General features: G+C 35.1%; 1 non-coding gene across 1 annotated transcript; it reads right to left on the bottom strand.

The window, feature by feature from the left end:
- Window positions 1–326,320: 326,320 nt before the first annotated feature.
- On the bottom strand, window positions 326,321–326,395 carry Trnas-cga (transfer RNA serine (anticodon CGA)). The gene has a single exon. It is a non-coding gene; the product is annotated as a tRNA-Ser (tRNA).
- Between the last annotated feature and the right edge of the window lie 250,321 nt (window positions 326,396–576,716).

Here is a 576,716-nt window from a genome sequence, read left to right on the forward strand (position 1 = left end):
AGATTTCTAATAGTAAAGATATGCAAATTACAAATGCGCGACAAACAATCGCAGATCTAGAATCACGTAATAATTTGTTACATCCGACAATCAATTATTTACAGCAAAGCATAGCTGACACACAAGAAACAACTGCAAGCAATCAATTCCAACAGAACACACACCATTACGACATGCCTCTGATAATACATATAACGTCGGTAGGCATCAGAGAGTAAGATATCTTGTTGTTGTTGTTGTTGTCTTCAGTCCTGAGACTGGTTTGATGCAGCTCTCCATGCTACTCTATCCTGTGCAAGCTGCTTCATCTCCCAGTACCTACTGCAACCTACATCCTTCTGAATCTGCTTAGTGTACTCATCTCTCGGTCTCCCTCTACGATTTTTACCCTCCACGCTGCCCTCCAATGCTAAATTTGTGATCCCTTGATGCCTCAAAACATGTCCTACCAACCGATCCCTTCTTCTAGTCAAGTTGTGCCACAAACTTCTCTTCTCCCCAATCCTATTCAATACCTCCTCATTAGTTACGTGATCTATCCACCTTATCTTCAGTATTCTTCTGTAGCACCACATTTCGAAAGCTTCTATTCTCTTCTTGTCCAAACTAGTTATCGTCCATGTTTCACTTCCATACATGGCTACACTCCAAACAAATACTTTCAGAAACGACTTCCTGATACATAAATCTATATTCGATGTTAACAAATTTCTCTTCTTCAGAAACGCTTTCCTTGCCATTGCCAGTCTACATTTTATATCCTCCCTACTTCGACCATCATCAGTTATTTTACTTCCTAAATAGCAAAACTCCTTTACTACTTTAAGTGTCTCATTTCCTAATCTAATTCCCTCAGCATCACCCGATTTAATTTGACTACATTCCATTATCCTCGTTTTGCTTTTGTTGATGTTCATCTTATATCCACCTTTCAAGACACTGTCCATTCCGTTCAACTGCTCTTCCCAAGTCCTTTGCCGTCTCTGACAGAATTACAATGTCATCGGCGAACCTCAAAGTTTTTACTTCGTCTCCATGAATTTTAATACCTACTCCAAATTTTTCTTTTGTTTCCTTTACTGCTTGCTCAATATACAGATTGAATAACATCGGGGAGAGGCTACAACCCTGTCTCACTCCTTTCCCAACCACTGCTTCCCTTTCATGCCCCTCGACTCTTATGACTGCCATCTGGTTTCTGTACAAATTATAAATAGCCTTTTGCTCCCTGTATTTTACCCCTGCCACCTTTAGAATTTGAAAAAGAGTATTCCAGTCAACATTGTCAAAAGCTTTCTCTAAGTCTACAAATGCTAGAAACGTAGGTTTGCCTTTTCTTAATCTTTCTTCTAAGGTAAGTCGTAAGGTCAGTATTGCCTCACGTGTTCCAACATTTCGACGGAATCCAAACTGATCCTCCCCGAGGTCTGCATCTACCAGTTTTTCCATTCGTCTGTAAAGAATTCGCGTTAGTATTTTGCAGCCGTGGCTTATTAAACTGATAGTTCGGTAATTTTCACATCTGTCAGCACCTGCTTTCTTTGGGATTGGAATTATTATATTCTTCTTGAAGTCTGAGGGTATTTCGCCTGTCTCATACATCTTGCTCACCAGCTGGTAGAGTTTTGTCATGACTGGCTCTCCCAAGGCCGTCAGTAGTTCTAATGGAATGTTGTCTACTCCGGGGGCCTTGTTTCGACTCAGGTCTTTCAGTGCTCTGTCAAACTCTTCACGCAGTATCGTATCTCCCATTTCGTCTTCATCTACATCCTCTTCTATTTCCATAATATTGTCCTCAAGTACATCGCCCTTGTATAAACCTTCTATATACTCCTTCCACCTTTCTGCCTTCCCTTCTTTGCTTAGAACTGGGCTGCCATCTGAGCTCTTGATATTCATACACGTGGTTCTCTTCTCTCCAAAGGTCTCTTTAATTTTCCTGTAGGCCGTATCTATCTTACCCCTAGTGAGATAAGCTTCTACATCCTTACATTTGTCCTCTAGCCATCCCTGTTTAGCCATTTTGCACTTCCTGTCAATCTCATTTTTGAGACGTTTGTATTCCTTTTTGCCTGTTTCATTTACTGCATTTTTATATTTTCTCCTTTCATCAATTAAATTCAATATTTCTTCTGTTACCCAAGGATTTCTAGCAGCCCTCGTCTTTGTACCTACTTTATCCTCTGCTGCCTTCACTACTACATCCCTCAGAGCTACCCATTCTTCTTCTACTGTATTTCTTTCCCCTATTCCTGTCAATTGTTCCCTTATGCTCTCTTTGAAACTCTGTACAACCTCTGGTTCTTTCAGTTTATCCAGGTCCCATCTCCTTAATTTCCCACATTTTTGCAGTTTCTTCAGTTTTAATCTACAGGTCATAACCAATAGATTGTGGTCAGAGTCCACATCTGCCCCTGGAAATGTCTTACAACTTAAAACCTGGTTCCTAAATCTCTGTCTTACCATTATATAATCTATCTGATACCTTTTAGTATCTCCAGGGTTCTTCCACGTATACAACCTTCTTTCATGATTCTTAAACCAAGTGTTAGCTATGATTAAGTTGTGCTCTGTGCAAAATTCTACTAGGCGGCTTCCTCTTTCATTTTTTAGCCCCAATCCATATTCACCTACTATGTTTCCTTCTCTCCCTTTTCCTACACTCGAATTCCAGTCACCCATTACTATTAAATTTTCGTCTCCCTTCACTATCTGAATAATTTCTTTTATTTCATCGTACATTTCTTCAATTTCTTCATCATCTGCAGAGCTAGTTGGCATATAAACTTGTACTACTGTAGTAGGTGTGGGCTTCGTATCTATCTTGGCCACAATAATGCGTTCACTATGCTGTTTGTAGTAGCTTACCCACATTCCTATTTTCCTATTCATTATTAAACCTACTCCTGCATTACCCCTATTTGATTTTGTGTTTATAACCCTGTAGTCACCTGACCAGAAGTCTTGTTCCTCCTGCCACCGAACTTCACTAATTCCCACTATATCTAACTTTAACCTATCCATTTCCCTTTTTAAATTTTCTAACCTACCTGCCCGATTAAGGGATCTGACATTCCACACTCCGATCCGTAGAACGCCAGTTTTCTTTCTCCTGATAACGACATCCTCCTGAGTAGTCCCCGCCCGGAGATCCGAATGGGGGACTATTTTACCTCCGGAATATTTTACCCAAGAGGATGCCATCATCATTTAATCATACAGTAAAGCTGCATGTCCTCGGGAAAAATTACGGCTGTAGTTTCCCCTTGCTTTCAGCCGTTCGCAGTACCAGCACAGCAAGGCCGTTTTGGTTAATGTTGCAAGGCCAGATCAGTCAATCATCCAGACTGTTGCCCCTGCAACTACTGAAAAGGCTGCTGCCCCTCTTCAGGAACCACACGTTTGTCTGGCCTCTCAACAGATACCCCTCCGTTGTGGTTGCACCTACGGTACGGCCATCTGTATCGCTGAGGCACGCAAGCCTCCCCACCAACGGCAAGGTCCATGGTTCATGGGGCATGGGGCATAAACACGCAAATTCATAATCACAATATTACGAAAATAATTACACGCAAAGACGTGACGGTTTCAAGCACAAGCATTTCCTTTCAGTGAGAAAGTTTAAAACATTTAAAACGACAGGATACAAATACATCCACTGGCACTCCCACCATAATGGCCAGTTCAACATAAGCAAGAATTTATGGATCACTCCGTTTAGTTTTAGATTCATGTGAGGTTAATAAAATAATCATTACAGAAACTGATTGACCACAGCCATTAGAAGAGTTACTGCAAAAGTTTCATGGCACCTTTATATATACCACCCTCGATCTCAAATCAGGATTTTGGCAAATCCAGTTGACTCCAAATTGCGGAAAGTATACGGCATTCCTTTGCTTTCTGTAAATTTCCGTTTGGACTAACGATTTTGTCTGCAGCCTTTATACGAGGCATGCATACAATTCGCCCACATGATCTTAAAAACAATATTACTACATATGTAGATGATATTGTAATCGCAGCAGAAAACTGGGAACAGCACAACCACACCCTTCAACAATTACTGAATACATTCGAGCAGAACGGTGTAACTATAAACCTCCGTAAATCTGAATTTCCAAAATCCTCAATAAAATTTCTAGTACATATCATTTCACAAACAGGTATGCACCAGACTCCGACAAATTGCAAGCATTGAAAGATATCAACGTGCCAACAAATAAGAATGAACTTCGGAGCTTTTTAGGCGTTATTAACCATTTAAAAAAAATTCATTCCTTATAAAGCATTAGACACACCTTTGCTATACCAGCTCACAAGAAAAAACACAATTTGGTCATGGAATGAAGACACTAAAGATGAAATCGACAATTTGAAAGAAGCGTTACTAAGGGCACCTTTGTGTACAGTAGATTTGGAACTGTTGTGATAATATAACAGTCGGTTAAGGACATGAAACGGATGGTTTTTATGCATGATGGTGGTCTAGTCAGACAGAGTTTGTTGTGTTTTACGTAAATCAACTACGCTAGCAATTCTATAGTATTGTTCTAGTGTCTGGAGTCATTACCAGGAAGGGTATTTGTAAGAGAGAACATAAACACATGGACTCCTAAGGCTACAATGTTCTGCGCTTAAAACACGCTGTAATGTTAGATTGTTTCGGTTTCCGACCTACTAGTAATATGGGATGCAACACTGTTACTATCCCAATGTAAGAAATATATTTCCAGCACATGACATACAGCGTCGTTGCAGAAAGTATACTATTCCCACATCAGTCCTATATAAAATGAACTTTAGTAAAGGAGAATTCCTCTTAGAAAAGAAAAGGGACACACGCATATCAGAGGTGTTTGAAATTAGAAGTCATGCAGCCACTAACTCCGTAAACACGACATCTGTCAATCAGATGTATACGTGGGGATTGTAATACTTCACAAACACCTATCGCTGACTTAGAACCACCGTAGGTATGAGTCTGAAGACTCGAATTTATGTCCAAGATGCGCCAGGGGGATGGAGTGCTTGGCATAAACCTTCGTTCGTCTAGAGGAATGCGTCGAAATGGGATGGAAGTCCTCTGATGTACCAGAAGTTTGCTGTTAACCATCACAAGTAGACAGTGCTCTACGTCATACACAGAACACGCAGTTGTAAGCGAGTCGAACGCAGGTTATGTCATACAAGTGATGCATCTCGACAAAACAACGGAGAAAATGGTCAAATGACCTACAGCGACATGTCCCTGTCTCTCTGGAATGCATCATCAGTCTATCATTAGATCCTACCTCGTTACTACAATTCAATCCCACCCTATCACTCCATCCCCTCTCTGTCATCCTTTAACGCATCTACAAGTAAGTTTAGAGGCACATGGTTCTCTTTCTTCCAGTAAAGCATCAAAGACCGCAGTCAACTCGGATGTGTCACTATTACCTTAATACACAGGCAGTAGAATGTTGTCTTGACGACAAATAAAAGATTGTATCCCTGGTTCCTGGTGATTCCATCTCGCCGTTTTCCCACATTCCTTTTGCTGTCATATACTCGTTCCCATGTACAAGAATTGTTCTGCACCAACCAGACGAAATGCAAGTACACCCTCAAATTCCCAGCAATTCGTCGTATTTTCCCTCCATTTACACGTATTTTCCTTCTTTTATCGATTTTATGCACTTCTATCCATGCGATCACGATATCACTTATCGTTCTTTGTTTCAAAATTGCTTCTAATTGTAGTACAGTTGCCAACACCTAGCGCCAACACGACCACCCAAGCTTGCAACTCGGTTACCCTTAGTTTCTCCTGCATTTACTGAGAACACTGCTGCGGACCATGTTTTCACTACATAGCCATGGCAACCCACGTAGCAGGGCCTTGACTGCTCATGGTATCTGTGTCAGTGCCACCTTGCGCTGGGACCACATGCTGGCCGGGGAGAGGCATCAGTGCCTCATAGTCGGCCCAGAGTTCCGTCAGGACCTCCAGTACAGCGTCAGTGTTTGGGCGTTTGACGCCGATTCCCTTTCTACGCCGTCTTCTAGCATGCCGAGAAATTCCAACCCTTGGTATCTGATGAAGACTGGTGGTGGTGGACTTTCTCCACCTGTCATCTTCTCTACGATCGCTAGTCCTGCTGTTGCTGGTTCTTCCGTCGTCTGCCTGTCTTCTCCAGAGCTTGCACATGTGTCAATCACCAGTATTTATGTCTGTGCCCTTCTCCCTCCACCGGCTGTTGCAGACATTCCCTCTGCAGTCCCCGTCTGCTCGTTGCGATCTTCTGAAACGTTGACGTTCCGTTTTCCGTCCGTTGCACTTCTGGGTGTCCCCTCAGTGGTCCACGCATACCAAAGCGGCGCCAGGGTGTTTCATCTTCGGCCTGCTATGCCTGGCATTCTGTCTGGTGATTATTTTCCATACCCATGCTTTCCGTTCTTCTATTCGTGGAGTGCTGTAGCCGTCCCAATTGCTCCTTTAAAGGGAACCCCAACATTCCAGAAGATCGCAGCGAGCCGGTGCGGACCGCACAGGGAACGCCTGCAACCGCAGGTGAAGAGCGAAAACCACAGTTATAAAAACTGGACCAGATACACTCAGGGAGCAGTCTCAGGTGGCACATAATGAAGGTTACAAGCTACCTGGCAGCCGCCCCCTTTTCCGCTCTGGACATTGCGACAAACCAATCAAAAGCAGTAATACACCAACAGCATCATATGTAGTCAGTACTTGCGATACCACCCATCCTCCCATTGTCTGAAGTCCACTCCTGCTTGCCAATACCACCGACAACCTCTCTAGCTACACTGCTTACATGAAGAAAGGCAAGCAGTCGACCCACGAGCCAACCGAAATCCTCCCTAAACCCACCGCCGCGACCCAGCCCCCAACCCGATCGAAATACCTAAAATCTCCTCCACCTCTCACACACAAGTCCACTTCTTCCAAACAGCGGCCTCGAAAGAAAAACCGCAAGGACAAGCACCCCAAGAGCAAGAAAAGGTCCGCCACCACTACCCTAACCACTCCTTTACCCTATGAGGAGCCTGCGCCCCTGACAACACTTGTAGTCACCCTGGAAGGGGACCAGGAAACCATCGCCCTGGAAAGGAACCACGTATCCGGGCAGGATTCGGATTGTTTCGTGTTGGCGAAGAAAATCTTTCGCCAGCAGAAGCTTCCGATGGCCTGGGGAGTGGAACCCAGTCTGAAGAGGTTTCAGGCGGTGGCTGATGAGCCATAGACACAACACCACGCAGCAAAAAAAAATATAAAAATTGCTATTAAGGGTGACAACTTTAAAGCCAAGCCATCTTGAGGAGACCAGATAAAAATAACACTAAACGCTATCGAGTACAGGCCTCCCAACATGGCGGTCACCCTAGGCCATAAAAATAGACTTGAATACCAGGGGTACATTGCCAAAGGCGTTCAATAGATGGGCAAACTACGGGCAGAAAGCAAGTGGCCACTGTATCAGGTGGCTCTACCTGATATGCTTCTGAACAAAAGGGGAATAAAGGAGGTTATGGCTGTCCCTGTCACCACAGAGCCCATGCGCCATAGAAATAAGACAGTGCAGTGGTTCAGGTGGCAAGGAATAAACCATATAGCCGCATACTGCAATATGGAGGAGCGATGCAGAAAAGGTGCTGAGCCTCACGACACCAGAGTATGCACAATCACTCATGGACCCTCAAAGAAGGTGCGCTCTATGTGGCAAAAACCATACAGCGGGTTACCAAGGTTTTGAGGTTCACAAAAGAAACTCAAAGGCCACCCCCTACACACGCAAAGAAGACACCAACATCCTATCCAGTCAAACAAAGAAACAAAACAAGTTAACGCATATGGACAGGGCTTGGGGAAAACCAAGACCAGACACACCAAGGGCAACATATGCGGAAGTTGCTTCTTCTTCGAGAAGCAATGAAAACGTCGCCCTATCACCGCAACAGCGAACACAGTCACAAGAACAACAGTGGGAAAGACACAACAACAATCACCAGGCCCACAAAGACAGAGAAAGCTCTAGGGAGCCACATATTCAGTCCAACACCTCAGATCAGTTGCTAGGCACTATGGTCCAGACCATGAACCTCGTCATTGAAATGATGAAGGAATTCAGGGAGGCCCAGAAGCAAAAAACTCAGATCCTCGTTGCCCTTAAGGGAGAAGTCCAGCAGTCGCTCCCCTCTGCGACTTCCTCAATAGCTTCAAAACCCCATCAAGGAGAGAGGACCAAATATCCAAGGCCCGACAATGTTCGTCTTTAATGAAAAGGCATTGTTAATCAAGAGGTCGAGTTATGAGAACACATGAAGGAGTTCTCCATCGACATATGCATGATGGGGGAAACCCACGTCAAACTGGGAATAAAAGCAACAGTTCCCAACTATGTTAGAAATTGCCCTCACCAGGAGGATAACGGGGTTTGTGGCCAAAAGGACAATCAACAGAATGTCCTCCGACCACAACCCTATGATTCCAGAGGTCGATGTGGGAGAATGAGTAGCACTCCCACCGTACCTGATATCTTGCAAACGTACAGGCTGGGAACTACACCGAGAAACTGTCCCCTCTGATATCGCTGGCGCTTCGCCACCTATCGTCGAAACAGTAGGACAAGCGCTACGAGACCTAACAGGTATCATCTTGCTCGCAATGGAAGAGGCCTACCCCCTGCCAAGGGACGGGCCTACCCCGCAAATACAGCTCCTGGAACACTTGGTAGCTCAAAGTCGGCATAAGAATAGAGTGCTAAAACAGTGGAAGATCACCAGAAATTAAGCTACACGGAGGCTGCTTGATCGTGTACAGAGAGAGCTGAAAGTAGCGCTCAATGAGCACTGAAACCAGCAATGGCAAACCCTCCTCACAGCTCTCAAAGTAGATGATCACACACTATGGCAAGCAACCAAGCAGTTACAAAAAGACGCGCTAGGATGCCTCCACTGCATGGCGAGCGGGGTGTAGCCTACAGCCATGCAGATAAGACGAACGCCCTCGCCGCAATTTAGAGAAGCAGTTTCAAGTGACAGAACCCCAGAATGAAGAATGCTGAGGAGGACCCAGAGGACAAACTCACACATTTCGCCCCCGAAGCTGTGGCAAATGTAATTAAGTCCCTTCTCACAAAAAAGGAGCCAGGACATGACAATGTCACCTATCAGTTAGTAAAAAACCTCCCACCCTTGGCGATCACACACACCGCGTACGTTTACTCGTTCCCGGTAGTTCCCAGGTTGCTGGAAACAATCGGAAGTGATCGCGATACACAAACCAGGGAAAGACCTTCTACTCCCGTAGCACAACAGGCCGATTAGCCTCTTGTCAACTCAGCAATATCTACGAGTACCTCCTGCTAATATCCATACAGGATTTCCAATTCGGATGCCGGCAGAACCACTCTGCCCCACAACTGATCATGAGAATGGTTGTAGCAGCCACAGAGAGCTTAAGCCACAGAGGCTACTGCTGGACAGTGCTACTAAAGGTAGCCAAAGCCTTTGACTCAGTATGGCATAGAGGGCAACGCTATATGTTCTACACACAAGGGTTCCCCGGGAGCATAGTTAAGCAGATCAAAAGCTATCTCACGGATAGGACATTCTCTGTCAAAGTAGGAACTGCCACCTCCACCATAAGGCGTATTCGTACTGGGGTGCCATAGGGATCGGTCCTGGGGTCCGATTTGTACGTCTGTACACTGCGGACACACCAACGGCTACCCTGGTGCACACCGCTCAGTACGCAGACGACGCAGCTTTCTACATACGAAATGTGAAAAAGGACATGGTCATCCGTAGGCTAGAAAGGGTTTTAGACGACACAGAAACTTTGGCCCGTCACTGGCGCATTACCATGAACTCTGAAAAGACACAGGCTATGTTGATCACCCAGAGGCTCGGAAGGCGTGGACCACCTCAACCCCCCCCCCCCCCCCCTTCCAACTTCACCTAAACGGTACCCAACTGTCCTGGTACAGAACCGGAAAGAAAGTTCTCGTAATCTTGGACTCAATTCTTACGTAGAAACCCCACATAGGCGAGGTCCACAGGAAGGTCTGTACCAGAATGTCCATCCTACACCCAGTCCTCAACTCAACCAGCTCCCTTTCCTGTAAGTATGAATGTTTATGAGGCCCTGATATGGCCAGCAATGGTATATACATGTCCTGTGTGGGATTACGCGGCGAAACAGCACCTCGACTAACTCCACGTGCTGCAGAACCGCTCCCTCAGGAGGGCACTGCATCTACCCCTGGGATTCCCTAGCGATGATCTGCACGCCGCTGCTGACATCCCACTCCTGAAAGAGCGTTTCAAAGACCAGAAAAGGGCATTCTTTGAAAGCTCTTCTAGATCAGGAAACGTCCTCATCCACTCCCTAGGTCGGTATGGCATGTCCCGTGACAACCACAAACGCCCAATGACGATCTTCGACGACTAAGTCGAAGAGAAAATCCCTATACTCACTCCCTAATTCTCCTCCCTCCCCCATAAAATCAGTCATCTCGCCAACCTCAGGCAAGTACCAGATACACACAGAACATTCATCAAATTACGTGGGCACCCAGAAATTACAGATATAACTACACACACAAGTAAAAACGTGGAGTAAAAGCCGAAAGGCTACAAACTCCCCCACGCACCTCCCCACAGAGGGGAAAGTATTACATGAGAGTAAGGACGCTTCCGAAATATCGTGCAAGTACGACTCTGATATCCGGTAGAATAACCGACAACCCAATTTACGGAATCCTTTAAGATGCTGTCGAGCCATCAAAAGAAGGCAGCTGAGGACACGTTTAACTCGAATGGTAGCCGTTTGATTTGGAAACCTCTACCTACGGCGAGGAATGCTGCGTATTTTCTCCAGTCTCGATGGAGTGTAATTTGACAGAAAATGGACCGCAAGTTAAGGCTTAAGAATAATGTTACGCCATGGAGGTTTTGTAGGAGTTCCTACAACTTTTCGGGACGACATGTTTCTGATTTACGATGAAATTAATTTGGCGTGAATCCAGCACCAAACGGATTGAGCCGTCGGACTTTTCTAGCACTGTGAGGGAGTTGTACATTGAGGTTGCAGGTTCAATGATATAATCGTCTAGCATACTCTTGATCTCTAAGTAAACTTTGTGACGGTAGGCCAGTGGAATCTAGTAAAATATCACGAAGAATTTTGTGTGCTTGTTCACTCTGAACGCGTATTCGAAACTACCGATAGCTCCTGTTTTCTGCAGAGTTATATCCGCGTTTCCAAGTAAGACTGCTTTCAGATCCTTCTTGTCATACCTTGGTATGTTTTCTAAGTTCCCTAACATGTTATCAGTAGCATAGCGCACTTAACCTCAAGTTTGTTCGTATTCTCTGTGTGACTACGCTTCGATGCCACGAATGATTTCTATATTCTTCCCGTTTTGTGGTGTAATTTAGGTTGAGGCATTCGGCAGGAATTTGCGGACGTATTTGTGATCAGCTAATGTAATTTTTCTGACAACATCTTTCTGCAATGTATCATCTCCTCGTCTCATGTCCAATACTGCCTAATGTAGGTTCAGGAAATCAATGCCCAATATTAATTTAGCTGCCAGTGGTGGGCACACCAGGGTGTGCCGTTGGCAGCTGAACTTCAACTATGTTTGTATCCACACCCCCGTGTGCAACTGATTTGCGTATTCTTCAGCGTGAGTGCTGGCCAAGGGTGATTCGCAATATACCTCTTGTACGCAGATTCCGATATCGCCGTAACGTGGCTTGCACTGCCCACAGTTCCTGTGAGCTTGATGAATAACAGGATGTAGAAACTGTCATGCCATGACTTCTTCTTCCTCGCACTGAAGATCTCTTGTGTCTTCATATTCTAACATGCTGATGTTGAACATTCCGATAGTTTCTGTGGCCTTGTTTTGAGCTGTGTCCGCAGTAGTCGTGCTTCAGTTTCTGTTTAGAATTCAACTATCTTTCCTCTGTGACGGGTTTGGGGGACTAATCTGGATATGAAGATCTTGTTAGTTTTCTTGCTGACATTGACTGTTGCTCTGCAAGATGTTTTCTTGCTGCCGTGGTTCGTCAGTATCGAGCTGGAACTGGTTTGGATTTCGTTCTTCTCTCCAGTTTCTGTTTCTCCGCCAGTTTTAATTACTGTTTTAACTGCCTCGTCTAGCTCTGTTCTCCCGCGGTGGCTGGTTACTCCCTCTGCAGTTTGAGCTGTTGTTTCCCTGTGATCAATAATTTCCCCCTTTTCATCTGGCATCTTTTCTTGCTGACGAGCCTGGCCAATTGCTGTCATACCTGTTCCTGTCTCTTGCGTTTGACATATCACTGACATGGTCTCATTGGCGCAGTGCGCTCTTGAGTGATTCAGTGGAATCGCACCGCACGATAAGAAGTTGTTGGTGGCGCTGAGGTAATTTGACTAAAGAGAGCCTCATAATTTCCTTGAGACTATACGGCTGGTTCAAAACCCGATTCTTCTTAACTTAGCAACTCAAAGAACTTCACAAGACTACAGAAACCTGACGCTTCTAGGTCTTGTTCCGCATGATCTTCTGCTTCATTCTTCCTTGCGTGTCCTCCGAACAATATGTGTTAAGGAACGCATCCTTCAACTCTTTTTAGAAGCGACAGTTCTTAGCAAAACTGTGCATATGTTCCGCGATCGACCACTCTACAAGTTCGCAGATAAATTACAGCTTGCATTTCAGTGGCCACGATTCAGGCAACACTTTATCGTACTGAGCTATCCAACTTTTTGGATTTAATGTATAGTTATTCTCTTTGTGCAATAGGAGATTTAGAATGGATGAGAAATGTTTGTGGTCGAATGGTTCGAGATTCCCTGCGAAAGAAATTTTCCCTTGTTTTTGCAGCACGTGTCTCCATAAATCAGTGTTGTCATGCGTCGTCAGATTCACGGACTAATGATTCCGTCCGACGAAGAAGTACACAGCCGTGATCTCGTTCGGCTTCTGCCATACTTTGCGTCACCGACGGTGCGCGCTCTGTCGTGCACCCTATGGGTGCTGTTGTGTTCTCCTGCGGCATTCGTCTTTGTGCTGGTGATGTAGCCTCCTACTGCGTGTCGAAGTATCGTAATATATACTTTTCTGTCCTTCCATAATCATCAGGGAGTTCTGTTGTAGGACACCGTGATTCTCATTGTGCAACCTGAAGATGTGCTTGCTGGACGTCTTTTGCTAGCTCGTTTTGCTATGAAGTAGTCCGAGTCTGCTATTCTTTAATCTCTGATGTTTGTAACTGTTTGTCCCTAATCTGTTCGATTAGCTTTAAGTTCGTGCTAATGTTTTCTTGAGTTTCCTGGAAGATTCTTCTTCCCGATTTGGTAGCGTGTCAAGGACCTTTTTGGCTTTGCACATTTGGTTTTGGCCTGTTTCCTTGTTCTTCAGCTAACAAAGAGCCCTTGCGTGCACCTTGGCCTACTAATCTTGTAGTTCTGGCATCGCGTATTTCCTCGTTCCTCTCGCGTCTTTGTCCATGCTTTCTTGACGATTTCTGCCTCTTCTTTAACACCCGCGACTTCCTTTTCAACCCGAACTATAATCTTCAACGAACTGTGCAGCTACCATCCGTATCTCCTTCGTGACTAATAACTTCATCTCCTTCATCTTCTTTGACATTAATTCCCTCATTTCCTTCGTGGCTATCTTCTCTCTCTCCTGCCTCTTTCTCTCCGCTTCTTGTCTCTTCCGCTCGGCTTTCTGCACGAACGAGGACCACAAGTTGAGACCTTCCACTATTATCTGCAGGAGTAGACGAACGCAATTCCATGAATCTGTGACGATCTTTTCGTGAGTCTGATGTGCCACTCTTGCTACGGAACGTACTGCCATGCCTTCACAATCTACATGACGCTCTGATGCTGTTTCCCCTTAGCGCTGATTGATTGAATAACATTGTCATTGTCAGAAAATTCAGCGTTTGACATGTCCGCAAGGTCAGCTACTTCATTCGACTGAGAATTCTCCGCAACTTTCTATTTATCAGTGCTACCGGTCTGGCAATGGTCCACTTGTGACACCATTGGAAAATTCTCACAGTTTTAGAGCAAACGTGTCTTGGCTCTAGTGAACGTTGATTCCGGTTTCTACTCTCAGGAGATCTCAATTTCTCTTCGTCACAATGCCACACAGTTCTAGTCCGACACTTGCTCTGACGGGCGCTGACAACGCATATCAAATAAAACCAACGCTAATCTACAATAGCATACATGAACCTCAAATAATTTAAAATCCCACATATTACCACAACGCCGTTCTCGGTCAGGAACAATCAACAAGTGACACAGATATGGCAATACATGAATCAAAATAGAAACAAACAACACACACAGATTTAAATGAATTGTTATGGTTACCAACAGCCTTCCCACAGTGGTAACACTGGTTCCTGTCAGACCACCGAAGTTAAGTGCTTTCGGCCTGGGCTAGCACTCATATTAATGGCTATCCGGTCTGCCGAGTGCAGTTGGCAATCGATATGCAGTCAGCATTTGTGAGGTAAACTGAGGAGCTAATTGATTGAAAGCAGCGGCTCAGGTCTCGTAAACTGTCATACAGCGGTGTACTGATCACGTACCCCTCGATCTCCGCTTCCAGTGACGTATGAAGGCTACGAATGACACGGCGATCAATCGGTACCGTTTTGGCTTAATGGCTTGTTCGTGAGGAGTTTAGTTTTAGTTTTAATTGCTATGTTTAGTCAAAACTAATTTACCTCAGTGCACCGACTCAATTTCGAGATGGGAAAACAGAAACGTAGTAGTGAAAATCGCTTGTGATGGTCATAGAAGGTGCCCTCTGTTCAGGATCCTGGCAGCGGTGGCCAAACTGCAAGACCACATAGGTCTTGCGGTATGATTTGAAAGGCTACAGGCGACTATCAGTTTACTCCCAGACGGCAATCACTTTAACTAGTAAGAATTCCTCTTGTCTACCTGGCCAATGCTTCTGCCAAATTCATTTTGTCTCTTGAAAGTGATTGTTGATGTTCACCTGCATTGGAAGTTATTCCTTTTCCCTGAATCTAAATAATCTTCAGTGCTGAAATAATTTAATGAAATGGTAGTACTGTCATTATTGTTGTCAGTTATTAATGGGTGGTTAATGCATCAAAACAGTCTTAATATTTGATAACAATTTACGACAAACGTTTATTGGTTATAAAATAGGGCAAACAAAGTAAGTTAAGCGAGATGACAAATAAATCATGAGCAGTTGGCAACACAAATAGACGCAACAAATAGTTACACTCCAGTGAGTGGCGACTGGTTGCCACCGACTAAGGTTTGTCTGATTAATCTGTTTACTCTGACTCGAAACATGGATAACGCAATCTCAAATTATCTGACAATGAATAGACTTGGGTGGATTTATTCTACAGAGAGGTTATACTACGTTCGCGGCAATGAGAACAGTGGCGAAACTGTCGTTCAGTTTAGTCTAACAAGCCGGAGCAGGTATATTATAGTCCTTTCTCGATGTGTAGCGCTGTCTCAGATGACGGTCGTGATGCAAATCGGCAGAGTAAGAGAGTGCGTCGCCTGTATTTCGATATCGTGGGCACGATATGTGTAAAGTCGCGGGCTCGTAATCTGTAAGACGGATAGCAGTTACTGTCTATTGGGCTCTAAAATCTTGGCAGAGGCCAGCATGTAACACTCCCATTCGCCTGTCATACCATGAACCAATTAGACTTACTTATACAGTAGTGCACAAAAAGTGATCAAACGTCAAGGTGGCATAACTGATACGAATAAGATTTCTCTCGGCACAGTGTCTTATCAGAGATTACTGAGGTCTATATCGTCTGTACAACTAAGACTTCGTCAGGGGCTCCGCAGTGAAAACCAACGCCAGTGTGAAGTCACGCTCTGGACGAATACTCCAAGGGCAACCCACTTTTAACAACAGTCACGACCAGAATCCTCTGTAGACCGGAGTCTGAATCAGAAGATCAAGTTTCTACGCTCCTCCCTTTCCATCAAACCTCAGTAAACTCGCCAAAAGCACTCACGCTACACGCCCACAAGGATTTAGTACCATTCACAGGACTCCTCAAGCTCCATATACAACTTGTAGTTCATTTTGTCTACCCACTGGCCAATTCTAATCAAAGTTCCTCCCTTCCTTTTCTAGGGAAGCTGCGAATCCCTGCTTCATAAATTCTCATGCAGGGAGGAGAAGACATTACACTCACAACTTGCTTCTTCCCATGGCAAATTTAGGCAGCATATTTTAAGTTTATGTTTAGGAACAAATAGAATGACACACTTATCACAGAGACCATTACCTGGACCAGCCGAACATTACGGTGTATCGGAACAGGAACCTCACCTAAGCTAAGAAAAACGCTTTTGTGTCCAAATATACACCATTTGAGAGTCACCATAAATGTTACATTCCATTATAAAATCCTTCTAAAGCCCTGAGGCTTTCCAAAAACGTAGCAAACAGATAGACGGCACCACCTAATAGGTCGCTCAATAGCATCTGGTCTATGGTGAACATGAAAACTTGCCAATTTTTATTGACGCCATCTCCTTACACGATGGGTGTTTACGACAGTATTGAGACGCCTTGGCTAGGCGACCTAAATCTCTCTTGCGTCCCTGCTTCTGGTGCGGCTAGAGGCACCTAACAGGTAGATCCAGGTAGGCGGCATTGTCTGCACACTGGTGTGAGAAATTCTCCAGACAAGCGATCTGTCGTCAGTAAGTGCTCCGAGATGTTCCTTTCCCTAAAAGCTACACGTGACATCCAAGCCCCCAACGTCCACTCAAAGATTTAGTTTTAAATAACGAAACTGCCAATTCGTTCTCAACTCCAGAAAATGCCATCAAAAGGAGGACCACCATAAAGACCTCGCATCCATTTACAACGTAAATTCTCCAGTAAGTACCTGTTCAAGTTGATAACTTTCCTGTCGTCTCACAAAAATGATGTCTTTGGTGTAACAACAACGCTAAAGAGTAGCCTTGTATCTGAAAATATGTGAGAGTGTGACTCGTCCTCCCTCAATCGATTAGGGTCCATGAAAACTGTAGAAAGTGGGTCAGCTGAGCTGATCTTGCAATAATTCTGAGAAAAACTTTGTAGCTCATGATGCTAAAAATGAGGTTTGTTCCTAACCTCTCTCTGTAAGACAGCATATCAGCCATGAGAATATAGTGATCATAATTGTTTACTACTACATGACACTGATTTCCTTCTTTCCTATGACCCTCCAATCTTTCTCACTCATCTCTCTCCTTCACTTACCAACATAAGTTAGTACACTATTAAGTTACCTCATATTCCAATATACATTACCTCTGTCAGTTAAAAGGACTCTGTTGGATTCCTTTCATGTTAATTTTTTTAAACTGTTGTCATTTACGGCAGACATTCCGCTTCTAAATTTATTGTGGTGTTTCTGACTATCTGGGAGGAGACTGATCAGTGGAAACTGTTACTTTTACACATAATCAAGAACGATCTGCCACACTACTACACTTTAAAACACAGTTTATATGTAATTCTTCACACAGTCTCATACGGAACCTACATCTGCTTTCTTTTATATACTGTATATGATAAGATACTGTCATCACCCTTCCCTTCTGTGTGAAAGAATGAATGAGCAAATGTATTTCTAGTTGCATGCTTGATGGTAGCAGACAAGCCTGTCTGCTAGAGAACAGTAGGACCAACATTGGAACAGGTAGCTACTCTTTCTAAAAGCAAAGAGGTTTCTATTCTTAGTATGGTCCTGTCCATCCCTTGTCATGTTGGTATAGTAAGCTGCCTGTCTGGTCACTTCCGTTTTGTACCTGGAAGCACCGTTTGTAGGGGCCCAGGGCAGTCTGTCCGCGGCGAGCGTCAGAAGTGGTAAGATCTCCGGGTAAGCGCGTGTCTGCTAAGACCGTAGGGCAATGGATTTCTTAAGTTCAGCCACTGAGAATTTAATCACCTTTATTTCAGCCTAAGATCTAAAATATCTAATGTTATCTTATTTCCAACGCAGTGTAATTCTAGTGTGAAGTTCAGTATATCTTCCGGTAGTTCCTTTGTCACTACTTTGTGATTTAAGTGGAATCACGAGTGGATGATCCGTAACTCTAACTAAGATCATCAATCTTAAATGCGAATGTGCGTGAGATTATAACGTCTCCTCTTGACAATATTTTTCAGGATAGCAACTTTTCTTTATGTTCAACCAACGTGGGTTGCACTATGTGAGACCAGTACCACGTGCTTATACAATTGTTTGATCCATCAGGTTAATAGTAAGACGATAGTAACCAGTACGAGGATTATCTTTTGTAATTTGTGTTTCGATGTAATTTATTTTAATTATCAAAATTATTCTGGAGTTACACTCATTGTGTAAACCATGTTAACCACGTGAAGCATGTAGTGTAATTATCAAAGTAGCCCTCAGCTATTCTTTTCGGGAAGATTTCACAGTGACTTAGTATGAATTTAGTATACCAGTGTGTGGTAATTTCTTGACGGACAGAATTGCGCTACGAACGTAACTTCTTTGGGTGAAAGTTGCATCGGTTGGCTGTGTTTAATTTCCTCGTGCATATGTTTCAACGTTCTTTGTGTGTTATTATATGAATGCAGTGTTGTATTCAGTCTCCCAATCTTGGCTCCATATTTGATGTGTTCCGTATGATTACAAACTCACATTTTCACAATCCTAAATAAGGCACCAGTTTAGTTATGAATCAAGTTTAATATGCTGAAAATTCAATGATCAATGTTAAAATAAATGTCCAAATATAAACTGATTTGTTTCTTTTTATTTAAACTCTCTTTATATACATATATATATATATATATATATATATATATATATATATATATATATATATATATATCACCGGTTGTCGTAAGATGACTATAGTTAATGTTAGTCTGGTTGAGAATTTGGTAAGCTAGACTGGATGCCTAGTGAAAGAGTTGCTCAGAAATTCGAGGTTAACCTCCCCAGATAGCTCACAGCTTTTACCTTTTAACGTGCTTTTATTGTTGAATATCACCACCGCTTTCTGAACTAATTAATACATCAATATTGCACTGTCTACCGATTTCTTTTGCTTGTGACAGTTTATGTACTGATATTCAGAGAAAACTCTCGTGCACTGAAAAGGCGGTAACAACAATGGGGTGCGAGTTACATCATTGCAGGTTATTATCTGCCAGTTACCAAATTAACGAAACGGGTTTCTTTTCACTTAGCTTGATATGACGTGAAATGTTTCAGCAGTTTCAGTAGTGTTTACCACACGGCTTACACATATGAAAATATCCTGCAAATTAATCCTCATAAAAGCAAAGCCACCCAGTTTTGTTCCAACGTTCAGCGATTCCGCAGTTCCACCTCTCCACTTACATCCAGTCCGTCCCTTTCATCAATCTAGTGAAGTACTTAAGACTAACCAGAAATCTCTTACGTGATACTCTCATTCTTATTATTCAAGATGAGCTCTGAAACTGACTAAATCAACACACATGGGGTCTACTTCCTCGATATATAAATCTACTGTCAACCGCATCCTATTTCTGCCAATCTGCCTCAATCTTCATCATTTTCCAATTTTAGAAATCTGCCTAAATCTTCCCAGGCCATGCACTCCGTTGTCTGCTGCATCCGTTCACTCACCTCTTCTCGCATGGTATGCCAGCACACCAGTTTCCTTATACTGTCCGGTTAACTTTAGGAAATGCAGCCTGTATTTAGAACGGTGGACAAGATGCCAAAGTATCAGCGTTGCATAGGACGTTAGTCAATCCCCATAAGTTACTTGAAAATTCGTTACACCGGGAGATACCAAGTTTCACAATAAAACCGTCCATAAGAATACTCTTCCGACCTCTTAACCTCATACCAACCTTCCCTACTGTTTCTTCGTTCTTGTAAGTCCGAACCCCATCCCCTCTTCTGTGGCACAGTGACTGATCTCTAATGAAATTTCGAGGTTCTTCTACTCGAACCATACCATCTTCTCCACAGCTAAACCTTCACGCGTACCCCTCACCCCACCAGACTGTGCGAGATTTAAGGTACCTTGTGCCACTATTAGTCATTTCCTTTCCTTCCACACTCGCAAATGGAGTGAGACAAAATCGACTCTATGTATCTCTCCATATGAGTCATTTCCCCTATTTTGTCGTTGTGGTCCTTAAGCGAAATGCACGTCGGTGGCAGTACGGAATCGTTCAGAAGTTAGCTGTAAATGCCGACTTCTAAACTTTCTCAAACTAATCTAGAGAAAAGAGCGTCATCTCCCCTCAAGGAATTTCTATTTGAATTCACGAAGCATCTTCGTAATGATCACGTCTTGATCGAACTTTTCAGTAACAAATCTGGCTGCACGTCTCTGAAATTTTTTATTCTCTTGCGTTAATCAGACTTCATGGAGATCCCAAACCACATCAGTAATTAAGAATGGTTCGCACTAGCGTACTACACGCAATACCGTATATAGATGACCAACACATTCCGAAATTATCTCACTACACCGAAGTGTACCACTCGCCTTCCCTACTACTGGCCACAACTCATCGACCCATTTCAGACACCTTCGAAATTTTACGCCCAGATATTTAGTTGTTGTGACATTGTCAAGCATCAGAGCAACAGTACTGTAATCCGACATTACTTGATTTTTTTCTACTCATGCATCAACTACCATTTTTCAACAGTTTGAGCAAGCTACCATTCCTCACAACTAATACGCAGATATTCTGTCCACTTCTTTCTGCATCCTCCTACAGTCACACAGAGGCGAATCTTTCCCGTAAACATGTTATTTATAATTAAACTTCCGCTACTTGAGCTACAGTAGCTGGAGAACCATTTACAGAACGTATACTTATATGGATATGGTGTCTGTCCTTTCTATATTCACACACTACTGGCCATTAAAATTGCTACACCACGAAGATGACGTGCTACGGGCGCAAAATTTAACCGACAGGAAGAAGGTGCTGTGATATGCAAATGATTAGCTTTTCAGAGGATTCACACAGCGTTGGCGCCAGTGGCGACACCTACAATGTGCTGACATGAGGAAAGTTTCCAACCGATTTCTCATACACAAACAGCAGTTGACCGTCGTTGCCTGGTAAAACGTTGTTGTGATGCCTTGTGTAAGGAGGAGAAATGCGTACCATCACGTTTTCGACTTTGATAAAGGTTGGATTGTAGACTATCGAAATTGCGGTTTATCTTATCGCGACATTGCTGCTCGCGTTGGTCGAGATCCAGTGACTGTTGGCAGAATGTGAAATCGGTGGGTTTAGGAGGATAATACGGAACACCATGATGGATCCCAACGGCCTCGTATCACTAGCATTCGAGATGACAGCCATCTTATCCGCAAGGCTGTAACTGATCGTGCAGCCACGTCTCGATCTCTGAGTCAACAGATGGGTACGTTTGGAAGACAATAACCATCTGCACGGACAGTTCGACGACGTTTGCAGCAGCATGGACTATTAGCTCGGAGATCATGGCTGCGGTTACCCTTGACGCGCATCACAGACAGGATCGTCTGTGATAGTGTACTCAACGACGAACCTGGGTGCACGAATAGCAAAACGTCATTTTTTCGGATGAACCCAAATTCTGTTTACAGCATCATGATGGTCGCATCCGTGTTTGGCGACGTCGCGGTGAACGCATATTGGACGCGTGAATTCGTCATCGCCATACTGGTGTATCACCCGGCGTGATTTTATGGGATGCCATTGGTTACACGTCTCGGTCAACTCTTGTTCACACTGTCGACACGTTGTACAGTGGACGTAACATTTCAGATGTGTTACGACCCGTGGTTTTATCCTTCATTTGATCCCTGCGAAACCCTACATTTCAACAGGATAATGCTCGACCACATGTTGCAGGTCCTGTACCGGCCTTTCTGGATACAGAAAATTTTCGTCTGCAGCACCGGGCCAGCACATTCGCCAGATCTCTCACCAATTGAAAACGTCTGGTCAGTGGTTACCGAGCAACTAGCTCGTCACAATACGCCGGTCACTACTCTTGGTTAACTGTGGTATCGTGTTGAAGCTGCATGGGCAGCTGTACCTGTACACGCCATCCAAGCTAGAGGTAGTTGTTCTGGGTACTGATTTCTCAGGACCTATGCACCCAAATTGCATGAAAATGTAATCACATGTCAGTTCTAGTATAATAGATTTGTCCAATGATTGCCCGTTTGTCATCTGCATTTCTTCTTGGTGTAGCAATTTTAATGGCCAGTAGTGTATAAGCATACAGTTCTGGCAATACTGGGAGGCGATTGCGAAATAGTCCCTGCAGTCGCACTGCCCTCTGTGCCCTCGGTGACTCTGATGGATAGAGCGTCTGCCATCTAAGAAAGAGATCTCGGGTTCGAGTCCCGGTCGATGCACACATTTTCACCTGTCCCCTTTGATATGTATCAACGCCCGTCAGCAGCTGAATGTACTAATATATAATTCTAGTTTACAGTACGTGCACACAATTTCACAGGACTGATGTTGATAGTGTGCGCTGCAGGAATTGCGTTGTTAGTAGTATCAGTGTCATAACTTGCCGTTAGGCACCGGTACTGATACGACGACGGTGGGCTGAAACACAAGAATCAGCACACATTACAGTAGCAGACAGTTAACACGGGTTTGCTCAAAGTGAGCAGGGCTTTACTGGTAAAGTTGTTTTATCAAAATAACAGCGGTAGTGATTCTACTCTTTGCGATTTTCGACGCATTAAAGAAGTACTGGTATGTCCTCTTTCCGCACCGGGTTGAGGAACATAATTAGGAATTTCATATTAGATGTCGATTTGGGATTTGCTCCAAGGATACGCCGACAGCCAACTGCTCCAAAATCATTGAAGAACCTACTATTGAAATGGTTGTGAATGCTGGACGCAATGTGCGATCTGCAAGCAATGCACGGGCTGTGTCACGACAGCTGAACATTTCATGGTTCACCATTGGAAAACAACTGCGAACAACTGTGAAACTAAATCTCTAGTGTGGTTTGAGGCTGTGAAAGATGGGTATGGTGCTGACATTGTGTAACGTTTGGAATCTGAGAATTGGACATAATACGCAGTTATTAAATGTTATCCATCCATGTAGAAATTAAAATGTGTTACTGTCAATGGTTTATTCGTTATTTCTCTTTCACATGTCCTTACGAATGTTTCCACAAAGTTTCATTATTCTGCAATCTCTCGTTTCAAATGGGAGCAATCTCAAGTAGCGGAACTTTAATTACAACCACCCTGCAATACAGCGCCCTCAGATTATTTACATATGTAGAGACAAAGAGCTATCGTACTGGCCTGGGCCACTCATGAAAATACCATTGTCGACACTGAAGTAATCGTTCTCATATGCCAATCCTACCATCGTACCGTAACAGTATCGACATCATCTTTAACAGCTGTATAAACTCTCCGGAGATTTTAATTCATTACCAAATTTTCTTTGTTTAGAACCATCAAATTAGCATCCATCGATCATTTTTTAAAGTCACAGTTTCCACAGCAGCTTAAAGTTTCGTTGCGTCCACTGTACAATGTAAATTCTGTTGGCAGACGGTCGTAGCTGCGTACTATCAGACTTATGGTCCAAGTTTTCCCGCAGGATCGATTGCTGGGGCCAAGAGCTCACATCCCTACATTTACCGCTGTCCAACACTTCCTACAGTTTTCTGAACTACAGGTTAACGTCCATCTCTTGAATCACATCCGGCCGCTATAGCTTTTCAATAAGGAATGCTATTACCTGGCAGTTATTGGGTGTACTCCGGCCCACAGCTTCTGTAACCATCTCCATTTAAACAGATAATCGGGGTGTAAGTCGAATCGCGAGATAAAGCCCTCTCTGTCCGAAGGGGACCGCTGGGGCTTTTTCCGTACATTAATGGGTGGTAGGTGGATTATCTGCTTTTTCCGCCATTTGCATTCTCCAATGCCTCACTGGTACGCCCTCGCTTCTGTCTCCAGCTGCAATGCTTTCCGCTTCTGTCTGGCCTGGCATTTATTGGTGCCAAGCGTCACGTAACTTAATTTCCGGTGCCGAGAATATCTTAACTGATGGTGAGAAACTGACGCCGACCGATTTAGGCCCTTAAGCTGTTAATTAAGTTACTTTCTCGCACGTCGATATGACAAAGACTCGATCAGTCTTCCGACCGCTAAAGTCGAAAATAATGAACATACTGACAGCACACGTGCACTGCATGTAGAATGGAGACTGTGGTGTTGCGTTTAACGAACATTTCACAAGAGCTTTTCACAAATCTAATGGTTTATAAGTCCCACTGCAACAACGACGGCCTCTTATCCTTTCATTCCATTTTTCTCAAATATTTTAACAGAGCAGCGAAAATACTGTTTCCCAGATGTTACAAATAGGAGTTTTGTCAGAGTTGTCATAGGTGAAAGAAAAGGGGGAAATGGACAAAAGTGCTACCGAATTGACCAGCAAAAGGTTTAGATTTACAAAACTATACTTAATTTTCTATATAAGCATGATAATTGAGTAAAACTCAGTTAGTGTTTTTGGGAAACGAACATGTGGAGATTCTTTCTTTCATGTTAAAAATCTAAAATAATTATCAAATTACAACACAAATGGATAGAAAGCTCTTTGATTTCACTCGACGTATACACTCTAAAACTCTAAAATAAAAATAAAAATTGGAGACACCTAAATGTTTTGTGAAGTAAAACCTAAAAGAAAGAAATGAAATAACCGTCCCTCATAGACGTGTGTTAAAGTCACCCCGTCCTTTTAACGACAATGGTCAATGTGCCCGCCAGCCTGGACGTGGTAATTAGACGTTTTACTAAATCTCTAAGTGAATACCGTAGTGGTACTCCATCCTCACGTCATTTAGTCGATTCCCAAACATTTAGAAACCTTTACTTAACTTCCACACATATAACAATACACGCAGACAGTAGGGGTACACATATTCCGTTCCCGCGTGTAACATTGTGGCGACAGAAAGGGCATCCAACTACCCATCAAATTAATCAGTAAAATCTGTTCACCATCTTGATTGTTGGGCAAAGGCACAAGAACAAGAAGAACTACGAAATAAAAAAATAGATATATATACATAGACAGATTTGATGCACCTCGGTTGCTGTACATGATTTCCATCATGATTCAACTGGACCTCAGTAGTTTCTTTAATCGTTCTATTTCTTAGTTTCAGACAAATATTTTCACAAGACATGTGACTGTTATTTCATTGATTCACTTTTTTCAAGGGCTGAGTCATCTTTGGCTATGTAATAAAAATATGTTCTTCCTGTTGCAGTTGTTGTTGCCGATTTACTCTCAGTTTTTTGTCTGTTAGCGAATGACGTTTATAGAAATCTGCACACCTGAAGTTAGAGCGTAAGGCAAAAGGTAAAGTACCCTTTTGCACTTAGGAACAAGATTCAAAACCTACTTCGAAACAGTTACCTCGAACATGCGTCCTTCTTTTCTATGCCAAGTGGTGGTTATTAAGGAAAGTAGAAGATATATTCTTATATTGTCAACTTATAACATGATAGGCATAGGATTAGATCGATGAGATATGTCTGGAAACGTTGATCTACAATTAATAGCAAATTACAAAAAGCTCAGGAACTGACCATTCTTTCGTGTTGTGTAGCTTTATTTACTCCACGTTTTCGTCTTGTATTTGCATCGAACGTGTCCGCCTTCTTAGCTGAGTGGTCATCGCATCTAAGTGCCATGCAGTCAACCTGTGTTCGATTTTCAGGCGGGTTTGAGATTTACTTCAGTCGGAAGTTGGTGTTGTGTTGTCCGACCACTAGTTCATCATAAGTTGCCCAATGTGGCGTCACTGAGAAAGATTTGCAGCTCGGCGGCCAAGGTTACCCAGATGGGGACCTTGGCCATCATTCCGACTAGATTTTCTCACGCCCCGGGTTCCCGGGTTCTAGTCCCGGCGGGGTCAGGGATTTTCTCTGCTTCGTGATGGCTGGGTGTTGTGTGACGTTCCTTAGGTTAGTTAGGTTTAAGTAGTTCTAAGTTCTAGGGGACTAATGACCATAGATGTTAAGTCCCATAGTGCTCAGAGCCATTTGAACCATCCGACTAGATTATTTCATTTCACTTCAGCACTGAAGTATGCTCCGTCACATGTGTAATATTACGAATCTAATTAGTGTTCTGCCTTAAGGCCGGTTTTCACATGGCAACTCTCCGTGCCCTCCTGCATCGTCCACCTTCATCAGGTTTGTGTGATTTCCACCTCCCTTTATATCTTGTTTCTCAGTCTCCTCCCAGAAACTTGTCCTTTCAAAGACTCTCCCATCTCAAAGAATGTCCCATCCCTTTCATTTTCATTTCTCTTGTAACTTGCAGCAGTTCTCTCCTCTCATCAAACCTTACCAGCACTCTTTCGTCACTCACTCCTTCGATTCCGTTTTTCCTTTCCATTTACACCCCCATCTCAAATGCTTCTAGTCTTTTTTCAGCGTCCTGTCTCAGTGTCCATGTTTCTGCCCCATAGAGTGCCCCAATCCAAACAAGACACTTATCAAGCCTTTTCCTCAGAAATTTATCTAGTTTCCCACGCAATACTCTCCTCTTTCTATCGAATGCCTCATTCTCTATAGCAATGCGAGATTTCACTTCCTGATAACAACTCAAGTCTTCAGACTCGTACTTCCAATATATTAAAATGTTCTTACTTGGCTGATAATAACTCGTCCCATCTCAATATTTGCCAGTCTCCTTCCTTTCTCCATCACCATACTCTTCTTTTTTGCTGCACTGGTTATCATCCCATGTGCCACATAAGCTTCGTTAATATCTTTTAACATTTTATTTGTAGTTCAATCACTTTCTGTCACTAATACAATGGCAACATCTAATAATATCAGCTCTATTCTCTTCCCACCAATAAATACTCCTCTTTCCCCACCTAAGCCTTTCGCAATAATCTCTTCCAGGTATAAGTTGAACAACAAAGGGGACACGCAACGACCTTGTCTTGATGACCCTTCCAACGTTGCTTACTCCCGACGTTCATTTTGCAATCTTCATTCTTACTTCTTACTGTAAATATAGATTCAGTACAGATCGTCTATGCTTCCAGTCTACTCCTTCTCTCTTCAAAATATCCACCATCTTGTTTCACTGAACTTTGTCAAAAGCTTTTCAAAAATCAATTAAATCAGTATAAAACAATCACCCTTTCTCCCATGATTCTTAGCAGTCAAACAGCATCTCTTGATCCTTTTCCTCTTCTAAATCAGAACTGTTCCTCTCCATACCATCTATCCGACTTGTCATAAAGCCATTCATTCAGTACCCTCAACAATTTCTTAGCTGCATGAGAAACGAGCCTCCTCAAAACGAGTAAATTATTTCCTTGCCTTACTCTGTCCAATAGAATAATTGCCATACACGGCGCAAATGTTTGTGGCTGCCTCGCTGTTGTGGCCCCTCAACTGAAGCAGAGCAATATGTGGGAAATGTTCTGATTTCTCTAACTGCCACTCCATTTTCTAGCGACCAGAGCTCCACTAACTATCTCCAAATGACAAAATGGCAATGTGTGCACTCAAAAAGCAACATTGAGCTTACAATTAAAAATGTGAATCAGTAAATAAACCCATAGCAACCTGAATGGGCTACTAACTTACGCACCCACGTAACACAATTACATATGTGTCAGTTACAGAACTTTAATATTAGATGAGTACCCCGCGTTGCGCAGGTAGATATTTATTCCAATGTTCTTGTAACTGAACTCCTCTTTACCCCTCCCTCTCTGTCCATCCCCTCCTCCCCCTCTCTCTGTACGTGTCCTCACTCCTCACATGTCATTTTCTCTTCCCTGTCCCTTCATCTCCTTCTACCCCACACTTCTCTGTATATCGCCATATTCCAACAGGAGGTAGTTGATTACTAACGCCTCAGTATTCCTTTCGAGACAGTAAGTAAGACGTGTACCAAGACTGGATGAAAACTGTTCATGGAAATAGGAAGAGCTTTTGACGGGCAAATTTACCCATGTACGCACACGTTACCCGTCACAGTAACCTGCTTAATAGCTTGTTTGTCCGTCTTTGGAACAAAATACATCACTGATACAGCGTGTCAGGGATCCGACAGTTTGTTAGTAGTGTTCTTGAGGTATATGTTCTTAGATGTCTATGCACAGGTCATGTAATTCAAGTAAATAGCGGGCCACTGATTCGTGTGGGCGCTGATGACACCGACAGCGACACAGATAGATTTCACAGGATTTAGATCAGGCGAATTCGGTCTTCGAGAGATCAACGTGGGTTCACTATAATGCTCCTCAAGCCACTGTAGCAACAGCTGAAAGCTCACATCGCCATCGGGGAAGACATCAAGCATGAAGGAGTGCAGCATGCTCACAGCTGTCAGTTTGTCTTCGATTACTACCACAGGTTCCACGCCAGCGAAGGAGACTGCCTCCCACCGGCTTGCGTCCGTGGCATGCTGCACATTTCAAGAAGCCGTTCAGTACGATGACGGCGTATGTGGAGACGACCAGCGAACTAGTGCAGCAAAAATGTGATTCGCCCAAAGAACCGACACATTTCCATTGAGCGACGGTCAAATCCTGATGGTCCTGTGCCCACTGCAATCGTAATTCACGATGTCGTTGGGTCAACGTGTGAACACGTAGGGGTGGTGTGCAGCGGAGCTCCATGCTCAACAATGTACGACGAACGGTGTCCTCTGAAACACTTGTGCGTGCACCAGTATTGTGCTCTTTCGGCAGAGATCCCACAGATCACCATGTGTCCTACTTTGCAGAGCAGACAAGCCTCTGAACCCCACTTCATGTGAAGAGTCGTGAACGTCCAACAATTTAGCAATTAGCGGTAGTTTCACTGTCCTTATTGCTCTTTCCGCAGATGCTCACAACAGTAGCACGTTTTCGCTATATCCGTTCACTGGCTCTGTATAATAATAATCTGCCCTTTGACAAAGCCGCTTATCCCAATCGATTTCACCATTTGCAACCCATCTCTTCGCTAGCGTGATACCCCGTACGTGTCTGCCCTGCTTACACAATTTTCTTACCGCGTCACTTGCCTGCAACCCCACCAGGCGGCATCCAACGTCGCTGTGGGCAGTGGTCGTGTTGTTTTGGCTGATCAGTGTACATTTCGCATATTTGTAATCTAATTTCATCTGTATCTCTAGAGAATTTCTCTCTGCAGTTTTCTTTCCATGCAGGTACTTGCTTATTAAATGTTATCTCGTTAACAATGTGTCCTGCAAACATATAATGTTGCAGGCGGGTTCAGTGGCGTACATGGGTAGCGCCAGTGAAATTTGTTGTGAACACAGGTAATAGTAAAGAAATTATAAACTAGAACGTCATGGATGATGTCGCAGTTTTTCATGCGTCTCATTGTTTATGACGTTATGTTTTCTCAACTATGTGTCATGAAATTATATGATTTTGCAGGTATGTTCAGTGCTATATGAGTATATTCTCTGCTAAATTTATCGGGAATAGAGTTAACAGTAAATAAGTGGTAAATTAAAATGGCGTGCCTCATGTGGCAGGTTTACTGCTTCAACAGCGAAATGTAGTTAAGTAATAAACTGTTTTTATCATGTTGTGAGGCGTGTCAGTGGGAACAAATTTTTTAAGGGTTTCGAATTAGGTAGCAATTATAAGTGACTTAATGCTCTTTTTCTCAAATGCTGGATGAATATAGACCTGGTACTTGTGCTTCGAGAGATCTACTGCATTTCACTCCATCGCCCCACCCCCTTCATGAGTAGGCTATTCGTAGCCCACAGTGCTTCTTTCTGGACAGAAAGTGATATGTGTTCCAAGTTTGAATCAAACCCTTCCAGTAGTTTAGGAGGAGATATTGAACACTTATACATACATACACACATACATACTCGTACATCGATTTTCATACATATGGATTTTGCTCGTTACATCAGATACGTAGTTCGGCGAGAAGACTGAGAAAGCATTAAGTGATAGTACGAGTCATTCCTTAATATTACCACTTCTGAAATTTATTATTTTGGCTGGAGCCGCAGTCATTTTTTGAATGATGCTGCACACAATTTATAATTTACAAGGAAGATTCATCTCAGCGCACTCTTCCTTATATGATCTCAAGGTCCTCACATCCGCAATCATTGAGAACAAGCGGACGTTGATAAAACCTCAACTTTTCCCCGCAAGATTCTGCCCTTAGTGAAGGCTGACCTGCATTTGGCAAGATCTGAGTTTTCTCTGAATCTCTTTCGAAAATTACTACCCGTATCTACTGTTACACGTCCGTATCTACTGTTATACGTCCGACCTCTGACGCAGTCAATGCGATGTACTCCAGATTAATAAAAAGATCCTTTTTGAATGTTTCCCGGTTCCTTAACGTATTACCAAGATATTTCAGTGTAAATTATGAAGGAACTATTTTGGCTGACAACAGTTTCCTCCCAGTTTATGTGACCAAAATTTCGTCATTTTTACCGATTTATTGAAAGTTCTTAAGTGTGAATACTTTCATATACATAATGTTTTTAATTACACTCCTGGAAATTGAAATAAGAACACCGTGAATTCATTGTCCCAGGAAGGGGAAACTTTATTGACACATTCCTGGGGTCAGATACATCACACGATCACACTGACAGAACCACAGACACATAGACACAGACAACAGAGCATGCACAATGTCGGCACTAGTACAGTGTATATCCACCTTTCGCAGCAATGCAGGTTGCTATTCTCCCATGGAGATGATCGTAGAGATGCTGGAAGTAGTCCTGCGGAACGGCTTGCCATGCCATTTCCACTTGGCGCCTCAGTTGGACCAGCGTTCATGCTGGACGTGCAGACCACGGGAGACGACGCTTCATCCAGTCCCAAACATGCTCAATGGGGGACAGATCCGGAGATCTTGCTGGCCAGGGTAGTTGACTTACACGTTCTAGAGCACATTGGGTGGCACGGGATACATGCGGACGTGCATTGTCCTGTTGGAATAGCAAGTTCCCTTGCCGGTCTAGGAATGGTAGAACGATGAGTTCGATGGCGGTTTGGATGTACCGTGCACTATTCAGTGTCCCCTCGACGATCACCAGAGGTGTACGGCCAGTGTAGGAGATCGCTCCCCACACCATGATGCCGGGTGTTGGCCCTGTGTGCCTCGGTCGTATGCAGTCCTGATTGTGGCGCTCACCTGCACGGTGCCAAACACGCATACGACCATCATTGGCACCAAGGCAGAAGCGACTCTCATCGCTGAAGACGACACGTCTCCATTCGTCCCTCCATTCACGCCTGTCGCGACACCCCTGGAGGCAGGCTGCACGATGTTGGGGCGTGAACGGAAGACGGCCTAACGGGGTGCGGGACCGTAGCCCAGCTTCATGGAGACGGTTGCGAATGGTCCTCGCCGATACCCCAGGAGCAACAATGTCTCTAATTTGCTGGGAAGTGGCGGTGCGGTCCCCTACGACACTGCGTAGGATCCTACGGTCTTGGCGTGCATCCGTACGTCGCTGCGGTCCGGTCCCAGGTCTACGGGCACGTGCACCTTCCGCCTACCACTGGCGACAACATCGATGTACTGTGGAGAACTCATGCCCCACGTGTTGAGCAATTCGGCGGTACGTCCACCCAGCCTCCCGCATGCCCACTATACGCCCTCGCTCAAAGTCCGTCAGCTGCACATACGGTTCACGTCCACGCTGTCGCGGCATGCTACCAGTGTTAAAGACTGCGATGGAGCTCCGTATGCCACGGCAAACTGGCTGACACTGACGGCGGCGGTGCACAAATGCTGCGCAGCTAGCGCCATTCGACGGCCAACACCGCGGTTCCTGGTGTGTCCGCTGTGCCGTGCGTGTGATCATTGCTTGTACAGCCCTCTCGCAGTGTCCGGAGCAAGTATGGTGGGTCTGACACACCGGTTTCAATGTGTTCTTTTTTCCATTTCCAGGAGTGTATTTGAGGATTGCTTGCTTAAGTCTTGTAATATATTATTTTGATCCTTAGGGTTTACATCATATGATGGATTAAGTATTTCGAAATCGGTCATGTAAACGATAAAATAATGTAACTGAGTCAGCAACTGTTGTGCGGTTTCTTCAATTTACAATATGGAATTGTACAGTTAATGCTGCCCCACAAGATGAATTCCATGTAATAAGCCTTTAGGCGTGTACCTGTAAACAAGCTACTGATTATTTAAGGAACTTAATTTTTTCGAAGTGGTAATTGAAACTCCACGTAATTATGATGCTTCCTACCGAGAATGTCATCATTTACACAATATGTGATTTTAGTTGCTAGTCCCTCTGGTAATATATCATTTAGGGGAATGTAAGACCTTATAGACTCTGAAATATGTGTTGTAAACCGCCAAACTCCTTGCTTGACTATCGAGCATGTCAGACTGCAGGTCGTTTAATTTAGCAGAAAATACTAGAGAATACCAGGCTACCTAGGCGGCTGCTATTTTACGTAAATAGAATCGAATTGTCGAAACACATCAGGGGCATTAGGTGGTTTGATATTTCACCCGTCATTGGCTTACTTAGAGGGCTTGGGGAAAAAAGCAACAGCAGAAACACACACGTTAATTCGTAACGGCATCGGGTAATGAAATAACGGTTCGCTAATGTTAAAATGGGATTAAAGTTAAATCCAGGCTTATGCTACCGACATTTTCTCCCGTCGGCGCCTGTGAATACTTGGGACGTCGCGTCGCAAACACGTGAAGGATTTCATCCGCCTCTGCAAGCGCCATGTTAATTCGTTAACCAGAGTGCTGGTGGAGAGACCTAATATGCCACTCCGCTTTAGCCCCCGGCGCCAATCCATTTATAAACGAAAACTCCATCCAGTGCCATTTTGGGGATGATTTAAAAGAGATTTATTACTTTTTTCTGAAATACAAGCTCTTTTAAGCCGATATTTTCTGACAACATGGTCGACCAGAACCACATAGGAAAATAAGTACATTAGGAAATTTCGCTACGTACAAGCAACACGGGACTCTTTTTTTACTTTACATTATCTTCCTTAATCCAGTAAGCTGATGGCACATATGTAGTAGCTTAGAAAGGAATGCGGGGGGGGGGGGGGGGGGGGAGGAGGGGGTATTGGCTCATCACTGGTGCCGCCTGCGTGGGGGTGACAACAGACTGCCATTAAAATCGACGTTTTTTCTTATATCAAGCAGCGTTATTTCTTTCTTTTTATTAAGGTAAAATACTGATAAAACATACAGTCTGTCTGTCTGTCTATAGCGAGCTCATCTCAATGGAATTAGTGGGGAGAGGGGAAACACATCTTCTTCCCCGCGACGATTGGCGTTGCTGGGGACAGTGTCTCGTGCCATACTGGCAACTTAGTTTACTTGCTGATGATCTGCTGTGGTAGAAGTATCTCACGGAACAAGCCGGCCAGGGTGGCCGAGTGGTTCTAGGCGCTACAGTCTGGAAAAGCGCTGACCGCTACGGTCGACGGTTCGAATCCTACCTGGGACATGGGTGTATGTGATGTCTTTAGGTTAGTTAGGTTTAAGTAGTTCTAAGTTCTAGGGGACTGATGACCTCAGAAGTTAAGTCCTATAGTGCTCAGGGCCATTTGAACCATTTATTTCACGGAACTAAAACAACTGTGGAAGCTCATTTTAAAGACGCTCACGTTGAAAACTGCTGTAATGCGGCAACAACAGCAACAACACACACAGTTCATGTGCAATACTTTGTACCGTGGTTACTGGTATACATTCTCGTAACCGTGCTTCGTGCCAAAAAATAGCTCGCACGCAGTACAGTGACTTTTTCTGGTTCAACTTTAGCGTTTGAGCTTACATTGGATTGGACAGACAGTAACAGACACCGTTATTGTTGAAACTTCCTGGCCGATTATAACTGTGTGCAAGACGGAGACTCCGTCTCGAGTTCGAGTCGCGGTCCGGCACACAGTTTTAATCTGCCAGGAAGTTTCATATCAGCGCACACTCCGCTGCAGAATGAAAATCTCATTATGGAACCGTTAGTGTTGTTTTTTATTTTCGTAGCTGGGTGGCTTAGTCGGGGTTCCCCCAAAATTGTCATTACTTGTCTGCTGTTTCATTTCTCGTTTCTTCCTTGTTATGACTGTGACTGACGTGAAGTGAATCATTTATGTTTTGATAGTGTGTTAGGAATGGCGTGAAAAGACATCTTGAGAAAAAGATTGAAACCTACGTAAGTGGATTAGTATACTAATATGTGACAGAATATATCGTTATTGAATACATGATCGCTTCCGCTTCACGAACTGTGATGAAATTTAGGATGTAAAACATAGCCTTAAAGCCAACACCTCCGCTTGGAATGGAATTTAGCCAGTTTAGGTTAGCATAATATATCTATTTTCAAAAGTTACATGAGGAACGTACATGACAGCGTAGGTCACATAAGTAAATCATAAAAGAAATGGTAATAGCCACTTGTTAGTTAACTATTTTATGCTCAGCTCGGGCTTGCTAAAAGCATCACTTCTGTAAAGGTTTATATTTCTGGCTTATTATTTCATGTAACTTTAAAAAATGGATAGCTGATACTAACCGAAATTTGTTGTAACATTACCGTACTGTTTTTGGTAGGAAATGTTAAGTCCAGTACGCAAGCGTAGCAAGAAATACTTCATGTCATGCGGCAGAAATATGCAGGTTGGTGACTTGGGTTAAGAATGTGAAACGTTCCAAATTGCAGTCACCCATCGTTTCAGAACAGGTAGCTCTGAGTAAACGCATTGTTTAGAAATTATGAAGCGCTAGGCACGCTCCATGATAATACTTTTCAGAAAACTCAAAATAATTAAGTATTATTTACTTGCCATTACCTTCCAGCACGTTTATTTCACTAAGCAACTCACGCCATTTTTACTGTACATACGAACAGATATCTATCACAGGGACGGCGACTGGCTTTATTCGTTTACGGTAATAATGTATTTACCCATTATAAACACTTATGTATTATAAAATGTATACCTATAATCGAGCAGATAAACATATTTTCGATATATGATGTCGATTATACTAATTGAGAATACAGTTTTTTTTTGCCTAGCGTACTAAGGACCCAAAAACATTATTAGTAAGAGTTCACACATTTAAAAGAAAAATTGTATTTCAGCAGAGAAAAACGAAACAGGCTAAAACTGATGCACTTCGTCGTATGGAGCCACCTTCAAATATGTTACAAAAACTGATTATATCGAAGTGTATCTAAAGAAAACGGTTCTCACTTCCATGCAAGATTTAGGTAATATCAGCACATCTTTAAAAGGCAAAAGCTACACTACAGAAATGATAATAATCCATGAATAAGACGACGTAAGAAAAAATACTGAAAATGACTGTGATAATACCTATAATGTTACTTCAACCAGACTCTATAATAACATGAAGCACTTCATTCACAGAAGAATACTAGTTGCTGATAATGTTCGCACTGCGATCATAAAAAGGAAGAGAAGAATTCCAAAAACAGAGAATGGAAGTTTAGCGCTGTATTTAGGCACGGATCAAAAACAAAATTGCGGCATCATTCAAAAGAATAGTTTTTCAACGCAATGGAGAAAAAAATTTGCGTTTTTGAATGGTTTACTTTCCTATGACTATCAACCTGTACTCCTTCTGATGTCGTTTATTTGCTGTCACTAGTAGTACTAGTGGACTTTATGACTTCAGAAGCGGTAGAAATTTAATCCTGAAGCGGGTGATTATGAAACTAAAATCGAGCATATGGGAAAACTTGAAATGTGAAAAACTTTGGAAATGAGCCTAAAGTTGCACAAAACATCAAATTAATCAGCCTTGTAATTAATGGATAGGGAAATAATTAATTGGAAGCATCTTTTATCTAGATAATTGGTTATATGTTTGCTTCTGGCTAAACCAAGACTTGCATATCTGGGGCATGATCAAGGACAAGCCTCTACAAATAGAAGCAGTCTCTTGGAACTCATTTAATTACTGTCAAATATGATGTAGCGTTTATAGGACACGTCTAGAATTTGGAAAATGGTAAATCACAAAATGTACCATATTTGTTGAGAGACATAGAAAATCTATTTTCTTTAAAAATAAAAAGGCCACTAGTATAAGTGACAAAATTCTTAAGATTCCAGATTAGATGGTATGATTTGTCGTTCCCAAGGTTATACCTATGCAGCTTATATGAGCGGCGTATATGGGGGAGAACAAGCTATTGCTAACTACTTTTTGTAGGACAAAGACCTTTTGAAGGATTTACTGATAATTCAGTTAATTTTCGTGGCCAACAATCGTTTGTAGAAAATTTATCTTGTGCAACATTTTTAGGAATAGCAGAGACATTTTTTCATTTATTTTCTGCTACCATTAGCCACATGGAAGTTCTTATTCAACACAACACAACATCTCTTAAATGACTCTCGACAAAGCGTCGGAGTTGTCATTGTACTGCAATTAAGGTACTGGCAGAAATTTGGACTGAGTTGTCGCTGCAGACGACGCATTGTGTGGTCAACGTGAACATTTAGGCACCACAAATTCTGATGCCCGCAGTGTATAATTTCACATTGCTTTGCTATCTTTACTTCTGTAATTGTGTTGGAAAAGAAGTAAATTTAGTGTTAATCAGTTAGCTATTACAAAAGACGATCTGTGTCTTTAACTGAACAAAAATCAGATCATAGACTATTATAGACGAGGCAAAAGGTCGTGCTGCGAAAAAATTGGGGACCATTGCAATAGAAAGACGAATTTGTCTTAAGAAACTAATGTCTGCCTAAATTCTCACAGATGCAAGAACCACACTGAAGGCAGGATTCAGTACCGAACTCTAAACCAGCGCTGGTTAACTGTGCATCACGATGTTTGTATGTACAAATAAAGAATGTAGAAGTCAGATCCCGTTAGTAAGGATAATTTCGTTGCTTATGGAGTAAGAATTGGTTAGTTGCTAATGTAGCTATGCTAGACAGAGAAAGTATGGACCCTACCCAGAAGAAAAGCGACTCCCTCTACACAATAATTTTTGTTGATAAGTGTATGTCTAGTTCAATTCACCTCCTTTGCATACAGTGATTAGGCCTTCAATATGAATAAAAATTTTTCTGTATTCACATTTGATATTTACATTTTTACTATTTTTCCATATTTCGTATTTTTCAAGTTATTCCATATTTTCTTGAATTATCATGTTTTCCACTTTTCGGCATTTTTAACCATATTTTACGATGTCGTACTGAAAAGTGAGTACTGAATTTTTATATAAATATGAAGCTTTTCAAATAAAAGATCCTTATTCCTCATATCCTGATATCTTAACATAGCCACCTATTTCCTTAAGATACACAAGACTATTGATACCGGCCCTGTAGAATGTTTGACTGTGTGTGTGTTTCTGTGTGTGTTTGTGTGTGAGCGAATGTGTGTCTCACGATGTGGAGAATACGTCCTTCGACTTCGCCCAATCTACGTATAATTATGTTTGGCGTGCTTAATTTTTTATGCTTTGCCGCTCTCGCTTTATCTACAATACAAAACGGTATGTTCTGGACGTCTTCGACGGTTACAGCTGAGGCGTTTGCCCTCCGACCATTCTCCTTTCGGGAGGCGTGAGATTGGATGGATACTTTGGTGCTGTGGTTGCTACACTTAACCACTCCAATTGTTTTTCACCAGGGCGGAGGTCCACTCGATTTGCGTGGTAACCCCTCTTACCCATTCGGCCTTTGCGATCGTACTGAAAGCAGTCAGCTGGTTGAGCCGATACTGTCTCGTGGGTAGAGTGTGTGGGGGGTTTGCGCTGCACCCCTCCACTGGCGTCGACCTCCTTCTGCACCATGTTGCTCCGTGCCTTCATTTTATTAATTTAGCTCGGAAGTATAGTAACCGTATACAGTAACTCAAATGGGATAGGAATGCGCTTGTGCCGTGAAGAGTGGACGCGCAGTTAGAGGCGCTATGTCACGGACTACGCGGCTCCTCCCGCCAGAGGTTCGAGCCCTCTCTCGAGCATGGGTTTGTGTGTTTAAGTTAGTTTAAGTAGTATGTAAGTCTAGGGACAGATGATCGCAGCAGCTTGGTCCCTAAGGAATTCACACACATTTGAACATTGTTTTGAAGGCGATTGTTGCTAGAATATATTCCTAGCTTAACGTTGCCTTATGTTTTTGTTTGTACCTCGTAGCCACTGACATGACAAGGCTTGTTATATTGTTTCCCTCAGACTTTATCGTACGACTGTAATTTAATTTTTGTCGACATTTACGAAGCAATGTACACTACATATTCACTCCTTGCTCAGTCTACTGCTTCCTTAAGTGTCTGTGGCAGTTCCTTAGTGTTTCTAATCAAATGGTTCTAATGGCTCTGAGTTCTATGGGACTTAACGTCTAAGGTCATCAGTCCCCTAGAACTTAGAACTACTCAAACCTAACTAACCTAAGGACATCACACGCATCCATGCCCGAGGCAGGAATCGAACCTGCGACTGTAGTGGTCTCGTGGTTCCAGACTGTAGCGCCTAGAACCGCTCGGCCACCTCGGCCGGCTGTTTCTAATCCTAGGGCCCTTAAATATCTAGTTTGCCCCTTACTAGGTCTAACATATTGTGTAGAGATTCGTCTAATCTTACAAGTGTGTCTTTCAGGTATCCTTGTTCCGCTGACTGGTAAAGATAACGGTCGTGTGTCTATGGGGAGACGTCGAGAATCCGCATCAGCAGTCTGTTCTTTACTACTTTCAATTTTTGTAGGTTGAATCTGCACGTTATACCCTACGATGAACACACATGAGTTAGTTATGTTGGGACTGTTCTCTGGTACAATTTGCATTTTGTTTCTATCTTAAACTCCTTGCTGAAGGAAAAGCACAGCAGGGGCTTAGGTGGGCTCGAGTCTCACAAACTTCTTCTCCCCAATGTATATGCTGAACATCATCTTTTTGTCCAATGTCGGCCCTAATAATACTTTTCTATTTAGTGAACCTATTCCAATTACATCTGGGACCAGTTAATGAAGGTCGCGAGGTGGCACTGTCGTCTTGATGAACAGTTCCGCTCAGTTTGTCAGTCTGTTTGGGCTAACAATGACTCTGTGGACCTTTACGCCACGGAAGGCAGCTTAACGTCAGGCAACGTAAATGGATAAAGAGCGATTTGCTTCCCCAGCAGGATGAATTGTCACCGACACCTCCACGAGTAGTGCATACACTCTATAAAGGTAGTGAACCAATCGTGTTCTTCGAGACAATTTTCAACGAAGATGCCACAGCAAATAATTTCAAGCACACGGTAATACACGTCGCTGAGAAACGTAACACTAGTTTCTGTCTTTCAGCGATGAAATGTACTATTTTCTAGGTATATTGATTCAGAGCTGTTAAGCTCCTTTTACCTAGACATCCCATGTACTGTGAGACTGACGAAGATTCCCGCAATATTACAGTAGCTTGATAGATGTGAAGTAGTCTGTTCGGAGACATATTAAGATATTACCATGTAGCAGATAACAAAACCTTAAGCACAAGAGACAAAATGGATTAAATTACGGATATTTGTGTACCATCAAAGAAAAATTTCTCTTGTATGCTCCCATTGAGAGAAAATTCAATACTGATTAATCAGTGATAACCCATACTGGACGTCATAGCGGTAAACAGCATCTGCATGGAAAGCCGATCCGTTTTGGATTCAAAGAATTCCTTGCGGAGCTTGTTCATGGTACTGCCTGCCACTTCACTTCTGTGAGGGATGATGTAAAGCAGTAAATACGGGCCATTGAGAAGATGATGTTACGAAACAAACATAAACAGTAAAGAATAAATATCCATAGCAACTGTTTCCCTTGTATTGTGACAATCTTTACACTCCAAGATTACAAACTACTTTCCAAGAAACCAAATGTGAAAATAACTGATGCTATTCATCAAAACTGGCCAGAAAAATGTCCACTAACGGAGGTGAAGTCTGCACAATGGCGACCCAGTGAATTTCGTAACTGGAGGATGGAAAAAAGTAATATAGGTGTCGTATGATAAGTTGACAACGTGACTACAATGTTGTCGAAAGAATTTTTAGTACATCCTGTTAAAAATGCACGCCAATGTTCAACCGCTACTAAACAAAAAACTAATTATAATCAGCTAAACATTGTACATTACTACAACCGATCCATAGGTGGAGTAAACAGTAGATGCTAATTATGTAGATTGAAGTATTACTAGTGGAGACAAAAAATGGTAAATTTAAAGTCTGCGAAACTTATTCCTGACCACAGTAGCAAATGAGAATCACTGTACCGATATCTGCAAGAAAACATTTAGTTCAATATATCATTATCACTGGCGATGTCAGAAGACAATATCCGCTTTGTAAAGTTATCACTGAGAAATTGTAAAGCAAGTGTAACATATATCTGCATGACAAAGGCTTTGTAGAGATTCATGCAAACGATATTATGTTCTGTATTTACTTAATACGATCACTTTCTGGTTCATAATTTGTAATAATGAAAATCACTCCGCATACCCCTTCCCAATAAACCATGGACCTTAACATTGGTAGGGAGGCTTGCGTGCATCAGCGATACAGATAGTCGTGCCGTAATTGCAACCACAACGGTGGGGTATCTGTTTAGAGGCCAGACACAAGTGTGTTCCCTGAAGGACGGCAGCAGCCTGTTCAGTAGTTTCAGGGGCAACAGTCTGGCTGATTACCTGAACTGGCTTTGTAACATCAATCATAGCGGCTTTCCTGTGTCTGAAAGCAAGGGGAAACTACAACCTTAATTTATTTCGAGGGCATGCAGCTCGACTCTATGGTTAAAGAATGATGGCATCCTCATGGGTAAAATATTCCGGAGGTAACATAATCCCCCGTTGGGATCTATGGGTGGGGTCTGCTCAGGAGGGCGTCATTATGAGGAGAAAGAAAACTGAACTTCTACGGATCGGACCGTGGAATATCAGATCCCTTAATCGGGCAGGTAGATTAGAAAATTTAAGAAGTTAAACCAATGCGTTATAATTAGGTATAGTGGGAATTACTTAAGTTCGGTGGCAAGAGAAACAGGACTACTGGTGTGGTGAAAACGCGGTTGTGAACACAAAATCAAATAGGGGTAAGGGAGCTACTACGAACAGCATACTGAACACATTATTGTAGTCAAGATAGACACGAGGCCCACTCCCACGACTGTAGTACAAGATTGAATGACAACTAGCTCTGCAGCTGATGAAGAGATTGATGAAATGTATGATGAGATTAAATAAATTATTCAGACAGTTAAGAGAGGTCAAAATTTAATAGTCATGGGAGACTGAAATTCGACAGTAGAAAAAAAAGAGAGGGAACACTCGTAGGTGAATGCGGACTCGTGGAAGGGAATGAAAGAGGAAACCGCCAGGTAGAATTTTGCACAAAGTACAGTTTAATCATATGTATCACTTGGCTTAAGAATCATGAAAGAAGGCTGTATACATGGAAGAGACCTAGAGGATCTGGAATGTTTCAGATTCGTTATATAATGATTAGACAGAGATTTAGGCGCCAGTTTTTAAATTGTAAGACTTTTCTGGAACAGATGTGGACTCTGACCACTGTTTATTGGTTATGAACTGTGACTGAAACTGAAGATACTGCAAAAATGTAAGATTTTAAGAAGATGGGACCTGGACAAACCGAAAGAACCACAGGCTGTACGAAATATCAGAGGCAGCATTGGGGAACGAGTGACATGAACAGAGAAAAGGAATTCAGTTGAAAAAGAATGGGTAGCTTTGAGAGAGGAAATACTGAAGGCAACTGAGGATCAAGTACGCAAAGAGACCCTGGCTAGTGGAAATCCTTTGGTAACATAATACATACTGAATTTAAATGGTAAAAGGAGAAATTATAAAAATCTAGCAAAATACACAGGCGAAAGGGAATACAAACGTCTCAAAAATGAAATCGACAGGAAGTGCAAAATGGCTACCCATGAGTGACTAGTGGACAAATTCAAGGACACAGAAGGATATATCATTAGCTATAAGATAGATGCCACCTACAAGAAAATTAAAGAGAGCTTTGGAGGAAAACGGATCACCTGTATAAATATCAAGAGGTAAGATGGAAAACCAGTCCTAAGCAAAGAAGAGAAAGCAGAAAGGTGGAAGGGTTGCATGGAGGATCTATACACGGGAGATGTACGTGAGGGCACAATTATCAAAATGGAGAGGACGTTGATATAGACGAGCTAAGAGGTATGATACTGCGTGAAGAATTTGACATAGCACTCAAAGACGTAAGTCGAAAAAAGGTCACGGAAATAGACAACATTCCGTTGGAACTGCTTATGGGCTAGGGAGAGCCAGCCAATACCAAACTCTTTCATCAGGTCAGGAAGGTTTATGAGACAGGTGAAATAACCTCAAAGCTTAGGAAGCATATAATAATACCAATATCAAAGAAAGCTAGTGCTGACAGATTTGAAAAATACCGAACTGTCAGTTTAATATGTCATGGTTGCAAAATACCAACATGAATTCTTTACAGACGAATGGAAAAACTGGTAGAAGCCAACCTAGAAGAGAATTAGTTTCTTGTTTACTTTAGTGGTGAGTTCTTGAGAAATTTTTAATCGTTGTATTTGTAGAGGAGGTACTAATAAATTGTTAAATATTTTTTCTCTAACTTCACATTCTTTAAATTTTAGTTCTTTCACTCTCCCCATTATTAAAATATATAAGTTATATTCTATGTCATCCAAGTAGATATTGTATAATCGTTTACCATCTTCTTTTCTATATGCTTTAAAAACTGATTTAAACACATTTTCAGTGATACAATAATTTACACATTCTCTTAAATATTCAAATTAATTATCTGGATGTTCACAAGTATTGTATGTAGATAATGTATATTTGATTAATTTGATTATTTTTCTACAAACTCTGCAGAAATAATGCTTCTGTTGTTGTTTAGTAGTCACTACTAGATAATATCATCCTCTTCTATTTCTGATGGTTTTTTATTTTTTTGTTTTAAGTTAATATTTTAAATTTTTCTTCTTCCAGATGTACAATAAGTTGTTTTGGTTCCTCCTCCATTTTAATACATTTGGAAAATTTATAGCAAGCTGTTTAGATTTATCTTTTTCATTAGATGCTCTATATTTTAGATAATTAAATAATTTATTTTCTAAATAAATATAACGTCCCCTAATTTCAACAGCTACTACAGTTCTAAAAACCCATTATTATTTTTTTAAACTTATCCATAGATAATTAAATCCAGGTTTCTTTTACATACAATATTTGTGGTTATATCTTGGATTTCATTTTGAATATATTCATGTTCTAAAGCAAGATCATCATTACATTTAATTTCTGTATATTTGACATTGTAATGATTTATAGATTGTACTAATTTTTTTAATAATGTAATAATGTTCAGCCAATGGCACAACATTGGCTGAAATTCCATAACGAATAAATTTCAAAACGTCACATTTTAATTAATACATGTTCTTCTCCAAATAAAGGGAACCAAACGTCATTAAACTAAATTCCCAAATATATATGATAATCATTGGTTTAAAAAAATTCAAATGAATTCTACAAAGAAGACTCTGAAGTAGAAGCACTCACAACAGCTGTCATTTACATAAATTATTTTATTAGCTTTTTAATTACTTCATCAAAATTGTGGAATTTCTCACTTTCTTTCAGTGAATAAATAATTGATTACTAACTTCTTTATGTGAACTATTTAGGGTCATTTTTTGTGGGTTGTCAAATATTTTACACCCTGAAAATTATATATTATTAGAGGTCTTTAAACCTTTAAATACTAAAAATCTGTGTTAATTTTCTGGAAGCGAATATTTCCCATCTGGTTTTCCACATACAAAAGTTAATGTATCATTTCTAATGAACACATTTTTCTCTTATACAGTTGAAATATTATCAGATTAATATACTGTCCTACACTGCAACGATTATCACCATGAGAATCATCAACCAATAAAACACCATAACCAAATTGGTTTTTAATAGATTTTTCATTACATATCTTAATAAGACTTCTACACAATGGACATTTAACTTGTTTTTTAAACCATTCAGCAATACATTCTTCATGAAAAATATGATAACAGCTTGCTTATATAAATTACCATTTCTTAATATATATCATATTTATGTACTTTAAACTATTCTATCAGTATTTTATAAGGTTTAAATATTACTTTTTACAATTCTTCTCACTAACTGAGAGGTCTTAAAAATTTTTTCAGTTTAATTTTATCTTTAAATCGTATAAAAAATCTTCAGACAATGTTTATTTCCACCTGAAAAAATGTTAAAATATGTGTGAAATCTTATGGGACTTAACTGCTAAGGTTATCAGTCCCTAAACTTACACACTACCTAACATCAATTATCCTAAGGACAAATACACACACACCGATGCCCGAGGGAGGACTCGAACCTCCGCCGGGGCCAGACGCACAGTCCATGAGTGCTGTGCCTAGACCACTTGGCTAATCCCACGTGGCCTATTTTCACCTGATATTGCATTTAAATTTAATTGACATTGCAATTCTCTTATAAAATCTCCATTTTCTTTTATCTTCTGGTAATTCATTACTAAATTATATATTCTCCCAGTTTAATTTATCCTGAAATTCTCTCACAAAATCTTTAGATAGTAACTGATGCTTTGAAATTTTTCCAATGAAATTTATCCTGAGATCAATTTTTTGGTGTATTGGTATATTATTGCAACTCCATTTATCTAGAAACCCTGTAATACATTGTTTGGTATATTTAATCTCAAAATAAATTCTCTCTATTTAATTTCTGTATATGGATTTTCCTTTTTCATATAATAAGAACCTATTTTCGCATTTGTTTCATTTGTTAAATACAATTTGTGTAGTTGTTTAAAATTTAATTTAGTCCACATAAGATAACTCATCTGGGAATTGTCCTGGAACTCATTCCTAGTCATCAGTGAAAATGTGTCGTACACCGATCGTGTTGAAACCACATTTTGCTCCGTGTTCCTTAGGTATTTCTTCCATAACAGACCTAATGTTTCTTACAGATATGTGGTGTCCTTCCTACCATTAAGACTTCCTATGATAAAATAGGGGCCTACATTCCTCTCCTCAAGAATCCCACACCACACTTTCACGATCTAGGTTTTTGGTGTGCAGCTTGCCGTAGCCAAAATGGGTTCTTAGTTGCCCAAAAAATTTTTATGATTCGTGAATGTAGCCTCGACAGTAAATAAAATTAAATTAATAAATGTGTCATTCCTCTGAATCTGAAGATGAGCCCACTGGCAGAATTCAACGTGGCGCATAAAATCCGTATGAGTTAGTTCTTGGCGGAGACTGATATGGTGATGAAGAGAACACGAGCTACACTGTTCTGGCTCATCTCAGATTACCTTGGGATCTGAAGCAAACTGACACAAGGATCTCGAACCACAGTTTCAAGAGCACCAATTTCAGTTCACGTTAGTTGTTTTACTTTGCTGGATATGTTTACGATTCTCTATTTATCATATAAATGTATAAATGTACGACTTTTAGGGTGAGTACGTTGGGGATATGTTTCAGCGTATACACCTCTAGTTGTCACTGGATTTCGTAGGCATTCTCCGAAAATGAGATGCATATCGACTTGTTCTTCGAAGGTATACATAATGCACATTCGGTTCATTCGATGTTACTAGTCTTATCGATCCTATTAGTGTTGTATTGCGAAAGTGTCGAACGATGTTTACATGTCAATGGCACTGTAGTTGGGTACGTCGTATTCGGCGAATATTTACTATTTGCAAGACATAAGAGAAGGAATTTCAGAGCATGTGCTTCGATAAGTGCTGATGTGATAAGGAATACCACTCAATCCATCATAAGAAGATTTGAGCACTGCGTTGGGATCAGTGGTCATCACTTCAAACACCTTCTATAAATGGACGTTCATGCCACATCTGTCACCTTCGTTGACCTTCAAAGACCTTACTGCTACACATCATTGGATTCGTCTCAATAGCCTCTATCAGAAAATAAATACCAAACTATAGCATCCCACTTTAAAACAAGACGCTAAAAGTTGACCATCGTATCTCTGACACGACCCCACCTATCAACAAAAAACAAATCATATTACGGCCCCCGTTGTCCCATTGAACATTTGTCCCATATACTTTTCACCTAGTACCTACTTTCGGAGGTATTGCACGTGACAGTAGTTAGTGACTCACGCTATATGCATCTGAGAACAATTATTTACTTCTGTTTTAGCACCGAGTAGAGAGGAGCACCTGACTTCTTGTTTTGTGATGAGTAAAATTTGCCATCTCCCAATCTTACTCATTCTTGGGTTCAAAAGCAAGTGAACAGTTTATCACTAGTGAACAGTCTAATGACAAATGACGTGATACTGTGTTACCATGTTTGTTTCCTGTATTCACAAGTACTCCTGCATCATATTTAGCCCATTCGCCTTTTTGTGGCTCTCAGCAGGATGTGATTCTCATCACATGATGACGCATTAAACCATGTTCCTAATCGGACTGTTTAGTCTAGATATATCTGCAACCACAGGAATGAGTTCTTATAATCTATACTAAATACATGTACAGTGTGCCAGTTACAGATACGTTGTTAAATTAAAAATAGATGAGATAACTATAATCAATTTATTTATAGATCCACAGACATGTCCATCGAGGTAGAGCTGTTCAAGGATTAGTTTCAGCACCAAAATTGGATAAAGGTAAGGGTGTTCGTTCCACTATCACCGGACCTAAATCCGATCTACAGTTTGTTGCACTTAATACCATATGTTCTGTATTTTAACGAAGGACAAGTTACAGAATTAGTTTATATTCAAATTGTGTCCTTCGTGTTACGTTAATTAAGTTATTGGAGGTTGTGTCACCTCTAAAATAGGTTTAGCATGAGCAGTGTACTTTTTTGGGTCGCAACTTGCGATAGGTGCAGAAACTGATAGCGCCAATATTGTTTATGTCACCCCCCGATACACACAGAAAGATACCAGCTTTGCTTCAAATGCTGTGAGGAGTTATTACTATCCGCACGCTCATAGAATAGCCAATGTGAAACACTGTCCACAGGTAGCACCTGTGTTATTAAAGTCAGTCGAGCTGTTCAACAGTCCCGGGAGAAGCACTACAGTTATAACAGATGTGTAACAAGTATGTGTAGGAGAACAGTTATATGAAATTTACTCATATCTCTATGAACCCTGAGGAATCCAGAAGAGAACCTGCTGGAAGCAACAGTAATTTACATGCAGAAGAAAAAGAAGAGAACAATGTAGATGAAAACAACAAAAATGCTGAAAGTATTACGAGAGAAAACAAGGAAAAAGTAATGTTACATGTAAGTCATTCAGTACACCTTCAGACACATCTCCCTCAAGATCAGTGTATTTAGGTACAACGTATGAGGCTAGAAGTTATGAGGTCTATAGAGGAATGTAATTTCAGGACATGATGACCGGAACAATATGCAACAGCCGTACTGAGGAAAGATGGAGAATACCAAACGACAGATTAGCTTGGCTGCTTCGACAACCTGTAACCTTTAACAACTGAATGAGTGAATATTTGAAGACTATCTAATATATTTTATGCTATTTGCGGTTCATATCTGCAGGAAATAGATGTTTACTTGAGGATACGCATAATGTCAACGCTTAATTGCATAATGTATTCTATAATATAAACATAGGCATCTCTGTTGAGGATGCCCTGAATCTTGCACTGAAGTCCAGCGCACTGATCCGAGATGTAACTTGAAAAGCCAACACGAAAGCGTCCACATGTCTCCCTTTCCACAAGTTACTTCGGAATGAAGCGCTCTCCCCATGGCTAGGGCAATAACGTTTGTCTACTAAGGTCACTGCTCACAAATACGCTTGTGTCCGAAAGAGCAGACACCATCTTCATGTAGATAAGGCTTAGCGGCCAGTGATCGTCTTCAGTGCTGATTCACTCACATAGCTCAAACTCTTACGGGAATCGGTAGACTGACGGCCGAGAGTAATGAGTACAGGGGCACGGGCACTAAAAATGCAGTATGTGGACAGTAAGCTGGAAATGTTGGTCTCACGGGGAGCAAGCCAGAGATAAGACCCAGTAGTCGCCATATCCTCTGTGTCCTCGATGGCTCAGTCGGAAAGACCGTCTGCCATATAAGCAGGAGATCCCAGATTCGAGTTCCGGTCGGGCACACACTTTCAACTGCCCCGTTGAAATTTATTAACGCCTGTAAGCAGCTAATGGCCTGTATTTCATTGTAGTTTCATGGGGTGGAACTATCTTACTTCGTTCACTAGGTATTCACGTGTAGCTCTGATGAAAACTTCTGAAGAATCCGTGTATAACCAGAAAAAGTGAATTGAAGAGTCGCTTTTTCCATTGCAAGATGGTTACTTTGCAAATAAATCACAATGGGTCCTGTCATTTAAACTTTTTGAAGCCTGCTTCTGCCTTCACTTCTTCTACAGTTATGAGAGAATGTTCACAGTCTTGATGCCTCACTAGCTGTGACAGTGTTTATTCTAAACGGCTTCCGGAGTTTACGTTTTCTGCATGGTGTGTGGCACTCTGCACAAGGGCCCTTCTTGTCTGGAATTTATTTATTAGTAGCTCACGAGACCTGCTTTTAGATGTTCACGTTTTGCAATCAATGTTGTGTTGTTGTCTCTTCATACCTCTGTTCTGGGGACAGTGGCAATGAGAGCGACCTCAAGAAAAATACTTTCGAAATCTATTATTATCAAAAGAGATGCGTTATCTAGCCATAGTGTTGACAGTAGAAACACTGGATATTTACCAAAAACATGAATCACGTCTGGTGATGAGCCTTTTAGTTTCCAGGACGCTTACGATTAAAAAAAACACAAATAAGGTTTATAGTTATTGATTAATGACGTTTAGTTTTTTGTTATTGCAACTGAACATTGTTAGTAACTACGCTCTAGTTCATAAACCTAGACACAAGATTGTCAATTATACGCGCAATGAAACGTTCCCAAGCATCTGTGATTGCTTTTTATGCGCTTGGCATGTGCATAGGGGGGTGGGGGCAAAGTTAAGCAATACGAAATTTTTTGTTTGTGACCAGTTGCAATTTTAAGGATAACACATGGCCGATAGTTAATCTGGCGTATAAGGTATAGGGAGAATAACTTTTGAATCCATGAATTATAAAGGGTGTGTTTCATATAAAAGTTGGAATCCATACAATGTTCTTGAAAACATTATAATCAGTTTTAAGTCCACCCCAGGATTAACAGTTTTTGCAAAATGGAGACTATGGTTACAGAATAATTAAAACAAACGTTTTCCCCATGTTACATAATTTGAAACAAAGCGTGTGTGTTTGTGCTTGTGTTTGTGTGTGTATATGTATCTACATAAATACTTTGCAAGTCGCTATAAGGTGCGGAGGGTACCCAACACCATTCCTAATCGTTTACCTTCCTGTTCCATTCGCTAACAGAGCAAGGGAAGAACGACTGGGTATATGGATCCGTATGAGCCGTCACTTCTCTTATCTAATCCTCGTAGTCCTTACGCGCAGTGTTGTTGGCGGCAGTGGAATTGTGCAGCAGTCAGCTTCAAATGTCGGTTCTCTAAAGATTTTCGACAGTGTGTCTCGAAATGAACGTCGCCTCTCTCCAGGGTTTACCGAAGTATCTCCGTAACACCTACGTGTTGTCCAGACCTACCGGGAACAAATGTAGGAGTCCACCTCAGAATTGGTTCGGTGTCTTCCTTTGATCCGACCTGGTACGAATCCCAAACACTTGAGCAGTATTCAAGAATAGGTCGCACCAGGTTCCTATATGCGGTCCCCTTTACAGTTGAACCACTCTTTCCTATAATTGTCCCAATAAACCGGAGTCGACCATTCGCCTATCCTACTACAGTTCTCTCATGCTCATTCCATCTCATATCACTTTACAACGTTACGTCCTGACATTTAAACGTCTCGAGTGTGTCAAGCAGGACACTAGTAATACTGTATCCCAACAGGTTTGTTCTTCCTACTCATCTGCATTAACTTACATTTTTCTCCATACAAGGATAGCTGCCATTCATCACACAAACTGAAAATTTAGTCTAACTCCTCTTGTATATTCCTGGAGTCACTCTACTTCGACACCTTACCGCACCCCACGCCATCATCAGTAAACAATCGCAGATTGCTGCTCACCCCTTCCACCAAATCATCTATGCATAGAGAGAACAACAGCGGTCCGGTCGTACTTCATGGGTGGCACTCCTGACGTTTCCCTTGTCTCCGATGAACATTCGTCGTAGATGACGACATACCCGGTTCTAAAATTTAAGAGCTGTTCGAGCCACTCACATATCTGTGAACTTACTAGATATGCTCCTACCTTCTTTGACAAAATGCAGTGGGTTACAGTGTCAAATGCTTTCCAGAACTCTATAAATATGTAATCTACCTGTAGCCCTACATGCCTAGTTCACAGTATATTATTTGAGAAAAGGGCAAGCTGAGTTTCGCACAGACCATACCTCCTAAAACCGTGCTGAATCGTGAAAATAAGCTTGTCATTCTGAAGAAAGTTTATTGTATTGGAACTGAGAATATGTAGAAGGATTTTGCAGCAAACAGAAGTTAGGGATATTGGTATTTAATTTTGGGGATCATTTTCTTACGCTTTTTATATACTGGTGTCAACTTGCATTTTTGCAGTCGCTTGGGACTTTGTGCCGGGCAAGGGGATTCGCGCTAAATGCTACCTGGTCAAGGGGCCTGTTGCGTAGAGTATTCTTTGTAAAGTTGAACTGGGATTCCTGCGGGACCTGGTGATTTATTTGCTGTCAAATCTTTCAATTGTTTCTCTACACCCTTTATTCTATTTACTATGTCGTTCATATGGGAGTCTGTCCGATGATCAAATGACGGTATGTTAGACGATTCTCCTGTGTGAACGATATCTTCAACGTGAAATTTAAAACTGCAGCTTTCAATTTGCTGTGTTCAAATGCTACGTGACACTAGTCAAGAAGGGACTGAATGGAAGCCTTCGAGCCGCTTAGAGATTTTATATAAGACCAGAATTCCCTCTCGATCTCTGTCAGATCCTTTATTAAGGCATGACGGTGGTAACTGCTGTATGCTTCGCACTTTCGCGTTTTCTCACAGACGCACGAATCTCTACTAACCTTCGCTTGTCGTCATTTGTGAGCTCTCTTTTGAACCGCGAATGCAACAGCCTCTGCTTCCTCAGCATCCTCCTAATTTCCTTATTAAACCTTGTTGGGTCTTTACCACCCTTTATCCGCTTAGTGGGCACACAACTCTCCACACGAAGATCTACAATGTGCTTCACCTTGTCCGATTATTCCTCTACATCCATCATAATGAAAGTAAGTGATGCCAGTTCATTGTCTAAGTAAGATGCTAATAACCGCTTATCTATTGTATTGATGTGGTTGGATGAGGCCTGGCACGAAGTCGGCTTTCCACAACATCACGAAGGTGTACTATAGGATTCACGCCAGGACGAAGTTAGGCCAGTCCATTACAGGGATGTTATTGTCGTGTAGCCTCTCCGCCACGGACAGTGCATTATGAACAAGCACTCGATTGTTTTGAAAGATTATTTCACCATCCTCGGATTGCTGTTTAACAGTGGGAAGCAAGAAGGTGCTTAAAACACCAATGTCGGCCTGCGCTGTCATAGTGCGACGCAAAACAAGAAGAAGTGCAAGCGCCCTCGATGAAAAACACGACCACACCAAAACACCACCGCCCACGAATATTACTGTTGGCATTACAGACGCTGGCAGATAACGTTACCAGGTATCCGCCGTATCCACACCCTGCCATCGGATCGCCGCATTGTGTACCGTGATTCGTCACTCCACACAACGTTTTTCCGCTCTTCAATCGTCCAACGGTTATGCTCCTTACACCAAGCGAGTCATCGTTAGATATTTACCGCCGTGATGTGTGGCTTATGAACAGCCGCTCGACCATGAAATACAAGTTTTCTCGCCTCCCAACTAACTATCGTAGTACTTGTAATGGATCCTGATGCAGTTTGGAATTCCTGTGGGATGGTCTGGTTAGATGACTATCTATTACACATTACGACCCTCTTCAACTGTCGGTGGTCTCTGTCAGTCAACAGACGAGGTCAGCCTGCACGGTTTTGTCCTATACGTGTCCCTTCACGTTTCCCTTTCACTTTCACGACGGAAACAGTGGACGTAGGGATGTTTAGGAATGTGAAAGTCTCCCGTACAGACGTACGACACAAGTGACACCCGATCATCTGACCACGTTCGAAGTACATGAGTTCCGTGGAGCGCCCCATTCTGCTCTCTCACGATATCTAGTTACTACTGAGATCGCTGATGTGGAGTACCTGGCAATAGGTGGCAGCACAATGCACCTAATTTGAAAAACGTAAGTTTTTGATGATGTCCGTATTATTTGGATAACGTTGAGTAACACTGGAGCTCCAACCTACTAATAAATCGCTCCCCCCCCCCCCCCCCCCCCCATCAGCCTGCTCGAACCCTGCTGAAAAAGCGGTCGCCTGTCCACACACAGGGTGAATGGGCGGTACCTGGCGGCTAGTCTTCACACTATTTCTCAACCTCGAGCGACGCTAACGCATTACCACACACCACTTATTCACCTTGCGGTGAGGGCGGATCCACCGTGTCAGGTCCACTGGCAGGTGCCTCGGAAGCAAAACCCGTGGCCAAAAGTGACACCGAATGAAATTACACTTAAAAAAGAGAGAGATCAGACCTCTTAAACAGAAAAAACACGCACAAAATTTAATAAATATGCCCCAAAAAACACAGAAAATGGTAAACACTTAACCTGCCGCTCTGCAGTTGTATATCAGCCGACAACGGGAGTCTTACTGTTTGCTGACATGTGTGCTTCTGTCTTTATCGAAACTACACACACACACACACACACACACACACACACACGCACGCACACAAACAAACAACGGAGAAGAATGTCGTGAACCTTCTGAATTGAGAAACATAGTATGTTTCTCCAGCTAGTATTAATGTGTGTGTGTAAGTGCCTCCGGCCATTACCAACGGTCTCAATAAACCTACTGTTTTCTACTGCATATAGAGTCTCTCGTGATTTTTTGAACGCAGAGAGCGTACTACGAAATGCCCTGTCATCTAGCTGAGCAATGGAAAGGGGTCAGTGGCTTTTCGCGTAATGTAACACACGGCACTCAGTTCTACTTTACTTCAAGAACAGTACTTCTGTTGATACTCCATGCGACAATTAGCTGGGTGCATAACCTAGATTTCCACAATCTTTAGACGCAAATAGAGAAGGAGTATTGGTAGACAGAGCGCAGTTTATAAACTATTATCAGGTTAATTTGTTGAAAGGTACGTACCTCTACACAACCAACTGCGTGTATCCATAGTATTGTAGAATGACAGTAGCGCTGAAGATACATGGTTTTTACACAGAAGGAGATAATCCTCAAACAGTCCCACAGAGTATCAGGAGAGTATTTCTTACGCTTTGCTAATTGTCAAACACAAATACCATAAGATGTAGACCAGGACTCTCTGGCTGCTGAGACAGTAGGTTTTCCAGACGGATGTCGTGATTCAGCAGCAACAGCCCTGTCTTACTGCATAGTGATGTGGTAGGAACGGAATTCTTGTGGATCTATGGCAGTTTCCAAAGGTGCAATCACTCTATTCAAAAATGATTCAAATTCATATCGAAAGCATGCAGTTGTCTATGTGTCGAAGGCAGTGAACTTTGCACCACCGATACTGTTGGAGTGAGCAGCATGATAAAATATTGACATCATGATAAATTGTAGAAATTAGACAAACACTGATATAGTATTAAAAGCTAATATAAGTCATGCAGACAAAGTGTGTGCCACTCATTTTCCTCACAGATCACTACCCTCCTCCATAAGCGAACTTTCTTCATTTGTTCCCAGTAGTATCGGTATGTGAAATATTTGAGACTAATTCTTTTGTGGAATCATTTAATATTACTCTGCAACCAAAGATTTTTCGTTTGAAAGACTACCACTCGAAACTCAAATGTATTGTGGGAGAGGGCCACAACACTCCGAATCCGAATAAAGTGTATTTCACAAACCGCACCCCAATTATCTAATGTTAATAACAAAACGACTCAAGGGAAGAGCACTCACCGTGTGTCGGCAGCTTTTTTCTCCGTATATTCTTATGTCTATAACTTGCAGTTTAACAAACGAATCAATGCCTGCCAGTTCACACCACAATACAGCCTCATAACAGCGACAACACTCTAAATACTGCTAGATACTCTGAATACAATAGACAGCACAGCTTATGAGTAATACCATTATCATCATTTTAAAATTTTATCCTCTTTTATAAATGTAATGAGGACTGAGAACGACATTACCACTTTCGTCTTCTAGACCCGGAAGTGGTGGTTATGTGTTAAGTAGTCACACAACTCCATATAGTTAAAATTTCTCAACAGGGTCCTGAATTATATATGAAAACCTCATGAAGTAGCGAAAGCACTTAATCGACTACAACACAAATTTTAACGCTGTCCACCTCCGTTTTATATAAAGCAGCCACAGGTTCTCAATATGCCATCACAATCACGGCTGCGCGCATGAGCTGCCCGTGAGGCTGCCTGCGACGCTCATTGCTGACACGATGCCTGCTGTTCGCGACCAGGACTGAAGACTGCCTGTAATACATGAACGACAGCAGTCTCGAGTTTGCACTCACATTAGTATTCATTGCATTGTCGAAATTATTACAGTACTATAATGCAATGAATAATTATCACACACCAAGCGAGGTGGCGCAGTGGTTAGCACACTGGACTCGCATTCGGGAGAACGACGGTTCAATCGCGTCTCCAGCCATCCTGATTTAGGTTTTACGTGATTTGCCTAAATCGTTTCAGGCAAATGCCGGGATGGTTCCTTTGAAAGGGCATCGCCGATTTCCTTCCCAATCCTTCCGTAACCCGAGCTTGCGCTCCGTATCTAATGACGTCGTTGTCGACGGAACGTTAAACACTAACCACCACAACCACCTACACCACTTATCACACGGCATGAAACTTGCACAGAATTTGAAAAGTCATAGCAGGATTTCTATCTCCAGCAGTAAACCACAGTTACCTTGAAGAGCACTCTTATGTTACATAGAAAAGCAATCGAATGAAAAAGTAATAACAGTTAGCTTGTAATAACAGTGTCGCACAGAAAAGCAAAAGGATGTACTATAGTGAGGATACTTTTATATCGCATCTCTCCACATATGGCTTTCTATTATTTCAATTATTAGGTTGTAAGACCGCAGAGTAATTTTTCGATGTTTGTCAGTGAGTGAAATTTAGTTATAGGATTTTCCACAGTGAGCCCTATGTCTACTTAATACTCCACTTTCTTCTGAGTGTGAACGTATCGTTCTGAACATTGGAAATTTGTGGTAAGATCATATGGGACCGACCTCATCAGGTCACCAGTTTCTAAGCTTGTTGTTGTTGTGATCTTCAGTCCTGAGACTGGTTTGATTCAGCTCTCCATGCTACTCTATCCTGTGCAAGCTTCTTCATCTCCCAGTACCTACTTCAGCCTACATCCTTCCGAATCTGCTTAGTATAATCATCTCTTGGTCTCCCTCTACGACTTTTACCCTCCACGCTTCCCTCCAGTGCTAAATTGGTAACTCCTCGATGTCTCAGAACATGTCCTACCAACCGATCCCTTGTTGTAGTCAAAATGTGCCACAAGCTCCTCTTCTCCCCAATTCTGTTCAATACCTCCTCATTAGTTATATGATCTACCAATCTAACCTTCAGCATTCTTCTGTAGAACAACATTTCAAAAGCTTCTATTCTCTTCTTGTTTAAACCCTTTATCGTCCACGTTTCACTTCCATACATGGCTACACTCCATACAAATACTTTCAGGAACGACTTCCTGACATTTAAATCCATACTAGATGTTAACAAATTTTTCTTCTTCAGAAACGCAATCCTTGCCATTGCCAGTCTACATTTTATATCCTCTTTACTTCGACCATCATCAGTTATTTTGCTCCCCATATAACAACACTTCTTTACTACTTTAAGTGTCTCATTTCCTAATCTAATTCCCTCAGCATCACCCGATTAATTCGACTACATTCCATTATCCTCGTTTACCTTTTGTTGATGTTCGTCTTATACCCTCCTTTCAAGACACTGTCCATTCCGTTCAACTGCTCTTCCAAGTCCTTTGCTGTCTCTGACAGACTTACAACGTCATCGGCGAACCTCCAAGTTTTTATTTCTTCTCCATGGATTTTAACAATTACTCCGAATTTTTCCTTTGTTTCCTTTATCCCTTGCTTGATGTACAGATTGAATAATATCGGGGATAGGCTACAACCCTGTCTCACTCCCTACCCAACCACTGCTTTCCTTTCATACCCCTCGACTCGTATGACTCCCATGTGCTGTCTCTACAAATTGTAAATTGCCTTTTGCTCACTGTACTTTACCCCTGCCACCTTCAGAATTTGAAAGAGAGTATTCCAATCAACACTGTCAGAAGCTTTCTCTAAGTCTACAAATGCTAGAAACGTAGGTTTGCCTTTCCTTAATCTTTCTTCTAAGATAAGCCGTAAGCTCATTATTGTTTCACGTGTTCCAATATTTCTACGGAATCTCAACTGATCTTCCCAGAGGTCGGCTTCTATCAGGTTTTCCATTCGTTTGTAAGAATTCGCGTTAGAATTTAGCAGCTGTGACTTATTAAAATGATAGTTCTGTCATTTTCACATCTGTCAACACCTGCTTCCTTTGGGATTGGAATCATTATATTCTTCTTGAGGTCTGAGGGTATTTCGCCTCTCATACATCTTGCTCACCAGATGGTAGAGTTTTGACAGGACTGGCTCTCCCAAGGCTGTCAGTATTTCTAATTGAATGTTGTCCACTCCGGGGGCCTTGTTTCGACTCAGGTCTTTCAGTGCTTTGTCAAACTCTTGACGCAGTATCATATCTACCTTTTCATCTTCATCTACGTCCTCTTCCTTTCCCATAATATTGTCCTCAAGTACATCGCCCTTGTATAGACCCTCTATATACTCCTTCCAATTTTCTGCTTTCCATTCATTCATTATAATTGGGTTTCCATCAAAGCTCTTAATATTCATGCAAGTGATTCTCCTTTCTCCAATGGTCTCTTTAATTTTTCTGTGGGCAGTATCTATCTTACCACTAGTGTGATAAGCCTCTACATCCATACATTTGTCCTCTATCCATCCCTGCTTAGCCATTTTGCACTCCCCGTCGATCTCATTTTTGAGACGTTTTTATTCCTTTTTGCCTGCTTCATTTACTGCATTTTTATATTTTCTCCTTTCATCAATTAAGTTCAACATTTCTTCTGTTACCCAAGGGTTTCTACTAGCCCTCGTCTTTTTATCTATTTGATCCTCTGCTGACTTCACTATTTCATCCCTCAAAGCTACACAGTCTTCTTCTACTGTATTTCTTTCCCCTTTTCCTGTCAATTGTTGCCTTATGCTCTCCCTGAAAATCTTTACCACCTCTGGTTCGTTCAGTTTATCCAGGTCCCATCTCCTTAAATTCCCACCTTTTACAGTTTCTTCAGTTTTAATTGACAGTCCATAACCAATAGATTGTGGTCAGAGTCCACATCTGCCCCTGTAAATGTCTTACAATTTAAAACCTGGTCCCTAAATCTCTGTCTTACCATTATATAATCTAACTGATACCTTTTAGTATCTCCAGGCCTCTTCCATGTTTACAAACTTCTTTCATAATTCTTGAATCAAGTGTTAACATTACTTAACCTAACTTCAGTTAACTTACGCTAAGGGCTACACACACACCCATGGCCGAGGGAGGACTCGAACCTTCGACGGGGGGAGCTGCGTGGACCGTGAAAGAGCGCCCCTGACCGCCCGGCTACGCCGCGCGGCGAATCGTTCCAGTTTCTTTCGAAACAGAAAATCCTGGTACACAGTCAGATGATACCAGCAGCCGAGAGAGAAGCTTTTTTCTTTATGTATTTTGATTCACTCAGAATACAGCAACAAAAAAAGATGTAAGGAATAATCTTTTCAGTGCATTAACGTAATGAGTAGTGCAGCGTCATCAAGTAATAAATTCCGTTGTCAGATAGCAATTACAAGCAGTAGTAAACGTTCCAAATTCGGTCGTTCAGTTCAGCAGAGAACAGTCAGAGGTTGGGCCAGTACAGGGATTAAGAAAGAGACAATAGAATACCATGTTTCATAGTGTTACAAATAAACACAGACATGAAATAATAGACAAAGGACACATGATTTTTTATTAAATATTTATTAACTTAATGCCTTTCTCCAAACAAATATCTCTCTGTCAATAATGTTTCTTAAGTAAAAATATATGTCGTCGGCCGTAGTTGCATCCTGTAGCCAGCGTCCACGCGTCTCACAAATACAGTAATCTCAGCAATATGCTTTCATCCAAAACCAAAGAAAAAAAACCAAAAGTTTATTCTGGCTCTTGCAGTTGCATTTCCACGCCACTGTTCTCCGCGAGAATAAAAGTGCTTGCTAAACCGGAATCGTCTCATGACGTAAGCTTGTGGCTGCTGCAAAGAACACACTTTATCAAATTCTCCATCGCTGATTGGAAGCACTGCTTTGGCTGTTTTAAGAGATATGTGACTACGCCATCACTGCGGATGACGTGGTCCTCTTCCTGTTGATCCTTTCCTTTAAAGACGTAAAATAGAGGGCAAAGCCACACAATGCTTTCTAAATAATACTAACATTCTCAAGAAATATAATTTATTTTGTAAGGTGGCATCATTTTGAGCGACATTACAACTACCACTCCGGAAGTATAAACATCGAGACAGGAAACCATTAACGATACTGACATCGGCTAGGGATCTTAATTTGTAGCAGAATATCTGCACGTTGGGCGATAGAGAAGCGGACGGAGACGTGAGGCTGGCAGGAGAAATGGAAAGACACAAGCGAGGCAGGCAGGCCTCAGAGCTGAAGACAACAGCGCCCGTAAGCTACTCTGGAAACCCCAGGCGAGTGGACCGCGGCTTAGCGAGAGCCACGTGGCCCAGGACAAGGAGAAGACACAAGGGCTCACTCAGAAAACGCGTGGCGGCGTGTAGGTGGTTTTCCCTACGGCCGGAGCGGAAGCTTCTGGAACAGTCTGGAAGCTACTGGAAGCTTCGGTCGGCTGCCAAAATGAGATTGGTCGGCGCTCGGAAACGAACGCCTTCAAGCAACATGATTGGCCGCGCACATTAAAAGGGGGAAGAAAAAAGAACAGTAGATACGAGAAAGCATACCGACTGAGAAGCACTTGTTCCTCGATCGTCAAGGAGAGAGATTAGCCCTGGCGAGGTGTGCGACGTCGTTACTGGGACAGAGTACTTGTAGCGAGAGCCTGTGGATCGTCTGGTGTTCCACGGCAGCCGTGGAGGTGCCACGGAAACTTTTGGTGAAGTAGAATTTACGTTATCTCGCTGAGGCGAGAACCTCTGCAGTGAGTAGCGTCAGATCATTGTAGTGGTCGTGCGAGGGAAGTAAAGTAAATTGCTGATCACCTGTCTTCTTCGTAATATGCTGAGGCTTCCCATTGCTAGTCACGAGTGCAGTTCTAAATATAATTGCAATTGCCATAGCTGATGTCAGTATTCCGCGCTTGAATTAACGATCGCGGTTATATATCACAGGACAGTTCCAGACAGAGCGATTACCAAATTTGAATAGGCAGAACTATAATGTTGCTCGTACTGTGTAATCTTGAATAGCGTGAATTGCAGAAGAGTAAAGAATTTAACGCTACTGAGTGTCTCATTTCATAGCTAGTCATTTTATTATGTCCTTATTTGTCTATTTCATGTTTTCAACCACCTGGTGGAGGCAGTGTTTGTAGATCAGCACATCTGAACATTCTAGCGTATACACAGGATATGGTTAGAAACTAATTAGATTTGCATACGACTAGTTAACGTCACATATAGAGCAAAGGATAAGCTTACCCTTCTGGAGAGCGTATAAGTGTCAGGGCGACAAATTAGCGTTATAAAATCCGTTGTACAAAATTTTTCACTTATACTTTTGGCTCTCAGGCTTAAAGATCGGCAGAAAAGAGCAAAACAGAAGCGACAGCTTATAATTTATATAAATTTTCTTCTTTGCCTTTTTCCCAGTTTAGCTCGAAAAGTTTAGCCTCCCTTTCCTCACTATGAAAAATGATTACTTATTTTCTATGAAGGGGTTGAAAATGTAGCTTTGCACTGTACTTATTTCACGCTGATAACGTTGTATTACAAATAAAACACATAGGTTCGATATGAGAATCAATAAAAAAGTAATCATCCTCTCTCAGTGGACTGGAGCTTCGGAATTCGACCGATTTTAGTTTTGAGAACCGCAACTTCTCCTCGACCATTTTTTCTTACCAATTTTGTCAAATAGCGAACACCCAGGAGAGAGTTTCGCGTTAAAGCAGCGTAGGCATTCACGGGCGCCGGTGCCCACGTCCGTCCTCCCCTGTTGTAAGTGGTTCTGGCTCCCCTTTGCTGATTCTTTTTGCTGATATAACCGTTTATGATGGAATACGAAGCAATCGCATGGGGATTTAATGATTTTCTCTTAATATCATGTACCTCTCTTGAGAGCATAATGCTTTTCCGCGACTAGAAAAACATGTTTTTTGTCATTCCTCCCTTATGTCTGTCTAGTGGTTACACTTAAAGTCCTACAAGACATTTTGATTACTACCTCTGAATAATAATATTTATTTCATAGTGTATGTGCAGTGGCATTCATCTCCTAGATATCCTGTGCTTCTGACGCTAATTTCGATTACTCTCTCTGTATAAATGCAGAATACCCTCTGTAACCATTTCATATCGGCAGTCTTACACATTTTTACTATTGTTTCCGTGTTACCAGTATTTTCCATTTTTTCACATATTATCCGTATCTTAAATTTACCCACATATTTCCATGTTTTGTGCGTAAATGTACAAGAATATTTATGCTCCTAGTGCGTAAACCACCAAGTCACTGTCTCTCTACTGAGCCAGAGATATTCTGCAAAGAGTGTGCAAGATCACGTGTCAATCTGAATCACAAAAATCACAGCTCCGAAGGAAAACCTATGATGGCAACAAGCAACGCTTACAGGAAAAGGCATTCCTTATACTCACACCAAAAAACACACACCCATGCACACACACATACACACACAGAGAAAGAGATAGAGAGAGAGATAGATTACTTTAGACATCTCTAAAGTAACTTTGTGCCTACTGCTTCTAAGAAAATATCATTCCACGACCAATTCAGAATTTATACTGTATGCCTATACTAATAGCACAGAATACTGTCCAACAATGGCTGTCAAAGATTAGTTTATATGCTCTAAAGCTCCACGATTTATGCATCAGATGGACGTAACCAAAATGATGTTAGTAGAGTTGTCTTACTGGTGCTGTAAGCAAAAATATTTTGCATTTGTTTGCTGCTGTCTCATGACATACTCTCCCTATGTTTAGCTGGTGGATCAGTCTTCAAACACTATCGCAGGGCTATTGCGGGTTGATCCACCTTCGGACACTACCCCAGGTATAACACAGGTTGATCTGCTCCGAACAATATCCCACACCTGACACCGTTGGGTCAGCTCCTCAACTCTGTTCTCAACTTACCGAGGACAGTGGGGGACCCCGTAAGAAAGCAGCATAGAAAATAGCGTAATTGAGCTACGGCTGTTTGCAATATGACCAAGTCAGTTCTTCGAAATGTCATTCTGTTACAAAAATTACGTACCTTTAGAGTATGTTTAAGAATGTGTGACAGCTGTAATTGCAAAGTGTTATTAACATACAATGAAGGATAAATGGCTGTCATCGTTGTTAGATAATCATGGAAAATTTTTTGAAGGAATATGTAGACTTGTGTGTGTGTGTGTGTGTGTGTGTGTGTGTGTGTGTGTGTGTGTATGTGTGTGTGTGTGTGTGTGTGTGTGTGTGTGTGTGTGTTTGTGTGTGTGTATGATTTGTATTTGGCTGTTTGCATTGCTTCTGTAGACGGAGCTCTTTTTTTCTTGAATGTGATTTGGAGAAGCAAGTGATACTGCGGACACTATGCTGACAACACTTGCTTACTGGAGGGTTCAAAATCTGTGTTAGATGTCAACTTGACAGGGCACACAATAAAAGCATAATGTTACACAGTACCTCGTACAAGGGTGTTCTGAGGGGCGAGCATCCGATTTTTTTTTTTTTTTTTTTTGTTGTGGAGATATTAACGTTTTTAAACGAACAAATCGTTATTGATATTCTACATATTTATGGTTCTTTATATTACATCTTTACCCTATCAGACTCAGAGTGCGTGATAACCCCTCTTACCCGGTGGACCTCTGCGTCCATACTGAAAGCTGTCAGCTGATTGCCTATTTCGTCACGTGGGTGGAGGTTCTGTCGGGGCGCCCCTCCAGCTGCCCTGCCTATTGATTCATGCATTAATTTAATTAATTTAGCTTGTAAAATGCGTAAATGTATACATCCACTCAATTGGAGTATGAAGGGGCTTGCTATACTTGTGGCCTAATATTGTCTCATGTTTTCGTTCGTACGGCGTAATCACTGACTTCACAAGACTTGTTATACTGTTCCCCTAGGGCTTTATCGTATGTATGTAATTTGATTTTTCCAGCCTTTACGAAGTGGCGTAGAGTGTATATCCATTGTTAGCTCACACTACTGGGTCCTCAATCAACGACAGCCGTGATATTCTCTTGAGCTCAAATGGCTCTGAACACTATGCGACTTAACTTCGGAGGTCGTCAGTCGCCTAGAACTCAGAAATAATTAAAAATAACTAACCTAAGGACAACACACACATCCATTCCCGAGGCAAGATTCCAACCTGCGACCGTAGCGGTCGCCTGGTTCCAGACTGCAGCACCTAGAACCGCATGGCCACTCCGGCCGGCTGATTATCTCTGTCTCTACCTGTTTCTTGATGTTACTAGGCCTAGGTCCCTTAAACGTATAGTGTTGCCACTTTGACATATAACATATTGTAGAAAAATTCGTCTAATTTTACAAATTTGTCTTTCAGGTATATCATTTACTGTGGTTCTACTGCTTCGTGAAGCTCAGGGATACTTCGAGAATCCACCTCAGCAGTATATTCTGTACCACTTTCAATTTTAGGAGTTTGGATCTGCACGTTAAACCCCACAATGAACACCAATAACCAAACACTAGTAAAACTGTGGTTTTATAAAGAGTGTTGCTATCTTTAGCTACTTAATATGGGAAAAGAACAACAGGGGTTTAGAAGGTCACGCGCCTTGCAGCCTCTTCTCCTCGATGAGTAAATGGAACATCTTTTTGTCGAGTGTCACGTCCAGATATTTGACATAGTGGTGGTGGTGGTGGTTAGTGTTTAACGTCCCGTCGACAATGAGGTCATTAGAGACGGAGCGCAAGCTCGGGTTAGGGAAGGATTGGGAAGGAAATCGGCCGTGCCCTTTCAAAGGAACCATACCGGCATTTGCCTGAAACGATTTAGGGAAATCATGGAAAATCTAAATCAGGATGGCTGGAGACGGGATTGAACCGTCGTCCTCCAGAATGCGAGTCCAGTGTGCTAATTTTGACATAGTCTCTCCATGGTAATTCCTGAACGTTAAGTAACAATCACTCCCTAAGAACCGTGTGCTTTCTGGAAAAGTAGAATGCTGCAGTGTTGCCATGGTTATGTGAAGGTTTAAAACGTTGCACCACTCTTCTACCACATTTGGAAATTTGTGGTAATGACTATGGGACCAAAATGCTGAGGTTATCGGTCACTAGGCTTATGTAATACTTAGTCTAACTCAAAGTAACTTATGCTAAGGAAAACACACACAACCCTGCCCGAGAGACGACTCGAACCTCCGACGTGGTGGAGACACGCGAACCGTGAAAAGACGCCTCAGACATCACGGCTACACCTCATGGCCCTCCTACCGAATCTAGCTGGATTTGTGGTCGTGCTATGTTAGACTGGCGCTGTCTGCCACTCGTGAAGATGGCATTGCCGAGGGCCATTTTTGTGATTCTAGGAGGCGGTGAAAGGGAGCTGCCGTTTTTGTGTTTGTTGAACAGCGTAATTGTGAATACGGAGCCTCGATGGACTCTGGCAATCAGAGAAATGTTTAAGGAGCGTTTCCCGTTCGCAGCGATTAAAAACGGTCGGTTTGTGTGGAAGCTATCTATGAGTTTTACATACACATCATGGATTACAGTGTGTTGTTTTAGCTTGAAGATGAAGCAGTCTCGCCATCCATTGTCATGAGCTTCTCCCCCCCCCCCCCCCCCAAGTACAAGAATACTGGTGCAGTGGAGTTTCTGTACCTGAAATCATGTGATACGTGCTCACTGACCGGAGTACTTGTCGTTCTGCTCATAATTTCCTTCTGAACCGGAATTGCTTAGACGGAATGGTTTAGTCCTCCGTGAGATTCTCGTTGATCCTCCTGAGCCGAGAAACCTATCGCTGCTGGCCATGACACTGGAGTCGTCATGGCTTGACGCCCCTGTCGATACGTTCCAGAATCTCAGTGACTCTTTCTCCACGTCTCTGGAAAGGTGGTTATTTAGGCGTTCAGAAGGCGATCACAATTTAATAAACAGTGTATATGGCAACCATCCCTGCACACAAATCTGTATCGTATCAAGTCATCCACTTTACGATGTTACCACACGACACCATTTATTAATATTCCTTTAAAAATTTTAACCACGTAGCTCGTATATTCCATTCGAAAATCGTATTTAGAAATTCCTTCCACACTTTGATCGATGGCTCTTGAGACTTCCTGTTCAGTTGAGTTTCTTGGACATGACATTATAATAATTTTCAATAGTTCTTTGGAGATATTTTTTATACACATTTCTACATATAAACAATGTGCTGGTTCCAAAAGTGGGTACAAGTGGGCCACGTAGATTGGTGGTCTCTATGTCGTGGGTCTAGTTATGTAAGGGAAGATTAAGCAATAGTAGTACGTAAGAGCTGGGCATAGTTGCATTGACCTACATCGCAATGATCAGTTTTCAGATATCTTTAATTCCTAAACTCTCTTTCAAAACTGCTTAGACAGCCATTTAAAATGGGTTTAAGAGAAAGAACTGATAACGGGACCATGCATTCCCTGGAAATTGTGAGGTATAAGGATCCACAAATAAAGTATATTTCTTAGAACTAGTCAAATTACTGTTACATGTGCTATAGTGTTGACACAACGCTCTTCAACTTGGAACATGGTAAATTACGAAATGTATCGTACTTGAAACCTGAAGTATAGAACGAAGGATATTTAAAAAGTGTAAAAGACGCTGATCAAAGTGTCAAGATCCTTAAGACTCTGGATGCTTACTATTTAGATGTTATGATGTTTCATTCCCCAGGTTACAGCAGTTGGGTTATTATGAGCGACGTAAACGGAGGGTTAAAATATATTGGGGAAAAATAATAATGAATATATGTGTTTTGTACTGGTCACTGGGTTGACCACATAAATGAGTGGTCAACAATCAGTTGCACAAAATGAATATTGTTTAATGTTGTTCGGAACGGTAGCGACTGACTATCCACTGGGAAGCTCTTACGAAACACAGAGAAGCATCACTTAAAGGACTCTCGACAACGCGTCGGAGTTCACTTAGTACTGCAATAAATGTGTCAGAAAAGTTTGGTTGAGTTATCGTTGCAACTGATGATTAACAAGAAAATTTAGACTCTAGAGGTTCTGGACAAAAGCTTATGCCTGTTGTATGTAGCCGACTGCGGAGACCGAGCGGTTCCAGGCACTTCAGTCCAGAACCGTATGACATCAACGGTCGCCGGTTCGAATCCTGCCTCGGGCATGGATGTGTGTCATAGCCTTAGATTAGTTAGGTTTAAGTATTTCTAAGCTCTAGGGGAGTCATGACCTCAGATGTTAAGTCCTATAGTCCTCAGAGCCATTCGTTGTATGTAATTTCACATTTCCCTGGTATCTTCAGGCCTGAAATGATGTACTAACAGACGTAAATGGTACTGAGGTTTCATTGCAAAGTGAAAGCTCACTTTTATCAGTTAGCTTTCGAAATAGACGTACTGTGTCATCATGGTGAACAAAGATTAAATCATATTGGAGAAGTGTCAATAAGTCTTCCTTTAACAAATGTTTGAGGACATTCCGATACAAAGATGATTCCGTCAAAAAAATGAATGTGTAGGGAATTTGTCACCGAGGCAAGACCAAACTGAGAGGAAAATTTCAAAATAAGTCAATATTGAAATCCGAAGCAGTGCGTAATCATGTCATGATACCAACCGAACCCTTGACAACAATAAAGGTTAATTTTGAAGATGTGCCTTCGAAATCCGCAACCGTTATAGCTAGAAACAAGTTTTAAGTCTGCTCAACAATTTAGTAAATATAGATATGACGAACACAGCAACCCGATACTCGCTGAGTTGCAGTGAAGGGTTGAGCATCGGTCCTCTTATTAGCGCACCTTCAGCCATAGGACCCCACTTACACGTGTGTACAATCAGGAGTGTTTTCCGGCTTTGTTTTTATCAAAACACTGACGGGCACTTGCACCGAGGTCTCGCAGCTTAGCAAAACGGCACTTGGGAGATGCCTTGGGGTCGCGGCGGACGACACGAAGCACGTTTTCTCCTCGCCGCCGGCCATTTCGAGAACTTCAGCTGCTAGTCTCTGCTCCTCCCCCCCCCCCCCCCCAAGATTAGGGAAAAAGTAGGCCACGACCTGGAAGCAGCCCGTGGAACCAATCAAATGATTTCCACCAATTCCGTCCAGAATTCCGCGTCTGCCATCGTTCTGTTAGAGCCAGCAATGCAACCGGAAAACCCAACGGCGACAACAAAAGTTGTAACCCCTCTTTCCGCTCCTGACATGGCAACGTGTACAACGGTGAAAAACACAAGTAAAACACAAACAAACACCTACATTGTCAGTATCTGCGATTCCCTCCCTCCTTCCCCTCTCCTGAACACACTCCTGCTTGCCAAGGCGCAAAATCGTCTCTCTGAACACATTCTCTATCGAAATAGCAAACAGAAGTCCGGGTCAACCGACCAAAATCCTTCCCAAAGCTGCAACTGTTACCCAATCCCCCAGCCAACCTCAGTTCCTCAAATCCCCCCCTCCCCCTCCATCCACTCAAGAGAAACGACCGCGAAGCAGTGGCGTGCTAAGAGGGATAGGAAAGACAAACACAAAGAGCAGGAATCCCACCTCTCCGAACCCAAATCCCCCACTACCCTGAGGAGCCTGCAGTTCCTGAGCCACCGATATCACCTGTCGTCCCCCTGGAAGGGAACCAGGAAACCACTGCCCTGGAAGGGAACCATGAAACCGGGGAGGGTAAGGAGGGCTTTGTGCTGGCGAGAAAATTCTTTCGCCAGCCGAGACTTCCACCTGCGCAGGGAGTGGAACCCAATCAAAACAGGTTTTAGGCTGTGGCTGATGCGTCAGACGAAACACAAGAAACACTAGCACAAAGTCACACAATACATCGCCTCCCACTGATCGTCGCAGTGTTTCTCCGAAACTACGAGGAACTCCACGACCTGATCAAAACACAACTTTACAGCAAAACCAACAGAGGGGGGAGGGGACAAAATAAAGATCACTCTACTCAACATCGAAAACTACTACACCATAAAAAGGGCCTCACAGACAAAAATATACCGCATTACACGTTCCCCACTACCAAGACAAGTAACAATAACATTGTCATTAGGGACCTACCCAGACGGCTCTCGGCCCAGGCAGTCAAGACAGACCTGACAGCCCAGAGATTTAGTGTCAAAATCGTAGAGCAAATGGGCAAACATTGGGCAGAGAGTAAGTGGCCATCATTCCAGGTCAATCTGCCGGACATACAGCAGAACAGGCACTAGATAAAAGCTGTACTGGCAGTCCCTGTCATCCTCCACTGCAAGAACAAGGTGGTGAAGTGCTTCAGGTGTCAGGGACTGGATCATATTGCGGCCCACTGCCAGATGCCTGTGGGCTGTAGAAAATGCGCCGAACCACATGGCACTAGGACTTGCACAGTAAAACACATGGCCCCGCAGATAAAGTGCACACTGTTTGGGAAAAACCACACGGCAGGGTACCAAGGCTGTGAGGTCCACAAAAAACGCAAGCAGAAGGTAAAGGGTGCTCAGGCCACACCATACACACAAAAATAAGACACAGCTGCCTCATGAAGCCACACAGAGAGACAAAACAGGACAACACACACTGACAAACCGTGGGTAAAACCAATGCCTAACTCTCCGAGGGCAACAGATACAGAAGTGGTCTTTCCACCAAAGAGCCACGAAAACGTCAAGAAATGGGCGCGAGCCCTGTAACCTACCGTCAAGTCAGGCCAACCCAAGGCGGAGGAGTGGCCATATACATAAAAAGACGGATCCCCCACCCCAAGTATTCATACCAGCTACAAATAAAATCAAAGCAGTGACCGTGGAAGTAGTCATTGCCCTCGGACCCCTAACAACCACGCACAGGACGAGATAAAGGAGGGAGACATATCTGCTCTAGGTCAAATTGAAGGCAAACTCATAACAGGGAGTGACTTCAGTGCCAAACACCCAGATTGGAACTCTAGAGTAACCTCCAGAACAGGCGCTAAACTGCAACCACTAGCACTCGACCACCATTTCGAAACATGGGGTCCATTCGAGCCCACACATTTTTCAAAAAATGGAAGTAGGCCCGAAGTGGTAGACATAGCCCCCACCATGAGGGTCACGGGGACTGTGGCCGCAAGGTCAATCAACAGAATGTCCTCCGACCACAACCGGAAGATTCTAGGGGTCCATGTGGGAGAATGGGTAGCACTCTCACGGTACCAGACTTCTTGCAAACTCACAGCCTGGGAACGACACCGAGAAACTGTCCTCTCTGATATCGCTCGCGCTCCGCCGCCTATTGCCGAAGCAGTGGAACAAGCGCTACAAAACCTAACAGGAACCATCTTGCAGGCAGCGGAAGATGCCACTCCCCCACAAAGGGATGGCCCGCCCCGCAAATACAAACCCGGAACATCTACTAGCCCAAATCCGTCACAAGAAGAGAGTGGCAAAAGAGTGGAAGATCACCAAAAATCAGGCCACCAGGTGGCTGCTCAATCGTCTACAGAGAGACCTGAAGGTAGCGCTCAATGGGGACAGAAACCAGGAAGCGTAAAACTGCCTCACAGCCCTTAAAGTAGACGATCACACGCTATGACAAGTAACCAAAGAATTTACCAGAAGACGTGCTAGGCTGCCTCCTCTGCACAGCGGGACGGGTCTGGCCTACAGCCATGCTGTAAAGACGAATGCCATCGCCGACACCTTCGAGAAGCAGTTTCAAGTGGCAGAACCCCAGGATGACAAGCATGAAGAGGTAGTCCGTCATCAACTGGCTGTCTTCCTCAACGCTGAGGAGGACCCAGAGGACAAACCCCCTCTTTCGCCCCCGAAGACGTGGCAAAAGTAGTTAAGTTCCTTCCTACAAACGAGGCACCAGGACACGACAGCGTTACCAACCAGCTAGTTAAAAACCTCCTGCCCTCGGTTATCGAACACCTCGCGAATGTCTTCAACGAGATTACTCGTACCTGCGAGCTCCAAGCATACTGGAAACACGCGGAAGTGGTCGCGATACACATACCAGGGAAAGACCCTTTATTCCCACAGCAGTACTGGGCGATTTGCCTGTTGCCAACTCTCAGCAAGATCTATGAGCACCTCCTGCTTATTTCCATACGAGACCAGATCACCAACGAGTGACTTTTGCCGGATTTCCAATTCGGATTCCGACAGAAGCACTCCGCCCCACAACAGATCATGGAACTAGTGGAAGCAGCCACAGAAGGCTTCAACCACAGAGGCTATTGCGGGATAGTGCTACCTGATGTAGCCAAAGCCTTCGATTCAGTATGGCATAAAGGGCTACTATACAAGTTATACACGCCAGGGATCTCCGTGAGCATAGTCAGGTTATTCCAAAGCTATCTCACGAATAGAACCTTCTCTGTCAAGGTAGAAACAGCCACCTCCACCAAAAGGCGTATTAGTGCTGAGGTGCCATAGGAATCGGTCGTGGGCCCGTTTTGTACAGTCTGGACACTGCGGACACCCCAACGGCGCCCCTGGTGCACACTGCACAATACACTGACGATACTGCCTTTTCTACTCGTAATGCGAATAAGGACGTGGTCATTCGTAGGATTCAAAGGGTTTTAGATAACACAGAAACCTGGGCCATTCGCTGGCGCATCACCATCAATCCTGAAAAGACACATGCTGTGTTGATCACCGGAGACTCTGGAGACACGGATCCACTCAACCCCCCCCCCCCCCCACCCACCCTTAACCTGCACCTACATGGATCCCGACTCCCCTGGCGCAGATCCGCCAAGTATTTCGGCGTTACCTTTGACTCGAGACTAACGTGGAAACCCCATATACACGAGATCCACAGGAAGGTCTGCGCCAGAATGTCCATCCTATACCCAGTCCTCAACACAACCAGCTCCCTTCCCTGTTCTGTAGAACTAAACGTCTATCAGGCCCTCATATGGCCAGTAATGGAGTATGCATGCCTTGTCTGGGGGCAAGCGGCAAAGCAGTACCTGGACAAATTCCAGAGGCTGAAATACCGCACCCTCAGGAAGGCACTGCACCCACCCATGGGATTCCCCACTGACTATCTGCACACTGTTGCAGAAATCCCACTTCTCAAAGAAAGATTCCACGATTTGGCCAGGGCTTTCTATGAGAGCTCTTCCAGATGTGTAAATAACCTTATCCAATCCCTAGGTCGGTTTGATATGTCCAGCGACAAGCACTAACGCCCAATGACGACCTTCGATGTCTAAGTCGAATAGAAAAATCCCCAAATCCTAACACCAATTCTTAATCCTTAAATCACCCAACATCTCATCAACCTCACGTAAGTACTAGACACCACCAGAACAGCAACACAAACCCACAGACAGCCGAAGCAGGCAAAGGCAATCACACACTCACAACACACACTGTGGAGTAAATGGCAAGAGGCCACAAACTCCTCAATACACTTCCCCAAGGTGGGAAAAATTTAGAAGGTGAGAGAGAGCATCCCAACACCTCATCAGAAGGTGAAGGGTACAAAACTCATGGAAACGTAGAGACCAAACGACGCCACCACTCGGCTGACAACCCCCGAAGAATTCATCATTCGTATATTATTGACATTTTGGAATTTTCCACGTTTCCTTATCTATATTCCAAGAGGGCTGCTGATAATGTAATTCCACAGCATTTTTTATATGAACACTCTTAAAGATCTTTTTAAACAAAGCAAAGATTATTATCGTTATAGATCTCTGTTCTTCATGTCTATGTATTCATGTCTCAACATAGTCACCACGACAATAAACACATTTCTCAGAACGAGAGACTATTATATTGATACCGACCATGTAGAATATTTGACGTCACCTGTCTTAGTGTGTGGCTGTGTGTGTGTGTGTGTGTGTGTGTGTGTGTGTGTGTAAGTGTGTGTGTTTTCCTGTGTACGTGGGTGTGTCAGTGTGCGTGTGTGTGCCACAGTGTGAAGATCATGTACTTCGGCGTTGCTGAATCTACCTGTAATCTTTTTTGTCATAATTATTTTTTATGCTTGATGGCTGTCGTTTTATTTTAAATTCTGAAACTCTTGGCTTTGGAAATCTACTATGGTTACAATTTGGGCGACTGCCCACAGACTGTCCATCTTTGGTGAGGAGTGGAAAAGGATGGGCGTTTGCGGACTCGGTGTTAGGTGCTGCGGTTGACACACTGTTTTCCTCCTGGGGTGAGGTTGTCTCTGAGTGCGTGATAACCCCTCTCACCCTTTCGGCCTCTCTGGACGTACTGCCAGCAGTCAACAGGTTGCCGGTATCGTCACGTGGGTTGCGGTTGTGGCGGGATTGGGGCGCACCCCTCCCCGCGCGTCTTCCCTACAGCATGCGCACTTGTTGATCCATGCTTAAGTTAATTACTTTACCTTTTAAAATGGGAAAATGTATACATCAAGTCAATTGTAGTATGAAGGCGCTTTCCCTCGTGGCTTATGTTCAAATTTTCAAATGTGTGTGAAATCTTACCGGACTTAACTGCTAAGGTCATCAGTCCCTAAATTTACACACTACTTAACCAGAATTATCCTAAGGAAAAACACACACCCCCATGCCCGAGGGAGGACATGAAACTCCGCCGGGACCAACCACACAGTCCATGACTGCAGCGCCTAAGACCACTCGGCTAATTCCGCGCGGTGCTCGTAGCTCAATATTTCCGCAGGTTTTCGTTCGTTCGTCGTAACCACTGACATCACAAGACTTGTTACACGGTTCCCCTAGGCGTATGAATGTAATCTGATTTTCCCCGACATTTACGAAGCAGTGTATAGTGCATATTCAGTGCTAGTTCGGACTACTGGTTCCTCAATTAACAATCATGATACTGAAAATTCCTGGCAGATTAAAACTGCGTGCCGGACCGAGACTCGAACTCAGGATCTTTGCCTTTCGCCGGCAAGTGCTCTACCAACTGAGCTACTCAAGCACGACTCACGCTCCGTCCTCACAGCTTTACCTCCGCCAGTACCTCGTCTCCTACTTTCCAAACTTCACAAAAGCTTTCCTGCGAACGTCGCGGAGCAAGCACTCCTGGAAGATAGGATATAGCGGAGACATAGCTTAGCCACAGCCTTGGGGATGTTCCCAAAATCAGATTTTCACTCTGCAGCGGAGTGTGCGCTGATATGAACGGGGCGTGAGTTGTGCTTAGGTAGCTCAGTTGGTAGAGCACTTGCCCGTGAAAGGCAAAGGTCCCGAGTTCGAGTCTGGGCCCGGCACACAGTTTTAATCATCCAGGAAGTTTCATATCAGCGCACACTCCGCTGCAGAGTGAAAATCTCATTCTGGATTCATTATACTCTTTGTCTGTGCCAGTTTTTTGATGTTACTAGTCCTAGGTCCCTTAAATGTGTTGTGTCGCCCCTTTTTAAGTCTAACATATTGTAGAAAAATTCATCTAATATTACATATCTGTCTTTCAGGTACTTTGTTTCAGCAGCATCGTGAAGCTGTCTACATGGATACGTCGAGAATGCACCTCAGCCGTCTCTTCTGCACTACTTTCCAATTTTGGAGTTTGGATCTGCAAGTTACACCCGAAGATACACAGCCAGAATTAGTACTGGTGCTACTGTTGTTTTGTAAAGAGTGTGTTCTGTTGCCATATTTAGCTACATGATAAGGAAAAAGAACAACAGGGGGCCAGCTGGGTTATTGCATTGACCCTCTTCTCCCCATTGTGTAAGTGGAACGACTTCTTTTTGTCGACTGTCACATCCAGTTATTTGACGTATTTTCTCTATGATAATTCCTAGACGAGAAATGAAAAACACTCCCCATGAAATGTTCGCGTCCTGGAAAAGTAGAATTCTGCAGTGTTGCCATGGTTATGTGTCATTTTATTATGATGCACCAGTCTCGTATCATATTTGGAAATTTGTGGTAGGAACTATGGAACCAAACAGCTGAGGTCATCGATCCCTAGGCTTATGCAATACTTAATCTTACTTAAATCAACTTATGCTAAGGACAACATACTCACCCATGCCCGAGGGACGACTCGAATTTCCGACGTGGTGGAGCTTCGTGAACATTGATAAGATGCCCCAGACAGCACAACAACCCCACGTAGCCCTCCTAAAGAAACTAGCTGGATTTGTAGGCATGCTACGTTAGACAGGCACAGTCTGCCACTCGTGAAGATCGCTTTCTCGAGCAACATTTTTGCAGTTCTAGGAAGGGGTGACAGGGGGCTGCCATTTATGTGATTGTTGAACAGAATTTTTTCGCGTACGGTGGCTTGTGGGATGCTGGCCTTCAGAGAAATTCTTAAGGAGCGTTTCCCGTCCACAGCGATGAAAAACGATCGGTTTGTATGGAACCTATCAATGAGTTTTAGATACACGTCATGGATTATAGTGTGCTGTGAGGCAACTCACGAACGACATGATTGGTAAGTAGGGGCTCGAGTCACAAAAACTGACAACGGCCAGAAACTGCTGTACTGTCCGCATTACCCCCCAGATCGCCTTCCTTTGACACCTATTGGCTGAGGAATGACACCGCGGTAGATCGGCACCGTTAGACCTTCAGACCCCCTCCTCTGACTGACATGGAGCTTACATTTTAAGCATTATGCTCTTTCCCGGTATGCAGTACAAAATAAAGATGAATGTGAGGAACAATCCATGGTAAGACTAACTGCAGAAGAATGCATTGTGCTAATCTTTGGTTAAGAGTACGCTACAGGGGGAGGGGAAAGCCTACACGCTTTCTCTTAAGCCCCGCCTTTCTTTTATGGTGTGGCACAGGGTAAAATTGATTATACAGTTTTCGAGAACGTAATGTAAATTTGTACTTTTTTTAAACATATTTTTTATACTTCATGTTTTCAAAGTTATCTGCAGTAAACCTAATACTCCAAACCAACTTTCAGGAGTGTATCTGACCCATGAGCCAAAAAAAAAGAAACAACAAATATGTATTGCATTATTTTTCCCCCTCTACACACCCGCCAAGTTTCAACAAGATCGTTAATAGACGACTGGGAATATTACCTTGTGAGTTTAACTGACATGCCTGTAACTAAATTTACGAACTGGAGCGCAGTTGCTGACAATACTCACATCCACCGAGTGAAAACTAAAAATGATACATCAACAACTGATAATCTTATATATGTTTCTCAGTCTTAAGCGTTCTGATAAATTAAAAAGCGCATCAGCAGATGTGATTGATATTTTTCGAGACTCTGCAGTGTTTATACTGCTAACACTATGGCTAGGGACGGCACCTTTTTCTATAATTATAGATTGTGAAAATATTTTTCTAGCGGTCTCCGTCTTTGGCACTGTCACCAAAAGATAGGATTGAAGAGACAACAATACAGCATTTACTGCAAACTTGAACATCTACAGGGAGACTTCGTAAGCAACGAATAATTAAAGTTCAGTGAAGAGAGCATACTGTGGAGGAAACCACACGGTATGACAGAAAATGTGACCACAAAAAGCTGTTCAAAATCAAATCCGTCCCAGTAAATTAGGCGAAAATTTCCTCACATCTGTAGTAGAGCCAAAGGTAGAAAGAAGCAGATTTCACAAAACGTAGGTGAAAAGAGAAATTGTAACTTACATGTTAAATAACCTTCTTGCAGTCGAGAAAGCAGTTCCTCAAATCAATGTCATATATTAGGCACAGATACTTCATAATTATTCATCACAGTTACTTGTAAAAATTTGTCGAATGTAGTAGGAAAAGTTAGTCCAGGCCAGGAAGTCCGTCGTCTATTACTCAGTACAAAACATTCACTGGACGCGTCCGGCCATTCTCATTTAGGTTTTCCGTGATTCCCCTAAAATCGCTCCAGGCAAATGCCGGGATGGTTCCTTTGAAACGGCACGGCCGACTACCTTCGCCGTTCTTCCCTAAGCCGATCCCGGGTTCCCGGGTTCGATTTCCGGCGGGGTCAGGGATTTTCTCTGTCTCGTGATGACTGGATGTTGTGTGATATCCTTACAATAGTTAGGTTTATGTAGTTCTAAGTTCTAGGAGACTGATGACCATAGATGTTTAGTCCCATAGTGCTCAGAGCCATTTGAACCATTTTTGAACCTAAGCCGATGAGACCGATGACCTCTCTGTCTGGTCTTCTCCCCCAAACAACCCAACCCAACCCATTTACTGGAAGGCATTTTATTGTCTTTAGAATTTAATTTATACCAGAGGCCTGAGAATCAGAGTGTAGCTTCTATTCAGTCTGAGTCACGTAAGATGTAACTCCCTTTTAATGTCGTGAACGGTTCCAGGTATCGGATAGTACGCTAAGGAACACATACTCTGGATTTCTGACTCTTGTGTAGACAGATATATTGAAGATATATAATTTTTTACTCTGTCGTTTGGTATTCTCCTGATGTTCCCAGTATATTTATGGCGTTTTGTTCTGGCCATGATATCCAGAAAAATGTTTCCTCTTTTGACCTCATTTCTTATAGCCTCATGCATAGCCTCTAAATACATTGATTAGGAGGGTAATATGTCTGAACGTGTATCGAACGAATTGCGTCTTCCCTTATTTTATTGTCCCCATTTACCTTCTTTGTTCCTTGTAGTTATTTCTGATTTTTTACTGTTTTCACCTAGGCTGTTCTCTTCTTTGTCCAGCCAGTTCTCTGTTTGATTCCTCAGGGTACACACAGATGTATATCGCATGTAGTTGATTTCTAGTCGGAGCTGTGTACTTCTCTGATGAGGTAAATATTACATGTCCCTAAGTACGTTGATGATGAGGTGGTGTGTGCGAAGCATCTTCTTTATTTACTTTTTGTCCATTTGCCTCCTTTGTCCTTTGCAGTGCTTTTAGGGTTTTTACTTTTATAATGTAGATTGTCTTCTTCGTTCTCCTCTGCAAGTAAATTGCGGTTGCTTCAAGCCGCTTTTCTGTTTAATCCACAGGATTGATGGAGATCTAAATTGCATACAGTTGATTTTCCGGTGGAGCTACGTATTTTCTCTGATAAGGTGAACTGTTTGAATTTCTTAACCATAAATACTTCTTTTATTATTACCGTTCTTCTTTTCACATTTGTAAAGCATTTGTTATAACTATAGGACTATACCGGAAACAGTTGAGCGGCTTGGCTTGATTAACTTTAGTACCCAATACTTTTACATTTATCTTGATCTCTTTTAGTCTTTTGCCTCGCTGACATAAATTTCGTGTTCGTAATTTTTAGGAGTTACCAACACTTCCTCTTTAATAATGTTTATACAGCACATGCGTTGTCATGTTTCTTTCCCGTATTCGCAACTACAGTGACACCATATTCTTCTAATTTTCTTGTACAGTTCGGCTTTTTACCCCTTCGAGATGTTTTTGTACACCACTGTTGCAACCAAGAAGTTGAAACTGTCCAATGATTTATACTTCTCAGTTCGATATGGCATCATTCTATCCGGTTCAGCTGAATGCATTTAATGGTGCTCTCAGCAGGCTATGACTCTCGTCATACGATGAGCTCAGTATATCACGTTCCTAATCGGACTGTTGAATCTAGATCGCTCTGCTGCGACGGGCCACGAATTCGTAAATGCTTTAATTAGTACCAATATAGCGTGGCAGTTCTAAATTCATTTCTAATTACAAGTAGTCGAAAAAACTAAACAACAGTTTATTTACAGAGCAACAGGTCTATCCAGTGAATGAAAACCTTCCAAGATTGGTTTCAGGATGAAGACAGGATTACGCTAGTAGTGTTCGTTCGCCGATATCTGTACCTAAAGCTGAAAGAGACCATGTGGGAGGAGATATCGACCTGATTACTACGTGGAGCTACAAACGCAAGTGACATTCCGGCGAATATAGAAAATTCGTGCTGCGAAATAATGCACTTAGCGGAATCCGTGACAGTGTACCTTTAAAAAACTATATGTAATGAGGGTGGATGGATGGGTTATTAGAGATATACTCTTCGGTAAAAGCCATGCAGTAAATATTCAGATAACTAGACAAGCGTTGCTTTAAGCACCTCATCGTAAAAAACGTCCGTTATCTTTCAGTTTCCTTCTCACAGTTCTTGCACCATATAGAAACTCTGAAGTATCAATCATTTAATGGCAACTAAGGAATGGATTGGTGCATTTGTTGTCGAACAGACAATGGTTATCTTCCTCGGAGTACACAACGACTTTGTTTGTGTATGTTTGTGTGTTTGTTCATGTTTGTACAGTGTATGAATAAATACCATTAAGCTACAACAGGGCAGAAAACATAGCAACTGCATTAAATTTCAATGTGAATTATTTAGATGCTGTGACAAGTTACAAAAATAGTTTGTACTCAACTCTGTGTCCTGAATGTTACGTTAACTAAACTATTAAATGATGTTCTACGTCTAAAATAAATTCATCATAAACACTGTGCTCCTGAGGTCCGACTCGGGATAAGTGCAGCAACTTACAGCACCCATTAAGTTTATATTGACTGACCGAACGACAGTGCAGCAGATTCTTCTATATGAACAGAAAGATATCACCTTGGCTCAAAATGCCATGTGGGGATGTCACTATCTGCACGTTTGTTGAATAGCCAGCGTCAAACTCTAATAACAGTTCCGATGGAGCAACTAGTACCAATATCAAATCTTCAGTCGTCAGAGCAGTAATCAGAGATAAACTAAACTGTCCACTCGCTTTTTCTCACAAGAAAGAGTTAGATGGAGTATAGCAAAATCTACACATCATAGAAGAAGAACTAAGGATCTTTTCTGTACCCGGTACTAGTACATAAGAAAATAACTTCTTTCAGAAGCATATAAATAATATTCCTTTCTCATTTCATAGCACTTGTTTTAGTATGAAGGAAGAAAATAAAAATTTTATTATTCTGAAGCGTAATATGACTTGAGAATCTTACCGCAGTCTCAATCAGCAACGCTGCAAAGACGAGGCGGTTTTACATAATTTCGTCCTACAGGCTGTTTACGTCCATACATTACTATTACTCGCATATTCTTATTTAACGACGAGTGTTTTAGAAGAATAACCTTTACATTATGTTACTAATTACGGAATGGGGAACATGCAGCAAAGGAGAGTACCCTTTACAGAAGTGAAGACCTTTTTGGATATCTGCACACCATATGCTACAGTTCTTTCCAGAATTCAAGCGACAAGCAACACAACTGATAGAACAGTTCAAATGCCATTCCGTACGCTGCCAGAATATCGACTTCAAATCAAATTAACATTCCCGTCAGAATCAAATTAAACTTATAATGGAGCATTGCATAACATAATCTAGTGTTAATGCAATCAAACTCCGATAATAACCGTAAATATATTCTTATAGAAGAAAGGTGCCGTTATTGTGCAACTGTCTGCAATTAATTACTACCAAAATACATAAACTCGAGGAAATAAGTACTGCTGTGCCCTTTCCCCGTTTCGTCAGCGGTTGTTTGTTAGTTTGCGTCTCAGTCTTAGGCGTACTGCCAAAGGAAATTCTCATTCATAAGGCACTTTTCGCTGCATTTGGTTAAGCTTCAGCAGCAATTATATACCAATAGCTGCCAGTATGTTATAGTAATATCTGTATGATCAGAATGCTATAGCCGGCCTCGGTGGCCGTGCAGTTCTAGGCGATTCAGTCCGGAACCGCGAGACTGCTGCGGTCGCAGGTTCGAATCCTGCCATGGGCATGGATGTGTGTGATGTCCTTAGGTTAGTAGTTCTAAGTTCTAGGGGACTGATGACCTAAGATGGTAAGTCCCATAGTGCTCACAGCCATTTGAACCATTTGAACCAGAATGCTATAGGTACCCAGTGAATGTCACGGCATTACACTGTCCACCTAGTTTGAATTACAGTAGTGGTAACGCACTTTAGTGCTGAATACGTAAAAAGTGCAGAGGGGTGTGGGAGCTTCTTAGGAGCAACAAATCTAACTGAGGTCAACTTACTTCACCTTACTCCTTGAGCAAGCTTATACACTAACATGCAACTACGAATACCACCCCTGTTACACTGCCTCACTTTTCCTTAGATACAAGCACAGAATGTAAACAAAAACCATAACTAACTTCCAGGCAGATTAAAACAGTGTGCCAGACCGAGACTCGAACTCGGGACCAAGTCGTGCTTGGGTAGCTGAGTTGCTGGAGCACTTGCGCGCGAAAGGCAAAGGTCCCGAATTCGAGTCTCGGTCCGGCACACAGTTTTAATCTGCCAGGAAGTTTTATATCAGCGCACACACCGCTGCAGAGTAACAATTTTAAGGCAAACTCCGGTCAGTCTCCTCAGTTTAATATACGAAGCACCTTTTCCTCATTAGCCCCATGCAGGCGCAGAGTTCAATTTTGTGCTGATTACATTAATTCTACAGATAATTCATCGTCTGCTATGCAACTGAAATGACAGTTACCACAGATGTCTATATGTTACAGTTACTAAAGTAATAAGTTCACTCAGTGTTGCCTCCAGTGTTCTGAAACATACTGACCGTCAATTATTTGAATTGGTACCATAAATGCCCACAGGGTCAAACCCAACCTGTTACGACGTCATAAGGTCGCCTACACTCATGTTGGCCTGCACAAACGTGAGGCACCCGTTTGCACTGAGAATTCGGAAGGTTTTTATTGCCACAGAAGTAGAAAATAAGCATATGGGGCCTAGCTGTATGCAACCTAATTTCCTACGTTGTGCACTTGATGCAAATATGTCCCAACTGAGTATATGAATATTTTCGGGGTAATAGTTGTTAGTGCAGTGTGTACAGATTCATTTTCTGAAAAAGTCTGTAAATTCAAATTAGTCTCGTAAAATTTATTTTCTAATTGTAATCAACTGAAATATTTTTAGAGCCTATAACAACCCAGTTGTAATATATTGTGTTTCACGTTCTTATTATTTTCTTTTTGACGTCCCAGTACATGCTTACTACTAAGGAAATAGCCGAATTAATGGAGTGTTTAGATGAAAATGTCCAGAGGATCGATGTTTACCTGAACCAACTTTGCGGAGGCCTAGCATTATCTAGCGACAACAGAGAAGAGGGAACTGCGCCTGCACATATAGGTTAAACCGAAATCAATTACTAGCTCCAGTCGAGATTAAAGTACTACTAATAAAAAACGATGATAACGACGTAGCCATAAATTACGTCAGTCCTACTAGTACTAATCTATTTTGTGAACCTATTCCCATTACATCTGGGACCAGTTTATGCAGATCACGGGGCGGCAATTACATCCTGATGAACAGTCTCGCTCTGCTGGTCAATCTGTTGGGGCTAAATATGGTTATTGGGGCCCTTTACGACATGGAAGCAGCCCAGCGTCAGTCGATGTAAATGGATGAGGAATGATTTGCTTCCCCAGCAGGATGAAATGACGCTACCACCTCCACGAGTGGAGCTTACACTCAATAAATATAGTGGTCCAATCGATCTCTGTGAGATAAATTGCAACGAAGACGTCATACAACTCATTGTAAGACACATGGTAATGTGCGTCGTTAAAAATGTAACACGAGTTTATATTGTCCGGAGGGTGAAATATACTATTTTCCACGTATACTGATTCTCAGCTGCTACGCTCTTTTACTTAGGCGTCGGGAGTACTACGAGGCTAACGAAGTTACTCACAATGTTATTGTGGCAAAATCGATGCGATTTAACCGATTCGAAGAGACTTTAATGTATTTTCACGTCGCAGATAACAACTTCATCAAAGATGACAGATGGGCTAAAATACGCCTATTGTTCGACTCATTAACGACAAATCTCTCGCAAATGCCCCCATTGAGAGAAACTTCAATACTGATGAAGGGTGATACCCTAATTTCGATATCATTGAAGTTAATTGCATATACAGGGAAAGCCGATCCTGTTTGGATTCAAAATACTGTTCGTAGCACTCGTTCAGGATTCTTTTTGCAATGCGTCTTGTGTTGGGGGCAGATCTGAAGCATGAGACAGAGACCATAGAGAACATCTTAACTGACATATGCAATAAAGAAGGAATATCCATACTGACCGTTTCCTTCGTACTCTGAAAATATATTTACACCCCAATACTACCAACTACTTTTCAAGGAAATAATTAGAAAATTACTGGAATCGTTAATGATAATGGATCAGGCAAATATCCACTAGTGGAAGTCAAGTGCTACAAAAAACAACCCACAGTATTTTATGAATGCAGGGAGAACACTAAATGTAATATATCCGTCGTGTGAAGGAATGATAACAGCGTAGCTATGCTGTTGTCTAAAATAATCTGGAGTACATTGCACTGACAGAATGAGATTTTCACTCTGCAGCGGAGTGTGCAGTGATATGAAACTTCCTAGAAGATTAAAACTGTGTACCGGACCGAGACTCGAACTCGGAATCTTTGCCTTTCGCGGGCAAGTGCTCTACCATCTGAGCCACCCAAGCATGACGCATGCACCCTCCTCACAGCTGTATTTCGGTCAGTACCTCATTTCCTACCTTCCATACTTTACAGAAGGTCTCCTGCGAACGTTGCAGAACTAGTACTCCTGAAAGAAAGGATATTGCAGAGACGTGGCTTAGCCTCAGTATGGGGGATGTATCCAGAATGAGATTTTTACTCTGCAGCGGAGTGTGCGCTAATATGAAACTTCCTGGCAGATTAAAACTGTGTCCTGGACCGAGACTCAGCCTTGGGACCTTTGCCTTTCGCAGGCAAGTGCTCTACCATCAAGGAAGTTTCACATCAGTGCACTCTCCACTGCAGAGGGAAAATCTGATTCTGGAAACATCCCCCAGGCTGTGGCTAAGCCACATCTCCGCAATATCCTTTCTTTCAGGAGTGTTGGTTCTGAAAGGTTCGCAGGAGAGCTTCTGTAAATTTTGGAAGGTAGGAGGCGAGGTACTGGCAGAAGTAAAGCTGTGAGGTGGTGGCATCAGTCGTGCTTGGGTAGCTCAAATGGTAGAGCACTTGCCCGCGAAAGGCAAAGGTCCCGAGTTCGACTCTCAGTCTGGCACACACTTTTAATATGCCAAGAAGTTTCTTTACATCCAGTTAAAAGATCACTCCGCCTCTGAAACACTACTAAAGACAAAAACTGATACTGAGCAGCCTAGTATTGTGTATTCGTATAAGTGATTGTTGGTGAAGTATACAAGCTAGATGCTAACACTGGAGACAATATATGGTAAATTTTCAATCTGCAAATCTCATCCAGGGCCACAACGACTAGCGAGTATGACTGTATCCGTTTCTGTAAACATTTAGATCAATATGTTATTCATACTGTTTAGATGAGCTTTGTAAATATGAAAGAATCAAATCGTGAGGCAAATGTAATGTATATGTGATTGTGAAAGGCAATGCTCACACATGTACAACAATATTATGTTCTGCATATACCTAACATGATTACTTTGTAGTTCACAACTTTTAATAGCAAGGCCTATTCATCAAATCCCTATTACTAGATTTTAATTACGGGAATATCTGTCATATTTTGATTATGCCGGTCCCAGAATTGTGTAAGACCCTGTGTGCCCTTGAGGTCATTGTTGTAGCATTCTAGAAACATCCTTTCACAACTATCAACTAAAAATGACTCTTACAGTTATTATCTCATTTCACCAACGAATGATACATGAGTTACTTAATTGCAAAATGTTCTTTATCCAATCGGCAAAAATCTTGGTTATTAGTAAAAAACGTATTTAACAGTTTCTGTTGTATGTATAAACTTGAAATTTATTCTGCATGTTTCTTAGCTATCTACTTTTGTTATCAAAAACATCATAAAAGTAGCTTATTTCAAAATTTTGTTATAAATAAAAAACTCTTTAATAAGGGAACCAAAATATGAAGAAGAGACATTTTGAAAATAAAATCTTTGGATAATAGACCTTTAGAAAAAGAAAGTAGGGAAAAATTATAAATAGCGTTTGTTTAGTAAATGTATGAAATTCAATTTTTGTGGAAACAATGTGCGTAGGTATTTCTAAAACAACTAAAGTAATTTCGGGTCAACTTAGGGAAACAGATAGGATCATATATTCACCAGAAAATTATTGAAGAATGACATTACATTAAACCTACAAACATTACGGGAAACATTATTTTAAAAGGGTAGTAATTTACTTATTTAAACCTGGATTTGTCCTAGTAAATACTGTGAAGTAATTAAAAGCCATTTTCATCGTCTATTTGTTCATGGGCGTTTTCATCATCATATTGTTCTTCAGTTCTATCCTGCAGTGGATTGAATATAATACTTTTGTAGAAGGCAAGGTTTTCGTTTTGAGACGTGTTTTCCCCAAAGTGAAGAGTCTGAAACTTGATCACATTTTTCACATTCAGCTCTTTTACTGTTACCCAAGGTAATACTAATGGTGGTTCAAGGTTTTGAATTTTATACCCAGGATTGAGAACATTTTTCGCCTTTACGAAATTGGTGTTACATCAAGGTTCACCTGCTACAAGTATTTCACAGATTGGCTGGTTGGCAAATTGCCTAGTGTTATACTAAATCTTTTAGTATTTGAAAATTTAAAGTTCCGATATCCAGGGCTCTTTTTTGTAATTTCCAATTACCTTCTTCCAGTCAAATTATTACAGCACTCAGTCATAATGACCACAGTTCCACATTCCTTAAATATTTCAGTGAATATCTTAGGCTCAATAATAGTCTCATAATTATGAATTTCCTCCTCAGTCCTGCCAAATACACGATGAGGCAGCATATACGAATGACCAGGTACAGGGAATACTAAAAGGATGTCTTTAAAAATTAGCAGCACCTCATATTAAAGTTAAATAAATACAACTGTCGACTATAGTTAGCTGTATGGTCAGGGATTTTGGGTAAAACCAAATTCTCTTGGAAGGCAAAGGATAGTGAATTTCATTTTCATTTTAAGTTTTCAGTAAATTGAAGAATGCTTCTGTCCTATTTTGTGGGGACTGAAGTCAATCTTAACCGATGTTTCCCCGCTGTTTAATTTCAACTTAAAGTGAATGCATTTGGAGCCCTTCTCCACAGTAGGAGTGCCAAGGCTTCAGTTATAATCTTTGACAAATATTTCTTAAAAATATGAATATGGAACTTGAAGATCACTTTCTACTCTTGAACTGTGAGCCTTGTGCAACTTACGTATTGAAAGATGGCTCGATAAATACTGTCTTGTAGTCCTGGTGTTCATGAAATAATGCTTTTCAAGTGGGCAGGGGTTCTCTGTGAATGACTTTACAGAATGTCTTTTAGACTCAAGCAGCTTAGACTTATGGTCTCCTCCTCTATCCTCTACAGCTAGATTTCAGATGTGTAAATGTTCCTTACAATCTCGTTGAGCTCTTTTCTCACTAACCGTAAGTATGCCACAAAAAGGTTTCTTACATACCCAAACTAAAGAAGTGTTCCCAGATTTGGTATGTGGGAGGAGATAGTAATTCAAGTTCTCAGTGATTTGTTTCCATTCATCTTCATTAGTCCTCCTCCATTAACATGTTGCACTCACAGTATAATTAAGTATATAGCTATCTTGATCAATTTTATTCTTAGAAACCTCCATGAATTTTACGAACATCCTGCATTGTAAGGCACTGTGCTAGTCTTGGCAAAGTCATTGACTTCTAGAGCTTCAGCTTCTCTGTTGTCTTTTTGCATTTATCTGGATCCTTTATACCTTTCTTTCGTTTGTTCTTCTGGCATGGCATTATGTTCAGTCCCTCCATTACCTGTTGTTCAGTGGTTTGAGGCTATAGTTCCTCCATTGGTTAACCATACAGTTTATTAACTACCTGTAGAGTACATTTTTATAGCAAGAAGCTCACTTTAAAGGCAAAATAACTCTTAAAAACAGCCTAATTTCAATTATTGGTAAGAATTTTGGCAATAAAAACTAGCAAAAATTCCATGGTGAACACCTAACTAAGCTAAGGACATCATACACATCCATGCAAGAGGCGGGACTCGAACCTGAGACCACAGCGGTAGCGCGGTTCCAGACTGAAGCGCATAGAACCGTTCGACCACACTGGCCAGCAAGACAAGCATCAACTCTCAACAAACAAAAAACATCACCTATTGTCAAAAGGAAACAAAATTTATTTCCAGCTGACAGCCTGTTCCATAACAAAACGTTTCACTGGAAAAATATCCTACATAAAATTTTAAATTACTATATTCCTTAAAACGGTTGGTAGCTGCACTGTTCGTAAGAGTCACTTTTGAAAAGAAATGACACACTGCTTAGAAAAAGGCAAAGGATAAAGGCCGTTTTGTTACAAAAATTAACTGTAGATGAGAAGGCAATGTTAAATTTGATAAGGGATATTGTGACTAAATAGGCATATTTCAGGATTTTATTATTAAATTGTAATAGTGTAAACGATGTTTTATACGAATAGTGCAGTTTAATATGATGTACAAAATTTGATGAATGCTATGGTAATAATAACTCAATTTTCACAGAAACTGGATAAAGGACTTTTTAAAAATGAGCTACTCATATGACAATAATACAACACACGATGACGACGTTATGTAACACACACATGCGGTACACACTGATTCACATTGGTCTGATATGAATTAACGGCATCACACAACAAAGGGATGCCGTTTCATTGTTGTTTCACATATAGCACGAGAAATGTTCGCAAATTAATGGTCTCAAAAAACAGTTATATAACAAACGCCATCCAGAAACTGTTAGTAGGCTAATTTATAGTCGACATACTGCTGCACCAATGGAACTACTTTGTCCTACTACGTTCGCCAGATATTTATGTGCAGCTTTGGGGACATATTTTGGAGTAACCATGAATATTACGTGACAGTTAGTTGAAAAACTGTGTTTTCGATTACAAGAAAATTTTTGTACAAGTAAACTGCAATGTTCCTAGTTATTAAAGTGGAGGGAAACATACTACTTTTTGCCCTAGCCTCTACTGAAGCCATAAGAGGATGCTCATATACCTGATCTTCCATAGCTGTGACTAGTTCAATTTTCCACGTCATATTCAGAGTACATTTTCTGTAATATCGTGTTGTTTCTGGCATTGTAGCCTCTCTTGATTGGAACTTTGTCGTTCATAATTTATAAAGTCTCCCTACTATATGTTCATGTTTTGAAGTCAATGGTGTAGTGTTCACTTCTTACTCCACTAGTTCCAAAATGAAGCCAACGACAGCGATCTCAAGAAAAATATTTTAAAGTCTATAATGGTGAAATGCGTGTGTTGCCTAGTTATAACGTTAACATTATAAGCACTAAAATTCTTATGTTCGAAAAACGTGAATCACGTTAAAGTCTACACCAGAAATGTCGCCTACATATTTCCTGTAGAAACATATGCCATGTCCGCCATATATAATGCTACCTGAAGACTGCACAAGACAATCACAAGAAGACATATAAAGTAAGTGTAATATCGTGGGTTACTAGGTCACATGTTCCATTACAATCTCCTGTAGCAATACGACGGCTCTGCCATCCCCATCCCATCTTCATCTCACTCAATACAGTAAACGCCATATCCATAAAACTCAAGTTGGGTGGTTTTCCATACCTCCGATACTGACACAGTGTCGATGTGTGGTGCATGAAAACATCTTTTAATGGGTTGCTAATACTATTGACTTTACTTATATCAATGAGCCTATTTCATAAGAATTAGCTGGATCTGTTGATGTTCCACACAGAATTGGTTTGCATAACTTCAGAGTTTCCTTTCTGGTTGTCTAAGGCCCTACTGTGTCCAGTTAGCTGTTGCATTCATGGGACCCTTCTTACACTCTGTTGGCAGAGACATGTGACAGCTTTATACAGCTCAATTATATGTTGTATAATCTGTACCAATAGCACAGACGTTCACATACAGTTGAGCATGACTAGGATGAACCCAACCATCTACAATACTTATATTAATCTCCATGTTATCTGTGGGAAGAATTTGATTATTTTTAGTCTTCTCTTTCACTGGGAATCACTAAAACTGGTAAATGTCGATTATGTGCACATTTTATTAAGGACAAAGGTTATTGTGACATTTCTAAGACAATTGCTATATAAGCACCAATAAAGCCAACTAAATTATTATTCTCATCAATTACAGTAATTCCTAAGTCTTGAATGGTTCACAAATTGGAATAAATACAAGACAGAGTGCATCATGAATTATTGGTCCTCCACATTCTTCATTCAGTTTAAATGAAGCAATAACATTTGTTTCTTGATGGAAATGATCATTATAGATAAAGGAAGAATTTTCAAGAAGAATTTTAAAAATGGAAAAAAACCAAGAACAGAATATGAGAAACGTAAAAAAGAAAATCAACCTGTTATCGATGCTATTGAAGCAGATAAACAAGGACTCAAAGGACTGGGTGATAATGTGTTAAAAGCATTTAAAGAAAATAGAAAAGTTGAAACACAAATGGTTCCTTATCACCATGATGGATATTATGATCATGTGTTTTCCATTCCATAAATGCCTTAAGAAACTTCATTTGAGAAAAGTATATTTCATACTGAACGTGCAACACCGTAAAGACGAGAACAACTAGGAGAAATGGTGAAAATATTTGAAGAAAAAGAAACACAAAGAGGGTTTTACTTTGAACTACATATATTGTTGCAAAACTAAAGAATTATATTGTTGATCTCAGTGCAAAAATTTTGGCTTGCATTTTGAAAAGTAAACACTGTACTGATCCCTCTTAATAAATGAAAAACTTTACAAAGCAACTGATGATTGGATGAAACTCTTGCCACTAAGAACATGTATCAATTTCGACAGATGCTATATTTCAAAATAATGGTCCTCAATCTAATAAATCTAAATAAAGTATCAGTGGTAAATATAGTACATTAATCAAAATAATATGCAGAAAATAGAAGAACGAACCAGAACCAAAAAGAAACTGGGTGAAGTTTTAATAAAGAAATATTGAGAAAAACCAGTCGAATATGTTTGGATGAATGTCATCAATCAGTTCATAGAAAAGTAGTAATTCGCTGAGAAGAATTAGCTGTAACTAAAAATTATCAAAATGAAATAGTAGGAATAATGCAGATGTCGACAAATAAATTTTTTGATTTCATCACGAACAATCCAAAAGAAATTTATTATTTCATCAAATTTCTGAATAACCTTCCACACACATTTTGGATAAAGTAAAAAGCATGGTAAGGGTTTAGTCAGCTGGGTTTTAAATAGTTATTTACCAGTGCCAGAGGTGCATCTTACCGGCTACTTATACTGTTGGTCTTTTACTAAACTAGAAGAACGATTAGCATACGATGATCCTGGAATATATAAATTAGATGAAGAATGTAAGAAAAACCATGACATTGCTTTTAGAGAAATTTACAAAATTAGGCATGAAGTACATACAGAACCTCAGTTAGCTGCAAAGGAAATTATGCATGCTTCTGATGCTTCAACTAGTGAAAAATTAGTTGCTGCTACAGGTGGAGTAATAATGTATGGAAAACGAAAATTAGAATTATAAATAGATATCTTTGCAATTGATTATACACTGACCAAATTTTACTGCACAGTTTTGATCAAATTTTAACAGAAGCAGAAAAGATAAAAAGAGATAACGTAACAACTAAAGGTGGCAATTCACCCATTTAACTAGGTATTCTTGTGAAAATAGTTATTGAATATCTAACAAAAGAGAAAGAAGGTTGTGGATTATCCCAATACAAAGGCAGATTTTTACCATTACTATTAGCTGCATTAGCACAATTAACTGCTATTGATCCACTTTCTGGTAATTCTGTAACAGTCGCAAATGCACTAATAAATTAGGAAAAACTAATAAAGAGTCAGAGGAACTAAAAGACAATATATATAAATTTAAAAGATAGGATGTGGATGTAGAAAAAAAATTTCAAATAATAATCAAAAAATGTAATAATCATTTATGTAATTTTGAAAGAGAAAAACTTGTAAGGAGTTAAAAGTTAGACCTTTTAATGGTGTTTGTATGATTTATAAATTACCTAATGAATCAAAAACTTCTGAATGTGAAACAGTAAATTTACGTATATCTGATCATGTTGGAACTTATTGGATTTGTTATTATAATTCCAAAAATTTGAAATTTATTTTGTATTCATTTGGAATAAATATACCTAAACAACTAGTTAACTATTTGGGAAAAAATTATCTGTAGTATTAAATCAAGAGAATACAAAACTTCCATGAAGTAATTTGTGGTCAGTTGTCTGAAAGACGAAGTATATGATTAACAAATTACTGAATTGAGTTTTGAACTAGAGGCAAAGAAAAAAAGGTAAAATTCAGAATACAGGTTCATTTTTTTAAAATTGTTGTTATTAGACGAAATATAAATTAATAACTATTGTTAATTGGTGTTATATTACAGTAAGGGTTGATGATAATCATCATGAAATAACTTTACTAGTAAGTTAATAATAGTACAAAATCAAGTTATCTAACTATAAGAATAAAAGATTCTGTTAAACGTTCCAGTTGATGTAAAGCGCATTATATTTTGTGAAATAATTGAAATACTTTTAAATTTTTCATCCATACAAAGGGAGAATCACATTTACTGGTTCAAATGTAAAAAATCTATTCAAACTCATAATGCTCACAGAATAAGAACTAAAAATGGAAGACAAATAATTGTGAGTCGATGTAAAACTGAAACGGGTACATTTGCTGAAAAAAATTTGTAGGGGAAGGAGTGAGCAATATGTTCACCCCGTTAATGTAAATAGGATATTCGACATGCCTATAAAAATACAGAAGGTGCTAGGTTGAACGAATTGTTCACCTGTGAAGAAATAGTTAATAAATTACTTAAACCAATGGTAAATACACGTAAAATAAGAAATTTAACTTCTCTCAACAATGATGATTTATGGCAAGCTGATTTTGTTGAAATGGATTCAGGTAATGTGGAAGGAATTGCTAAAATAAATGATGGCTCTATATACATTTATAATCAATTATAAATATTTTTTAAGACTAGCCTGGGCTATTCCACTTAAAATTACAATAGGTGTGAATTTATTGATGCTTTACAAAATATATGTAGAGACAGAAATCCAAAAAAATTTGCAAACAGATAATGACACAGAAATCTATAGGATAGATCTTTAAGAACTGATGACAAAATGTAATATTATTCATTCAACTTTTACTGATTCAAAAGCATCTCTTGTCAAGAGTTTTAACATAAACATAAGGAAAGTATGTGGAAAATATTTGCTCTTCGTGAGAATTTCAAATGGGGTGATATAGTGCCAAAATTAGTTAATGAATACCATAACGTAAAACATTCAACTATAAAAATGTAACGAACAGAAGTGTATGAATAAGTTTATAAACCATGAGAAACTGTAGCTAATGATAAAGAGAAATTTAAAATAAGTTATAAAGTTACAATCAGTAACATAAAAGGACTTTGTGAAAAAGGATACACTGCTAATTGGGCCAGAGAAACTTTTCAAAATTCTAGATGCTATTCATTCTAAGACACCCACATAAAACTTAAAATGTACTGATAGAAATTCTTATAAACAACAAGTGCAGAAAAAATATCCTGATACATATCTTTCAAAAAAGGAAGGAGAGAAAGTATATGGTAAAGGGATGGGATTCGATAATTCACATAATAGCTGGGTAGATAAAGAAAGTTAGTATCATATAAACATTTTTACATATAAATTGTTTTAGTGGGTTTTGTTTATTGCAAATTAAAGAGGATTTGACATTTGATATTATGAGGTAACAGGCGAGTTGTGTCTCCCTGAAAATATTCAAATTCAGGAGTTAGCGTGGCCACATGGGCTACTCAGCAAGCCAGGGCTCATCAGTAACTGTGTGCTGTCGAACGTTAGCCGGAGCAAGAGGGATAGCCCCAGCCTGTGTTTCTGGCCGACCGCGTGGTTGGGAATTCGATGTTGATGCTGTGTTAAGGACTGTGCTTTGTGCCGTTGTAGGAGATTTGTATGCTGGGAGTGCCAGAGGTGCCAGACTTTGCGAAACCACAAGGGCAGACACTTCACAGTTCATGTAGAAGTGAATAATAGCTAGGGGAACTGTGACACCTTAAAAAGAAACCTTTACATTACCATTGTTTGTATGACAATTCTGACAGAGTAATCAGATTTTCAGTATTTTTATTAGTTTAAAGATTAGTATATAACAGTTAACTATACAAGTAACACCCAGCAACGAATTTTCTAAAATGTAAATGGTCCATAACGAATTTTCTAAAATGTAAATGGTCCATCCGATTTTGTCGATCGATATGTCTTCACAAAGCTATTAGTGTAAACCTAAATTGGTATGAATGATAAGCATATAACTTGAATAGTAAAGGGAGATATTGGAGATTAAAGTGCCCAAATACTACTGACCCCATCAGTCCATATGTACTCCACAATTACACAAAAAACGGTAGCACCATGCTTATAAGTATATTTATTTATTTATGTCTTTGTTTATATTCGAAATATACTATTCATTAAGAAATTGGTCAAATATTTACTATGTTTTACAAACCACAGAGGCATTAGGCTACTGGCCTACTTTTCTTTGTCTTCCTTAGATATATGTTTATTTATTCCGTTGATGTTTTTAATAATGTGTGTTAGAGCGTGTTTATGGTCCAGCTGCAGGAATATATATTTAATTTCAAGCTATTTATATATAAAACCAGTATTATGTATGTGTTTCATTATGTTTGCGAGTGTGTGTTGGCTTGGAGCCATGGTGGGAGCACTCTAGGCAATCACAGCGCTCGTTACTAAGGTAGGCGACTATCGAAGTCAATGTAGAGACTGGATCGAATTGGGGGAGAAGCATTTGGGACACACAGGACACTGGGCGTGCTGGATGGGAAGACGCGACAAACGGTCGTGGGAGTGTTGCGCAGTTTGCACGTGGTTGCGGGGAATGGAAATATTTTGTAGTGCCAACTTGTGGACTTGTGAGTTTTCCGTTTTTTCTGCAGTGAAGACGTGGTATGCGTTTAGAAGCGAATATATTGCGAGCTATGGTGTTGCTCACAACTAATTACGCAATGTAGGAACCAACTGTTTCCCTTTTATTCAATTTATATTTTATGTAACTGCTGGATCAGCCATACCAATAAGTATTTTACAGTAATAAATGGCATTCTCAAAGGTTCTTCTGCTATCATACTAATCTACAGATACATCTACATCCATACCCCCAAGTCACTTGATGGTGTGTGTCGGAGGGTACCTTGAGTACCTCTATCAGTTCCACCTTCTATTGCAGCCTTGTATTGTTCGTGGAAAGAAAGATTGTCGGCACCCATCTGTGTGGGCTCTAATCTCTCTGATTTTATCCTCATGGTCTCTTGGCGAGATATAAGTAGGAGGGAGCAATATGCTGCTTCACTCCTCAGTGAAGGTACGTTCTCGAAACTTCAACAAAATCCTGTACCGAGCTACTGAGCGTCTCTCTTGCAGAGTCATCCACTGGAGTTTATTTATTACCTCCATAATGCTTTCGCGATCACTAAATGATCCTGTAACGAAGCGCTCTGCTCTCCATTGGATCTTCTCTATCTCTTCTATCAACCCTATCTGGTACTCATCCCAAACCAGTGAGCAGTATTCAAGCAGTGGGCGAACAAGTGAACTGCGACCAACTTCCTCTGTTTTAGGACTGCATGTCCTAGGGATTCTTCCAAATAATCTCAGTCTTGCATCTGCTTTATTGACGTTTAATATTATAAGGTCATTGCATTTTCAATCACTCCTGATGCCTACTCCCAGATAATCTATGGAATTAACTGCTTCTAGTTGCTAACCTGCCATATTGTAGCTAAATGATAAAGGATCTTCCTTTCGATGTATTCGCAGCACGTTACACTTGTGTACATTGAGATTTAATGGCCATTCCCTGCACCATGCGTCAGTTTGTTGCAGATCTTCCGCCGGCCTCAGTGGATGAGCGGTTCTAGACGCTACAGTCCGGAACCAACCGATCGCTACGGTCGCAGATTCGAATCCTCGGGCATGGGTGTGTGTGATGTCCTTAGGTTACTTGGGTTGAAGTAGTTCTAAGTTCTAGGGGACTCATGACTTTAGAAGTTAAGTCCCATAGTGCGCACAGCCATTTGCAGATTTTCCACTGTTACAACCTCTCGATACACTAAAGCCTCAGTGAACTTCCCACGTTATCCACAAGGTCACTCATATATATTCTGAATAGCAACGGTCCTACGACACTCCCCTGCAGCACACATGAAATCACTCTTACTACAGAAGAATTTAGAATTACATGCTGCTTTCTGTTTTCTAGGATATCTTCAATCCAATCACACAATAGGGCTGAGAGTCCATATGCTCCTACTTTGTTCAATCAACAACTGTGGGGAACTGTATCAAACACCTTGCGGAAGTCAAGAAATACGGCATCTACCACAGAACCCATATCTATGGCCCTTTGAGTCTTGTGGACGAATAATGCGAGCCGGGTTTCACGGGATCGTCTTTTTCGAAAACCCATGCTGATTGGTACAGAAGAGATTTCTAGTCTCCAGAAAAGTCATCGAACTTAATACGTGTTCCCAAATTCTGCAACTAATCGACGTTGGAGATACAGGTCTACAGTTCTGCACATCTGTTCGCCGTCCCTCTTTGACATAAGACCAAAATTTCTTAGGATTTTGTGCCAAGTCACTACATAGAACTTTACTTTCGACTTCTTTGAGCGCCTATCGCATAGCCCTCCTCATGCTACATTTGGTTTCGTGTAATTTTTGATTGTCTGCAAGACTTTGGCCACGTTTATGTTTGCTGTGGAGCTCTCTTTGCTTCAGTAGTAGTTTTCTAATTCAGTCGTCGTATTACGGTGGCTCTTTTCCATCTATTACGCTCTTGGTCGGCACATACTCATCTAATGCCTATAGTACGTTGGTTTTCAACTTTGTCCACTGATCCTCCACACTATCTGTACTTGAGGTAAAACGTTTGTGTTGATCCGTCATGTATTCTGAAATCTGCTTTTTGTCGCTTTTGCTACGCAGAAAAATCTTCTTACTTTTTTTTTAATATTTCTGCTTACGGCTGAAATCATCGATGCTGTAACCGTTTTATGATCGCTGATGCCCTTTTCTGCTTTAACTGCTTCAAGCAATACAGGTCTGTTTGTCACTGGGAAGTCTAATATGTTATCGCCACGAGTCGGTTCTCTGTTTAACTGCTCATGGTAGTTTTCAGATAATGCACCTAGAAAAATTTCACTCGATTCTCTGTCCCTGCCAGATGCCTACTCCCAGATAATCTATGGAATTAACTGCTTCTAGTTGCTAACCTGCTATATTGTAGCTAAATGATAAAGGATCTTCCTTTCGATGTATTCGCAGCACGTTACACTTGTGTACGATTGCGTCTCTCAATTTATATCTGGTAATTAAAATCTCTTCTCAAAACCATTACATGGTCAGGAAATATATTCGAAATATTTTTCAAATGTTCCTTCAGGTGTTCTGTCCCAACAGCTTACCATATTTGAGCCTGCTATGACCGTGAAGTTCACCCAAATTATTTCACATATTGGATCTCCGTCAATTTACGTCGATACTATTGTACTTTTTATCGCTATAAACACTCCTACCCCCTCACTCTCCTGCCTGTCTCTGCGGTATATATTTCAATCTGAGTTTAGAATTTCATTACTGTTTACATATGGTTTCAGCCAACTTTCCCTTTCTAGTAATATGGGGGCATTATGACCATTTATTAATGAGAGTAGTTCAGGGGCCTTTTTTATGGATGCTCTTGCAGTTATCTATTACCACATTAATATTGTCATTCCCTGTTGCGTTTTGGCTACTGGTACCTTGTCACGCCTCAGGGGGCGTCTTGTCAGGCCTAGGGAGAGAATTCTGTAACCTAAAAATCCCATATTAGCACTCCACACATATTCCGCTACCCTTGTAGCCGCTTCCTGTGTGTAGTGCACGCGTGACCTAATTCAGGGGGGAACCCTACAGTTCTCCACCAGATGGCGGAATTAGCACCCACGTCTCCGCAGAATCCACTGAGCCTCTGGTTTAGGCCTTCCACTCGGCTCCAAACCAGAGGACAACGATCGGTTCTTGGAACGACAGCTCAGATTCCACCCCACGAGCGTGTCTTTCCGGCTTCACCAACTCCACCAACCGCCTATATGAACTGACGATGACCTCTGGACCCAGACGGCAAGAGTCATTGGTGCTGACAAGAGCAACAATTTGCAGTCGAGTGCACCCAGTGCTATCACCGCCAGCAGGGCCTCCACATCTCGGATGAGACCCCCCAACAAGCAGAGTGAACGCTAGTCTTCTTGCCTGACCGCCCTGCTATTTCCCTAAGGGGCTGCATCACCTGACTAACATTGGAGCTCCCACTGTGTGCCTGCTCGGAACTTGGGGAAGCAGCGGCCTCATATCCACTCACAGGCAGAGTGGGCGATGCCACACGGCCAGCCTCCACATTTACATTCCGCCTCGAGCGACGCGAACTCTGTTGACCCCACCATTCATCTTCGAGAGAGAGTGGCCAAACCGGTACCCGCGAAGATGTCTCGACAGCAGGGACGTGGGTGAAGCATGTAACACCTGTGGTATTACATGCGCACCAGACTCCCCACTGCTGCTACACTCTGAGGCAGCAGTCTGAAGACGGCTGACCGTGGCCATCAACATGCTCAGCTCTTCGCAAACACTGGCCAGCTCCTCCTGCGTCTGTAGACAGCAGTCACACATACTATTTACCCTAAGAAATCAACAGATTGTTGTAGAGAGTTAAGTAATCAACTTTTAACTGGACTGCTAATTCAATAAAGGCGCCTGATAGGTGACTAAACTGTGGTTACTAGACACTACTTGTTGGAAACAATGAAAATAAGGACTAACTGTCTCTGGACTGTATTCAAAACAAACACAAAATCTATGGAACACAATACTAGTACTCGATAATTAAAGCTTCCTAAAACCAAAAATACGAGGAAAAAGAAGTGACAGGTAAGAAAAACACTGTCAATACTTTAATTTATTTAGCTTGCTGCACAGGAGATGTGAAGCAGACGGCACTTATGACGACACTGGCGGTACTGGCACTACAGCAGACTAATGGGACTCTCTCTGACTGTATTCAAAACAAACACGGAATCTATGGAACACTACTACTGGTACTTGAAAATTAAACCTTCCTAAAACATCAAAACACAGAAAAAGAAGTGACAAGTAGGAAAACACAGTTAATGCTTAAATTTATGTAGCTTGCAGCACAGGAGATGTGAAGCAGAAGGCAGTTACGATGGCACTGTCGTACTTGCAGATTTTATTGATTTGCAATTTTTTATATATATGAATGTCTATGTTACATTCAAAATTCACAATTGAAGAATGATAGGAACCTTCGATCATTCGATTCATGTCTGTATTTATATTGTATACTGGAGACTCAGCAGTATTTCGCATATAATGTGGTAACTACATATCCCAACCCCTAGACAACGAAACCAGCCAAAACTTTTAATATTCTAATTCTGAGTCTAAGGGTATGTAGCTGAGGGCCACTTCTTTTATCTGATAGCCCACAACATAGATCTAACATATAGATATAAATTAAGAGTGTTAACATTGATAATAGATGTATATATAAATCTTTGTGAATGTTATATGAAAAAATTAGTTGCAAATTCACTTTGGTCTGAGATAATTAATAAGTAATTGTAATTTCAATTTTGTTTTCTGTTATTGGCTCTTTACTGCTTTTCCTTTGTTTTTGTTCCTTAAAACAACTTCAAACTCTTGATGTTTCCTCATAATCAGTTCTCACTCTGTTAATAATTGCTTTCTCATTAGATGTTAATTAATTTCAATTGTCTAATCATTCAAAACTTAATTATAACCTATTGCAATATGTCATCATCTAAGTCTGTTTCGTAATGCATAATTGTATCCATAATGTATATTTCTCATAATCGATTTGTAGTTAAATTGTTAGTTTTATCAAAAGCCTCATTTATATTATTAATAATTAATTTAATATTCTCAAGTAATGGTGTGTAATGTAAAACAAAAGTCGACTTATTTACTTATCTCTAAACTCATCAAGTAATTCATGGTTTAGTTTTTCTGCAGTATTTGCATCATACACACTATCATGATAATATATATTAAAAAAATCCATCTTTTACGTCAAGAATTAAAATAAGAATTCCTAATGGACTGATTTTGTTACTTTAAAATTATTGATTAAAACATCTTTTTAAGGAACCTACGTAGATAAAACATTTTTTAGTTTTCTGTTTAACTTTGACACTACAGACTTTCATATTCATATTTAGCGTACTAGCTTATGATCTTTATTTTCTAATTCATTTATTTCTTCTTCTCTGATTCTTAATTGATTTTGAAATTCAACACAAAGTTGTTTAGATGTATCTTTTTCAACAGATGTTGAATTGTTTAGACTAATAACTAATATACCATTGATTGTTATGTAATAATCTTTAATTTCATTGGTAACCTTATTTCTTAAACATATTATTAGTTTTTTTTCTAACAGACAATATAATCAAGGTTTTGGGACCAAATTAATCGGAGCTAATTGTTTAGTATAATTTTGAATATATTAATACTGCAAAGCAAGATCATTATCAAGTAGTGTTTTGATAAATTGTAGGTTACAAATTTTTTTAATATCTTCTACATCATATTTATGTTTTTAAATTTTTTGGGGTGCCACTCCCACACCTTGAAAAGCTGTGGTTACTAAAGTATAAAATTCCATTTGTAATCAATACACTCTTCTGTTGAAATAAAGGAACCCAAATATCCTTAAACCATGAACCTAAATATAGTTGGTATTTGTTTTGAACAGCAAATTCAAAAATTTGTATTATGTATTATTATTAATTGAGGCAACTGCATTATATGTTCTTGGAATAGATGCCATTTATTAATGAATTGTTTTTATGGGATTAATACTAATTTTTGCATATAAATGGCAACACTAAGAATGAAATAAATGCTTTCACTTTCATTCTTTCTGTCAATATGTTATCCAAGTGAAAATACATCTATATTCATAAACCAGTTAACTGATCCAAATGTGTATTTTCTACATTATTTGAAAGCTAATGAAATTTTTATTGTAGTTGAATACATTAACGAAAAGATCATCTATAATTAAAATGTTTTGATACAATTTCAGGTGCTACTTATTTAACGTCTGGAAAATATAAAATATCATTATAACACTTCATTGAAAATATCTGTGGGGATATCTGGATCCTTCTGGAATTCCATAACAAGTCAAATTCAGTGATCGATTTTTCGAACCTGTAACTATAAATTTCAAAGTATTAATTCTGTGTTGAATTTTTGTTGGTGGGCCAAATACGAGCCATCCTTATTTTCATTAAAGGGTTGAATTTCTATGGAGCAGATGAATAGATGGGTTTAAAATTGACACTCAACTTGGTGAAGATTCAGAATATCAGTAATCAATTCCTCTTGTGTATAGTCCTCTAAGATATTATAATAATTGCACTGACAAACAGTCCTTAAAGTTTCTTCCATTTTTGCCATATATTTACTGAAGTAGGAATATAATTCGGTGATAACATTTCTTCACAATTTGGGTGTCTATTTTAAATAGTATGCAGGTTTTATTGAAAATTTTTCTTTTGTGTTCTCATGACATAATAAGTGTAATCACATTGATCATGGCATAATTTTAAAAGAACAAAATAAATCTTAAATCACAGTCTTCTGTTTGAGGAACAACATTAGGTGACATTGCATCTATTTCTCTGTTTCTTCTGTTTATTACATTCAAAGCCATATTAACTGTCTCATTCAATTTTTTTATTCATTTAATGCACATTATTTAAATGAAGACCTGATATCTACTAAATTACTTAGTGGAACATAATGATGTTTTCACAGTTAATTCCATGTTGTCATACTGAATTCGGTCTCACTTTCCAACAGATAAAAATTTGATTAGTATGTCTATAAAATCAGTTTGTGTTTTGGGCAATAGACTTCTGCAATGTGGGGTAGCCATGCAGTCTTAAGTGTCTTGCCATGGTCCACTTGGCTCCCCCCATCAGTGGTTCAAGTCCTCCCTCAGCCATGAGTGTGTGTATCCTCCTTACCGCAAGTTTCTTTATGTTACATTAAATAGAGTGTAAGCTTAAGGACTGATGACAAGAGCAGTTTGATCCCATAAGCCCTTACCACAAATTTCCAAATATACTTTTGATTGGTTACCTAGGGCACTACATACCTTAACAGGGTTTCAGTATTAAATCTTCACACAAACCTTAACTCTCACCAAGGGGGGGGGGGGGGGGGTAATTTGTGGACACCATAAAAAAATTTATAATATAAAAAATTAATTAATTGTACCTGAGTTACATTAATAAGATACTTTTGAAACATATACTGATGCATAATCAGGATCCAGAAGTTGAATATTTCTTTTAAAACTTTTTTGAAAAAAATATTTCATGTTTTTCACTTACTTCATCATTTAAGTTTATTAAGTCTAATTGTTTTGAGAAAAATTATTGGTAAAATTCGTTATAGTACTGTTGAAGTACACTTTACTATAATTTTAAAATATTACAACAACTTGAGGCAATGTACAAATAGCTCAAGTGCATAACAAAGTTTTGTGAGAAGAATTATTAACCAGTTTCTTCGGAATCTACTTCACACTTAGAAAATTTTTTTCTGTGTTTACCACACGTGTACTTCTCACAATTGTTGCAGATTACTGTCGGTTTGTTCATTTTGTTGTACTTTGCTGCTTTTGAATAGCTTTCACTAACACACAAATAGAGTCTACCTTTACCTACATGATCTTCCTTTGCACCAAAGTTCTGCTTGAATTTCCATCTGAGTATACCCTCCATACTTGAAACTTTGGCAGTCCCATAATATTAGTAGCCCTTTCTACAATGTATGATTCTGTGACCTGTAGTCCCAGTTCTTGAAGGAAAAATCATCACTTATCAGGTTTCTTCTTATTCCAGTCGGGGAAACTCAACAAAAATGGTGTATAACTATTTGCCACTGCAATGTCGAGAAGAGTATGGAAAACAGACAGTGGTCACCTTCTTGTAGCCCATATTTGTGAATATTTCCTGACAATGTAATCTATCATCTCAACGTCACTTTCTGTCTCATTATAATATATATTTATAACTGTTTTCTTTTTAGTGTCAGCAGGTGAACTAATTGCAGCGTGATAATGTTGAAATGATTGAAACAGCAAATATCTTTTCGTTTTTTCATGTGGGATTTAAGAAACAATTGTGACTGGAATATTTTCAGTACTAAAATCACTTAAAGCCAATTTACTAGAATATAATTCTCATCTAGAGATATCTTTCAGTTACTTAGGTATCTGTTACTTATTAGCTAGTCATTATCCCGCTAGAGTTGGCTTACGATTCCTCCATAGATCTTCGGTCAAATAAACTGAAGTGTAATATCTGTCTGTAGTAACATTTCATCCTGAATTATGTATAGGAACCACCAGACGTTTCACCACAGCTGCAGTTGAATATTATTGTTATGTACCATCACTTTTTTCCAGCATAAGGCTCCATGCTGATAAGATATATGATTTTATAGTCTGTAAGAATGCATATAAATATTCTGTATTTGCAACAATGTTTTCCCTTCATGAAGAACTTGAAGGGACACCTGCCACAAGAACGATTACAACAGTGTGCAGCCCAAAAGGATTATATTTTGTCAGAAATTCATTAATGTTGTCGAAGACTTCTCATATTGCAGAAAACTTATTATGTTACAGGCGACCACTTCGCAACATTCTTAAACAGACAGTGATAGAGTACCTGAAGACACTGAAGTTGCTCTGGGCACCTGAAACTGATGATGACACAGCTTTAGAGGTTACTGACAATTATATTGCAACCACTGGAAAAATTGATACCTCCAAAGCTCTTCACATTAGAAGACGAGTAGCTCAAAAATAGTGACAGAAAAAGAAGACATAAGAGTCAAAGGTAAAGTAGGAACAATAAGAGAATCATTTAAAACGTTCTAGTCTTCACAAATGGTCAACATCATAATAAAGCGTACAAATGAAGAGGCATTGAGTCAGAAGATACACAAGACAGACAGACTTGATTTCATGGCATGCTTATTATGGGGAAGGAAAATGACAGTAAGTCATATGCTACAGATTAATGGTGCTACTCTCCAGGAAGGTATGTTCATACTTCTAGCATGAGCTTAACCATATTCCAGAAGCTTACTAAAACTTTCAATAATTTTCAATTTCTTTTCATTAATTATAAATCTTAGAACAATGTAACATTAATATTTACTTGAAGAGATGCTAACAATCTTAAAATTACATAAATGACCTGTTCAACAGAATAATTGGTTCGTGGCAGAATTGAGTAAATTTTGTCCATTCCTTGTTCTTCTGGTGAAAAGTCACATTCGATATCTTCTGGGGTGCAAGTGCTGCATGAAACCTCTAAAATCCATTAAAAAATTAAGTGGTTCCTCTCCTTTCCACTGTGTGCTGGATCTTAAACTGAGCCATTTCTTCACTTCCCTTTTCTCTTCCTTTACCCTGTTTGACAACGCCAGTGTATGTCTTTCAGTTGCAGAGAACATCTTATATCCATGTTTTGCCAATGCTGTGAATCATTTAGTTGGGTTTTCGAAGTAATAAGGAATTTCTAGGTTTAAAATTTATATCCTGATCTCTGACACTCTACAATTTTGACATTTTCCAAATTATTCTTTTTACTTCACTGATTTCATCTATCTATTTCCATTCTTTTTGAGAGTTCTTTATAGTTCTTAACCTTCCAATCTTTTGCAATTACGAACATTTCCTCACCTTTTTTATAGAGCTGTAAATAACTCTCTGGATTCAAAATTGCTGGAATTAGGAGCAGTATTGCCTCAACTCGTCCAAAGACCCTGTCAGGTTGTAAAAAGGTATGCCCTGGAACTGGAGAATATAGACACACGTCCCTTATATGTAATGGAGAACTTTTCAATAGCCAGAATGCAATAGCATAAATCCGACGTTTGATTTAATTTCAGTCACCACACCCATCGGCAAAGAGTCTGAGAGATGCGGTAGTCCCGTCAAATGATGTTTTAGAAAGGAAATCTGTGACGCCTGAGGCAATTTCTTTTGTCCCTCTTGCAGGTTCACCTTCATTCCATACCTAGAAAACAGGATGTCTGGTTTCTATATTTGTTACACTGTATAACACTAACACAAACCAGTGTTATCCTCTGAGAGGAATTTAGTATTTGGACCGTATGTTTGTCTACTGGATAAGAGATAAGAGAAAGTAATTTGTATTATGATGCAATTTATAGAAAATTAAATAGGCTCTACTTTGGGGATAATGAAAGTATAAAAGTTCATAAATATGAAACAATAAACGGTCGCCAGCCTAAATAGGGACATTAATTGGAAACATTTTGTTTAAGGAAATTGATATTAGTTTTCATAGCGACTTTCATTAAGACTCCCTTTCAATATCACAGTGAATACACACGAATACACGGCGATCTAAGTTGTGTGTAGCAGTAGTAAACAGTAATGCACAAACCAATAATCATAGAAAGCAAGAGTTTACCCCACTCATAACAATAATCGTTCCAATTACTATCATCACTTAAATCTGTACTGAGATTTTACTGGAGGGAACACTGACCTAAAGTTGGGCATGAAGAGATTTCTGATTTAACTGACATACAAATACCAAAAATAAAATTAGATAATACTACAAGTACACTGTTTCTATTCTCATTTATGGAAATGCATCAGATTTCTTTAGTAGCAACACTAATCCATTTATCTTTCTAATAACTGAAGAAAATAGTGGGGACCCTAAACTGACACTGTCTCACCATTGAAACTCTATAATTAATTCAGAAGTCAAGTCAAATGCAATCAAAATTAATGCTTAGTCCCACTTGGAATAGTTAATGTTTCCATCCTTTTAAACAATTTACTATACACGGAGCATTATTAACCTCCAAATTAATCGTTCATGATAGCTATCAAGGCTAAATTACGTTTCAAATAAGTTTATGTGTATTTTTCATCACCTATGGAGCACATATTTTTAGACAGTAACTTTGACACTTTCTGGCAGTGAATTTTTGAACATTTAATACACAGAAACAAATCACTAGTTACTTAGAAACAGGATACTCAGTTTTCTGCACACTTAGTAGGGGATCCAGCTTTGGTTCATAATTAGGATAAAGCTAGGGTTCAAAACACGGGTTTATAGCACTTGGAGTGTTATTGAAAACACTCACACAAATTTTCTGGTCCACGCTATAAGACATATCTGTGTGCCTGAAGTAGGAAGAAGAGTGGCGAAGTAGGTGTGAAAACCGACATGGCGGCTATCTGTACTCACAACTCTTGATATTTGAATGCTCTATACAATTTCTTCTTGACGACGAATTTTTATCGTGTTAGAGCCATTCCGTATTGCCAAGTGTACTATGCAACAACCGAATCCCCATCCGAGGCTATTTTTCATGCAAAACGGCTTCCAAATTCCTCCCTTGGTACCCTCGATGTTCACCAAGCAACGGCTAGTGACTGACTGCGTATCGTTCTCACCAAGAATCCGCCCAATTGTACCACCAAAACCACCTTTCAGATCAGGCCAAGCCACTTCCATTGCCGAGGGACTTCCCTACAGCTTTTACGTTTTACAATACAAGTTCCATAAGCATTAACCAGCATTCTTTATGAACATACATATATTACAAAATTTCATTAGTTTTGAAAATCATTAATCCTTTACAATATATAAATAAAAATTAAACTTTAACTTTCCTGTCACAAATAGATGTCCTTAAGTAACAAAGTACCAACACTTTATAATCACAGATACATAGTTACATAGAATAAATCTGTTTCTCATCGATTTTGGCGTTACAAGTGAAGTTGTGAAATGCCATTTTTCTAGTGTAATATGCCTCTTCAACATTCAGCTTTGGCTGGATTTCCTGCAATTCAAATATAATTGCTTTACATCCATCTGCCTCGAACTTTCAACCTAGGAGCTCGAAGACCAGTCACTGACTTATTTCTTTCATTTGTAAATACAGCACTTTCAGTTTCGGCACATTCTAGGGCAATAGCTGCATCTATCACTGGCAGGGAGGCCAAAACCAAAATTCAATTTGGAATTGAAAATTCTGACCAACAATGTTCATATTTAATTCACAGGAGATATAGCCTGTGGGTTATGTTCCTATTCTAATGACTTTCGGTGTCTTTCAATTTTGATAAGAATTCTGCCAGGTCCTGTCTTTTAGATTCATTTTTTGTAATCTTAGAATCAGGTCGTCTTTTATGTTAGCATGCAATAGTTACTTACATGTGTTTGTGGAATAATAATCTTCTTTGTTAAGATTAGCACATTGGAACATAAATTGCAAGTGCTTCAGAGAGTATTGGATCATTTCCTGTTTAGTAGCAGTACAGAGATACAATTGATTAAGAAGCAAAATAAAAATAAAAATAGTGCGAATCTTTAGTAAACTTGGAACTTATGTGATATTTCACTGTGACAGCTGTTGTTTTACTTTGTCACTCTCTCCACAAGCGCTGATGCTTTGGATTGCTTACATCTAGAACAAATGACATTTTTATCTTTGTATTTTTATTTGGTGTAGAAAACACACTTCCTTTCATTCTACTTAGAACCTTTACTGGGATAGAGAAGCAATTATAATGAGCCTCTCTATGTTGGCAGGAAGGATCAAAATTCATAAAATGAGAATCTTTATCAAGTGATTTGTAACAAAGAGAATATGAAAGTGCTATTTATCATGGCATTATTTACTGATGACTGTTATACCAACCGATTCTACTTTTTTTTAATAAGAAGATATTAATGGAAGATTTACCTGATTACAATTTCCACTTATCTTTCTGATTTATTCATTATTCTTTTTCTTGTTCCACGATCTTTACACTCCTCCCCTACAGTCACACCAACCTCTTCTACAGACACGTAACCTAGTACACAAAAAAAAACTGACGGTTGCTGACATGATGTACAAAAAACAACGATCTAGCTAAAACGATGTCAAACAATACCAGAAGGCAAGAATGCTGACTAAAGCCTTGAACAGCCGCAAGCGTCGACAAAATTAAACTCGGCAGTATTTCCTAAGTAGATGAAACACAAGCAAAACTGAAACACAAATGGTTGACATTATATATATTCTGAATCATTCAATCACCAGGACCAGATACAATTTGTTTGGACGACTCATAATATAGGTATTTTCTCTGTGCTACAGTATACAGACAGTCGCCATCTCATTGGTGGGTCTTGTGGACCACATAAAATACCACTTGAAACTATATCAAAGTCATTTATGTCCAAAAGTGTACAATATACGTTTTAAATTGTTGTTTCTCATATCCTCTAGCCGTTATATACAACAGTTTTTGTATTGTTTTTGATACTGGAGTAATCTATTACTTCTTATCTTATATTCTCCAAGTTTGCGAATTGCTGGTAAACTCTCTTTAGTTGCCCAATCTGCAAAATTTCCTGCTGCAAGCGTTTTAGATCAGAATATAAGTTTGTATACAACTGATTTATTGGTAAAAAACTATATTTGGTGGCATACTGCAAGGTGTCGGTGATTGAGCGACACCTAATTAACTACTTTTTTTGTCACTTTTGTCTATATAATCATAGCATCTATAGGTCTTTCATATTCTAAAATTCTAGTTACATCAGTTCCTTGAAACCACAGATTATTCTGTTAATAAATTATAGCAAGAATTTTTCCATTATTAAATGTATGCTTTGTTCACAAGATCTATGAGTGACTCCATTTGCATACAAGAAAATATATTAGATTAAGAGAAAATAAACTTTACTAAATAATTGTAAAATATAATAAATGACTTGATGGTGTCTTGAGGATTCATGCATTGATGTAATTTTTGTGCTGTTGATGTATGGATATCACTGATATTCATTATAGTTATATTCCATATCGTTAATGAAGTCTGTTATAATGAGGTAAAAACATTTAATGGTAGTAGTACATTGTTACAAAAACTAATGACTTCAAAAGCTAGTCCTACAACTGTGTAACAATAAAAATGAAATACTTTTTCTAAACCTTTTAAATTTTACGCATGAAAACAGCTCTTAACCTTTTAGAAAATAGCCTGCTAAATTATAAACAGTTTTACCATTACAAAGAGATTTATCCTGACCTTTTGCTCAAAATTAAGTATGTTACTTATATTGTTTCGCATTGACTTCATTGGTAATTGTCATAAACCCATGTTTAACTTTGCCATATTATTTCTCAAAGCGATCTCTAATTTTTGTTTCTTCAGTCATACGTAGCTGTTTCTTAATCCATATCTTCTTGGATTTTCTTGTTACAAATGTTAACTACTTTGGAGTTCCCATTGTATTTATAAAATAACAACTTTAATTAAACTGATGAAAAATTGTTCCACAAAATCTCAGTGAACCAGCCAGATGTGTGTAATTCCCTGCCATTATATTTCGGGCATTTTCAGGCGATAATGGCGTAAACGCACTTAGCTCTCGTATTTTACACCCTACCGATACATGTATGGTGGATTCATTTGTCGTTGCACACACGCTACTTGTGCGCATTCGATTCTGCTGCGCCTCGCGTCCTCCATGGTGAAAAATTGCCTCATCGATATCAGTTCAATTGTCTTTCTGCGATTTCATTACAGAACTACGCCGGCTGCGGAGGACACGAAGTTCTTCAACGTTTGGATTCCACGGTGAGTTCATTTAAAAACCACCATCCCTATTAATACGAGACTCACTGTCAGACAATCGTATTTCCACGGATTCTTTCATAATAGTACTCCAAAATTTAGACATATGGGCCACTGTTTTTCTCTCACTGAAATTCATTACATGATCAGTGGAAATACAGTGTTGGGCGAGGGCAGACTTACGAGGCTGCAGCAGGCGAGGATGCCGCTCATATTCTACGATGCGATCTTGCACAGTAAGCATCGTGTGCTCTGTATCAGATTTGCCGCATTCGCACTGACTCATATAAACACTTGCATTGCGCAGCTCTAGGTCGCCTCTGACAGATCCCAACTGCCACGAAATTTTTTCAGGAGGGCAAAAGATTTCTTTCAATTTATATATTATTAGTATGTGTCTATTTGAGCTGAAGTATTACCAATATATGGTAAATCGGCAGTAGTTTTAAAGGTGTATTGCTCTTCTTCGCTCTCTCTTTTATAGGTCTCTCTTCAGTTACTGGGATTAATACATATTCTTCAGAAATACAGTCTTCAGGAGCTCCAGTTCCATTTGAAAACAATCGGTGTAAAAGATGATGTGGGCTCGGTGGATCAAGGCCTTCCAAACACCCATCGTTTGTGCTGGATGGTGGCAACTAGCGGCCTGCCAATAAAGGTCTGTGTGAGTGGGACTTCTATATACTGATTTACCAAGAATCCCGTCGCTCTTACGTCGCACTAAGACGTCTAAAAACGGCATACAACCCTCCTTCTCCAACTCCAAAGTAAATTTTAGGTTTTTGTGTATGGAGTTCAGATTTTTTAGAAACTCTCGCACACAATACAAACCATGAGGCCAAACTATAAAAGCATCGTCAACATAACGTCAACATACTGTTGGTTTAAAAGTGGCTTAGAAGAGTGCTTGGTCCTCAAAATATTCCATAAAATGATTGGCAACCAGGGTAGACACAGTACTCCCCATGGCGACACCATCTGATTGCTCATCAAACTCGTTGTTAAATAAAAAACATGTAGAGGAGAGGGTGTGCTCAAACAGTGGTGTTATGTCAGCTCCATACCTACTGCCAATGAGATGTATTGATCCGCAAGAGGTACATTTGTTAAAAGTGAAATCCCATCAAAACTGACAAACAAGACATAACTTTGTAGTCTGGTGATGAAGTTACTAGAATTGTTTATGTGATGTAGACACGTTCTTACCATTGGATTGAGCAAAGACGCCAAGTTCTTTGCTAAGTCTTATGTGGGTGGTCCAATATCTTCACAATTGGAGGTAATGGCACTTTATAATTGCAGGTCTTCGACAATCCATACAGCCTAGGTGGAACTGAACTATTTGGTTTCAGTTTCTTAATGACCTCCTTTGGTAAGGATCTGTTGGTCAGAAGTACAGCAGTTGTCCACACCGCTCGGGTAGTAGGATCCTTATCTCTTTGGCGATGTGTTGAGTCTCTTACATTGACCTTTTTAATATAGTCCTCCCGTAGCATTAAAACAGTAGCATTACCTTTGTCGAATTTTAGTACCACTGTATCCGGATCTACTCGCAAGTTCCGGAGGGCTGCCCCCTCCATAGTCTGTATGTTGCTCTTCGGAGGTGTAGCTCTTGTCAACACACGACAAGACTCCTTGCTCACATACTCAGCTTCATCTTTAGCAAGACGGCGCTCAGCTTCAGCCAGGGAACTGACAAAGTCCAGTAGTGGTGATAAGCAAGATCTCGCCTATGGAGAGGGCGCCCCTCCCGATCTTGCGAGCAGAGCAGGATACAGTAGTACTTCAATCGGACAAAGGCAATGCTACGACTTTAATGCTATGGGAGGACAGTATTTATGGGCATTCGTCCTAGGAAGTGGAGAGAGTACTGAAACCTTTAAACGAGATATAAAAGAAGAGGTGGCCTTTAAAACTACTGCCTATTTAGCACATATTGGTAATATTTCAGCACAGATAGGCACATACCAAGAAAATTTAAAGTGAAAGAAATCTCTTGGCCTCCTGCAAAAATTTTGTTGCTGTTGGGATCTGTCAAAGACGACCTACAGCAGCTCATGATAGGTGTTTACAGGATTCCGTGTGAATGCGACAAAAGTTATATAGGACAAACGACGCTTACTGTACAGAATCAAATTGTAGAACATCAGCCGCACACTCACCTCCTTCAGCTATGTGAGTCTGCCATCGCTGAACACTGTATTTCCACTTGTCATGTAATGAATTACAATGAGACAAATATTGTGGCCCATACGTCTAACCTATCATCAGTGAATCTGTGGAAATACGAGTGTCTGACAGTGAGACTCTCATTAATAGAGACAGCCGTTTTTAATTGAATTGAACATGGAATCCAATCGTTGAAGAACTTCGTGTCCACCGCAGCCGGTGTAGTTCTGTGATGAAACCACAGGAAAACAATGGAGCTGATAATGATGCTGCCAGTTTTCACTCCCGAGGTAACGAGGGGTGGCAGAATCGCATGCGCAGAAGTAGGGTGTGCGCAACGTCAAGTGAATCCTCCATGGGTGTACTGGCAGGGTCTTAAATACCAAACTAAGTGTGTTTTCATCCGTATCACCTGAACATGTCCAAAAGACTTTGGGTGGAAATATTGTTGCAGGAAGTTACAAATATCCGGCACTTCTCTCGAAATTTTGTTGGACAATATGTACGCTGGGAAAGTTTTAAATGTAATAAAAAATTTCCTCAATGAATGGAAGATTTCCTATACTGTAAAAATTTTTAAGTGGAAATGCCAATTGATAACTTCCACACACATAAATATACAGAAGGTAGGTATTCATATGTGTGTTAAGAATGTTTGAGAAACTATATGGGAAATATATGTAATAAAGTACTTTGTGAATGTGGAAATATAATTCAACCGAATATTAGAAGAAATATTTAAGAGTTTTCAAAGATAAAAAGTAAAAACTATTGTTGGCTATGAAAAATCATAAGTGTGGTAATTCAACTAAGAAATGTATAAACTGTCAAGAAGTTAGATATTTTGATTGTTTTTAATCAAATCCCACATCTAAAAACCAGCTCTGTAGTAGATGTAAGATTTGTCTTAAGGACTATTACAAACAAAGATGGAAGAACTGAACCTTGAAAGTGCAATACATTGTTTCACAAGTCTAATATTTTACCTATTATAAATATAAGACTAAAATGGAAGATTAACTGAGAGGTTTTACAACCTTTCATTAATGATCATAGCAGAAGGAATAAATTACACGTATAAAGTAGATTTAAGAAAGATTATTTAATAAATTTAATTGTTTTACATAATTTACAACCTGCTACAAACACTTGCAGAGGGGCGTGTTATGATTTTTTCGTTCATCGTACTGCTCAACATTTAATGTCAACCTATCTCAGTACGGCGTCCGCTTGCTGTCCCTTTTCTCTGCAAGCATAAATACTTTCTAGACGACGAAAAAGCAGCGTTGAAGAAAGACATCACCTAATATCTATCCTGCACATTCCGTGCAAGCTCTAGCAGTATTTCAGGTCATGCCATCCACTACTATAAAGAAAGTTGATATTCGTCCCTTTTCAGTGGGTTTCTTTAAAACAAACTGCTGGCCAAATACTCCATATATGATTATAGATTACGCCTCAGGGAATGTTCAAAAGACCGCAAGTACACACCCTCGTAACTTTCCAACAATACAATCCCAAAACTCCAATATTTCATCAAACTCTCCGTAATTTCATTATGACTCGATTTAAATGCCCTTTTCTCAATAATTCTCCACCTTACACATAATGATCACTGGGACATTTAAGAAGACCTCAACGCATCCAAAACTGGTGAGCAGCTCTCTGAATACTGTATCACTCAAAACATATCTAAATAACCGTACATGAAACTTCATTATGCCTGCTTGGCTGATCAGTCTCATGGACATATCAGAATGATCCTTCGAGATCGTTCTTGCAGCAAATCTCGCCTAAACCAATCATTGTGCAGAAAGTAATTCACGCTTTTCTAAATGCAGCTAGTAACACAATGTTTAATATAACAAAACGAAATAAAATTAATCTTGAAAATAACTTGTAAAACGGTTGCACTTTAAACTGATATTGTGGCAGCTTCCTTAAAACAGCAATCACATCTAGACATACGTCATCAGCAATATGGCTAAAACACATCTTTCCCACATTCCAGTTATGTAATGTTCTACCTAATATAATATGAAATTCTTAACGTATGTCCCACGTACACACTCACTCATTCCCATATGTTCACACAACAACATAACAAACAGGTATTAAATTTTTACTGAATTTTTATGTACAAAATGAAAAGTAATTAAAGTTAAGAAAATAAAAATCCAAATAAATTGATTTGTTACTTTGACAACTTCACTAATAATTTCAAATGATAACAAAAGACTAACTGTTATGGTTCCTAAATGAATTTTTCACTCTGAGTACCAGATTCAGGTTTTTTTATGTAGTTTCCTGAATCTCTGAAACTGTGATATGTACACCTTGAAATTTGGAGGAGATCTTCTGTATAACAATAAATAGTATACCAAGTTTGAGAATAATCAGTTAATATTTAGTGTATTTTACTTAGATTGCCAGGTAGTATTAACTTACTGTCATTCTAAGAGACTCAGAAGCTCGTCCTTACACTGGCTAGTAGCGACAGATGTGCTATGAGTCATGGCTAAGACACAAGTTTGCTGCCTTCGGTACATTCAACCGGCTTCAACGTCTAGGTATCTTACTGCAATAAATGTAATCCTGTAATAACTTGTAATGTCACCGGCTTCCAATAATTACAAAGTAAGGTAACTCAAAGCGTGAGCTGAAGATGTTGGTGTTAAAGGATCCAGTAGATTAAAGTAATCAGATTTAATTAACGTTATTGGGTTACAATAGTTTATATTTCGTCCTGAATTGTTCCAAAAAAGTAGTTCAGGACCAAAATGTGTGAGAAATATAATTTATTTTCACAGATTTAGTGATGACGTTATTGAAAAGACTTTACCACTGAGACAAGAGACAATAGCGAGAATAGATGAAATTTATGCATTCAATAGCAAACTATATGAGATAGAGAAAGAGCACAAACCACTCAAATATGATTTACCTGAGATTAAAGAAATAAGAACGAAATTTAATGAAAAATGTAAAGCATTGTCTGTTGACTATAAAATTTTCATTAATGTTGCCAAACTCCATACTGTTGGTGAGAAAAAATGTTAAATAACGAAAGCACTAAATTCTGAGGTAGAAGTAACAAAGAAGATAACTAATTCTAGACAAGGAGATATACTGAACATAACAACAAAAAATCGAAATATGTTTTAGCCAATTTCTACACAGAACAAGTCATCCAATAATATTTGAGAAACGGTTTTGTGGACTAAAATCAGAGATATATTAACATCTAATGGGTCTGTTGGTATCGCAGATACTGCATTTGAAATTCAAATGCTAGCAATTCCTAGAGGTAGGATGCACAGAAAAATGACAAATTTAGCTGAAGAAAAGAAGACTAAAAGGTGTATAAGAAGAACTAAAAGTGACGATAGTTTGTGTTGTCCTCCAGCAGTAATCGTTGAACTAACATTTCACACAAATATTATTTTAGGTAGAGAGATAAGTAAGGGTTGAAATTAAAAAAATCATAGAAGCGGATAAGTACAAATTACAGAAACAAGTAACTGAGATATTATGCAACCAATTAGAACAATACAATGAAGCAGAATTTGCTCTAGATTGTACTAAAAATGTTGAAAAACTGTCAGATATTCAAATAAATATTTTATTTGCTGTGAATTGTAATTCTGTTGTTTATGGTGGTCCTGAGAAAGCAATCAAGATATACCTGTATAAAGATCACACACATTTTGATGTGATTACCAATATGGTTCGTTTCTTAGTATCAGTGTACTTTTGTAATAAATGTACCAAACTGAATAAAAGCAAGGCTAAAGAGAAATGGGAAACAGAGAGGAAAATCTGTATACTATGCAATGGTCAAGAACACTGTAGTCAAGAAAATATGATATATTGTGAAACGGTAACAGATGCTGATATAATGAATAATATTTAATTAATCACTTAGAGGTTTGTGGTACAGCTTATAAATTAAAAGGATGGGACATAAATGGAGCTTTAAATTAGGTATAAACAGTAATAAGTAGTTAAAATGAAGATCGCAAATATTACATGCAAAACAAATTGCAAGAAGGTGGTATTTGTGGAAGAAAATTGTGGTGTCACCTCCAGACACCGCACTTGCTTGGTGGTAGCGTTTAAATAGGCCGCGGTCCATTAGTATATGCCGGACCCGCGTGTCGCCACTATCAGTGATTGCAGACCATGCGCCGCTACACGGCAGATCTAGAGAGACTCCCTAGCACTCGCCACAGTTGTACAGCCGACTTTGCTAGCGATGGTTCACTGTCTACATACGGTCTTATTTGCAGAGACGACAGCTTAGCATAGCCTTCAACTACGTCATTTGCCACGACCTAGCAAGGCGCTATATTCAGTTACTGTAATCGGAACAGATGATATTGTAAATCATGTACCGTCAAGAGCGACGTTCCTCATTAATGGATTAAAGTTAAGTATCAAACTATTTACGTCCCCTTTCTGAATTCTCATTACTTGTCATGTTTCAGACCTCATGTCAGTATAGTTCTTCCCTCCTCACGCCAACCGGCGTGAGCTAAAATGCATGCACTTCGGTCTCCTCTCTGTCAACACAACAAAAACTTTGTAAGGATTTTAATGAAAGGTTATCCAAAGTGTAGTAGGGATGGTTGTTATATTAATGGAAGTGAAAGATTTTTACGTTTACCATTGCTCGGAATGTAGAAAAATTGTTGCAAGGGAACAGTTTGAGGGTTGTGAAGATGGTTTCCCTATGAGAGTGAATTCTACCTACAAGAAAGGTACACATGGTTTCATTATGAAGCTTAACAAGAAATTGGTATACAAATTCCAAATTTCATAATAGCTCACAATTTTAATTGTGATACTGTCTGTAAATTGAAGACAAATAACGAATTTTTAAGATGGATAATATCTGGTGAAAACAGGAATTCTACATGGATTGCTCACTATGCAAAAGTTTGATTGCTAGTTTCTTTTGAAGACCTGTGTTGAAAATACAATAAGGCATATTCCATCTACACAGGAACTAAACTGATGTTTCTGCAGATAAAACAGTTAGGATTGTAATCTATAGATAGCATTAATTTTGTATGAGGCCCTCTTAGTAATTTTCCAAAAACATTTGATTTGAAAGAAATGAACAAATGCTACTTTCCACATTTGTTCAGTACATAGGATAATGAAAATTATATTGAACCATTTTCTAAATCTCAGTATTATTGTGTTGACACAATGAAACTGAAAGATAGGCAAGTATTCCTCAAATGACACACCCAGAGTTAAGGCAAATTATGTGTTCAGTACAAAGTGAGAAATGAATGGGTATTGTGATTCTGATTTACATATTAAGAGAAGACGTTGCTTAGAATCAAGAAAACAACATCGAGGAATAGGAAATATTTGTCCATTCTGTCATTTAACGATTGCTACAACTTGTATGGCTACACATACATCTAAAGATATGTCTAAAAATACGATAGCTGTATTGTATTAAGAAAGGAAATTATGCCAAAGAATCCAGAGCTTAGTTAAACAGTTTAAAAAATAATAATATTGTACATGTTTTAATGGTGGTGAAGTAAGAATAGCTTGGGTATAGGCAGATGGTGTTGATAAAGAAACAAATACTGTTTATCAATATCATGGTTGTTTTTGGGATAATTGTACAAATGATTTAAAGGAGAGATAACTAACAATAAAAATAAAGAAGCAATAGATGACCCTTGCTGGAAGAGTTTAACAAGTTCAAAGGTACGAAATGTGGGTTATACTTCACTAGAGAGGTGACAATAGGATTGGATTAACTCAACATTGCATAAAGAAATTAAAACAGTTACCTAAAGTAGTCAAACCACTGAATTTAGTATTTCCTTTTTATGGTGGTCGTACAAATGCAATAAAATTTAGAGCTGTAGCTGACGGTGTTAACATAGAAAGAAAGTTTGATAATGTGTGAAGTCTTTCCCCAACTGTAAAGTATGATAGTTTTTCTCACAAACAACATTAAATATAAAAATATAAACGAAGATATTAGACTAAAAATGGTATGACTTTGTAAAAAGTAAAGTACTGGCACCTAGAGGATTCTAGCATTCACATTTTCCTGTAAGAATGAAGATCAAAAAAATTTAAATAGTTGTTTTCTTTGTGAGTTAAATGTGCAGAAGAAAAATAAATAAATAATATCCCTATGGTGAATTCTGAAGTTTTATTGGAACTTGGGTAACAGATGAAGTGGAAAATGGATAAATAATTTTAGATGTCTATCATGTCTGGTATTTTGAAATTAAATGCAACTGGTTGCCTAAAAATCATGTGGAAGACTTTATGAAGATAAAGTTAGAAACTAGAAATAGGAAAGACGATTTTAAAAGCAAAGATGAATACATAAATGCCGTGAGAGATAAATTAAGTTTTCTATTGAATAAAGAAAAGATAAAAGAAAAGCCAGGAGAACGAGATGTTTCTAACATTTGTCTTTATTCTTTATGGTGATATTTTGGCAAAACTATACGCTCTCTGAAGTCGAGATTTGTCACATCTCATAAGGAACATACAGCTCTGTATGCATATAGTCGTGTATATTGTACTTTATAAATGAGTGGACTAAGCATTTTGAAGCACGCTTGGTGATATTGGACACCATCAGTGACCTACATCGACTTCATCGCCGCAATAGCGCCTGGCAGTTAGGATTAATGTAGGCGACTATGCACACCGGTATGGGAAACAGTTAAATGCTCTTGATACTTTGATTGGAGCCAAATCGCCTGCACATACCATACTGGTTGACAACAATGATCTAAATGAATCGGTGGAGTAACTAGTTTCATTGCTAGTTTCAAAAGTTTCTTTCCTTTCTTGGGGCCTTTGTCCCACTGCAACATGCGGTCGGCGATGTTGCTATTGATTTGGTGGTGTTAGTTGCAGAGGGTGTCCGGATGCCCTTCGTGCCACCACCCCGAACCCACTGGTATGGAATCAGTGTACCCCAGCTGTTTGCGTCTAGTGTAAGCCATGGAAGAGTGGAAATGTGTTCTAATGTCAGAGAGTCGTGTAACTGAGGCAGAACGTGAGGACCAGCACAGTATTCACCTAGTAGGATGTGGAAAACCGCCTAAAAACTACTGGCCAGCATACCAGCCCTCATCGTTAATCAGCAGGGTGGATTAGATCTGGGGCCGGCGTGCCTACCCGATTCCACGAAGCAGCGCATTAGCGCTCTCAGCTACGCTGGCAGGTGCTAGCATCAAAAGTGATGTGTAATAATTGACATGTTAATGATATAATATCTATCGCAGAGGAGCTCCATGATCGATATTTATTGCATGAAATAATGATGGATGTCGAAAATAAAGTGATTGATTTTATTTGGAGGTTAACGTAAAATATGTAACCGCTCAATGACAGTGAGCGACATGGCAGTTTCATATCCAGATTAGTATCTCGCATGTCGCTGTAAATATGCAAAGTTATGGACGAACCATTCATTAACATCATCATGAAATAAGGTGAGGCTAGTCACCAATGCATTTCATTGGACTCAGCAAAATTTTAAATGTGTTGGCAGGCATTGGTAAATATGTATTTACTGACAAATTGATTTGTTCGTCAGAACATGTCACAACTTGGTGTGGGTTGTCTGTGAGGAAAAAGCGTACATGCACATTTGTGAAGTCAGCCAAATACAGTATTAATAATCGCTCCCCACAAAAAGACGCCTGCACTCCTGTGTTTAATACACTACAATATTTAGTTTTCACATACAAAGTCACTGTGTTTGGTTACAGTTTGTGAACGGCTTATGTAAGCTGCCCGACGGCCATTGTTCGTTGGTAACACTCATTTTCGCCTAGTCACCGAAATTAAGCAATGTTGGGCATGGATAAAACTAGCATGGGTGAACATCTAGGAAAATCCAGGTGCCTTTGGTCATAATGAAACCCAAATCTTCAAAGTGGCGTACAATTGAAAGACTAGCTCCAGGGCGTGGTATCACACAGCTTCTTTTATTTTCAGAAGTGACCGTGAAAACCATACAGTCACTCAAGGATGATCACATTACAAATATTTAAAACTTGAGAGGTATGAATGTATTCATTGCTTGAAATGTTTCTTTTTCAGTGTAGCAGTCTATCTGGTTGTTACGTTGAAGATGTAGTATTCATACTGTATACAGTTTAACCACAAAATCCAAATTGACTGCCATTTCAATTTTAATAAGGCAGACATGGCTGTCAAAAATTTGTTAGATAGTTGAGGTATCTCAAATACTTGCTGAAATTATAACTACATATAGTTTGCAGTAGATCCCATTCAAATAAGCGTTGAAGAAAAACTGGAATGTGTATTAAATTCATACGTTTCCACTGCATGAAAGTGTAAAATATTAAACGAATGGTGCTGTGAGTAAAGGCTAGCTATGATTTACTGTATGAGAAAAAAATATACATATAATAAAAGATATAGTGTTGTTTTCTTTTTCACTGTCATTCACTGTCTAATGCAGTGAAATGTTGTTTTGTCATTAAAGTTAACGTTACAGGCAGTGAGAGGGAGAGAGCTAGAGACAGAGAGAGAGAGAGAGAGACAAAAAGACAGAGAGCAGGAGAACTTTCATTGAGGCAGTAAGAGGGTAGGAATTTGGTGAGTGTGTTGACGATGAGGCAGATGTGGAAATGTAGTATATTATGTTTTATTTTGTTTGCCCACATGTGAGATGAAAATTAATGACTAAGCAATACATAATTTACAATGGTGGCACTTTAACCATGTGTGTGTGTGTGTGTGTGTGTGTGTGTGTGTGTGTGTGTGTGTGTCTAATGACAATATGCCAACATACGCTGTTCAGGTGAAGAAGGAGTTGTAGTAACTATGAAATTCTGTAGCACCAACGATAGTAACAATTTACGAAATTCATGAAAAGATACTGAAGTAATTCTTCATAATGGTTTTGAAAATACCTTTATTGTAGAACGGTAACAATTAATTTGATGATTGCGTAATGTAAAGCGTATATAAATTTTTTATGTATAAATGCTGTGGTATAACAGGATACTCATGAATATCGCTCAAAATTATTAGATACTTTTGAACATACTGGGGTATGCATACCGATTGGTGTGTTTCAGTTTAGGTATAAAAAATTAGGTTGAGAGTGGCGGTTTTCATTTAATAGACGCTATTTTTTGTTAAATTTTCCCACCAACGCCATCAAGGTACCTTACATTTCCCGACGACTCCACACTGTATGGTTTTTTAAATTTACAATAAGCGCAGTCTTGTATTTTTAAATTTCATGCAACGTGACGTAATAGAAAATTTTTTTACTGGTTGTGGAATCGCGATGATGATGTCAGAGACGAAGGGTCGTGGCTAGTGACGTCATTGATAGGGCATTGCTCGGAGCACGTGATAGCACAAACTTAAACAAAGTGCGCTGTTAAGCACAAGGCTTTACTATTTCCATCCTACACGTTTCGGTCACTTTAATGTGACCACTGAGTACGTTCAACATCAACATGAAGTAACAACACCACATATGACTTCTGGCAGCACTGGCAGTGAAGTTGTACTAAACAAGTTAGGGGGACGTGGAAAACAGTATATACGTTCTCCTAATGCCGAAACTGAGCGATATCTGACGTCCAGAGGGGTATAATAACTTTCCTCCTGGTCAGGGGTGGAAACGTTTCCTAAACGGCTAATTCTGTAAATTGTTCGCTTGCTACCATGGTTAAAGTATATTGTGGATGGCAAAATGGCGCTGTCCAAAATTGGAGCCTAGGCAACTGTGTGAAACTATGTGACATAGACGACAGGAGTGAATGACGGTTGTGTGTGAGTGAATAGAGGTGCTAACACTGAGTAACTGACCAACCAGATTAGCCAACGATGCTACATGTGGGTCTCCACTACAGGCGCATGGTCCATGCACCCACGCTCTCGGCCTTTCAGTGGCTATGATGTCTCGAATTTGCATTCCAGCTTTGTTCTAGTCCTTGAGTGTTCTCGTAGTTCTGGAAAACACAGTGGATCAACATGTGCATGCGTCTATCCTTATGAACCGTGTTCACCATTACATTCAGTGGTTTTGTTTTCAGCTTAGTGGCAACTATCAGCAGGACCATGCAACGAATCACACAGTGTACTTGTGTGGTTCGACGTGCACCACAGTCAGTTAAACTTATTTTTCAGGGCACCAGACTGTCCAGATTTAAACCAAATCGAGAATCTGTGAGACCTACCCATTTGAGGAGTGGATCACTTAGATCCACAGCCGAAACAAATATCATAGATGGAAACGGCACTATAGTCGACATGGCTCGACATCCATGTCGGTACATTCCAGAACCTCACTGACTCTATTGCTGCATGTTTCTTTGAGAAATTTTCTGGAAAAGGTGATTATTCAGGCTTTTGTCACAATATGAGTGTACAGTATATATGGCTTTCATCCCAGTACACAATTCTATGTTTTCTCGAGTAAACCTTTTGCAATGTTACCACAGGGACCTTTTCTAAGTATTCTTGTGAAAAACGTTAACCTCGGGGCTAATATTTTCCAGTATAAAACTGCAAATTTCGTCCACATGTTGTCCATTGATTCCTGGGCTTTTCGATTGTGTTGATTTCTTTGGACATTGCGATACTATAAATTTCCTATTTATATGCAGATATATTAGTAAATAAAACTACATATTAACAATGTGTTAGTGCCATAACTGTATACATGGGGGCCATGTCGATTGGTGGTACCGATGTCGTGGGGCTTGTTCTACGAGTAAATATTAGGCAATACTTTTGCAGGAGTTTCTTACAATGCGCGTGGTTGTGTTGATCTATAACGCTATGAACAATTTGCTGATAGCCTGCATTTCCAAACTCTCTTTCCACACTTGTTACATTGCCATTTAAATGTTTAAAAGAACTAAATACAAATCTTTACATTTCCTGTAAATATAAAGGACAAGGTTTTAAAAGTATAGATAGTATCTTACGAACAATCAAATTACTGTGAAATATGTTGCAGTGTTGAAACAACATGTCTTGAACTCGTAAAATGGTGAATGATAAAAAGTTTCTATTGGTCCCCAGAATTATAAAATGAATTTCCTTTAAAAAGAAAAAAGCCATTGATCTAAGTGACAAAATTCTTAACAGTAGAAAATCACGGTTTAGATGTTACGATTTGTCATCCCCAAGGTTATGGCAATGCAGCTGTTAGGAGCGATGTATGTTGAAGAGTACACGTTACTGTAAAAGAAAGAAAAGAATAAGGTCCTTTTCGTAGGATGCGCTGATCATTCAGTTAATTAATATGGCCATCACTATTTTGCACAAAATGAATCCTCTGTAACATATTTCGGAAACACATAGTATTTTTCACAATTTTTTTCTGATTCGACTAGCCGCTTACAAGTTCTTAATAAATACCGCTAAACATCTCTTAAAAGACCCTCTAGAACCAGTCAGAGTGCTCATTGCACTACAATAAAAGTTCAAGAAGCAAATTTTGAGTGAGTTCTCACTACACTTGAAGAATTATATGAGCAACAAGAAAATTTAGACATCTGAGACTCTGTACAAAATTTTATGCCAGCTGCATGTAATTTCACAACTGTTTGCTACCTTTACATTTGAAATAAAGTATTAAAAAAAGTAAATTGTACTAAGGTTTCATTGGAAAGTAATGGTTTGATTCTTAATCAGTTAGCTATGAAAATAGACACACTTCTTCTTTATACGGAACAAATATTAGATCATATTATAGAGGAGGCAATAGGCCTTTTTACGAAATATGTTGGACAAATGTAAAACAGAAAGGAGAATCCACCGTAAAATAGGAATGTCTGATGAATTTGCCACGGGTGCAAGACACACACTGAAACCACATCTTCTAAGCAATTCTGTATTTAACTCCAAATCAGATTCAAGTCCATCAAGATGCCTCATTTTTCGAAGCTATGCAACCAAATACATTGTTTTGGTAAAATACAGAGGAATGAAATCAGTTGTTTCAAAATTTCCTCGTTTTCTATGATGAGTTATCAGACACGAACTCGTCTTTCCAATAATGAGGCAGAGGAGACACTGAAAAAAGATAATCGCTACAAATCCTTATTGGGTATGTGTATACTTGCTGAAATTCATCGCGGAATGGGATTTTACAGATTCAAGACTTATGTTCGCTCTAAAAGTATTTACGCCAATTTGTGTATCTGTTGCGTTGTGTGAGAGGAGCTTTAGTACACTCAAATTAACTAAAAACCATCTTTGGTCAACAGTGAGTATCACGAGGCTATATATTCATGCCATGTTCACAACTAAACATTGGGTGACACAGAATGAAAATTTTTCAAGCAGTGATTTTGGAGTCTATAGCTGTCAAACCTGGAAAGAAATTGTAAGTGTATGTATCTCTGTTTAGTAGTGAAGCTCCTGAAGAATTTACGGTAATAGTTAATGAGTAGTACTATACATTAATGTATTATGTATAAAAAAGAATGTAATTATACAGAAGGAAAGCATCTCCCTCCTCATAATGCTTTTTAATTATAAATGTAGATGTAGTTCCTGTCATCCCCTATATATCCAGAGATAACGCTACAAATTTCGATTACTTACTCTACATAAATACAGAGTATCCTGTTTTCACATTTCATCCATGTATGTTTACTATTTTTACATATATGGATTTTCCTAAGTGTTCCATATTTTCCTATATTATTCATGGTTTCCAGTTTACCACATTTGTTATACTGATCATATGAGAGCGTGCTGAAAGTAATACCTCGGAACTGTTCATCTGAAAACTCTTAACGAGCTTTTTAAATGACACGAATGCTATAAACACTCTGCATCTTTATTCTTCATGTCTACATATTCATTTCTCAACATATTCACCCGGACACATTTCTTCCAACAAGGGACCAGTTTTTTGATACCGCCCTGTAGAATATTTTACTTCGTGTGTGTCACGTTGTGAAAAACATGTCCTTCTGCTTTGCTGAATCGACCTGTCATTTCGTTTGCGATGTGTGTGTTATGGTTTGTGGCTGACACTTTATTTAAAATAAAAAGCTAAGAATTTTGTAGGTCTTCGATGGTTCCAGTTTGGGTTCCTGGCCTCCCACCATCCTCCTTAAGGGAGAGTTGCGATTGGATGGGTGATTTGCTGCTGTGGTTGCCGCCACTCACCGCTGGAATTGTTTTCCGCATCGGCAGGGGGTCGTCTCATAGTGCATGATAACCCGTCTTACCCGGGCGAGATCTGCGGCCTAACTGAAAACATTCAGCTGGTTGCACCGATCTCATCGCGTAGCTGGAGAGTGTGGCTGTGGTGCGCGCTGCCCTCCACGGGAGTCACCCCTCCAGTGCACCAGCTGACGCACCTATTGTGCTGTGCCATAATTTAATTAATTTAGCTTAGAAAAAGAGTAACTGTTTACATTATCTCAGTAGGGATATTAAAGAACTTCTTGCTAGATTATACTCGAGGCTGAGCGCTGCTTGCGTTTCCGTTTATTCAGTGTAACCATTGACATGACAAGACTATTATAAGGTTTCCATAGGGCTTTTTAGTATTTTAGGCAAATTTTGCAAATCGGTGTATTCACTAGTTCCTCAGTCTCTTGCTTCCTGACTTACCAGTCGTGGTACTCTCTCTCTCTCTCTCTGTGCCAATTTCTGGCTGTTACTAATCCTAGGCCCCGTAAATGTATTGTGCTGTTCCTTATTACGTCTAACTAATTGTATAAAGATTCATCTAGTGTCATAAATGCGTGTTTCACTAACTCTGTTTCTACTGCATCGTGGAGGACACAACGGGTGTCAATGGGGGCACGTCGAGAATCCACCGAAGCCCCTTGTTCTATATTAGTTTCAGCTTTTGGATGTTGGAGCAGGACGTTACACCCGACATTGAAGATCCATAAATTTGTGGTGGTAGGACTGTAGTCTTGCTAAGAGTGCGTTTTGTTTCCAATGTCAACTGCATGCTAAGGAAAAAGGGAAGCAGGGGCTTAACTGTGCTCGTGGCTTGCTCCCTCTTCTCACTGATGTGCTAATAGAAAAACAGTTTTTGTCGAGTGTTACGCCTAGGTATCTCAAGGAGTGGCTCCATTGTAATTCTTTTGCGTTCAGTGACAAGCGCTATTTAAAATCCGAGAGGTTTAGGGAAAAGCAGAGGCTGCAATTTTACCTGCGTTATGTGTCGTTTTATTATCTGAGCAGCAGTTTTCTACCATAACTAGCTGCGTTTCTAGGTGCATTATGTTAGAAGGGTGCTGACCAGGCACTTGTGAAAAGGGCTGTGCCAAACATAATTGTGCGATTCGTACAATTGGTGACTGGGTAACGTCGTTTGCTTATATGTTGAAAACAGTTGGCGTAACTACCGAGCCTCGTAGGATTCCATGCCTCAGAGACTTTCTTAAGGGGCGTTTCCCGTCCACTTCTATATCAAATGCTCTGTTTCTCAGGAAGCAGTAGATGAGTTTGATATACACGTCATAAATTACAGTTTTCTATTTTAGCTTGAAGATCACGCTGTCGAGCCAAAAGTTGTCATAAGCATTCTCCTAGCCCAGGCTGCACTGTGGAGTTCGTGTATTTCAAATTGTGCGTTACGTGCTCAGTGAGCTGGAGTGCTTGAAGACCTGGAAAGACTTTACCTAAGAACAAGAACGATTTGGACAGAATCAACCATGATTTACAAGATCCGGGAGGTCGCAGAGGGTGGGCTTAATGGTAGTTGGGAGCTCCAATGACAGGCGCGTAATGGGGCCCCTTAGGGATATGGCAGCAAGAGAGGAAAAGAAAACCAATGTACACTCTGTGTGCATACCGGTGTGAGTCATTCCAGATGTGGAAAAGGTCCTTCCGGTTGCCATGGAGGGTACAGGGTGCACGCATCTGAAGGTGGTCGCTCATGTCGGCACCAACGATGTGTGTCGCTATGGATCGAAGGAAATCCTCTCAGGCTTCCGGCGGCTATCTGATTTGGTGCAGACTGCCAGTCTCGCTAGCGGGATGAAAGCAGAGCTCACCATCTGCAGCAGCGTCGACAGGACTGACTGCGGACCTTTGGTACAGAGCCGAGTGGAGGGTCTGAATCAGAAGCTGAGACGGTTCTGCGACCGTGTGGGATGCAGATTCCTCGACTTGCGCCATAGGGTGGAGGGGTTTCGGGTTCGGCTGGATAGGCCAGGAGTCCACTTCACGCAGCAAGCGGCTACAGGGGTAGCAGGGGTTGTGTGGCGTGCACTGGGAGGTTTTTTAGGTTAGATGACCTCGGGCAAGTACAGAAAGGGCGGCAGCCTCAAAAGGTGGGGGGAAAAGTCAGGTCATGCGGGGGCCAAGCAGCAATCGGTATTGAAATTGTAAACTGTCGAAGGTGCATTGATAAAGTACTGGAACTTCAAGCGCTAATAGATAGCACCGAAGCTGAAATCGCTATAGGTACAGAAAGCTGGCTGAAGCCAGAGATAAATTCTACCAAAATTTTTACTAATGCACAGACGGAGTTTAGAAAGGATACATTGCATGCAACCGGTGGTGGCGTGTTTATCGCGGTTAGTAGTAGTTTATCCTGTAGTGAAGTGGAAGTGGATAGTTTCTGTGAATTATTATGGGTGGAGTTTACACTCAACAACCGAGCTAGGTTAATAGTTGGCTCTTTTTACCGACCTCCCGACTCAGCAGCGTTAGTGGCAGAACAACTGAGAGAAAATTTTGAATAGATTGCACATAAATTTTCTTAGCATGTTATAGTCTTAGGTGAAGATATCAATTTACCAGATATAGACCGGAACACTCAGATGTTTAGGACGGATGATACGGACAGAGCATCCGATTGACATTTTACTAAGTGCACTATCAGAAAATTACCTCGAGCAATTATATAGAGAACCGACTCGTGGAGATAACGTCTTGGACCTACAGATAAAAAACAGGCCCGAACCCGAAGTGCAGAACAGGGAATCAGTGATCAGAAGGCCGTTGCAGCATCCCTGAATATGGAAGTTACTAGGAATATAAAAAAAGGGAGGAAGGTTTATCTGTTTAGCAAGAGTAATAGAAGGCAGATTTCAGACTACCTAACGAGTCAAAACGAAAATTTCTGTATCGACACTGACAATGTTGAGTGTTATTGGAAAAAGTTTAAAGCAACTGTAAAATGCGTTTTAGATAGGTATTGCCGAGTACATTTGTGAGGGACGGGAAAAAACCCACTGTGGTTCAACAACAAAGTTCGGAAAATACTGGGAAAGGAAAGAGAGCTTCACTGCAAATTTAAACGCAGCCAAAACCTCTCAGACAAACAGAAGCTAAACGATGTCAAAGTTAGAGTAAGGAGGGCTATGCGTGAAGCGTTCAGTGAATTCGAAAGTAAAATTCTATGTACCGACTTGACAGAAAATCCTAGGAAGTTCTGGTCTTACGTTAAATCGGTAAGTGGCTTGAAACAGCATATCCAGACACTCCGGGATGATGATGGCATTGAAACAGACGATGACACTCGTAAAGCTGAAATACTAAACACCTTTTTCCAAAGCTGTTTCACAGAGGAAGACTGCACTGCAGTTCCTTCTATAAATCCTCGCACAAACGAAAAAATGGCTGACATCGAAATAAGTGTCTAAGGAATAGAAAAGCTACTGGTATCACTCAACAGAAGGAGGTCCACTGGACCTGACGGGATACCAATTCGTTCTACACAGAATACGTGAATGAACTTTTCCCCCTTCTAACAGCCGTATACCGCAAGTCTCTAGAGGAACGGAAGGTTCCAAATGATTGGAAAAGGGCACAGGTTGTCCCAGTCTTCAAGAAGGGTCGTCGAGCAGATGCGCAAAACTATAGACCTATATCTCTGACGTCAATCTATTGTAGAATTTTAGGACATGTATTTTGCTCGCGTATTATGTCGTTTTTGGACACCCAAAATCTACTCTCTAGGAATCAACATGGATTCCGGAAACAGCGAACGTGTGAGACCCAACTAGTTTTTATTTGTTCATGAGACCCAGAAAATATTAGATACAGGCTCCCAGGTGGATGCGATTTTCCTTGACTTCCCGAAGGCGTTCGATACAGTTCCGCACTGTCGCCTGATAAACAAAGTAAGAGCCTACGGAATATCAGACCAGTTGTGTGGCTGAATTGAAGAGTTTTTAGCAAGCAGAACACAGCATGTTGTTATCAATGGAGAGACGTCTACAGACGTTTAAGTAACCTCTGGTGTGCCACAGGGGAGTGTTATGGGACCATTGCATTTCACAATATATATAAATGGCCTAGTAGATAGTGTCGGAATTTCCATTCGGCTTTTCGCGGATGATGCTGTAGTATACAGAGAAGTTGCAGCATTAGAAAATTGTAGCGAAATGCAGGAAGATCTGCCACAGATAGGCACTTGGTGCAGGGAGTGGCAACTTACCTTTAACGTAGACAAATGTAATGTATTGCGAATACATAGAAAGAGTGATCCTTTACTGTATGGTTATATGACAGCTGAAGAAACACTGGTAGCAGTTACTTCTGTAAAATATCTAGGAATTATTTGAAGTGGAATGATCATATAAAATTAATTGTTGGTAAGGTGGGTACCAGGTTAACATTCATTGGAAGACTCTTTAGAAAACGTAGTACATCAACAAAAGAGGTGGCTTACAAAACACTCATTTGACCTATACTTGAGTATTGCTCATGAATGTGGGATCCGTTCCTGATCGGGTTGACGGAGGAGATAAATGTAGATGTAGATGTAGAGGCTCACATTGATCCTGTTCAAAGCCATTCTTTCAATCGTTTTCTCCACAGTGGGGAGTAAGTTGACTGGGCAGGGGTTTGCCTGTAGTTTTGATAATTTTCTTGACTTTGGGATTCTAACAACTTTCAACAACTTCCAGCTGCCAGGGAAATGGTGAATTGGCATACAACCACTTTTTATTAATCTTAACAGGCGTAGTAGACTCAGAGGCAAGTGTTTGTGGTGTAGTTTTGAAATTTTGTCTCCCCCTGGGCGGATCTGTCCTTTCAGCATGCTACAACATCTTTCACTTCGGAACATGTTGTGAGTTTTGGTTCCGTCTGTCCGATGTTCTCACAACATTCCAGTAAGACTTCAGTAATGTGACTGAGGTTACGCTGTTCCACTGTAGTGAAGTCGATCTGTGCTGTTCTGTTCTCCCCCTCGTATGTGTCCACATACCGTTCGGGTTTTGATAAGGCGTCGGGAGCAATTTCCTCGGTTCCTTGCATTTCATTTTTGCCTTGGAACTGCTATGGAATGTTTTTAACAATCTGCCACTCGTCTTGTGAAAAGAGTCAGACTCTCGCGGTGACTTGAAAGTATTGTGGTTTTGCCGTGATTTGACGCATACTGTATTTTCTTCGTGAGGTACTGCACAGCATCATCCATATTTTTCTTCGAAGAACGGCCTGTTTTTTCACTTACTGTGTCGGTGAGGACCCTGCGACATTGGTCTGGGATTGGTGTGGATGATCGGTCTGCGAACCTTGGACTCTCTTGGGATTGTCGAAGCCACGTTCTCTCCTCTACTTGCCCCACTTCATTACTGTCAATGTGAAGTCTTTGAGTGCTTTCTTTACATTTTTTAAACATATGAAAACGGAGTGGAGAGAAACCGGTACCATAGGAGAATGATCGATAACACCGAACCGATGGCTTCAGATTATTGCAGCTGTCGCAGCACGCATGTGTGGTCTAGCTTTGTTAAGCTGAAGGAGAGGGTGTTATATATCTGGAGTCGATGAACTCTTCGAGTCGAAACTGGATTACATCACAGGACATGAATTCTTAATATCTATACTAAATACTAAGACAGAGAACTAGTTACAGACATGTTTTTAAACGAAAATAGATCAGATATCAATTAATTTACAGTACCGCAGACCTATCCATGAAAGTAGAGCTGTTCAGGATTCGTTTCAGGACGAAGACAGGAAAAAGCTAATGGTGACTGTTCCACGATCGCCAAACATCATACCAACAGAGAATATGTAGGCAGAGGTTTCGAGGTTATAGCCACATTGACTTACAAATTGCAAGTGAAAATGTATGTGAATTTCTAAGGGACCAAAGTGCTTAGGTCATCGATCCCTAGACTTACACATTACTTCAACTAACCTGTGCTAAGAACAGCACACACAACCATGCCCGAGGGAGGACTCGAACCACCGGAGAGAGGTACCGCTCCGCCGATGACATGACGCCTCAAACCGCTGGCCACTCCGCGTGGCAAATTGCAAGTGACATTTGGACGAATATAGAAGACGCTTGCTACTAGTAGGTATGCCATTATGTACTTAGCAGAATCAGGGCCAGTGTTCCTTTGAGAACTACTTCGTAATGCGGGTGTACGTGTTGGTTGATATAGGCATACTCTTCAGTAAAAGCGATACAGTCGATAATCTCATAATGAGTCAAGCGTTGCCTTAATCATATCACTGTAACAAGCAACTATTACCTATCAGTCTGCTTCTCACAGTTCTTGCACTGCGTTGTTGTCCAACAGACACTCGTTACCTCACTCACAGGATACAATGGTTGTGTGTGTGTGTGTGTGTGTGTGTGTGTGTGTGTGTGTGTTTGTTTGTTTGTTCACATCACCATGAAGTGTTTTAATGCTGTGTCAAGTTAGGGAATTATTTTACACTGAACCATTGTCCTGCACGTTATTTAACTAAATCATCGGAGCATATATTACCTGTAAGATATATTTAGCATAAACAGTGCACTCTAGAGGCCGTGGCTCACGATAAATGCACCAATTTATACCGCCAATTTTGTTTATGGTGGCAGACACACCGACACTGTTTGTCGAATAGACAATGCGAAACTCTATTCACTGGTTCGATGTAGCAACTGGAAGCACTGTTACGTCTTTACACATTTGAGCACTAACCACTTATAAACTGTCTACTCGCTTTTGATCCGAAGAAAGAGTACAATGAGGTGATGGCAAAATTGACTCATCACAACAAAAGAACTACGGAGCTTTTCTGTTCTCGGTATTAGTATAAAAGTTAATAATTTTTCTCAGAAGCACGTAACTCATTGTTTCCTCTTATCTCATAGTACTTGTTTTATTATGAAGTGAACAACAAAAATTTTTGGGTTCTCAGGCATAATATGACACGACTGTCTTACCGTAGTCCCAATCAGAAACGTTGCAAAAACCGGGGAGTGCTCTCGTGTATTTCGTCCAGCAGGCTTTTTACATCCATACATTGCTATTACTCGAAAGTTCTTATCTAATTACTAGTGGACATCGGGCGTTATACTAGAATGAGCTTTACGTTGCTTTCGTAATTACGGTATGGGGAACATGAGCTAAGGAACGTTCCCTCTACTGCACTGCTCATCTTCGCCGATTTCTGCATTCAGTGCTTCCTGCCAGATGCCGCAATTCCTTCAGAATTCAATCGAGCAAGGAACACAACATTTAGAACAGTTCAGACGTCATTTCGTAAGCCGACAGGAGAAGGACAGTAAGTCAAATTAACGTTGCGTTCAGATTCATATTAAAATTAAAATGGAGCAGTGCTTAAGTTAATAGCTTGTTAAACAAATTAAAATTCAGTAATACCCAGACAAATAGATTTATAATCCTTAGTGTGCAATTATCAGGAATTAATTAAGACGAGACTGCAGAAAATTCGAAGAAGTCAGTTGCGATTCTGCCCTTCTCTCCGTTTTGTTAACGTCTTATTGTTATTCAGGATTCCAGTCTTAGGAGTGCTTCACATAGAAATTCTCATTCATAAAGCACTTTACAGTTCTCTTCATAAAGCTTTATTATTTATTACACTGCAGTCGTTGAGCGTGGCTTGTAGTAACATACGAATGACCCGAATTGTAAGGGTGATCAGTGAGTGTCGTGGTATTACGCTGTCAGTGTGGTAGGAATGACGTTCGCGGTAAAACACTTTAGTGATGACTACCTAAAAATGGGAGGGTGGGGGATTGGTGGTGATTCTTACGTGCAATATCTCCGATTAAGCTCCACTTACTTCATACTACTCCGCGAGGAATCATATTCACTGACATTGAACTAGGAACACGTGCCTGCTACACTACTCCACTTTTCCCTCAAGAACAAGCAGAGAATCGAAACAAAAGTGCCTCACGTTTGTTGGAAAACATCTGTGAGTTAAATTAAAAGCCTACTATACGAAGCACCTATCTCGTTAACACAAGGCAGGCACAGGGTTCATTCTCGTGGTAATTACATTGATGTCGCGAATTATTCCTTAAAAGATATTCCCGTGTACTACGTGAATGAAACGACAGTTACTAAACCTTTTTATATTGTACATTTAGTTAAGTAATAAGTTCGCAGCAATCTAGCGTCAAGTGTTCTGCAACAGACTGACCGTTAGTTATGTCCCACATATGGCCACGGCGTCGAAAGCGATGCCGCTGCAACCTGACAAGGTTGCCTGGCCATAGGCTGACCCGCACAACACACTGAGCATTCGGCAGACCCTTATAGTAACAGAATCAGAAAAAAATACAAATCGAGTGATCTGTATGGAACCGAATTTCTTACGCCACACCCGTGATGCAAATACGCCCGAGCTAGAGATCCTTGTGCCGACTGAGTATATGAAAAATTTCGAGTAATGATTGGTAGTGAAAGTTTCTACAGACTCATTTTTTTTAAATCTATAAATTCAAATTATTCTCGTAAAATATAGTTATGTAATTGAAATAAACTGAAATATTTACAAGGGGTTTGTAACGACCCCATTGGAATGTATTATTCTTGATATTACTTCTTTTTGAGGCCCCTGCAAATGCTTAATGTTAATGATTTTATTTTAATTTGTGGTAAGGTCTTTTGGGACCAAATGACTGAGGTCATCAGTCCCTAAGCCTACACGCTACTTAGTCTAATTTACACTAACTTACGCTATGGACAATACACACACCCATGCCCAAGGAAGGACGCGAACCTCCGACGGGGGAAGTGGCACAGACCATGACAAGACGCCTCTGACCACGCGGCTACCCCGCGCGGCCTACTATTAATGATGTAGCGGGATTACGGAAAGGAGTAGATGAAGATGTCCAGAGGATCGATGTTTACATGAAGCCATCTTGTGGAGGTACATCACCAAGGAGAGGGTATTGTGGCTGCACGAACAGGTTGAACTGAAATCAGTTAGTGGCTCGTGTCGACGAGGTAGCACTAAATCGTGAACAGGAGGCTGATGGCACAGCCATGAATGAAGTCAGCCCCGCTAGTACTTCTATTTTTACTGAACCTATTCTTACTGCATCTGGGACAAGCTACTTCTGGTCAGGGGCAGCACTGTCGTCCTGATCAACAGTCTCGCTCAGCTTCGCAATCTGTTGGGGCCAACAATTATTCTGGTGGCGTTTAACGACACGGAAGACAGCGCTGCGACATACCACATAAATTGATAAAGAGCAATTTTCTTCTCCAGCAGGATGAACTGTCGCAGCCATCTCGACGAATAGTGCATACACTCAATAAATATAGTGAACCTGTCGAGTTCCAAGAGATAATTTTCAACGAAGACGTCATACAACACATCGTAAGGCACACTGTGATGTATGATGTTGAAAAACATAACACGTCTTTCTGCCTTTCAGAGGATGAAATGTAGTATTTTCTAAGTACACTGATTCTCAACTATTACGCGCTTTTATCTAGACGTCGCATGCACTGGGACGCTAACGAAAGTACCGGTTGGGAGAGACACTAAGGTAATTTAGTGTCACAGATAACAACTTACGCACAGGTGCCAATTTGGCTAAAATTCGAATGTAGTTCGATAGATAAACGAATAATTTCTCGTGTATGCTCCCAGTCAGAGCAGCTTCAATAGTGGTGAATTAGAGATAGCCTATATTGGAAGTCAGGGCAGTAAACAGCATATCATGGAAAGCACATCCGTTTTTTATTCAGAGCATTGGTTGCAGCAGCTCATTCAGGGCACTGTTCGTACGTAGACTTGTATGAAGGACAGTGTGGAGCATGAGATACAGCCCACGGAAAACATATTATTACCATACAGATATATACAGTATATGTATTGTGTAAATGTTTTTACATCTCAAGATTACCAACTAGTTTGAAATGAAACAACGTGAAATTTAATGGAAGTATTCGTCAAAGGGAGCAGACAAATTTCCACTAATGAAGGTCAAGTCCTGCCAGATTGCAGTCCAGATGATTCTATGACTGCAGGCTGGACACAATCGATAATATATGCGTCGTAAGATGGAACGACAGCAGCTTTTCTGTACTATTGTCTAATGTATTTGGAGTACATTCCACTAGAATAGCACGCCGATATTCAATAGCTACTAAACAGAAAGCTGATACTTATCAGCCAAACGTTGTACATTAGTACTACTGATTTATTGGTGGAGTAGACCGTCTAGGAGGCGCTCGCTGAGAGTGAATGTATCCCATTATGTGTGCAGAGGTAGTCTGTGCAGTCGCGGTATACACTTTGTCTGGGTGGCGCAGGAATGCCAATAGCTAGTAATCGGGAGATCCAGGGTTCGAAGTCTGGTCCATTTTCACTCGTCACCGCTGATGCCGTAAAACGACCTTTTGCAGCTAATACCAGTAATCCCTTCTCTTTCGTTTTCCTATTCCCCCTCCTTCTTCAGTTTACAAACTTGATGATAATACTGGAGATTAGAGAATCGATATAAGAGACAAGGAGTTGTACATTTCCAATCTGTAAAACTAATTCAGTGCCACAACAACAAATGAGAACCACTGTAAGCGTTTATGTAAGAAAACAATTAATTCGACATATTATTCTCACTCACCAGGTAAGAAGAAGACGTGTGCTTTGTTAATATGAAACTGTCAAATCGTGACGCAAACGTAACGCATATCTGAATGACACGTTTTTCAGTCAATGCTGTATTGTTGTGTGTTCAATTCTCTGTTTTGAGGATGGAGCAATTGACAACGATCTCAAGTAAATTATTTTCTAAGACTATATTTATGTAGAAAATGTGTTGCCTAGTCATAATGTTGACGGTATAAACACTGGAGATTCTCTAAAATTTGAATCACGTATGATTAGGAGCTCTTTTGTTTTCAGTACGTTTAAGACAGAATAGCACAAATAATTGTGACAGTTATTGATGTATGATATTTAGTTGCCGGTCGGTACAAATGAGTATTATAAGTAACTACGGCCCACTCCCAAAACCTTGTTACAGAAATACGGATGAAGCTCAGTGGTGTATACTTTCACATATACTTTTGGGTATTTCGATCCTCAGCAGCCACTTCTTAGAGACAGAATCTATAGTCACTTCACATCCAGCTCTAGGAACCCATCGACAGGTATTCTTTCTGGTGTTAGTACACCTCAATCTTGGCCACAGGTCACAGTATTTTTGGGAACTCTGTGACCTACGAGTTACTTCCTGGATGGCACAGAATTATCCTGCTAAATTTTCTTCACCTATTCGTGTCATATTCATTAAATAACCTAAGTGATTTACATATAAGGTGTGAAGAGAGTTTCTCAATTTACTGTTCATAGTCCAGAAAACTCATTCCCGTTTGAAATTGCAACGAGTCTTATTCTTTGCAATCACCACTAAGGCATTAAGGCAGAGACGAATACAGTAACTCTTCGCCAGCTCTAAAATAGCGTGGTTGCCTGTGCAACTGAGGTTGCTTTCCATAGGATTTGTAGTCTCGTTCAAGCCCAGTTTTTATCTGTTTATTGACAGAGTTAAGGGCTGCTAGATCGAAAATCAGTAGGGAAATCTTATTTATTTCATTCATGAGCTGCCACATTTCTTTACTATTTGAGAGTGACACAAAGGTAGTTCGATGTCCACTGTGATTAATATCTTGATAATTCATGCAGAAACAGTCTCATTCATGTTGCAGAAAAATTATGTTCAACAGTATTACAATATGCTTTTGGTGTGTGGTTTTTATGGTAAGCAGTATTTAATTTGTATTGGTACAGGGCATAAGTTTCCCCACATTATTTTACGTCAGAGAGTAATTAATCATCAGCGGAATACTCTCTCACGATATGTAAGACAACGTGACATTATTCAGTTAGTTTACGGATTCCATATCTGTAGAATTCTTCTGGACGTGCAGGACAGATGTCGTCAAACCAGGTTCAAAGTGCATTTTCGTTCAGAAAGGTGTTATTCTGACAGTACTTCGGTAAGAAGTGAGAATGGTGAATATTTGAGACTCTAAGAACTGAAGAAAACTTGCGTGACGGATGACTTCAAGTGACACTGTTGAATAGTTTAGTTTGTGAAATCTGCAGAGTGCATTGTTTTGTATTATCTACCCATGATACAGTTTTGTAGGTTGTTATTCTTACTTTGCAACCGAAAGGCGTCGTTGGTGTTAACAATAAATATCAGTTGCAGTAGAACGTGCAAATGCCCACTGTGATGTGATCTGTACGCTTTCATCCGTTTCAACTTCGATAATGGGTACTCAGTGACCCTGCCTCCTTTCCCTCAGCACGTAGCGTATCGTGGGTCGTTCGTTTCATAGCAGAACAGGCATTTTCGAACGTTCCCTGACTCCTTCCATCTTGGCTGTCATCAGTCGTTGTAGTTACGCCTTTAGACAGTGAACCGGTGTCTGACGTCCAGCGGATGGAGTTTGCGTAGGGTCGTGAAGTAAAGCTCAGTGGTCGTCGTATGCCATTGCGACTTTTCACTATCATATCCATTCAAAGCCCATGGTGAAGCCTGATTGACACAGCGGAGCCACCACAGAAGCATTGAATCGTATGCTCCTGTTGGTGTAGAGGTTCAGTCTTTTGGGAACAGTCGGCCTCTGATAAGAGCATGGCACATTAAGTTTGCCATGATCTCTGCTCCGCCTTGTCCTTTGTTTTGGCAGAGTGATTGTCCATATATAAGTTACGTGGTCTGCAGAGGGCTTTTCCACACTTCAGCGTGAGACACTGCCAAGGGTAGGCAACACGTCACATTGATTCTTTGTAAGTAACAAGCCGAATGGCTTATGATGTACATGATGTATGTCAACCAATGGTAGTAATCGTGCTTCACTTCCCAGGTGTTCTGCAGAGGACAGTTCTGGGCCATGGCTTGTAGTTCCGCGACGGGAACGACGTGATGACGCTGGTCCTTTGGCTGAAGAACACAGTTAAAATCAACACCGACAATGTATGCTTCGGACACCCCGCAATGAGATGTGTCACGCCCGCCGTATAAATTGCTGTCCTTTTACGTTTCTGCGCTGATCCAGACGGCACATAGATATTCACCAAACGGATTTCTCTTATAGTAAGACCAGTAGCGTGGTCAGTAATAAGTAGGTCACATCTTGCCCCAATTTTCCTGTCGTATACAATGGCTGCGCTAAAGCCACTTTCGTCTCGCCTAAACAATAAACTTCATACCCACAAAACTCCAGTGGGGTACTTTCCCGTACCTCCTGCAGGAACACAATGTCCCTATCTGGTTTCTGTTGAATTCCTTTTTCGAGTTGCTAATACTACTGACATTCATGAAATCGATGTGATAAGCCTGTGGCATTGGAATTAGGTGGATATGTTGATACTCCAATCAAAATTGAGTCTCATGACTTCAAAGCTTCCTATCAGATTGACTAATGCACTGTTCTACCCAGTTAGTTGTTGTAGTCATGTCTGCGTTTCGACTCCCTTTGCCAGGAACCTGTGGCGTAACGTCAGTGTCTTCCATTTCTAGGCACTGCTCCATTACCTAAGCCTAGTCCTCCAATAGTCTCACAGGGGCATGCTTTGGCGGACAGCGTTTATCATGACATATACGAGGATGAACATTCCGCTGCACCACCTCCTCCGTTCTATAGCGTTGAAGCCATTATACCGTCGTCTCGGTGGTATATCTCTATGACTGTGAATCTGTCAATGTCTATTGTAGTATCTAGACCTTGTTCGTTTCCACTCCCTTCGTTTTCATTCTAACCATGTTGCTCTTCATATGCAGTGAGCAATCAAATTCTTCTGATTCCTCAGTGACCACTTTTTTCATAGCTGCATCTCCACGTCCGATGAGGACTGCTCCTGTGAAATGTCTTCCTGCAGAATGGTTTCCAAGTCTAATAACTGAGCTGATCCCTAAGTAGAGATCCATGGACGCCGCTACTGTTTTGTGTTCAAAATGGTTCAAATGGCTCTGAGCACTATGGGACTTAACATCTGAGGTCATCAGTCCCCTAGATCTTAGAACTACTTAAACCTAACTAACCTAAGGACATCACACACATCTATGCTCCAAGCAGGATTCGAACCTGCGACCGTAACAGTCGCGTGGTTCCAGACTGAAGTGCCTAGAACCGCTCAGCCACAGTGGCCGGCAATTGTGGAACACTATGCTCAATAGATGGTATGGGTGAGTGAGCGACGTCTGCGGAGGTATGTATCGGCATATATTCGTGCAACTGACGAGCAACTGTCCACGCAGATAAATCATGGGAATACTAACAATGAATTCTCAACGGCCGTTCATCGACGATACTGCATATTGGTCCCTGTTGCAGCAACATAATTCATACTCTCACAATGACTGCAGTACATCATAGACGAAGGCTGGAATTTGCACTCCAATTGGAAATTCAGTAAGTGGCGACATGTGGACTTTTCAGTTGAATGACGTCATATGTTCCTTCGGCGCCAAACGTCTAAATGCAAACCCTGTGCAATAATCGTAGGAAGAGTCCCAAACGCAGTGGGTGGGTTATGGTCTGGGGAACAGTTTCGTTGCAGGACCTGGATGATCTTGACATTCAGCACAGTGTATCAACATAAGCATGTATCTATCCATTGGGAACTTGTTCACGCTTACATGCAGTCTGTTTGTCGTCAACTTTACGGCATCTTCAAGCAGGACAATGCAACTTGCCACAAGGCTCGCAGGGTACTTGTACGGTTCAAAGAGCACCAGGATGAGTTAACCCTTTTTCCCTGGGCACCAAACTCCCAGCATTAAAACCCAATCGAGAAACTTTAGGACCACCTCCACTAGAGTGTAGACGACATCCATCCTCAGTCGAGAAATCTAACGAAGCTGACCATTATACTGGAGTCACCGTGGCTCGACATCCCTGTGAGTACTTTCCAGAACCTCAGTAAATCTCTTTCTGCACGTCTCTGAGCGGAATACACTGCCAAAGGTCATTATTCATGCTTTTGACAGGCGGTCACAGTGTGAGTAGAGAGAGTGTATTACTTCCACCCCTGCGCACAAATCTATATTGTATCGAGCCAACTACTTTGCTACGTTATCAAATGGCGTCTGTTTTAATATTCTTCTGAAAAATCATTAACCATGTAGCTAGGTAGTATTTCCTATTCGAAAACCATGTTGTGAATTTTCTTCCTCACGTTGTCCATTCGTTCCGGGGCCTTTCTATTCAGTCGAATTTCTGGGACATGGCATTATTAATAATTTTAATATTTATATAGAGTTTTTTGTGAATATTTCTACATATTAACAATGAACTAGTCACATTACTTCATACATGTGGGTTCACGTGTATTGGTTGACATCGTGTTGCTAGTTCTGTAGATTGGACAATACTGATATGTAGAAACTTTAGGTAGTGTGAATGATTGTGTCGATCTACATCGCTATGAACAGCATGCAGACATCCTAAATTTCTTAACTCTCTTTCAAAACTCTTTTGATGGCCGTTTCAAACACTTTCTTAAAAAAGAACTAATAATAAAAACTTACATTTCGTGGAAATGTTGAAGCACAAAACTGTACTAATGAAGGCAATTTCTAGGAGCTAGTGAAATTTCCGGCGCCTGTGGCCGAGCGGTTCTAGGCGCTTCTGTCCGGAATCTCGCTGCTTTTGCGGTCATAGGTACGAATCCTGCCTCGAGCATGGATGTATGTGATGTCTTTAAGTTAGTTAGGTTGTTTAAGTAGTCCTAAGTCTAGGGGACTGATGACCTCATATGTTCTGTCCCATAGTTCTTGGAGCCATTTGAACCATATGAAGAAGTGAAATTACTATCAAATATGACGTAGAGTTGAAAGAATACATCTGGCATTAGCACATCGTAAATCACACAATGTATAATATTTGTAGCCAAAAGTACACTATGAATTTCGTTTAAAAGGAAAAAACCGCTGACCTAAGTGGCGAAATTCTTAATAATTTAAAAAATTACGGTTTAGATTATATGTTGTGCCGTTCTAACGTTTATGGCAAAGTAATTGCTCTGGGAGACGTAAATGGAGACTTAGAACCTACTGTAAAAGAAAAAAAGAATAATGTCGTTTTTGTAGGATGTATTGATCATTCATTTCGTTTATGTGGCCAAGTCTAATTAGCTCAAAATGAATCTTGTGTAACATTTTAGGAAACTATAGACACAACTGACGAACTACGTGGTCAGCAATAACATTTAGACACCAGAAATTTTGCACAAAATCTCATGCATCCCGTATGTAATTTCACAGTTCTTTCCTATCTTACTCTTGAAATGATGCACTAAAGGAAGTAAATTGTACTAAGGTAGAACTGTAAAATAATAGCTTGTATCTTATTAGTTAGCTAGGAAAATAGACGCGCTTCGCTTATATATTGGACAAAAGTAAGGTTGCACGTGTTGCTGCGAAAAACGTTGGTGGAAATTCCCTTATAATCATGAATTTGTCTCAAAAATCGAATGTATGACGAATTTTCCACCGATGCAAGACCCATACTGAGTGCAGAACTTAAAAGGAATCAGTACTGAATTCTGAACAAGATCAGACTACATTCAATACATCGCCTCATACTCCGTTTCTGGAAATTACAGAGGACCGGAAAACAGCAGTTTCAAACTTTTCTGGTTGTTATGACAAAGTATCAGAATTTCCAAGGCTGCGAAAACATTTAAAAGCGACAGTCGCTACAATTTATGAAATTTTTTTTTAAATTCATTGTATGATGGGATTATGCAGTAATTTTAGATTGCAACTCTTCCATTTGGTCAGTGTTTGCACAGAAAAAACAGTAATTTCAGAAACAGAGTCCTCCTTGATGGAAAACAACTTGTTATTCATTAATTATTTATCATCCCCAACTAGTTTCGGCGACAAATATCACCATCATCAGTGGGGTTTTTTAATCTAAAATATGCACAAAATGGCATGGTTATACAAACAGAGTAAAATATTATTACATTTTTACAACTCGTTTTTTGAAATATAGTTTTTTATTGATACTTTCATACTACCTTAATTATTGTATGTTACAGCATGTTTTAAGCACTTATTGGCGCTGTTTGCGACATATTTTCTGTGCTCTTTTTTCTGTTGCCGTCTTTTTACTTAGCGAACATCATGTCATCTGCAAGATTGTGAGAGGCTTTTACTAAACAAATACTAAAAGGTGAATTTCGTATGTCAGCAGTATATACTTGGGTTTGTGGTAGTGTTGTGGAAATCTGTTATTTAATGTGTACTGAGCTGTTGCCTACAAGGGGAGGCCACGACATTTGGAACGAGGATTTACTGTAAATTTCGTACACTCGTAGTACTCCATGAGAACAACAAAATGTGTAAGCAGTAGCGCGTACTTCTCATGCGTTACTGAGAAAATCGCAAGATAACTTCGGTCGTCAAATATATATCTATGTGCGGCTGCAGCCGAGTGGTGCCGGCATGGTAGCTCAGCGTGTTCGGTCAGTGCCTTAGCTTACCTTTATATTAAAAAAGCCGCCCCGAACCAATTCAACGAAATACATAGAGCAAATACTTTTTAGAGTGGTTGGCGCTGAAGCCGCTGGATCGAGTTCCGGTCGTCAGTTTTTTTTCAACACCGTCATTTTCTTTACTATTTATATCACAATTGATATAATGGAAAAAAATACGTGTAATCGATGAACTTTTATTAAATTTACAATGTTATTTGGCAGTCTACTAATTTTTATTATCACAAATAATATAATATTCATAACTATCGACAAGTAAACGACCAAAGGCATAAAGTGATACTGAAAGTACATGCTTGTCCGGATCTTCAAAACTGTTAGTATTTAATCGAAAGAGAACGAGAAATTGCTTCTCGGAAGACGCTATTAAAATACACTCGATACTGCATAACCAATTACCAGCGCAGATTTTTAAGGAAATACTGCGTTATGTATGGTTTGCTTCCAAACTAGCGTCTGAAAGAGAGGTTTTAGAAAATGACAACGAGGTTTCTTTTCCACTGAAAACGTCAAAAGACCTTGCGTATGCGGAAACATGGCATTTATTCAACGCAGCTGGTGCTGTTTAACTTGATGTTTTCCATGTTTTTACGAAAAATACCATCCTGTAACTTGTACTCGTAATGTTGAAAGCGACGATTAGTTGTACCTCTTTCGAAAGACGTCTGTGCGTGTCAAAATTTGGAGGTTACAAGTCGTTTCAGGCTCCTTCCAGGTGTAAGAGATTTCTCAAATCACGGACAAGCATGCATTTTCAGTATTACTTTATGCCTTTGGTCGTTTGCTAGTCGATAGTTATTAATATTAGATTATTTGTGATAGTAAAATTAGTAGACTGCCAAATAACATTGTAAATTTAATAAACTTTCATCCGATTACGCGTATTTTCACCATAGTATCAATTGTAATACAATTAATAAAGAAAAAGACTGTGTTGAAAATTAAAAAAATCTTACGAACGGAACTTGATCCAATGATTCAGCGGCTTGAACGCCAAACACTTTTTTTTTTTTTTTTAAATTGTTGTATATAGTTCGTTGAATTTGTTCAGGGCTGACGTCCGATTACACTCGTTCAGTTTGTTCGATGATCAGTTCCGTCAGTTTTTTTTTATTGTAAAGTGTAGCTAACGCTCTGACCGAACACGCAGAGCTACCGTGTCGTCACCACTCATTTGCAGCCGCTTCATCGTGACCATGCACAGATATATATTGGACGACCGAAATTATCTTGAGATTTTCTCAATAACGCTTGAAAAGTACGCGCTACTGCTTACACATTTTGTTGTCCTCATAGAGTATTACGAGTGTACGAATTTTGCAGTATATCCTCGTTCCAAACGTCGTGGCCTCCCCTTGTTAGCTATTCGTGTACTCACGTTCGTTGGATGGTATGTGGCTGCCTTTACAGACAGAAAAATAAAACTTTTGGACTTTGTTTCTGATCCAGAATATTACGCCATCTTGCTGTTCGCGTGTGTCGCGAGAGGCGTATGGCATGTGGTGAGAAAGACTATGGAAAACTGTAGCGCAAATTACGTCGACTTCTGTTCATTATTTATGTCTCTATGTGTGATGGGGGAGTGGTTCTTTTGCGTGTGCGTGCTTTCCGTTCTGTGTCCTTTATCAGTTCTCTCAGAGCCGTAAAGCGTGTGTTGTTGGAGACTGTTTTGTTTTCATTTATTACATTTTTCCCTTTTGTATGTAGTAATTTTCTTCTATTGTTAGTTATCGGTATAGACTGTTGCTGTTTCTCAGAATGCGTAGATCGTTTACGATATTAGTGGGGCTATGGTTTTTGTTCATTAGATATTCTCCAAAAGTTGGATGTGTGCTGTAACTTTTTAGAGTTTTTATGTGCTCTGTGTATCTCTTTCAGAAATTTATGCTTGTTTGTCCTATGTAGTGGGCCTGACAGGAGTTGCAAGTGAATTGAAATATTCCAGCGTTGCTGAATTTTTCTGAGGTTTTGCTGACTGGTCTTAGTCTTTTCTGAACTGTATGGTTTGTTCAGAATCTTACTGGGATCCCTTGCTTTTTCAAGATATTTCCTATTCTATGTGTGATTTTGTTATTTTATGTTAGTGACTACCATCTCTCTCTCTTTTTTCTGAAGTGGTGTGGCCTGCTGTGTTGTCTGTGTGTATTGCATGTTTCCGTTTTACCTTGTTGTTGAGTTTGTTTATGATGCCTGTTTTGTAGTCGTTTACAAAAGCAATTTATTTCATTATATTTAGTTCCTGTGTGTAGTTTTCTGGATTAAGAGGTGTTCTGTTTGTCCTGTGGAGCATCTGTGTGAAACTGGCACATTTATGCACTGTCGGGTGGTTGAATGAGCTGTGGATAACAGTGCTGTGGATATGGGTTTTCTGTAGATCGAAAATTCATGTTGGTGGCTGTTTCTTGTGATTGTAAGATTGAAGAAATTTAGTTTCTTGTTTTTTCTGTTTCCATTGTGAAGTGGATTTGTTTGTGTACTGTGTTGATGTTACTGTGTAGCTCTACTATCCTATTATGTGTTTCATCTACAAGGCAGATTATGTCATCCACGTATCGGTACCAGTAGATTATTTTGTACCCACCTTGTTTTACAATGTTATTGAATATTGTATTCTCTATATGGTCCAAGAAAAGTTTTTTGATACCTGCCCTGTAGAATGTTTGCTTTTGTGTGTGTGTCTCTAAGTCTCTGTGTCTGCGTGTGTGTTACAGTGTGAAGAACATGGCCGTCCGCTTTGCTGAACCTACGTGTCATTTTGTCGTCGACGTGGCTGTCGCTATTCTTACAATAAAAGGATTATGAGCTTTGGAGGTCTTCGATGGTCACAATTTGAGCCTCTGGTCTCCTACGATCGTTCTTCGGTTAGGTGTGGGGTTAGATGGGTGTCTTGGTGCTGTGGGGTGGGTGCTGTCGGTGCAGCAGTTCACCGCTTGAATTGCTTTCGGTCTGGGCGGAGATCGTCTCGGCGTGCGTGATGACTCCTCTTACCTGGGCGGCCTCTGCGGCCGAACTGAAAGCAGTCAGCTGGTTTTCCGAGCTCTTCGCGTGGATGGAGGGTGTGGCTGGAGCGCGCCGCTATCCTCCACGCCCTTCACCCCTCCATTGCACCGCACCCCTCCACGCGCTTCACCCCTCCAGTGCGCCAACTGGCGCGCCTGCTGCTCCATGACATAATTTAATTAATTTAGCTTCGGAAAAGAGTAACCGTATCACTTAACTCAATTGGGTTTTAAAGGCACTTGTTGCTAGATTGTGCTCGTGGCTTAACATTGTTTTATATTTCCGTTTGTCCAATGTAACCATTGACTGGACAAGGCTTGTTATATGGTTCCGCTAGGGCTTTCTCGTATGACTGTTGAAACGTCCCGTTAGAACAATTATACAAGACTGTGCTTAAACTGACACACAATATTTTCAGCGTAACGCAGTCTGGCTTTCAAAGATCCCTACAAAAGAATGGCCCTGACTAACATTAACCTATACCTTTCACAAATTACTTACCTAACAAAAATCTTCGTTACTCAAGCTACTGCAATACAGCGAGCGCCACTACTGCCTGCTAAATAAAAGATTCGAACTAGTGAAGGCACTAACTAATGACAGGCATCCAACCACCCGACAGTGGATAAATGTGCCAGTTTCACACAGATTCTCCACAGGACAAAACAGGACAAACAGAACACCTCTTAAACCAGAAAACTACACACAGGAACTAAATATAATGAAATAAATTGCTTTTGAAAACGACTACAAAACAGGCATCATAAACAAACTCAACAACAAGGTAAAACGGAAACATGCAATACACACAGACAACACAGCAGGCCACACCACTTCAGAAAAAAGTGAGAGAGATGGTACTCACTAACATACAATAACAAAATATCACATAGAATAGGAAACATCTTGAAAAAGCAAAGGATCCCAGTAACACTCTGAACAAACAATACAGTTCAGAAAAGACTAAGACCAGTCAGCAAAACCTCAGAAAAATTCGGCAACGCTGGAATATATCAACTCACTTGCAACCCCTGTCAGGCCCACTACATAGGACAAACAAGCATAAATTTCCGAAAGAGATACACAGAGCACATGAGAACTCTAAAACGTGGCAGCACACATCCAACTTTTGGAGAATATCTGATGAACAAAAACCATAGCCCCACTAATATCGTAAACGATCTACGCATTCTGAGAAACAGCAACAGTCTATACCGATAACTAACAATAGAACAAAATTACTACATACAAAAGGGAAAAATGTAGTAAATGAAAAAAAACAGTCTGCAACAACACACGTTTTACTGCTCTGAGTGAACTGATCAAGGACACAGAACGGAAAGCACGTACACTCAAAAGAATCACTCCCCCATCACACATAGAGACATAAATAATGAACAGAAGTCGTCGTAATTTGCGCTACAGTTTTTCATAGTCTTTCTCACCACATGCCATACGCCTGTCGCGACACACGCGAACAGCAAAATGGCGTAATATTCTGGATCAGAAACAAAGTGCAAAAGTTTTGTTTTTCTGTCTGTAAAGGAAGCCACATACCATCCAACGAACGTGAGTACACGAATGGCTAACAAGGGGAGGCCACGACGTTTGGAACGAGGATATACTGCAAAATTCGTACACTCGTAATACTCTATCAGGACAACAAAATGTGTAAGCAGTAGCACATACTTCTGAAGCGTTATTGAGAAAATCGCAAGATAATTTCGGTCGTCCAATATATATCTGTACATGGTCACTTTAACGATGAAGCGGCTGCAAATGAGTGTTTTCGACACGGTAGCACTGCGTGTTCGGTCAGAGCGTTAGCTACACTTTACAATAAAAAAAAACTGAGGGAACTGATCATCGAACAAACTGAACGAGTGTAATCGGACGTCAGCCCTGAACAAATTCAACGAACTATATACAACAATTTTTTTTTAAAAAAAAAAGTGTTTGGCGTTCAAGCCGCTGAATCATTGGATCAAGTTCCGTTCGTAAGATTTTTTTAATTTTCAACACAGTCTTTTTCTTTATTAATTGTATTACAATTGATACTATGGTGAAAATACGTGTAATCGGATGAAAGTTTATTAAATTTACAATGTTATTTGGCAGTCTACTAATTTTACTATCACAAATAATCTAATATTAATAATTATCGACTAGCAAATGACCAAACGCATAAATTGGTACTGAAAATGTATGCTTGTCCGTGATTTGAGAAATCTCTTATTCCTGGAAGGAGCCTGAAACGACTTGTAACCTACAAATTTTGACAGGCACAGACGTCTTTCGAAAGAGGTACAACTAATCGTCGCTTTCAACATTACGAGTACAAGTTACAGGATGGTATTTTTCGTAAAAACATGGAAAACATCAAGTTAAACAGCACCAGCTGCGTTGAATAAATGCCATGTTTCCGGATACGCAAGGTCTTTTGACGTTTTCAGTGGAAAAGAAACCTCGTTGACATTTTCTAAAACCTCTCTTTCAGACGATAGTTTGGAAGCAAACCATACATAACGCAGTATTTCCTTAAAAATCTGCGCTGGTAATTGGTTATGCAGTATCGAGTGTATTTTAATAGCGTCTTCCGAGAAGCAATTTCTCGTTCTCTTTCGATTAAATAGTAACAATTTTGAAGATCCGGACAAGCATGCATTTTCAGTATTACTTTATGCCTTTGGTCGTTTACTAGTCGATAGGTATGAATATTATATTGTTTGTGATAATAAAAATTAGTAGACTGCCAAATAACATTGTAAATTTAATAAAAGTTCATCGATTACACGTATTTTTTTCCATTATATCAATTGTGATATAAATAGTAAAGAAAATGACGGTGTTGAAAAAAACTGACTAACGGTACTTGTTCCAGCGGCTTCAACGCCAACCACTTTAAAAAGTATTTGCTCTATATATTTCGTTGAATTGGTTCGGGCCATTTTTTTTAATATAAAGGTAAGCTAAGGCACTGACCGAACACGCTGAGCTACCATGCCGGCACCACTCGGCTGCTGCCGCACACAGTTATATATTTGACGACCGAAGTTATCTTGCGATTTCTCAGTAACGCTTGAGAAGTACGCGCTACTGCTTACACATTTTGTTGTTCTCATGGAGTACTACGAGTGTACGAAATTTACAGTAAATCCTCGTTCCAAACGTCGTGGCCACCCTTTGTTAGCTATTCGTGTACTCACGTTCGTTGGATGGTATGTGGCTGCGTTTACAGACAGAAAAACAAAACTTTTGCACTTTGTTTCTGATCCAGAATATTACGCCATTTTGCTGTTCGCGTGTGTCGCGAGAGGCGTATGGCATGTGGTGAGAAAGACTATGAAAAATTGTAGCGCAAATTACGTCGACTTCTGTTCATTATTTATGTCTCTATGTATGATGGGGGAGTGGTTCTTTTGAGTGTACGCGCTTTCCGTTCTGTGTCCTTGATCAGTTCTCTCAGAGCAGTAAAACGTGTGTTGTTGCAGACTGTTTTTTTTCATTTATTACATTTTTCCCTTTGGTATGTAGTAATTTTCTTCTGTTGTTAGTTATCGGTATAGACTGTTGCTGTTTCTCAGAATGCGTAGATCGTTTACGATATTAGTGGGGCTATGGTTTTTGTTCATTAGATATTCTCCAAAAGTTGGATGTGTGCTGCCACGTTTTAGAGTTCGCATGTGCTCTGTGTATCTCTTTCGGAAATTTATGCTTGTTTGTCCTATGTAGTGGGCCTGACAGGGGTTGCTAGTGAGTTGATATATTCCAGCGTTGCTGAATTTTTCTGAGGTTTTGCTGACTGGTCTTAGTCTTTTCTGAACTGTATTGTTTGTTCAGAGTGTTACTGGGATCCTTTGCTTTTTCAAGATGTTTCCTATTCTATGTGATATTTTGTTATTGTATGTTAGTGAGTACCATCTCTCTCACTTTTTTCTGAAGTGGTGTAGTCTGCTGTGTTGTTTAGTAAAAGCCGCTCACAATCTTGCAGATGACATGATGATCGCTAAGTAAAAAGACGGCAACAGAAAAAAGAGCACAGGAAATATGTCGCAAACAGCGCCTATAAGTGCTTAAAAAATGCTGTAACATACAATAAGTACCGTAGTATGAAAGTATCAATAAAAAAAACTATATTTCAAAAAACGAATTGTAAAAATGTAATAATATTTTACTCTGTTTGTATAACCATGCCATTTTGTGCATATTTTAAATTAAAAAACCCCACTGATGATGGTGATATTTGTCGCCGAAGCTAGTTGGGGATGATAAATAATTAATGAATAAGAAGTTGTTTTCCATCAAGGAGGACTCAGTTTCTGAAATTACTGTTTTTCTGTGCAAACACTGACCAAATGCAAGAGTTTTTAGTACCTTTAGTACAAAGCACTCCGTCTTCAGGCCTCAAGTGGGCCACCGGGCTAATCCGACCTCTGTGTCATCCTCACTGAGGATGCAGATAGGGAGGGCGTGTGGTCAGCACACCGCTCTCCCGGTCGATAGGATGGTCTTCTTGGCCGGAGCCGCTGCTGTTTGGTCTAGTAGCTCCTCAATCGGCATCACGAGGCTGAGTGCACCCGAAAAATGGCAACAGCGCATGGCAACCCGGATATATATAATAGACAGAAATCCCAACAAATTATTACATATCTAATACTTCTAATTACTATATAGAGAAAATATAATAATAATAATAATTTTAGTTATTATTATTGTTAAGAATTAATAAATGAATAAAAACCGGTAATAAAAATAAAATAAATAATTTCCTTATTAAAACATAAAAAGAAATTTGTGTGTTAGTGTGTATGTGTGTATTGGAGAGGGAGAAATTTCTTTTTATTTTTTTAATAAAGAAATTATTTGTTTTATTTTTATTGCTGGCTTATATTCATTTATGAATTCTTAACAATAATAATAACAAAAATAATTATTATTATATTTCCTGTATATAGTAATTAGAGGTGTCAGATCTGTAATCATTTTATGGGATTTTTGTCTATTATATGACTAATCGGTGTAAACAGTGAGTTTCCAGTCATTTTTACTTGGTCATTTAGTAGTTGTTTCCTTTTAGCCTTTGCTTTCTATATGTGATCCTTTTCCTGTAAAGTTAGCAGGTCTCTTTCAATATTTATTCTAATAATTTTCATATCATTTTCTCTTGTTGTAGGTATGTGGTTATTTTCTCTCAAATGTTCTGAAAAAGTTGAGTGGCTCATTCCACATTTCCAGACTCTGATATGTTCTTTGTACCGGGTGTCAAATGTACTGCTGCTTTGTTCTATATACCTCCCATCACTTGTGTTGCAGTGTAGTTGGTATATTCCTGCTTTTTGGTAGATATCTGTGTTCTTTGATATTTATGGAATGTGCCTTTGGATTGAAGTACCTGTTTTGAATGTTATGTTTATCCCTTGTATTTGGAAAATATTTGTTACTTTATGTGTGAGTATGTGCTTGTGTGTCATTGTCTACCGGCCTGAATTTTCTTTCTTATTTTCCTGTATTGGTTGTGTCGTTATTGTTATGTCACTGTTTGTGCCCAATTGTGTAGTATTTTGTTGTCCTGTTGTTTGTGGATGTTTATGTACTGTGTTCACTGACTGTATTAGTTTCTTAATACTTTTGTTTCATTTGGAGTCTAGATCCCTATTATACCCATTGTTTGTTGCTATTTGTGTGATGATGTCTAGTTCTTTCTGGTAATTTTCAGTGCAGAGTGGTACTGTGTAGAGACTACTTCGTATGTATCTGAGTGCTGATTGCTTCTGTGAGTGATTAGAAGTCTGATGTAGGACTGTGTCAGTTGTTGTAGGTTTACAGTAGATATCAAAGCTAGGCTGATTGTTTTCTTTATAATTGGTTATATATAAAAAGTTTATTTGGTAGTTCTGTTCTTTTTCCATTGTGAATGCTATCTTTCTTTGTATTGTGTTTATATCTGTATGCAACTGGTCAATTTTTGCCTGAGGTTCGTATATTAAACAAAGGGTATTATCAGTGTATCTGACCCAATAAAATATGTTGTAATTCTTTTTGAAAACATTTTTGTATCTTACATTTTCTACATGGTTTATGATACCCCAGATCCCACTGGTAACCCATCTTCCTGTAAATAGTATTCATTATTGAAATGAAAGTAGTTATGTTAACTTATCAGTTCCAGCAACCTGTATATTTCTGTGATGTGTTCATCTGACAGCTGGCTGTTGTCCTTCAGGTTCTGTTCAAGATATTTTTATTTCTGTTATTGGAATGTTATAGTACATGTTTTCTAAGTCAAAAGAGAGTACAGTAGCTGTGTCTGTGCTTTTTATATGTTTTAGAGGTTGTATGAACTCTGAGGTATTCTGTATAGTCGGTCATCTTCTATTTTATAAGTATGTGTTAGTAATTTCAACATGTGTCCAACAAGTTTGTAAGTGGGAGCCTTCTTGAAGTTTCAGTGGGTCTTACTGGGATATTTGGCTTATGGATTTTTGGTTGGCCATGCAGGGTTGGTGGTGTACGATTGTTCTGCATTAATTTACCTTTTTGTCTGTAATCCAGTGTGTAGTCTATAATTTTTAACATATTCTTTATCTTGGCCTGAAATCTGTTTGTTGGATCTGATTTCAATTTTTAATGTTATTTCCTGAAATGAACTCTTGTGTTTTGATAATGTATTGCTGTTTGGGCATAAGAACTACTGTATTTCCTTTGTCTCCTTTACTAATAATAATGTTTTCATTTTGGAGTTTCCTTCTGAGTTTTCTGAGTGTTTCAGGTTCTGTGTTCTTGGGCCTTTTTGTCAGTCGGATTCTTTGTATCTCTAATAATTTGATGTTTTTCTTTTTTATCAATTCCCATATTAGCCCAGTGTTTAATTGCTGTTTCACTTTCCTTCTCTCGCTTTAGAATGACTTATGATCGCTTTATGAGGTTTTTCATTTATTATTCGTCTACTTTTGTAATCACGTTATATGTCAGTCCCTTTTCTACATGCTTTTTTCCTTCATTGTTTAAATGTGTGTCTGTGAGATTCATCAAACGTGTATAACGCGTATAACGTGTCATCAAACGTGTATAAAATTGGTGTGTGTTTTAGTTCCGACGTTAGCTTAACACATTTCGATTCCGTCAAATGTACATCAGTGCATTTGTGGTGTGATTATCAAATTCTCGGTCCATTCTCCCCATTGATTTATTTTAGATTATGAAAAGCGAGGTCTTATATATACACAACGTTGAGGTTCATTTCGTATAGTAGGTAACATATGCATTGCCATCTTGCACATGCTTGACCTAGATAAACAGTTTTGATCCCAAGAAACTTTTTCAGACAGCTCGTTTGATGCAAATGGGGATGCTTCTGATGAACACACTTTACGCAAGCATGTGCTAAAACTGAATGTAATCGACTGCGAGGCACTATTGAAATAGCCTCTCGAGAGATAGGTGGATTAATGAAAGTACTCTGGATGATACGCCGTTGCACAATGTGACGATTCGACGGTGTATTTTACCTAAAATAGTCCTTACAACTATTAACCAATTATCCATACAGGTGCAGTATTCTGTAGCATATTAACGCTTTCAGCTCTTTTGAAATGCAATTTGCTTATGGAGAATGCCTAGTGCTCCACCAGAGCACTGCAGCTGAATGTATGAGTTAGAGGTACACATTCATTAGATACTAACAACTAATGACTATTGGCAGACATATCCAAGTTTGTGACATATCCTAGGTTTTGATTGTCTCATATGTACGTACCTCTACACAGCGAGTTTTTGTATATTCATAATACTGTAGAACAGCAATAGCGCTAAACATATATAGTTTTTATTTGAAGGGAGCATATCCTCAGCCAGTCCCTCATTTTAACAAGAGAGTAATGTTACACTGCACTAAATGTCAAAGAATAATACGATCAGAGGTAAAGAGGCACTCGCTGGATGCTATGTAGATAGCATTGCCACACAGGTACCATGATTCAGCTGTAACAGTCCGTTCCTACTGCATAATGAAGGGATGTGAAGGGATTCATGTGGACCATATCAATGACAGTTTCCACAGTGTGAAATCACTATAATCGAAAATTGGTCAGTTTTATACACGTCTAAAGCAATGAATTTCACACCATTGGCTCTGCTGGAGAAGACAAACGAAAAATATTGGTACAATTATGGTAAATGTTTAAAATTAGTCAAACTCTGAGCAAACGTTTTACTCGTTAGTTTTACTTGTTAATGTAAGTCATGTAAATTTAATGTGTGCAATTCGTGTTGTACACAGAGTACATTCCTCCGTCATAAGCGAACTTCCCATGTTCTTTACAGCAACAGTATCAGTATCTGAACTATTTGTACCGCTTTTTGCTTTGTAGACTCATTTCGGTTAATTTTGTTGTTGTTGTGGTCTTCAGTCCTGCGACTGGTTTGATACAGCTCCCCATGCCACTCTGTCTTGTGCAAGCTTCTTCTTCTCCCAGTAACTACTGCAGCCTACATCCTTCTGAATCTGCTTAGTGTATTCATCTCTTGGCCTCCCTCTACGATTTTTCCCTCCACTCTGCCCTGTGCCCAACCGATCGCTTCTTCTAGTCAAGTTGTGGCAGAAAACCCTCTTCTCCCAAATTCTATTCAATACCTCCTCATTAGTTATGTGATTTACCCATCTAATCTTCAGCATTCTTCTCGTCGCGATTTATTCTTGCCCCATGGTTTAATGAAGCTCCTATTGTTGCTTCCTAACTGACTTGGAACAGACTAAATGATGGAGACTTGAGTATCATAATTGCGTTGTATGTCTATTTATACTTTAGTAAATGCTATGTTTGGAGTTCCAGACCTACGTTCTGTGACAATAATATTGATTTTCTCATATATAAGAATAACTAATAAGTTAACCATTTCTTTCCTCTTTCCCCCCTTCCCATCCTTCCAAAATTTATGATTAAATTTCTTTTCTTTTTCTATTATTTTTCTACTATAAATTTCCCTCTATTAGTCTCTTATTTCTATTTTGTAAATTACTACTTGTGGAGAGGCTTGGGACATTTTCCGAATTTATATTTCGAGGGCATGGAGCTAATTTGGGAGCTATTTTGGTTTATTAACACCGAGAGGCGTTGGGGTAGCGGTCAGCTGTTTCTGCGGACTTCTGCAACACCGTGCCAGCACGATGCGAGAGCAGTTCGCAGTCTCCTACTAACGAACAGGACTGCGGACTGCCATAATACACGATCGGCAGCTGACTCTCAAATTTTGCAGTCACTATACAATGCCTTGCCTTATCGCAATTGTGATAGTAGACAATCCAATGAATACTTATGACACAGTATAACTTGTGCATATCATCAGAAAAATCATTGCACAAGCTCCATCTGCTTCATTCGACAAAAGTAGTCTTAAAGAACAGCCAAATGGGAATGTTAGCTTATAACAACTCTGTCGTGAAGAAAAGCATATGAATATACACTAGTGATTGTTGTAAAACAACCTAGTTATTTAATATTGTTGTCTGTGATGATTATGATGTTTGGTTTGTGGGGCGCTCAACTGCGCGATCATCAGCGTCCGTAAAAAATTACAAGAGGTGAAATCGAGGTAAAAGCATCTAATGATTTATAAATAATAGTAACATATATTTGCACGAACTTTCTTCTGTCTTTTTTCCGGTTCTATTTCGAGAACTTAGGCTTTCCTTTACTCAGTACGTAAAATGGTTACGAATCTCTCGTGAAGGAGTTGGAAATGTAACTACACATTGTACTTGGTCCACGCCGATAACATAGCGTTATAAAATAATCATTGAGTGCTGGTTAGTGTTTCAATAAAAAGGTAATCTTAAACCCCCAAGGGATTGGAGCGTAGGAATTCGACCGATTTTCGTTTTGGGGTTCTTAACTCCTTCTCAGTAAGTTTTTGTTTCTCACTAATTTTGTCCTACTGTGAACACCAAAGCGAGAGTTTGAAACAAAAACCTCTAATGGCACGAAGTAAAAGGGCCGTCCATGTCTCGTGCACGTCTGTAACACGCCGGATATGTTAGAGAGATGTGGAACGGGAACTGCTGGCCGACATCGCTCGGAGGCAAGCAGTGTCGACTCTCACGGACGCCCGTACCCGTGCCCACAAAAGCGCGTTCCCCCCACCCCCCACACCCCCTCTTCGCTAAATGGTTTCCGATTACCCTCTGCCATTCCTTTTATCTGATATACCTGTTGCTGGTGGAGTACCAAACACTCGCCAAGGATTTAGTGGTTTTCTCTTGACATTACGTATTTCTCTCTAGAAGGTATTGCCTCTGCGCAGTTTCTCAGTGACATATATCTCGTGGTTACATTAAAAGTCCAACCAAAAATTCCGATTACTTCCTCTGCATAATGCTTTTTAATTCTACATGTGTAAGTTCTGGCATTCTTCCCCTTTATGTCCTATGCTTATGTCACAAATTTCGATTACTCAGCCAGTATAAATACAGAATATCATGTGTTACGATTTCGTATACTTAATGTTACATATTTCAGCCATTTTCACCATGTTCTCAGTATTTTACGCAGTTTCACATAATTTCCATATTTTCTTTTTTCCATGTATTTCCATATTATGTGAGTACTGTACAAGAATATTTATGCTCCTATTGTGTACTGTGGAAAGGCTGTTTAGAATCCAGTAATGATTCTTGGTGCCTCCACAGGGTCAGAGAGGTTCTTCAATGTGTATGCAAGAGCACATTTCCCTCGAAATTATACGTATCACAACCCAAGAAGAAAGCCACACAACACACACACACACACACACACACACACACACACACACACACACACACACACACACACACACACACACGTGAAGAAAAACTAACACATACAAAAATACAGTTTTTGCCTCTCGATTTTTTTAAAAAGTAAGTTCTTGACCACCAAAGGACATAAACTTTATGCTTTATCGTATGTTAGTGACGCAAAAAAGAGTACAACTATCTCAGTCAATGATTCGTTTGTATGCTGTAGGGCTACAAGGTTCACTCAAAACATGGAAGTTACAATAATAAATTTCCTGGAGCTGACTTTCTGCTGTTGTAAACAAACACAGCTCAGTTACGCTATTTTGTTTACAAGTTTCTTATGGAAGCCACCAGACCATCATCTTGGACCAACCGTGGGTTGATCTGCCCCTAAACGCCATCCCAAACTTAACATGGAGGATCCACTTGTGGAACGTACTAAACCCTTGTTGAGCAGGTGGACCCACCTTTTTCGCTATCCTAATGCTATCACAGACTGATCCATATTCGGTCACAGCCCAAGACATAAAATAGATTGATCCACTCCAAACAATATCCTGCGTCAAACACTGGTGACTCATCTCCTGACCCCTGTTCCGAAGCCACCCTGAACACTGTGGGTACCTGTAAGCGAGTGGCATACAAAATAGTGCAGTTGGGCTCCGGCTGTATACAATACGATAAAGTCAGTTCCTCGAACATTCCTATTATTATTTCCCTTTATTACATAAATTCTGTTGCTTTAGAGCATGCATATGGAACTGTGACAGCTGTAATATGCCTAGCACAGACAGAGATTACTATTGAGGTAAATACATTGTTTGTTCTCTATCAGTCTACTGGTTTCTAAATTATCAGTCATAGTAATCTCTGTCTGTGCCTGTTTCTTTATGTTGATAATCCTATGTCTCTTAAATGTGTAGTGCTGTCACTTATTACGACTAACTTACTGTATAAATATTCATCGAATCTTACAAGTGTTGCTTTCAGGTACTCTGACTCTATTGCATCGTGAAGTTTACAAATCATTGTCCACATTATCTATACCACTTTCAAATTTCGAATTTATACTTCAAATGAACACCCGTAAGTTAGTGCTAGCAGGACTGTCGTGTGGGAAAAGGGTGCACTCTGTTTCCATCTTTAGCTCCATTCTGAGGAAAAACGGATGCCGGGGTTTAACTGAGCTCATGTCTCACACCCTCTTAACCCCAATGTGTTAGTGGAACAACATCTTTTTGTCGAGCAACAAGCGCTTGTAATTGGCAGAGTCTCTCTACGTTAAATCTTTTCCGTTCAGTGAAAATCGCTCCCTGAGATTTGGGCGGTTTCCGCAAAAAGGAGACTGCTAGACTTTTACAAGCCTTACGTTACATTTTTATTACCCCCGCACCATCCCTGTACTATATTAATACACGTTTGTAAGCGTGCTGTGTTAAACAGGTACTGCCTGCACCTTATGTAAAGCGATGTGTATTCCACAAATGGGAGGCCTGTAACATGTGCTAACAAGGTGAGGTCGTTTGCTTATATTTTGGAGCACCCGGTTCGTCATGATGCTAACGAGAAGTTTGACATGCACATCAGAGAGTATATTATGCTGTTCTAGCTTGATGGTCAGGTTGTCGTGCCAAGACTTGTCATAAACCTTCTCCCAGTCCAGGAATACAGCCGTTCTGGAGTTGAAATATTTCAAGTATGTGTTACTTACTCCGTGAGCCAGAGTGCCTTAAGCTCTGCAGAGACTTTTCGTTCGGGATTCCGAACTGTTCCGACAGAATGGTTTCCTCCTCCTTGAGGACTGTCGAGAACTTCCCTATCAAGCGTTTCCCACATGGTGGGGAACAACGTGACTCATGAGTGGTTGCTAGTAGTTTTGGATTATTTCCTGCCTTTGAGATGCTAATAACTTTCGTTCCTTTACAGGTCCCAGGGCAAAAGTTAAGTGATATTTACTATTGTCGTTAACACGACTAGTTTTGTCCGAGGTGTTTGAGGTGCAGGTTTGAAATTATGTCTGGCGCTGGGACAGAACTGCCATAACTGCAGGCAAAAACTCTCTTTACCCCAGAAGATGTGTTTCTCTTTGCCTGACGGTGAAGCAAAATTCACCACGGATTGTGAAATATGCTCATCGTCACGCTGTTCGTTTGCAGTGAAGTCGAGTTGTGCCAGTGTGTTTTGCTCCCCTTATATATCAGCAAACTGTTCAGCTTTCGAAAAGGCATCAGACACTACACCATGGGTGGGTTGCATTGCCTTTTTGGCTGGGTGCTGCTGTGGAATATTTTTAACCTGCTACCCCTCGTCCTGGGAAGGGAGGGATACGCTCCAAATTTTTTTGGCCCACGTCTCACTTCGCCATTTTGTTAGGCTTTTTCCCAGAACACGGGAGACACTGCTCATCCTCCTACGTTCACATGCTTCTTCACCTCATTGCCACAGCTTTCTCTGCCGGTTTTCTTAGCTGCGAACTACGCACAGTAACGATGGGAGTTCTTTCTCGCAGCAACTTTCGAGTATTGCTGTTTTGGAATAGGCTGACGCGTATTGTACTCGTATTTTCTAAGTGGGTAATTCGACAGCATCACCCAGCCTTCACTTCGACGAAAGGTCTGTCGTTAGACTTTCTGTGTCGGTGAGAAGCCTGCGATGTTGTATCCAACTAACTTGTACTGCTCTCTTCGGGGTATCGGTTGGGAGGTTTAGTATGTGGAAAATGACTGTCACTGGGATGACTCAGTAACTTTCTCACCTGTGTAAGCACTTCTTCGTTTCTGTTAAAGTGAATTCTTCTAAGGTGTTCTTTAAGTTCTTGACATATATTGCAATTTGTTCAAGCCGGTACTCTATGAAGGTGACCGATGACACTGAAACCAAAGCTTTGCGTTGTTGCTGTTGTTGCAGCACTCGTGTGCGATCAAGCATTGTCATACTGAAGGAGAGGATGCTCCATGTGTGGAATGCTCCATGCCTGGACGAAGTCTTCCAATTCGAAACTCGATTACATCACTCCGTTTTGTATGCGCTGACATAGTTACTTTACAAACCGTGATGTTACACCCTATAATTCAAAGCACTCTGGTTCAAATGGTTAAAATGGCTCAGAGCACTATGCAACTTAACTTCTAAGGTCATCAGTCACCTAGAACATACAACTAATTAAACCTAACTAACCTAAGGACATCACACAGCCATGGCCGAGGCAGGATTGGAATCTACGACCGTAGTGGTCAGAGCACTCTGGCTCCGAGGGCTGCAAATATGTAGCCATGAATAATAAGGATGCAGAACGTTAGTAAAGTTTTTTCATTCAAAAACTATAAGGGAACATAAAAATTTGGAGGAAACATTTTTCAGCAAGTCCTTGTATGAGATACTATACAAGAAAAGTATGCTTTTAAATAGTACTGTGATAAGTTTCTTTAACATCTAACCGAGATTTGGATCCCCGCACTAATCCAGTGACATTCTGCATAGTTTCTGCTTATTTCTCAAGAAAACTGATATGTGTGCACAACAAAACGCACATGCACATATGTTTACCAATCCTAAAAAAATATCCCTCCATGTCCATCTAACAACGTTGGCATCCATTTAATATTAATCCTATGTTATTAACACGGAACACAGGCATATTACAGCTGTCACAGTTCCTTATACATGCTCTAAAGCCACAGAATTTATGTAATAAAGGGAAATAATAATAGGAATGTTCGAGGAACTGACTTTATCGTATTGTATACAGCCGGAGCCCAACTGCACTATTTTGTATGCCACTCGCTTACAGGTACCCACAGTGTTCAGGGTGGCTTCGGAACAGAGGTCAGGAGATGAGTCACCAGTGTTTGACGCAGGATATTGTTTGGAGTGGATCAATCTATTTTATGTCTTGGGCTGTGACCGAATATGGATCAGTCTGTGATAGCATTAGGATAGCGAAAAAGGTGGGTCCACCTGCTCAACAAGGGTTTAGTACGTTCCACAAGTGGAACCTCCATGTTAAGTTTGGGATGGCGTTTAGGGGCAGATCAACCCACGGTTGGTCCAAGATGATGGTCTGGTGGCTTCCATAAGAAACTTGTAAACAAAATAGCGTAACTGAGCTGTGTTTGTTTACAACAGCAGAAAGTCAGCTCCAGGAAATTTATTATTGTAACTTCCATGTTTTGAGTGAACCTTGTAGCCCTACAGCATACAAACGAATCATTGACTGAGATAGTTGTACTCTTTTTTGCGTCACTAACATACGATAAAGCATAAAGTTTATGTCCTTTGGTGGTCAAGACTTACTTTTTTAAAAAAATCGAGAGGCAAAAACTGTATTTTTGTATGAGTTAGTTTTTCTTCACGTGTGTGTGTGTGTGTGTGTGTGTGTGTGTGTGTGTGTGTGTGTGTGTGTTTGTGTGGCTTTCTTCTTGGGTTGTGATACGTATAATTTCGAGGGAAATGTGCTCTTGCATACACATTGAAGAACCTCTCTGACCCTGTGGAGGCACCAAGAATCATTACTGGATTGTAAACAGCCTTTCCACAGTACACAATAGGAGCATAAATATTCTTGTACAGTACTCACATAATATGGAAATACATGGAAAAAGAAAATATGGAAATTATGTGAAACTGCGTAAAACACTGAGAACATGGTGAAAATGGCTGAAATATGTAACATTAGGTATACGAAATCGTAACACATGATATTCTGTATTTATACTGGCTGAGTAATCGAAATTTGTGACATAAGCATAGGACATAATGGGGAAGAATGCCACAACTTATACATGAAGAACTAAAAAGCATTATGCAGAGGAAGTAATTGGAATTTGTGGTTGGACTTTTAATGTAACCACGAGATATATGTCACTGAGAAACTGCGCAAAGGCAATACCTTCTAGAGAGAAATACGTAATGTCAAGAGAAAACCACTAAATCCTTGGCGAGTGTTTGGTACTCCACCAGCAACAGGTATATCAGATAAAAGGAATGGCAGAGGGTAATCGGAAACCATTTAGCGAAGAGGGGGTGTGGGGGGTGGGGGGAACGCGCTTTTGTGGGCACGGGTACGGGCGTCCGTGAGAGTCGACACTGCTTGCCTCCGAGCGATGTCGGCCAGCAGTTCCCGTTCCACATCTCTCTAACATATCCGGCGTGTTACAGACGTGCACGAGACATGGACGGCCTTTTTACTTCGTGCCATTAGAGGTTTCTGTTCCAAACTCTCGCTTTGGTGTTCACAGTAGGAGAAAATTAGTGAGAAACCAAAACTTACTGAGAAGGAGTTAAGATCCCCAAAACGAAAATCGGTCGAATTCCTACGCTCCAATCCCTTGGGGGTTTAAGATTACCTTTTTATTGAAACACTAACCAGCACTCAATGATTATTTTATAACGCTATGTTATCGGCGTGGACCAAGTACAATGTGTAGTTACATTTCCAACTCCTTCACGAGAGATTCGTAACCATTTTACGTACTGAGTAAAGGAAAGCCTAAGTCCTCGAAATAGAACCGGAAAAAAGACAGAAGAAAGTTCGTGCGAATATATATGTCATTTCTGGGAAATGTTACTATTATTTATAAATCATAAGGTGCTTTTGCCTCGATTTCACCTCTTCATTTTAACGGATGTGTAGGAAGAGAACCATTTCATACACACTGATGGTGCAATAAGAGTGAGCAATCACATTGCTTATAAATTCTCCAAAATTGTGAGTCCCTTCAGCAATGAAGAATATGTAAAACAGTGTTTTGTTGCTGTACCAATACTCTTATGTCTAGAGACTATTCCAGTTTGGGAAGCAGGTCTTTCAAGTAGTACAGTTAGCATTCACATCAAAGGAACGGCAAACAACGTATAAACGCAACTGGAAGTGGAGATGAATCATTTGGAAACTATGCTTTGGATTAAATTGCGGATGTAACGATGTGGCTCGGATGGCTGTATTTGTGAGAAGTGGTGACGCTGGGGTGAGCTTGTTGGAGAACCTCCTAGATTAAGTACCGATGCACAATACAACTACGGCGTACAACATATTTTGTTGCTTAGGAATCATTATTGACAGACTGATCTTTGTTGGCAGAAACACATTATGTTAATACATGTTTAATGAAAAAGAATGTGGTCTTTGCTATTATTTGATTTCTGTGTTGTGTTACTGACGCCAAGATATATGGTATTGTGTTCTCTTTTTCACGATATCCATACCACCCTCTTTTTCACCCTGTTCTCTGAGGAAATGAACGACAGAATTTGGAACGTTTCCTACTGCCTGAAAGTGGTATCAAGCAATTACTGATTACCACTTAATGTATTGAATAAATTATTCCTTATGTGTGTTTGTGTCGCTGTATTGTGCCTGTACCGAGCTGCAGACGGCCAACAGCTTTTCTATCGTATGCTGGTGACACCAGAAGGTGCCTATCTGCCTTCAGTGTTTCCGATGAAGAGGGAACGATACGGTCACACTCATAAGAAATTAGAAGATGACGTATGACCCTGTTGCAGGGTGAACGACATGAACACTAATTTTCGCTCACAAACAACTATGTCCGCAGTTCGTCGTCTAGTGGCTAGCGTTGCTGCCTCTGGATAACAGGGTCCCGGGTTCGAGTCCCGGCTCCGTTGTGGATTTTTCTCTGCCCGGGGACTGTGTGCTTGTGTTGTCCTCATCGTTTCATCCTCTTCATTCGTGACAGTGGCTAGATTGGACTGAGGTGAGCTTGGGACTTTGTACAGACGCTGATGATCGCGCAGTTGAGGGCCCCACAAACCAAACATCATAATCATCACAGACAACGATATTAAATAACTCGGTTGTCTTACAACAATCACTAGTGTATATTCATATGCTTTTCTTCACGACAGAGTTGTTATAAGCTAACATTCCCATTTGACAGTTCTTTAAGACTACTTTTGTTGAATGAAGCAGATGGAACTCGGTCAGTGATTGTTCTGATGATATGCACAAGTTATACTGTGTCATAAGTATTCATTGGATTGTCTACTATAACAATTGCGATAAGGCAACGCATTGTATAGTGGTTGCAAAATTTGAGAGTCAGCTGCCGATCGTGTATTATGGCAGTCCGCAGTCCTGTTCGTTAGTAGGAGACTGCGAACTGCACCCCCACCGTGCTCGCACGGTGTTACAGAAGTCCGCATCAACAGCGGACCGCTACAACGCCTTTCGGAGTTAATTAACCAAAATATCCCCCAAATTAGCTCCCATGCCCTCGAAATAAAAATTCGGAAAATGTTCCAAGCCTCTCCACAAGTAGTAATTTACGAAATAGAAATAAGAGACCAATAAAGGGAAATCTATAGTAGAAAAATAATAGAAAAGGAAAAGAATTTTAATCATAAATTTTGAGAGGGTGGGAGTGGCGAAAAGCGATGGAAATGCTTAAACTGTTAGTTATTCTTATATATGAGAAAACCAATATTATAGTCACAGAACGTAGGTTTTGAACACCAAAGATAGCGTTAACTAAAGTATAAATAGACATACAATGCAAGTGTGATAGTCCAGTCGCTATCCTCAGGTCTGTTCGAAGTCAATCAGGACGTACAGCTTTAGGAAGCAAAAATAGGAGCTTTATTAAACCAAGGCGCAAGAATAAACTGCCACGAGATAGCTCTTTTGGGAAGTATTAAATTCAGATCTGAATTAGAACTTTTGTCATATTCGAGGAACGGGGAAATGATCAATAATCTCTCTCACTTTAACGTCACTTCGTGTGAAGATTTATATATTTTACGGAATTAACGATTCGGACTTTATATTTTGATATTGGAAAACCTTTACTTCAAGCAGCTATTAAGCATCGTTCGTGTCACTTTATGGAAATTAAACGGGAACAATCTTTCTATCGAAAGTGACGGAACATTGTTTACTATCTCTGATATTGACGGGATTCCAGATTAGATACTTACTCAAAGAACCCCTTTGAATGCGATCGTGTGAATGAACTGATTTATTAATAATTATTGTTAAATAAAATAACGTGTTAATTTGAAACTGACTATTCGTCTTGTACTTTACTTCGATTTACGTTCATAAATAATTAGGTTATGTGATTTTCACCAAGAATAAACTGCAGACTAGTAACTGAAACAAGTAAACGGGAATCTATTGGAAACACTAGTACTAATTTACTTATGGTTCTTTGCTTCAAAACTGGGAAGACAGTACGTGTAGTGACTCACTGGGGTTAATTTAAGAACTAGCCGGGATAAAACAAAACCTCTCAGTACCAGTCAATGTCTAGATAAATTAACATTCCTACTTTCATACTAGACACGGAAGTCGGGATAGAAAAAAGGGTCGCTACAAACGTATATGAAGCCCTATAACGTGGAGCTCGATCAGAAGACGAATTAATCAAGATTTAAAGCTGTTACAGGATTTGAGACCCGAACAGAATCGTTGGAAGAAGAACGTCGTGCGCTATTTGTTTAACAGGACGCGAGAAACGCAAGTCTTTCCAGTTGCTGGGGGAGACGACCGGCAACGCAGAGGACGTTCAACGTAACCAATAGGCGACGCCGCTGGACTTCGAGTCTACGAGCGCGCCGCCAATCATATCGCCGCTGATCTACGGAACCGCGAGAGTGCAGCTGATCGCTGTACTTCACTGCTCGTCTTTACGAGGCCTCACTAGAGATTACTACGCAAAAGAATCGACCTCAGGTATTTAACTATTTTTTATAAAGAAATCTTGATATGGCTTGTTTCTTTGTATCACCTTGACAATAGTGTCGTAGTGTAGGAAGTGTGTATATTTATTGAAAAAGAGTGTGCCGTTTTATATTAGCTTTATAAATGGCTAGACGTTGGTGAAATAGAATGGATGATATGGAAGATTTACTGTGGGGCGGCGTATGGGAATTTATTGTTAGAAATAAATGAATGTGGAATGTCTTTCCCAACAATGCACCATATGTGGGGCGGCGTATGGAATCTATTGTTATTGAAATGTTCCTATGATTTAATTAATGCTGTTGTTTGCCGCTCTGAACACTAGCTCTCTGACTACAATATTGGCAACCAGAAAGTGATTAGCAAAACGTGAAGCCTGTAATTAGAATTCCTAGTGCCCACTTCAACTGAGAAATACACTTATAGCTACACCTTATAGCTCTGAGGAACTAGGGGATTGTCTGGGAATTATAAACAATCAAAAACGATTCTTTCAAAAATGTTCCCTATATTCTGAAAGTCACAGACCAAGAAAGATCCACACAATCCAACTACCAGAGCAGTTCAGAGTCTAATGCATTGATGCAACCATAACTGTACAAATTAAATGTTTAAGTGAATGCCTGCCATAATTTGATGATAATGTTGATCAAACGCCACGATAAATCATGGTAGAATGTCTGTCCCTAGGCAGCACGTGAAAATACGAAATACTCGAACTGAAGATACATCATCAAAGTCATCCCAGAATTAACACTTCACTCGAAAACGATTTCTTGGCTACTCATATCCCGAGTAACTTATTACGGCATCCGAGGCTGTTTATAGCAATGATGCCGACGCGACGCGACTCCCGGCACAGGTGGTGCGCTGATAAGCGCCTGGAGAGAACTGGGACCTTCCTCTCTCGCGCAGCGTTCTTATATATAAAGCCGCGGTGCGGACGGCTAAGGGAACGGCTGATAAAATCGGCTCTCCCGACTAGCCGCTGGGCTAGTAATGCACCACTTTAAGTTATTAAATAAATCATTGCTTCCTTTGCTGATGGCCAATGAAGCTCTCAATTTAAATGTGCAATCAGCACACAGGTAAGTAATCATAATAAAAGTCTGACGTGGCTAAGTCCAATGTTTTGGGCGAGAGAATTAATTTAATTACACTATACACAGTAGACGAGCTCTGAACTTGCCCTTGGGAGATACGCTATCGCTATAGTTTTATAGTTAATCAGTTGACACTTTTCACATCTTTATGATTGTAGCGTATCTCCCTTCTACTTAAATTTAAACATAGTAGCTTTATTCATTCACCTACTTAATCTATCTTGCTTCCATAATTTTTAGGACAAAAACCATAAAATTATGAATATCAACTAAAATTTTAATTAGTGGGATCCAGAACACTGTTTCTACTAAATTAGTATGTAAACGGAATCTAAATATGAATTTTTAAGTTTCTAGCTCTTTTCTGTTGCGCCAATGATTTTTACAGAAAAACGTCCAAATTTCGAAAGTGGTTAAAGTTATTGGACGGATATTTAACACATACTGATTTAGTATTACTCCTGACATGCTAGAAACGTTTCTGGTTATTCCCTTGATGTTTAAAGTTTGTTGTTGTCTTCAGTCCTGAGACTGGTTTGATGCAGCTCTCCCCTCCCCCCATGAACCATGGACCTTGCCGTTGGTGGGGAGGCTTGCGTGCCTCAGCGATACAGATGGCCGTACCGTAGGTGCAACCACAACGGAGGGGTGTCTGTTGAGAGGCCAGACAAACGTGTGGTTCCTGAAGAGGGGCAGCAGCCTTTTCAGTAGTTGCAGGGGCAACAGTCTGGATGATTGACTGATCTGGCCTTGCAACATTAACCAAAACGGCCTTGCTGTGCTGGTACTGCGAACGGCTGAAAGCAAGGGGAAACTACAGCCGTAATTTTTCCCGAGGACATGCAGCTTTACAGTTTAAAGTATTACTCAACATTTATGACGTCAGTGCTAGTTACAGCGGACTGGCTGGAACACAATGGAAAGACGTGAATTTTATACGGCGTGAGTAGGCTGCTTCCCTACATTACCATTCGGTGAACATAATGTTCAGATAATTGTGGTACTGGGACTAGATCCGGGATTAGATCCTGTTGATTTGCAAGAAAGTATTCGTGTTACCGCTCATAATATAGAAACAACTGCCGATGTGAATGTAAGCTTAGTAGAAGCGCATAATACAGGTACTGAGTTTGGAGATAGTACGTCGCAATCTAGTAATACCAATACGTAGCATGCTAGCTTGTTAATTAATATTCTTACACAGTTTAAAGATGAATTGGTTAAAGGAAGTTGGTTAAATTAAGCGGAGCGTTCAGTGAGAGAAGCTGAGCGAGAAGCGGAACGTTCAGCGAGGGAAGCTGAGCGTTCTGCTAGAGACGCAAAGCGTTTCGCTAAATTGCACGAAAGTATTGCATCCAAAGAAGCGGAACGTTGAACGAGAGAAGCTGAGCGTTCTGCTAGAGATGCAGAGCGTTTCGCCAAATTGGAGGAAAGTATTTCTGCTAGAGAAGCAGAGCGTTTTGCCCAATTGCAAGAGAGAATTTTAAAAGAAAATAAAAAATTTGGAGATAAATTGGATAAGTTAGACTCACATTTTAAGACAAGATTTGAAAAAGTTGTTTGTGGCAAAATTCTGGTTACTTAGTAAACAAGAAAGATAACGTAATGAGGTTTATAATCATGAGATATTCAAACCTAAAAAAGGTACTCTTAGGAATTATTTTGCCAGTACATAAATCAGTCGAAATTCTGGTATAATCCTGTTTCGTTTAGGGAAGCAATAAGAATTTTAAGATCTAGATTGCCAATTTATATTCGAGAACATCTAGTAACGGTGCCTGATGACGATTTTGAGTATTTTTTGTACATGCTAAATAAAGTATACATTCTGTTAGAAGATGCAAGACATCAGAATATTAACAATAATTATTGTCAATTTAACGTAGGTAGTGGTAATGGCAACGACCTTATCTACAACAATAAGAACCTCGCTTCGGGGAAACGGCAATCTAAATGGGAATAATAATAATATTAATCAAAGGCAAAATTTTAATTCTGGGTAAAAGTGTAGGCCTTCTTTTGGGAACAATAATCCGAATTTTGGAAAAACCATTTTTACGGTTCTAATAATGATAATTTTGGAGTCTGGAATGGTAATAATACATCGAATGAAGTCCAGAATATGAAGCGCAGATCTACAGAAAACCAACCACAAAATTTTAACTGAATGCCTATTATTTCTGTACCAAGTACATCTTGGGCACGTAATCGCAATGTACAATGGAAGGAACCAAGTGTGAGAAATGGTAATATTAATTTCAGAACCCGTATGAATTGTTTTGACAATTCAATACCGTTATCCGATAGAAAAGGTTTTAATAATTCCTTTGCTTTAGGTAACGGTCAACATACACTGAGAATAGTAGAAGTACACGACAAACCCAAACTTACGACTGAAACTAGGGAGGTAAACTGAATCCAGTCAACTTAGGCCTTTCCCGGTTGGCTGGCGGGAATCAGGAAGGAAAATCGTGTGATACGTACATACTCCGATATAATAATGAGAAAGATATCCAAGAAGAACTGTTAGAGGAAAGACAATGTGCGAAGACCAATAAAAAGACTTTATTAGCCAAGGTGGAGGTAAAGATTGGAGAAATATCTGTGGAGATATTGATAGATACTGGGTCCTCAGTGAATGTCATTAATTACAGTTTCTATAAGCAGATTTGTCCATGTAAAACGACGCAGACTTTACCGGTATCTGGGTGCACGATCCCTGGGACATTTAGTGCTAAAGCACAACGTGTTATTATGCAGTTTCAGGTTGAGATTGAAATACAAGATGATCGACTAATAAGCGACTTCTTGAATGTTGGGAAACTTTCTGTAATGTGTATTAGTGATTGGAATTTCCTAAGAGATCACTGTGCTATCTTAGATATTAAAGAAGGTACGTGTAAGTTAGAAATAAGCGATAAATTTGTTGAGTTGAAGTTCATGAAAAGATGTGATGTTCATGGAACGTACTGTAATACCTTTAATATAAGATGTCTGAAAAATGACATTTTACTGCAATGTTGTGATGATCATTCGGAGGATCACACAAATCAAATCAATGAAAATATTATTAATGATAAAGTAACGGAATCAGAATATCTCACGAAATTTCAAAGGGAAGAGTTATCTTCAGTGTTAATAACGTTCAAGTCCGTTTTTAATTTAAAAAAAAAAAACACGAGCAATAAAAGGGTTTGAATAGAACATAAGGGTTTATCCACATAAGAATTTTTGTAGAGTAAATTACTTAATACCTTGGTCTAAAAGAGAAGGTGTTCAAAAAGAGATTAAAAAGATGCTAGATTGGGGTATTATTGAACCGTCCAGTTCTGAATATTGCAGTCCGTTGTTGGCAGTGGAAAAGGCAAATGGTGATCTAAGATTGGTTCTAGATGCTCGAGACATCAATAAAAGTTTTATACCCGTGAGAACATGACCTGAAAACCTTGAGGAATTGCTACAGAAATTCTATGGAGTCTCTTTTTTGACTTCTTTGGACCATTGAACTTCTTATTGACAAAAAAAATAACGGAGGAATCACGTAAATCTACGGAGGCCGGTGCTATCAATTTAAAGTCGTGCTGTTCGGATTAAATATTAGTGGTGGAGTTTTAGAGCCGTACTGGATACAGTCTTGGGAACTGAATTGCTCGAAGCAGTGACCGTATATGTAGACGACTTATTGATAGCTACTCAAACTTTGGAAGAGCATTTATATTTGTTAAATAAAGTTTTAGAATGATTTAAGGAGTATGGGATTACTGCAAATTTAACTAAATCTAAATTTGGAAGAAATAAGATCAAGTTTTGGGGCACATTATTTCACCTAGTGGTATTATACCCGATCCCAAGAAATTAGACAGTCTGAAGAATATTCCTTATCGGAAATCTAAAAAGCAATTAAAGTCATGTATGGAATTGGTGTAATTTTTTTCGAAAGTTCTTATCTAACCAAAATCTTAATAATGACCTTTTATTAAATTTATTACGGAAAAATGTGTGATGTATTTGTACTACTGACTGTAAGCAAGCGTTTGATAATATTCACGATTCCTTATAACAAGCAGAGATTTTGATGCATCTGTACTTGGAAAAGGAATTTTGCATTGCAGCTGATGCGTCAAACGTCGGACTGGGTAATGTTCTATTCCAAATGGAGAACGAGAATGATCCTAACACTATTAGAGTTATCAGTTTTGCAAATAGAATTCTATCAGCATGTGAACGGTCGTATAGTACTACCGAGCTGGAAGTTCTGGGCGTTGTCTGGTCGTTGAAGAAATTTAGGTATTTTGTTTATGGTAAAAAGATTACGGTTTACTGGGACCATCTAGCAATGTCATTCTTGTTATCCAGTAAAATGTTACATGCCAGTTTAACTCACTGGGTACTACTGTTGCGAGAGTATAAGATCGATGTAAGAGATGTAAAGTTTCTAGACAACGTAGTAGCAGCTGCGTTGTCCCGATTACCTAAAGGTTTAAAAGAAAATAATTATGACGACAGTGAACACAATTTTCAAACATATTTAATTACATCGACATCTTATAAAAAGCAGTTTGATGACATGTGCCACAAAATCACTACATTGCAATGTGCCGATAAGAAATGAATATAATACGATCTTTGAAACAAGCGAGTAACGTGAATGGCAATAAGCATCAGCTGATCGGAGGGACATTCTACTATCGTAAAAATGCAGCTGAAAGAACTGAGACGATCAAGGTCCCCAGAGTAGACCACATTCCATTGGAACTGCTGACGGCCTTGGGAGAGCCAGTCCTGACAAAACTCTACCATCTGGTGAGCAAGATGTATGAAACAGGCGAAATACCCTCATACTTCAAGAAGAATATAATAATTCCAATCCCAAAGGAAGCAGGTGCTGACAGGTGTGAAAATTACTGAACTATCAGTTTAATAAGTCACAGCTGCAAAATACTAACACGAATTCTATACAGACGAATAGAAAAACTGATAGAACCTGACTTCAGGGAAGATCAGTTTTGATTCCATAGAAATGTTGGAACACGTGTGGCAATACTGACCCTACGACTTATCTCAGAAGAAAGATTAAGGAAAGGCAAACCTTCGTTTCTAGCATTTGTAGACTTGGAGAAAGCTTTTGACAATGTTGATTGGAATACTCTCTTTCAAATTCTGAAGGTGGCAGGGGTAAAATACAGGGAGCGAAAGGCTATTTACAATTAGTACAGAAACCAGATGGCAGTTGTAAAAGTGGAGGGGCATGAAAGGGGAGCAGTTGTTGGGAAGGGAGTAAGACAGGGTTGCAACCTCTCCCCAATGTTATTCAATCTGTATATTGAGCAAGCAGTAAAGGAAACAAGAGAAAAATTCGGAATAGGTATTAAAATCCACGGAGAAGAAATAAAAACTTTGAGGTTCGCCAATAACATTGTAATTCTGTCAGAGACAGCAAAGGACTTGGAAGAGCAGTTGAATGGAATGGACAGTGTCTTGAAAGGAGGATATAAGAAGAACATCAACAAAAGCAAAACGAGGATAATGGAATGTAGCCGAGATAAGTCGGGTGATGCTAAGGGAATTAGATTAGGAAAAGAGACACTTCTAGTAGTATAGGAATTTTGCTATTTGGGGAGCAAAATAACTGATGATGGTCGAAGTAGAGAGGATATGAAATGTAGACTGGCAATGGCAATGAAAGCGTTTCTGAAGAAGAGAAATTTGTTAACATCGAGTATAGATTTAAGTGTCAGGAAGTCATTTCTGAAAGTATTTGTATGGAGTGTAGCCATGTATGCAAGGGAACCATAGAAGATAAATAGTTTAGACAAGAAGAAAATAGAAGCTTTTGGAATGTGGTCCTACAGAAGAATGCTGAAAATTAGATGGGTAGATCACATAACTAATGAGGAAGTATTGAATAGGACTGGGGAGAAGAGGATTTTGTGGCACAACTTGACCAGAAGAAGGGATCGGTTGGTGGGACATATTCGGAGGCGTCAAGGGATCACCAGCTTAGTATTGTAGGGTAGCGTGGAGCGTAAAAATCGTAGAGGGAGTCCAAGAGATGAATACACTAAGCAGATTCAGAAGGATGTAGGTTGCAGTAGGCACTGCAAGATGAAGAAGCTTGCACAGGATAGAGTAGCATGGAGAGTTGTATCATACCAGTCTCAGGACTGAAGACCACCACACACAAACATTAGTTTCGAGGATTCTAATCGTAGGAAGGCTTCACGCCTTTAATAAAATTGTCTTATCAATTGTTTGAAGTATACTAGGTATTGGAAGGCTTCACGCCTTTAACAAACTTAAAGATTTTGTTTAAATTATATTATCTATCGGTATTTTTCACACTTTGAGGGAAGTTTGTTGTGTCAATTTGAAGAACATTAATGGTTGGAAGGCTTTGCGCCTCAAAAACTTAATTAAATGAATTTGTTTAAATTATATTATTGTGAAAATCTTAAGACTCTAATGAGAAATGTTTACCGATTTACTTGATGATAGTTCAATATATATAAGTGTTGCTCTTGTGATGAGCTTTCTTGAGTTTGCTATTAGGTCCGAATATGATGTTATCCATAGATCGATTTTTAATGAAGGAATGGTAGGATTATAAGGATTATGCTGGCTTTACGCCTGAAGATAGTTGAGATTCAAATCTTCAATTATTATTTATTTATTTAAGGGATAAAAAATTTCTAATTTATAGTGTAATGACATCTGTCACATTTGTTCCTGTATTAAGTTCCAATACTTGGATTATGTTAAGTAAAGGTGACATAAGGAAATGTCTGTGAAAGTTTGTTGGTGGTAAGAAAGGATGTTTTTGCTAGGTTATCGAATTCTCTTGCGTAGTCATTTAAGAGAGATGGTTCACTAAAAAGGAAGTGTTGGTTTTAAAAGAAAGTGTCGTGTGAAGTGTCAGTGGTACGATATATTAGTGACGATGGAAGAATGTTTTCATATAAAGTAGGGAAAACCTGCTAACACGATTTCTTCGTGAAATGTATAACTTAAAACGTCGTAAGTATGGAGCAGTAGTGTAGTAATATCGGCGATTATCGTCGAAGATACAGCTACTGCCTCTTTGCGAGTCTCATCACCAGAATTGACGTCAACTGTCTGTATTAAACAATGAGATACAGACGTTCGTAAGTCTCGGTCGCAAGCCAAAAGAAGAGGCGGCCTAGTGATGAACCAGATTGTACAATGCTGCCTGGTCAATCTGGTGTGGTAGCACCTTCTCTTTAGTGCGTATTGTCATAAGCAGAAAATGCAAGAAATTGTCGAAGTTCAAGTTCTGTAAAGATTGTTTTGTATAGAGTCACAATATTTTTAAACAGAGCAGTGCCCTTAGTCTCTATATAATAAGTGATGATTTAAATTGTGTGTCCCTTCAGCAATGGAGAATTTGTAAAAGATTGTTTTGTTGCTGCACCAATACTCTTATGTCTAGAGACTATTCCGGTTGGGGAAGCAGTTCTTTCAAGTAGTACAGTTAGCATTCACATCAAAGGAACGGCAAACAACGTTCAAACGCAACTGGAAGTGGAGATTAAAGATTTGGAAACTATGCTTTGGATTAAATTGCGGGTGTAACGATGTGGCTCGGATGGCTGTATTTGTGAGATGTGGTGACGCTGTGGTGAGCTTGTTGGAGGAACTCCTTGATTACGTACCGATGCACAATACAACTACGGCCTACGACATATTTTGTTGCTTAGGATCATTATTGACAGACTGATCTTTGTTGGCAGAAACGCATTACGTTAATACGTGTTTAATGGAAGAGAATGTGCTCTTTGCTTATTACTTGATGATTGTGTTGTGTTACTGACAGCAAGACATATGGTATTGTGTTCTCTTTTTCACGATATCCATACCACCCACTTCCTCACCCTGTTCTCTGAGGAAATGAACGACAGAATTTGGAACGTTTCCTACTGCCTGAATAAATTATTCATTATGTGTGTTTTTGTCTCTGCATTGGGCCTGTATCGAGGTGCAGACGGCCAACAGCTTTTCTATCGTATGCTGGTAACACCAGAAGGTGCCTACCTGCCTTCAGTGTTTCCGATGAAGAGGGAACGATACCGTCACACTCATAAGAAACAGGAACATGACGTATGACCCTGTCGCAGGGTGAATGACATGAACACTAATTTTCGCTCACAAACAACCATGTCTGCAGTTCGTCGTCTAGTGGATAGCGTTGCTGCCTCTGGATCACGGTGTGCCGGGTTAGAGTCCCGGCTCTGTTGTGGATTTTTCTCTGCCCGGGTCGCTGATGATCGCTCAGTTGAGCGCCCCACAAACCTAACATCATAATCATCGCAGACAACAATATTAACTAACTCGGTTGATTTACAACAATCACTAGTGTATATTCATATGCTTTTCTTCACGACAGAGTTGTTATAAGCTAACATTCCCATTTGACTGTTCTTTAAGACTACTTTTGTTGAATGAAGCATATGGAACTCGTGCAATGATTGTTCTGATGATATGCACAAGTTATACTGTGTCATAAGTATTTATTGGATTGTCTACTATCACAATTGCGATAAGGCAACGCATTGTATAGTGGCTGCAAAATTTGAGAGTCAGGTGCCGATCGAGTATTATGGCAGTCCGCAGTCCTGTTCGTTAGTAGGAGACTGCGAACTGCTCTCGCATCGTGCTGGCATGGTGTTGCAGAAGTCCGCAGAAACAGCGGAGAGCTACAACGCCTCTCGGTGTTAATAAACCAAAATAGCTCCCAAATTAGCTCCCATGCCCACGAAATATAAATTCGGAAAATGTCCCAAGCCTCTCCACAAGTAGTAATTTACGAAATAGAAATAAGAGACTAATAGAGGGAAATTTATAGTAGAAAAATAATAGAAAGAGAAAAGAAATTAAATCATAAATTTTGAAAGGATGGGAAGGGGGCAAAGACGATAGAAATGGTGCATTTATTAGTTATTCTTATATATCAGAAAATCAATATTATAGTCACAGAACGTAGGTCTGGAACACCAAAGATAGCATTTACTAAAGTATAAATAGACATACAACGCAATTATGATACTCAAGTCTCCATCCTTTAATCTGTTCGAAGTCAGTTAGTACTTACAGCTTTAGGAAGCAACAATAGGAGCTTCATTAAACCATGGGGCTAGAATAAATCGCGACGAGATGAATACTGAAGATTAGATGGGTAAATCACATAACTAATGAGGAGGTATTGAATAGAATTTGGGAGAAGAGGATTTTCTGCCACAACTTGACTAGAAGAAGGGATCGGTTGGTAAGACATGTTCTGAGACATCAAGTGATCACCAATTTAGTATTGGAGGGCAGACAGGGGGGAAATATCGTAGAAGGAGGCCAAGAGATGAATACACTAAGCAGATTCAGAAGGATGTAGGCTGCAGTAGTTACTGGGAGAAGAAGAAGCTTGCACAAGACAGAGTAGCATGGAGAGCTGCAGCAAACCAGTCGCAGGACTGAAGACCACAACAACAAAAAAATTAAGGGAAATGAGTCTGCAAAGCAAAAAGCGGTACAAATAGTTCAGATACTGATACTGTTGCTGTAAAGAACATGGGAAGATCGCTTATGACGGAGGAATGTACTCTGTGTACAACACGAATTGCACACATTAAATTTACATGACTTACATTAACAAGTAAAACTAACGAGTAAAACTTTTGCTCAGAGTTTGACTAATTTTAAACATTTATCATAATTGTACCAATATTTTTCGTTTGTCTTCTCCAGCAGAGCCAATTGTGTGAAATTCATTGCTTTAGACGTGTATAAAACTGACCAATTTTTGATTATAGTGATTTCACACTGTGGAAACTGTCATTGATATGGTCCACATGAATCCCTTCATATCACTTCATTATGCAGTAGGAACGAACTGTTACCGGTGAATCACGGTACCTGTGTGGCAATGCTGTCTACATAGCATCCAGCGAGTGCCTCTTTACCTCTGATCGTATTATTCTTTGACATTTAGTGCAGTGTAACAATACTCTCTTGTTAAAATGAGGGACTGGCTGAGGATATGCTCCTTTCGAATAAAAACTATATACGGTTAGCGCTATTGCTGTTCTACAGTATTATGAATATACAAAAACTCGCTGTGTAGAGGTACGTACATATGAGACAATCAAAACCTAGGATATGTCACAAACTTGGATATGTCTGCCAATAGTCATTAGTTGTTAGTATCTAATGAATGTGTACCTCTAACTCATACATTCAGCTGCAGTGCTCTGGTGGAGCACTAGGCATTCTCCATAAGCAAATTGCATTTCAAAAGAGCTGAAAGCGTTAATATGCTACAGAATACTGCACCTGTATGGATAATTGGTTAATGGTTGTAAGGACTATTTTAGGTAAAATACACCGTCGAATCGTCACATTGTGCAACGGCGTATCATCCAGAGTACTTTCATTAATCCACCTATCTCTCGAGAGGCTATTTCAAAAGTGCCTCGCAGTCGATTACATTCAGTTTTAGCACATGCTTGCGTAAAGTGTGTTCATCAGAAGCATCCCCATTTGCATCAAACGAACTGTCTGAAAAAGTTTCTTGGGATCAAAACTGTTTATCTAGGTCAAGCATGTGCAAGATGGCAATGCATATGTTACCTACTATACGAAATGAACCTCAACGTTGTGTATATATAAGACCTCGCTTTTCATAATCTAAAATAAATCAATGGAGAGAATGGACCGAGAATTTGATAATCTCACCACAAATGAACTGATGTACGTTTGACGGAATCAAAAAGTGTTAAGCTAACGTCGGAACTAAAACACACACCAATTTTATACACGTTTGATGAATCTCACAGACACACATTTAAACGATGAATAAAAAAAAGCACGTAGAAAAGGGACTGACATACAACGTGAATACAAAAGTAGACGAATAACACATGAAATACCTCATTAAGCAATCATAAGTCATTCTAAAGCGAGAGGAGGAAAGTGAAACCGCAATTAAACACTGGGCTAATATGGGAATTGATAAAAAGGAAATACATCAAATTATTAGAGATACAAAGAATCCGACTGACAAAAACGCCAAAAACACAGAACCTGAAACACTCAGAAAACTCAGAAGGAAACTCCAAAATGAAAACATTATTATTAGTAAAGGAGATAAAGGAAATACAGTAGTTCTTATGCCCAAACAGCAACACAATATCGAAACACAAGGGTTCATTTCAGGAAGTAACATTAAAAAATTGAAATCAGATCCAACAAACAGATTTCAAGCAAAGATAAAGAATATGTTAAAATTATAGACTACACACTGGATTACAGACAAAAAGGTAAATTAATACTGAACAATCGTACACCACCAACCCTGCATAGCAAACCAAAAACCCAGAAGCCCAATTTACCAGTAAGACCCACTTAAACTTCAAGAAGGCTCCCACTTACAAACTTGTAGGACACATTTTGAAATTACTAACAGATACTTATAACATAGAAGATGACCGACTATACAGAATACCTCAAAGTTCATACAACCTCTAAAACATATAAAAAGCACAGACACAGCTACTCTACTCTCTTTTGACATAGAAAACATGTACTATAACATTCCAATAACAGCAATAAAAATATTTTGAACAGAACCTGAAGGACAACAGCCAGCTACCAGATGAACACATCACAGAAATATACAGGTTGCTGGAACTGATAAGTTAACATAACTACTTTCATTTCAATAATGAATACTATTTACAGGAAGATGGGTTACCAGTGGGATCTGGAGTATCATAAACCATGTAGAAAATGTAAGATACAAAAATGTTTTCAAAAAGAATTACAACATATTTAATTGGGTCCGATACATGGATAATACCCTTTGTTTAATATACGAACCTTAGGCAAAAGAAAGAACTAGACATCATCACACAAATAGCAACAAACAATGGGTATAATAGGGATCTAGTCTCCAAATGAAACAAAAGTATTAAGAAACAAATACAGTCAGTGAACACAGTACATAAACATCCACAAACAACAGCACAACAAAATACTACACAATTGGGCACAAACAGTGACATAACAATAACAACACTAAGAATACAGGAAAGTAAGAAAGAAAATTCAGGCCAGTAGACAATGACGCACAAGCACATACTCACACATAAAATAACAAATATTTTCAAAATACAAGGGATAAACATAGCATTCAAAACAGGTAATTCAATCCAAAGGCACATTCCATAAATAACAAAGAACAGAGATATCTACCAAAAAGCAGGAATATACCAACTACAGTGCAACACAAGTGATGGAAGGTATATAGGACAAAGCAGCAGTACATCTGACACCCGGTACAAAGAACATATCAGAGTCTGGAAATGTGGAATGGGCCACTCAACTTTTGCAGAACATTTGAGAGAAAATAACCACATACCTACTACAAGAGAAAATTATATGAAAATAATTAGAATAAATATTGAAAGAGATCTGCTAACTTAACAGGAAAAGTATCACATATAGAAAGCAAAGGCTGAAAGGAAACAACTACTAAATGACCAAGTAATTATGACTGAAAACTCACTGTTTACACCGATTAGTCATATAATAGACAAAAATCCCAAAAAATTATTACAGATCTGATACCTCTAATTACTATATACAGGAAATATAATAATAATAATTTTTGTTATTATTATTTTTAAGAATTCATAAATGAATATAAGCCAGCAATAAAAATAAAATAAATAATTACTTTATTAAAAAATAAAAAGAAATTTCTCCCTCTCCAATACACACATACACACTAACACACAAATTTCTTTTTATGTTTTAATAAGGAAATTATTTATTTTATTTTTATTACCGGTATTTATTCATTTATTAATTCTTAACAATAATAATAACTAAAATTATTATTATATTTTCTGTATATAGTAATTAGAGGTATCAGATCTATAATCATTTTTTTGGGATTTCTGTCTATTATATATATCCTGGTTGCCATGCGCTGTTGCCATTTTTCGGGTGCACTCAGCCTCGTGATGCCGATTGAGGAGCTACTAGACCGAACAGCAGCGGCTCCGGTGAAGAAGACCATCATAACGACCGGGAGAGCGGTTTGCTGACCACACGCCCTCCCTATCTGCATCCTCAGTGAGGATGCCCGGTGGCCCACTTGAGGCCTGAAGACGGAGTGCTTTGTATTAACGGTACTAAAAACTAAATAGCTTATCACCGAGTGTGATTCTCGTTTCCGGAAGATCTTGCGTGTTTATACTCTCAATACCACTGTTGGGAACGCATTTTTTTTGTAACTATAGGTTTCTAAAATACTTCTATTGATATTGCTGTCATCGGCACTATCCCAAAAAGGGAACAGTGAAGGGACGACAACAAAGTATTGGCCTCGAAACTTGAACATTTGCATTGAGTTTACAGGAGTTAGGATTCTATCATTTCCTGTCAAGGAAGGCTACTGTGCAGGAAACCACACGCTACGACCGAAAATGTGAATTAAAAAAATTCGAACCTGTCACAGTTACTGCGGCATATAGAATATAAACATTCTCGCACAGCTGTTGTAGAGGCAAAGTTCAAAGAAGCAGGTTTCACACAACTTAAATGACAGGAGCCACTCCAATTTACTTGTAAAATAAACCTTTTGCAGCCCATAAAGCAATTCTTCAACTGACTGTCACTTATTACGCACTGATTCTTCAGAATTTTTCATCAGTGTCTGACGTAGATACATAGCTGTCGTAGTACGATAATTCAGTTCTAGTCCTAGATGTCCGTCGACTATCACTAAGCCGGCAAATATTTAATATATGGCATTGTTTATTTTATAATATCAATAATTCGCAAGAGGTAGTCTTGCTATGCATCTAATGACGCTTAAACACCAGGGTTTCCTTATTCATTGTTTTGTGATGTTGCCATCTGAATCAGTGTGTAGTTCCTATACAGAGTGATCCACTTAAAGCTTAACTCCCCTTTTACTTTAAGAACGATTCTCGATACTGGAACGAGATTCCTTGCTAATAATAATACCCTAAGGAGCACTTACTTAGGTTCATGATAATTTTTATTGACTCTTGTATAGACAAAGGAAGTGAAAGCAGCATAATTTTTAAAAATTGAATGATGTACGTTCTTCAGTGGCATCCAGAACAACTTGAAAAGACAAGTTCAGCTTCCTTAATTCGAGAAATATTCTGAAATTGACAGGCGAGTCCACCGTAATCGGCTACTGTGTTATAAACACTCTCACATTAACCTACGTCGTTAGTGGGTAACTCATGCGAACTGGCAGCACATGAAGAAGCTGTCATGGCTTCAGCCCTTATCACTCCGCCCTGTGGCACGAGACGTATTCCCAAAGAACGTGGGATCATCCAGACAAGGGTTTTTCGCATCTTGCATCGACATAAATTACAACCTTATCGTCTGTCACTGCATCAAGCATTCGGAGGACGTAATTTATGACGCCGTATATAATTTTATCGGTTTCCTCTAAAGCACCTGGGAGACCACACTACACTTTACCAGCGTGTGCGGCTTAAACGTAAAGTGTCTCACTATGGGAAATTCCATTATGGGACATTCTCATCGTAAGAGTGTTTCATGGTCATGGAAATACCTATGTTCCAACAAAACGGCTCCCTCACTCGCTCTTCGCATATCGCAAAGAAAATACTGACTAAAGAGTTTCCTGACTGTTGTCTAACAGGAGGAATGCTACAGCAAAGTGGCCTGCCAGTTCCCGTAATTTGTCTCGTCTTGATTTCTTTGCACCGGCAGACGTGAAAGATGCGCTCCTACCCCAACTACTCTAGGTAAAATGCACCGTCGAATTGTCACATCATGAAACAGCGTATCATCCAATATACTTCATTTGTCCATCTGCCTCTTGGGGGAGGGGGGGGGCTATTTCAAAAGTGCCTTGCAGTCGACGATATACCGTTTTAGCACATGCTTGCGTAAAGTCTGAAGCTACAATTCGATTATAAAAGTCTTTGTTTTTTGGCTGACATGTCGTCAATCATGCTGAATAAAGTATCTATTTTTTTGCATTTTTCGTCTAAGTACAATTTCGAGTAGTATATATAAACATATTTGTCCTCCAGCAGGTGTTTTGATTTTAAGAAGCATTCAGGCGTGTAAATTCAAAGACTGTTCGGGTGCCATTATTTTTATGAAATCTGCGAAAGCTAATAAACTAATGCATTTTTTCTGTGGACAGGGCTCTTTTTTGGTATTACGTATGAAAGGACGATGTTTCTTTTTTGGCTTTGAAAAGTAAGCAATGACAGACAGCATTGAAATGGAAGACTGCCTGACGATATTGTAGTTGTTCCGACAAAATACCTGGGGACCTATGTACTTATGATATAGCTCCATCTGACGAGCCAGAAGCTAGCAGGGGCCGTACATCCACATAAAAAGTCATAGCTGAACCTCTGTCTATGTCGTCTAGTAAATCAGATTTTTATATAGAATCATAGGATTGTCTTACTGCATGTAACGACGGAGTCAGTTATTTGATCTATATCTTGCTTTGTTTACACCGTGATAGCCACCTTTCGCCTCATTGTTTTCGAATTTAAGTACAGTTCACAAAGTATTTTGTGAACAGTGTCAACCCCGAAATTAACAAACGTCGTATCATTGTACTCACCTCTTCATTCGCTTTCAAGTGCTATTAAAACATATGCTATTCCATGTAATTGCTTCTGTATTTACAAGAATTAAGACTCTCTATCATACACCAAAGTAAGTGCCCCTTAGTGTACTATCACTCGCTGAAAACCTCGTTTCGTTATCTGGAACCGTTCACAATATAAGAGGGATGTTGCATCTAACGTTACTCAGTTTATCATTATTATCAGATAACTAATCTTCAATACGTTGCATATCAGTGGAAGCACGATTACAGCGAACCTATGTCTTAACTAACTGTAACAGTAACACACGTGCTTTGACTGTCATTTCAGTGGCATAGCAGATGGTATCATCGGTTAAGGAATTCTCTCCAGAATTAATTTAATTGCCTCAAGAACAAACTGTGCTCCTGCTTAGAGACAGTGACACAACTTGTAGGTACATAAGACTGAGTATTTTCACGGGTGTTTCCCTTCAAATGTTAAAAGTTTTTGGTTCGATTCTCTGCTTGTTGTAGAGGGAAACGTGAGGTGGTGTAGCAGGGTAAGTGTTCATAGTTACATGTCAGTGAACAGTATATACTTGCACGTAGAGCGATATGAAGTAAGTAGAGGTTCATCTGAATTGTTGCCCATTAGTAGCACCGACGCCTCCATTCTTGTTTCACAGGTAACCACCAGCAGAGGAAGTACGTCATCACTTACGTCATTCAGGTCAGGTGGACGGTGTATCACTACCACATTCACTTTTCCAAGAAAAGCGTAAAGTTTCTTACGAATGTGATAGGAAAAACGAAGGGTAGAGCATCTGGTTACTTCCTGGAGTCCTTGCAGTCAGATCTTAATTAATTCCTGATAGCTACACACTAACGAGTTCCTTCGGCTATAAGAATATTCATAGGGCTATAACGAAAATGTCATTGTTTTCACACTCGAGTACTTTAAGAAGTACTGCATTTAGGATGGAATATGATTCTGAATGCGATGTTCTTTAGACTTTCAGTCCATCGCCTGACGCCTTAGAGGAATGATGTTAGAACCGTTCCGGTCATTCTGTTTACTGTCGACTGATTTCTGAGTAAAGTTGTGGCATCTGTCAGTCAGTTCTGAGTGCGGATACGTCCAAAAATCTTCACTACTGTAATGGGCTCTCTCCTCTGCTTCATGTTGCCCATACCGAAATTAGTAAAGTAACGAAGACTCAGTTTCTTAAAACACCTGATGACCGCAAGCCCTTAAATACGAAGCTCTGAATAGATGTAATGTATGGAAGGAAACAGCCTTCGCATCATTTCCAGATTGGCAGCAATAAATAGAGAGTGTACTGTCGCAACACTACACTATCTCTATCTGGTACTGCCAGTGCGAAAATGATGCGAAGTGCAGTATATCGCAAAGGGGGGCTGGGCGTTTGCAGAGAGGCTTTGTGGCAACTGGCAGTATCTGGCGGAGCAGTGCCACTATAGAACCATGCGCGCCCACGGTGAGAGACGACTACTGTCTTTTAGACAATGGAATTCCAATCCAAGCCTTAATGGCGTCAAATTAGTCAGACGTATTAGTTTCCAGGATATGCAAGAACAATGACAAGAGGAGTGAACGACATTATCTCTTATGACGAAGCTCTACAAAAAGCAATGGTTGACTGTTTATCAGATGATATGCCACATAGTTTTGGCAGAAGGGCATATTCATTTTGACGGGAGTGGTATCATATTTATGACTAGAAAATATTTTATACTTTTTCCAATGGTCATTTTCAGGTGCGATGTCAACATAGTGGTTGCATATAGTATTGTAAATGCGAAGGTTTTAATTGGAATTTGCTTTACGCTATTGTGGTGCAGAACACTTGTTACAATATCATTTTTCATTGTCTTACAGTTACCTCTAGTTGTCTAATAAATTAAATTGTGAGCCGTTGCCTGAGTAGATAACCGGATTTGATATTACTAGGAACCCCGGCCAAGGGAGAGCCATAGAATCCGTCGTATCTTGTGGAAAGGGGGAGACGTGGACGCTTACTTGCTGGTGTTAGGAGTTATATCTGGGATCGGTGCCGAGGAGTCTAGAGGAAAACTGAGGGCATCCTCAGTAGAGATTGACATATTGATATTCTGGAATTCACATTGAAACTATGCGTTGGGCTTCCATGTCTTTAAAGAGACGACTGTTTGCCTCTGATATGTGCTCCAAATAGCATGAAAGAATTTTGATAGTTTTCAAACATTCAGCCATTCGTTTTATAAAGGCTGCAGCTAGTCGAAGTAACCATCCTACTATGTCGTTTGGTTTTCTCCTTACGGACCCAGTACAGTGTTTACATTTTGTTCTGTCCATGATGTCCTGAAATCAGTTTCCTCTGTCGACATCATAGCTTCCAGCCTGAGACGTTGACCCGAAAAGTACATTTATAGGGAGGCTGACGATGTATCGAATGAATGGCGTGTTTCTTTACTTTTTTGTTCATTTGCCTCCTTTGCTCCTTGCAGTACTTTCGGGTTTTTTACTTATTTCATCTAGACTGTTTTTTTCTTTGCCTTCTGCGTGTAACTTACTGTTGCTTCCATCCGGTTATTTGTTTGATCCCAGATTTCATAGGGATCTAAAACCGTTGGAATGCCTTAGCAAAAAATTCCTTATTTCGTTATTAGTGTTCTTCTATTCACAGATTTCAGCTGTAGAACTGAAATGAAATGATCGTATGGCGTCGATGGCCGGGAAGTCCCATTCCCGTTCGGCCGCCAAGTGCACGTCTTATGTTTGCCGGCTCGACATCTGGCGACTTGCGGCCGATGATGAGGATGAAATGATGATGAGGACAACACAACACCCAGCCCCCCAGCGGAGAAAATCTAAAATCCGGTCGGGATTCAAATCCATGCCCTGTGCGTGGGGCGCAAGCACGTTACCACCCAGCTATGCAGGCGGACAACTGCAGAATTGCTTTCGAGTTAGTTGAGCAGCTTGACCTGATTAACTTTATTACTCCGTGTTTTTACATTTCTGTTGATCCCTTTAGTCTTTTTCGCCACTGACGTTAATTTCATGTTCGGGTTTTTGTGAAGTTACACCGAAATTCCTCCTTCGTAATGCTTAGATATCACCTTCGTTGTCATTTCTCTTTCCTCTATTCGGAACTACTACTAGGTCATATTCCTTAAATTTTCTTGTCTTGTTGCTGCTTCTTGTCCCATCGAGGGGATGTTACTGCACAGCACTGTTGCAGCGCTTCAGCAGTTTATGACTCTCATCATAGGATGGTTTCTGTAAAGCATGCGCCTAATCGGACCGTTTCAAATAGATATTCCTGATATGAGAGAAAATGAATTTTTAAATGCTATGGAAATACTAATACAGTGTGTCCGTTGAAAACAGTTCAAATGTGTGTGAAATCTTGTGGGACTTAACTGCTAAGGTCATCAGTCCCTATTTGTCAGTTACAAATACGTTTTTAAAAACAAATAGAGCAAGTAACTGGACAACAATTTATTTACAGTTTCACAGACCTATCTCTCAAAGTTGAATTGTCCATGAATGGTTTCAGTACGAAGAAAGGATAAAAATAATGGCGTTCGTTCCACGATCGCCGGATGTCAACCCAGTAGGCGATATGTGAGAAGAGCTATCGACGTGATTGCCATGTGGAGCAACAAACTCAAGTAACATTCGGACGAATACAGAAAACGCATTCTGCTGGAAGACAGACTATTATGAGCTAAGTGGAATCAGCGCCACTTCTCCTGTGTAAAGAGGGAGTATTGGTTGGTTAATAGAAGTACACCCTTCAATAAAAGCGATGCAATCGGTAGTCTGATAATTAGTCAAGAGCTGCTTTAAGCATTTGATTGTAATAAATATCCGATCTCTTTCAGTCCCCTTCTCACAGTTCTTTCACTACATACAAATCGAGAAATATCGTCCAGTAGACTGAAACTAAAGTTTTGGTTGGTGCATTTGTTTATAGAACACACAGTGGTGTTTCCCGCATAGGACACAATGACTACGTGTGTGTGTGTATGTTTTCACTCGACTCTTGATATGTGTAAAAATTCATAGTGCTCATTTTCTTTTAGGTTGGCTGACCCACCGACGCTCTAGCAGATGCTACGATATAAACTAAAGATTTCAGCTTGTCTCGGAATGCCATGTGAACAAATCACTATCTGTACCTTCGTCTAAAAGCCGACATTAAACCCTATTCACATGTTCTTTGTGGCAAGTGGAAGCAGTATCACGTCTTTAGACATTTGACTACTAATCACTCATAAACTGTCCTCTCACTTTTGATACTAAAAAAGAGTAATATGGACAATAGCAAAATTTACTCATCACAAAAAATAACTAAGGAGATTTTCTATACTAGGTACTAGTACACAAGTGACATTTTTTTCTCAAAACCATATAATTTATTACCTCATAGCATTTGCTTTAGTATTCGTATCTTATTACTTCTCGCTAAATCTTACTTAAGGACTTGTCGTTATCAGGATTTTAACAGAATGAGCCTTATGTTACTATACTAATTACCACATGGGGAGCATGCTGTAAAGGAATTTACCCTTTAGAGCAGTGACGATCATCCCGGATATCGGTATTCAGTACTGACTGTCGGATCTACATCTACATCTACAACTACATCCATACTCCGCAAGCCACCTGAAGGTGTGTAGCGGAGGGTACTTTGAGTACCTCTATCGTTTCACCCTTCTATTCCAGTCTCGTATTGTTCGTGGAAAGCCTTAACAATTTTGAAAGAAAGATAGTCGGTATACCTCTGTGTGGACTATAATCTCTCTGATTTTATGCTCATGGTCTCTTAGCGAGATATACGTAGGTGGGAGCAATATACTGGTAGACAGATGCCACTATTCGTTCCTGAATTCAAGAGATAAGCAATGCCATTGTCATAACAGTCCAAAAGTCATTCCGTAAGCCGTCAGGAGATAGACTGAAAGTAAAATCAACGTTGCTTCGAGAAAAATTATTACTTAAAATGAAGCAAGGTGTAATTTCATTGAGTGATAATGCAGTTATAAATCTGTAATAGCCATACAGATTTATTTGATAATCGAATGGACCCGTAAGTGGGCAGCTATCAGGAACTAATTAACATCAAGGACTAGAACTCGAGGATTTAAGTAGCGGCACTGCCCTTCGGACCGTTATGTTATGACTGCTCAACACAAAAGTCTTATCTCAAGTACAGATTGTGTTGAGGATCAGTGGACAAAGTTCAAAACCAATGTACAATATGCATTAGATGTGTATGTGCCAAGAAAAATCGTAATAGATGGAAAAGAGCCACCGTGGAACAGGTACCGAGTTACAAAATTGATACTTAAGCAAAGGGAACTTCACAGCAAACACAAACATAGGGAAAGCCTTGCAGACAAAAAAAAATTGCACGAAGCGGAATGTAGTGTGGGCAGGGCTATGCGAAAGGCGTTCAACGAATTCGAAAGTAATGTTGTATGTACTGACTTGGCAGAAAATCCTAAGAAATTTGGTCTTATGTCAAAGAGGGACGTCGAACAGATGTGTAGAGCTATACACCTATATCTCCAACGTCGATTAGTTGTAGAATTTTGGAACACGTATTGAGTTCGAGTACAATGACTTTTCTGGAGACTCGAAATCTACTCTGTACCAATCAGAAAGGGTTTCGAAAAAGACGATCATGTGAAACCCAGCTCGCATTATTCGTCCACGAGACTCAAAGGGCCAGAGACACTGGTTCCCATGTAGATGCCGTATTTCTTGACTTCAGCAAGGCGTTTGAAACAGTTCTCCACAGTCGTTTAATGGGCAAAGCAAGAGCATATGGACTATCAGACGAACTGTGTGATTAGATTGAAGAGTTCCTAGATAACAGAACGCAGCATGTCAATCTCAAGGACGAGAAGCCTTCCGAAGTAAGAGTGATTGCAGGGTGCCGCAGGGGAGTGTCTTAGGACCGTTGCTATTCATAATATATATAAATTACCTCGTGGATAACATCGGAAGTTCACTGAGGCTTTATGCGAATGATGTTGTAGTATAGCGAGAGGTTGTAAGAATGGAAAATTGTTCTCAAATGCAGTAGAATCTGCAAGGAATTGACGCGTGGTGCAGGAAAAGGCAATTGAATCTCAATGTAGACATGTGTAATGTGCTGCGAATACATAGAAAGAAAGTTCCTTTATCATTTAGCTACAATATAGAAGGTCAGTAACTGGAAGCAGTTAATTCCATAAATTATTTGGGAGTACGCATTAGGAGTGATTTCAAATGGTATGTCCATATAAAATTAATCGTCGGTAAAGCAGATGCCAGTCAGTGGTTCAGTGGAAGAATCCTAAGGAAATGCAGTCCGAAAACAAAGGAAGTAGATTACAGAACACTTATTCGCCCATTGGTTGAATACTGCTCATCTGTGTGGGACCCGTACCAGTTAGGATTGATAGAAGGGATAGAGAAGATCCAACGGAGAGCAGTGCCCTTCGTTACAGGATCATTTAGTAATCACGAAAGCGTTACAGAGATGATAGGTAAACTCCAGTGGAAGACTGCAAGAGAGACGCTCGGTAGCTCGGAACTGGCTTTTGCTGAAGTTTCCAGAACATACCTTCACCCAGGAGTCAAGCAGTTTATTGGTCCATCTTACGTATATCTGGCGAAGAGACCATGAGGATAAAATCAGAGAGATTAGAGCCCACACAGAGGCATACCGACAATCTTTCTTTCCACGAAAAATCCGAAACTAGAAGGGAGAACCGATAGAGGTACTCAAGATAGCATTTGCCACAAACCGTCAGGTGGCTTGCGGAGTATGAATGTAGATGTAGATGTAGATATGTTATTTTCATTTTGGATCTCTGTCTTTGGTGTACAGCTAAATGAAATGTTCATTCACAAAGCACTTCCCGCTTTCCGTGGTAAAGCATCAGTAGCAATATATCGCAATCGTTTCGGGTAGCTTATAGTAATATCTGCATGATCAAAATGGAGGTACTCAGTGAATGTGGTGGTATTGCAATATCTTGCTTGAATGACGTTATCGGTGACGCACTTTAGTAGTGACTACCTAAAAGTTGCATGGTGTGCCGGTGCTGCATAAGATCAACAACTCTGATTAACCAGAATGAGATTTTCACTCTGCAGCGGAGTGTGCGCTGATATGTAACTTCCTAGCAGATTAAAACTGTGTGCCGAACCGAGACTCGAATTCGGGACCTTTGCCTCCGCGGGCAAGTGCTCTACCAACTGAGAGGTAGGAGACGAGGTACTGGCAGAAGTAAAGCTGTGAGTCGTGCTTGGGTAGCTCAGTTAGTAGAGCACTTGCCCGTGAAAGGCAAGGGTCCCGACTTCGAGTCTCGGTCCAGCACACAGTTTTTATCTGCCAGGAAGTTTCAACTCTGATTAAGCTCTACTTACTTCGTCCCTCTACCCAAGCAAAGCATATACACAAACATGCAGCTAGGAAGATATGTCCTGATACATCACCTCACATTTCCCTCAAGAACAAGCAGAAAACTGAAACTAAAACTCTTAACATTTGTAGGCAATCACCTGCCCGTCTGCTCACTCAAATATATGAAGCACTTTCTTCCCATTACGACCAGGCAGGGACAGAGTTCATTCTTGTAGAAATTACATTAATTCTACAGATAATTCCTTAACAGGTATCACCATCTGCTATGCAAATGATATAATACTAACTATAAGTGCAGTTAGTTAAGAAATACGTTCGCTGCATTCCGGCTTCCAGTGCTCTGAAATATACTAACAATTAGTCATTAGAATATGTCCTATACAATGGCACGGTCCGGGAGACGTGGGAAATTATGCAGTCGTTCTCGTAATGCCGAAACTGAGCAATATCTGACGCCCAGAGGAGCATGATGAACTGCCTTCAGTCCAAGGGTGGATGCTTTTTCGAAACGGCTAGGTCTGTCAACTGTTCGCGTGACACGTGGTTAAAGTATACTGTGGATGGCGAAATGGTACTGTCCAAAACAGGAGCCAAGGCAACTGTGTGACATTTTGCGCCATAGATGACAAGGCTGAATGACGGCTTCTGGGATGCGTATGGTCGAATGCTCGTGGTACTGTTGTGCCACTGACCACCCAGATTAACCAAGGGGCTACCAACACTGTCTCCTCAATGACCATTCAGCTAATGATGCCGATGCTGCATGTGGGTCTCCGCTGCAGGCTCATGGTTTATGCACTCACACGGACGGCTTTTCATTGGCGACGAGGTCTGGAGTTGGCATGCGAACTGGAAGTTCGTTGATTGGAGACACGTAATCTTTTCAGATGTATCTCTTTTGTTGTTCCTTCAGCGTCCAACGCCTGAAAGCAAACACCCAGAAATAATCATAGGAAGGGTCCGAATCAGAGAAGTGGCGTTATGGTGTGGGGAATAGTTTCGTTGCAATCCCTGGGTGATCTCGTCATTCTGCAAAGTATATCAGTACAAGCACGCATATATCCTTTGGGACCATGTTCACCTAGACATGTAGCGTGTTTCTCCTCAGCTTGATAGCATCTACCAGCAGGACAATGCCACGTGCCACACAGCTTGCAGTGTACTGAATGGATCAAAGAGCACCAGGATGAGTTTATCTTTATTCGATAGCCACCAGCCACCCCGTTTTTAAAGCCAATCGAGAATGTGTAGCCCCCCTCAGTTGGGGTGTAAGTGACATAGATCGACAGCCCAGAAAACATACAGCAGCTTGCCAAGGCACTGGAGTCTACATGGCTCGACATACATGTCGGTACTTTGATAACCTCACGGACTCTTTTTATGCATGTCTCACTGCGGAATGCTCTGCAAAAGGTCATTATTCAGGCTTTTGACTGGCGGTAACAATGTTAAATGGACAGTGTACATGGCTCTCATCCCTCCACAGATATTTATGTTGTATCGAGTTAACTGTTTTGCCATTTTATCATACGAGACCGGTTTTAATATTCTTTTGAAAAACAGTATCCACGTAAGTAGAATTTTATTTCTAATGTAGTTCAAATGGTCCTATTGGCTCTGAGCACTATGGGACTTAACATCTGACGTCATCTGTCCCGTACAATGTAGAATTACTTAAACCTAACTAACCTAAGGACATCACACACATCCCTGCCCGAGGCAGGATTCGAACCTGCGACCGTAGCAGTCGCGCGGTTCCGGACTGTAGCGCCTAGAACCGATCGACCACCGCTGCCCGCTCTAATGTAGTAGTGCGAATTTCCTCCCACATGTTATTCATTGATTCCGGGCTTTTCTATTGAGTAGAATTTCTTGGAGATGGCGTTATATAAATTTTGCTATTTATATCTATACACGTTTCTTACATATTTCTACATGGTAACAGTGTGGTAGTGCTACAACTGTATACATGTGGGCTACGTTGATTTGTGGTATCAATATTGTGGGGCTTGTTCTATGAATTAAAATTAGGCAATAGTGAAAATTTTACTTTTTATATCTATACACCTTTCATACATATTTCTACATGGTAACAGTGTAATAGTGCTATAACTGTATACTTGTGGGATACGTTGATTTGTGGTATCAATATTGTTGGGCTTGTTCTAAGAATTAAAATTAGGCAATTGTGATTATGGGAGCTTCTTATAATGTGTGTTGTAGTGAACTCGAGAAATTATTTTGTGACATCAGATACTGGTCGCCCCACGTTGGGCGCAAACCTGTTGCGATAAACTCGGGAAACTATTTTGCGACATGGCATACCATTAAAATTATTAATCAGGTGCCCCCACGTTGGGCGCCAAAAATGTTGTGAATTCGAGGAATTAAATGAAAAAAAAACACAAATAGTTCTTAATTAAGGGGTTCATGTATGAGTGTAAAAGACTGCATATATGATCAAAACATGAAAGAAATGAATTTAAATTTTGTGCTGTTTATTCCAACCAAAACAGAATCATAAATCCCTTGAGCCGATTTGACTGGGCGTGGAAACGACTCAGTTATTAAGGGGAAGGAGGAGGGGACGAATCGCCTCTCAATTATTCATTATCATTGGTCGTGTAGTGTTGTCGGAGAGGCAGGCGCAGCGCCGGGTCGTGTGTCGCCTCGGAGCTGTGCTGCGAGTGTCGGCTGCCTTCATTAGCAATCGCGGCGTTGCGGTGGGTCTCAGGTACGATCTCCGCGTTGTCTGCCCGTTGTCGGTTGCGTGGCCGAAGCTGTGCTGCCACGACGTTGGAAGGCGTATGTTTGCGCTGGGTTGAAGAGCGCCTGTGTCCTCTCGCTTCGACGGTGTTTCCAGGACTCCCCCTTTTTCGCTTCACTTCCATCTCTCGGCTCAACTCCTCTTCGAAACATTATTCCTCTCGGCGTTGTCATTGGCTGACGAAATTTTCAATGTGACCCAATCGCCGTTTCATTGGCACTCCTCTCCGTGCAGGGCCGAAATTTTCTATCTGGCGTGGGCTGGCGTGTGCACCGTGAATTGGCATCTTTCGCACGATATCCCATTCGTAAGATGTTCTCCTGCTGTCAGAGGCTGGTGGGAGAGCATCTACACAACCGTTCTTTCTAACCGCTCTCTCGGCGTGAGCCCTGGACAGACTCATGTCTGGGATCCGACTCAGAGTCTGCCGGCGTTCGTCATTTACAAGGAATGTCCTCACTGTGAGGGAGGTGGAGTGGGAGGTCGTCTCTAGGTGTGGATGGAGGCGAAAGACATTACGGAGGGCTGAACGGAAGGCCTTTCCAGTTTGTCTGACGAACCGGTTTCAGGCTCTCTCTCCGGCTGATACTGATCTTCGGCCGGACATGGCTGCTTGTCCTGTTCCATAGGTTGCCCCTCAGCTGCAAGATACGGGCAGTCGCAGACGGTGGGCTTACTGGTAGTTGGGAGCTCCAATGCCAGGATCGTAAGGGGGTCCCTTAGTGATATGGCAGCAAGAGAGGGGAAGAAAACCAATGTGCACTCCCTGTGCATACCGGGGGGCGTCATTCCAGATGTGGAAAGGGTCCTTCCGGATGCCATGACGGGTACAGGGTGCACCCATCTGCAGGTGGTCGTTCATGTCGGCACCGAGGCTGCTTGTCGCTATGGATCTGAGGATATCCTCTCTGGCTTCCAGTGGCTATCTGACTTGGTGAAGACTGCCAGACTTACTGGCGAGATGAAAGCAGAGCTCTCCATCTGCAGCATCGTCGACAGGACTGACTGCGCACCTTTGGTACAGAGCCGAGTGGAGGGTCTGAATCAGAGGCTGAGACAGTTCTGCGACCGTGTGGGCTACAGATTCTTCGACTTCCGCCATAGGATGGTGGGGTTACTGGTTCCGCAGGATAGGTCAGGAGTCCACTACACACATCAGGCGGCTACACGGGTAGCAGGGATTGTGTGGCGTGGACTGGGTGTTTTCTTTTTAGGTTAGATGGCCTCAGGCAGGTACAGAAATGGCAACAGCCTCAAAGGCTGTGGGGCAAAGTAACGACATATGGAGACCAAGCACCAATCGGTAATGCAGTTGTAAACTGTCGAAGCTGCGTTGGTAAAGTACCGGAACTTGAAGCGCTGATACAAAGCACCGAAGCTGAAATCGCTGTAGGTACGGAAAGCTGGCTGAAGCCAGAGATAAATTCTGCCGAAATTTTTACAAAGGCAAAGGCGGTGTTTAGAAAAGATTAATTTTATGTGACCAATGGTGGCGTGTTTGTCGCTGTTAGTAGGAGTTTATCCTGTAGTGAAGTAAAAGTTGACAGTTCCTGTGAATTATTATAGGTAGAGGTTAATAATTGGCTCCTTCTACCGACCTCCCGACTAAGCAGCATTTGTGGCAGAACAACTGACAGAAAATCTGGAATACATTTCACATAAATTTTCTCAGAATGTTATAGTCTTAGGTGGAGATTTCAATTTACCAGATATAGACTGGGACACTCAGATGCTTAGGACGGATGGTAGGGACAGAACATCGAGTTACATTATACTGAGTGCACTATCATAAAATTACCTCGATCAATTCAACAGAGAACCGACTCGTTCGATAACATCTTGGACCTACTGATAACAAACAGACCCGAACTTTTCGACTCTGTAAGCGCAGAATAGGGAATCAGTGATCGTAAGGCCGTTGCAGCATCCCTGAATAGGGAAGTTAATAGGAATATAAAAAGGGATGAAGGTTTATCTGTTTAGAAATAGTAATACAAGGCAGATTTCAGACTACCTAACGGATCAAAACGAAAATTTCTGTTCCGACACTGACAATGTTGAGTGTTATTGGAAAAAGTTTAAAGCAATCGTAAAATGCGTTTTAGACAGGTATTGCCAAGTACATTTGTGAGGGACGGGAAAAACCCACCGTGGTTCAACAACAAATTTAGGAAACTACTGGGAAAGGAAAGACAGCTTCACTGCAAATTTAAACGCTGCCAAAACCTCTCAGACAAACAGAAGCTAAACGATGTCAAAGTTAGCGTAAGGAGGGCTATGCGTGAAGCGTTCAGTGAATTCGAAAGTAAAATTCTATGTACCGACTTGACAGAATACCCTAGGAAGTTCTGGTCTTATGCTAAATCATCAAGTGGCTCGAAACAGCATATCCAGACACTCTGGGATGATGATGGCATTGGAACAGAAGATGATACGCGTAAAGCTGAAATACTAAACACCTTTTTCCAAAGCTGTTTCAGAGAGGAAGACCGCACTGCAGTTCCATCTCCAAATCCTCGCACAAACGAAAAAATTACTGACATCGAAATAAGTGTCCAAGGAATAGAAAAGCAACTGAAATCACTCAACAGGGGAAAGTCCACTGGACCGGACGGGATACCAATTCGATTCTACACAGAGTACGCGAAAGAGCTTTCCCCCCTTCTAACAGCCGTGTTCCGTAAGCCTCTGGAGGAACTGAAGGTTGCAAATGATTGGAAAACAGCACCGGTAGTCCCAGTCCTAGAGAAGGGTCGACGAGCAGATGCGCAAAACTGTAGACCTATATCTCTCACATCCATTTGTTGTAGAATTTTAGAACATGTTTTCTGCTCGCGTATCATGTCATTTCTGGAAACCTAGAATCTACTCTGTAGGAATCAACATGGATTCCGGAAACAGCGATCGTGTGATACCCAACTCGCTGTATTAGTTCATGAGACCCAGAAAATATTAAATACAGGCTCCTAGGTAGATGCCATTTTCCTTTACTTCCCGAAGGCGTTCGATACTGTTCAGCACTGTCGCCTGATAAACAATGTAAGAGCCTACGGAATATCAGACCAGCTGTGTGGCTGGATTGAATAGTTTTTAGCAAACAGAACACAGCATGTTGATCTCAATGGCGAGACGTCCAGAAACGTTAAGGTAACCTCTGGCGTGCCACAGGAGAGTGTTATGGGACCATTGCTTTTCACAATATACACTCCTGGAAATGGAAAAAAAGAACACATTGACACCGGTGTGTCAGACCCACCATACTTGCTCCGGACACTGCGAGAGGGCTGTACAAGCAATGATCACACGCACAGCACAGCGGACACACCAGGAACCGCGGTGTTGGCCGTCGAATGGCGCTAGCTGCGCAGCAGTTTGCCGTGGCATACGGAGCTACATCGCACTCTTTAACACTGGTAGCATGCCGCGACATCGTGGACGTGAACCGTATGTGCAGTTGACGGACTTTGAGCGAGGGCGTATAGTGGGCATGCGGGAGGCCGGGTGGACGTACCGACGAATTGCTCAACACGTGGGGCGTGAGGTCTCCACAGTACATCGATGTTGTCGCCAGTGGTCGACGGAAGGTGCACGTGCCCGTCGACCTGGGACCGGACCGCAGCGACGCACGGATGCCCGCCAAGACCGTAGGATCCTACGCAGTGCCGTAGGGGACCGCACCGCCACTTCCCAGCAAATTAGGGACACTGTTGTTCCTGGGGTATCGGCGAGGACCATTCGCAACCGTCTCCATGAAGCTGGGCTACGGTCCCGCCCACCGTTAGGCCGTCTTCCGCTCACTCCCCAACATCGTGCAGCCCGCCTCCAGTGGTGTCGCGACAGGCGTGAATGGAGGGACGAATAGAGACGCGTCGTCTTCAGGGATGAGAGTCGCTTCTGCCTTGGTGCCAATGATGGTCTATGCGTGTTTGGCACCGTGCAGGTGAGCGCCACAATCAGGACTGCATACAACCGAGGCACACAGGGCCAATACCCGGCATCATTGTGTGGGGAGCGATCTCCTACACTGGCCGTACACCTCTGGTGATCGTCGAGGGGACACTGAATAGTGCACGGTACATCCAAACCGTCATCGAACCCATCGTTCTACCATTCCTAGACCGGCAAGGGAACTTGCTGTTCCAACAGGACAATGCACGTCCGCATGTATCCCGTGCCACCCAACGTGCTCTAGAACGTGTAAGTCAACTACCCTGGCCAGCAAGATCTGCGGATCTGTACCCCATTGAGCATGTTTGGGACTGGATGAAGCGTCGTCTCACGCGGTCTGCACGTCCAGCACGAACGCTGGTCCAACTGAGGCGCCAGGTGGGAATGGCATGGCAAGCCGTTTCACAGGACTGCATCCAGCATATCTACGGTCGTCTCCATGGGAGAATAGCAGACTGCATTGCTGCGAAAAGTGGATATACACTGTACTAGTGCCGACATTGTGCATGCTCTGTTGCCGGTGTCTATGTGCTTGTGGTTCTGTCAGTGTGATCATGTGATGTATCTGACCCCAGGAATGTGTCAATAAAGTTTCCCCTTCCTGGGACAATGAATTCACGGTGTTCTTATTTCAGTATCCCGGAGTGTATGTAAATTGACCTAGTAGTGTCGGAAGTTCTATTCGGCTTTTCGCTGATGATGCTGTAGTATACAGAGAAGTTGCAGCATTAGAAAATTGTAGCGAAATGCAGGAAGATCTGCAACGGATAGGCACTTGGTGCAGGGAGTGGCAACTGACCGTTAACATAGACAAATGTAATGTATTGCGAATACATAAAAAGGAGGATCCTTTATTGTCTGATTATATGATAGCGGAATAAACATTGGTAGCAGTTACTTCTGTAAAATATCTGCGAGTATGCGTGTGGAACGATTTGAAGTGGAATTATTATATAAAATTAATTGTTTGTGAGACGGGTTTGTTCAAATGGCTGGGACTTAACTTCTAAGATCATCAGTTCCCTAGAACTTAAAACTACGTAAACGTAACTAACCTAGGGACATCTCACACATCCATGCCCGTGGCAGGATTCGAACCTGCTACCGTAGCGGTCGCGTGGTTCCAGACTGTAGCACCTACAACCGCTCGGCCACCCCAGCCGGCGTAAGGCGGTTGCCAGGTTGAGATTCATTGGGAGAGTCCTTATAACATGTTGTTCATCCAAAAAGTAGAAGGCTTACAAAACGCTCGTTCGACCTATACTTGAGTATTGCTCATCAGTGTGGAATCCGTACCAGGTCGGGTTGACAGAGGAGATAGAGAGGGTCCTAAGAATAGCTGCGCGTTTCGTCACAGGGTTATTTGGTAAGCGTGATAGCGTTACGGAGATGTTTAGCAAACTCAAGTGGAAGACTCTGCAAGAGAGGCGCACTGCATCGCGGTGTAGCTTGCTGTCCAGATTTCGAGAGAGTGCTTTTCTGGATGAGGTATCGAATAAATTGCTTCCCCCTACTTATACCTCCCGAGGAGATCACGAATGTAAAATTAGAGAGATTCGAGCGCGCACGGCGGCTTTCCGGCAGTCGTTCTTCCCGGGAACCATACACGACTGGAACAGGAAAGAGAGGTAATGACAGTGGCACGTAAAGTGCCCTCCACTACACACCGTTGGGTGGCTTTAAGAGTATAAATGTAGATGTAGATGTAGATGTAGAAAACATCTTAAGAATGCTGGTCTCTTTCACACGCCTCCCTCGTCGATTACCCTCGCTTTTGGCACGCTACTCCTGTGCCGGTGGGGCCCCGGAACTGTCGGCAGATCCCTGTTTTCTGTTTGCCTCAAGGCCTGAAGAACTCAGATGCTTTCGCGCATACCTTCTTGGCGTTCCTTCCTACCGGCTGCACGTGTCCATCAGGTCTTGGCACGCTTCTCGTTGTCAGACGGGGCCTTCCCATCGTGTCCCTTCTTGAGCGAGGCGAGGACGTCGGCCCGGCTTGCCGCTGTGTGCCTGCCGAATGATTGCACCCAGGGCCTCGCCCCAGGGACTCCGGCCCCTTCCTCCACCACGGCCGCGAGCGGTGACTTGGTTAAAGTGGCTGTGGTATTACAGTGTGGTTGCGTTGATCTACATCGGTGTGATCAATTTGCAGAGATCCTGGATTCCTAAACTCTTTTTACAAACTGCTTTCATGTTAGTTTTAAATCGCTAAAAAAACTAACAGCATAACATGATGAAGGACAAGACTCTGGAAATAAAGGTAATTTCATAGGACTACTCAAAATACTGTAAAGTATGATAAGGATTTGAATGAATACGTCTTGAAGTTGGACCATGGTAAATCACACAATGTATAATATTTGTAGCCAGAAGTGATGAAATTCTTAAGAATCTATAAAATTGTAGTGTAGACATTATGATGTGTCGTTCCCAACGTTATGGCAACGTAGCTGTTATGAGCGACGTATATGGAGGAGTACAACCTATTATAAAGAAAAAAAGAACAAAGACGTTTTTGGTATAGTGAACCGATCATTCATTTATTTATTTGATGTAAGCAAAACTGATGGGCGGAAAATGAATCTTTTGTAACATTTTATGGAACGACAGAAACATTTTTAATTTTTTTCTACTTTGACTGCTTCCGGCAAGTTCTTATCAAACACACCTAAGGATCTCTTAAAGAACTGTCTAAACCGCGTCAGAGTTCTCACAGCACTGCAATAAATTTTCTGGAAGAAAATTGTGATTGAGTTGTCACGGCAATTGATGAATAATGTGACCAAGGGGAATATTTATTTAGACGTCGGAGACTCTGTATAACACTTTACGCGGGCTGTATATGATTTCACAATTCTCTGTTTTATTTCCTTTTAGAATTATGTACTAAAAGAATTAAATGCACTATGGTTGCATTGTAAAGTAAAGGCTCTCATCGTAACCAGTTAGCTATGAAAATAGACCTATGTCAGACACTGAGAGCAGAGCTTCATGTTTACAAATTGTATAGACAAATAAATGGTTTTTGCGTTTCCAGAGTAATTGAAATCAGCTGTTTCAAAATTTACTGATTTTTATAGTGATGTATCCGATGATAACTCGTTTTTGTGGTTCCAAGGCTGAGAAGACATGTAAAAGTGACAATAGTTACAGTTCCTGATGGGCTATGTCGATATCTTATGAAATACATCGTGGAATGGCATTTAACAGACTGAAGATTTAAGCTCACTCTAAAGCTATTTATGACGATTTGAGTGTAATTTGTTTTGTGTGAGAGAAATTTTAGTGAATTCAAAATAATTAAAAACTATTTGTAGTTAACAATGAGCATTACAAAGCTACACAGTCATGCCTAGTTAATAACTGAACACTGGGCAATACAAAGTATTAATTTAGAAGATATGACATTGGTCTCCACAGGTGTTAAAGTTAAAAAGAAATTGTAATTGTTTGTATCGTGATTTAACGGTTTTACTTCTGAAGAACGTAAAATAATATTTACTGTATAATGCTAGACAGCAATGTATAATTCATAAGGAAAAAATACTATTGTACAGTTGCTTGTGCGAATCAAGCGAGAGCATATGAAAATCTCGAAAGTTGTTTTTGAAATTCAGACATAGCACTGCGGGTTGCATAAAACGACATTGCTAGGGGCAGCTGAATCACCTATATATGGAGTCAATCCATATAAATTTTGGCGAAATAAATATGGCCTGATTCACACAAAGAAGAAACATCGGTGAATAGTTCTCCTTCTTTATGTATCATATGTAGAAGTTAGGAGTGTAGCTGTTACATCCCATTAGCGTAGATAATTTCGGTGCTTCTGGAGTCACGTTTGTTACTTGATAATTTAGCTGTGCTAAACAGCCTAGTTGTGGACCTCTGGCTCAATTCATCTCCAATATATCTAGTGCTTATGCCACAAATTTCGATCACTACCTGTACATAAATACAAAATATTTTTCATTCACAGGTCATATCCCTATTTTGACATTATCTCCATAAACTCCGATTTCCTAACTATGGCATATTTTATTATATTATTCATGCTTTACAGTTTCCCTCGTTTTTGTTGTCATATTACACGAAAGCGTGCCGAAAATAAAGCTTATGAATTTTTTTGTGAAAACTCTTAACGAATTTTTTAAATAAAAGGAACATTATTAACATTTTACATCTTTTTTCTCCATGTCTACATATTCATTTTTTAACATAGCCACCCTGACGATAAACACTACCAGTGAAACAACAGTATTTTGATACCCTACCTATAGAAGGAATGACTATGCATATGGCTGTGCCTGTGTGTCATGGTGTAAAGAACATGTCCTTCGGCTTTGTGCAACGTACGTGTAATGTGGTTTGCTGTATTTATTTTACACGCTTTGTCGGTGTCATTTTGTTTACAATGTAAAACTCTGGAGGTCTTCGGTGGCTATCATTCGGGCCTATAGCCTCCGACCATCCTTTTGGGTGAGACATGCGATTAGATGGGATTATGGTGCTGTGCATTGGGTGCTCCGGTTGCCACACACCACAGTTTGTGAACTGTTTTCTGCCTGGAAGGAGGTCGTCTCTGCTTGCGTGGTAAGCCCTGTTACCCGGGCGGCCTCTGCGGCCGTACTGAAGTCAGTCAGCTGTTTGCGCCGATCTCGTCGCCAGGGTGGAAGGTATGGTAGGCGTGCGCCGCTCCACTCCGCGCGTGTCACCCCTCCAGTGAGCCCGATGACGGGCCTGTTGCTCTGTGTCTTAATTTCATTATATCATCTAGGAAAAGAGTAACTGTTTACCTTCACTCAGTTAGTTTATAAAGGTGCTTGTTGCTATGTTATACTCGTGGCTTAGTGTTGTCTCATATTTGCATTTATTCTTCGTAACTATTCACCTAAGAAGACTTGTTATTCGGTTTTCCTCCGGATTTTTTGTATGGCTGTAATTTCATTTTGGCGGACACGCACGAAGCAGTGTAAACTAGAAATTCACCGCTAGCTGTCTAATGGTACATGAATTATCAGTCGCGGTACTCCCTGTCTGTGCAGTTCCTTGGTGTTACTAATCCTGGTACCCTTAAATGTCACGTGGTATCTCTTATTACGTCTAACCTCTTGTATAAAGATTCATCTAATCTTACAGATGTGTCTTTCAAGTACTCTGGTTCTACTGCAGCGCATGGGTGTACATGGCGGCACGTCGAAAATCAATCTCAGCACCTGGTTCTATACCACTTCCAATTTTTCGGGGTTGGATCTGTATGTCATACCGCACAATGAATACCCATAAGTTAGTGCTGGAAGGACTGTTGTCCAGAAAATTGTGCGTTTTATTTCCGTTTTTATCTCCGTGCTAAGGAAAAAAGGCAGCAGTGGCTTAACTGCGCTCATGGCTAGCACCCTCTTCTGCCTTATGTGTCAAGCCCAGGTAATTCACAGTCTCTTTATGGTAATTCCTTCGCGCTCAGTGACAAGTGATCTCTAGGAATCGGTTGGTGTCTGGATAAGCAGATAATTGCAGTGTTACCCTCATTACGTGTCAGTCTATTATCACGACACCAGCCTTCTGCCATATCCAGCTGCCTTTTTAGGCGTGCTAAGTTAGATTGATGCTGCCCTGCCACTCACGAAGAAGGCTGTGTCGACCCAAATTGTGCGATTGTAACATGCAGCGACTGGGAAATGGCGTTTGCGAACATGTTGAATACACTTGCTGCGAGTATGGAGCGTTGCTGGATTAGCGTTTTCCTCTTCGATTAGAAACATTCGTTTTTTCAGGAAGCTATCTATGAATTTGACATGCACATCAGAGTTTTTTGTGTTCACAGTTAGCCTGAAGGTCACGTTGATGTGCCAAATCCTGTCGTAAGCATTCTCCTTGTCCAGGTATACCGCTGCTGTTGTGTTTGTCTATTTGAAATTATTTGTTACGTGCCCAGTGACCAGGGGTACTTGAAGGTCTGGAGAGACTTTGTTTCGGAACCCGAACTGTTCGGACATTATGGTATCATCCTCTTGATCCTGTTCCAAACTCCTGTTTCAAGTTTGTTCCCCATGGTGTGGAGAAAGATGACTGGTGGTGGTTTGCTGGTGGTTTTGGTTTATTTGCTGTGTTTGGGGTAGTGCTAACTTTCTATGCCTTAAAGCTCCCAGGGAAATGGGGAAGCGGCATACATCTACTTATTATTGTCGTTAACGGGACTAGTGGTTACAGGGGTAGGTGTTTGAGGAGTAGTTTTTAAATTTTGTCTACCCCTGGGGCGAATCTGTTCTTCCTGCAAACAGAAAATCCATTTACTTTGGAATATGTTGCTTGTTTTGGTTCTGTTTGGCTGATGGTGTCGCGATATTCCAGGAAGTATTGAGTAATGAGTTCAATGTAACGCTGTTCTTCTGTAGTGATGTCGAGCAGCGGAAGTCGGGTCTGTTCCTCATATGTGTCCGCAAGCTGTTCGCCTTTTGAAAAGGCATCAACCACTTCTCTTTGTGTTGTTTGCATTGCTTTTAGGCTGCGAGTTGCGATGAAACGTTTATAGCCAGCTGCCACTCAATGTATGAATGCAGGCAGAGCCCTAACTGTTGTTGACCCTTCTCTCACTTTGCAATTCTGTTAGGCATTTTCCAGATACTCGTGAGACCCTGTTAATCTCCCTCTGTTCACGTGTGTCTCTACTTCGCTACCACAGCCTTCTGTGCCTGTTTTCCTAGAAGCGAAACACGGGCAGTAACTATGAGGCTGAGGCTCGCGGCGACATGAGAGTATTGTTATTTTGGAAAATGTTCACGCGTATCGTATGTTCTACTGGAGAATTTGATAACATCGTCCAGCCTCTACTTCGACGACAAGTGTGTCGTTCGATTTACTGTGTCGGTGAAGACCTTTCGATATTGGTACCACCTAACTTGTACAGTTCTCTCTATGTTCCATACATACTGCAAAGAAAGGAGTCACGCACACAGTATATAATGCTTTTCTTTCGCTTTTCTTCGTCGATACAGACGGCACGTAGACATTCACGAAGCTGTTGTGCAAAGATCGCTATGTGAATAATAAGCAGCCATAGTACCAACTCGTCTGTGCGGCTACGCTCCCAAGGGTAAAATGCCCCTAGACCACTAACAGATACAGCTTTGCAATCGCTCGCAAAGAATGACAGCACTTCCTCCACACACTTCCGCGTCATACAGTGAGACAGATCGTGCATACGCCCAGACGTTGAATTTTGAAGGGCTGCCGCCTGTATTGGCTACCTTATGTGTACGACTCCAATTTGATCCCTGTGACAGCTGGCCGGCCGTAGCGTTCTATGTTTCAGACTGCAAGACTGCACAGGACGGTATTGGAAATAATAAAAATAACTTAATTTTTTGATTTGAAGATAGTCTCCAACTCATCACCCTCACACATCGTATCGGTTCACCTGAATGGTCTGAATGAACTTGTGGGGTAATTAGTTTTATTGCTTACTTCAAAAGGGGAGGGCAATAATCCACATGATAATTAAATAATATCTGTTGCAGAGGAGCTACATGAAACTCTGAGTATTGCATGAATTATATGATGGCTCTCAAAAATAAAGTGAATGATTTTATTAGGTATGTAATACAAAACATGTAAATGCTCCACAACAGGGACCACTCATATGTGATTGGGAACCGATATGGCAAGTAGATATCCCAATAAATATGTTGTGTGTCATTGTAAACAAACGAACTTGTGAACCAACCATTCCTTAATTTTACTATGATATAAAGTCAGGCTTCTCGTCAATGCACTTGAATGAACTCATCAAAATACGACATATGTAGGCATGCGTTGGTTTTCTGTGTTTGCTGGCGAAACAATTTGCTTGTTTGAACAAGTCACAGCTTGTTCTGAGCTGCCTGTGAGAAAGAAAGTGCACATGCACATCGGCTTGATGCCATCTACCAACAGGACAATGTAACGTGTCACTAAGCACTTAGTGTACTTGTTTGGTTCAAAGAGCACAAGGATGAGTTTACCCAACGTCCCTGGGCACCAAACTCCCCGCATTTAAATCCAATTGAAGACCTGTAGGACCATCTCGATTAGGGTGTAGGCGACGTAGATTCTCAGGAAAGGAATCTACCGGAGCTGGCCATGGCACTGGAGTCGGCATGGCTCGACGTACCTGTCGGTACTCTCCAGAATCTCAGTGTCTGTCTTTCTGCACTTTTCATAGCAGAACACTCAGCAAAGGGTGATTACATTTCCCACACCTCTAACTTCTGTTTGCTGAAGAATCCTTGCACATATTCTCAGCTCGAATAATATAAACTTTCTAGAGACTGAGAAGTTTAGTGCACGAGTCAGCATGAGTTTTGGAAGCATCGTTCTTGCGAAATTCAGCTTGCCCTGTTCTCACATGATTTTTTCAGAACTGTGAATGAAGAGCAACAGGCAAAATGCTTATTTTTAGATTTCCCGAAGGCATTTGACACCATGTCCAATTGCAAACCGTTAACGAACCTACGAGCGTTTGGAATAAGTTCACAGGTATGTGAGTGGCTCAAAAACTTTTTAAATAATAGAACCCAGTATGTTGTTCTGGACTGTGAGTGTTCATCAGAGTCGAGATTATCGTCAGGAATGCCTCAAGTACGTGTGACAGGACCACTGTTGTTCTGTACATACATAAATTATTTTGCTGACACGATGGTCAGCAGTCTGCGGTTGTTTGCTAGTGATACCGTGGTAAATGGTGAGATGTCGAAGTGCAGTGACTGTAGGAAGACACACGACGACTTAGACAAAATATCCAGTTGGTGTGATGAAAGGCAGCTAGCCCTAAATGTGGGAAAATATAAGTTAATGCGAATGAGCAGGAAGATCTGACCTGTAATGTTCGGATACAGCAATACTACTGTCCTGCCTCACAGTCACATCGTCTAAATATCTGAGCATAACGTTGCAAAGCGGTATGAGATGGAACGATCATGTGAAAACTGTAGTAGGGAAGGCGACTAATCGACTTCGGTTTGTTGGGAGAATTTTTCGAAAGAATAGTGTTCACCAGTACAAAAGACCGCATATAAATCGCTATTGCGATCAATTCTAGAGTGCTGCTCGAGTGTTTGAGATCCGTTCCAGGTCGGATTGAAGGAAGGCATCGAAGAAGTTCAGAGGCGGGCTGCTAGATTTCTTACCAGTAGGTTCGAACAACGCGTAAGTGTCACGGAGATGCTTCGGGAACTGAAACGCGAATACCTGGAGAGAAGACGGCGTTCTTTGTGAGAAACACTGTTGACAAATTTCGAGAACCGACTTTTTAAGCTAACTACCAAACGATTCTACTGCAGCCAAGATACACTGCGTGTAAGGACCACGAAAATAATATATAAGAATTTAGTGCTCATACGGAGGCCCATAGATACTCGTTTTCCGCACCCTCTATTTGCGAGTGAAACCGAAACGCAAATGACTAGCAATGGTACAGGATAGGCTCGGCCACTCACCATACGGAGGCTAGGGGATTATATTTGTAGATGTAGAGTATTCAGGCTTTTCACAGTCGGTCACAATGTGAGTGGACAGAGTATATTGCTTCCATGCCTGCATATAAATCTATGCTATAACGAGTCAACTATTTCGCGATTTTATTATATGGCAACCGTTTTTAATATTTTTTGAAAAACATTAACTATGTAAGTCGTATTTTCTGTTCGAAAATAACCCTGCGAATTTTTTCCACACATTGTCTACTGATTCCTGGGCCTTTCTATCCACTCCACTTTCTGGGACATGGCATTTTTGAAAATTTTATAACTAAATGGAAACCATTTTTGTAGATATTTCTAAATATTAATAATGTGCTAAGTCCATAATTGTATACGTGTGGGCCACATTGATTGGTGGTGTCTATATTGTGGGTCTAGTTCTGTGAATAAAGATTAGGCAATAACGATATGTAAGAACTTTTTACAGTGTGTGAGGTTGTGTAGATCTACATCGCTATGAACAATTTGCAGATATCCTCAGTTCCCTAACTCTTTTTCAAAACTGTTTAGATAGCCATATTACATGGATTTTAAAAAAGGAGGTCATGACTAAACCTTATGTATCGTGGACATGATGAAGGGCTAAGCTCTACAATTAAATGCAGTTTCCTAGAACTAGTCAAATTACTATCAAGTATGCTATAGTGATGAAAGAAGACGCCTTGAATTTGGAACATGATGTCACACAAAGTATTATATTTGTTTGCACATGTACAGAATGAATTTCCTTTAAAAAGAAAAAAAGCCGCTGATCCAAGTGACGAAATTCCTAATAATCTAGAAAATTACAATTTAGATGATAAGATGTTTGCACAAAAGAAGATTGTGTAATATTTTTCAGAGCGATAGAGCCGTTTTTGTATTTGTTTTTGCTTCGACTAGCTGCTGGGAAGTTCTTATTAAACACAAAAAAACTGTGTCTGGAAAGACTTCAACAACGACTCTTAGTTCTCACTGTACTGCAATAAAACCACTGGCACAAAATTTTGATTGAGTTGTCACTGCAGCAGATGAATTATATAATCAACATGAAAATTTTGACACCACAGATTGTGCAAATTCAGATGGCTGTGAGCACTATGGGACTTAAGTACTAAGGTCATCAGTCCCCTAGAACTTAGAACTACTTAAACCTAAGTAACCTAAGGAAAACACACACATCCATGCCCGAGGCAGGATTCGAACCTGCGACCAAATTGGTCAAACGGCTCCAGACTGCAGCGCCTAGAACCGCTCGGCACTCGGGCCAGCCGCTGAATGCAACTTCACATTTCTTCCCTGTGCTTACTCTTGAAATGATGTGCTGAAAGTAGCAAATTGTGCTAAGATTGGACTGTAAAGTAAAAGTCTGAGTCTTAATCAGTTAAATACGCAAACAGTAGCGCTTCACTTTTATCCTGAACAAAAATTAGATTACACTATAGAAGAGACAATAGATCTTCCTCTGTACGAGTTGGAGGACATTCCCATAGAATGACGAATTTGTCGTAAAATACGAATATCTGGTGAATTTGCCGCCAATTCAAGACACACACTGAGAGCAGAACTTTAAAATGATGTACTAATGTTCTCCAAACCAGTCGAAAGTTCATACAATATGTTGCCTCTTATTTCGAGGTTATCGAGCCAAATACTTCGTTTCTAGATATATAAACACTCGTGGAAATGGAAAAAAGAACACATTGACACCGGTGTGTCAGACCCACCGTACTTGCTCCGGACACTGCGAAAGGACTGTACAAGCAATGATCACACTCACGGCACAGCGGACACACCAGGAACAGCGGCGTTGGCCGTCGAATGGCGCTAGCTGCGCAGCATTTGTGCACCGCCGCCGTCAGTGTCAGCCTGTTTGCCGTGGCATACGGAGCTCCATCGCACTCTTTAACACTGGTAGCATGCCGCGACAGCGTGGACGTGAACCGTATGTGCAGTTGACGGACTTTGAGCGAGGGCGTATAGTGGGCATGGGGGTGGCCGGGTGGACGTACCGCCGATTTGCTCAACACGTGGGGCGTGAGGTCTCCACAGTACATCGATGTTGTAGCCAGTGGTCGGCGGAAGGTGCACGTGCCCGTCGACCTGGGACCGGACCGCAGCGACGCACAGATGCACGCCAAGACCGTAGGATCCTACGCAGTGCCGTAGGGGACTGCACCGCCACTTCCCAGCAAATTAGGGTCACTGTTGTTCCTGGGGTATCGGCCAGGACCATTCGCACCATCTCAATGAAGCTGGGCTACGGTCCCACACACCGTTAGGCCGTCTTCCGCTCAAGCCCCAACATCGTGCAGCCCGCCTCCAGTGGTGTCGCGTCAGGCGTGAATGGAGGGACAAATGGAGACATGTTGTCTTCAGCGATGAGAGTCGCTTCTGCCTTGGAGCCAATGATGGTCGTATCCGTGTTTGGCGCCGTGCAGGTGAGCGCCACAATCAGGACTGCATACGACCGAGGCACACAGGGCCAACACCCGGCATCATGGTGTGGGGAGCGATCTCCTACACTGGCCGTACACCTCTGGTGATCGTCGAGGGGACACTGAATAGTGCACGGTACATCCAAACCGTCATCGAACCCATCGTTCTACCATTCCTAGACCGGCAAGGGAACTTGCTGTTCCAACAGGACAATGCACGTCCGCATTTATCACGTGCCACCCAACGAGCTCTAGAAGGTGTAAGTCAACTACCCTGGCCAGCAAGATCTCCGGATCTGTCCCCCATTGAGCGTGTTTGGGACTGGATGAAGCGTCGTCTCACGCGGTCTGCACGTCCAGCACGAACGCTGGTCCAACTGAGGCACCAGGTGGAAATGGCATGGCAAGCCGTTTCACAGGACTACATCCAGCATCTCTAAGATCGTCTCCATGGGAGAATAGCAGACTGCATTGCTGCGAAAGGTGGATATACACTGTACTAGTGCTGACAATGTGCATGCTCTGTTGCCCGTGTCAATGTGCCTGTGGTTCTGTCAGTGTGATCATGTGATGTATCTGCCCCAGGAATGTGTCAATAAAGTTTCCTCTTCCTGGGACAATGAATTCACGGTGTTCTTATTTCAATTTCCAGGAGTGTATTTTGAAGATCTGACTGCAGTCCGTAGCCACTAAGGCAATAAAGTAATCGTTAGAGTTTGTCTTACGATTTAGCAGTTATTCTTCTGAAGAGCGTATAGTCATATTTAGTCTATAATACAATACAATAATATACAATGCATAATCAAAGAACGCTATTATACAGTAGTTTTTACGTTACGATATTGATAGTATGAAAATCTTGTGCTTTGCTTTTGACGGCCAGAAATAACATCGAGGGTTGCATAAAAGGACCTCGATAGAGTCAACTGAATCACCCTGTATATTGAGTAAAATCAACATAAACTGTAGGAAAAATCACTGTAGTGTAATTCACATTCTGAAGTAGAATCCCCGGTGTATAACTATGCTTCATGATGTTTAATATGTAGAAGTAAAGAATGTAGATGTTCCATCTGTTAGTGTGGATAATTTCGGTTCTTGTGGAGTAAATGTTTGTTCGTTGGTAATGTAGCTCTGCTAGACATGCCAAGTATGCCATAGACAAAGCGGAACACTTTTCACAACACTTTTTAATTACAAATGTATGTGTAGTTTCAAATGTCCAGATGTGTGTGAATTCCTAGAGGACTAAACCGCTTAGGTCATCGGTCCATAGACTTACACACTACTTAAACTACCTTAATCTAACTTATGCTAAGAATAAAACACACACCCATACCCCAGGGAGGAGTCGAACTTCAAACGGGAGGGGATATTCAATTAGTGACACGGCGCCTCTAACCGCGAGGCCACTCCACGCGGCTGTGTAGTTTCTTACATCTCCTGTGCATATTCCAGATATTGCGACTAAGCCCTTTACGTAATTGCCTGTATTCATATTTCAAATCTACATTTTTCATTATTTTTCCATATTTCGCATATTGGATGGGTGTCTTTACCCTCTGCGGTGGGTGCTGTGGTTGCCGAATTCACCGCTTGAATTTTGTTCCACCTGGGTGGAGGTCACCTCAGCGTGCGTGACAACCCCTCTTAGAGGCTACCACCTAGCAAGTGTGGTTCTGGCAGGGACACCACATTCCAACAATGGAAAATATAAGAAATAGACTAGAGACAACTTTAGTTTCAAGTACTAAAGTGTGTGATAAAGCAGTAGCTAGACCAAAGATTAAAGCTATATAATATTTAATGAATATCTTGCTGGTATTAATATGTTAAATCTAAAATCACACTTGTTAAACCTATTTATGTTGGAATCTGTTTACTTGATATGAAACCTAATTATGGAGAAAATATTGAACTATATTATCAAGAGTAACAATTCTCTTTAAAATTTCATCTGCATTAATGTGTGTATTGCGTTTTTCAAAAACTATATACTTTTTAAATTTTCAAAGGTATGTTTACCATCAGGAATTTCTATTGTTTCTCCATCATAGTGAAGTTGATTTTTTTGGTCTACTATTGTTGTTAAAATTAAGTTGTAGTTTTAGGTCAAAAGTGTGTGTTTAAATTTGTATATTTCTTTAACTAATTAGTGTGTTTAAATTTTGAAACTAAATGAAGATCTGTAAGTACATTACAAGGGTAAATGTTGTTTAAGATTTCTATAATATATTACATCAGTTAATTTTCTAAATAGAGTAGTTGTTAACTTACTTTCATTTGTACCTGGATCAAGCTTTGACTCAGGAGATAATCATAAATGTATGTGCAAATCATGTAATTTCTTTATATATTATAGATCTACTTCACTGATATAACCGTTTTCAATAATTTTTGTAGAATTAAAATTATTTGGTTCATCCCAACAGAATACACCTCATGGTAATAATTGGTTCATAGCATAATCTTATAAGTTATTTACACCAAGATATGTTATATAATTTGATATTTCCTTATTATTAAAATGTTATCTATATTTATTATTTGCTATTACATTTCTTAAATTCCTCCTCTTATTCGTTTACCAACAATTAAAACCATATCATAATCATATAATAATTCGAAATATTGTTGAGTAGTTTTTAACATTGCATTTTTTACCAACACGATATATTTTAATAGATGGATAACGATTACTATTTGGTTAATAATTAATGAAGGAGAGAATTAATTTCTTATTGGGTTTAACATTTACTTTTTAAACAATTAATTTCTTAAATGATTTTGTTTATTTCTTAGTTTGGCAATCAATCAGTTTACTATATAGTTTAAGAATCAACTAATTATTGATTTATTTCATTCACCATAAAGAATTATTATTTAATATGTAATAAACCATAAATTAAAAACTTTCTTATTGTTAATATAGCCTTAAGTATGCTTCTTAAATTTATTATTATATATATATTTATGTGCAAGATTTGTTACAACACAATTTAAATTCTTAAATTCTATAGAACTATAAAGTTTTTTGTAGATGTAGATACTTCTTCAGTTACAACTTCTACATTATTCATTGTAAACGTAGATATTTCTAATTCATTCATTGTTAACAATACTTTTGAAAATTCTTCATTTGTACTTCATCGTAAATGTTCGTTAAAATATTACTTATCAACACTTTTTCCATATCTGTAAATAATTCAATATTTATTTTAAATTTTTTACATTGTATTTATATATACATGGTCTACATATAGTTCTATGACTATATTTTATGTATGTCCCTAAAGTAATGTTATCATCTCATTTCCCTATATTACATAAATTTACAAAATTTGGTGAGCTCAGAAAAATCTTGGTGAACTTGCTCCATTTGTTTACAAAAGATGTTTGCTAATTTTTTTGAAAACTAAATCAATTATTTCAAATTTTCAGGTACTTTATTTATATTAATAGTTCTACAAAGCGGACGATTTTCTGCCTTCTTTAACTATTTGTCATTAAATAATTTATGAAAAATTTTATTGCAATTTGTATTAACAAACTGATTAATATTTTCATTACCTTATCAAATAGGACAATCAATATCGGTTTCAGATTGCACAATTAGGTTATTAGTTTCTTTCAGTTTCGTTTGCATTTATTTTAGGTTTTCCATTTACAAGAAATGATTTTTAATAGATTTTAATAAATCAAAACGAATAATTTCAATGAATCCTCTAACTATAAGTTCCTAAATACATTTTATTAAATACGCTAAATACAAACTACAAATCAATTTTTATAATACCAATAACAATTTCTTCTATATAAATGGAATGTTCTTTAACCAAGAAGCTCAACAATATAAGTTTTTCTAAACATATTGAAGAGGTAAGTGAGTTAGAGGTAAATGTTTTAATTAATATTACAAACTGCGAATATTTCAGTACTAGATATGGGTAACAATTTTATCTATTACTCAAAATTGATTTTAAAATTATTTTACCAAATAGATATTTTAATTAATTGATGATTTTGATTATAAAATATGAAAAGCATACCTGGTGTTATGTGGCATGATACCCCACTCTATGTGATGTGAAAAAGGGATGACTCTAAATGGAATGAACTCTGACAGACATCTTCTATGCCTCACTTGTTTATTCTATCTCTTTTGAGTGATACGTCATCTCTTCACGATATAAGTAGATTATCAACTTTTCTCCTCCTAATTCTGCACAGTGGACATGGCAATTTCCGTGACTGAATATAATGGATTACTATTTATTAAATAATGAGCTTTTTGAATAATTAAATAAAACATTAAAACTAATTGATAGTTAAAGTAAATAGTAAATAACCAGTTTTTTAAAAACTAATTGTTTTATTCGACAATAAACTAATACTCTTCTTTAATCTTTAATTAAAAATGATTCTTATCGATCTATTTGATAATTATTGTTTTATTAAAAAATATTTTTTAGAAATCATAAAATTTTTTGCAATAAATAAAAGAGCAAATTATAAACATTTCTTTTTAACTACAACAAATCAAAGATAAGAGTCTCCATGAGTTTTGTTAAAAAATAATTTTAGTATATTCAAATCTACGTAAAGTTTATAAAATTACATAACTTAATCATGAGATTTGTTGATTCCATTAATTTATGGTCTTTTCACAAATGTGAACAATAAATTATTGTCTAATCTGCTATTTGGTAAAACAGTGGAAAATATATGAAATAGATTAGATATATAGGCAATGTTGTATTTCCTTTCTGTACCTAACTTCAATTGGCATTCAAGACATATTTATTGTTAAAAATCCAATTCGCCATATGAACAGTTACTACCCATTAATTTCAAACTATCAGAGATTAAATCTCCACCAACATACATAGATTAAATATCGTTTAAACCTGTACCATCTTGTCTAAAAACGTTTTTAAAAAATTAAATTGATTCTAACTAATTACTTTGCTTTTTTTGAATAAGTTGGGCCTAAATATAAGCAATCTATACATGAATGTCTATGATTTTCTACAATAAAATCATCAAATTCAACTACACAGATATTTTTACAATCATTTAATGAAATTATTTTTGTATAACTTTCAATAAAACCAAGTAATACTTCTCAAATTTTGTCTCCCGTTTTTTTCATTGTTTGTAAGTTCTTGATTTTTGGTGTTCCTAATTTTTTGAATAAATTTTTTATAGTTTAATTCTATTGCAATCTGACCCCCCTCTAGCGAAAATATAATAATCAATCAGCAATGTTGTTTTTCCACAACCACCTGGCCCAATTATTGCACATCTTTTAGAATTTGGTAGATGTTTTCCCATGTTCGTTGCTTAATTTATATCCTGGAAATCTTACTTTAGGATCACAATCTATTGTCATTGAAAGTGATGTAAAAATTGCATATTTATATAGCTGTTAGATTTGGAAGTTTACTTAGTTCTAACAATCAAATTGGTCAAGATAATGAAAAAGCTGTAGCAAATAAGGTTCCAAAAATAATTCTTTTGAATTAATCAATTTAAATAAAATGTTGCTGATGGAGTGTTCATCAGACATATCGTTCGTTTTCTTAAAGAAACTATTTTTATTACTTCATTTGAAAATAATGGAGAGTTTAGTGGCCCAATAATTTATGAACCAAATATCCTTTAGGTGTTCCAATTTTTGATACAATTCAATATTTAGAAGTTGAAAAAACTTATGTAAATGGTAATTTTCCTTGTGATGAGAAATTAAAAAAATAATTGTTAGTTATTAAAAGAAATTGTTTTACTTTTGACAATAAAATTGGAAATCATATATTATCTAGAATTGAACATTCCTTTATTTCATAACGGTTATACTACATATAACATCTATTACTGGCTCAATAAGTTTAGGAGAAAATATTCTTAATACAGCAAAAATAGATAGTAAATAAAATGAAGTACTTTATCCATTGTCAATGCTTGATCAATATTTTAAGGATTACAAAGAAATTATGTTTGAAAGAAACTTAACTGTAGTTTTTACACATTGTTTATTTTCTGGAGATGCAATATTTCATTTTTTTGCAAAAATTGATGCTGGCGTTGAAATAAAAGATACACTTCCTAAGGATGATTAAACAGTTATAGAATTTGGAAATTCGTGTACCTTCCGTTAAACTGAACCAAATTACGAACTTGAACAATGTGAAAATATTTTAAAAATCCTCTACCATATGTTGTTTTGTTGTATTTCAGACAATTCGTAAACGTTAATAATTGTGTGATTCTAAATTATTTCATTATCTGAAATAACAGAACATATATTTAAAAAATTTTAAAAAATAAGTTTTTTCTAAAGAATTAAGGAATATTAATTCACCAAAAAATTTTCTAAAAGCATATGACGCATTTCATGATTGAAAAGAGTAACTTTATTAGAATCAGATATTAATATTAATCCATTTAGTCTTATAACTAATTATGCAATTTATTTACTAAATATGACACGTAGAAAGAATTCTGTAACTCCACTAAAAAGATATATGAAACTTGGTGTAGGATTTAATAATAAAATTCTGAATGATACAGTTGGTTGTATTATTATGTATGGTAAAAACAATCTTACATATGAAGCACAACATATATTACTTACTGAAACTTATTTTATTAATATTGGCATCTATATACTCGAGTGAAAGATAAAAAAATTTAAAGTTGTTAACGTCATGATTACTTATACTTCTGAGACGTTTTCAGAAAGATAGAAAAATTTAAACCAAAAATTTTAATATAATTTAGATTTGTTTACTAATACATTTTAATTAATTTACTTATGTTCACAATGTCGTTTTTTAAATAATGTAGTTTGTTTACTAATTCTTTCTAATTAATATTCTTAGTTTCACAGTCTTTTTAATGATTTACTTTCTCTAATTATTATATTTAATTTATTTACTTCTGTAGAGAATGTAAAATTTTTAAAAATAGGTAAATAGTACATTTTCATTTAATTACTTCTGTTTAGAATGATTTTTTTAAAAAAACAACGTACTTTTGTTAACTAGTTCATTTCCCACTTTATCTCTATTAAGACTACGATCTTCTAAACTTATTTTGTTAGTAACAGATGGAATTGGATGTAGTAACATTCTTGAGGAAATTAAATGATGTTCAATTTTAGACAATTTATTAATTCCTTTCTTTATTGTCATAAAATCAAGCAATTTAGTTACATAATTAGCAACAAATTTTTGTTTGGTTTTCTATCATGAGTTGGATAATCTGTACCATCATTACAGATAATAATTAAATTCATTTATAATTCTAGAAGATTTGTATGTAGCCAACCATCATCAATATTTATTTCAATTTATGTATCTTTGATAGGTACATTTAAATTATTTTTCGTTCTATCATTAACAAAACTGATAGCTTTCCATTTTATTTATGATTCTTAACATATTTCTAAAATAACTGTTACCGTTGAACCACTAAAGACAATTAAATTATGATTTTCATCAGGTACAGTAACTTCTAAATCTAGAATTGTATTAAAAATAGGTTTATTCCACCAGACAATGCAGTATGTTTAAATGAAATAATAACTTTTTCTTTATGAAAATAATCATTAAAATTTATATTAATCAATTCAAAAGGAATTATTTAAGGAACATCTTTAGCTACAGCTTTTTTATTAGTTTGAAAACCGGATTATTAAATCCAAGTAAACTTCCGATACTATTGGCTATATCCATATGCAGTTTTACATAACTTTCAGTAACAATTATGTTTAAAACTCCATCTGATGTCATGTGTACATTTGGCCCTAAGTAACAATAACCTATACCTTCCATTAATCACTTACCCCACAAAAATCTGCTTTACTCGAACTACTGCAATACAGCGAGCGCCAATACTGCCAGCTAAGTAACAGATTCTAACTATTGAAGGTGCTAGCTACTAATAGCCCTAGTTAGCAAATGAAAGATTTCGATAGAGAACAAACAACAGTGCAACGCTGCGCACTGTTCACATCCAAATTCCAACACTACAATGGCGAATATTCCAAAAATGCCAACCTGTCACAGAGTGCACACAGCACAGCCAGTGATTTTCATACTGAGCATTACGTTGCATTACCAACCTAAACAGCCTACTTACACAGTTGGTGCACAAAGTATGTACAAATTTGAATAGGATTTCATGCTTAAAAGGATTAATGTTGTTGCTAAAGATATAAACGGATGTATTTGCCTTTGTAAGCAGGGTGTTTAGGTTCATGTATTGGTAGCGAAAAAACCACGTAGCACTCTGTATGAAAATCACAGGCTGTGCTGCGTGCATTGTGTTTCTGGTTTGCATTGTTGTTAGCTATTATAGTGTTGGGTAGTTGGCTGTTAACAGTGCATAGCATTGTGCAGTTGGAGGTGAGCCGCCAGCAGTGCTTCATGTGGGGACTGAGATGGCGGAGTTTTAAGCGCTGATGATCTGGATAGAGACAGTAAATTTGTAAGACTGGATGTCATGAACTGCTATATATAACACTATTAAGGTAAATATATTGTTTGTTGTCTATAGAAATCTTCCATTCTCTAACTATGCCTATCAGTAGTTAGTGCCGTTAGTAGTTGGAATCTTTTATTTAGCTGGGAGTAGTGGCCCTCACTGTATTGCAGTAGTTCGAGTAACGAATATTTTTGTGAGGTAAGCGATTTGCGAAATGTATAGGTTAATGTTAGTCACGGCCATTAATTTGTAGGGATTATAGAAGGTCAGATTGCGTTGCGCTAAAAAAGTATTGTGTGTCAGTTTAGTGTTGATCAGAATAGGTAAAGAGCAAAATGACTGATTACGTTCTGTACTGCTCAGCTGTTTGAAAAAGAAATAACGTAAGTAATTTACCAACACAGTAATTTCCCAATTTTTCTAAGGGAACGTTTGATATGGATGATACAGACTTTTCTGTAGCACAACAATACGTTACAGCACAATACTTTCTTCACCACGGCAATAAGCATAAGAACAATGATATCTATACGCAAGGCATTTCACTTTTGTTTATCATGAGGTAAGTGCATTAATTTCTGCAGAACTTAGCTTTCGGAGGTCGATAATTACGACGAATTATCTAACAGCAAGACGCACATTTAGCCCTAGAGGACACATATTAATTTTGTAATTAAAACAATTATTTTTACAAATATTTCAATTACAAAGAAAGTTTTCCGTGATACATTTCATTCCATTGGTGTAATATGTAACACCTTAGGCTATAATTACATTATTCTTAGGGAAGGGGGGGGTACACACTTACTTTGTGTACCATGTGTTTGGCAAGCACAAGGAGCCGTAGCTAATATGGTATTTGCTTATACAACTTTACACATCGGTACCATATTTCTCTAACACAGAATTACACAGCTATCTGATTATTTAACACAGAAACAAACATTTTACAACATCAGTGACACATGTTATCGCAATTACACAGTCGGTTAACTTCACATTTATGAAATTGTAATTTGTGTGCTCTGTGTGAACTCTTCATACTTTTTCGGAACCATTGTGGTACTATGAGAGCTTTGAATGTCGTATTTGGTAAGGTAGCATGATTGTTATATTTGGTAAGGTAGCATGATTGTTAAAGTACATTTGAGGTAGACGACTTTATTGAAGGTCTTGAAAATATTGAAATAAGCTGCGACGGTTTTAAGATGTGATTGATCTCTTATGATATTATTACGATGCCGATGTGTATTATACTGTTGAGGTATGTTTATGATCAATAAGATGATGCTACCATATATGAGGAATGTGATTATTCGTTTATATGTATATGAATAATGAGTAGTGGTTAGGGACTCTGATTTGTGGAAAAGGATGTTGGAAACAAAGAATCATACTTAAAGAATCATGAAACGTGTGTACATGAGTGAATGTATCTCAATGCCACCGACAATTTTTTGGACACTGTTATGGATGAGATTTTGTTTCCACAAACTTCTAATGTCAATTTCTAACCTTTGAATTTTTTTATTTTATATGAGATTGTCACTGTAGTGGAAACTCCTGCCATAAATACACTCCTGGAAATTGAAATAAGAACACCGTGAATTCATTGTCCCAGGAAGGGGAAACTTTATTGACACATTCCTGGGGTCAGATACATCACATGATCACACAGACAGAACCACAGGCACATAGACACAGGCAACAGAGCATGCACAATGTCGGCACTAGTACAGTGTATATCCACCTTTCGGAGCAATGCAGGCTGCTATTCTCCCATGGAGATGATCGTAGAGATGCTGGATGTAGTCCTGTGGAACGGCTTGCCATGCCATTTCCACCTGGCGCCTCAGTTGGACCAGCGTTCGTGCTGGACGTTCAGACCGCGTGAGACGACGCTTCATCCAGTCCCAAACAAACTCAAAGGGGGACAGATCCGGAAATCTTGCTGGCCAGGGTAGTTGACTTACACCGTCTAGAGCACGTTGGGTGGCACGGGATACATGCGGACGTGCATTGTCCTGTTGGAACAGCAAGTTCCCTTGCCGGTCTAGGAATGGTAGAACGATGGGTTCGATGACGGTTTGGATGTACTGTGCACTATTCAGTGTCCCCTCGACGATCACCAGAGGTGTACGGCCAGTGTAGGAGATCGCTCCCCACACCATGATGCCGGGTGTTGGCCCTGTGTGCCTCGGTCGTATGCAGTCCTGATTGTGGCGCTCACCGGCACGGCGTCAAACATGCATACGACCATCATTGGCACCAAGGCAGAAGCGACTCTCATCGCTGAAGACGACACGTCTCCATTCGTCCCTCCATTCACGCCTGTCGCGACACCACTGGAGGCGGGCTGCACGATGTTGGGGCGTGAGCCGAAGACGGCCTAACGGTGTGCGGGACCGCAGCCCAGCTTCATGGAGACGGTTGCGAATGGTCCTCGCCGATACCCCAGGAGCAACAGTGTCCCTAATTTGCTGGGAAGTGGCGGTGCGGTCCCCTACGGCACTGCGTAAGATCCTACGGTCTTGGCGTGCATCCGTGCGGCGCTGCGGTCCGGTCCCAGGTCGACGGGCACGTGCACCTTCCGCCGACCACTGGCGACAACATCGATGTACTGTGGAGACTTCACGCCCCACGTGTTGAGCAATTCGGCGGTACGTCCACCCGGCCTCCCGCATGCCCACTGTACGCCCTCGCTCAAAGTCCGTCAACTGCACATACGCTTCACGTCCACGCTGTCGCGGCATGCTACCAGTGTTAAAGACTGCGATGGACCTCCGTATGCCACAGCAAACTGGCTGACACTGACAGCGGCGGTGCACAAATGCTGCGCAGCTAGCGCCATTCGATGGCCAACACCGCGGTTCCTGGTGTGTCCGTTGTGCCGTGCGTGTGATCATTGCTTGTACAGCCCTCTCGCAGTGTCCGGAGCAAGTATGGTGCGTCTGACACACCGGTGTCAATGTGTACTTTTTTCCATTTCCAGGAGTGTATTTCAATAAAGAAGGTAGATGACATTGACATAACATGCTGTGGAGGCCCATCTGAGCAGCACTCACCTGGAAAAAAAGCCATTAGTGTGTGTCTTTCAGAGGCACAGGTGGAGAAAAAAAGGAGGCCATTATCGTCGCTATTGACCTTTCTTTGTAGAAACCATCGCAAATACGACACGTTCAAACTTGAAAACATATGAATACACTGTGGAGCTCGTAATTTATGATATTTACTAAAATGCCTAATGAAATGATGAGATACATCTTACATCTATTGTCTTTGTATTTGAGAAACTGCTCATTTTGTTTAATATCTAGTATCTAGGTCCACTGCATCATTGGTTAAATAAAAAATTTTATAGACGTACTAATATAAATATTTTATGTATACAGATCCAGTAAATAGTAACTTTATGATCTACTTGAAAAAACCGAAGGAACACAAAAAGACGTTTCCCCTGACACAAACTGCATTAATAATTTTCCTTTCAAGTACTCGGTAATTTCTTAAGTAGAAGAAGTTGTGGTGCACCACTTTAATTACATAGACATTAAGATGTGACATAGTGATTAGACATGGCCATCTTTACTGTAATATTTTTTCTGCTTGGGCTTTGCCATGTTTAGGTATAAGTTATTGTATTTGCTGCTGCTGTTTGCCAGACATAGTGCTATTGAATTTCACTTTTTATTACTCTGTTAAGCCAGTTTTACTACTGATTTATTATTCTTGTTGCTGCACACTATCTCATGTTAGTTGTAATTTTGCATTTGCTCTGCTAATTTATATATACTGCTGCTTGCTTTGCCAATTTGCATTTTTTGTCATAGCTGTTTGCATTAATTGTTTTGTACTGCTGCATTGCCTCGCCTCTTAGTTTACGCATATGTGCTCAGTAGACTTAAGTTAGCTTATGACGGGGTAGGCTATAAAAGAGAACGATCTGGGATGAATTGGAAGAAATGCATTGTGAAGCTATAAGAAAATGGTTTGGCCAAAAAACTACTTTGAAAGAGGATACGAACACAAAAGTAGGGTTTGCAGATAACAGGTTTAGGTAGGATTTTCTTGGAAATCAATGATGAGGTACAATAATGGAAGTAAGTATGTAAGAAATATGTGAACATATAAATACAGAAATCATGCTTGGATAGGATTTTTTTGGCGCAAACAAATGTTGAAATAAGAGGAATGGTGTATGAAATGAAGTTTCGGGTCGGACTGCAGTACCAAATGTTACACTGAAAACGAACCCTGTCTTTCCTTTTGTATAATTCCACTATTTGCTTATGTACCCTTGGGTATTTGTCTTTTTCATGTCTATATGTGTTTAGCTAATAAAATTTATGTTACATAATTTTTCAAATACTATGTTATTTTCTATGTAAAGATGTTTACACATTATTTATTCTGTTCTGTTTTAATGCTTATGTGTGAAATTACTCTTTCGACAAGTATTCTCATTATTTTATATTTTTACATATGTCATAATTCCTGTACCACTGATTATAAGTTTATTTCTATTCTTTTGTAAAGCCTGTATTACTACAAATGTTATGGGTGTTATTATGTTTTAATGATGTTTTCTGTATCTTTGTAATTGTAATCCCATGTTATAAAACTGTAATGGACACCACTTCAGCAAATTAAGTAATTTGTAAGCATTCATTTCAGTGCACACGTACTGTTGGTCATAGTATATGCTCAATATTAGAAAAAATGGGACTGTCAGGGTTTGCACATGTGTTAATAATTCAGCAAGCGACTGGTTAACAGCATTGCTGGTTCTAAGGACATTCCAAAGAAAAATTTTGTGAGTGCAAAAGAGGTGGTTCATGGACTTGCTATATTGTCTGCAAGACTCTTCGATGGTGATTGAGCACCTGCACAGTCGCAACAGATGGCTGCTGGCCATCTCTACGAGGACAACAGTGGGTATGCTTTTTTGATGGACCACCAATACCATTATTTCTACAAGTACTACAGTGGGTCTACATCTTTGATGTCCCACCAATACCATTATTTCTACTAGGACTGCTATGGGTCTGCAACTCTGGTGGCCCACCAATACCGTAATCTCTACCAGGACTACAGCGAGTCTGTTCTGTGATGACCTACCTACCAATATTCTTCAAAACTTCGACTGACTCTTCTGTGGGTTTGCTCTGTTGTGGACCATTACCTGTCTGCATGTCAAGAGTCAGCACTGTCTTTCCGCTGGAAGGACTACACTACTTCTTCAAGGCTGCATGGAAACCCAATACTTCTATGTGCATTTTCTTTTGCTGCTCAGACTCTGAGAAAAACACTGCTATGTTACTGTGATGAATGATCAGGACTGTCTTTATGGACTGTGAGAAAATCTTAGCTTTTGACCAACATTGTATCAATAAGTGTGTGCATTTGATTTCCTTGTTATTGCAATTTTGAAAAAATTGGCCACTATCTGTAAGACTGGATGTCATGGACTGCTATATATTTATTATGACATTTGAACACTATTAAGATAAATACATTGTTTGTTCTCTATCAAAATCTTTCATTTCTTAACTATGCCTGTGTAGTAGTGCCTTCAGTAGTCAGAATTTTTTATTTAGATGGCTGTAGTGGCGCTCACTGTATTGCAGTAGTTAGAGTAAGGAAGATTTTTGTGAGGTAAGCGATTTGTGAAAGGTATAGATTAATGTTAGTCAGGGCCATTCTTTTCTAGCGATTATTGAAAGTCACATTGCGTTGCGCTAAAAATATTGTGTGTCAGTTTAGTGTAGTTCAGAATAGGTAAAGAGTGAAGTGTCTGAGTACGTTCAATTCTGCTCAGCAGTTTAAATATCAAATAATGTAAGGAATTTACCAGCACAGTAATTCACAAATTTTTCCAAGTGGACATTTCACTTTGATGATTTTGATATAACAGTATATGTAACAGAAAATTTGTATCAAATAAATAATAATAAATCAATAAAGGCACACCAATCAGATGTTATAACTTTAACATTAAAAGAATCTGTGGATAATGTTCCTGTAGATGTAAACATAATTGTATTTGGTGATATAATCTAAATTATATAAAATTGTTATTTATATAAAAATTTTAAACTATGTACATTTTTTAATTTATATTATTTTTCAATTGAATTTAATTTTTATATATAAATTGAAAATCGTTGTTCATATTTAGTTCTCTGGTACTGATGGCAAAAAGGAAATTCTTTAATGTAGTTGTAACAATACTGCATGAGCTCTTATTTGACAAGTCTATTGGAATGTTATCATCTCTTCTTTCTCCTTTTTAACTTCGATTTTATTCTTGCAGCTCATTAATAACAGTTTGTATACCAATAATGTTACTCTGGCTGTATTGCGACTTTCGTCTAATTTAACGCCAATGAGTCATTCAATTGTAAAAAAAGTCATCACTACAATTGGTATTCCAGCCAAACTGAGATTGGTCCAACCTGAAATTCGGAATTTGTTGTCCCCATGTAGTCGGAAGATGTTCATGCTGATGTTGCTCGAAGTTTATTGTGCTTCACCTCGTCAGGACTGTAGATTATCCACAATTATCGCCATTCTGACACAACTTCTGTAAGGGTGTTGTTTGTGTTGTTACCCCAGATGATAATTAAATGAAATGGCTCAAATCCCTCTGAGCACTATGGGGCTCAACTTCTGAGGTCATTAAATCCCTAGTTAAACTTGACTAACGTAAGAACATCACACATATCCATGCCTGAGGCAGGATTCGAACCTGTGACAGTAGCGTTCTTGTGGTTCCAGACTGCAGGGCCTACAACTGCATGGCGACTTCTCCCGGCTAATTAGATGAAATATTTGTCAGTATTTGTAAGCTGTGGGTCCTTGAGGTACAGCAATATGTGAACAGTGAGAAGCAAGTTTAGACAGCTTTATTAACAAAGGGCCATTATAAAACATGCACACTACGTCCACCCAAGATCACTGTGTGTGACATCATAATTACGGTCATATTGAAAGGCTAAATGGTGAACAAAGAAAAGAGACATATTCATGCCAGAGGCCACGCTAGTTAATATGGCGCACTGCAGACAGTAGTCTGTGGCTTACTCTCTGCATTGCATTGTGGCCTGACAAGTGTGTACCTACCAAGCAAATTGTCAGCATTCCAGATATGTAGGCTGGTGAGCATATTCTATGTATTTCATAATGAAATAAAATCTTTTTACTAAAAGTAAATGAGTTAATCAATAAATTTAGTTGATAGTAGCAGGTATCAGCAGTTTCTAGGTAACTTTTGTAAAGAAAACGAGTAAGCATTCGGAAATATGTTGAGCAACGGTCTTCCCAAAAATTGTCTATGGGAACATAGAATACCTCAAACCTCAAGCCGAATGAAACGCTACAAAAGTGCTGCCTCCAGCTATTCCTAGGGGCAATTAGATGGTCGGCAGTTTATGACCTTTATGACACAATACATCAATCAAAGATTCAGTTTTCAAAATTACCTTCCATTTTGCTCCTGCCCATGGATCATTGGTGACTATATAAGTGGCTGATGTTTGTGTCTTCGCCTTCTAATCGTCTTCGTCATGGAAGGAGAGCAGCAGCGCTCTACTACAAATGGTGCTTTATAGTCTGTAGACGTGCTTCGAATTATGGGCGATCTGTCACCTCATCGCAACCCATGGCCCCTTTCCGTTGTCATGAATAACAACCCTGAAAGGGAATGGGTATTCTGGACGACACCTCATCTCCGTTTGGCAGCAGTTCAATTCTGCTTTCTCCGCTACGTTCACGGTTTTTCTTGTTTGCCATCACCATGACCTGCGCATACCATTGCTGCAGCTTGTTGTAGGCCTGGCTCACTGCTTGTTCGGAGCACTCTCCTTGGCCATCTCAGAATTTTCGGTAGATTCTCCTGTGTGAGACCCTCCTCACTATCTTCCTCTAGTCTCCTTGTCACTGAGGTCCTCTGTCAGAGGACTCACTGAGCAGAATGACTGGATATTCAGCAAGTTTACTTTATATATGATGTTTTCTTTTTACAAGTACCAAATTAATTTGGAACAACTCCTTCAATATATAACAAATTTTCGCTGGTACATAAAGCTATTTCACGTAAATTACTGCATTAATTTGTGTTCTTATTTACAGAGAGTACAGAACTTTTTCAGTCTAGTTATTGTAAAACCAAAATCCATTTTCGGTTTCGGATATCTGAGTTCTCCTGTGGATGAAAAGTCAATGGAGAAAATATATAAGTTGAATTGAATATTTTTACTGTATCACGAAAACATCAGATAATAATAAAATAAAAATTAAGAAGATGGAAGAATACGTAATCCACCATTATAAGCTGAGTCAGTGTGGCAAAAACAGGTTAACTTCTAACATTAACAGAAGACGACGCCTTTCGCACACCAACGTTAACAGAAAAATTTTAACTACAAGAACCCTTGGCCTTGACATCCCGTTCTGTTCCGTTGTCAGCTTGTGTGAATGATGCAATTTGAAATACGCTGTGGAATTTTCCTTTCCCTTACGTTAAATGTCAAACAATCTTTACATAGATTTTAATTTAGAGATTAAGGAAGACAATCATTATGAAACTGATAAAATATTTTAATGACTGTTTCGATTTATGTGGTGCAGTCCACACACTTACGTCAGTGAGTGCTTGCCATCTCTGCTTTCTAGTGTTAGTAACAGGAGAATCACAGCAATGTGGAACCCATTACTATTTACTGTGACTTTGCAAGACGTTGTTCATATAAGTCATAGCTGAAGCGTCAGACGATTTTTTCTATTTATTTTGGTCAGGATATTAATACACAAGAAAGGAATTGCTGTTGTGGGCCTAAATAAAAGCATTTCTCTAATGCATAATACTTTTACCTTGTAGGCGTTATTTGCGATGCTGAACATGCAATGCATGAAATGCTGTAGGATCTTGTTCATCAGACATATGACAAAATACATCAGCCCACTTACGAAAGGTGAGGATTTGTATTTGAGCATATAACAGACCTAGATTGTGAAGTTTCCGATACTTATATCTTCTTTAAAGATCAAGAAGACAAACTAGAATTCGCCCTTAGAAGCATGTAAACAATGATTCTTTGTATGCTCCACCTGTTGGGCAAAATACCTATATCTATCAGTCTGAGTGATTTTCAGTACAAATATGTATCTGTGACCGCCCACGACCACAAATTATCGCAGGAGGCACTCGTAGTAGGTGGCCAAAATTGTTTTCCAGCCCGTTTGGTCAGTCTGAGGAGAACATGCATTATTTGGACAATATTTATTTTCTTATTTAGAAAGAAAGTCGTCGGTATTTATATAAGATATACGATGGATATGCTAAATTTTCTCTGTTTAAAAAATGGTATCACAAGGTTTGATACATATTATTATTATTCAACATATTAGCTTTGTAAATCAATAATCACAACCCGACTGCAGAAGTGAAGCACACTGGAGCAAAGGAGAAAACGAAATGAATCTTCACTGTGTGACTGTACCTAACACTTACTGCAGTAAGGTTACTCTACCCAAACAGCATATGAAACAAGCAAACCAGTTCCGAATTTGCTTGATATTACTCATACTTCACATACTGGAGGAATGCACAGCCCTGGTGAGGAAGAATAACTCGATGTTATAGCATCAAGCTACACACATATGCTTTCATGCCCAACATAGTAGTTCGGTTATTCTGGAGTCAAATAATGTATGCACTGACTAGAGTTGCTATTTTATAAAATATACAGAAATACAAAATAAAACTTAAAATGTTGCTTTGATGACAAGGGATTCATTCTTTGTGTTGTTGATGTAGGCGACAATTATGTTGAATAATACTTAGCCAAGAAACGATATCTCAAATCAATGGGAAATCGTTATACGATATTCAATGCAAATGAAGATAGAAAACTGCATTATCAAAGCAAGCAATGTTACATTGGGAGCGTTACAGGACTGGTAGCAAAAGGGTGAAGGCTGAGAAATTGTTGGAGTTCAGTAAGATTGCGGAAGTAAGTGCCACAGCTCCACTGGAGGATGATATTGTCCATGGCTGAGAAAGTCACAAGGTAACTGGGGTGGCAGATTACGCCTCTGGGTCACTTGGTGACACCATATCAGTACCCACGTGAGGAACCTTCATTGCATCTGAGGGTCTGGCGAAATTCCGGTCTTCAGCCGACGCCAGAATCTCGAACAGCGACCAGTGGTTGTTTTAGCCACTTCTGGGTGTCCGCTTTTCTGCTGGTCTGAACTTGCGAAGGGAAGTCCCCAAGGGAGCCCTTCCTCGCAAGAGTAGCCAAAGAAGTCTTACACTTCTCCAGCCGGGAAGTGGGAAGTGACGTCCCGAAGGTTGGGGGGGGGGGGGAGTGTTATTCCTGAAGTAGATGGAACATGAGCAACAGGGAGTAATGTGCCCCCAACTATAAAGAGCAATGGTGGATTCTGACGGATCATAGGGCCAGCCATACGTGACAACACAGGATATGGGGCAACCATTGTTGCGGCACTGGCGTAGGTTAATGTCATTGTCACAGGTTGTAGCCTCTCATATTTCGGCTTGGCTTCATTGTAGGTCAGTCCGTCAATGGGCTTATATTCCCTGATTTTCTGTCCTTTCTGGAATACCCAGCAGTCCAGCGAGCTGGGGGAATGGTGTTCGCCGCAGTTAACAGAGATGGGAGGTGGGGCACATGCAGAATTCGGATGTGAAGGACGTCCACAATCTCGAGTCATCATGCTGGAAGTACACCCGGATGACTTCCAGCATTTAAAACACCAAATTGGGGAAGGGATATACGGCTTCACGTCACAGCAGTAAACCATCACCTTGCCTTTTTTGGGTAAGGCATCACCCTCGAAGGCCAAGATAAAGGCACCGGTGGCTACCTGATGATCCCTTGGACCCCGATAGATGCGTGGGACGAAGTGGAGTCCTCGTCGTTCTAGGTTGATGTGTATTTCATCGGCTGACTGCAGAAGAAGATCCTTGTTAAATATAACACACTGCACCATGTTTAGACTCTTATGGTGCGTGGTAGTAACTGAAACATCACTCAACTTGTCACAAGTGAGCAACCTCCTTGACTAGGCAGAGGATACTGTTTTGGTTAGAACTGAACCAGAGCGCATTTTGGACAAGCCCTCCACCTCCCTGAACTTTCCTCCATATGCTCTACTAAAAACTGAGGTTTTGTCTACATAAATGATTCACCATCAACTCGCATACAGACGACGTACTGAGGTATATAATCTGCATTGCTGTCTTTAGCCGTATCTTGCTCCCATGGAGTGGCCAAGGACGGAAATGATCTTAGATCATATTTCTTGGCATTGGGGGTAGACCTCGATCGCTTAGAGACCGCAGGTGAAGGCCCACCAGCGAGAGATGATGTACCATGCTTCATTGCTGGTCATCGGCCCTGATACCACCCACTCCAGCCAGGGGCTCTCCTCACTAGCGCCACCCAGTCACAGCAAAGACCACCTGGCAGGATGGCCTTTGCTGGAACTCCTGATGACCCAGAGCCATAGACATTTACTCCTCAACATACATGGGGACGTAGCAGCTCAGACATCAGCAGTGCGATCACTGAGCAGTCAGGGTGCTACCACCAAGAGGGTACTCGAAGGCCCCACCACAACGGACTGCCTAATATGCTGGATGGTGGGTTCCGAATATCTATCAATATCATGAAGCCAAACATGGAAGTACACAACGGACGGAAAGTATGCTACCCGGAAAACACTGCAGCTGATGTGGCCCGAAGCTCGGTGTAATTCCAACTCCACGACAATATCGGGTGTGCCAGATCTTACGACAGATAGAAAATGCACCACTTAACGCGTCCTTCCCCAAATAGAATGCACAACCAGAAAATTTTAAAATGTAGTGGTCGAACCCCTTAGGGGACCATCACAGTAAAGCCCGAAACAGTTGACACTCTTTTTAGATGCCTCTTATGACAGGGAGGAATACCACAGGCCCATTCTCACCTTGAACCCAAAGGGGGGAATTCAATGGACTCAAATGTATTACAACTTCTCAATTTTTTTCAATTTCTTTTAAAACATAATCATCTAAAGCTTCAATACCTAGTTATAATATTTCCTTTATACTTTTAAATATAAGCAATTTCTCTATTCATTTTTAAAATATGTAAAAATATTGATAAATTTTTAACTATATATTAAATTCTTAATAAATATTAATCTATACAAAAAATCTTTATAAATTTTAAGCTGCATTAAAAATCTGCATATTTCTCTTGCCTTTTAAAAAGCTGTACACATTTTAACTATATAAAAAATCCTTATTAATTTTTTTATTATATAAATGAATAAGTTTATAATTGGTTATACTTTGGTACCTAGTCGCTAAATTAAAACAAATTAAAATAAATTAGGGTAAGATAATTAACTATTAAATTCATTTGAACAATTTCTAACTGAACCAAAACACGAAAGAAAGATAAAAAAACTGGTGGAAATTTACTTATCAAATTAGGTGTTCCTGTTGTGAAGTAAATTGTTGAGTATATAATGAAAAAGGAAGAAGGTAAGGATTCAACACAACATGAATAAGGATTATATGATAAGGAATTACAAGAACAATGATGACATAACTTAGAAATGGGAACAAGTTTGTCATGGAATAAAGAAAATGAAAAATCTTCTGTAAGTAATTGATAAATATCTTAATGCATTAAGTAATTTTGATATAGAAAAACTGAGTAACAATTAAAAACTAAAAACTTTCATGGTGTACACATGATTGAAAACTTAATAAATAATTCATTAATAAATGAATGTGGTATAGTAAATGTAGGTACATCTGGAAACCTGGATACTCATTGAATTTTTTACTAAAACATAATGATAAAAATTCGTTTGCGATTCAGTTGGTGATATAATACGATAATTAATAGCTAACTATTAAAAAAATGTACTATACTGCAATACAGAAAGATCACAAAGTTTTGGTGATGTTATGTGTGGTCATACATTTATTTTAGAAAAAGCTGAAAATCGTCAACACAATCGTCAATAGATACAATGATATCTAATCGAATAAACAATTTCAAATTAATTTTAAAGGTGTTTTTAAGAGAATTAATAGTTATATTGCTTTTAAAAATTGAAGACTTGCTAATTTAAATGATCCAGTAGATGCAAAATATGAAGTTAACAAACAACCCTAAAAAATATGTTGCATATCTAAGATTCACAAGCATTCTAACTCACCTCAGTAATTATCTTAATAAAATAACAAGATTTAAAGCAATGAAAATGTATTATCGATGGTTTTATGCAACATAATAATGAAGAATATAACGATGTGAAAGGCACTCTCATAACTGCATTTGTTGAAATTGATTCAGTAGAAATTTATGTTAAAACATTAGGCTCAAAAAACAATAAAATTTTAGATATGAATGTAGGTGAACACCTAGATTAATTATATCATTAGTATAATTTAAAATGGTTACATTTTTTATAAATATAAAGGGGGAATAATAGTTCACATTTATTGTAATTATAATTATTACAATAATTGTATTTTAATAATAAGTATATAATTTTATAATTAAAGATATAATTCAAAATGATCGACTTGCTTATATCATTGTGTATGGTATTAAGAATATAGCATATAATACACAACCTAGATTCTTACTGAAAATTTTTATTTATTAATATTTATATTAATATTAATTATAAAACTGTTAACTTTATGATTATATCTACTTCTGAAACATTTTAAGATAGATAGACAAAAGAGAAAATAAGAATTACAATGAAATTTTCTTTTCTTAAATTTTACATTTTTATAAGTTTACTTATTTGTGAAATAGAGGATTTTGTTTAATGTAGTCTTAGGGGTTCAGAACCAGCGAAATTTAGAATTTGCTTGTTGTTGTGCACTAACGCCGTTTTCACAACTTCAAAAAAAATATTTGTGAAACTATTTAATTTTCAAAAAATCTGAATATATTCAGTATATTTAATTAGCTTACCAGATCTTATTTCAGTAAATAAAACTAACTTTTTACACTATCACAAAAAAATTTAAGACCACTGAATTTCAAACTTTTTTATAAGAATGACTTTTATTTGTAATTCAGTAAAATGAGTTAAAAAATCAAAATCATTTAAAAATAAATTAAAATGTGTATCAAAGTTTATTAATTAAATTGTATCAGTTAACAAAGTACACATTTTAAAAAATCACTTTGTGAACATAATAAGTAAATTAAAATTTATAATTTAATAAAGCACTTTATTAAAAAATTTCATTGTGAGATTGTTTAATATAAATTAATTAAAAATTTAAATTATTTTAAAAAATCTGAATGGGAATGAAAGTAAATCAATGGAAAAAACGTTATTTTTAAAAATGATTCTAAAGAACTGTTACATTTACATATATGAAAAAAATTTTTAGTTTTGTGAAAAGAAAATTGTTATATATTTTTTAGTTTTTACAATAGAAATATGTAACTGATTAGCAACATAATCCGATGTTTCACCATATTATTTTGTTTTCCATAAAATACATCAAATATAGCATTAATATCAATTATTTAAATTTTCTGGTTCTCTATTTTTAATAATAGTATTACAAAGTAGAGAATTTTGTCTTTCATTTATGTTTAAAAAATATAAATGTTTTATGAAAAGTGTGAATGTTTTAACAAATTGATTTAAATTTTTATTAGTTAACCAAACTAACGTTTTCTGATTGTGCAATCAGATCATAAGAATATTTTAGTTTAGTGTGATACAGATAAATGTTTCATACAAAATTACAAGCACTGAATATTTAAATTCCAAATATGGGAACAACCTTGCATAGAACTCAATATTGATTCTAATGTTATTTTACCAACTTGATTTTTTAAATTAATTGATGATTTCGATTTCGAGATGATTAAAAAAGCCAAATCAAATTAAAATCTAATGGAATGAAGAAACTTAAAAATAGAAACAAATAATTTCACAATAGAGTCGATAATCAAAAATTTTTCAAATAATTCATTTTGGTTTAACTAATACTTATTATTATCTTCAATCATGTACAATTTTTATTATTAAGTTTTGTTTAAATACGTATTTTTATTTATTTACTTATGTTCGCAATGTGATTTTTTATAAGATTGGTCTTCTATAAACTAATGTATTTTAATTAATTTACTTACATTCACAATCACCCCATGAACTCTGGACCTTGCCATTGGTGTAATTTTTGCGTTCGTCAGCAATACAGATAGCCGTACTGTAAGTTAACCAGAAAGGAGCGGTATCTGTTGAGAGACCAAACAATAGTGTGGTTACTGCAGAGGGACAGTAGTTGCTTGGGCTACAGTCTGGATGATAGACTGATCTTCCCATGTAACACTAATGAAATTGGCATTGCTGTGCTGGTACTGCAAGTGGCTGAAAGCCATATATTTGATGACTTTTATTTTGGAAAGTCAAGATATTGGTAGAAATTATTTTGCCAGATAAAGGAATAAATGTATTTATTGCTTTTATTTAGCTCAATCTTATTAAAAAATACAATATCGCTAAGTTAGAGACAATTTAAATCCTTTAAAATTTGTTAGACAAGATGATACAAATTTCAATTATATTTACCGTGTGTGTCTTGGTGGAGATTATAAGTGTGGTAATCATAAAGAATTCTGTAGTAAATGTTGGAATGGTAAATGACAGTTAACAACATTTATGTCTCGAAAACAAATTGTAGGTAAGTTTAGAAAAAAAATACATCTAAAAGGAGCAAATTCTTTGACAAAATATTGTAAATGGTGAAGTTTTTACATAGTCTAAGTCATTTTTGCTGTCACTAAATAATAGTCGTGATAATATGATTATTAATTGCATGAAAGAATTAGAAGAAATTTTAGTAGAAGGGAAATTGTATCTTTTGACTTCAAATATAAATAAAGTAATTTTATAAACAAGTATTTTAGTATTTAGTTTAACAAGCAAATAGATTTTAAACAATTGATTTTTAAAACATTTCGCTCGTTTTTGACTGAATTATTTCACATTTCACTTTGAATCATTCATCTTTTTGTTTTATAGTTTCTTCTTTCATTTTAATTCTATCATCTGTTATTTTAATTATTTTATTGTTTATTTTATTCAGTGTTTCTGGATTTTGATACAAAAATATTTGCGGTTTATTCGATCTGTGTAAAAAGTTTCCTTTTATATAGAAAAATTTTATACATACTAAAGAATTATTCAAATATTATTACGAAATAATGTTATTAATATTATGTATAAGAAATTTGTTACGATTTAATACCATATATTGATAAACATAGCAGTTATATTATGGTAACTTTTCCAAAAATTACCACTTACATCACATATATGATTTCTAACAATATATGTATTAAATCCACTTACCTAATACGTATAACTTCTTTACAGAGTATCTAGATACAACAAATTGACTTACTGCACATGCATGATTTCTAACGATATTTAAATGTTTTTCACCTACCTCGTGTGTTTAATTTCTAAAAATTATTCGTATCTGTGTATAGAAAACTATCACTGACTTCAGATGTATAATTTCTAAGAATACTTGTATGAGGAAACGTCACATCTAGCAAGAATTTTAGAAGTTGACAGGAATTAAGGATTATCATAATTCCTCACATAAAGATAAACATAAAAATAAATTTAAGAAGTGCACTTTTGAATATATTAGGAACAGCAAAGCTTTAACATTATGGTTTACTATTTATTAAATAATGAGCCTTATGATATTTAAAAAGTCATTAAATCAAGTTGATTTTTAAGTAAATAGTGAAATAATTCCTTTAAAAAACTAAATATTTAAGAACTAATTATTTTATTCAACATTAAACTTTACTACTTTTTAGTCTTCTATTAAATAATGATTCTTATCCACCTATTTAATATTTATCTTTTCTTGAAAAAATATTCTTACAAATCTAATAATTTTTTGAAATAAATAAAAAAGGAACCTCGAAGCATGCATTGCTTCTGAACTATGACAAATTAAAGTTAAAACTCTTCATGAATTTTCTAAAATAAATAATATTTAGGATATTCAAATATATTTTTATTTGAAATTGCGCAATTATTTTTAGAAGCTTTATACCTCAAATAAGTGAAATCCATGCAAGTATTAGTAGAAATTGTACATCTGATATTAGCGATAGTTTCTTTGGATACATTTACGAAATATTGTTAGCAATCAAACATCTGAAGTAATTGAAAGTCATACAAATAATGTTGAAAATAATTCAACAGCAGTGTGTGACATGCATACAAATATTGTCAAAAGTTATACATCACAAGTAAGTAATCATTATTGTGTAATATACCAAATATTTTTAAGAGTTGTACACTTGTAATAATTGAAAATCCTACCGATTTTTATACATATTATCCATAAAAGTAAGTGATAATCATAAAAATATTGTTCGAAATTATGCATCTGCTGTAACTGATATTTTTTGGAAAAAAAATTTACATATTATTATATTGATGATGTAAAGTAAAAACGATAAACTGTTAAAAATATGTAAATACCACTAAAAGGATCATCTTACAATGATTTACATAAAATATTTAAATTAAATATTCGTAATAATGTAAAAATGCTGAAACTGGTTTTTTGTGTACTACAAAAGTAGCTTTGTTTACTGTAGATATAGATGCTGAACAATAACAAAATATAATATATATGGTCTTGATCTTGATAAAAAACTTGATCTTTTTGAACTGATCATATACCAAAAGAGGAAAATATTTTAAGTTGTCTACTAATTTTAATTCATTTAATGTTGGGAAATGGCATATGAATCCATTAAAATTACAAATTTTAGAAAAGAAAAACCTAAATCCTCTTATTTCAAGAAATATAAAAAGTCTTGGTATTGTTATACAAAAAATTTACTTGGACTCATCTCAAATGAAATCAATATATTTGGAAAAGTCATTTTATTTGTGCTTAATGATTACTACATTTCAACAGTAAAAGAATAGTGATCCACCAAGATCTTTGTTACCTTGGTAATAATAATAAAGCAATATATTTACAACCAGACAATGAAAATCAATATATTAGTTTTACTTAACACACAAAATAATTAAAAATGTGATTTTTTGCCGCATATAGATTTTTCGCTGTTTCACTTGACAAACATTCCACTAATAAAAATAAAAATCAATAAAAAAGAATTTCGCTCAAGAATTATTTGATATATTGTAGTTAGAAAACGTGTTTGTCCCTATAATTGTAGCTATATAGAACGACATTTAATGAAAATTTAGTTGTTATTCATATGTACAAAACCTAAATCAGTTATCCAACAGATAATATCTATAATAATCCACAAGTAAACAAAAAATATGGTGGTGAAAATACAGATGAGTATACCGGAAATTGAAGAATTTGGCGGATGAAGAACGCAATTGTAAAGGAATTAAGAACTGTGTTGTTAAAAAGGAAATAAGTATAGAAGATTATAAAGATTGTTTGTTTGGAAATTAGAGACTCTAATGTAATAATAACTAATTTAAAAGCTAACAAGATAGGTTATATGCAATCAAGTAAAAAGCACTAGGTCATCAACATAATAAAAGATATGTATTGGAAAATAACAAGATACATTATTACATGAACATTATATGTCCAAAAATGTAATAAATTTTAAGACAAAAAGTTAATAGTTTTTATTTAAAACAAAATATGTTTAGAAGATTCTATAGAGGTTTTGTTTATCAAGAGAGAACAATAGAAAAAATTAATGTAATTAATGTGAAAACATTAATTTTATACAATTCAAGGAAAAAACACCAAAGCCTAATGATAATAAAAGAGTGATATTGGGAAATAAACAGATACATTACCATATGATCATTATAAATCACTAAAACTGTTATAAATTTTTTATACATAAAATTGATACTTTTAACACTATATACTTATCTCTATATATCTATCTTCTACATTAAATTAATGAAAATCGTTTATATACAGTTTTTATTTTTATCCAAAACTTTAAATATATATTGAAGCTTTACCAATATCATGTAAAACACCAAAAAATAATAAAACAAAAGTGATATATTTAAAAGAAAAGACCTTATTTCCTTTCTCTCTTAGAACTGTTCAACTAAGGATACACATGGATATTTTGTTTTCTGTGCTCTTTGCATATTATGTATTTTTGTTGTCAATTAGTTGTCTAAGTAGGTTGTTTAGGTTTATTAACTGTAATGCCACATAGCGTTCTGTATCACTGGCTGTGCTGTGTGCATTCTGTGGCTAGTTAACATTGTTCTCTGCCATTGTATTGTTGGGCAGCTGGATGTGTACAGCATGTGGCGTTGCGCAGTTTTTTTTCTAATGGGAAGTTTCAGTTGTATACTCCTTTTCAAAAATAATTTGTGTGTCCAAACTCCAAATTAATCACCATTCTTAAATTTAGAATTTTCATGATTGAAGAATTACTCAATTGACCATTAAACATTGAGAGTGGTATAGTAAATTCTGGTACATCTGTGTAACCGACGTACTCATTGCATATTTCACTAAAAAAATTATGATGAAAATTGGTTGGTGATTCATTTGGTGATAATATACCAAACCAATTAGCTAACTATACAGAAAAAATTAACTATACTACAACACAGAAAGATTACAAAATTTTGCTGATGTAATGAGTGATCAATTATGTCTATTTGTTGTAGAATAGCTAAGCGAGGATTAAATCTTTAATGATATAATTCTTTAGATAAATCGATGTTTATGGAAATAATTTATATCTAACTATACCATATGTACAAGTACTTAATACACCAGCATTTTATTTAGAAAAAAATGTAAAATGTAGATATCATTAAACAACTACAATCATCAATATATCCAAAGATACCTAATAGATTAAGCGACTTCAAATAGAATTTAATGCAAATTAAAATGCATTTAATGACATGTTACATCGCTGTTAAAAATAGAGGACTTGCTAATATGAATGATGATGGAGTAATTGATATTTATGCTATGGTTTATGCTCAAGATGATGGAGCATATTATGGTGATGCAGCATTTTATGGCGAAACATAAATACCTCACATAAAATTACAAATAATAAATTATGTAAAAACTGTGAATTAGAGAATATTAAATATCAGGAAGCATTAACTTTAAGGTATATTATTTATTGAATAATAATCGTTTTCGTTTAACAAATAAGTCATTAAACCTAATTATTTGGGTAAAATTTTTAAAAAATATTTGGTGATTATTATGATTTGTGTTTAAAACTGATGTCCCATAGTCAGCTGATGTATTACAAAATTTCAATAAAACAGGTACATATTAAGTCTGTAATTATCACATAGTGCCACAGTTCATCGTTTTCTAAGTATAAATGATTTATCATTAAGTTGAAATAATGCAAACATATTCTACTGTAATATCTTTAATAAAAGAAGAATTTATTTTTAATGAAAAATTATTAATTATCGAAAAAATAATTAATGATCAAAATATTATAAATAAATGCCAAAAACTTACTAATAAATAATAAAAATAAAATAATAAAATAATTTAAAAATTTGAACAACAAAAATGTGGAACCTATTGTATGAATTCTAAAATAACGAGTTAACAACGAACATGGTATACTTATACCAAATTCTATTATTGCTGAAAAATTTCACCAAGTGTTTTGGAAACACAACAGTAATGATTGACAATTACATTTTAGCTACTGACTGGTTGTACTACAATAATATTAAACGTTTTTATGTTTATAAAAAATTTAGAACAACCACAATATTAAGAAATTATAAAAAAAAAATTGTGTACAAGAACTACAGAAATAAAAATTAGCCAACTGAACTTAGTTGAAAAAGTTTAAAGTATGAAGTGGTAATAAAGTTTATTATAAATGGTTAGTTTTTGATAATTCACAAGACAGTTGGATAAATAAATATAAAATTTTATAAAGTAGGAGTTCACTATTAAATTTAACAAGCAAGTAGTTTTTAATCAATTGGTTTTTAAGAGATTTAGTTTAGTAAATTGTTTAAAAATATATAATTATGTAAAAAAAAAATTTTTTAATAATTACCAATCAGTTTAACATATATTTTCACAGGTATAAAAAATTTACATCTCATTTTGAATTTCAGCACCTTTTGATTAAATATTTCATCTCTACTTTGAGTGATTTAACTTATACTTTGAACTTTCTTCTTTTATTTTCTTCTATCATCTATTATTTTAATTACTTCTTTGTTTATTTTATTCTAAATCTTCTATATTCTGTATACATTAATAATTATATATTATTAGATCTTTGTAAAAATATCCATTTGTATAGTTATTGATATATGTATTTATATACATATAATTTATATACAAAGTACCTAGATATAGCTGTTCACAAAAATTATCAAATCACATGCATGATTTCTCACATTATTTTAATGATTTTCACCTACATTCAGTGTTTAATTTCTAACAATGTTTCGTATCCAACTAATTATGTTTTATTCAACAATAAAATAAAACTATTCTTAATCTTGAATTAATTAATGATTCTTATCCATCAATTTTGATTATTGTTGTTTTTAAAAATTTATTTTAGAAATCTATTAATTTTTTATAATAAATAAAACAGCAAACTGCAAGAATGCATTTAATCAGACTACAACAAATTAAAGAATCAAGTCTTCATGAATTTCGAAGAAAAATAATTTAAAGTATATTCAAATCAATGTAGGGCTGTTCTAAATAAATTTTTATTAGAAATAGCCCAGTTATTTTTAGTAGTTTTATACTTGAAATAATTGAAAATCTTACAAGTATTTTTCGAAATTATACAACTAAATTTAGTGATAGTTTCTTAGGATAGAGTTTCGAAATATTGTTAGAAACAAAAAACCTGAAGTAAGTAATAATCATACATATAATGTTAAAAATTTTACACATAACTTGGCAAAATATTGCCCCATTGTCAAACAACTGTAATTTCAAACAACAACATTATTTTTCACCTATTTCTTTATGTAAATTATTTATTTCTGGGTCATATCTTTTGTAAAAGATCTTGGATATGATAATAAAGAAATAGAACAACAACCAAACAATGAAAATAAATATATTAGTTTCAGTTAATGTGTAAAAAAAATAAAAATTTGTTTTGTTAATTCAAATTAATTAGTCGCCCCTTCACTTGTCAAAAATTCAACTAATATAAAAAAATCAACAGAGAAATTTAAAAAGTATTTTCCTCAAAAATTATTTAATATAGTAGATAGAAAATGAGTTTATCCACATAATTGGAGGTAAGCAAAAGTTAAATTTAGAATTATATTTTTGAAAAAGTTGCTGCTATTCGTATGTACAAAACTAAAATTAAATTTAATATATGTATCAAACACAATTAATGAATGATTTTCATTATAGATTTTTACTCAAAATATGCTGAAATATATTGAAACATGAATTCAAGGTACAGATAGTTATATTAGCAATATTAAAATGGTTAGATATAAAACTAATGATTAATTATTATATTGCATTAATTATTCAAAAGATGATACCTATAATAATCCACAAGTAAGCAAAGAAGGTGTTGGTGTAATGAAAGAGGGAAATAAAAGAATTTGGCAGTTTAAAAGCATGAATGTATAGTTACAAATTTGGTGACAACAATGAAAAAATCTAAACAAATTAAGTTAAGTTTTATTACAAACAAAATAAGTGTAGAAGATTATAAAGATTGTTTTTTTAAAATATAGAACTCAAATGATATAATACTTTATTTAAAAAATAAGAAGATGATATATATGCAATTCAAGTAAGAAAGTCCTCTAGACAATTAAAGATTTGTATTGGAAAATAAAACAGATATATTCCCATATGAAGATAATAAGACATTAAAAATGTAATAAGTTTTAAGATAAAAAACAATAAATGGGTTTCAATATACAGTTATATCTACATAAAAATAATAATTTAATTCTATATACATGTTTTTATATATTAAATTAATAAAAAATTTATCTAACTTATTTCTATAGACCATCAATATATAGATCTATTAAATTATTTGTAGATAAAATCAAAGAAAATTTTTTATATACATCTTTTATTAATAACCTTTTAAAATAATCAAATAGAGCAGTAAGGTTTGTGTATAAAAAAACTACAATCATCAAAAAATAAACAATAAAATTATTAAATAAAAGATGATTAAAATTAAAAATGAAAGTATATTTATAAAAGAGGAAAGAATAAAATTAAAAGACGAAATAATTTAATCAAATACATTTTGATTCAAAATTTGCTGCAAATATTTGATACATATTTAAAACACTAATGAATTGTTTGTAAATATAAATATTAAAGTAAGTAGCTAGCTAACAAAATAGTAACCAATTTTTTATGAAAAAAAGGAATACTTTAAAAAAAATTTAATTCTAAAAATTGATACTTAAATAGTTCTTAATACAATTGCTTTAGCTTTTTGGTACCTATGGTTGTGTGAATTATCAAAACAAATTCACCTAATATTAACATTAATACTTTTGTTTCTTTAAACTCTTTCAACTATGTATAGATACAGAAATTTGGTTTTATTAAGTTCTTTTTCTTGAAATATTCATTTGTATCTCTTAATTTATATCTAGATGGATTAGGATAAATAACACATTTAATTTCAAAATGTATTCTGTTGATTAATTAGATCTAAATCTCTTTAAAAAAGAGTTTTTTGATCAATAATTCCACCTTTATTAACGTTTTCAAGTTATTCTTCTATTTCTCAAGGCATATTTTATGACAAATTAATCTTGGTTGAACAGCCTGGTTTAGTGGTGCAGTGATGTACTTTTTCAGTTTGCTCAATTAGGTTGTATGTTTCTTTCAGTTTCGTTAGCATTTCTTATGGTTTTCCATTTATAAGAAATGATTTTTATTAGATTTAAAAAAAAATAAAAACTAATAATTTTCAATGAATCATTTAACTATAAGTTTCTAATTACATTTTTAAATATGCTAAATACAAACTACAAATATATTTTTAAAATACCAAGAACAATTAATTTCTATATAAATGAAATGTGCTTTAATCAAGAAGCTTAACAATATAAGTTTTTCTAATGCAAGTGAACAGGTAAGTGAGCTGGAGGTTAATGTTTTATTTAGTACTACAAACTGTGCATATTTAAATACTAGATATGGAGAAGAATTTTATCTACTACTCAATACAGATTTTAAAGTTATTTTACAAAATAGATATATTAATTAATTGATGATTCTGATTATGGAATATTAAAAGAATGATAGGTAATAAAAAGGGAAGAAAAATAAAATATAGAACTAATGAATTCTGTGATATAGAGTTCTGAATCTAAAATTTTTAAAATATATACTCTTGCTAAGTAATACATTTTAATTAATTTACATATGTTAACAAATCTAAAAATGTAGTTTTATTAACTAATTCATTTTATAGTAGTCACTTACCTTCAAATTGTTTAATTCTTGAAAATAAGTTAGATTTTTTATCTTTCCATGTGCTAAAAACGCGTTGTAAATTCAAAAATGAAGTTGAAAATTATTTGTTTATTGTATTTACTTCTGTTTTTATAAAAATAGATATTAAGTTAATGTTTTAAACTTGGTATACTTAAATAATTGTCTGAATTTCTTAAATCTCAGTTGTTTTATTTATAAAATACAGATTTGATTTTAATTTACCTTGTGGTCCAGAACTTTCAAAATGTAAGTACTAACAAACTAAGTAGATACTTAGTAGATACATTACTTAGTACAACATATCAGGTGAGTGACATCATACCACAGGTTATACTATGCGACACCAGAGAATAAGCAACATGGTACCCAAGGTTATGTTGAACAATACATTGGATAACGCTGTATAGTAACTAAGATTATGCAATACAATACCTGATATTATGTCGCATGATACCCCAGTCTGTGTGATGTGAAATGGGATAAAACTAAATGGGATGAATTCTGACAGATATCTTGTATGCCTCATTTGTTTATTCTTTCATTTTTGAGTGATACGTCATCTCTTCATGATATAAATACATTATCTACTTTTCTCCTCCAAATTCTGTACAGTGGACACCGCAAGTTCAGTGACTGAACTCTTATTAACCCTACAATGTGAAACTATTAAACTCAATGAGTGAATAACGACACTTCAAGTAGATGACCGTACAGTAATTTCCTCTTAGGTCAATATCGACTTGAGGTCCAAAGAGCCAAGGGAAAGCACACTCTGAGAAAGTCATAAAAGTGAGGAAGAACTATAACTCTAAGGTAATGGTAATGGATTCTTATGGAAAAATTGGTTACCTTCATTAAAGTCGAGTAATAGAGTTATTCAAAAACTTATTTACCATATGTCCTAGGTATAGTCACCACACACATTTTGTCTATTCTAATAATGCATTGCAAACTAACATGAAGTGATAACATCAGTAACGTAAAATGCAAAACATAACCAGTTTTGGCAATTAATTTTGCCATCTTTTAAGGTGTCAGGCAAATCCAACACCTTCCATAAAAACCCTGACATAATAAGCAAATCTAATAGTATGTCACATAGCTCCGAATAAATTGTGACATTAAATTAACCAAAGTAATACGAGTAACGAGGGAGCTAATGGAATACCACAGACTAACACAAGATTGCCTAAATGCATGTCGTACCTTCCCACCGTGAGGCAGACGCAGTTCCGAGGGGAGAAACGAGGACAGAAGCCGAGGGCAGAACCGTGTTAAGCTAGAAGGCCCTACGATAAGGGATGGACGGGCCAGCCTACCTGTACCACTACAACCCGCAAGTTTTATCGTCAGACTTTTTCGCGTCTCAGGTACGTCAAGGACCACCCCCAGACCATGTTAAAAGCTAGAGCCCTCCAGGAAAGCAGTATAGATCGTACGATAACACAAAAAGGGCCACTACCACCCGCAAGTTTTAGCGTGAGTCTTTCTCACGTGTCTGTTACATTAGGACAATCCTCCAGACCATGTTAAAAGACAGAGCCCTCCAGAAGAACAGTATAGATCTCACGATAACGCTAAAAGGACCACACCAGCTGCAGGTTTTAGCGTGAGACTTTTTAGCGTCTCTGTTACGTTGCAAACTTTAAAAAACATTACCCACCACGAAAAGTATAACGTTTCTCATTGGATAGAGAGAATTTTTGTACGCGGAGCTTAAGGTTAACATTGAGACCCTGATTGGTCAGATGAAAACGTAGCCAGATATTTTTTTTAAACTAACTTCGGTAAATTGTAGTCAGGAGAAGTTAGAGGAGAGTTGGTTCCGAGACAGCAAGCTGGATGGCTGCTGCGCCGGCCGCCGCTGCCCTGACGCTGCCTAAACACCGACAAGGTAATGAAAGCACGCGATGCTGCATTTTTGAGCACATAAGGCTTCACTCAGAACTTCAGAAGTCTCATCAGTTACACCCCCTTTTTTGCGTAATACTAGTGTCAATCGTTAATTAATACTCATGGTGTTCACATTTGCCACTTGAAGAACAGATCTGAAATGCGATGATTTTTCTTTCATATAGTTATTGAGAAGCCACATCAGCCACTGGAATTAATGACAAGTTAGATAAGTAATTACAGATAATTGAGGGTCACTGTAGACCATTTTGATTGTTTTCTCTTTTGTGAAACTTAAATTAAACCTAGATTATAGATGTGATATGGCATAGGTCATCCTTCGATCGATTGTAGAATTTCGAAACCTATTCAGGGAATATTCGTTCACATTTTTGTTGAACACAGTTGGTTTTTACCATCATGTATTAAAACATTTCCTTTTATCAATAGTGCAATTTATAAATGATGTTTTGTGAGTAGAATAAAATTTCCAATGGTAAACTTAACTGCTTTTTCGACGTTATTTTTACCAGCTAACTAAAAATAGGAAAGCCTTGAACCCTTTCCACTATTTTTAGTTAGTATTAAGATTCTTTTACAGGGAGTGCAGTGGAGCTGACACTGAGATCATTTAGCATTTGGTTATATCATCGCTAGTCTCACTGAACTCGTCTGAAAACTACATGTCAAGTGTGGTCTGGCGTCTCCTTACCAGCAACAGGTCCCAGGTTCAAACTAGTCAATTCCCTAATAAACACGCTCATAGCGTCGTTGCGCGAAAGTGGTAGGGAGGCACGATATAGAACAAACAGACACCACCATGAATGCTTAGAAAATGGCGACCCTGCCAGGATGGTAAATTACCATGATTGAAGGTCGACCACATGCCTAATTTGGTCAGAAAAATAACCTGCTAAAAATTTTAGTAGTAAAAAAAATTTTTTTTTCTAACATTATACATAGTCAAAGACAGTAGCTGCATTGATAGAAAGTAAAGTTATTCAAGAAAAAGTGAGAATTCATCAGTGACAATAGCATAATTAAGTTATGAGTTTTGAAAATTGTTAGAAATAAGTTTTCTCTCCTATTACAAGCGCACAGGTGGCGGATACATCGTTGACAAATTGTTTCTGACCCAACAAGTAAGTGAATGGATTATCAGTCATGGTAGTGTCAAGTCGTGTGAACAAAAAATTTGTGAAACGCGTGAGATCGTATGAGAGTATGGTGACGCGAAGTAGGGAGCGTGAATTGCTTTTAAAACAGAAAATAAGGGATTCGGAGAGATTAGCAATGGCAGATCGAGACCTTGACCGACTTGAGGTGGAGACCCAGCATGAAAATGAACAGAGAATAGAGGACAGTACAACAAACGATGCAGTATCGCGAGAAGTAGGACAGATAACGACTCGTAACGAGGATAATGTACGCCAAGGCACAGAAAATCTAGGTCAGCATACGACAGAGGAGCAGGAAAGTAGAGAGACAGTCGATGAGGATTCTAACTTCTGTCTTGAAAACGTAGAACCCATAGTACAAGTAATCAGAGCTCCCTCACCACAGAGTACAATTCAGTGCAATCGGTTGCGAACCAACACTTGGGCGAAAACACAGAGACTAGAACGTCGGAAGAAAACGCAATAGGGCCCACCAATCTGGCAGAATTATTACAACAAATTACGGAAACCATGACAAGGCAAAATAAAGAAGTTGCGAACCAAATTAAAATTCAGAATGCGGAAACCACGAGACAAATGCGTGAGATTAAAGAACAAAACAAACAAATTCAGTTACACCTAAGTCATATTGAAGACGAGGCAAAAGAATCTCGAGAAGTGAGAGGAAACTTGATAACAGGTTACAATCAATTGAGAACAGACATTGACAAGTTGCAAGTGGACATACAAACATTGCGTAATGACACTCAAGACGAGATCAAAACATTACGTAACAACACCCAGGGAGAAGTCAAGAAACTAAAGAAACAGATAAACGTAATTACTAGACAAGCAGCAGGTACAGCGCGTGAAATTGTTGAAAAAAGTGTGCTACACAAACGTATCACAAAAGCAGCGCAGAAAAGATATGATAACCGCATAGTCAAAATAGAAGCGCAAACGAAGCGACAATTTCAGAAATTGCGAGCAGAGTTGTTGCAAACCATTGAAGAGCGTAGTGAACAGGAGCGAACAAGCACAGAGTATGCAGCCACATCCGTATCTGTAACAGCACCGGAAAAACAAGCAATGAACGAAGATATTACGCATTTGCGATTCCAATCACAGGCGGAAAGTAACATATGTGAAATCAACAGACAGCACCGCGGGTAGGTGAAAGTTACCATGGACAATATCAAATGGATCTACCACAACCGGAAGGAAAGACGGGAGAAATGATCAGAAACAAAAGTGGCGAAGAATCGGGAAGTTCATATGGAACTATGACGATGTACGACAATGATCATTTCCTCACAGTCAGAAAACTTCAACACTTTCAAGAAGGAAACTCATTACAACCACGAACTTTTATTGATCAATTCCGAGTAAGATTAACAGAGCACTGGTCGCTAGCACACAAATTAGACTTTATATGTGCACACATGTCAGGAACAGTCACAGAAATCTTGCAAAATGTTGCAGCGACATACCGATCGTACGAAAATTTCTGAGAGAAGTTTCTCTCACGATATTGGTCCAGCGAAGCATAGAACAGAGTGAAGTACGAATTATTACAGAACCCATATTTTGAAAATTCAGGAGATAAGAGTCCCATGACATTTTTAGAAGTAATTTCAAACAACAATCAATGCTGAGATGTACCACACAGTGACGAAGGGTTGATTAAATTATGCGGGATGAAGCTACCATTGAAATACCAGCTATCATTAGTAGGTCGCGGAGGCTATGACGTCGAAGCATTTAAAGGTATTCTAAGGGAACTAGAGTTCATATTTTCGGAAGATGACGAGAGAAAAGACGAAGCGCACATGAAAACTTCTGTCAACTGCGCATTATCCTCATTGAATTCGCTTTCCCTAGTTTCCATCTCAAATAGCTCTGCAATATTCATTACTTCATCCTTTCCTCCTACATTCGTTGTGCAGGCCTCTGGTAATTCATCTTCTTCGTCAGTATTCTCCCAATTAATTTCTTGCCAACACGATATTGTTATTTTCTTTTCTTCGTTTTCATCTGGTCCCTGAGGATTTGTTTCTTCTTTCTTCTCTTCTCGTGATAAGATTTTTACTTCTCTGTTCAAGGTGCTGCAATTGTCCTGGGTCGGTGCGTCATTCTCTTTGGCATGGGCGCTTAGCTGTCAAATTCACTCCTGGAAATGGAAAAAAGAACACATTGACACCGGTGTGTCAGACCCACCATACTTGCTCTGGACACTGCGAGAGGGCTGTACAAGCAATGATCACACGCACGGCACAGCAGAAACACCGGAAACCGCAGTGTTGGCCGTCGAATGGCGCTAGCTGCGCAGCATTTGTGCACCGCCGCCGTCAGTGTCAGCCAGTTTGCCATGGCATACGGAGCTCCATCGCAGTCTTTAACACTGGTAGCATGCCGCGACAGCGTGGATGTGAACCGTATGTGCAGTTGACGGACTTTGAGCGAGGGCGTATAGTGGGCATGGGGGAGGCCGGGTGGACGTACCGCCGAATTGCTCAACACGTGGGGCGTGAGGTCTCCACAGTACATCGATGTTGTCACCAGTGGTCGACGGAAGGTGCACGTGCCCGTCGACCTGGGACCGGACCGCAGCGACTCACGGATGCACGCCAAGACCGTAGGATCCTACACAGTGCCGTAGGGGACCGCACCGCCACTTCCCAGCAAATTAGGGACACTGTTGCTCCTCGTGTATCGGCGAGGACCATTTGCAACCATCTCCATGAAGCTTGGCTACGGTCCCGCACACCGTTAGGCCGTCTTCCGCTCACGCCCCAACATCGTGCAGCCCGCCTCCAGTGGTGTCGCGACAGGCGTGAATGGAGGGACGATTGGAGACATGTCGTCTTCAGCAATAAGAGTCGCTTCTGCCTTGGTGCCAATGATGGTCGTATGCGTGTTTGGCGCCGTGCAGGTGAGAGCCACAATCAGGACTGCATACGACTGAGGCACACAGGGCCAACACCAGGCATCATGGTGTGGGGAGCTATCTCCTACACTGGCCGTACACCTCTGGTGATCGTCGAGGGGACACTGAATAGTGCACGGTACATCCAAACCGTCATCGAACCCATCGTTCTACCATTCCTAGACCGGCAAGGGAACTTGCTGTTCCAACAGGACAATGCACGTCTGCATGTATCCTGTGCCACCCAACATGCTCTAGAAGGTGTAAGTCAACTACCCTGGCCAGCAAGATCTCCGGATCTGTCCCCCATTGAGCATGTTTGGGACTGGATGAAGCGTCGTCTCACGCGGTCTGCACGTCCAGCACGAACGCTGGTCCAACTGAGGCGCCAGGTGGAAATGGCATGGCAAGCCATTCCACAGGACTACATCCAGCATCTCTACGATCGTCTCCATGGGAGAATAGCAGCCTGCATTGCTGCGAAAGGTGGATATACACTGTAATAGTGGTGACATTGTGCATGTTCTGTTGCCTGTGTCTATGTGTCTGTGGTTCTGTCAATGTGATCATGTGATGTATCTGACCCCAGGAATGTGTCAATAAAGTTTCCCCTTCCTGGGACAATGAATTCACGGTGTTCTTATTTCAATTTCCAGGAGTGTAGAACTTTTAATGGGGTTTGATGGTCTTACCTCCACGACTTCTATCTGTATTCGCTTTTCTTGTTCAGCTTGTTGATAGTGGTTTCTTTGTTTGATTATTTGTCGGTCTATTGGTTCTCCAGTACCAGTTCCAGTGGTCGTTATTCCCTCTGTAATTGTTGTTGCCGTTCCTGGATGAATTATAGTTATTGCCATATTCTCTTCTAAGTTATGAGTGGGCACACAACCCAACGTATATAATGAAGGAAGTTATGAAGCGACAATTAGAGCATTTAGATGCGATTATGGGGAAGTAGCGACGGAGAAGGTGAAGATAGACAAGGATGAGGAAAAAGTAGATGATGCAGAAGAAAGCGTAAATGAAGGAAGAAATAAAGAAAAGGAAAGAAAAGAGATAGAGGTAGCAGTCGAAGCTTATCCTACAGAAAGTTCGAATTCACAAGGGAAATTCCTAAAAAGACTCATGTATGATTCAGTGGAGGATTCGTTGATGCAAGAAGAAGAAGAACAGAACCAACCCTTTCAAATTCAACCAATTGTGAAGGCCATGGTAAAGCATATCAATATTGTAAATGATAGCGTAAGTGAACTGACTGCGATCTCAGAAAATTTATTCATGCAGTGTAATGCCAATGAGGATTTGCCAGTTCTGAAAACACGTAAGATTAAAGTAAGAGGTCCTATTACAAACAATGCTGCGGAAGTTACGAGGCAAAGAAGGGTAACTCTTTCCTGCCAAGGCCAAAAGATCGAAGTCAACTTCGTGATTATACCTAAACTATATGTAGATTTGATTATAGGTGCAGATTTTGGAAATGAGAGATGAGCGAAAATAGATAAGGGAATGTCACACTTCTCTTTGAGCATAAGCTAAAATTAGAGGATATACCAGTTATAAACAAACAATTAAGAATGATGCGAGATAAAGAGGATGAAGAATTAGAATGGTATGCACAAAAGGGGGAATCGCCTCAACTCATGTTAGAAGTCCATAAAGAAATCGACGAAAAATTAGAAGAAGTTCAAGGTATTTCGGAACATAGTAAAAGAGAATTAGACGATATTTTACTAGATAAAGCAGAGGTATTTTTACCTAAGACTGGTAGTATTAAGCACTTTCAGTACAAGTTTGAAGTAAAAGAGCACAAACCATTTAGAGTGCCACCCTATACAATCCCATTAAGCTACATGAATAAAGTATTCCAGGACATATCCAAAATGTTAGATGACGATATTATTGAACCAGCTATCTCCACATATAACAGCCCGCTCCATATTGTACAAAAACGAGATGGGAGCATCAGGTTAGTGCTTGATTCCAGACAGATCAACACAATCATAATCACTGAGACAGATCGCCCAGAAAAATTAGAGGAATTGATGCAATACTTCCATTGTGCTAAGATATTTTCATCAATTGATTTACGGATTAGTTTCTGGCAAATATAATTGGCCCCAGAATTTAGAAAATTTACAGCATTTATCGTATTCGGTAGATGTTACCAGTTTAAACGTTTGCCATTTGGTTAAAAATATCATCAGCAGCGTTTATTAGGGGATTTAATACTCTACTCAGTCCTGAAATTTTACAAAAAATTACTTGTTATGTTGATGAAGTGATTATAGCAGAACCCTCTTGGGAACTTCACAATGACACTTTAAATCAGTTTTTGCAGGTCATGAAAGAGCATGGGGTCACAGTAAATATAACAAAATCCAAATTGGGAAGGCGAGAGGTCAAATTTCTAGGACACATAATTTCCTAGAAAGGGGTAATGCCCGACCCAGAAAAACTAACGGCAATGAAAGAATTCTGTACTCCATATACACTCGTGGAAATTGAAATAAGAACACCGTGAATTCATTGTCCCAGGAAGGGGAAACTTTATTGACACATTCCTGGGGTCAGATACATTACATGATCACACTGACAGAACCACAGGCACATAGACACAGGCAACAGAGCATGCACAATGTCGGCACTAGTACAGTGTATATCCACCTTTCGCAGCAATGCAGGCTGCTATTCTCCCATGGAGACGATCGTAGAGATGCTGGATGTAGTCCTGTGGAACGGCTTGCCATGCCATTTCCACTTGGCGCCTCAGATGGACCAGCGTTCGTGCTGGACGTGCACACAGCGTGAGACGACGCTTCATCCAGTCCCAAACAAACTCAATGGGGGACAGATCCGGAGATCTTGCTGGCCAGGGTAGTTGACTTACACCTTCTAGAGGACGTTGGGTGGCACGGGATACATGCGGACTTGCATTGTCCTGTTGGAACAGCAAGTTCCCTTGCCGGTCTAGGAATGGTAGAAGGTTGGGTTCGATGACGGTTTGGATGTACCATGCACTATTCAGTGTCCCCTCGACGATCACCAGAGGTGTACGGCCAGTGTTGGAGATCGCTCCCCACACCATGATGCCGCGTGTTGGCCCTGTGTGCCTCGGTCGTATACAGTCCTGATTGTGGCGCTCACCTGCACGGCGCCAAACACGCATACGACCATCATTGGCACCAAGGCAGAAGCGACTCTCATCGCTGAAGACGGCACGTCTCCATTCGTCCCTCCATTCACGCCACTCGCGACACCACTGGAGGCTGACTGTACGATTTTGGGGCGTTAGCGGAAGACGGCCTAACGGTGTACAGGACCGTAGCCCAGCTTTATGGAGACGGTTGCGAATGGTCCTCGCCGATACCCCATGAGCAACAGTGTCCCTAATTTGCTGGGAAGTGGCGGTGTGGTCCCCTACGGCTCTGCGTAGGATCCTACAGTCTTGGCGTGCATCCGTGCGTCGCTGCGGTCCAGTCCAAGGTCGACGGGCACGTGCACCTTCCGCCGACCACTGGCACAACATCGATGTACGGTGGAGTCTTCACGCCCCACGTGTTCAGCAATTCGGCGGTACGTCCACCCGGCCTCCCACATGCCCACTATACGCCCTCGCTCAAACTCCGTCAACTGCACATACGGTTCACGTCCACGCTGTCGCCTCATGCTACCAGTGTTAAAGACTGCGATGGACCTCCGTATGCCACGGCAAACTGGCTGACACTGACGGCGGCGGTGCACAAATGCTTCACAGCTAGCGCCATTCGACGGCCAACACAGCGGTTACTCGTGTGTCCGCTGTGCCGTGCGTGTCATCATTGCTTGTACAGCCCTCTCGCAGTGTCCGGAGCAAGTATGGTGGGTCTGACGTACCGGTGTCAATGTGTTCTTTTCTCCATTTCCAGTAGTGTATTTCATCCACGCCAACTACACAAACAAATCACTTATAAGCTCTTCCTTTAAAATATGGTTGTGCTATAAACGTAAAATAATTTTTCGATCTGATTCTAATATAAGAATATAAACTTGGCAATGGAAGTAGAAAAAGATGGTCTTTTACCTTCTCTTGATGTCTTGGTACGAAGGAAAGGAGATCTAACATTGGGACACAGTGTCTACTGCACGCAAACGCATACAGATCTATATCTGTAGGCCAAAAGCTGCCATCATCCTGCACGTTGTGGTAGTGCATTACGTACCTCAGTTCACAGAGGAAATTTGGTATCTGATCCTGAGAGCCTGTAGAGTGAATTACAACATTTAAAGACAGTGTTCTGATGAAATAGCTATTCTGAGAGACAGATACGTAATGCATTCAGGCCCAGGCGATTTCAATGTATGGAGCAGATTGAAGACACGAAGACACCCACCACTTCGGCCTTTTTGCGGTATTTTGCTGCCATATGGTCAAGAATCGGGAGAGTCCTCGGGAGATAGGGAAATAAGTGTGTTTTGAACCAACTGAAAAACTTAGAAACCTGTTGAGTTCGGTTAAAGATGGCCTTGGACTGATGAAATTTGGTGTGTACAAGATTCCTGGTCAGTGTGGGGCAGCCGATATAGGCCAGACGTGCCGCACAATACAAGAACGCATTGATGAACATCAGCATCATACACGCCTTCGTCAACCGGAAATGTCAGCAATTGCGGAATACTGCCTGAATACAGCACATAGTATGATTTTTGAAAAGAAGGCAGTTCCATCCCCTGCATCATCTTTCTGGAAATGCACCATTAAGGAAGCAATACATATCTGTACAGCTGATAATCTCATCAACAAAGATATGGGATTTCAACTGAGCACAACCTGGAAGCCTGCATTGGCTGCTATTAAATCACGACCCGAAAATCAAGATTCGTCTTTAACAGGCCCATTATAACACTGGCCTAGTACAGCCCTTGGTGAGTAACGTCTGGCCACACTTGACAAATGCAGCGTACAGATCACTGGAGAGCCACTCTGCGAATTTCGGCAGTGGGCGTTTGAATATGGCAAATCACTGTGCACAGGCGAATTCCATGCCAGCTCATTCTTCGCTCCCGTGTTCGAAATACAGGGAGTCGGTGTGGGAATACCATCAGTCGTACCTAGACACGAGCAAGGCTGAACCTCCTGAAGACATTGGACAGTTGCTCCGAGGAAATATTGTGGAATTTGCACAACGTGATGTGGCGGGAAACCTGTGAAGACTATTTACAAGTCTGTTTATTGGTAGTCATCCGCTACATGTGCTTGTGACACAGGGGTATGGTAATGACTCGCCTGCAGACTCATACTAGAGAAATCCGCTTATAAAAATGTTTTTTTCACTTTAAAAATAATCTTAGTGAAATGTAGTTACACATAAATTGTTTTCACTGGTGTTTTACAGCAAATACCGATATTTAGTATTTCATACTATTCTGTAGATCTTTTCCTGAAACTAATTTTTAAGCACAGTAAACACATCTACAACACTGGTTACATTTTTCGTTTGGAGACCAATGTTTTCAGTAGATACCTAAAGTTTCTTTAATTTCTTTTACTTTTATTTCAAGTTTTTTAACGTTTCTTTTTTGTTTAGTTATTCATACTACATTAAATCCAACCTGTATTTGACAGTATTTTGTGGGAACAGTATCTTGCATTGTGAAAAGTGCTCTTTTCCAGCTTTAATATAACACTTTTCTTTAATATTCATACCTCAGAAGAGATAAAGAATGTTCACATAATTTGCAGGTAAATAATTTAAACTATAGGCACACAGAACATAATTTGTAATCTTCTTTGGGACTTGATAATGTGCAAGGTTTGCTTGCCAGTTTTCAGCTATTCTTATTACTCTGGCAAGCAGACTGTAAAAGCACGTAGATGCAACCCGCTAGTTGCATCTACGTAAAGTTAACTAGCGGACAACATATGAACTGAACAGATACATCTACATCTACATTCATACTCCGCATGCCACCCAGCAACTAGCGGGTTGTAAATACTATGAAGGTTTTCAAATAACTACGCACCCTCCAACTCAACGTTGAAATATTAAAAGTTTTGACTGGTTTGTGTTCTATGGGATGCAATATGTTGCCACATTACAAGCCAAATACCACTGAGTCTTCAGTATACGATATGAATACACACATGAATCGAATGGTCGAAGGCTTGTATCATTCAGCAATTGCGAATTATAAATGTAACATATAAATTAATAAATGACAGACTTCAATGAAATAAAATCTGCAGGTACTATCTTAACTACTGAGTCAGATAATAGATGTACATTTGAAAATGTGGTACGTTTCTGCAAAACACTTATAGGTGTCAATGGTCTAGTTATTAAATATAATATAGGTCGTATAACAGGGTGACAATAGATAGCTATTCCACATAATTAATTATGAACAATAACATAGCTCATGAGAAGTTCACTTCCAAACGTACACAATGTCATTACTGCAGAGGCCATGGAAATCACACAAGTGCAAAAGTTGGCACTCCGAAGTATTTCTATCTCTCGCGACCACATGCAAACCTCTGTACTCCCCACGTCCTGTGTGACTCTGTGTCTGTGCCCCATCGCGTCCAGCACTTCCCTCACAATAATTTGGCACCACTTGATTGCTGGTGTGCCCCAACTGGTCGAGTGGTCAGTGCAGCCACCCAACTCTAAACATAGAAATTTTCTGGGGGCAACAACTCGCCTGTTACCTCACCAGTGTTTGTCAGTGTTTAACAAAGTTAGACAGTCATTAACAGAGTCTACACACCTTCCATTTCATAGTTGAATACGGCATCCACCAGAAAGATGTTCCATTATCTTTAGCCATGGGAACGGTAAGGTAGGTTCCAGTACTCACATGTCATGTAATTTAATATAATATATAAAACTGTTAATGAAATAAGTTCACTTATAGGCTTGGAATCTCACATATAAATTTGTTATATACCTTTATTGTATAGTTTCAACTCATAGATGTTCGAAAGTCTGTTGCAATTGTTCTACCATTGGTCACAACAACATTTCTGTTTTATGTAAAAGCCTTCCTCCTCTGAAAACCTCTGACCAACTTTAGTCAGGTTTCCCTACCCCTATGATATGACATCCCATATATCCTACTTGCTTATATTAAAATGTCAAAACTGGTGTCACCCTTCCATATGAATCACGTGCACAATGACTGAGATTTACAGGATGCAGTTTTATGGTGCAATACAGACAGCTTGTTGATTCATAAGAAGCATATAGGCCTGCAAGATTCTAAACATTCATGGTGGTGTCTGTTTGTTCTATATCGTGTCTCCCTACCACTTTCGCGCAACGACGCTCTGAGCGTGTTTTTTAGGGAATTGACTAGTTTGAACCTGGGACCTGTTCCTGGTAACGAGACGCCAGACCACACATGACATGTAGAATTCAGAGGAGTTCAGTGAGACTAGCGATGATATAACCAAATACTAAATGATCTCAGCGTCAGCTCCACAGCACTCCCTGTAAAAGAATCTTAATACAAACTAAATATAGTGGAAAGGGTTCAAGGCTTTCCTATTTTTTGTTGGCTGGTAAAAATATCGTCGAAAAAGCAGTTAAGTTAACCATTGGAAATTTTATTCTACTCACAAAACATCGTTTATAAATTGCACTATTGATAAAAGGAAATGTTTTAATACAGGATGGTAAAAACCAACTGCGTTCAACAAAAATGTGAACGAATATTCCCTGAATGGGTTTCGAAGTTCTACAATCGATCGAAGGATGACCTATGCCATATCACATCTATAATCTAGGTTTAATTTAAGTTTCACAAAAGAGAAAACAATCAAAATGGTCTACAGTGACACTCAATTATCTGTAATTACTTATCTAACTTGTCGTAAATTCCAGTGGTTGATGTGGCTTCTCAATAACTATATGAAAGAAAAATCATCGCGTTTCAGATCTGTTCTTCAAGTGGCAAATGTGAACACCATGAGTATTAATTAACGATTGACACTAGTATTACGCAAGAAAAGGGGGTGTAACAGATGAGACTTCTGAAGTTCTGAGTGAAGCCTTATGTGCTCAAAAATGCAGCATCGCGTGCGTTCATTACCTTGTCGGTGTTTAGGCAGCATCAAGGCAGCGGCGGCCGGCGCAGCAGCCATCCAGCTCGCCGTCTTCGAACTAACTCTCTCCTAACTTCTCCTTACTACAAATTACAGAAGTTGGTTTAAAAAAAACTATTTGACTGTGTTTTAATCTAACCAATCAGGGTCTCAATGTTAACCTTAAGCTCCGCCTATAAAAATTCTGTCTATCCAATGAGAACCGTTATACTTTTCGTGGTGGGGCAATGTTTTTTAAAGTTTGCAACGTAACTGAGACATTAAAAAGTCTCACGCTAAAACCTGAAGCTGGTGTGGTCCTTTTAGCGTTATCGTGAGATCTATGCTGTTCTTCCGGAGTGCTCTATCTTTTAACATGGGCTGGAGGATAGTCCTAATGTAACAGACACGCGAAAAAGTCTCACACTAAAACTTGCAGGTGGTAGTGGTACAGGTAGGTTGGCCCGTTTGTCCCTTATCGTAGGGCCTTCTAACTTAACACGGTTCTGCGCTCGGCGTCTGTCCTCGTTTCTCCACTCGGAACTGCGTCTGCCTCACGGTGCTATGTGACATACTAGTAGATTTGCTTATTATGTCAGGGTTTTTATGGAAGGTGTTGGATTTGCCTGACACCTCACATATCACCACCCTTCGAACTTAATTTTTGCACTGAATTTAGGCAATGATTGAATCGTTGTCTAAGTCAGTCAAAAATTATTCTGGTGACTAAATTTTGTTGCGTACTGTTCATCCATGTTATTCTGTTCTACGCTAATTTGTATTACTAATTTATATTGTTATATTCTTCCACATTATAATTAAAAATGACAAGAGAAGAATATTTTTATACTATTATTAATTTTTAATTATTTTCTTTCTTTATTTAAGTGTGAAGTTTGTTTTTTAAGAAGTTTGTTATCGAATGTGAGGAGTCTTTCACATAGATTTTCTTAGAAATATGATTTTTGTAAATGTAGTAATTAAGTAAAATCTATTCCTAACACATTTTGTAAATATCATGTACAAGTAAAGTGTTTTTGTTTCTAGACACGCATTACAACATTGTGACACTAACAAATAAGAATTATTTCCAAGAATTGCTTTGACAAAGAAATATACATACACAATTATTGAGATATTATCGTAGTAAATGGTACAAATGTTAAAAAAATGAAAACATCGAACAAGATAATTTTTTATTCTTTGTTTTTATAAGGAGAAACTAAGTAAAATATACATAGTTATTCTTTAATTTTTATGAGGAGAAAATAAGTGACATATTGTTTCTTTATGTACTGTCCATTTCAGAACTAATGACTATTTTTATCGATAGTCTATTTTTTACGTAAGTCCATAGTCAATGACCGTTATTTTTTAGTTTTTTATCTGTCTGGTGCGCTTAACTTATTTAGTTTTTCACAATTTTCTTTTGCACAATCCCTACATCGCATAATTTGATTTCACACGTTCACACAATCCTGTGAATGTTTCAGCATGAGGTTGGCGAATGTTTTTGCACGAAGCCGATGGACTTGAGCGAGATGGATGTGGGCAAGTATTGGATGTACAGCTTCGTTCGTCGTTCCTTGTTGGCTTTGCAAGTGTGTCTCGTTGTTGTGGAGGTCCCATAATGGAATGGAGCTGTGAGTGCAGAATCTCGTGGTTTACTGGCTTTGTATGCGTGAAAGTCATCGTTATGTGTCGCTGAATGCGGTCGTTTTTGGTTGTAATACTTCGCAGGCGACTAGTTTACAATAGGATAGGGATTTGGGAAGGTATGTCGTCTATTCTTCACCCATCTTCTTTCTTGGTCTCAATCTTGCGATTCTTCAACTTCTGTTCTTCCCGCTTTTTCTCTGCTTCTTACTTGCTTCTTGGTTCTTCTTTGGGCAGGATATGGTAATATTTATTGATAACTAGTCGCTTTGAAGCTCTCCTCCTAGTAACAGTCTGATAAATTGTTTGGAGCGTCATTTTTACTTTGTGGAAGTTCTTCTTCATTTTCGTGCATCAGCGTGCTGTTTAATAGCAATAGTGCGACTTTTACACATTTTTTGCCAGCGGTGGCTTGCCCAAGCGGTCTTCTCGTCGGGCCGTTTTTTGCTCGCTCCGTTGTGTCGGGGCTCAGAGACCCTTCCGGCGTTCGCCGTCCCAACGCCGTCCCACCACGTCTCAGCATGGGTCCGTCACTGTGCGGCTCGGTGTTCCATACCAGCAGGATTCCTCCTAGCGGGCAAATTTATTGCCCACTTTCGCTACAAGGGCATTCTGTTAGTTTCGCTGTCTCTTCCCTTCTCAGGACGCTCCTGCTATGTAGGAACCGTGTCTTGCTAATTACTTCCTTTTCTTTCTTGATACATCTCGCGTTGCAACTTGTGGGTCGTTGCATCTCTTCCTTGCTGGAGTTTTTACAATGGTTCTTACAAAAAGTTTTACTTATAATCATCTAACATATGTCTAGTATCTACCTGTTTTACGCCTTCTTAAAAAGCCTTACAAATTTCGGCGCCCTTTCCATGTTACTATACCAAGATATATGGAGTCTTAACGTCTACTCAAGAATCCTCAAATTCGTTTTTTACTTTTGTGTAGTGTTGTGGTGTATAGTATTTTTGTATTTCATGCTGTTAGACTATCTATGCTTTATCCCTTCACCTTAATCTCTGGAACTATTGGTGTTATTATTGAAACTACTGTCTTTGTCCCACCTTCCTCTCTCTTCATTCTTCTTTCTCCTGACGATCTTATCTGCTACATAATCTTGAAATAGTGTGCTGATTATTTACTAATTATAGAATTAATCTTCAAACTTTTTTATATAGCTCACATGGTGAAGTCCTAAGGTTTTTCCTGTTGTTGGGTTCATTAGTTCCACAGCATTATCATGAGCAATTTGGCTAATTATGACAGGTCCTTTGTATGCAGCGTAAAACTTATGTATTTTGTGTTTCTGTTTGGTGGAGAGATGGTGTGTTTTTACAAATACTTTCTGGCCTACTGTATGTTCTCCTATGAGTTAGTTTGGCGGATAACAGAAATTCTATGCTTTGTGGTCAGTATATACTTTTGTTTTTCTTCCGAATAGGAAATATCGAAAGCGTTGGAAGCCCCATACAAAGGCCAATGCTTCCACCTCCGTGACTGAATAGTTTTTCTCGCTTTTTGAGTACCCGACTGGCAAAGGCAATTGTTCTATATGATCTTAGCCCTGCCTGTTCGTATTCTTGAAATAACACAACTCCTAAACCTGTTTTCGCGCTATCAGTGGTCATACAAAAATTTTGTGTTAGATCAGGATGTGCTAAAATCGGTGCTGTTGTTAGTGCGTTTTTCACTTTTAAAAATTCTTCATTGGCTTGTTGATCCCATACCCATGGGGTGTTTTTTCCAGTCAATGCACATAGGCGTGGTGTTGAGAGAGAGTTGATCCAAATTATTTTTTTATAGAATCCGGTGAGACCTAGAAATCCTCTGAGAGTTTTCTTATTACACTCCTGGAAATGGAAAAAAGAACATATTGACACCGGTGTGTCAGACCCACCATACTTGCTCCAGACACTGCGAGAGGGCTGTACAAGCAATGATCACTAGCACGGCACAGCAGACACACCACGAACCGCGGTGTTGGCCGTCGAATGGCGCTAGCTGCGCAGCATTTGTGCACCGCCGCCGTCAGTGTCAGCAAGTTTGCCGTGGCATACGGAGCTCCATCGCAGTCTTTAACACTGGTAGCATGCCGCGACGTGCTCTAGAAGGTGTAAGTCAACTACCCTGGCCAGCAAGTTCTCCGGAAATCTCCCCCATTGAGCATGTTTGGGACTGGATGAAGCGTCGTCTCACGCGGTCTGCATGTCCAGCACGAACGCTGGTCCAACTGAGGCGCCAGGTGGAAATGGCATGGCAAGCCGTTCCACAGGACTACATCCAGCATCTCTACGATCGTCTCCATGGGAGAATAGCAGCATGCATTGCTGCGAAAGGTGGATATACACTGTACGAGTGCCGACATTGTGCATGCTCTGTTGCCTGTGTCTATGTGCCTGTAGTTCTGTCAGTGTGATCATGTGATGTATCTGACCCCAGGAATGTGTCAATAAAGTTTCCCCCTCCTGGGACATTGAATTCACGGTGTTCTTATTTCAATTTCCAGGAGTGTATTTGTCAGCACTTGTAACCAGTGGATCCTGATGTAAGGCAATACACGAACACCAAGAAGCTAGTTTAATCAATGTTATTGACAATGGCTTATTATAGAAGATGCACGATATGTGCACCCATCATCACTGTGTCTGACTTCCTAATTACGGTTGAATGGAAAGGTTCCATGGTGAGCTAAGAAAAGAGATATATTTCCACACAAGGCCACTGCAGACTGCTGCCAGTGGCTTACTCACTGCAAGGCACTCCTGCTGGAGGAGTGGATACTGACAAAGCAAATTCTCAACATTCCAGACAGGGCAGCTGGCGAGCATGTGTTATGTACTGTATGACTGTGTGCAACCAGTAGAGCGTTACATCACTTTAGCCAGAGAAAAGAGCTACCATTGGTGGCTAAAAACCACCTCCTGTGCGTAATGAATCATTTCGTCATTGTGGCTTCAATGAAGTATAACTCATTATTGGAAGAAATTAAAGTTACTGTGGATGTCTGTAATTAAATAATTGTCTTCAGAAAAACTTGATGAGGAATGCTATCCATATGTTCGGTGGCAGGATTAAAAAGACTTCAGGTCAGGTGAATACATGGTTATAAATACTTAATCAAATAGAGATAATGCAGGAGTAGTTTTAATAATGAGTGAAGATGTGATAATACGGGTAAGCTACTACAAACAGCATAGTGAACGCATTCTTGTGGCCAAGATACACACAAAGCCCAATGCCTACCACAGTAGTACAAGCTTATATGCCAACTAGATCCGCAGATGACGATGAGACTGGTGAACTGTATGAGGTAAAAGAAATTATTCAGTGAAGAGAGATGAAAATTTAGTTGTCATGGGTGACTGGAATTCTACAGTAAGAAAATGAAGAGAAGGTAATGTGTTAGGTGAATATGGAATGGGGTTAAGGAATGAAAGAGGAAGCGACCTGGTAGAATTTTGCACAGAGCATAACTAGCACTTGGTTCAGGAATCATAAAAGAAGTTTGTAAACTTGGAAGTAGCTTGGAGATACTGGGAGGTGTCAGTTAGATTATATTATGTTAAAACTGAGATTTAGGACATTTCCAGGGGCAGATGTGGACTCCATTGGTTATGAACTGAAGAAACAGCAAAAAGGTGGGAATTTAAGGAGATGGCACCTGGATAAATGAAAGAACCAGAGCCTGTAGAGAGATTCAGGAAGAGCATTAGGGAACGATTGACAAGATTGGGGGAAAGAAATACAGCACGTAAAAAGACGAGTGCTACCAGAAATCCTTGTGTAACAGAAGAAATATTGAGTTTAACTGATGAAATGAGAAAATATAAAAATGTTGTAAATAAAAGCAGGTAAAAACGAATACAAGCGTCTCAAAAATGACATCGAAAGGAAGTGCTAAATGGCTAAGCAGGGATGGCTAGAGGACAAATGTAGAGATGTAGAGGCTTATCTCACTAGGAGTAAGACAGATACTGCCTACAGTAAATTAAAGAGACCTGCATGAATATCAAGAGCTCAGATTTAAACCCAGTTCTAAGCAAAGAATAGTAAGCAGGAAGGTGGGAGTAGTATATAGAGGGTCTATACAAAGGTGATGTTTTTGAGGACAATACTATGGAAATGGAAGTGGAGGTAGAAGAGGATAAAATGGGAGATATGATACTGCTTGAGGAGTTTGTCAGAGCACTGCAAGACCTATGTCGAAACAAGTACTCAGGATTATACAACATTTCATTAGAACAACTGACAGCCTTGGGAGAGGTACCACCGACAAAACCCTATCTTATGGTGAGCAATATGTATGTGGTAGTCGAAATACCCTCAGAGCACAACAAGAATATAATAATTCCATTCCCAAAGAAAACAGGTGTTGAGATGTGTGAAAATTACCGAACTATCATTTTAATAAGCCAGAGCTGCAAGATACTAACACGTATTCTTTATAGACGAATGCAAAAACTGATAGAATCCCACTTCAGGGAAGGTCATATTGGAATCCGTAGAAATGTTGGAACATATGAGGCAATACTGACCCTAAGCCTTATCTTAGGGAATAGGTTAAGGAAAGACAAGCCTAGGTTTCTGGCATTTGTAGACTTAGAGAAAGCTTTTGACAACGTTGCCTGGAATACTCTCTTTCAGATTCTGAAGGTGGCAGGGGTAAAATACAGTGAGCGAAACGCTATTTACAAATTGTACAGAAATCAGATGGCAGTTATTAGAGTCGAGCGACATGAAAAGGAAGTAGTGGTATGAAAGGAGTGAGACAGGATTGTAGCCTCTCCCCGATGTTATTCAATCTGTATACTGAGCAAGCAGTGAAGGAAACAGGAAAATTTGGAGTAGGACATAATGTCCATAGAGAAGAAATAAAAACCTTCAGGTTAACCATCTACTTTGTAGTTCTTTCAGAGGCAGCAGTGCTATAATAGCAGCTGAACAGAATGGACAGTGTCTGGAAAGGAGGGTATAAGATGATCATCAACAAATACATTTCAGGAGGGTTTGGCGGCACTGCTCTCTTTATTCTTCCCCCCACCCCCAAAATCCGTATATTCAGCGAAATAACAACTTAATTCTTAAACTAAATAGTAATGTAATTGATTGTTAAACTAAAAATTAGACCACAGGTTGCTAAACAAAAAAGTAGACTATTTGATTGTTAAACTAAGTAGTGAAAAAATTCTGAAAAAAACCAGTTGACTAAAAACTAGTTATTAAACTCAATAATAACCTAATTCTGTCTTTCGTTAATTATCTAGTAAATAATAATTCTAATCCATCTATTAAATAATTATTGATTTAAAAAAAAATTTGAAATCTAAGAATTTTTTTGGTAATAAATAAAAGAGCAAAAGGGAAACATACATTGCTATTGAACTGCAACAATTTTAAGTAAAAACTCCTCTTTAAATTCATAAAATAAATAATTTCTTAGGATATTAGATTTATTATTTGAAATCGTCAAATTATTATTAGAAATCCTCCAATTAGTTTTAGAATTGGCACACCAGAAGTAAGTGTAACATATGTTGTTAAAAATACACATTTGAAGTAGTAATAATCTTTGGGAACAGTTACCAAATGTTGTTAGAAATTATAGATTGAAGTAAGTGGAAATCTTACAAATATTGTTAGAAACTATACATCCATAATATGCGATATTTTTGGATAAACTTTCCATATTATGAAACAAAGTGATAGAAATATAATTAAAACTATTCATTGAAAAAGCAGTTGAAAACAAATGACAAACTATAATAAATTATTTTTAACTGCCGTAAATAATAAAATTTAAGAATTGTTAAAGACTATTTGAAAGCACATCATGGTTTAAATGTAAATTTTAATTTATATTGCGAATGTTAACTACAAACATATGAAACAAATGTAAGACCTCAACAGTTTCAAAAACAAACATGAACAGATACTATTATGAGAGAAAAAGATATAAGTAAAAAATTTGTATTATTGTAAGCAGGCTGTTTAGGTTTTTATATTGTTAGTACAGTGTAGCACTCTGTATGAAAATCACGGGCTGTACTTTGTGCTGCCTGTGACTGATTTGCATTGTTGTTGCCCAGTGTAGAGCTATGCAGCTGGATGTTAATACTGTGTATCGTTGTGCAGTTGGAGGTGAGCAGCCAACAGTGGTGGATGTAGAGAGAGAAATGGCGGTGTTCAGAGTTTTGTAATACTGGATCTCATGAACTACTATACATATATTATGACTTTTCAACACTATTAAGGTAAATACATTGTTTTTTCTCTATCAAAATCTTTCATTTGCTTCCTATGCCTATCAGTACTTAGTGCCTTCAGTAGTTTGAATCTTTTATTTATCTGGCGATAGTGGCGCTCCCTATATTGCAGTAGCTCTAGTTACGAAGATTTTTGTGACATAAGTGATTTGTGAAAGGTATAGGTTAATGTTAGTAAAGGCGACTCTTTTGTAGGGATTATTGAAAGTGAGATTGAATTCCACTAAAAATCTTATGTGTCAGTTTAGTGTCGATCAGAATAGATAACCCTATACAATGAAACAATATAATATAATTATACAAAAAAATAATGATGATCATCATCATGATCATATAATTCGAAATATATTCCTCCATTTCTTAATAAACCTGTTGGAATCTGTATACTTGTTATAAGTACAAAATGTATCTATGATTTTCACTATAGAGTTATGAAACGTAAATATGGGGAAAATATTGAATTATGTTATCAAGATACAGATAGTTATATTTACAATATTAAAACAGAAAAACTGTAAGATGATTTTGATACAAGTGACTATCAAACACTAACATAAGTAATATTCTACGTGGAAACAAAACCGTATTTGGTAAAATGAAAGATGAATGTAATGGTAAAGTAATCGCAGAAAGAACAATAATGTATGCTTATAAAGTTGGTGACAATCTAAAGGATTTATGAATTGTGTTGTTTGAAAGAAAATAAGTTTCGAAGACTTTAAAGATGGTTTGTATAACAATGCAGAACAATACAAAAAATTAATGTAATTAAAGTGAAAACTAAAACTATATACAATCAAAGTAAACATTAGAACACAAATTTCTCATAATAATATAACATTTGTATTGGGAAATGAAATAGATACATTACCATATGATCATTACAAATCACTAGAAATGTAATAAATTTTTATACATAAAATTAATACAATTATCTCTATATATTTATTTTCTACAATAAATTAAGAAAAATCTTTTATATACAGTTTTTATTTCTATCCTATATTTTATATATAAATGGAAGCTTTCACCAGTATCAAATAAAACACAAAAAATTTATAAAATAAAAAAATATATTTACAATAAAAGACATTATTACCTTTCTTTCTTAAAAATTGTTCAACCAAGACTACATCTGACGGTTTGTTTTTTGTAGTCCTTGTTCATAAAAATTCCTTTTATACGTTATAGTTTATATGTAACTGGATTAGGATAAATAACGTCTTGCATTTCAAATATTTTGTTGCTAGTTAGCTGTATATCCTTTTTCAAAAACGTTTTATGATCCAAACTCTAACTTGATCACCTTCCTTTAATTTAAAATTTCCATTTGATATTGTTACTGATTATTAGAATTTTTCAATAATTACTATTGCATTCATTTTTGTTGTAGCAAGTTTTGTATTATTGAATTAGATTTTTATTTAATTTATGCTAATTCTAAATTTCTTATAATGCACAATTTTCCAACATTTTTTTCTTTAAGTGTTCTATTGAATCTTCTAATTTTCAAAAAGTTAAATAACTTATGTTATATTTCTTTATTAATACTTTAAAATCCATGTAACAGTATTTTTAGCAAAATCAACCTGTTAATGTATTGGCTTTAAACATGAAAATTTCTTCGAATGCATAACTATATTTTAACATTTCTTACCTCTAACAGAAACAACAAATTTATATTTCTAAATTTAAAAACAATTATTGTTAATAAATATTTATAATGTGTCTTCATTTTGAAATTCATTTTTATTTACCTGAATCCATTTTAAATAGATCAGCTACATACATAAAAGATGAAAAAGGTTCAAATAATTAATATAGATTATAAATTTATTTAATTTAAAATATTTAATCAAATATATAATATTTACATACACAGGAAAAGTTTAAACAGATTCTTTCAAAATTACAGTTAAAAATATTAATTTGTGTAACATTATTGATTAATTATTATTTATTTGATATAATTTATCACGTTCACACACTGTTGTACAAAAAATACATTTTTTTAAGTATTTCATTTTTCCTGACTTGAATGTAGGTGTTTTAAGTACTTATTCAGTTTATTTATTTGTTTCTGATTTGATATTATTGTTGTCCTAAACTTTTTGAAGAAACATAGAAATACTTACCAATCATTAACATTGTTTTTTCCAAATCACTTGGTCCAATTGATTCTTATAGAATTTGATAGAAACAAACCATTTGTTTTTTTCTTTATTTGTGGAATTCCCACCCCAGGTTCCCAATCCGTTTTGTTCATTTGTTAATATTTTTCTTTATATTAATAACTTTCCCTTATAACTAGTATTTACCATTAATTCATAATTATTCATGTATTAATGATTCTTTCAGAAGATAATCATTAGATTATTTAAACTTAATGATAAATCTTCTATAATTGTAAAATTATAACTGTTCAAATATGTGATATTTTAGGTAACGTTTAATTGGGTGTTTTTTTAACTTTATTAACACTATGTAATATAATCAATTTGTTGACGCTAATGAAAACCTGTTGCTAAAACTGTTCTTAAAATGATTCCTTTTGAATTATTGAAACAAAATTCCAATATTGCTGATGGAAAGTATTAAAATGATAATAATAATTTTCAGATTAATATTAATATTATAGCTTCATTTAAACATAATGTGGAGTTTGGTGGACCAATAGTTTGAGAATCAAATTACCCTGAAAATTTCCTATTATTAATAGATATCAAGATTCACAAGTTCCTATAACAGTTCCAAACCATAACTTAATATATTTTAAAGGTTATATGGTACCAGTTCTTTAGAAACATTTTTAAAGCTAACTTACTTTTGTTGACTAATTCATTTGTAACATTCTTTCCACATGTAATATTGATTAAAGAAATGGAGAATGAGTTATAAATCTCTATGGATAATATAATTATCTGACTTAAGTAAAGTAATTCTTTTAAAATTTATAAAAGAATTAAATTTTATTCTTCATTGTTTTAGCAATAACTTTTTATTAGGGAAAACTTTATTAAAATATTCCAAAATTAACTGTTTAGGTAGCACCATTAATGTAAATTAATCTATAATTTTCATTAGTTATAATAACTTCTAAATATTAAAAATAGATACATGTATAGGTTAATGTTTCTAATAAATTATTATTTTACCAACCACTGCATTATGTTGAAATGAAGCAAAAGTATTCGTTTTATCATGAAAACAATCCTGATGTTTTAAAAACATTTCATCAGCAAGATTAACATCTTGCAGGCAACACAGAAAGTGAATTTCATACTGAGCGCTACGTGGTGTTGGCGTTACCAATATAAGAACCTAAACAGCCTACTTACATAATCCCCATGCACCACACAAGAAATTTTACAAGAAATCAAATGCACACACTTATTGATGCAAGTTGGTCAAAAGCTAAAATTTTCGCAAAGTCTATGAAGACAGTCCTGATCGTTCATCACAGTAACATAGCAATGTTTTTCTGTGCTGGTAAATCCCTTACGTTATTTGTTTCAGCCGAACTGAACGCAATCAGTCATTTCGCTCTTTACCTATTCTGATCAACACTAAACTAACACACAATACTTTTAGTGCACCGCAATCTGACTTTCAATAATCCCTACAAAAGAATGACCTGACTAACATTAACCTATACCTTTCGCAAATCGCTTATCTCGCAAAAACCTTTGTTACTTGAACTACTGCTATACAGCGAGGGCCACTACTGCCAGCTAAATAAAAGATTCTAACTACTGAAGGCACTAACTACTGATAGGTATAGTTAGCAAATTAAAGATTTTGATAGAGGACCAACCATGTATTTACGTTAATAGTGTTCAAAAGTGATAATATATACAGCAGTTCATGACATCTAGTCTTACAAATTTACTGTCTCGGTCCAGATCATCCTCTCTCTAAACTCCGCAATCTCACTACCAACATCCACCACTGCTCGCGGCTCACCTCCAATTGCGCAACGCTACACACTGTTAACAGCCAACTGCCGAACACTTCAATAGCCAACAACAATGCAAACCAGGCACAGACTGCACGCACCACAACCTGTGATTTTCATTCAGAGTGCTACATGGTGTTGGCGTTACCAATACCAAAACCTTAACACCCTACTTACAAAAGCAAATATTTCTATTTATATCTTTACCAAAAGCATTAACCACTTTAAACATGAAATTCTATTCAAAATTGTACATACTTTGTGCACCAACTGTGTAAGTAGGCTGTTCAGGTTTTTATAATGGTAACACAACGTAATGCTCTGTATGAAAATCACTGGCTGTGCTGTGTGCAGTCTGTGGCTGGTTGGCATTGTTGGAATATTCGCCATTGTAGTGTTGGCAGTTGGATGTTAACAGAGAGTAGTGTGGCCCTGCTGTTTGTTATCTATCGAAATCTTTCATTTGCTAACTATGGCTGTCAGTAGCTAGAGCCTTGAGTAGTTAGAATCTTTTACTTAGCTGGCAGTATTTGCACTAGCTGTATTGCAGTAGTTCGAGTAACGAAAATTTTTGTGACCTAAGTGATGCATGGAAGGTATAGGTTATTGTTACTCAGGGCCAAATGTACTCAATAATGCAGATTTAATTTTAAACATAATTGTTACTGAAAGTGATGTAAAATTGTATATGGATATAGCCAACAGTATTGGAAGTTTACTTGGTTTTAATAATCCAGTTGTTGAAACTAATATAAAAGCTGTAGCTAAAGATGTTCCTAACATAATTCCCTTTGAATTGATAAATATAATTTTAATGATTATTTTCATAAAGAAAAAAGTTATTGTTTCATTTAAACATAATGCATTGTTTGGTGTGCCAAACCTATTTTTAATACAATTCAAGATTAAGAATTTACCTTACCTGTTGAACATCATAATTTAATTCTCTTTAGTGGTTCTACAGTAACAGTAATTTTATAAATATGTTAACAATTACAAATAAAATGTAAAGCTATCAGTTTTTTTTCATTTCCTGTTAAAAATAATTTAAATGTTCCTATCAAAGATACATACATTGAAAAAAATATTGATGATACTTGGCTTCATACAAATCATCCAGAATTATAAATGAATTTAATTATTATTTGTAATGATGGTACATATTATCAAACTCATGATAGAAAATCAAACTAAAATTAATTGCTAATTACGTAACTAAATCGCTTGACGTTATGACACTAAAGAAAGGAATTAATACAGTGTCTTGAAATGAACATAATTTCATTTCATCAACAATTTTACTATATCCAATTCCATATGTTACTTACAAAATAAGTTTAGATGAACATACCCTAAATACAGGAAAAATGAACTAGTTAGCAAACGCAAGTTCTTTAAAAAAAATTCATTCTGAACACAAGTAAATACATTAAAATGTAATATTTAACAAATTTTTAAAAATTTTACATTGTCAACGTAAGTAAAGACATTAAAAATAATAGTTAGAGGAAGTAAAATATTAAAAAGAAAGTTGTGAAACTAAGAAGATTAATTAAAAAGTATTAGCTAACAAAGAACATTAATAAAGAAATCACATCTTGAACATCAGTTAATTAATTGAAATATATTAGGAAACAAAACAAAATTATATTACAGTTTTTTGCTCTTATTTTATCTATGTTTCGGAAAATGTCTCAGAAGTATAAATAAGAATAAAGTGAACAATTTTAAATTTTTTTTCAGTTTTTCACTCTTGTATATAAAAGCAAATATTAATAAAAAAGTTTCAGTAAGTAATCTATGTTGTGCATCATATGTAAGATTGTTTTTACCGTAAATAATAATACAAACAAATGGATCATTTGGAATTTTATTATTAACTCTTGCACCAAGATTCATATATCTTTTTAGTGGAGTTACAGAATTCTTTCTATGTGTCATATTGATTAAATAAATTGCCTAATTAGTTATAAGACTAAATTGATTAATATTAATATCTGATTTTTCAATGTGGCTCTTTTTAATCATGAAATGTGCCTTATGCTTTTAGAAAATATTTAGTGTATTGTTAGTCCATAATTCTTTAGGAAATACTGCATAATTACAATTTTTAAATATATATTCGGTAATTTAACATAATGAAAAATATGAAGAATCATGTATTTAATGTTTGTTACCATTTGTCTGAAATACAACAAAAAAAATATATGTCTCGTTAAAATTGTTTTTACCAAATAATCTTACAACTTCCTCTGTTTGAAGTTTATAATAAGAAATACAAATTTTACTACTTTTAAAATAATTTCACATTGTTCAAGTTCGTAATTTGGTTCAGTTTAACATTAGGTACACGAATTTCTATAGATTGTATAACTGTTTGATCATCTTTAGGAAGTGAAACTTTTACTTAAATGCCAGCATCAATTTTAGCAAACCAATGTAATATTGCATCTCCAAGAAAATAAACGATGTGTAACAATTACAGTTAAGTCCTTTCAAAAAAATTTCTTTGTAATCCTTAAAAATCCATCAAGCATTGACAATGGATAAAGTACTTCATTTAATTTACTATTTGTTTTTCCTGTATTAAGAATATGTCCTCCTAAACTTATTGTGCCAGTACTAGAAGTTATATGTACTATAACCGTTATGAAATAAAGTAATGTTCAGCTATAGATAATATATTATTTCGGTTTTAATGGTTAAAAGTCAAATAATTTATTTAAATTACTAACAACTAACGTTTTTATTTTCCATCACAAGGAAAGTTATCATTTTCATCAGTTACATCAACTTCAAATCTTCAATGGCATCAAGAATTGGAAACTTTTAACAATAAATTGGTTCATAAATTATTGGTCCACTAAACTCTCCATTATGTACAAATCAAGCAATAATATTAGTTTCTTTAAGAAAACGATCGATATGTTTTACAAACACCCCATCAGCAACATTATATCTTAATTGATTAATTCAAAATACTTCTTTTTGGAACCATGTTTGCTATAGCTTTTTCATTATCTTGACCAATTTCAGTGTTTGAACTAAGTAAACTTCCAATTCTATCTGCTATATCCATATACAATTTTTACATTACATTCAGTAACAATACATGGGAACCTAAAGTAAGAATTCCAGAATGTAAATTAAGCTACAAACATGGTATACTTCTACCAAATTCTAAAATATGTGAATAATTGGGCTAGGTGATTATGCAGAAACAACACTAAAGATACATAATTATATTTTAGCTAGAGGGAGGTTGGATTGCCATAGAATTAAAAATATAAAATGTTAATAAAAAAATAAAGAACACCAAAAATTAATAATTTACAACACAATGAAAAAAATTTAAGGCAAAATTAATGAAGCAATACTTGGTTTTATTGAAAGTAATACAAAAATCGTTTCATTAGATGAATATATAAATATTTGAGTTGTTGAATTTGATGAATTAATTGGGGTACATCATAGACAAACATGTATAGATTCCTTTTTTTAGATCCAGCTTATTCAAATGTACCAAAGTAATTTCTTAGAATCAATTAAATATTTTTAAAAATATTTGTAGACAGATTTAAATGATATTTACTATGTTTGTTGGTGGAGATTTAATCTCTGATAGTTTGAAATAAATGTGTAGTAACTCTTGATATGACGAATTTGATTGTTTAACAAAAATATGTCCAGAAGCCAAATGAAGGTAGGTACAGGCATGACATACAACATTTCTGAACAACATAAACATTAATGAAAAACATTAAACTTAAAACAGAAAACATTAACTTTAACCTTAACATTAGTTGGAATGGAATAAAGATATGAAGAAAATTCAGAAAGTATTTGATTAATATCCTAATCATTAAGTAAGTTTGATTTCGAAAAACTAAATAAACAATTTAAAATAAAAACTTTTGTGGTGAATACATGACTGATCCCCCCATGAACCATGGACCTTGCCGTTGGTGGGGAGTCTTGCGTGCCTCAGTGATACAGATAGCCATACTTAAGGTGCAACCAAAACGGAGGGGTATCTGTTGAGAAGCCACACAAAAGTGTGGTTCCTGAAGAGGGGCAGCAGCCTTTCCAGTAGTTGCAGGGGCTACAGTCTGGATGATTGACTGATCTGGCCTTGTAACAATAATCAAAACGGCCTTGCTCTGCTGGTACTGCAAATGGCTGAAAGCAAGGGGAAACTACTGCCATAATCTTTCACGAGGGCATGCAGCTTTACTGTATGATTAAATGATGATGGCGTCCTCTTGGGGAAAATATGCCAGAGGTAAAATAGTTCCCCGTTCGGATCTCCGGGCGGGGACTACTCAAGAGGATGTTGTTATCAGGAGAAGGAAAACTGGAAAACGTGGAATGTCAGATCCCTTAATAAGGCAGGTTGGTTAGAAAATTTAAAAAGGGAGATGGATAGGTTAAAGTTAGATATAGTGGGAATATGTGAAGTGCGGTGCCAGGAGGAACAAGACTTTTGGTCAGGTGACTACAAGGTTATAAACATAAAATCAAATAGGGGTAATGCAGGAGTAGGTTTAATAATGAATAGGAAAATAGGAATGTAGGTAAGCTACTACAAACAGCATAGTGAATGCATTATTGTGGCCAAGATAGATACGAAGCCCACACCTACTACAGTAGTACAAGATTATATGCCAACTAGCTCTGCAGATGACGAAGAAATTGAAGAAATGTATGATCAAATAAAAGAAATTATTCAGATAGTGAAGGGCGACGAAGATGTAATAGTCATGGGTGACTGGAATTCGGTAGTAGGAAAAGGGGGAGAAGGAAACGTAGTAGGGGAATATGGACTGGGGCAAAGAAATGAAAGAGGAATCCGCCTGGTAGAATTTTCCACAGAGAACAACTTAACCATAGCTAACACTTTTCTGAAGAACCATAAAACAAGGCTGTATACATGGAAGAATCCTGGAGATGCTGACAGGTTTCAGATAGATTATATAATGGTATGACAGAGATTTAGGAACAAGGTTTTAAATTGTAAGACATTTCCAGCGGGAGATGTGGACTCTGACCACAATCTATTGGTTATGACCTGTACATTAAAACTGAAGAAACTGCAAAAAGGTGGGAATATAAGGAGATGGGACGTGGATAAACTAAAGGAACCAGAGATTACAGAGTTTCAGGGATAGCATAAGGTAGCAAGTGACAGGAATGGGGGAAAGAAATACAGTAGAAGAAGTATGAGTAGCTTTGAGGGATGAAGTAGTGAAGGCAGGAGACGATCAAAAAGATGAAGGCTAGTAGAAATCCTTGGGTAACAGAAGAAATAATAAATTTAATTGATGAAAGGAGAAAATATAAAAATGCAGTAAATGTAGCAGGCAAAAAAGAATACAGACATCTCAAAAATGAGATCGACAGGTAGTGCAAAATGGCTAAGCAAGGATGGCTAGAGGACACATTTAAGAATGTAGAGGCTTATCTCACTAGGGATAAGATAGATACTGCCTACAGGAAAATTAAAGAGACCTTAGGAGATAAGAGTAGCACTGGTATGAACATCAAGAGCTCTGATGGAAACCCAGTTCTAAGCAAAGAAGGGAAAGCAGAAACGTGGAATGAGTATATAGAGGGTCTATACAAGGGCGATGTACTTGAGGACAATATTATGCAAATGGAAGAGGATGTAGTTCAAGATGAAATGAGAGATACGATTCTGTGTGAAGAGTTTGACAGAGCACTGAAAGACGTGAGTAAAAACAAGGCCCCCGTAGTAGACAACATTCCATTGGAACTACTGACGGCCTTGGGAGAGCCAGTCCTGACAAAACTCTACCATCTGGTGAGCAAGATGTATGAGAAAGGCGAAATACCCTCAGACTTAAAGAATAATATAATAATTCCAATCCCAAAGAAAGCAGGTGTTGAGAGATGTGAAAATTATCAAACTATCAGTTTAGTAAGTCACAGCTGCAAAATACTAACGCGAATTCTTTACAGACGAATGGCAAAACTAGAAGAAGCCGACGTCGGGGAAGATCAGTTTGGATTCCGTACAATGGTTGGAACACGTGAGGCAATACTGTCCCTACGACTTATCTTAGAAGCTAGATTAAGGAAGGGCAAACCAACGTTTCTAGCATTTGTAGACTTAGAGAAAGCTTTTGACAATCTTGATTGGAATACCGTCCTTCAAATTCTGAAGGTAGCAGGGGTAAAATACTGGGAGCGAAAAGCTATTTGCAATTTGTAGAGAAACCAAATGGCAGTTATAAGAGTCGAGGGACATGAAAGGGAAGCAGTGGTCGGGAAGGGTGTGACACAGGGTTGCAGTCTCCCCCGATGTTATTCAATCTGTATATTGAGCAAGCAGTGAAGGAAACAAAAGAAAATTTCGGAGTAGGTATTAAAATCCATGGAGAAGAAATAAAAATGTTGAGGTTCGCCGATGACATCGTAATTCTGTCCGAGACAGCAAAGGATTTGCAACAGCAGTTGAACGGAATGGATAATGCCTTGAAAGGAGGATATAAGATGAACATCAACAAAAGCAAAACAAGGATAAGGGAATGTAGTCGAAAAAATTCGGGTGGTGCTGAGGGAATTACATTCGGAAATGAGGCAATTGAAATAGTAAAGGAGTTTTGCTATTTGGGGATTAAAATAACTGATGATGGTCGAAGTAAAGAGGATATAAAATGTGGAGTGGCAATGGCAAGGAAAGCGTTTCTGAAGAAGAGAAATTTGTTAACATCGAGTATAGATTTAAGTGTCAGGAACTCATTTCTGAAAGTATTTGTATCAAGTGTAGCCATGTATGGAAGTGAAACATGGACGATAACTAGTTTGAATAAGAAGAGAATAGAAGCTTTCGAAATGTGTTGCTACAGAGGAATGCTGAAGATTAGATGGGCAGATCATATAACTAATGAGGAAGTATTGAATAGGATTGGAGAGAAGAGAAGTTTGTGGCACAACTTGACCAGAAGAAGGATCGGTTGGTAGGACCAGTTCTGAGGCATCAAGGGATCACCAATTTAGTATTAGAAGGCGGTGTGGAGGGTAAAAATCGTAGACGGAGACCAAGAGATGACTACACTAAGCAGATTCTGAAGGATGTAGGTTGCAGTAGGTACTGGGAGATGAAGAAGCTTGCACAAGATAGAGTAGCATGGAGAGTTGCTTCAAACTAGTCTCAGGACTGAAGACCACAACATCAAGTCCATGACTGATGTATCAGTTAATAAACTATTAGTAATTGAATAAGGAATAGTAAATTTTGATACATCTCATAATCCTGGTACTCATTAGAGTAGTTGTAATAAAATTAGTTTTTAAAAAAAATTGATTGTACTTCATGTGGTGATAATGTACCAATTTATTAAATATTTAGGAAATAGTGAACTATCCACAGTAGAGAAAGTATACAAAGCTTTGATAAAGTAATATGCGCTCATTTATGTTTATTTGCTTTCAAACTGCAATGTGAGAATTAAAATATTAATGTTATTTTAGATTTCATAAATGGACATTTTTGGAAATAAGATACATCTATCAAAACAAATTGAAGCAGTACTTAAAAGACCTACATTCAAATTAGAAAGAATTGAAAAAACTAAAAAATATAATATTATGATATAAAATGTAAAAAGTTTATTGAAACATATAATCCCCATAGAATAACAACTAAAAATTGAAGACAAAGAATTGAAGGTTTCCGTAAAATAAGGAAACTATAAAGAGGAAATTCACAAAAAATTTGTAAATGGCGAAGTTCTAAATAATATTCCCAAGAAAAAAAATATGATTTACATTAACCAATTAGAAAAATTTTAAAATTTTAAATATTGATGATTTATGACAAGCTGAAACAGTTGGAATGGATTCTGGTAAAATGTGTCAGTTTAGTGTTGATCAGAATAGGTAAAGATCGAAATGTGTGGGTACATTCAGTACTGCTCAGCTGTATGAAAATCATGTAATGTTAGGTATTCACCAGCTCAGTAAATCAATAATTTTTCTAAGGTGACGTTTCCCTTTGATGATTATGATATAACAGTATATGTACCAGAAAATTGATATCAAATAAATAAAAATCAATCAATAACAGCACACTAATCAAATTTTATAGCTTTAACATTAAAAGAATCTGTGGAAACTGTTCCTGTAGATGTAAACATAATTGTATTTGGTGAAATAATTTAAATTATATAAAATTGTTATATATATAAAATTTTTAAACTATTTAACATTTTTAATTTATATTATTTTTAATTGTATTTAATTTTTATGTATAAATTTAAAATCGTAGTTCTTATATAGTTCACTGGTACTGATGGCAATAATGAAAAGTATTTAATGTAGTTGTAACACTACTGCATGAGCTATCATTTAACGCGTCTATTTGAATGTTATCCTCTCTTCTATCTCCTTTTAACTTCGATTCTATTCTTGCAGTTCATTAATAACAGTTTGTAGACCAACAATGTTACTCTGACTGAATTACGACTTTTGTCTAATTTAACACCAATGAGTCATTGAAATCTAAAAAAAGTCATCACTACAATTGGTATTCCAGCCAAACTGCACTTGGTCAAACCTGAAATTCGGCATTGGATGTCCCCATGTATTCGGAAGATGTTCATGCTGCAGCTGCTCGAAGTTTATGTTGTGCTTCACCTCTTCAGGACTAGATTTTCCACTATTATCGCCATTCTGACACCACTTCTATAAGGGTGTTGTTTGTGTTGTTACCCCAGATGTTAATTAGATGAGATGGTTTGAATAGCTCTGAGCAGTATGGGACTCAACTTCTGAGGTCATTAGTCCCATAGATGTTAAAAATTGTTGAACTTAACTAACCTAAGAACATCAAACACATCCATGCTTGAGCAGGTTTCGAACCTGCGACAGTAGCGTTCTCGTAGTTCCAGACTGCAGGGCCACAACTGCATGGCTACTTCAGCCAGCTAATTAGATGAAATATTTTTCTGTATCTGTAAGTTGTGGGTCCTTTCGGTACGACAATACCTGAACACTGAGAAGCAAGTTTAGACAGTTTTATTAACAAAGGGCCATTATAAAACATGCACATTACATGCACCCATGACCACTGTCTGTGACATCAAAATTATGGTTATATTGAAAGGCTCAATGGTGAACAAAGAAAAGAGACACATTCATGCCAGTGGTCGAGCTAATTAATATGGCGCACTGCAGACAGTAGTCTGTGGCTTACTTTCTGCATCGCATTCCAGCCTGACAAATCTGTACCTACCTAGCAAATTGTCAGCAATCCAGATATGTAGGCTGTTGAGCACGTGCTACATACCTTACAGCTGTGTTCGGCCTGTAACCTTACGAACTATTTTTATTGAAAATCTTTTTGTAATTCATATACATAAAACAAAAATCATAATTAATAAACGCATCTAATCATATGTTGTAATGAGTATACTTCATTTATCTAGATAACTGATGTGTGATTTTCACTATAGAATAATTAAACAAAATATGGGGAAAATATTGAGTTGTGTTATCAAGATTCAGACACTAACATCTATGATATAGAAACTGAAGGTATCTATGAAGACATTAGATTGATGGTCGATTACTTTGATACCAGTGACGATATATATTTATAGTATCCTACAAATAAACATTAAGGTTTTAGGAAAGATGGAAGATAAGTTTAAAAGACACATAACGAAAGAATTTTGTGGAATAATGGCTAATGTGTACACTTGTAATATTGGCGATAAAGTAGAAAAGAAATCTAAAGGTGTTTAGAAATATGTTGTTGAAAGTAGAGTAACAATAAGAAGAATACAAAGATAGTTTATTCAGCAATAGAGAACGACACAGGACAATTAATATCATTCAAAGTGAAAATCAAGAAATCGAAGTACATGAGATTAACAAGAAAGCATTGAGTACTCATCATGAAAAAAATGTGTTCTGGATATTGGAATAGGTACATTACCATATGGACCAGAAACATTATAAGAAATCGAATAATAATTTTCCTATAGAATTGGAAATATTTCACAAAAAGCATGTCAGTGTTACCAATACTAAATTGTTTAAGAAGATTAGTGAGTTACAAGTAAATACTTACATATTTTTATCAGTTGTGAACATTTACCCACCAGATGTGAAGAAAAAATTTATTTGGAACTCGATAATGAACTGAAATTATTTGACCAGATATATATTTAAAAATAATTAGTTACTATGATCTTCAAACTTTTTGGAAAATTGAAAAGTAAAGGAAAGAAGAAAGTTAAAAAAAACGAATAGCATGATTGAGAATTATCTCTATCTTTATTTTTAGAAATTCTTTCCCTGTCCAATTTCATAATATTTAAAAGGTCAGCACCAAAGAGTGTACTCAGTGTGTGGACTATAAAATATTGAAGAATATTATAAAGAAAAATATAAAACATCTTGGTATTGTAATAAATGTGAAGAATATATTAAGAAATACCACAAATTAAAAGATACAAGTGTATGCAGTGGAGTGGTAAACTAGCAAATTTTTCAAAACCTTTTACAAAGAACTGTTCATAAACTTACGGCTGCTCAAGTAGGAAGCATCAGAAAAGTTTTAGAAAAGTAATTGTTTTCCTCAATTCATTAAAAATGATTTTTGTTCTCTTACATTCACTTTTTTCTTATGAAAGATGGTTTTTCATCTGGACTGAAGGTAATAAGAGAAAATATTATACCTCATCATATTCTATGTATTTCATAATGAAATATAAATTTTTGTACTGAAAATAAGTGAGTTATGCATGAAATTTTGATGATAGTAGCAGGTATCAGCAGTTTCTAGGTGACTTTTGTAAAGAAAACAAGTAAGCAATTGGAACTATGTTGAGCAATGGTCTTCTCAACAATTGTCTATGGGAACATCGAGTACCTCAAACCTCAAGCCGAATGAAACGCTAGACAAGTGCTGCCTCCAACTTTTCCTAGGGGCAGTGAGACGGCCGGAAGTTCATGACCTTTATGACAAAATACATCCGCCAATGATTCAGATTTCAAAGTTACGTACCACTTCGGTCGTGCCCATGGATCATTGGTGACTACATAAGTGGCTCATGTTTGTGTGTTCGCCTTCTAGTCGTCTTCGTCAAGGAAGGAGAGCAGCAGCACTCTACTACAAGTGCTGCTTTATAGTCTGTAGCTGTGCTTCGAATTCTGGGCGATCTGTCTCCTCGTCGCTACCAATGGCCCCTTTCTGTGGTAATGAATAACAACCCTGAAAGGGAATGGGTCTTCTGGATGTGCCTGCTGGGGAACTGGACGACACCTCTTCTCCGGTTCGCAGCAGTAAATATCTGCTTTCTGCGCTACATCCACGGTTTTTCTTGATTGCCATCTCCACGACCTGGGCATAGCATTGCTGCAGCTTGTGTAAGTAGGCTGTTTAGGTTTTTATATTGGTAACGCCACGTAGCGCTCTGTATGAAAATCACTGGCTGTGCTGCGTGCAGTCTGTGGCTGGTTTGCTTTGTTGTCTGCCACTGTAGTGTTGGGCAGCGGCAGTTGACCGTTAGCAGCGAGTAGTGTTCGCAATTGGAGGTGAGCTGCTAGCAGTGGTGGGAGTTTTGAAATTTGTAAGACTGGATGTCATGAACTGCTATATATATGATGACTATTAAGGTAAATTCATTGTTTGTTCCCTATTAAAATCTTTCATTTGCTAACTATGCCTATCAGTAGCGAGCGCGTTCCGTAGTTTGAATCTTTTATTTAGCTATCAGTAGTGGTGCTCGCTGTATAGCACTAGTTCTAGTGAAGAAGATTTTTGTGAGGTAAGTGATTTGGGAAAGGTATAGGTTAATGTTAGTCATGGCCATTCTTTTGTAGGGATTATTGAAAGTCAGATTGCGTTGCGCTAAAAAAAATATTGTGTGTCAGTTTAAGCACAGTCTTGTATAATTTTTCTAAGGGTACGTTTCATGTCGACCCTTAGCCGAGGATACCTCACTGGAATCTTCAGATTTTTTCTTGTAGTTTGTGTAATTAGTGTACATTTTGTTTATTGCTGGTGCGTAATTGTATAGAGAATCTCCTTTTTAATTTTAGTCTTTCATTGGTGTACAGTAAAACAGGTGTTGCACGCATGTAAATATGCATGAAGTATTTCGCGGCTGCGCTTGCCATTAACTACATATTATTTTCAGTGCTATGTTAATTTCTTCTCTTATTTTTGCTCTTCAAGTTGTGTTTTTCTGTGTTGTCGTGTGAAATATTGTGACAATAATGGCGTGTGAAAAACGTAACACTAGGCTCCAAAGTAAACTGAGAAATAATAGTGACCACAAACATAGATTATCAGCACCATTGTGTAATGAATTAACAGACATTCAAAGTAGTAATTTGGTAACTGCGCATAGGGTAATGGAGTGAGCGGCAAATAATGCTGTAGACAATGAAACAGGTAGTAAACAGGGAGCCATTATCAGTCGATCGGTCGGCCACAGCTCGCCTCAGGAATCCGAAATGACACAACACAATATTGCAAATACTGTAGACTTAGGTTTTGCGTCCTCACCATTTTCTCAAATAAGTCAAGACACATTTTCTGCTTGTCAAAATGTGAATGTTGTACGTGCAAATGCACTGCCGAAAAGCATAGAGGAACAGATTCCAGACGCTAATACATTATTATTGCAATTAATGCAACAAATGGAATAAAATCAGAGATAACCACAGCAAAAGCTTCAAAAGTTAGACACAATCGAACAACACCAGAGAGCAACACAAGAACAGTTTGACACAATGGAACAAAATCTTCGGAAGTTAGACACAACACTTGAACAAACAGCTGAAGATTAAACTACTGAGTTACATAATATTGAATGGAAATATCAAAAAAATCTGTAATTACGTAAAAACACAAATTTGTGAGCACTTTCTACCTACTTTTTCGCGGCATGAAAATGCATTACAGAATCACGAAGCAGCCATAAAAGAACTGCAAATTATTGTTCTTGCAAATCACGACACCTTGCAAGCCAAAATTGACTCAGTTGCATTGACCGATTCGCTTACGCAACTTGCAAGAACTCAGAAAAACTTAAAGGACACAGTAGATTCGATTTCAACAAAAATGGACACTCTGAAACGGTTCAGCAAAATGTATTCACTATCAGAGAAAGTAGCCCAACTTTCAGATCAGTTCACTAACTTATCTACAAAGGTTGATGATTATCTGAATGACACAAGACCTGTAGCCTTCACTGACACAGAAGAGTTTGAACAAATTAGAAAATTCAAACAAAATCAAAATCAAATCAATACACACTACAAAAGATAAATCCCACAAGAACATGATCAGTTGACACAGGTAATACAAAAATTACATATTTCAGAGGACACTCGCATCCCTACACGGGAAGAGGGACTTGGAAATACAGAAAAGCCGCAAAATAATAAAACAGGGCATTTCGGAAATTATGAAAAAAATTGGCAAGGTGCACCGAATTTTGAGATGGAACCGCCAACACAGCGTAACAATGAGCGATATGCGGCTAGCCGACACGATGATTTTGACTATAAGCTGTTCATTACTACACGTAAATTAAAATCATTTGAGAGTTCTTGCAACGACATTCATCCACGAGCATGGTTTCAACAATTCTCTCATTGTTTCCCTCCCAACTGCTCTTTGGAGCACAGGTTAGAATTTATGTGTGGCTATTTAGAGAATGAACCAGCTGTAAGAATGCGATCTGTCATTCACCATTGTCATGGTGAAGGTGAATTTTATCATGCCTTCCTCTCAGCGTATTGGTCTCAAGCTACGCAAGACCGAGTAAAACATAGCATCATAATGATGAAGCATTTCGAACAATCAGAATTTTCCAATCTTGTCAAATATTTCAAACAGATGTTACATAAGAATCAGTATCTTTGAAAACCATACAGCCCCTCAGAACTCATCCGCATTTGCCTGAACATTTACGACGCATTATTTTGGTAGGACGTTGCAAAGACGACACTGAAGCTTTTCAGCGACTCTTACAAGAATTGGAAACTGACACTGACAATTGGGGAACGCGAAAACAGAAGCACAACTGAGAAACTCTTAACATGTGACAATGTTTTGAAGTTTACTATCCAGTCTAGATCCTAGGCAACATATTTAGACAGTACTTACGAATGCATTGTCATTGTGAACAGACGCCACTGTGTTATTGTGTGTGTACATTCTTGCTTCTTAGTTGCACAATTACGTAACGACTATGAGACTTACATACTTAGAATATATACTGGTACTGCTAATGAGATTTTAATGCAACGTTTTGGTTTACTTGAAAATACATTCTGGATTTAAAGTACTTTCTGAGAGATACCAGATGACACAGTTTTTAGTTTATGTGACAGCTACACGATTTTATCACAACGCTACTAATGAGTGAAAATTTACAATGTTGCTTTTGTGGTTTTTCTGTTTTATATCTGCACAGTTTTTCTGTGTTATTCTGGAAAGTAAAACATGTTTTAGTAGTGACTTTTGTGGTATAGCTACAGTGAGACAGCCTTTTTCGTAAACAACAATACGTTACATCATACTACTTTCTTGATCACAGTAAGGTACGTAATAAATACGATATCTATACGCAAAGCATTTCACTTTCGTTTATGATGAGGTAAGTACATTGAATACAGCTGAACTTTCCTTACAGAGGACGATAACTACCACAGTTTCACAGAATTATCTTACAGCAAGACGCACATTTAGCGCTATAGGACACGCATTTGAGTGATAAATTTTGTACTTAAACCATTTATTGTTCAAGATTTTAGAATTACAAAGAAAGGTTTTCGGCATACATTTTATTCCAGTGCTGTAATCAGTAACACCTGAGGATATAATTCCATTAATCCTCAGGGGGGTACACACTTACTTCGTGTATTATGTGTCTGGGAAGCACAAGGAGCACTATCTAATATTGTATTTGCCTATACAACTTTATACATTGGTACCATATTTCTCTAACACACAAATTACACAGCTATCTGATCACATAACTGAGAGAGAAAAAAATTTTTTTTACTACATCAGTGACAGATGTTTACGCAATTACACAGTTGAATTACTTTACACTTACGAAATTGTGTTTTGTCTGTACTTTGTGAAATGTTAATAATTTTTCAGGACAATTCTGATACAATGAGAACTTTGAATGATGTATTTGGGATGAGATCATGATTTTTAAAGTACGTTTGAGGTAGATGACACTATCGAAATGAGCAGAGAATTTTTTTAGGTTTTGACATTATTGCAGAGAGCTACAGCGTTTTAGAAATTTGACTGAGGTGTTATGATGTAATTTTTACAACGACAATGTGTATTATGCTGTTGACGTATGTTTATGATCAATAAGCTGATGCTATAGGAGGAATTTGATTATGCTACAAATTTATAATGATGAAATATTGACGAATGTTGACGAATATGTACATGGGTAATAAACCAAGGAATAATGAGTAGTGCTTAGCGACTCAGGTTGCAGAAAAGGATACTGGAAAACGAGAATCGTACTTTAAGAGTAATGAAATGTGTGTATATGTGTGAATGTATGACAATGCCAGCGAAAAATTTTTGGACACTGTTAAATTTACAGGATTTTTTTCTACAGATTTGCAACAGAAGTTCTCGACCTGTGAAATTTTAATATCAGACTGTCACTGTAGTGCAAACTGGTGTCGTAAATATGTATCTTCCACAGGTGACAGTGATCAGCCACGACCACAAAATATAGCAGGAGTCACTCGTTGCAGGCAGCCAAAATTGTTTTCTAGCAAGTTTGGTCAGTCTGAGGGGAACGTACATTGTCTGGACAATATTTTTATTCTTATTTAGAAAGGAATTCATCGGTATTTGTATAAGGAATACGTTGGATATGCAAAAATGTCTCTGTTAAAAAATTGAGTCACAAGGTTTGAAACGTAAAATTTTCTTATTATTCATCATATAAACCTTGTAAATCAATAATCACAACCTGACTGCGGAAGAGAAGCACACTGAGGCAAAGAAGAAAACGAAATGAATCTTCACTGTGTGGCAGTACCTAACACTTACTGCTAGTGTAGTTACGCTACCCAAACAGCATTTGACACAAGCAAAGCAGTTACGAATTTGCTTGATATTACTCATACTTCTCGTACCAGAAAAATGCACCGCCCAGTTGAGAAATAATAACTCCATGTAGTCGTAGCATCAAGCTACACACGTCTGCTTTCATGCCCCACAGGTAGTTCGGTGCATATAATAACCTGTAACAGTTATTCAGCAGCCAAATAATGTATGCATTTACTAGAGTTGCTGTTTTATAAAACATACAGAAATACTAAATAAAAGTCAAATTGATACTTTAATGACAAGGGATTCATTCTGAAGTGTGTAGCTGATGTAGACGACAAACAATTACGTTGAGTAATACTTAGCCAAGATAGTACATCTCAAATAAATGGGAAATCGTTATACGATATCCAATGAAAATAAAGATAGAGAACTGCATTATCAAACAAAGCAATGTTACGTTGAGAGCGTTACAGGACTGGTAGCAAAAGTGTGGAGGCTGAGAAATTGTCGAAGCTCAGTAAGATTGCGGAAGTAACTGCCACAGTTCCACTGTAAGATGACATTGTCCATGTTGAGAAAGTCATGAAGGAACTGGGGTGGCAGATTACGCCCCTGGGTCACTAGGTGACATTGGTTCAGTACCCACGCGAGTGAAATCCATTACGTCCGACGGTCTGGGGAGATCCAGGTGTTCAGCAGATGCCAGAATCTCGACCTCATCCTCAGATGCTGAGCTTGTAGGAAGCAGTGGGACGGGTGCCACTGCAATTTCGGGATTCTAGGGAAACTTTTTCTTTTTCTGCTTCTCTCGTTGTGCCTTCGGTGGTTCAATCTGGGACGGCTTCACTGGGCCAGTCTCAGGGACGAGCGACGACCGTGAGGCCCTACGACCAGCGACCAGTGGTAGTTTCAGCCACTTATGGGTGTCCGGTTTTCTGGTCGGAACTTGCGAAGGGAGGTCGCCAAGGGACCCCTTCCATGCTGGAGGAGCTGAAGAAGTCTTACACTTCTCCAGCTGGGAAGTGGGAAGTGACGTACCCGAAGGTTGGGGGGGGGAGTGATGCTCCTGAAGTAGATGGAGCAGGAGCAACAGGGAGTGAAGTGACCGCAACAATAAAGGGCGATGGTGGATTCTGACATATCATAGAGCCAACCATACGTGACAACACAGGATTTGGGAAAACCATTGAGGCGGCCGTGGTGTAGGTGAACGTCATTCTCACAGATTGTAGCCTCTCATATTTCTGCTTGGCTTCAGTGCATCAGCCTCACTTACTGTTACATATAATCATTTATGTATATTTTTACCAGCAACTGTAATATTAAAGGCATGATATCATTTTAAAAATGAAATCGAAACTGAAAAAGTTTTTTCTACTTCTTTTTTGGTAAATAAATTATTGAATTGTTTGAGAGTGGCTGTATGTTCAGGTTTGGTAACATAGTCCTCTTCTAAGTATTGTTTATTAACTCCATATTTTCATCAAGTGGACCATTTACAATAGCATGTCTTCCTATTTTAAAACATATATAGTTATTTTAAAAATAGCATTAAATTCCATTAGTAGGATTATATTCACCTTTTCAACAACAAATAGTACACCAAAAAAATCAACTTGTTTTAATAATCAAATCGTTGAAGAAAATATAAAAGCTGTACCTAAAAATGTTCCTAAAGTAACTCCTTTTGAATTAATCAATACATATTTTTATCTCTCTGATGGAATGTTTGTAAAACATATTGACCATTTCCATAAAAAATTAATATTATTGCTTCTTTTAAACATAATGCAGAGTTAGAAAGGCCAATAATTTATGAACCACATTATCAAATTAACCAGTAAATTTTCCTATTTTTAACACATTTCCAAATATAGAAGTTAGTAAAACTGATGAAAATAATTATGAAAAAACTAAAAATAATTAAAATATTCTTAAGAAAGATACAGAAATTGAAGTGCATCAAGTGGCTGTAGAAAAATGATTGATAATTATATTTTAGTGGAAACATGGTTGAATTGATTTAAAATTAAAAATTTGTATGTTTTAGAAAAAGTTTAGAGCAATAAATATAGAAAGAATTTCTTTTAAATAATGTCAAACTTTGAAGATAATAGAAATTGTACTATTAGACAAATGTGCAGATAAATCAATCGTTGTATTTCATGACTTCCCTTTAGAAAATCTGGATATTATAGGAAATGATTTTCCTAGGGGTAGACATAAAGGTATCGATGGCTTTTATTCAGTTCAATGATATTCAAAAACACTTAGCTACAGACAGTTTAATTTGTTTTATTATTATTTTAGACAAGATGTCATATTTTCCATGAGTTTGTTGTTGAAGAATTAATACTTGGTAATTATCTTGAATTGTGTAGTAAATTTAGGAGTAAAATACAATATTTTAAGGGCATGAGGAACAACACAAATGTAAACTTAAAACATTTAACATTAAATGTGGAAAAATATGTTCTTTCTTTAATAAATAATTGCAAAGTAAGTTGGAGAAGTTGTTACAACAACCTAAACAAAGTAGAAAGGAATCTGAAGAACTAAAAAATCAATTTCTGCTTTGGATGAGACAACCAAGAACATAATATTAGAAATATAAAAAGGAGATTTATTATAAATTAACACATTAGTCTGATGGTATACCTGGAAAGTATAATTATACATTTTCAAATATTATTCCATGAGCATTATGATTCTCTGCAACTTTTTACACATTAAACAATAAATATAATCCTCCTTAAGTATTAAATGTGTGATATGGTTTCACGTTTTATGAAAGATTTAACAATGTTAAAAGTAATCTAATGATTGCAATACTCCTAGATCTCCACCTAATTCTTATCGACAAATTTAATAATATTTGATTCTAGTGATTTAATGTTAATTTCTACTGAATCAATTTCAACTAATGCATTAACGAGACTATTTTTCCTATCGTTTTTTTCTTAATTATTATGTTGTATAATACCATCCATAAAACCTATTCTTTGTTTTGAATGTTAAAGGAACTTATTGTCGCTATTTCCGATCTGTGTTACAAATTACAAAAAGTTGGTTAATAATACTTACATTTTTTCATTGTTTTCTAAATTAGTGTAGTAAGAACTTGTTCTTTTGGTTTAGTTTGAAGTATTCCAAAAATTTATTAAGTATTAAAGTGTATTTAAAATAAAAGACTCTGTAACCTTTCTTTCTTAGAACCTGTTCCACCAAGTATACACCTGGATATTTGGTTTTCTGTAGTCCTTGTGAATATTAATTTTCATTTATTCGTTTTAATTTATATGGAATATATAAATAACATCTTGGATTTCAAATATTTTAGTTGCCAATTAGCTGCGTATTCTATTTCAAAAAAATTTATATCTCCAAATTTAATTTACAACAACAGGAAAAGTTTCAACAGATGCTTTCAATATTACAGGTGTAAATATTGATTTGCATACCATTAATATTGATTATTATTTATTTGATATAATATATGAAAAACACACAAAACTAATTTTTTCATTTTTTCAATTTCTTGTAATATGAATGTAGGTGTTTTAAGTGTAGTATCACTTTTGTTTAGTTGTATCTTATTTGCAAAAAGTGTCCTCATGTGATATCTAAACTATCAATTACTATTATAATTATAATTATTACAATAATTTTATCCTTATTATAATTATGTAATATTATAAATATCTTGCTCATATAATTGTGTATGGTATTAAGAATACCACATATGATACATTAGATAGTTTCTTACTGAAAACTTTTATTTATTATTATTTACTTCTATATATATGTATGAAAAACTTAAAAAATTTCTAAAACTGATAACTATATGCATATATTTAGTTCTGAAACATTATAAGATAGATAGAAAAAATTAAAAATAAGAATTTTAATGAAGTTTACTTTAGCTAACAATTACATTTTTACTTCTTTACTTGTGTTCACAATGTGGTATTTTTAAATAATGTCCTTTATTGACTAATATAATGTCATTACTTTTCTTCCTTTTAGACTGTAATACTTTCAAATAATGATCCATTGTAAGTGATACATTTTCATCTTTGTACATACCTTTACACAGTAAGATTTTTAAAAACAATTTAGTTACTAAAAATACTGAATTTTTAAAAAAATTGTTGTTTATTTGTAAAATAGAGAATTTAGTTTAATGTAGTCTTAGTGATGCAGAACCTGCGAGACGTACAATGTGCATGATCTTGTGCACTTACGCCATTTGTATCAAATTTAAACGTTTATTGGAAAAACTATAGAATTTTCAAAATTTCAGAATATATTCAGTATATTTAATTAGGTAAACAGAATTAATAAGGTTAAATAACTTATTTTTTACAATATCACTAATAATTTTAATGACAAATGGTTTTTTAAAACTTTAAAAAATTGACAACTTGGTTACTATATTACAATAATGAAATAGTTAAAAAACTAAAATATTATTAAAAAATTTAAAATATGGATATAAATAAATTTATTAAAATGTATCATTTAACAATGTACACATTTTAATAAAAAAACTTTGAGAACATGATATGTTAATTAAAATTTATAACATATTTTAAAAATTACATTTAGAAAGTATTTAAAATGTATAAATTAAAAACGTACATCATTTTAAAAAAATCTGAATGGGAACCTAAGTAAATAAATAAAAAGTAAGTTATTTTTAAACATGTTTTTGAAGAATTATGATTAGGATCAGTTATAGGAACTTGTAAATCTTGAATGGCATTAAAAATACAAAATCTACAGGATAATTTGTTTCATAAAATATTGCTCCACCAACCTCCACATTATTTTACATGAAGCAATAACGTTAATTTCAACCTGAATATTTTTGTCTTCTTTAATACATTCCTTCAGCAATATGGCAATTTATTTTGATTAATTCTAAAGGATATATTTTAGGAACATTTATAGTTACAGTTTTTTCATTAGCATGAACAATTTGATTATTAAAATCTAGTAAACTTCCAGTATTATCAGCTATATCCATATACTATACCACTTCACTTTCAATAACAATTCTGTTTAAAATAGTAATTAACTGTAATGTGTACATTTTGTTTATTCATATGTGTATTCATTCTAAATTTTTAAAAGTATATTGACATACAAGGAATATCTATTGAAGGTGTTATTTAAGCTAATCCACTTACATATGAATTTAAGATAAAGAACTTTATAAAACAAAATGGATATATGTATATATAGTGAAAAAACTTTAAAGAAACAAAGGCAATTAAGTTTTTATTATATTTTAATGCTTTGATAATTCACACAACCATTGGATCCAATATGATATAGCAATTTTATAAAGAACTAATTAACTATTTTCTTTACATTGATAAAGTTTTTAAAATATTCGTATTTTTTAAGAAATTATTTACTATTTCTTTTGTTAATCAATAATTTTTAAACCATTAGTTTGTAATATAATTAGCTCCCTACTTACTAAACTATTTAGATTATCAATCAATTAGTTTTTAAAGAATTAGTTATTCAGACATTAATTTTTTAAGAGTATTACTTTTCGATTGAATTTAATTTGTTAGATTATTATATGTATCAAATTTTTTCAGCAAATTTTAAATTAAAACGTGTGTTAATTAAAATATTTCGTCTTATAGCTTTATTCTTTCGTCTTTTACTATTTACTTCCATCTTTCATTTTATTTCTAGCATCTTTTGTTAAAAAATTTCATTGTTTATTTTTTAATTATTTATAGATTTTGTATACAAAAATTTTTCCATTTCATTTAATGTTTGTAAAAAGTTCGTATTCATATGGAAAAGAGTTATTAATAAAAGGTGTATATAAAAAAAGGTACATTAGCTTTATGTAGATATAAAATTTATAGAAAATTTTTATTAATGATCTATTGAAATCAATTTATATTTTTTATCTTATAATTTAGTGCATTTTTAATGACTTATAATATTCATTTGGTAATGTATCTGTTTTAGTTTCCATTACATATCTTTTATTATCTACATTGCCTAAATATCATCCTCTTCTTAAATCTTAAATAAATTATATTTTCATTTTTAGACAAACAGCAATTGGTTCAATAATCACTTCTGTCAAAATAATAAATCATTAATTTTATGTCTCCCATTTTCAAATTACAAATATAACTGTAAATCTAATGATAACATAATTCAATAATTTTCTGCGTATTTAGTGTCATACTCTATAATGAAAATCATACATAAATACTGTTTGATATAAAAGTATATCAAATATATAAATAGGTTTATAATATTTCAATTTATTTAGTACATATGTATAGTAATATGATTTTCAATAAATATAAGTCAAAATTTAAAGTTTGCTTTAGCTGCAGTTATATGGATAAACACATTTTCTAACTAGTGTGTTAAATAATTCCTGAGGAAAATTTTTTTTAAATGTTTCGATTTATTTTTCATTATATTAGTAGACTTTTTGCCAAGTGAAGAAACGATATATCAATATGTATCATAAAATCACATTTTTTCATTTCTTACCCACTAACTAAAACTAAAATCTTTATTTCCATTGTTTGAATGTTGTTCTATTTCTTTATTTCCATAACCAAGGTCATTTAAAAACAGATATGAATCTGTAAGTGGCTTCATTTCTCAACTTCAGAATAATTTTTTCCATTTTCTTGAACTTCTTGTTTTATACATTATATAAATTTTTGGACAGTTCGGTCGTTTCTAAATAATAGTATTTTTATTATTTCCATGTATATATTATATGAAGTTAAAAAACCACTTGGTTAATGATTTTGATATTTCTTTGTATATAGTTTTGCTGGTTTCTGTTCACAATTGTCATTAATTAAAAGTAAACTTCCAAAATAAGGATAAACCAAAATGCTTTTCTTTAATGCACATTGATAATTTTAGAAAAATATAAACATATTGCTTTACTTCGCATTTCTAGTTATAATGGTTTTATTGTTAACCGATTACGTGGACCACAAATTAATTTTTTTACTATTGAAATGTAGTAAACATAAACTACAAATAACATGTACATTCCTTGTATATTAATTTGCCTTGATAGCAGTCTAGATAATTTTTTTATATTGTGTTTCTAAAATTTTCTATTATATCAGCTGATAATGGTACATTAGTTATAGACATCAATCATGATATACGCCGAGATTATTTTTATAGTTTTATCCAACTTATTTTGCTTGTTTATGATCTTCATCAATTACATATAAAACTGTAGTTTATTGTAAAATTTATCTTTTCTGGTTATTGTCTTTCTTCATTTATTTTTCATGAAACCATTTAATCATAGGGACTGAACTTGTTTCTAATTACTAAATTAAATAATTGTGAAGAAAAATAAATCACCATTACTACAATAAGGTTATATTTCCCATAAATTTTAACCTACTTCTGCTGCATAATTTTACACAATATTTGTATGTTTTTCACATATTCAAGTATATAATTTATAACATTTATATTATTATTTATTACTTTGTGTATATAATTTCTAAACATAATTGTGTAATTTTCACTTACCTCACATTTATAATTTCTGGCATTAATTTAACTGTTTCTAGTAAATGCAATTAATTCACCTTTAGATAAATTTGAAAATCCTCATAAATAATAACTATACAGAATTATCAAATACTAGCAAAAATGATTTGTTTTAGTTCTGCAGATATGTATCTTGCCTTTATTTATTTATTACAGAGTAACTCATTAGATTTATGTAAGATATTTTTATCTAATTAAAAATTATTTAACAGCTTGATAAGGATTATTATTTAATAAATAATCTAACAAAAAGGAGAATTAATTTATTAATCATGTTAATAATCACTTTCTTTTACGAATTAGTTTCTTCAAGAATTTCTTTATTATTTAGTTAAACAATCAATAATTTTCCTATTTAGCTTAACAATCAGTTGTTAAATATGTAGATTAATTTTAAAGAACTAGTTTTAATGATTTATTTTTTAATCAAAAAGGATTATTAATTAATCAAGTCTACATCTTAAAGTTAAAGCGATCTTATTCTTTATATTTTCTAATGCACACTTCTTACATAATTTATTATGTTTACCTTTATATAAAGCATTCCTGAAAACACTTTAATCTCTTAGCAACGTCTATATTTCTTTGTAGATGTAGGTTTGTTTTCAGATTCACCTTCTTCATGATTCACTTTTGATCACTCTTTTGAATGTTCTTCACTTGGATCAGATTTAACTGTGCCTTAAAGTAATATTTAGAAAGTCTTTTCACAAGGAATTCGATTTAAATAATAATTATTTACATGCTTTACATATAGTTCTCTAAGCATTTTCAGTATATATTAGTTAAGTAAAATTATCAAATGATTTCTCTGTATTACGATATCTATATAATTTAGATTAAAGAGGAAATTCTTGTTGAACTTGCTCCGCTTAATTGTAAAATAATTTTTTGATTTGTGAAGAAAATGGTGATAATTTTTACATTTGAAATATATAATTGGTCTGCAGCATAATATGGTGTTTCGTGTTCCATTTTTAGTTATTATTCTATGAGCGCTATGTATTTCTTTAAAATTCTTAGACATTAACAATAATATGATCATCTTTAAGTCTGCGTCCCATGACAGTCTAGGTTCAGCATCTTTTCTCCCACCGTCTCCTTGCTGAGGTCTTTTCATTCAGGATGGTTTGCCAGCACTACTTTCACTATTGTTCCCTCCTTCCCCAAAGTCCATACACTTTGGGAAGTAACAACTTGATTCTTAAACTAAATAGTAAACCAATTGATAATTAAACACAAAGTAGACTGATTATTAAACTAAATATTAGAATATTTTATTGATAAACTAAGTTGCAAACAAAATTCCTTTAAACAGCCAGTTGTTTAAAAACTAGTTATTAAACTCAATAATAAAATAAATATGACTTTGGTTAATTATCTATTATATAATTGTCTTTATCCATCTATGAATTAATTATTGTTTTGTAAAAAAAAATTAACAAAACAAATGAATTTTTTGGTAATAAATAAAAGACAAAAATGGAAACATACATTGCTATGAACTACAACAATTTAAAGTACGAAAATAATAAAATAAACAATTTGTGGATATATTCAAATTTATGTAAAGCTGATTTAGTTACATTTATTATTTAATTCATCTTATTTTTATTAGAAATCACCGATTTATATTTAGAAATTACACACCTTAAGTTAGTGATACAAATATTGTTAAAAATACACATTTGAAGTAAGCCACAATTTTTGTGAACTCTTACCAAACATTGGTAGCTGAGTGGTCAGCGAAAAAGACAGTCAGTCCAAAGGTCCAGGGTTTTTATTCCCAACTGGTTCGGAGATTTTCTCCGCACAGGGACTGGGTGATGTGTTGTCCCAATCATCATCATGTCATCCCCATCGACACGCAAGTTGCCGAAGTGGTGTCAAATCGAAAGGCTTGCATCAGATGAACGGTCTACCTGAAGGGAGGCACTCGTCACATGACATTTCATTTCATTAGGAAACATTTTTAGATTTATACACCTGAAGTAAATGAAAATTTTAGAAATATTGTTAGAAACCATACATCTCAAATATGTGATATTTTTGGATACATTGTCGATATTATGATATTGAAATGATTTTCTAGCCAAAGAACGTAAATTAGAAAAAAATGTTTGATGTTTTGGTAGATATAGTTGCAAAACTGAAACCAAGAGTTACAAAAATGATAAAAAATTATTCGTGACAAAAGCAGTTGAAACGAGATTATAAACCATAATTTATTATTTTAATTGCTGCAGAGCTAAAATTTTAAAATATGTTCTAGACTATTTGAAAGCACATCATGGTTCAAATATAAATTTTAATTCATATTGCGAATACTAAGTACCACCATAAGAAATAAATGGAAAACTTAAGGGGTTTAAAACCCCACATGAAACTAAACTATTAATGGAGAAAAACATATAAGTAAAAAATTTTAACACAGTAAAATACATAATTCCGACAAAGTATCTAATTTTCATGTCGAAGGATCAGGGTGGACACTGAGTAGAATACATGGTTTGCATCCTACAATTAACAAATACATTCCACTAATAGGATCATTTTATATCCATTTACCAAAAATATTAAAAAACAGAAAGGCTTCTATTAATGTTTAAATAATGATAAAAAGATTTTGCTATGCTCTATCAAAGCACCTCTGTTTACTGTAGATCAACAGTATGAAATAATAAGAAACTATTTAAGTGTTAGTTTTTATCTCAATAAAATAACTTTAAAATTTTGAATATCTTGTATAAGTTGATCATTCTCCTAAAATAGAGAATATAATTAATCTATATATTACATTTATTCATTTGATGATGAAAAATATCAAGCGTATCACACATAAATTAGAAAATTTAAAAAGGAATTTTTAAATACTAGATTTTGAGAACAATTTCATCTACTACTCAATAATGATTTTTAAGTCATTTTACCAAATAGATATTTAAGTAAGTGATGTTTTTGATTATGAAATATTAAAAGAAGAGAATTGAAAACTAATACAAAGGGATGAAAAATAAAAAATTTGAAGTAATGAATTGTATGATATAGAGTTCTGAATCAAAATTTTTCAATTAATGTACTTATGCTAAGTAATACATTTTAAATATTTTACATGTGTTTACAATCTAAAAATTTTAAAATGATATAGTTTTATTAACTAAATCATTTTATAAAATTCAGTTACCTTCAAATTGTTAAATTTTCAAAAATAACTTATCTTTCTTAACGTAACATGCTAAAATCGCGTTGTAAATTCAATTACCAAGTTAAAAATCAGTTGTTTATTGTATTTAGTTTTGTTTTTATAAAAATAGCTATTAAGTTAATGTTTAAAATCGGTTTATTTAATTCATATTCTGAATTTTTTTAACTATCAGTTGTTTTATTTATAAAATATATATTTTCATTTTAATCTACTTTGTGGTCGAGAAGTGGCAAAATGTAACTACTTAGTAGATACTTAGTAGACACATTACTGAGTATTACATATTGGGTGAGTGACAACATATCACAGGTTATACTATGTGATACCAGAGAATAAGCAACATGGTACAGTAGGTTATGTTGAACAATACATTGGATAACGGTGTATAGTAACTCAGATTATGCAATAGAATACCTGGTAATATGTGGCATGTTACCACAGTTTATGTGATGTGAAAAAGGGATGACACTAAATGGGATGAACTCTGACAGACATCTTGTACAGTACAGTGGACACCGCAAGGTTAACATTATGGATTACTATTTACTAAATAATGAGATTTTTGAATAATTAAATAAAACATTAAAAGTAATTGATTGTTAAAGTAAATAGTAACAAACTAATTATTTACAAACTAATTGTTTTATTCAACAATAAACGAATATTATTCTTTAATCTTCAATTAAAAATTATTCTAATCCAATAACGAGTTCTTCTATAAAAATGGAATGTACTTTATTGTTTTCTAAAAAAATATTTTGTACAAATCATAATTTTTTGTAATAAATAAAAGAGCAAACTGGAAGCATATCCTCTTAACTACAACAAATTAAAGATAACATTCTTCATGAGTTTTGTAGAAAAAATAATTTATAGTATATTTTAATCTTTGTAAAGTTGAATTAATTTTATTTTTATTTGAAATACCCCCATTATTTTTAGATGGTATATACCTGAAATAAGTGAATATCATAAAAGTATTATTCTAAATTATACATCTGAATTTAGTGATAGTTTCTTAGGATAAAGTTACGAAATATTGATAGAAATTAAACACCTGAAGAAGTGAAAGTCATACAAATAGACTCCTTTGAAGGTCTTGAAAGTATTGAAATAAGCTGCGACGATTTTGAGATATGATTAACCTGTTATGATGTTATTATTATGATGTCGATGTGTATTATAGTGTTGAGGTATGTTTATGATCAATAAGATGATGGTACCATATATGAGGAATGTGATTATGTGTTTATATGCATATGAATAATGAGTAGTGGTTAGGGATTCTGTTTTGTGGAAAAGGATGTTGTAAACCAAGAATCATACTATAAGAATTATGAAACGTGTGTACATGTGTGAATGTATCTCAATGCCACCGACAATTATTTGGAGACTGTTATATATGAGAATTTGTTTCTGCACACATGTAATGTAAATTTCTGGTATTTGAAATTTTTTATTTTAGATGAGACTGTCACTGTAGTGGAAACTTCTGCTGTAAATATTTCAGTAAAGAAAGTATATGACCTGGACTTAATCTGGTGTGGAGGCCCATCTGTGCGGCACTCACCTGGAAAAAAGCTTTTGCTGTGCGTCTTTTGCAAGCACAGGTGGAAAAAAAGGAGGCCTTTATCCTTGCTATTGACATTTATTTGTAGAAAATATCCAAATACGACACGTTCAAACTTTGAAACATATGAATACACTGTGGAGCTCGTAATTTATGATATTTACTAGAATGCCTAATCTATACTCGATATTGACCAATTTCTCTTCTGCAGGAACACAATCCTTGTCATTGGTAGTCTACATTTTATATCCTCTCTAGTTCGCCCATCATCAGTTATTTTGCTCCCCAAACAGCAAAACTCATTTACTACTTTCAGTGTCTCATTTCCTAATTTAATCCCACAGCACCACTCGATGTATTTCGACTACTTTACATAATCCTCGTTTCGCATTTGTTGACGTTCATCTTACACCCTCCTTTCAAGACACTGTCCATTCTGTTCAACAGCTATTCCAGGTCCTTTGCTGTCTCCGAAAGAATTACAATGTCATCAGTTAGCCTCAAGGTTTTTATTTCTTCTCTTTTGATATTAATTCCTACTATAAATTTCCTTAGGTTTCCTTTACTGCTTGGTCAATATACAGATCGACTAACATCGTGGATAGGCTACAACCATGTCTCACTCCCTTCCCAACCACATCTTCCCCTTCATGTCCCTCGACTCTGGTAACTGATATCTGGTATCTGTACAAATGGTAAATAGCCTTTTGCTCACTGTATTTTACCACAGATACCTTCAGAATTTGAGAGAGAGTATTCCAGGCAAAATTGTCAAAAGTCTACAAATGGAAGAAATGTAGGTTTGCCTTTCCTTAATCTATTCTCTAAGATAATCTATTCTCAAGATGAAGCCGCATATTATGGTGAAACAACAATTTATGCTGTTAATTAATTATTTGTTTAAATCTTTTTTCTAAATCTTTATTATCTGTATAAGCAATATCAATTATTTTCCAAGCTTCATCTAGGGATTTATACTTTTATAGGCCTATAGATAATGTTTCTTATAATGTTTTATCAGGTATAAATACTTCATTTTCAAGTGCCAATTTGTTAATTAAAGTATTTACTAATCCTTTTCCATATTTACCACTTATCCAAAATATAAGTGGTAGATTATTTAAAAAACTAATGAAGTATGGAACTCCTTTAGGATTATCATTCTAAAATCACTGAACTTAATAATTACCATTTGTGCAGTGCTAATTTTTCATTATGATATTTTTATTTCCAGGAAGTTCTTCAAAAATGAATTACTGCTTATCTCTTTATTAATTGTCTAACTTCATTTATGCAAATATACTGAGTTGATTAATCTTTACATTTTTTAACGGAACCATTACATATCTTTTGTTTTTCAGAAGAACAATTGTTTTTCTAATGTTTGGAAAATAATCTTCAACAAATAGTTTTATCAAATATTTGTATTTATTACCTCTACTTGGTCTTTATTTATTCTGTTTCCCTTAATGTTGTAATGATATTTTCCACAAATATCATCAGACCAATCTGTTAATTGGTAATTGGTTATAAAAATACTTATTATATTTCTAATATTATGTTCTTGGCTGCCTCATCCAAAGCTGAAATTGATATTTTAGTTCTTCAAATTCTACTTTGTTTAGGTTGTTGTAACATCTTCTTCAACATACTCTCCAAACATATATTAATGAAAAGAAACAAATATTTTCACACTTAATTTTTAATGTTTGAAATTTATATTTATGTTGTTCTATATGCCCTCAAAATTCTTTATTTTACTCATTAATTACCTTCGTTTGGTTTTCTACACATCTACTGTTAAAGAACGAATTCATCCTTCCAAGATTTTCTACACATGTCATGGTATTTAACAAGTATTAATTCTTCACCAACAAACTCATGGAAAATATGACATCTTGTCTACTAATAATAAAAAAAATTAAGTTGTCTGTAGCTAAGTGTTTTTTAATATATTTGAACTTAATAAAAGCAATCGATACCTTTATGTCTACCCCAAGGAATTTCCTTTCTGGTAATACCTCGATTTTCTAAATGGAAGTCTTAAAATACAACGATTGATTTATCTTCACCTTAGTCTAATAGTACAATTTTTTTGTCTTCAATTTTTTACATATTTTTTTTAATTCTGCATTTGTTAGTCGTTCTAAACTTTTTCTATAAACATACAAATGCTTAATTTTAATGCAATTTAACCAAGTTGCACTAAAATATAATTATCAATCATTTTCTACCGCCACTTAAGGCAATTCAATCTCTGTATCTTTGTTAGGAAAATTTAATTTATTTTTAGTATTTTCATTATCATTTTCATCAGTTTTAGTAACTTCTAAATATTGAAATGTATTAAAAATAGGAACATTTATAGGACAATTTGGTTCATAATTATTGGCACTTCAAACTCTGCATTTTGTATACAATAAGCAATAATATTAGTTTCTTTATGGAAATGGTCAATATGCTTCACAAACAATCCATCGGAGAGATAAAAATATGTATTGATTCATTCAAAAGGAATTACTTTAGGAACTTTTTTAGTTACACCTTTTTTATTAGCTTCAACTACTTGATTATTGAATGGAATTTAATGCAATTTTTAAAATAACGAATGGTTATATATATTTTAATAATGGAAGACTTGCTAGGGTAAATGGTCCACTTAAGGAAAATATGGAGTTAACAAACAATACTTAGATGAAGACTATGTTAGCAAACCAGAAAACACAACCACTCTAACACAATTCAATAATTATTTTACCAACTAAGAGGTTGAAGAGGCTTCTTCAGATTATTTCACAAAAACTGTTTTAACTCCATACTTAAATAAGTTGAGTGGTCTTAAAGAGTATGTAAATGATAAACAAATATTTTAATTCACTTTTTAACAGGTGGTGAACAAAATACATTTCATTTTTTAATATGATATTAGGCTTAAAATATTAGTGTTGTTGGTAAAAATTAAATTTTATAGCTGTAATATTAAAAGATTATGCTAGAACTGTTCCTGCGGAAGTAAATATAATTGTATTTGAGGAAAATTTTCCAAATTATATATATTTTTGATAACCATAACTTTTTCAAGCTATATAAATTTTTTAAATAATTAATTTTTAGTATGTATACATTTTTATAAAAAAATGAAAATTCCCAGTTCACATTTAGTTCCTATAGACGATTACATTGTTTGAAAGTAAAAATTTACTGAAACACATACCCCATAGAATAACAACTAATAATGGAAGGCAGAGAAATGAAGGTATTTGTAACATTTGTAAATCTAAGAAGACCAAATTAATAAAAAATATTGTAAATGGTGAAGGTCTACATAAAATTAGTGGAGACATAATTAACGAATTATACAAAGCAACTGCAAAGAATTTTAGGGGAAGAGATGTTTTCTTTTAATACAGATGATTTGAGGGAAGTTAATGTAATTGAAACCTTTGCGATAAATTAAAAGAAATTTCAACAAGAAACAAATGTTTTAAATACATATTAAAAATAATTGATATTTTTTCAATATAATCAATGCTGTTCATATTTTAGTTAAAAAAGGTAATAATATAGCTGATAAATTGATTTACTTCATTATTTTTTAATAGACAATATTTTTTTTAATTTGATAGATAAAATTCTATTACATTTTTAATAATTTATAAATACCATGTGGTAATGTATCTATTCTATGTTCCAATACATATCGTTTATTAAAAGTGAGGATTTTTTTGTTTATTGGAAGTGCATATATTCCATGTTTTTAATGATTTTATATACTAGTTTTTCTTAATGCAGAATATTATTAAAGAAACAATCTTTATAATGTTCTAAAATTTATGTAACTTTTTAACAACAAATTTCTCATTTCCTCTAGATTTTTTCAATATTGACTTGTAGTAGGTAAGCATACATTTATTCTCTTAAATCACAAACTTCTACAGTTTCCACTATATTCATCTTTCAGTTCTCTAACGTCTTTTGTTTTCTTGTGGTATATTATTTATATTATCTGTTGGATATTCACTTGTATCACAATAATCGACCATGAATTTTATATCTTCATAGAAATTTTTCATTTTAATATGATTAATACAACTATTTTTATCTTGATAATATAATTAAACATTTTTCACCATATTTTGTTTGGTTGTCTAAGATTCTATAATGTATTACATAATTATGTATTTTATATAAAGTAGGTATAAATGTTCTATTATTTTGTACATGGAACAAGGTTTGTTTCAGGAGGTAGTGGTAAATCTTTATGCAGATTTCCCATGATGTGGGATATATTGGTTCATAGCATAAGTTATTTCTACATCTACATCTACATACATACTCCGCACAGCCACCTGATGGTGTGTGGTGGAGGATACCCTGAGTACCTCTATAGGTTCTCCCTTCTATTCCAGTCTTGTATGTTTTGAGGAAAAAACGATTGTCGATATGCTTCTCTGTCGGCTCTGATTTTATCCTCATGGTCAGTTTGCAAGATATACATAGGAGGGAGCAATATACTGCTTGACTCCTCGGTGAAGGTATGTTATCGAAACCTTAACAAAAGCCCATACCAAGCTACTGAGTGTCTCTCTTGCAGAGTGTTCCACTGGAGTTTATCTATCATCTCTATAAAGCTTTCGCGATTACTAAATGATCCTGTAACGAAGCACGCTGCTCTCGGTTGGATCTTCTCTATCTGTTTTTAATCAACCCAATCTGGTACAGATCCCACACTGCTGAGCAGTATTCAAGCAGTGGCGAACAAAAGTATTGTAACCAACTTGCTTTGCTTTTGGAATGCATTTCGTTAGCTTTCCGTCAAGATATGCATCCAGATACGTTAACTAATTTGATAAACCTTACCAAACTTATATTGCATGTTAATGATCTTAATCATTTATGTTACAAACATGTAATTTATTGTAAAATTTTCCTTTTTTGGTTATTATGCATCTTCATATTTTCTCCCAGATTCCATTTAATCATATTGACTAAAAATTTTTCTAACAAATAAATAAAATAACTGTTGAGGCAATTAGATAATCAATACTATAATAGTGTTACTTCCCCAAAAATTCTATCCTTCTTCAGGGTTGTAACTTTCTACTATTTTTTTATGTTTTTCACTTTTTAAGTTATATAATTTACAACAACATTTGTATTAATTTCGTTACTTCGTGCATCTAATTTCAAAAATATTTGTATAATTTTCACATACCTCTCATTTATAATTTCTTGCAATATTTGAACCGGTTCTAATGAATGTGTTTTATCATCTTTATATAAATTTGAAAATCCTTATACTTTATATACTTTAAAAAACACACAAATACTAGTAATATTGATTGGTTTTAGTTGTGCAGATGTGTGTCTGCATTCTGTTCTTTCACTTATTACAAATAAACATTAGAATTGCATTTAGTTTAACAATATTAATGTAAAATAAAATTATGAAATGATTTTTCTGTATTACGGTATCTGCCAAATTTAGATTTAACAGAAAATTCTTGTTTAAGTACCTCCATTTGTTTTTAAAATAATTGTTAGAAAGATATAATTGATCAGCAGCATAATATGATGTTTCGCAATAATATGCTGCTTCATCATAGTAGCTCCTTCATATTGAGCAAAAAACATAGCATAAACATCAAATATTTCATTTCGTTTGGTTATTTATTTTTAACAATAATTCTACAAGGTAGAAAATTTAGCTCTTCCTTTAGCCATTCATCAATATCTGTTTTATGAGAAATGTGACTGCAATTTGTTTTAAGAAATTAATTATTATTTTTATTTCTTAAGCAAACTGGATCATCAGTAAAGTTTTTTGATTGCTCAATTAATTCATTAAATTATTTTACTATAGTTTCTTCTCTATTGTAAGAAATGATTTAGATTTAAGAAAAAATAAAAAAGACTAATTTTCAAAGTATCATTAAGCTACAAATATAAAATTAATTTTTTAAAAAAGTTTGCCATACTGTAGGTGGAACCACAATGGAGGGGTATCTGTTGAGAAGCCAGACAAACCTGTGGTTACTGAATAGGGGAGCAGCCTTTTCTGTAGTTGCAGGTGCAACAGTCTGGATGATTGACTGATCTACATTTGTAACACTAACCAAAACGGACTTGCTGCAAGTGGCTGATACCAAGGGGAAACTACAGCCATAATTTTTGCCGAGGGTATGCAGCTTTACTGATTGATTAGATGACGATGGCGGCCTCTAGGGTAAAATATTCTGGAGGTGAAATAGTCCCCCTTCGTATCGCCAGTTGGGTACTACTCTGGAGGACATAGTTACCAGGAGCAAGAAAACTGGCATTCTACGGGTCGGAGCGTGCAATCCATTTTTTATATTTTAAGGAAGTCTTAGACAGCATCAAATTTTCAGCATTTACAAAATATTTTCAATAAATTTTCTCTTTTTATATTTACAGATTGTGCAAATACCTTCAATTAATTGTCATCCATTTTTAGTTATTATTCTATGAGCATTACGTAATTCTGTTAATTTCTTGCACATTAACAATAATTATGATCCTCTTCGAGTACTAAATGTGGACTATGATTTCCCATTTACAATTATTAAAGATTTAACAATTTTAAAATGTTCTTCAACTACTTTCTTATCTAAAATTTTATAAATATTTAACACTAATGATTTGACATAAATTTATACTCAATCAATTTCATCTAATGCAGTAATATGAGTGCTTTTCATATCGTTTTTCTTCATTATTATGTTGCATAATACCATCTTTAATACCATTTCTGAACTTTTAATCTTGTTAAATTTTCTGTATTAACAAATTACTGACCTTTTTAAGAATGCTTGTGTATTTCAGTTATGTAAAATTTTTTTAGGTTTTGTTTGTTAACTTCATCTTTTGCATCTACTGAAGCATTTCTATTTTCAAGTCTTATATTTGTAAAAGCTATATAACTATTAATTACGTTACAAATAGCATTAAATTTAATGTGTAATAGTTTAATTCGATTAGTTATCTTTGGATCTATTGATGATTGCAATTTTTTAATGATATATACATGTTTTCAAATTTTTCTAAATTAAATGTAAGTGTATTAGTACTTATTCAGTTGGTTTAGTTAGATGTATCTTATTTCCATAAAGGTCCGTTTATTAAATCTCAAATGTTTTTATCCTCACATAGCTAGTTTATAACACATAAACATATATGACCACACATAATATCAGCAAAATATTGTAATCGTTCTGTATTGTAGTATAGTACATTTTTTTGGATACTTGAGTTTTAGTTTTGGTATTATATCACCAACTGAATCGCAAACGAATTTTTATCGTTATTTTTTAGTAAATATTCCAATGAGCATCGAGGTTTCCAGAAGTACCTAAATTTACTATACCAATTTCAATGATTTATGGTTTGTTAATTAATTCACCAAGCATTTGTACATCATGAAAGTTTTTAATTTTAAGTTGTTTAGTTAGTTTTTTTAAATCAAAATTACTTAATCAATTATGATATTTATCAATGACTTGATGTAAATTGTTGGTATTCTTTATTCCATGACCAACTTTTTCCCATTTCTAAGTTATTTTACCTTTGTTCCTCTAATTATTTATCATTTTTTTATGTAGTCCCAGTAGTCCAGAAACAGCAAAAGGTACAATTTGAATATTCTTGTGCACTAACGCATTGTTAATGAAAATTAAACATTTTATTAGTCAAAGTATAATTCTCCAACAATTGAGAATACTTTCAGTATATTTGATTAGCTAAACTGATTTTTTAACGTAAAAAAAACCTGAAATTGTATTTACAGAAATCCATCACATAAAGCTAAACATAATGAATTATGTAAGAAATGTACTTGGAAAATATAAAGAATAAGAAAACATTAACTTTGTCGTGTTTTATTTATTAAATAAGAAAACTATTTGAATAATAAATGAATCATTAAAATTAAATCTTTCAAACTAATAGATTGTTATAGTAAATGGTAAACTATTTTATTGGTAAACTAAATAGTAAAATTATTGATTGTTAAACAAAAAATAGACCAAATAATTAAAAACGAGTTTTTAAATGCAAATTGATTGTCAAAATAAGTAGTATTGTACTATTTCTCCTCTTTGTAAAATTATCTATTAAATAATAATCCTTATCACTTTATTAAATAATTATTAATTAAATAATATCATTCTGTTAGAAAATATCTTATACTAATATAAAGAGGTTTTTTTAATAAATGAAAGAATAAAATGGAAGATACACATCTGCGCAACTGAAATATATCACAATTGCTACTATTTGTAAATTTTGTAAAGTATACAGTTCGTGAGTATTTTCAAATTTATGTATAGGTTATATAATTACACTTATTTGAAACAGCTCTATTTATGCTAGAAATTATAAATATGATGTAAGTGAAAATTATAATTTTATATACAAAGTAATGAAAATAATAGATATATTGTTATAAATTACATACCTGAAATAAGTGAAGATAACACAAACGTTGTTGAAAATTATACACCTGAAGTAAGATATAATGATTGGTTAAAGTAACAATATTATAATATTGATGATGTATTTTTCTCTACAACTATTTAATGTAGTATTCAGAAAAGATTTTAGTCTACCTTACTAAATAGATTCATGGAAAAAAATGAAGAAACACAATAACTAAAGCGAAAAAATTTACAATTAATTACATGATGGAAAGGTAGTTGATGAAGAATAGAAACATGCAAATTTCGTTGGGTAAAATTTAAAAAAGGATCTTGGTGAATATCATAATTTGTGTTTCAATCTGATCTAACACTGTTAGCTGTTGTATTGGAAAATTTGAGAAAAACATGTACTAAAACTTATAAACTAGACCCTGTTTGGTATTTTACAGCACCAGGTTTATCTGGGGATGCAACGTTAACATTTACCAAACAAAAACTTGAATCATTATATGATTATGATATACTTCTGATGATCGAAAGTGGTATAAAAGGAGGAATTCCAGAATGTTGTAAAACATATGTAAAAGCGAACAATAAATTTTAACAGGTTTTAATAATAAAAAACATATATGTATGAAAACATATTGTGCTATGAACCTAATATACCAAACTATGGATGTTAATTGGATGAACAAAAGAATTTTATATGTACTAAAATAAGTGAAAGTTCAGACAAATGTGAAAATGATCATGTATCTGAAGTAGTATTAGGTAACCAAGAAAATTAAATAAACGCCATAAAGATTTACCACTATGTCCAGAAACAAAACTCATTCCTAGTACAAATGAACGTAAATTAATAACTACTTTAGATAAGAAACATAATTATGTATTACATCATAGAAATTTTAAACAAATTATCTGTTTAGGATTGTGACTTCAAAAAATACATAAAATTTTAAAAATTTAACAAACAAATTTTATTTACAATATTTTCAAGATTAAAATGAAGATTTCTATGAAGATATAAAATTATTGATTGATTATTTTGGCTTTCTAACTAAGAAAATTTTTTCTTATCTTTCAACTATATTTTTAGCCTTTCTTAACTTCAATATGAACAGCAAATGAATATTTTGAAAAAAAACAACAATTATTGTTAATAAGAATTTAAAACCTGTTTTTTTTTAAATTGCTTTTAATGTATCACAATCGATTTTGACTAGATAAGCTTGCCACAAACCATCTATATTAGAAGAAAGTCAAATATTCGCTTAAAATTCATTGTAATTGCTTTATGTAATTCATTAATTATCACTTCACAAACATTATGTAGCCATTCAACTTTTACAAAAATTTTAGTTATTTTGCTTTCCTTAGATTTAAAATTTTACAAATATATTCATTTTTTCACATTTCAAACAATATATGTGATCGTCTTTAAGAATTACATGTTAAATGTGAATCCTCACTTTTTATAAAAATGTAAATTGATTTACAAAATTATATTAATTATAAAAAATTATAAAGTTCAAAAAATTTAAACAGATCACAAATAATATAATTTTAAAAGTTTCTACATATTGAATTATATTTACATCTAAAGGAACAGTTTTAAAAAACCTTTCAATATAACAGTCATAAAATTTGATCTGTGTACCATTATTGATAGATTATTTTTTATTTGCTATAACTCATCAGCCACACTTAATGTTATAGTAATATCTTCTATGTTTAAATATCTATATATATTTTTACTAAGACGAATAAGCCTTTTAAGCAAGAAATCTTATTAAAAATTAAATGTATTTTGATCACCATCTGTTATGAAATTGAGTTGAATTATTTGTTTATCATATACTTGATCTTTAATATCACTTAACTTATTTAAGTATGGAGTTAAAACTGATTTTGAGAAATAATTTTTTTTCCAAGAATACTTTTAATCATATGGACTTAAACCTTTTCTAATTACTAAATTTAAGAAAATGTTTAGAAAAATACCTTTCAATATTTTCTAACATATTTGTTGAAAGTTTGACAATTGAAGAAGTAATAAATTTAAATGTATCAACAAACCTCAGTTTTACTTTTCTTGTTATATAGTAAAAGTAATATATTTCTTTTCACAGTAATAGTTCCATTTCTTTATTATGGTAATCAAGTTCCTTTACAAAAAGATTCATTCAGTGAGGAAAGCCTTCAGTAAGCACTCCAAGAAGTAAAGAAAGGCATCTCATTCAAAGCAGCGTCCAGAATATACGGGATTCCCAGATCAACAATACCATTCCTTCTGCACCATAAATATACAAAAACTGTCCATGGACCAGGGCCTATTCTGAGCACAGAGAAGGAAAACACCATTGTTTGGTGAGTGTTGCTAGCCCTGTACATTCAGGTAAATTAAAAGGAATATCAAAAATAAACACAAGTTATCAATATTTACTAATTTTTCTTTACTATTGAAATGTAGTAAACATAATTACTCAAATAAATTTTACTTCTTCATGTATATTGATTTGACATGATGAGTATTGAGATAAATTTTAATATAAAAATTGTGTGAATTATTATCATTCTTGAGGTAAATTTACATGTTCTATCTACTAAATTTTGGGGTTTTTAATGGATACAATTGGTATTTTTCATCATCAAATGAATAATCATTAATATATACATTAATTATATTTTCAATTTTTGGAATATGACTAACTAGTACAGGAAATGCCACATTTCCAAGTTTTTTATCAAGAACAAGACTAACATTTTTATATTTTCTTATTCTTTCGGCATATTTATCTTAAGGGAAAATATATGATTTTATACGTGATAATATTTTTTTCATCATTATTCTTAACATTAATACAAGCTATTATGCTTTATATTTATTTAGGTAAATCAATATAAGATGATACTGGTCCCCAGTACAGGAGTGAAAACGAAAAAGTGAGCAATATAATCTCTCTCCTGAGATTCTTGAAACTTTTCCTGTGTAAAGTGCATTCCATGAAGTTTCGGGATTGCAGCCAGATAACGCTGACTTCCTGCCAGGATATTTCGTCTGACAACCGATAAGTCATCTTCATGGGAGTGATTTACGTTGGACATTGCTTCTTCATATCACTACACTTACACCGAACAGTTGGAGGGAAGACGCATGGATGAAGGCAGCCGCTACATGAGGGACTTCTGATGAGTTTCGAGACCCTCTATGTACATTGCTTCGTCTGTGGCGTTCAGGCGGATACGGAATAAGATACTACATAGGCTCTGTCTGTTGGAATGCGCACTGGCGAAATTAAAATTCAGACATCTCAATTAATTAGATTAAATGACATTGTCATTAGTCAAAAAACGTTTTTTCTGAATAAAGTGTGGTAATCACCGGGTCCCACGCCTTATTCTACATCTACATCTACAATAATACTCCCCAAGTCTCCTGACGGTGTGTGGCTGAAGATACCTTCAGTGCCTCTATCGGTTTTCCCTTCTATTCCAGTCTCGTTCGTGGAAAGAAAGACTGTCGGTATGCCTCTGTGTGGGCTCTAATTTCTCAGATCTTATCTTCATGGTCTCTTCGCGACATATACATTCGAGGGAGCAATATACTGCTTGACTCCTCATTGAAGGTGAGTTCACGAAACTTCAACAAAAGCACTTACCGAGCTACTGAGCGTCACTCTTGCAGGGTCTTACACTGGACTTTATCTATCATCTCCGTAACTCTTTTGCGATTACTAAATGATCCTGTAATGAAGCTCGCTGCACTCCAATGTATCTTTTCTGTCTCTTCTATCAACTCTGTTCGGGTGAAGCCGCCAGCACGATTAATAGGACCTTGTGCTAAACGCATTTCCATCGATTCTTTAATTACTGAATCCCAGACGGATTTCGTCAAAGCCAAGATACCCATGGCAGAATAGTACATCGAATGTCCTGTGGAGACACGATGTCCAGCTATTGCCGATTTTCTGGGCTATGACAGGCGAGTGTGGCGATCATGTTCAACGCATCTTCCACCAACTGCTTGCGTCGAATGACCATTGAAGATTTTACCACACTGATATGGTATTCTACAATCCCAGATCGTCCTTTACTGAACCTAGAAAAACGCAAGTCTTTGTTGGTAGGCGTAATTTGATTGACATGAAGTCTTCCTAAGATTCTGCCTAATTGCATTGAGCATGATCACGACAATAGCTTTTCGCAGGCAAGTAAGTCAGCCATAGCCCAGCATTCTATCTCCACAGAACATAACACAGATTATTGTGTGACATAAATCTTGGGCTTGACGAGATCCTTCAGGGATTCAGTTATTAGGGAATCAAAGGAGATATGTTTAGCAAAAGGTCTTGTTAACCCTGAAACAGAAATATCTGTCAGATGTGTGTAAGTAGAAACATGTGATCTCGTAGACCTCATAATGTTTTTTATCATGTAACTCCACAGTAACTGACAAAAATAAAGAAAATAATCCTCACTTATAAGTAAATTTAATAGTGTTCAGTGTGTACAAGGACTTTCTTGTTTACATTATTTGAAAGGGACACGAAGTACCCCTCGATTTTGTGTTGATGTTGTATCACTCCACAAATGATTGTTAGCATTGTTACGCAAGTCGTCATATTCATAACATGAATGAAAGATTGTTGAATATATGAAAGAGGGTAATAATTATATTAACTAAAAATATAAAATACAACATTTTGGCATAGTCATAGCACACATGTAACGCCTAAATTCGATGACCATGTTTGGTGCACTCGTATACCGCTTTCCTTTCCTAGGACCCAGACCACCTCATACACGTCTTTCTCTTTCCCATTTCATCTCTTGGAATGCCTCCAACACGTTGTTATGAAATTAATTATCCCGTAATTGAGATTTGGAACGCCTTTGAAACAATATCAAATTCTTCACTGTTGGTACAGACATTACTCCTTTTCACTGAGAACGCTCCCATTTGAAATTATTTTTTCCATAAAGGGACTATAGTTGCTATGAAGATTTTTATGACCATAGTATTTGTTCCTGAAAGAAGTTACTGTAGATGACCATACAGCTTTGTTACACATGAAATGATAAGTAAAAGGACACCCTAACTGGAAACAGGCGTTGATGTAGTTCATTGTGGACCTGTTGAAAATGTGTGCCCCAACCAGGAATCGTACCCAGGATCTCCTGCTTACATGGCAGATGCTCTATCCATCTGAGTCACTGAGGGCACAGAGACCAGTGCGCCTGTAGGGACTTATCCGTTTCACGCTCCCAGTGAACGATAAGTCCTGCAGGTGCACTGTTCACCGTGCCTTCGGTGGCCTAGATGGATAGAATGTCTGCCATGTAAGCAGGAGATCCTGAGTTCGAGTCCCAGTCGGGGCACACAACGAGTATCTCTTAATATTCTTTACAGCATCACAGAAACTGCTACTTAAATACTAATTTAGGTGGGTATTCAACAGAATGCTTAACGTCCGCATTTCTCATTTTTTTGGTGTAATTATTCGGATCTCTGTATCATGTACCTCGTTGAGTAATTTCCACAGCACCTACTTACTCAAATTTATACAACAATGTTCCATGTCACGTCACGTTCTCTTTCTCTACGGTCACTCTTTTCCCCCTTCAAATAGTCAGAACAGTTTATAATTTATGTGCGAAGAGTTTTCTGCAACACGCTCCTGTTTGTGCACCGAGGTAACAGCACAGACCTTTGCAATGGTCACAGGGCGAAGGCAGTGCCCGCTACGAATGGTAATACTATTTTCTTTGCCGATTAATAGAAAGAGGATATACTTAACTGTAAAATGAAATCAATTGAATACTTGCAATAAGAATAGAAATGTGTGATAGCTTATGTGGTGCATTGTAAAAGAAGCAATTAGTTTTGGCTCTAGATATTAGGAGCATGTGTATTTGCTTTTCCTTCCATATCCAGATCACTGAATAGGCTCCAAAGTGTATAAAAAGGCTGTGTGTAATGTGTGCTACGTTATGCAGAGATAAAAGGAAAATGGTTTAAATGCAGTTTCGCACTAGCAGTTACCTCTGTAACCTGCTTTATCTCATATAACTGACTAGGATATTAATGTCAGAACTTGAGGGACATATCAGCATGGAATCAGAAAACCAGAACAGATGCACAGGGAGACTGTTCGTTTCTAGATTTTCTAAACTGTACCACTAAGTCGACTAAAAATACTTCCCGATCGAGTAATGTGATTGGTTGCGGGAAATGTAACATGACTCACTAACTTTATCAGTATTATCAATCTGTGCCAAGATTTATCGGGTAGGATCAGCAGCACCATAAGATTAGTCGCAGATAATGCTGTTGTGTGATGTCGTTGGACCATCGCAATAAATTGGGGAAAGATCTGGATAACATTTCCTATTGGTGTAACGAATGGCGGCTCTTCTTAAATGACAAAGAGAAAGATCCGTGTAGTATTTCCTTACAAGAGCACTGGTTTAAGTGTCATGCATGCCACCTATTGTACATATTTTGGAGTAATACTAAGAAGCGATAGCGAATGCGCAGGTCATATAAATTCAATATTAAAGAAAGCAAATAAACGTCTTAGTATTGTACAGAAAGGTTATGAGGAGGGTAATTGTGTAGAAGACTCCACTTTAATGAACTGTAGAATATGATTTCAGTGATTGGCGTCCCTGTCAAGTATTCGTGGCAACAGACATCGCGGAATTCAGAGATGCGCTGCTAGTATCGGTGTACCCCGTACCAAGCGAACAAAAGTGCTCAGGGAACTAAAAAAGAAATCGTTGGAAGAAAGACTACGCAGTTCTCAAGAAAACCTGTTGGGTATATCTAGCGAACCTGTATTCGAAGAGTGTCCAACAATTATGGTACGAACAACATGTATGTCGTGTGGTATTCATAAGAAGAGGATATGACAGATTTGGGAGCGTGAAAAGGAATTTAGGCAATTTTACCCTCTCTCAATACGTGATTGGAATAGGAAAATATTAATATGGCATACCTTCCGCCATGTACTGTACAGCGGACAGAGGAGTGTTTTTGTTCATGTAGCATGACAAGTATATTCCTTCTAGTACTTCGTTTCCCAAAAGAGGGAATCACGATTTTCCCTTTTTTTATCATAACATGAAACAAAACAAAGACGTTCTGTATTGTGTCCCTGTCCTTATACTCCTACGTTCCCTTAAACACCTGTGGCACATCAGTTAATATCAAGCTAACCTTTGTTTACCTTTGTTTTTCCCAATTACTGGCTACTTCACACCTGCTTCTAAAGGTATCAGACACTAAATTAGCCATTTCGGGAGCACTGACGACGGCAAAATTAAACGCAAGTTTACAAGCTGCCAATTTTGCTATGCATTCAGCTTTTCTTTAACTGCCCAAGACCCAGATAAATGTCTGATTGTCTGCCTCAACGGAAATTAGTGTGTGTTAAGTAATTTCAAACTTTTTTAGTCCTAAGTGGACTGCAAATGTTTCTACTTCCTATTTGGAAAATTTCTTTTCTGGTTCAATAAGAGCTCTCGACGGGCAAGCTGTAGGTCGAAGTTTCTCATCACTAACTTGCAGGATCACTTTACCACTACTACCACTGAGACATACGTTTGCAAAATCATAAATTATGCCGTACTCAGTACTTCTTTGATGGCCTCAAATGCTGCGCTTTGCACTTCCCTCCATTCAAATTTATGTCCTTTCTTTCGGAGATCTTTCAATGGTGCAACTGTATTGGCAAAATCCGAAATAAATTTAGTTAAAAATAACTCAATCCAAAACGACCTACTCCTTTGCAGTCTTAAGAGAATGAAAGTGTTATATAGTCCTTATCCTTTCAGGGTCTATGATTACCCCTTCAGGAGTAACAATGCGACCCAGCTACTCTACGGTGCAACAGGGCTACTTGCAGTTTATCCGGATTTACTGTTAGGCCCACTTGTAGTAAAGGTGGAAATACTTTTTTCACATCTAACATAAGTGTTCTGTAGATCACCAAATCATCTAAAAGGTTATGTCCAAAATTAAATTCAATATCATGGAATATAAGATCCATCAACTGAGAAAGAACTGCGGCTCCATTCGACATAACCAACGGCACTTTACTAAAGTCATAGATGTTCCACTCTGTAGCGAATGCAACAAGAGGTTTGGATTTCTCATTTAATGGAACTTGATTATACGCTGATTAACCGTTAATAATATATATAACGTTCTACTGTGAACGTCCATTCGCATCACTGGCAATGATGAAAATCAACAGATCCTCGTCTGTGACATGAGTCTGCATCAGTGGAATGAACGGGAGCCAAAATAGCAACTCAAAAGCCTCACAACAATTTGATAACTCTACAACTTTAACGACAAATGAGAAACGAGAGCATCAGAAGAGGAACAGTTCCACGATTCATCCTCCCCAATAGCCACACACATAAAAGCCCAGACGTATAAAGGATTTCTTAATTGGACACTCCTTCTGCACTGATTAGTGTGGGTGCATGTGATAATCGATGCCACTTCCACTACGCACCATATCATCTAGTCCTCCTTTTCCACGTTGAATGCTGATGTGCTTCAAAGAGTTCTACTTCATTACATAGCACTCATTGATTATAAAATATGGTGCCCTGCATCCATAGCACAGTAGCTTCACAATTCTTCACTTGATTTGCTCTTTGCACCTAAGTGATGTATTCAATAACGCGTTTTATGTGGCAGATATGATGGAAACCGACTGACCTTTGAATTTTACGGTTTCCAGTTGACATGCAACAATATGTGCGATTCTGCAAGTACATAATGGACCGTTCTACACTGAAAAGAGCTTGTTTCATAGTTTCTTCTCTTTGGCAGATGGACATACTAGACCATGATTTTTTTCCTGCATGGTACTTCGCCACTCGTGCCTTCGAGTCTGCCTTCTCCTTCCTCTACCTTCCCACCTCACAGATACTGTCCAGAGCCCATTAGGTAAGTGCCCAATACTTTACCTGTGGACTGATGACATCAGACGTTAAGTCCCATAGTGCTGAGAGCCATATTTATCCATGTCTGGAGCGGAAATTCCACTATCTGTCTAGTCTTCTCCGAATGTCTGCTTTTCAAAACTACTAATGGTGGCATCTGGGTAGAAATGAAGATTCTTATATATCACAGTTTGGAACTCCCAGAAAAGAACGCTGTTTAGGGCAGTATATGAGACATATATTGTAGAGTTTCATCATAGTACATTCGGCAAAGTTCGAACTCAAATTGGTTTACATCGTATGTCTTCTTAGTATGGCCTGTAGCTGTTCTCATTTCAACTGCATTTCATTGACAGTTATGATTCAGTCTGATTATCCTACTTGTGACAGTAAATCTTTGAATTCTATGTAGGACACAATGAGTGCAGCAGCCCTGCATAGTTGTGGGAGATTCATGTGTTGAGATGTTAACTCCACGAAAATAAAGATGTACCAAAGTCCTTGCCTTGTTACACGCAATGGTCCAAATACATCATTTGTGGCGAGATATAATTTCTGAGGCATTATGGGGTAAGGTGCCTCCTGCTTTGCATAGGTGCTTGGTTTAGCCTTCTGAGAATTCTTGCCGATAGAAAGCACTTTTTCTGTGCTCCATTTTGTTGAAATGGCATAACATTTCCAATTTTCAGATACACATACTAGGACCAAAGGGTCCATAGCTGAGATAGGAGCAAAACATCATTTTGTTAAATAACTCTTCTGGTAAGCAATGCCCTCCAGTGAATTTGTTAGATTCCACCTGTGAAGCGAGATTCCCTTTCGTACCAAGCAGAGCAGCCAGATAGATATTTCTTCCATGTCTCGCTATCTTTCCTTCAGTCGTTCGAGAGTGATGTCTTGTTCTGTTCTATTGCTATGTCTTGCAGAGTTACAGTTACGCAGTTTTCAAAGACCGCATTCCTTATATAGTACAGACTGAAATGGTGAGATTAGGTGATCTCTAACACTTTGTGTGTCCTCTGTTCTGGCTAATACGACAGTGCATTGGCAATAATACTCGTTTTCCTGGCACATACATAACACAGAATTCAAATTCCAGCAAATAGGCTACCGAATGGTTTATGATATTATAGGTGAGGTTGGCTGTTTACTCTTCCTCAGTCCTCGAATCGTCATCCTCTTCTTTCTCGCCATAACTATTCTCAGTCTGCCTCTTATGACAATCCACACTCAGATGCCATCAACCTCCCACACTCTGTGACCGAATAGCTTGGTCCTCAAGTTACAATAGGACCTCTCCTGCTCTCTGAATGGTAACTTCACCACATCCCTGGTCAGGTAATGTAGCATAGTCAATCAAGGGGCCCATTCCTTATATAAGACCAGTTGCCAATTTACAAACCATGAAGATATTTCCTGTCAATATGTGTCCTTCATACAGTGATTCACTCTTTACTTGCTTAAGCACATCAGTGATTTTTTTCCCGTGATAGTACTAAAATTTTAACTTATCTCAGCGATAGCGCTGGCCACCTATGATTTATTTTACATCTATTAAATGCCATTTCTGCGATTGCCCATATGTGGGTGCCACCATCCAAAATTCTGTATAGTTCCGCAACGCCTGTTGTCACCTTCAATATAGGATGTACGTCCCTTCTCGTTTTAATGCCTTCTCCTTGGGTAAGACTCCGACATATCATTGTACTGTATTTCGTTGAGCAGACTGCGTCTGATTAATGATGTGACGCTATTCAGGCATCAGTTCCTAGGAGGGCCTTACTCACATTGGTGGTATTTTGTGTTGAGTCCTTGTATTTAGACGATCTTTTATATGTTATGGTCCTCCACACCACTTCCGTTTTTAGCTTCAAAACGTTCTCCACATTCATTATTCCGCAGTCTGCGCCATCTGCTGTTTTATGGTGCTCTCTAAGCTTCTCTGTTTATTGCAGCCTCTGTTACCGAATCCATTATTGTTTGTTCTTCCACCAAGCCAATCTCCATTATTTGGCCCATAATTGTTCCCGTAACCTTTATTCATCTAATAGTTTCCATTTCTTGAATATCTGTTCCTGTTATTATAATTATTTTGCCTCCACTAACATTATGGTTTGCGAAAGTGTCCTTCATAAGCGTGCCTCCGTGGGCAGCTGTGCTGAGCGTTAAACGCAAAATCTTGTTCATGTAGCATGTTGCAGAAAGCATTTACGTCCACATTGTGTCTCCCAGCTCTTGGTAATGAAGTGAAAGTGTGGTACAGAAGTGCTTGATTACTCCCCTAGTTCGCATGGCATGTCCAGAAACAGATATTTCTTGATTGTGAAATCTAAGTCCCGATACAACATCATATTACATTGCTCTGTGTGGCTGACACCATGGTGTAGATATGAAATTGCTTCATGACTATTTTTGACAATTTGTTTACTAGTTGTAAGCGCTTCATTCACTACACTTTTTGTTTCCTCCGCTTTGTTTGCTGCTTGATTCACATTTTCTTCAGTTTCCTTTGCAATTTGATGCATTTCTTTGCTTTCTATCCTTATCTCTCGAATACAGTTCCTTAGACTCTCTTCCTTCTGTTGATTTTTATTTCTGACATTTTCTACAGTGTCTTTCATTTCTTGTATACTCCTCTCCACCATGTTTTTATTTTCTTCTCTGGTCTTTAAACTGTTTTCCCTTTTGTTTTAAAAAGTCTGTACAGTCGAATTGATAACCTCGTTCCTTACATCATCTACCTGGTGAATGTCGTGAGTCAATGTCAATGACACCTAGGTACAATTTCTGTTGCTCCTTCGCATTACACATGATTATGATTGCCTGGCAATATCGTAGTACAGCCATTTTCGTGACCTCTTGCATATTTACATCCTTCAAAATGTCGTTGTTTCCTAATTATTTGCAATGTTATAGTCATGCTTATCACCAATAGGACCCGACTGCTGTACAGGGAGAACTCTATGTTCCTCTCCTGTCTCACGTAGATTCATATCTCATGCAGTTCTTTTCAATTTCAATATAATTCCGTTCTAACTAGAGACATTCCTTGCTCTTTGTTAACATTCAAGATTTAATGATGGGGATGAAATGATGACGATTAGGACGACACAACACCCAGCCCCTCAGTGGAGAAAATCTCTGACCCAGCCGGGAATCCTACCCGGGACCTTAGGATTGACATTCCGTCACGCTGACCACTCAGCTACTGGGGCCGGACACTAAGGTCACTGACCATGGTACCGTTATCGCGGCAGTTGCCTGTATGATTTACTGTGTGAACAGCCATTATGAGGATGTACTTAATGTGGAAGTAGCGGTTGAAAATAGGGAACAGTAACATACTTATATTATTTAGATCAAGGGGAACGTGTAACACAAGAATCTAGGATAGCTTCAATGTTTCTAACTCATAATTTATTCTTGATTGCTGATGAGGACTCAGAAAAAAAAATGTTGGTGGACTCAGATAGATGCAGAACACTTTAGTCACAAAACCAAAATAGGAAAAAAGTGTTAACCACATAACACGTGGAACTGTAGACACTATTATTCCAAAAATTTCCTTGAACTCAACGCTTTAAATCTAGTCTTAGTAACTGCACTTCGATGAAGCTTAGGCTGTTCATTTATGCAAACTAAGTGGCTCATTTCAAAACATTTGAGCACTGTTTAAGTATGCACTTTGCACCCTCAAAGAATCTCTAACATTTTTAAAGATGATAATTGCTTTCCCCATCTAGGTAAATAACTAAGCATAAAAACAATAGCTCAACATAGAGAACACAAAAAAATATTATGGAAAACAAAACCACAAAACTGGTCTACACCCTTACACAGTACTTAACAGATAATTTGAAATGAGGAGTGCAGCAGTGTCGATCTCCTGTTCAATTGAAAAAAGGTCATGAATGTATCTATGGCTCTTTCTGTGCAACATGCTCTGATAATTCCCTTCTTAGCATCGGATTTTCATTGTACCAAGCAACCAGAGTGTGCCCTAAATAGTAAGCCCCTCATTACTTCTGCATCCAAGACTATTTACATAATCATGCAGTCCTTCTCACCTCTTTCAGTCCACAAGATGACTATTTACTAGCCACCGACTTACTCATGCCACATACGAGTCTTGCAGTTCGACCACCAGATCCAACTTTTATATTCCCACCCACCCAGTTCCGTTGTGGAGGGACTTCCCTCCAAGTTTTACATGATTACAAACCTATTTTTAATCTGCATGAACAAATATTAGAAGAGCAGTGTTAATTTTTACATTATTCTACAGCACACTACTTTTGAATTTACGTCCATAACTTAATTACAATAACATATATCATCATAAATAGTGAATGAAATATATATGGCTGTTACATCAAAGAGCATAGTTAGACAGAAGTCGCATGAAGTAAAGGCAGACAAAGAACTTAGATAAGAACATTATACGTAATATTTACGATTGTGTTTCAAGCACGGCTGCTAATGTAGGATATGCTCTAGTTATTGAAAACACAATAAACCAAATTACTGTGGCCCTTACTATGTATAGGCTGGCGCAAATAAAAGTGACCCAGACAAGTGGATACTATTGGAAGTGAATGTATGCATATAACCACACCTCGTGACGTGCACACCACATGTACATCCGCCACATTATCCACACCGCTTCAGAGCGTAGTGTGGGCTGAGTTAGTGTGGATGCCGCAATGTAAAGTGGGTGATGGTGCTCGCAGTGGAGCAGCGGAAAGCCATTGTCGAAAGTCGTGTGACAACCAGTTCTCGAAACAGTTTGGCCAGTTGTTCGCTGAGAAGTTTAGTGGTGTCAAAGTGCCAGCAAAGAATGTAATGCAACGCTTTGTCCCAAAATGGCATCAGACTGGATCGGTTTTGAAGAAGTCAAAAAATATTCCCAAACGTGTGCATGCCCCAGGAATTGTGACTGCGTTCACCAGAAAATGCTTAAGAATCCTACCTAATCTTCTATTTCCCTTTCCTCTGCCTTATTTCTTAGTACCCTGGAGCTTTCATTTGACCCGCCCTGCCCGTAACGAAAGAGAAACGGTGTTAATAAGATTACATTCAATTCCTGTAGGGAAAGTAGTGTACTTGGCTCATATTGAAACTAAGGGCAATATTATTAACTTTCGTAAAATTTACGATTGCAGTAGTGTATAAAACAGGACACTTACTACTTAATTTGATATGTAGAGTACCATTGCACATCTAATAATTGCAATAACTAATGAATAACCTATAAATTGTTGTCCTTTGAATAAAATGTGAAGTAGCAATATTTACAACGAATCAGTAGCAATGTAAATTTTTGTCGCCTCAGGGTTCTAAGGTTAAAATTATTTCTGCAAGTAACATGAGGATCGAAGTGAAGGAATGAATGCATTCTCAGTGAAACATTAACTATAATCAGATTTCTTTGGGAACCCTTATTTTGTGGAATATGCCTCTACTTACGTGGCGAGTCAGAAAAAGTTTTTTAAGGAATAACTTCGTAATTTAACGAACAGGAAACACTTTCTGAAATCGAATCATCTCTTAACGTGATTGGCGAGAAAATATTCTGCAAAAAAAATTAGTGAAGGGGATTCAGCTACTGCTGGAAATCAAACAAATGGTCTAACTATTAATTCACAGATTCTACTCAAATATGTTTATCTCTCAGAGATTTACAAATGCCTCAGGTTTGGACGTGTCAGCAGCCAGTGCCATAGTTTCGACCGATGTAGTAAATGTGGCAGAGGACACCTGTAAACTTACTGTACTGGAAATGGTTTTGTCTTTTGATGCTAGTCAATTGTCACGGTGAGCATTACTGTAACGGACATTTGATTCTAAAGCATTATGACACGGTGAAAAACACTAAATAAATTACTTTTTATCTCTTAAGAACATTTGGGCAGGGTGGGTTCTTCTTGGCTCGGGTATGTGGTACAATGAAACAGCAGTTTTACATAAGATAACTTTTATTAAAGGTTTGTACCGTAGTTTCCTTACTGGATTGTTCTGGATGGTAGAGCGGCAGCTGTGTCGTCAGCGTAGCCTCCTGCTACATGGGAGAGTGCGGTTGATTACGTCTGGCGGTGTATATCTGATGTCGCTGTTTCGCCCAGTTGACTGGAGACGCTCATCGTGATGTGGCTAGTTTAATGATTGAGATCGAAGTCGTGAATCGGATGGTGATACCTTGGATGTGGCGTCCCAGTGTTTCCCTTCTCTATGTGGCCGTGTGTGTTGTGGGTCGGCCAGTGGAGCGGCGTGGGGGGCGAAGGCCAGTGTCCCAAAATCGAACAATGGACTCTAGCCAGACAGTCTTCAGCTGTCAGATCCTCATCCCATCTCACAGGTGACTGCTGATGTGAGGCTGTCTACTTCCCGTCCTCACGAGACACCCAGTTATGTAAAAATCATACTTCACACACCTTTCTAGCTTCTGTCTTCTGGCGGCAAGGCTGCTGCTTGCTATTCCATTACAGTGGTGGACTTGGTGCTTCTATGTACGATGTAGTCTCTTCTTTCATGACGGTCTTCAGTACCGAAACTGACTGAAAACCACTACTGTCGGGCCAACTGTGACTCGTGTATTTATTCTCATTAGTTCACTTGAGGTGAACGACTTCTTGGTCATTGTCACTTCTGTCATCCTGAAAAGTTTATCGAAGAATCTTCTTAATGTTCGTCGTTGTCTTTTGGAATGTAGGCGAGGGCCTTTGATCACATGTGACAATTGCAAAGCACATGAGCCGGTTGGGCGATGCCCTGACGGCTCAATCGACAGCTCTTGGAATGTAGGTGAGGGCCTTTGATCACATGTGGTCTTTCTTAGTTGTTGGATTTATTGCAGAGACATACTTTCTTACAGGTCAAAAAACCCTGCATGCATGTAGGATTTTGGATATGCACTCAGATTAAAAAATATACACAGATTTTTCGTTAATTTTCACTCTAGGTCATTATTTGTGAGAAATTAATTAATTCCAACCAACACATGCATACTGTTCACTGTTGTATAAAAATTAACTTTGTTGATTTGAAAGAACTTTCAGACTAACTAGCTTTGGTTCTGCCACCTAAGTAACAAGTAACAATGACAATTTTCTTATTGTATTATTAAAAGTATTAACGTATGGGGTGAATGTAGTGACATGGGAACTGGGGAAGTTAATTTGTCTCTTCCATAGTATTGCAGATTATTTTTAGGGTTTAGGAGAATAGCTTAACAGGAAGGGAAGAGGTGATCCTTCCAGGCTGAACTGTATAGTGATACGGAGGAACTGAAGAAGATAAGGGGGAAGAAGGGTGAAGACAGGTGGGAAGTAGTAGCAAGGAACAGAGGTCACAGAAAGAGAACAGTATCTGACAGTTTCTGCATTGTCACAAGCAATATACACTCCTGGAAATTGAAATAAGAACACCGTGAATTCATTGTCCCAGGAAGGGGAAACTTTATTGACACATTCCTGGGGTCAGATACATCACATGATCACACTGACAGAACCACAGGCACATGCCATTTCCACCTGACGCCTCAGTTGGACCAGCGTTCGTGCTGGACGTGCAGACCACGTGACACGACGCTTAATCCAGTCCCAAATATGCTCAATGGGGGATAGATCCGGAGATCTTGCTGGTCAGGGTAGTTGACTTACACCTTCTAGAGCACGTTGGGTGCCACTGTGGAGACCTCACGCCCCACGTATTGAGCAATTCGGCGGTACGTCCACCCGGCCTCCCGCATGCCCACTATACGCCCTCGCTCAAAGTCCGTCAACTGCACATACAGTTCACGTCCACGCTGTCGCGGCATGCTACCAGTGTCACAGACTGCGATGGAGCTCCGTATGCCACGGCAAACTGGCTGACAGTGACGGCGGCGGTGCACAAATGCTGCGCAGCTAGCGCCATTCGACGGACAACACCGCGGTTCCTGGTGTGTCCGCTGTGCCGTGCGTGTGATCATTGCTTGTACAGCCCTCTTGCAGTGTCCGGAGCAAGTATGGTGGGTCTGACACACCGGTGTCAATGTGTTCTTTTTTCCATTTCCAGGAGTGTATTTGCCTTGCCACATCAGTCAGCTAAGGAAGAGGCTCAAGTAGATATAAGTGTAGTCAGCACTCAGCAGACTTTCACTAGGAAGCCTACTGTTGCTAGAGCGTAGAAAGTAGGAGGAAAGTTTTCTTGTTAGGTAATAGCCTTGGAAGAGGTGTGGGCCAGATCTTGCAGCAAAAGTTATGTGACAGGTAGCAGGTCACAAGTATTTTCAAGTGCAGTGCATTTCTTAGCCAAGTGATAGAGGATGTAGGAGCATTGTGCAAGGGTTTTACAAGGCAGAGTCACGTTGTGGTAGTGGGTGGAGTGGGAAACAGTATTGTTATGGATTACGGCTAAAATATTTAATGTGACCTGGTAAAAACGTCATCTGCAACGAACCATACAAATTATGGCTTTGTTCCTGTTATTATGCGGTATGGTTGGCTCCAAATGAACAGCTCTGTCAGGAGTGTCAATATTTAGCTAGATCAGCTCCTTCAGGCGACTATTTGCTCAGGTGTAGGTTTGGTTCCTGTTGATGCTATTGGCAGGAGGGATTATTTTGTGACCCCTCAAACGCGTTTTAATATTACATAAGCTTAAGTATTGTGGTATGAGTGGGACAGTGCACAAATAGTGTTACTCATACTTAACTGGAAGAAAGCAGAAGGCCGTGTGTGTTGTGGGTCGGCCAGTGGAGCGGCGTGGGGGGCGAAGGCCAGTGTCCCGAAATCGAACAACGGACTCTAGCCAGACAGTCTTCAGCTGTCAGATCCTCATCCCATCTCACAGGTGACTGCTGATGTGAGGCTGTCTACTTCCCGTCCTCACGAGACACCCGGTTATGTAAAAATCATACTTCACACACCTTTCTAGCTTCTGTCTTCTGGCGGCAAGGCTGCTGCTTCCTATTCCATTACAGTGGCGGACTTGGTGCTTCTATGTACGATGTAGTCTCTTCTTTCATGACGGTCTTCAGTACCGAAACTGACTGAAAACCACTACTGTCGGGCCAACTGTGACTCGTGTATTTATTCTCATTAGTTCACTTGAGGTGAACGACTTCTTGGTCATTGTCACTTCTGTCATCCTGAAAAGTTTATCGAAGAATCTTCTTAATGTTCGTCGTTGTCTTTTGGAATGTAGGCGAGGGCCTTTGATCACATGTGACAATTGCAAAGCACATGAGCCGGTTGGGCGATGCCCTGACGGCTCAATCGACAGCTCTTGGAATGTAGGTGAGGGCCTTTGATCACATGTGGTCTTTCTTAGTTGTTGGATTTATTGCAGAGACATACTTTCTTACAGGTCAAAAAACCCTGCATGCATGTAGGATTTTGGATATGCACTCAGATTAAAAAATATACACAGATTTTTCGTTAATTTTCACTCTAGGTCATTATTTGTGAGAAATTAATTAATTCCAACCAACACATGCATACTGTTCACTGTTGTATAAAAATTAACTTTGTTGATTTGAAAGAACTTTCAGACTAACTAGCTTTGGTTCTGCCACCTAAGTAACAAGTAACAATGACAATTTTCTTATTGTATTATTAAAAGTATTAACGTATGGGGTGAATGTAGTGACATGGGAACTGGGGAAGTTAATTTGTCTCTTCCATAGTATTGCAGATTATTTTTAGGGTTTAGGAGAATAGCTTAACAGGAAGGGAAGAGGTGATCCTTCCAGGCTGAACTGTATAGTGATACGGAGGAACTGAAGAAGATAAGGGGGAAGAAGGGTGAAGACAGGTGGGAAGTAGTAGCAAGGAACAGAGGTCACAGAAAGAGAACAGTATCTGACAGTTTCTGCATTGTCACAAGCAATATACACTCCTGGAAATTGAAATAAGAACACCGTGAATTCATTGTCCCAGGAAGGGGAAACTTTATTGACACATTCCTGGGGTCAGATACATCACATGATCACACTGACAGAACCACAGGCACATGCCATTTCCACCTGACGCCTCAGTTGGACCAGCGTTCGTGCTGGACGTGCAGACCGCGTGACACGATGCTTAATCCAGTTCCAAATATGCTCAATGGGGGATAGATCCGGAGATCTTGCTGGTCAGGGTAGTTGACTTACACCTTCTAGAGCACGTTGGGTGCCACTGTGGAGACCTCACGCCCCACGTATTGAGCAATTCGGCGGTACGTCCACCCGGCCTCCCGCATGCCCACTATACGCCCTCGCTCAAAGTCCGTCAACTGCACATACGGTTCACGTCCACGCTGTCGCGGCATGCTACCAGTGTCACAGACTGCGATGGAGCTCCGTATGCCACGGCAAACTGGCTGACAGTGACGGCGGCGGTGCACAAATGCTGCGCAGCTAGCGCCATTCGACGGACAACACCGCGGTTCCTGGTGTGTCCGCTGTGCCGTGCGTGTGATCATTGCTTGTACAGCCCTCTTGCAGTGTCCGGAGCAAGTATGGTGGGTCTGACACACCGGTGTCAATGTGTTCTTTTTTCCATTTCCAGGAGTGTATTTGCCTTGCCACATCAGTCAGCTAAGGAAGAGGCTCAAGTAGATATAAGTGTAGTCAGCACTCAGCAGACTTTCACTAGGAAGCCTACTGTTGCTAGAGCGTAGAAAGTAGGAGGAAAGTTTTCTTGTTAGGTAATAGCCTTGGAAGAGGTGTGGGCCAGATCTTGCAGCAAAAGTTATGTGACAGGTAGCAGGTCACAAGTATTTTCAAGTGCAGTGCATTTCTTAGCCAAGTGATAGAGGATGTAGGAGCATTGTGCAAGGGTTTTACAAGGCAGAGTCACGTTGTGGTAGTGGGTGGAGTGGGAAACAGTATTGTTATGGATTACGGCTAAAATATTTAATGTGACCTGGTAAAAACGTCATCTGCAACGAACCATACAAATTATGGCTTTGTTCCTGTTATTATGCGGTATGGTTGGCTCCAAATGAACAGCTCTGTCAGGAGTGTCAATATTTAGCTAGATCAGCTCCTTCAGGCGACTATTTGCTCAGGTGTAGGTTTGGTTCCTGTTGATGCTATTGGCAGGAGGGATTATTTTGTGACCCCTCAAACGCGTTTTGATATTACATAAGCTTAAGTATTGTGGTATGAGTGGGACAGTGCACAAATAGTGTTACTCATACTTAACAGGAAGAAAGCAGAAGGTTCAAATCAACAGTACAGATTGTCTGGAAAAACGAGTGGTGTCCTCTAACTAGGGATGTATCAAGAAAAACATCCCACAGGGTTAAGACTTGGGTCCCTTACAGTTCTTAATACATATCAACAACATGCCTCTCTCTATTGATGAAAATGAAAAGCTTGTTATTTTTGCTGATGAGGCAAGTATAATAATCATACACAACAAGCAAAATCAGCTGAGAAAATTGAAAATTATGTCTTTCATAAAATTTGTAACAGTTTCTGTGCAAATGGACTCCAACTAAATTTAGAGGAAACACAATTTATAGTATTCTGTACAGTACATGGCATAACACCATTGATAAATATAGACCAAACAGAAGTCTGTAGCTAAGGCAGGACACTCCAAATTTCTGGGTATGTGCATTGACGAGAAAATGAACTGGAAGAAACACGTTGATGATCTGCTGAAACAGTTCGGTTCAACTACTTATGCCATTATGGTTACTGTAAATTTTTGTGATTAACATATCAGTAAATTAGCCTACTATGCTTATTTTCATTTACTGTTTTCATATTATGTCTTAATTTGGAGCAATTAATCATTAAGAGAAAAAATATTCATTGCAAAACAGCGTGTATTCAAAATAATACCTTAAGGACATAGAAAATTTAAGGTGTAATTTCAAATGAGTCTCTGTAACTGGGCATTATCTTGTTGACAATAGCTAAAATCCCTCCACCATTTTAAAAATCTACAGATTGCCCTTCTCAATCAGATACAAAGATATATCGCAAATCTAGGGTGTCACGTACTATGCTACAATACTATATTACAAATTTTGAAATTTATGATTCCAGATTGCACTGTATTGCATAACATGTCATAACACTCCAATACTTGTTATTAGTATGAAACTAGATTTCCCACTTTGTTAGGGTGATTAGCCCCTGGCATACATTGGCACTGCTCAGAATTCACAATGGCTGTATAGCTGTATATTGGAATGCTATACAAGTATGGCAATTTTGGAAGATAGCTGTCAGTGTCTCAGGAAATCCATCATGGTCATCTCCAAGGCTGTCACCTGGCTGCATCGGGAAAATTATAGATTGGTGTGATCTGCTCTCGTTATTGTGAGGCATCGCCCCTTCTTTATGGTCTCTCTACGCCATGTAGATCAAAAGCCATTGTACCTGTCAGCAAGTCTAGTTTGTGCCAAAGCTCCACATTCCTTACCATGATCACACTGAGTGAAGTGACACAGTGGTTAGCACACTGGACTCATTTTCATGACAGTGATAGTTGAAATCGTCGTCTGAGCACCAACATTTGTTTTCCTAAATCACTGCAGACAAATGCCAGAATAGTTCCATTGAAAGTCCAAAGCTAATTTCCTTCCCATCCTTAACAATTATCGATATGATTACATGGATTCTCGGATAAATTTGGAGAAACACAATTACCACCAAAGTAAAATATTACAATAAATTAAATGATTGTAATATTACTCATGAAGATTATGAACATGCAAAATTAGTTTGTGAAAATTCAGTAGAAAAAATTTTGGTTAATACAATGATTTGTATCTTAAAAGTGATGAATTGTTGTTAGTTGATTCCTTTGCCAACTTTAGAAAGACATAAATAAAAACATATAATTTATATCCTTCTTGGTATTTTGCAGCACCAGGTTTATCTTGGGATGCAATGTTAAAAATTTCTGATTAAAATCTTGAATTATTGTATGATTATGATATGCTTTTAATGGTTGGAGAAGGATTAAGAGGAGGAATTGCACATGTTGTAAAAGATATGTAATAGAAAATAATACATCTTTAAAAGATTTTAATAATAAAGATATATAAAATTATATAACTTACCTAGATTGAAATAACTTATATGGTTAAGGTATAAAGCAATATTTAGCGTTACGTGGACTTCAGTGGTATGACCCAAACAATTTTACATGTAAAAAAATGGAAATTGCAAACAATTGTGAAAATGGTTATATAATTGAAGTAGATTTAGAATATCCAAAACCATTAACAGATTTGCATAAAGATTTATCATCAGCTCCCAAATCAGAATTCGAAGCAGGTACAAATGAAAGTAAATAGATTACTACTTTTGATAAATAACATACTTATGTAGTAAATTATACAAATCTGAGACAAACATTTAACATTCCGAATGCGACCTACAAAAATATATATAGTTTTCAAATTGAACAAACTAATTGGTTAAACAATGTAGATTTAAACACACAGTTAAGAAATAAAGCTACAAACAATTTTGAAAAAGATTTCTATAAAGTAATGAGTAATACTGTACTTGGAAAAACATTCAGAGCATAGGAAGTACACAACATATAAACTTGTAAAAATGAAGATGTGCATGAAGATATAAAATCAATGATAATTTTGATACAAGTGATTATCCAACAGATAATAAATATAATATTTAACAAAAAACCAAAAAGTTGTAGAAAAAATGAAAGAAGAATGAAAAGCTGATACAGCTGGTGACATTATAGGGAAAAACTTTAAAGGAATTGAGAAACGTCTCGTTTAAAAAACCAAGTTTAGGGGTTACAAATATTGTTAGTTTACTAAATTATAATTTTAGAAATTTTTATTATAAGGAAAACATGACATATACACAAGTAAGTAAACAGAAACTCTAAGTGCTCATGATAGTAAAACATATGTAGTAGAATATAAAAGAGGTACACAACCATATGGTCCTTATAAGTAATTAAAAATTTAATAAATTATGTATATAGAAAATTATTTCTATATAAAATTTAAAATTTTTAAATGTATAATATATTCTATACAAATGGAAACTTTTTACAAAGATTACATGAAACAAACGATTTTAATACACAAGAATTATGTACATTCAAAAAATTAAACAAGGTAATTATTAATATAATAGACATATAACTTAAAAATATTGAAGTATTAAAGTAAAAGATGAAAGAATTAAAGTAAAAGATGACATAATTTAATTAAGAGATTTTCAACTTCCAAATTTGATCAAAATACTTTATCCTTGATGAAAATCTAATTGACTGTTAAAATAAATAGTAAAATAATTCTTTTAAAAACTAGTTATGTAGACAAAACATTTTTAAACTAAATTGTAAAATAATTCATTTAACAAATATTTGTTTGTGAAACTCATTAATAAACTAAATAGTGAACTAATTCTCTTAAAAACTAATTGATTAAAAAATATTTATTTTTAAAATAAATAGTTATCAAATTTTTATAAAATTATTTTATCTTTATTTATCCCACTGTTGTATGAATTATCAAAATCTAACCATAAACCATATTACCTTTCCATTCTTAAAACTTTTCCAACAAAATATACATCAGACTATTTTTTTCTGTAGTTCTTGTTAGAAATATTTCCTATTAATCTTTGAGTCAATAATTTGTATTAGAATAAATAACATATAGTTGAAAAATATTAAAATTTTTATAGAGTTTAAAAATGTATAAATACTTAAATATAGTATAAAAATGAATGTAACTGAATTTCTTTATTTGCTATATGTCTTTTTTCCAGATCTTTATTAGTTGTATAAGCAATATCATGTTCTTTTACCAGCTTCATTTAATGGATTTATGTCATTATCACCTTCAGCTATTCTTTCTACTACTTTTGTAACTGGAACACTAAATTTATAACCTGGAAGATGCATATCAAATGGCAATTTGTTAATTAAAGTATTTTCTAATCCTTACCCATTTTCATCACTTTTCCAAAATGTATGTAAAAGAGTATCCAAAAATCTAACAAAATATAGAATTTCTTTTGGACTTTATTTCTAAAGTTGCCTCAATATGTTTTCTACAGATATCTGTAGTTAAATAACCAAATTCATCATTCCAACATAAACAATTCTTTAAAATTAACCAAATTTAAATCTCCACTAGTAAACTCATGGTATATATAATACAAATTTTTATCCTCTTCTCTAATAATATTTTAAAAAATTAAATTCTATCTAAGTATTTGTTTGGTATTATTGAATTAGGTTATGCTAAATAAAAGCAATTTATACGTTTATATCTACCTCTACTGAAATAATTTCTAACAATGTCTAGATTTTCTAAAATAAAGTAATCAAATTCAACAGCTGAATTATTTTCACCTTCGCCTAATGGTATAATTTCTTCATTATATTCAATAAGACTAACAATTGGTTTATTAATTTTAACCACAATTTTTTACATTACTTAATAATTCTTAATATTATGGTTGTTTTAAACTTGTTGAATAAACATAAAAACAACAGATATTCCAGTAAGTCAATATAGTTTTAAATATTTAAAGAAATTAATCAATGTACAAATTAACTCTATTATTTTAATAATTAAATGATAATACTACCTGATTCATACGTTACTCACTGAAACAATTATTTTAAAACTAATAGATTGTTAAACAAAATAGTAAACTATTTACTGTTAAACTAAATAGTAAATGTATTGAAACTTCCTGGCAGATTAAAACTGTGTGCCCGACCGAGACTCGAACTCAGGACCTTTGCCTTTCGGGGGCAAGTGCTCTACCAACTGAGCTACCGAAGCACGACTCACGTCCGGTACTCACAACTTTACTTCTGCCAGTATCTGTCTCCTACCTTCCAAACTTTACAGAAGCTCTTCTGCGAACCTTGCAGAACTAGCACTCCTGAAAGAAAGGATACTGCGGAGACATGGCTTAGCCACAGCCTGGGGGATGTTTCCAGAATGAGATTTTCACTCTGCAGCGGAGTGTGCACTGATATGAAACTTCCTGGCAGATTAAAACTGAATAATTAACTAAAATAGTGTAGATGTACTTTAGTATAATCAGTTCTTAACTGCAGTAAAAAACAAAAAAAATTATTCATTAAAGTCTATTTCAAATTACATCATTGTTAAAAGACAAATTGTAATTTACATAGTGAATAAAATCGACAAACAAATGAAAAAAATTAAATGAAGGACAAAAAATAGAATCATTAGTTTTCAACTATAAATTAATGATTTATTGCACTAAAAGAATCATCTTATATTGATTTACGGAAAATAATTAAAAAGCAAAATAGCTTGAATTAATGTAAACATTATCAAAATGTAATTAATGTATTTAATAATGGTTATTCATTTGATGATTATGAAAAAAAGAAGGTATCCATTAAAGCATTGGAGAATATAAGAAATAGACGAAATATAGAATTAGTTTCAAGTAATAAATAGTGCATAAGAGACTTGTATCCAAACGAAACTTTAAATGTAGAACTAATTTCATGAAAATCCATTCATATGTATAAATCAAAAACATCATTTGATAAACCTGTTTGGGTTGGATTAAGTTTACTTGAATTATATAAAGATTTTTGTATGATTTTCACTGTAGATGTTATAAGACCTAAATATGGAGAAAATATTGAATTATGTTATGATGCTAAAGATAGTTATATTTACAAAATTAAAACTGATAATTTCTACAAAGATATAGAATCAATGACTGATTATTTTGATACAAGTGATTATCAAAGAGATGATATATACATACACACACACACAGGTATATATATATATATATATATATATATATATATATATATATATATATATATATATATATATATATAATTCCACAAGTAATAAGTAGTTGTAAGTAAAGTGAAATACATATGTAGTGTAAAGTAAATGAAGAATTTTGTCGATTAAGTGCCAAAATGTATCCATTTTACTAGACATAATATTACTTATTTTAAATTTTTTCAGTAACTTCCATTGATCCCTTTTTTTATTTTAAAATGTTTCTTGTAATTGAATTTATCAATTGGATTTTTTACTACATTTAGTCATTTATAATTGCCTTGTAAAGCAAATTTCATCCATAGTGTTTCTGTAAGTGTTCCATTAAATCATTTAACATATGTTTTTAATTGTAAAATTTTGAATAATGATTAATGTTTATTTTTTTATTACTTCAATAAAGTCTTAATTAGAGAATTCGTTCCCATTATCTGTTCGTAAATTGTTTACTTTTTTGACATTTAAAGTTTTTTGAAAAGCGGTCATTAAAGATATAATTCTCACAAAGCTATTTTAAAACAAATAAACAAAAATGGACACATATTTCATCATTCAAATGCATCAATAACCAATTTTTTATCATTACTTTTATAATAACAAATCGAATAAGTACCAAGATATTCAGATCTAGATAAATGTACTATACCACCATCATTATTTATTGGTTTTTTATTAATTCATCAATTATGTATATACCACATACATTATTCATTTTTAATTGCATAGTATAATCTATAATAAACTTATTAAGGTTTTTTTAAAGTTTTTTTATATATCTACAGTTGATATCCTCTTTAGTTTGGAAAATATCCATCATGATTTTGTTTTATTTCCTCTACTTGTTCTTATTTTATTTGTCTAACTATCAGCATAAACCACTCCTCAATTTAATAATGTATCTGCATAATTTGATAAATCTTCACCATTACACTTTTTCAATTAAATTACCTATAGTAATTTGTTTTTCAGATGAATGTTTCATTAATACATCTGTAACTTCATATGTATTTTTACCAATCGTTTACTAATCATTTTCTAATCTGGTAATTTTAGAAGAAATATCGAATATCCTTTTCATTTAATATATAATCATAAGTCTCAAAAAATTATTATATAGAATTAATTGATTTTCAAATTCTTGATTTTCTTCAATTGCTTTTAAAACATTATCACATAAAGCTTCAATACCAATATTAATTAAATAATAATCCTTTATGAGGAATTAAATAAATCCCAAAATAAATTGATTCTTAAACTAAATAGTAAACTAATAGATTGTCAATAAATATAGTAAAGACATTCATTGAAGTATTGATTTCCTTGTATATGTTGATCATATTCCAGAAATAGAAAATATAATTTAATAATCTAATTATTTTTGCTCATTTGATAATGAGAAATATCAAGTGTAACAATTAAAAAATCGTAAATTTTATAGGAAATTTTTGAAATAGAAGACACAAAATCACCAACATTTGAAGGAAAAAAATGTAACATTTTGTAAATATTGTGATACAAGAAGTCATCTAACTGGAAAAAAAATTCTGCTCCATTTATCAATATTTGTAATTTAAAAGTACAACCAATTGAATTTGTCCCAATTATTTATATAATTATGTCGGGTTATACTTCACATCTTCTTGTAAAAGAACTTGGTTATGATAATACAGAAATGGAACTCTTAACAAATAGTGAAAACAGACATATTAGTTTAAGTAAATGGACAAAAATATAAAAAAATTGATTTGTAGATACATTTAAATTTATGACTTTTTCAAATGACATACGATCAACAAATTTACTGAAAAATCAATTATATAGCATCAATACGTAATTTTTTCCAGAATAATTTAATTTAGTAATAAGAAGAGGAAAAAATATGTAGAAACACAAAAAAAAAATTACAATAAATTAAGAAATTGTAATATAATTGATGAAGATCATCAGTTTTGGAAAAATACAGTCTAAAATGTTTGGGTGAATACATCATATTTTTCTTAAAACTGGTGTAATGCTAGCTGATATTTTTGACAAATTTAGATTAACATGTATAAAAACATATAATCGAGATCCTTATTTGTATTTTTCAGCATTGGGTTTATCTTGGGATGCAATGTAAAAACTAACTGAACAATATGTCGAACTATTACATGATAATGATATTCTTTTAATGGTTGGGAAACGAATAAGAAGAGAAATTTCAGAATGTTCTGAAAGAAATGTAATAGCAATTAATAAAAACTGATAACATTTTAATAATAAGGAAATATCAAATTACATACAATATCTAGGTGCAAATAACTTATATGGTTATGGTATGAACCAGTAATTACCAAGAGGTGTATTTCGATGAGATGTACCAAATAATTTTAATTGCACTAAAATAAGTGAAATCCAAACAATTGTCAAAACAGTTATATATGTGAAGTAGATTTAGAATATACAAAGAAATAACACGATTTGCATATAGATTTACCAGTAGCTCCTGAATCAGAGCTTGATCCAGGTAAAAATGAAAATTGATTAATATTTACTGTAGTTAAAAAAATTAAAGTATAGTTCATTGTAGACATCATAAACAATATTTATTCATGTAATCAACTTACAAATATTCATTAAGTATTAAAATATAAACTCATGAAGGGTTAAAGAAATATACTAATTTAAACTGACAGTTATGACCTAAAGCTTCAACTTATTTTGAATAATTTCACAAGTAAACAAAAACGTTGTTTCTAAACTTTAATATGAATGTAGTGGTAACGTAATTAAAGAATTTTTTGGGTCAAGAGAAAAACCTCATGCTTATAAAGATGGTGACAATCTAAAAAATTAAGAACTGTGTAATTAAAAATAAATCAAGTTTATAATGCTATAAAGATAATATGTTTAACAATTTAGAACACTACAGAAAAATTAATAAATTTAAGGTAGAAAACAAGAAATATATACAAATCAAGAATACAAAAAACGCTAAGTCAAGATGATATTAAAACAAGTGTATTTGAAAATATAATAGATACATTATCATAGGGGCATTGTAAGTAATATATAAAATTTATAAAATAATTAAAGTCATCTGCGACACTTAGTGTTATAAGAAAATCATCAACGTTTAAATCTCTATGTATATTTGTACCAACAATAATCCTTTTAAGCATGATATACTAAAAATAAAAAAAATTTTCACCACCAGATATTAATAGTAAGTTTAATAATTTGTTGTCATGTACTTAATCTGTAAGATCACATAACTAATATATGTAAATCTGGTTTTAAGTAAAAATTTGAAAAATTTTCTCTACTTCTTTTTTGAAAAATAATAAATGATTTGTTTAGAGTGCTTGTGTATTCAGATTTGTAACGTATTCTTTTTCTAAGTATTGTTTGTTCACTCCATATTTGCATCAAGTCGTAAGTGTTAGGTACTGTCACTGAAGAATCATTTCGTTCTCTCCTTTGCTCCAGTGTGCTTCACTTCTGCAGTGAGGCTGTGTTTATTGATTTACAGGGTTAATATGTTGAATAATAATTAAATTTTAAGTTTCAAACCTTGTGATTCCATTTCTTAAACAGAGAAATTATGACTTATACGAACTACTTCTTGCAAACTGTCACAGTCAATAGTAATGGGTTCCACATTGCTGTGATTCTCCTGTTACTAACATCAGAAAGCAGAGAAGGCAAGCACTCCCTGACGTAACTGTTTGTGAACAGCACCAAATAAAACGAATCAGTCATTAAAATGTTTTATCAGTAACATAAAGATTGTCTTCCTCAATCTCTAAATTAAAATGTATGTAAAGATGGAATGACATTTAACATAAGGGAACTGAAAATTCCACAGTGTATTTTAAATTGCAGCATTCACAAAGGCTGACATCGGAACAGAACAGAGAAAACTGAAGCCCACTTATATTTAAAGATCATCAACTTTAACATCTAACTAGGAAGAAAACCGGATGTCAAGGTCTAGGGTCCTTGTGGTGAAAATTTGTCTGTTAAAGTTGGTGTGAGAAAGGTGTCATCTGTTATTGTTAGAAGTTAACCTGTTTTCGCCACACTGACTCAGCTTATTGTTGTGGATTATTTATTATCCCATCTCCTTAATTTTTATTTTATTATTATCTGATGTTTTCGTGGTACAGTAAAAATGTTCAATACAACTTATATATATTTTCCATTGGGTATTCATCCACAGGATGGCTCAGATATCTGAAATGGAGAATGGATTTTAGTTTTACAATAACTTGACTGAAAAAGTCCTGTACTCTCTGTAAATAATAACACAAATTAATGCAGTAATTTTCATGGAATAACTTTATGTATCAGCGAAAATGTCTTATATATTGATGGAGTTGTCCCAAAATTTATTTTAATATTGCAAAAATTTCTATCTGTATCTTGATACCATGTTTCAATATTATTCTGCATATTTAGTGTCATAACTTTATAACGAAAATCATACATTAATTCTGTTTGATATAGAAAGTATACTTAATCCGACATAAATACATTTATCAAATTTGATTTTAGTATTGTACATATGAATAGCAGCAAATTATCAAACATATAATTCTACATTTAACATTTGCTTTAGCTCCAATTAAGTGGAAAAATACAATATTAAATAATTGTTGAGGGAAAAACCTTTTAAATATTTCTATTGATTTTTCTTTTTATTAGGTGAATGTCTGGTAAGTTAATAGGCCATAAATCAATATGCATCAACATATCACATTTTAAATTGTGTTACCATTAACTGATACTAATATATTTATTTTAATTCGTTGTTGTTCTATTTCTTTATTATCATAACCAATACCTTTTACAAAAGGATATGAATCTTAACTCGATAAGTTACATAAATAAATAGCAGAGAAATCATGTAATAGTTTGATACTACAATTGTTTTACAATGGAGCAATATATTTTTCCAAGTTAGATGTTAAAGTTGATGGTTTTTAAATGTAAGTGGGCTTCAGTTTTAGAAATAATTTTTTCATTTTCTTCAACTTCATGTTTAATACATTCTAAAAAGACTTTATGACACTTTATCTTCTTTACTTTGAAACATGTCACAACATAAGCATATGTAAATTTGTCCAAAAACCTTACATGTATCATCTATAGCAATATTTATATACTTGTCCTTTACTTCAGGTGTATAATTTAAAACAAAATTGGTACGATTTTCACTTACTACAAGTGTACAATTTATAACAATATTACTTCACTGTATCCTAAGAAACTATCACTAATTTCAGCTGTATAATTTCGAATAATAAGTGTATGATTTTCAATTATTTCACGTATGAAACAACTAAAAATAAGTGGGCAATTACAAATAAAAATATAATTAAAACAGCCCTACATAGATTTGAATATACATCAAAATATCTTTTCTATAAATATCATGAAGACTTTTATCTTAAGTTTGTTGTAGTTAAGAAGAAATGCATTTCTGCAGTTTGTTCTTTTATTTATTTCAAAGAGTTAATAGATTCGTAAAAAATATTCTTTAAGAAAACAATAATTATCATAATCGATGGATAAGAATAATTATTTAATTTTTGTTAATGAATAGTTTTAGTTTATTGTTAAATAAAGCAATTATTTTTTACATAATTAATAGGATACGAAATATTGTTAGATTTTAAACAATGGAGGTTGGTGAAAATTATTAAACACATTTTAAAAATATTGCATGTGAAGTCATTGATAATTTTGTAAATAACTATATCTAGGTACTTTGTACATAAGTTATACATATATAAATACATATATAAATATCTGTTTAAATGGAAACATTTTACAAAGGTCAAATTAAACACAAATATTAATGTATACAGAAAACAGAAACATAGTTTATAGAATTAAAATAAAAGAAGAAAGTATCAAAGTAAAAGATAAATCACTTAGAGTAAAAGATGAACTAATGAAATCAATAGGTCCTAAAATTCAAAATTAGATGTAAATTTTTCGTAGCTGTTAAAAATCTATGTGACTGTTAGATTAAACAGTATTCTAATTGTTTTAAAAACTAAATGCTTGTTAAACTGAATAGTAAAGTAATTCCTTACATAACTAATTATTTACAAACTTTTTGATTTTTAAACAAAATAGTAAACTGTTCTCTTAAAAGTCAAACTGATCAAAAACTATTAGCTTGTTAATCTAATTAATAAACTCCTTAATAAAATAAATTTATCTTTATTTATCCAACTGTCTTGTGAATTGTTAAAACCTGAACATTGAACATAAACTTTATTACCATTTCATTCTTAACACTTTTTCAACTAAGTATAGACTAGTTATATTGTGGTATTCTAAATTTTAAAATAAAAATAAAAAGTTTCATATTATTACAATACAACCAATTAGTAGCTAAAATATAATTATCAATCATTATTGTTGTTTTTCCAAAACAATTGGAGAAATATTTCACAAATAACAGTATTTGGTAGAAGTATACAATGTTTTTTTTACTCATTATTCTGGAATTCATACTATAGATTCCACATCTGTGTTGTTAAATTTTTTTATAATTTTTATTTATTAGTAATTTTTTGCATTTATTTATAGTTTTTTCGATCATTAATTATTTTTTTAATTATAAATAATTTTTCATTTTTAGCAAATTCTTCTTTTATTTATGATTTTTCAGTAGTAGATGTGTAAATTATTAGTGATCAATCATCTGTACTTAAAAAACGATAAAAAGTTCCACATTGTCATAATTTGTACATGAGTTTCTAAAATTTTCCAATACATCACCTGACAATGGTAAATCAGTTTTACACACTAATCATAATATTCACTAAGATTATATTTTTTATTTTACATATCTTCTTTTGCATTTATATATAATCCTCATAAATTACGTAACAATCATGTAGATTATTGTAAAATTTTCCTTTTTTTGTTATTGTGTTTCTTCATATTTTTACCAAGAATCCATATGTTTACGTTTATAAGAAGAATTCGTGTGAAAACAATTTTAATCTTTAATCTCTTGGCTACCTTTACATTTTTTGTAGATGTGGATGTGTCTTCAGTCACAACTTCTTCATTATTCACTTTTAATCACTCTTTTGAATGTAATTCACTTAGATCACATTGTAACTGTACCTTAAAATAATATTTAGCATGTTTTTTTCGATATTTATAAGCAATTCGATTTACATGATATTGATTTATTCATGCTCTACATATAATTGTATCACTGTAATTAGTATATTTTTGTAAAGTAAAATTATGAAATTATTTCTCTATATTACTTTATCTACAAAGTTTAGGTTTATGAGAAAACTCTTGTTGAACTTGTTCCACTTATTTGTAAAACAATTTCAGGTTTGTGAAAAGGAAATTGTTTTGATTTATACAATTGAAACATATAATTGATCAGGAGCATAATATGCTGTTTCACTATAAAATGCTGCTTTACAATAATATGCTCCTTCCTCTTGAGCATCATACATAACTTAAATATCAATTATTTCATCATCATTTATATTAGCAAGTTTTCTATTTTTGCGATATAACATTTAATTGTTTAAAAATAACGTTATATTCAATTTGTAATTGTTTAATCCAATTAGTTGTCTTTGGATTTATTGATGATACTAGTTGTTTAATGATATTTACATTTTTTTCATTTTTTCTAAATTAAATATAGGTGTATTAAGTACTTGTAAAGATGGTTTAGTTAGATGTATCTTATTTCCATAAACATTCACATTTTAATCAAATATATCATTAATATTATAATCGTCACATAGCTATTTTACAACAAATAAACATAATTGACCACATAATAATCAGCAAGTTTTGTAATATTCTGTATTGTAGTATAGTTCATTTTTTCCATTATAGTTAGCTAATTGTTTTGGTATATTATTACCAAATGAATCACAAACCAATTTTTATCATTTTTTTAGTACAGTATGTAATGAGTACGCAGGTTTCCAGATGTACCTAAATTTATTTTACCACACCCCATGTTTAATGGTCTATTTACTAATTCATCAATCATGAAAATTTAAATTTAAGAAAGGTCATTAAGTTGGAGTTTGGAAATATAAAAACTGCTTGGAAAAGAATATACAGCTGAAACGTCCCCTTAGAAATATATACATGACTGTGTCCACCTCCAACTGCACAATGCGACGTGCTGTTCACATCCAGCTGCCGAACACTACAATGGTAGACAACAATGACAACTTACAACAGACTTCACAAAGCACATCCAGTGATTTTCATACACAGCACTACCTGGCGCTACCAATAAAAATCTAAACAGCATACTTACAAAGCTAATTCGCAACAAGAATATTGGTAATGCTAGATGTAACTTATTGTAATCCAGTTACATATAAATTAAAACGTATTAAAGGAAATTTTTATGAACAAGGACCACAGAAAACAAAATATCCATGAGTATAGTTCGTAGAACTATTTATAAGAGAGAGAGTTAAAAAGGTCTTTTATTTTTAATATATCTTATTTATTTTATTAATTTTCGTGTTTTACTTGATATTGGTGGAAGAATCCATTTATATATATAATATTGGATGGAAATAAAAACAGTATATAAAAGATTTATATTAATTTAATGTAGAAGATAAATATATACAGATACATGTATAATGTTAATAGTATTAATTTTATGTTAAAAAATTATTACATTATATTGATTTGTAATGACCATATGTTAATATATTTTCCAATACCTATCTTATATTATCATGAGGAATTGGTGTTTTTTTGTTTACTTGATCTGTATATAATTTATGTTATCCCTTGTATTAGATTATTTTTCTTCGATTGTTGTGTATTGTTAAGAAAACATCTTTACAATGTACTAAACTTATTTTGTTTTAAACAACACATTTAAAAATTTCTTTAGATTGTCACCATCTTTATAGGCATACATTTTTGTTCTTTCTGCGATTACTTTACATTACATTCATCTTTCATTTTACCAAATACGTCTATGTTTACTTGTGGAATATTACGTATATTAGTGTTTGTTAATCACTTGTATCATTATCATTGATTTTATGTCATATTATAAATTTTCCGTTCTTGGTATCGAAAAAATTTATGTGTATCTAGATAATATAGTTCAATATTTTCTCCTTATTTACGTTTCATATCTCTATATTGAAAATCATATTTAAATACTTTAGTTATATCAAGTATAATAGATTCCAACATAAATAGATTTATTTCATAATGCAGGATTATATTTCGAATTATATGATCAGGAGGATGATTATCTTTACTATTTTGTGTATAATTATATTACATTGTCTCACTGTAAATGGTTAACGTTAAAAATAATCGTACTTGAATGAGGTTTATATAATTTATTATATAAAAACTGTGTGAATTATTAATTTTCTTGGAATAAAGTTGATTTATATATTTTTCTTTTTTAATTTTGTAATGATTTAAGTGATACACATTTTTATATATCATCATCATTGTAGACCAATTAATTATAATTTCTATTTCAGGAGAATGATCAACTTATACAAGAAATTGAATATTTTCAAGTTTTTTATCAAGATAAATACTGTGACGGCCCCTTAGAAAAATTAATTAAGTACTATACTGATAAATCTCTTACATTATTTGATTTTCAACCAGCTGAGCAAAAAGAACGTACTTAGACATTTCGTTACCTATTCAGATCAACACTAAACGACACACAATATTTTTTAGCGCAACTCAATCTGACTTTCAATAATCCCTAAAAAAGAGTGGCCCTGACTAACATTAACCTATACCAATCACAAATTACTTATCTCACAAAAATCTTTATACTTGTACTGCTCTAATGTAGAGAGTACCACTACTGCCAGCTAAATAAAAGATATAAACCATGTATTTACCTTAATAGTGTTCAAAAGTGGTAATATATATAGTAGTTCATGACATCCAGTCTTACAAATTTCAAAACTCCGCCATTTCTCTCCCGACATCCACCACTGCTGGCAGTTCACCTCCAAAGAACCCAACGCTACACGCTGTTAACATCCAGCTGTCAAACACTACAATGGCCAACAACAATGCAAACCAGCCACAGACTGCACACAGTACAGCCAGTGATTTTCATACAGAGCACTACATGGCGTTACCAATATAAAAACCTAAACAACCAACTTAAAGTATTAACATTTATATAGTTTGTTATTATTTCAGAATGTTGATCTACAGAAAACAAAGATGCTTTTTTTGAACATAGCAAACATTTTTCATCATTATTTTTAAGATTAATTCAAGCTTTTGCAAACCGTGTACTCTATTAAATGTCCACCCTGTTCCTTTAAGCTTCAAAATGAGATACGTCTTCAGAAAGTAGTATTTTACTGAGTTTATTTTTTATATTTTTTGTGTGATAATGGTTGGTTTTATGTTTGTTTTTAAAATTGCTGAAGTTTTTCATTTATTTCATACGTTTGTAGTTAACTTTCTCAATATAAATTAGAAATAATAATTAGAAAAAGATGTGCTTTCAAATAGTCTTTAACAATAACTAAATTTAGGTTTAACTGAAGTTAAAAATAATAATTTATAGTTTGTAATCTGGTTTCAACTGCTCTTTCAACTAATAATCTGTAATTATCATTCCATCACTTTGTTTCATAATATGGAAAGTTTATCCATAAATATCACTTATTTCAGATGTATACTTTCAAACAATAATTGTAAGATTTTCACTTACTTCAGATGTATAATTTCGAACAATAGCTGCAAACTGTTAACAAAAATTATTGCTAACTCCAAATGTGTAATTTTAACAATATTTGTATCAATTACTTCTGGTGTGTAATAACAAAATAATATGATGATGTATAATAATAATATGACGAATTAAAGTATACATCTAATTAAATCAGATTAACATATATTTGAATATCTGAATAAATTATTTATTTTATGAATTTCAATAAGAGTATTATGTTAAATTGTTGTAGTTCAATAGCAATATATGTTTCGACTATTGAAACATTTTAACAAAACAATAATTAATTAAAGGTTGGATAAAGATAATTATTTAATATATAATTAACGAAATTCAGATTTAGTTTTTTATTAAGTTTAATAACTATTTCATAAACTACTGGTTCTTTAAAATGATTTTTTACTACTTAGTTTAACAATCAAATTGTCTACTTTTTTCTTTAACGATCAGAAAGTCAACTTTTACTTTAACAATCAATTAGTTTACTATTTACTTTAAGAATCAAGTTGTTATTTCCTAGAATGCTCTAAGTTTGGGGGAGCAGGGAAGAATAACGACAACAGTGCTGGCAAATCCTCCTGCAGGAAAAGATATCTGATGCAGAGCCAAAATGGAGGGAGAACACATCCTGTACATGGGGCGTCGACTACACTGACCCATTGGAAGCGCCTGAGGGAGAAGCAGGAGGGGGATTGTCCTATATATATTGTGTGACATACACAGTCAATTCTGGCTGTACATCTGAGATTTGTTATAAATTACTCCTCGAGAAATTTAAGAATCAATTTTAAAAAAGGTGATAAAGTGGGAATTATTAAACATAAAAATCTTTGTGATAAAAGATACTCCTAATTTCAGAACAGATATATTGAAATTGAGGATGTTATTTATGCTAATCTAATTACATATAAATTAATAGATTTAATTGAATTTTTAATGAAAGATCTTTTTAAAAATTATTTATTTTGAATAGAATGAGTTAAGTATTAATTTTAACAATCAAACTATTTTAAAAATATTTGTTTCCTGAGAGAATTACTTAGCTACTCAATTAACGATCAATTAGTTTTTAAATAAGTATCATATATTTGCAGCAAATTTAGAAGAAAAACATCTTTTGACGAAATTATTGCGTTTTTTAATTTTATTCTTTAATTTTTTACTATAATACTTTAATTTTTCATTAAATTCTGTCATCTTTTATTTAATTATTTCATTTTTCCAAAATTTTTTGCTTTTATTTAAAAATCTGTCTGTTTAACTGGTTGTTTGTAAAAGTTTGTATTCATATAAGTAAATGTTTATATATAAATAATTGAATAATTAAATGAAATTCTTTAATGTTTTCTAGAAAAAATTTTATATAGAAAAATCTTATAATGGTCTATAGGAATAAGTATACAAAGAAAAAAGTTTAATTCAATTTATATATAAATACAAGTAAATAGAAAAATTTTATTTCTTTCATGTAGAAATAAATAAATACTGATATTAAACAATTAACTTTTTTCTTAAAATTCATTACATTTTAATGACCTATAATTTTCATGAGCTAATGTATCTTTTTTCTTGTGCTGACGATATTATCTGTTGGGTAACAGATTTTAATTTGGTCATATGAGTAGCAGGAAGATTTTTATTAAATATAGTTCTACATTTAATGTTTACTTTAGCTACTATGATATTGATAAACAGGTTTCTAACTACAATAACACAAATAATTCTTGATCAAATTTGACGCCATCAACTGAATAAACATTAATACATATCATAATAATATCTTCTTTTTTTGATATATGATCAACTTATTCAGGATATTAAAAAACATTAAGTTTTTCATCAAGAACAAGACCAACATATTTATATTTCTAAAAATACTTTCATGATTTTCAATTATTTGAGTGTTATAACTTCTGAAAATAACTGGGCAATTTCAAATAAGAATGTAATTAAATCAGCTTTCCATAGATTTGAATATCCTATATTTATTTTTCTACAAAATTCATGACGAGTTTTAACTTTAACTTGTCGTAGTTCAGAAGCAATGCATTCTTTTTGGTTGCTATTTTCTTTGTATCAAAAAATTATTAGATTTGTAAAAAAATATTTTTAAGAAACGATAATTATCAAATAGATGGATAAGAATCATTATTTAATAGAAGATTAATTAATAGTAAAATTTATTGTTGAATAAACCAATTACTTTTTTAATAATTAGTTTTCTTTTAGTTTAGTATTAAGTTAAAAATCTATTATTTTTCATGATATTCTCAAATAACCAGAAGCTCATTATTTAATAAATAGTTAACGATAATGATTTGCTATTTTTAATATATTCTAAATTACACTTCTTACTTTTATTTTTAAGTTTATCATTTGTGAGGATTTATAAAATTAAAATTAAAATCTTTAAATTAATGACAACTGCTATATTTCTTGCTACTTATTGATGTTTCCTAATACAAGTATTGTTAGAAATTATAAATCTGAAGTACTGATAATTTTTTTGATACGGTTACAAAATATTGATAGAAATTAAACACTCGAGGTTAGTGAAAGACATTGAAATATCGTTAGAAACATGCATTTGAAGTAAGTGATAAATTTTGTGAAAAGTTGTATGTAGATACTTTGTAAAGAAGTTATACATATTACGCAAGTGAAAATAATACACATATTGTTAGAAATCATTCATGTGGTAAGTGGTAAGTTTTGGAAAAATTACCATAATATAACACTGATGATGTTTTTCAATATAAGGTATTAAATCGTAACAAACTTTGTATACAAAATATTAATAAAATTTGAAAAATTCTTTAGAATGTATAAATTTTTTCTACATAAATGGAAACATTTAAAACAGATCGAATAACAGAGATAGATTTTTTTATCAAAAACCATTAATACCGAATAAATAAACAATGAAGTAATTAAACTAATAGAAAATAGAATTGAAATGAAAGAAGAAACTATTAAAGTAACAGATGCATGAATCCAAGGGGAGCTGAAATTCAAAATTTGATATACATTTTGTATACCTGCTAAAAGTCTATCAGACTGCTAGACTAAAGAGTAAACTAATTCTTTTAAAACTAACTGCTTGTTAAACTGAATAGTAAAGTAAATCTTTATAAAACTAATTGTTTAGAAATTAATTTATTTTTAAACTAAATAATAACATACATAGTATTCTAAATGTTTTAAAATTAATTGTTTAAAATCTGTTTGCTTGTTAAACTAAATACTAAAATTCTTGTTTATAAAATTACTTTATTTATATTTGAAATCATGTGTATGAAAAGAAACAATTTCTCTTCTCTTAATTTTTCTTCTTATTTGTTTATGCAATTAATTAATTATATTATCGTTTCCATTATTTAGTGACAGCAAAGTTGATATGTCAAAATTTTACCATTTACCACATTTTTTCAATGAATTTGCTCCTTTTGAACATTATTTATTTCTAAAATTACCTACATTTGGTTTTCAAGACATACCTATTGTTAAATATCCAATTCATAATTCCGACATTTACTAGTAATTATTCATGATTACCACACATCACCACCACAAGAAACATGGTTAATATAATTGAAAATTCTATCATCTTCTCAAAAAATTTTAAAGAATATAAATTGTCTATAACTTAGTGATTTAGCATTTATAAATAAGATTGTGCTGCATAAAAGCAATCTATACATTTATGCCTTTATCTGGTAAAATAATTTCTACCAATATCTTGATGAAAGTCATCAAATATATGGCTTTCAGGCATACGCAGCACCAGCATAGCAATGTCGTTTTCATTAGTGTTACATGGCCAGATCAGTCAATCATCCAGACTCTTGCCCCTGCAACTACTGCCCCTCTTCAGCAAACCACACTTTTGTCTGGTTCTCAACAGATACCCCTACTTTCTGGTTGCACCTATAGTACAGCTATCTGTATAGCTAAAAAACGCAAGCCGTCCTACCACTGGCAAGGTCCATAGTTCATGGAAGGATTGTGTATTCTAAGTAAATTAATTAAGAGCATTAGTTAATCAAAGTTCATTCTTATAAAAAATCACATTGCAAACATAAGTAAATAAATAAATATATGTATATAATAAAACTTAATTATAAAATTGTACGTAATTGAAGATAATATAAGTATTAGTTAGACAAAAGTAGCTTATTCTAAAAAAATTTCAATGTTGACTCTTTATAATGAAATTAGGTGTATCTATTTTTAAATTTCTTCATTCCTTCTGATTTAATTTTCTTTTTCTTTTTTAATTACCTTGAAATCGAAATTATCAATTAATTTCAAAAATCAATTTGGTAAAATAACATTAAACTCAATATTGTCCTCTACATGAGGTTGTTCTCCATATCTTCTGGTGTAAACAGTGTTTGTAATATTGCATGAACCATTTATCTCTAGGTCACATACTTTTGAATTAATCTTTTTTCTATAAATGTAATATAAATTATTTCTTATAATTTGGAAAACCCAAAACTGAACTATAATAAATTTTTGAACTAATAGAGCAAGCAGAAAACGTTAGTGAATATCCTATTTGGTTAATTAATAAAGTATTAATCAATTTGATGAAACATAATGCATTCACTTTTTTCTTAAAATATTAATATTTTTTAAGCCCAATGGAAAGACTAAATTTTCTACTATGTAATACAATTATTAAAATTAAAGAAAATGATAAAATGAAATACTTGATATTTATGCCTTATTTGATGCATATCATTGTGAAACAACATATTGTGGTGAAAAAGCGGATAATGTTGCATTTCAATTACAAGTTTCAATTGTAAAAAAAATTAATATTATAACAATTTACTTTTCACAAATCTAATAAAATATTTTATATACGTAACTGTAAGGGCTCTTTAAAAACATTTTTAATAATAACTTACTTTTCATTTATTTACTTACATTCCTAATCAGATTTTTTTAAAATTATGTTTTTTTAATTAATACATTATAAGATGTGTTTAGCTAATAAAATATATGGAAAATATTCTGAATATTTGAAAATTCGATAGTATTGCCATTAACATTTTTAAATTTCACTAAATGCCATTAGTAAACAGCAGCATGGAAATTGTACGTTTTGCTTGTTATCGACCACTAAGACTAAATTAAACTAAAATCTCTATTTTACAAATAAGCAACTGATTTTTAAAAATGCAGTATTTTTATTATTTCAATTGTTTTTACAGATCTTACAGTGTGAAAGAATCTAAATAAATGAAAAAGTATTAGTTAAAAGGGTACATTTTATAAAGTATTAAAATGTAAGAGTAAGAAAACTAATGAAATTGTATTTGTCAATGAAAAAGATGTTTTAAAAATATCGCATTGTGAACATAAGTAACCTGATAAAAATATAATTGTAAACAAAACTAAATTACATTAAAATTCGGATTTTTTATTTTTTCTATCTATCTCAAAATGTTTCAGAAGTAGCTATAAGCATGAAATAAATTGTTTTGAAATTTTTTTAGTTTTCGATTCACATATATATTAACAAATAAAATATTTCATTAAGAATCTATGATGTGAATCATATGTGATATTCTTAATACCATACAAAATTATATAAGAAAGTCGATCATTTATACTATTAAATAATTCTTATAACAATGTAATTATTGTAATAATTAAAATTAGATCATTAATGTTATATTATACTTCTTAAAAGGACATCTTTGGAAATAAGATGCATCCAAACAAACTGAAAATATACTTAAAGACCTATATTGATTTTAGAAAAAATTTAAAAAAACTAAAATTTTGTTTTTCATGTAACAGTGTCTTAATGTGATAAATTATAACAAATGATTAATAATCAATCAAGAATGGTATGCAAATCAATATTTATAAGTACAATATTTTTTTGAGAAAGAATATACAGTTAATCAGCAACAAAAAAATGAAATTCAACATGTTATTTATCCTAAACAATTACATATAAATTAAAACATATAAAAAGAAACTTTTATGAACAAGGATTACAGAAAACGAAATAATCCTGTGTACACTTAGTGGAAAGAGTTCTCAGAAAGGAAGGTATCAAAGTCATTTATTTTAAATATACAATTTCTATTTTATTAATTTTTGGAAACAAGATACATCGAACTTAACTAAAACGACAAGTACTTACTATACTTACATTTAATTTAGAAAACAATGTAAATATTATTACATTAAGCAGATCAGAAATTATGTTAATAAAGAAGATTATAACAAGTATCTTTAACGTTTAAAGCAAAGAATCGGGTTAATGGATGGTATTATACAACATAATAATAAAGAAAAAATGGTAGAAAAAATAGTCTTGTTTATATATCAGTTGGATTGATTCAGTAAAAATTAAGATTAAATCATTAGAATCAGATTATAATAAATTCGTAGATAGGAATGTAGGTGATGATATAGGAGTATTGAAATGATTAGATTAATTTTCACATTGTCGAATCTCTCATAAAACGTGACATCATATTACGCATTTTGTACTTAAAGAGATTTATATTTATTGTTTAATGTGTAAAAAAGTTGTAGAAACTTATAATGCTTAAGGTGTTATAACTAAAAATGGAAGACAATTAATTGACAGTATTTTTACAATCTAGATCTAAAAGGAGAAAATTCATTGAAAATAGTTGTAAGTCTAAGACTGCTTTGCTTTCCATATATAATATTCCTGAACGTAGGAAACTTAAATATCGTTTTGATGAAGGAGATACATCTAATTGGTCAAAAGAAATATTTGAAATTAAAGTTGTTCTTTATTCTAATCCAGTTCGTTACAAATTTAAAGACAGAAAAGAAATTATTACGAAAAGTAATTATAGAAAATAAAATATAGAGATGTATACTTAGTTGAAAATGTATTAAGAACGAAAGGTATTAAAGCTTATGTTAAATCGTTAAGTTAGGCAATTCACACAACAGTTGGATAAATTAAGTCAAGGTAATTTATAAAGATTTAGTTTATATTTTATTTTGAGAATCTATTAGTTTTTTACAACATTAGATTTCAAAATTATTAATTTACCAATCATTTGGTTTGTAAAAATAATTAAGTTTTGCTATGTAGTTTAAGAATCAATTATTTTGTATACTATTCGTTTCTGAAAATAAATAGTCTTTTATTTAGATTTAGTGTCAAATAATTCCATCAAAATTAAAATTGGAACAACTTTAGATTTAAAGATTCTATGGTTTACCTCTATTCTGTCATCTATTACTTTAATATTTTCATCTTTCATTTCAATTCTATCATCATCATCTTTATTATTTCATTATTGATTTTATTATGTGTTTGCAGATTATGTATAATAAATCTTTGTGTTTCTTTGATCTTAGTAAAAACTTTGTTTATGTTATACAATTTTATAAAAATTAATTAATTTTATCTAGAAATGATATAAACTTTTATATAAAAAAATTTATTCCAAGTTTTTCATTTTACAATGAGCGTATGGTAATGTATCTATTCTATTGTCCAATCTGTGTCTTTTACTAAGATGAGAATGTATTACCTAACAAAGATCATTATTTTTAAAAATCAGATTGTGAACGTTGTTGTTGATGGCGCCATCAGTCCTGAGACTTGTTTGATGCAGCTCCCCATGCTACTCTATCCTAAGCAAGCTTCTTCATCTCCCAGTATGTACTGCAGCCTACATCTTTCTGAATCTGCTTAGTGTATTCATTTCTTGGTCTTTCTCTACAATTTTTACCCTCCATACTCCCCTCCAATATTCAATAGGAGATCCGGTGATACAACAGAATATTTCCTACTAACCAATCCCTTGTTCTGGTCAAGTTATTCCACACATTTCATTTGTCTCCCATTCTATTCAATACCTTCTCTTTTGCTAACTGATCTACCCATCTAATCCTTAGCATTATTCTGTAGCACCACACTTCAAAAACTTCTATTCTCTTCTTGTCTACACTATTTCTCGTCCATGTTTCGCATCGACACATGGCTACACTCTATACAAATACTTTCAGAAACGACTTAATGATACTTAAATCTATACTCCATGATAACAAATGTCTCTTCTGCAGGAACACTTTCCTTGTCATTAGTAGTCTACATTTTATATCCTCTCTAGTTCGACCTTCATCAGTTGTTTTCCTCCCCAAATAGCAAAACTCATATACTACTTTAAGCGTCTCATTTTACTTTACAGTATCCTAGTTTTGCATTTGTTGATGTTCATCTTGTACCCTCCTTTCAAGACACTGTCCATTCTGTTCAGGAGCTATTCCAGGTCCTTTGCTGTCTCTGAAAGAATTAGAATGTCATCAGTTAACCTCAAGTTATTTATTTCTTCTCCATTGATATTAATTGCTACTGCTAATTTCCTTTTGTTTCCTTTACTGCTTGCTCAATATACAGATCGACTAACATCGTGGATAGGCTACAAACCTGTCTCACTTCCTTCCCAACCACTGCTTCCCTTTCATGTCCTTCGACTCTAGTAACTGAAATCTGGTTTCTGTACAAATTGTAAATAGCCTTTCGCTCGCTGTATTTTACCCCATGCTACTTTCAGAATTCTCAAGATGACGCAACATATTTTGGTGATTTGGCATATTATGCTGCTAATTAATTATTTATTTAAATAAAAAAAATTATAAATTTTAACAATTTACATTACAAAAAATTTAATAAACTTATTTTTATATACAAATGGAGGAAGTTCAACAAGATTTTTCTGAGATCTCGAAATTTTGTAAATTTATGTAATACAGGGAAATGAACTGATAATATTACTTTATGGTCATACATTGATGATGGTTTTATAGCTATACGTAGACCATTTATAAATAAATATCATGTAAAAAACTCAAATTAAAAATAGAATTCCTTACATACACTCCTGGAAATTGAAATAAGAACACCATGAATTCACTGTCCCAGGAAGGAGAAACTTTATTGACACATTCCTGGGGTCAGATACATCACATGATCACACTGACAGAACCACAGGCACATAGACACAGGCAACAGAGCATGCACAATGTCGGCACTAGTAAAGTGTATATCCACCTTTCGCAGCAATGCAGGCTGCTTTTCTCCTATGGAGCTGATCGTAGAGATGCTGGATGTAGTCCTGTGGAACGGCTTGCCATGCCATTTCCACCTGACGCCTCAGTTGGACCAGCGTTCATGCTGGACGTGCAGACCGCGTGAGACGATGCTTCATCCAGTCGCAAACATGCTCAATGCGGGACAGATACGGAGATCTTGCTGGCCAGGGTAGTTGACTTACACCTTCTAGAGCACGTTGGGTGCCACGGGATACATGCGGACGTGCATTGTCCTGTTGGAACAGCAAGTTCCCTTGCCTATCTAGGAATGGTAGAACAATGGGTTCGATGATGGTTTGGATGTACCGTGCACTATTCAGTGTCCCCTCGACGATCACCAGAGGTGTACGGCTAGTGAAGGAGATCGCTCCCCACATCATGATGCCGGGTGTTGGCCCTGTGTGCCTCGTTCGTATGCAGCCCCATGTGCTGAGCTATTCGTCAGTACGTCCACCCGGCCTCCCGCATGCCCACTATATGCCCTCGCTCAAAGTCCGTCAACTGCACATACGGTTCACGTCCACTCTGTCGCGGCATGCTACCAGTGTTAAAGACTGCGATGGAGCTCCATATGCCACGGCAAACTGGCTAACACTGACGGCGGCGCCATTCGACGGCCAACACCGCGGTTCCTGGTGTGTCTGCTGTGCTGTGCGTGTGATCATTGCTTGTACAGCCCTCTCGCAGTGTCCGGAGCAAGTATGGTGTGTCTGACACACCTATGTCAATGTGTTCTTTTTGCCATTTCCAGGATTGTATATGGAAAAAGAGTTGCTAAGTAGTATTTTAAGGCACATTTAAAACGAAATCAAAAAGAAGAACATTCAAAAGTATTATTAACAAGGAATGATTTTTTAATATCTACGTGTACAATGAATAATGCAGAAGTTGTAACAGAAGAAATATCTACATCTACAAAGAATCGTAAAAGTTCTATAGAAAATAAACATTTAAAGTTTTTTTGATAAATCTTTCACATAAAGATAAAGATAATAATACATGTAGGCAACATTCATAAGACTATATTAACAATAAGAAAGTATTGAATATATGATTTATTAATTATAAAATAAAAATCCTTTATGATGAATTAAATAAACTGTTCTTAAACTAAATAGTAAACTAATAGATTGTTGATCAAATTGTAATCAAATTATTTAAAATTAATTGTTAAAAAAATAATTGTAGGACTCAATATGTAATTAACTCTCTCCTTCTTTATTTATTTACAAAATAGTATTCGCTATCCATTAATATTTAAGGATATTCAAATTACATAAAAGTGCTTTAAATGAATTTATTATTTGAAATCATGCCATCATTTTCAAATTTGTAGAACAGATGGAAGTGTAAATGATACAAATATATTTTAGAAGTTATAAATGTATAGTAAGTGTTACCATATTACAACATCGATTATGTTTTTATAACCAGAGAAGATAAAGAATTTATAAAAATATTTCCGTTTTCGACAAATGTATTTGAAAAACTGAAACCAAGAGACAGAAATTTATAAAGAATACTTCCTTAAAATGAATTTGAAAGAAGGTTAGAGACTATAAATTTTTCTTAACGGTTTGTTAACTGAAATAGAAACAAAAAATTTTAGATTTGTTAAAGTCTTTTTAAGGTACATCATGGTTTAAAGATAAATTCGTATTTATATTTTGAATATAAACTACAAACAATATTTATTCTTGAAATGAACTTACAAACTTTCATTTAGTTTGCCATGTACTTAATCTTTAAGATCACTTAACTAATTTATGTATGGAGTTAAATCTTTTTTTAAGAAAAAATGTGAAAAAGCTTTGACTACTTCTTTTTTGACAAATAATAAATGATTTGTTTAGTGTGTTTGTGTATTTAGTTTTTTTGGTTAGCTGTATCTTACTTCCAAAAATGTACCTTTATTAAATTAAAAATATTATTAGCATTATAGTTCTCTCATAGCAATCTGAAGGACATTAACAGGAAGGACCACATATTACGTAATTTTTTGTATTCATTTTGTATTGTAGAATAGTTCATTTATGTTCATTGTTAACTAACTGATTTGATATATTACCACCAAATGAATCACAAAGAATTTTTTTTAACATTATATTTGTAATAACAAATCCAATTATTACCAGGATTATCAGAAGCATCTAAATTTACCGTACTACATTTAATTTAACGGTTTATTTACCCGTTCATCAGTCATATGTACATTACGAAAGTGTAGTATTTATAATTGTTTAGTTAGATTTTCTAAATCAAATCATTTAATGCTTGAAGATGTTTATCAATTACTTTTTGAAGTTATATTGATGTCTTTATTCCAATACCAATTTTAACCCCGTTTCTACATGATCCCCTTTTTGTTCTTCCAATTCTTTATAATTTCCAATTAGTTTAACATTGCATTTGCAATTGCTCCAGTTCCTGCAGCTGATGAAACAATTGTTGCCAAATATGGCAATGAAGCTAATAAAATGGTAAAAATCCAACATCATGACGTGTTAAACCTTTACCATCTTAATTTTTTTTAATATTCAATAATTTATTATCAACTAGAAGACCTAATGTTATAAGTAAATTTACACCATTTTTTCCCTTTTGAACTTCTTGTGGATCAGTTACAAATGGTTCAGTTGCATTTAACTGTTAACTTTTATTTAATTTATTTTGGTCTAGTTAGGCGTCAAGATACTAAATTTTAATCAATTTTATAAATGATCATTTATATAGTTAAAAATATAGTACGGCTTATTATATAGATTTAAATTTGTTAAGCTTTCATTTACTTTTAAATATGTATAAAGATTTTTACTCAGCTTTAAAATGTATAAGCTTTATTATGTACTTTAAAAATTTTACAATGGTCTCTTTTATAGTTTAAAATTTGAGTAGTTTAAAAATTTAATAACGATGGTTACCAATCTTATATTTTTTTGTTTAAGTAAACTACAACTTTATTTTATATAGTTTAAAAAAGTCACGAGATAGACGAACAGCGAGCGGCGGTGACCTACATATGCCGATCGCCAGCGTCAGCAGGTGACACACCCCAACACTGAGGGCGCTGCACAGCATCAGATGGTAACATGCAGTCTGAATGGACAACCCATGAGGTGACACGCTGCCACGCCTGGTAGACATCGTCACAAACAAACCCGGGATCGAACCTGCAGCACCAGCAAGAGGCGAGCTTGGCGTATCCAGGTCAGCCGTCGCGGTGCAGCAGATCAAGGAAGGGGAACCGGTGCGCGCCAGGGGTGTGGCACCAGTGGCGGCGTGTCAACAACGTCACCACCACACCTGCAACGTCCGTAGTACCGATTCAAGAGGCATGTCAAACTCACCACTTGAGTCGGACATGCTGGGACTGCAAACAGATGAGAGAGGCGAGTGACGTTACCGAGGGGGTGACGTCAGGAGTGTGGCTGTCAGCAATAATTGCGGTTATCTACATCTACATGACTACTCTGCAATTCACATTTGAGTGCTTGGAAGAGGGTTCATCGAACCACAATCATACTATCTCTCTACATTTCCACTCCCGAACAGCGAGCGGGAAAAACGAACACCTAAACCTTTCTGTTCGAGCTCTGATTTCTCTTATTTTAGTTTGATGATCATTCCTACCTATGTAGGTTGGGCTCAACAAAATATTTTCCCATTTGGAAGAGAAAGTTGGTGACTGAAATTTCGTAAAAAGGTCTCGCCGCGACGAAAAACGTCTATGCTGTAATGACTTCCATTCCAACTCGTGTATCATATCTGCCACACTCTCTCCCCTAGAAGGTGATAATACAAAACGAGCTGCCCTATTTTGCACCCTTTCGATATGCTCACATATCGACGAGCGGTAGCAAGACGGATCTGGCCGCTCATGATGCGGCACGCGGTGACAACTGCTAGGGGGATGCTATTCTGCCCTGGAGGTCGACACCCACCAGACGCGGAAACGTGTACCACCACGTCCTGAGGCAGCCATCAACGTGAGGCAAAGTGGGACCTGGGGAGCTGACAAAGGTGAGGGAGCGGCAGGATGCAAGGAGGTGGCCGGCATTATCGACCGAGAGCATTCATTTGCTGACACCTGCAGAATAACTTCCTCCCCTGTCCTCCAAGTAGCCCAAAACTGTTGTCTTCCAAGTACCCCGATACCACAGTGAAGTGCCAGGTGTTTCAAAGTGCCATGTACTTTCAATTTGTAGCGCATGTTTTACTTTTTAGCAGAATTGATTTTGCATATATTATGGCTAGTTACTAAAAAAAATAGGGAAACAGATAAAGAAAAAACTTTACACGTCAACCCAGATGTGAACGAACGATATTGCTTAAAGATGTAATGTGATTTACTGCAAATTTCTTTAACTAATAGATTTTGTAAGATTTCTATGCTTCGCAAATGTTTCACAGTGGGATACAAATGCGAAAAGACGCTAAGAATTTAAATGCCTACGAGATTAATACCAACTTATCTATATGTTGTATGAAATTCAATTCAGTATCTCATTTGTGTAAATTCTGCAAAATCAAGAATTTATGTGTTTTGATACATCTTGTGAAATAGTTCAGAGTGGGACACACTGGCAACAGGACTTTAATAATTTAAGTGCCCACAAAGATTTAAATGTCTAGTATATAAGAACTGTTTATGTTTGTCGAAAATTTTAAAATCTTTCACTCATGTTACATTTGAAAGACGAATGCTTGGCCTAGATGATAGGTAAAATTTGTGTTAAATAGCAATATTAATGGTAAATTGTGTATGTTTCAATGATGATGTTTAAGAGGGGCATACACCCATATGTTTATGGGTTAATAGCTGCATAATATTCTCAGTAGGAGATAATAGTGTGTGACGGTTTTGAATGTTAAATTTTGTAGTCTGAGTTTTGAATTTGAAAACTATGTTCTATGGAACAGATGAGGAGGATGTGTAATAAACTCAGTAAAGAATCGGATACATAACTGACACACCTACGACCACTAGATTTTTAGAAATAAAAATGCTTGAAAGTGCCCTTCCAAAAGTGAGTACCCTTGCAGCCCAGTTTGTCATCAGAAGGGGAGGGTTATGTAACGGCACCATGTAAGCCACTACATGGCTCGACCCCACAACCAAAGGCACCTAAGTGCCCTTCCGACTCTCAGGGAAGAGCCTGGTGATAATTAGTAAGATAGGGTTATTTAAATATAGACGATCAATTTAATATTAGATATGGTAATTGTCTGCAAAGTGTGAATGTGAACGTATGATGAGGTATGCGTGAGGTGTCGGCTCTGGGTGTGCTACAGGCATAGTGGAAGTGTAGCCAACCTCGAATCTAGTAGAGCATTACTGCACTGGACTAGAGAAGCATAAACTCCATGCACGTCATTAGCGGTCGTTACGTTGGCAAATAGCCGTGTGCGGTATCTCTGAGTCCTTGCGGTCACAATGTGTGGACCCATACGAGGGAGACCATATCGGGGTTGTTGCTAATAAGACGTGGGTGAGTAACCACGGTCTGCTCTATCGCTCCGATAGATAGCAAAGATTTATAATTCCATATTCACTTTAAACTTGGAAGCAGCTTCCCTGCTGAGGAAATCCACTATGGTATTTCCCAGAATCATCTCGCTTAGTAGAGATAGGGAGATGGTTTCTCTTTGCCAAGTAATTTCATGGGAATTTGTGTTCATTGCACTTGGGAGTAATACTCAAATTTGCACAATTTGCATTTGAGTGTAAGTGTGATGTATATATGAAAAGTTTATTTTATTTAAATATATTTATTGACTACTGATTGTGGAGAGATTGGTAACACATGGTCTGCAGACCATGGTGAGAAGCTTCAGCTCGATGTAATCACATTTCGTGATCGAGCAGGATCATCTACATAAATTCATGCGTGTGATTTAATTGGTCCTTCATAATATCCAGTAAAACTCGCGGAGTTGGTTAAACATGAAGTTGGCACTTGCCCGAATTAAAGTTGCAGTTGGAACCATGTGCTCTCTCCCAATGTTGTCGCACTTGGTGTATGGGAACCTTCCTCTTTTATCTGTTAGATAAAATGAATAGATTGAATGTTAGTGTGTGTGTGGCTAAATGATGATAGAAATGTGCAGGCGGTAGTCATTGTAGATTCACGGCACATGTTAGCCAGATGTTGAACTAAGTTTACTTAGATATTATACTATTTGTATCACGCCAGCATTCCGTGATATGTGAGAGGGAATATTTGAGATGGTAATGTTTACTGAATAAATTTGATTCTGATTTTATATAAATATGTTACAGTGACTTCTCGCATCCACACCATATTCCCTTATCATTTCACAGAATATTTGGTATGCGTATTTTTATTAATCACCTGTCTATTTCCCACTCATGGGCACATTTCATTTAATAAACTCTCTAAGGTGGTATTAAAACTTCATTATATTATTATTCTAATTCTAACTTGATCAAAACCAACGAATAAAACTTTAGCTTGAGTATTAATGCTTGTTGCTGCAAATGGCCACCAGCGCCTTTTATAGTACAGGTGCAATTTATAAAATTGAGGATGCCTACCGAGGGGGTGGAATGCAAGTATCATGCAATGTGAACTATTATGTCCCATTATATTTATAAAAGATTTAACCATTTTAGAATATACTAATGATTTCAATAATTCTATGTCTTCACCTACTTTCTTATAAAAAAAATTATTAATTTTTGATTCTAATGATTTCACATAAATTTCTACTGAACGATATCAACTAATGCAGTAATGAAAGTGCTTTTCATATCGTCTTTTTCTTCAATATTTTCTTGCATAATACCATCTATAATACCTTTCCTTTGCTTTAACTCTGGTTACAATCTTCCTTATTAACATAATTACTGAGCTGTATTAGAATGCTTGTGTATCTTAGTTTTGTAACACTTTTTTAGGTTTCGTATGTTAACTTCATCTTTTGCATCTACTGGATCATTTATATTAGCATGTCTTCTATTTTTAATAGCAATATAACTATTAATTATGTTAAAAAGCATTAAATTTAATTTGAATTTGTTTATTTCCATTAGTTAACTTTGGATCTATTGACGATTGTAGTTGCTTAGTAATATATACATTTTTCAATTGTTTCTAAATTAAATGAATGTACATTAAGTACTTGTTCAGTAGGTTTAGTTAGATGTATCTTATTTCCAGATAGGTCAATTTATTAAATCTAAAATATCATTAAATTTATTATCCTCACATAGTTATTTTAAAACAAATAAACATAAATGACCACACATTACATCAGCAAAATGTTGTAATCTTTCTGTATTGTAGTATACTACATTTTTTGGATAGTTATCCATTAGTTTTGTATTATATCACCAACTCAATCACAAACGACTTTTATCATTATTTTTTAGTAAATAATCCAATGAGTATCCAGGTTTCCAGATTTACCTAAATTTACTATACCAAATTCAATTATTAATAGTTCATTTATTAATTCATAAATCGTGTGTACATCATGAAAGTTTTTAATTTATAATTGTTTAGTTAGTTTTTCTAAATAAAAATTACTTAATGCATTAGAGTATTTATCAATTACTCACTGAAAATTTTTCGTTTTCTTTAGTCCATTACCAACTTTTTTCCCATTTCTAAGTTATGTCATCTTTGTTCTTCTAATTATTTATCATTTTTCCATTGTCGAACACTGCATTAGCAATTGCTGCAGATCCTCCAGCTAATGAACCAATTGTTGCTAATTATGACAAGGCAGCTAATAATAATTGTATAAAACCTTATTCATGTTGTGTTGAACACTTACCTTCTTCCTTTTTCATTATATACTCAATGATTTACTTCACAACAGGAATACCTAATGTGATAAGTAATTTCCACCAGTCTTTTATCATTCTTCTGTGTTTTTGGTTCAGTTAAAAATGGCTCAATTGCATTTAATAGGTCATTATGTTACTTTAATTTATTTTACATTGATTTAATTTAGCGAGTTGGTAGCAAATTATAATCAATTATAAAATTAATAAGGAATTTTTATATAGTTAATATGTGTACAGATTTTTTAAAAAGGTTAAAAAAGAATGCAGATTTTTTATGCAGCTTAAAATTTACAAAGATTTTTTGTATAGATTTATATTTATATACAATTCAATTTATAGTTAAAATTTTATAAATATTTTTACATATTTTTAAAATGAATAGCGAAATTATAAAGTAAAAAGTTTAACAAGTAATTGTAGCTTTATGTGATAATGTTTCAAATGTAATAGAAGAAAATAGAGATGTTGTAAAACAATTGAGTCCATAGAATTCCCCCCATGCAGGTTCAGGGGTGAGAATAGGCCTGTGGTAAAAGGCATCTAAATAGAGTGTCAATTGTTTCGGTCTTTAATGTGATAGTCCCCTAAGGGGTTCGACCACTACATTTTAAAATTTTCTGATTGTGCGTACCATTTGAGGAACGACGCCATACGTGATGCATTTATTATCTGTCCTAAGATCTGGCACACTCGATATTGTCATGGAGTTGGAATTACACTGAGCTTCAGGCCACATCAGCTGCAGTGTGTTCCGGGTAGCGTACATTCCCTCAGTTGCGCACTTCCATGTTTGGCTTTATGATATTCATAGATATTCGGCACTTGGTCGTAGCCCCCTGACTGCTCAGTGATTGCACTGCTGATGCCTGAGCTGGTACATCCCCACGTATGTCGAGGAGTAGATGCCTATTGCTCTGGGGCATCAGGAGTCCCAGCAAAGGCCATCTTGCCAGGTGGTCTTTGCTGTGACTGGGTGGGGCCAGTTGGGAGAGCCTCCAGTCAGAGTATTTATCATCAGTGCCAATGACTAGTATTGAAGTATGGTACATCATCTCTCGCTGGTGGGCCTCCACCAGCAGTCTCTAATCGATCGAGATCTACCCTCAATACCAAGAAATATGATCTGAGATCATTTACCTCCTTGGCTACTCCATGGGAGGAACATATGGCTACAGACAGCAGTGCAGATTGTATACCCCGGTACCTTGTCTGTATGCGAGTTGATGGTGAAACATTTATGTTGGCAAAACCTCAGTTTTTTTTGGAGCATATAGAGGACAAGTTCAGCGAGGTGGAGGGCTTGTCTGAAATGCGCTCTGGTTCAGTTCTAACCAAAACAGCATCCTCTGCCTAGTCATGGAGGTTGCTCGGTTGTGACAAGTTGGGTGATATTTGAGTTACCAGCATGCCCCATAAGAGTCAAAACATGGTCGAAGGTGTTATATGCCACAAGGATCTTCGTCTGCAGTCAGCCGATGAATTATGTGTCAACCTAGAACGACAAGGTCTTCACTTCATCCCACGCATCCATCGGGGTCTGAGGGATTATCAGGCAGTCACTGGTGCCTTTATCTTTGCCTTTGAGTGTGTTGTCTTATCCAAAAAGGTTAAAGCGATGGTGTACTGCTGTGACTTGAAGCCATATTTCCCTTCCCTGATGTGGTGTTTTAAATGCTGGATGTTCGCATCCCAATTCTCCATGTACCCCGCCTCCCATATCTGTTAACTGCGGCGAACACCATTCCCCCAGCTCGCCTTTCTGCCGGGTATTCCAGAAAGGACAGAAAGTCATGGAATATAAGACCCTGGACCGCCTGACCTACACTGAAGCCAAGCAGAAATATGAGAGGCTACAACCTGTGACAATGACGTTAACCCACGCCACCGCTGCAACAATGGTTGTCCCATATCCTGTGTTGTCACGTATGGTTCGCTCTATGATCCACCAGAATCTCTCACCTCCCTTTATTGTTGGGGGCACTTCACTCACTGTAGCTCCTGCTCCATGTACTTCATTGAGAAACAGCCCCCCCCCCCCCACCAACCTTCGGGGACGTCACTTCCCACTTCCCAGCTGGAGAACCGTAACATTTCTACATTTCTTCGACTCCTCTCGCCAAGAAGGGGTCCTTTGGCGACCACCCTTCGCAAGTTCCGACCAACAGAAAAGCGGACACCCGCAAGTGGCTGAAACAACCACTGGTCGCTGGTCGTAGTGCCTCATGGTCGTAACCCGTCTCTGAGAATGAACAACTGAAGCCCTCCCAGCCTGAACCACCGAAGGCACAATGGGAGAAGCACAAAAAGAAAAAGGTTCCCAAAATTCCCTAAATTGCAGTGGCACCTTTCCCACTGCTTCCTACAAGCTCAGTGTCTGAGGATGAGGTCGAGATTCTGGCGTCTGCTGCAGACCTGGAACTCACCAGACCGTCGGACGCCATGGATGTCACTCGTGTGAATACTGAACCAGTGGCACCAAGTGACCCAGGGTCGTAATCTGCCACCCCAGTTCCTTCATGACTTTCTCAGCTATGGACAATGTCATCCTCCAGTGCAACTGTGGCAGTCACGTCCGCAATATTACTGAGGTTCGACAATATCTCAGCCTTCACACTTTTGCTACCAGTCATGTAACGCTCTCAACGTTACATTGCTTTGTTTGATAATGCAGTTTTCTATCTTCATTTTCACTGAATATCGTATAACGATTTCCCGTTTATTTAAGATGTCCTTTCTTGGCTAAGTGTTATTCAATGTAATTGTTTGTCGTCTACATCAGCTACATACTTCAGAATGAATCCCTTGTCATTAAAGCATCAATTTAACTTTTATTTTGAATTTCTGTATATTTTATAAAATACCAACTCAAGTCAATGCATACATTATTTGACTGCAGATTAACAACTACAGGTTATTATATGCACCGAACTACCTGTGGAGCATGAAAGCAGACGTGTGTACCCTGATGCTACGACTACATCGAGTTATTCTTTCTTAACTGTGAAAATCACTCAGACTGATACATATAGATATTTTGTCCAAGAGCTGAGACATAGAAAAAATAATTGTTTACATGCTTCTAATGGTGAATTCTAGTTTGTCTTGTTGATATTTATAGAAGATATAAGTATTGGAAACTTTAAAATGGAGGTCAGCTATGTGCTCAAATACAAATCCTCACCTTTCGTAAGTGGGCTGATATATTTTGTCATATGCCTGATGAACAAGATTCTACAGCATTAAATGCATTGCATGTTCAGCATCGCAAATAGCGTCTACAAGGTTAAAGTATTATATATTGGAGAAATGCTGTTATTTAGGCCCACAAAAGTAATTCCTTTCTTGGGTATTAATGTCCTGACCAAAATAAATAGAAAATATCGCCGACATTTCAGTTATGACCTACGTCTTGCAAACAGTCACAGTAAATAGTAATGGGTTCCACATTACTGTGATTCTCCTGTTACTAAAAACCGAAAGCAGAGATGGATAGCACTCACAGACGTAAGTGTGTGTGAACTGCACCACATAAAACGAATCAGTCAGTAAAATGTTTTATCAGTTACTTAAGGATTGTCTTCCTTAATCTCTAAATGAAAATCTATTTAAAGATTGATGGACATTTAACGTAAGGGAACGGAAAATTCCACAGTGTATTTGAAATTGCCGCATTCACACAGTCTGACAACGGAACAGAACGGGATGTCAAGGTCAAGTGTTCTTGTGGTGAAAATTTTTCTGTTAACGTTGGTGTGAGAAAGGCGTCGTCTTCTGTTAATGTTAGAAGTTAACATGTTTCCACTGCACTGACTAAGCTTATCGTTGTGTATTATGTATTCTTCCATCTTCTTAATTTTCATTTTATTATTATCTGATGTTTTCGTGATAGAGTAAAAATGTTCAATACAACTTATATATTTTTTCCATTGAGTTTTCATCCACAGGAGAACTTAGATATCTGAAACCGAGAATGTATTTTGGTTTTACAGTAAGTAGACTGAAAATGTCCGGTACTCTCTGTAAATAAGAACACAAATTAATGCAGTAATTACGTGAAATAACTTTATGTACCAGCGAAAATGTCTTATATATTGAAGGAGTGGTTCCAAATTTATTTGTTACTTGTAAAAAGAAAACATCATACATAAAGTAACCATGCTAAACATCCAGTCATTCTGCTCAGTGAGTCCTCTGACTGAGGACCTCAGTGACAAGGAGAAAGAGGAAGATAGTGAGGAGCGTCTCACACAGGAGAATCAAGAGAAAATTCTGAGATGGCCAAGGAGAGTGCTCGGAATAAGAGGCTGACGATTGAAAAGCAGAAAGCCAAGCCTACAACAAGCTCCAGCAATGCTATGCCCAGGTCGTGGTGATGGCAATCAAGAAAAACCATTGACATACCTGTAGAGGAGAAAGCAGAAATGAACTGCTGCGAAACGGAGACGAGGTGTCATCCAGTTCCCATGCAGACAAATTGCCTTTCAGGGTTGTTATTCATAACAACAGAAAGGGGCCATAGGTCGCGACGAGGTGACGATCGCCTAGAATTCGAAGCATGGCTACAGACTATAAAGTAGCACTTGTATCAGAGCGCTGCTGCTCTCCTTCCATGACGAAGACGACTAGAAGGCGAACTCATAAACATCAGCCACTTATGTAGTCACCAATGATCCATGGGCAGGACCAAAGTGGAAGGTAATTTTGAAATCTCAATCGTTGGTTGATGTATTTTGTCGTAAAGTTCATGAACTTCCGGCCATCGCACTGCCCCTAGGAATAGATGGAGGCAGCACTTTTCTAGCGTTTCATTCAGCTTGAGGTTTGAGGTTCTCGATGTTCCCATAGACAGTTGTTGGGAAGACCGTGGCTGAACATAGTTCCAATTGCTTACTTGTTTTCTTTACAAAAATCACCTAGAAACTGCTGATACCAGCTATTATCATCTAAATTTTATGCTTAACTCACTTATTTTCAGTAAAAAAACTTATTTTTCATTATGAAATACATATAATATGATGAAGTACAATATTTTCTCTTATTACTTCAGTCCTGCTGAAAAATTTTCTTTCTTGTGAAAAAAGTGAATGTAAGAAAACAAAACTCAGTTTTAATGAAATATGGAAAACAATTGTTTTTCTAAAACTTTTCTGATGCTTTCTACTTGAGCAGGTGTTAATTTTTATGAACACTTCTTTGTAAAAGTTTTTGAAAACATGCTAGTTTACCACTCCTTTGCATACACTTGTATCTTTTATTTTTTTATATTTCTAAACATATTCTTTAGGTTTATTACAATCCCATGATGTTTGCTATTTATCTTTATAATATTCTTCAATATTTTACAATCCATACACTTAGTACACTCTTTGATGTTGACCATTTAAATATTATAAAATTGGACAGGGAAAGAATTTCAATATTTAAAGTTAGAGATAATTTTCTATCATGCTATTAGTTTTTTTTAACGTTCTTCATTCCTTTACATTTCAATTTTTCAAAAAGTTTGAAGATCATAGTTAGTAATTATTTATAAATATTTATCAGCAAAATAATTTCAATTCGTTATCGAGTTCCAAATAAATTTTTTTCTTCATATCTGGTAGGTAAATGTTCACAACTGATAAAAATATGTAAGTATTTACTTGTAACTCACTAATCTTCTTAAGCAATTTGTTATTGTTAACAATGACGTGCTTTTTGTGAAATATTTCCAACACTAGGAAATTATTGTTCGATTTCTTATAATGTCTAAGGTCAATATAGTAATGTACCTATTCTAATTTCCAAAACACACTTTTTTCATGATGAGTACTCAATGCTTTCTTGTTAATCTCATCTGTTCGATTTCTTGTTCTTCACTTTGAATTATATTAATTGTCCCGTGTCATTCTCTCTTACTGAATAAACTATCTTTGTATTCCTCTGATTGTTACTCTATTTTCAACAACTTATTTTTAACACCTTTAGATTTCTTTTCTACTTTATCGCCAATATTACAAGTGTACATTTTAGTCATTAATCCACAAAATTCATTCATTATGAGTCTTTTAAATTTTTCTTTCATCTTTCCTAAAACCTTATTGTTTATTTGTAGGATACTATAAATGTATCGTAACTGGTGTGAAAGTAATCAACCATCGATCTAATGTCTTCATAGAAACCTTCAGTTTCTATATCATAGATATTAGTGTCTGAATCTTGATAACACAACTCAGTATTTTCCCCATATTTTAGTTTCATTGTTCTACAGTGAAAATTACACATCAATTCTCTACATAAATGAAGTATACTCATTACAATATATGATTAGATGCATTTCTTATTCGTGATTTGCTTTATTTATATGACAAACAACACGATTTTCCATAAAAATTGTTTGTAAGGGTACAGGTTGCACACAGCTGTATGGTATGTAACACGTGCTCACCAGCCTACAAATCTCGAATGCTGACAATTTGCTTGGTAGGTACACACTTGTCAGGTCCGAATGCGATGCAGAGAGTAAGCCACAGACTACTGTCCTCAGTGCGCCATATTAACTAGAGCGGCCTCTGGCAGGAATATGTCTCTTTTCTTTGTTCACCATTAAGCCTTTGAATATAACTGTAATTATGATGTCACACACAGTGATCTTGGGTGTACGTAGTGTGCGTGTTTTATAATGGCCCTTTGTTAATAAAACTATGTAAACTTGCTTCTCAGTGTTCACGTATTGCCATACCTCAAGGACCCACAGCTTACATATACTGACAAATATTTCATCTAACTAGCCGGCTGAAGTTGTCATACAGTTGTAGGCCCTGCAGTCTTGAACCACGAGACCGTTACTGTTGCAGGTTCGAATCCTTCCCACAGGCATGGATTTGTGTGACGTTCTTAGGTTAGTTAAGTATAACTATTTCCAAGGTCTAGGGGACTAATGACCTGAGAAGTTGAGTCCCATAGTGCTCAGAGCTATTCGAACCATTTCATGTAATTGTCATCTGGGGTAGTAGCACAAACAACACCCTTACAGAAGTGATGTCAGAATGGCGATAATTGTGGAAAATCTACAGTCCTGAAGAGGTGAAGCACAACATAAGCTTCGAGCAGCAGCAGCATGATCATCTTCCGACTACATGGGGACATCCCAAGCCGAATTTTAGGTTGGACCAATTGCAGTTTGGCTGGAATACCAATTGTAGTGATGACATTTTTTTTACATTTGACAGACTCAATGGTGTTATATTAGACGAAAGTTGCAATTCTGTCACAGTAAAATTGTGGGTCTACAATCGGTTATTAATGAACTGCAAGAATAGAATCGAAGTTAAAAGGGGAAAGAAGAGAGGATAACACTCCAATAGACATGTCAAATGATAGCTCATGCAGTACTGTAACAACTACATTAAATGTTTCATTATTGCCATCAGTACCAGTGAACTAAATATGAACTACGATTTTCAATTTATTTATAAAAATTAAATACACTTAACAAATACATAAGCAAAAAAATTTACATTGTTTTAAAATTTTTATATACTCAACTATTTTATATAATTTAAATTATTTCACCAAATATAATTATCTTTACATCTAGAGGAGCAGTTTCCACAGATTCTATAAATGTTAAAGTTATAAAATTTTATTAGTGTGCCTTTATTGTTTGATTTTTATTTATTTGATCTAAATTTTCTTGTACATATACTGTTATATCAAAATCATCATTGTGAAAAGTTCCCTTAGAAAAATTTGTGAGTTACTGTGCTGGTTGATTTTCAAACAGCTGAGCAGAACTGAACATACTCTGACATTTCGCTATCTGCCTATTCTGACCAACAATAAACTTACACACAATACTTTTAGCTCAACACAGTCTGACTTTCAATAACCTCTACAAAAGAATGGCCCTGACTTACATTAACCTATCCCTTTCACAAATCGCCTACCTCACAAAAATCTTCCTTACTCTAACTACTGCAACACAGTGAGCGCCACTGCCGCCAGCTAAATAAAAGATTATAAGTACTGAAGGCACTACTACTGATAGGCATAGTTAGCAAATGAAAGATTTTGATAGACAACAAACAATGTATTTAACTTAATAGTGTTGAAACGCCATAATATATGTAGCAGTAAATGACATCCTGTCTTATAAATTTACTGTCTTTGCCCAGGTCATCCACTCTCAAAACTCCGCCATCTCACTACTGACATCCACCACTGCTGGCGGCTCCCCTCCAACTGCGCGACGCTATATGCTGTTAACAGCCAATTGCCCAACACTACAATTGCCGAAAACAATGCGAACCAGCCACAGACTGCAGGCAGCACTGCCAGTGATTTTCATACAGAGCGCTACGTGGTGGTGTCGTTACCAATATAAGAACCTAAACATCCTACTCACATAGCCCCATGCTCCCCACAAGAAATTTTACAGATTGTTTTGGGGAGTGGCCAATTCAGATTTGAATTTTTTTTCTTAATGGAAATAACAAAGAAATCAAATGCACACACTTATTGATACAATGTTGGTCAAAATTTAAAGTTTTCTCACAGTCCATAAAGACAGTCCTGATCGTTCATCACAGTAACATAGCAGTGTTTTTCGCAGTCTGAGCAGTAAAAGAAAATGCAAATGGAAGTAGTGGATTTCCATTCAGTCTTGAAGAAGTAGTGTTGTCCTTCCAACGGAAAGACAGTGCTGATTCTTGACATGCAGACAGGTAACGGTCCACACCAGAGCAAACCCACAGCACAGTCAGTCGAAGTTTGGAAGAATATTGGTGGGTAGGTCATCACAGAACAGACACACTGTAGCCCTGGTAGAGATTACGGTATTGGTGGGCCACCAGAGACGCAGACCCACATCAGTCCTTGTAGAAATAACGGTATTGGTGAGCCATCAAAGATGCAGACCCACTGTAGTCCTTGTAGAAATAATGGTATTAGTGGGCCATCAAAGATGCAGACTCACTATAGTCCTCGTAGAAATAATCGTATTGCTGGGCCATCAATTATGCATACCCAACATAGTACTTGTAGAAATGGACAGCAGCCATCTGTTGCGACTGCAGAGGTGCACAATCACCATCGAAGGGTCTTGCAGACAATATAGCAAGTCCATGAGACACTACTTGTGCAATATTTTTTTGGAATGTCTTTAGAACCAGCAATGCTATTAACCTGTCCCTTGCTGTATTATTAACACACGTGCATAGACTATGAGTCCAATTTTTTCACATATTGTGCATATACTATGACCAACATAAACGAGTGCTCTGTAATGAATGCTTACAAATTACTTAATTTGCTGAACTGGTGTCAATTACAATTTTATAAGATGAGAATACAATTAAAAAAAAAGAAAACATCAATAAAACATATTAATAGAGAAAACATTTGTAGTAATACAGGCTTTACAAAAGAATAGAAATAAACATGTAATCAGTGTTACAGGAATTATGAGATAAGTAAATATATAAAATAATGAGAATAGTTTTCAAAACATTAATTTCACACATGAGCATTAAAACAGAACTGAATAAATTATGTCTAAACATCTTTACATAGAAAATAACACACTATTTGAAAAATTCTGCAACATTAATGTTATTAGCTAAACATATAAAGACAGGAAAAAGACAAATACCCAAAGGTACATAAACAAATAGTGGAATAATACAAAAGGAAACACAGGGTTCGATTTGAGTGTAACATTTGGTACTGCAGTCCAACCCAAAACTTCATTCCATAGAGCTTTCCTCTTATTACAACATTTGTTTGCACCAAAAATATCCTATGGAAACATGCTTTCTGTATTTATATGTTCACATATTTCTTACATATTTATTTATTTTCCATCATCGTACCTCATCATTTTTTTCCAAGAAAATCCTGCTTAAAGCTGTTGTCCCTCAACCCTAGGTTTTTTTTCATATCCCCTTTCAAAATACTTTTTTTGGGCAAACCATTTTCTTATAGCTTCTCAATGCATTTCTTCCAATTCATCACAGATCGTTCTCTTATATAACCTACCCCATCATAAGCTAACTTAAGTCTATTGAGCTCAAATGTGTAAACTAAGGTCCGAGGCAATGCAGCAACACAAAACAATTAACACAGACAGCAATGACCAAAAATGCAAATTGGCAAAGCGAGAAGCAGTATATATAAATTAGCAGAGCAAATGCAACATTACAATTAACATGAGACAATGTGCTGCAACAAGAAAAATAAATCAGTAGTAAAACTGGCTTAACAGAGTAATAAAAAGTATAATTCAGTAGGACTATGCCTGGCAAACAGCAGCAGCAAATACTATAACTTATACCTAAACATGGCAAAGCTCAAGCAGAAAAAACATTACAGTAAAGATGGCCATGTCTAATACCTATGTCACATCATAGTGTCTATGTAAAGTGGTGCACCACAATTTCTTCTACAAAGAAATTACCAAGTACTTGAAAAGAAAATTATTTATGCAATTCCTGTGAGGGGAAACGCTCCTTCGTTTTTTTGAAGTCGATCATAAAGTTATTATTTACTAGATCTTCAGGCATAAAATATTTATATTAATACATCTACAAAATGTTATTATATCCAATGCTGTAGTGGAGCTAGATACTGGATATTAAACAAAATGAGCAAACTCTCAAATGCAAAGACAAGAGATGTAAAATATTTCTCAACATTTCATTATTCATTTTAGTAAATATCATAAATTATGAGGTCCACATTGTAATCAAATGTTTTCAAGTTTGAGCATGTCGTATTTGCGATGCTTTCTACAAAGAATTGTCAATAACGAGGATAATGGCCTCCACCTGTGCCTCTGAAAGACACACACAAATGGCTTTTTTTTTCAGGTGAGTGCCGCTCAGATGGGCCTGCACAGCGTATTAGGTCAAGTTTATCTACCTTCTTTACTGAAATATTTATGTCAGCAGTTTCATCTACACTGACAATCTCATATAAAATAAAAAAATTCAAAGGTTAGAAATTTACATTTGAAGTGTGTAGAAACAAAATCTCATATATAACAGTGTCCAAAAAATTGTCGGTGGCATTGAGATACATTCACACATGTACACACATTTCATAATTTTTTAAGTATGATTCTTGGTTTCCAACATCCTTTACAACAAATCAGAGTCCCTACCCACAACTAATTATTCATATACATATAAACACATAATCACATTCCTCATATATGGCAGCATCATCTTACTGATCATAATCATACCTCAACCGCATAATACACATTGTCAATGTAATAATAACATCATAATAGATGAATCACATCTCAAAATCGTCTCAGCTTATTTCAATAATTTCAAGACCTTTAATTAAGTCATCTACCTCAAACGTACTTCAAAAATCATGCTACCTTTCCAAATATGACATTCAAAGCTCTCATAGGATCACAATGGTTCTGGAAAAGTATGAAGAGTTCACACAGTATGAAGCAAAGCAAGCGCTGTATCATGTATAAGATACAGAGGCGAGCGAGTGCACGGGACTTACCCTAGTTCACTGCTAGTAGCGTCACGTCATCGTAACGCGCCTGCATATAGTATTGCACCACATTTAACATAAAAGTAAAAATTAAGATTTGTGTGTAAAACTTTGTTAAAGTATAGTTCTATGTAATAATGTTTCAGGTAACAAATCTTAATGTTATAAAATTAGTAGTTTACGTAAAATTCACGTTTTGAAAGAAAAATAGGAGGCGCTAAATAATGACGCTAGGAAGCCAAAATTTGGTGAGAAGGTGCAGTAAGAAGTCATTAATGAGTGGTGCTGGTTTCCAAAACCATAAAACTAAAATTGACTCCAGAATCCGCTTTTTTCGGAAAAATCAGAGGCGCGAAATAATAGAGCTACAATATTGAAAATTGGTAGGATGCTTCAGTTCACCCTAATAATAATAATGGAAATACCACAATCAGTTACCTCTTATAGTTTTTTAGTAATTTAGTAAAAAACTACTTTTGTGAGTAAAATGTACATAAGCATTATAGATTAAGTACTTTAAATTTTAATGATAAAACAAATTCTTTAAGACCAATGATCAGATAGGACAATTAACAAAGCTACACCAAGTTTTAGTCTTGTAGCATAATTAACAGCTGATACAAGTCTTGATAAAGCTATGGTTCAGAGGTAACAATCTACCGTTAGTTCCACTGTAAAAATTCTAGAGAGTAAAGTTTTAATTTTAGCGGGCTGAGATTTTCTACGTGCTTCTGTACTGCTCAGATGTATGTATACAAAAATTGAGAAGTTTGTAAAGCTATTATTAAATGTGATATTTAAGATTATGTGCCTGAGATAGCGGTCATTTGGAGGCCGCAGGCATCTGCATATGAACGGAAAGAACAGATGCTCTCTTGGCGGTACGCGCCGGAGCTATATAAAAAGAGCGGCAGAGGCAGTAGGAAGCTCACTCCGCATTAGACCAACGCCTAGTCCACGCGAGCTTAACGTCCGATCGCGCCTCGCCTCGGGTGACGTCATAGCGGGCTGTGACATGCGCGTACTTAGCAATGTAAACGGACATTGAAAATCGCGAGGACTGTACACCGTCCTGGATCGTTTAGACTTCGGTAACAAACTGTTATTGTGCCGTCCGTGTGAAGTATAATTCCGCGTGGCAAGTGCTGACTAACTCCACTTTTAAGGCGAGCATTAATCTTTTTTTTTAACATTATTGCGAACTATTAATAGAGCACCGTTAGTTAGAGTAATGAACTATTTGGGAGGAACTTGCTGTAGAAGTCGCCTCTGAACTATTAAACGATTGGCTGAATTAACAATATTTAATGTCTTTAGCATTTTCAGAAGTTTCAAGTAATTTGTGTGAGCCTTTAAGATAATAAAATCTTGTTTGGAACTTTAAATTTTATTGAAGCAGCCCTAATCCCGTGAAGAACTATGGATATTTTTTTGTTTAGCTGGGCTGTACAGGAATGTGGCCGTGCAGACTGGGAACTAAGGTCAGTAAGTTTCCCTTCGCTTTCTGACTGGCCACCAAATTAGTTGCCAGGCTCGCGTGATTTAAGGTGGCAATGTTCAACTTTCATTCAACATTAAACAACGACTTCTTCGCCGTCCCACATATGTTGCATCGGCAATAGTCTGTTACGTGAAATGAACATTCAAACAACAACTCATTCGACAACTTCTTCGCCGCCCCACATATGGTGCATCGGCCGGGAAAACTGAATTAAAAGCAAATAAAAGTGCTCGATGTGTGAAAGCGATTGGTATAAATTAACGAACTCGGTAGGCAATAACAGGACACTGAATTGAACTAGTGTGGGAACAGTGTTACCAGTAAAGGCAGGTGTAGTGTATAAACAATAAGTGTCTACCGCTGTACGTTGGTTAGTGACGATGGTGAGGAAGGCGATGATGCTGGATCGCGGCTGCCGACGGCGCTGAGACTAAAGGAAGACGGTGCGTCATCGCGGAGCTGCGCTGATCTGCGAGACAGCTGCCGGCTGCGCCGAGCGGTCAACGGTGCCTTGCTGCCCCCCCCTGGAGCTATTGCAGTAGGCGATTCCTGTGGCGGTACTCGACGCTACGGCTGCTGCTGCTGCCTTCAATACGTCGCGACGCGTCGCATCACGATTGCTGGTACACCGCGACGACATCATTCGTCGAAATCAAGCATTTAAGTTAAGTCAAAGACTTTTAAAATATTTATTAACTGCTGCTAACAAACTAAAAGATATGGAAAGTAGTGTACATTTCAGAAGGGAACCGGTCTCTGACCAAGAATCCTCACGATCAGGAATTGAGTTTAATGAGGATGGTTCCATTAATCCCTCAAATATTGAACTAGAACGTAATTTGTCACCAGTAAATTATGACTTTAATTTAAATGAGAGTGCAGGGATGCAATCAATAAGTGAAATAGAAGTCAAAAGGGAGCCAGTAGAGTTGCTAACTTTGTCAGGTAGTGAAACTGAGCTCAATATATCTCCAGCTCAGTCAAGTCAAGAGATACAAAGTATCAAGGTAGAAGCTCCGGATTGGATGCAAATACTGTTTGCCAAACTCGAATCAAACCAAAATAAAATTGAGGCTAAAATTGAAAATAGTAATAAAGAGTTGGAGAATAAAATTGAGGTTAGTAATAAAGGGTTGGAAAATAAAATTGAGGATAGTAATAAAGAACTAAAAGAAGAACTGCAATCAAAATGGAATAGTTTGAATTATAAGATAGATGCTATTCATCATGACATTCAAGTAAAAGTAGGGCAACAGTTAACTAAAATGCATAGTACTTTCAAATGTGAAATAGATCAAATTCAAAAAAATTATCAAGAGGCAGATGAACTTTTGGAAGTGAGGTTGTCCGAGAGATTGAGCAACGAGTCCAAACTTTGCTCTGACAAAGTTAAAGAGGTACAAATTAAAGTAGATACTTGTCAGAAAAACATTGAGAAAGTAAAAGAAACCTGTACCGAAATTCGTGGTGCAGTGGAACAAAGATGTTCTGCCAGGATAGAAGCAGTAGAGTCACAAGTAGAGGAATTCAATACTAACATTGCTAACCTAGAAAATAGAGTAACCTCTGTTAATTCTAGTCATTCTACTGTACAGCATGTGACTTCAGTTGACGCCGCTTTTATAGGGTGTCGACAGTTTTTGCGCTTTGATCCTGATAAGTACATTCACCCTCTTGAATTTTGGAATGACTTTGAGGATGTTCTCCCCAACACTTGGTCAGAAAGAGAAAAAATTTCATTTATAAGAAGTCATTTGTCAGGTGATGCTTTGCGATGGTCAGCGGATGTAATGATCAAATGTAAAACTTTATCTGAATTTAAGTCTGCATTTCTCAACGAATACTGGTCACATAACAAACAAAATGATGTGTTAAGGGAAATCTGGAGTGGTAAGAAGTTTTTCCCAGGGCGTGAATCAGTAAAGGATTTCGCTAGGAAGTGGGTTTCAAGACTGTCACATTTGACAGAAAAGATGAAGCCAGATATGATCATTATGGGTTTAGAAGGTAAGCTGCCGTGGTACTGGCAGAAGAGGATCATTTCCGCCCCTAGAGATAATATAGACAAATTTATTGAATATCTGGAAAGAGTGGAAAGAGTAGCTGCTGCTGAGGAGCAGGTGCAGCAGAATAACAAATCTTCTAACAATCACGTACAAAATAATGGAAACGTGAACGTTAGAAATATGGAAGTTAGGCACACCAAAACAAACTATCGAAACCAAAGCCGTGGCAGAGGAAGAGGGGGTAGATACTCACCACGCTTTCGTAACAACTACTATGACGAAAGTGGAGAAGTAAATACTATGCCATTAAGACAAGAAGGGAGTCATGATGCTACTATATCTAGTGGTGTCACAGATGAACACAACAGGCCGCATGTGGGAAACTAAATCCCGTCTATGAGGAAACTGGCGCTCACCAGGCGGTAACAGTAACACAGCCAGTAACGGAAACACAGACAATCAGCCAACATACACAGACAGACAACATGGATGACGAAATAAATACAGATAATACCAGTGATGTGTTAAGCCACTCTCACAAAATAGTGGATAGTATTTTGGATACACTAGAAAAATGGGTCAAGGAAGAACAGGAACTCAAGGTAGATAATGGGGAAGAAATAGATAATGGGTTTGAGTTTGATGGGAATAATGATGAAGTAAAAGCTCACATCTTCGATGAAAATGGCTATCTAAAAGCTGAAGTAGAAGTAGCAGAAGTAGAATCAGTACTGCAAAACTTTAGAGAGGAGGAAATGATGAATGAAGGGGGTAGAAATAGTAACGAGGTGAAAGAATCTAGTAGCTGTGTAAACGTGCCACAAATGGTTGAAGGTGACGACATTCTTATGAACAGCAATATTGCGCAGGGACGCAGTTGCTCAGAGGTAGAGGATAGTTTGGCTGATGTGCAGCAAACAAAAGTAGAAAAAGTCGTCAGATGCTTCGATTTAAAGTTAGTGGACAGATTAGAGAAAGCAGCTAAGATTATAGAGTATGATGAGCCCCAGGATGTGAATGTAAATGTAATTGCAACTGATCAGAAATACTTTAGCTGGAAGAACATAGAACGAGATTTATTAGACGAGGTGTGTGAGCAACCTGTTCAATGTAAAATAACTCACCCTGTTATCAAAGTAAACATATCAGGAGTCACTGTGCGTTGTCTGCTTGACAGTGGCAGTGAAGCAAGTGCTTTATCACAAATATTTTTTGACACCATACCCAATAAAGAGAAGTTAACAGTTATGAAAGTAAGTGGCTTAAAGATTATAGGTGCTACTGGAAAAGTCTCTAGACCAGTTCAACACGAAGCTTTGATACCCATTGGTATAAATGACGTAGTAATAGATCATCCTTGTTTGATTGTGCTAGGCTTAAGTGTTGATATGTTGATTGGTACTGATTTCTTATCAAAGTACCAGGGAAAGATCAATTTTGATCAGAACAACTTAATTTTAACTTTACCTGACTCTAAAGTGATAAGAGAGTCTTTTATAGGAAGTCATATAGGCGGTAGTAATGAAACTTGGGAACTGCCTACTAGAGTAATAAAGAATAAAGGATACTTGCAGGAAAATTTGGTTTTCAGTGAGAATGAGGAAAGTGCTAAGGTTGAAGAGAGACACATCCTAAAGGAAATAGAGGAAAAGGTACAATCAACAAAGCAAATTGCTGACGAACAAAGATCAGAGTTAAAGAGTGTGTTAACTAAGCATAGTAATGTATTCTCAAACGCACCTGGTGAAGTTAAAGGTTATGAATGCCATTTGAATATCAAGCCTGGGAAGGTATTTTTTAAGAAGCCTTATCCAATACATGTTGCAAGAAAACAAGCAGTGCGAAATGAAATTAAACGTATGTTGGCATGGGGTGTCATAGAGCAAGCAATTAGTGAATACAATAGTCCTCTTGTTGTAGTGCCTAAGCGTGATGGAAGTGTTAGATTAGTATTGGATGCACGCTGGTTAAATGAAATTGTCATCAGAGAAAGTGATCGTCCTCAAAATATGGATGAGTTAATTCAAAAGTTCCGAGGGGTTAAGTACTTTACTTCCATGGACATAACATGTGGTTACTGGAATTTGCCGCTGGCTAAGGAATCACGTAAGTATACAGCATTTTTGTATGAAGGAGTATGCTACCAGTATAAAGTAGTTCCGTTCGGATTGAATATTTCAGTGTGTGCCTTTGTAAGAGTTATGGCTCATGTATTAGGACAGGAATTATTAGATCAAGTAACCATTTACGTAGACGATATTCTGTTGGCAACTCCCACATGGGAAGAACATATCAGTCTGTTGGACAGGGTACTAGAAGCTCTTGAAAATGGAGGTATGAAATTAAAGTTAGAAAAGACTGAATGTGTAAAGGACAGAATAAAATTCCTGGGCCATGAAATTAGCAGAGAGGGTATATTACCTGATCCATCCAAATTATCATGTATTGAAAAGTTTGAAGCGCCCCGAAATAAAAAGCAACTCAGGTCAATGTTCGGTTTGTTTGGATTCTACCGACGTTTTGTTAAAGATCATTTATTTAATGATCCATGTTTACTCAACCTGCTAAAAAAGAATACCCCATGGGTTTGGACTCCAGAATGCCAGTCTGCTTTTGAGGGATTAAAAGATTGTTTGATTAATAGTCCGCTCTTGCACCATCCCGATTTTACAAGACCCTTTTGCATGTCAGTGGATGCAAGTGGTTATGGGATTGCTGTAGAATTGTTTCAGCTAGAAACCGAAGGCGACCAGGAGGTTCATAAAACTATTGCTTTTGCAAGTCGTTCATTACAATCTGCTGAGCGAAATTATGCTATCCCAGAATTAGAGGCACTAGCCATAGTATTTGGTATGCAGAAGTTTGAGCACTATTTGTTAGGACAGAAGGTAATTATCTATAGTGATCACAAAGCACTCACATTTTTGAAGACTTGTAAACTAAGGCATCCAAGGTTGACAAGGTGGGCCATGTACCTTCAGCAGTTTGATCTTGAAATTAATTATATACAGGGAAAGAGCAATTTGGTAGCAGATGGGCTATCAAGAAGTGCTGAATTATGGAATGAATCAGAACTTCCTTTGGCAGAAAGGAATGAGGTAAGTATGTTGACAGTACATGAGCTCAGAGAGGAGAGTGCCTTAAAGAAAGTATTTAAGAATTTAAGACGAGAACAGAATGAGGATGATCAATTGAAGCTAGTTAAAAGCTATTTAGGGGACCCTAATTATCCAAAGGTAGCACAATATTACTGTCTACACAAAGGAATTTTGTTCCGTAGGAGGAAGGTAACTTTAGCAGAATGGAAAGTGTGTTTTCCTTCACAACACGTAGATCTGCTAATAGATTATGTACATCTAAGGTATGGTCATTATGGTACAAAAAAGTGCATTGCTAAACTAAATGAGAAAGTCATCTTTGATAACATGCATCGTAGAGTTGCAGAAAGGTTAGCATCCTGTGTTATTTGTCAAAAGGTAAGAGCAGTAAATAAAATAGTGCAAGGGGATATGCATCACGTAGACCCAAGTGAACCCTTAGAGTTATGTGCAGTTGATCTTTTTGGACCTCTCCCGACATCTAAAGGAGGATGTACGCATGTTTTTGTGGTGATTGATGGGTTTAGTAAATATGTTAAACTGTATCCGATTAAGAGAGCCAATGCCAAAACACTTGTAGATAAATTGCAGAAAGATTATTTTGTGAAAATTGGCAAGCCAAAGAACATATTGTCAGATAATGGTCCTCAATTTGTATCAGAAAAATTTAAGTTGTGTCTTGAAAGGAGCGGAACTCGGCATATAAGGATTTCAGCATACTTTCCGCAAGGAAATATGAGTGAAAGGGTTATGCGAGAACTGAATAGACTATGTAGAACCTACTGTGCTAGGAAGCATTCAACATGGGCTGATCATATTAAGTATTTTGAAGAGATAATTAATAATCTGAAACACGATGCCACAGGTTTTGCTCCATGTGAGCTGATGTTCAATCAGGAACCACATAATATCATTCCGAGTATGATTGACTTTCCAGTTCTAAGTCAGAGTACATTGGATGAGAAGAAAGCACAGGCCAGGGCAAATATACGCAAAAGAGCTTTAGATAGGAAAAAGAGGCATGATGCAAGGGCTTCCCCCACTAGTTTTAAAATTGGTGAGCTAGTGCTGGTCAAAATAAAAGAAAAATCAAAGAAAATTTCTGCAGAAACTAAAAAGTTTATGCATGTATATCATGGACCATTTAGAATAGTAAGTAAACCTCATGCAAATGCCTATCGTTTGGAATATCCAAAGAGTAAGAGAGAACTAGGTCTAAGAAATATTGTGGATCTAAAGGAATTTAAAATTAACAGTAATTAATTACTGTAGGGAGTCTGCCACTCTTTGGCGGATACACGGTTTGGCGTACCGTGCAGTCCCAGCTGGGTGAAACTTTATTTCCTTTTCAAGTTTCATTCCCTTCTTCTGGTCTATCATAACAGGTAAGAATCACATATGTCTTCATGTTGTATATATGCTATTACGTTTTAAGTATTCTTAGTAAGGATCTACCTAGTGAATGGCAAAACAAAAGTCTGAGTACCAATAAGAGGCAAACATGGCTAAAATAAATAAATTAAAATATTTCATGTAATTGTAAAGGGTTAGAAACTACAACTAAGAGAGACACTTAGCAGTATACGAAGTACGGTATGAATATGAATAATCCATGAGATTATGCAGAAGGTAGTATGTTGCTAGAAATAAGGTTGTCTGAAGGAAAACAGCGTAAGAAGGTAATGCTCATAGAGGCAAGCAATGGCGTTTTAGAATTAAATAAATGGAGATATGTGGAAGTGGTGTGAGGATCGCACCAAATATATAGAAACAGGACGTCAATAGGCTGACAAAAGGAAAAGGGAGAAAGAAGTGGAGAAATGAAGTATTTTGAATCTGGAAGAAAAGGGAGAAAATGAATAAGGTGAAGAAGTGAAGTAAGTAAATTGAAGTAAATGATGTAGAATTAAAGAATAATTCCCTCACGTCTCGTGAAATGGTGAAAAACGCTAAATCTTGCTTAAGGCAAATAAATAGTTAAACAGACAACAGAAACACACAAATAATGGAAAATGCAGAAATTTGGAATCGGTATACTGAAAATAACTAATTTCTTTAGTAATTCATACAATAAAGCAAAGTGCTGGTCAGCAAATGACTTCTTTGATGAACTAATCCATACGATAATTAAGCCAGAGTACATGAAAACTAAAAGGTTACTCAATTTTCTAAGTTGAAGCAAGATCTTAATATATTAATTTGCTAAAAGAATTTTCGCTATTTAGGAACCTAAAAGATTATTTATGAAAGAAGAAAGTAGGAGCTATTGTATCAGATACGACTTAGTGCTAAATGTCTTTCTGACAACTTCACAATTAGTAAAATAGTGCCAGAATATAAACTATAAAATGTACTTTGTCCTACCTTAGATATAAGTTGAAAACAGAAACTTAGACTGTATTGTCTGTTTCTCAGGGACATGCAGGCTGCATGAATGACTGACAACAAGCGGTAGGGAGATTGGAAGTAGAGACGCAAACCACAGTGAATACAATTTCCTCCCACAATTTTGTCAATCAGTGAAATTAAATGAGTGTTACAATAGGACACCCACCACAGTGCCGAGTATTATAGTAAAAGAAAAATGTGAGTGCGTTGCAGTGATAAAAGTCGTGTGTATTTTCTTTTTCAGGAAGAGACTGATTTAAAAAAAAAAAAAATAACTATTTTGTAACCATTGAAAAATTTATATTTCCATGTAAATGTATGTAAATAATTTGTGAATATCTTCTTTACTAGGTTTTCTATGTGTATATGAATATGGTTATTTTGTGTATGTAGTAATAAGGAATTTCCTAAGAAGAAGCAACTTAAGTTGAAAGAGGTATACTAAAGTAATCCATCGCTTGTTTGTTCTTTTAGAAATTTAATTTTGTTCAAAAATAGATTTTCACGAAAATTAAAAAGGGGGTGATGAAGCAAAGCAAGCGCTGTATCATGTATAAGATACAGAGGCGAGCGAGTGCACGGGACTTACCCTAGTTCACTGCTAGTAGCGTCACGTCATCGTAACGCGCCTGCATATAGTATTGCACCACATTTAACATAAAAGTAAAAATTAAGATTTGTGTGTAAAACTTTGTTAAAGTATAGTTCTATGTAATAATGTTTCAGGTAACAAATCTTAATGTTATAAAATTAGTAGTTTACGTAAAATTCACGTTTTGAAAGAAAAATAGGAGGCGCTAAATAATGACGCTAGGAAGCCAAAATTTGGTGAGAAGGTGCAGTAAGAAGTCATTAATGAGTGGTGCTGGTTTCCAAAACCATAAAACTAAAATTGACTCCAGAATCCGCTTTTTTCGGAAAAATCAGAGGCGCGAAATAATAGAGCTACAATATTGAAAATTGGTAGGATGCTTCAGTTCACCCTAATAATAATAATGGAAATACCACAATCAGTTACCTCTTATAGTTTTTTAGTAATTTAGTAAAAAACTACTTTTGTGAGTAAAATGTACATAAGCATTATAGATTAAGTACTTTAAATTTTAATGATAAAACAAATTCTTTAAGACCAATGATCAGATAGGACAATTAACAAAGCTACACCAAGTTTTAGTCTTGTAGCATAATTAACAGCTGATACAAGTCTTGATAAAGCTATGGTTCAGAGGTAACAATCTACCGTTAGTTCCATTGTAAAAATTCTAGAGAGTAAAGTTTTAATTTTAGCGGGCTGAAATTTTCTACGTGCTTCTGTACTGCTCAGATGTATGTATACAAAAATTGAGAAGTTTGTAAAGCTATTATTAAATGTGATATTTAAGATTATGTGCCTGAGATAGCGGTCATTTGGAGGCCGCAGGCATCTGCATATGAACGGAAAGAACAGATGCTCTCTTGGCGGTACGCGCCGGAGCTATATAAAAAGAGCGGCAGAGGCAGTAGGAAGCTCACTCCGCATTAGACCAACGCCTAGTCCACGCGAGCTTAACGTCCGATCGCGCCTCGCCTCGGGTGACGTCATAGCGGGCTGTGACATGCGCGTACTTAGCAATGTAAACGGACATTGAAAATCGCGAGGACTGTGCACCGTCCTGGATCGTTTAGACTTCGGTAACAAACTGTTATTGTGCCGTCCGTGTGAAGTATAATTCCGCGTGGCAAGTGGTGACTAACTCCACTTTTAAGGCGAGCATTAATCTTTTTTTTTAACATTATTGCGAACTATTAATAGAGCACCGTTAGTTACAGTAATGAACTATTTGGGAGGAACTTGCTGTAGAAGTCGCCTCTGAACTATTAAACGATTGGCTGAATTAACAATATTTAATGTCTTTAGCATTTTCAGAAGTTTCAAGTAATTTGTGTGAGCCTTTAAGATAATAAAATCTTGTTTGGAACTTTAAATTTTATTGAAGCAGCCCTAATCCCGTGAAGAACTATGGATATTTTTTTGTTTAGCTGGGCTGTACAGGAATGTGGCCGTGCAGACTGGGAACTAAGGTCAGTAAGTTTCCCTTCGCTTTCTGACTGGCCACCAAATTAGTTGCCAGGCTCGCGTGATTTAAGGTGGCAATGTTCAACTTTCATTCAACATTAAACAACGACTTCTTCGCCGTCCCACATATGTTGCATCGGCAATAGTCTGTTACGTGAAATGAACATTCAAACAACAACTCATTCGACAACTTCTTCGCCGCCCCACAAGTACAGACAAATTACATTTTCATAAATGTGAAGTTATCCTACTGTGTTATTGCTTTAACATATGTCACTGATGTAGTAAAAAAAAATGTTCGTTTCTCTGTTAAATAATCAGATAGCTGTGTAATTCTGTGTTAGAGAAATATGGTACCAAAGTGTAAAGCTGTATAAGGAAATACCTTATTAGCTAGCGCTCCTTGTGCTTGCCAAACACATGGTACACAAAGTAGGCGTGTACCTCCCTGAGGATTAGTGTAATTATACCCTAAGGTATTACAGATTACAGCAATGGATTTGAACGTATCATGGAAAACTTTCTTTGTAATTCAAATATTTTTCAAAATATATGTTTTCAGTACAAAATTAATCACTCAAATACGTGTCCTTTAGCACTAAATGAGCGTCTTGCTGTAAGATAATTCTGTGGAAGCGTAGTAATTACCGACCTCCGAAAGCTAAGTTCTGGAGAAGTTACTGTACTTACCTCATGATAAACAAAAGTGAAATCCTTTGTGTATAGATATCATAGTTCTTATGCTTATTGCAATGGTGAAGAAAGTACTGTACTGTAACTTACTGTTATGCTACAGAGAAAGCTGTATCATCCATATGAAACGTCCCCTTAGAAAAATTTGTGAATTACTGTGCTGGTAAATCCCTTACGTTGTTTGTTTTTTAAGCTGCGGCCCAGAACTGAACGTAATCAGTCATTTCGCTCATTACCTATTCTGATCAACACTAAACTGACACACAATACTTTTAATGCAATGCAATCTGACTTTTAATAATCCCTACAAAAGAATGGTCCTGACTAGGATTGACCTATACCTTCCGCAAATCGCTTACCTCACAAAAATCTTCGTTACTCGAAGTTCTGCAATACAGTGACCGCCACTAAGTGACCGCCACTACTGCCAGCTAAAAACAATATTCCAACTACTGAAGGCACTAACTACTGATAGGTATAGTTAGAAAATTAAAGATTTTGATAGAGGACTAACGATGTATTTACCTTAATAGTGTTCAAGATTGATAACATATATAGCAGTTCATGACATTCAGTTTACAAAGTTACTGTCTCTGTCCAGATCAACCGCACTCAAAACTCCGCCATCTCACTACCGACATCCACCATTGCTGGCGGCTCATCTCCAACTGCGCTACGCTATCTGCTGTAACAGCCAAATGAGCAACACTACAATAGCCAACAACAACGCAAACCAGCCACAGACTGCAGGCAGCAAAGCCAGTGAGATTCATACAGAGTGCTATGTGGTGTTGGCGTTACCAATACAAGAACCTAAACCCACAAAAGCAAAAATCTTTATTTATATCTTTACCAACAACATCGAGCCTTTTAATCATGCAATCTTATTCATAATTGTACATACTCTGTGCACCAACTGATTAAGTAGGCTCTTTATGTAATAAAAAATAATAGTTAGAAAAAGTTAATTATTTAAAAAATTCTGAAAGTAAAAATATTAATTAAAAAGTATTAGTTAACAAGTACATTATCTAAAAAATTACATTGTGAACATAAGTAAATTAATTAAAATGTATTAGTAAACCAAACCAAATTATATTAAAATTTTTTGTTTTTAATCTTTCTATCTTTCTGAAAATGTTTCAGAAGTACATTGAAGCAAATATTAACAAAATAAGTTTCAGTAAGTAATCTATGTTGTGCATCATATGCAAGATGGTTTTTGCCATACATAATAATACAAGTAACTGTATCATTTGGAATTTTATTAATAAATCCTGCACCAAGCTTCATATATCTTTTTTCTGGAGTGTAAGAATTCTTTCTACGTTGAGTACATAAATTGGATAATAAGTTATAAGACTAAATGGATTAATATTAGTATCTGATTTTATTAAAGTTAGTCTTTTCAATCATGAAATGCGTCAAATGCCCTTATTTGGTGAATTAATATTCCATAATTCTTTAGGAAAAACTTATTTTTTACACATTTTTAAATATATATTCTGTAATTTAACATAATGAAATAATGAAAAATCACTTAATTAATTATTTTTACGATTTGTCTGAAATACATCAAAAACAAAATATGGTATATCAAATTCTATAGAAGTATAGTAATTTGTTATACCTTGTTAAAATTGTTTTTACCAGATAATCGTACAAAATCCTCAGTTTGTAGTTCATAATAGGAAATAGAAACTTTATGAATTTTTAAATATTTTCAACTTGTTAAAGTTCGTAATTTGGTTCAATTTAATTTATGGTAGAAGAATTTCCATAGATTCTATAACTGTTTAATCATCTTATGAAGTGTATCTTTTACTTCAACGCCCACATCAGTTTTAACAAACCAATGTAATAATGCATCTCCAGAAAATAAACGATGTATGAAAACTACAGTTAAATTTGTTTTAAACATAATTTCTTTGTAATCCTTAAGAAATCCATCAAGCATTAACAATGGATATAGTGTTTCATTTTATTTAGTATTTATTTTTGCTGTATTAAGAATATGTCCTCCTAAACTTATACTATTAGTAAGAGAAGTTATATCTAGTAAAACCGTTATGAAATAGAGGAATGTTCAATTATAGATAATATTTCGTTTTTTATTGTTAAAAGTCAAACAATTTATTTAAATAACTAACAATTAATTTTTTATTTTCCATCACAAGGAAAACTATCATTTTCATCAGTTATATCAGCTTCTAAATTTTTATAGTATCAAAAATTGAAACATTTAAAGGATAATTTGCTTCATAAATTATAGTTTTACTAAACCTTCCAGATGTACAAATGAAGCAATAATATTAGTTTCTTTAAGAAAACTATCGTTATGTTTTACAAACACTCCATCAGCAACATTATATTTAAATTGATTAATCTAAAAAGATTATTTTTGGAACCTTTTTTGCTACAGCTTTTTCATTATCTTGAACAATTTGATTGTTAGTTCTAAATAAACTTCCAACTCTATCGGCTATATCCATATACAATTTGTACATCACTTTCAAAAACAATACCTAAAGTAACATTAGTTGGTAGTGGATGAGGAAAAAAAAATTCATAAAGTAATTGATAAAGATCCTAATTCATTAAGTAAGTTTGATTAGGAAAAATTAAATAAACGATTTAAAATAAAAACTTTTGTGGTGTATACATGACTTAAGTATCAGTTATTAAACCATTAAAATTGAATAAGGAATACTAAAATTTGATACATCTCATAATCCTGGTACTCAATGGAATTGTTATTATAAAATAAAATTCAAAAATTTGTTTCTTTCATGTGGTGATAATATACCAAAATATTAATTATTTAGGAAATAATTGACTATCCACAATAGAGAAAGAATACAAAGCTTTGATGAAGCTTTATGCTTATTTGTTTTAAAACTGCAATCTGAGAATTAAAATATTAATGTAATTTACAATTTAATAAATGGATATTTTTGAAATAAGATACATTTATCCAAACAAATTGAAGCAGAAATTAAAACACCTACATTCAAATTAGAAACAATTGAAAAAATTAGAATATGTAGTTTTGTAATATAATTTGTAAAAAGTTAATTGAAACATATTATCCTCATAGAATAACAACTAAACTCTCAAAATAAGCATAAAGGACTATGGATTTTTTATGTATATTGATAATTTTTGTAATATATACATATTCCTTTATTTGCCATTTCTATTTTTGATGGTTTTTTAGTTAACCTGTTTGTGTGGATAACTAACTATTTTTTTACTATTGAAATGTAGTACACATAAATCACAAATAAAATGTACTTTTCCATGTATATTGATTTTCCTTGATAGCAGTCTAGGTAAATTTTTTATATAACAAAATTGTGAATTATTAACCATCTTGGAATATACACTCCTAGAAATTGAAATAAGAACACCGTGAATTTATTGTCCCAGGAAGGGGAAACTTTATTGACACATTCCTGGGGTCAGATACATCACATGATCACACTGACAGAACCACAGGCACATAGACACAGGCAACAGAGCATGCACAATGTCGGCACTAGTACAGTGTATATCCACCTTTCGCAGCAATGCAGCCTGCTATTCTCCCATGGAGACGATCGTAGAGATGCTGGATGTATTCCTGTGGAATGGCTTGCCATGCATTTCCTCCTGGCGCCTCAGTTGGACCAGCGTTCGTGCTGCACGTGCAGACCGCGTGAGATGACGCTTCATCCAGTCCCAAACATGCTCAATGGGGGACAGATCTGGAGATCTTGCTCGCCATGGTAGTTGACTTACACCTTCTAGAGCACGTTGGGTGGCACGGGATACATGCGGACGTGCATTGTCCTGTTGGAACAGCCAGTTCCCTTGCCAGTCTAGGAATGGTAGATTGATGGGTTTGATGACAGTTTGGACGTACCTTGCACTATTCAGTGTCCCCCTGCACAGCGCCAAACACGCATACGACCATCATTGGCACCAAGGCAGAAGCGAGTCTCATCGCTGAAGACGACATGTCTCCATTAGTCCCTCCATTCTCGCCAGTCGCGACACCACTGGAGGCTGGATGCACGGTGTTGGGGCGTGAGCGGAAGACGGCCTAACGGTGTGCCGGACCGTAGCCCAGCTTCATGGAGACGGTTGCGAATGGTCCTCGCCGATACCCCAGGAGCAACAGTGTCCCTAATTTGCTTGGAAGTGGTGGTGCGGTCCCCTACGGCACTGCGTAGGGTCCTACGGTCTTGGCGTGCATCCGTGCGTCGCTGCAGTCTTGTCCCAGGTCGACGGGCACGTGCACCTTCCGCTGACCACTGGCGACAACATCGATGTACTGTGGAGACCTCACGCCCCACGTCTTGAGCAATTCGTTGGTACATCCACCCGGCCTCCCGCATGCCCACTATATGCCCTCGCTCAAAGTCCGTCAACTGCACATACGGTTCACGTCCACGCTGTCGCGGCATGCTACCAGAGTTAAAGACTGCGATGGAGCACCGTATGCCACGGCAAACTGGCTAACACTGACGGCGGCGGTGCACAAATGCTGCGAAGCTACTGCAACTCGACGGCCAACATCGCGGTTCCTGGTGTGTCCGCTGTGCCGTGCGTATGATCATTGCTTGTACAGTCCTCTCGCAGTGTCTGGAGCAAGTATGGTGGGTTTGACACACTGGTGTCAATGTGTTCTTTTTTCCATTTCCAGGAGTGTAGATGACATATTTTTCTTTTATAAAGTATGTAATTTATAGTAGATATACTTGGCATTCGACTTCTTCAAATGAATAAACATTAATATATACATTGAATTTTATTTTCTTGAAATATGATCTACTCATACAGAAAATTCGAAGTTTTTAAGTTTTTTATCAAGAACAAGACCAAAATTTATATATTTTGTTAATGTTTCAGCATCTTTATCTGCAAGAAACAAAGATACTTTTATAGTCCACTTTCACTTTTACAAGAATACATGCATTTTGTTTATAATTATTTTAGTTAAATCAATATAAAATGATCCTTTTAGTGGCATTTACAAATGTGTACAAACAGTATTTTGTAATTGTATCCTAAGGAACTATCACTAAATTCAAATGTATTATTTAGAATAATACTTGTATGATATTCACTTATTACAGGTATATACCTTCTATTTGAATTAAACATGTAATTAAATCTACATTACATAGATTTGAATATACTATAAAGTATTTTTTATACTAAATATGAAGCCTTTTATATTTAATTTGTTGTAGCTAAGAAGAAATTCTTCTAGTTTTCTCTTTTATTTATTACAAAAAATATTATGATTTCTAAAAAAAATTGTTTAAGGAAACAATAATTATCAAATAGATAGATAAGAATCATATTTAATTGAAGATTATGGAATAGTGTTACTTTATTGTTGATTAGAACAATTAGTTTTAGATAATTATTTTTTTAACATTTAGTTTAACAATCAATTAGTTTTAAATTTTATTTATTTATCCAAACAGCTCATTATTTAGTAAATAGTAAGCCTAGTAAGCCATAATTTAAAACTTTGCTATTCTTAATATTTTCTAAATTGCATTTCTTACATTTATTATTATTTTTATCTTTATGTGAGAATTTATATAAAAACTATTAAAGGCTTTAATTTCCTGGCAACTTCTACATTTCTTTATAGATATTGACATTTCCTAACACTGAATACAGTTACAATATATTGTTAGAAATTAAACCCTTCAGGTAGGCGAAAATCATGACATTAATGTTATAATTCATACATGTGAAATAAGTGATAAATTTTGTGAACCTATATAGATACATATATAAATACCTATATAAACAGAACTATATATGTATACAGAAACAAGGAGCATAGAATAGAATGAACAATGAAATAAATAAAATAATTGATGATAGAATTGTTTAACTGAATATTAAAGTAATTCTTTAAAATACTAATAGTTTACCAATTAATTTATTTTTAAACAATATACTAAACTAAATCCCTTAAAAATCAACTGTTAAAAACTATTTGCTTGTTAAACTAAATAGTAAACTTCTTGTTTATAAAATTACTTAATTTTCATTTATCCAACTGTCTTGTGAATTATCAAAAGCTAACCATTAAACATCAACTTTGTTGCCCTCTTTTACTTTTTAAAACTTTTCAACTAAGTATAGCCTCCTTATTTTGATTTCTTTAGCTCTTGTTCATAAGGATTTTCTTTCATATATTTTAATATATAAGTAATTTCATTAGAACAAACAACATTTTCAATATTTGTATTGACCAATCAGCTGTATATCCAAAAATTATCTTGTTTTTCCGAAAATGATGTCATCAAAAATGACATCTGAATTATTTTTAGATTTATCTAATGGAATAATTTCTTCATTATTTTTAATAAAACGCACAATTTTGATTATTAAATTTATCTTTAATTTTTTTACTTTCTTTTTTACTTTACATTTATTGGTAGTGAAACAAAGAGAACAAATAATCAGATAGTAATTGATAAATATCATAATTCATTAAGCACTTTTGATTTTGACAAACTAAATAAACATTAAAAATAAAAAGCTTTTGCTGTTTATACATGACTGATGTATTAGTTAATAAACCATTAAAAATTGAATGATGTATAGTAAATTTAGATACATCTCCTAATCCTAGGACTCATTAGTAATTCTTATTATAAAAATACTTTAAAAAAATTTCTTGTATTTTATGTGTTGAATATGTACAATATAGTTACTGAAATTACAACATAATTATAATTAAAATATAAATAATAAAAACATTAATTAATTATAATTATATAAAAATTACATATATAATGTTACATCAGATTACATAAATGGCCATTTTAGGAAATCAGGAACAACTAAATATACTGAACAAGTACTTAAAACAGCTACATTCAAATTAGAAAAAATGCGAAAAAAATGGAATTTTTTGCTATAACAGTGTGTGAACCTGATAAATTATATCAGATAAATAATAATCAATCAATAATGGTACCCAAATTATTATTTATGACTGTAATATTGAAAGAATCGGTTGAAACTTGACCTGTGGTTGTAAATATATATATATTTGATGATATATTTTAAATTATATAAATTTATTATCTATATAGTTTTTTTTCATATATAAACGAACAATTGTGTCAAGCTGTTGAAGTTGAAATGGCTTCAGGTAAATAAAATGAATTTCAAAAATGAAGTAAGGTTATAAATATTTATTAAAAATAATTGCTGTTTTATTGCAAAATATAAATTTGATGTTTCTATTAGAGATAAAATATCTAAAAATATAGTATAACATTCGAAAAAATTTTCATATTTAAAGCCAAAACATTTACAAACTAATATTGGTAAGAGGTTCTATAACATAGATTTTAAAGTAATAATGAAGAAATATAACGTTATTAGCTATTCAAATTTTTGAAAATTATAAGATTCAACAGAACACTTAAAGAAAAAATATGTGAAAAAAATTGGCATTTTAATGAATTTATAAATGGTTAAATTTATTATAAATCTATTTCAAAAATACAAAACATTCTAAAACAAAAATGGAGCCCATATAAATTACTGTAATATCTTAATAATCAATAACATAATATCAAATGGAAATTCTAAATGTAAGGAAGGTGACAAAGTTAGTTTGGAAACATAAAATATTTTTTTTAAAGGATACAACTGGCAACAAAAATATTTGAAATGCTAGGTATTATTTATCCTAATCATGATAATGATCATCTTTATTATTTTTTGTATAATTATATTATATTGTTTAATTGTATATGGTTACCTATTCTGATCAACACTAAACTGACACATAATATTTTTAGTGCAATGCAATCTGACTTTCAGTAATCCCTACAAAAGTGTGGCCCTGACTAACATTAAACTATACCTTTCACAAATAACTTATGCCACAAAAATCTTCGTTACTGGAACTGCTGCAATACAGCGAGTGCCACTACTTCCAGCTATATAGAAGATTCAAACTACTGAAGGCACTAACTACTGATAGGCATAGTTAGCAAATGAAAAAGTTTGATGGAGAAAAAACAATGTATTTACCTTAATAGTGTTGAAAAGTCAAAATATATGTAGTAGTTCATGACATCCAGTCTTACAAATTTCAAGACTCTGCCATTTCTTTCCACACACCCACCACTGTTGACGGCTCACCACCAGCTGTGCTACGCTACGTGCTATTAACCTCCAGCTGCCCAACACTACAATGGGCAACAACAATGCAAACCAACCACAGACTGCACACTGTACAGTCAGTGATTTCCATACAGAGCGCTACATGGTGTTAACAATATACAAACCTAAACAGACAAAGTTTTCCTCGTATGATAATATTGTTTCATGTCTGGTGTTAAACTGTAGAAGTTTTACATTTAATTCACACGTTTGTAGTCAACATTCGCATTATAAATTAAAATTTATGTTTAAAGCATCATGTGCTTTCAAATAACCTTTAACAATGTTTAAATTTTATTTTTTACTGCAGTTAAAAATAATAAATTATAGTTTGTAATCTGTTTTCAACTGCTTTTTCAACGAATAATCTTTAATTATGTTTCGATCACTTTGTTTCATAATATGGAAAGTTTATCCAAAAATATCACATATTTCAGATGTATAGTTTCTAACAATATTTGTAAGATTTCCATTTACTTCAGATGTATAATTTCTAACAATATTTGGTAACTGTTCCCCAAGATTATTACAATTTCAGATGTGTATTTTTAACAATATATGCAGCACTTACTTCTGGTGTGCAATTTCTAAAAATAATTCTATGATTTCTAATAATAGTTTGACAAATGCAATTAAAAACTCTAATTAAATCATTTTCGCATCTATTTGCATATCCCAATAATTTATTTATTTAATGAATTTCAAGAGGAGTTTTTACTTTAAATTGTTGTAATTCAATAGCAAAGTATGTTTCCATTTTGCTCTTTTATTTAGTACCAAGTAATTCTTAGATTTCTAATTTTTTTAACAAATCAATAATTAATTAATAAATGGATTGTGATTATTATTTAATAGATAATCAACCAAAGACAGAATTAGGTTATTATTGAGTTTAATAACTAGTTTTTAGTCAACTAGTTCTCTTTCAGAATTTGTTCATTACTTAGTTGAACAATTAAATAGTCTACTTTTTTGTTTAACAAACAATAGTGTACTTTTTAGTTTAACAATCAATTATTTTAGTATTTAGTTTAAGAATCAAGTTGTTATTTCCCAGAATGTACGGATTTTGGGGGTGGGGAAAAGAATAAAAAGAGCAGCGCTGGCAAACCCTCCTGAATTGCATTTGTTGATATTCATCTTATATACTTCTTTCAAGACACTGTCCATTCTGTTCAGCTGCTGTTCCAGGGCCTTTGCTGTCTCTGAAAGAACTAAAATGTCATCGGTTAACCTCAAAGTCTTTATTTCTTCTCCATAGATATTAAGTCCTACTTTCAATTTCCCTGTTTCCTTCACTGCTTGCTCAATATGATGTTGAATAACATCGGGGAGAGGCTGCAACCCTGTCTCTCTCCATTCCCAACCACAGCTTCCCTTTCCCTCGACTGTAGTAACTGCCATCTGGTTTCTGTACAAAGTGTAAATAGCCTTTCGCTCGCTGTATTTTACCCCTACTACCTTCAGAATTTGAAAGAGTGTATTCCAGGCAACATTGTCAAAAGCTTTCTCTAAGACTACAAATGCCAGAAACCTAAGCTTGCCTTTCCCTAATCTATTCTCTAAGATGAGGCGTAGGGTCAGTATTACCTCATGTGTTCCCACATTTCTACAGATTCCAAGGTGACCTTCCCCGAAGTCGCATTCTACCTGTTTTAGCATTTGTCTATAAAGAATTCATGTTTGTATCTTGCAGCTGTGGTTTATTAAAACGATAGTTCGGTAATTTCCATTTTCCATATCCATAGTGTTGCTCTCAAGAACATCACCCTTGTATAGACACTGTATATACTACTTCCACCTTCCTGCTTTTCATGCTTGGCTTAGAACTGTGTTGCCATCTGAGCTCTTGATATTCAAGCAGGTGCTTCCCATTTCTCCAAAGGTCTCTTTAATTTACCTGTAGGCCGTATCTCTCTTACCCCTAGTGAGCTAAGCCTCTACATCTTTACATTTGTCCTCTAGCCATCCCTGCTTAGCCATTTTGCACTTCCTGTCGATCTTATTTTTGAGACGTTTATATTCGTTTTTACCTGCTTCATTTACTGTATTATTACATTTCCCATTTCATCAGTTAAATTCAATATTTCTTCTGTTACGCAAGGATTTCTGTTAGCCCTCGTCATTTTACCTACTGTATTTCTTTCCCCCAATCTTGTCAATCGTTCCCTAATGCTCTCCCTTACTGTCTCTACAAGCACTGGTTCTTTCATTCATCCAGGTGCCATCTCCTTAAGTAAACAATAGATTGTTGTCAGAGTCCACATGTGCCCCTGGAAATGTCTTACAATTTAAAACCCGATTCCTAAATCTCTGTTTTACCATAATATAAACTAACTGACACCTCCCAGTATCTTCAGGTTTATTCCACATATACAAATTTCTTTTTTGATTCCTGAACCAAGAGCTAGTTATGCTCTGTGCCAAATTCTACCAGGTCACTTCCTCTTTCATTCCTTAACCCCATTTCATATTCACCTAACACGTTTCCTTCTATTCATTTTGCTACTGAAGAATTCCAGTCACCCATGACTATTAAATTTTCACCTCCCTTCACTGAATAATTTCTGTTATCACATTAATTTCACCAGTCTCATCGTCATCTGCGGAGCTAGTTGGCATATAAGCTTGTACTACTATGGTAGGCATGGGCTTTATGTCTATCTTTGCCACAATAATGCGTTCACTATGCTGTTTGTAGTAGCTTACCTGCATTCCTATAGCTTTATTCATTATTAAACCTACTTCTGCATTACCTATTTTTGATTTTGTATTTATAACCGTGTATTCACCTGACCAGAAGTCTTTTTAATCCTGTCACCAAACTTCACAAATTCCCACTGTACTTGACTTTAACGTATACATTTCCCTTTTTAAATTTTCTAACCTACCTGCCTATTAAGGGATCTGACATGCCATACTCCAACCCATAAAACGCCAGTTTTCTTTCTTCTGGTAATGATGTCCTCCTGAGTATCCCCATCTGGAGATCCAAAGGAGGGACTGTTTCACTTCTGGAATATTTTACCCATTTAACCATACAGTTAAGCTGCATGCCCTTTGGAAAAATAATGCCTGTAGTTTCCCCTTGCTTTCAGCCATTCGCAGTACCAGCAGAGGCATGCCGTTTTCATTAGTGTTACACGGCCAGGTCAGTCAATCATCCAGACTGTTGCCCCTGCAACTACTGTCCCTCTTCAGTAATCACACTATTGTCTGGTCTCTCAACAGATACCCCTCCTTTATGGTTTCACCTACAGTACAGCTATCTGCATCACTGAGAAACGCAAGCCGTCCTACCTAAGGCAAGGTCCATAGTTCATGGGGGGGGATTGTGAATGTAAGTAAATTAATCAAAATGCATTAGATAACAAAAGTTCATAAAAAATCACATTGCGAACGTAAGTAAATAAATAAAAATACGTATTTTAACAAAACTTAATTGTACAATTTTTACATGATTGTAAGATAATAATAAGTATTAGGTGAACCAAAGTACATTATGTTCAAAATTTTTGATTGTGGACTTTATATCAAAAAATTCATTGTTTCTGTTTTTAAGTTTCTTCATTCCTTTAGATTTTAATTTTATTTGTAGTTTTTAATTATTTCGAAATCGATATCATCAATTAATTTAAAAACCAATATTGTAAAATAACATTAAAATCTATATTGAGTACTAGACAAGGTTTTCTCCATATCTAGTACTTAAATATTCAGTGTTTGTAATACTGTATGAAACATTTATCTCTAACTCACCTACTTTTTGAATATCCTTAGAAATACTTATAGTGATGAGCTTCTTGAGTAATATAGTTTCTATTTGTATTGAAATAATTTTAAGTTGTATTCCACAAATAAATTTGTAGTTCATATTTGGCTTTTCTTTAAAAAAAGCTATTTAGTCCTTCTTGCTTAACAATCAATTGAAAATTAATCTTTTTGTTACATATCTAATATAAATAGAGAACATAAAAGAAATGCAAACTAAACTAAGATAATCTTATGAACTAATTGAGCAATCAGAAAACACTAGTGATTATCCTACTTGGTTAAGTAATAAAAATACATATTGCATTTACATTTTTCATAAAAATTTATATTTATATTTTTAAACCTAAAGCTTTGTAATACAATTATTAAAAATAGAGATCCAGAAAAAAGTAAAATAATTGATATTGATGGTAAGTCTGATGCATGTTATGGTGAAGCAGCATAATGTGGTGAAACAGCAGGTTATGTTGCTCATCAATGCCATATTTCTGTTGTAAAAACTATAAAAATTATAACAATTTACCTTTCACAAAACTAATAAAATATTTTATATGTAAATGGAGTAAGTTGAGCAAAAATCTTCCATCAATTCTAAATTTGGTAAGTACTGTAATACAGAGTAATTAATTGATATTTTAAGTTACAGAAATTTACAAATAATGCTTATAGAATTATATGTAGAAAATTTATAAATATTATTTAGAGGTAGGTTTACGAAGAGATCGAAGTGAAGAACATTTTAACTATTATTAAAAGTTAATAATGAAGAAGTTCTAACTGAAGACATATCTTCATCTATAAAGAAATGGAGAAGTTGCCAAGAGATTAAAGTTTAAAATTGTTTTTACACAAATCCGTTACATAAATCTAAACATTATAAAATATCTAAGAAGTCCACTTTAGAATACATTAAGAATAAGAAAACTTTAACTTTATGATGTATTATCTATTACAAATAATTGTTTTTGATTAATAATTGATCTCTAAAACTTATAGATAGAGCTCAGTAGATGACTGTAAACTTCGATGAGAGGACAGAGCCATGTGTCTGTAAGGTAAAACAAATGCATTTTACTTAATTTTATTTATTTTGGGCAATGCTGCAATATTTTCGGCTGACGATGTTCCACTTAACGCATGTATGTTATCCAAACAAGTACATAAAATGCCACTTGGACCTTATAACTGTTTATCTTTAGAGCAGCATGATCGTGCATCTCAGGTGCTAATGATGCCAGTTTTGAGTCTAACCATACCTTCACATGCAGACAGTACAGTAAATATTCGCACAATGATCCATGACTAAATAGCAATGCTATGGTTTTTAATACAAATATAATATCATTTTGTCTTTTATGGTTAAGTGATGACGAAGTAATACAACTTATTTTGGAGGATTCTGATGTAAGTGACCACTCCAGTGACGACGATATTGAGTCCTCACATTGCATCAAGTGTGACCACTAATTGTGCATGTCCCAGGAAAAAATTGCTTTCATTGATTCCACATTGAAAACTTAATGTGTGTGTGTGTGTGTGTGTGTGTGTGTGTGTGTGTGTGTGTGTGTGTGTGTGTGTGAGTCTGTATGTGTGTGTGCATTTGTTTTTGCTTGTTTGGGGGTTTGTGTGAGACTAGGTTATTTTGCAAAATATTTATGTTTATACAAATTTAGTCATACTGTTGTAATCAAAGCTCTTGAAAGAATAATAAATAAAAGCACTTCTGGAACAGCACAATACATAGCACAATATCACCATGAGAAGTTTTTACTATTTTTACTGATTCCACAGATAATAATGCACGTAAATTGACGTATTTCAGATAAATGCTTAAAAAATTTGAAGGAGATATATACATACCTTGCGAAATGGAGACAGCCAGACATTCATGTTGAGTACTTACTGAATAATTATCAACTAGTCAGCGTGGATCGAAGATATTTTGTGTTTCAAAGTGAAAATAATTTCTATATGTTGAAACATCCCCTAAGAAATATTATACATGCTTGTGATTAAACTGAAACACAATATTTTTAGCACAATGCAATCTGACATTAAAAAATCCCTACAAAGAATGGCCCTGACTACAGCTTTGAGAAGGAATTGTTTATAAATCAAACTGCAAGAGAATATCGCCCTACAATTTCAACACATCTTTATCATCCTTTCCTTAAACGGTGTTCTGAATGTGTAATCTACATCTACAAACAAAATTTACAGTTCTTTAGAAATTAAGAATTTTAAATTGTGTTGTAATAAATCTTTCACATAGAGGTAAAGATAATAATAAATGTAAGAAGCACACTTAAGACAATATTAAAAATAAGAAAGTTTTGACTTAACGATTTATTATTTATTAAACATAATCCTTTGTGGTGAATGAACTAAATCTATAAATAATTGAGTCTTAAACTAAATATTAAACTAACTATGCCTTTAATTGTTGATAAACGAATTAGAGGAGGAATTTAAGAATAATCTTAAAGAAATGTAATAGCAAATAAGTATTGAAAACATTTAAATAATAAGGAAATATCAAATTATATAACATATCTTGGTGGAAATAACTTGTATGGTTATGCTATGAACCAATAATTACCATGAGGTGTATTTTCATGGGATGAACAAAATAATAATAATTCTACAAAAATAAGTGAGAACATTTATATCTGTGAAGTAAACTTAGAATATACAAAGAAATTACATGATTTCCAAAAAGATTTTACGATTAGCTCATGAATCAAAGCTTGATCAAGGTAAAAATTAAAGTAAATTAATTACTACTTTAGTAAAACAATAATTGTGTAGTACATTATAGAAATATTAAATAATATTTATCCTTGTAATGAACTTACAAATATTCATTTAGTTTGCAAAATTAAGCACACTAATTCGTTAAAGAAATATTCAGATTTAAACACACATTTATGACCTAAAGCTACAAATTATTTTGAAAAATTCCACAAGTAGACAAATGCGTTGTTTGTAAATTGTAATGTGGTTGTAGTGGCAAGTGAATTTAAGAATTTTTTGGTTCAAGGGCCAAACTGTATGCTTATAAAGAAGGTGACAATCCTAAGGAATTAAGAAATGTTAGTTAAAAAGAAATCAAATTAAGAAGGTATACAGGTAATTTGTTTAACAATATAGAACAATACAGATAAATTAATGTATGTAAAGTGTAAAACTAGAAATATAAACAATTCAAGTAAACAAAAAACATTAAGTCATCATGATAATAAAAAATGTATTGGAAAATATAATAGATACATTACCATATGTGTTTTATATATAGTATATATAATGTATAATATAAAGAAAGTCATCAGCCACACTTACCGTTATAACAAAATCATCAATGTTAAAATATTTATGTTTATATTTACCAACAAATATATCGTTTTAAGCATGAAGTCATAAAAAAAGTAAAACATTTTTTTCACCATCTGTTATAAGAGTAAGTTCAATTATTTCTTTGCATGTACTTAATATTTAAGATCACATAACTTATTTAAGAATGGAGTAAAATCAGTTTTAAGAAAATACCTGAAAAAGCTTTCTCTGCTTCTATTTTGGAAATATAATTACTTAATTGTGTTAGAGTAACTGTGTATTCAGGTTTGGTAACATTGTCTTCTTCTAAGAATTGTCTGTTAACTCCATATTTTCATCTAGTGGATCAATATCCTAGCACGTCTTCCATTCTTAAGAGATATATAACCTTTAGTTATTTTAAAAATAGAACTGAATTCCAATAGTTGGTGTTGATTCACATTTTTAACAACAAGCAGTACACCAAAAAAATCGACTTCATTATGAAGGAGACACAATAGAAATTCCTGATGCTCAATATACCTTAAAAATTTATATGGCTTTTAAAAAACTCGATATTCACATTAATACAGATGAAATTTTAAAGAAAATTGTTACTCTAGGTAACATAGTTCAATATTTTCTCCATATTTACATTTCATAACTCTATAGTGAAAATCATAGATAAATTCTGTAGGTATAACAAGTATACAGATTCCAACATAATAGGTTTAACATATTAATAGGAGCAAGATATTCATTAAATATCATCTACATTTAAAGTTTGGCGTAGCTACAGCTTACCAATTACTTTAGTATTTGAAACTAAAATTATATCTAGTCTATTTCTTATATTTTCCATTGTTTTACCAAATAGCAGATTGTACAATAATTTCTTGTTTATATTTGTTGAAAGTTTATGAAGTGAAGAAAAAATAAATTTAAGGGTTTGAACTAATCTCATTTGTTTGTATTTTTTTTGTACATGTAGTAAAATTAATATACTTATTTCCACAGTTAGGTGTTAGTTCCATTTCTTTGTTATCATAACCAAGATCTTTTACAAAAAATGTGCAACATAACAAGATAGATGATGTAAATCAACATGTACAAAAATCATGCAATTGTAGTTTTAAAATTTAGTTATTACACATTGTAGCAATATATTTCGAGTTAATTGATAATGAAAATGAACTTCTTTATTATTTTTTGTAAAATTATATTTACAACAATATACAACATTTAAAATTAATATTTAAACTGTTATCGCCAAATGTTACATTTTCTTTCTTCAATTTCAGAATACATTTTTCCAATCTATTCATCTTCTTCTGTAATACATTCCATAATATTTTATATTAATTTGGTCCTCTATAAATAAAAGGATCCCTATAACTTCAGGATACATACTTCATTGAACTCTAGATTAATTTTTTATATAACAATAGTGTGATTTTTACTTTTCTTGAAATAAAGTTAGTTTATATGGTTTTCCTTTTAAAATTTAGTAATTTTTAAGTTTACAGATGATACTTTTCATCATTATATGAATAAACCTGATAGATAGATCAATTATATTTTCTATTTTAGGAGAATGATCAACTTATAAAGGAATTTCCAAATTTTCAAATTATTTTATTGAGATAAATACTAACAATTATATAGTTTGTTATTATTTCAGAATGTTGATCTACAGGAAACAAAGCTGCAGTTATAGAGCATAGCAAACATTTTTTAACATTATTTAAACATTAATACAATTTTTTGTTGTTTACTATTTTTGGTAAATGGATATAAAATGATCGTTTTAGAATGTACTTACAATTTGTTTGTGTAAACCATGTATTCTATTCAATGTCCACCCTTATCCCTGCGCTTGAAAATGTAATACATTGTCGGAAGTATGTATTTAATGTGTTTAAATTTTCTACTTATATCTTTTTCTCTAATAATAGTTTAACTACATGCTGGTTTTTAAAATTCTTGAAGTTTTCAATTATTTCATTATGTTCGTTGTTCGTATACACAATATAAATTAATATTTATAAATTAAAAAATTATGTGCTTTCAATTAGTCTACAACAAATTTACAAATTTTTTCTTTTACAGCAGTTAAAAATAATATAGTTTGGAAAATGGTTTAAACTGCTTTTTTTACGAATAATCTTAAATTAATAATTACAGAAACAATAACTATTTTTTATAATTTAAATTCTTTGGTTAAAAAATCATTATCAACTGTTCTGCTATATGATAATTACACATGTGATTTCTACATGTGTTTCTCAAATTTTCCCATACATCATGTGACAATGGTACATCAGTTATAGACACAAACCAAGATAATTTTAATTAATTTTACCCAACTCATTTTGCATGTATGTGTGATATTCATTAATTATGTAACAAAAATGTAGTTTATTGTACAATTTTTGTTTTTTGTTTATTGTATTTCTTCATATTTTTTCCAAGAATCCATATATTTGAGAAACGATAATTATCAAATATATGGATAAGAATCATTATTTAGTAACGGATTAAAATAGTAGTGTGTATTGTCGAATTATACAATTAGTTTTAAATAATTCATTTTTTAAGGGATGTAGTATTCTATTTAGTTTAAAAATAATTAGTTTTAATAATTTTTTAATTATCCAATGGCTCATTTTCTAATAAATAGTAAACCATACTGTTAAAGCTTTCCTATACTTAATATATTATAAGGTACACTTCTTACATTTATTTTATTTTTATCTTTGTTAGGATTTATATAAAGACAATTACAATTATTAATTTCTCCATTTCTTGCTAGATGTGAAAGTTTCCTCCTAAAAATATTGTTAGAAATTGTACATCTGAAGCTAGTGATAATTTTATGGATACAGTTACGAAATATTCTTAGAAATTAAACAGTTGAGGTATGTGGAAAACACTAAAATATCGTTAGAAATCATAGATTTGAAGTAAGTGATAATTTTTGTGAACAGATCCTTTATAAAGAAGTTATACATATAAGTAAGTGAAAGTAATACATATACTGATGAAATCATGCAGGTGATGTAAGTGGTAATTTTTGGAAAAGTTCCCATAATATAATAGTGATGATGTATCCCAATATAAGGTATTAAAACGTAACAAATTTTTAAACATAATATTAATAACATTATTTCATAATAAAATTAGAAAAATAGATTAGTATGTACAATCTTTTTCTATATAATGGTAATTATTTACCCAGATCGAATAAAAGACAAAGATTTTTGTATCCAAAAACCAGAAACACTGAATAAAATAAACAATGAAATAATTAAAAAACTAAATGATATAATTAAAAGGAAGTAAGAAACTATGAAAGTAAAAGATGAACGTGTCAAAGTGAAAAATGTAATAATTAAGTCAAATGGAGCTGAATCAAAATTAGATGTAATTTTTATACCTGTTAAAAGTCTATCTGATCTTAGACTAAATAGTAAACTTATTATTTTAAAAGACTAATTGTTTGTTAAACTGAATAGTAAAGTAATTCTTTAAAAAAAGTAATTGTTTACAAACTAATTTATTAGAAACTAAATAGTAAACTAAACAGTAGTCTAAATGTTTTAAAAATCACTTGTTTAAAAACTAGTTGCTTGTTTAACTAAATACTAAAATCCTTCTTTTAAAAATTACTTTATTTATATTTGAAATCATCTATAGGAAAAGAAACAAATTCTCTTCTTTTAAAATATCTCCTAATTCGTTTATGCAATTAATTATTTATATTCTCACGACTATTACTTAGTGACAACAAAGATGACTTAGACTATGTCAAAACTTCACCATTTACAACATTTTTTCAATGAATCGGCTCCTTTTAGATGACTTTTCTTCTAAACTTACCTACATGCGCTTTTCGAGACATACCTACTGTAAGAAAACCAAACTCATCATTCTAACATTTACTACACAATTCTTTATGACTATAGCACTTTTAATCTCCACCAAGAGACACATGGTAAATATAATTGAAATTTGTATCACATTCTCTAAAGATGTTTATAGATTTAGTGATTTGGTATTTTCAAATGTGATTGAGCTAAATAAAAGCAATTTTTACATTTATGACTTTATCTGGTTAAATAATTTCTACCAATTTCCTAAATTAAAGTCATCAAATATATGGCTTTCAGCCATTTGCAGTACCAGCGAAGCAATGCCGTTTTCTTTAGTGTTACATGTCCAGATCAGTCAATCATCCATACTGTTGCCCCTGCAACTATGGCCCCTCTTCATTAACCACACTGTGGTCTGGTCTCTCGTCAGATTCCCTTAATTTGTGGTTACACCTACGGTACAGCTATCTGTATTCTGAAAAACTCAAACCGCCCCACCAATGCAAAGGTCCATTGTTCATGGCGGGATTGTGAAGGTAAGTAAATTAATGAAACGCATTAGTTACCAAAACAACATTCCTATAAAAAATCACATTGCGAACATAAGAAATAAATAAAATACGTAATTATCAAAACCTAATTATAAAAATTTTACATGATTGTGAGATAATATTAAGTATTAGTTAAACCAAAGTAGATTAATTAAAGAATTTTGATTGTGGACTCTATTGCCTGAAATTCAATTTCTCTCTTTTTAAGTTTCCCCATTCCTTTAGATTTTAATTTTATTCTCTTTTTTAATTATTTCGAAATCGAAACCATCAATTAATTTAGAAAATAAAAATTCAGTTCAACAAATGGGTGTTCTCCATATCTAGTAGTGAATTCAGTGTTTGCAATATTGCATGTAAAATTTATTTTTAGCTCACTTGCTGTATGAATTAATGTTTTTTTATAAATCTAAAATAAATTGTGATTTTTAAATGGATAACTCAAAACTAATCTATAATAATCTTTTCAACTAATTGAGCAATCAGGAAACGATAGTGATTATCTTATTTAGTTAAGTAATAAAAAATTTATCAATTTGTTAAAACATATTGCATTCCTGAAAATTTAAATAATAAATTGCATAAACCTATTAGAATTTTATTAAAAGACGAATTGTTTTCTTTTGGCAAGCTGATCTACCTGAAATGGATGCTGGTAACTTAAAAGGATTTCAAACATAAATAAACGTTATTAATATTTATTAACCATAACCCATGTTTGTCAAATTTCGTATAGGTGCTCCTATTAAAGATAAGATATATATATATATATATATATATATATATATATATATATATATATAGAACTGGCGATTTTTATAAAATTTTAATTGTTAGAAAAGCAAATTATTAAAAACAGATGATGAAGATTAATTCTGTAACAACGAATTTAAGGAATTAATGAAGCAAAATAACATTAATCTTTATTCCACCTTTTCTGAATTAAAAATAACTGTTTTATGGTTTAACATAATACCTATAGAAATATTGTGGAAGAAATTCGCTTTTCAAGGAAAATTTAAATGGATCAATTTAGTTCAATCTAATTGATTAATACAATAACACAAATCAATCTACAATAAACCTGAAACCAGTGAGAGATAGTGTAAAAAAGTTAAATTTAAGATAGGTAATATAGTTAAAATTAGCAAATTTAAATATCTTTTTGAAAAAGGAGATACATCTAATTAGTCAACTGAAATATTTGAAATTAAAGACGCTATTTATCCTAATTCACTTCATTACAAATGAAATAATTCGTTTATTATTTAGTTTGTTATTTATTAAGTTTAACAAACAATTAGGTTTTTAACAAGTATTACATATCTCCATCAAAATTTTAATTTGAACAACTTTTGATTCAGAGATTCTATGTTTAACCTCTATTCTGTCATCTATTACTTTAATACTTTCATCTTTCATTTTAATTCTGTTATCTTCATCTTATATATAAAATTTTTTTGTGTTTTATTTGATCTTTGTAAATATTTTGATTATGTTGTACAATTTGATAAAAACTTGTTTAATTTTATATAGAAACGATATTAACTTTTTATATAAAAAATATTATTGCAATTTTAATATTTTATAATGACCATATAGTAATGTATCTATTCTATTTTCTAATACGTATTTTTCAGTATCATAAGCACGTATTACTTAACAAAGCACATTATTCTAAAAATTCGGATTGTGACCATTATTGTTGTTCTCGCCTTCAGTCCTGAGCCTGTTTTGATGTAGCTCTCCATGCTATTGTACCCTAAGCAAGCTTCTTCATCTCCCTGTTTTTACTGCAGCCTTCATCCTTCTGAATCTGCTTAGTGTATTCTTCTCTTGGTCGTCATCTACAATTTTTACTCTCCACGCTGCCCATCAATGTTTAATAGGAGATCCCATGATGCCTCAGAATATTTCCTACCAACCAATCTTTTTTTCTTGTGAAGTTGTGTCACGAATTTCATTTCTCCCCCATTCTATTCAGTACCTCCTCTTTAGTTATGTAATCTACCCATATAAACTTCAGCATTCTTCTATAGCACCACACTTTGAAAACCTCTATTCTCCTCTTATCTAAACAATTTATCCTCCATGTTTCACTTCCACACATGGCTACACTCTACACAAATACTTTCAGAAACGACTTCCTGACACTTAAATCTATACTCCATGTTAACAAAATTCTCTTCTGCAGGAACACTTTCCTTGTCATTGTTAGTCTACATTTAAATCCTCTTTAGTTCGACCATCATCAGTTATATTCATCCACAAATAGCAAAACTCATTTACTACTTTAAGGGTCTCATATCCTAATTTAATTCTCGCAGCACCACTCAATTTAATTCTACTACATTACTGTATCCTCGTTTTGCATTTTCAAGACACTATCCATTCTGATCATCAGCTATTCCAGGTCCTTTGCTGTCTCTGAATGAATTACAATGTCATCAGTTAACCTCAAGATTCTTATTTCTTCTCCATTCATATTAGTTCCTACCCAAAATTTCCTTTAGTGTCCTTTACTGCGTGCTCAATATACAGATCGTCAAACATCATGGTTAGGCCACATCCCTGTCTCACTCCCTTCCCAACCACTGCTTCCATTTCATGTCCCTCAACTCTAATAACTGCCATCTCGTTTCTGTACAAATTGTAAATAGCTTTTCGCTCGCAGCATTTTACCTTTGCTACAATCATAATTTGAAAGACAGTGTGCCAGCCAACTTTGTCAAAAACATTCTCAAAGTCTACAAATGGCAGACACGTAGGCTTGCCTTTCCTTAATCTATTTTCTAAGATAAATTTAATGAAAAATCTATTAAAAAGCTTTAAAACCTGTTTTTCTCCAGAATTATTTAATTTAGTAAAAAGAAGAGGTCTTATGCCATATGATTAAATGAATTCTAGGAAAAGATATGAAGAAACACAATTAGCAAAAAAAGAAAAATTTTATAATAAATTAAGAAATTGTATTATAACTGACGACGATTATGAACATGAAATATCAGTTTTGGAAAAATTCAGTCTAATATTTTTTGGTGAATACATGATATGTTTCTTAAAACTTATGTATTGTTGTTAGCTGATATACTTCAAAATTTTAGATTAATGTGTATAAAAACATATAATCGAGATCCTTATTGGTATATTCCATTATTGGGTTTATCTTGAAATGCAATGTTAAAAATTACTGAACAATATCTCGAATTAATATATCATAATGATATTCTTTTAATTATTGGTAAACAAATAAGAAATGGCAAATATTAAATAGTGATCACATTTTATTAATAAGGAAATATCAAAATATATAACATATCTAGAAGCTAATAACTTACATGAATATGCTATTACATCTACATCTCCATCTCCATCCATACTCCGCAAGCTGCCTGACGGTGTGTGGCGGAGGGTACTCTGAGTACCTCTATCAGTTATCTCTTCTATTCCAGTCTGGTATTGTTCGTGGATAGAAGGATTGTCGGTATGCTTCTGTGTGGGCACTAATCTCTCTGATTTTATCCTCATGCTCTCTTTGTGAAATATACGTAAGAGGGAGCAATATACTGCTTGACTCTTCGGTGAAGGTATGTTCTCTAAACTTTAACAAAAGCCCGTACCGAGCTACTGAGCGTCTCTCCTGCAGAGTCTTCCACTGGAGTTTATCTATCATCTCTGTAATGCTTTCAAGATTATTAGTTATTATTCTTATACCCTTTAAATATGTTATTTTACTAGTAAATTTACCTTAATTTGGTTTTCTACACATATCTACTGTTAATAAACCATTTACTACACAATTCATGAAATTTATAAAGTTTTAAATCTTTACCATCAAACTCATGGAAAGTGTGACATCTTGTCTCTTAATGATAAAAAATTTAATGGAATTTAATGTATTTTTATATTAATTAAAGATTATGTATGTTTTAAAAATGTAAGACTTGCTAGTATAAATGATCCACTTGATAAAAATGTCGAGTTAACAAACAATACTTAGAACAAGACTATTTTACCAAACTTTAATACACAGTCAATATTACATAATTCAATAATTATTTTATCAAAAAAGAAGTAGAAAAAGATTTGTCAGATTATTTCTCAAAAACAGTTTTACTCCATACTTAAATAAGTTAAGTGGTTTAAACTTTATGTATATGATAAACAAATCTTTTAATTCACTTTTTTAACAGGTGGTGAACAAATTACATTTAATTTTTAATGTGATATGGTTAAAATAGTACTGTTGTTGGTAAATATATACATAAATGATTTTGACATAAAAGTAAGTGTGGCTGATCATTTATATCAAATAAATAATAATCAATCAATAATGGTACAAAATTAACTTTTATAACATTAATATTGAAAGCTTATGCTAAAACTGTTCCTGTAGATGTAAATATTATTGTAATGAAGAACATGTTCAAAATTATATATCTTTTTCATCTACATAAATTTTATGCTATATAAATTTTTAGTAATATTTATTTTTTAATCTGTACGCATTTACATAAAAAATGAAGGTCCTCAGTTCACATTTAGATCTTAAAAACGATTACATTTTTTGTTTGAATGTAACTAATAATGGAAGACAGAGAATTGAAGGTATTTGTAAAATTAGTGAAGACATAATTAATGAATTAAATAATGCGAAGGCAAAGAATTTTAACCAGAAAGATGTTTTCTTTTAATATAGATGAAAAGTGACACGCTAATCTAGTTGAAATCGATTGCAATAAATTAAAAGGAATTCGATAAAGAAAAAAACATTTTAAAGTCACATTATCAAGAATTGATGTTTTTTCAAAATAATCAATTGCTGTTCATATTATAGTTAAAAAAGATAAAAATAGAGTTTGATAAATTTATTTACATTAATTCTTTTTTAATAACTTATAAAAATATCATGTGGTGATGTATCTATTTTATGTTCCAATACATATCGTTTATTAAATGTGAGGACTGTTTTATATTTGTAGTGCATATATTTCATGTTTTTAACATTTCAATATATACGTTTTTTTATTGTACTATATTATTAAAGAAACAATCATAATAATGTCCAAAAATTTATGTAACGTTTTAACAACAAATTTCTCAATTCATCTAGATTTTTTCAATATTGATACCAACTTTATAAGCATACATTTTTTCTCTTAATTCACAAACGTCTTCAGTTTCAACCATCTTAATCTTTCAGCTCTCTAACGTATTTTGTTTTCTTGTGGTATATTATTTATATTATCTGTTAGATAATCACTTGTATCACAATAATCAATCAATAATTTTATATTTCCATAGAAATTTTTCTTTTTTATGTTGCTAATATTACCAACTCTATCTTGATAATATAATTCAACATTTTTCTCTAAATTTTGTTTGGCTGTTTAAGATTCTATAATGTATTACATTATCATATATCTTATGTAAAGTAGTTATTAATGTACTATTATTTTGTACATGGATCAAGTTTTGTTTCAGGAGCTAGTGGTAATCTTTATGCAGATATCCCATGATATGGGAAATATTGGTTCATAGCATAAGATATTTCTACATCTACATTTACATCCATACTCCGCAAGCCACCTGACGGTGTGTGGTGGAGGATATCCTGAGTCCCTCTATCGGTTCTCCCTTCTATTCCAGTCTTGTATTGTTTGTGGAAAGAAGGATTGTCGGTATACTTCTGTGTGGGGTCTAATCTCCCTGATTTTATCCTCATGGTCGCTTCGCGAGATATATGTACAAGGCAGCAATATACTGCTTGACTCCTCGGTGAAGTTATGTTATCGAAACTTTAACAAAAGCCCATACCGAGCTACTGAGTGTCTGTTTTGCAGAGTCTTCCACTGGAGTTTATGTATCATCTCTTTACACTATCACGATTACTAAATGATCCGGTAACGAAGCGCGCTGCTCTCTGTTGGATCTTCGCTATCTCTTCTATCAAGCCTATCCGGCCCAGATCCTAGACTGCTGAGCAGTATTAAAGCAGTGGCTAACAACTATTATGTAACCTACTTCCTTTGTTTTCGTATTGCATTTCCTTTGGATTCCATCCACATATGCATCCAGATACGTTAACTAAATTGATATTTTTTATTTCTAAAACTACTTAAATATTTATTGTTTGCTTTTACTTATGTCTTTACAACAATGTGGAATTCCTCCTTTTATTCCTTTCTCATTAGAATAATATCATAATCATAGATTAATTCAAGTTTTTGTTTGATAAATTTTAACATTCTAACCCAAGATAAACCTGGTGCTGTAAAATACCCAGAAGGATCTAGATTATAAGTTTTGTGCATGTTTTTCTCTAATTTTCCAATACATCAGCTGACAATGGTACATCAGTTTTAGACTCAAATCATGAAATTCACCAAGATTACTTTTTAATTTTACCAAAATTGTTTTGCGTGTTAATAAATTTTAATCAATTACGTTTCAAGGATGTAATTTATTGTAATATTTTTATTTTTTGGTTATTATGCTTCTTAATTTTTTTCCAAGAATCCATTTAATCATATGGACAAAAAACATTTTCTAACGAATAAATAAAATAATTGTGGAGACAAATAGATAATCAATACTATAATATGGTTGCTTTTCCCAAAAATTATATCCAACTTCAGGTGTATAACTTTCTGCAATATTAGTATGTTTTTCAGCTTTTCAGGTATATAATTTATAACAACATTTGTATTAATTTCATTATTACTTGTATCTAACTTCTAACAATATTTGTATAAAATTCACTTACCTCACATTTATAAATTCTAGCAATAATTGAACTGTTTCTATTGAATGTAATTAAATCAGCTTTAGATAAATTTGAAAATCCTTATCAATTTTATACTCTACAAAATTAACAAATACTAGCAATTGTGATTGGTTTTAGTTGAGCTGATGTGTGTCTGCGTTCTGGTCTTTCATTTATTACAAAAAATACATTAGAATTTTATTTAGTTTAACAATATTTTTGTAAAGTAGAATTATCAAATGATTTCTCTGTATTACGATATCTGCAAAATTTAGATTTAACAGGAAGTTCTTGTTTAAGTAGCTCCAATTAATTGTGAAATTATTTTTTGATTAATGAAAACTAAATTATTATAACTTTAAAAATTGGACTATATAATTAATAAACAGTATAATATGTTGTTTCGCCACCATAATATGCTCCTTCATTGTAATATGCTCCTTTATCTTGAGCATAAAATAAAGCATAAATATCTATTATTTCTATTCCTTCTGGTTCTTTATTTCTATCAGTAGTTCTCCAAAGTAGACAATTTTGTTCTTTCTTTAGCCATTCATCAATAACTGTTTCAAGAAAAATGTGACTGCAATTTGTTTTAATAAATTGATTATTATTTTTATTACTAAAGCAAACAGGATCATTAGTAACGAATTTTGATTGCTCAATCACTTCATTAAATTCTTTTACTTTAGTTTGTAAGAAATGATTTAGATTTATAAAAAAATAAAAAAAATTATTTTCAATGTATCATTTAGCTATAAATACAAAATTACTTTTTTTAAAAAGTTTGCCGTACTGTAGGTGCAGCCACAATGGAGGGGTATCTGATGAGAAGCCAGACAAACCTGTTGTTACTGAAGAGGGGAGCATCCTTTTCAACAGTTACAGGTTCAACAGTCTGGATGATTGACTGATCTAGCTTTGTAACTCTAACCAAAATGTCCTTGCTGCAAGTGTGTGAAACTAAAGGGAAAATACAGCCATAATTTTTGCCGAGGGGTTGCAGCTTTACTGAATTGTTAGATGATGATGGCGTCCTCTAGGGTAAGATATTCTGGAGGTAAAATAGTCCCCCATTCAGATCACTGGATGGGGACTACTCTGGAGGATATAGTTATCAGGAGCAAATAAAACTAGCATCCTACGGGTCAGAGCTGCAATTCATTGATTTCATTTTCTGTTTTATTATTTGTTGGCAGCAAAGCAGTATTAAACAGCATAAAATGTTCAGCATTTACAACATATTTTCAATGATTTTTCTCTTTTTAGATTTACAGATTGTAAAAATTCCTCCAATTTAAACATTTTAAAGTATACTAATAATATCAATACTTCTAGGCCTTCACCTACTTTCTTATCTATAATTTTATAAATTTTTGATTCTAATGATTTGACATAAATTTCTACTTCATCAATTTCAGCTAATGCAGTAATGAGAGTGCTTTTCACATCGTTTTTCTTCATTATTATGTTGCATAATACCATATAAAATCTTTTCTTTGCTTTAAATCTTGTTACAATTTTTTTATTAACATAATGCTTGTGTATCTTAGTTTTATAACATTTTTTAGGTTTTGTTTGTTAACTTCATCTTTTGCACCTACTGGATCGTTAATATTAGTCTTCTATTTTTAAAAGCAATGTAACTTTTAATTATGTTAAAAAAGCATTAAATGTAATTTGAAATTGTTTCAGTCTGTTAGTTATTTTTGGATCTATTGACGATTGTAGTTGTTTAATAATATATATTTTTAAATTGTTCTAAATTAAATGTATTTACACTCCTGGAATTTGAAATAAGAACACCGTGAATTCATTGTCCCAGGAAGGGGGAACTTTATTGACACATTCCTGGGGTCAGATACATCACATGATCACACTGACAGAACCACAGTCACATAGACACAGGCAACAGAGCATGTACAATGTCGGCACTAGTACAGTGTATATCCACCTCTCGCAGCAATGCAGGCTGCTATTCTCCCATGGAGACGATCGTAGAGATACTGGATGTAGTCCTGTGGAACGGCTGGCCATGCCATTTCCACCTGGCGCCTCAGTTGGACCAGCGTTCGTGCTGGATGTGCAGACCGCGTGAGACGACGCTTCATCCAGTCCCAAACATGCTCAATGGGGGACATTTCCTGTTGGATAAGCAAGTTCCCTTGCCGGTCTAGGAATGGTAGAACGATGGATTCGATGACGGTTTGGATGTACTGTGCACTATTCAGTCTCCCCTCGACGATAACCAGAGGTGTACGGCCAGTGTAGGAGATCGCTCCCCACACCATGATGCCGGATGTTGGCCCTGTGTGCCTCGGTCGTATGCAGTCCTGATTGTGGCACTCACCTGCACGGCGCCAAACACGCATACGACCATCATTGGCACCAAGGTTAAGTGACTCTCATCGCTGAAGACGACACGCCTCCATTCGTCCCTCCATTCACGCCTGTCGCGACACCACTGGAGGAGCGCTGCACGATGTTGTGGCGTAAGCGGTAGACGGCGTAACGGTGTGTGGGACCGTAGCCCAGCTTCATGGAGACGGTTGCGAATGGTCCTCGGCGATATCCCAGGAGCAACAGTGTCCCTAATTTGCTGGGAAGTGGCGGTGCGGTCCCCTACGGCACTGCGTAGGATCCTACGGTCTTGGCATGCATCCGTGCGTCGCTTCAGTCCGGTCCCAGGTCGACGGGCACGTGCACCTTCCGCCGACCACTGGCGACAACATCGATGTACTGTGGAGACCTCACGCCCCATGTGTTGAGCAATTCGGCGGTACGTCCACCCGGCCTCCCGCATGCCCACTATACGCCCTCGCTCAAAGTCCGTCAACTGCACATACGGTTCACATCCACGCTGTCGCGGCATGCTACCAGTGTTAAAGACTGCGATGGAGCTCCGTATGCCATGGCAAACTGGCTGACACTGACGGCGGCGGTGCACAAATGCTGCGCAGCTAGCGCCATTCGACGGCCAACACCGCGGTTCGTGGTGTGTCTGCTGTGCCGTGCGAGTGATCATTGCTTGTACAGCCCTCTCGCTGTGTCCGGAGCAAGTATGGTGGGTCTGACACACCGGTGTCAATGTGTTCTTCTTTCCATTTCCAGGAGTGTATATTAAGTACTTGGTCAGTAGGTTTAGTTAGATGTACCTTATTTCCAGAAATGTCCATTTATTAAATCTAAAATATCATTAAAATTATTATCCTCACATAGTTATTTTGAAACAAATAAACATAAATGACCACACATTATGTAAGCAAAATTTTGTAATCTTTCTGTATTGCAGTATAGTACATTTTTTGTTAATAGTTAGCAATTAGTTTGCGTATTATATCACCAACTGAATCGCAATCGGATTTTTATCATTAGTTTTAGTAAAAAATCCAATGGGTATCCACGTTTCCTGATGTACCAAAATTTACTATACCACATTCAATTATTAATGGTTTATTTATTAATTCATCAATCATGAGTACATAATCAAAGTTTTTAATTTTTAATTGTTAGTTAGCTTTTTCTAAATAAAAATTACTTAATTCATTAGGGTATTTATCAATTACGCACTGAAAATTTTTCGTTTTCTTTATTCCATTACCAACTTTTTCCCATTTCTAAGTTATGTCATCTTTGTTCATCTAATTGTTTATAATTTTTTCTTTGTTGAATACTGCATTAGTAATTGCTGCAGATCCTCCAGCTAATGAACCAATTGTTGCCAATTATGGCAAAGCAGCTAATAATAATTTTATAGATCCTTATTCTAACTTCTTCCTTTTTGATTATGTACTCAATAATTACTTCACATAAGTAAATTTCCACCAGTTTTTTATCTTTCTTTCGTGTTTTTGGTTCAGTTAAAAATGGTTCAATTGCATTTAATTGTAGATTATCTTAATTTAATTTATTTTATGTTGAGTTAATTTAACAACTATGTAGCAAAGTATAACCTATTATAAACTTATTCATTTATATGATTAAACAAATTATTAAGAATTTTTATATAGTTAAAATGTGTACAGATTTTTTAACAGTTTAAAAAAGTTTGTAGATTTTTTATGCAACTTAAAATTTTTTGTAGAGGTTAATATTTATAAAGAATTTATCATATAGTTAAAAATTTACAAATATTATTACATATTTTAAAAATCCCCCCATGAACCATGGACCTTGCCGTTGGTGAGGAGGCTTGCGTGCCTCAGCGATACAGATGGCCGTACCATAGGTGCATCCACAATGGAGGGGTATCTGTTGAGAGGCCAGACAAACGTGTGGTTCCTGATGAGGGGCAGCAGCCTTTTCAGTAGTTGCAGGGGCAACAGTCTGGATGATTGACTGATCTGGCCTTGCAACATTAACCAAAACGGCCTTGCTGTGCTGGTACTGCGAACGGCTGAAAGCAAGGGGAAACTACAGCCGTAATTTTTCCCCAGGACATGCAGCTTTACTGTATGATTAAATGATGATGGCATCCTCTTGGGTAAAATATTCTGGAGGTAAAATAGTCCCCCATTCGGATCTCCGGGCGGGGACTACTCAGGAGGATGTCGTTATCAGGAGAAAGAAAACAGGCGTTCTACAGATCGGAGCATGGAATGTCAGATCCCTTAATCGGGCAGGTAGGTTAGAAAATTTAAAAAGGGAAATGGATAGGTTAAAGTTAGATATATTGGGAATTAGTGAAGTTCGGTGGCAGGAGGAACAAGACTTCTGGTCAGGTGACTACAGGTTTATAAACACAAAATCAAATAGGGGTAGTGCAGGAGTAGGTTTAATAATGAATAGGAAAATAGGAATGCGGGTAAGCTACTACAAACAGCATAGTGCACGCATTATTGTGGCCAAGATAGATACGAAGCCCACACCTACTACAGTAGTACAAGTTTATATGCCAACAAGCTCTGCAGATGACGAAGAAATTGAAGAAATGTACGATGAAATAAAAGAAATTATTCAGATAGTGAAGGGAGACGAAAATTTAATAGTAATGGGTGACTGGAATTCGAGTGTAGGAAAAGGGAGAGAAGGAAACATAGTAGGTGAATATGGATTGGGGCTAAGAAATGAAAGAGGAAGCCGCCTAGTAGAATTTTGCACAGAGCACAACTTAATCATAGCTAACACTTTGTTTAAGAATCATGAAAGAAGGTTCTATACGTGGAAGAACCCTGGAGATACTAAAAGGTATCAAATAGATTATATAATGGTAAGACAGAGATTTAGGAACCAGGTTTTAAGTTCTAAGACATTTCCAGGGGCAGATGTGGACTCTGACCACAATCTATTGGTTATGACCTATAGATTAAAACTGAAGAAACTGCAAAAATGTGGGAAATTAAGGAGATGGGACCTGGATAAACTGAAAGAACCAGAGGTTGTAGAGAGTTTCAGGGAGAGCATAAGGGAACAATTGACAGGAATAGGGGAAAGAAATACAGTAGAAGAAGAATGGGTAGCTCTGAGGGATGAAGTAGTGAAGGCAGCAGAGGATAAAGTAGGTAAAAAGACGAGGGCTGCTAGAAATCCTTGGGTAACAGAAGAAATATTGAATTTAATTGATGAAAGGAGAAAATATAAAAATGCAGTAAATGAAGCAGGCAAAAAGGAATAAAAAAGTCTCAAAAATGAGATCGACAGGAAGTGCAAAATGGCTAAGCAGGCATGGCTAGAGGAAAAATGTAAGGATGTAGAAGCTTATCTCAGTAGGGGTAAGATAGATACTGCCTACAGGAAAATTAAAGAGACCTTTGGAGAGAAGAGAACCACGTGTATGAATATCAAGAGCTCAGATGGCAACCCAGTTCTAAACAAAGAAGGGAAGGCAGAAAGGTGGAAGGAGTATATAGAAGGTTTATACAAGGGCGATGTACTTGAGGACAATATTATGGAAATGGAAGAGGATGTAGATGAAGACGAAATGGGAGATACGATAGTGCGTGAAGAGTTTGACAGAGCACTGAAAGACCTGAGTCGAAACAAGGCCCCCGGAGTAGACAACATTCCATTAGAACTACTGACGGCCTTGGGAGAGCCAGTCATGACAAAACTCTACCTGCTGGTGAGCAAGATGTATGAGACTGGCGAAATACCCTCAGACTTCAAGAAGAATATAATAACTCCAATCCCAAAGAAAGCAGGTGCTGACAGATGTGAAAATTACCGAACTATCAGTTTAATAAGTCACAGCTGCAAAATACTAACGCGAATTCTTTACAGACGAATGAAAAACTGGTAGATGCGGACCTCGGGGAGGATCAGTTTGGATTCCGCCGAAATGTTGGAACACGTGGGCCAATACTGACCTTACGACTTATCTTAGGAGAAAGATTAAGAAAAGGCAAACCTACGTTTCTAGCATTTGTAGACTTAGAGAAAGTTTTTGACAATGTCGACTGGAATACTCTTTTTCAAATTCTAAAGGTGGCAGGGGTAAAATACAGGGAGCGAAAGGCTATTTACAATTTGTACAGAAACCAGATGGCAGTCATAAGAGTCGAGGGGCATGAAAGGGAAGCAGTGGTTGGGAAAGGAGTGAGACAAGGTTGTAGCCTCTCCCCGATGTTATTCAATCTGTATATTGAGCAAGCAGTAAAGGAAACAAAAGAAAAATTTGGAGTAGGTATTAAAATTCATGGAGACGAAGTAAAAACTTTGAGGTTCGCCGATGACATTGTAATTCTGTCAGAGATGGCAAAGGACTTGGAGGAGCAGTTGAACGGAATGGACAGTGTCTTGAAAGGAGGATATAAGATGAACATCACAAAAGCAAAACGAGGATAATGGAATGCAGTCAAATTAAATCGGGTGATGCTGAGGGAATTAGATTAGGAAATGAGACACTTAAAGTAGTAAAGGAGTTTTGCTATTTAGGAAGTAAAATAACTGATGATGGTCGAAGTAGAGAGGATATAAAATGTAGACTGGCAATGGCAAGGAAAGCGTTTCTGAAGAAGAGAAATTTGTTAACATCGAATATAGATTTATGTATCAGGAAGTCGTTTCTGAAAATATTTGTTTGGAGTGTAGCCATGTATGGAAGTGAAACATGGACAATAACTAGTTTGGACAGGAAGAGAATAGAAGCTTACGAAATGTGGTGCTACAGAAGAATACTGAAGATAAGGTGGATAGATCACGTAACTAATGAGGAGGTAATGAATAGGATTGGGGAGAAGAGAAGTTTGTGGCACAACTTGACTAGAAGAAGGGATCGGTTGGTAGGACATGTTTTGAGGCATCAAGGGATCACAAATTTAGCATTGGAGGGCAGTGTGGAGGGTAAAAATCGTAGAGGGAGACTGAGAGATGAGTACACTAAGCAGATTCAGAAGGATGTAGGTTGCAGTAGCTACTGGGAGATGAAGCAGCTTGCACAGGATAGAGTAGCATGGAGAGGTGCATGAAACCAGTCTCAGGACTGAAGACAACAACAACAACAACATTTTAAAAATGAATAGAGAAATTTTTTATATTTAAAAGTATAAAATAAAAACTGTAACAAGGTATTGAAGCTTTAGGTGATAGTGTTTTAAAAGTAATAGAAGAAAATTGAGAAATTGTAAAACAATTGACTCCATAGAATTCCCACTCTGCGGGTTCACACTCTGGGCCTGTGGTATTCCTGCCTGTTGTAAGAGGCATTTAAAGAGAGTGTCAACTGTTTCGACCTTTAATGTGATGATCCCCTAAGGGGATCAAACACCACATTTTAAAATTTTCTGGTTGTGTGTACCATTTGGGGAAGGATGCCCTATGTGGCGCGTTTTTTATCTCTCCTAAGATCTGGCACACCAGATATTGTCATGGAGTAGGAATTACACCGAGCTTCGGGCAACATCAGCTGCAGTGTATTCCACTTAGCGTACATTCCCTCCATTGGGCACTTCCATGTTTGGCTTCATGATGTTCATAGATATCTGGCACCCGACATCCAGCATGGTAGGGAGTCCGGTGTGGTGGGGTCTTCGAGTACCCTCTTGGTGGTAGCCCCCTGACTGCTCAGTGATTGCACTGCTGATGCCTGAGCTGCTACATCCCCACGTATGTCGAGGAGTAGATGCCTATCGCTCTGGGGCTTCAGGACTCCCAGCAAAGACCATTCTGCCAGGTGGTCCTTGCTGTGACTGGTTGGCGCCAGTGGCATAAGGGCATACGACTATCAATGAAGCATGGTACATCATCTCTCGGTGGTGGGCCTCCACCAGCAGTCTCTAAGAGATCGTGGTGTACCTCAATGCCAAGAAAAATGATCTGAGATCATTTCCCTCCTTGGCCACTCCATGGGTGGACCATATGGCTAGAGACGGCTGTGAAAATTATATACCCTAGTACCTCGTCTGTATGCGAGTTGATGGTGAATCGTTCATGTTGACAAAACTTCAGTTTCTTGTGGAGCATATAGAGGACAAGTTCAGGGAGGTGGAGGGCTTGTCCAAAATTGCGCTCTGGTACAGTTCTAACCAAAATATCGTCCTCTGCCTAGTCACAGAGCTTGCTTGCTTGTGAAGAGTTGGGTGATGTTTCATTTACCATCACGCCTCATAAGAGTCTAAACATGGTCCAGGGTGTTATATTCCAAAAGGATTTTCTTCTGCAGTCAGCCGATGAACTACGCGTCAACCTAGAACGACGAGGTCTTGACTTTGTCCCGAGTTTCCATCGGGGTCTGATGGATGATCAGGTACCCACCGATGCCTTTATCTTGGCCTGCTACCGTGATGTATTACCTAAAAAGGTCCAGGTAAAGGTTTACTTCTCTGACGTGAAGCCATATATCCCTTCCCTGATGTGGTGTTTAAATGCTGGAAGTTTGGGCATATGTCATCCTGGTGTACATCCAGCATCAAGACTCGAGATTGTTTACGTCCTTCACATCCCAATTCTCCATGTGCCACGCCTCCCATCTCTGTGAACTGTGGCGAACACCATTCCTCCAGCTCGCTAGACTGCTGGGTATTCCAGAAAGGACAGAAAATCATGGAATATAAGACCCAGGGTGGCCTGACCTACACTGAAGACAAGCAGAAATATGAGAGGCTACAACCTGTGACAATGACGTAAACCTACGCCACTGCTGCAACTGTTGTCATCTAACCTGTGTTGCCACGTATGGTTGGCTCTATGATCCGTCAGTATCCACCACCACCCTTTATTGTTGGGGGCATTAGTACACGCCCTCTAGCTCCTGATTCATCTACTTCAGGAGCTAACCCCTCCCCTCCCCCACCAACCTTCGGGGAAGTCACTTCCCACTTCCCAGCTGGAGAAGGGTAAGGCTTCTTCGGCTCCTCTCGCCAGGAAGCTACCACTGGGCGACGTACCTTCACAAGTTCCCACCAGCAGTAAATCGGACACCCGCAAGTGGCTGAAACAACCACTGGACGCTGGTCGTGGCCTCACGGTCATAGCCCGTCCATGAGTATGACCAAGTGAAGCTCTCCCACCGTCAACCACCGAAAGCACAACGAGGGAAGCAGAAAAAAAAGGTACACAAGAATCCCGAAATTGCAGTGGCACCTGTCCCACTGCTTCCTACAAGCTCAGCATCTGAGGATGAGGCGTCTGCTGAAGACCGGGATCTCGCCAGACCGTCGGACGCAATGGATGTCACTCGCGTGGTTACTGAACCGGTGGCAACAAGTGGCCCAGGGGTGTTATCTGCCTCCCCAGTTCCTTCATGACTTTCTCAGCCATGGATAATGTCATCCTCCAGTGGAACTGTGGCAGTTACTTCCGCAATCTTACTGAGCTCCGACAAATTCTCAGCCTTCACCCTTTTGCTACCAGTCCTGTAACGCTCTCAACGTAACATTGCTTTGTTTGATGGTGCAGTTTTCTATCTTCATATTCACTGAATATCGTATAACGATTTCACATTGATTTGAGATGTCCTTTTTAACATTAATTTTTTATTTCTGTATATTTTATAAAATAGCAACTCTAGGAATTGATTACATTACTTGACTGCAGAATAACTGCAACAGGTTAATATATGCTCCGAAGTACCTGTGGGGCATGTCTGCAGACGTGTGTAACTTAATGCTACCACTACATCGAGTTATTCTTTCTCAACAGGGCGGTGCATTGCTCCAGTACGTGATGTATGAGTAATATCAAGGAAATTCGTAACTGGTTTGCTTGTTTCAAATGCTGTTTGGGTAGAGTAACTACAGTGGCACAAAGTGTTAGGTACTGTCACACATTGAAGATTCATTTCGTTTTCTCCTTTGCTCCAGTGTGCTTCACTTCTGCAGTCAGCTTGTGATTATTGATTTACAAGGTTAATATGTAGAAAAATAGTAAAATTTTAGGTTTCAAATCTTGTGATGCCATTTTTTAAACAGAGAACTTTTAGCATATCCATCGTATTTCTTATATAAATAACGATGACTTCCTTTTTAAATAAGAAAAAAATATTGTCCAGATAATGTACAATCCCCTCAGACTGACCAAACTAGCTAGAAAACAATTTTGGCTGCTTGGTACGAGTGAATCCTGCGATATTTTGTGGTCGTGGGCGGTCACTGTCACCCGTTGCAGATACATATTTGTTGTGAAAATCACTCAAACTGATACAAATAGGTATTTTGCCGAACAGGTGGAGCATACAAACAATCATTGGTTACATGCTTCAAAAGGTGAATTCTAGTTTGTCTTCTTGATCTTTATAGAAGATATAAGTATTGGAAACTTCATAATGGAGGTGTGCTATATTCTCAAACACCAATTGTCACCTTTCGTAAGTGGGCTGATATATTTTGTCATTTGCCTGATGAACAAGATTATACTGCACTTCATGCATTGCATGTTTATCATCGAAAATAACGTCTACAAGGAAAACTCTTATACATTAGAGAAATGCTTTTATTTAGGCCCACAAAAGCAATCTCTTTCTGGTTTATTAATATCCTGACCAAAATAAATAATAAAAATCGTCTGATGCTTCTGTTATGACTTATATGAACTACGTCCTGCAAACAGTCACAGTAAATAGTAATAGGTTCCATATTGCTGTGATTCTCCTGTTACTAACACCAGAAAGCAAAGATGGCAAGCAGTGACGTAAGTGTGTGGGAACTGCTCCACATAGAACGAAACAGTCAGTAAAATGTTTTATCAGTTTCATAATGATTGTCTTCCTTAATCTCTAAATTAAAATCTACGTAAAGTTTGATTGACATTTAACGTAAGGGAACGGAAAATTCCACAGTGTATTTCAAATTGCATCATTCACACAAGCTGACAATGGAACAGAACGGGATGTCAAGGTCAAGGGTTCTTGTGGTGAAAATTTTTCTGTTTACGTTGATGTGAGAAAGGCGTCGTCTTCGGTTAATGTTAGAAATTAACCTGTTTTCGCCGCACTCCCTCAGCTTATCATTGTGGATTATCTATTCTATCATCTTCATAATTTTTATTTTATTATTATCTGATGTTTTGTGATACAGTAAAAATGTTCAATAAAACTTATATATTTTTTCAATTGAGTTTTCATCCACAGGAGAACTCAGATATCTGAAACCGATAATGGTTTTTGGTTTTACAATAACTAGACTGAAAAAGTCCTGTACTCTCTGTAAATAAGAACATAAATTAATCCAGTAATTTACGTGAAATAACTTTATGTAACAGTGAAAATGTCTTATATATTGAAGGAGTTGTTCAAAATTTATTTGTTACTTGTAGAAACAAAACATCATACATAAAGTGAACATGCTAAACATCCAGTCATTCTGCTCAGTGAGAACTCTGACTGAGGACGTCAGTGCGAAGGAGACAAGAGGAAGATAGCGAGGAGAGTCTCACACAGAAGAATCTAGCGAAAAATCTGAGATGGCCAAGGAGAGTACTTGGAATAAGAGGGTGACGACTGAAAAGCAGATAGCCGAGCATACAACACGCTGCAGCAATGCTATGCCCAGGTCGTGCTGATGTTAATCAGGAAAAACCGTGGATGTAGCAGAGAAAGCAGAAATGAACTGCTGCGAAACGGAGACGAGGTGTCATCCAGTTCCCCAGCAGGCACCTCCAGAAGACTCATCCCCTTTCAGGGTTGTTATTCATGACAACGAAAATGGGCCATGGGTCGCGACGAGGTGACAGATTTCCCAGAATTCGAAGCACGGCTACGGACTATAAAGCAGCAATTGAAGTAGGGCGCTGCTGCTCTCCTTCCATGACGAATACGACTCGAAGGCGAACACACAAACATCAGCCACTTATGTAGTCACCAATAATCCATGGGCAGGACCAAAGTGGAACGTAATTTTGAAATCTGAATCGTTGGTTGATGTATTTTGTCATAAAGGTCATGAACTCCCGGCCATCTCACTGCCCCTAGGAATAGGTAGAGGCAGCACTTTTCTAGCGTTTCATTCAGCTTGAGGTTTGAGGTACTCGATGTTCCCATAGACAATTGTTGGGAAGACTGTCGCTCAACATAGTTCCAATTGCTTAGTCGTTTTCTTTACAAAAGTTAGCTAGAAACTGCTGATGCCTGCTACTATTATCTAAATTTCATGCTTAACTCATTTATTTTCAGTAAAAAATTATATTTCATTATGAAATACATAGCATATGATGAGGTACAATATTTTCTATTATTACCTTCAGTCCTGATTAAAAATTATCTTTCTTATGAAGAAAGTGAATGTAAGAAAACAAAAATCTGATTTAATGAAATAAGGAAAACAATTATTTATCTAAAATATTTCTGATCCTTTCTACCTGAGCAGCCGTAAGCTTTTTTATGAACAGCTCTTTGTAAAATTTTTTTAAACAATGCTAGTTTACCACTCCACTGCATACACTTGTATCTTTAATTTTTTGGTATTTGTTATCATATTCTTTACGTTTATTACAATACCAAGATGTTTGATATATATCTTAATAATATTCTTCAATATTTTACAATCCATACACTGAGTACACTCTTTGGTGTTGACCACTTAAATATTATAAAACTGGACAGGGAAAGGATTTCTAAAATTTTATTTAGAGATAACTCTCAATCATGCTATTCTCTTTTTTTACATCCTTCATTCCATTACATTTCAATTTTCCACAAAGTTTGAAGATTATAGTTACTAACTATTCAAGACTGGATGTCATGTACTGCTATATATATTATGACTTTTGAATACTATTAAGGTAAATACTTTGTTTGTTCTCTATCAAAATCTTTCATTTGCTAAGTATGCCTGTCAGTAATAGTACCTTGAGTAGTCAGAATCCTTAATTTAGCCGGCAGTAGTGGCGCTCACTGCATTGCAGTAGTTCGAGTAACTAAGATTTTTGTGAGGTAAGCGATTTGTGAAAGGTATATGTTAATGTCAGTCCGGGTCATTCTTTTGTAGGGGTTATTGAAAGTTAGACTGTATTGCGCTAAAAATATTGTGTGTCAGTTTAGTGTTGAACAGAGTAGGTAAAGAATGAAATGTCTGAGTAAGTCCAGTTCTGCTCAGTTGTTTGAAAAGCAAATAATGTAAGGGATTTACTAGCACAGTAATTCACTAATTTTTCTAAGAGGACGTTTCACTTTGATGATTTTGATATAACAGTATATGTACCAGAAAATTTATATCAAATAAAGAAAAATCAATCAATAAAGGAACACTAATCGAATTTTATAACTTTAACATTAAAAGACTGTGTGGAAACTGTTCCTGTAGATGTAAACATAATTGTATTTGGTGCAATAATTTCAATGATATAATATAATCTATATAAAATTTTTAAACTATGTAAATTTTTTTTAATTTGTATTATTTTCTAATTCATTTAATTTTTATATATAAATTGAAGATTGTAGTTCATATTTAGTTCACTGGTACTGACGTCAATTATGAAAATTTCTTTAATGTAGTTGTAACAGTACTGCATTAACTATGTTTTGACAAGTCCTTTTACCTTCGATTTTATTCTTGCAGTTCATTAATAACAGTTGTAGATCAACAATGTTACTCTTACTTTTGTCTAATGAGTCATTCAAATGTAAAGAAAAGTCATCACAACAATTGGTATTCCAGCCAATCTGCTACTGGTCCAACCTGAAATTCGTCATTGGATGTCCCCATGTAGCTGGAAGATGTTCATGCTACTGCTGCTCGCAGTTTATGCTGTGCTTCACCTTGTCAGGATTGTAGATTTTCGACGATTATCGACATTCTTACACAACTTCTATAAGGGTGCTCTTTGTGTTGGTATCCCAGATGATAATTAGATGAAATGGTTCGACTAGCTCTGAACACTATGGGACTCAACTTCTGAGGTCATTAGTGCCTAGAACTTAGAACTAGTTAAACTTAACCAACCTAAGAACATCAAACATATCCATGCCTGAGGAAGGATTCGAACCTGCGACAGTAGTGGTCTCGTGGTTCCAGACTGCAGGCCCTACAACTGCATGGCGACTTTAGCCGCCTAATTAGATGAAATATTTGTCAGTATTTGTAAGCTGTGGGTCCTTGAGGTACTGCAATTCGTGAACACTGAGAAGCATGTTTAGACAGTTTTATTAACAAAGGACCATTATACAAAACGCACACTATGTGCACCCAAAATCACTGTGTGTGACATCATAATTACTGTCATATTGAAATGCTCAATGGTTAGCAAAGAAAAGAGACATATACATGCCAGAAGCCGCGCTAATTAAAATAGCGCACTGTAGACACTAGTCTGTGGCTTACCCTCTGCATCATATTCCGGCCTGACGAGTGTGTACCAATGAAGCAAATTGTCAGCATTTCAGATGTGTAGGCTGGCGAGCACATGTTATCTACCATACAGCTGTGTGCAGACTATACACTTACAAACTATTTTTATTGAAAATCTTGTTGTTATTCATATAAATAAAACAAAAATCACTATTAATAAACCCATCTAATCATATGTTATATTGAGTATACTTCATTTATCTAGAGAACTTATTTTCACTATAGAATAATGAAACCAAAAAATGGGGAAAATACAGAATTGTAATATCATGATACAGATACTAATATTTTTAATATAGAAACAGAAGTTTTCTATAAAGACATCAGATCGCTGGTCGATTACTTTGATACCAGTTACGATACATTTATAGTATCCTACATATAAACAATAAGGTTTTAGAAAAGATGAAAGATAAATTTAAATGACAAATTATGGAAGAATTTTGTGAATTAATGGTTTTCTGTACACTTGTAATATTGGCGATAAAGTAGAAAAGAAATCTAAAGGTGTATGGAAATATGTTGTTGAAAATAGAGTACCAATAAGGGGAATACAAAGATAGTTTATTCAGCAATAGAGAACGATCCAGGACAATTAATATAATTCAAAGTGAAAAACAAAAAATCCAAGCAGACGAAATTAACAATAAAGCATTGAGTACTCATCATGAAAAAATGTGTTTTGGAAATTAGATTAGGTACATTATCATATGGAACTTAAAATAATTTTCCTATATGATTGGAAACATCTCACAAAAGGAACATCAGTGTTACTAGTACTAAATTGTTTAAGAACATTAGTTAGTTACAAGTAAATACTTACATATATTTTTTTCAGTTGTGAACATTTACCTACCAGATAGGAACAAAAAAATTTATTTTCAACCCTATAACGAATTGAAATTATTTTGCCTGATAAAAATTTACAAAGAAGTAGATATAAGCGTGTAGTTAACAGTTTTATAGTTTTTTTAAGTTTTTTAATCATATATATATATGTAAATATTTTAAAATAAAGTTTTTAGTAAGAATGTATCTTGTGTCTCATATATGAAATTCTTAATACCATACATAATTACATAAGCAAGTGGATCATTTCGTATTACATAATTAATTATAATTTTATGTAATTATTATAGCAGTATAATTATTGTAATAATTATAATAATATAATTAATGTTATTTTAGTTTTCATATTAAAAATTTCTGGAAATAAGATATCTCTAAACAAACTGAAAATATACTTAAAACACCTTCATTCATTTAGAAAAAATAAAAAACATAATTATTTTTTGATATTAAAGTGTGTGTACGTGATGAATTATATCAAATAAATAATAGTCAATCAATAATGGTATGCAAATCAATACTTATAACTGTAATATTGAAAGAATCTGTTGAAACTTTTCCTGTAGTTGGAAATAAAATTTGGAGACATAAATTTTTTCTTGAAAAAGAATATACAGCTAATTGGCAACACAATTATTTGAACTATAAGATGTTATTTATTCTAAACAATTACATATAAATTAAAACATATTAAAAAAGATTTTTGTGAACAAGGACAACAGAAAACTATATATCCAGGTGTATACTTAGTGGAAGAAGTTCTAAGAAGAAAGATAACAAAGTCTTTTATTTTAAATAAACCTTTTTTATTGTATTAATTTTTGGAAATAAGATACAACAAACTAAACCAAAAGTACAAGTACTTAGTACACCTTCATTTAATTTAGAAAACAAAGAAAGCAATGTAATATTGATAAACACCTACAATCGTCAATTCTAACACAGATCAGAAATAATGTTAATGAAGATGATTATAACAAGTTTGAAATTGATTCAGTCGAAATTAAGATTAAATCATTAGATTCAGATATTAATAAATTTGTAGATAAGAACGTAGGTGAAGATCAGGAAGTATTTAAATCATTAGATTAATTTTAACATTGTTACATCTATCATAAAACATCTAATCATAATACACATTTAGTATTTAAAGAGGATCATATTTATTGTTTAATGTGTAAAAAAGGTGCAGAAACTCATTATGCTCATGGAATAATAACTAAATATGGAAGACAATTAATTTTCAGTATTTTTATAATCTAAATCTAAAAGTAGAAAATTCATTGAGAATATTTGTAAATGGTGAAAATTTGACGCCGTCTAAGACTGATTTGCTTTCGATATATAATATTCCTGAAAATTTAATTAATCAATTGCATAAAACAATTAGAAAGCATCTTAAAAGACGAATTGTTGTTTCTTTGGCATATATTATTTCTGGCAAGCTGATCTAGTTGAAATGGATGCTGGTAATTTAAAAGGGGTTTCAAAAATAAATAAACGTTATTAATATTTATTAACAATAACTAATGTTTTTCAAATTTCGTATAAGGTGCACCTATTAAATAATAAAAAAGCATTATATATAACCGGTGATTTTTATAAAACTTTAGTTGTAAGTAAAGCAAGTTATTAAAGACAGATCATAAAAAATAATTCTGTAACAACTCATTTAAGTATTAATGAAGCAAAATTATTTGGTTCATAAATTATTGGCCCTTCAAACTCTGCATTATGTTTAAAACAAAGAATAATATTAGTTTCTTTATTGAAAAGCTTAATATGTTTCACAAACATTCCATGAGAAAGATAAAAATTTATATTGTTTGTTCAAAATAGTTACGTACAACTTTTTTATTAGCTTCAACAATAAGATTATTAAAACAAAGTTGATTTTTTGGTGTACTATTTGTTGTTAAAAGGTGAATAAATCCAACTAAGGGATTTAATTTTATTTCTAACACACCTAAGGGTCATATATGTTTTAAAAATGGAAGACTTGCTAGATCAAATGATCCACTTGATGAAAATATGGAGTTAACAAACCATGCGTAGAAGAAGACTATGTTACCAAACCTGAATACACCTCACTCTAACACAATTCAATAATTATATAACCAACGAAGAAGTAGAAAAAAATTGTTAAGATTATTTCTCCGAAACAGTTTTAACCCCATGCCTAAATAAGTTAAGTAGTCTTAAACAGTAAGTATATGATAAACAAATAGTTTAATTCAATTTTTTACAGGTGGTGAACAAATTTCATTACAATTTTAATATGATATCAAGCTTAAAATATTACTGTTGTTGGTAAAAACATGCATAAATGATTTTGATAATACAGTGTGGCTGATGATTTATATCAAATAAATAATAATCAATCAATAATGGTACAAAATTAAATTTTATAACTAATATAGAGAGATAATGCTAAAACTGTGCCCATAGGTGCAAATATAATTGTATTAGAGGAACATTATTAATATTACTTATATTTTTGATCTACATAAATATGTTATGGTATATAATTTTTTTATATAATCATAATCATCATCACCATCATCATTTAAGACTGATTATGCCTTTCAGCGTTCAGTCTGGAGCATAGCCACCCTTATAAAATTCCTTCATGATCCCCTATTCAGTGCTAACATTGGTGCCTCTTCTGCATTAAGCCTATTACTTCTAAATCATTCTTAACCGAATCCAGGTACCTTCTCCTTCGTCTGCCCCGACTTCTCCTGCCCTCAACTGCCGAACCCATGAGTATCTTGGGTAACCTTGCTTCTCCCATAACCCCACCACCTAAGCCATTTCGCCCTGACTGCTACATCTATAGAGTTCATTCCCAGTTTTTCTTCGATTTCCTCATTGTGGACACCCTCCTGTCATTGTTCCCTTCTACAAGTACCTGCAAACATCCTAGCTGCTTTCATATCCGTAACCTCAACCTTGATGATAAGGTAACCTGAATCCACCCAGATTTTGCTCCCATACAACAAAGTTGGTCGATAGATTGAATGGTGCACAGATATCTTAGTGATAGTACTGACTTCTTTCTTGTATTAGCTTTGCTACACCTCGCTTCCAGTTAATTCACAATGTTGCCATCCTGTGAGAATATGCATCCTAAGTACTTGAAACCCTCCACCTGTTCTAACTCTGTTCCTCCTATTTGGCACCCAATCCGTTTATATTTCTTTCCCACTGACATTACTTTGGTTTTGGAGATGCTAACCTTCATACCATTGTCCTTACATTTCTGATCTAGACCTGGAATATTACTTTGCAAACTTTCAATCGAATATGCCATTACAACTAAGTCATCTGCATATGCAAGACTGCTTATTTTGTGTTCACATATCTTAATCTCACCCAGCCAGTCTATTGTTTTCAACATATGATCCATAAATAATATGAACAATAGTGGAGACAGGTTGCGGCCTTGTCTTACCCCTGAAACTACTCTGAACCATGAACTCAATTTACCATCAACTCTAACTGCTGCCTGACTATCCATGTAAAGACCCTTAATTGCTTGCAAAAGTTTGCTTCCTATTCCATAATCTCATGGAACAGACAATAACTTCCTCCTAGGAAACCGGCCATACACCTTTTCTAGATCCACAAAGCATAGATACAATTCCCTGTTCCACTCACAACACTTCTCCATTATTTGCCGTAAGCCAAAGATCTGGTCCTGACAACCTCTAAGATGCCTAAACCCACCCTGCTTTTCATCCAACTGGTCCTCAACTAATACTCGCACTTTCCTTCCAACAATACCTGAGAAGATTTTACCCACAACGCTGATTAAAGAGATACCTTTGTAGTTGTTACAAACTTTTCTGTTTCCATGTTTAAAGATTGGTGTGATTACTGCTTTTGTCCAGTCTGATGGAACCTGTCCCGACTACCAGTCCATTTTAATTATCCTGTGTAGCCATTTAAGACCTGTCATTCCACTGTATTTGATGAGTTCTGGCTTAACTTCATCCACCTCAGCTACTTTATAGCACTGCAATGTATTGGCCATTTTCTCCACTTCCTCAAATGTGATCCTATTTCCATCATCATTCCTATCCCATTCTACCTCGAAATCTGAAGCATTACTGATCGTATTCTCACCTACATTGAGCAACTCTTCAAAATATTTCCTCCATCTGCCCAAGGCATCCACAGGATTCACCAGCAGTTTTCCTGACCTGTCCAAAATACTTGTCATTTGCTTCTTACCTCGCTTTCGAAGGCTGCTAATTACACTCCAGAATGGTTTTCCAGTAGTTTGACCCATAGTCTTCAACCTGTTGCCAAAGTCTTCCCAGGATTTGTTCTTGAAAGCTGCAATTATCTGTTTGACTTTGTTTCTTTCTTCAACATAACTTTCTCTGTCTACCTGAGTCCTAGTATGTGGCCATTTTTGATACGCCTTCTGTTTCCTTGACTGTGTCATTCCACCAATCTGTTTGTTCCATCCTACTTTTACACACTAATGTTCCAAGACATTCTTCAGCCAATTCTAGTACAGTGTCCCTGTACCTTGTCCATTCCTTTTCCAACGACTGTAACTGACTACATACAACTAACTGGTACCTTTCTGAGATCGCTGTTATGTACTTGTGCCTGATTTCCTTATCCTGAAGTTTCTCCACTCTTGTCCTCCTACATATGCACCTGACCGTCACTTTGGGCCTCACAATCCCAATTTCACTGCAGATTACGTAATGATCAGTGTCATCAAAGAATCCCCTGAATACACAGCCTTCCTGAATTCCTGATCTATTATTATATAGTCAATGACAGATCTGGTTTCCCTGCCTTCCCAAGTATACCGGTGAATGTTCTTATGTGTAAAAAAAAAGGAGTTTGTGATTACTAAGAACATACAAGCACATAAATCCAAGAGTTGTTTCCTGTTCCTGTTCGCCTCCATATCCTCTCCATATTTACCCATAACCTTTTCATACCCTTCTGTTCGATTTCCAATGTGGGCATTAAAATCACCCATGAGCAGAACACTGTCCTTGTCCTTTACTCTAACAACTACATCACTGAGTGACTCATAAAAACTATCCCTCTTATCTTGATCTGTCCCTTCACAATGCGAATATAATTACACAACCCTAATTTTCTTTTTATTTAACATATTTTTTAATCTGCACACATTTTTATAAAAAAAATGAAAATTCACAGTTCACATTTAGTTCTTAAAAACGATTGTAAAAAATTTACTGAAACACATAAACCACATAGAATAACAACTAAATATAGAAGACTGAGAATTAAAGGTATTTGTAAAATTTGTAAATCTAAGAAGACCAAATTAATAAAAAAATTGTAAATGGTGAAGGTCTACATAATATTAGTGATGACATAATTAATGAATTACATAAAGCAATTGGAAAGAATTGTAAGAGAAGAGGTGTTTTCTTTTAATATAGATGATTTGTGGCAAGCTAATCTAGTTGAAATCGATTGTGACACATTAAAAGGAATTTCAAAATGAAACAAAGGTTTTAATTACCTATTAACAATAATCGATGTTTTTTCAAAATAAACCATTGCTGTTCATATTTTAGTTAAAAAAGATAAAAGTATAGTTGATAAATTGATTTACTTTCATTCTTTATTAATAGAATTATTTTTTTTAATGTCCTACATAAAATTCTATTACATTTTTCATAACTTTTAAATACCATGTGGTAATGTATGAATTTTAAATTCCAATACATATCGTTTATTAAATGTGAGGACTTTTTTGATTATTCATATATATTTCAGGTTTTTAATTTTTTCTATATTAGTATCTCTTATTGCACTATATTATTAAAGAAACAATCTCTTTCTCTATCGTCAGAATTAAATTTTTATTTATTTTTTTATTTTTTTAGTTTTTGACAGCGATATCTCGATTTCGCCTCTATCCATCACCGGCGGTGGGGTATGTCTACTGCGCTAGAGGGCGGTTACGGCACCTTCTCGTGCACGCGTTGTGGGTCTTCTGCGGCCTATATAGGGGCCGCCGCTTGCGCTGGTAAGTCAGTTCTGGCGAGATCGTGCACCAGCACTCTCACCTGAAGATGGCGGCCAGTTGGACCGCGGAAATATTGTGTCATGAAGACGTTATGATCTGGCTGCATACCCGAGAAGAATGTTACCAATTATTACGCCGGGAAAGCCTTCGTAGTCAAATCTTAATAATGTTCAAAAACTTATATAACATCTTAGCAAGAAATTCCTCCATTTGTCTAGATTAGTTTCATTATTGACATGTACTTCTTAAGCATACATTTTGGTTTTTAAATCACAAACTTCTTCATTTTCTACTATATTCATCTTTCTGTTCTCTAACGCCTTTTGTTTTCTTGTGGTATATTATTTATATTATCTTTTGGATAATTACTTGTATCACAACAATCTACCATTAATTTGATATCTTCATAGAATTTTTTCATTTTAAAGTTGTTAATATAGTTCAACATTTTTCTCCATATTTGGTTTGGTTGTTTAAGATTTCTATAATGTATTACATAATTAAGAATCTTATCTAAAGTAGTTATTAATGTGCTATTATTTTGTACATGGAACAATTTTTGTTTCAGGAGCTAGTGGTAAATCTTTATGCAAATTTCCCATGATATGGGAAATATTTTTTCACAGCATAAGTTATTTCTACACCTACATTTACATCCATACTCCGCAAGGCACCTGGCGGTGTGTGGTGTAGGGTACCCTGAGTACCTCTATAGGTTCTCCCTTCTATTCCAGTCTCGTATTGTTCATGGAAAGAACAATTGTCCGTATGCTTCTGTGTGGGCTCTAATCTCTCTGATTTTATCCTCATGGTCTCTTTGCAAGATATACATAGGAGGTAGCAATATACAGCTTGACTATTCGATGAAGTTATGTTATCGAAACTTTAACAAAAGCCCATACCGAGCTACTGAGTGTCTCTCTTGCAGAGTCTTCCACTGGAGTTTATCTATCATTTCTGTAATGCTTACGCGATATCTAAATGATCCTGTAACGAAGCGCGCTGTTCTCTGTTGGATCTTCTCTATCTCTTCTATCAACCCTATCTGGTACGGATCCCACACTGCTGAGCAGTATTCAAGCAATTGCAAGCAAGAGTATTTTAACCTACTTCCTTTGTTTTCGGATTGCATTTCCTTAGGATTCCCTTTCAGATATGCATCCACATATGTTAACTAATTTGATATTTTTTATTATTAGAACCTCTTAAATGTTTATTGTGTGCTTTTACATACGTTTTTACAATATTGTAGAATTCCTCCTCTTATTCCTTTCTCAGTCATTAGAAGTATATGATAATCATAGATTAATTCCTGTTTTTGTTTGATAAATTTTACCATAGCATCCCAAGAAAAACCTGGTGCTGTAAAATACCGAGAAGGATCTAGATTATAAATATTTGTACATGTTTTACTCAAATTTTCCAATATATCAGCTGACAATGGTACATCAGTTTTAGACACAAATCATGATATTCAATAAGATTATTGTTGAACTTATTTTGCATGTTTATGATCATAATCAATTATGTTACAAGAATGTAACTTATCGTAAAATTTCTCTTTTTTGGTCATTATGCTTTTTCATATATTTTTCCAAGAGTCCATTTAATCATGTGGACTAAAACTTCTTCTAAACAATAAATAAAATAATTGTGGAGACAAATAGATTATCAATACTATAATAAGGTTACTTTTCCCAAAAATTATATGAAACTTCAGGTGTATAACTTTCTACAATATTTGAATATTTTTCACCTATTGAGTTATGTAACTTATAACAATGTTTGTATTAATGTCGTTACTTCGTGTATCTAATTTTTAAACATTTTTGTATAATTTTCACTTACCTCACATTTATAATTTCTAGCAATAATTGGACTGTCTCTAATGAATGTAATTTAATCATCATTAGATGAATTTGAAAATCCTCATAAATTATATACTCCACAAAATATACAAATACTAGTAATAGTGATTGGTTTCAGTTGTGCAGATGTGTGTTTGCATTCTGTTCTTTCATTTATTATAAAAAAAATTAGAATTGTATTTAGATTTACAATATTCTAGTAAAGTAAACTTATAAAATGATTTCTCTGTATTACGATATTTGCAAATTTAAATTTAAAAGAAAATTCTTGTTGAAGTAGCTCCATTTATTTGTAAAATAATTTTTACATTTATGAAAAGTAAATTATTATATCTTTAACAAGTGAAATATATAATTGATCAGCACCATAATATACTGTTTCGCCATAATATGCTGACAATGCTCCTTCATTTTGTGCGTCAAACATAGCATAAATATCAATTATTTCATTTCTTTCTGGTTCTTTATTTTTGAAAGTACTTCTACAAAGTAGACAATTTTGTTCTTCCTTTAGCCAGTCATCAATAAATGTTTCATGAAAAATGTCATTGCAATTTGTTTCAAGAAATTGATTATTATTTTTATTACTAAAGGAAACAGGGTCATCAGTAACGTTTTCTGATTGCTCAATTATTTCATTAAATTATTTTACCCTAGTTCTTTCTCTATTTATAACAAAAGATTTAGATTTATAAAAAAAAATTAAAAAAGACTAATTTTCAATGTATAATTTAGCTATAAATACAAAATTACTTATTTTGAAAAGTTTGCCGTACTTTAAGTGCATCCGCTATGGAAGGGTATCTGTTGAGAAGCCAGACAAACCTGTGGTTACTGAAGTGGGGAGCAGCCTTTTCAGTAGTTGCAGGTGCAAATGTCTGGATGATTGACTGATCTAGCCTTCTAACACTAACCAAAACGGCCTTGCTGCAAGTTGCTGAAACCAAGGGGAAACCACAGCCATAATTCTTACCAAGGGCATGCAGCTTTACTGTATGATTAGATGATGATGGCGTCCTCTAGGGTGAACTATTCTGGAGGTAAAATAGTCCCCTATTCACATCGCCGGATGGGGACTACTCTGCAGGACATAGTTATCAGGAGCAAGAAAACTAGTGTCCTACGGGTTGGAACGTGCAATTTGTTAATTATATATTGTGGAATATTTTTTGGCGGCAGCAAATCAGTCTTAGACAGCATAAAATTTTCAGCATTTACAAAATAATTTCAATGAATTTTGTTTTTTTAGATTTAGATTTGTAAAAATACCTCCAATTTATTGTCTTCCATTTTTAGTTATTATTCTATGAGCATTATGTGTTTCTGAAAATTTCTTACACATTAACAATAAAAATGATCATCTTTAAGTACTAAATGTGAAGTATGATTTACCATTTGTATTTAAAAAAGATTTAACCATTTTAAAATATAGTAACTATTTCAATACATCTAGATCTTCACCTTTTTTCTTTTCTAAGATTCTAATGATTTGACATAAATTTCTACTGAATCAATTTCAAGTAATGCAGTAATGAGAGTGTTTCCAAAATAGCTTTTCTTCACTATTATGTTGCATAATGCCATCTATAATACTTTTTCTTTGCTTTAAATCTTTTTACAATCTTCTTTATCAACATAAGTCCACAGCTGTGTTAGACTGCTTGTGTATCATAGTTTTGCAACATTTTTTTAGATTTTGTTCGTTAACTTGATCTTTTGCATCTACTGGATCATTTATTTTAGCAAGTCTTCTATTTTTATTTTTAATAGCAATGTAACTATTAATTTCGTTAAAAATAACTTTAAATGTATTTTGAAATTGTTTAATTCCCTTAGTTATCTTTGGATCTATTGACGATTGTAGTTGTATTATAATATATATATATTTTTAATTTTTTCTAAATTACTTGTGTGCATATTAAGTACTTGGTCAGTAGGTTTAGTTAGATGTACTTTATATCCATAAAAGACCAATAATTAAATGTAAAATATCATTACATTATTATCCACACATAGCTATCTTAAGACAAACAAACATATAGCCACACATTACATCAGCAAAATATTTAATCTTTCTGTATTGTACCATAGTAAAATTCTTATGAATAGTTAGCTATTAGTATTGGTATTATATTACCAACTGAATCACAAACGAATTTTTATCATAATTTTTAGTACAAAATCCAATGAGTATCCTGGTTTCCAGAAGTACCTAAATTTACTATACCTCATTCAATTATTTCAATTTATAAATTCATCAATCATGTGTACATCCTGAAAGTTTTTATTTTTAATTGTTTAGTTAGTTTTCCTAAATCTTAATTACTTAATGCATAAGGATATTTATCTATAACTTAATGAAAAATTTTCCATTTCTTCATTCCATGACGAACTTTTTCCCATTTCTAACTTACGTCATCTTTGTTCTTCTAATTGCTTATCATTTTTCTTTTGTTGAATACTGCAATAGTAATTGCTGCAGATCCTCCAGCTAATTGTAGCGAATTATGGCAAAACAGCTAATAATAATCGTATAAATCCTTATTCATGTTGTGTTGAACCCTTACCTTTTTCCTTTTTGATTAGATACTCAATAATTTACATGATAGCACGAATACCTAATGTGATAAGGAAATTTCGAAAAGTTTTTTATCTTTCTTTCGTGTTTTTGGTTGCTTTAAAAATGGTTCAGTTGCATATAATTGTTCATTATCTTACTTTAAATTATCATACTTTGATATTGTTTAGCGACTAGGCAGAAAATTATAACAATTATAAACTTATTCACTTATATAATTAAAAAATAATAAGGATTTTTATATAGTTAGAATGTGTACAGATTTTTTAAAGGTTAAAAAGTATGCAGATTTTTTATGCAGCTTCAAATTTATAAAGCTTTATTGTATAGTTTAATATTTATACAGAATTTAATTTATAGTTAAAAAATTAGAAATATTTTTACATATTTTTAAAATGGATACAGAATTTTTTTTATATTTAAATGTATAAAGTAAAAAGTAATACAAGGTTTTGAAGCTTTAGGTGATAATGTTTTAAAAGCAATTGAAGAAAATAGAGAAGTTATAAAACAATTGACTCCATAGCATTACCCCCCCTCCTGCGGGTTCAGGGGTGAGAATAGGTCTGTGGTATTCCTGAGTGTCGTAAGAGGCATCTAATCAGGTGGCCACTGGTGTCTATATCTTGGTCTTTGAAGGTGATGTCTAAACCAAAAAGGTCAAGGAGATGGTTTACTGCTTTGATGTGAAGCCATATATCCCTTCCTCGGTGTCATGTTTTAAATGCTGGTAGTTTGGGCATATATTATCCTGGTGTACTTCCAGCATCACAACTCGAGATTGTGGACGTCTTATGCATCCCAAATCTCCATGTGCTCGCTGGATTGCCGGGTATACCAGGAAGGATAGAAAATCATAGAATATAAGATCCTGGACCGCCTGACCTACACTGAAGCCAAGGAGAAATATGAGAGGATACAACCTGTGACAACGAAGTTATCCTATAACTGCCGCAACAACCGTTATCCAATAAGTTTATAATAAGAAATACAAATTTTACTACTTTTGAAATATTTTCACATTGTTCAAGTTCGTAATTTGGATCAATTTAACATTAGGTATACGAATTTCTATAGATTCTATAACTGTTTGATCATCTTTAGGAAGTGTAACTTTTACTTCAATGCCAGCATCAATTTTAGCAAACCAATGTAATATTATTGCATCTCCAGAAAATAAACGATGTGTAAAAATTACAGTTAAGTTTTTCAAAAAAATATCTTTGTAATCCTTAAAAATCCATCAAGCATTGACAATGGATAAAGTACTTCATTTTATTTAGTATTTGTTTTTCCTGTATTAAGAATATGTCCTCCTAAAGTTATTGTGCCAGTAATAGATGTTATATGTACTATAACCGTTATGAAATAAAGGAATGTTCAGCTATAGATAATTTTTTTTTCTTTTTTTATGGTTAAAAGTCAAATAATTTATTTAAGTAACTAACAACAAACTTTTTTATTTTCGATCACAAGGAAAATTATCATTTTCATCAGTTACATCAACTTCTAAATCTTAAATTTCATCAAAAATTGGAAACATTTAACGATAATTTGGTTCATAAATTATTGGTCCACTCAACTCTCCGTTATGTACAAATGAAGCAATAATATTAGTTTCCTTAAGAAAACGATCGATATATTTTACAAACACTCCATCAGCAACATTATATCTAAATTGATTAATTCAAAAGAATTCTTTTTGTAACCATTTTTGCTATAGCTTTTTCATTATCTTGACCAATTTCAGTGTTTGAACTAAGTAAACTTCCAATTCTATCTGCTATATCCATATACAATTTTTACATTACATTCAATAACAATAGATGGGAACCTAAAGTAAGAATTCCAGAATATAAATTAAGCTACAAACAAGGTAAACTTCTACCAAATTCTAAAATATGTGAATAATTTGGCTACGTGATTATGGAGAAACATCACTAAAGATACATAATTATATTTTAGCTAGAGGGAGGTTGGGTTGCAATAGAATTAAAAATATTAAATGTTAATGAAAACATAAAGAACACCAAAAATTAATAATTTACAAAACAATGAAAAAATTTTAAGGCAAAATTAATGAAGCAATACTTGTTTTTATTGAAAGTAATACAAAAATCCTTTCATTAGATGAATGTAAAAATATTTGAGTTGTTGAATTTGATGAATTAATTGGGCAACATCATCGACAAACATGTATAAATTCGTTATATTTAGATCCAACTTATTCAAATATACCAAAGTAATTTCTTAGAATCAATTAAATATCTTTAAAAATATATATAGACAGATTTAAATGATATTTACTATGTTTGTTGGTGGAGATTGAATCTCTGATAGTTTGAAATAAATGTGTAGTAACTCTTGATATGACAAATTTTATTGTTTAACAAAAATATGTCCAGAAGCCAAATGAAGGTAAGTACAGGAATGAAATACAACATATCTTAACAACATAAACATTAATTAAAGACATTAAACTTAAAATAGTAAACATTAACTTTAACGTTAACATTAGTTGGTAATGGAATAAAGATACGAAAAATATTCAGAAAGTAATTGATTAATATCCTAATTCATTAAGTAAGTTTGATTTCGAAAAACTAAATAAATAATTTAAAATAAATAATTTTGTGGTGAATATATGACTGATCCCCCATGAACCATGGACCTTGCCGTTGGTGGGGAGGTTTGCGTGCCTCAGCAATACAGACAGCCATACTGAAGGTGCAACCAAAATGGAGGGGTATCTGTTGAGAAGCCAGACAAACATGTGGTTCCTGAAGAGCGGAGCAGCCTTTTCAGTAGTTGCAGGTGCTACAGTCTGGATGATTGACTGATCTGGCCTTGTAACAATAATCAAAACGGCCTTGCTGTGCTGGTACTGCAAATGGCTGAAAGCAAGGGGAAACTACTGCCGTAATCTTTCACGAGGGCATGCTGCTTTACTGTATGATTAAATGATGATGGCGTCCTCTTGGGGAAAATATGCCAGAGTTAAACTAATTCCCCATTCGGATCTCCAGGTGGGGACTACTCAAGAGGATGCCATTATCAGGAGACAGAAAACTGACGTTCTATGGATCGGAATGTGGAATGTCAGATCCCTTAATAAGGCAGGTTGGTTAGAAAATTTAAAAAGGGAAATGGATAGGTTAAAGTTAGATATAGTGGGAATATGTGAAGTGCAGTGCCAGGAGGAACAAGGCTTTTGGTCAGGTGACTACAAGGTTATAAACACAAAATCAAATAGGGGTAATGCAGGAGTAGGTTTAATAATGAATAGGAAAATAGGAATGTGGGTAAGCTACTACAAACAGCATAGTGAACGCATTATTGTGGCCAAGATAGATACGAAGCCCACACCTACTACAATAGTATAAGACTATTTGCCAACTAGCTCTGCAGATGACGAAGAAATTGAAGAAATGTATGATCAAATAAAAGAAATTATTCAGATAGTGAAGGGCGACGAAAATGTAATAGTCATGGGTGACTGGAATTTGGTAGTAGGAAAAGGGGGAGAAGGAAACGTAGTAGGGGAATATGGACTGGGGAAAATAAAAGAAAGAGGAATCCGCCTGGTAGAATTTTGCACAGAGCACAACTTAATCATAGCTAACACTTGGTTGAAGAACCATAAAAGAAGGCTGTATACATGGAAGAATCCTGGAGATGCTGACAGGTTTCAGATAGATTATATAATGGTAAGACAGAGATTTAGGAACAAGGTTTAAAATTGTAAGACATTTCCAGCGACAGATGTGGACTCTGACCACAATCTATTGGTTATGACCTGTACATTAAAACTGAAGAAACTGCAAAAAGGTGGGAATATAAGGAGATGGGATGTGGATAAACTAAAAGAACCAGAGGTTACAGAGTTTCAGGGAGAGCATAAGGTAGTAAGTGACAGGAATGGGGGAAAGAAATACGGTAGAAAAAGAATGAGTAGCTTTGAGGGATGAAGTAGTGAAGGCAGGAGAGGATCAAAAATATGAAGGCTAATAGAAATCCTTGGGTAACTGAAGAAATATTAAATTTAATTGATGAAAGGAGAAAATATACAAATGCAGCAAATATAGCAGGCAAAAAGGAATACAGACGTCTCAAAAATGAGATCGACAGGAAGGGCAAAATGGCTAAGCAGGGATGGCTAGAGGACACATGTAAGAATATAGAGGCTTATCTCACTAGGGATAAGATAGATACTGCCTACAGGAAAATTAAAGAGACCTTTGGAGATAAGAGTACCATTGGTATGAACATCAAGAGCTCAGATGGAAACCCAGTTCTAAGCAAAGAAGGGAAAGCAGAAAGGTGGAAGGACGATACAGAGGGTCTATACAAGGGCGACGTACTTGAGGACAATATTACGGAAATGGAAGAGGATGTAGTTCAAGATGAAATGAGAGATTCGATACTGCATGAAGAGTTTGACTGAGCACTGAAAGACATGAGTCAAAACAAGGCCCCCGGAGTAGACAACATTCCATTAGAACTACTGACGGCCTTGGGAGAGCCAGTCCTGACAAAACTCTACCATCTGGTGAGCAAGATGTATGAGACAGGCGAAATACCCTCAGACTTAAAGAATAATACAATAATTCCATTCCCAAAGAAAGCAGATGTTGACAGATGAGAAAATTACCGAACTATCAGTTTAGTAAGTCACAGCTGCAAAATACTAACGCGAATTCTTTACAGACAAATGGCAAAACTAGAAGAAGCCGACGTCGGGGAAAATCTGTTTGGATTCCGTACAAATGTATGAACACGTGAGGCAATACTGTCCTTACGACTTATCTTAGAAGCTAGATTAAGGAAGGGCATACCTAAGTTTCTAGCATTTGTAGACTTAGAGAAAGCTTTTGACAATCTTGATTGGAATACCCTCTTTCAAATTCTGAAGGTAGCAGGGGTGAAATACTGGGAGCGAAAGGCTATTTGCAATTTGTACAGAAACCACATGGCAGTTATAAGAGTCGAGGTACATGAAAGGGAAGCAGTGGTCGGGAAGGGTGTGAGAAAGGGTTGTAGTCTCTGGCGGATGTTATTCAATCTGTATATTGAGCAAGCAGTGAAGGAAACAACAGAAAAATTCAGAGTAGATATTAAAGTCCATGCAGAAGAAATAAAAATGTTGAGGTTCGCCGATGACATCGTAATTCTGTCAGAGACAGCAAGGGACTTGGAAGAGCAGTAGAACGGAATGGATAGTGTCTTGAAAGGAGGATATAAGATGAACATCAACAAAAGCAAAACGAGGATAATGGAATGTAGTCGAATAAAGTCTGGTAATGCTGAGGGAATTAGATTAGGAAATGAGACACTTAAAGTAGTAAAGGAGTTTTGCTATTTGGGGAGCAAAATAACTGATGATGGTCGAAGTAGAGAGGATATAACATGTAGACTGGAAATGGCAAGGAAAGCGTTTCTGAAGAAGAGATATTTGTTAACAATGAGTATTGATTTAAGTGTCAGTAAGTCATTTCTGAAAGTATTTGTATGGAGTGTAGCCACGTATTTAAGTCAAACATGGACGATAACTAGTTTCGACATGAAGAGAATTGAAGCTTTCGAAATGTGATGCTATAGAAGAAGTATTGAATAGGATTGGAGAGAAGAGAAGTTTGTGTCACAACTTGACCAGAAGAAGGCATCAGTTGGTAGGACATATTCTGAGGCATCAAGGGATCACCATTTTAGTATTGGAGGGCGGCGTGGAGGGTAAAAATCGTAGAGGGAGACCAAGAGTTGACTACACTAAGCAGATTCAGAAGGATGTAGGTTGCAGTAGGTACTGGGAGTTGAAGAAGGTTGCACAAGATAGAGTAGCATGGAGAGCTGCATCAAACCTGTCTCAGGACTGAATACCAGAACAACAGCAACAATGTGTATATTGAATTTTTTTAAACTATATATTTTATAAAATTTTTAATGGTATATAGACCATGAGGAATTTCTATTGTTTCTCCTTCATAAAGAAGTTGATCTTTTTGGTGTACTATTTGTTGTTATAAATAAGTTGTAGCTTTAGGTCATAACAGTATGTTTAAATTTGTATATTTCTTTAACCAATTACTGTGTTAAAATTTTTGAAACTAAATGAAAATTTCTTAGTTCATTAAAAGGATAAATATTGTTTTACATTCCTATAATATACTACACAATTATTTTTTTAACAAAAGTAGTTATTAATTTTGCTTCATTTGTACCTGGGTCCACTTTTGATTCAGGAGCTAATCATATATCCGTATGCAAATCATGTAATTTCTTTGTAGAATTAAAGTTTGGTTATACCCATCAAAACACACATCGAGGTAATTATTGGTTCATAGCATAACCATATAAGTTATTTGCACCTAGATATGATACCTAATCAACCTAATCAACTATGACAATCAATATCTTTTTGAGATTGCTCAATTAAGTTCTTAGTTTCTTTCAGTTTCGTTTGCATATCTTTCGAGTTATCAATTTACAAGAAGTGATTTATATTATACTAAAAAAATAAAAACGAATAATTTTGAATGAATAATTTAACTATACGTTCCAAATTACATTTTTTTAAATATGTCAAATACAAATTACAAATCAAATTGTATAATACCAATAACAATTTCTTCTTTATAAATGGATTTTTCTTTAATAATGAAGCTCAACAATATAAGTTTTTCTAAAGAAGTTGATAGGTAAGTGAGCTAGAGGTAAATGTTGTATTTAATATTACAATCTGTCAATATTTAAATACTAGATATGGAGAACAATTTTATCTACTACTCAATAATGATTTTTAAGTTGTTTTACCAAATAGATATTTAAGTAAGTGATGTTTTTGATTATGAAATATTAAAAGACGAGAATTGAAAACTAATACAAAGGGACGAAAAATAAAAAATTGAAGTAATGAATTGTATGATATAGAGTTCTGAATCTAAAATTTTTAAATTAATGTACTTTTGCTACGTAATACATTTTAAATATTTTACATATGTTTACAATCTACAAATTTTAATTTGATATAGATTTATTAACTAATTCATTTTATTTAATTCAGTTACCTTCAAATTGTTAAATTTTTAAAAATAACTTATCTTTCTTAACCTAACGGGCTAAATTCGCATTGTAAATTCAATTAGAAAGTTAAGAATCAGTTGTTTATTGTATTTAGTTTTGTGTTAAAGAAATGCTATTAAGTTAATGTATTAAATCGGTTTATTTAATTCATATTCATAATTAAATAAAACATTAAAAGTAATTGGTTGTTAAAGTAAATAGTAACAAATTAATTATTTACAGACTAATAGTCTTATTCAACAATAAACGAATACTATTCTTTAATCTTCAATTAAAAATTATTCTTATCCAATAACAAGTTCATCTATAAAAATGGAATGTAATTTATTGTTTTCTTAAAAAAATATTTTTTACAAATCATTTAATTTTTTGTAATTAATAAAAGAGCAAACTGGAAGCATATCCTCTTAACTACAACAAATTAAAGATAACATTCTTCATGAGTTTTGTAGAAAAAATTATTTATAGTATATTCAAATCTTTGTAAAGTTGAATTACTTTAATTTTCTATTTGAAAGACCCCCATTATTTTTAGAAGGTATATACCTGAAATGAGTGAATATCATACAAGTATTATTCTAAATTATACATCTGAATTTAGTGATAGTTTCTTAGGATAAAGTTACGAAATATTGATAGAAATTAAACACCAGAAGTAAGTGAAAGTCATACACATAGACTCCATTGAAGGTCTTGAAAGTATTGAAATAAGCTGCTACCATTTTGAGATGTGATTAATCTGTTATGATGTTATTATTATGATGGCGATGTGTATTATGGTGTTGAGGTATGTTTATCATCATAAGATGATGCTACCATATATGAGGAATGTGAATATGTGTTTATATACATATGAATAATGAGTAGTGGTTAGTGACTCTGATTTGTGGAAAAGGATGTTGTAAGCCAAGAATCATACTATAAGAATTATGAAACGTGTGTACATGTGTAAATGTATCTCAATGCCACCGACAATTATTTGGACACTGTTATATATGAGAATTTGTTTCTGCACACATATAAAGTATATTTCTAATATTTGAAATTTTTTATTTTAGATGAGACTGTCACTGTAGCGGAAACTTCTTCTGTAAAAGTTTCAGTAAAGAAGGTATATGACCGGGACTTAATCTGCTGTGGAGGCCCATTTGTGCAGCACTCACCTGGAAAAAAAGCCATCGGTGTGTGTCTTTTGGAAGCACAGGTGGAAAAGAAGGAGGCCTTTATCCTTGCTATTGACATTTCTTTGTAGAAAACATCCAAATACGACACGTTCAAACTTTGAAACATATGAATACAATATGAAGCTCGTAATTTATGATATTTACTAAAATGCCTAATCTATACTCGATGTTAACCAATTTCTCTTCTGCAGGAACACTTTCCTTGTCATTACTAGTCTACATTTTATATCCTCTCTAGTTCGCCCATCATCAGTTATTTTGCTCCCCAAATAGCAAAACTCATTTACTACTTTCAGTGTCTCATTTCCTAATTTAATCCCGCAGCACCACTCGATTTATTTAGACTACTTTACATAATCCTTGTTTTGCATTTGTTGATGTTCAGCTTATACCCTCCTTTCAAGACACTGTCCATTCTCTTCAGCAGCAATTCCAGGTCCTTTGCTCTCTCCGAAAGATTTACAATGTCATCAGTTAGCCTCAAGGTTTTTATTTCTTCTCTATTGATATTAATTCCTACTACAAATTTCCTTTTGTTTCCTTTACTGCTTGGTCAATATACAGATCGACTAACATCGTGGATAGGCTACAACCATGTCTGACTCCCTTCCCAACCACATATTCACCTTCATGTCCCTCGACTCTGGTAACTGACATCTGGTATCTGTACAAATGGTAAATAGCCTTTCGCTCGCAGTATTTTACCACAGATACCTTCAGAATTTGAGAGAGAGTATTCCAGGCAAAATTGTCAAAAGCTTTCTCTAAGTCTACAAATGGCAGAAACGTAGGTTTGCCTTTCCTTAATCTATTCTCTAAGATAATCTATTCTCAAGATGAAGCCGCATATTATGGTGAAACAACATATTATGCTGTTAATTAATTATTTGTTTAAATCTTTTTTCTAAATCTTTATTATCTGTATAAGCAATATCAATTATTAGCCAAGCTTCATCTAAGGATTTATACTTTTATATGTCTATAGCTAATGTTTCTTCTAATTTTTTATCAGGTTCACATACTTCATTTCCAAGTGGCAATTTGTTAATTAAAGTATTTACTAATCCTTTTCCATATTTACCACTTATCCATAATATAAGTGGTAGTTTATTTAAAAAAACTAATGAAGTATGGAACTCCTTTAGGATTATCTTTCTAAAATCACTGAACTTAATAATTAACATTTGTGCAATGCTAATTTTTTCATTATGATATTTTTATTTCCAGGTAGTTTTTCACCTTGAATTACTGCTAATCTCTTTATTAATTGTCTAACTTATTTTATGCAAATATACTAAGTTGATTAATCTTTACATTTTTAACGAAACCATTACATATTTTTAGTTTTTCAGGAGAACAATTGTTTTCTGATGTAACCGTAGGCTTCCGCGGCCGTTGTCAATGTCAATAAAATTCTTCTGGGTTAGAGACCGCATTGTCATTTATAAAATTCCAACGTTTCGGCGTCTGTTGCAAGACGCCTTCCCCAGGGTGTGTTGCTAACTGCTGAATGAGCGCAAGTGTGGGTGCATATATACTATGGAAGAGTGTTGTGATTGGATGTGAGGATGAGGAGGGAGGGTACTAGGAGTTCATTTTATTGGCGTTTGCATTGCGTCTTGTTATTGGCGGAAATAGGCGTTTTCCATTGGAGTTTCCTTTACTGCCTGCCATTGGTGGAAATCGGCGAATAGGAGACTTAGCTGCGACTGCAGCGTAGCGTTGTTTACTAACTGCCTAGTATCGACTAGGCCTCGTCAGCGCTCTGTGTACCATCCTCCGCTGTGGCCTACCGCACGCCTGTTGCTTTGCGCGAGCTGTCCTTCCGCAAAGCTGTCACAACAGGCAGCCAAGACGCTGGAAGTCTGTACCCGTCTTCTCTATTCATATTATCGGGTCGCTTGGCTATTTCGATAGCCTCTCTAATCTTCCTCCTCAAACTAAACGGCTGTTTCGCCAGTACTCGGGCCTCTCGAAATTCGATGTTCATCCTGCACTGCTCATGATGTTCTGACACTGCTGATTTGCTATATTGTTTGAGGCGGATATATCTCTCATGTTCAGTTAGCCTTGTGCTTATTGGACGCCCAGTCTCACCTACATACACCAGTCCACATTCACATTCGATTTCATAAACTCCGGCGGCCTGAAACTTGTCAATTGTATCTTTTGTCGAGCCCAGAATGTCTTTTATTTTGTTGTTGCTACTAAGAATCGGCTTAATACCTGCCCGACGGAGAATTTTGCCCAGACGTTCAGTAACCCCTTGTACATACGGTAGCACTACGGTGTTCTGTGCTTCGTTCTGTATTTCCCTGTTGCCCTCCTCCTTCGGCGCCATGGTTTTGCGTATCAGCCTCATGTCGTAGCCTATTAGCTCCAAAAATGGTCCTGAGGTTCTGCAGTTCAGCTTGCAGGTTGTATTCATCGCTGATCCTGTAGGCTCTCTTAGTTAAAGTTCGCAGGGCCGAATTCTTTTGCATAGGATGGTGGTGGGAGGATGCATGCAGGTACCTGTCGGTGTTGGTGGGCTTCCTGTAAACTCTGTGTCCAAGCTCCCCGTCTGGCTTACGATAAACTTCTACGTCGAGAAAAGGCAATACCCCGTTCTTTTCAATCTCCATGGTAAAATGAATTTTGCTGTGCTGCTGGTTAAGATGTTCGTGGAAGTTCTGAAGCTCTTCTTCTCCGTGTGGCCAGATAACAAAGGTGTCATCCACGTATCGTAGCCAACATTCCGGGCGTAATGGCGCGGAAAGGAGTGCTGTTTCTTCGAATGCTTGCATATAAATGTCTGCTGCAGCTGGCGAAAGAGGGGAACCCATAGCAACACCGTCCGTCTGCTTGTAACAAGACGCAATGCAAAAGCCAATAAAATGAACTCCTAGTACCCTTCCTCCTCATCCTCACATCCAATAACAACACTCTTCCATAGTATATATGCACCCACACTTGCGCTCATTCAGCAGTTAGCAACACACCCTGAGGAAGGCGTCTTGCAACAGACGCCGAAACGTTGGAATTTTATAAATGACAATGCGGTCTCTAACCCAGAAGAATTTTATTGACGATGTTTTTCTTATGATTGGAAAATAATCTTCAACAAAGAGTTTTATTAAATATTTGTATTTATTACCTCTACTTGGTCTTTATTTATTCTGTTTCCCTTAATGTTGTAATGATATTTTCCACGAATATCATCAGACCAATCTGTTAATTGGTAAATGGTTATAAATATGCTTAATATGCTTAATATGCTTCTAATATTATGTTCTTGGTTGCCTCATCCAAAGCTGAAGTTGATATTTTAGTTCTTCCAATTCTTCTTTCTTTACGTTGTTGTAACAACTTCATCATACTCTCCAAACATATATTAATAAAAAGAAACTAATTTTTCTCATATTTAATGTTTAATGTTTGAAGTTTATAGTTATGTTGTTCTTTATGCCCTTAAAATTCTTTATTTTACTCATAAATTATCTTCGTTTGGTTTTCTACACATATCTACTGTTAAAAAACGAATTCATCATTATAACATTTTCTACACAAGTCATGGTATTTAACATGTATTAATTCTTCACCAACAAACTCATGGAAAATATGACATCTTGTCTACTAATAATAAAAAAAATTAAGTGGTCTGTAGCTAATTGTTTTTTAATATAATTGAACTAAATAAAAGCAATCGATACCTTTAAGTCTACCCCAAGAAATTTCCTTTCTGATAATACCCCGATTTTCTAAAGGGAAGTCATAAAATACAACGATTGATTTATCTTCACCTTTGTCTAATAGTACAATTTTTTTGTCTTCAATTTTTTTCATATTTTTTTTAAAACTTCATATGTTAGTTGTTCTAAACTTTTTCTATAAACATACAAATGTTTAATTTTAATGCAATTTAAAAATGTTGCCACTAAAATATAATTATCAATCATTTTCGACAGCCACTTAATGCAATTCAGTATCTGTATCTTTGTTAGGAACATTTAATTTATTTTTAGTATTTTCATTATCATTTTCATCAGTTTTAGTAATTTCTAAATTTTGAAATGTATTAAAAATAGGAAAATTTACAGGACAATTTGGTTCATAAGTTATTGGCACTTCAAACTCTGCATTTTGTTTAAAATAAGCAATAATATTAGTTTCTTTATGGATATGGTCGATATGCTTCACAAACATTCCATCAGAGAGATAAAAATATGTATGATTAATTCAAAAGGACTTACTTTAGCAACATATTTAGGTACAGCTTTTTTATTAGCTTCTACTATTTGATTATTGAAACCAAGTTGATTTTTTGTGTACTATTTGTTCTTAAAAAGGTTTAAAATCCAACTAATGGAATTTAATGCTATTTTTAAAATAACGAAAGGTTATATATACATTTTGATAATGGAAGACTTGCTAGAGTAAATGGCCCACTTAATGAAAATATGGAGTTAACAAACAATACTTAGATGAATTCTATGTTAGCAAACCTGAAAACACAACAGCTTTTTCAGATTATTTCTCAAAAACTGTTTTAACTCCATACTTAAATAATTTGAGTGGTCTTAAAGAGTAAGTAAATGATAAAAAAATATTTTAATTCACTTTACAACAGGTGGTGAACAAAATACATATAATTTTTTAATATGATATCAGGCTTGATATATTACTGTTTTTGGTAAAAATATAGATAAATGATTTTAATATAACACTAAGTGTGGCTGATAAGTTATATAAAATAAATAATAATGAATCAATAATGGTAGAAAATTAAATTTTAAAGCTGTAATATTAAAAGATTATTAAAAGATTATGCTAGAACTGTTCACCCGATGTAAATATAATTGTATTTGAGGAAAATTTTCCAAATTATATATATTTTTATAACCATAAATTTTTAACTATATAAATTTTTTAAATAATTAATTTTTTTTAATCTGTATACATTATTATAAAAAAAGAAAATTCCCAATTCACATTTAGTTCCTATAGACGATTACATTGTTTGATGTAAAAATTTACTCAAACACATACCCCATAGAACAACAACTAATAATACACAGCAGAGAATTGAAGGTATGTATACAATTTGTAAATCTAAGAAGACCAAATTAATAAAAATATTGTAAATGGTGAAGGTCTACATAATATTAGTGAAGACATAAATATTGAATTATACAAAGCAACTGCAAAGATTTTTAAGAAAAGACATGTTTTTTTTAATATAGTTGATTTGTGGGAAGTTAATCTAATTGAAATCTTTGCGATAAATTTAAAGGAATTTCAACAAGATACAAATGTTTGAACTACTTATTAACAATAATTGATGTTTTTTCAATATAATCAAATGCTGTTCATATTTTAGTTAAAAAGATAAAAATATAGTTGATAAATTGATTTACTTTCATTCTTTTTTAATAGACATATTTTTTTTAATTTGATACATAAAATTCTATTACATTCTTAATAAGTTATAAATAGCATAGTTTCTTCTCTATTGTAAGAAATGATTTAGATTTAAAAGATAATAAAAAAGACTAATTTTCAAAGTATAATTAAGCTACAAATACAAAATTACTTTTTTAAAAATGTTTGCCATACTGTAGGTGCAACCACAATGGAGGGGTATCTGTTGAGAAGCCACACAAACCTGTTGTTACTGAATAGGGAAGCAGCCTTTTCTGTAGTTGCAGGTGCAACAGTCTGGATGCTAGACTGATCTAGATGTGTAACACTAACCAAAACGGACTTGCTGCAAGTGGCTGAAACCAAGGGGAAACTACAGCCATAATTTTTGCCGAGGGCATGCAGCTTTACTGTATGATTAGATGATGATGGCGGCCTCTAGGGTAAAATATTCTGGAGGTGAAATAGTCCCCCCTTCGGATCACTGGGTACTGCTCTGGAGGACATAGATACCAGGAGCAAGAAAACTGGCGTTCTACAGATCGGAGGTTGCAATTCATCAATTATATTTTAAGGAAGACTTAGACAGAATCAAATTTTCAGCATTTACAAAATATTTTCAATGAATTCTTTCTTTTTATATTTACGGATTGTGAAAACACCTTCAATTAAATGTCTTCCATTTTTAGTTATTATTCTATGAGCATTATGTAATTCTGTAAATTTCTTGCACCTTAACAATAAATATGATCATCTTCAAGTACTAAATGTGGACTATGATTTCTCATTTACAATTATTAAAGATTTAACCATTTTAAAATGTTCTTCAACTACTTTCTTATCTCAAATTTTATAAATATTTAACTCTAATGATTTGACATAAATTTCTACTCAATCAATTTCATCCAATGCAGTAATATGAGTGCTTTTCATATCGTTTTTCTTCATTATTATGTTGCATAATACCATCTTTAATACCTTTTCTGTGCTTTTAATCTTGTTAAATTTTCTGTATTAACATAATTACTGACCTTTTTAAGAATGCTTGTGTATTTCAGTTTTGTAAAATTTTTTTAGGTTTTGTTTGTTAACTTCATCTTTTCCATGTACTGAAGCATTTCTATTTTCAAGTCTTATATTTGTAAAATCTATATAACTATTAATTATGTTACAAATAGCATTAAATTTAATTTGTAATATTTTAATTCGATTAGTTATCTTAGGATCTATTGATGATTGCAATTTTTTAATGATATATACATGTTTTCAAATTTTTCTAAATTAAATGTAAGTTTATTAGTACTTATTCAGTTGGTTTAGTTAGATGTATCTTATTTCCATAAATGTGCATTTATTAAATCTCAAATGTTTTTATCCTCACATAGCTAGTTTATAACACATAAACATATATGACCACACATAATTACAGCAAAATTATGTAATCGTTCTGTATTGTAGTATAGTACATTTTTTGGATACTTGAGTTTTAGTTTTGGTATTATATCACCAACTGAATCGCAAACGAATTTTTATTGTTATTTTTTAGTAAATATTCCAATGAGCATCCAGGTTTCCAGAAGTACCTAACTTTACTATACCAAATTCAATAATTTATGGTTTGTTAATTAATTCACCAAGCATCTGTACATCATGAAAGTTTTTAATTTTAAGTTGTTTAGTTAGTTTTTTTAAATCAAAATTACTTAATCCATTAGGATGTTTATCAATGACTTGATGAAAATTTTTGGTATTCTTTATTCCATGACCAATTTTTTCCCATTTCTAAGTTATTTTACCTTTGTTCCTCTACTTATTTATCATTTTTTTATGTAGTCCTAGTAGTCCAGAAACAGCAAAAGGTACAATTTGAATATTCTTGCGCACTAACACATTGTTAATGAAAATTAAACATTTTATTAGTCAAAGTATAATTCTCCAACAATTCAAAATACTTTCAGTATATTTGATTAGCTAAACTGATCTTTTAACGTAAAAAAACCTGAAATTGTATTTACAGAAATCCATTACATAAAGCTAAACATAATGAATTATATAAGAACTGTACTTGGAAAATATAAAGGATAAGAAAGCATTAACTTGGTCATGTTTTATTTATTAAATAATAATACCTTTTGAATAATAAATGAATCATTAAAACTAATTCTTTCAAACTAATAGATTGTTATAATAAATGGCAAACAATTTTATTGGTAAACTAAATAGTAAAATTTTTGATTGTTAAACAAAATAATAGACAAAATAATTAAAAACGAATTTTTTAAATGCAAATTGATTGTCAAAATGAGTAGTATTATACTAATTCTCCTCTTTGTATAATTATCTATTACATGATAATCCTTAGCAGTCGATTAAATAATTAATTAAATAATTATCACTTTGTTAGATAATATGTTATACTAATATAACGAGGTTTTTTTATAAATGAAAGAATAACATGGAAGATACACAACTGCACAGCTAAAATAATTCACTATTGTTACTATTTGTAAATTTTGTAAAGTATATAGTTCATGAGGATTTTCAAATTTATGTATAGGTGATATAATTACATTTATTTGAAACAGCTCTATTATTGCTAGAAATTATAAATTTGATGTAAGTGAAAATTATAATTTTATATACAAAGTAATGAAAATAACAGATATATTGTTATAAATTACATACCTGAAATAAGAGAAGATAACACAAACGTTGTTGAAAATTATACACCCGAAGTAAGATATAATGATTGGTTAAAGTAACAATATTATAATATTCATGATGTATTTTTCTCTACAACTATTTAATGTAGTATTCAGAAAAGGTTTTAGTCTACATTACTAAATGGATTCATGGAAAACATGAAGAAACTCAATAACTGAAAAAGAAACAATTTACAATTAATGACATGATTGAGAGGTAGTTGATGAAGATTACAAACATGCAAATTTCGATGGGTAAAATTTAAAAAAGAATCTTGGTCAATATCAAAATTTGTGTCTCAATCTGATGTAACACTGTTAGCTGTTGTATTGGAAAATCTGAGAAAAACATGTACAAAAATTTTTAATCTAGACCCTGTTTGGCTTTCTAACTAAGAAAATTTTTTCTTATTTTTCAACTATATTTTTAGCTTTTCTTAACTTCAATATGAACAGCAAATGAATATTTTGAAAAAAAACATTTATTGTTAATAAGAATTTAAAACGTGTGTTTTTTTAAAATTGCTTTTAATTTATCACAATCGATTTTAACTAGATAAGCTTGCCACAAACCATCTATATTAATAGAAAGTAATACATACTCTTAAAATTCTTTGTAATTGCTTTATGTAATTCTTTAATTATCACTTCACAAACATTATGTAGCCATTCAGCTTTAACAAAATTTTAGTTATTTTGCTCTCCTTAGACTAAAAATTTTATAAATATATTCAATTTTCCACATTTCAAACAATAAATGTGATCGTCCATAAGAACTAAATGTTATATGTGTATTCTCACATTTTTATAAAAATGTATATTGATTTAAAAAAAATATATTAATCATAAAAATTATAAAGTTCAAAAATTTTATATAGATCACAATTTATATAATTTTAAAAAAGTTTCTACGTATATAATTATATAGACATCGAAAGGAACAGTTTTAACAAAACCTTTCCATAATTCAGTCATATAATTTTATCTGTGTGCCATTATTGATTGATTATTTTTTATTTGCTATAACTCATCAGCCACACTTAATGTTATAGTAACATCTTCTATGTTTAAATAACTATATATATTTTTACTAAGACCAATAAGCCTTTTAAGCAAAAAATCTTATTAAAAATTAAATGTATTTTGATCACCATCTGTTATAAAATTGAGTTGAATTATTTGTTTATCATATACTTGATCTTTAATATCACTTAGCTTATTTAAATATTGAGTTAAAACTGATTTTGAGAAATAAATTTTTTCCAAGAATACATTTAATCATATGGACTTAAACCGTTTCTAATTACTAAATTTGAAAAAATAACAGATACAAACCATGTATTTACCTTAATAGTGTTCAAAAGTCATAATATATATAGTAGATCATGACATCCAGTCCTACAAATTTCAAAACTCCGCCATTTCTCTCCCCACATCCTCCACTGCTTGCGGTTCACCTCCAAATAACCCAACGCTACATGCTGTTAACATCCAGCTATCAAACTCTACAATGGCCAACAACAATGCAAACCAGCCACGGACTGCACACAGTACAGCCAGTGATTTTCATACAGAGCACTACATGGCGTTACCAATATAAAAACCTGAACAGCCAACTTAAAGTATTAACATTTATATAGTTTGTTATTATTTCAGAAAGTTGATCTACAGAAAACAAAGATGCTTTTATAGAACATAGCATACATGTTTCATCATTATTTTTAAGATTAATTCAAACTTTTGCAAACTGTGTACTCTATTAAATGTCCACCCTGATCCTTTGAGGTTGAAAATTAGATAATTCTTCACAAAGTAGTATTTTACTGTGTTTTAATTTTTTTATATCTTTGTGTGATAATAGGTTGGTATTATGTTTGTTTTTAAAATTGTTGAAGTTTTTCATTTATTTCATACGTTTGTAGTTAACATTCGCAACATAAATTAGAAATAATATTTAGAAAACGATGTGCATTCAATTAGTCTTTAACAATAACTAATTTTAGGTTTAACTGAAGTAAAAATAATAATTTATAGTTTGTAATCTGGTTTCAACTGCTTTTTCAACTAATAATCGGTAATTATAATTCTATCACTTCGTTTCATAATATGGAAAGTTTATCCAAAAATATCACTTATTTCAGATGTATACTTTCTAACAATAATTTTAAGATTTTCACTTACTTCAGTTGTATAATTTCGAACAATAGTTGCTAACTGTTAACAAAAATTATTGCTTACTTCAAATGTGTAATTTTAACATTATTTGTATCACTTACTTCTGGTGTGTAATAAAAAAGTAATTCTATGATGTCTAATAATAATATGATGAATTCAAGTCTACATCTAATTAAATCAGTTTAACATATATATGAATATCGGAATAAATTATTTATTTTATGATTATCAATAAGAGTATTACGTTAAATTGTTGTAGTTCAATAGCAATATCTGTTTCCACTATTGAAATTTTTTTAATAAAACAATCATTAATTAATAGATAGATAAGAATTATTATTTAATATATAATTAACCAAATTCAGATTTAGTTTTTTATTAAGTTTAATAACTATTTTTTAAACAACTGGTTCTTTAAATGGATTTTTTACTACTTAGTTTAACATTCAAATAGTCTACTTTTTAGTTTAACAATCAGAAAGTCAACTTTTAGTTTAACAATCAATTAGTTTACTATTTACTTTAGGAATCAAGTTGTTATTTCCTAGAATGTGCTAAGTTTTGGGGAGCAGGGAAGAATAACGACAACAGTGCTGGCAAAACCTCCTGCAGGAAAAGACTTCTGATGCAGCGCCATAACGGAGGGAGAACACATCCTGTACATGGGGCTCCGACTACACTGACTCATAGGTATCGCCTGAGGGAGAAGCTGGAGGGGGATTGTCCTATATATATTGTGTCCTATACACAGTCAATTCTGGCTGTCCATCTGAGATTTGTTATAAATTACTCCAAGAGAAATCTAAGAATCAATTTAAAAAAAGGTGATAAAGTTGGAATTATTTACAATAAAAATCTTTGTGAAAAAAGATATACACCTAATTTCACAACAGATAAATTGAAATTGATGGTGTTCTTTATCCTAGTCGAATTACATATATATTAATAGGTGTAATTGAATTTTTAACGAAAGATCTTTATAAAAAATATTTTTTGTATAGAATTAGTTAGCTATTTATTTTAACAATCAAACAATTTTAAAAATATTGGTTTCTTGAGAGAATACTTTACTACTCAAATAAACGATCAATTAGTTTTAAATAAGTATCATATATTTGCAGCAAATTTAGAAGAAAAACATCTTTTGACGAAATTATTCCGTTTTTTTAATTTTATGCTTTCATCTTTTACTATAATACTTTAATTTTTCATTTTAATTCTGTCATCTTTTATTTAATTATTTCATTTCTCCAAAATTTTTAGCTTTTGTATAAAAATCTTTCTGTTGAATAAGATCTTTGTAAAAGTTTGTTTCCATATAAGTAAAAGTTTATATTTAAAAAATTGAATAATGAAATGAAATTCTTTAATGTTTTCTAGAAAAAATTTTATATAGAAAAATCTTATTAATGGTCTATAGGAATAAGTATATAAAGATAAAATGTTTAATTCATTTTATATATAAATTCATGTAAATAGAAATATTTTATTAATTTCATGTAGAAATAAATAAATACTGATATAAAACTATGAACTTTTTTCTCAAAATTTATTACATTGTAATGACATATAATTGAGGACCTAGTGTTTCTTACTTGAATTACATATATATTATCTTATTAACTTAAGAATAACTTATTTTTTCATTAGTGTTCTATATTTTTAAACAAATAATCTCTATAATCATCTATCCCTATTATATTTGTAACAACACATTTCTTATATCCTTTGCATTTATATTCTTCACCTGCAAAATTTTTCAATTTCAGGTATTCTCATCTTTCATTTCACCAACATCTTTGTTTACTTGTAGATTATTATAGATATTATCTGTTGGGTAACAGATTTTAATTTTGTACATATGAATGGCAGCAAGATTTTCATTAAATATAGTTCTACATTTAATGTTTACTTATCTACAATTATATGATTAACATGTTTTCTAACTACAATAAAACAAATAATTCTTGAGCATATTTGTTTTTTCATTTTTTTATTGATTTTCTTTATATTAGATGAATATTTGTCAAGTGAAGAAGCGATAAATCTATATGTATCAACAAATCGAATTTTTAATTTCGTTATATATTAATTAAAACTAATATATTGATTTTCATTGTTTGGTTGTCGTTCTATTGCTTTATTATCATTACCATGATAAAAAAACCATGTTGCATAACTAACTAATTTTTTTACTGTTGATATGTAGTAAACATTAAGCACAAAAAAATGACTTTTCCATGTATATTAAATTGACTTGATATGAGTCTAGGTAAATTTCTTATATAACAATATTGTGACTTATCTTTCTTGAAATAAAGATGATTTAGGTTTCTCTATTTTAAATTTTGGAATTTTTAAAAGATACACTTTGCCATTTGCCGCCGTCAACTGAATAAACGTTAATACATATCTTAATAAAATCTCCTTTTTTTTATATATGACCAACTTAATGGATATTAAAAAACTTTAAGTTTTTCATCACGAACAAGACCAACATACTTATATTTCTAATAATACTTTCATGATTTTCACTTATTTGAGTGTTATAACTTCTGAAAATAATTGGCCAATTTCAAATAAGAATGTAATTATATCACTTTTACATAAGTTTGAATATCCTATATTTATTTTTCTACAAAATTCATGAAGAGTTTTAACTTTAACTTGTCATAGTTCAGAAGCAATGCATTCTTCCTGGTTGCTATTTTCTTTGTATCAAAAAATTATTAGATATGTAAAAGAAAATTTTATATGAAACGATAATTATCAAATAGATCGATAAGAATCATTATATAATAGAAGATTAATTAATAGTTAAGTTTATTGTTTAATAAACCAATTACTTTTTTAATAATTAGTTTTCTGTTTATTTTAGTATTAAATTTAAAATCAATTATTTTTAGTGATTTTCTCAAATATCAAGAAGCTCATTATTTAATAAATAGTTAAAGATATTGTTAATGCTTTGCTATTCTTAATATATTCTAAAGAACACTTTTCACATTTATTTTTTCTTTATCTTTATGTGAAGAGTTATATAATAACAATTAAATTTTTAAATTAATGTCAACTTCTATATTTCTTGCTACATGTAGATGTTTCCTAAAACAAGTATTGTTAGAAATTATAGATCTGAAATTATTGTTAATTTTTTGGATATAGTTACAAAATAATTTTAGAAATTAAACACTCGAGGTTAGTGAAAGACATTGAAATATCGTTAGAAACATTGATTTGAAGTAAGTGAAAATTTTTGTGAACAGTTGTATCTAGATACTTTGTAAGGAAGTTATTCCTATTAGGCAAGTGAAAATAATAAACATATTGTTAGAAATCATACATGTGTTAAGTGGTAAGTTTTCGAAAAGTTACCATAATATAACGCTCATGATGTTTTTCAATATAAGGTATAAAATCGTAACAAATCTTTTATAAATAATATTATTAATTTTATTACCAAAATAAAATTTGAAAAATTCTTTACAATTTATAAAATTTTTCTAAATAAATGGAACCTTTTTGAACAGATCGAATAAAATAGAAAGATTTTTGTATCAAAAACCATTAATACCAAATAAATAAACAATGAAATAATTAAAATAATACACTATAGAATTGAAATGAAAGAAGGAACTATAAAAGTAAAAGATGCATGAATCATGAACAAAAGTAAAAGATGAAATAATTAAACCAAGGGGAGCTGAAATTCAAAATTTGATGTACATTTTGTATACGTGCTAAAAGTCTATCTGACTGTTAGACTAAAGAGAAAACTAATTCTTTTAAAACTAACTGCTTGTTAAACTGAATAGTTAAGTAATTCTTTATAAAACTAATTTTTTATAAATTAATTTATTTTTAAACTAAATAATAACATACATAGTATTCTAAATGTTTTAAAAATTAATTGTTTAAAATCTGTTTGTTTGTTAAAGTAAATACTAAAATCCTTGTTTATAAAATTACTTTATTTATATTTGAAATCATGTGTATGAAATAAACAATTTCTCTTCTTTTAAAATTTCTTCTAATTTGTTTATGCATTAATTAATTATATTATCACTTCTATTATTTAGTGACAGCAAAGTTGACTGTGTCAAAACTTTACCATTTACCACATTTTTTCAATGAATTTGCTCGTTTTAGACATTATTTTTTTTCTAAAATTACCTACATTTGGTTTTCAAGACATACCTATAGTTAAAAATCCAAATTCATGATTCCAACATTTACTAGACAATTATTCATGATTACCAAACATCTCCACCAAAAGACCCATGGTAAATATAATTGAAATTTCTATCATCTTCTCAAAAAAATTTTAAGAGTATAAATTGTCCCTAACTTAGTGATTTGGCTTTTTTAAATAAGATTGTGCTGCATAGAAGCAATCTATACATTTATGCCTATATCTGGTAAAATAATTTCTACCAATATCTTGATTTTTCATAATGAAAGTCATCAAATATATGGCTTTCAGCCATTCACAGTACCAGCACAGCAATGTCGTTTTCATTAGTGTTACATGGCCAGATCAGTCAATCATCCAGACTCTTGCCCCTGCAACTACTGCCCCTCTTCAGTAACCACACTATTGTCTGGTTCTCAACAGATACCCCTACTTTCTGGTTGCACCTACAGTACAGCTATCTGTATTGCTAAAAAACGCAAGCCGTCCTACCACTGGCAAGGTCCATAGTTCATGAGGGGATTGTGAATTGTAAGTAAATTAATTAAGAACATTATTTAACCAAAGTTCATTGTATAAAAAATCACATTGTGAACATAAGTAAATAAATAAACATATGTATATAATAAAACTTAATAATAAAATTTTACATACTTGTAGATAATAATAAGTATTAATTACACCAAAGTACCTTAATCTAAAAATTTTTTAATGTCGACTCTATATCATGAAATTAAATGTTTCTATTTTTAAGTTTCTTCATTCCTTCAGATTGTAATTTTATTTGTCTTTTTTAATTATCTTGAAATCACAATTATCAATTAATCTCGAAAATCAATTTGGTAAAATAACATTAAACTCAATATTGTCCTATACATGAGGTTGTTTTCCATATCTAGTAAAGTATTCAGTGTTTGTAATATTGCATGAAACATTTATCTCTAGGTCACATACTTTTTTAATTAATCTTTTATCTATAAATGTAATGTAAACTATTTCTTATAGTTTGGAGAACCCAAAACTGAACTAAAATAAACTTTTGAACTAATTGAGCAAGCAGAAAACGTTAGTGGTTATCCTATTTAGTTAATTAATAAAGTATTAATAAATTTGTTACAATATATTGCATTCACATTTTTCATAAAATATTTATATTTTTTAAGACCAAAGGAAAGAAAAGTTTTCTTCTATGTAATACCATTATTGAATATACAGAATTAGATAAAATGAAATACTTGATATTTATGCTGTATTTGATGCATGTCATTGTGAAACAGCATATTGTGGTGAAACATCGGATTATGTTGCTATTCAATTACAAGTTTCAATTGTAAGAACCATAAAAATTATAACAATTTACTTTTCACAAATCTAATAAAATATTTTGTATATGTAACTGTAAGGGCTCATTAAAAACATTTTTAAAAATAACTTACCTTTCATTTATTTACTTACATTCCTAACAGATTTTTTATGTTTTTTTAATTAATACATTTCAAATCAATTCAAAGTGTAATTTTTTAAATAATATAGTTTTTTAACATATAAATTTTAATTAACTTAACATGTTCCTTTGCATATAGATATCATAGATCTAATGCTCATTGCAATGGTGAAGAAAGTACTGTATTGTAACTTACTGTTATGCTACAGAGAAAGCTGTATCATCCATATGAAACGTCCCCTTAGAAAAATTTGTGTATTACTGTGCTGGTAAATCCCTTACGTTATTTGTTTTTCAAGCAGCGGCGCAGAACTGAACGTAATCAGTCATTTCGCTCTTTACCTATTCTGATCAACACTAACTGAAACACAATACTTTTAACGCAACGCAATCTGACTTTTAATAATCCCTACAAAAGAATGGTCCTGACTAACATTAACCTATACCTTCCGCAAATCGCTTACCTCACAAAACTCTTCGTTACTCGAAGTTCTGCAATACAGTGACAGCCACTACTGCCAGCTAAATACAATATTCTAACTACTGAAAGCACTAACTACTGATAGGTATAGTTAGCAAATTAAAGATTTTGATAGAGGATCAACGATGTATTTACCTTAATAGTGTTCAAGATTGATAACATATATAGCAGTTCATGACATCCAGTCTTACAAATTTACTGTCTCTGACCAAATCAACCTCACTCAAAACTCCGCCATCTCACTACCGACATCCACCTCCAACTGCGCTACACTATCTGCTGTTAACAGCCAACTGTGCAACACTACTATAGCCAACAACAATTCAAACGAGACACAGACTGCAGGCAGCAAAGCCGGTGAGATTCATACAGAGTGCTATGTGGTGTTGGCGTTACCAACACAACAACCTAAACACCCTACATACAAAAGCAAAAATCTCTTTTTATATCTTTACCAACTTCATCGATACTTTTATGCATAATATACTATTCAAAATTGTACATACTTTGTGCACCAACTGATTAAGTAGTCTCTTTAGGTAATAAAAAATAATAGTTAGAGAAAGTAAATTATTAAAAAAATTCTATAAGTAAGAATATTAATTAAAAAGTATTAGTTAACATGTACATTATCTAAAAAATGACATTGTGAACATAAGTAAATTAATTATTATGTATTAGTAAACAAAACCAGATTATATTACAATTTTTTGTTTCTACTCTTGCTATCTTTCTGAAAATGTCTCAGAAGTATAAGTAAGCATCAAGTTAACAATTTTATTTTTTTTTAATTTTTTCACTCTTGTATATAGAAGCAAATATTAATAAAATAAGTTTCAGTAAGTAATGTATGTTGTGCATCATATGCAAGATTGTTTTTGCCATACATAATAATACATGTAACTGTAACATTTGGAATTTTATTAATAAATCCTGCACCAAATTTCATTATCTTTATGTGGAGTTTAAGAATACTTTCTACGTGTCATATTGAGTACATAAATTGGATAATAAGTTATAAGACTAAATGGATTAATATTAATATCTCATTTTATTAAAGTTAGTCTTTTCAATCATGAAATGAGTCAAATGCCGTTAATTGGTGATTAATATTCCATAATTCTTTAGGAAAAACTTATGTTTTACACATTTTTAAATACTTATTCTGTATTTTAACATAATGAAATAATGAAGAATCACTTAATTAATTATTTTTACGATTTGTCTAAAATACATCAAAAACAAAATATGGTATATCACATTCTATAGAAGTATAGTAATTAGTTATACCTTGTTAAAATTGTTTTTACCAGATAATCGTACAACTTCCTCTGTTTGAAGTTCATAATAAGAAATAGAAATTTTATGATTTTTTAAATATTTTCACATTGTTCAAGTTCGTAATTTGGTTCAATTTAACAAATGGTACACGAATATCCATAGATTCTATAACTGTTTAATCATCTTTAGGAAGTGTATCTTTTACATCAACGCCCACAACAATTTTAACAAACCAATGTAACATTGCATCTCCAGAAAATAAACGATTTATAAAAACTACAGTTAAGTTTGTTTTAAACATAATTTCTTTGTTATCCTTTAGAAATCCATCAAGCATTGACAATGGATATAGTGTTTCATTTTTTTAGTATCAATTTTTGCTGTATTAAGAATATCTCCTCCTAAACTTATAGTATCAGTAAGAGAAGTTATATGTAGTGAAACCGTTATGAAAAAAAGGAATGTTCAATTATAGATAATATTTCGTTTTTTATTGTTAAAAGTCAAACAATTTATTTAAATAACTAACAATTAATTTTTTATTTTCCATCACAAGGAAAACTATCATTTTCATCAGTTATATTAGCTTCTAAATTAAAATATTAATGTAATTTACAATTACAAAAATGGATATTTTTGGAAATAAGATACATTTATCCAAACAAATTGAAGCAGAACTTAAAACACCTACATTCAATTGAGGAATTAAAAAATGTAGTTTTTCTATATAACATGTAAAAAGTTAATTGAAAGATATAATCCTCATAGAATAACAACTAAACTCTCAAAATAAGCATAAAGAACTGATGGATTTTGTATGTATATTGATAATTTTTGAAATATATACAAATTCCTTTATTTGCCATTTCTATTTTTTATGGTTTTTTAGTTAACCTGTTTGTGTGGATAACTAACTATTTTTTTACTATTGAAATGTAGTACACATAAATCACAAATAAAATGTACTTTTCCATGTATATTGATTTTCCTTGATAGCAGTCGAGGTAAATTTTGTATATAACAAAATTGTGCATTATTATCCATCAGGAGTATACACTCCTGGAAATTGAAATAAGAACTCCGTGAATTCATTGTCCCAGGAAGGGGAAACTTTATTGACACATTCCTGGGGTCAGATACATGATCACACTGACAGAACCACAGGCACATAGACACAGGCAACAGAGCATGCACAATGTCGGCACTAGTACAGTGTATGACCACCTTTCGCAGCAATGCAGCCTGCTAATTGAGACGATCGTAGAGATGCTGGATGTAGTCCTGTGGAATGGCTTGCCATGCATTTCCTCCTGGCGCCTCAGTTGGACCAGCGTTCGTGCTGGACGTGCAGACCGCATGAGACGACGCTTTATCCAGTCCCAAACATGCTCAATGGGGGACAGATCCGGAGATCTTGCTGGACAGGGTAGTTGACTTACACCTTCTAGAGCACGTTGGGTGGCACGGGATACATGCGAACGTGCATTGTCCTGTTGGAACAGCAAGTTCCCTTGCCGGTCTAGGAATGTTAGAACGATGGGTTCGATGACGGTTTGGATGTACCGTGCACTATTCAGTGTCCCCTCGACGATCACCAGAGGTGTACGGCCAGTGTAGTAGATCCCTCCCCACACCATGATGCCGGGTGTTGGCCCTGTGTGCCTCGGTCGTAAGCAGTCCTGATTGTGGCGCTCACCTGCATGGCTCCAAACACGCATACGACCATCATTGGCACCAAGGCAGAAGCGACTCTCATCGCTGAAGACGACACATCTCCATTCGTCCCTCCATTCACGTCTGTCGCGACACCACTGGAGGCGGGCTGCACGATTTTCGGGCGTGAGCGGAAGACGGCCTAACGGTGTGCGGGACCGTAACCCAGCTTCATGGAGACAGTTGCGAATGGTCCTCGCCGATACCCCAGGAGCAACAGTGTCCCTAATTTGCTGGGAAGTTGCGGTGCGGTCCCCTACGGCACTGCGTAGGATCCTACGGTCTTGGTGTGCATCTGTGCGTCGCTGCAGTCCGGTCCCAGGTCTATGGGCACGTGCACCTTCCGCTGACCACTGGCGACCACATCAATGTACTATGGAGACCTCACGCCCCACGTGTTGAAAATTCAGCGGTACGTCCACCCGGCCTCCCGCATGCCCACTATATGCCCTCGCTCAAAGTCCATCAACTGCACATACGGTTCACGTCCACATTGTCGCGGCATGCTACCAGTGTTAAAGACTGCGATGGAGCTCCGTATGCCACGGCAAACTGGCTGACACTGACGGCGGCGGTGGACAAATTCTGCGCAGCTAGCGCCATTCAGCGGCTAACACCGTGGTGCCTGGTGTGTGCGCTGTGCCGTGCATGTGATCATTGCTTGTACAGCCCTCACGCAGTGTCCGAATCAAGTATGGTGGGTCTGACACACCGGTGTCAATGTGTTCTTTTTTCCATTTCCAGGAGTCTGATGACATTTTGTTTTCTTTTTTAAAGTATGTAATTTATAATAGATATACTTGGCATTTGACACCTTCAAATGAATTAACATTAATAGATACACTAAATTTTTTTCTTGAAATATGATCTACTAAACCAGGAAATTCGAAGTTTTCAAGTTTTTTTTATCAAGAACAAGACCATAATTTACATGTATTGTTAATGTTTTAGCATCTTTATCTACAGGAAACAAAGATACTTATATAGTCCACAAAAATAATGTTCTTCACTTTTACAAGAATGCATGCATTTTGTTTATAATTATTTTAGGTAAATTAATATAAGATGATCCTTTTAGTGGCATTTACATAAGTGTACAAACAATATTTCGTAATTGTATCCTAAGAAACTATCACTAAATTTAGATGTATAATTTAGAATAATACTTATATGATATTCACTTATTTCAGGTATATACCTATCAAAATTATGAGGCTATTTCAATTAAACATCTAATTAAGTCTACTTTACATAGATTTGAATATACTATAAATTTTTTTATACAAAACTCATGAAGACTTTTATATTTAATTTGTTGTAGTTAAGAAGAAATTCATCTAGTTTTCTCTTTTATTTATTACAGAAAATATAATGATTTGTAAAAAAACTTATTTAAGAAAACAATAATTATCAAATAGATGGATAAGAATCATTTTTAATTGAAGATTAAAGAATAGTGTTACTTTATTGTTGATTAGAACAATTAGTTTTAAATAATTAGTTTTTTAATATTTAGTTTAACATTCAATTACTTTTAATGTTTTATTTATTTATCCAAAAAGCTCATTATTTAGCAAATAAAAATCCATAATTTAAAGCTTTGCTATTCTTAATATTTTCTAAAATGCATTTCTTACATTGATTATTATTTTTATCTTTATGTGAGGATTTATAAAAATACTATTAAAAGCTTTAATTTTCCGGCAACTTCTACATTTCTTTATTGATATTGGAGTTTCCTAATACTGAATACAGTTACAATATATTGTTATAAATTAAACCCTGGAGGTAGGCGAAAATCATTACATGAATGTTAGATTTCATACATGTGAAGTAAGTGTTAAATTTGGTAAACAGTTACATCTACATACTTTGTACAAAAGTCGACCTATATAGATACATATATAAATACCTATATAAACAGAACTATATATGTATACAAAAACAAGATGCATAGAATAGAAGTAACAATGAAATTATTAAAATAACTAATGATCGAATTGTTTAAGTGAAGAGTAAAGTAATTCATTAAAATACTAATAGTTTACCAATTCATATATTTTTAAACAATAAACGAAACTAATTTCCTTAAAAATCAACTGTTAAAAACTATTTGCTTGTTAAACTAAATAGTAAACTTCTTGTTTATAAAATAACTTTATTTTCATTTATCCCACTGTCTTGTGAATTATCAAAACCTAACCATTGTACATAAACTTTATTACCCCCTTTTAATTTTTAAATCTTTTTCAACTAAGTATAGACTACCTATTTTGATTTCTGTAGTTCTTGTTCATAAAGATTTACTTTCATATATTTTAATATATAAGTAATTTCATTAGGACAAATAACATTTTCAATTTCAAATATTTATATTGACTAATCAGCTTTATATCCAAACAATATCTTGTTTTTCCGAAAATGAAGTCATTAAAAATGACATCTGAATTATTTTTAGTATTATCTAATGGAATAATTTTTTCATTATTTTTAATAAAACGCACAATTTGGATTATAAAATGTATCTTTAATTTTTTACTTTCTTTTTTACTTTACATTTGTTGGTAGTGGAACAAAGAAAACAAAAAAAATCAGAAAGTAATTGATAAATATCATAATTCATTAAGCACTTTTGATTTCGATAAACTAAATAAATATTAAAAAATAAAAAGCTTTTGCTGTTAATACATGGCTGATGTTTAGTTAATAAACCATTAAAAATTGAATGATGTGTAGTAAATTTAGATACATTTCCTAATCCTCGGACTCAAAGGTAATTCTTATTATAAAAATATTTTAAAAAATTTCTTGTATTTCATGTGTTTAAAATGTACAAAATAATTACTGAAATTACAACATAATTGTAATTAAAATATTATATAATTATAATATTAATTAATTATAATAATATAATAATTATAAAATTATTGTTATATCAGATTACATAAATGGCTATTTTTGGAAATAAGGAACAACTAAATAAACTGAACAAGTACTTAAAACTCCTACATTCAAATTAGAAAAAATGCGAAACTTAAAAAATTTAATTTTTTGCTATAACAGAGTGTGAACCTATTAAATTATATCAGATAAATAATAATCAATCAATAATGGTGCCCAAATTATTATTTATGACTGTAATATTGAAAGAATCTGTTGAAACTTGACCTGTAGTTGTAAATATATATTTATTTGATGATATATTTTAAATTATATAAATTTATTATCTATATAAAATTTTTACCATATTAATCTTTCATATATAAACGAAAAATTTTTACAAGCTGATCTAGTTGAAATGGATTCAGGTAAATAAAATGAATTTCAAAAATGAAGAAAGGTTATAAATATTTATTTAAAATAATTGTTGTTTTATTTCAAAAAATAAATTTGATGTTTCTATTAGAGATAAAATATCTAAAAATATAGTATAAAATTCGAAAAAAATTTCATATTTAAAGCCAAAACATTTGCAGACTGATATTGGTAAGCACTTCTATAACATAGATTTTAAAGTATTAATGAAGAAATATTACACTAAATGCTACTCAAATTTTTGAAAATTATAAGATTCAACAGAACACTTAAGGAAAATAAATGTGGAAAATATTGGCATTTTAAGGGATTTATAACTGGTTAAATTTAATTAAAAATCTAATTCAAAAATACAATACATTCTAAAACAAAAATGGAGCCCATAGAATTTACTGAAATATTTCAATATTCATTAACATAATAACAAATGGAAATTCTAAATGAAAGGAAGGTGCCAAAGTTAGTTTGGAAACATAAAATATTTTTTTTAAAAAAAGGATACAACTGGCAACAAAAATATTTCAAATGCTAGGTGTTATTTATCCTATTCATGATAATGATCATCTTTATTACTTTTTGTATAATTATATTATATTGTTTAATTGTATATGGTTACCTATTGTGTTCAACACTAAACTGACACTTAATATTTTTAGTGCAATTCAGTCTGACTTTCACTAATCCCTACAAAAGAGTGGCCCTGCCTAACATTAAACTATTCCTTTCACGAATAACGTATGTCACAAAAATCTTCGTTACTGGAACTACTGCAATACAGCGAGTGCCACTACTTCCAGCTATATAAAAGATTCAAACTACTGAAGGCACTAACTACTGATAGGCATAGTTAGCAAATGAAAGAGTTTGATGGAGAAAAAACAATGTATTTACCTTAATAGTGTTGAAAAGTCAAAATATATGTAGTAGTTCATGACATCCAGTCTTACAAATTTCAAGACTCTGCCATTTCTTTCCCCACACCCACCACTGTTGGCGGCTCACCACCAGCTGTGCTGCACTACCTGCTATTAACCTCCAGCTGCCCAACACTACAATGGGCAACAACAATGCAAACCAGCCACAGACTGCACAATGTAAAGTCAGTGATTTCCATACAGAGCGCTACATGGTGTTAAAAATATACAAATCTAAACAGACAAAGTTTTTCTCTCATAATAATATTGTTTCAGGTCTGGTTTTAAATTGTTGAAGTTTTACATTTAATTCACACATTTCTAGTTAACATTCGCATTATAATTTAAAATTTATATTTAAAGCATCATGTTCTTTCAAATAGCCTTTAACAATGTTTTTATAACATTAATACTCCGCAAGCTACCTGACGGGGTGTGGCGAAGGGTACTCTGAGTACCTCTATCAGTTATCTCTTCTATTCCAGTCTCGTATTGTTCGTGGAAAGAAGGATTGTCGGTATACTTCTGTGTGGGCACTAATCTCTCTGATTTTATCCTCATGGTTTCTTCGTGAAATATATGTATGAGGGAGCAATATACTGCTTGACTCTTCTGTGAAGGTATGTTATCGAAACTTTAACAAAAGCCCATACCGAGCTACTGAGTGTCTCTTTTGCAGAGTCTTCCACTGGAGTTTATCTATCATATCTGTAACCCTGTCACGATTACTAAATGATCCGGTAACGAAGCGTGCTGCTCTCTGTTGGATCTTCGCTATCTCTTCTATCAAGCCTATCTGGTATTGATCCCACACTGCTGAGCAGTATTCAAGCAGTGGCTAGCAACTATTATGTAACCTACTTCCTTTGTTTTCGTATTGCATTTCCTTTGGATTCCATCCACATATGCATCCAGATACGTTAACTAATTTGATATTTTTTATTATTAAAACCTCTTATATATTTATTGTTTGCTTTTACATATGTGTTTACAACAACGTGAAATTCCTCCTTTTATTCCTTTCTCATTAGAATAATATTATAATCATCGATTAACTCAAGTTTTTTTTGATAAATTTTAACATTGAATCCCAAGATAAACCTGGATACCCAGACGGATCTAGATTATAACTATTTGTGCATGTTATTCTCAAATTTTCCATTACATCAGCTGACAATGGTACATCAGTTTTAGTCTCAAATCATGAAATTCACCAAGATTACATTTTAATTTTACCAAAATTGTTTTGCATGTTAATAAATCTTAATCAATTACGTTACAAGCATGTAATTTATTGTAATATTTTTCTTCTTTGGTTATTATGCTACTTCATTTTTTTCCAAGAATACATTTAATCATATGGACAAAAACCATTTTCTAATGAATAAATAAAATAATTGTTGAGACAAATAGATAATCAATACTATAATATGGTTGCTTTTCCCAAAAATTATATCCAACTTCAGGTGTATAGCTTTCTGCAATATTAGTATGTTTTTCAGCTTTTCAGGTATATAATTTATAACAAGATTTGTATTAATTTCATTATTTCTTGTATCTAATTTCTAAAAAAAATTGTATAACATTCACTTACCTCACATTTATAATATCTAGCAATAATTGAACTTTTTCTAATGAATGTAATTAAATCAGCTTTAGATAAATTTGAAATTCCTTATCAATTTTATACTCTACCAAATTTACAAATACTAGCAATTGTGATTGGTTTTAGTTGTGCTGATGTGTGTCTGCGTTCTGGTCTTTCATTTACTACAAAAAATACATTAGAATTTTATTTAGTTTAACCATATTTATATAAAGTAAAATTATCAAATGATTTCTCTGTATTACGATATCTGCAAAATTTAGATTTAACAGGAAGTTCTTGTTTAAGTAGCTTCAATTAATTGTGAAATTATTTTTTGATTAATGAAAACTAAATTATTATAACTTTAACAATTGGACTATATAATTAATAAACAGCATAATATGTTGTTTCGTCACCATAATAGGCTCCTTCATTGTAATATGCTCCTTCATCTTGAGCATAAAATGTAGCATACATATCAATTATTTCTATTCTCTCTGGTACTTTATTTTTAACAGTAGTTCTACAAAGTAGACAATTTTTTTTCTTTCTTTAGCCATTCATCAATAACTGTTTCAAGAAAAATGTGATTGCAATTTGTTTTAAGAAATTCATTATTATTTTTATTACTAAAGCAAACAGGATCATCAGTAACGTTTTCTGATTGCTCAATTACATCATAAAATTCTTTTACTTTAGTTTGTTCTCTATTTGTAAGAAATGATTTAGATTTATAAAAACAAATATAATTTTCAATGTATCATTTAGCTATAAATACAAAATTACTTTCTTTAAAAAGTTTGCCGTACTGTAGGTGCAGACACAATGGAGGGGTATCTGATGAGAGGCCAGACAAACCTGTTGTTACTGAAGAGGGGAGCATCCTTTTCAATAGTTACAGGTTCAACAGTCTGGATGACTGACTGATCTAGCTTTGTAACTCTAACCAAAATGTCCTTGCTCCAAGTGTGTGAAACTAAAGGGAAAATACAGCCATAATATTTGCTGAAGGCTTGCAGCTTTACTGTATTGTTAGATGATGATGGCGTCCTCTAGGGTGAAATATTCTGGAGGTAAAATAGTCCCCCATTCGGATCAATGGATGGGGACTACTCTGGAGGACATAGTTATCAGGAGCAAATAAAACAAGTATCCTACAGGTCAGAGCGTGCAATTCATTAATTATATTTTCAGGAATATTATTTGTTGGCAGCAAAGCAGTCTTAAACAGCATCAAATTTTCAGCATTTACAAAATATTTTCAATGAATTTTCTCTTTTTAGATTTACAGGTTGTAAAAATACCTCCAATTAATTGTCTTCCATTTTTAGTTATTATTCTATGAGCGTCATGTGTTTCTGTAACTTTCTTACACATTGACAATAAATATGATTATCTTTAAGTACTAAATGTGAACTATGATATCCCATTTATATTTATAAAAGATTTAAACATTTTAAAGTATACTAATAATTTCTATAGTTCTAGGTCTTTACTTACTTTCTTATCTGAAATTTTATAAATTTGTGATTCTAATAATTTGACATAAGTTTCTACATAATCAATTTCAGTTAATGCAGTAATGAGAGTGCTTTTCACATCGTTTTTCTTCATTATTATGTTGCATAATACCATATAATATCTGTTCTTTTCTTTAAATCTTGTTACAATTTTTATATTAACATAATGCTTGTGTATCTTAGTTTTGTAGCTTTTTTTAGGTTTTGTTTGTTAAGTTCATCTTTTGCATCTACTGGATCGTTTATATTAGCACGTCTTCTATTTTTAAAAGCAATGTAACTATTAATGATGTGTAAAAAGCATTAAATGTAATTTGAAATTCTTTAATTCCATTAGTTATTTTTTGATCTATTGACGATTGTAGTTGTTTAATAATATATATATATTTTAATTGTTCTAAATTAAATGTATTTATATTAAGTAATTGGTCAGTAGGTTTAGTTAGATGTACCTTATTTCCATAAATGTCCATTTATTAAATCTAAAAAATCATTAAAATTATTATCCTCACATAGTTATTTTAAAACAAATAAACATAAATGACCACACGATACGTAAGCAAAATTTTGTCATCTTTCTTTATTGCAGTATAGTACATCTTTTTAATAGTTAGCAATTAGTTTTCGTATTATATCACCAACTGAATCGCAAACGGATTTTTATCATTATTTTTAGTAAAAAATCCAATGGGTATCCAGGTTTCCAGATGTACCTAAATTTATTATACCACATTCAATTATTAATGGTTTATTTATTAATTCATCATTCATGAGTACATCATGAAAGTTTTTAATTTTTAATTGTTAGTTCGTTTCTCTTAATAAAAATTACTTATTTCATTAGGGTATTTATCAATTACTCACTGAAAATTTTTCGTTTTCTTTATTCCATTACCAACTTTTCCCATTTCTAAGTTATGTCATCTTTGTTCATCTAATTGTTCATCATTTTTTCTTTGTTGAATACTGCTTTAGCAATTGCTGCAGATCCTCCAGCTAGTGAACCAATTGTTGCTAATTATGGCAAAGCAGCTGATAATAATTTTATAGATCCTTATTCTAACTTCTTCCTTTTTGAATATGTACTCAATAATTTACTTCACAAAAGGAATACCTAATGTGATAAGTTAATTTCCACCAGTTTTTTATCTTTCTTTCGTGTTTTAGGTTCAGTTAAAAATGGTTCAATTGCATTTCATTGTATATTATTTTACTTTTATTTATTTTAATTCGATTTAATTTAGCGACTAGTTAGCAAAGTATAACCTATTATAAACTTATTCATTTATATGATTAAAAAAATTATTAAGGATTTTTTACATAGTTAAAATGTGTACAGATTTTTTAACAGGTTAAAAAAGTATGTAGATTTTTTATACAGCTTAAAATTTATAATGATTTTTTGTATAGGTAATATTTATATAGAATTTAACATATAGTTAAAAATTTAAAAATATTTTTACATATTTTAAAAATGAATAGAGAAAATTTTTTATATTTAAAAGTATAAAGTAAAAACTGTAACAAGGTATTGAAGCTTTAGGTGATAGTGTTTTAAAGGTAATAGAAGAAAATAGAGACATTGTAAAACAATTGACTCCATAGAATTCCCACTCTGCGGGTTCACACTCTGGGCCTGCAGTATTCCTGCCTGTTGTAAGAGGCATTTAAAGAGAGTGTCAACTGTTTCGACCTGTAATGTGATGATCTCCTAAGGGGATCAACCACAACATTTTAAAATTTTCTGGTTGTGTGTACCATTTGGGGAAGGATGCCTTATGTGGTGCGTTTTTTATCTCTCCTAAGATCTGTCATACCCGATATTGTCATGGTGTTGGAAATACACCGAGCTTTGGGCAACATCAGCTGCAGTGTATTCCGCTTAGCGTACATTCCCTCCATTGTGCACTTCCATGTTTGGCTTCATGATGTTCATAGATAATTGGCACCCGACATCCAGGATGGTAGAGAGTCCGTTGTGGTGGGGTCTTCGAGTACCCTCTTGGTGGTAGCCCCCTGACTGCTCAGTGATTGCACTTCTGATGCCTGAGCTGCTACGTCCCCATATATGTATAGGAGTAGATGCCTATCGCTCTGGGGGTTCAGGACTCCCAGCATTGGCCATTCTGCCAGGTGGTCCTTGCTGTGACTGGGTGGCGCCAGTGGGGAGAGCCCCTGTTCAGAGTGGGTGGCATCAGGGCATACGACTATCAATAAAGCATGGTACATCATCTCTCGCTGGTGGGCCTCCAATAGCAGTCTCTAAGAGATCGTGGTGTACCACAATGACAAGAAAAATGATCTGAGATCATATCCCTCCTTGGCCACTCCATGGGTGGACCATATGGCTAGAGACGGCTGTGAAAATTATATACCCCAGTACCTCGTCTGTATGCGAGTTGATGGTGAATCGTTCATGTTGACAAAACTTCAGTTTCTTGTGGAGCATATAGAGGACAAGTTCAGGGAGGTGGAGGGCTTGTCCAAAATGGGCTCTGGTTCAGTTCTAACCAAAATATCACCCTCTGCCTAGTCACAGAGGTTGCTTGCTTGTGACAAGTTGGGTGAAGTTTCAGTTACGATCACGCCCAATAAGAGTCTAAACATGGTCCAGGGTGTTATATTCCACAAGGATCTTCTTCTGCAGTCAGCCGATGAACTACACGTCAACCTAGAGCGACGAGGAGTTCACTTCGTCCCATGGGTCCATCGGGGATCTGATGGATGATCAGGTACCCACTGGTACCTTTATCTTGGCCTGCTACCGTGATCTATTACCTAAAAAGGTCCAGGTGATGGTTTACTTCTCTGACGTGAAGCCATATATCTCTTCCCCGATGTGGTGTTTAAATGCAGGAAGTTTGGGCATATGTCATCCTGGTGTGCATCCAGCATCAAGACTCGAGATTTTGGACGTCCTTCACATCCCAATTCTCCATGTGCCACGCCTTCCATCTCTGTGAACTGTGGCGAACACCATTCCCCCAGCTCGCAACACTGCTGGGTATTCCAGAAAGGACAGAAAATCATGGAATATAAGACCCTGGATGGCCTGACCTACACTGAAGCCAAGCAGAGATATGTGAGGCTACAACCTGTGACAATGACGTAAACCTACGCCACTGCTGCAACTGTTGTCCCATATCCTGTGTTGCCACGTATGGTTGTCTCTCTGATCCGTCAGAATCCACCACTGCCCTTTATTGTTAGGGACATTAGTTCACTCCCTCTAGCTCCTGCTTCATCTACTTCAGGAGCTAACCCCTCTCCCCCCCCCACCAACCTTCGGGGACGTCTTTTCCCACTTCCCAACTGGAGAAGGGTAAGGCTTCTTCGGCTCCTCTGGCCAGGAGGCTGTCACTGGGCGACGTCCCTTCACAAGTTCCCTCCAGAAGAAAATCAGACACCCGCAAGTGGCTGAAACAACCACTGGATGTTGGTCGTGGGCCTCACGGTCATAGCCCGTCCATGAGAATGACCAAGTGAAGCCCTCCCACCGTCAACCACCGAAGGCACACTGAGGGAAGCAGAAAAAGAAAAAGGTACCCAAGAATCCCGAAATTGCAGTGGAACCTGTCCCATTGATTCCTACAAGCTCAGCGTCTGAGGATGAGGCGTCTGCTAAAGACCTGGATCTCGCCAGACCGTCGGACGCAATGGATGTCACTCGCGTGGGTACTGAACCGGTGGCACCAAGTGGCCCAGGGGCGTTATCTGCCACCCCAGTTCCTTCATGACTTTCTCAGCCATGGACAATGTCATCCTCCAGTGGAGCTGTGGCAGTTACTTCGGCAGTCTTACTGAGCTCTGACAAAATCTCAGCCTTCACCCTTTTGCTACCAGTCCTGTAACGCTCTCAATGTAACATTGCTTTGTTTGATGGTGCAGTTTTCTATCTTCATATTCACTGAAAATTGTATAACGATTACACATTGATTTGAGATGTCCTTTTTAACTTTTATTTTGTATTTCTGTATATTTTATAAAATAGCAACTCTAGAAAATGATTACATTATTTGACTGCAGAATAACTGCAACAGGTTATTATATGCACCGAACTACCTGTGGGGCATGTCTGCAGACGTGTGTAGCTTAGTGCTACCACTACATCGAGTTATTCTTTCTCAACAGGGCGGTGCATTGCTCCAGTACGTGATGTATGAGTAACTGGTTTGCTTGTTTCGAATGCTGTTTGGGTAGAGTAACTACAGTGGCACTAAGTGTTAGGTACTGTCACACAGTGAAGATTCATTTCGTTTTCTCCTTTGCTCCAGTGTGCTTCACGTCTGCAGTCAGGTTGTGATTATTGATTTACAAGGTTAATATGTTGAATAATAATATAATTTTAGGTTTCAAATCTTGTGATTCCATTTTTTAAACAGAGAACTTTTAGCATATCCATTGTATTTCTTATATAAATAACGATGACTTCCTTTTTAAATATGAAAAAAATATTGTCCAGATAATGTACAATCCCCTCCGACTGACCAAACTAGCTGGAAAACTATTTTGGCTGCCTGCAACTAGTGACTCCTGCAATATTTTGTGGTCGTGGGCGGTCACTGTCACCTGTTGCAGATACATATTTGTTGTGAAAATCACTCGAACTGATACATATAGGTATTTTGCCGAACAGGTGGAGCATACAAACAATCATTGTCTACATGCTTCAAAAGGTGAATTCTAGTTTGTCTTCTTGATATTTATAGACGATATAAGTATTGGAAACTTCATAATGGAGGTGTGCTATATTCTCAAACACCAATCGTCACCTTTCGTAAGTGGGCTGATATATTTTGTCATATGCCAGATGAACAAGATTATATTGCACTTCATGCATTGTATGTTCATCATCGAAAATAACGTCTGCAAGGTAAAACTATTATACATTAGAGGAATGCTTTTATTTAAGCATACAAAAGCAATCTCTTTCGGGTTTATTAATACCCTGACCAAAATAAATAATAAAAATCGTCTGATGCTTCTGTTATGACTTATATGAACTATGTCCTGCAAACAGTCACAGTAAATAGTAATGCGTTCCACATTGCTGTGATTCTCCTGTTACTAACACCAGAAAGCAGAGATGACAAGCACTCAGTGACGTAAGTGTGTGGGAACTGCACCACATAAAACAAAAAAGTCAATAAAATGTTTATCAGTTTCATAATGATTCTCTTCTTTAATCTCTAATTTAAAATCTATGTAAAGATTGATTGACATTTAATAATTAATTAATAATTAATTAATAATTCCACAGTGTTTTTCAAATTGCAGCATTTACACAGACTGACAACGGAACAGAACGGGATGTCAAGGTCAAGGGTTCTTGTGGTGAAAATTTTTCTGTTTACGTTGGTGTGAGAAAGGCGTCGTCTTCTGTTAATGTTAGAAGTTAACCTGTTTTTGCCGCACTCCCTCAGCTTATCGTTGTGGATTATGTATTCTTCCATCTTCTTAATTTTTATTTTATTATTATCTTTTTTTCGTGATACAGTAAAAATGTTCAATAAAACTTATATATTCTTTCAATTGAGTTTTCATCCACAGGAGAACTCAGATATCTGAAACCGAGAATGGTTTTTGGTTTTACAATAACTAGACTGAAAAAGTGCTGTACTCTCTGTACATAAGAACACAAATTAATCCCGTAATTACGTGAAATAACTTTATGTAACAGTGAAAATGTCTTATATATTGAAGGAGTTGTTCAAAATTTATTTGTTACTTGTAAAAACAAAACATCATACATAAAGTGAACATGATAAACATCCAGTCATTCTGCTCAGTGAGAACTCTGACTGAGGAACTCAGTGTGAAGGAGACAAGAGGAAGATAGCGAGGAGAGTCTCACACAGAAGAATCAAGCGAAAAATCTGAGATGGCCAAGGAGAGTACTTGGAATAAGAGGGTGACGAATAAAAAGCAGATAGCCGAGCCTACAATAAGCTGCAGCTATGCCTAGGTCGTGGTGATGGCAATCAAGAAAAACCGTGGATGTAGCAGAGAAAGCGGAAATGAACTGCTGCGAAACGGAGACGAGGTGTCATCCAGTTCCCCAGCAGGCACCTCCAGAAGACTCATCCCCTTTCAGTCTTGTTATTCAGGACAACGAAAATGGGCCATGGGACGCGACGAGGTGACAGATTTCCCAGAATTCGAAGCACGGCTACGGACTATAAAGCAGCAATTGAAGTAGGGCGCTGCTGCTCTCCTTCCATGACGAATACGACTCGAAGGCGAACACACAAACATCAGCCACTTATGTAGTCACCAATAATCCATGGGCAGGACCAAAGTGGAAGGTAATTTAGGAATCTGAATCGTTGGTTTATGTATTTTGTCATAAAGGTCATGAAATCCCGGCCATCTCACTGCCCCTAGGAATAAGTGGAGGCAGCCCTTTTCTAGCCTTTCATTCAGCTTGAGGTTTGAGGTACTCGATGTTCCCATAGACAATTGTTTGGAAGACTGTTGCTCAACATAGTTCCAATTGCTTAGTCGTTTTCTTTACAAAAGTTAGCTAGAAACTGCTGATGCCTGCTACTATTATCTAAATTTCATGCTTAACTCATTTATTTTCAGTACAAATATTATATTTCATTATGAAATACATAGATTATGATGAGGTACAATATTTTCTATTATTACCTTCAGTCCTGATTAAAAATTATCTTTCTTATGAAGAAACTGAATGTAAAAAAAAAAACAATCAGATTTAATGAAATAAGGAAAACAATTATTTTTCTAAAATATTTCTGATGCTTTCTACCTGAGCAGCCGTAAGCTTTTTATAAACAGCTCTTTGTAAAATTTTTTGAAACAATGCTGGTTTACCACTCCACTGCTTACACTTGTATCTTAAATTTTTTGGTATTTCTTAACATATTCTTTACGTTTATTACAATACCAAGATGTTTGATATTTATCTTTATAATATTCTTCAATATTTTACAATCCATGCACTGAGTACACTCTTTGGTGTTGACCATTTAAATATTATAAAATTGGACAGGGATAGGATTTCTAAAAATAAATTTAGAGATAACTCTCAATCATGCTATTCTCTTTTTTAACTTTCTTCATTCCATTACATTTCAATTTTCCACATAGTTTGAAGATCATAGTTACTAACTATTTAAGACTGGATGTCATGGACTGCTATATATATTTTAGCCTTTGAATACTATTAAGGTAAATACTATGTTTGTTCTCTATCAAAATCTTTCATTTGCTAACTATGCCTATCAGTAATAGTGCCTTCAGTAGTCAGAATCTTTAATTTAGCTGGCAGTAGTGGCGCTCACTGCATTGCAGTAGTTCGAGTAACTAAGATTTTTGTGAGGTAAGCGATTTGTGAAAGGTATAGGTTAATGTCAGTCCAGGCCATTCTTTTGTAGGGGTTATTGAAAGTTAGACTGCATTGCGCTAAAAATATTGTGTGTCAGTTTAGTGTTGAACAGAGTAGGTAGAGAGTGAAATGTCTGAGTACGTCCAGTTCTGCTCAGCTGCTTGAAAAGCAAATAATGTAAGGGATTTACTAGCACAGTAATTCACTAATTTTTCTAAGAGGACGTTTCACTTTGATGATTTTGATATAACAGTACATGTACCAGAAAATTTATATCAAATAATGAAAAATCAATCAATAAAGGAAGACTAATCGAATTTTATAATTTTAACATTAAAAGAGTGTGTGGAAACTGTTCCTGTAGATGTAAACATAATTGTATTTGGTGCAATAATTTCAATGATATAATATAATCTATATAAAATATTTAAAATATGTATTTTTTTAAATTTGTATTATTTTCAAATTCATTTAATTTTCACATATAAATTGAAAATCTTAGTTCATATTTAGTTCACTGGTATTGATAGCAATTATAAAAAATTCTTTAATGTAATTGTAACAGTACTGCATGAACTATATTTGGCAAGTCCTTTTACCTTCGATTTTATTCTTGCAGTTCATTAATAACAGTTTGTAGATCAACAATGTTACTCTTACTTTCGTCTAATGAGTCATTCAAATGTAAAGAAAAGTCATCACTACAATTGGTATTCCAGCCAAACTGCAATTGGTCAAACCTGAAATTCATCATTGGATGTCCCCATGTAGCTGACAGATGTTCATGCTACTGATGCTCGTAGTTTATGCTATGCTTCACCTTGTCAGGATTGTAGATTTTCGACGATTATCGCCTATCTTACACCACTTCTGTAAGGGTGTTCTTTGTGTTGGTATCGTAGATGATAATTAGATGAAATGGTTCGAATAGCTCTGAGCGCTATGGGACTCAGCTTCTGAGGTCATTACTCCCTAGAACTTAGAACTAGTTAAACTTAACCAACCTAAGAACATCAAACACATCCATGCCTGAGGAAGGATTCGAACCTGCGACAGTAGTGGTCTCGTGGTTCCAGACTGCCGGCCCTACAACCGCATGGCGACTTTAGCCGACTAATTAGATGAAACATTTGTCAGTATTTGTAAGCTGTGGGTCCTTGAGGTACTGCAATTCGTGAACACTGAGAAGCAAGTTTAGACCGTTTTATTAACAAAGGGCCATGATAAAACACGCACACTATGTGCACCCAAAATCACTGTGTGTGACATCATAATTACGGTCATATTGAAATGCTCAATGGTTAGCAAAGAAAAGAGACATATTAATGCCAGAAGCCGCGCTAGTTAATATAGTGCACTGTAGACACTAGTCTGTGGCTTACTCTCTGCATCGAATTCCGGCCTGACAAGTGATAAGTAGAAAAGAAATCGAAAGGTGTTGGAAATATGTTGTTGAAAATAGAGTGCCAATAAGGGGAATACAAAGATAGTTTATTCAGCAATAGAGAACGATACAGGACAATTAAAATAATTCAAAGTGAAAACAAGAAATCCAAGCAGACGAGATTAACAAGAAATCATTGAATACTCATCATGAAAAACTGTGTTTTTGAAATTAGATTAGGTACATTATAATATGGAACTTAAAATAATTTTCCTATATTATTGGAAACATCTCACAAAAAGCACATCAGTGTTACTGGTACTAAATTGTTTAAGTGATAAGTTAGTAACAAGTAAATACTTACATATATTTATCAGTTGTGAACATTTACCTACCAGATAGGAACAAAAAAATTTATTTTGTACCCAATAACGAATTGAAATTATTTTGCCTGATAAAAATTTAAAAAGAAGTAGATATCAGCATGTAGTTAACAGTTTAATAGTTTTTTTAAGTTTTTCATTCATATATATAAGTAAATATATTAAAATAAAATTTTTCAGTCCCATATGTGATATTCTTAATATCATACATAATTATATCAGCAAGTGGATCATTTCGTAATATATAATTAATTATAATATTATGTAATTATTATAGCAGTATAATTATTGTAATAATTATAATAATATAATTAATGTTATTTTAGTTTTCATACAAAAAATTTTTGGAAATAAGATAAATCTAAACAAACTGAAAATATACTTAAAACACCTTCATTCATTTTAGAAAAAATTGAAAAACAAATTTATTTTTTGATATTAAAGTGTGTGTACGTGATAAATTATATCAAATAAATAATAATCAATCAATAATGGTATGCAAATCAATTTTTATAACTGTAATATTGAAAGAATCTGTTGAAACTTTTCCTGTAGTTGGAAATAAAATTTGGAGACATAAAAGTTTTCTTGAAAAAGGATATACAGCTAATTGGCAACACAATTATTTGAACTATAAGGTGTTATTTATTCTATACAATTACATATAAATGCAAACGTATTAAAGGAAATTTTTGTGAACAAGGACAACAGGAAACAATATATCCTGGTGTATACTTAGTGGAAGAAGTTCTAAGAAGAAAGGTAACAAAGTCTTTTATTTTAAATATACCTTTTTTATTGTATTAATTTTTGGAAATATGATACATCAAACTAAACCAAAGGTTCAAGTACTTAGTACACCTTCATTTAATTTAGAAAACAATGAAAACAATGTAAATATTGCTAAACACCTACAATCGTCAATTCTAACACAGATCAGAATTAACGTTAATGAAGATGATTATAACAAGTTTGAAATTGATTCAGTCGAAATTAAGATTTGATCATTAGAATCAGATATTAATAATTTTGTAGATAAGAACACAGGTGAAGATCTGGAATTATTTAAATCATTAGATTAATTTTAACATTGTTACATCTTTCATAAACCATCTAATCATAATACACATTTAGTATTTAAAGAGGATCATATTTATTGTTTAATGTGTAAAAAAGGTGCAGAAACTCATAATGCTCATGGAATAATAACTAAATATGGAAGACAATTAATTCTCAGTATTTTTATAATCTAACTCTAAAAGGAGAAAATTCATTGAAAATATTTGTAAATGGTGAAAATTTGACGCCGCCTAAGACTGATATGCTTTCGATATATAATATTCCTGATAATTTAATTAATCAATTGCATAAACCAATTAGAAAGCATCTTAAAAGACGAATTGTTGTTTCTTTGGCATATATTATTCCTGGCAAGCTGATCTAGTTGAAATGGATGCTGGTAATTTAAAAGGGGTTTCAAAAAGAAATAAACGTTATTAAAATTTATTAACAATAACTAATGTTTTTCAAATTTCGTATAAGATGCACCTGTTAAATAATAAAAAAGCGTTATATTTAACCAGTGATTTTTATAAAACTTTAATTGTAAGTAAAGCAAATTATTAAAGACAGATCATAAAAAATAATTCTGTAACAACTCATTTAAGTAATTAATGAAGCAAAATAATTTGGTTCATAAATTATTAGCCCTTCAAACTGTGCATTATGTTTAAAACAAAGAATAATATTAGTTTCTTTATTAAAATGCTTAATATGTTTCACAAACATTCCATCAGAAAGATAAAAATTTATATTGTTTATTCAAAATTTTTAGGTACAACTTTTTTTTTAGCTTCAACAATTTGATTATTAAAAGAAAGTTGATTTTTTGGTGTACTATTTGTTGTTAAAAGGTGAATAAATCCAACTAAGGGATTTAATTTTATTTCTAAAAGAACTAAAGGTCATACATGTTTTAAAAATGGAAGACTTGCTATTGCAAATGATCCACTTGATGAAAATATGGAGTTAACAAACCATGCTTAGAAGAAGACTATGTTACCAAACCTGAATACACCATCACTCTAACACAATTCAATAATTATTTAACCAAAGAAGAAGTAGAAAAAGATTTTTAAGATTATTTCTCAGAAACAGTTTTAACTCCATGCTTAAATAAGTTAAGTAGTCTTAAAGAGTAAATATATGATAAACAAATAGTTTAATTCCCTTTTTTGCAGGAGGTGAACAAATTTCATTACAATTTTAATATGATATCATGCTTAAAATATTACTGTTGTTGGTAAAAACAGGCATAAATGATTTTGATATTACAGTAAGTGTCGCTGATGAGTTATATCAAATAAATAATAATCAATCAATAAAGGTACATAATTAAATTTTATAACTGTAATATTGATAGATAATGCTGAAACTGTGCCTGTAGGTGTAAATATAATTGTATTAGAGGAAGATTATTAATATCACTTATATTTTTGATCTACATAAATATGTTGTGTTATATAATTTTTTAATTTAATCATAATCATCATCACCATCATCATTTAAGACTGATTATGCCTTTCAGCTTTCAGTCTGGAGCATAGCCAAACTAATAAAATTCGTCCATGATCCCCTATTCAGTGCTAACATTGGTGCCTCTTCTGCATTAAGCCTATTACTTCAAAATCATTCTTAACCGAATCCAGGTACCTTCTCCTTGGTCTGCCCCGACTCCTCCTACCCCCTACTGCAGAACCCATGAGTATCTTGGGTAACCTTGCTTCTCCCATAACCCCACCACCTAAGCCTTTTCGCCCTGACTGCTACATCTATAGAGTTCATTCCCGATTTTTCTTCGATTTCCTCATTGTGGACACCCTCCTGCCATTGTTCCCATCTACTAGTACCTGCAATCATCCTAGCTACTTTCATGTCTGTAACCTCAACCTTGTTGATAAGGTAACCTGAATCCACCCAGATTTCGCTCCCATACAACAAAGTTGGTCGAAAGATTGAATGGTGCACAGATAACTTAGTCATGGTACTGACTTCCTTCTTGCATTAGCTTTACTACACCTCGCTTCCAGTTAATTCACTATGTTGCCATCCTGTGAGAATATGCATCCTAAGTACTTGAAACCGTCCACCTGTTCTAACTGTGTTCCTCCTATTTGGCACTCAATCCGTTTATATTTCTTTCCCACTGACATTAGTTTCGTTTTGGAGATGCTAACCTTCATACCGCTGTCCTTACATTTCTGATCTACACCTGGAATATTACTTTGCAAACTTTCAATCGAATCTGCCATCACAACTAAGTCATCCACATATGCAAGACTGTTTATTTTGTGTTCACATATCTTAATATCACCCCGCCAGTCTATTGTTTTCAACATATGATCAATAAATAGTATGAACAACAGTGGAGACAGGTTGCAGACTTGTCTTACCCCTGAAACCACTCGGAACCATTAACTAAATTTACCGTCAACTCTCACTGCTGCCTGACTATCCATGTAAAGACCTTTAATTGCTTGCAAAAGTTTGCCTCCTATTCCATAATCTGGTAGAGCAGACAATAACTTCCTCCTAGGAACCCGGTCATACACCTTTTCTAGATCTATAAAGCATAGATGCAATTCCCTGTTCCACTCATAACACTTCTTCACTATTTGCTGTAAGCTATAGATCTGGTCCTGACAACCTCTAAGAGGCCTAAATCCACACTTATTTTCATCCAATTGGTCCTCAACTATTACTCACACTTTCCTTTCACCAATACGTGAGAAGATTCTACCCGCAAAGCTGATTAAAGAGATACCTCTGTAGTTGTTACAAATTTTTCTGTTTCCATGTTTAAAGATTGGTGTGATTACTGCTTTTGTCCAGTCTGATGGAACCTGTCCCGACTCCAAGGAAAATTCAATTATCCTGTGAAGCCATTTAAGACCTGTCATACCACTGTATTTGATGAGTTCCGACTAAATTACATCCACCACAGCTGTTTTTTTTTTGGAACTGCAATCTATTAACCATTTTCTCCACTTCCTGAAATGTAATCCTATTTCCATCATCATCATCCCATTCCACCTCAAAATCTGAAACATGACTGATCATATTTTCACCTACATTGAGCAACTCTTCAAAATATTCGCTCCATCTTCCCAAGGCATCCACAGGATTTACCAGCAGTTTTCCGGACCTGTCCAAAATCTACATCTACATCTATATCCATACTCCGCAAGCCACATGACAGTGTGTGGCGGACGATACCCTGAGTACCTCTATCGGTTCTCCTTTCTATTCCAGTCTCGTATAGTTCGTGGAAAGAAGGATTGTCGGTATACTTCTGTGTGGGCTCTAATCTCTCTGATTTTATCCTCATGGTCTCTTCGCGAGATATGTAGGAGGGAGCAATATACTGCTTGACCCTTCGGTGAAGGTATGTTCTCGAAACTATAACAAAAGCCCGTACCGAGCTACTGAGCGTCTCTCATGCAGAGTCTTCCACTGTAGTATATCTATCATCTCCGTAAGGTTTTCGCGATTACCAAATGATCCCGTAACGAAGCGCGCTGCTCTCTGTTGGATCTTCTCTATCTCTTCTATCAACCCTATCTGGTACGGATCCCACACTGTTGAGCAGTATTCAAGCAGTGGGCGAACAAGTGTACTGTAACCTACTTCTTTTGTTTTCGGATTGCATTTCCTTAGGATTATTCCAATAAATCTCAGTCTGGCATCTGCTTTACATACAATCAACTTAATATAATCATTCCATTTTAAATCACTCCAAATGCGTACTCCCAGATAATTTATGGAGTTAACTGCTTTCAGTTGCTGACCAGCTATTTTGTAGCTAAATGATAAGGGATTTATCTGTCTACGTATTCGCAGCACATTACACTTGTCTACATTGAGATTCAATTGCCACTCCCTGCACCATGCGTCAATTCGCTGAGGATCCTCCTGCATTTCAGTACAATTTTTCATTGTTGCAACCTCTCGATACACCACATCTGCAAAAAGCCTCAGTGATTTTCCGATGTCATCCACCAGGTCATTTATGTATACTGTGAATAGCCACGGTCCTATGACACTCCCCTGCGGCACACCTGAAATCACTCTTACTTCGGAAGACTTCTCTCCATTGAGAATGACATGCTGCGTTCTGTTATCTAGGAACTCCTCAATCCAATCACACAATTGGTCTGGTAGTCCGTATGCTCTTACTTTGTTCATTAAACGACAGTGGGGAACTGTGTCAAACGCCTTGCGGAAGCCAAGAAACACGGCATCTACCTGTGAACCCGTTTCTATTGCCCTCTGAGTCTCGTGGACGAATAGCGCGAGCTGGGTTTCACACGACCGTCTATTTCGAAACCCACGCTAATTCCTAGAGTAGATTTCTAGTCTCCAGAAAAGTCATTATACTCGAACATAATACGTGTTCCAAAATTCTACAACTGATCGACGTTAGGTCTATAGTTCTGCACATCTGTTCGACTCCCTTCTTGAAAACGGGGATTACCTGTGCCCTTTTCCAATCCTTTGGAACGCCTCGCTCTTCTACAGACCTACGGTACACAGCTGCAAGAAGGGGAGCACATTCCTTCGCGAACTCTGTGTAAAAAATCCCATCAGGTCCAGCGGCCTTTCCTCTTTTGAGCGATTTTAATTGTTTCTCTATCCCTCTGTCGTCTATTTCGATATCTACCACTTTGTCATCTGTGCGACAATCTAGAGAAGGCACGACAGTGCAGTCTTCATCTGTGAAACAGCTTTGGAAGAAGACATTTAGTATTTCGGCCTTTAGTCTTTCATCCTCTGTTTCAGTACCATTTTGGTCACAGAGTGTCTGGACATTTTGTTTTGATCCACCTACGTCTTGGACATAGGACCAAAATTTCTTAAGATTTTCTGCCAAATCAGTACATAGAACTTTACTTTCGAATTCAATGAACGCCTATCGCATAGCCCTCCTCACACTACATTTTGCTTCGCATAATTTTTGTTTGTCTGCAACGCCTAGCCTATTTTTATGTTTGCTGTGAAGTACCCATGCTTCTGCAGCAGTTTTCTAACTCGGTTGCTGTACCACGGTGGCTCTTTTCCATCTCTTACGATCTTGCTTGGCACATACTTATCTAATGCATATTGTACAATGGTTTTGAACTTTGTCCACTGATCCTTAACACTATGTGTACTTGAGACAAAACTTTTGCGTTAAGCCATCAAGTACCCTGAAATCTGCTTTTTGTCACTTTTGCCAAACAGAAAAATCCTCCTACGTTTTTTAATATTTTTATTTACGGCTGAAATCATCGATGCAATAACTGCTTTATAATCGCTGATTCCCTGTTCTGCATTAACTGATTCAAATAGTTTGGGTCTGTTTGTCACCAGAAGGTCTAATGTCTTATTGCCACGATTCGGTTATCTGTTTAACTGCTGAAGGAAGTTCTCAGATAAAGCACTTAAAAAAATTTCACTGGATTCTTTTTCGCTGCCGCCTGTTATAAACGTTTGAGTCTCCCAGTCTATATTCGGCAAATTAAAATCTCCACCCAGAACTATAACATGGTGGGGAAAAATACATATTTTCCAAATTATTCTTCAGGTGCTCAGTCACAACAGCTGCTGAGCCCGGGGGCCTATAGAGACATCCAATTAATATGTGTGAGCCTGCTTTAATTGTGACCTTCACCCAAATCATTTCACAATTCGGATCTCCATCAATTTCCATCGATACTATTTCACTTCTTATCGCTATGAACACGCCTCCCCCTTCACTGTCCAGCCTATCTGTGCGGTATACATTCGAATCTGAGTTTAGGATTTCATTACTGTTTACGTCTGGTTTCAGCAAACTTTCTGTCCCTAGTACTATATGGGCGTTGTGACCGTTTATTAATGAGAGAAGTTTTGGGACCTTTCTATAGACGCTCCTGCAGTTTACTATTAGCACATTAATATTGTCATTCCCTGTTGCATTTTGCCTAGTCCTACCTTGCCTCATCTCAGGAGGCGTCTTGTCGGGCCTAGGGAGGGATTTCTCTAAACCCCCATGTGCACTCCGCACGTACTGCGCTACCCTTGTAGCCGCTTCCGGCGTGTAGTCCATACTTGTCATTTCCTTCCTACCTCCCTTTCGAAGACTGCTAATTACACTCCAGAATGGTTTTCCAGCAGCTTCACCCATAGTCTCCAACCTGTTTCTGAAGTCTTCCCAAGATTTCTTCTTGGATGCTGCACTTATCTGTTTGGCTTTGTTTCTTTCTTCAACATAACTATCTCTGTCTACCTGAGTTCTAGTATGTAGCCATTTTTGATAGGCCTTCTTTTTCCTTTTACAGGCTGCCTTGACTATGTCATTCCACCAAGCTGTTTGCTTTATCCTACTCTTACACACTAATGTTCCAAGACATTCTTTAGCCACTTCTAGTACTGCGTCCCTGTACCTTGTCCATTTGTTTTCCAATGACTGTGATTGACTACACTCAACTAACTGGAACCTTTCTGAGATCGCTGTTATGTACTTGTGCCTGATTTCCTTATCCTGAAGTTTCTCCACCCTTGTCCTCCTGCATATGGACCTGACCTGCATTTTCGGCCTCACAATCCCAATTTCACTGCAGATTACGTAATGATCAGTGTCATCAAAGAATCCCCTGAATACACGTGTGTCCCTCACAGCCTTCCTGAATTCCTGATCTATTATTATATAGTCAATGACAGATCTGGTTTCCCTGTCTTCCCAAGTATACCGGTCAACGTTCTTATGTATAAAAAAGGATTTTGTGATTACTAAGAACATACTAGCACAGATATCCAAAAGTTGTTTCCTGTTCCTGTTGGCCTCCATATCCTCTCCATATTTACCCATAACCTTTTCATACCCTTCTGTTCGATTACCAATCTGGGCGTTAAAATCACCCATGAGCAGGAACCTGTCCTTGTCCTTTACTCTAACAACTACATCACTGAGTGCCTCATAAAAACTATCCCTCTTATCATGATCTGTCCCTTCACAATGCGAATATACTAACACAATCCTAATTTTCTTTTTATTTAACATATTTTTTAATCTGTACACATTTTTATAAAAAATGAAAATTCACAGTTCACATTTAGTTCTTAAAAACGAGTGTCAAAATTTTACTGAAACACATAAACCCCAAAGAATAACAACTAATAATAGAAGACTGAAAATTAAAGGTATTTGTAAAATTTGTAAATGTAAGAAGACCAAAATAATAAAAAAATTTTAAATGGTGAAGGTCTACATAATATTAGTGATGACATAATTAATGAATTACATAAAGCAATTGCAAAGAATTGTAAGAGAAGAGATGTTTTCTTTTAATATAGAGGATTTGTGGCAAGCTAATCTAGTTGAAATAGATTGTGATACATTAAAAGGAATTTCAAAATGAAACAAACGTTAGATACCTACTAACAATAATCGATGTTTTTTTAAAATAAACAATTGCTGTTAATATTTCAGTTAAAAAAGATAAAAGTATAGTTGATAAACTGATTTGCTTTCATTGTTTTTTAATAGAATTATTTTTTTAAATTTCATACATAATATTCTATTACATTTTTCATAACATTTAAATACCATGTGGTAATGTATGTATTTTAAATTCCAATACATATCGTTTTTTAAATGTGAGGACTTTTTTATTTATTCATATATATTTCAGGTTTTTCAATTTTTCTATATTAGTATTTCTTATTGCACTATATTATTAAAGAAACAATCTTAACAATGTTCAAAAAGTTATGTAACTTCTTAACAACAAATTCCTCCATTCCTCTAGATTTGTTTCATTATTGACATGTACTTCTTACGCATAGATTTTGGTTATCTTTTGGATAATTATTTGTATCACAATAATCTACCATTAATTGGATATCTTCATAGAAATTTTTCAATTTAATATTGTTAATATAATTCAACATTTTTCTTCATATTTGGTTTGGTTGTTTAAGATTTCTATAATGTATTACATAATTAAGAATCTTATCTAAAGTAGTTATTAATGTGCTATTATTTTGTACATGGAACAAGTTTTGTTTCAGGAGCTAGTGGTAAATCTTTATCCAAATTTCCCATGAAATGGGAGATTGTTGGTTCATAGCATAAGTTATTTCTACATCTACATTTACATCCATACTCCGCAAGGCACCTGACGGTGTGTGGTGTAGGGTACCCTGAGTACCTCTATAGGTTCTCCCTTCTATTCCAGTTTCGTATTGTTCATGGAAAGAACGATTGTCCGTATGCTTCTGTGTGGGCTCTAATCTCACTGATTTTATCCTCATGGTCTCTTTGCAAGATATAGGTAGGAGGTAGCAATATACAGCTTGACTCCACGGTGAAGTTATGTTATCGAAACTTTAACAATAGCTCATACCGAGCTACTGAGTGTCTCTCTTGCAGAGTCTTCCACTGGAGTTTATCTATCATTTCTGTAATGCTTACGCGATTTCTAAATGATCCTGTAACGAAGCGCGCTGTTCTATGTTGGATCTTCTCTATCTCTTCTATCAACCCTATCTGTTACGGATCCCACACTGCTGAGCAGTATTCAAGCAATGGCAAGCAAGAGTATTTTAACCTACTTCCTTTGTTTTCGGATTGCATTTCCTTAGGATTCCCTTTCAGATATGCATCCACATATGTTAATTAATTTGATATTTTTTATTATTAGAACCTCTTAAATGTTTATTGTGTGCTTTTACATATGTTTTTACAACATCGTGGAATTCCTCCTCTTATTCCTTTCTCAGTCATTAGAAGCATATGATAATCATAGATTAATTCATGTTTTTGTTTGATAGATTTTACCATTGCATCCCAAGAAAAACCTAATGCTGTAAAATACTGAGAAGGCACTAGATTATAAGTATTTGTACATGTTTTACTCAAATTTTCCAATACATCAGCTGACAATGGTACATCAGTTTTAGACACAAGTCATGATATTCAATAAGATTATTGTTGAACTTATTTTGCATGTTTACGGTCTTAATCAATTATGTTACAAGAATGTAATTTATTGTAAAATTTCTCTTTTTTGGTTATTATGCTTTTTCATATTTTTTTCCAAGAGTCCATTCAATCATATGGACTAAGACTTCTTGTAAACAATAAATAAAATAATTGTGGAGACAAATAGATTATCAATACAATAATAAGGTTACTTTTCCCAAAAATTATACAAAACTTCAGGTGTCTAACTTTCTACAATATTTGTATGACAATGTTTTTATTACTTTCATTACTTCGTGTATCTAATTTTTAAACATTTTTGTATAATTTTCACTTACCTCACATTTATAATTTCTAGCAATTATTGGACTGTTTCTAATGAATGTAATTAAATCATCATATGATGAATTAGAAAATCCTTATAAATTATATACTTCACAAAATTTACGAATACTAGTAATAAGGATTGGTTTCAGTTGTGCAGATATGTGTTTGCATTCTGTTCTTTCATTTATTACAAAAACATTAGATTTACAATACTTTCGTAAAGTAAAATTATAAAATGATTTCTCTGTATTACGATATCTTCAAATTTAGATTTAAAAGAAAATTCTTGTTGAAGTATCTCCATTTATTTGTAAAATAATTTTTACATTTATGAAAATTAAATTATTATATCTTTAACAATTGAATATATAATTGATCAGCACCATAATATAGTGTTTCGCCATAATATGGTGCTTCATCATAATATGCATTTTGTGCATCAAACAGAGCATAAATATCAATTATTTCATTTCTTTCTGGTTCTTTATTTTTAAAAGTACTTCTACAAAGTAGACAATTTTGTTCTTCCTTTAGCCATTCATCATGAAAAAGTGATTGCAATTTGTTTTAAGAAATTGATTATTATTTTTATTACTAAAGGAAACAGGATCATCAGTAACATTTTCTGATTGCTCAATTATTTCATTAAATTATTTTACCATAGTTTGTTCTCTAATTATAAGAAACGATTTAGACTTATAAAAAAATAAAAAAGACTAATTTTCTATGTATCATTTATTATAAATACAAAATTATTTATTTTGAAACGTTTGTCGTACTTTAAGTGCATCCACTATGGAAGGGTATCTGTTGAGAAACCAGACAAACCTGTGGTTACTGAAGTGGGGAGCAGCCTTTTCCGTAGTTACAGGTGCAACAGTCTGGATGATTGACTGATCTAGCCCTCTAACACTAACCAAAACGGCCTTTGATGCAAGTTGCTGAAACCAAGAGAAAACTACAGCCATAATTCTTACCAAGGGCATGCAGCTTTACTGTATGGTTAGATGATGATGGCGTCCTCTGGGTGAACTATTCTAGAGGTAAAATAGTCCCCCATTCACATCGCCGGATGGGGACTACTCTGCAGGACATAGTTAACAGGAGCAAGAAAAGTAGCGTCCTACGGGTTGGAATGTGCAATTTGTAAATTATATATTCTAGAATATTATTTGGCGGCAGCAAATCAGTCTTAGACAGCATAAAATTTTCAGCATTTACAAAATATTTTCAATGAATTTTGTCTTTTTAAATTTAGATTTGTAAAAATACCTCCAATTAATTGATTTCCATTTTTAGTTATTATTCTATGAGCATTATGTGTTTCTGTAAATTTCTTACACATTAACAATAAATATGATCATCTTTAAGTATTAAATGTGAAGTATGATTTCCCATTTGTATTTAAAAAAGATTTAACCATTTAAAATATACTAATTATTTCAATACATCTAGATCTGCACCTTTTTTCTTTTCTAAAATTCTAATGATTTCACATAAATTTCTACTGAATCAATTTCAAGTAATGCAGTAATGAGAGTGTTTCAAATATAGTTTTTTTCTTCACTATTATGTTGCATAATGCCATCTATAATATTTTTTCTTTGCTTTAAATCTCTTTACAATCTTCTTTATTAACATAAGTCCTAAGCTGTGTTAGACTGCTGGTGTTTCCTAGTTTTGCAACATTTGTTTTTGATTTTGTTTGTTAACTTGATCTTTTGCATCTACAGGATCATTTATATTAGCAAGTCTTCTATTTTTAAAAGCCATGTTACTATTAATTTTGTTAAAAATAGCTTTAAATCTAATTTGAAATTGTTTAATTCCATTAGTTATCTTTGGATCGTTGACGATTGTACTTGTATTATAATATATACATTTTTTAATTTTTTCTAAATTTCTTGTGTGCATATTAAGTACTTGGTCAGTAGGTTTAGTTAGATGTACTTATATCCATAAATGACCATTTATTAAATGTAAAATATCATTAAATCATTATGCTCACATAGCTATTTTAAGACAATCAAACATAAATAGCCACACATTACATCAGCAAAATATTTAATCTTTCTGTATTGTACTATAGTAAAATTTTTATGAATAGTTAGCTATTAGTATTGGTAGTATATCACCAACTGAATCACAAACGAATTTTTATCATAATTTTTAGTAAAAAATCCAATGAGTATCCTGGTTCCCAGAAGTACCTAAATTTACTATACCACATTCAATTATGAATAGTTTATTTTTTAATTCATCAATCATGTGTACATCCTGAAAGTTTTTATTTTTAATTGTTTAGTTAGTTTTCCTATATCTTAATTACTTAATGCATTAGGATATTTATCTATCACTTACTGAAAACTTTTCCTTTTCTTCATTCCATGACCAACTTTTTCCCATTTCTAAGTTACGTCATCTTTGTTCTTCTAATTGTTTATCATTTTTCATTTGTTGAATACTGCATTAGCAATTGCTGCAGATCCTCCAGCTAATTGTTGCGAATTATGGCAAAACAGCTAATAATATTCGTATAAATCCTTATTCATGTTCTGTTGAACCCTTCCCTTCTTCCTTTTTAATTAGATACTCAATCATTTACTTGATAGCACGAATACCTAATGTGATAAGGAAATTTCGACAAGTTTTTTAACATTCTTTCGTGTTTTTGGTTGCGTTAAAAATGGTTCAATTGCATATAATTGTTCATTATTTTACTGTAAATTATTATACTTTGATTTTGTTTAACGACTAGGCAGAAAATTATAACCAATAATAAACTAATTCACTTATATAATTAAAAAAATAATAAGGATTTTTATATAGTTAGAATGTGTACAGATTTTTTAAAGGTTAAAAAGAATACAGATATTTTATGCAGCCACAAATTTATAAAGATTTTTGTATATATTAACATTTGTACAGAATTGAATTTATAGTTAAAAATTTAGAAATATTTTTACATATTTTTAAAATAGATACAAAATTTTTTATATTTAAATGTATAAAGTAAAAAGTATAACAAGGTTTTCAAGCTTTAGGTGATAATGTTTTAAAAGCAATTGAAGAAAATAGAGAAGTTGTAAAACAATTGAGTCCATAGCATTACCCCCCCCCCCCCCCCTCCTGCGGGTTCTGGGGTGAGAATAGGGCTGTGGTATTCCTTAGTGTCGTAAGAGTCATCTAAAAAGAGAGTAAACTCTTTTAGCATTTAATGTGATGGTCCCCTAAGGGGTTACAGAGTTCCAGGGAGAGCATAAGGTAGCAAGTGACAGGAATGGGGGAAAGAAATACGGTAGAAGAAGAATGAGTAGTTTTGAGTGATGAAGTAGTGAAGGCAGGAGAGGATCAAGTAGGTGAAAAGAAGAAGGCTAGTAGAAATCCTTGGGTAACAGAAGAAATATTAAATTTAATTGATGAAAGGAGAAAATATAAAAATGCAATAAATGTAGCAGACAAAAAGGAAATGAGATCGACAGGAAGTGCAAAATGGCTAAGCAGGGATGGCTAGAGGACAAATGTAAGAAGATAGACACTTATCTCACTAGGGATAAGATAGATACTGCCTACAGGAAAATTAAAGAGACCTTAGGAGATAAGAGTACCACTGGTATTGACGTCAAGAGCTCAGATGGAAACCCAGTTCTAAGCAAAGAAGGGAAAGCAGAAACGTGGAATGAGTATATAGAGGGTCTATACAAGGGCGACGTACTTGAGGACAATATTATGCAAATGGAAGAGGATGTAGTTCAAGATGAAATGAGAGATACGATACTGTGTGAACAGTTTGACAGAGCACTGAAAGACGTGAGTCGAAACAAGGCCCCTGGAGTAGACGACATTCCATTGGAACTACTGACGGCCTTGGGAGAGCCAGTCCTGACAAAACTCTACCATCTGATGAGCAAGATGTATGAGACAGGCGAAATACCCTCAGACTTAAAGAATAATATAATAATTCTAATCCCAAAGAAAGCAGGCGTTGACAGGTGTGAAAATTACCGAACTATCAGTTTAGTAAGTCACAGCTGCAAAATACTAACGTGAATTCTTTACAGACGAATGGCAAAACTAGAAGAAGCCGATGTCGGGGAAGATCAGTTTGGATTCCGTACAATTGTTGGTACATGTGAGGCAATACTGTCCCTACGACGTATCTTAGAAGCTAGATTAAGGAAGGGCAAACCTACGTTTCTAGCATTTGAAGACTTAAAGAAAACTTTTGACAATCTTGATTGGAATACCCTCTTTCAAATTCTGAAGGTAGCAAGGGTAAAATACTGGGAGCGAAATTCTATTTGCAATTTCTACAGAAACCACATGGCAGTTATAAGAGTCAAGGGACATGAAAGGGAAGCAGTGGTCGGGAAGGGTGTGACACAGGGTTGCAGTCTCTCCCCAATGTTATACAATCTGTATATTGAGCAAGCAGTTAAGGAAACAATAGAAAAATTCGGAGTAGGTATTAAAATCCATGGAGAAGAAATAAAAATGTTGAGGCTCGCCGATAACATCGTAATTCTGTCAGAGACAGCAAAGGACTTGGAACAGCAGTTGAACGAAATGGATAATGTCTTGAAAGGAGGATATAAGATGAACATCAACAAAAGCAAAACAAGGATAAGGGAATGTAGTCGAATGAATTCGGGTGGTGCTGAGGGAATTAGATTCGGAAGAGAGACAATTAAACTAGTAAAGGAGTTTTGTTATTTGGGGATTAAAATAACTGATGATGGTCGAAGTAAAGAGGATATAAAATGTAGAGTGGCAATGGCAAGGAAAGCGTTTCCGAAGAAGTGAAATTTGTTAACATCGAGTATAGTTTTAAGTGTGAGTAATTCATTTCTGAAAGTATTTGTATGGAGTGTAGCCATGTATGGAAGTGAAACATGGACGATAACTAGTTTGGACAAGAAGAGAATAGAAGCTTTCGAAATGTGTTAGATGGGTAGATCACACAACTAATGAGGAAGTATTGAACAGGATTGGAGAGAAGAGAAGTTTGTGGCACAACTTGACCAGAAGAAGGATCGGTTGGTAGGACATGTTCTGAGGCATCAAGGGATCACCAATTTAGTATTAGAAGGCGGCGTGGAGGGTAAAATCGTAGAGGGAGACCAAGAGATGACTATACTAAGCAGATTCTGAAAGATGTAGATTGCAGTAGGTACTGGGAGATGAAGAAGCTTGCACAAGATAGAGTAGCATGGAGAGATGCATGAAACCAGTCTCAGGACTGAAGACCACAACAACAAGTCCATGACTGATGTATCAGTTAATAAACCATTAATAATTGAATAAGGAATAGTAAATTTTGATACATCTCATAATCCTGGTACTCATTAGAGTTGTTGTAATAAAATTAGTTTTAAAAAAAAATTGATTGTACTTCATGTGGTGATAATGTAATAAAATATTAAATATTTAGGAAATAATGAACTATCCACAGTCGTGAAAGTATACAAAGTTTTCATAAAGGAATATGTGGTCATTTATGTTTATTTGCTATAAAACTCAAAGTGAGAATTAAAATATTAAGGTCATTTTAGATTTCATAAATGGACATATTTGGAAAAAATATACATCTATCAAAACAAATTGAAGCAGTACTTAAAAGACCTACATTCAAATTAGAAAGAATTGAAAAAAAAAATGAATTTCTTTGTATTAAATGTAAAAAGTTTATTGAAACATATAATCCCCACTGAATAACAAATAAAATTTGAACACAAAGAATTGAAGGTTTTCGTAAAATAAGAAAAACTAGAAAGAGGATATTCACCAAAAATTTGTAAATGACAAAGGTCTAAATAATATTCCCAAAGAAAATAATTTATGATTTACATTAACCAATTAGAAATAATTTAAAAAATTTAAATATTGATGATTTATGACAAGCTGAAACAGTTGGAATGGATTCTGGTAAACTGTGTCAGTTTAGTGTTGATCAGAATAGGTAAAGAGCGAAATGTGTGGGTACATTCAGAGCTGCTCAGCTGTATGAAAATCAAAAAATGTTAGGGATTTACCAGCTCAGTAAATCAATAAATTTTCTAAGGTGAAGTTTCCCTTTGATGATTTTGATATAACAGTATATGTACCAGTAAAATGGATATCAAATAAATAAAAATCAATCAATAATGGCACACTAATCAAATTTGATAACTATAACATTAAAAGAATCTGTGGAAACGATCCTGTAGATTTAAACATTATTGTATTGGGTGAAATAATTTAAATTATTTAAAATTGTTATCTATATAAAATTTTTAAACTATGTGAAATTTTTAATTTATATTATTTTTAATTTTATTTAATTTTTATATATAAATTTAAAATCGTAGTTCTTATATACTTCACTGGTACTGATGGCAATAATGAAAAATTCTTTAATGTAGGTGTAACACTACTGCATGAGCTATCATTTAACGAGTCTATTCGAATGTTATCCTCTCTTCTTTCCCCTTTTAACTTCGATTGTATTCTTGCAGTTCATTAATAACAGTTTGTAGACCAACAATGTTACTCTGACTGAATTACGACTTTTGTCTAATTTAACGCCAATGAATCATCCAAATGTAAAAAAAGTCATCAATACAATTGGTATTCCAGTCAAACTGAAATTGGTCAAACCTGAAATTTGGCATTGGAGGTCCCCATGTATTCGGAAGATGTTCATGCTGCTGCTGCTCGAAGTTTATGTTGTGCTTCACCTCTTCAGGACTAGATTTTCCACTATTATCGCCATTCTGACACCACTTCTATAAGGGTGTTGTTTGCGTTGTTACCCCAGATGTTCAACTTCTGAGGTCATTAGTCCCATAGAAGTTAGAAATTGTTAAACTTAACTAACCTAAGAACAACAAACACATCCATGCCTGAGCAGGTTTCGAACCTGCAACAGTAGCGGTCTCGTGGTTCCAGACTGCAGGGCCTACAACTGTATGGCTACTTCAGCCAGCTAATTAGATGAAATATTTTTCTCTATTTGTAAGCTGTGGGTCCTTGATGTACTGCAATACGTGAACACTGAGAAGCAAGTTTAGACAGTTTATTAACAAAGGGCCATTATAAAACATGCACATTACGTGCACCCATGACCACTGTCTGTGACATCAAAATTATGGTTATATTGAAAGGCTCAATGGTGAACAATGAAAAGAGACATATTCATGCCAGTGGTCGCGCTAATTAATATTGCAGACTGCAGACAGTAGTCTGTGGCTTACTCTCTTCATCGCATTCCAGTCAGACAAATGTGTACCTACCAAGCAAATTGTCAGCAATCTAGATATGTAGGCTGTTGAGCACGTGCTACATACCTTGCAGCTGTGTGCAGCCTGTAACCTTAGAACTATTTTTATTGAAAATCTTTTTGTAATTCATAAAATTAAAACAAAAATCACAATTAATAAACGCATCAAATCATATGTTGTAATGAGTATACTTCATTTATCTAGATTACTGATGTGTGATTTTCACTATAGAATAATGAAACCAAAATATGGGGAAAATATTGAGTTGTGTTATCAAGATTCAGACACTAATATCTATGATATAGAAAATGAAGGTTTCTATGAAGACATTAGATCGATGGTCGATTACTTTGATACCAGTGACAATATATATTTATAGTATCCTACAAATGAACATTACGGTTTTAGGAAAGATGGAAGATAAGTTTAAAAGACACTTAATGAAAGAATTTTGTGGAATAATGGCTAATGTGTACAGTTGTAATATTGGCGATAAAGTAGAAAAGAAATCTAAATGTGTTTAGAAATATGTTGTTGAAAGTAGAGTAACAATAAGAAGAATACAAAGATAGTTTATTCAGCAATAGAGAACGACACAGGACAAGTAATATAATTCAAAGTGAAAAACAAGAAATCCAAGCAGATTAGATTAACAAGAAAGCATTGAGTACTCATCATAAAAAAAATGTGTTCTGGAAATTGGAATAGGTACATTACCATATGGACCTGAAACATTATAAGAATAATAATTTTCCTATAGAATTGGAAATATTTCACAAAAAGCATGTCAGTGTTACCAATACTAAATTGTTTAAGAAGATTAGTGAGTTACAAGTAAATACTTACATATTTTTATCAGTTGTGAACATTTACCTACCAGATGTGAAGAAAAAATTTATTTGGAACGCGATAATGAATTGAAATTATTTGACCTGATATATATTTTAAAATAATTACTTACTATGATCTTCAAACTTTTTGGAAAATTGAAAAGTAAAGGAATGCAGAAAGTTAAAAAAACGAATAGCATGATTGATAATTGTCTCTAACTGTATTTTCAGAAATTTTTTTCCCTGTCCAATTTCACAATATTTAAAAGGTCAGCCCCAAAAAGTGTACTCAGTGTGTGGATTGTAAAATATTGAAAAATATTATAAAGAAAAATATCAAACATCTTGGTATTGTAATAAACGTAAAGAATATATTAAGAAATACCACAAAATGAGAGATACAAGTGTATGCAGTGGAGTGGTAAACTACCAAATTTTTTAAAACCTTTTACAAAGAACTGTTCATAAACTTACGGCTGCTCAAGTAGGAAGCATCAGAAAAGTTTTAGAAATTCATTAAAACTGATTTTTGTTTTCTTACATTCACTTTTTTCTTATGAAAGATAGTTTTTCATCAGGACTGAAGGTAATAAGAGAAAATATTATACCTCATCATATTCTATGTATTTCATAATGAAATGTACATTTTTTACTGAAAATAAGTGAGTTAAGCATGAAATTTAGATGATAGTAGCAGGTATCAGCAGTTTCTAGGTGACATTTGTAAAGAAAACAAGTAAGCAATTGGAACTATGTTGAGCAACGGTCTTCTCAACAATTGTCTATGGGAACATCGAGTACCTCAAACCTCAAGCCGAATGAAACGCTAGACAAAAGCTGCCTCCACCTATTCCTAGGGGCAGTGAGATGGCCGGAAGTTCATGACCTTTATGACAAAATACATCCACCAACGATTCAGATTTCAAAATTACGTTCCACTTAGGTCCTGCCCATGGATCATTGGTGACTACATAAGTGGCTGATGTTTGTGTGTTCGCGTTCAAGTCGTCACTCTACTTCAAGTGCTGCTTTGTAGTCTGTAGCTGTGCTTCGAATTCTGGGCGATCTGTCACCTCGTCGCTACCAATGGCCCCTTTCTGTTGTAATGAATAACAACCTTGAAAGGGAATGGGTCTTCTGGACGAGCCTGCTGGGAAACTGGACGACACCTCTTCTCCGGTTCGCAGCAGTTAATATCTGTTTTCTGCGCTACATCCACGGTTTTTCTTGATTGCCATCACCACAACCTGGGCATAGCATTGCTGCAGCGTGTGTAAGTAGGCTGTTTAGGTTTTTATATTGGTAACGCCTCGTAGTGCTGTGTATGAAAATCACTGGCTGTGCTGTGTGCAGTCTGTGGCTGGTTTGCTTTGTTGTCTGCCACCGTAGTGTTGGGCAGCGGCAGTTGACTGTTAACAGCGCGTAGTGTTGCGCAATTGGGGGTGAGCTGCTAGCAGTGGTGGGTGTATGTAGAGAAATGGCGGAGTTTTGAAATTTGTAAGACTGGATGTCATGAACTGCTATATATATATTGACTATTAAGGTAAATTCATTGTTTGTTCCCTATCAAAATCTTTCATTTGCTAACTATGCCTATCAGTAGCGAGCGCGTTCCATAGTTTGAATCTTTTATTTAGCTATCAGTAGTGGCGCTCGCTGTATTGCAGTAGTTCGAGTAAAGAAGATTTTTGTGAGGTAAGTGATTTGGGAAAGGTATAGGTTAATGTTAGTCATGGCCATTCTTTGTAGGGATTATTGAAAGTCAGATTGCGTTGCGCTAAAAAAAATTGTGTGTCAGTTTAACCACAGTCTTGTATAATTTTTCTAAGGGTACGTTTCATATGTCAACCCTTAGCCAAGGAAACCTCACTGGAATCGTCTGACTTTTTCTTGTAGTTTGTGTAATTAGTGTAGATTTTGTTTATTGCTAGTGCATAATTGTATAGAGAATCTTTTTTTTAGTTTTAGTCTTTCATTGTTGTACAGTAAAACAGTTGTGGCACACATGTAAATATGCTTGAAGTATTTCGCAGCTGCGCTTGCCATTAACTAGATATTATTTTCAGTGCTATGTTAATTTCTTCTCTTATTTTTGCTCTTCAAATTGTGTTTTTCTGTGTTGTCGTGTGAAATATTGTGACAATAATGGCGTGTGAAAAACGTAACACTAGGCTCCAAAGTAAACTGAGAAATAACAGTGACCACAAACATAGATTACCAGAACCACTGTGTAATGAATTAACAGACATTCTGAGTAGTAATTTGGTAACTGCGCATAGTGTAATGGAGTGAGCGGCAAATAATGGTGTAGACAATGAAACAAGTAGTGAACAGGGAACCATTATCGGTCGATCGGTCGGCCACAGCTCGCCTCAGGAATCCGAAATGACACAACACAATATTGCAAATACTGTAGACTTAGGTTTTGCGTCCTCACCATTTTCTCAAATAAGTCAAGACACATTTTCTGCTTGTCAAAATGTGAATGTTCTAGGTGCAAATGCACTGCCGAAAAGCATAGAGGAACAGATTCCAGACGCTAATACATTATTATTGCAATTAATGCAACAAATGGAATAAAATTACAGACAAACACAGGAAAAGCTTCAAAAATTAGACACAATGGAATAACACCAGAGAGCAACACAGGAACAGTTTGACACAATGGAACAAAATCTCCGGAAGTTAGACACAACACTTGAACAAACACCTGAAGATTAAACTACTGAGTTACATAACATTGAATGGAAATATCAAAAAAAACTGTAATTACGTAAAAACACAAATTTGTGAGCACTTTCTACCTCCTTTTTCGCGGCATGAAAATGCATTACAGAATCACGAAGCAGCCATAAAAGAACTGCATTTTATTGTTCTTGCAAATCACGACACCTTGCATGCCAAAGTTGACTCAGTTGCATTGACCGATTCGCTTACGCAACTTGCAAGAACTCAGAAAAACTTAAAGGACACAGTAGATTCGATTTCAACAAAAATGCACACTCTGAAACATGGTTCAGGAAATTGTGTTCACTATCAGAGAAAGTAGCCCAACTTTCAGATCAGTTCACTAACTTATCTACAAAGGTAGATGATGATCTGAATGACACAAGACCCGTAGCCTTCATTGACACAGAAGAGTATGAACAAATTACAAAATTGAAACAAAATCAAAATCAAATCAATACACACTACAAAAGATAAATCCTACAACTACATATTCAGTTGACACAGGTAATACAAAAATTACATATTTCAGAGGACACTCGCATCCCTACACGCGAAGAGGGACTTGGAAATACGGAAAAGCCGCAAAATAATGAAACAGGGCATTTCGGAAATTATGAAAAAAATTGGCAAGGTGCACCGAATTTTGAGATGGAACCGCCAACACGGCGTAACAATGACCGATATGTGGCTAGCCGACACGGTGATTTTGACTATAAGCTGTTCATTACTACACGTAAATTAAAATCATTTGAGAGTTCTTGCAACGACATTCATCCACGATCATGGCTTCAACAATTCTCTCATTGTTTCCCACCGAACTGCTCATTGGAGCACAGGTTAGAATTTATGTGAGGCTATTTAGAGAAAGAACCAGCTGTAAGAATGCGATCTGTCATTCACCATTGTCACGGTGAAGGTGAATTTTATCATGCCTTCCTCTCAGCATATTGATCTCAAGCTACGCAAGACCGAGTAAAACATAGCATCATAATGATGAAGCATTTCGAACAATCAGAGTTTTCCAATCTTGTCAAATATTTCAAAGATATGTTAAATAAGAATCAGTATCTTTCAAAACCATACATCCCCTCAGAACTCATCCGCATTTGCTTAATCATATTGCCTGAACATTTACGACTCATTATTGTGGTAGGACGTTGCAAAGACGACACTGAAGCTTTTGAGCGACTCTTACAAGAATTGGAAACTGACACTGACAATCGGGGAACGCGAAAACAGAAGCACAATTGAGAAACTCTTAACATGCGACAATGTTTTGAAGTTCACTATCCAGTCTAGATTCCAGGCAACATATTTAGACAGTATTTACGAGTGCATTGTCATTGTGAACAGACGACACAGTGCTATTGTCTGTGTACATTCTTGCTTCTTAGTTGCACGATTACGTAACGACTATGAGACTTACATACTTAGAACATATACTGGTACTGCTAATGAGATTTTAATGCAACATTTTGGTATACTTGAAAATACATTCTGGATTTAAAGTACTTTCTGAGAGATACCAGATGACACAGTGGTTAGTTTATGTGACAGCTACACGATTTTATCACAACGCTACTAAAGAGTGAAAATTTACAATGTTGCTTTTGTGGTTTTTCTGTTTTATATCTGCACGGTTTTTCTGTGTTATTCTGGAAAGTAAAACATGTTTTAGTAGTAACTTCTGTGGTATAGCTACAGTGAGACAGCCTTTTTCGTAGCACAACAATACGTTACATGATACTACTTCCTTGATCACAGTAAGGTACGTAATAACTACGATATCTACACGCAAAGCATTTCACTTTCGTTTATGATGAGGTAAGTACATTGACTTCAGCAGAACTTTGCTTACAGAGGACGATAACTACGACAGTTTCACAGAATTATCTTACAGCAAGGCGCATATTTAGCGCTACAGGACACGCATTTGAGTGATAAATTTTGTACTTAAACCTTTTATTATTGAAGATTTTTGAATTACAAAGAAAGTTTTTTGGGGTACATTTTATTCCAGTGCTGTAATCAGTAACACCTGAGGATATAATTACATTAATCCTCAGGGGGGTACACACTTACTTTGTGTATCATGTGTTTGGGAAGCACAAGGAGCACTAGCTAATATTGTATTTGCCTATACAATTTTACACATTGGTACCATATTTCTCTAACACACAAATTACACAGCTATCTGATCACTTAACTGAGAGAGAAAAACTTTTTTTTACTACATCAGTGACAGATGTTTACGCAATTACACAGTTGGATTACTTTACACTTACGAAATGGTGTTTTGTCTGTACTTTGTGAAATGTTAATAATTTTTCAGGACCATTGTGATACAATGAGAACTTTGAATGATGTATTTGGGATGAGATCATGATTTTTAAAGTACGTTTGAGGTAGATGACACTATCGAAAAGAGCAGAGAATTGTTTTTAGGTTTTGACATTTTTGTAGAAAGCTACAGCGTTTTAGAAATTGGACTGAGGTGTTATGATGTAATTTTTACAACGACAATGTGTATTATACTGTTGAGGTATGTTTATGATCAATAAGCTGATGCTATAGGAGGAATTTGATTATGCTACATATTAATAATGATGAAATATTGAAGAATGTTGACCAATATGTATATGGGTAATAAACCAAGGAATAATGAGTAGTGGTTAGCGACTCTGGTTGTAGAAAAGGATATTGGAAAACGAGAATCGTACTTTAAGAGTAATGAAATGTGTGTATATGTGTGAATGTGTGACAATGCCGGCGAAAAACTTTATGAGACTGTCAAATTTACAGAATTTTTTTCTACAGATTTGCAATGGAAGTTCTCGACCTGTTAAATTTTAATATGAGACTGTCATTGTAGTCCAAACTGGTGTCGTAAATATGTATCTTCCACAGGTGACAGTGACCAGCCACGACCACAAAATATAGCAGGAGTCACTCGTTGCAGGCGGCCAAAATTGTTTTCCAGCAAGTTTGGTCAGTCTGAGGGGAACGTACATTGTCTGAACAATATTTTTATTCTTATTTAGAAAGGAATTCATCGGTATTTGTATAAGAAATATGATGGATATGCAAAAAATTATCTGTTAAAAAAATGGAATCACAAGGATTGAAACGTAAAATTTTCTTATTATACAACATATAAACCTTGTGAATCAATAACCACAACCTGACTGCTGAAGAGAAGCACACTGAGGCAAAGAAGAAAACGAAATGAATCTTCACTGTGTGGCAGTACCTAACACATACTGCTAGTGTAGTTACTCTACCCAAACAGCATTTGACACAAGCAAAGCTGTTACGAATTTGCTTGATATTACTCATACTTCTCGTACTGGAACAATGCACCGCCCAGTTGAGAAAGAATAACTCCATGTAGTCGTAGCATCGAGCTACACCCGTCTGCTTTCATGCCCCACAGGTAGTTCGGTGCATATAATAACCTGTAGCAGTTATTCTGCAGCAAATAATGTATGCATTTACTAGAGTTGCTGCTTTATAAAACATACAGAAATACTAAATAAAAGTCAAATTTATACTTTAATGAAAAGGGATTCATTCTGAAGTGTGTAGCTGATGTAGACGACAAACAATTACGTTGAGTAATACTTAGCCAAGAAAGGACATCTCAAATAAATGGGAAATCGTTATACGATATTCAATGAAATTGAAGATAAAAAACTGCATTATCAGACAAAGCAATGTTACGTTTAGAGCGTTACAGGACTGGTAGCAAAAGTGTGGAGGCTGAGAAATGGTCGAAGCTCAGTAAGATTGCGGAAGTAACTGCCACAGTTCCACTGGAGGATGACATTGTCCACGTCTGAGAAAGTCATGAAGGAACTGGGGTGGCAGATTACGCCCCTGGGTCACTAGGTGACATCGGTTCAGTACCCACGCGAGTGACATCTATTGCGTCCGACTGTCTGGCGAGATCCAGGTCTTCAGCAGACGCCTGAATCTCGACCTCATCCTGAGATGCTGAGCTTGTAGGAAGCAGTGGGATGGGTGTCACTGCAGTTTCGGGATTCTTGGGAAACTTTTTCTTTTTCTGCTTCTCTCGTTGTGCCTTCGGTGGTTCCGGCTGGGATGGCTTCACTGGGCCAGTCTGAGGGACGGGCGACGACAGTGAGGCCCTACGACCAGCGACCAGTGGTTGTTTCAGCCACTTATGGGTGTCCGCTTTTCTGGTCAGAACTTGCGAAGGGAGGTCGCCAAGGGACCCCTTCCATGCGAGAGTAGCTGAAGAAGTCTTACGCTTCTCCAGCTGGGAAGTGGGAAGTGACATACCTGAACGTTGGGGGGTGGGTGTTGCTCCTGAAGTTGATGGAGCAGAAGCAACAGGGAGTGAATGGCGATAAAAGTATAAATCCTTAGAAGCAACTTGGAAAATAATTTATATTGTTTATACAGATAATAAAGATTTTGAAAAAATACATATTGCTGGTAAAGAACTTCAGTTAGCTCCAAAAGAATGAATGTATTCAAACGATTCTCCATTGGGTGAAAAACGTAGAGCAACAAGTGCTAAAGTAATAATGTGTGGAAACCGAATATGGTATGGGAATAATGTTGATATTGACAAAAATGGTTGGCGATTATATAAATATTTATAAATTTTTAAATTATATACAAAACCTGTATACATTTTTAAACTATATAAACACTTTTATAAATTTTTATCTATATCAGTTTTTAACTTTATAAAAATCCTTATACTTTTTTAAACTAAATACAATCTCTTTGTTCTTTTCATAAAAAACAAAAATCCTATAAAATTTTTAACTGTTTCAAAGTCGTTATAAAATTTTATACTACTGAAACATTTAACTATAAAAGAAATGTTTTTAAAATTTTTGTACTACATAATAAAGTTTACTCATTTTAAAGCTATGAAAAAATCTTTATAAATTTAAACTAAATGAAAGCTTTAGAAATTTTAATCTATTTAAAAATCCCTATTAAATGTTTTACTATATAAATGATTAATGATACAAATGTCTTAAAAATGGAAGACTTCGTAAATATTTCATCTACTTGATGCAAATATGTATTTAACAAACAAGTTTGGAAGGTAGGAGATGGATACTGGCAGAAGTAAAGCTGTGAGTACCGGGCCTAATTCGTGCTTCGGTAGCTCAGTTGGTAAAGCAATTGACTGCAGAAGGCAAAGGTCCCAAGAAGAGTCTCGGTCAGGCATACAGTTTTAATCTGCCAGGAAGTTTCATAGATATTGTTAATAAATATTAATAACGATTATTTATTTTCTAATTCCTTGTCAAATACCAACTCAATCTGAAGTACATCAGCTTGCCAGAAATAAACTATATCAAAAGAAACAACAATTCGTCTTTTAAGATGCTTTCTAATTGGTTTATGCAAATTGTTAATTTAATTTTCAAGATTAATATATATCGAAAGCAAAGCAGTCTTAGACTGCGTCCAATTTTCACCATCTACAGTTATTTTTAATGTATTTTCTCTTTTAAAATTTAGATTGTAAAAATACTGACAATTAGTGGTCTTCCAGTTTTAAATATTATTCCATGAGCATTATGATTCTATGCAACTTTTTACACATTAAACAATAAATATGGTCCTCCTTAAGTACTAAATGTGTAATTTGGTTTCACGTTTTATGAAAGATTTAACAATGTTAAAAGTAATCTAATGATTGCAATACTCCTAGATCTCCACCTAATTATAATCTACAAATTTATTAATATTTGATTCTAGAGATTTAATCTTAATTTCTACTGAATCAATTTCAACTAATGCATTACCGAGAATATTTTTCCTATCGTTTTTTCTTTATTATTATGTTGTATAATACCATCCATAAAACCTATTCTTTGTTTTGAATGTTAATGAAACTTCTTACAATCTTCTTTATTGACGCTATTTCCGATCTGTGTTACAATTTACGAATGTAGTTGGTCAATAATATTTAAATTTTTTCATTGTTTTCTAAATTAGTGTAGTAAGTACTTGTTCTTTTGGTTTAGTTTGATGTATTCCAGAAATTTATTAAGTATTAAAGTGTATTTAAAATAAAAAACTTTGTAACCTTTCTTTCTTAGAACTTGTTCCACCTGGATATTTGGTTTTCTGTAGTCCGTGTGAATAAAAATTTCCATTTATTCGTTTTAATTTATATGTAATATATAAATTACATCTTGGATTTGAAATATTTTAGTGGCATATTAGCTGTATATTCTATGTAAAAAAAATTATATCTCCAAATTTTATTTACAACTACAGGAAAAGTTACAACAGATTCTTTCAGTATTGCAGCTGTAAATATTGATTTGCATACCATTATTGATTGATTATTATTTATTTGATATAATTTATGAAATACACACAAAAGGATTTTTTCACTTTTTCCAATTTCTTATAATATGAATGTAGGTGTTTTAAGTGTATTATCAGTTTGTTTAGATGTATCTTATTTCCAAAAAGTGTCCTCATATGATATCTAAACTATCATTACTATTATAAATATAATTATTACAATAATTTATGCCTATTATATTTATGTAATATTATAATTAAATTGATTATATAATTTCCAAAAAGTGTCCTCATATGATATCTAAACTATCATTACTATTATAAATATAATTATTACAATAATTTATGCCTATTATATTTATGTAATATTATAATTAAATTGATTATATAATTGTGTAAGTTATTAAGAATACCGCATTATGATACACAAGATAGATTCTTACTGAAAACTTTTATTTATTATTATTTACATCTATATATATATGTGTGAAACACTAAAAATATTTCTAAAACTGTTAACTATATGCATAAATTTACTTCTGAAACATTTTAAATTAGATAGAAAAAATTTAAAATAAGAATTTTAATGAAGTTTACTTTTGTTATCAATTACATTTTTATTGTTTACTTGTGTTCACAATGTGATATTTTTAAATAATGTACTTTATTGCCAAATACAATGTCATTAGTTTTCTTACTTTTAGACTGTAATACTTTAAAATAATGATCCCTTTTAACTGATACATTTTCATCTATGTACTTACCTTTACACTGTAATAATTTTAAATACAATTTAGTTAATAAAAATATTGAATTTTTTAAAAATCAGATGTTTATTTGTAAAATAGAGAATTGAGTTTAATGTAGTCTTAGTGATGCAGAAACTGCGAGATGTACAATTAGCATGATCTTGTGCACTTACGCCATTTGAATCAAATTTAAACATTTGTTGGATAAACTATAGAATTTTCAAAATTTCAGAATATATTCACTATATTTAATTAGGTAAACAGACTTCATAAGGTTAAATAAAAATTATTTTTTACCATATCACAAATAATTTTTATGACAAATGGTTTTTTAAACTTTTTATAAAATTGACAACTACGTTTGTATATTACAGAAGAATTTAAAATGTGTATATAAATAAATTGTCTAAAATGTATCAGTTAACAAAGTACACATTTTAATAAAACACTTTATGAACATGATAAGTTAATTATAATTTTTAACTTTTTTTAAAAAATACATTTTGAAAGTTTTTAAAATGTATTAATCAAAAACATACATCATTTTAAAAAATCTGATTGAGAACGTAAGTAAATAAATAAAAAGTAAGTTATTTATAAAAATGATTTTGCAGAATTATGATTTGGATCAGTTATAGTAACTTGTAAATCTTGAATGGCATTAAAAATAGAAAATCTACAGGATAGTTTGTTTCATAAACTATTGCTCCACCAACCTCCACATTATTTTAAATGAAGCTATAACGTTAATATCTATCTGATATTTTTTTGTCTTCTTCAATACATTCCATCAGCAATATGGCAATTTATATTGATTAATTCAAAAGGATTTATTTTAGGAACATTTATAGTTACAGCTTTTTCATTAACATGAACAATTTGATTATTAAAAACTAGTATACTTCCAGAATTATCAGCTATATCCATATACTATACCACATCACTTTCAATAACAATTCTGTTTCAATTAGTAATTAACAGTAATGTGTACATTGTGTTTATTCAAATGTGTATTCATTGTAAATTTTTAAAAGTATATTGACATACAAGGAATATCTATTGAAGGTCTTATTTATACTGATCCATTACATATGAATTTAAGAAAAAGAACTTTATAAAACAAAATGTCTATATGTATACATAGTTGAAAAACTTTAAAGAAACAAAGGTAATTAATTATATATAATATTTTTATGTTTCGTTAATTCACACAACCATTGGATCCAATAAGATAAAGTAATTTTATAAAGAACTAGTTAACTATTTTCTTTACATTGATAAAGTTTTTAAAATATTCGTATTTTTAAAGAAATTATTTACTATTTCTTTTGTCAATCAATAAGTTTTTAAACCATTACATTTTAATATAATTAGTTTACAAAGAGTTAGTTATTCAGATATTAATTTTTTAAGAGAATTACTTTTCTATATAATTTAATTTATTGCATTATTATATGTATCAAATAATTTCAACAAATTTTAAATTAAAACGTGTGTTGATTAAAATGTTTCCTCTTATAGCTTTATTCTTTTGTCTTTTACTATTTACTTTCATCTTTCATTTTATTTCTAGCATCATTTATTAAACAATTTCATTGTTTATTTTTTTAATTATTTCTAGATTTTGTATACAAAAATCTTTCTGTTTCATTTGATCTTTGTATAAAAGTTCGTATTCATATGGGAAAGAGTTATTAATAAAAGGTGTATATGAAAAAAGTTACATTAGCTTTATCTAGATATAGTTTTAATAGAAAATTTTTATTAATGATATATAGAAACCAGTTTATATTATTTATCTTATAATTTAGTACATTTTTAATGAGTTATAATATTCATTTGGTAATGTATCTGTTTTCGTTTCCATTACATATCTTATATTATCTACATTGCCTATATATCATCTTCTTCGTAAATCGTAAATAAAGATTTTCTTTGCATTACAGTTTTACATTTTTAAACAAACAGCAACTGATTGGATAATCACCTGAATCAAAATAATAAATCATTAATTTTATGTCTTCCATTTTCAAATTACAAATATAACTATAAATCTCTTGAAACATAATTCAATATAGTTCTACGTATTCAATGTCATACTCTTTAGTGAGAATCATACATAGATTCTGTTTGATATATCAACTATATCAAGTATATAAAAAGGTTTATAAGATTTCATTCTATTTTGTACATATGTATAGTAATAAGATTTTCAAAAAATATAATTCAACATTTAAAGTTTGCTTTAGCTACAATTATATGGATAAACACATTTTCTAACTAGTGTGTTAAATAATTACTGAGGAATTTTTTTTTAATGTTTCAATTTTTTCTTTATATTAGTAAACTGTTTGCCACGTGAAGAAACGATATATCAATATTTATCAACAAATCACATTTTTTCATTTCTTACCCACTAACTAAAATTAATATCTTTATTTTCATTCTTTGGTTGTTGTTCTATTTCTTTATTTTCATAACCAAGATCATTTACAAACAGATATGAATCTGTAAGTGGCTTCATTTCTCTGCTTCAGAATAAATTTTTCCTTTTTCTTAATTTTCTTGTTTTATACATTCTATAAATTTTTTGAAAGTTTGGTCGTTAGTAAATAACAGTATTTTTATTATTTCCATGTATATGTTATATACATATATTCTTTGTATTTAGTTTTGCTGGTCTCTGTTCACAGTTTTCTTTATTTAAAAGTAAACTTTCAAAATAAGGATAAACAAAAATTATTTTCTTTAATGTACATTGATAATTTTAGAAAAAAATACATATTGCTTTACTTCGCCTATCTAGTTATAATGGTTTTATTGTTAACCAATTTGGTGGATAACTAATTAATTTTTTTTACTATTGAAATGTTGTAAACATAAATCACAAATAACGTGTACATTCCTTGTATATTAATTTGCCTTGATAGCAGTCTAGATAATTTTTTTATATTGTCTTTCTCAAATTTTACATTACATCAGCTGATAATGGCACATCAGTTGTAGACATAAATCATGATATACGCCAAGACTATTTTTTAGTTTTATCCAATTTATTTTGCTTGTTTATGATCTTCATCAATTACATATAAGCTTGTAGTGTATTGTAATATTTATCTTTTTTGGATATTGTCTTTCTTCATATTTTGTTCATGAATCCATTTAATCATAGGGACTAAATTTGTTTCTAATTACTAAATTAAAAAATTGTGAAGAAAAATAAATCACCAATACAACAATAGATTATTTTTCCCATAAATTTTAACCTACTTCTGCCGCATAATTTTCCACAATATTTCAATGTTTTTCACTTATTCAGGTATATAATTTATAACATTTGTATTATTTTTTATTACTTTGTGTATATAATTTAAAAACATAATTGTGTAATTTTCACGTACCTCACATTTATAATTTCTGGCATTAATTGAACTGTTTCAATTAAATGCAATTAATAAACCTTTAGATAAATTTGAAAACCCTCAAAATAATAACTTTACAAAATTTTCATAAACTAGCAATAGTGATTTGTCTTAGTTTGCAGATATGTATCTTGCCTTTGTTTATTTATTACAAAGAAATTCATTAGATTTATGTAAGATATTTTTATCTAAATGATGATTATTTAACAGCTTGATAAGGAGTATTATTTAATAAATAATTTAACAAAAAGGAGAATTAGTTTATTAATCATGTTAATAATCAATTTCTTTTACGAATCAGTTTCTTCAAGACTTATTTTATTATTAAGTTAAACAATCAATAATTTACCTATTTAGCTTAACAATCAGATGTTAAATATGTAGTTTAATTTTAAAGATCTAGTTTTAATCATATATTTTTTAATCAAACAGGATTATTAATTAATAAATTCTACATCTTAAAGTTAAAGCAATCTTATTCTTTATATTTTCTAATGCACACTTCTTACATTATTTATTATGTTTACCTTTATATGAAGAATTCGTGAAAACACTTTAATCTCTTAGCAACTTCTACACTTCTTTGTAGATGTAGATTTGTTTTCAGTTTCAACATCTTCATTATTCACTTTTGATCACTCTTTTGAATGTTCTTCACTTGGATCAGATTTAACTGTACCTTAAAGTAATATTTAGAAAGTCTTTTCACAAGGAATCCGTTTTACATGATATTTATTTACATGCTTTACATATAGTTCTCTAACCATTGTCAGTATATTTTTGTTAAGTAAAATTATCAAATGATTTCTCTGTATTACGATATCTATATAATTTAGATTAAAGAGGAAATTCTTGTTGAACTTGCTCCACTTAATTGTAAAATAATTTTTAGATTTGTGAAGAAAATGGTGATAATTTTGACATTTGAAATATATAATTGATCTGCAGCATAATATGCTGTTTAGTGTTCCATTTTTAGTTATTATTCTATGAGCACTATGTATTTCTTAAAAATTCTTAGACATTAACATAATATGATCATCTTTAAGTCTGCGTCCCATGACAGTCTAGGTTCAGCATCTGTTCTCCCGCTGTCTCAGTGCGGAGGTCTTTTCGTTCACGATGGTTTACCAGCACTACTTTCGTTATTGTTCCCTCCTTCCCCAAAGTCTGTACACTGTTGGAAGTAACAACTTGATTGTTAAACTAAATAGTAAACCAGTTGATAATTAAACACAAGGTAGACTGATTATTAAACTAAAAATTAGACTATTTTATTGTTAAACTAAGTTGCAAACAAAATTCCTTTAAACAACCAGTTGTTTAAAAACTAGTTATTAAACTCAATAATAAATTAAATCTGTCTTTGGTTAATTATCTATTATATAATAATCTTGATCCATCTATGAATTAATTATTTTTTGTTAAAAGAATTAACAAAACAAATGAATATTTTTGGTAATACATAAATGATCAAAATGGAAACATACATTGCTATTGAACTACAACAATTTAAAGTACGAAATTAATAAAATAAACAATTTGTGGATATATTCAAATTTAGATAAGCTGATTTAGTTACATTTATTATTTGAATTTGTAATATTCTTATTAGAAATCATCGTTTTATATTTAGAAATTACACACCTTAAGTTAGTGATACAAATATTGTTAAAAATACACATTTTAAGTAAGCAACAATATTTGTGAACAGTTACCAAACATTGGTAGCTGAGTGATCAGCGAAAAAAGACTGTCAATCCAAAGGTCCCGGGGTTGATTCCCAACTGGGTCGGAGATTGTTATAACCTGTAAATTAAAACTGTTGAAACTGCAAAAAGATGGGAATTTAACGAGATGGGACCTGGACAAACTAAAAGAACCAGTGCTGATACAGAGTTTCAGGGAGAGCATAAGGGAGCAATTGACAGGAATGGGGGAAAGAAATACGGTAGAAGAAGAATGGGTAGCTTTGAGGGATGAAGTGGTGAAGGCAGCAGAGGATCAAATAGGTAAAAAGATGAGGGCTAGTAGAAATCCTTGGCTAACAGAAGAAATATTGAATTTAATTGATGAAAGGAGAAAAGATAAAAACGCAGTAAATGAAGCAGGCAAAAGGGAACACAGTCGTTTCAAAAATGAGATCGACAGGAAGTGCAAAATGGCTAAGCACGGATGTCTAGAGGACAAATGTAAGAATGTAGAAGCTTATCTCACTAGGGATAAGATAGATACTGCCTTCAGGAAAATTAAAGAGACCTTTGGAGATAAGAGAACCACTTGTATGAACATCAAGAGCTCAGATGAAACCCCAGTTCTAAGCAAAGAAGGGAAAGCAGAAACGTGGATGGAGTATATAGAGGTTCTATACAAGGTCGATGTACTTGAGGACAATATTATGGAAATGGAAGAGGATGTAGATGAAGATGAAATGGGGAAACGATACTGCGTGAAGAGTTTGACAGAGCACTGAAAGACCTGAGTCGAAACAAGGCCCCTGGAGTAGACAACATTCCATTGGTACTACTGGCTGCCTTGGGAGAGCCAGTCCTGACAAAACTCTACCATCTGGTGAGCAAGATATATGAGAGAGACCCTCAGACTTCAAGAAGAACATAATAATTACAATCCCAAAAAAAGCAGGTGTTCACAGATCTGAAAATTACCGAACTATCAGTTTAATAAGTCACAGCTGCAAAATAGTAACGCGAATTCCTTACAGAGGAATGAAAAAACTAGTAGAAGCCGACCTCGTCGAAGATCAGTTTGGGATTCCTTAGAAATGTTGAAACAAGTGAGGCAAAAATGTACCTACAACTTATCTTAGAAGCTAGATTAAGGAAGGGCAAACCTATGATTCTAGCATTTGTGGACTTAGAGAGAGCTTTTGACAATGTTAATTGGAATACTCTCTTTCAAATTCTGAAGGTAGCAAGGGTAAAATACAGGGAGCGAAAGGCTATTTACAATTTGTACAGAAACCAGCTGGCAGTTATAAGATTCGATGGACATGAAAGGGAACCAGTGGTTGGGAAGGGAGTGAGACAGGGTTGTAGTCTCTCCCAAATGTTATTCAATCTGTATATTGAGCAAGCAGTGAAGGAAACAACAGAAAAATTCGGAGTAGATATTAAAGTCCATGGAGAAGAAATAAAAATGTTGAGGTTCGCCGATGACATCGTAATACTGTCAGGGACAGCAAAGGACTTGGAAGAGCAGTAGAACGGAATGGATAGTGTCTTGAAAGGAGGATAGAAGATGAACATCAACAAAAGCAAAACGAGGATAATGGAATGTAGTCGAATAAAGTCAGGTAATGCTGAGGGAATTAGATTAGGAAATGAGACACTTAAAGTAGTAAAGAGTCTTGCTATTTGGGGAGCAAAATAACTGATGGTGGACGAAGTAGAGTGGATATACCATGTAGACTGGAAATGGCAAGGAAAGCGTTTCTGAAGAAGAGATATTTGTTAACAATGTGTATAGATTTATGTGTCAGGAAGTCATTTCTGAAAGTATTTGTATGGAGTGTAACCACGTATTTAAGTGAAACATGAACGATAACTAGTTTCGACAAGAAGAGAGTAGAAGCTTTCGACATGTGGTGGTACAGAAGAATACTCAAGATGAGATGGGTAGATCACATAACTAACGAAGAAGTATTGAATACGATTGGAGAGAAGAGAAGTTTGTGGCTAAACTTGACCAAAAGAAGGCATCAGTTGGTAGGACATATTCTGAGGCATCAAGGGATCTCCAACTTAGCATTGGGGGGCAGCGTGGAGGGTAAAAATCGTAGAGGGAGACCAAGAGATGACTACACTAAGCAGATTCAGAAGGATGTAGGTTACTGTAGGTACTGGGAGATGAAGAAGATTGCACAAGACAGAGTAGCATGGAGAGCTGAATCAAACCAGTCTCTGGACTGAAGACCACAACAACAGCAACAATGTGTATATTGAGTTTTTTTAAAACTATATATTTTATAACATTTTTAATGGTATATTGACCATCAGGAATTTCTATTGTTTCTCCATCATAAAGAAGTTGATCATTTTCGTGTACTGTTTGTTGTTAAAAATAAGTTGTAGCTTTAGGTCATAACTGTATGTTTAAATTTGTATATTTCTTTAACCAATTAGTGTGTTTAAATTTTTGAATGTAAATGAATATTTGTAAGTTCATTACAAGGATAAATAAAGTTTTACATTTCTATAATATACTACAAAATTATTTTTTTGACAAAAGTAGTTATTAATTTACTTTCATTTGTACATGGGTCCACTTTTAATTCAGGAGCTAATCATATATCCGTATGCAAATCATGTAATTTCTTTGTAGAATTAAAGTTTGGTTCATCCCATCAAAATACACATCGAGGTAATTATTGGTTCATAGCATAACCATATAAGTTATTTGCACCTAGATATTTTATATAATATCATTTTCATTACCTAATCAACTATGACAATCAATATCTTTTTGAGATTGCTCAATTAAGTTCTTAGTTTCCTTCAGTTTCGTTTGCATTTCTTTCTAGTTTTCAATTTACAAGAAGTGATTTATATTATATTAAAAAAATTAAAACCAATAATTTTCAATGAATAATTTAACTATACGTTCCAAATTACATTTTTTTAAATATGCTAAATACAAACTACAAATCTATTTTTATAATACCAATAACAAATTATTCTTTATAAATGGATTGTTCTTTAATAATGAAGCTCAACAATATAAGTTTTTCTAAAGAAATTGAAAGGTAAGTGAGTTAGAGGTAAATGTTGTGTTTAATATTACAATCTGTGAATATTTAAATACTAGATATGGAGAACAATTTTATCTACTACATAATAGTGATTTTTAAAAAATTTTACGAAATAGATATTTAAGTAAGTTATGTTTTTGATTATGAAATATTAAAAGAAGAGAATTTAAAACTAATACAAAGGGACGAAAAATAAAAAATTGAAGTAATGAATTATATGATATAGAGTTCTGAATCTAAAATTTTTAAATTAATGTACTTATGCTTAGTAATATATTTTAAATATTTTACATATGTTTACAATCTAACAATTTTAAAATGATACAGTTTTATTAACTAAATCATTTTATTTAATACAGTTACCTTCAAATTGTTAATTTTTAAAAATAATTTATCTTTCTTAACGTAACGGGTTAAAATCGACTTGTAAATTCAATTATGAGGTTAAAAATCAGTTGTTTATTGTTTTTAGTTTTGTTTTTATAAAAATAGCTATTAAGTTAATGTTTTAAAATCGGTTAATTTAATTCATATTCTGAATTTCTTTAACTATCAGTTGTTTTATTTATAAAATATAGATTTTCATTTAAATCTACCTTGTGGTCGAGAAGTGGCAAAATGTAACTACTAAGTAAATACTTAGTAGATACATTACTTAGTATTACATATTGGGTGAGTGACAACATATCACAGGTTATACTATGTGTTACCAGAGAATAAGCAACATGGTACAGTAGGTTATGTTGAACAGTACATTGGATAACGCTGTATAGTAACTCAGATTATGCAATAGAATACTTGGTAATATGTGGCATGATACCACAGTTTATGTGATGTGAAAAAGGGATGACACTAAATGGGATGAAGTCTGACAGATATCTTGTACAGTACAGTGGACACCGCAAGTTTAACATTATGGATTACTATTTACTAAATAATGAGATTTTTGAATAATTAAATAAAACATTAAAAGTAATTGATTGTTAAAGTAAATAGTGACAAACAAATTATTTACAAACTAATTGTTTTATTCAACAATAAACGAATACTGTCTTTAATCTTCAATTAAAAATTATTCTTATCCAATAACAAGTTCTTCTATAAAAATGGAATGTACTTTATTGTTTTCTTAAAAAAATATTTTTTACATATATAATTTTTTGTAATAAATAAAAGAGCAAACTGGAAGCATATCCTCTTAACTACAACATATTAAAGATAACATTCTTCATGAGTTTTGTAGAAAAAATAATTTATAGTATATTCAAATCTTTGTAAAGTTGAATTACTTTTATTTTTGTTTGAAATAGCCCCATTATTTTTAGAAAGTAATACCTGAAATAAGTGAATATCATACAATAATTATTCTAAATTATACATCTGAAATTAGTGATAGTTTCTTAGGATAAAGTTACGAAATATTGATAGTAATTAAACACCTGAAGTAAGTGAAAGTCATACAAATAGACTCCATTGAAGGTCTTGAAAGTATTGAAATAAGCTGCGACGATTTTGAGATGTGATTAATCTGTTATGATGTTATTATTATGATGGCGATGTGTATTATAGTGTTGAGGTATGTTTATGATCAATAAGATGATGCCACCATATATGAGGAATGTGATTTTGTGTTTAGATGCATATGAATAATGAGTAGTGGTTAGGGACTCTGATTTGTGGAAAAGGATGTTGTAAACGAAGAATCATACTATAAGAATTATGAAACGTGTGTACATGTGTAAATGTATCTCAATGCCACCGACAATTATTTGGACACTGTTATATATGATAATTTGTTTCTGCACCTATCTAATGTAAATTTATAATTGAAATTTTTTATTTTAGATGAGACTGTCACTATAGTGGAAACTTCTGCTGTAAATATTTCAGTAAAGAAGGTTTATGACCAGGACTTAATCTGCTGTGGAGGCGCATCTGTGCGGCACTCACCTGGAAAAAAAGCCATCGGTGTGTGTCTTTTGGAGGCACAGGTGGAAAAAAAGGAGGCCTTTATCCTTGCTATTGACATTTATTTGTAGAACACATCGAAATACGACACGTTCAAACTTTTAAACATATGAATACACTGTGGAGCTCGTAATTTATGATATTTACTATAATGCCGAATCTATACTTGATGTTAACCAATTTCTCTTCTGCAGGAACACTTTCCTTGTCATTGCTAGTCTACATTTTATATCCTCTCTAGTTCGCCCGTCATCAGTTATTTGGCTCCCCAAATAGCAAAACTCATTTACTACTTTCAGTGTCTCATTTCCTAATTTAATCCCACAGCACCACTCGATTTATTTCGACTACTTTACATAATCCTCGTTTTGCATTTGTTGATGTTCATCTTATACCCTCCTTTCAAGACACTGTCCATTCTGTTCAGCAGCTATTCCAGGTCCTTTGCTGTCTCCGAAAGAATTACAATGTCATCAGTTAGCCTCAAGGTTTTTATTTTTCTCTATTGATATTAATTCCTACTACAAATTTCCTTAGGTTTCCTTTACTGCTTGGTCAATATACAGATCGACTAACATCGTGGATAGGCTACAACCATGTCTCACTCCCTTCACAACCACATCTTCCCCTTCATGTCCCTTGACTCGGGTAACTCACATCTGGTATCCGTACAAATGGTAAATAGGCTTTTGCTCACTGTATTTTACCACAGATACCTTCAGAATTTGAGAGAGAGTATTCCAGGCAAAATTGTCAAAAGCTTTCTCTAAGTCTACAAATGGCAGAAATTCTCTATGATAATCTATTCTCAAGATGAATCCGCATATTATGGGGAAACAACATATTATGCTGTTAATTAATTATTTGTTTAAATATTTTTTCTAAATCTTTATTATCTGTATAAGCAATATCAATTATTTTCCAAGCTTCATCTAAGGATTTATACTTTTATATGCCTATAGGTAATGTTTCTTCTAATTTTTTATCAGGTCCACATACTTCATTTTCAGGTGGAATTTGTTAATTAAAGTATTTACTAATCCTTTTCCATTTTTACCACTTATCCAAAATATAAGTGGTAGATTATATAAAAAACTAATGAAGTATGGAACCCCTTAGGATTATCATTCTAAAATCACTGAACTTAATAATTAACATTTGTGCAATGCTAATCTCTTCATTATGATAATTTTTAGTTCAAGTTAGTTCATCACCTTGAGTTACTGCAAATCTCTTTATTAATTATCTAACTTCATTTATGCAAATATACTAAGTTAATTAATCTTTACATTTGTTAACGAAACCATTACATATTTTTTTGTTTTTCAAGAGAACAATTGTTTCTCTTATGTTTGGTAAATAATCTTCAACAAATAGTTTTATCAAATATTTGTATTTATTATCTCTACTTCGTCTTTATTTATTCTGTTTCCCTTAATGTTGTAATGATATTTTCCAGGAATATCATCAAACCAATCTGTTAATTGGTAATTGGTTATAAATGTACTTATTATATTTCTAATATTATGTTCTTGGTTGCCTCATCCAAAGCTGAAATTGTTATTTTAGTCCTTCAAATTCTATTTAGTTTAGGTTGTTGTAACAACTTTTTCATCATACTCTCCAAACATATATTAATGAAAAGAAACAAATTTTTCCACATTTAATGTTTAATGTTTGAAGTTTACATTTATGTAGTTCTTAATGCCCTTAAAATTCTTTATTTTACTCATAAATTACCTTCGTTTGGTTTTCTACACATATCTACTGTTAAAAAACGAATTCATCCTTCCAACATTTTCAACACAAGTCATGGTATTTAACAAGTATTAATACTTCACCAACAAACTCATGGAAAATATATCTTGTCTACTGATAATAAAAAAATTAAGTTGTCTGTAGCTAATTGTTTTTCAATATAATTGAACTAAATAATAGCAATCGATACCTTTATGTGTACCCCAAGGAATTTCCTTTCTGATAATACCCCGATTTTCTAAAGGGAAATCATAAAATACAACGATTGATTTATCTTCACCTTTCTATAATAGTACAATTTTTTTGGCTTCAATTTTTTACATACTTTTTTTTAATTCTTCATATGATAGTTGTTCAAAACTTGTTCTATAAACATACAAATGTTTTAATGCAATTCAACCATGTTGCCACTAAAATATAATTATCAATCATATTCGACAGCCACTTAATGCAATTCAATCTCTGTATCTTTGTTAGGAACATTTAATTTATTTTTAGTATTTTTTAATCATTTTCATCAGTTTTAGTAACTTCTAAATTTTTAAATGTATTAAAAATAGGAACATTTACAGAACAATTTGGTTCATTAATTATTGGCACTTCAAACTCTGCATTTTGTTTAAAATAGGCAAAGATATTAGTTTCTTTATGGAAATGGTCAATATGCTTCACAAACATTCCATCAGAGAGAAAAAATGTATTGATTAATTCAAAAGGTATTACTTTAGGAACATTTTAGGTACAGCTTTTTTATTAGCTTCAACTACTTGATTATTGAAACCAAGTTAATTTATTTGTGTCCTATTTTTTCTTAAACAGGTTTCAAATCCAACAAATGAAATTTAATGCTATTTTTAATATAAGGAAAGGTTATATATATTTTAATAATGGAAGACTTGCTAGAGTAAATGGTCCACTTAATGAAAATATGGAGTTAACAAACGATACTTAGATGAAGAATATGTTAGCAAACCAGAAAACACAACCACTCTAACACAATTCAATAATTATTTTACCAAAAATGAAGTTGAAAAAGCTTTTTCAGATTATTTCTCAAAAACTGTTTTAACTCCATACTTAAATAAGTTGAGTGGTCTTAAAGAGTAAGTAAATGATAAACAAATATTTTAATTCACTTTTTAATAGGTGGTGAACAAAATACATTTCATTTTTTAATATGATATCAGGCTTAAAATATTACTGTTGTCGGTAAAAATATACATAAATGATTTTCATATAACACTAAGTGTGGCTGATAAGTTATATCAAATAAATAATAATGAATCAATAATGGTACAAAATTAAATTTTATAGCTGTTATATTAAAAGATTATGCTAGAACTATTCCTGCCGATGTAAATATAATTGTATTTGAGGATAATTTTCCAAATTATACATATTTTTGGTAACTATAATTTTTTAAGCTATATAATTTTTTTAAATTTTTTATTTTTTTAATCTCTATAAATTTTTATAAAAAAACGAAAATTCCCAGTTCACATTTAGTTCCTACAGAAGATTACATTTTTTGAATGTAAAAATTTACTGAAACACATACCCCATAGAATAACAACCAATAATGGAAGACCGAGAATTGAAGGTATTTGTAAAATTTGTAACTCAAAGAAGACCAAATTAATAAAAATATTGCAAATGGTGAAGGTCTACATAATATTTGTGAAGACATAATTAATGAATTATAGAAAGCAACTGCAAAGAATTTTAAGAAAAGACATTGTGGGGCGGCGAAGAAGTTGTGGTATGAGTTGTTTGAATGTTCATTTCACGTAACAGACTATTGCCGATGCAACATATGTGGGACGGCGAAGAAGTCGTTGTTTAATGTTGAATGAAAGTTGAACATTGCCACCTTAAATCACGCGAGCCTGGCAACTAATTTGGTGGCCAGTCAGAAAGCGAAGGGAAACTTACTGACCTTAGTTCCCAGTCTGCACGGCCACATTCCTGTACAGCCCAGCTAAACGAAAAATATCCATAGTTCTTCACGGGATTAGGGCTGCTTCAATAAAATTTAAAGTTCCAAACAAGATTTTATTATCTTAAAGGCTCACACAAATTACTCGAAACTTCTGAAAATGCTAAAGACATTAAATATTGTTAATTCAGCCAATCGTTTAATAGTTCAGAGGCGACTTCTACAGCAAGTTCCTCCCGAATAGTTCATTACTCTAACTAACGGTGCTCTATTAATAGTTCGCAATAATGTTAAAAAAAAAAGATTAATGCTCGCCTTAAAAGTGGAGTTAGTCACCACTTGCCACGCGGAATTATACTTCACACGGACGGCGCAATAACAGTTTGTTACCGAAGTCTAAACGATCCAGGACGGTGTACAGTCCTCGCGATTTTCAATGTCCGTTTACATTGCTAAGTACGCGCATGTCACAGCCCGCTATGACGTCACCCGAGGCGAGGCGCGATCGGACGTTAAGCTCGCGTGGACTAGGCGTTGGTCTAATGCGGAGTGAGCTTACTACTGCCTCTGCCGCTCATTTTATATAGCTCCGGCGCGTACCGCCTAGAGAACATCTGTTCTTTCCGTTCCTATGCAGATGCCTGCAGCCTCCAAATGATCGCTATCTCAGGCACATAATCTTAAATATCACATTTAATAATAGCTTTACAAACTTCTCAATTTTTGTATACATACATCTGAGCAGTACAGAAGCACGTAGAAAATCTCAGCCCGCTAAAATTAAAACTTTACTCTCTAGAATTTTTACAATGGAACTAACGGTAGATTGTTACCTCTGAACCATAGCTTTATCAAGACTTGTATCAGCTGTTAATTATGCTACAAGACTAAAACTTGGTGTAGCTTTGTTAATTGTCCTATCTGATCATTGGTCTTAAAGAATTTGTTTTATCATTAAAATTTAAAGTACTTAATCTATAATGCTTATGTACATTTTACTCACAAAAGTAGTTTTTACTAAATTACTAAAAAAACTAGAAGAGGTAACTGATTGTGGTATTTCCATTATTATTATTAGGGTGAACTGAAGCATCCTACCAATTTTCAATATTGTAGCTCTATTATTTCGCGCCTCTGATTTTTCCGAAAAACGCGGATTCTGGAGTCAATTTTAGTTTTATGGTTTTGGAAACCAGCACCACTCATTAATGACTTCTTACTGCACCTTCTCACCAAATTTTGGCTTCCTAGCGTCATTATTTAGCGCCTCCTATTTTTCTTTCAAAACGTGAATTTTACGTAAACTACTAATTTTATAACATTAAGATTTGTTACCTGAAACATTATTACATAGAACTATACTTTAACAAAGTTTTACACACAAATCTTAATTTTTACTTTTATGTTAAATGTGGTGCAATACTATATGCAGGCGCGTTACGATGACGTGACGCTACTAGCAGTGAACTAGGGTAAGTCCCGTGCACTCGCTCGCCTCTGTATCTTATACATGATACAGCGCTTGCTTTGCTTCATCACCCCCTTTTTAATTTTCGTGAAAATCTATTTTTGAACAAAATTAAATTTCTAAAAGAACAAACAAGCGATGGATTACTTTAGTATACCTCTTTCAACTTAAGTTGCTTCTTCTTAGGAAATTCCTTATTACTACATACACAAAATAACCATACACATATACACATAGAAAACCTAGTACAGAAGACATTCACAAATTATTTACATACATTTACATGGAAATATAAATTTTTCAATGGTTACAAAATAGTTATTTTTTTTTCTTTAAAATCAGTCTCTTCCTGAAAAAGAAAATACACACGACTTTTATCACTGCAACGCACTCACATTTTTCTTTTACTATAATACTCGGCACTGTGGTGGGTGTCCTATTGTAACACTCATTTAATTTCACTGATTGACAAAATTGTGGGAGGAAATTGTATTCACTGTGGTTTGCGTCTCTACTTCCAATCTCCCTACCGCTTGTTGTCAGTCATTCATGCAGCCTGCATGTCCCTGAGAAACAGACAATACAGTCTAAGTTTCTGTTTTCAACTTATATCTAAGGTAGGACAAAGTACATTTTATAGTTTATATTCTGGCATTATTTTACTAATTGTGAAGTTGTCAGAAAGACATTTAGCACTAAGTCGTATCTGATACAATAGCTCCTACTTTCTTCTTTCATAAATAATCTTTTAGGTTCCTAAATAGTGAAAATTCTTTTAGCAAATTAATATATTAAGATCTTGCTTCAACAAAGAAAATTGAGTAACCTTTTAGTTTTAATGTACTCTGGCTTAATTATCGTATGGATTAGTTCATCAAAGAAGTCATTTGCTGACCAGCACTTTGATTTATTGTATGAATTACTAAAGAAATTAGTTATTTTCAGTATACCGATTCCAAATTTCTGCATTTTCCAATATTTGTGTGTTTCTGTTGTTTGTTTAACTATTTATTTGCCTCAAGCAAGATTTAGCGTTTTTCACCATTTCACAAGACGTGAGGGAATTATTCTTTAATCCTACATCATTTACTTCAATTTACTTACTTCACTTCTTCACCTTATTCATTTTCTCCCTTTTCTTCCAGATTCAAAATACTTCATTTCTCCACTTTTTTCTCCCTTTTCCTTTTGTCAGCCTATTGACGCCCTGTTTCTATATATTTGGTGCGATCCTCACACCACTTCCACACATCTCCATTTATTTAATTCTAAAATGCCATTGCTTGCCTCTATGAGCATTACCTTCTTACGCTGTTTTCCTTCAGACAACCTTATTTCTAGCAACATACTACCTTCTGCATAATCTCATGGATTATTCATATTCATACCGTACTTCGTATACTGCAAAGTGTCTCTCTTAGTTGTAGTTTCTAACCTTTTACAATTACATGAAATATTTTAATTTATTTATTTTAGCCATGTTTGCCTCTTATTGGTACTCAGACTTTTGTTTTGCCATTCACTAGGTAGATCCTTACTAAGAATACTTAAAACCTAATAGCATATATACAACATGAAGACATATGTGATTCTTACCTGTTATGATAGACCAGAAGAAGGGAATGAAACTTGAAAAGGAAATAAAGTTTCACCCAGCTGGGACTGCACGGTACGCCAAACCGTGTATCCGCCAAAGAGTGGCAGACTCCCTACAGTAATTAATTACTGTTAATTTTAAATTCCTTTAGATCCACAATATTTCTTAGACCTAGTTCTCTCTTACTCTTTGGATATTCCAAACGATAGGCATTTGCATGAGGTTTACTTACTATTCTAAATGGTCCATGATATACATGCATAAACTTTTTAGTTTCTGCAGAAATTTTCTTTGATTTTTCTTTTGTTTTGACCAGCACTAGCTCACCAATTTTAAAACTAGTGGGGGAAGCCCTTGCATCATGCCTCTTTTTCCTATCTAAAGCTCTTTTGCGTATATTTGCCCTGGTCTGTGCTTTCTTCTCATCCAATGTACTTTCCTCATTCTCACTGAAAACCAAATTTTCCTGCAAGTATCCTTTATTCTTTATTACTCTAATAGGCAGTTCCCAAGTTTCATTACTACCGCCTATATGACTTCCTATAAAAGACTCTCTTATCACTTTAGAGTCAGGTAAAGTTAAAATTAAGTTGTTTTGATCAAAATTGATCTTTCCCTGGTACTTTGATAAGAAATCAGTACCAATCAACATATCAACACTTAAGCCTAGCACAATCAAACAAGGATGATCTATTACTACGTCATTTATACCAATGGGTATCAAAGCTTCGTGTTGAACTGGTCTAGAGACTTTTCCAGTAGCACCTATAATCTTTAAGCCACTTACTTTCATAACTGTTAACTTCTCTTTATTGGGTATGGTGTCAAAAAATGTTTGTGATAAAGCACTTGCTTCACTGCCACTGTCAAGCAGACAACGCACAGTGACTCCTGATATGTTTACTTTGATAACAGGGTGAGTTATTTTACATTGAACAGGTTGCTCACACACCTCGTCTAATAAATCTCGTTCTACGTTCTTCCAGCTAAAGTAATTCTGATCAGTTGCAATTACATTTACATCCTGGGGCTCATCATGCTCTATAATCTTAGCTGCTTTCTCTAATCTGTCCACTAACTTTAAATCGAAGCATCTGACGACTTTTTCTACTTTTGTTTGCTGCACATCAGCCAAACTATCCTCTACCTCTGAGCAACTGCGTCCCTGCGCAATATTGCTGTTCATAAGAATGTCGTCACCTTCAACCATTTGTGGCACGTTTACACAGCTACTAGATTCTTTCACCTCGTTACTATTTCTACCCCCTTCATTCATCATTTCCTCCTCTCTAAAGTTTTGCAGTACTGATTCTACTTCTGTTACTTCTACTTCAGCTTTTAGATTGCCATTTTCATCGAAGATGTAAGCTTTTACTTCATCATTATTCCCATCAGACTCAAACCCATTATCTATTTCTTCCCCATTATCTACCTTGAGTTCCTGTTCTTCCTTGACCCATTTTTCTAGTGTATCCAAAATACTATCCACTATTTTGTGAGAGTGGCTTAACACATCACTGGTATTATCTGTATTTATTTCGTCATCCATGTTGTCTGTCTGTGTATGTTGGCTGATTGTCTGTGTTTCCGTTACTGGCTGTGTTACTGTTACCGCCTGGTGAGCGCCAGTTTCCTCATAGACGGGATTTAGTTTTCCACACGCGGCCTGTTGTGTTCATCTGTGACACCACTAGATATAGTAGCATCATGACTCCCTTCTTGTCTTAATGGCATAGTATTTACTTCTCCACTTTCGTCATAGTAGTTGTTACGAAAGTGTGGTGAGTATCTACCCCCTCTTCCTCTGCCACGGCTTTGGTTTCGATAATTTGTTTTGGTGTGCCTAACTTCCATATTTCTAACGTTCACGTTTCCATTATTTTGTACGTGATTGTTAGAAGATTTGTTATTCTGCTGCACCTGCTCCTCAGCAGCAGCTACTCTTTCCACTCTTTCCAGATATTCAATAAATTTGTCTATATTATCTCTAGGGGCGGAAATGATCCTCTTCTGCCAGTACCACGGCAGCTTACCTTCTAAACCCATAATGATCATATCTGGCTTCATCTTTTCTGTCAAATGTGACAGTCTTGAAACCCACTTCCTAGCGAAATCCTTTACTGATTCACGCCCTGGGAAAAACTTCTTACCACTCCAGAATTCCCTTAACACATCATTTTGTTTGTTATGTGACCAGTATTCGTTGAGAAATGCAGACTTAAATTCAGATAAAGTTTTACATTTGATCATTACATCCGCTGACCATCGCAAAGCATCACCTGACAAATGACTTCTTATAAATGAAATTTTTTCTCTTTCTGACCAAGTGTTGGGGAGAACATCCTCAAAGTCATTCCAAAATTCAAGAGGGTGAATGTACTTATCAGGATCAAAGCGCAAAAACTGTCGACACCCTATAAAAGCGGCGTCAACTGAAGTCACATGCTGTACAGTAGAATGACTAGAATTAACAGAGGTTACTCTATTTTCTAGGTTAGCAATGTTAGTATTTAATTCCTCTACTTGTGACTCTACTGCTTCTATCCTGGCAGAACATCTTTGTTCCACTGCACCACGAATTTCGGTACAGGTTTCTTTTACTTTCTCAATGTTTTTCTGACAAGTATCTACTTTAATTTGTACCTCTTTAACTTTGTCAGAGCAAAGTTTGGACTCGTTGCTCAATCTTTCGGACAACCTCACTTCCAAAAGTTCATCTGCCTCTTGATAATTTTTTTGAATTTGATCTATTTCACATTTGAAAGTACTATGCATTTTAGTTAACTGTTGCCCTACTTTTACTTGAATGTCATGATGAATAGCATCTATCTTATAATTCAAACTATTCCATTTTGATTGCAGTTCTTCTTTTAGTTCTTTATTACTATTTTCAATTTTAGCCTCAATTTTATTTTGGTTTGATTCGAGTTTGGCAAACAGTATTTGCATCCAATCCGGAGCTTCTACCTTGATACTTTGTATCTCTTGACTTGACTGAGCTGGAGATATATTGAGCTCAGTTTCACTACCTGACAAAGTTAGCAACTCTACTGGCTCCCTTTTGACTTCTATTTCACTTATTGATTGCATCCCTGCACTCTCATTTAAATTAAAGTCATAATTTACTGGTGACAAATTACGTTCTAGTTCAATATTTGAGGGATTAATGGAACCATCCTCATTAAACTCAATTCCTGATCCTGAGGATTCTTGGTCAGAGACCGGTTCCCTTCTGAAATGTACACTACTTTCCATATCTTTTAGTTTGTTAGCAGCAGTTAATAAATATTATAAAAGTCTTTGACTTAACTTAAATGCTTGATTTCGACGAATGATGTCGTCGCGGTGTACCAGCAATCGTGATGCGACGCGTCGCGACGTATTGAAGGCAGCAACAGCAGCTGTAGCGTCGAGTACCGCCACAGGAATCGCCTACTGCAATAGCTCCAGGGGGGGGGGGGCAGCAAGGCACCGTTGACCGCTCGGCGCAGCCGGCAGCTGTCTCGCAGATCAGCGCAGCTCCGCGATGATGCACCGTCTTCCTTTAGTCTCAGCGCCGTCGGCAGCCGCGATCCAGCATCCTCGCCTTCCTCACCATCGTCACTAACCAACGTACAGCGGTAGACACTTATTGTTTATACACTACACCCGCCTTTACTGGTAACACTGTTCCCACACTAGTTCAATTCAGTGTCCTGTTATTGCCTACCGAGTTCGTTAATTTATACCAATCGCTTTCACACATCGAGCACTTTTATTTGCTTTTAATTCAGTTTTCCCGGCCGATAAGCACCATATGTGGGGCGGCGAAGAAGTTGTGGTATGAGTTGTTTGAATGTTCATTTCACGTAACAGACTATTGCCGATGCAACATATGTGGGACGGCGAAGAAGTCGTTGTTTAATGTTGAATGAAAGTTGAACATTGCCACCTTAAATCACGCGAGCCTGGCAACTAATTTGGTGGCCAGTCAGAAAGCGAAGGGAAACTTACTGACCTTAGTTCCCAGTCTGCACGGCCACATTCCTGTACAGCCCAGCTAAACGAAAAATATCCATAGTTCTTCACGGGATTAGGGCTGCTTCAATAAAATTTAAAGTTCCAAACAAGATTTTATTATCTTAAAGGCTCACACAAATTACTCGAAACTTCTGAAAATGCTAAAGACATTAAATATTGTTAATTCAGCCAATCGTTTAATAGTTCAGAGGCGACTTCTACAGCAAGTTCCTCCCGAATAGTTCATTACTCTAACTAACGGTGCTCTATTAATAGTTCGCAATAATGTTAAAAAAAAAGATTAATGCTCGCCTTAAAAGTGGAGTTAGTCACCACTTGCCACGCGGAATTATACTTCACACGGACGGCACAATAACAGTTTGTTACCGAAGTCTAAACGATCCAGGACGGTGTACAGTCCTCGCGATTTTCAATGTCCGTTTACATTGCTAAGTACGCGCATGTCACAGCCCGCTATGACGTCACCCGAGGCGAGGCGCGATCGGACGTTAAGCTCGCGTGGACTAGGCGTTGGTCTAATGCGGAGTGAGCTTACTACTGCCTCTGCCGCTCTTTTTATATAGCTCCGGCGCGTACCGCCAAGAGAGCATCTGTTCTTTCCGTTCCTATGCAGATGCCTGCAGCCTCCAAATGATCGCTATCTCAGGCACATAATCTTAAATATCACATTTAATAATAGCTTTACAAACTTCTCAATTTTTGTATACATACATCTGAGCAGTACAGAAGCACGTAGAAAATCTCAGCCCGCTAAAATTAAAACTTTACTCTCTAGAATTTTTACAGTGGAACTAACGGTAGATTGTTACCTCTGAACCATAGCTTTATCAAGACTTGTATCAGCTGTTAATTATGCTACAAGACTAAAACTTGGTGTAGCTTTGTTAATTGTCCTATCTGATCATTGGTCTTAAAGAATTTGTTTTATCATTAAAATTTAAAGTACTTAATCTATAATGCTTATGTACATTTTACTCACAAAAGTAGTTTTTACTAAATTACTAAAAAAACTAGAAGAGGTAACTGATTGTGGTATTTCCATTATTATTATTAGGGTGAACTGAAGCATCCTACCAATTTTCAATATTGTAGCTCTATTATTTCGCGCCTCTGATTTTTCCGAAAAACGCGATTCTGGAGTCAATTTTAGTTTTATGGTTTTGGAAACCAGCACCACTCATTAATGACTTCTTACTGCACCTTCTCACCAAATTTTGGCTTCCTAGCGTCATTATTTAGCGCCTCCTATTTTTCTTTCAAAACGTGAATTTTACGTAAACTACTAATTTTATAACATTAGGATTTGTTACCTGAAACATTATTACATAGAACTATACTTTAACAAAGTTTTACACACAAATCTTAATTTTTACTTTTATGTTAAATGTGGTGCAATACTATATGCAGGCGCGTTACGATGACGTGACGCTACTAGCAGTGAACTAGGGTAAGTCCCGTGCACTCGCTCGCCTCTGTATCTTATACATGATACAGCGCTTGCTTTGCTTCAACATGTTTTCATTTAATATAGAGGATTTGTGGGAAGTTATTCTAATTGAAATCTTTGGGATAAATTAAAAGATATTTACAAGAAACACATGTTTTAATACTTATTAACAATAACTGATGTTTTTTCAATATAATCCAATGCTACTCATATTTTAGTTAAAAAAGATAAAAATATAGTTGATAAATTGATTTACTTTCATTATTTATTAATAGACATAATTTTTTTTAATTTGATACATCAAATTCTATTACATTTTTAATAACTTATAAATAGCATGTGGTATGTTCCAATACATATCGTTTATTAAATGTGAGGAATTTTTTGTTTATTTGAGGTGCATGTATTCGATGTTTTTAATGTTTTAGTATTTTAGCTTTTCTTATTACACAATATTATTAAAGAAACAATCTTTTAAAATTTATGTAACTTTTTAACAACAAATTTCTCATTCCCTCTAGATTTTTTCAATATTGACTTGTAGTTGGTAAGCATACATTTATTCTCTTAAATCACAAACTTCTTCAGTTTCCACTATATTCATCTTACAGTTCTCTAACGTCTTTTGTTTTCTTGTGGAATATTATATATATTATGCGCTCGGTTGGATCTTCTCTATCTGTTTTTAATCAAACCTATCTGGTACGGATCCCACACTGCAGACCAGTATTCAAGCAGTGGCGAACAAAAGTATTGTAACCAACTTGTTTTGCTTTTGGAATGCATTTCGTTAGCATTTTATCCAGATATGCATTCAGATACGTTAACTAATATGATAAACCTTACCACACTTATATTGCATGTTAATGATCTTAAATCACTTACATTACAAATGTGTAATTAATTGTAAAATTTTCCTTATATGGTTATTATGCATATGCATATTTTTTTCTAGAATCCATTTAATCGTATGGACTAAAAATTTTTCTAAAAAATAAATAAAATAACTGTTAAGGCAAATAGATTATCAGTACTATAATAGTGTTACTTCCCCAAAAATTCTATCCTACTTCAGGTTTGTAACTTTCTACTATATTTGTATGTTTTTCACTTTTTAAGGTATATAATTTAGACCAACATTTGTATTAATTTCATTACTTCATGCATCCAATTTCTAAAAATATTTGTATAATTTTCACATACCTCACATTTATAATTTCTAGCAATAATTGAACTGTTTCTAATGAATGTACTTAAATCATCTTTAGAGATATTTGTAAATCCTTATACATTATATACTTTAGAAAATACACAAATACTAGTACTAATGATTGGTTTTAGTTGTGCTAATGTGTGTCTGCATTCTGTTCTTTCACTTATTACAAATAAACATTAGGATTGCATTTAGTTTAACAATATTATTTTAAAGTAAAATTATGAAGTGATTTCTCTGTATTACAGTATCTGCATAATTTAGATTTAACAGAAAATTCTTGTTTAAGTAGCTCCATTTATTTTTAAAATATTTTTAGAAAGATATAATTGATCAGCAATAATTGATGTTTCGCAATAATATGCTGCTTCATCATAATATGCTCCTTCATATTGAGCAACAAACATAGCATAAACATCAAATATTTCATTTCTTTCTCGTTATTTATTTTTAAAATAATTCTACAAAGTAGACAATTTAGCTCTTCCTTTAGCCACCCATCAATAAATATTTTACGAAAAATGTGATTGCAATTTGTTTTAAGAAATTAATTATTATTTTTATTTCTAAAGCAAACAGGATCATCAGTAACGTTTTCTGATTGCTCAATTAATTCATTAAATTATTTTCTTAGTTTCTTCTCTATTGTAAGAAATGATTTAGATTTAAGAAAAAATAAAGAAGACTAATTTTCAAAGTATCATTAAGCTACAAATACAAAATTACTTTTTTTAAATGTTTGCCATACTGTAGGTGCAACCACAATGGAGGGGTATCTGTTGAGAAGCCAGACAAACCTGTGGTTACTGAATAGGGGAGCAGCCTTTTCTGTAGTTGCAGGTGCAACAGTCTGGATGATTGACTGATCTAAATTTGTAACACTAACCAAAACGGACTTGCTGCAAGTGGCTGAAACCAAGGGGAAACTGCAGCCATAATTTTTGCCGAGGGCATGCAGCTTTACTGATTAGACGATGATGGCGGCCTCTAGGATAAAATATTCTGGAGGTGAAATAGTCCCCCCTTCGGATCGCCAGTTGGGTACTACTCTGGAGGACATAGTTACCAGGAGCAAGAAAACTGGCGTTCTACGGGTCGGAGCGTGCAATTAATTAATTATATTTTAATGAAGTCTTAGACACCATCAAATTTTCAGCATTTACAAAATATTTTCAATGAATTTTCTCTTTTTTATTGCCAGATTGTGAAAATACCTTCAATTAATTGTCTTCCATTTTAGTTATTATTCTATGAGCATTATGTAATTCTGTACATTTCTTGCACATTAACAAATATAATGATCATCTTCAAGTACTAAATGTGAACTATGATTTCTCATTTAAAATTATAAAAGATTTAACCATTTTTAAATGTACTTCACCCACTTTCTTATCTAAAATTTTATAAGTATTTGATTCTAACGATTTGACATAAATTTCTACTCAATCAATTTCAACTAATGTAGTAATATGAGTGCTTTTCATATCGTCTTTTTCTTCATTATTATGTTGCATAATACCGTCTTTAATACCTTTTCTGTGCTTTTAATCATGTTACAATTTTCTTTATTAACATAATTACTGAGCTTTTTTAGAAAGCTTGTGTATTTTAGTTTTGTAAAATTTTTTAGGTTTTGTTTGTTAACTTCATCTTTTGCATCTACTGAAGCATTTCTATTTTCAAGTCTTCTATTTCTAAAAGCTATATAACTATTAATTATGTTACAAATAGCATTAAATTCAATTTGAAATAGTTTAATTCTATTAGTTATCTTTGGGACTATTGATGATTGTAATTTTTTAATAATATATACATTTTTTCAAGTTTTTGTAAATTAAATGTAAGTGTATTGGTACTTGTTCAGTTGGTTTAGTTAGATGTATCTTATTTCCATCAATGTCCATTTATTAAATCTTAAATGTCATTAAAATTATTATCCTCACATAGCTATTTTAAAACACATAAACATATATTACCCCACATTAAATCAGCAATATTTTGTAATCGGTCTGTATTGTAGTATAGTACATTTTTTTGTATACTTGGGTTTTAGTTTTGGTGTTATATCACCAACTTAATTGCAAACGAATTTTTATCGTTATTTTTTAGGAAAATATTCCAGTGAGTATCCAGGTTTCCAGATGTACCTACATTTGCTATACCACATTCAATAATATATATTTTATTTATTAATCCATCAATCATGTGTACATCATGAAAGTTTTTAATTTTAAATTGTTTAGTTGGTTATTTTAAATCAAAATTACTTATTGCATTAGGATATTTATCAATGACTTATTGCAAATTTTTCGTATTCTTTATTCCATGACCAACTACTTTTTCCCATTTCTAAGCTATTTTACCTCTGTTCCTCTATTTATTTATCATTTTATTATGTAGTCCTAATGGTCCAGAAACAGCAAAAGGTACAATTTGAATATTCTTGTGCACTAACGCATTGTTAATGAAAATTTAACATTTTATTAATCAAAGTATTGATTCTCAAAAACTTCAGAATACTTTCAGTATATTTGATTAGCTAAATAGGTTTTTTAACGTTAAATAAAACCTGAAATTGTTTTTACAGAAATCCATCACATAAAGCTAAACATAATGAATTATATAAGAAGTGTACTTGGAAAAAATAAAGAATAAGAGAGCATTAACTTTGTCATGTTTTATTTATTAAATAATAATACCTTTTGCTTAATAAATGAATCATTAAAACTAAATCTTTCAAACTAATAGATTGTTATAGTAAATGGAAAACAATTTTATTGGTAAACTAAATAGTAAATTATTGATTGTTAAACAAAATAATAGAAAAAATAATTAAAAACTAATTTTTAAATGCAAATTGATTGTCAAAATGAGTAGTATTATACTAATTCTCCTCTTTGTATAATTATCTATTACATAATAATCCTTATCAGTCGATTAAATAATTAACAATTAAATAATTATCATTTTGTTAGAAAATATCTTATAGTAATATAACGAGGTATTTTTAATAAATGAAAGAATAACATGGAAGATACACATCAGCACAACTAAAATATATCACTATTGCTACTATTTGTAAATTTTGTACAGTATACAGTTCATGAGGATTTTCAAATTTATGTATAGGTGATATAATTACATTTATTTGAAACAGCTCTATTAATGCTAGAATTTATAAATTAGATGTAAGTGAAAATTATATTTTTATATACAAAGTAATGAAAATAATAGATATATTGTTATTAATTACATACCTGAAATAAGTGAAGATAACACAAATGTTGTTGAAAATTATACACCTGAAGTAAGATATAATGATTGGTTAAAGTAACTATATTATAATATTGATGATGTATTTTTCTCTACAACTATTTAATGTAGTTTTCAGAAAAGGATTTAGTCTACATTACTAAATAGATTCATGGAAAAAAATGAAGAAACACAATAACTAAAAATGAAAAAAATTACAATTAATTACATGATTGAAATGTAGTTGATGAAGATTATAAACATGCAAATTTCGTTGGGTAAAATTTAAAAAAGAATCTTGGTCAAAATCATAATTTGTGTCTCAATCTGATGTAACACTGTTAGCTGTTGTATTGGAAAATTTGAGAAAAACATGTACAAAAACTTATAATCTAGACCCTGTTTGGTATTTTACAGCACCAGGTTTATATTGGGATGCAACTTTAACATTTACCAAACAAAAACTTGAATCATTATATGATTATGATATATTTCTGATGATCGAAAATGGTATAAAAGCAGGAATTAAACAATGTTGTAAAAACATATGTAAAATCAAACAATAAATATTTAAGAGGTTTTAATAATAAAAAACATATTTGTATGAAAATATATTATGCTATGAACCAAAATTTACCATACTATGGATGTTAATTGGATTAACAAAAGAATTTTATATGTACTAAAATAAGTGAAAATTCAGACAAATGTGAAAATGATTATTTATTTGAAGTAGTCTTAGGTAACCCAAAAAATTAAGTAAACGTCATAAAGATTTACCACTATGTCCAAAAGCAAAACTCGTTCCTAGTACAAATGAACGTAAATTAATAACTACTTTAGATAAGAAACATAATTACGTAGTACAATATAGAAATTTTAAACAAATTATCTGTTTAGGATTGTGACTTCCAAAAATACATAAAATTTTAAAAATTTAGCAAACAAATTTTATTTACAATATTTTCAAGATTAAAATGAAAGATTTCTATGAAGATATAAAATTATTGATTGATTATTTTGGCTTTCTAACTATGAAAATTTTTTCTTATCTTTCAACTATAATTTTAGCTTTTCTTAACTTCAATATGTACAGCAAATGAATATTTTGAAAAAAAAAACTTCAATTATTGTTAATAAGAACTTAAAACCTGAGTTTTTTTAAAAAATACCTTTAATTTATCACAATCGATTTTAACTAGATAAGCTTGCCACAAACTATCTATATTAAAAGAAAGTCATATAATCTCTTAAAATTATTTGTAATTTCTTTATGTAATTCACTAATTATCACTTCACAAACATTATGTAGCTATTCAACTTCTACAAAAATTTTAGTTATTTTGCTCTCCTTAGATTAAAAATTTTACAAATATATTCAATTTTTCACAATTCATACAATAAATGTGATCGTCTTTAAGAACTAAATGTTAAGGGTGAATTCTCACTTTTTTATAAAAATGTAAATTGATTAAAAAAATTATATTAATTATAAAAATAATAAAGTTCAAAAAATTTATATAGATCAGAATTTATATAGTTTTAAAAGTTTCTACATATAGAGTTATATTTACATCTAAAGGAACAGTTTTAACAAAACCTTTCAATATTACAGTCATAAAATTTGATCTGTGTACCAATATTGATTAATTATTTTTTATTTGCTATAACTCATCAGCCACACTTAATGTTATAGTAATATCTTCTATGTTTAAATATCTATATATATTTTTACTAAGACCCATAAGCCTTTTATGCGAGATATCTTATTAAAAATTATATATATTTTGATCACCATATGTTATAAAATTGAGTTGAATTATTTGTTTATCATATACTTGATCTTTAATATCACTTAACTTATTTAAGTATGGAGTTAAAACTGATTTTGAGAAATAATTTTTTTTCCAAGAATACATTTAATCATATGGACTTAAACTGTTTCTAATTACTAAATTTAAAAAAATGTTTAGAAAAATACTCTTCAATATTTTCTAATATATTTGTTGAAAGTTTGACAATTGAAGAAGTGATAAATTTAAATGTATCAACAAAACTCAGTTTTACTTTTCTTGTTATATAGTATAAGTAATATATTTATTTTCACAGTATTTGTTGTATTTCTTTATTATCATAATCAAGTTCCTTTACAAAAAGATTCATTCAGTGAAGAAAGCCTTAAGAAAGAACTCCAAGAAGTAAAGAAAGGCATCTCTTTCAAAGCAGCGTCCAGAGTGTACGGCATTCCCAGATCAACAATACAATTCCTTCAGAGTAATAAATATACGAAAACTGCCCATGGACCAGGGCCTATTCTGAGCACAGAGGAGGAAAACACCATTGTTTTGTGAGTATTGCTACCCCTGTACATTCAGGTAATTTAAAAGGAAAATCAAAAATATACAAAAGTTCTCAATATTAACTAATTTTTCTTTACTATTGAAATGTAGTAAACATAATTACAAAATTAAATTTTACCTCTTCATATATATTGATTTCACATGATGAATATTGAGATAATTTTTAATATAAAAATTGTGTGAATTATTATCATTCTTGAGGCAAATTTACATGTTCTATCTATTAAATTTTGGGGTTTTTAATGGATACAATTGGTATTTTTCATCATCAAATGAATAAACATTAATATGTACATTAATAATATTTTCAGTTTTTTGAATATGATCAACTAGTACAGGAAATGCCACATTTCCAAGTTTTTTTATCAAGAACAAGACTAACATTTTTATATTTTCTTATTCTTTTGGCATATTTATCTTAAGGGAGAAATATATGGTTATATACGCGATAATATTTTTTTCATCATTATTCTTAACATTAATACAAGCTATTTTGCATTATATTTTTTTAGGTAAATCAATATAAGATGATCCTGGTCCCCAGTACAGGAGTGAAAACGAAAAAGTGGGCAATATAATCTCTCTCCTGAGATTCTTGAAACTTTTCCTGCGTAAAGTGCATTCCATGAAGTTTCGGGATTGCAGCCGGATAACGCTGACTTCTTGCCAGGATATATCGTCTGACAACCGATAAGTCATCTTCAGGTGAGTGATTTACGTAGGACATTGCTTCTTCATATCACTACACTTACACCGAACAATTGGAGCGAAGACGCATGGATGAATGCAGCCGCTACATGAGGGACTTCTGATGAGTTTCGAGACCCTCTATGTACATTGCTTCATCTGTTGCGTTCAGGAGGATACGTAATAAGATACAACATTGGCTCTTTCTGTTGGAATCCGCATTGGCGAAATTAAAATTCAGACATCTCAATTAATCAGATTAAATGACATTGTCATTAGTCAAAAAACGTTTTTTTCTGAATAAAGTGTGGTAATCACCGGGTCCCACGCCATATTCTACATCTACATCTACATTAATACTCCCCAAGTCTCCTGACGGTGTGTGGCTGAAGATACCTCTATCGGTTTTCCCTTCTATTCCAGTCTCGTTCGTGGAAAGAAAGACTGTCGGTATGCCTCTGTGTGGGCTGTAATTTCTCAGATCTTATCTTCATGGTCTCTTCGCGACATATACATTCGAGGGAGCAATATACTGCTTGACTCCTCATTGAAGGTGAGTCACGAAACTTCAACAAAAGCACTTACCGAGCTACTGAGCGACACTCTTGCAGGGTCTTACACTGGACTTTATCTATCATCTCCGTAACTCTTTTGCGATTACTAAATGATCCTGTAATGAAGCTCGCTGCACTCCAATGTATCTTTTCTGTCTCTTCTATCAACTCTGTTCGGGTGAAGCCGCCAGCACGATTAATAGGACCTTGTGCTAAACACATTTCCATCGATTCTTTAATTACTGAATCCCAGACGGATTTCGTCGAAGCCAAGATACCCATGGCAGAATAGTACATCGAATGTCCTGTGGAGACACGATGTCCAGCTATGGCAGATTTTCTGGGCTATGACAGGCGAGTGTGGCGATCATGTTCAACGCATCTTCCACCAACTGCTTGCGTCGAATGACCATTGAAGATTTTACCACACTGATATGGTATTCTACAATCCCAGATCGTCCTTTACTGAACCTAGAAAAACGCAAGTCTTTGTTGATGGGAGTAATTTGATTGACATGAAGTCTTCTTAAGATTCTGCCTAGTTGCGTTGAGCATGATCACGACAATAGCTTTTCACAGGCATGTAAATCAGCCATAGCCCAGCATTCTATCCCCACAGAACATACCATGGATTATTGTGTGACATAAATCTTGGGCTCGACGAGATCCTTTGGGGATTCAGTTATTAGGCAATCACAGGAGATATGTTTAGCAAAAGGTCTTATTAACCCTGAAACCGAAATATCTGTCAAATGTATGTAAGTAGAAACATGTGATCTCGTGGACTTCATAATGTTTTTTATCATGTAACTCCACAGTAACTGACAAAAATAAAGAAAATAATCCTCATTTTTAAGTAAATTTAATAGTGTTCAGTGCGTACAAGGACTTTGTTATTTACATTGTTTGAAAGGGACACGAAGTATCCCTCGATTTTGTGTTGATATCGTATCACTCCATAGATGATTGTTAGCATTGTTACGCAAGTCGTCATATTCATAACATGAATGAAAGATTGCTGAATATATGAAAGAGGGTAATAACTATATTAACTAAAAATATAAAATACAACACTTTAGCATAGTCAAAGCACACATGTAATGCCTAAATTCGATGACCATGTTTGGTGCACTAGTATACCACTTTCCTTTCCTAGGACCCAGACCACCTCATACACGTCTTTCTCTTTCCCATTTCATCTCTTGGAATGCCTCCAACACGTTGTTATGAAATGGATTCTCCCGTAATTGAGAGTTGGAACGCCTTCGAAACAAAATCAAATTCTTCACTGTTGGTCCAGACTTTACTCCTTTTCACTGCGAACGCTCCCATTTGAAATTATTGTTTCCATAAAGGGACTGTAGTTGCTATGAGGATTTGTATGACCATAGTATTTTTTCCTGAAAGAAGTTACTGTAGATGACCATACAGCTTTGTTACACATGAAATGATAATTAAAAGGACACCCTAACCGGAAACAGGCGTTGATGTAGTTCATTGTGGACCTTATGAAAATGTGTGCCCTGACCAGGAATCGTACCCAGGATTTCCTGCTTACATGGCAGATGCTCTATCCATCTGAGCCATCGAGGGCACAGAGAGCAGTGCGCCTGCAGTGACTTATCCCTGCTCCCAGTGAACGATAAGTCCTGCAGGTGCACTGTTCTCTGTGCCTTCGGTGGCCTAGATGGATAGAGCGTCTGCCATGTAAGCAGGAGATCCTGAGTTCGAGTCCCAGTCGGAGCACACAACGAGTATCTCTTAATATTCTTTACAGCTTCACAGAAACTGCTACTTAAAAACTCATTTAGGTGCATAATCAACAGAATGCTTAACATCAGCATTTCTCTTTCTTTTGGTGTAATTATTCGGATCTCTGTATCATGTACCTCGTCCAGTTATTTGCACAGCACCTACTTACTTAAATTTATACAACAATGTCCTGTGTCCCGTCACGTTCTCTTTCTGTATGGTCACTGTTTTCCCCATTCAAATAGTCAGAACAGTTTATAATTTATGTGCGAAAAGTTTTCTGCAACACGCTCCTGTTTGTGCACCGAGGTAAGAACACAGACCTTTGCAATGGTCACAGGGCGAAGGCAGTGCCCGCTACGAATGGTAATACTATTTTCTTTGCCGATTAATAGAAAGAGGATATACTTAACTGTAAAATGATATCATTAGAATACTTGCAATAAGAATAGAAATGTGTGATAGCTTATGTGATGCATTTTAACAGAAGCAATTAATTTTGGCTCTAGATATTAGGCGCATGTGTATTTGCTTTTCCTTCCATATCCAGATCACTGAATAGGCTCCAAAGTGAATAAAAAGGCTGTGTGTAATGTGTGCTACGTTATGCAGAGATAAAAGAAAAAATGTTTAAATGCAGTTTCGCACTAGCAGTTACCTCTGTAAACTGCTTTATCTCATAAAACAGACCTGGTTATTAATGTCAGAACTTGAGGGACATATCAGCATGGAATCAGAAAACAAGAACAGTCATGTGAAACCAAGCATCCTTTATTCATTCACGACATATTACGAACCATAGATACAGATGCACAGGGAGACTGTTCGTTTCTAGATTTTCTAAACTGTACCACTAAGTCGACTAAAAATACTTCCCGATCGAGTAATGTGATTGGTTGTAGGAAATGTAAAATGACCCACTAACTTTATCAGTATTATCAGTCTGTGCCAAGATTTATCGGGTAGGATCAGCAGCACCATTAGATTAGTCGCAGATAATGCTGTTGTGTGATGTCGTTTGACAATCGCAAGAAATTGGGGAAAGATCAGGATAACATTTCCTATTGGTGTAACGAATGGCGGCTCTTCTTAAATTACTGTAAATTTAAGGTAAAGATTATAACAAAGAGAAAGACCTGTGTAGTATTTCCTTACAAGAGCACTGGTTTAAGTGTTATGCATGCCATATCTTGTACATATTTTGGAGTAATACTAAGAAGCTATAACGAATGCGCAGATCATATAAATTCAATATTAAAGAAAGCAAATAAACGACTTAGTATTGTACAGAAAGGTTATGAGGAGGGTAATTGTGTAGAAGACTCCAGTTTAATGAACTGTAGAATATGATTTCAGTGACTGGCGTCCCTGTCAAGTATGCACGGCAACAGACATCGCGGAATTCAGAGATGCGCTGCTAGTATCGGTGTACCCCGTACCAAGAGTAACCAAAGTGCTCAGGGAACTAAAAAGGAAATCGTTGGAAGAAAGACTACGCAGTTCTCAAGAAAACCTGTTGGGTACATTTAGCAAACCTGTATTCGAAGAGTGTCCAACAATTATGGTACCAACAACATGTATGTCGTGTGGTATTCATAAGAAGTGGATATGACAGATTTGGGAGCGTACAAAGGAATTTAGTCAATTTTACCCTCTCTCAATACGTGATTGGAATAGGAAAATATTAATATGGCATACCTTCCGCCATGCACTGTACAGCGGACAGAGGAGTGTTTTTGTTCATGTAGCATGACAAGTATATTCCTTCTAGTACTTCGTTTCCCAAAAGAGGGAATCACGATTTTCCCTTTTTTTATCGTAACATGAAACAAAACAAAGACGTTCTGTATTGTGTCCCTGTCCTTATACTCCTACGTTCCCTTAAACACCTGTGGCACATCAGTTATTATCAAGTTAATCTTTGTTGACCTTTGTTGTTCCCAATTACTGGCTACTTCACACCTGCTTCTAAGATATCAGCCATCAAATTAGCCGTTTCGGGAGCACTGACGACGGCAAAATTAAACGCAAGTTTACACGCTGCCAATTTTGCTATGCATTCAGCTTTTCTTTATCTCCCCAAGACCCAGATGAATGTCTGATTGTCTGCCTCAACGGAAATTAGTGTGTGTTAAGTAATTTCGAATTTTTTTTAGTCCTAGGGTGGACTGAAAATGCTTCTACTTCCTATTTGGAAAATTTCTTTTCAGGTTCAATAAGAGCTCTCGACGGGCAAGATGTAGGTCGACGTTTCTCATCACTAACTTGTACCACTACTACCACTGAGACATACGTTTGCAAAATCATTTCTTTTTAAATCAGGGAGCATCATAATTTATGCCGTACTCAGTACTTCTTTGATGGCCTCAAATGCTGCGCTTTGCACTTCCCTCCATTCAAATTTATGTCCTTTCTTTCGGAGATCTTTCAATGGTGCAACTGTATTGGCAAAATCCGAAAAAAATTTAGTTAAAAATGCCTCAGTCCTAAACGAGCTACTCCTTTGCAGTCTTAAGAGAATGAAAGTGTTATATAGTCTTTATCCTTTCAGGGCCTATGATTACCCCTTCAGGAGTAACAATGCGACCCAGCTACTCTACGGTGAAACAGGGCTACTTGCAGTTTATCCGGATTTACTGTTAGGCCCACTTGTAGTAAAGGTGGAAATACTTTTTTCACATCTAACATAAGTGTCTCAGTATCCGTTCTGTAGATCACCAAATCATCTGAAAGGTTATGTCCAAAATTAAATTCAATATCATGGAATATAAGATCCATCAACTGAGAAAGAACTGCGGCTCCATTCGACAATACCAACGGCACTTTATTAAAGTCATAGATGTTCCACTCTGTAGCGAATGCCACAAGAGGTTTGGATTTCTCGTTTAATGGAACTTGATTATACGCTGATTAACCGTTAATAATATGTATAAAGTTCTACTGTAAACGTCCATTCGCATCACTGGCAATGATGGAAATCAACCGATCCCCGTCTGTGTCATGAGTCTGCATCAGTGGAATGAACGGGAGCCAAAATAGCAACTCAAAAGCCTCACAACATTTTGATAACCCTACAACTTTAACGACAAATGAGAAACGAGAGCATCAGAAGAGGAACAGTTCCACGTTTCATCCTCCCCAATAGCCAAACACATAAAATCCCAGACGTATAAAGGATTTCCTAATTGGACACTCCTTCTGCACTGTTTAGTGTGGGTGCATGTGATAATCGATGCCACTTCCACTACGCACCATATCATCTAGTCCTCCTTTTCCACGTTGAATTCTGATGTGCTTCAAAGAGTTCTGCTTCATTACATAGCACTCATTGATTATAAAATATGGTGCCCTGCATCCATAGCACAGTAGCTTCACAATTCTTCACTTGATTTTCTCTTTGCACCTAAGTGATGTATTCAATAACGCGTTTTATGTGGCAGATATGATGGAAACCGACTGACCTTTGAATTTTACGGTTTCCAGTTGACATGCAAGAATATGTGCGATTCTGCAAATACATAATGGACCATTCTGCACTGAAAAGAGCTTGTGGCATAGTTTCTTCTCTTTGACAGATGGACATACTAGACCATGAATTCTTTCCTGCGTGGTACTTCGCCACTCATGCCTTCGAGTCTGCCTTCTCCTTCCTCTACTTTCCCACCTCACAGATCCTGTCCAGAGCCCATTAGGTAAGTGCCCAATACTTTACCTGTGGACTGATGACCTCAGACGTTAAGTCCCATAGTGCTGAGAGCCATCTTTATCCATGTCTGGAGCGGAAATTCCACTATCAGTCTAGTCTTCTACGAATGTCTGCTTTTCAAAACTATTAATGGTGGCATCTGGGTAGAAATGAAGATTCTTATATATCAGAGTTAGGAACTCCCAGAAAAGAACGCTGTTTAGGGCAGTATATGAGACATATATTGTAGAGTTCCTTCATAGTTCATTCGGCAAGGTTCCAACTCAAATTGGTTTAAATCGTATGTCTTCTTAGTATGGCCTGCCGCTGTTCTGATTTCAATCGCATTTCATTGACAATCATGATTCAGTCTGATTATCCTACTTGTGACAGTAAATCTTTGAACTCTATGTAGGACACAATGAGTGCAGCAGCCCTGCATAGTTGTGGGCGATTCATGTGTTGAGATGTTAACTCCAAAAAAATAAAGATGTACCAAAGTCCTTGCCTTGTTACACGCAATGGTCCAATTACATCAGTTGTGGCGAGATATAATTTCTGAGGCATTATGGGGTAAGGTGCTTCTTGCTTTGCATAGGTGCTTGGTTTAGCCTTCTGACAATTCTTCGTTGAAATGGCATAACATTTCTAATTTTGAGAAGCACATACTAGGACCAAAGGGTCCACAGCTGAGATAGGAGCAGTACATCATTTTGTTAAATAAATCTTCTGGTAAGCAATGTCCTCCAGTGAATTTGTTAGATTCCACCTGTGAAGCGAGATTCCCTTTCGTACGAGGCAGAGCAGCCAGATAGATATTTCTTCCATTTCTCGCTATCTTTCCTTCAGTCGTTCGAGAGCGATGTCTTGTTCTGTTCTATTGCTATGTCTTGTAGAGTTACAGTTACGCAGTTTTCAAAGACCGCATTCCTTATATAGTACAGACTGAAATGGTAAGACTAGGTGATCTCTAACACTTTGTGTGTCCTCTGTTCTGGCTAATACGACAGTGCATTGGCAATAACACTCGTTTTCCTGGCACATACATAATACAGAAATCAAATTCCAGCAAATAGGCTACCGAATGGTTTAAGGTATTATAGGTGAGGTTGGCTGTTTCCTCTTCCTCAGTCCTCGAATCGTCATCCTCTTCTTTCTCGCCATAACTATTCTCAGTCTGCCTCTTATGACAATCCACACACAGATGCCATCAATCTCCCACACTCTTTGACCGAATAGCTTGGACCTCAAGTTACAACTGGACCTCTCCTGCTCTCTGAATGGTAAATTCACCACATCCCTGGTCAGGTATTGTAGCATAGTCAATCAAGGGGCCCATTCCTTATATAAGATCAGTTGCCAATTTACAAACCATGAAGAAATTTCCTGTCAATATGTGTCCTTCATACAGTGCTTCACTCTTTACTTGCTTAAGCACATCAGTGATTTTTTCCCGTGATAGTAATTAAAATTTTAACTTATCTCAGCGATAGCGCTGGCCACCTATGATTTATTTTACATCTATTAAGCGCCATTTCTGCGATTGCCGATATTTGGGTGCCACCATCCAAAATTCTGTATAGTTCCGCATTGCCTGTTGTCACCATCAGTATAGGATGTACGTCCCTTCTCGTTTTAATGCCTTCTCCTTGGGTAAGACTCCGACATATCATTGTACTGGATTTCGTTGAGCAGACTGCGTCTGATTAATGATGTGACGCTATTCAGACATCAGTTCCTAGGAGGACCCTACTCACATTGATGGTATTTTGTGTTGAGTCCTTGTATTTAGACGATCCTTTCGATGTTATAGTCCACCACAACACTTTCGTTTTTAGCTTCAAAACGTTCTCAACATTCATTATTCCGCAGTCTGCGCCATCTGCTGTTTTATGGTGCTCTCTAAGCTTCTCTGTTTATTGCAGCCTCTGTTACCGAATCCATTATTGTTTGTTCTTCCACCAAGCCAATCTCCATTATTTGGCCCATAATTGTTCCCGTAACCTTTATTCATCTAATAGTTTCCATTTCTTTAATATCTGTTCCTGTTATTATAATTATTTTGCCTCCACGAACATTATGGTTTGCGAAAGTGTCCTTCATAAGCGTGCTTCCGTGGGCAGCTGTGCTGAGCGTTAAACGCAAAATCTTGTTCATGTAGCATGTTACAGAAAGCATTTACGTCCACATTGTGTCTCTCAGCTCTTGGTAATGAAGTGAAAGTGTGGTACAGAAGTGCTTCATTACTCACCTAGTTCACATTGCATGTCCAGAAACTGATATTTCTTGATTGTGAATTCTAAGAATTTTACTGGGCACTTAAGTCCCTATACTACATCATATTACACTGCTCTGTGTTGCTGACACCATGGTGTAGATTTGAAATTGCTTCATGACTATTGTTGTCAATTTGTTTACTAGTTGTAAGCGCTTCATTCACTACACTTTTTGTTTCCTCCGCTTTGTTTGCTGCATGATTCACATTTTCTTCAGTTTCCTCTGCAATTTGATGCATTTCTTTGGTTTCTATCCTTATCTCTCGAATACAGTTCCTTAGACTCTCTTCCTTCTGATGATTTTTATTTCTGACATTTTCTACAGTGTCTTTCATTTCTCATATACTCTTCTCCACCATGTTTTTATTTTCTTCTCTGGTCTTTAAACTGTTTTCCCTTTTGTTTTAAAAAGTCTGTACAATCGAATTGATAACCTCCTTCCTTACATCTTCTATCTGGTGAATGTGGTAAGTCAATGTCAATGACACCTAGGTACAATTTCTGTTGCTCCTTCGCATTACACATGATTATGATTGCCTGGCAGTATCGTAGTACAGCCTTTTTCGTGACCTCTTGCATATTTACATCCTTCAAACTGTCGTTGTTTCCTAATTATTTGCAATGTTATAGTGATGCTTATCACCCATAGGACCCGACTGCTGTACAGGGAGAACTCTATGTTCCTCTCCTGTCTCACGTAGATTCATATCTCATGCAATTCTTTTCAATTTCAATACAATTCCGTTCTAACTAGAGACATTCCTAGCTCTTTGTTAACATTCAAGAGTTAATGATGGGGATGAAAAGATGATGATTAGGACGACACAACACCCAGTCCCTCAGCAGAGAAAATCTCTGACCCAGCTGGGAATCCAACCTGGGACCTTAGGATTGACATTCCGTCACGCTGACCACTCAGATACTGGGGCCGGACACTAAGGTAACTGACCATGGTACTGTTATCACGGCCGTTGCCTGTATGATTTACTGTGTGAACAGCCATTATGAGGATGTACTTAATGTGGAAATACCGGTTGAAAATAGGGAACAGTAACATACTTATATTATTTACATCAAGTGGAACGTGTAACACATGAATCTAGGATAGTTTCAATATTTCTAACTCATAACTTATTCTTGATTGCTGATGAGGACCCAGAAAATAAAATGTTGGTGGACTCAGATAGATGCAGAACACTTTAGTAACAAAACCAAAATAAGAAAAAAGTGTTAACCACATAACACGTGGAACTGTAGACACTATTGTACCAAAAATTTCCTTGAACTCAACACTTTAAATCTTGTCTTAGTAACTGCACTTCGATGAAGCTTTGGATGTTCATTTATGCAAACTAAGTGGCGCATTTCAAAATATTTGAGCACTATTTATGTAAGCACTTTGCACCCTCAAAGAATCTCTAACATTTTTAAAGAAGATAATTGCTTTTCCCATCTAGGTAAATAACTAAGCATAAAAACAGTGGCCCAACATAGAGAACACAAAAAAATATTTTTGAAAACAAAACCACAAAACTGGTCTACATCCTTACACAGTACTTAAAGGATAATTTGAAATGAGGAGTGCAGCAGTGTCGATCTCCTGTTCTATTGAAAAAAGGTATTTAATGTACCAATGGCTCTTGCTGTGCAACATGCTATGATAATTCTCTTCTTAGCATCGGATTTTCATTGTACAAAGCAACCAGAGTGTGCCCTAAATAGTAAGCCGCTCAGTACTTCTGCATCCAAGACTATATTACATAATCATGCCGTCCTTCTCACCTCTTTCAGTCCACAAGATGACTAGTTACTAGCCACCGACTTACTCATGCCATTTACAAGTTTTGCAGTTCGACCACCAGATCCAACTTTTATATTCCCACCCACCCAGTTCCGTTGTGGAGGGACTTCCCTCCAAGTTTTACATGATTAGAAACCTATTTTTCCTCTGCATGAACAAATATTAGAAGAGCAGTGTTAACTTTTACATTCTTTTACATCACACTACTTTTGAATTTACGTCCATAAATTAATTACAATAACATATATCATCATAAATAGTGAATAAAATATATATGGATGTTACATCAAAGAGCATAGTTAGACAGAAGTCTCATGAAGTAAAGGCAGACAAAGAAGTTAGATGAGACCATTATACATAATATTGACGATTGTGTTTCAAGCACAGCTGTTAATGTAGGATATGCTCTAGTTTTTGAAAACACGATAAACCAAATTACTGTGGCCCATACTATGTATAGGATGGCGCAAATAAAAGTGACCCAGACAAGTGGATACTATTGGAAGTGAATGTATGCATTTAACCACACCTAGTGACGTGCACACCACATGTACATCCGCCACATTATCCACACTGCTTCAGAGCGTAGTGTGGACTGAGTTAGTGTGGATGCAGCAATGCAAAGTGGGTGATGGTGCTCGCAGTGGAGCAGCGGAAAGCCATTGTCGAAAATTGTGTGACAACCAGTTCTCGAAATGGTTTGGCCAGTTGTTCGCTGAGAAGTTTAGTGGTGTCACAGTGCCAGCAAAGAATGCAAATGACATCAGACTGGATCGGTTTTGAAGAAGTCAAAAAATATTCCCAAACGTGTGCATGCCCCAGGAATTGTGACTGCGTTCACCAGAAAATGCTTAAGAATCCTACCTAATCTTCTATTTCCCTTTCCTCTGTCTTATTTCTTAGTACCCAGGAGCTTTCATTTGACCCGAACTGCACGTAATGAAAGAGAAACGGTGTTAATAAGATTACATTCAGTTCCTGTAGGGAAAGTAGTGTACTTGGCTCATATTGAAACTAAGGGCAATATTATTAAGTTTCGTAAAATTTACGATTGTAGTAGTGTATAAAACAGGACATGTAGTACTTAATTTGATATGTAGAGTACCACTGCCCATCTAATAATTGTAATAACTAACGAATAACGTAAAACTTGTCGTCCTTTGAATAAAATTTGAAGTAGCAATATTTACAACGAATCAGTAGCAATGTAAATTTTTGTCGCCTCAGGGTTCTAAGGTTAAAATTTGTTCTGCAAGTAACATGAGGATCGAAGTGAAGGAGTGAAGGAACTCTAACTGAAACATTTACTATAATCAGATTTCTTTGGAAACCAAAATTTTGTGGAATATGCCTCTACTTACGTGGCGTGTCAGAAAAAGTTTTTTAACGAATAACTTTGTAATTTGACGAACAGGAAACACTTTCTGAAATCGAATTCTCTGTTAACGTGATTGGCGAGAAAATATTCTGCAACAAAAATTAGTGAAGGGGATTCAGCTACTGCTGGAAATCAAACACATGGTCTAACTATTAATTCACAGATTCTACTCAAATATGTTTATCTCTCAGAGATTTACAAATGCCTCAGGTTTGGGCGTGTCAGCAGCCAGTGCCATAGTTTCGACCGATGTAGTAAATGTGGCAGAGGACACCTGTTAACTGACTGTACTGTAAATGGTTTTGTCTTTTGATGCTAGTCAATTGTCACGATGAGCATTACTGTAAAGGACATTTGATTCTAAAGCATTATAACACGGTGAAAAACACTAAATAAGTTACTTTTTATCTCTTAAGAACGTGTGGGCATGGTGGGTTCATCCTTGGCTCGGGTATATGGTACATTGAAACAGCACTTTTACATAAGATAACTTTTATTAAAGGTTTGTACAGTAGTTGCCTTACTGGATTGTTCTGGCTGGTAGAGTGGCAGCTGTGTCGTCAGCGTAGCCTCCTGCTATGTGGGAGGCTGCGTCTGATTACGCCTGGTGGTGTATATCTGATGTCGCTGTTTCGCCCAGTTGACTGGAGACGCTCATCGTGATGTGGCCAGTTTAATGATTGAGATCGAAGTCGTGAATCAGATGGTGATACCTTGGATGTGGCGTCCCAGTGTTTCTCTTCTCTTTGAGGCCGTGTGTGTTGTGGGTCGGCCAGTGGAGCGGCGTGGCGGGCGAAGGCCAGTGTCCCGGATTCGAAAAACGGACTCTAGCTAGACAGTATTCAGCTGTCAGATCCTCATCCCATCTCACAGGTGACTGCTGATGTGAGGCTGTCTCCCATCTGTCCTCACGAGAGACACTCGGTAATGTAAAAATCATACTTGACATACCTTCTAGCTTCTGTCTTCTGGCGGCAAGGCTGCTGCTTGCTATTCCATTACAGTGGCGGACTTGGTGCTTCTATGTACGAAGTAGTCTCTTCTTTCATGACGGTCTTCAGTACCGAAACTGACTGAAAACCACTACTGTCGGGCCAACTGTGACTCGTGTATTTATTCTCTTTAGTTCACTTGAGGTGAACGACTTCAAGGTCATTGTCACTTCTGTCATCCTGAAAAGTTTATCGAATAATCTTCTTAATGTTCGTCGTTGTCTACTGGAATGTAGGCGAGGGCCTTTGATCACATGTGACCATTGCAAACCACGTGAGCCGGTTGGGCGATGCCCTGATGGCTCAATCGACAGCTCTTGGAATGTAGGCGAGGGCCTTTGATCACATGTGGTCATTCTTAGTTGTTGGAGTTATTGCAGAGACATACTTTATTACAGGTCAAAAACACTGCATGCATGTAGGATTTATGGTATGCACTCAGATTAAAAAAAAACACAGATTTTTGGTTAATTTTCACTCTAGGTCATAATTTGTGAGAAATTAATTAATTCCAACCAACACGTGCATACTGTTCACTGTTGTATAAAAATTAACTTTGTTGATTCGAAAGAACTTTCAGACTAACTAGCTATGGTTCTGCCACCTAAGTAACAAGTAACAATGACAATTTTCTTATTGTATTATTAAAAGTATTGACGTATATTTGTATATATACAATAGACTTTCCCAGATCTGTAAAAGTGGGTATTTACAATTTTGTTCTTGAAAATCTAATGGCACACTTCGCATGAACCTAATTTTTACATAGAGACGACTGTAATATGAAATGTCTTTTTAAATCTATCAAAGATCTGGTCACAAGTATTTTCAAGTGCAGTGCATTTCTTAGCCAAGTGATGGAGGATGTAGGTGCATTGTGCAAGGGTTTTACAAGGCTGGGTCAAATTGTGGTAGTGGGTGGAGTGGGAAACAGTATTGATATGCAGTAGGGCTAAAATATTTAATGTGACCTGGTAAAAACGTCATCTGCAACGAACCATTCAAATTATGGCTTTGTTCCTGTTATCATGCGGGTAGGGTTGGCTCCAAATGAACAGCTCTGTCAGGAGTGTCAATATGGAGCTAGATCAGCTGCTTCAGGCGACTATTTGCTCAAGCGTAGGTTTGGTTCCTGTTGATGCTATTTGTAGGTGGGATTATTTTGTGATCACTCAAAGGCGTTTTAATATTAGATAACCTTAAGTATTGTGGTATGAGTGGGACAGTGCACAAATAGTGTTATTCATACTTAACTGGAAGAAAGCAGAAGGTTGAAATCAACAGTACAGTTTGTCTGGAAAAACGAGTGGTGTCCTCTAACTAGGGATGTATCAAGAAAAACATCCCACAGGGTTAAGACTTGGGTCCCTTACAGTTCTTAATACATATCAACAACATGCCTCTCTCTATTGATGAAAATGAAAAGCTTGTTATTTTTGCTGATGAGGCAAGTATAATAATCATACACAACAAGCAAAATCAACTGAGAAAATTGAAAATTATGTCATTCGTAAAATTAGTAACAGTTTCTGTGCAAATGGACTACAACTAAATTTAGAGGAAACACAATTTATAGTATTCTCTACAGTAAATGGCATAACACCATTGATAAATATAGACTGAACAGAAGTCTGTAGCTAAGGCCGAACACTCCAAATTTCTGGGTATGTGCATTGACGAGAAAATGAATTGGAAGAAACATGTTGATGATCTGCTGAATCGGTTCGGTCCAACTATTTATGCCATTATGGTTACTGTAAATTTTTGTGATTAACGTATCAGTAAATTACCCTACTATGCTTATTTTCATTTACGGTTTTCATATAATGTCTTAATTTGGAGCAATTAATCATTAAGAGAAAAAGTATTCATTGCAAAAAAGCATGTATTCAGAATAATACCTTAAGCACGTAGAAAATTTCGGTGTAATATCAAATGAGTCTCTGTAACTGGGCATTATGTTGTTGACAATAGCTAAAATCTCTCCACCATTTTAAAAATCTACAGATTGCCCCTTCTCAATCAGATACAGATATATCGCAAATCTAGGGTGTCACGTACTATGCTACAATACTATATTACAAATTTTGAAATTTATGATTCCAGATTGCACTGTACTGCATAACATGTCATAACACTCCAATACTTGTTATTAGTATGAAACTAGATATCCCAATTTGTTAGGGTGATTAGCCCCTGGCGTACATAGGCACAGCTCAGAATTCACAATGGCTGTATAGCTGTATATTGGAATGCTACACAAGTTTGGCAATTTTGGAAGATAGCTGTCAGTGTCTCAGGAAATCCATCGTGGTTATCACCAAGGCTGTCACCTGGCTGCATCGGGAAAATTGTAGATTGGTGTGATCTGCTCTCGTTATTGTGAGGTATCGCCATTTCTTTATGGTGTCTCTACGCCATGTAGATCAAAAGCCATTGTACCTGTCAGCAAGTCAAGATTCTGCCAAAGCTCCCCATTCCTTACCATGTTCACACTGAGTGAAGTGACACAGTGGTTAGCACACTGGACTCATGTTCATGACAGTGATAGTTGAAATCGTCGTCTGAGCACCAACATTTGTTTTCCTAAATCACTGCAGACAAATGCCGGAATAGTTCCATTGAAAGTCCAAAGCAAATTGCCTTCCCCATCCTTAACAATTATCGATATGATTACATGGATTCTTGGATAAATTTGGAGAAACACAATTACCACCAAAGTAAAATTTTACAATAAAATAATGATTGTAATATTACTGATTATGAACATGCAAAATTACTTTGTGAAAAATTCAGTAGAAAAAATTTTGGTTAATATAACGATTTGTATCTTAAAAGTGATGAATTGTTGTAAGTTGATTCCTTTGCCAACTTTAGAAAAACATAAATAAAAACATATAATTTAGATCCTTTCTGATTACAATCTTGAATTATCGTATGATAATGATATGCTTTTAATAGTTGCAGAAGGAATAAGAGGACGAATTTCACAATGTTGTAAAAGATATGTAGTAGAAAATAAAATATCTTTAAAAGATTTTAATAATACAGATATATAAAATTACATAACTTACCTAGATTGAAATAACTTACATGGTTATGCTATAAACCAATATTAAGCGTTATGTGGACTTCAGTGGTATGACCCAAACAATTTTACATGTAAAAAAATGGAATTGCAAACAATTGTGAAAATGGTTATATCATTGAAGTAGATGTAGAATATCCAACACCATTACCTGATTTGCATAATGATTTATCATCAGCTCCAAAATCAGAACTTGAAGCAGGTACAAATGAAAGTACATAGATTACTACTTTTGATAAATAACATAGTTATGTAGTAGACTATACAAATCTGAAACAAACAGTTACCTTTCCGAATGCGACTTACAAAAGTATATATAGTTTTAAAATTGAACAAACTAATTGGTTAAACAATGTAGATTTAAACACACAGTTAAGAAAAAAAGCTACAAACAATTTTGAAAAAGATTTCTATAAAGTAATGAGTAATATTGTACTTGGAAAAACATTGAGAGCATAGGAAATACACAACATATAAACTTGCAAAAATGAAGATGTGCATGAAGATATAAAATCAATGAAAATTTTGATACAAGTGATTATCCAACAGATAATAAATATAATATTCAACAAAAAACCAAAAAGTTGTAGAAAAAATGAAAGAAGAATGAAATCCTTATACAGCTGGTGACATTATAGGGAAAAAATTTAAAGGAATTAAGAAATGTGTTGTTTAAAAAACCAAGTTTAGGGGTTACAAATATTGTTAGTTTACCAAATTAAAAAATTTAGAAATTTTTATTATAAGTGAAAAACATGACATACACAAGCAAGTAAATAGAAACTCAAAGTACTCATGATAGTAAAACATATATAGTAGAATATAAAAGAGATACACTACCATATGGTCCTTATAAGTAATTAAAAATTTATCAAATTATGTATATATAAAATTCTTTCTAGATAAAATTTAAAATTTTTAAATGTATAATATTTTCAATACAAATGGAAACTTTTTACAAAGATTACATGAAACAAAAGATTTTTATACAATCAAAGAAGTAAACAAGGTAATTATTAATATAATAGACATAGAAAAAAATTTGAAGTTTAAAGTAAAAGATGAAAGAATTAAAGTAAAAGATAACGTAATTTAATTAAGAGATGTTAAAATTCAAAATTTGATAAAAATACTTTACCCTTGATGAAAATCTAATTGACTGTTAAAATAAATAGTAAAATAATTCCTTTAAAAACTAATTATCTAGACAAAACACAGTTTAAAAAATTGTAAAATAATACATTTAATAACTATTTGATTGTGAAACTAATTAATAAACTAAATAGTGAAATAATTCTCTTAAAAACTAATTGATTAAATAATATTTGTTTTTAAAGCAAATAGTAAACAAATTTTTATAAAATTATTATATCTTTATTTATATCACTGTTGTGTGAATTATCAAAATCTAACCTTAAACTTTATTACCTTTCCATTCTAAGAACTTTTCCAACAAAGTATATATCAGACTGTTTTCTTTTCTGTAGTTCTTGCTAGAAATATTTCCTTTTAATCTTTGAATCTATAATTTATATTAGAATAAATAACACATAGTTAAAATATATTAAAATTTTTATACAGTTTAAAAATACATAAATACTTAAATGTAGTACAAAAATGAAGCTAACTGAAGTTCTGTATTAGCTATATTACTTTTTTCCAGATCTTTATTATTTGTATAAGCAATATCATGTTTTTTTACCAGCTTCTTTTAATGGATTTATGCCATTATCACCTTCAGCCAAACTTTCTTCTAATTTTGTAATTGGAACACTAAATTTAAAACCTGGAAGATGCATTTCAAATGGCAATTTGTTAATTAAAGTATTTTCTAATCCTTATCCATTTTCATCACTTTTCCAAAATGTATGTACAAGATTATCAAAAATCTTGTAAAATATAGAATTTCTTTTGGACTTTATTTCTAAAGTTGCCCCATTTTGTTTTCTACAGATATCTGTAGTTCAATGACCAAATTCATCATTCCAACATGTACAATTCTCTAAAATTACCAAAATTTAAATTTCCACTAGTAAACTCATGGTATATATAATACAAATTTGTATCCTCTTCTTTAAAAATATTTTAAAAATTTAAATTCTATCTAACTAAATGTTTGGTATTATTGAATAAGGTTATGCTAAATAAAAGCAATTTATACATTTATATCTACCTCTACTGAAATAATTTCTAACAATGTTTAGATTTTCTAAAATAAAGTAATCAAGTAAAACAACTGAATTATTTTCATATTCGCCTAACGGTATGATTTCTTCATTATATGCAATAAGACTAACAATTGGTTTATTACTTTAACTACAATTTTTTACATTCGTTTATAAATTCTTAATATTTTGGTGGTTTTAAACTTTTTGAATATACTTACAAACAACAGATATTCCAGTAAGTCAATATAGTTTTAACAATTAAAAAATTTATACAATGTACAAATTAACTCTATGATTTTTAATAATTAAATGATAATACTACCTGATTCATAAGTACCTCACAGAAACAATTGTTTTAACATTAATAGAATGTTAAACAAAATAGTAAACTATTTACTGTTAAACTCAATAGTAAACGTATTGAGTGTTAAACTAAATATTAAATAGAAACTAATGGTTTAAAAACTAATTGAATGTTAAACTGAATAATTAACTAAAATAGTGTAGATTACTTTAGTATAATCACTTCTTATCTGCAGTAAAAAACAAAAAAAAATTATTCGTTAAATTCTATTTCAAAGTACATCATCGTTAAAAGACAAATTGCAATTTACATAGTGAATATAATCGACAAACAAATGAAGAAAATTAAATGAAGGATATAATATAGAATCATTAGTTTTCAAAAAGAAATTTATGACTTTATTCCACTATAAGGCTCATCTTATATTGATGTACGTAAAATAGTAAAAAGCAAAATAGCTTGAATTATCAGAATGTAATTAATGTATGTAATAATGGTTATTTATTTGATGATTATGAAAAAAAGAGTGTATCCATTAAAGCATTGGAGAATATAAGAAATAGACGAGATATAGAATTAGTTTCAAGTAATAACTAGTGTGTAAGAAACTTGTATCCAATCCAAACTCTAAATGTAGAACTGATCTAATGAAAATCCATTCATATGTATAAATGAAAAACCACATTTGATAAACCTGTTTGAGTTGGATTAAGTTTACTTGAATTATATAAAGATTTTATATATGATTTCACTGTAGATGTTATGTGACCTAAATATGGTGAAAATATTGAATTATGTTATGAAGCTAAAGATACTTATAATTACAAAATTAAAACTGATAATTTCTACAAAGATATAAAATCAATGACTGATTATTTTGATACAAGTGATTATCAAACAGATGATATATACATACACGCACACACACACACACACACACACACACACACACACACACACACACACACACACATAACAAGTAGTTGTAATTAAAGTGAAATACAAATGTAGTGTAAAGTAAATGAAGAATTTTGTCGATTAACATAATGTTACTAATTTTAAATTTTTTCAGTACCTTCCAAAGGTTTCTTTTTTTATTGTAAAATGTTTCTTGTTATTGAATTTATCAATTTGATTTTTTACTACATTTAATCAATTATAATTGCCTTGTAAAGCAAATTTCATCGGTAGTGTTTTTGTAAGTGTTCCATTAAATCATTTAACAGATGGTTTTAATTCTAAAATTTTGAATAATGATTAATGTTAAATTTCTTTATTAATTCTATAAAGTCTTAATTTAATAATCCTTCCCATTATCTGTTCGTAAATTATTTACTTTTTTGACAATTAAAGTTATATGAAAACTGTCATTAAATATATAATTCTCACATAACTATTTTAAAACAAATAAACAAAAATGCATCTATAACCTATTTTTTATCATTACTTTTATAATAATAAATCGAATAAGGACCAAGATCATCAGATCTATCTAAATGTACTATACCACCTTCATTATTTATTGGTTTAATTATTAATTCATGAATTATGTATATACCACATTAATTATTAATTTTTAATTGTATAGTATAAGTATAATAATCTTAAAGTTTTTTTAAAGATTTTTTATATATCTACAGTTGATTTCCTTCTTAAGTTTGGAAAATATCCATCATGATTTTGTTTTGTCGAAAATTTTCATATATTTCCTCTACTTGATCTTATTTTATTTGTATTACTATTAGCATATGACACTCCTAAATTTAATAATGTATCTGAATAATTTGATAAATCTTCAACGTTAAACTTTTTCATTTTAATCACCTATAGTAATTTGTTTTTCAGATGAATGTCTCATTATACATCTGTAACTTCATATGTATTTTTACCAATCGTTTACTAATCATTTTCTAATCTGGTAATTTTAGCAGAAGTTTCGAATATGTTTTTCATTTAATATATAATCATACGTCTCAAAATAATTATTATATAGAATTAATTGATTTTCAAATTCTTTATTTTCTTCAATTGCTTTTAAATATTATCACATAAAGCTTCAATACCAAATTTTATTAAATAATAATCCTTTATGATGAATTAATTAAATCCATAAATAAATTGATTCTTAAACTAAAAGGTAAACTAATAGATTGACAATAAAAATAGTAAAGATAGTCATTCAAGTATTGAATTACTTGTATACGTTGATCATATTCCAGAAATAGAAAATAAAATTTAATAATCTAATTTTGTTCATTTGATAATGAGAAATATCAAGTGTAACAAATAAAAATTCCTAAATTTTATAGGAAATTTTAGAAATTGAAGACATGAATTCACTAACATTTGAAGGAAAAAAATGTAACAATGTGTAAATATTGTGATACAAGAAGTCATCTAACTGGAAAAAAAATTCTGCTCCATTTATCAATATTTATAATTTAAAAGTACAACCAATTGAATTTCTTCCCAATTATTTATATAATTATGTCGGGTTATACTTCACATCTTCTTGTAAAAGAACTTGGTTATGATAATACAGAAATGGAACTCATACGAAACAGTGAAAACAAATATATTAGTTGAAGTAAATTGACAAAAATTAAAAAAAATGATTTGTAGGTACATTTAAATTTATGACATTTCACGTGACATACGATCAACAAATTTACTGAAAAATCAATTATATAGCATCAAAAAGTCTTTTTTTCCAGAATTATTTAATTTATTAATAAGAAGAGGAAAAAATATGAAGAATCACAAATATAAAAAAATTACAATAAATTAAGAAATTGTTTTATAACTCATGAAGATTATCATTTTTGGAAAAATACAGTCTAATATGTTTTGGTGAATACATGATTTTTCTCTTAAAACGGTTGTATTGATAGCTGATATTTTTTACAAATTTAGATTAATGTGTATAAAAACATATAATCGAGATCCTTATTTGTATTTTCCAGCATTGGGTTTATCTTGTGATGCAATGTTAAAAATTACTCAACTATATGTCCAATTATTATATGATAATGATATTCTTTTCATGGTTGGTAAACGAATAACAAGAGGAATTTCAGAATGTTCTGAAAGAAATGTAATAGCAAATAATAAAAACTGACAACACTTTAATAATACGGTAATATCAAATTACATACAGTATCTAGGTGCAAATAACTTATATGGTTATGCTATGAACCAATAATTACCATGAGGCGTATTTCGATGTGATGAACCAAATAATTTTAATTGCACTATAATAAGTGAAATCGAAACAATTGTCAAACCAGTTATATATGTGAAGTAGATGTAGATTACACAAAGAAATAACAAGATTATCATATAGATTTACCAGTAGCTCCTGAATCAGAGCTTGATCCAGATACAAATGAAAGTTGATTAATAACTGCTGTAGTTAAAAAAAATTAAAGTATAGTTCATTGCAGAAATCATAAACAATATTTATTCATGTAATGAAGTTACAAATATTCATTTAGTATTAAAATTTAAACTCATGAAGAGGCTAAAAAAATATACAAATTTAAACCCACAGTTATGACCTAGGCCTTCAACTTATTTTGAATAATTTCACAAGTAAACAAAAAAGTTGTTTCTAAACTTTAATATGAATGTAGTGGTAACGTAATTTAAAAAAATATTTGATGAAGAGAAAAACTGCATTCTTATAAAGATGGTGACAATCTAAAGAATTAAGAACTGTGTAATTAAAAATAAATCAAGTTTAGAATGCTATAAAGATAATATGTTTAACAATTTAGAACACTACAGAAAATTAATGAATTTAATTTAGAAAACAAGAAATATATACAAATCAAGAAAACAAAAAACGCTAAGTCAAGATGATATTACAACAAGTGTATTGGAAAATATAATAGATACATTACCATAGGGGCATTGTAAGTAATATATAAAATTGATTAAATAATTAAAGTCATGAGCCACACTTACTGTTATAAGAAAATCATCAACATTTAAATCTCTATGTATATTCTTACCAACAAATCGTTCTTTTGATCATGATACTATACTAAAAATTAAAAAAATTTCACCACCTGATATTAATAGTTCGTTTAATAATTTGGTGTCATGATCTTAATCTTTAAGATCACATAACTAATATAAGTAAATCTGGTTTTAAGTAAAAATCTGAAAAAAATTTTTTGCTTCATTTTTGAAAAAGAATAAATGATTTGTTTAGAGTGCTTGTGTATTCAGATTTGTAACATATTCTTTTTCTAAGTATTGTTTGTTCACTCCACATTTGCATCAAGTAATAAGTGTTAGGTACTGTCACACAGTGAGGAATCATTTCGTTCTCTCCTTTGCTCCAGTGTGATTCCTTGTGCAGTGAGGTTGTGATTATTGATTTACAAAGTTAATATGTCGAATAATAATAAAATTTAACGTTTCAAACCTTCTGATTCCATTTTTTAAACAGAGAAATTATGACTTATATGAACTACGTCTTGCAAACAGTTACAGTCAATAGTAATGGGTTCCACATTGCTGTGATTCTCCTGTTACTAACATCAGAAAGCAGAGAAGGCAAGCACTCACTGATGTAAGTGTTTGTGAACAGCACCACATAAAACGAATCAGTCAGTAAAATGTTTTATCAGTTAAATGAAGATTGTCTTCCTTAATCTCTAAATTAAAATGTATGTAAAGATGGAATGACATTTAACATAAGGGGATGGATAATGCCACAGTGTATTTTAAATTGCAGCATTCACAGAGGCTGACAACGGAACAGAACAGAGAAAACTGAAGCCCACTTACATTTGAAGATCATCAACTTTAACATCTAACTTGAAACAAAACCTGATGTCAAGGTCTAGGGTCCTTGTGGTGAAAATTTGTCTGTTAATGTTAGTGTGAGAAAGGTGTCATCTGTTAATGTTAGAAGTTAACCTGTTTTCGCCACACTGACTCAGCTAATCGTTGTCGATTATGTATTATTCCATCTCCTTAATTTTTATTTTATTATTATCTCATGTTTTCGTGGAACAGTAAATATGTTCAATACAACTTATATATATTTTCCATTGGGTATTCATCCACAGGATATCTCAGATATCTGAAATGGAGAATGGATTTTGGTTAAACAATAACTAGACTGAAAAAGTCCTGTACTCTCTGTAAATAATAACACAAATTAATGCAGTAATTTTCATGAAATAACTTTATGTAACAGCGAAAATGTCTTATATATTAATGGAGTTGTTCCAAAATTTATTTTAATATTGCAAAAATTACTATCTGTATCTTGATACCATGTTTCAATATTATTCTGCGTATTTGGTGTCATAACATTATAACGAAAATCATACATTAATTCTGTTTGAAATAGCAAGTATACTTAATGCAACATAAATACATTTATGAAATTTGATTTTAGTTTTGTACATATGAATAGCAGCAAATTATAAAACATATAATTCTACATTAAACATTTGCTTTAGCTCCAATTAAGTGGAAAAATACAATATTAAATATTGTTGAGGGAAAAACCTTTTAAATATTTCTATTGATTTTTCTTTTTATTAGGTGAATGTCTGGTAAGTGAATAGGCCATAAATCAATATGCATCAACAAATCAAATTTTTAAATTGTTTTTCCCATTAACTAAAACTAACATATTTATTTTAATTTTTCGATGTTGTTCTTTGTTTTACAAAAAGATATGAATCAGAACTCGATAAGTTACATAACTAAATAGCTGAGGAATCATGTAAAAGTTTGAAACTACAATTGTTTTACAATGGAGCAATATATTTCCAAGTTAGATGTTAGAGTTGATGCTTTTTAAATGGAAGTGGGCTTCAGTTTTAGAATTAATTTTTTCATTTTCTTCAACTTCTTGTTTTATACATTCTAAAAAGACTTTATGACAGTTTATCTTCTTTACTTTGAAACAGATCATCAACATTAGCATATGTAAATTTGTCCAAAGACTATCACTTACCTTACATGTATAATTTATATAGATATTTATATGTTTCTCCTTTACTTCAGGTGTATAATTTATATCAAAATTGGTACGATTTTCACTTACTACAAGTTTACAATTTCTAACAATATTTCTTAACTGTATCCTAAGAAACTATCACTAAATTCAGCTGTATAATTTCGAATAATAAGTGTATGATTTTCAATTATCTGACGTATGAAACAACTAAAAATAAGTGGGCAATTTCAAATAAAAATGTAATTAAAACAGCCCTACATAGATTTGAATATACATCAAAATATTTTTTCTATAAATATCATCAAGACTTTTATCTTAAGTTTGTTGTAGTTAAGAAGGAATGCATTTCTGCAGTTTGTTCTTTTATTTATTACAAAAAGTTAATAGAGTCGTAAAAATTAATCTTTAAGGAAACAATAATTATCATAATCGATGGATAAGAATAATTATTTAAATTTGGTTAAAGAATAGTTTTAGTTTATTGTTGAATAAAGCAATTATTTTTTTAGATAATTAATAGGATACGAAATATCGTTAGATATTGAACAATGGAGGTTGGTGAAAATCATTAAACATAATTTAGAAATCATGCATGTGAAGTAATTGATAATTTTTGTATACAGCTATATCTAGGTACTTTGTACATAAGTTATACATATATAAATACATATATAAATACCTTTTTAAATAGAAACATTTTACAAAGATCAAATGAAACAAAAATATTAATTTATACAGTATACAGAGACATAGTTTATAGAATTAAAATAAAAGAAGAAAGTATCAAAGTAAGAGATAAATGACTCAGAGTAAAAGATGAAGTAATTAAATCAATAGTTCCTAAAATTAAAAATTAGATGTAATTTTTTTGTAGCTGTTAAAAATCTGTATGACTGTTAGACTAAACAGTATTTTAATTCTTTTAAAAACTAACTGCTTGTTAAACTGAATAGTAAAGTAATTCTTTTAATAACTAATTGATTACAAATATTTAGATTTTTAATCAAAATACTAAACTATATCTCTTAAAAATCAAACTGATTAAAAGCTATTTGCTTGTTAATCTAATTAGTAAACTCCTTTAAAAAATTAATTTATCTTTATTTATCCAACAGTCTTGTGAATTGCTAAAACCTGACCATTGAACATAAACTTTATTACCATTTCATTTTAAAACTTTTTCAACTAAGTATAGACTCCTTATTTTGATTTCTGTAGTACTTGTTCATAAAAATTGTTTTATAAATTATAATATTGTGGTTGTTCTAAATTTTAAAATAAAAATAAAAAGTTTCATATTTTTACAATACAACCAATTAGTAGCTAAAATATAATTATCAATCATCATTTTTGTTTTTCCAAAACAATTGGAGAAATTTTTCACAAATAATAGAATTTGGTAGAATTACACAATGTTTGTTTTTACTCATTATTCAGGAATTCATACTATAGGTTCCACATCTGTCTTTTAAAGTTTTTGAAAAATTTTATTTATTACTAATTTTTTTGCATTTATTTATAGTTTTTTCGATCATTAAGTATCTTTTTAATTATTAATAAGTTTTTCTATGTTAGCAAATTCTTCTTTAATTAATTATTTTTCAGTAGTAGATGTGTAAATTATTAGTGATCAATCATCTGTACTTAAAAAACGATAAACTGTTCCACTTGTGATAATTTGTACATGAATTTATCGAATTTTCCAATACATCACCTTACAAAGGTAAATCAGTTTTAGACACAAATCATAGTATTCACCATGATTGTATTTTTGATTTTACATAACTTCTTTTGCATTTATGTAAAATCCTTATCAATTACGTAACAAACATGTAGTTTATTGTAAAATTTTTCTTTTTTTGTTATTGTGTTTCTTCATATTTTTACGAAGAATCCATATGTTTACGTTTATAAGAAGAATTCGTGTAAAAACAATTTTAATCTTTAATCTCTTGGCTACCTCTACATTTTTTGTAGATGTGGATGTGACTTCAGTCACAAGTTCTTCATTATTCACTTTTTATCACTCTTTTGAATGTAATTCACTTAGATAACATTGTAACTTTATCTTAAAATAATATTTAGCATGTCTTTTTCGATATTTATAAGCAATTCGAATTACAAGATATTGATTTATACTTTCTCTACATATAGTTCTATCACTGTTATTAGTATATTTTTGTAAAGTAAAATTATCAAATTATTTCTCTGTATTACATTATCTACAAAATTAGGTTTATGAGAAAATTCTTGTTGAACTTGTTCCATTTATTTGTTAAACAATTTCAGGGTTGCGAAAAGGAAGTTGTTGTGATTTATACAATTGAAACATATAATTGATCAGCAGCATAATACGCTGTTTCACTATAAAAGGCAGCTTCACAATAATATGCTCCTTCATCTTGGGCATCAAGCATAATTCAAATATCGATTATTTCATAATCATTTATATTTGCAAGTTTTCTATTTTTGCAATATAACATGTAATTATTTTAAAATTAACATTAAATTCAAAATGTAATTGTTTAATTCCTCTAGTTATCTTTGGATTTAGTGATGATACTAGTTGTTTAATGATGTTTACATTTTTTTCAATTTTTTCTAAATTAAGTACTTGTAAAGATGGTTTACTTAGATGTATCTTATTTCCATAAACATTCACTTTTTAATCAAATATATCATTAAAATTATAATCCTCACATAGCTATTTTACAACAAAGAAACATAATTGACCACATTTTAATCAGCAAATTTTGTAATCTTTCTGTATTGATGTATAGTTCATTTTTTCCATTATAGTTAGCTAATTGTGTTGGTATATTATTACCAAATGAATCACAAACTAATTTCTTTCATTATTTTTTTAGTACAGTTTGCAATGAGTACGCAGGTTTAAAGATGTACCTAAATTTACTTTACCACACTCCATGTTCAATGGTCTTTTTACTAATTCATCAATCATTAAAATTTAAATTTAAGAAAGGTGATTATGTTGGAGTTTGGAAACATAAAAATTGTTTGGAAAAAGAATATACAGCTGAAACGTCCCCTTAGAAATATTTACATGACTGTGCCCACCTCCAACTGCGCAATGCAACGTGCTGTTCACATCCAGCTGCTAAACACTACAATAGTAGACAACAATGAAAACTAACCACAGACTTAACACAGCACATCCCGTGATTTTCATACACAGCACTACCTGGCGCTACCAATAAAAACCTAAACAGCATACTTACAAAGCTAATTCACAACAAAAATATTGGTAATGCTAGATGCAATTTATTCTTTTCCAGTAACATATAAATTAAAACGTATAAAAGGAAATTTTTATGAACAAGGACCACAGAAAACAAAATATCCATGAATATATTTCGTTGAACAAGTTGTAAGAGAGAGAGGTAAAAAGGTCTTTTATTTTTAATATATCTTTTTACTTTATTACTTTTTGTGTTTTACTTGAAATTGGTAGAAGCTTCTATTTATATATATAATATTGGATGGAAATAAAAACAGTATATAAAAGATTTTTATTAATTTAATGTAGAAGATATAAATATACAGACACATATATAATGATAATAGTATTAATTTTAAGTTTAAAAAATTATTACTACTTAGTGATTTGTAATGACCATGTGTTAATATATTTCCCAATACCAATCTTATATTATCATGAGGAATTGGTGATTTTTTTGTTTACTTGATCTGTATATAATTCATGTTATCCCTTGTATTACATTAATTTTTTTCGATTGTTGTGTATTGTTAAGAAAATCATCTTTACAATGTACTAAACTTATTTTGTTTTAAACAACAAATTTCATAATTCCTTTAGATTGTCACCATCTTTATAAGCATACACTTTTGTTCTTTCTGCTATTACTTTACATTACATTCGTCTTTCATTTTACGTAATACGTTTCTGTTTACTTGTGGATTATTACGTATATTAGTGTTGGTTAATCACTTGTATCATTATCATTGATTTTATGTCATATTAGAATTTTTCCATTCTTAGTATTGAAAAAATGACTATTTGTATCTTAATGATATAGTTCAATATCTTCTCCTTATTTACGTTTCATATCTCTATAGTGAAAATCCTATTTAAATTCTTTAGTTATATCAAGTATAATAGCTTCCAACATAAATAGACTTATTTCATAATGGAGGATTATATTTCGAATTATATGTTCATGAGGATGATTATCTTTATTATTCTTTGTATAATTAGATTACATTGTCTCACTGTATATGGTTAACGTTAAAAATAATTGATTGAAGTTTAGATAATTTATTATATAAAAAGAGAGTGAATTATTGATTTTTTGTGAATGAAGTTGATATATATGTTTTTCTTTTTTAATTTTGTAATGAATTAAGTGATACACATTTTTATATTTCATCATCATTGTAGACCAATTAATTATAATTTCTATTACAGAAGAATGATCAACTTATACAAGAAATCCAATATTTTCAGGTTTTTTATCAAGATAAATACAGTCACGTCCCCTTAGAAAAATTAATTAAGTACTGTACTGATAAATCTCTTACATTATTTTATTTTCAACCAGCTGAGCAAAAAGAACGTACTTACGCATTTCTTTACCTATTCAGATCAACACTAAAGTGACACACAATATTTTTTAGCGCAACACAATCTGACTTTCAATAATCCCTAAAAAAGAGTGGCCTTGACTAACATTAACCTATATCTATCACAAATCACTTATCTCACAAAAAACTTTATACTTGTACTGCTGCAATATAGAGAGTGCCACTACTGCCAGCTAAATAAAAGATACAAACCATGTACTTTCCTTAATAGTGTTCAAACGTCATAATATATATAGTATTCATGACATCCAGTCTTACAAATTTCAAAACTCCGCCATTTCTCTCCCCACATCCACCATTGTTGACGGTTCACCTCCAAATAACCCAACGCTACAAGCTGTTAACATCCAGCTGTCAAATACTACAATGGCCAACAACAATGCAAGCTGGCCATAGTCTGCACACAGTACAGCCAGTGATTTTCATACAGAGCACTACATGGCGTTACCAATATATAAACCTAAACAGCCAACTTAAAGTATTTACATTTATATAGTTTGTAATTATTTCAGAATTTTTATATACATAAAACAAAGATGCCTTTATAGAACATAGCAAATATTATTCATCATTATTTATAAGATTAATTCAAGCTTTCGCAAACCGTGTACTCTATTGAATGTCCACCCTGATCCTTTGAGCTTGAAAATTAGATATTACTTCAGAAAGTAGTATTTTACTGAGTTTTCTTTTTTTATATTTTTTTTGTGATAATAGGTTGGTTTTATGTTTGTTTCTAAAATTGTTGAAGTTTTTCATTTATTTCATACGTTTGTAGTTAACATTCTCAATATAAATTAGAAATAATATTTAGAAAATGATGTGCTTTCACATAGACCTTAATATTAACTAGTTTTAGGTTTAACTGATTAAAAATAATAATTTATAGTTTGTAATCTGGTTTCAACTGCTTTTTTAACTAATAATCTGTAATTATCATTCTATCACTTTGTTTTATAATATGGAAAGCTTATCCAAAAATATCACTTACTTCAAATGTCTACTTTCTAACAATAACTAAGATTTTCACTTACTTCAGATGTATAATTTTGAACAATAGCTGCTGTTAACAAAAATTATTGCTTACTTCAAATGTGTAATTCTAAAAATATTTGTATCACTTCTGGTATATAATAAAAAAAAATTGATGATGTCTAATAATAATATGAAGAATTCAAGTATACATCTAATTAAATCAGTTTAACATATATTTGAAGATCCGAATAAATCATTTATTTTATGAACTTCAATAAGAGTATTATGTTAATTTTCAATAGCAATATATGTTAAAACTATTGAAATTTTAGTAACAAAACATTAATTAATTAATAGTTGGATAAGGATTATTATTTAATATATAATTAACCAAATTCAGATATTATTTTTAAGTTTAATAGCTATTTTTAAAACAACTGGTACTTTAAAAGGATTTGTTTACTACTTAGTTTGACAATCAAATAGTCTACTTTTTAGTTTAACAATCAGAAAGTCAACTTTTAGTTTAACAATCAATTAGTTTAGTATTTACTTTAAGAATCAACTTGTTATTTACTTGAATGCGCTAAGTTTGGGTGAGCAGGGAAGAATAACGACAACAGTGCTGGCAAAACCTCCTGCAGGAAAAGACATTTGATGCAGCGCCAAATCGGAGGGAGAACACATCCTGTACATGGGGCGCCGACTACACTGACTCATAGGAAGCGCCTGTGGGAGAAGCAGGAGGGGGAGTGTCCTGTATATATTGTGTCCTATAAACACAGTCAATTCTGGCTGTCCAACTGAGATTTGTTATAAATTACTCCTCGAGAAATTTAAGAATTAATTTTAAAAAGGTGATAAAGTTGGAATTATTTGTCATAAAAATATTTTTGAAAAAAGATATACACGTAATTTCACAACAGATATATTGAAATTGAGGGTGTTATTTATCCTAATCTAATTACATATAAATTAAGAGATGTAATTGAATTTTTTAACGAAAGATCTTTATAAAAAAAATTTATTTTGTATAGAATTAGTTAACTATTAATTTTAACAATCAAACAATTCTAAAAATATTTGTTTCTTTGAGAGAATTAGTTTACTCCTCAATTAAACGATTAATTAGTTTTAAATAAGTATCATATATTTGCAGCAAATTTAGAATAAAAACATCTTTTGACGAAATTATTCCGTTTTTTAGTTTCATTCTTTCATCTTTTACTATAAAACTTTAATTTTTCATTTTAATTTTGTCATCTTATATTTAATTATCTAATTTTTCCAAAATTTTTAGCTTTTGTATAAAAATCTTTCTGTTGAATTGGATTTATGTAAAAGTTTGTATTCTTATAAGTAAAATTTTATAAATAAAAAATTGAATAATTAAATGTAATTCTTTAATGTTTTCCAGAAATAACTTTATTTAGAAAAATCTTATTAATGGTGAACAGGAATAAGTACATAAAGATAAAGTTAAATTAATTTTATATATAAATACATGAAAATAGAAATATTTTATTATTTTCATGAAGAAATAAATAAATACTGATATTAAACTATTAACTTTTTTCTTAAAATTTATTACATTTTAATGACTTATAATATTTATGTGCTAATGAATCTTTTTTATTTTGCTGACATATCTATTATTAAATTGAGGTCCTAGTGTTTCTTACTTGAATTGCACATATATTATTTTATTAACTTAAAAATAACTTATTTTTTCATTAGTGTTCTATATTTTTAAACAAATAATCTTTATAATCATCTATCCTTATTATATTTGTAACAACACATTTCTTATTTCCTTTACATTTATATTTTTCAACCGCAAAATTCTTCAATTTCAGGTATTCTCATGTTTCATTTAACCAACATCTTTGTTAACTTGTAGATTATTATAGATTGTATCTGCTGGGTAACAGATTTTAATTTTGTACATATGAATAGCAGGAAGAATTTCATTAAATATAGTTCTACATTTAATGTTTACTTTAGCTACTATTATATGGATAAACAGGTTTTCTAACTACAATAAAACAAATAATTCTTGAGCAAATTTGTTTTTTCATTTTTTTATTGATTTTCTTTATATTAGTATACTTAATCCGACATAAATACATTTATCAAATTTGATTTTAGTATTGTACATATGAATAGCAGCAAATTATCAAACATATAATTCTACATTTAACATTTGCTTTAGCTCCAATTAAGTGGAAAAATACAATATTAAATAATTATGTCTTAATTTGGAGCAATTAATCATTAAGAGAAAAAATATTCATTGCAAAACAGCGTGTATTCAAAATAATACCTTAAGGACATAGAAAATTTAAGGTGTAATTTCAAATGAGTCTCTGTAACTGGGCATTATCTTGTTGACAATAGCTAAAATCCCTCCACCATTTTAAAAATCTACAGATTGCCCTTCTCAATCAGATACAAAGATATATCGCAAATCTAGGGTGTCACGTACTATGCTACAATACTATATTACAAATTTTGAAATTTATGATTCCAGATTGCACTGTATTGCATAACATGTCATAACACTCCAATACTTGTTATTAGTATGAAACTAGATTTCCCACTTTGTTAGGGTGATTAGCCCCTGGCATACATTGGCACTGCTCAGAATTCACAATGGCTGTATAGCTGTATATTGGAATGCTATACAAGTATGGCAATTTTGGAAGATAGCTGTCAGTGTCTCAGGAAATCCATCATGGTCATCTCCAAGGCTGTCACCTGGCTGCATCGGGAAAATTATAGATTGGTGTGATCTGCTCTCGTTATTGTGAGGCATCGCCCCTTCTTTATGGTCTCTCTACGCCATGTAGATCAAAAGCCATTGTACCTGTCAGCAAGTCTAGTTTGTGCCAAAGCTCCACATTCCTTACCATGATCACACTGAGTGAAGTGACACAGTGGTTAGCACACTGGACTCATTTTCATGACAGTGATAGTTGAAATCGTCGTCTGAGCACCAACATTTGTTTTCCTAAATCACTGCAGACAAATGCCAGAATAGTTCCATTGAAAGTCCAAAGCTAATTTCCTTCCCATCCTTAACAATTATCGATATGATTACATGGATTCTCGGATAAATTTGGAGAAACACAATTACCACCAAAGTAAAATATTACAATAAATTAAATGATTGTAATATTACTCATGAAGATTATGAACATGCAAAATTAGTTTGTGAAAATTCAGTAGAAAAAATTTTGGTTAATACAATGATTTGTATCTTAAAAGTGATGAATTGTTGTTAGTTGATTCCTTTGCCAACTTTAGAAAGACATAAATAAAAACATATAATTTATATCCTTCTTGGTATTTTGCAGCACCAGGTTTATCTTGGGATGCAATGTTAAAAATTTCTGATTAAAATCTTGAATTATTGTATGATTATGATATGCTTTTAATGGTTGGAGAAGGATTAAGAGGAGGAATTGCACATGTTGTAAAAGATATGTAATAGAAAATAATACATCTTTAAAAGATTTTAATAATAAAGATATATAAAATTATATAACTTACCTAGATTGAAATAACTTATATGGTTAAGGTATAAAGCAATATTTAGCGTTACGTGGACTTCAGTGGTATGACCCAAACAATTTTACATGTAAAAAAATGGAAATTGCAAACAATTGTGAAAATGGTTATATAATTGAAGTAGATTTAGAATATCCAAAACCATTAACAGATTTGCATAAAGATTTATCATCAGCTCCCAAATCAGAATTCGAAGCAGGTACAAATGAAAGTAAATAGATTACTACTTTTGATAAATAACATACTTATGTAGTAAATTATACAAATCTGAGACAAACATTTAACATTCCGAATGCGACCTACAAAAATATATATAGTTTTCAAATTGAACAAACTAATTGGTTAAACAATGTAGATTTAAACACACAGTTAAGAAATAAAGCTACAAACAATTTTGAAAAAGATTTCTATAAAGTAATGAGTAATACTGTACTTGGAAAAACATTCAGAGCATAGGAAGTACACAACATATAAACTTGTAAAAATGAAGATGTGCATGAAGATATAAAATCAATGATAATTTTGATACAAGTGATTATCCAACAGATAATAAATATAATATTTAACAAAAAACCAAAAAGTTGTAGAAAAAATGAAAGAAGAATGAAAAGCTGATACAGCTGGTGACATTATAGGGAAAAACTTTAAAGGAATTGAGAAACGTCTCGTTTAAAAAACCAAGTTTAGGGGTTACAAATATTGTTAGTTTACTAAATTATAATTTTAGAAATTTTTATTATAAGGAAAACATGACATATACACAAGTAAGTAAACAGAAACTCTAAGTGCTCATGATAGTAAAACATATGTAGTAGAATATAAAAGAGGTACACAACCATATGGTCCTTATAAGTAATTAAAAATTTAATAAATTATGTATATAGAAAATTATTTCTATATAAAATTTAAAATTTTTAAATGTATAATATATTCTATACAAATGGAAACTTTTTACAAAGATTACATGAAACAAACGATTTTAATACACAAGAATTATGTACATTCAAAAAATTAAACAAGGTAATTATTAATATAATAGACATATAACTTAAAAATATTGAAGTATTAAAGTAAAAGATGAAAGAATTAAAGTAAAAGATGACATAATTTAATTAAGAGATTTTCAACTTCCAAATTTGATCAAAATACTTTATCCTTGATGAAAATCTAATTGACTGTTAAAATAAATAGTAAAATAATTCTTTTAAAAACTAGTTATGTAGACAAAACATTTTTAAACTAAATTGTAAAATAATTCATTTAACAAATATTTGTTTGTGAATTATCAAAATCTAACCATAAACCATATTACCTTTCCATTCTTAAAACTTTTCCAACAAAATATACATCAGACTATTTTTTTCTGTAGTTCTTGTTAGAAATATTTCCTATTAATCTTTGAGTCAATAATTTGTATTAGAATAAATAACATATAGTTGAAAAATATTAAAATTTTTATAGAGTTTAAAAATGTATAAATACTTAAATATAGTATAAAAATGAATGTAACTGAATTTCTTTATTTGCTATATGTCTTTTTTCCAGATCTTTATTAGTTGTATAAGCAATATCATGTTCTTTTACCAGCTTCATTTAATGGATTTATGTCATTATCACCTTCAGCTATTCTTTCTACTACTTTTGTAACTGGAACACTAAATTTATAACCTGGAAGATGCATATCAAATGGCAATTTGTTAATTAAAGTATTTTCTAATCCTTACCCATTTTCATCACTTTTCCAAAATGTATGTAAAAGAGTATCCAAAAATCTAACAAAATATAGAATTTCTTTTGGACTTTATTTCTAAAGTTGCCTCAATATGTTTTCTACAGATATCTGTAGTTAAATAACCAAATTCATCATTCCAACATAAACAATTCTTTAAAATTAACCAAATTTAAATCTCCACTAGTAAACTCATGGTATATATAATACAAATTTTTATCCTCTTCTCTAATAATATTTTAAAAAATTAAATTCTATCTAAGTAAATGTTTGGTATTATTGAATTAGGTTATGCTAAATAAAAGCAATTTATACGTTTATATCTACCTCTACTGAAATAATTTCTAACAATGTCTAGATTTTCTAAAATAAAGTAATCAAATTCAACAGCTGAATTATTTTCACCTTCGCCTAATGGTATAATTTCTTCATTATATTCAATAAGACTAACAATTGGTTTATTAATTTTAACCACAATTTTTTACATTACTTAATAATTCTTAATATTATGGTTGTTTTAAACTTGTTGAATAAACATAAAAACAACAGATATTCCAGTAAGTCAATATAGTTTTAACTATTTAAAGAAATTAATCAATGTACAAATTAACTCTATTATTTTAATAATTAAATGATAATACTACCTGATTCATACGTTACTCACTGAAACAATTATTTTAAAACTAATAGATTGTTAAACAAAATAGTAAACTATTTACTGTTAAACTAAATAGTAAATGTATTGAAACTTCCTGGCAGATTAAAACTGTGTGCCCGACCGAGACTCGAACTCAGGACCTTTGCCTTTCGGGGGCAAGTGCTCTACCAACTGAGCTATGGAAGCACGACTCACGTCCGGTACTCACAGCTTTACTTCTGCCAGTATCTGTCTCCTACCTTCCAAACTTTACAGAAGCTCTTCTGCGAACCTTGCAGAACTAGCACTCCTGAAAGAAAGGATACTGCGGAGACATGGCTTAGCCACAGCCTGGGGGATGTTTCCAGAATGAGATTTTCACTCTGCAGCGGAGTGTGCACTGATATGAAACTTCCTGGCAGATTAAAACTGAATAATTAACTAAAATAGTGTAGATGTACTTTAGTATAATCAGTTCTTAACTGCAGTAAAAAACAAAAAAAATTATTCATTAAAGTCTATTTCAAATTACATCATTGTTAAAAGACAAATTGTAATTTACATAGTGAATAAAATCGACAAACAAATGAAAAAAATTAAATGAAGGACAAAAAATAGAATCATTAGTTTTCAACTATAAATTAATGACTTTATTGCACTAAAAGAATCATCTTATATTGATTTACGGAAAATAATTAAAAAGCAAAATAGCTTGAATTAATGTAAACATTATCAAAATGTAATTAATGTATTTAATAATGGTTATTCATTTGATGATTATGAAAAAAAGAAGGTATACATTAAAGCATTGGAGAATATAAGAAATAGACGAAATATAGAATTAGTTTCAAGTAATAAATAGTGCATAAGAGACTTGTATCCAAACGAAACTTTAAATGTAGAACTAATTTCATGAAAATCCATTCATATGTATAAATCAAAAACTTCATTTGATAAACCTGTTTGGGTTGGATTAAGTTTACTTGAATTATATAAAGATTTTTGTATGATTTTCACTGTAGATGTTATAAGACCTAAATATGGAGAAAATATTGAATTATGTTATGATGCTAAAGATAGTTATATTTACAAAATTAAAACTGATAATTTCTACAAAGATATAGAATCAATGACTGATTATTTTGATACAAGTGATTATCAAAGAGATGATATATACATACACACACACACAGGTATATATATATATATATATATATATATATATATATATATATATATATATATATATATATAATTCCACAAGTAATAAGTAGTTGTAAGTAAAGTGAAATACATATGTAGTGTAAAGTAAATGAAGAATTTTGTCGATTAAGTGCCAAAATGTATCCATTTTACTAGACATAATATTACTTATTTTAAATTTTTTCAGTAACTTCCATTGATCCCTTTTTTTATTTTAAAATGTTTCTTGTAATTGAATTTATCAATTGGATTTTTTACTACATTTAGTCATTTATAATTGCCTTGTAAAGCAAATTTCATCCATAGTGTTTCTGTAAGTGTTCCATTAAATCATTTAACATATGTTTTTAATTGTAAAATTTTGAATAATGATTAATGTTTATTTTTTTATTACTTCAATAAAGTCTTAATTAGAGAATTCGTTCCCATTATCTGTTCGTAAATTGTTTACTTTTTTGACATTTAAAGTTTTTTGAAAAGCGGTCATTAAAGATATAATTCTCACAAAGCTATTTTAAAACAAATAAACAAAAATGGACACATATTTCATCATTCAAATGCATCAATAACCAATTTTTTATCATTACTTTTATAATAACAAATCGAATAAGTACCAAGATATTCAGATCTATCTAAATGTACTATACCACCATCATTATTTATTGGTTTTTTATTAATTCATCAATTATGTATATACCACATACATTATTCATTTTTAATTGCATAGTATAATCTATAATAAACTTATTAAGGTTTTTTTAAAGTTTTTTTATATATCTACAGTTGATATCCTCTTTAGTTTGGAAAATATCCATCATGATTTTGTTTTATTTCCTCTACTTGTTCTTATTTTATTTGTCTAACTATCAGCATAAACCACTCCTCAATTTAATAATGTATCTGCATAATTTGATAAATCTTCACCATTACACTTTTTCAATTAAATTACCTATAGTAATTTGTTTTTCAGATGAATGTTTCATTAATACATCTGTAACTTCATATGTATTTTTACCAATCGTTTACTAATCATTTTCTAATCTGGTAATTTTAGAAGAAATATCGAATATCCTTTTCATTTAATATATAATCATAAGTCTCAAAAAATTATTATATAGAATTAATTGATTTTCAAATTCTTGATTTTCTTCAATTGCTTTTAAAACATTATCACATAAAGCTTCAATACCAATATTAATTAAATAATAATCCTTTATGAGGAATTAAATAAATCCCAAAATAAATTGATTCTTAAACTAAATAGTAAACTAATAGATTGTCAATAAATATAGTAAAGACATTCATTGAAGTATTGATTTCCTTGTATATGTTGATCATATTCCAGAAATAGAAAATATAATTTAATAATCTAATTATTTTTGCTCATTTGATAATGAGAAATATCAAGTGTAACAATTAAAAAATCGTAAATTTTATAGGAAATTTTTGAAATAGAAGACACAAAATCACCAACATTTGAAGGAAAAAAATGTAACATTTTGTAAATATTGTGATACAAGAAGTCATCTAACTGGAAAAAAAATTCTGCTCCATTTATCAATATTTGTAATTTAAAAGTACAACCAATTGAATTTGTCCCAATTATTTATATAATTATGTCGGGTTATACTTCATATCTTCTTGTAAAAGAACTTGGTTATGATAATACAGAAATGGAACTCTTAACAAACAGTGAAAACAGACATATTAGTTTAAGTAAATGGACAAAAATATAAAAAAATTGATTTGTAGATACATTTAAATTTATGACTTTTTCAAATGACATACGATCAACAAATTTACTGAAAAATCAATTATATAGCATCAATACGTAATTTTTTCCAGAATAATTTAATTTAGTAATAAGAAGAGGAAAAAATATGTAGAAACACAAAAAAAAATTACAATAAATTAAGAAATTGTAATATAATTGATGAAGATCATCAGTTTTGGAAAAATACAGTCTAAAATGTTTGGGTGAATACATGATATTTTTCTTAAAACTGGTGTAATGCTAGCTGATATTTTTGACAAATTTAGATTAACATGTATAAAAACATATAATCGAGATCCTTATTTGTATTTTTCAGCATTGGGTTTATCTTGGGATGCAATGTAAAAACTAACTGAACAATATGTCGAACTATTACATGATAATGATATTCTTTTAATGGCTCGGGAAACAAATAAGAAGAGAAATTTCAGAATGTTCTGAAAGAAATGTAATAGCAATTAATAAAAACTGATAACATTTTAATAATAAGGAAATATCAAATTACATACAATATCTAGGTGCAAATAACTTATATGGTTATGGTATGAACCAGTAATTACCTAGAGGTGTATTTCGATGAGATGTACCAAATAATTTTAATTGCACTAAAATAAGTGAAATCCAAACAATTGTCAAAACAGTTATATATGTGAAGTAGATTTAGAATATACAAAGAAATAACACGATTTGCATATAGATTTACCAGTAGCTCCTGAATCAGAGCTTGATCCAGGTAAAAATGAAAATTGATTAATATTTACTGTAGTTAAAAAAATTAAAGTATAGTTCATTGTAGACATCATAAACAATATTTATTCATGTAATCAACTTACAAATATTCATTAAGTATTAAAATATAAACTCATGAAGGGTTAAAGAAATATACTAATTTAAACTGACAGTTATGACCTAAAGCTTCAACTTATTTTGAATAATTTCACAAGTAAACAAAAACGTTGTTTCTAAACTTTAATATGAATGTAGTGGTAACGTAATTAAAGAATTTTTTGGGTCAAGAGAAAAACCTCATGCTTATAAAGATGGTGACAATCTAAAAAATTAAGAACTGTGTAATTAAAAATAAATCAAGTTTATAATGCTATAAAGATAATATGTTTAACAATTTAGAACACTACAGAAAAATTAATAAATTTAAGGTAGAAAACAAGAAATATATACAAATCAAGAATACAAAAAACGCTAAGTCAAGATGATATTAAAACAAGTGTATTTGAAAATATAATAGATACATTATCATAGGGGCATTGTAAGTAATATATAAAATTTATAAAATAATTAAAGTCATCTGCGACACTTAGTGTTATAAGAAAATCATCAACGTTTAAATCTCTATGTATATTTGTACCAACAATAATCCTTTTAAGCATGATATACTAAAAATAAAAAAAATTTTCACCACCAGATATTAATAGTAAGTTTAATAATTTGTTGTCATGTACTTAATCTGTAAGATCACATAACTAATATATGTAAATCTGGTTTTAAGTAAAAATTTGAAAAATTTTCTCTACTTCTTTTTTGAAAAATAATAAATGATTTGTTTAGAGTGCTTGTGTATTCAGATTTGTAACGTATTCTTTTTCTAAGTATTGTTTGTTCACTCCATATTTGCATCAAGTCGTAAGTGTTAGGTACTGTCACTGAAGAATCATTTCGTTCTCTCCTTTGCTCCAGTGTGCTTCACTTCTGCAGTGAGGCTGTGTTTATTGATTTACAGGGTTAATATGTTGAATAATAATTAAATTTTAAGTTTCAAACCTTGTGATTCCATTTCTTAAACAGAGAAATTATGACTTATACGAACTACTTCTTGCAAACTGTCACAGTCAATAGTAATGGGTTCCACATTGCTGTGATTCTCCTGTTACTAACATCAGAAAGCAGAGAAGGCAAGCACTCCCTGACGTAACTGTTTGTGAACAGCACCAAATAAAACGAATCAGTCATTAAAATGTTTTATCAGTAACATAAAGATTGTCTTCCTCAATCTCTAAATTAAAATGTATGTAAAGATGGAATGACATTTAACATAAGGGAACTGAAAATTCCACAGTGTATTTTAAATTGCAGCATTCACAAAGGCTGACATCGGAACAGAACAGAGAAAACTGAAGCCCACTTATATTTAAAGATCATCAACTTTAACATCTAACTAGGAAGAAAACCGGATGTCAAGGTCTAGGGTCCTTGTGGTGAAAATTTGTCTGTTAAAGTTGGTGTGAGAAAGGTGTCATCTGTTATTGTTAGAAGTTAACCTGTTTTCGCCACACTGACTCAGCTTATTGTTGTGGATTATTTATTATCCCATCTCCTTAATTTTTATTTTATTATTATCTGATGTTTTCGTGGTACAGTAAAAATGTTCAATACAACTTATATATATTTTCCATTGGGTATTCATCCACAGGATGGCTCAGATATCTGAAATGGAGAATGGATTTTAGTTTTACAATAACTTGACTGAAAAAGTCCTGTACTCTCTGTAAATAATAACACAAATTAATGCAGTAATTTTCATGGAATAACTTTATGTATCAGCGAAAATGTCTTATATATTGATGGAGTTGTCCCAAAATTTATTTTAATATTGCAAAAATTTCTATCTGTATCTTGATACCATGTTTCAATATTATTCTGCATATTTAGTGTCATAACTTTATAACGAAAATCATACATTAATTCTGTTTGATATAGAAAGTATACTTAATCCGACATAAATACATTTATCAAATTTGATTTTAGTATTGTACATATGAATAGCAGCAAATTATCAAACATATAATTCTACATTTAACATTTGCTTTAGCTCCAATTAAGTGGAAAAATACAATATTAAATAATTGTTGAGGGAAAAACCTTTTAAATATTTCTATTGATTTTTCTTTTTATTAGGTGAATGTCTGGTAAGTGAATAGGCCATAAATCAATATGCATCAACATATCACATTTTAAATTGTGTTACCCATTAACTGATACTAATATATTTATTTTAATTCGTTGTTGTTCTATTTCTTTATTATCATAACCAATACCTTTTACAAAAGGATATGAATCTTAACTCGATAAGTTACATAAATAAATAGCAGAGAAATCATGTAATAGTTTGATACTACAATTGTTTTACAATGGAGCAATATATTTTTCCAAGTTAGATGTTAAAGTTGATGGTTTTTAAATGTAAGTGGGCTTCAGTTTTAGAAATAATTTTTTCATTTTCTTCAACTTCATGTTTAATACATTCTAAAAAGACTTTATGACACTTTATCTTCTTTACTTTGAAACATGTCACAACATAAGCATATGTAAATTTGTCCAAAAACCTTACATGTATCATCTATAGCAATATTTATATACTTGTCCTTTACTTCAGGTGTATAATTTAAAACAAAATTGGTACGATTTTCACTTACTACAAGTGTACAATTTATAACAATATTACTTCACTGTATCCTAAGAAACTATCACTAATTTCAGCTGTATAATTTCGAATAATAAGTGTATGATTTTCAATTATTTCACGTATGAAACAACTAAAAATAAGTGGGCAATTACAAATAAAAATATAATTAAAACAGCCCTACATAGATTTGAATATACATCAAAATATCTTTTCTATAAATATCATGAAGACTTTTATCTTAAGTTTGTTGTAGTTAAGAAGAAATGCATTTCTGCAGTTTGTTCTTTTATTTATTTCAAAGAGTTAATAGATTCGTAAAAAATATTCTTTAAGAAAACAATAATTATCATAATCGATGGATAAGAATAATTATTTAATTTTTGTTAATGAATAGTTTTAGTTTATTGTTAAATAAAGCAATTATTTTTTACATAATTAATAGGATACGAAATATTGTTAGATTTTAAACAATGGAGGTTGGTGAAAATTATTAAACACATTTTAAAAATATTGCATGTGAAGTCATTGATAATTTTGTAAATAACTATATCTAGGTACTTTGTACATAAGTTATACATATATAAATACATATATAAATATCTGTTTAAATGGAAACATTTTACAAAGGTCAAATTAAACACAAATATTAATGTATACAGAAAACAGAAACATAGTTTATAGAATTAAAATAAAAGAAGAAAGTATCAAAGTAAAAGATAAATCACTTAGAGTAAAAGATGAACTAATGAAATCAATAGGTCCTAAAATTCAAAATTAGATGTAAATTTTTCGTAGCTGTTAAAAATCTATGTGACTGTTAGATTAAACAGTATTCTAATTGTTTTAAAAACTAAATGCTTCTTAAACTGAATAGTAAAGTAATTCCTTACATAACTAATTATTTACAAACTTTTTGATTTTTAAACAAAATAGTAAACTGTTCTCTTAAAAGTCAAACTGATCAAAAACTATTAGCTTGTTAATCTAATTAATAAACTCCTTAATAAAATAAATTTATCTTTATTTATCCAACTGTCTTGTGAATTGTTAAAACCTGAACATTGAACATAAACTTTATTACCATTTCATTCTTAACACTTTTTCAACTAAGTATAGACTAGTTATATTGTGGTATTCTAAATTTTAAAATAAAAATAAAACGTTTCATATTATTACAATACAACCAATTAGTAGCTAAAATATAATTATCAATCATTATTGTTGTTTTTCCAAAACAATTGGAGAAATATTTCACAAATAACAGTATTTGGTAGAAGTATACAATGTTTTTTTTACTCATTATTCTGGAATTCATACTATAGATTCCACATCTGTGTTGTTAAATTTTTTTATAATTTTTATTTATTAGTAATTTTTTGCATTTATTTATAGTTTTTTCGATCATTAATTATTTTTTTAATTATAAATAATTTTTCATTTTTAGCAAATTCTTCTTTTATTTATGATTTTTCAGTAGTAGATGTGTAAATTATTAGTGATCAATCATCTGTACTTAAAAAACGATAAAAAGTTCCACATTGTCATAATTTGTACATGAGTTTCTAAAATTTTCCAATACATCACCTGACAATGGTAAATCAGTTTTACACACTAATCATAATATTCACTAAGATTATATTTTTTATTTTACATATCTTCTTTTGCATTTATATATAATCCTCATAAATTACGTAACAATCATGTAGATTATTGTAAAATTTTCCTTTTTTTGTTATTGTGTTTCTTCATATTTTTACCAAGA

The sequence above is a fragment of the Schistocerca gregaria genome, chromosome X (genome assembly GCF_023897955.1).
Source record: "Schistocerca gregaria isolate iqSchGreg1 chromosome X, iqSchGreg1.2, whole genome shotgun sequence".
In the NCBI taxonomy this organism is placed as follows: Eukaryota; Metazoa; Arthropoda; class Insecta; order Orthoptera; family Acrididae; genus Schistocerca; species Schistocerca gregaria.